At 39.9% G+C, this 497,577-nt stretch overlaps 5 protein-coding genes across 23 annotated transcripts; 4 read left to right on the forward strand and 1 right to left on the reverse strand.

The window, feature by feature from the left end:
* The first annotated feature begins 58,037 nt into the window (after nt 1–58,037).
* SPATA13 (spermatogenesis associated 13) lies at nt 58,038–207,351 on the forward strand. 8 transcript variants are annotated; one of them, XM_061457636.1, is made up of 13 exons: nt 58,044–58,268; nt 162,697–164,496; nt 177,306–177,668; nt 179,393–179,537; nt 188,881–189,017; nt 189,433–189,612; nt 190,470–190,655; nt 193,278–193,457; nt 194,086–194,318; nt 196,765–196,894; nt 197,436–197,808; nt 202,011–202,085; nt 203,315–207,351. In XM_061457636.1, exons 1-13 carry the CDS (start codon nt 58,191–58,193, stop codon nt 203,494–203,496), a joined length of 4,062 nt encoding a protein of 1,353 aa, XP_061313620.1. In that variant the 5' UTR covers nt 58,044–58,190; the 3' UTR covers nt 203,497–207,351. The 8 variants fall into 8 exon arrangements, with proteins under 8 accessions (XP_061313625.1, XP_061313620.1, XP_061313623.1 ...); XM_061457639.1 differs by lacking the exon at nt 58,044–58,268 and adding an exon at nt 130,971–131,224; XM_061457638.1 differs by lacking the exon at nt 58,044–58,268 and adding an exon at nt 148,861–148,999.
* A 2,755-nt stretch (nt 207,352–210,106) lies between these two features.
* On the forward strand, nt 210,107–216,359 carry LOC133271531 (complement C1q and tumor necrosis factor-related protein 9A-like). 4 transcript variants are annotated; one of them, XM_061457678.1, is made up of 5 exons: nt 210,117–210,317; nt 210,842–210,993; nt 213,347–213,538; nt 214,827–214,889; nt 215,483–216,359. In XM_061457678.1, the coding sequence occupies exons 3-5, from the start codon at nt 213,373–213,375 to the stop codon at nt 216,286–216,288; spliced, it is 1,035 nt and encodes a 344-aa protein (XP_061313662.1). In that variant the 5' UTR covers nt 210,117–210,317; nt 210,842–210,993; nt 213,347–213,372; the 3' UTR covers nt 216,289–216,359. The 4 variants fall into 4 exon arrangements, with proteins under 4 accessions (XP_061313665.1, XP_061313662.1, XP_061313663.1 ...); XM_061457681.1 differs by lacking the exon at nt 210,842–210,993 and having other exon boundaries at nt 210,107–210,317; XM_061457679.1 differs by lacking the exon at nt 210,117–210,317 and having other exon boundaries at nt 210,361–210,993.
* Nucleotides 216,360–218,310: 1,951 nt separating this feature from the next.
* MIPEP (mitochondrial intermediate peptidase) lies at nt 218,311–294,964 on the forward strand. Of its 2 annotated transcripts, XM_061457664.1 has the most exons (19): nt 218,311–218,491; nt 221,281–221,454; nt 223,702–223,790; nt 226,448–226,534; nt 227,433–227,496; nt 229,280–229,462; nt 232,085–232,241; nt 232,649–232,697; nt 233,344–233,404; nt 234,040–234,092; nt 248,723–248,876; nt 249,857–249,934; nt 252,153–252,357; nt 258,188–258,297; nt 266,404–266,478; nt 271,868–271,987; nt 285,616–285,737; nt 286,501–286,574; nt 294,715–294,964. In XM_061457664.1, exons 1-19 carry the CDS (start codon nt 218,327–218,329, stop codon nt 294,807–294,809), a joined length of 2,115 nt encoding a protein of 704 aa, XP_061313648.1. In that variant the 5' UTR covers nt 218,311–218,326; the 3' UTR covers nt 294,810–294,964. The 2 variants fall into 2 exon arrangements, with proteins under 2 accessions (XP_061313648.1, XP_061313649.1); XM_061457665.1 differs by lacking the exon at nt 218,311–218,491 and having other exon boundaries at nt 221,315–221,454; nt 223,706–223,790; nt 233,344–233,403; nt 234,021–234,092.
* A 21,355-nt stretch (nt 294,965–316,319) lies between these two features.
* Nucleotides 316,320–379,347, reverse strand: TNFRSF19 (TNF receptor superfamily member 19). 5 transcript variants are annotated; one of them, XM_061457668.1, is made up of 11 exons: nt 379,059–379,347; nt 378,808–378,895; nt 366,503–366,591; nt 365,054–365,164; nt 354,139–354,317; nt 351,474–351,559; nt 326,514–326,678; nt 325,151–325,276; nt 324,275–324,377; nt 321,307–321,710; nt 316,320–316,808 (listed from the first exon to the last, which is right to left on the reverse strand). In XM_061457668.1, the coding sequence occupies exons 3-10, from the start codon at nt 366,566–366,568 to the stop codon at nt 321,314–321,316; spliced, it is 1,233 nt and encodes a 410-aa protein (XP_061313652.1). In that variant the 5' UTR covers nt 366,569–366,591; nt 378,808–378,895; nt 379,059–379,347; the 3' UTR covers nt 316,320–316,808; nt 321,307–321,313. The 5 variants fall into 5 exon arrangements, with proteins under 5 accessions (XP_061313652.1, XP_061313655.1, XP_061313654.1 ...); XM_061457671.1 differs by lacking the exons at nt 378,808–378,895; nt 379,059–379,347 and adding an exon at nt 374,272–374,296; XM_061457670.1 differs by lacking the exons at nt 378,808–378,895; nt 379,059–379,347 and adding an exon at nt 374,262–374,292.
* Nucleotides 379,348–433,615: 54,268 nt separating this feature from the next.
* SACS (sacsin molecular chaperone) lies at nt 433,616–496,114 on the forward strand. Of its 4 annotated transcripts, XM_061457656.1 has the most exons (11): nt 433,616–433,851; nt 435,348–435,428; nt 453,775–454,326; nt 464,848–464,998; nt 467,844–467,931; nt 470,352–470,437; nt 474,033–474,144; nt 475,392–475,538; nt 476,749–478,231; nt 480,545–480,636; nt 482,985–496,114. In XM_061457656.1, exons 3-11 carry the CDS (start codon nt 454,304–454,306, stop codon nt 494,543–494,545), a joined length of 13,743 nt encoding a protein of 4,580 aa, XP_061313640.1. In that variant the 5' UTR covers nt 433,616–433,851; nt 435,348–435,428; nt 453,775–454,303; the 3' UTR covers nt 494,546–496,114. The 4 variants fall into 4 exon arrangements, with proteins under 4 accessions (XP_061313640.1, XP_061313639.1, XP_061313641.1 ...); XM_061457655.1 differs by lacking the exon at nt 435,348–435,428; XM_061457657.1 differs by lacking the exons at nt 433,616–433,851; nt 435,348–435,428; nt 453,775–454,326 and adding an exon at nt 464,426–464,583.
* The last annotated feature ends 1,463 nt before the right edge of the window (nt 496,115–497,577 follow it).

Raw genomic sequence — 497,577 nt, forward strand, 5'->3', positions numbered from 1 at the left:
TTATCCTAGTAGACTTGCTGGATAACTGGAGTAATGCAGATACACATGAATACTGCTGAGAGGAGTAACAATTTTTCATTCAGACTATTAATGTCCTTTGGGGATTTTTTTTCTGTTTTATCAAAATGCCTAAAAACATGTAGGAGAAAATATACTCATGTAAATGACTGGATAATTTTTCCATCTTAGCTAAGAGTTGGGCAATCACTATCTGAGACAACCTGCAAATTCTTCAGCAAAATTAGGGAAAGCCAAAATTCACATTTTCCATAGATTTTACTTTTAAGGCTATCAGAAGCAGTCCCAATCCTCTTATGCCTTGTTTTCATATAGAAGCAAAAGCACAAGCAAGAGCACAAGCCAATTTTATTGTTTTCCTTGGTAGGTCACTGCTAACAGAGTGTATTTTTAAATCCCTGACACTGCTACAAATCCTGACCTGATTTGGAGCTTTTTCAAAGCACACAAATAAAACCAGGTTGACAAAGCTCAGCTCAGAGGCTGGTTTGCTTTCATTTGTCTCAACTAGGACTGCCACAGGGTCGGGAGGAACACCACCAAACTGATCAGGTAGCAGCACTGCTTTCAAGACTACTTTATTACACTGGAGAAGGGGCATCAAATCCTATAAACTTCCTGGGATTGCTGGTGTGTTGGCCAGGGCAGTAGCAATTGCTGTACATGAACACTGACCTACAGAAGTACTTTTTCTCCTTCTCTTTCCCTCTTAGCATTTTCTAAAGTGTTCTCTTGCCAAGACCCATGTGTGCCTTTAGTGCCTGCAGCACTGACTTTCCCTAGTATATGTTTCCTCTTCTGTAAAGTCCTGCCTGTTATTTCAAGGGGAAATGAATCTCTTTATAAAGCCCTGGGAAAGGTCTTCCCTTTTGCTATAGGAGGCTACAAATTTGCCATATTTGTCCCACATTACGGTAGGACTGCAGACCAACTTGTCATTCTGGCAGGATCAATAACTCTGGGAAAGGAGGTCAGACTGAGCAAATAAATTGACACTGAGTATAGCAATAAACATCTGGGCTATAAACTCCCCTCTCATACATATTCCATTTTTTTTTGCAGCGTTTGTCATGTAAACATGAGGTAATCTGCATTCAGAAAGGAAGTTGGGAATGATGGGGGAGGGGGAAGAATAAGGATCAAGTCACAGGTCATGTCAGTGATTAATTTAACAGCATGTACTTGTGGGGATGTGTTTCAGAATTTCATTGCATCAAAAACCCCATCTTAAGTAGTTTTGGGACACTGGTGAATTCTTATTGCTCTTCCCAGCCTTTGTCTCTAAACCTGGAGTTATTTAAGGAAATGAATCTTGAATCTCACTAAAATACCAGTATCCTATGTATGACCTGCTCTCTCTACTGCTCCTCCTGTAATTCACCCTGGGTCCTTCCTCAGAAGTGAGTGCTTTCAGTGTTGTTACTGCTCCCCCTCTGCCCATCGCCCCTTTCACAAAGACTCTCCACTTGAACTGGGAAAAAGGGATTTCCTCCCTAAAAGACCAGAATTTTATCCTTATCACTTAGCTTATACTACTGTATAATATATAGTAATCATCTGTCTTCTTTATTTATAAAATCAAAGCGTTTATGTCCCCATCTGTCAGAGATTACATGCAAATATTCATTCCTCCCGGGATGTGATGGAGATTCACATTCCCTTTCAAGTAAGCACTGCTACCTCTTCTGTCCTAACATCTCATCCAGGGCTGCAGTCTTGAAGAGCATTTCAGAAGATACTCACTGTACTGATTCATTCTCACAGAGAGAGGTAAATACATGTATAAGCATAAACTTGAACAGTGGTTTCTACAAGTCCTCATGTACTCATCTGAATAATATTTAAGTGCTGTAGTATGAAGCTGATCTTAAGGAATCACAATAATTTCAATCTCTGGGGCTGTTTTCCAGCAAGCGGGTTGTATCCCTGCAGCCCTATGCTGTTTTCACCCTACATTTTGGATTCTCTCAGCTCAAAACCTTGCTCCGTGTGTTTTCTATGGTGATTGTCATTGGTCCATTAATTCTAGCGGCTCCAGGGTAAATTCTGTGTCTTCCTGCAGCTACAGGGCATTTGATTTGTCCTGCTCTACATAACCCATCTGTCCCCCGGTCTGAGAGCTGAGCCCTAGGTGCCAGGGAGCTGCTCTGAAAGGCACGGACAATAACCATGCATAATTTTTGGATTTTTTTCTTAGCATCTGATTAAATTAATGTGAGTTTGTCCATGAGTCATGTAATGGGTGTCTGTTTAATGTATGGTTTCTCAGCCATGGCGCCTGTTTCTGAGAGGTGATGGTATCAGTAAATGGAGTTGCAGGTGCTTGATTAATCTCAGGATCTCATCTGAAGTAGTGCAGTAGTTCCTTGGTATGGCCAAAACCCACATGCAGTGCCTCTTTGCCTCAAAGCATGGGGTAGGGTTGGGCCCATGGGTGCCAGCCCAGCTGGTTTCTTCATCCTGGGGGCTACAGCAGCAGCTAAACCAGAGGGAGCCATCACCTTAGACAGGGAGACCTTGAAGCCAGGCAGTCACGCGTGCAGGGATGCTGTGGGCAGGGGCCTCAGCAAACCAGGACTGACAGAAGCTAACTGGACCCAGCCCTCCACAACCTGGTCATGGGAGCAGTGGCAGTCTCCAGTAGATCTGCTTTGGTTGACTGGTCTGACTCCCCACTCAGATTCACACGTCAGACCTCATCTGTAGTACTGGAAAAAAATTATTTTTGTGGTGTGCCCTTCTTTTTATGTACAGTTTATTATGTTTTTCTCCCAAATAATATTGATTTATTTAGAATCTACAAAGATCTGTGGCATCTGATCCAGATGGGCTAGAGGAGCTGACATCCCCTGTCACCACCACAGCAACATCTGGCTCTGGCCTACTTGCAGCAGGCACAGATCTGTAATCAGATACTTACAGTTATGTGTCTGTGGATGTGTTTGCACAGTAGAAACTCTCCCCATGTTCCTCAGATCCTGGTGCTGCTGGCTTTATTCTTTATAAAATAAATATATATTTTTTTTTTTACATTTTTCATTTTTGGATGTTTTCATTCATGTAAGCAGGGCTGTAGGAAGATAGAAGGCTGCAAACAACTAGCAAAACACAAGTAGCATGCGCAGCATGTTGGATCTTAGAGAAAGATGCACAAAGATGCCCAGTACAATTCTAGTGTTGGACAAGCTTAAAACTTTCCCTGCTAATATGCAGCGCATCATAAAAAGAAATCCAGACAAAGAGAAACAGGATGTGTTCACTTATAAGTTGTCTAAAGCTATTTTTTCCCCTTATTATCATTTTAAGGCAGTTGCTGCTGCTGCTTTAGAGCTCTTCCAGCAAGGACAAAACATGTCTTTTTCCCCAAAAAATTGTTTGTCTCCAATGCACTGTGTTGAGCCAGCAGGCATAACCCAGAGTTTTGCAGTCTCGTGTTTGGAGGGCAAGGGAAGGACTCTGTGTCTGAGCTCTGCACCAAATGCGTGCAAACAGCTCTCCTCCTTGCCCTCAGACTTTCTCTCTCCTCAATTGAGCATGATGCTGCCTCACTAAAAGAGCTTTGAAGTCTTTGCTCGGGAGTCGCTCTGTTGTGGTTCGGTGTTATTGAAATGACAGTTCTGTGTTGAAAATTTCCTTGCAACCCACTCTCTTGTCAGAGCAGGCATTACTGGTTGGCTCCCAGTTTTGCACATCATTGAGGTCTGTGCTAACCTTGTCTCTTCACTGACTGTTTCAACACTGCAGGGAAACGGATGTAAGAGGAGACCAAAAGAACTAGGACAGGAGACAAATACCATGAAATAATAGCTTGTAAATGAAGAAGGCCTCTGAGGAATCACATAGGCATGGATATAGATTTGCATGAAGTAAGTAACAACAGCAAAACACACCTTACAATTAAGGAAAATGAAAACTAGGTAAAATTTCAAGCTGGGGGATTCTTCTCCTGATGCCCATTCCTCCTGGGAGCAATCAGCCCTTGAAGCCATCTGCCGTGGAGAATCCCCAGCTCACAGTTTCCTAGCTACGAGACCCTACGGCAAGGGATTTGGTTTGTAATCCAGCCTGTAGCCTGTAGCCTGTAGCTTATAAGACTTTTTTTGTCCATAAATATTTGAGTTTTTCATGGTGACAGAGACAAACTGCCCTGGCCCCTTCAGAACCTTTCTCCTGGTGCTTCAGCTATGCAAGTGAGACCATATGGGGTCCATGTCATTAGGATGTTGCTACATCAAAATAAGATGTTAGTCTTCTAATGGACTGCTTACATCATGTGCCTCATAAGTAGCACAGCTGGTGGTGCACAGCAGCAGGGCCAACTTCTCCCTCTCCAAGGACCAGCTTGCAGCACACCAGCATATCAGATAACTGGGCTGATTTGGGGTAATTGACCTGTCTGGTTTGGAAGAGGGTGTACACCTTACAGAGGAGAATTAGAGGAGGAAAGAGACAATTTTGTGGGTCACAAAATGACTGCAAGAGAGAACTGGTCTATTTCCAGAGGTGAAGGGGAAAAGTGATTTTGACAGGACAGGTTGGAGTCAAAAGGAGAAGCGTTTGAGTCCAGTGCTCTCTTCATTGGATTGTGTAGGTTTAGGATACATCTGCATGGACCCACAACAGACAGTTCATATCACAGAATGTACTCCCAGATGTATTTCCAGAGTAAGCCAACTGGTTCCATCCAAGGTGAAACCCACAGCCAAGGCTTGGCGTTCTTCTTGCTTGGCATTCTTCTTGCTTGACTCATCCACTTCACTCAGCAGAAGACCTGCCTCTGGACAACATCACCCATGGTGGCAAACCTAGCCCAGGATTGTACTGTGCATCAGGATCCTCTTTTCTTCCTCTGCATCCCTTCTCGGAGAGCAAGACACCCCCAGTCCTTCCCTTCCCACTTCTCCCGTGGCTCTAGGACACACATCACTTCTAGTCTCCTCCATCCTTTCCTCAAAGGAGTGCCAGGGAGACCTGCAGGGCACAGTGTTGGCAGGGAGAGGTGACTGTGACCTGGCTGCATCCCTCCTCATCCCTACTATGATACAGAGAAGCTGGGCACATTTTGGAACTAGAAGGTGAAGGAGTGGATCCTGAGAGAGAGCAGGGCCAGACACCAGACAAAGAAGGGGAGAGAAGGGAACAACAGGCTGCTGTAAGTAAAGTGGCAGTAGCTGTCCTCTAACAATACTGCTGGGTTTAGACACTTTATGTGTTTTGGATTGTGGCATTTACCACAGAGTTGTTGATAAAAGCGCCATCACTAAGGATAAAAGCATTGCTGGAGCTTGAGATCACTGTGTTTGGAAGTGTGTTACCCTGGGGTTGTTTTTTTTTGTGTTTTTAGGATGGTTGTGCTAATGTCTTTGGGTCAGTCTGCCCAAATTCAGGTTCCACTGCTGTACCACATGCTTGCTGGGCTTCAGCCAATACCACACGACATGACCAGTGCCTGTCTTTGTACTTTGATTTTAGGAACTCTCATTACCAGAGGGAAAACAGATGCTTCCCATCCAGACTAATCAGGGAAGAAGTTTCACCCAGGGGATGCATCTGTTTAAAAATAGTTTAAATGTAATCGAATTGGTCAAGTTTGAGGACCAGCAGAGCTCTGCCACGAGGGACAAAACAAAGGGGCTGAATACAAATATGAAAATCTGTGCTCACATGTATTCTGGGGACTGTGCCGTGCACTTAGCTATGAACTAAAATACCCGGAGGATAAAACAGCAGCTGGGATTAAAACAAAGCTGGCATCAATCCAAAATCCCAGTAAATCACGTGGGATTACTACTTCTCTAGAGATTTTACTGGTGTGGAAACAAAGTAGGAACTGATTTCTGCTAAACAAAGGATTTAAGAGAAATCTCAAGCAAAATTAAGCCCCTGTTCTGCAAAATCTCTACCCATTTATTAACCTAAATTAACAATGTATGAAACTCTAAACCCACTGCTTCCAAGCAGGTTTGGGCTCTGACAAGGGCTGCACCAGTCCATAAGGGATTATTTCCTCCATGCAGTTTACAATGTGACATACAAAGGGTGGGAACTAATCAAATGTGCCTAGATTTCTTATAAACAAAATTTCCTTTTCTGTTTATACAGACATTGAACGGGAACACAAAGAAAAGCAAGCATTTGGTATGTTAGAGGAGAAAGCCAGCAGAGGTGAGAGGGAAGAAACACATCCTAAAACATAGGATATAAAAGAGAGTCTTAAAAATACACTGGAGCAGAAGTGTTGGAACAGTCCTTAAAATAACCTGGCTGATGGGTATGACAAAAAAATATAGAAATAGTGTTTGTTGCAATCAGATGTCCAGATGAAGCATCCCCCTTTAACCACATTCCCTGGAAGGCTTCTGTCTGGACCACTTGCTAGAAACCAGCCACAGTTCATAGCTGGTTCCCAGTGTTAACGGATGTTTACCAGCACCCTCTGAGAAAAGAATTTATGCAAACCAAACTCCCAGTAAACACATCATGATCCCCATCAGCATCAAATGAGTGGAAAGAGTGTGTTTTGTCAAGGAGAACAAGGACTGAAGAGCAATTAGGAGTGGACTAGTACTGTCATCTCTCCATCTGGAGCCAGATGGATGTCTGAGGTGCTGCCTTGTCTCATTGCTTAGGGTGGAATAACTTTATTGAGAACTGAAAGTAATTATTTGAAAAATGAGAACTAAGCCATCCTCAGTTATCTTCATCCACTTTTGCAAAGGCTAACAATATATTTCAGAGGTTATTAGAAAATCAGCTGCTTTATAGGGTTTTTGTCAGAGCTATGGCTTGGGCTTTGCTTGGTAAGAAGCACAGATTAATCCCATGCTACTGTTTCTTCCAAGGCTCCAGCATAAACAATTCAAAGGAAACTGTTAGTGCAGCCTGCATTGAACATTGCGTTAACTGAGCTTGCTGCAAGGCAGGCGTATACAAAGTGGCTGCAAGTCAAACATCACTTGAGTAGGGGAATGTGAGTATTCTGGGCCGAGAATAATCTGGCCACAGACCAGGTTTTTGTTGAATTCATTGCATGACATCTTAGAGCCAAAGTACCAGGAGTCCAAATGTCTGAGTAGGACATGTAGGACTTAAGAAATGGCTACCATGAAACCCTCCCTCTACATAACTGCAGTATCTAACTGTGAAGGATACTTCAGTGTAATGCCATTCATATGAAGTGCACACTAACTATACCTATCTTAAGATTTCATATCATCCTTATCATGGCATTTGAGCCCTACACAGGCAATGCTCTTAGGAAACTCTAGAAAATATGTGTAGTTAATCCATGGATTTTTCCTCTCCCTGTGGTAGGAGGGCTTTAGCTTTCCTGCTTTTTTTCTTCTTCTCTTTTAAATCCTTCTCTGTTTGGTGAGCTGGTTTTACTGTGTCGTTATGCTACCAACAGAGAAAAAGCTTTTGTGGGTGGTTGATGATCAGCAACTAGAATTCACAGTTTCTTCTAGAAATGTGTTCAATAGTCCTACACTTTGATCAAGAAGGTAACTTTTAGATCACAATGATTAATAAAAATAATTAAAAGAGGACATTAGACTGCCTCTTTCTTTGTAGCCTCATGCTGCAATTGGAGTGCATCTAATCAACAAGATTCAGAATGAAATACAGGTCCTGCCTTTCCTATCTTACAGTCTCTGAAGCATATAAATGTACTTTGTACAGATGCGATTTCCTTTGCTAAATATTCTGTGCAAGTCAAAGGCACGTATCTATAACCCTACTCTGTTTTATCACTGATGTAACGACATTTACTGGAAAGCACATTAGGAAAAGATAGTCTGGGCTGGCTTCATTCTCTCAAAAACCTGCAATTTAACCTGGGTGTCAGAAGATGGCAGCAGTAAAGCACAATTTTTGCCTTTTTTTGTCCATAGCTTTTGTTTCAAACCGTGTTTTTGTTCCAAAAAGAGGTAGATTTTTAAAAACGTGTAATTTTTAACAGTAGCATCAAGTATGACAGCGTCCTTCCAGTAAATGTGAATGCTTGACTGCCTTTCATCCTAATGTAAAGCAGTATCAAGAGCAGAATACACCTTATTACATGCAAGCACACCTTTACAAAAATCATGTTTCTGTGTTTTCTTTGGAAAACTAATGTTCGATCTTATCCATACAAAAATTTCCATAAATTTCCATGAGGTAAACTGAATTTCAAGGATCATTTCTTTTAAATAATAATTTAAAAGATCTATTTGTATTGCAAGCTTTTCTCCCAATGAAGACTACAATTTAAAACTCAGGAAAAGCTGAAAGTCTGCAGTGGGAATATTCATCCATTGATGAATGTTCAACAGTTTCACTCCACCTCAAAGGTCTTTGCCTGTGAGCCTTGTCAGCTTCACCCACAGCTTAGCAGGGTGGCAGCTATCACAGGACACAGTAATGCCAAGCAACAAAGAGTGTTTGGTTGAGGCTGTTATCACAGAAAGAAAAGCCAAGAAATGAGGCACTGTCACTGAGTCTGTGTTCCCTTTTGCAGTAATAACTTAATTTGGTTACCAGACCATATTCTCAAGGTTTATTATCTGACATGACTGTCAATACGCCTGCTGAGCTTTGGCATGACAAGGCCTGCCCTTCTTCAAGTTCTGATCTACCGGTTGCCTTACTTTGCTGGTATCCTTATGAATGTCATTACATTTCACTCTCACTTCAGAGAGATTTGAAGCAATTCATCTACTTTTTTCTGTCACTTTAAGGGAACAGTCCTGGGAACACTCCAGTGTGATGCAAACCAGATGCTGGGTTTGACAGTGTGTGATATTGTCTGTGGTATAAAATCAGTGCAGTATGTAGTAGAATTATAGAATCATAGAATAGTTAGGGTTGGAAAGGACCTAAAGATCATCTAGTTCCAACCCCCCTGCCATGGGCAGGAACTCCTAACACTAAAACATGCTACCCGAGGCTCTGTTCAACCTGGCCTTGAACACCGCCAGGGATGAAGCATTCACAACTTCCCTGGGCAACCCATTCCAGTGCCTCACCACCCTCACAGTAAAGAACTTCCTCCTTATATCTAACCTAAACCTCCCCTGTTTAAGTTTTAACCCGTTACCTCTTGTCCTATCACTGCAGTCCTTAATGAAGAATCCCTCCCCACCATCATTATAGCCCCCCTTCAGATACTGGAAGGCTGCTATGATATCTATGTATTACAGTGGTTTTATCCCCTCTGCCATGTACCTCAATCTCTTTACTTCAATAGGGAGGATTTGCCCCAGAGCATCCTTCTGTAACTGTACTGAAGAGCCAGGTGCCTTTTTCTAGGCAGAGCTCCTGAGTGCTCTGGTTGTGCAGTATGTCATTTCAGTGTGCCCCTCCCTTGAGAATGATGAACCCAGGACAATTTCTTCTCCCTGGGCCAAAGCTATTGCTTTTGTAGGGCAGACAGGATTCAAATGTCCCCACTTAACTGCTTCTGAGGACAGTTGTAAGTCACAACTATGCAGTTATTCATCCTGTACAACAGAAACATGTAACCTTATTCATCACTGAGTTACTCCAGCGTTATAACAATATGGCTTAATTAATTTATCAAAGACCTTTCTATTGCTTGGTTTAATGAAGATGCAATAGATCGTGATCATGTAAGCTATAAAAATTACCAGCGTGGTTTGAATAGTCTATTGGTCACACAAAAGAGAGAAAAGGCTCTTCGAATGGTGGTATCATCCTAAGTCCTGAGAACCAACTAGATTTCCAGCTGATTTTTAGAGGTACTCTGAACTAGTATTTAAGAAAACAATGGTTTTTAATCAAAAAGACAAGTTATGTCAGAGATGTGGAGACTTTCATCCTTTATGTTTTACAGGGTGTATTTTAAACCCCTAAGTGTTGTAATCCTGTAACAAAAATTTGCATATAACATAAACATCGAAAGGTAATGAATGGATATATCCCCACAGACTTGTGGAGAGGGGAATTTATAGAATCAGAGTGCACTATTGTTCAGTCACATATCTTTCTTAGATATATTGGCTCTGCACATGACTACAGGTAGGACTGACTGATCTTCCCTGTCTTGCTGTATTTAAAAACAAGCTTCAAATCACATTTTCTCAATAAAGAGAGCTTTTATGTAATACATGTTTGTTATCAGTAATAACAATTGAACTAATGCCTTCTTTATTCCACTTAGCCAGTTGGGCCAGACAATAAAGTAATCTGTCTCCCTTTTAGTTTAATTTTGGGAATCATGGGAATCATTGGCGCTATTTGGCAAAGTCCCTGCAAGAAGGAATATGTAACATTGAAAAAAATGAAACAAAATCCCTGTACACTGATGCTATCTTGATAATGCCTAAAAATGCATCTATATGGCAACTTTCATTTCCTGATCAAATCAAAATATGTGAACATTACCTATAAAAATGTCTGTAAAAACTGTGATAGAGATTTTGCCTGGGAAAACTACTCAGAGAAAACTACTCAGTCACTCATAACACTAAGGAAATATATTAATGGACTTTTCCTATTCATCCAGTCAGAAAGTGATTTTCTTCAATATAGGTAGTTGTACTTCCATTGAGGTTCAAAATAAAAAATGATGTAGCTTCTCCATCAGAGGTATGACAGATGTTCCCATATAGTAAATGGATCCCAGTGCCCTCCAGAGAGAACACTTTACTCAGTATAAGCTGGGGCGTATTGCAACAGCTTAAACCACTCTTATTTATATTGATGTCCCTGGGGAATGATCAAAAGTTCATGTTTGTGGACAAATTGGCTTCTCAATGTGTGTGTGCTCAGTCTGTAAGGCCTTGATCCCTCCAGCTCCCTTTGAGTGCTGAGCAAGTGGTGCACTTCAGTCAGTGTGCTCCCAGTCTAGCCATGTGGGACAGGATATATGCAGGAAGCTATTTTGATTTTCCTAATTCCTTCTCTTTCCACAGAACATGCTACTGTGTGTCCAGCAGTGATGTTACACATGGAAACTCCTGCAGACCTCTGTGCGAGTGCAGGTTCAGTGAGTCAGGGGCTGTCTTTGAGGCAGAGTGGGATCTCACTTAGAGCCACATTATTAACCACTGAAATAGAAAAACCCTCAGAGAGACGCTTAGGAAGTCTGGAAATAAATGTTGAGCTTTGGGTATAGGTATTCTTTGCAGGCTGAGCTACTGACTATGGAACAGAAAGGGATCTGAGAATCCTGTCAATTATCAGACAATTACTGCAGACTGTCAGCAGTGGCACTGGTTCTTTATTTCCACAAAAACTGAGAAAAATGTCTTTTACACTGAGAGATACTGCTGAGGAAACCTTATTTATTGGCATTGCCCACATGGGAAGAACACCCACAGTGAAAGCTGGAGAGCAGCTGATGACATATAATCAAGGCCCTAAGAAAGTATCTGTGGCAAGCACTTGATTACAGAGTACAGTGCAGTGATTACAAGCCAAGGTACCCCCAGATCATAAATCCAATTAGGTGTATTTTAAACGCTAAGAATAGTTTAAAAAATTAATCTGAGCCAAATTTACATTCAGTATTCAGAAACAAACACCATTTCTCCACATATGACTAAAACTTCAAAGTGATAAGAATTTGCATATGTAATCCTTACATCGTTGCTCAGGAGGACATTAGCTACACACTTGCATTGCTGTTAAAGATTAAGCTTTCCCATAACACAGGGGAGAATATTATAATTGGTAGCAATGTAGACTCTACCTGCAAGGCCTGGAATACTGCATTTTCCATGTTTGCTCTTATTGGTTGGTTGGAGTTGTGAAAATAGGATGTGACATCTGCCTGGGCTTGTGTGTGCAAAATAGCAGCTGTGTGAGATGTGATAGGCAATAATTGGCTGCCTGCAGAGCAAGGAAACACCCACATAAATGACGTGTCTCTCTTCTAAAACATTAGGCAAGGAACTCTTTTGACAAGGGACAGGCAACTTCTCATAAAACAACTGTCAAAACTGCTTACCTCATTGTGTCTCATTAAACTGGGAAATGCAGCTCTTCTAATCATTAGTTCAGACAGCGCATCATCCCACCATCCATCAAGACGGTATTATTGTAATGTGTTATTTGTGTCAAGTGTTCACCATAGCAGGGTTCTTGGAGACTCCTGTAATGCAGCCTTTTTTCCTTTCACAGAAAGGCAAATAAACTATTTAAAATTTGTTATTCTTATGAAAGAAATTGAAAACAACACAAAAAGCATCATTATATTGCCAAATATATCCATAGCACTACTGCTCCTTTAACACTGTAGGCTCTTCAAACCCTTCTGTCACAACAAGAGTATGACAGAGTCAAAGAAAGGAAGCAGGAGACATCAAAGGAATGACATCTCTATTAGGAATGAATATATCATCTCAGTGTCTTCAAAGTAGAAGAGAGACAACTTGGGGAGAGAAGAGGTATCATATTGGGTCTACAAAGTCTGAATGACAAGAAGAGATTAAGCATGGAGTGTTATTCACCATTTCTCATGATTCAGAAATCCCAGCTATAAAAGAAATTTGAGATGTTCAACACTGTTCAATTCCAAACAGTTAAAAGGACATACTTCTCATATAGTACATGGTCAAATGGTGGAACTCATGCCATAGAGTACTTCGGATGCTGAATGGTGACTTCATTCCATGAGTTTGTAGAAGATAAGGCCGCTGACAACAGAAGTAACTACTATTGCAACTTCCTGATGAGGAGCTTCTTCCTCATTTCAGCAATCTGAGGATTGCTGAAATTTGGAAGGTGCCATGTATGTCCTATTCTTATGCTCTTCTTTAAACACTGACTTCTATGAGCTGGCTGAATCTTTAATGTAAGCCAATAGACTTATACCACTGTGTGTTCAATAGTGTGAATAATTTTTTACTTTTGCTATTATTAGCAATCATAATGGAAATGTCAAAACAGTACCTTATGTTAATAAAGTCAAGTCACTGTGTGGCACTGGGAACAGCCTCTTGCATGTCCTTCCTATTAGAAAACTGTTGTGATAACATCTCAGCGGATGACTGTAGGGTTTGATGTATGATTATACACTCTTTTGAAAGTTCTGACTTGCTATAAAAGTACTGATATGGGGGTCTGAGACCATGTGAAATGAAATTAGGCTCTCTGTCTCACTGCCAGAGGGGAGCAATACAAACTTACCCAGAAGCCACTGGCAGTTTCTGAAGGAGAGACTTAGGCTGTCAAAAAGCTGCTTTGTTCCTTTAGATCCACCAGGTCAGCGACAGGCTGGGGTTGCTACCTGAGAATACTTGTGTTAAATGTGCCTGTGCTGCCCACATTTAGCAAACACATTTTTTTTTCCACTCCCTTTTCCACACCCCAAAGTTCATTTGGAAGCAATAAAATAGTTAAAGGAAAGTCCGTTCCCTGCAAGTGAATGGCCTTGCTAAATTTGTACACCCAACATGCAGGTCATGTGCCTTAGCTCTCACAAGCAGTGTAGGTCAGTGTAATGCAAGGATCATGCCAAATACCCCTTATCTGTCCTCCCTGATAGGCATGTTATTTTTTCCCAGCTGAAAATGCTAGACCGAGATTTGGAAAGAACACAAATCAATCAGACACAGGCCTGTAATGATGATATCACAGGATGTCCTGGAGTTTCAAGTTATTAACAGCACAGCAAAATCATTAGCATGTCAAAGTACCACAGCCCAAAATGCATACAGACCGGCATAAAGAATTAGGGCATGAAGGACAATTTATGTGGAGAGTCACTGAGAATGAAAAAAAGAGAATAATGTGCTTGGGGCAATTCTCATTCATCGGAGTCTTGACAGTATGGTTAGAGACTACAGGATAAATGTGTCTAACCACGTTTTGTTTGGCCCCACTAGAAAGCAAAGGTTATGAGGGTATCCCTCATTTTTTCTGCTCAAAAGGCACAGATGTGCATAGGACCCTTTTCTCTGTCTCATCAGCAACTTCTTTTCTACTGTATAGTACACGATGATATAAAAGATAACAAAAAGCACAGCAATTGATCCATTTTCTGACCCTCTAGGTTGATGTATTTGTACCGTCAGGCAGTGTGAATCACTGCAGCCTCCCTGAAGTCGAGTAGTATTGATTTAGTGTTATGTCTCCATACTAAAGACACATGTGGTAATGCTGCAGTCTGCCAAGGTGATGCCATTAGTGCATAGGTGATTTTGATTATATTCTTCTTCTATCGATATTGGCGGTGAAAAGTAACCAGACAACCATCCATCTGAGTCACTGGTCTATCATGGGTTATTTTAGTACAAAGGCGTGCTCGGCTGCTGCATACAGTGTTTTCCAGGCAAGACATACAACTGTGATTTTGCATTTACAAGAACTATTCCATGAAGAAATGTAATGCTTATGAAGTCCCAAACTGGAAAATCGCCACTCTGCCTGTTAGAAAGTTTGTTTGCTTCTAGTGCATGGTCCTTTTTGAGCCCTATACAGTCACACATTGCTGCTGGGCGTAGTTAGGCAGCTGCTTTCTTTTTCCCCCAGTTCAATAGCAACTTTGTCTCTCATTGGAGGTTGAGAATATGGTACATCCTGCTTCAAGCTTGATAAATATCTCTGAATTCAGTTTGCATGGCTTTGGCAGCATTACATTTTTATCTGTGCAAAGAAACATGAAGTGAGAGATTGTTTTACTGACACTAATGTTCAATGGAACTGGAGCAGGCCAGTATGAAAAATGGATGTTAGTTAACTAGCAGGTGTTAGGTATGAGTAATGAAAGAAATGTGGGAGGCAAACTTTGCCTGCTTACTTTATGTAATACTTGTATCTCTGCAAAGAATGGCTTCTTTGTGCAGGCATAAGCCTTGCATTCATTTCCTGCTCTGATCTTATCTAGAGAATTTGAGTGACCCTGGTATGCCATTAAATTTGGGTCCCTATACACTGAACTACTCCTTCAGATTTTACTCATTTGGTAGTACTGGTTATCCCATTTTTCTCCTTCACAGACAGATCAACACCCTGTAATATCCTTGGGCTAATTTTGTGTGTAAGTCATAACACAAAGCAAACTTGATCTGGTAATAACAATCACAGCTTTTGAAACGGGTCATACCGTAATGCGATCACACGTGACTTCAGACATACACTGTTCTAAGCCTGCAGTACCCTCAGAGTCCGGTATTTTAAAAATACAAAGACTGTCTGTCTAAAGCCTACCTATAGTCTATAGTCTAAATACCATCTATCTGTAGTCTACCGCATGATACTTCTAATTTACTTCTGCCGTATAGATTTCTCAATGAAACAGAGCCCTGATTCCCAGCTATTTGGGTAGGTATGCCAAAAAAGAAACAGTCCAGACTTTTCCAGTGTCAGTGTATGCTGTTAGATACAGCATATTTTAAGACCAGAACTGATCATTCAAGGCTATCTTTTGCATTACATAAACCGTAGTACCAGAATTTAACTTATTCAAATGCCAAGTCATTCTTTTTGTTAAAAAGTGCATCTTATTTCTAGTCTGGGTTTTTTTGAGCCAGCTCTCCACTACTGGAAAACGCTGCTGTATGAACTTATAGGACTGTGAGTGAAACATTTTGTCAGTAAATCAAGCAGAAAGAGTTGATTATGAAATAAGATATTTTTTTCAGGTGACTAACCATCTATGTACCAGTTTTTGAGCCCACTCCAGGTTTTGAATGTTAGTTTTGAGGTGGGGATTCAGACCAGAGCTAGGAACTCAGACACTTATTTTATCAGTTTCCCTACTCATTCATGGTATTTTATTGCTTCTGTTTCCAGCCACATTTATATGAGCAACAGCATCACATTGCAACCTACTGTAAGACGGTAAGTCACCAGAATCACAGAAAAGCTGTGGTTGGAAGGCACTGCTGGAGACTGTCCAGTCCAATGCATCTCATTAAAGCAGGGTCAACTCCAGTGGGTTGTTCAGGGCAATGACTGTGGTTTGTGGTTTTGAGAACCTCCAAGGATGAAGACTCCTCAGCTTCTCCTGGCAGCCAGTTCCTACAGTTTCACCCTACAGTAAAAAAAGGATTTTCACATCTTTAAATTAACTTCCTGTATTCTCATTCTCTCATTTCTTATATGAACTACTTTTTCTTAGATGAATGTTATTCTGTCTGACTTAGCTAAAATGCATTTCCAGAATTTAAATAACACTAGAGGCCAAGGTAAACTTCTGTGTTTCTGTCCTCAACAATCCATGTTAAAACTGAATGCATGCATCATACAACACCATTCTCTCAATTTTCATAATATATGTGGGAAAATATGCATAAAAACACACGATAAAATGTTCTGTTTACTCACAATTTTAATATTCATTAATGTCCCTTTCATTTCTTTGCTAAGTGTTATAATGTTATAGTTGATTAGTTTCTTTGCATTCCAACACGTAAGACTAAAAATGCTGTGTCAGGCTTTATCTATCTTTCAGATTGTGCTTTACAGGAAAAATGGACCATTACACCAAAGAAGAAATAAGTAAACACCCACACGGGATATTCTAATAGAGAATCACAAGGATGTTTCCAAAAAAAGTGTCTTTTATAGTATGTAGATTTAAAGTGCTGCTAATAATGTCAGGGAAAGAAAACTTCAAAGTACCTCAGGTTTTCCACTGACAGAATGAAAAACTGCTGGCTTCATTGACAGAAAAGACAAACTTCAAAGTGGATAGTCATCTTCAAAAGCTTAGAACAAGTCAGATGCTTTTAATGTACATGGTCTGAGAATGAAGAGAATAAGTATCTTTCCTTGGCTGTCAACCTCTCTCTTTGTAAGCTCCAAATTTTCTTAGAAGAAACAGGACTAAACCAAAAAGTATTACACGTGCCAAAATAGCACAAATTTAATTTTTTATTTAACTGCTTCCAAAACTTTTTTAATATTTTTAATATTTTTTCTTTTTTTCACTTACTAGGTGCAAGATATCAACCTGCTCACATAGGCTTCAGCACCTTTCACTAATAGTTAAATAATGAGCATATTCATCAGTGCTACTGATCACAGGCTCACATTTTCAAGCAGAAGAGGTGACAGTCAGATGTTGGTAGCTTTCTCTTAAGACTTGCATACTTTTATTTAGATGATGGCTGACATATACTGCTGCAGTCCCACACATTCATATATGCATCTGGGCTGCAGCTCCCTCTTCAGCAGAGTCTTCTCTCCCATTCAAAGAGCTCTTTGGCTGTGATCAGCAGTAAGCAGTAAAAGTCCCCATTGCTCTGGATTTACAGATAAGCAGCAAGAGCCAGAGCAGACATGATACAGGAAATGCTCCCTCTGTGATTATTCTAAAATCACATTTCTACTGATAAAGAATAACATCCCAAGAAAGATGCTTTCTTTTAAGGCATGAGTTTCCACTAGACCCCAGAAGCTCTCTGTATTAGCAAATTGAACAGCAGCTGGAAACTGGTTTGAGTATTCCCCTGTATCATTCATATCATTTAGTTGTCAGTTGCTGGCCCTTTTTCCTTATTTTGCTATCAAACATCTACTCTGTGGGGTGATATTAAAGCTGACCATAGCATGGCTGTCATTCCTTCAGGGAAGGTGATAGATCTGCGAGTGGAGTATGCTTCTGCCTAGTTCATGTGCTAAGGGTTTGTGATGGCTATGATTATGAGATGAAAGAGGATGGGATGCTTGATGTAGCCTTGACTTTCTTGTCTCTAACCTGCACTTACTGCTGGAGGAGGAGCAGGAGAAGGAAGAGGGGAGAGAAGCAGCTTTTTCTTGAATTGCAACAAGATACAATTGCTTTCTATAAAGCTGACAGGAGAGGGAAGAGCTATCTGAACTGGGGGATAATGCTGGCAAAAGAGCAAGAGTATCAACTGCAGGAAATTATAAGATGATTTTTAACTGCCAGAGCAGTCTGACCCTAGAGAAACCTTCTTCTAAGATTCAGGCAGGCAAACACTCAAACAAATTCTAAGACTGAACTTGATATAGTTACAAAAACATCTCACAGTGTCATGGTTTCCTGCTGCAGTTGACAGCTGGACACAGTGTCTCAACAGGTCCCTTTCAAGCCTGTGTTCTGCAGATACAGAATGAGTCTATATCATCATTTCATGATCCCTGTGTGTTTTTTTAACTCAGACTTCTGATATCCATGACCCTTACCTTCATGTTCTCACAAGGCTGCAAGAGGAAGTTGCTTTACGCTGTATGTTCCGTACTTTCTTTCAAGGAAAGTTTATAGATGTTCCTTCTTTTTACTTGTTAAGGTCACAGCAAGCAATGTTATTTATAACTTAAACTTGTGAAACTTGTTCAGAGAGCTTTGACAGTAAGTTCTTCTCAGAGCACGGCTCCCAGATAAAAGCTCCCAGATCTTGCTTGTTTGATGAGGTGATAAAGTGAGGGATTTCATGGGAAATGTATGGACCACTTTAGAAATTGGCAGTTTTAACACGATATTGATTTAGGGAGTTGCAAGTTTCACCTTCAGAGAATTCCTGAGTTTCTGGCCCAGAAAGAGTATAAGGGGTCTCTGGTGCACACAGGCAGGGTTTGGAAGAGGCAGACAGTAACTGAAAACTGAGTAAGTGGCTGTCACAGTGACCCATGCTCCTGGCTTTGGGTAGGTGTGGAAATGCCAGTGGGAGGTTAGCAAAGGCTTTTGTGCCCCCCTCAAGAATCAAATAAAAATCTTGCAGTTCTGGTGCTTTAAAGATTCTTGGCTTGCCCTATGACATTGAGAGCATTGTATGGAAAGGCTTTCATTCAGAAACAGATGGGCAGAAAAAGAACTGCAAGAGTTCATACATTGACCTAAGCTTCTAGGACTCACCAAGAGTGAATTTACTTAATGTGGATCAAACAAATCAGAAGCATTCCTTCTCCACCCACATATTTTTCACAGCTCAGGAGCTATGGTGCAGATATATTTACCTATATAGCATTCATTATTCTGTTTGCATTGTATGACAGAGCATCTGATGGAGCAGCATCAAAACACTTTTGGAGCCTGCAGCTCTTCAAGAACTACTCCAGCATGGGTCCTTTCCACAGGCTACAGTCCTTCAGGAATGGACTGCTCTAGCATGGATCCCCTGTGGGGCCATGGGTCCTACCAGGAGCCTGCTTCAGCGCAGGCTGTCAAGGGCCACATGAAAGTGTGACTCCCCAGCCTGAACAGGGTTTGAAAGGCAATATTTGCTGCCCCATGCCCAGGGATCTCAGCAGACTGAGATGCAGAGTTCTGCTGTACACCTCTACCATGCTGGACTCCCTTGTTCTTCCTGAGCAGTAGCAGCATTGTGTGCCTTGAGCCCAAGGTTTCTGAAGGCAGCCCTGCAGAGCCCTTTTATAACATTTGTGGAAGAGGATTAGGTTCTCTGTGGCTTGATTGCCTGCTCTATGTATTTAGGACTGCAAGAGGAATTGGTGAATGGTTAAAGGACTGAGCTCTAAAATGAAAGCTGTTATACAGGCAAAGGCTTAAGTTTAGTTTCCTCAGGGCAGACATTACTGCTTATTTGTGAAATGGCACTCCTGTGATCACTCTTCAGTAACAATAGCATTGTCAATATACTTTAGTGTCCATCAGTCTTATCATTTGTTTCACTTTGTAGCAGCAGATCTCTAATGTAAGCTGTGAACCTGCAAGATGCTTTGCAGATCCCTGTATCCACAAAGAGCAGTTTGCAAACCTAGGGCCACATATACTTAGAAATGAGGGAGCAGGTTTGTCAAAAGTTGGAATAAACGGGTTGTTTTTTATGGGTCTTGGTATGTACTTAAACAGTAAGGGTCAGAGAAAGAGTACTGCTTGCTGGAGAAATTGCATGAAGCAATTCCTGTATGAAAGGGAAACATACAAAATAAATGTGACTTGTTTCGCCATATAAATCTGTCAAAAGAATGTATTCCACCGAAAACTGTAATTCTGTGAGTGGAGCACAGGTAGAATGAAACATCCTTGAAACCACGCACTTGGCACGATGGAAAACAGTTTTACCTTTCTATGGGTTTGCTCAGGATAGGTTTACTTCTCAAAAGACTGTCAGCACCATTTCCAATTCAAAAGTAATCTCCAATTTCCCATCCCGAAGGGATTAATAGGGATGAAGCCTGGCTCCACCTTTCAATGCATTATGTATCAGTGCTGGAAATGAGGAGAAGGCGAGAGATCAGGCTTTCAAGCTGCCTCTCAATAGTCCTTGGCGTGTCCCCTTGACTACGGGCATGTGGCAGCTGCCCGTTGTGGGATACCCTTCCCTTGTGCCCAGATCTGAGCAAAGGCTGGTGCCTGGGCTCTGGGTCCAGAGCCTGGGGACAGTGCCCTCTGCATCCTGTCCTCTCACCACACAGACAATAGCTGGGATCCGGCTATTCACAGGGACAATAACATCTCCAAACAGTTTGCTTCAGCCACAAAACAGTTTCTTTTATTGGGGTTGTTTTCTTGACTGGGGCAGTATTTTTTAACTCTTTGCGGGGTGACTTAGCTGCTCCGGGGACCAGCCTCACAGCCTGCACTGGGAATGCTGGGAAAGGTAAGATGTGTTCTTTTAAGCCAAATCTAAAAAAAAACTGTGGAAAGAAAATAGACAAACCACAGAGAGGGGGGAGAAATGGGTCAGTTTGTGAATGGTGTGGCAGAGGTTATAGGCACAGGTGGAGAGGGAGCCCATCACACAGAGATGGGGCTGCAGGCAGGGGCACGTATCTGCTGACCCTTGCTGACTCTGCCCGTCCTGCCACACAAAGCCTCCCTGCCAGGAGCGTGGCCATGGAGCAGGTGGCCATGGAAACCCTTCCGCATGGCTGCAGACAGAAACCCTATCCCGTCGCTGGGCCTGCCAGCAGGTTGCTGGGGTTACTGGGGGGGGCTGCAGGAGGGAGGCCCTGAGGCCTGCTGCGGCACCAGGCCAGCAAGGGCTGCCCTGTCCCTCTGAACAGCTCGATCCCACTGAGGAAAAGCCCCAAAGCTGCAAGAGTTCATACATTGACCTAAGCTTCTAGGACTCACCAAGAGTGAATTTACTTAATGTGGATCAAACAAATCAGAAGCATTCCTTCTCCACCCACATGTTTTTCACAGTTCAGGAGCTATGGTGCAGACAGATTTACATTTATAGCACTCATTATTCTGTTTGCATTGTATGACAGAGCATCTGATGGAGCAGCATAATTCTCTGAGTTAACAAAGTTTTCCTTGACCTTGGGTTTAAAATGGCCCAACTCCTTTCCAGGGTGCTCATTAGGAAATGCTGAAGGGCTTATGGGTGAGGGGAAGGGCTTTTCCTGGCTGGGTGTTACTTTGGTGCAGGCTGGATGTCCCGCGGTAGATGGTAATAGTTAACAGGCTGGTGTCTAACACCAAGGGACCCAGGGAAACATTGCCCTCTGTGAAACTGGGATATTTCTTCTGATTAAAGAGCCTTTGTTAAACTGCCTTGGAATAACTCGAGCTTGACAAAGTGGAACTAATTTGCCTTCATCTTCCCAATCTTATGCAAAACAGCTTTGAAATCAGAAGGTTTCTGAGGTGATAAGATCCAGTATATAAGGAATAAAGCATAAGTCAGGATTTTAAGGAGTTCCGTGTAACATAAAACTCAAGTGATAACTTGGCCCCCAAACCATCTGCTATAAAAGCAAAGGATGTGGGCCACCTCTCTGTCAGGGGTGAAGGTCACCTCTTGAGAGGTCAGCACAACCCTTAAAATAAGAGACTGTCTTGTGGATACACACACTCGTCAAAACTCTTCAGCGTATCCCACCTTGCTTTGATTTTGAATGATATATTAGGGACTGAATATAAACCCAGATCTCTCCCTGTTCAAACACTATGGTCAATACCAGCCCTGAGTTCTTTCTTCCAGTCTTTTAATCTTTTTTTTTTCCTTGAGGAAAACTTATTCAGAAGATAATTATTCTTATTTCTAGTTCCTTGGTTGAGGTTACTCTGGTTTATCCCTTTCCTTCACAAAACCAGCAGAACCGATGGAGGTTCACTCTGCACAGTTAGTGTGAATTGCAGTGGTTAAAAATCAAACTTGTCATTATTATTTGTTCTTATGCCAGAAAAAGATATGTCAAATCGATACAAAAAGTTCAGCACTTGGTTACGAAAGACCAGCTCCCAGCTTAATCACTCTTTTCCCACTGCTGGGACTGCTAAAACCCCCTTATTTGAGCTTGATTAGAAGTATCCACCTGTTTTTTAAAAAAGTTACTAAAGCCTGCTATTTGATAATAAAAGTTACCAATAAACTGCTTTTCGATATTCCTAATTTGGACCACATCATTATTACATATTTATGCCATGGCTTTTAGAGGCCGCACGGAAAACTGAACTGTGCTAGTGTCTTCTTGTGCTCAAAGGCACAGCATGAGAGACAGTTCATAGCTGGCGCCTGTTCTTAAGAGCCTACAGATCTCAGCAGGTAAAGTCTAGCAGATAAAATGGATATGGAGAATTGAAATGAGATGATCCAGCCTGAGATGATCCAGCCGACCAGTAAAGAAATTCAGGCTTCATTATATACAGGTCTGTACTGTTCCTGTTATATTGTACTTACTCCAATTCCTTAATAATAGCATGGCTTTAGTTCAAATAATTCACTTCAGCACATTCTGTGGCTGGTTACTTGAAAATTATCTGATTTCGAAGAAGGAAACAACTCATTGAGCACTGGCTGGATTGATTTCAACCTTTTCATGCAGGAGCAGAGGGGCACAGCAGGTGACATTACACATGACTGCAATGTCATGATTGTTTTCTCCTAGAGAAACATATTTAATTATGTACCATGTCTTCTTGGTTTTGTTTCCTATTAGGTGAAATATGGGACTTAATTCTACTGCTACAGAAATAAGCAAGCATTTCCCCACTGATTTCAAAAGATTTAAAATTACTAAACTAAAGCCAAACCATGTAATAATGTTGCCTCAGTGTGCAGTTTGCAGAAAGGAAAAAAAGTCAGAGGCACACAGCATTAGATCCAGCTGTAAGCTCTGAAGTCAAGGATTCATCCTGGTTTCTGCCACAACACACTGCAGCACTAGCCTTTTGGAATTTAGTGATAGTGCTGAGATGTCACCATAACATCCCTCATGCTGCAAAGAAAGGTGGAGAAGCTGGTACAGCTCAGGCTGAAGAGGGGCACTGAGCTCAGGTGAGCTTCCTTTCTCACCATGAATGATTAAAGAAGGATCTTCACAGTTATACCTCAGGCATACAGGTTCCCACTCAGGGATGTGAATTGGAGTTAAGATAACCAAGGAAGAACCTGTGTTGGAGTGGGGTTTTTTGCACTTTCTTAAACCACTAGCAGAATGAATGACCAGAAACCAACTTTCCCAGCTGCCACTGGCTGGAGACAGCCTCTGGATTTCAAAGTTACAGGGCCCTCCAGCCGCTTACCTGTTTAGCTTACACTTTTGCAAGTTTCTGAGGTGACTTTGGAAGCAGTATCAATTCCATGCTTGTAATTTACAGCAAGTTTTTTAATAAATGAGCAATTGCTGTTTGTTAAAAACACGTGTAATGTAGATGTTAATAGACCAAGGAATAGTAGGTTTTTTGCAGATCATAGCAAGCAACATGCTGATCTATTAGAATTTACAGCATTCACGAAGCACCCAGTAAAACAACTCTGGTTGGTTACTGATTCCTGGGGAAAAGAACTGTAATGTCAAAGGTGGTCAGCATATTATGTTCCAGAAGAAAACCAGAAGTATCTTTTTTGCTGATTAAAATGGCTTTCTGGGGAGGAGTTAAATCTAGCAATAAGGTTTGGAAATGAAAGTTTTCCTGTGAATTAAAGCATGACAGTTTTCAGGAGTAACAAATCCTTAATTAATGTGGGATGGATGCCAGAGGAAGTTATTTTAAAAATAAACTTGAAAGCAAGTGCACAAATTCCCTGAAACAAAGGTTTTCTGTTGCCATTTTCTAAGGACATGTTGTCTTATTAACGTATGTGGTAGATTATTAGGTCTGGCATTACAGAGGCATCATTCTAATTGTCATTTAACAGAAGCTTTATTTATGCTAAATCACTTCCATGAGTCTCCCATCACCTAAGCCTGGCATTAAAGAGAATTCAAAATCAAACAAGCTACTCAAGAAAGTATTGTCCTTTGACAGAACTGGAGCTCCCAGTGCACTTGCATTTTTCTGTAGGCTTCATGAGATGAAGACAGGAGCTTCTGTGTCTTGATCTGTACCAAATAATATGCACAATAGTTGATGTAAAGGCTCAGGATAAATCTGCACATTTAGCATATAGAGGGATAGATGAATTCACATATGCAAATACTACAGAAGTCAGAGAGATGATGACAGAATATTGCCTTTGTAAAACTCCAGTTTTCTAATGTATGGAAGTATTAGTAGATATGCATATCTACTAAGTATGAGTAGATATGCAAACGGTTCAGGCTTTTCACAGTGGTCATGCTAGAGAAGCACACAGAAATTGGCAATATTTGCATTTACCATTTGCGCATAAATAGCTCATGCAAAGTTAATTAAATATCACAAGTAAATTAGCCACTTTATTTTCCTTATTTAACTACAGGAATTAATCCTACTTTCGGTGAGGAGAAATGTTGCTGTTAGCCAATGAGAAATGCAGTGGTGTAAGTAGGTAGTTATATGTAACAGTTTACATTTTTAAATTCAAAAGTAAAGATACAAAGGTCCGTAAGTTCAGTTTACCTGAGATTCTGATTGAGCAGCTGCTGTGAAGAGGAACATTATTTCTTTTCTATGAATTTCATTAGGTCTCATTTCTGTGTTATATTACAACTGAGAGCGCAGTGCTGGTGCTAATTACATGTGACAGGTACGATAGGCAGGAGCCCATAATGACATCAGCAGTACCAGTCTTTACTCATTAACTCCTAGGCTTTTCTTGTGAATTCGTTCTTCAGAACACATTCATAAGAGGTACTAAAGGAGTTGTTCAGTTTTATAGGTGATGATAGAAGCACAGGGAGATTAGGTGATAAGCCTAAAGTCTTGGAAAATGAAGCTCCAGGTCTCTTGGTTCCACTCTTGCTCTGGAGGTACCTGGATGAGGGGCTGGAAAGAAAAATTTCTTCATCAAAAGGGTTGTCAAGCATTGGAACAGGCTGCCCAAGGAAACGATTGAGTCACCATCCCTGGAGGTATTGAAAAGATATGTGGATGTGGAGCTTAGGGACATGGTTTAGTGGTAAAGACATTAAACAGAACTGCCCCGGTTAGTGAGCCCTGGGGAACACCGCTTGTGAGCAGACACCATCTGTACTTAACTCCATTCACCAACACTCTTTGAGCCTAGCCAGCCAGCCAGTTTTTTATGCAGCCAAGCCATGAGCAGCCAGTTTCTCCAGGAGAATGCTGTTTGGAAACAGTGTCCAAGTTAGTCATAGTGTGAACATGCTGCAGTCTCTTTAGACAGGAAAGGTCTGAGCTACAGTATTTTGGCCATACAGCTCTCAGTTTGATGGTGCTCTGGGTCCACAGCTTTTCTTTGACCCATAGGAAAAGCAGGGGCCAAGGCAAACTACAGCTGGGAATGAACAGCTATGACTTCAGGCCCCTCAGGCTCAGGAGCACCTGGTACCATTTCCCAGTGAATTGCTCTAACCAGGGTGGCTCAACCAAAGGGGTTTAGGAAGCATAGCTCTTGGGACCTCTTAGGTGGTAGAAAGCCTCCCTCTTTGTCTTCAAATCACAGGGGATCTTTGGCATCTGCAATCTTAAGCAAGGAAATGTCAGATTTTTCTTGAAAGCCTGTGTTTAGGAGTACACAGAACTCTGTAATGTAACTGTAGATTTAGAGAACCTCAGGGTTCAGTACCCATTGCTAATATGTGGTTTAAATTGCTTTCCTGTAGCTATGTGTTTAGTATGGCACACAAGTCCTATAGTCAAACACTGTGGGTCCCCAGACCACAGTGCGGCAACTGAAAACTAAAGCCAAGTCATATTACAGCTCCTGTTTTATTCTTCTCCACTTAAGACAGCTGCCTATTGACAAAACAAGTTAAACTGTGGTGTCTATCAGGGTAATGATAATTTTATTATCTTCTAGGTACTTAGCTGTTTTTAATTTAATTGTTTATCATGCTTTATATTAAATCTATTAGGTACAAATTGAACATATGCCACTTTAAAATACAGCAATGAAATTTAATATATTAGAAATAATGTAATATTTAATATAACATTTAGTGTATATGTTTTTTTCAAGAAAAATGTGGTATACTTTTAATGTGATATGCACATCTTTTGATCTTCAATACTCTTTTTAAAAATAAACATTAACATTTTCATTGATTTCTGTCTGCACACATGTCAGAAGAGATATTCAGCCAGTGAGATCAGGATCTGACCTATGACAATTTGGTCAGTTACTGTTAGCTTCAGAATTTAGGTTTTTTTCAATTTGGTAGTGTTCATGTAAGGTGACCCCTCACACTGGTAGCTTGGAGTACAGAATCATGTCATTTTAAATAATTCATAACAGGTTTTGTTATGAATTATAATTTCTGTAAGCCAGGTGTAAATAGAGTTCACATGACTGAGTGGCAGAGCTCTCTCATGAGATGTCTGCAGTCTTTTTACTTCAGAATATATTAACTCTGGTTTGATTATAATGAATGAATATATATCACTATCAGACTGCTGTCCTCCACTAACAGGCACAGTTATTTGGCTTTCTGTGCATGCGTATCATCTAATACTGGTAATGATTTTTAGTCCTTAATTCTAGGGAATCTAAATTCCCTATTACTACACGCTCCTTTTACAAACATTGACACATTAACATATGTTAGCGTGTCAATGTTAGTGCAATGTGATATGTTTATTGTGAAGTAATCCAAAAGGGGCTGAATAAAATTCTAATATACTAATAGAAACCACATGGAATCTTTTTTTAGCTTTATATAACCAATATTCATGCCAGACGTGTCTAAAATTCATTGACTGGTAGTGTTACTAAATTATTTAGTTTTCTATTCTGGAAATAAGGGTAGCTGTATTTCATGTGCCTAGTCCTTGGGTAGAGCTAGGGTATTTTGCTCTTGCTCACTTCCAGCAATCTTGAAGTCCACTAATACTTAGGATCAGCTGTGAGGTTGCCCTCAACTAACCTGAACCATATGCACTGCCTTTCCTTGTCCTGGCTACTTCTTGCAACTCTTCCTTAATATAAACATTTTCTACATTAAGGCAAAGTTACACGTTCTGTATTATGGCATCTGCAGATGTCTTCTTTTCTTTGGGAATGTAACAGTATCCTTCCACACCATTCTTCTTAGCTGCAGAGACACCTGTGAGACAACAACTCCCATGGGGTATGAAGGCAAATGGAGAAGAAATTCTGTCTTGCCACCTTCCTCCCATAGGCAGAAAAGTTACAAATAAGCTTTTCATTTCTTTTCTGAATCCTCTAAAGTGGACAAAGAGGAATTCTCATACCACAGAAGGCAACAACAGAAGAAATCTAGCACATCCTCTGGCCTATATCCCAGCTTTTCACCTTCACCACTTCTTTCAGCTCCTTTTGGAAAGGGTGTGTGGGTGTGGGTGTGGGGGTGTGTGTGTGTGTGGGGGGGGTTTGTTACTTCCTTTCCCTTCCTCTGCCTTTGTGGAGCAGCTACCTGTCCTCCTCTGCAACTTTTTGGATACTTGGACAGGTAAGCTTGTTGTAGCTTTCCTGCTCTTTGCAGAGAAATGACACTCTGAAGAAAGAGGGCAGGATTTACAGGGGAACACAAAAGCTAAGAGGATGCCAGTACCAGCTCTACTGGCAACCACGCTGTGCATGGAGAAGGAAGGAAGAAGGGCTGTGTGGAGATTTCCCTTGGGGGACTGGGTGCAACTACTAACAAATGCAGTAGTATTCCTATAATTTACACATGATTCCTCTTATCATTCTGCTCTTATGTCCATTTTGGGGTGACATCAGAGCCTTAGAGTTTTGTTTGCGCAAGCACTCACAGCAGGTCAATTTTAATCATCTAAATAAGCAGTGTTTCACAAGCCCTAATTCTAATTTGCACTTGAAAGAATAATTAAATTACAATGCAGTTAACGGACAGAAACAAGCGGCTTATGTAATTAATTGCCTTCTAAAATATTATTCAAATTTTCAATGTTCAAGATCAATAAGGAGAAAGTTAAAATTTTATGTGCAAAGCAAGTTGGAGTAGTTACTATATTTGAGGAAATTAATGTTATTTGGATATATGTCATGATGTGAGAGCGCTACTTAATTTTCATTTCTGATTTTTTGTTAAATATCTGGTGTACCATTACATGGCATATAAAAAAATGCTTTATTGTTTCTTTTCTTTAGCTGCAAAGGGCCACGAGTAGTATACCAATGTTTGTGGTACAGACTAGTGATCTCAGTCATTTACTGAAGAACTTAATTTTACAGCCTTGGAGTATATCTGACCTTCATTGTAAAAGCAGTGGCAAGAATGTATACCTTATTTCCCCAAAAGATACAGAGTAATTTTTGTGACTTTATTGAAATATATATCCCTAAACAACTAAGTACAGAGCTGCCTTGATTCCAGGTAGAAATATGATTACTGTAAATTGCATACTTACCAGCACTCAATTACTGATGAAGTTGCAATCAGGAATCTGACAGATGAGGGATTAATTCCCCAGAAGCAGGGTTTCTTCCTTCTTGTTATGAACATATGTATATGGAGGAAACAGATCTGAATATGCCAGATGAATAAATTAAGACATCTAGGATGAAACAGAACAGCTGGAAATGTAACCGGTGAGAATTGAAGGCTAATTAACTTCAATGGGCAATTTTACACCAGGTGTTCTATTAGCCATATAGAAAGAGAAACTAGAGAAATTGCATGATGTGCATTTTCATTCAGAAATTTGATATGAGCTTCTGTTCTACCTACATGGTAACTGGAAAATGACTGTGCTGTCTGTTATGGGTATAAATATTCATGTGACTGATCTGCAAAAATCCTTTCATTTCTTTTTAAGCAGAGTCACTTTTGTACATTCACTGTCTTACCAGAGATGTGAGTCTTTCTTACTTTGATAGTTAATAAAAACGAAGATTCTAGTTTTAAGAATATTTTTGAATGCTAAAGCTGCTTCTCTGATATTTTTTTGTCAATTTTGCCTAGTCTGGTGTAGCCTGCTACAGCACTTTCCAATGAACAGTTTCAGGTTATGTCCATAATCCTATTAGTTCTTTACTATTGCTTAGAAATTCATGTATAATGAATAATGAAGCCTTCCTTCTGAAAAAAGCCATTGAAAGAGTACGAAAGGGACACTAGGTGCTTCACTTAAACCTTGTCACCTTTTCTATACACATCCACGACTATTATGCAAATTGCTTTTTCTACATACTTTATTCCTTCCTGTGTTTAGGATCCTTTTCCCAAACAACCCTTCAGTTTTTCTGTCATCATGTAAGAAACTGGCTTCTGAGTCCTTTTCACATGGCTTTTGAAGAGAACCAAGGCTATGCAAGTTTTGGAAAAAATATGTCCTCTTATAGCCTTCACAAATCAGGAGATTGACATAAGGAATGAATGTAATTTTTCCTGACTGTATCTGCCCAGAAGGTATCTGCTGTACTTTTAGTGGAAAAAAATAGGGTTACTTCACTTCCTAAGTATTTTTTTTTGTCTTTTTAGATGCTTCTGAAGGTGTCTTTGTCCTGTTGGTAGGGATGGCTAGCTATGATTAACCATGCAAGAGTGGGAGTTGTGGGAGTCGAGCAAAATGACAAAAACAGAAGATGTGATGGTTTACCTTCTGTTGATACCTGATTTTCTCCATTTATTATCGCAGACGAGTCACAGAGCGGGTGGTCAATCACTGGAACAGGCTTCCTGGAGATGTGGTCATGGCACCAAGCCTGTCAATGTTTATGGAGTGTCTGGATGACAATTAGTTGTATGATTTAATTTTAGGTGGTCCTGTAAGTAGCAGGGAGTTGGACTTGATGATCCTTATGTGTCCTTTTCAACTCGAGATATTCTGTGCTTCAGTGATTCTTTGGGTCTACGTGACCAGCTTAGATTTAGGCAGTTAGAAGTTAGACATCTCATAATAGGTCAGGTGAATCTCACCATATGGTCCATAGGCAAACAGGGATATTTTTCCATATTGAGAAGAACAGTCAGCAAAGGCATGAGGTTGGGTATTGAATTCCTGTCTTACTTTGATGATTATTTTGGCCTCAATGAAATATTGAAGCTTTATTTCTTACTGTGGTAAAGTCTTCAGCTTTTACAAAGTACGTCTATTACTAAACATTGTCTTGTCTGTGGAAAAATACAAACTGTATTTGTTGAGGGGCTTATCATTTGCAGGATGATTGTCTTTCATTTACACAAATAGATTCCCTGTATCTCATGTCAGAGAATTTTTTTCTTTTCCGTATTCTTTTTTTTTAAAAGTGCTTTGAAGAACAGACATTTAATGATCTTCTTCATTTAAAACATCACTCTTATTCCCCTATAGCAGCTGTTTGTACTTCGGGATCAGGGATAGGAAAGGGAATATTTAAATATTGCCATGGCAATTCATGATACTTAATATGATCAAAGGCACCTTCATCTACAAGACAAATAAAAGGATCAATATAATCCTCATTTCTTGCCACAACAAAGGATTTTAAAAGTAGTGGAGTTGTCTGTTTCTAAAGCAAATAAATCCCAAGCCTCGTATTTGTCAGAGGTATGGTATTCTGTTGCTTATTAATAAGATATATAATGTTGCTTATTAATGACTTCTGGAGGACAAGTTCTTGCCAGGGTTATTTTAAATCTCGAAGCTCTGATTAAATTTTGATTTTAAAATGCTGCAAATTGACTATAGGTATTAAAAGGTCATTTCTGCAACACTGTCAATGTAGGAAACACACTCTAATGGCCACAAGAGATGTTCTTACAAGATGTGGAAAAATAGCATGTTAACTATTAAGAAATATGGCTGTGGTAGGAAAAGATGTGCCAAAACCAGCAGTAAAAATCATTACCTCTAACTGTATTCCTGAGAAACCTAGCTATTTATTTGATAAAAGGTGCATGGGTCGAGACCTGTCATTGCTCCAACAGGAAAAGTCTGTGATTCATGTTATATAACTCCTGAAAAAAAAAGCACAGAAAGCTTGATACCCCAAATAGATCAAAACCTGAAAACTTCATATTTTGTGAGAATGCTTTAGTTGTGAAAACTGGGTAGGAACCATCTGATTATGGTAAAACAAGTTCAAAAATAATTAGGTGTTCTGCAGTTTAGGCATTAAAATAACTTACCAAGTTTTTTTTTAAAAAAAGTTTAAAAAACTTTCTTTTATCTTCACCTCTTGCTCATAAGGAAGCAGTGTGATCTGAGGGGCAAAAGGAAAACGTGAAGTGACACTTAGTGTGGGTAAAAAAGTGGCAAGAAATATTCCTTTGGTGATGTTCTGTGTCTCACAGTAAAAAAAAGCAAGAATAGGTGCTCCTGCTGGAGCTCGTATCCTAAGTCTGTAAATTTTGCCATAGATATGATGGATATGGACTTGTATATGTAAGCTAAGTGCTGCTTTCTTTGACTCCTGATCCTGAGGTGAAAATGTTGGTCAGTGTCTCTCTCAGGTGGTTGACACATACGCTGGTGCAGGGGTTTCTGTGAAAAGCTAGGGGATGTCTTGCTTTGGCTTCAGAATTTCATGAACAAAGAACTTATCTACATATTTTGATTTTTAAGACTTTGTGGCAGTCATCAGTGGGGATAGTGGCAAATTAATGACTTTTGGAAATAAAAGCACAGAAAAGCTAGAACTATGAGACATATGGGTCGTATTTAAAATAAGGTACTGTAGAAAACATTTTCTAAACAGCACAAAGCTTTTGCCCTTCCCATAGTCTAGGCTGAGCTAAGCACCTTTCTGACTATCTGGAGCAGTACATCAGAGCACTGTTGGGGCCAGCAGCATTGATGACACCCTGGCTGGCAGGAAGGGCATTGTTTCAGCCCTGAGCATGGGAAGGGGCTGGGCCAAGCCCAGGCTGAGACATTGACTTGTTGTTGGGCCTGGCTTGGTGAGGCCCATGGCTGGGCAGGGCAAGGCTGTGGGAAGCCGAGGACCAGCCCTGTTGGGATGTCAGTGGGGCAGGGACTCATTGCCGCGTGACTGAAATGGGGTCCTGGGTTGTGCATGGGGGTTCCTTGTGCCCACAGGTTCCCTGACACATTAATGTAAAGCTAGAGTAAAGCAGGGAATCAGTCCTAAATAGCAGCAGTTTTGGATGGTGTTTGGTATGCTTTATTTTGATCACGTTTCTTTAACAGTGTGTTGTTGGAAGTGTAGCATCTATTGTTTAGTGTGTAGACAGTAACTAAGCTGAGGAGTGCTGGTAATGGAGCTCTCCATTAATTAAGTCCATTAATTTTAACTCTGGAAAAATACCACTGCTGTCAGTGAAGAGGAGAAGAATGCCTAGTGCCGCATTGTCCTGGTGTGGCTGGCGCAGGAATGGAGCCCTGAAAATGGGGAGTCGATGGCATAGTTGCCTCTGTCTGCTAAACCCAGGTAACAGAAAAGCGCTTAGCAGGAGGAAAACAGTGCTCTTTTGCTGCTTCATGCAGTGTTGTTTTCCATGGGTTTGAATGATTGTAAGTCCTGTGAAATGAAACATGTTTCGGTAAGAGCTTCCAAAAATTTAGGTGTTCAGATGTATTTTGCAATATAAAAATACCTGAAAAAGGTGGTGTGGGTTGGAGGGGTGTGTTTTAATCTACAGTAAATATCTGTAAAATAGTGAGTTATGACAGTCTTACTGCTGTTATTCTGACTTCCATTGTTCAGGTAGAATATTTGTTGTACAAGCAGGAAATACATTATATGTTTGTGAATATACCTGTGATTGGTGAAGGATTCAAAAACCACTTCTGATTCAAAAGAAGATAACATCACACTGGGTACTGAGCATTATATTTTGCTGCTCTTCAAGTCATCTGCCATGCAACAGTATATATATGTATATACAGTATACATTCATAAGAATACGTATCATTACTTTTATTCAGAACCAGTGAACCTCTGCTTCGTCCATATGGCTGAGCCTCTAAAAAGAGGACAGCTTGCAGAAAACATGTAAATACCACTGCTTTGTTAAACTGAATGCTGCTCTGCTTGTCTGGTTTATGTTTTGCCATCTCTTGACTATCTTTGTACTTATGTAAACACCGGGAACAGCAGAGCAAGAAGTTGTGTGTTTGAAATACACAGATTTGTATTTGGTATTAATCAGGGTGACGTTTGCTTCTGCCTAGATGGGATGCTTAGTTTAAGAGACAGGTGGAGAGTAAATAGGATCGAAGAGACTTAGGAGTGTTTAATACATATCTACAGCTATTTGCTTGGCAAAGATGATGACGTTCCATTGCATGCTAATTCTTTTTGCAAAGCCAATAAAAGAGCAGGTTTTTTTCTCACAGAAACTGACTTACAAGGCTAGCAGTGTAGACAGTTGTGGGTTTTGTTTTTCTTCTTTTTTTTCTTTTATTTAACTGATATCACATAAAATCTACGTTGTTGTGACCTTATTCTTCCCCACAGTTAAGTGCAGGGGTAGCAAATCTTAAGGACAAGAGGTGAAGGATTACTCAGTGCCAGTACAGATACTTCCATTTGAGAGTATGTTTTGAAAAATAGACTAAAGCAGAGGAAGTTGAGCAGTGGTGAGTAATATTTTTTGTACTGACAAAAGGAGAATTTCCTTGGTGAAGTAAAAATGTCCTGGGAGAAAACATCAGCTTTTGAAATACGTGTTCTTTTTCAACTAAGATTGCTTGAAACATGATTTGTCTTCCATTGTAAAGGATGTAGAGAATAAAGGGATAAGCAAAAACTGGTCATATTTAAATCTCACAAGGAACTTCTGGCTTCTAGGGAACTTATTGTAAAACTCCCTTTGACAATGATGGAAATTTATGTCTTATGACATCAAGGCATAATGTCTCAGAAGTGACAGTAGTCAATGATTTCAATTCATTTATGTCTTAATTTATATTTTGACATTCTACTGAATCAAACTGAGTTTTATTTAACTTCTTTCTACTAAACTGACATGCTCTTTTCCTCTCCCGTTCCCCCATAAAAGCAGATGGCTTAATGCACAGATGCTCACGGACAGCAAAGCTGAATTAGCTTTGTCTGATTAAATATTTTCAGAGAAGAATACTTGACTCATCAGTTACTGCTTAGTATATCAAAGCCAAACAAGTGATATGCTTTCTAAATAATGAATTCAACAATAACTTTGAAGCCCTCTCATACTAACAGTGCATATGGTCTCAAATAAGCCTATGTTCTCTAGCCAGCAATTGTGATGCCAGTAACTTGATTCTATTAGGAAAGAGGAGAGATGATCAGGCTCGGAACAAATGTGGTAATTATGATCTAAAATGCATTGTCTAGCAAATAACCATGTGTTTGCCTGTTAATTCTTCAAGACAAGGATTATCTTTTTGTTCTGTGTACAGCGTCTAGCACAGAGGGAATCTGTACCATGACTAAATCTCAAAACACTACTGCAAGGGAAATAATAACCATGCATATAAGGGAGTATTATTTGTGTTTTGGAAAAAACCTATCAGTTAATTGTTCATCTAAGTGTATTTAAAATTCTCTTCTCTGTTCTTTCTCTTTTTTCTAATAATGTCAAAGTAACTTTGAAAAAACTGCTTGTGAAACTAGCTTATAATTGATCACTTAGAATAAGAGTATTTCTTTTAATATGCCCAAAATTCAAACAGTTATTTAATGTTGGAAGATGTCCAGTTTGATTTATTACAGTGATCCATTCACACTTTCTCAGCAGGTCTGGTACTTGTACTATCCAAACCAATTCCAATATTTAAGTAATCATCTGTTATTACTGGTGTTGTTTGTTGTTCAATTAATGGTACTAATTATTTGATGGTCAGATAGAGTTTAATATTTAGAAAACATAATGACTGCTAAATTAGCTTTTACAGCTTTTTGGTCAGTAGATGCACATTTCACAGCCTGCATGGCTGAAATCACTGTCAGCTAATTGAAGATTTTCTCACTCCCATTTAGCTGTTAAACCCTGGCATATGGGCTTCTGATCGATTTTGCTGTTCAAACAGATCCCCAGAGGAAGCTAGCAGTGAAAATAATATTAAAACAAAAACAAAAATCTGGTTCAAATAACATTAAGACAATTCAATTCTAATGTTAACAATGCTGGAATTGTCTTCCACTCATCAGAAGAAGAGGGTTTGATGGAAGTGAGGAATGATCTTCCCAGACTTCCTGGCAATCTGATGGGAAGGAGCACTTCTCAAAGAAGAGCATAGACACGTAGTGATAACTGATTAACTCTTGGATAACCATGTCTCTGCAGTTGCTAAACTACAGTTGGCAGTACGCTGCTACTCAATAGTTACTGAAATACTCCTTGTGTAGCAACTTGACATGTGGTGCTTATCATAACCTGGTGTTTATTTTGAGAGAGTTTTTTTAGTTCTGGTTTGGTTGGTTGGTTCTTTGGGTGTTGTTTTTTGTTTTTTCTTTTTTTTTGTTGATTTTTTCAATGCAAGAGTTTTTTGAGGTTTTTTGTTTTGTTTGGGTTTTTTCTTAATTTAGAGAGGCTAGGGAGAATAAAATAACATGAGCATTGCTAGAAAGATCTCATATGTTAACTGTGTTGCTTCTGAATGAAGGAAATCCTTGTACATCTAACTTTTTAGCTAGCTAGTATTAACTTAGACTAGGTTTCTGAAAAGAAATACTTTCCATACACTAATAGTTTATCTATTAACTAATGTTACCGAACAGCTCTGTTTGCTTGCTGGTATTATTGGTTTACCTTGCTTCAGCAGGACTGCAATACCTGTGGTTGAGTTCTGCTCTGGCTGCCTTTCATAATAATATTTTTATGTTGGAGAGAGCTCATGTCTCACTGTTTTTCACTGATAACAACAATATTTAGTTTCTCACACCTCTGAAAAGAGTTTAATACGAGGATAGTGTTTTCAGTTTATCAGATTTAGAAAGTATTGCTCTTTAGGTGGAGTACTGCATAAAAACTTCAATGATTTTAGTGCTTGATTATGTTAGCTCTGTAGCTAATAAAAAATATAATAAATTAAAAAAAGGTGGAGGGGAAATATTAACAATAACTGTAGCAGTAGAGGTAACTGAAACCTGAATTGACCAGTCTTATTCTCATATTTTCTCTGTTATTTTTATATTACTAAGTCAGGGATGACAGAACTGTGCTTTGAGTAGATACAGAGGCCAAGGGAAAGAAGGTTGCTTAGCATTAGTGACCCTACTATTGGACTGAATTTCATTCGCTTGTGTTGTGAATCCAGAATAGAACTTAAAATGTTCTCATGTGTTCACTATGTTATACAGAAGATGTATATTTTGGGGAAATGTTCACTTCTAGTTTACTTCTGAGAAATGACTTTAAAACAAATTGCTGTCAAGATACTGAAATACTATTGGTGACATAAGTGCGTCCCATCCATCAACTTCCCATAATAATAAGATTTATTATGCCAGTTTGTGGGGTTTTTTTTAACATTTTGATTTTAAAGAACGTTTAATGAAGTATTTCCTGCTAGTTCAAAGTACAGAGATCCTGAGTGCACCATCTGCCACAATATCTGTATATAAGATGAAAGTCACTAACTACACTGTGCCAGTAGGGTGGAGGACAACATTAGAATTGAATTAGATTTAATAAATTTAGTAAAAGGTACACTTTTAAGGTAAGAAAATATATATGTTTTCAATATCACAAACTAGAAACCGGTATGAATAATAACAAGATTGCTTTTGCCCCATAAAAGGCTGAGTTTTAGTATTGCTTAAAAAGGATATTTTCAGCAAGCTTGATAACACAAGTTCCTGAAGAAGACTGACAGTGTGGGATGTCTCCTGGGCTCTGTAGTCATTTGTGGTAGACCATTTAGGAATGAATATTCATAATATTTTTGTTACCTTCTGGCATATTTTGATGCACTGTCCGTATAAATCCCTAAACTGGGTTAATAATCTGGAAAAGTTTAATTGTCTGAAACTTAGTTAAGGTATCTCTAGTCATGCAAGCAGTATATATTTTCACTAGACTTAATTTACTGCTAGAAATAGGCCTATTAGGATGATTATTACGTTTCTGTAAGCAAAACAGTTATAAGCAACATTTTCATATTGCAAATGACTTATGAAATTGTCCTGCACTGGATAGTTTTAAAGCTTAAGAAGAAGCATATGGTGCATATCCAGCAGCAGACATGTCAGTGACATGGAGATTTTACCAGTTAAAAGTGTAGCCAACTATAAAATCTAGGTACCTCGAAAGACAGTAGGGAATGGAAAAAAACTGATGGGAAATGGCATTGAGGATTTGAGTGATGCCCCAAATTTGAACTAATAACCTTGAATCTACACAAGAAGGAAAAAAACCCTCCAAAATAACAACCCTACAGAAAGGTCCCTGATTTCTGTGATAAACTGCACTGCTATAAGCCTTCAGTTTAGGGAAAGGTGACTGAGGAGTTCTGTCAGTAGTGTTAGCATGGGAAAAGTGGAAGATCTAGAAGAGAGAAATTGAACTAGGAGGTTGGTGTTCCATTCTTCCGTGTCAGCAATACAACCAGGAGCCTGTTGTGCCAAACCAAGGTTGCAAAGTCAAAATCTAATCCCTCATTTCCCAGCTTTAAAAATTTCTCTCTTTGCTATATTCCATCCTTTCAAATAGGAGCTCACACATGCAGAAGAAATGTATGGATTTCTGGGGTGCTACTGATACCCTGATTGAGTCGAGTCATTGTCATAGTTTAAATTTCAATACTACTAACATTTGCATCACAGACTTCCATCTCTAGAGTTTATGGAGTAAATGATACTGGGAGTAAGTTGCTACCTCCTGTTGAATGGTTTTTAAAACTTTTTAATGTGTAAAATAGTTGTCTTACTGATAGGGAAACCTAGGATCAGCTCTTAAGTCCTACAGTTTGGAGTTTTCTAGTATTTACAGATGGTTGAATTTTTCTCTCTCCTGCTTGCTTCTTTTCATTCTGGACACACAGGGCCACTTATTTGGCTGTCTGCTCTTCTCTGCCACCTTCACCCATTTGCTTGTATTCTGTTCCTGTAATTCTGCTTGCTTTTCTTATCTCTTTGTGCTCAAATCCAGCTTTCTCCAGCTCATCAATAAAGTGAGTTGTAAGAACAGAGGAGAGAGCGTCCTTGCTTCTGTACAGTAACAAAAGCTATGCCTGAGGCCAGACAATTCACTAAAATCAAATTTCAGTCTATGTCCCAAAGAAAGCTGCTAGAGATTCTTAACCAGAGTTCTTGAGAACTGTCATTTCCCATAGTCTCAGTTTGAAAAACAAAAACCTATCCGCTTTGATTAAAACTTTCCACCAAAACAAATCAGCCAGAAGCGGGTGTTCTATACAGGAGCTCTCTAGCTCTGTGACTGACATTTGGTAAACGCTGAAGACCTGGAAACAGGGTCCCAGGATATAGTATCACATGATACCAGTTCTATCTGCCAAATTCACTTGTCTATGGTGAACAGCATTGTTGCAGCTACTTCAGTGAGTGCAGTCAAGTGGAGAGAAATTTGGTAAGGTAAAGGATGCTACTCATGTGTGAACTCCTCTGGCCATTGCTACTTGAACTGAGTTTCTCAGAGAAGAGTTCATCAGAGTGCTTAAGTCCAAGCAGTGCTGGAAAGTCTGCAGCCCTGTACAAGCTAGAATCATTTTGTGGGTTACTATTTTATTTTACAAAAAGCCAAGACAAAAAAGGGCATTTCTAGGCACCTCATTTAGACAACATGAAATCTAATCTGTCTCGACCTGAAATCTCAGTGCTATTAATTCGAGCCACAGTGAGCCATATAATTATGTTGGTTATTCCCTCTGGTGCAACATTGTCTGCAATAGATACTGATCACGTGAGTATAGCACTTTCAAGCAATTATGACCCGTATTGAAAATTATTGAAGCTTAACTAATTATCTAGCTAAAATTCAAAAGGAGAAAGCTCCTTCTCCAACTCTACACTCCTTCTCTTCGTAGCGAAATGGTGAATGCTTGGATCAGTGGGAGTTTTGCTACTGATTTCTGCAAACCCAGCGAACAATCATGGGCATTCATTGCCTTCCAGCTTTCATTTGGCTGATAAATTATATTTTGCAATACTTGGATAAAGCAATGAAAACTTAAGATTTAATTTCCTCATGTGCCATGAGAAGGTTTTCTGTGTAAATATTACACATCTCAGCATTTGTGAGGTTGGTGTTGATGCATTTTTTTTAATTTCAAAACAGGAGACAAAAACTTAAGGTTGGCCTTTTTGTTGTGATTCCAGGTAGAGTCAGGTGGCATTTCCACTCAATACCTTGGATATTAGTGTCTAATATATGCATGTTTTTCTTCTCAACACTTGTGTGCATGAAATAAATATGATTTAGAAATTATCAGGTGGACAAAACATTGCATTGGAGATGCAAAAGTAAAGTGAACCGATGTAATTTTCTTTGAATTCTGTTGGTTTATCATGGGCAGTGACTACACAGTAGACTAATTATACATTGAATATTCTTCCTCTTGTTTCAGCTAAAAGTAAGGTTTCATGTGATTTTTTAAATGCTCTGTTTGAAAGACAAACAGAAGATGATTTTTTTTTTTCACCATAAATACTTGAAAATCAAGTTATTACTTTCATTTGCCTGGTCACAACTCCTTTGTGCTCAACTGTCCATAAAGATAGGAAGATTTAAACCTTTTGAACAGACTACTGACCATAGCCAATTTTCAGATTGCATGTTCAGCTGTATTTTTTACAATTTGAATCCGCAGTGAAGTGTTAGGTAAAATATTTGAACTTGTTTAGTGTTGAAGTTTGACTACAAAATAGTTGAGGGAAATAGTTTATCAGTTTATTACTGATATAGAAGCAGAATTCTAAGTAATCTCAATTATAAGTACCTTGAAATTAAAAAAAAATAATAAGAGGATCTCTTCATAAGAGATACTCCAAACCCCTGATCACCCTTGTGGCCCTCCAATGGACCCTCACTATCAACTCCTTGTCTTTCTTGTACTGAGGAGCCCAGAACTGGACACAGTACTCCAGATGTGGCCTCACCAGGGTCGAGGAGAACGGGAAGATCACTGCCCTCAACTGCTGGCTGCACCCCTCCTGATGCACCCCTCCTGGAACTTATCATAGAATCATAGAATGGTTAGGGTTAGAAAAGACCTTAAGATCATCTAGTTCCACCCCCCTGCCATCTAGCAATACTCCCAGGTCTTTCTCAGCTGAACTGCTCTCTAGTAGGTCAGCTCCCAGTCTGTACTGGCACTTGTATGTACTGTGTACAGACTTACTGTTGCCCAAAATCACTCTCCTCCCACATTTTACTGACTGCACCTACACTGGCATCCCATCTTCTGTCTTGGAAGAAGATCATACCCTACAATAGAACTTCTGATCATCTCACTCCCCAGCCTTGGATGTATGGATCTTATATCTCAGGATTTGATTTTAAAACTATCCAGAGTGCTAAATGAAGACATGAGGAATGAAATGAAATCAGAATTAAGCAGCAGAATTATTTCACACAGGTAATAGACAAAAATCTTCTACAGACATGTCCAGAGAAAAGTAAGAAAGTGTATTTCACAAAAATCACAGTTTGATCTCTCACTCTTGATCCTTACATGAGGGATAAAAAATGCCCCCAGAAACTAGCCTTGGAACTGAAATTCACAGTTTCAGTCGATACTAAAAATCGTGGACTCAGTAGAAAATCTCGTTGGTGGTGTTTTCCCCACACCCTATCCTGCATTAGGAATTCACTGTACTGTAGGTAGTAATTACTGATTTATGGTCCCAGAGTGCCTAAAATATTATCACCTCTGTTTCTGCTAATATCCTCTTCTGCTCCTGTTGTACCAACTGTCTTTTTCCTTGAAAAGGACTAATACAATTAAATTAAAATCAGAGCAGTGGCTCATGCTCCTGCTTTAGCTTGGAGAGCTAGAACTCAAAAAGGGCTCACTCTTGAGAGCCTGTAATTTTTTTTTCCAGCTCTGTCAAAGTTGCCTTTATAAACATTGTCTTGTTTATACCCTTAGACTATCAGAAGCTACAACATTGCATCACAAATACAAAGCATCACTGGTGGGTTAAAAAAAATGGTGTGTGCAATCTGAAATTGCTGAGAACCTACTTCTGCTCAGTCTTGTTTCAGTAGCATTATTTTTACTTAAAAACCAAAAAGTAGCTTATATGTGGACCTGATATGGCATCTGGGAGGTGACACAGGGTATAGGAGCATGTTTGACCTGTGGTGAATTAGCCTTAATTGTTCATACTCATGAGTGGCTTAATAAAAACCAATCCTTTCTTTCTCACTTCCTCCTCCTGCCCTCTCTTAGCTTTGTTGGTTCCATTGTTTATTAGCATCTGTTACTGCCAGTGTCTGCCTGTGACTGGTACAGATAAGCTGAGGTGCTGGATCACAGCCAGGGAGCCATAGATAGGAGACGAAGAACAGCTTTTGCTATTGTCCATTTACTAGAAATTAATTATGTGATATAAAATGATAAACACTATTCAGCAGCTGTAGTGGTCAGTAATCTATATGATAGCTTCAATCTAAAGAAGATTCAGCAATTGCAGTGAAATAATAGTCTCTGATTGAGATCATCTATATTTGTAATTCTAAGGTTTGTATGAGGTTTGCCAAGACCTTACAAGTAAAGAAATGTGGTGTTTATGTCAAAATTATTGAAACTGCAAGAATGAAGTGGCAGACCAGCCAAGATGTTACACTGTGTGCGTGGAGTCCCTTTTCCTGAACTGCAGAAACTGCATTTAGATGTATCAGATTATTTTCATGCTTTCCCAATTAAAGCTCCAAGATATATTACATGTTCTTAAGTTATTTTCTAAATTTTTATTTGTGGGGGAAAATTAAGGTTAATTTTAAGGTTTTAAGGTTCAGTTCTGAGTTAAAGTCTAGACATAAAAATTCTGCTGTGGATCATTTCAGTTAGTACATGCATGACAGTAAAGCTGAGAGGTGTGGTTCATAACTTGGCCTTTATTGGTCTGACGGCAACCTCTGAACTAGTGAATGAAAAGGGACAAGCCTCACTGGCTAGAGAGCAAATAGTGCAATTTAGCTTGCATTCCTTCAACTAAGCACTCTAGCCTCCTTTCCAAAACTGGACACCTTCATCCACAGTACTTACTGGGCATTATTTGTCTGCTGTCTCCACCTTGGTGTGGCGTATGTATGTAGCTGCCTTAGGCCAAAATCATGCCACAGAATGTGTAAATGACCAGCACACTCCCAGAGAGATCATAGTGTGACCTTGAACCTGTGCCTTGGCCTTGTTTAGGCAATAGGTGTAGGTGAGCACTCCAGTTTTTCAACATCTCTCTTTTACTGAGGAGTATAAAACCAGACATGGTACTCCAGATGTGGCCTTGCGGGTGATGAGCGCAAAAGGAGCAATCATGTCCCTTAACTTGCTGGTGATGTGCATGCTAATGCAGTGCACTGAATAATTACCATGGAAATAGGTAACACACATTTTCAGTCATTTTAATCAGAGAATTAAAATGTAAGCTTCCTGCATAGAAGAGGTATAAGAAGAAAAAGATGAATGTAAATATTTAGCTGACTTTCTGTGTGGTGAACATGCAGTCATGTTAGTGCAATTCATGTATTTATAAAATGAACTTATTTATAAATGCCAGCATTTTAATTTATTGTCAGATACAGCAAAGTGGATGTCAGTGTAGTGAACAGCTGCACAGTACTAAATGTTATTCATTCAGACATTGCTTAATTCATGAAACCTCTTTCAGTTGGTTAAACAGCATACTGGAAGATGAAAAGAGAGCAGGTATGACTTTTTTTGTGCAAAAATCCTTTCAAATGGTCTTTTTTAACTTTTTCCTTTCTTTTCTTATTTCATACCGGCACCAAACAAAGCAAGTCAAACTGAATAGATGGATAGTCTAAACTAGTTAAATGAATAACTTGACTAAGCTCACACAAAGAAGACATCATTACTAAAAATGGCCTAGCTAATTTTGTGTCTTTATTTGTTAAGAACCTGACCTAGCACAAATTGTATTTCAGGTCCAGGAAAATGAGGGTGCAATTGCTGGAACTTCAAGTTTATAACATTTGTCTAATCCATGATCAAAATGCCAGAAAATTATCTCACCAATATTGTTTTACCCATTATGTGCAGACTTCAGCATTCCAGTATGGGACCTGTTTAGGTATTGATGTTTACAGGTTGTATTTCAACGATTTTCAAGCCTCCTATTCTTCAGCAAAATGTTCTTAAAATGTGAAATAATCTTCCTTGGTAAGTAATAAATAATCTGATTTCATGGGTCTTCTGAAACAAACCTTGACAAAGAGAAAAATCAGTCACTGGCAGCAGATGGGATGATATGTCTAATTTGCCTCTTCTTTCTCTTGTTTATGTGATTAAGTTTTATGTAGACATCTTGAATCTACATGTTTTCCATATAAAAGGCTGCTATTAAGGCCATGAAGAGATTTTCTGGGATTAGCAAGTGCTGTCTGGGACTTTCTGCATTACTTAATACACTGTCTCTCTATTTCAGTGCATTGACTAGTTTCTTTTGTCTCTTTCCAAAATTTCTCCATGGAAGCCATCAGTGCTCCTGTCTTGGTAAGAACAGTCAGTTTTTTCCCATGTGATACTTATCCTATTGATTTTAACAGAAGCACACTCTTACTGCACTTGCAAATATGCAGAATGTGTCTCAAGAGCAGAGAATTTGCTCAGCCTTGGCATCTTCATTCTTAAGAGCCTTTTCAAAATGTAAATTAGAGACCAAGCCTACAGAATCAGAAATTTTAGAGCACATGCTAATTGCAGAAATCTGAGATGGTTGCTCTGAATGGTAGGTTGTCAGTCAGGCTTGCATTAATGTGAGCTCTGAGGATTTGTATAGCTAGCTTAGAGTTAGCTCTAGAAGAAACATGAATCTTTTCTCTCACAGGGATGGCAAAACAAACTCCCAGCTCTATCCTCTTGCCCCTGCAGCTTTTTCTATTATTGTGATCTTGTTAGCATAATTCAACAACTTTAAAAATTAATTCCATGCAGGTCAGTTACTTAGGAAGTTTCTTACACTGCAAAATTATAACATTGCACAGTGATTTAAATTGTCAGAAAGCTATGGGGCAATGCAAGTGTTTTTACGCTTTTTCTGACTCAGTAATTCCCATACAAATGAATCAACAAAAACCAAGAACACCTCAAAGTCTTGCAGTCACTGTTTGCTTTTCAACCTCTATGGTTAGAAGTAAATATATTTTTGGAGGTGGAAGAGGTTACTGAGCAAGTAGTAACTCTTCAGCTAAACAAAGTTCATCTTTTAGGTAGATTAAATATGTACAGAGGGTCACATTTAAAATGGTGTTATTTAGAGTTCACTAGAAATGAAAATATTATTGAAGAGCAAGTGAGTTGAGAGATATGGTGCTCCAGTGAATGCTTGCAGCAGAAATGACTGGGCAGAGCTCATTGCTGCCATTACATTCCTGTCCTACAACATGGTTAAAGAAACTCAGGCTGTCATATCTTTAAAGTGACAGGACTGTTGGAAAGGCTGTCTGTCCTGCAGGTGGAAGCAGCAGGAGCAGTGATGCTCCAGGCAGGGCTAGCTCTTGCTGAGGCAGTTCTATATTCCCACAGGCTGCTTCACAAAATAAGCTCACAGCCTTCTGAAGCACAAGTTTTCAAGGCTGACTTGTGGTCTCCACTATATTGTCTTGCATCATGACAAGGAGGTTTCAGGAACTATCTATTGATGTAAGGACAAACAGGCTATTCTTATCAGCTGATGGCAGAGCGGGCAGTTGTAGTGCAGCTGGTTTGGCTTTGCACAGAAACCGAGGTGTGAAAATTTCTGGGAAAGGTACAGTAGCAGGCAACAAGCAGGGGGGAATTTCAGGCCAAGTCAGAGCAGACCAGACTGTCAAAATGCTCTCAGCAGCCTTGCCCTGGTCTTTTAGGAATTACATAACCAGGAACAAGATAAATCAGTCTGATTTAAATTGTGCAGGCAAAGGCTCAAGCTGAGAAACAGGTTTGGGGTTCTGCTCTCTGGCTTTGTAGGATTATAATAAACCTTTCTACTAAATTTCCTTCTTTAGCCTTACTCCTGTAAAGAATATAAAAAGCACAGTGGTTGGTAGCACAACAGACATCATGTGTTTGGAATGATGACATAAGCAAGCTCTGGGAAACAACAGTACAAAACATCTACTGACAGAGGGAAGAAGGGGATGTCTCTCACATTCTGCAGATGTACAAAATAGTTTCACTGTCTTGTGCCAGAAGTGAATGTACCAGGAATGTCTTCACAGAGTTAGGTTCTGCAGCAGGAATTCTTTCCTTCACCAGCTCAGTAACTTTCTTTGTGTAAGGGGCAGAGTAAAGTCCTCCAAAACTAATTTCAGTAAACAGTAAGCCATATGAGTTGCATCTTTATTGTGCCTGTCCCTGCCTGAGACTGCTGAGTACTGATTTTCCATCATAGCAGTGGTACATGTAAGATTACGCCCTGAGTGAGAGCTGAGGAAGGTGTGTATTGAATTACGCAATACAAGAGGGATAGTCTGAAGGAGACATCTGCCATGCAGACTAAGTGAAAGAAACATAAACAGCAGCAGAGAGTATCAGAAGATCTTAAATGTTGCGAGTATATTTTTTTTCCTGCCTTATGAGGCTGTCACTGCCAGCTGAGCTGCACAGAGGGGAATTAAAAAGCACATGTGTGTACATATGGTACAGCTGTATTCACGACATCATCTACAAGTCAAAGTCTGTCTTGCATCTAGTAAGAGTAGATGCAAGAGATGGCAAGAAGCACAAGACAGCAAATATCTCCTGATGAGGATGAAATGTAAATTGAACTGGCAAACAGGAGCTCTTCTGGCTCATGAGAACATTGGAAGAGATCTTTGTATCATGAGCATGAAGACTGTGTACAGGAAAAGGAAACGAGAAGTTAAAAGAAATAGCAGAACAAGGAGAGGATGAGATTCAAGGCAAATTAGCCAGGGGTATAAATTACACCTGGAGAGATGCCCTAGCTCATATTAGCAAAAAAAAAAAGCACAGGAAGTAGGATGGAAGAAATCTGTTTTGGGCTGTGCTGGGCTGAGACATGAGTAGGAAATGATAAATAAGACTTAACATGGCTTTCATGTTGCACTCTTTATGTATCTGGACAGCGAACTCTTCCACAATAGCCAGGATCTTATACACAGCAATAAATGTTATCAGACTTGCAGGTTTCCCATTTGTTGCTAATAGAAAGGACACTGTATCCATACCTTGGACCAAAAGCAGCGGCAGCTCTTGTAGATAATTAGCACAGTTCTCCATTTCCAGGCATTGATTACCTGGTGAGGACAGTAAAGTTGAAACTATAATGATTGGTCTTTTCATTCCCAGTCTTTGTAGTTTTGGAAGTACGTGATCTAAGGGTGTTTTTTTTAGTGTAATGTACATTGTTGTATCTTCTGAACTCTTTGCAGTGGGTTAGCCAATGGGACTAGCAGTTACAGCATGTCTCACAGAATCCTCTGTTCAGGGAGAGAACTGTGACAATGGAGGGTTTATTACAGATTTTTGTAATAAAACATTATTGGTTTGTATAGAACAGAGCGAAGCTAAAGAAATTAATTGTCTTTTGGGGGTTTGTGATGCTCTGAATTTCCTGTGGAAGTTTATCCTTCCATTCTTGGACCAAGACCTGAGAGTTGTGTTTGCCAGAAGAATCTTTTTTTTTGTATAAAATTCCTTTGTGTTAGAGGGCTAAAGATCTTCTGATCACTGATCACAGCTGGCGTTCTTGGTACTTCAGAAATTACTGGTGCATCAGCATTTCCAGCAAAATGGTGCCATTCTGGGGATGGACAATAGCCAGCTACCAGAATTATCTACTCATGCATCGCTGTCTGGAAATCTGTAGTAGGTCAGGGACTGATGCAGCCACCCAGGTTCTTTTGTTCAGCCTGTAAGTAAAAAACACAATTCTGTTTTGCTGATCAAATTCTTCCCAGGGATGTCTGGACAACCATGAGACAGATTTCTTCCCTGTGTGTGGAATTACACTTGTGTAAATATTTAAGCAGCTCTTTATTTGCTTGATCACATATGTTTGTTGAATAGTTTTAACTGGCATTTTATTTTATCCATGTACTTAACCATGCACCCAAATTCTAATCACTGTCAGCACATTGAGCTCACATTTAGATGTTTTCTGGTCAGTTATGCTGTTGTATTTACACTTTAATGCATGAGATAAGCCACAATAAAGGTGTTTTGTGTAAACTTCTGATAGTTCTTTGATGGTCTACAGATATCTTGATCATTAGTCCATTACTTATGTGGTTAACAGCAATCTCAAGTCATTCACTTGCATAGCTTTGATAATTCTAAATACAAACTTCCTGTAGTTTGGGCCTACTTCGCATTACTGTAACAGTTGTAAACTCCAGTCTTCCTTTTTGGACCAATCCATAGAGTCCAAAACTTGAGGACAGACATCTGACATGGTTTAAGCCCAGTCGGCAACAAGAACCACACAGCCATTCACTCACCTCTCCCCCTTCCTCCCACACTCCTGGAGGGATGGGGAGGATTATCAAAAGAATATAACTCTCATGGACTGAGATAAGAACAGTCCAGTAACTGAGGTATAACCCAAATCATTACTGCTACCACCAGTAATAATAATGATAAGGGAAATAAGAAGGGAAGAGAGCACAACCGCTCACCACCCGCCAACCGATACCCGGGCCGACCAAGCAGTGATCTAGCCCTGCTGGGTAACTGCCCCCAGTTTATATACTGGGCATGACGTGCTGTGGTATGGAATACCTCTTGGTTAGTTTGGGTCAGGTGTCCTGTCTCTGCTTCCTCCTGGCTTCCCCTCCTCCCTGGCAGAGCATGAGACTCAGAAAGTCCTTGGCCAGAGTAAACATTACTGAGCAGCAACTAAAAACATCGGTGTTATCAGCGCTGTTCCCAGGCTGAAAGTCAGAAACACAGCACTGCCCCAGCTACTAAGGAGAAAAATGACTGCTACTGCTGAACCCAGGACAACATCTAATCAGTGTTTCAGAAGTGGAAATGGGATGTTAGAATAAGCAGGATAAAAATATTTCCCAAAGAAATAATAGAACTTATCTGCTCAAATAAGAGTTAAAATTTCTGGTGATTATAATTCAGCCAATATGAAATAAATGTTCTTTGACATACTAATTCTCCATAGGCTCACAGTTGTCTTTCTAACACATACATTGTCATTTACTTAAACTCAGTTCAGCTGCTAGTGGCATTACTAACCTTCTAAGAACATTCTGACAGATGTCTGGATTCAGACTAGAAATGTTTTGACACACAGGATCCCTCCTGCACTTATTGTGGAGGGAAAGAATAAAGCCTTGCAGGCAAGAAACTGAGCTGAGCCACGGAAGGTGTCTGGGATCCCTCCTGCAGCTTCTATAAGTTTCTTCTGTGGCCACAAGCAAGCTGTTCTGTCAAAAAGCACAAGTCTACACCTCATAATCCCTTTTTCCCCAGAGGGTCTCTCTGCCTTCAGTGATGTGATGGCATAGCTCATGGCTCTTCTTTTGGATTTGCACTTTCAGGAGACTTTCTGCTCAGTCTGTTGAAATTCTTGGCCTTGGGTTAATTCTCATAGCACCTCAGCAGTAAAGCATTGTACAAGAAACAATCCTGACCTTGAAAGAGGTTTCAGAAAGAGTGGGAGGGAAGCACAGAGTTGCAAAGTGCCTTATTTTAGCTCATCAACTAGATCAACATTAAGGAGAGGGAAAAACTAGTCTGTGATGCCTGCTGTTAATGCCTTCCAGTTAATGTGTACCTTGTTCCCTCCCATTTGAATTGTCATATACATGTTTGGTTTCTATCTAGATGACTGGTTTCATATGTTCTCCTTAAACAGAATTTTACTTTTTGCAGCTGCTTACTGGTGTGCTATTCTTAGACAGACAAATAAATACAGTACAGGAGAAAAGAGCTGCGGTGGCTTTATAGTGGGAAATTCAACTTCACAAATATAGCAGGGTAGTGGAGTCAGTGAGTGTATGGAAAAGACTGATTTTGGTTAGTTCAGCACACTTTCTTTTCAAAAGTCCTTTAATATGTTCCTGTCTTACTAGATGTTCTTTAAGGATCAAAGCAGTTAAATAACAGATTAAAAGGTAAGAATCAAAGAGTTAAATATAAATGGTTGATTTTCATGACAGAGAGGTAACTATAGTCTAGTTTTATTACCTGCCAGCTCAGGCAATGATTATGTCACTCACACCAATTACAAGTCTTTCAAAGACAAATCAAAAGGGGTAGGGTATCCCAGTGGGCACAATGAATCCATTGACCTCAGGCTTGGTCCCTGCTTTTAAGGGAGTTTGGGATAGGAGAGAGCAAACAATTTCTCACCTTACCAAAGAAATGGCCTACTGAATGGCTCTTTAGAGCTGGACCTCTGGCTCATTAGATGTGTAGCTAGAGAAATGGCTCTATGAGGAAAAAGAGTTCACCTCTTTCCAGGCTGGAAAAGAATGAGGGCATAACAGAAATCTATGGGGTTATAAAAGTCACGCAGAGGTGGAATAGACCACCATAATTTAATGTCCAATGAAATTACCATGTATTAAACCAGAAAAATAAGCAAGACTGAGTACTTTATTATACAGTTTCATAATTCACTTATAGAACCAGTCATCACACAGATGCTGCAGAGCCACAAATGTAAATGGCTTTAGAGAGTAAGTACACAAGCCAGAGGAAGAAGGTCCATCAAATATAATTAAATACAGAGACTCAAATAATTTTGGCTTTGGAAGTCCCTAAGCAAAAATTGCTAAAAGCTGGGGTGATCTATGAAATAAATTATGGTAAACTTGCCCTGATCTTTATTTTTGCCCAGGTCCCCAGCAGTGGCTATTTTAGGAGGCTAGAGGCTGCCTAGGCAGACCTTTGGTTTGAACTTCTGTGTCTGTTTCTGCACTGTTTTGGTGACTGTGGACTCAGGCCACTGGTCTTCTGGTTGGTTCTGGTTTTATGTGTGCATTCATTGAAGGCTGCTGAGAACAGATTTCTCTTGATCTGTGAATTTACAGTCTCTAATGTAGTGGGATGGGCCACTGATTGGTCCCTAAGGCTTCATTTATTACTTTCATACGCATTGTAATTTATAGGTAAGAGCCAATTAAGAACATGCTCAGTAAACACAGAATCTAGTTTGACATCCTGCAGCTAGATCCCTGCTGTTATTCACATGGGAACCTGGAAAGTTTTTCCCTTTCTCTAATTCTTCCACCTTCAAGGCTGTCACTGTAAATAAGTACTGGCTAGAACAAGGCACTCTGACTGCAAAACCTCTCTCAGAGCATGTTTCTTGCAGCATCCCAGAGATGCAAGGCTCACACATGCCATCCAAGAATGGAGAAGATTCTTCCTGGCACAGAATCATTCCCCAGCTCTGCCAGGGGTGCATTCACTATTTCTTGATAGCTCCCACAGCTCAGGAACAGCTCTGCTGCTTTCTTGTATAATGTGGAGCACTTTTTGTAGTGAATAATAACTAATGCTAAATTGACATCTTGAAAGACTTTGAATCACTTGGTAGCAGACCATCAGCGATCAACCTCGAGATGGTTTTCCCCCCGGTATTCTCAGTAGGCTCCAGACCATATATTAACATCAATTTAGAAAATATTCACTTTTTATTGTGTGAGATTACGTTTCCTTTGATACCTCAATGGTGGTACGAATTCTAAAATTCACAGCGATATCAATGAGGGCTGTTAACTGAAAAGATAAGTAGATTAGAAAAATGGAACTATTGTTTAGATTCTGATTTTGAATTTCTTGCCCTTAGTACTATGTTTTAGGTATATATTTTGGGGCAAAAATAGATTGGTTTCACTTTATACTGTATTAGCTTTCAACAAAATCTGGATTGCAAATCTTTTCAATGAAGTTTTACTTAGAAAGAGATGTGTAGTATCTTCTAAACTTCATTTAAACATTTGTCTTTTTCATTACTTTAGTAAAATCGTGGGGTTTGCCAAGTACAAAGTTTGGTGAAAGGGTGGGCAGATGGTGACTCAGCTGTATTTATAAATAGTGTTTATCTTGCTGATTTAGTTTAAAGCTTTGTTTGGTGCTTCACTTCAGCACAATCTAAGGCAATAGGGGTCCAGCTGAGTATCATGCATGCCCTGCTGGAGGTGCGATGTGAATAATCTTCTCTGGAGATCTCTGACAGCAACCATGAATGTCTCACCAGATAAGTCTTAAAAGGACCATTAGATAGGAAATACATTTGTAGAGCCCTGACAGTGAATTTTGTTAATTAAAAACAATGCATCATTTAGAAACAAGGCTAGGGACTGCTGCTTATAACTCCCAAGGCAATGTTTTGTTTGGATAGCTGGGGAATGATGTAATGTTACTGAGGTTGGCTGGGACTGAATGTATTCCTTGTAAATGCTGTGCAGTTGTTACTCTTTAAGAGGTAAGCCTAAAAGCAGATAGTATCTGTCTTATCACTGGCCAGTCTGAGGCTAAAAAATAAAAAACAAAAGCTCTTGCTCATCTCAAGGTCTGTTGATCAGAGATTCTGTAATGCCTTCTTCCTCCTTGAAGGTGGTATCTTTGAGCCTGACCAAAAGCACATTCTTATTGCTTCAGAAAGGTTTGGATCAAATTCCTCCCGTATTAGTTGATCATTCCTTGAAAATCAGAACCACTGGCTCTGAGATGTGCCTTGCCAGGTACTTCAGTGAGGACTTCTCTTAAATTTGCTGTGCCAATAGCCACTTTCGTCACTTTTCATTCCATCACAATTCTTTGTGTTTCCTTACTTACCATATGGAAGAAAATTCACAGCAATATCATGGTAGAATGAGAGGAAAGGGGGATTTCCTAGAAAATTTGTCTCCTTTATGACAGTAATGTGGAATATAGTTTGTATGGCGTATCTCTTGAATCATAGCTGTAATAGTTCTTTTACTCATGGCATAACTTCTAGCTGTTGCTGATACATATGATTACTGAATGGATTGTACATTAATCCCACATTACTGTGAGCCAACTGTAACTAAGAGTTTTCTTTCAGACCACCAGAAGGAGCTATTGAATTCAAAAAACTTTTCCTTCAAAGCCGAAATTCCTGATTCTGCAGGGCAAGCAGTAGGGTAATGGAGCAGGCACACTGTCTTCCTTGCAAAGCCTCTTTCTGAGCTGCAGAGCTAATTCTCATTAGGGGTCTACATCTTTTTGTGATCCACTGTATGGTAGTAATAAAACCTGAATTTACAGGATTTAATATGTTTTGGGGAGATATTTCTGGAGTCATTCTTTAAACATATACTAACAAATACCAACAAAATCCAAAGAGATGGGAAATTAATTGAGGCAGCTTTAACCACATATTTTCAAAGCAGACGTAGTGTGTGAAAGCTGTCATTTTCCATTGGGTCAGCTGGGAGATGCTGGGCTAACAGACCTGCAAAACACTTCAGAGAGCAAATAGCAATGTCCATAAGGATAAATGAAACCTGAAATTCTACTTACGCGAGCTGACTGGCAATCAAAATGCACCAGTCACCTGTTACATACTTTCTGAGGTGATATGAAGATGTACAATTAGCTTTTGTTCGCCTAATACAGGTGTCTCATCATCAGATTCATTAAATGAGGTATTCAGATTTATAAACAGCTTCCCTCTATGAACTTTGCCCTTTATGTTTGACCAAAAAACTTACACCATCAGAAAGCAGATTATGCTGCTTCTGCCTGCCTTCCATTTACACTTTCTTTCATCTTTGATTTTTGACAGCAGACTGAAAATTAGTGATGGTGGTTTGTGGTGGCACATTCTGTGTGAGTATATGTGGCTTTAAATCAGTGTTTGGGACAAGACCCTAATTAAAACCTTAATTAAGTCTGTCCCCTGCTATTCACAGTTTGCTTTGCTATTATAACACCGACTCTGGAGGAAAGTCACACTGCTTGTCTGTGAGACACTAAGAAGATGCGATGTTACATATATTTCATGGACTAAATCCCACATGTATCTATGGGAGGAACAGGTACTAGCACAGAACAACAGTGTCTCAATTAACCTTGTATGTTAAGATGGGTAGGAACTCCATCTTTCTGGATGGATCTAAAATCTATGCCCAGAATTGTTGCTGTGTTGGGATGTACTTCTGGATTTGCTCATTTCTTTGGGAAGGAAGAGAAGTGTGGGATGTCATGGAAAAGCAGGATGCATGCTGACATATATGGTTTGTAGGCAGAGGGATGGGTACTAATGATTAATAGTGGTTATTTCTGAGTACACCATAAACCAGCATTTGTCACTAAGCTTCCCCTTGTGATGTTCTACACAATTTTCTAAGTCAGTGTATTCAGCATATTAAAAAAATGGATTTTTTTAAACATATGTATTATTCACGTCTTTGGATTAACAGGAGGAGAAAAGGTGCCTGAGGAATAACTTTTCTAAATACTTTTAGGTGGTAATTCAGGCTGACTGATCTCAGCCTGGCTTTTCTTAATGTTGAGTTTCTTAATTGATAATTCATTTATGCTCAAGAAACTCTGATGTATGTAGAATAAATCAAATACTGCCCTGAGGAACTTACAGTGCATATGGTAACAAGACATGAAAAGAAGGCATAAATCATAAATAAGGAAGAGAGACAAGAGGAGAGAGAAGCTGAAGGATAATGTGGAGAGGAAGAAAAGGTATCTAGTATTGGCTGGATATTTAGTTTGGAGGCTTCATATGCTAGGCTCCTTCTTTTTTTTCTTACCATAATTGTGTCCAGTAGCCCTTTCCAGGGTTGATGATCTTATGCTAGATGCTTTGCTGTGCAAAGATGGGAATTGAAGGTGGTCTATGTCTCAGATTTAATCTGTATGATTGAGACCCAAGTTAAGACAATTGGAAAATTATTACAAAGAACTGGTACTGCAGGCAATGAGTTACATGTCAAAGATGATTTATAAATGTAACAGTTGTGGAATAAAATACATTTGTTATTTTATTATGACTCAAATCATATTTATTTATGCAATGAAATTACTCCCAGAAGTAATTTGTGGATAATGTTATAAAAGTATTCTGCTTTTTCTTTGTAGAAGCATATGACAGAGATTTCTTCTTCCAAAAGCAGTTTAACTTGCCCTGTGCTTTTTTTCTTGGGAAGTGAGAATTAGTTACACCAGGCTATGCACCTGTAATGACCTTGAATCATGATTATTGTTGTTTTCTGAAGTTATGAGACTGTTGCTTCGATTAAAAATAGACAGAAACACCAATATTTGTGCTCAGCAGCACAGTGGGCACTAAAGACATATCAACCTAAGAATCATGTGTCTTCATGCTACAGGTTTTCATCCCCAGAGCTCTCTATCAGTGTGGCGCAAACTATTGGAGGACCTGTCTTAACCTGAGCCTGACTTTCTGCAACAGCTACATCTCATTGGAACAGCACTGTTGGCACTTGGAAGACAGTTTACAGGGAAGCCATCTTGGAAATATATCTTTTCTCATGAAGGAAACTTTCTACGTCAGATTCTCAGTAAACCTGCACTTTAAAGAAAAAAACAACATGTAGTCTTTATAAAATCAGAGAAATAAGATATTTCATCTGATTTTGCCTCATTTCATTGACTGGTGCTTGACTATTCCTAAACAAATCTAAATAAGACAAGTAAATGAAAGCAGACTGTAGGAAATCAGTTGTGGAAAGGAAAGAAACATTTTTCAGTGTGCACAAGTCTCTTCAGAAATATGCAAGTATTTTCCTATCAATATATTATTTGCAGGGAGCTGAATCTTATTTTCTCTTTATAAAATAACAAAGCCCCCTTTCAACCTAATCCCACCAAACAGATGATTTCTGTGCATCAGATCCATACACCTGTGTTCACAGTGGGCTTCCTATGAAATTCTCCTTTTTCATTTTATTCAGGTTGAAGGTAATTGAACACAGGCTGGTTGGTTTATTGACCTTTTGGGGAGGGATCCTGATACTGGGATGAGCCAAACGGTCTGTTATGATTTCAAATAATGGTTTTGTGATGTGGCTTTTGTGCCCTTTAAAGACACTGGACTTCAGTTCTGCCAGTTCAGGTACTAACATACAGGAATCAAGCCATATGCTGTCATCAAAAGGTTTGGGGCATTCCTTAGCTTTTGCATGGTGTGTGGCTTCCTCTGGACCACAAGAATTAGATTATTAGACTAAAATATGTTTTACAAAGTCAGATTGTCAATGTACTACTCCCCTCGGTGAGTTGTTGCATGTCTAATGTTGCTGCAACCTTTGTATGAGTAGGTATTCACTGGCAAGAGTAAAGGGTTCCAGTTTAGCCTCTTTCCAACATTACGAATGTGTTACTCGTGGTACAGTTACTGACCAGAAGAATGAAACATACTCAGGGCATTTTGACAGCTTCCTCACTTGGCAACAAACATCTGTCTAGAGTCACAGACCAGACCCACAGAGCAAGTAGGAGAAAGCCAATACATCTTTGAACTAAGTGTTAACACTCAATAGTCAGTTTTCAAGGGAGGTATTAATCTCAAGTCACATCAGTTTTCTGAAATGTCAACACATAGAATCATAGAATAGTTAGGGTTGGAAAGGACCTCAAGATCATCAAGTTCCAACCCCCCTGCCATGGGCACGGACACCTCACACTAAACCATATCACCCAAGGCCTCGCCCAACCTGGTCTTGAACACTGCCAGGGATGGAGCATTCACAACCTCCCTGGGCAACCCATTCCAGTGCCTCACCACCCTAACAGGAAAGAATTTCCTCCTTATATCCAATCTAAACTTCCCCTGTTTAAGTTTTAACCCGTTACCCCTTGTCCTATCATTACAGTCCCTAATCAAGAGTCCCTCCCCAGCATCCCTACAGGCCCCCTTCAGATACTGGAAGGCTGCTATGAGGTCTCCATGCAGCCTTCTCTTCTCCAGGCTGAACAGCCCCAACTTCCTCAGCCTGTCTTCATACGGGAGGTGCTCCAGTCCCCTGATCATCCTCATGGCCCTTCTCTGGACTTGTTCCAACAGTTCCATGTCCTTTTTATGTTGAGGACACCAGAACTGCACACAATACTCCAAGTGAGGTCTCACGAGAGCAGAGTAGAGGGGCAGGATCACCTCCTTCAACCTGCTGGTCACGCTCCTTTTGATGCAGCCCAGGATACGGTTGGCTTTCTGGGCTGTGAGCACACACTGAAGCCGGCTCATGTTCATTTTCTCATCCACCAACACCCCCAAGTCCTTCACAGGGCTGCTCTGAATCTCTTCTCTGCCCAACCTGTAGCTGTGCCTGGGATTGCTCCGACCCCGGTGTAGGACCCTGCACTTGGCATGGTTAAACTTCATGAGGTTGGCATCAGCCCACCTCACAAGCGTGTCAAGGTCCCTCTGGATGGCATTCCTTCCCTCCAGGGTATCAACCAAACCACACAGCTTGGTGTCATGGCAAACTTGCTGAGGGCACACTCAATCCCACTGTCCATGTCAGCGACGAAGATGTTGAACAAGACCGGTCCCAACACCGATCCCTGAGGGACACCACTCGTTACTGGTCTCCAGCCGGACATTGAGACATTGACCACAACTCTTTGTGTGCAGCCATCCAGCCAGTTCTTTATCCACCGAGTGGTCCATCCATCAAATTGATGTCTCTCCAATTTAGAGGCAGGGATGTCGTGTGGGACAGTGTTGAACGCTTTGCACAAGTCCAGGTAGATGACATCAGCTGCTCTACCCCTGTCCATCAGTTCTGTAGCCCCATCATAGGAGGCCATCAAATTGATCAGGCAGGATTTGCCCTTAGTGAAACCATGCTGGCTGTCACCAAGCACCTTGATCTCTCTCTTTAGCTGGTGGTAAGAAAGAGGCAGTTTCAGAGGGCTGTTTATCCCACCTATCTTTTTCCACTGGCAAGGAAGGAAATTGGGTGATTAATGAACTACAGGCCTATTTTTGGAAAGATAAATATAGACGAGGGACAAGTTACCAAAACTAAGTCTGTTCCTCACGTGCTGGTACTACTATGTGATGGTGTCAGTCAGAACTGACTGCAGCTGCTGAGGGAGACCACTTCATGCAGGAAGTGTCTCCCACGTGCATCATCTCCTGCATCATGTAGCACAGACTATGCATCCAGTCAACCACTGTTAATGGTGTCTATTATACTACTTCATTTCCCTTTTTCCTTTCTTCTTTTGAGTTTTCCTTCCCATGAGGGTAAATCTGCCACAGTCAGTAATAGAATTGGAAAAAGTACTCTAAAGCAGACTGAGAATAGTAAAAACGTACCTTTCCTGCCCTGTCCTGTCTTGTCCTGTCTTGTCCATCTGACCCTTTTGCCCTAGTCTTCAGATTAGGCCATTTGTGAATCTTGCTCTCTAGCACTGTGCAGAGCAGATAGTGTGACTGATCTCTCGGCACAGCCAGTGTGTTGCCTTGGTGGGTATTGTGGGATGAAAAAAGCACAATACATGCCCTTTTTGTCGGAGACTTGTTTATCTGCATGACATCCAGGCCGCTCTGGGAGAGCTCTCCTCTTGGTGATAACTGGCAACCAAAAACGAATCAAATTAAGGCAAAGTTTGAGAAATTCTCCTATACAAAGAGCTGTTCTAAAACAAAGCTGCTTTTTTGTGGTGCATTGTCCTGGCTCTGTGTGAGTCCTGTAAAGAGACAAAGGCAAGCAGGAAGGAAATCTCAGCTGCTTAGTAAATGCCCTAATTTGATTTATTTACTGCTCCCTTCCCCCACCCAAACTGTTCTGCTAACCTGTTAGTCCCAACTCAGACAAGTAAAACCAGCTAATCTGATTAGTTCTGACACACAGGAGCAAGGCTGCTGGGAAAAGCTGAACGTTACAGCTGTTTCAGGCTTCAACTTCCATCATAACGTTATGGGTTTACTGAATGTACAGCACAGTGTGACAGGAGCCTGGCAGCATGTACACAACTGAGCAGTGTGACCGTCACTGAAGATTTCTACCCTGGGTCTGAGGCCACTGGAATACAAACCATGTTTCGTGTCACCTTCAATGTAGTGACAGAGAAAGTTACCTTCACCTTGGCAGCCTGCCCCTCCATCACGTGGAAGGTAAGCTCAGATATGCATCATTTAAAAAGGTTGATGGTAAAGGAAAATGAGTATCTAAACTGTTTTCCCAACTTTAGGCTGTGTTTACAAAATGTTAAGGGGGGTAATAACATTTTAATGGAACTGCACTGCATAGTGGCGTATGCATGACTGGTTGGATGGAGTTGGATCTGGTTCTAGAGAACAGCTTATTCATTGCCTTTATAGCTTTTTACATTTAACTTCTAAAATAGCCAAATTCATGGTCACTTTCCTCATTCTGGTCTGGAAACGCCAGTATATGGCATATGTAATGCATAGCATTACAGCTAATCCAGAGGGGTACAGAAACACAAGCTACTCTTTCTGAAAGGAAGAGACACTGCTTCAGCAAATATTTCAAGCTTCCTAGATAATTTAGGGATTGCAAGAATTTGTGAGCTGTATTGAGGTACAATAAATTAGAAAAATTTACATCCCTATGATAAGGGACTAGAAGAAAAAAACCACTTAGATTCATAATTTATCCGGCATGGGGTTGTTATAAAATATGGCAGAAGCTAAAGATGCTTTGCACATCAGCTCCTTCTCCCATTCAGCAATTCAGTTCAGATCTTCATTTCCTTGAGACAAATGTTCCCATCTCATCCTTAAGACACCAGCATTGTCAGGATAATCTGGGACCAGGTTCATTGCCTTGCATTTCTCTTCTAGTGAGTGTGTGCTTTCACTATAGTGCACTTTGAGAAGACAGCCACTATCTTCTGAAGTGTTGCTTTAAAAACTTAATTTTAGAGTCTGTTACTTATAGAGCAGTTACTGTAGAAACCTCACCTCTGTCTGTTATTATGACTCTCAAATGTGAGATAATTATGAATAACTAGATACAGTAGCAGAGCAGGGTAATTGCTCTTGCTTTAGCAGTTCAGGATTCATTATGCTGCATAAATAGTTGCCATGTATCTTTGCTGTATCATTTTCTCAGTCTCAGACTTGTCTTTTCTCTTGACTTGTGAGGTAGACAGTGCTCAGAAGCTGTTATTAGAAATTCTTTAAAAGGCCTAGTACAGTGTGGTCCCAAGCCCTAGATCTGTGCTATATGTAGCATCATACACCAAATAAAAACCTGTCTTCTGGGGAAAAAGTTTTTTGGAGCAAAATTCACATGAAATTAGTTTTACTTGACATCCTCTCTCTGTGAGAGATAGGTATGGTGATATTGCTTCAGTTTCCCTATTTATTAGGAAAACGTACATTTCCAAACATGCATGTTCACTAAATGGTAGTGAAAAGATAATTTCAACACAACATAGAATGACTTTACTTATACTTATTAATGGTGTGTTAAAGATTTTTCTACCTTCGTATCAGAGTTGCAAGGATTTACAACTCTTTGCCTTTCGGCTGCAAGGCACTTAGAAGAGGGGATTGAATGGAAAAGGATACTGGATTTTACCATGCTGCAGTGTTCCTACCTGACCCTGACTCCTGAGCTCTTGCTAGAGCAGACATGGATGTGAATAACCTGGGTGCTTCATTTCAGTGCTCATTTATTACATTGCTGAGGGCTGTTAGATGTAAGTGCATTGTAGTAAATCCCTCTGGAACAAACAGAAGAGTACTGAAAGGTGCATCCTGGAACTGGAAGTGTTTCCAGTTCTCCAGCTCTTCTATTATTTTCATAATTTAAATTATTGATATGTGCAACATGCAAACACTAGCAAAGGCTTAATCTATGGTGCAGTAAAACTTCCTGAAATGTACTAAGTAAAAAATATGTGAAAAAGTGAGCACAATTATATGGAAAAACAAGATGAGATGCTAAGCCAGCAGAAGAGATGGCTCTGCAATAGAACTTACATAAATAATGCTAAGTTAGTTTAAGGAAAGGATATTTTTTTATTGACCAACTCTTACAATTGGAAAAGTCTGACAAGGTTTCAGGCACATGAGCTCTCCACTTCAACAGTAGGAGGAAGCCAATGAAAGATATTGTTTCCCTACAACCTTACCTTGCTTACATCCTTATATCAGCCAGATCAGAGATGGTACTGCAAGTAAATTAAATCTTTAGAAGCTGAAAGAGGTCACGTCACTGCAGGAGGAGGAAGACAGACACATCTACTTTCAGACTGCTAAATCTTTTCTTTCAAGAGTAAGTGGCCCAGACTGCAGGTTACACTGAGATGTTCTGCTTTTCCACATACCACAGCACCACGAGCAGATGAGTCTTGCACAGTTTGGTAGTGCCAGGAGGATGTGGCAGCTCTGTAGATGTCTTGAGGCTGGAAGGAATGGTGGAAGTTCTGTCCTGAATTGTTATCTTTCAGCTCTATGCTATGCAGAGTTCATTTCTGTTAGAAACTAATTTCTCATTAGAAGGACTGGTAAAAAATATTCTAACTAAAGCCTATTCTAATTGTATGTAAACTATAAATTTCTATGGTATTTTAGTGCAAAAAAGACAGGACTCCTGCTCCAGACATTTCACACTCTTGTTTTGTAAAAACTAGTTTCATTAGAAGTGGGGGAGGGTATGGATACAGGACAACTCAGAATTGAACATGGCTTTTCACATAGGCACCAATGCTTGAAAAACAAAGCAGCAAGCATCTTTATTATAAAACATAAGCATCTTTAATATAAAGCCTGGAGGAGAGGACTGGTTCTTTCTCACCTTTCCGTATCAGTCTGCCTCCACTCATTTCCACCCTCCTTAGAGAACAGGCTGCTGGTACTTCTTGATCTGTCAACAGGCATGGAGCTTTACAGGCGGAGCACAGGGCTGAGTACTCTGAGGTACATGTGGGGTTACACAAATCAGACTGCAGCCAGTATCAGCTTGGCCAGAGTCCCTCTTCAAAGGGCTTTTCAGGTTTCACTCACATGAATTACTGTTGCATTTTCAATCAGTTGCTGCCAACTTTTGGGGAGTCTCGTGTTGCGCCTCTTAGTGTCCTATACCTGGCTTTAAAGCAGATAGCAAGATCACGTAGCTATTGATATAGCAACAAACTCCTACCACTCATTTCCTTACCCATGAATAGAAGACATGCTGCTTGGATGAATGCAACTGAAATATGCAGGGTACAAACAGATTCAGTTACAGAATGTACTTGCTCAGCGAGGATTAGCTACACTTGAATCCTATTGATTTTCTCTTACTGTTGGTGATTTGGTTTCATTGAATCCTTGTCTGAACTGTAGAGGGGGAAGCAGCAAAACCCGCTGGTTTGTGGCTTTCTATTCAAGACCAGAAAATTCACTTGATGGGGATCAACCTAACTCGGAGTTTTCTTGTCAACTGATGCTGTGCTTTATCATCCTGACATGGATAGATAAATGAGCTGGGGGTAGCTTTGCAGGCAGTTGGAGCCTGATCCAAACACAGTGTTGCCAGCTTTCCAAAGCTACACAATGGCTCTCTTCCCCTGGCAGTTACAGCCGTTGGGGCTGTAACCTGTCATCTGAAAGGCTGTTAAGAAATAGTGATGTAAACTCCTCCCTAAGGATGTGGGAACAATGTTCAAATCCTCTGAAGGGAGCAGTATCTGTGATAAGGAAACCAGAAAAATCCGGACCTTAGTGTTCACTTTCTTTCTGCAGCAAGTTGAATACAGTGCTCCTGCTTGTGAAGGGCTGATGGGGATGTAGGATGGGAGGCATGGGAAGTGGGCAGCAGCACACAGCTTTTCTGGCTGAGAATAACCTTCCCTGCTGCTGTTTTAGAAACCTCAGTTAGAGTTACATAGAGCTACAGTCACCTGCCCTGCTCAGCAAGGGGAAGCACACATTGGTGAACAGTTTGTTATTGCTTTGTTGTGGTAGTGTCTAAATACATCCCCAGTGTCAAAACCAACAGTGGTAAATACAGTACAAACAGAAACAGGCTAATGTACGGATTTAGTGCACCGTAGCAAAGGGCCAGACCATGAGCTTCTGCTGTGCGGTGCAGTGATGGCAAGATGGACAGTGCAGTGATGGCAAGTGGCATCCTCATGTATTGGCACCTGAGAGACAAGTGTGCGCAGGAGGAGGGCAGCGTGAGTGTGGCACATGCTGCTATGGATTATTCTAGGCCTGAATCCAGGAAGGTCTTGGATTAGTCCAAGGAGCTGCTTTGTTTCCCACATCCTGTTGAATCAGGGAAGGTGATGGAGATAAGGAGGCTCAGCACCACTGGGGAACAATTTCAGCTTGTTCTTTACTTGAACATTGTTTTCAGCTTGTAGAACACTACATTTCTCCTTGAACAGTACCCACTTCATTTGTAACTGTTAAATATAGAGCTGCTAAGCACTTCCAAGTGTAAGATTCCTGGCAAACTGTCCAGAAAGAGCTACTGCCTCCAGTCTTTGTTTGAAATGCTTTCTTTCACCTTGCTTTTAAATAGTTCCCCACTATATACACTAGATATTTGTACATCAGCTTCTATGAACTTGTTTCAAGGCTTACCAGCCTGTGTGATACCTCTTTTTTTTCTCCTTGCTCATAGGTGCAGGCACACCCCATGTTATATATTTGTTAGTCAATTTTGTCACTTTTGATGAACCCAAAAGAGAGGTTGACAAATTCCCTTAACTCTTCACAATATTCACAGTCCAGTAATAGTCCATGACCCCAGATACTTGTCTTAGCAACCCTGAACCCCACTGCACACTGATACAATCAGCTTTGGACTGGGTTGTCTGATCTGGGAGCTATTGCCATAGGACTTTTTGAGGTGATGACATTTTTATTTCTAGCAATAATCTCAGAGTTTTACTATCTTGAGCCATGATGAAGGTTTTCTTCTTGTCATTATACTTCTGAGAATTCTATAGCTCCCACGTCTCCTCAAAGATTTTGCTAGCAGTGATTTGCTCACCTTTAGAGGACTGAAATCTCTTTCTCCACCTTTCTCTGATTATTTTTCTTATAATGTAGCATGCCCACCTTTGCTGGTTTCTTGTCAGACAACAAAAATGTCAGTATTTTCTTATCCTCCTGCCAAACCCTTAAATGAATGTGACTAAAGTGGATCAGCAGATTCTTGCTGAGGGGGTCAGGTAATACAGAAAATCAAGTCTATGGTGCTCATTTGGTCCCCAGCTCTAGTTCACCAGCAGATGGTAGCAAACATCTCCTTCCCTGTCAGCTTCATCTGCGTTCCCTGAATGAAGAAGGGCTCTTAGGAGTCATTTGTTTCCAGCGAGAAGAAATAAGCTGTAAACAGAGTAGTTGCGTAACTCGGAGCAAGGGAGAAGAACCACGGAAACCACGGAAATATTGCTGCAATAAGGACAGAAGATCTAAATAGAGGCCTGAACAAAATCACTGCAGTGACTTGCCCTGAATGGCATGAGAAGCATTCTGGTGTCACTGTTATTGTTCTTGTGGTTACAGAAAGGGACCTTTATTTGCAATGTAGCACATGAACAACATTCAGAACAGCCCAGTAAAATCAAAACTTCTCTGGGTCAGCTCTGCCCCAGTATCTAGACCCTTTGTCAATATACTGAATGCATGGAAAGTTCGTGATGGGGATTTTTGTTAGAGGCTGTTTCTAGTCATTGATTTGTTTTTCTTCTAAACTGTACCACCTCTAGTTCTTTTACATTTGATATGGCCTGTTGATTACCACTTTCTCTCGCTCTCTTCTGGATGCTACTCGTTCAAATAGCTTGTTGTGATAACACTTCTCAGGTTCTTTTTCCTCTGATAGCAGCTAAACTGAGAGAAGGAAGAGAGAAAAGGTCAGGGTTAAGTGAAAGCTGCTAAACTGTTGTGTAAATCCCATAAGGGAACGTCTCTTAATTTATAAGACAGTACTGGTTAGAACTGGGCAAACTATTTGTGGCAAATCACTGGATAAATTTTGCCATTACTGTTTTCAAGTGTACCATTACTACTTTTAACTGTCTTACTGGATATGTGAAGTTCTTCGACTGTTTCATGTAAACATTGTTCAATCCTGTAAACAGATTCTGGGAAGCATTCCTTTGTGTTCATTTCTCCAACAGTAAGTGGTTGGTGACCAATACGTTATGAGTTGATCCTGTTGTCTTACTAGATACCAAAACTGATTTCTATGCTTATTTTCTGGAAATGAACAAAAAGGTTATTTAAATATCATTTAAAACAAGACAATGGCTTTTTATGGATATAAAAATGTATTCATTCTCCAGTGACCATATTCTGAGCCAGAACATCTTCTTGGTTAAAGTTTTAGAATAAAAAGAGAAAGGAAGGAAATCAGTTACTCTATTGTGCTGCTCCTTCGCAGGGCAGCTTGTTGTGGAAAGCAGTGCAGAATACAGACAATACTGGCTATAATTCTGCCATTGCTTACACTGCGTATCTGAGGATTTCAGCTGCAGTTGTCAGGATTCTCCTCTGGCTTTAAATCTCTCTGTTTTCTAGAAATTGTTACAAATACCTAAATATCTTCTGTGCTGTCAGCAAGTCCTTTCAGCTCTGTTGGCATCAGTCAGTGGTGTTGGTACTGATATATGTTGTGGGCAGGCAGTAAAGTCCTCCCAGTGTGACCCCCTATCTCCTACAGCTGCACTCTTGGCAGAGGTGATGATAAAGCAGTTACAGGGACAACCCAAAATTCTGCTTGGGAATTTTGACTGGGACATGTGCTGGGAAAGGCCTGGACATTAGTGGACCTAACAGCCTGATTTGTCAGAGCTAGAACTGGAAGAGGGCACATGTCAGTGTCTTGCACATCAGGGTTTGGCAGTATGGTAAATTTGCCTTCAGAGATCCTCACGTTTCATCAGAAATACCATGGCCATCTGAAGCCAAGCTTTGTTTTAACATAAACTCACTGCAGATTCAAATTTGTTAAAAAAACACTGATGGATCTATTTTGTACTGTCGGGCTTTATAGCTAATCAGATATAATCTGCCTGCATATTTCTACTTTTATGCTAGATCAAGGAACATCCTTCCTCCTGCATCCAGCGTAAAGCCTCCAGAAAACACTCCACAGAGGTTAAACTCTCTCCTGTATAGTATGTTTAATTTGTGTGAATGGCAGTCATGTTCTCAAATCTGACCAGATCCATTTTGATGGTGATGCTTAGATAAGCCATCATGGAACCACAGCCTAAATGCATAAATGAATCCATACAAGAAGCTGATGTCAAACGCAAACTGCTAAGTCGAACCTCTGCTTGATCACATTAATTTTCTCAAGTGAAAAGTGTTAATTCTTCCTCCAGACAGTTTTAAATTTAAGCAGGTAACTTATAGGCAGAAGATCTGTTAAGAAAGTGTTGTGGTTTAAACCCAGTCAGCCATAAATCATGCAGTCACTCTCTCACTCCCCCCCTCCCCCCCTCTTTTTGCCCTCCCCCTGCTCCCAGAGGGATGGGAAGGAGAATAAAAAGAATGCAACTCCCACAGGCTGAGGTAAGAACAGTTTAATAACTAAGGTATAACACAAATCACTACTGCTACCACCAATAATAATAACGATAAGGGAAACAACAAGGGAAGAGAATACAACACCTCACCACCCGCCAACCGATAAGTCGCTCCACCCTGCCTGACCAAGCACCGACCCATACCTCCTCCAACCCCGCAGTCCTAGCCCTTCCAGGTAACTCCCAGTTACATCCTGGGCATGACGTGCTGTGGTATGGAATACCTCTTTGGTCAGTTTGGGTCAGGTGTCCTGTCTCTGCTTCCTCCCGGCTTCCCCTCCTCCCTGTCAGAGCATGAGGCTCACAAAGTCCTTGGTCAGACTAAACATCTGAGCGATAACTAAAAACATCGGTGTTATCAACGCTGTTCCCAGGCCAAAAGTCAAAAATACAGCGCTGCACCAGCTACTAAAAAGGAGGAAAATGGCAAACAGTACAACTGCAGAGACATCCACCTGTATGTGTGCTATTTCAAATATTAAACTCAAAATGTGCACATTTCCTGGTTAACATCAGCTTTACCTTTAGTCACCATTTAGTGGCCTGATTAGTTATTAGGAAAGGAGGTTGGAGGTTGTAGTCTTGCAAGATGAATCTGGGTAAGAAATAGTAAGGAAAGAGCAAATAGATGGAAACTGAAAGCTATCACTGGAGAGAATGCCCAGAAATACAGTAAATTGCAAGTGGAAATTTCAAGGTCCTTGTTGAAGACAAACAAGAGTTGATATTAACAGAGTGGAGAATGAAAAATGTGATGGCATAGCACCAAAATGAAGAGGTATGTGCATGGAGAAAGTTTAGAAGTTGTGCTGTAGAAGTGAAATTTTGGATTCTGACCAAAAAGAATAAGCCTACTTTATGTTAAACACTGATTTTGATGATAATACATTATGGAATGATAGAGCAGCTATGTATTTTGCCCATGGAATTCAGTTTCTGTTCCAGTGCAGATGTTTAGTGCTTGGTAATCATAGTACTGGGGTATCATAATTCACTTAGACACTTCATGCCTAATTTAACAATTTCTGAAACTCTTCTTGCTGTTATTATTATAAAAAGAGCAGTCGCAAACTTAAGGCAGCTGTGTAAAAATCTCCTTCTACAGCAGAAATTATTAATTTCTCTTTATACAATATCAATTGTCTTAGGACAACTAAAAGCATTCTAGGTGCTTTACAAAATATAAAAAGATACAGTCCCTGGCCTAAAGTGCTTTCTGCTTTAGTTCAGACACAACAGAAGATGTGAGAAAGAAGAGTGAGATGGTGCAGGAGTGAGTGAGAGCCAGAGTTCTTCTAAAGAGAGTGCTCTGGTGTGATGTTTACACAACCTGAGCCATAAACTGTGTCCAGCCCCCTTTTCCTTTTAGAAATTACCATGATTTTTTGCAGAAGAAAAGGTTGTGTGACATTGACTGGCACTGAAAGAGTTCTGACTGGTGACAGTTTCATTTTTTAGTCTTGGTAAGAGCTCTTGTCAATCACATCACAACCTGGGGCATCAAAGAAATATGTCTCAATTTATCTTAATATGCCGTACTGTAAATCACAATGATTTACCTGCTGCTTTAAAAGAACATCAGCAACCCAGGCAGAACAGAGGGACCTCTAAGTGCTGGGGGGTGGGCAGTTGAGAAAACATGTATTACAGACATCATTTAATTCACAGTGTGGCCTAAATATGTGGTAGAAATATTTCCTGAGCTGTACCCTATTCAAGTTTCTTATAAGGCCAGAAGCTTCTAATCAGACTTCTAAATCCTGGTGGGTCTTTGCAAAAGTGGTCACAGCAGTGGGGAATGTTTAGCAGTGTCTTTGACTGCTTCATTGAAGCTAATAGCGCTTTTCACAAGAAACAAAACAACATTCCCTGGCAACACCTCCTCCCTGAGAGCCAGGCAGAGAAGTGTAGTTTAAAGATCTTTATTTACAACTGGAGAAAAATAATCCTTTGCTTCAGTGGTCTTCTGGCAGTTATTGAGGCTCCATAGTGCAGTATTTACCTGTTTCCCAAGGAAACTGGCCAGTTTATACACACAATCAATGATCGGATACACTGGTTCCACTGCTGTTACTGATTCCCAGGGTTAAGAAATACAGTATACTTCACGGAATTCCTCAGGCATCACTACATTCACTCTGAGATGGAAATGTATCTTTCCCACTAGTCATGGGGTTCTCTGTGAATCAGAGAGGAGGGATGGAACAGCACTTTGCATTCAGGGACAGATGTGACAGACAGATATCTCGCTCCCTGGAGAGACCATGCCATTTACTTTCATGCTTTTAAGCATCCCTCCCTTTGTCATCTTTTACTAGGCAGCCCTTTCTATCTCTGATTTAGATGTAATAAATCAACATCCTAACACCTAGCACTTTCCAAGGGAGGATTTCAGAGGACTATATTGATGGCAGTGGGTATTTCCTTGATGTTCATGAAGGGAGATTTACACCCTACAGCGATCAGCAAGTAGCTCTGAACTTACATCTAAATGAGAAGGATTTTTTAGCAAGTGTTCTCCAATAAAAACTTGTTTCCTCTTGTTTTCCTTATTTCCCGGTGGGTTGTTTCACCTCTCTGTCATTATCTGTTGGCTCATTTCCATGCTGGACAAAGCTAAGTGGGGATGTTCACCTTCCATGAGTGCTGCCTGGGCCCTTTAGCAGGGAGGAGCTCTACTGCCCCTGTTCACATACCACATCTTTCAGTAAAATGGTGCTAGGAAGAAAAAATGGTGTTTGAAAGAGGGACTGGAGTGCACAAAAATGTTTCCATTCAAAGTTTATAAATCACTAGATAAAACGAATGAAATAGTGAGCTGTGCATAGCTCAGGGTACACAGTATGTGGTATAACAGACTTCTTGTTATGTCTTCTCTGTCTTGCCACCTTTCAGGCAATAATATAACCAAGCTCTGAAAGAACACTGTGATTCAAAGATCAGCTGAGAGGCTTTTGACATTTAAACCTCTTTAAAGTCCTAATACAGTAACAGGAGATTTACATAGACCAGAAGTTACATAAACAATAATGTATGAAAATGTTCTCTTTCACTTATGTGCCAAAATTTAATTTCTGTCTGAAAGCAAAGGTGTTGCTACCACTTCCTTCCCCTGGGGACAGCACAGGGCTCCTGCAGGTACAGAGCCCTGAAGTTATTTTGGGAGATCAGTAACATGTCTGTGTGTCGCCTTCAGACTTTGCTTTGTTAAAGAGTATTAAAGGATAGCGGTTTAAATACTTTCTTTGGTTCAACATTAAACCAGGCATTTCTTCACTTTAAAAAGCAGCCATTTTGACCTTTAACACTGTATTAGAAATCAGTGACAGGCTTGCAGGAGTTGTTTGCCTTCTACAAACTCAGATTAGCTATTCCAGTAACACATCATTTTTGTACACTATTATAACCATGAAGTAGTGACTCCTCAACATAATAAGTCTCTGTATTCTGAAGAAACTAGAGCATTCAGTGGGTCCAGTGCCCATTATCTTGAAGGATTTTGGACCAGGGCTTGTCCCTGAATTACAGAAAACATTAACCATCCTGAAACTCATGCATCATTCCCTTCACTTACTGAGTGTTTAAAGTATCTACTGATTTTTTTACAAGATATGTCTTTGCAATTTTCTCTCAGAATTTTTCAGGAAAATAATACTGACTACAGGCTTAAATAACTGCAGAGTCTTGTTTAGGCAGATCCAGAAGGAGCAAGTTCTAGGTTAGGAAACACATGGTACTTTCACCTCTGGAGGAAGGCTAGGAAGGCCTGTGTGCGTGCTTAGCCCTCCGTTACTAGACAAAGTCATTGCCATCTCCAAACTATGGGCCTGGCATGTTCTACAGGTGTCCCCAGAGCCCTGGGAGGCAAGTTGGACTGTGCAGTCAATCTCACCTACTCATTTTTCCAGTAGAAGCAGTGTAATAGCTCAGGGTCAAGATGGGTGATGGCATACATTTGAGCCTTATCCCAACAAACTCAGTACTCAGCCAGAGAATGGACCTTGGTGCAAAAGGTGGGAAACATTCCCAGATCCCAGGTTAGATACTGTTAAATATCTGACTTATAAAGTAGGAGGAGAATAACATTTCTACCTGTGAGCAATGTACGTTTGTCCAGTAACTGAAAGATTGGTCATCTAATCTGATGGATAGTCTGAGCTGTTATGTTTCTGAGCCTAAAAATGTGACTAATGAACATTAGTCATGACGGTGACTAATGTTCTTGTTTGTGCCAACATTTAGCCAGTCTGAAAAGATGTAGGTTTAGTAAATGATCTCCAGACTTTGAGATTCTGCCCAGTTCTACATCCAAAGCTTTGGTATACTGAAGTAAAGAAACAACAGAGTAAAACCATTAAAGCAATAGGACAAATGCCTGGCTTTATCCAGGGTACAGAAAAGCATTCAACTGCTTTTGAAAGGTGGCCTCCTCCTCTCAGTTGCAGTGTATACATTGCAAGATAACTTGCTTTGAATGGAGGGGACCATTTATAACTCAGTGAATCCATAACTTAGAAGAATTCAGACGTAAAGCTTCGCATATAGCTCAAATAACACGACCTGAATCACTTGGAATATTATAATTGCCTTCTTTCAGCTGTAAAACTTGGAATCCAAGATAGCAGGCTGAACTCCTCTGAGGAATTAATTTTCTCCAATTAGAGATCTCATTGCTTTCCTTGTGTTGTGAGCAGTTCAATTTGTTCCATTCACTGTTCTTTGCAGTTTTGTCAGCAGGACAATTTACTGCAGCCAGTCCATGTGTGGTGAATCCATAATGAATTATGGAAATTTGCTGTGAAAGCCTGACTTTTTCTGCTAGTTTTATTAGGATTTCTCAGTACCTCTGTTCTTGTGAGTTTTAATGTTCTAAGCAGAAATAAGTAAATTCACATATTACTGAAGAATTTAACTTTAAAGTCTACCCAGACACATGAAAACTCCTTACAAAAAAATATTTCCTGCAGCCTACAGTAATGTTATTAGCTCATAGAAACTATTGGAGGATATAACAGGTTCCTCATTAGGTTTCCACCAAGACATGTAGAGTTATTACAAATACAGGAAAAAAAGTTGTCTGTTAGATACACACTGCACAGCATGTGATCACCATTGATGTGGATTTCAGAAACTCAGAAATGTGGCTTAGTATTTTCATGCATCCAGAAAGATGGAAATTGATCTAAACAGTTGTATTAGCAAGATGCATTTGAAAAGTATTGTAATTTGTTGTCCCAGCCAGGGATAGTGTAAAGCTGGAGAAAGAATTTATCCACAAATATTACCTGATATCCGGTATTGGTTGGATGTCCATATGGTTGGTAGCTTTTACAGTATCTTGGCAGCTTTTCTGTTTTCAAAACCATATGCTTTATATAATAAAGAGCAGGTTCCAAGAAATGTAGTGAGCTCATCGCATCCAAACTCCCACAGCTACTCTGCTCTTGTGTGACTCTGGCAAGCAGAGCAACTGTCACTGGGAGTCAGAATGAGTCTAAACCACTAAAACAAAATTCCAGCTTCAAATAATTTTCATCATTTTAATTCCTTTAAAATGGCTAAAACCAAAGTGAAGAAAAGTTTGATTCTGAGCCAGCCAGTTAACTTGGGAAAGGTACCCTCTGGCAGTCATTGACTTATATGGTCCCCAATGGGCACAGGGTTGAATATCTCATCTGGTGGAAGGATACAGTGCTCTGGTCATTTGGGGTCTAATCTAAAGCCTTATATATCCAGGAAGGAGCTTTCCAGGTTTTGATTGCTCTTTTGAGATCTAATTCAATGTCAAGTCAAGTTGGATTTGTTTCCCAAATAAAAATACAGATGTGGGCAGATAACAAAGGGGCTGCTGTATTCTTCTAGGCAAGCAGAAAGGGAGAAGATTTATTTCATAAGCCTTGAGATACATCTAGTCCAAAGAATCAGAATGGGTGTTCAGATGTATCCTCTTATAATGGCCACAGAATTTCTTGACTTACTGACAGCATGGTCATACAGGCAGCACAGATCTAGCCTGTTAAATTACACAGTAACTGCCATGAAATTTTAATCCTTCACACTGAAGCTGTTTTAAGCATGCATGTTTACAAGGCTTCATAAGGGATTAGAAATGTGTCCTGTGGCCACTGCTTTCTTCCAGATAAAGGGATGGTCTTTTTCAGCTTTAGAAAGTCCTGGCTGGACCATTTGTGCATCTTACCCTGAATGTCATGGGATATTTAAAAAGCAGTGAATTCAGACTTTGAAAAGAAGCAGAAGTTACAGAGCTAGTAATGGGACAGGAAGATGTAGAAGCCTACAGCACCATCTGCACTGAAGCCTTTGTTGTTTTTAATGTAGCTATGTCACCACAACCTGTTGGGGTTAATGGACCATTCCCTGATGCCCCAGTAACCTACAGGAGCGGTTTGTAGCATTGAAAGTCTTGGTTTGCCCTGTGGTGAAGTCTGCTTATGTAAGAAGTTTGTGTTAATGGCAGCATCGCAAGTAGGCAGAGGTGGTGTTCTTTTGGTATAGGGGGCTGTGTCATCTCCTACTTTAAAACTTCCTGTGTGTAGAACACATTTTGTGTTTTAAACTTGCAACAATTCCCTGTTGAATATGGAGGAAGAAAGGAAATGGGAACTCATCAGTTCTACTTCCATCATTAGTTAGTTTGCAGTTTAAACAAGATAATACTTGAATATTACCATATTGCAATGAAATGTACCTGTCAAATTGGGCAGGACATGTATGCTTGTGTAGGTAGACAGATACAACACTGTACCCCCTTTTGCTTCAGAGCTGCAGACTGAGTTCTGATGAACCACAATAAGACCAATAGCAGGGGACAATCATGTTTGTGGCAAAATGTTGACCTTGATATAGGATATGGTGCTTTCTGAGATATTTATATATGGAGACCTGTTTTAATATTTAGTTTCTACTATAGTGTGGTTTACATCCACAAAATACAGCTCTTGGATATATTTAGTTGCCAGTGAGCAAGATTTGTTTCACTTGGGACTGGAAGTTCAGGGGCTTGCAAGGCTCATTCATGCCTGTGCTCCCCCTAGAAGAGCTCCACTAGATCACAAAGAGAGCTCTTGTAAAAGCCAGATTGCATCATCATGTTTCACCCTTGCTATCCAAGCCACCACCAAATTCATTTAGTTTAGAGACAAGGAAGATCTTGTCTATGGTGGGGAGTGGGAGATTTTTCTGTGAGCCCATTTTAAACGGGCTTAGTGTTGAAGATTATTCTTTTTTTCTTTTAAGAAACTATTCCATGGTCTTTGTTTTTAGGAAATCTCCTTGTTATTTGATCAAATTTCTCCTTTACTGAGCTTCATCTTAATGTCTGTACCAATAACACCTGCATGTAAAATCTTGTTAAAGCACCTTTTTGGCAGTTTATTTTCAGACAGAGTATTTGAAAAATAGATTTGGAACCTCCATGAAATCAACTTAGCAGATTTAATTATTGAAATCCTAGAACTATTAAAATCAGTAACAACTCCTCATGACTTTAATACAACCAGAATTTTATCTTTGTAAGGAAGATAATATAGTGAGGCTTTTTCCCATCTATGATCTTTAGAACTAGCTCACACTTCAATAATGCAATTCCAGTACAGATTGCATAGAAAAGGGTGGAGAACATTAGCAAAGATCAAGGGACAGCTTACTTGACTTCTAGTAAGAAGACATTTTGCTGCCAGATATGCTCATGCTCTTTGTAAATGTACTTTGAGAGCATACAGAATATTGCTTGCTTTAGAACAATCAAGTATTAGGTTTTATGAACTCCTGAAACACACATTAACAAGATGAAGGGTCTTTATCAGGAGAGGTGCAGTTCTGTGAACTTATGACATGCCAGCTTCCCACCAAAGTAGGGATGGCTCAGCTCCTGGCACAGAAAGACAGTCTAGCATATAAAGGTAAGCCAGCTCTGAATTCATTTGTCCTTAATAGAGCAGGCTATGTGGTATGTTGGCTCTGTATTTGTGAACTGGACCTCTGAACTATCACTGTAGTGTGGGTGGTTTGGACCCATTGGGGTGGAAATTACTGCAACCCAGTGGTGCAGCAGAGTCCTGTAACACTGTGATGGTGTTGCCTCCACTGGTGCAGCAAGGGATATGACTACAGGAACACCAGACTATTAAAAGCAATCGATCTCAACAAGATTTTTCCTATGGCTAGGACTGTAGGATCTAATGGCTTATCACAGCACCTCTGAAATATTTTCCCTCAGGAACAGTTTTGGATGCTTTTTGTGAACAGGTGCTCTGCAGGAATTTTGTTTCCAGTGTTAAGAATAAGCACACATTTTATTTTTTGAGGTGTTTTGATGTTTCCGCATTTGTTGTGTAATAAAGCCAGAAAGTGTGGAAGAAACTGGAAATTAGACATAGTATATAAACTTCTCTCAACGCACTATAAAAATAGCTGTTTCGAATCAAGTTACAAATTATCCTTTAAGAGAGATTATTAATTCAAATGTGCTCTCTGAGCCCTGTTAAACTGTCATCCAGAGTGGGGATAGGCACAAATCAAATGCACATATCAGAATGACCCTGGTCAGCGTGTGGGAGTTGAAAACTCATCTGATGGAGGGGCTGTGAATGACCTTTCGCTCTGTACCAGGCTGCATCAAACTCTCTGATCACATACCCACTCAATTCCCAAGCGTTCTTAATCTAGTGCAGGTGAAGTAGTTGTTTACGTGCAAAATGCTAAACATATGTGCAAACCTAGATTCTCAGGCTCTTGGAACTGTGCTCCGGCAAAGCCTGAAACTGCAAGTAACTGCTGCATCGCTAGAGGTCGGCAGGCGCTAGAAGCGCTCGGCAAGTCGGCAGCATGGGAAGCCCAGAAAATGTTCCTTTGCTCCTCTTGCCAGTGGCTCCCCAGTTAGATTTGTATGCGCTCCACGTCTAGATGTGAAACTTGGGTTTGTTTCAGAACCTTTGAATTTATCTTTTTCCCCCGACATTAAGAGTATAAATAAATTCTTCATGAAGTTCTCTTCATGTTTATCAATTCAAAGAGGAGCTGATGAGTCGCAGGTTTCTGAAGCACCTTGTTCCCGGCACTATACTTCTCAGACATTAATTAGAAAACATCAGAACAATTACAACATTCTCCTACTGCTTTCAGAAGAAAACAAAATATGAAACCAATTAGTTTGTATAATTCTGGTACTGGATAATTGTACTGGCCACAGGTTTTATTTTTTCCTTGATGCCTCATTTTGTAAAGTCAAGTTAAGTTGAAATAATAGGAAGAGGGAAGGAAGAAAGTAGAATGATATCCTGTGAACACCGGTAGTATCATCTTCTCTTTGTTTTCAGAAATAACCTGGTGAAAAGACTCCTTCAAAAGCCGAAAGCCTTTGTTAAATCCTTTCTTTTCTTCTGAAGCTATTTACCAGCACAAAAGGCTTCAGCCTAAGAATCAACACAAAACCATAAAGAAGAACAAGGATCAATGGAACAAATGTTCTGCCAAGCTAGTGCTGTAACCCAGCATAACTCTTAGTTTCTGCATAGCCATGGGCTGAGGTTTTTGTGTTCCTAAAGGTCAGGATTTTGGTACTTTCTGAATTTCTGAAGACCTGTTTCTGATCTTATTTAGCATGTACTAGGAAGTGATTAATCTGTATAACTGGCTTTAGAAGTACCACTACACTTTTAAAGCACTCTGAAAATATTTAGCTTCTCAGTAAATTTACTGAATGACATTTCTACTTCTTCTTGTGAAATTGTTTCCTGAAATTAAAGGACTGTATTTATTTTATGTGACCTCTCTACAGAGTTTGTACTTTTGTTGCCCTTAGACAACCTCTTAATTTCTGAGAAATTTCTGACTACACTGTGAAAATACGAACTTCTACTAATATTGATAGTAGGATCCATGAGCATTTTTCACATGGCAATATTAACAGTCCCTGTAAAAGTGACATTTCAAATTCAAAGCCTGAGTAACTCTACTGTCTGCATTATTAGTTCTTCTTTCACCCTAATCCACAAGGATGGTGAACAGATGCAATATGCTTCTTGTGATCAGCTATTTCCTGTCCTGAAAGGACCTTGTGAAAATGCCTCTCCTTCCCATTTCCAGATGCTCATTCAGAAGTTCAATTGAATTAGGTTTTGAAAACATTGTCCAAACACCATCTCATTCTGTTCTCTGTTGTTATGTTTTTCTTACCTTTATGAGAAGGGCTTGCTGAAGCCTCTCTTATCACAAACCATTGTTGCCTGGGACTACGATGGCACCACATCCAAGTTGCTCTTGAAATCTACCAGACATATTTGCAGCCAAATTGGTCATAAATGATCTGGAAAATTAGAATATATGAGACTCTGGTTTTGCTTCATGCAACTTTATCTTACCGTATCTCTCAGGGTCTTCAATTCTTCTCATCACAATCTAATGCATATCTGTGGGCTGAAGCTTTGGTGTCATCTTTGTAGTAGTAGATCTAAGAAATACATTTGGGTTGTCCAGTTTTTTGTTTTGCAGAGTGACTTAGAGAAAGTGTCAGCAGCAGCACCCAATGGATTGCCCATTGTCCATAGTCGAAGTTTCTTGTCCACACATTTTTCCAGAGAAAGTTTCAGATGTGGGTCACAAGAATCATCTTTTTTGACAGGCCTCCTCTTGATGTTCTTCAGATGTGGAGAAGTACAGCGGTTTCTGCTTCTCAAAATATTTCATGGATCATGTTCTTATTAAAAATATATGTGTCTTGTTTTATGCATGAGCTGCCTCTCCTGAGATGTGAAACTTGTGACCTACTTTAAAAACAACACAAGTGCAAAGTTTTCCAAATTCCGCTGGACTCTTTTTCTCATTATCTGCAGCAATTCCCTGCAGTATGTTGGAGTCTGCTTTGGATGTGACCTGCTGCCCGCAGAAACTCCTGCTGTCATCCATCTTTATGTTGGCAAGCTTCCATTTTATGCCAGCATTCCTGCAAGAATGACATTGAATCATGTCAAGTCATTGTAATTTTTTCTCAGTTAAAGAGATTTATTTTGATAACCTGGGGCTCAGGACTCTGTGGACATCTGGATGACTGGATCCCTGTTCCTCTGGCCATTGGTAACTGGCAGCAAATGATTTCATGAGTCTGATTAAGAGTTGAGCTCATATATCTTACTCACCTTTGTGTTCAAGGTTTCACCTGTGCTACTTTCCACTCCCATTAAAATATTCTGTCCATTTTTCTACCATGTGCAAACTATCCAAGTACTTCCAGAGGCAGTGTGATGCTGGCTCCTACTGCCCTTTTTTATAACAATGCACCTATGAAAAGTGATGTCCCTTCTGTTAAAAAGGGTGGAGTATGGTTGACTACCTGCTTGCCTAGACGCTGAAGTGACTGGGTAGGTATTTCTCTACATTCAAATAAACCATATTTGGGATATAGTAGAGAGTGAATGGGGCAAGAGGAAGCCTGGGAAGAGGTTTAACAGAGTACAGGGAGACTGGAGAGAGAAGGCATGGAGTCCCTGTCACTTCAGTAAGATAGAGAAGGAAGAATGCCCTTGTGTGCATCTGTAGATGTAAAGCTTGACTATGATATGATCTTACAGTGGGGAACATTTTAGAAGTTTATTGTGAAAACGCGGTGTGATGTGATGATTTTATTTTCCTCAGAAATTGGCAGCCACGGCTTGGTTTAATTTACCAGTCTTGCAGCTTCTTGATGTGCAAGAACGAAGAGATTTCGCACCTATGTACCCACCATGAGTTTACTTCAAATCAAATTCATTAGGGTCTCCAAAGCTGATGAACGAGATTTTGCCGTGTCTAACAGGGCCTCCAAACACATTATCACATTAGTTAAAATCTTTTGATTAGACCTGGCCTTTAGTTTAATCATAGGCTCCTTTGGGACAAATGGCTTTAGTTGAAGAATTTTGTTTCATACTGAGAATATAGCCTGTCAGGCTTATGGTAAAAATCCTATGTGTATCATAAATTTTACTATCCCAAATAAAATATAGTAATAAAACATGACAAACTGAGCCTACCCTTGATCATATCCATCCCAATACAAAATCATTATGTTCTTTTAGAGAATCATTTCCAATGAAACACTGCATTGATGAAATACAGAGGAGGTATTAATGTATCTTCTTTGCATGGACAGCACAGGTTTCATCACACTTGTGTCACTTACAGTTTTTGCAGCCAAAAGTATTGTTCAAATGTCCATCTAGAAAATAATTAGTCTATTTGTGGAATAGGATGATGCTAGAATGTTTGGAAATAAAAATTTTTCTTACATATTCTTATAAATTGTATATGTAAGGAAAAATTATGGAAATCTATTTTTTCCAGCAGCCATGACATGAAATATTTTTCATCCCATTACCTGGTTTGGAAAAAATGCTTTCAGTTTAACATATATTTTAAGAAAGGTCTAACTTTCTCTTCAGAAAATGGGTTATTTGCAGTATTGCAATGAATAAATCCAGATTAAATGGATCTCTTGATATATATAATTAAGATATTTGTGAAGTTCACCTTTTAAATTTATGGTTCATAGTTTGCTTCAGGAAACTGTTGAGTACTAGAGGTATTGTGTCTACAGATAAATGTGGGACCACGTTTTTTAAGTTTTCTTCAGAAATTATGAAATCCTTATGCATTCAGCTGTGTAAGGAGTAGACTTTTTGGTTCTCAAGTTAAATGAGAAGCTCAGGAAACTGTTTCTGCTACTTCTTGAAAGTATTATTTAATTTTCAAAACAATAGTTCAGTTGACATCAAATTAAAGAATTCTTACATTTGGTTTGCTTTTGCCTCTTCAAAATTTAAATTTAGATAGAATTCTAAAGAAAAAATACATCGGTAAGAGAAATATAAAGAAGACTTGGTCAGCAGAGGGAAATTTGAAGAATGTTTTGTAAATCGTTGCAAGAAAGCAGATATTTCTAGGAGGCAGATTACATATTGATCTTCAGGTCTGGTCTGTGGTGAGCAGTGGCCATTTATTTGCTTGGGCTGAAAGATGAGAAAACATGCGCAGTTGAGTTGCTTAAGTTCTTGCTTTATTGCTTTTGCAAAGGTTATGCATAGTAGAAGTCTTAGAAGATGAACAGAAATGTTCCTTATGTATAGGTATTCACAATTTATCACAACCCTTATTACCTAATAGTCCTATTGTTTGGCATATTATATTCTAGGACACAGGTGAACTGGTTTGGCCATCTTCTAGAAACCAGAGGCATTTTATTGCTGCTGAGAGCCGCTGGAGACCGTGTGCCTCACAGGGGAAGAGGTTTGCCTGCTGGTAACAAAGGAACTGGAGTTTGCTACCAGTACTGCACACAGCAAACTCTCTGGTTCATCCAATAGAGCCCATATTTACCATGCTACTGCCAGCACTGGTCCATTGCTTCTTTCTGAGTCCCTTGTTTTGGATGAGAGGGAGGAAAAAGCTATTTGCCACTGTCATTTGAACAAAACCCAACTAAACAGGCCCTGCTTCTTCAGGTGAGACCTAGCACAGAGTTTCTGTCTGTGGCACAAAGGTTAGTTATGAAAGACTTTGTCCAAGTAGCTGAATCGACAGGCCAGTGAGCAAGGTGCTATTAAAGAAAAGTCCTGATGTGTTGAACCATTTAGTTTAAGTGACCAGATTTACCCAAAGAGGTGCAGGACAAGTTTGACTGTAGCTGACCACACAGCATTAATACTAGAGCAATATTCAGTATTGAAAATTAAAAATATGATGCCTTTTTCCAGCACAGCACATGGTCAGAGGGGACTGTGGCCTTTCACCCTGACATTCTCAGCAAAAGCTGCACTTTGTGTAAGTGACTCATAAGATGTGCCAGCTTCGGTAGTTAGGAAATGTGTCTGTGCCCCCTGGCATCGTTAGAAACCAGAGCAGTAAACAGGGTACAATTTTTTGGCATTTTGGATGAAGTTGCTTTTAAAATGTTCTTCTGTATTTGAAAGGAGGACATGACTCAGTTAGTGGAGTTACGTTTTAAATGCTGGCTTGAAAGTGTCCCATAATAGCTCTTTTCATTGCAGGCTCTCCTCTCGCAGAGGCTGGGAACAGAGTACACCCTGCCACTCAGACCTGTTGTCCTTTTTTCCCTTGTTAAAGCAATGCTTTGATGCTGGCATAGAGACAGCTGCAAACTTAGGGTGGCTAAAGAGCAGTTTTCTCTGGTCAAATTCTTTGCCAGGGTCTTTGCAAATCAGCTTTCAAAACACTCACAGAAAAAGGTCTCTGGAGTAAGGCGAGTTATTAGTAGCAGCCGCCTGTTCTTAGTAAGAGTTACAGGGCTATTGTCATGTTAAAGCACAGGAGTTTGCCAAGGATGGAGAGGAAAACAGTCTTCTTTTTTTTTTTCTTTTTTCTCTCAGTAATCACATCAAAATGCAACTTAAAGCTATAAAACAGCTACAGGACCAAATCAAAGCTCTTAAAGAGCATGCTTTGGTGGCCAGTTTCTGACCCAGCAGTTTTTAGTTCCTAGCTATGTACCTGTGTTGCTGTGTGCTGCAAACTCCTCTGGTTCTTCATGTGGATGAGTGGGACTTGTCTCCGCTTCGCTCTACCAATATATTCAAATGCTTAGATTTAGAGGAGCTGAGCACTTGAGGCAGGCCCTAAACGACACTCAGTGGTTTTCACATTTATGGTGACATTCTCCTGCTCTGAAAACCTATTCTTTTAAATTTTCTTTGAATTGTCAGATGACTTTATTGAACTTATCTCATTAGGAAATGGTTCTGAAAATTACCTTAGTGACAAGATTAGAGATTGTGGAGGAAAGCAATGGGCAAAACAACCACAAAGGAAGATCAATATCACCATGTATTTGAGGTGAAGCTTGCTAGGATCTGAAACTGAAACACATGCTATTTACTGCAAATCAACAGTTACACTAGAGGTACCACAAAGAACTAAGTGAAGACAGTTTTCCTTATCTAAGGTAAATTCAATGCAATTTACAAAGTTAAATTTGCATATTTCATTTAAATGGTCAATACTGACCAGAAGCAACAAATTATTTCAGAAAATAATATATGTGTAATGTAACTGTAGAGCCTAATGAAATAAACAAAAAAAGCATTAATCATGAATGACAAGCAATATGTCAACATTAGGAACTAATTTTGGATCACATGGGCAAAATTTTCTGACCAAAATTTCTTAAGTAAGATTTGTATTCCCAAAGCATGATAATTTCTAACCAGATACGCAGTGTTATTGATGATGATATGAATAACTAGCAAGCCCTTTGGGGGAATACAGAAATAATACAATTAATAAGAAAGGAATGATTTACAGTCTGTACAACTATGAAATTTAAGGTTTTTTTTTTTTGTTCAACTCTGCTCTTAAGGCAAAGTGAACATTCAGATATCACCAGACCTGAATGTAACTGTTCTCATTGTTTGCCCTTGTTTATCTAGTGACACAAGGGCTGAAATGCAGCCTGATGGAAATCGAAACCTGAATTTAGCCAAGATTCTCTTATGAAAATTGCATTTACGTGATTAAATGAGAACATAGAAATGTTTCTTGGAAACAAATAAGACTGGAGAAAACTCTGCTTCTCTGGAGAAAGATTGCTCAAACAGGGTATGTGTTGAGTAATACCAAGTGTGTTATGGAAGCTCAGAAAAAGTCATTGGTTCCAGCTGAGGTTCATTCTGACCTTAAAGCTTACTTTGGATACTGATCACAAAATGAAACTTAAAGGCCTCATACCATTGTGAAGCCAAACCAAAAAATCTGTTTGTTCAGACCTAGAAGAATTGAAACTACTAGTGCTTGTACAGCTGCTTCACCAGTCTTTTTGAGTTAGTTTTTCCAAGCCTGATCAACTTAGATGAGACCTGATTATCTTTGGGCACTATTTTCTCATCCATCCCACATAATTTCTCTCTATAGATTTGCTTATTTTATTTTCCTCATGTTTTTACTTCATAACATGTGCAGCAATTAGGCAGGGAACAGGACAATGTTCAGGGCAGGGTACCAGCTCAGCTGGGAAGCGGCCTGTTGTCAAGTGACCAGGGACAGCATGCTGGCACTGCTCTCATCTGGACATGGGGCTGCTGAGGAGACAGGTGAAAGTCATTCCAGTCTGGCCCCAGCCAAGTGAAAGATTGATATTTAGTGTGCCACCCACCACAAGACAGCGTGTTGTGCCAATGGCTATTGAAAGGGAAACACAGATCCTCCCAACTCATTTCTTGGTCTGCAAAGGGAGAGGTACGTATGACTATTTTCAAGGGTAGTTAGCTAGGCGTTCACACACTGCTGTTTTGGACATTAAAAAGTTCCACAGTGTTTCATTTAGCCTTCTGTTAATACATTTTATTCTGCTCTCTCACTCCATGTTTACTGGAGGCATGAACTCTGCCTTATGAACTTGTCCTTAAAGCCCAACATAAGGTACTGGGGGCAGAGAACACTGAAGCTGGAGCTTTATGTGTTACTAGAGACTGACTGTAGCATCAGCATGTATCACCTCTCATCTTTCTGCCTTTTATTTTGAAACTGGGAACATGCTAGCTGTCTGTCAGGAAAATGCTGCAGCTTATGACAGGAATTAATAAAACAGTGAATACTGTGCTGGAGGCAATGAGCGTGATGTAGCTAACACATTTGCCAGGAGATCTTCTTCTGTTTCACATCTGGATGAGTTATATATGAGGTAACATTGTTTCTCTGTAGATGGGAAACTTATTTTATGGCCAGAAAACTGAATGAAAATCAAGCGAATGGCAACTTGTGCCTGTTAATGAACTTGCAGCTTTTGGAATAACAGTAAAAATTATTAGCTTTGACCTAGCAAAATGCCAGGTTACATGCCTGCTTTTCCTTTAGTGAAGTTACTAAATGTCTTTCTAAACACTGTTGTTTACTGCTACTGAAAGTATGCCCTGTTTTCACTCCACAAAATGTTGCATTTCATTGAGACAATTATATTCTAACAAATGCCTTCGCTGACACTTTTCATCTAAATAGTGCTCATAGCACATTATAAAGCTAAACTGATATGAAATCTGTAAGGAAGATCGATTCCCACAAGACATGTACATGCTTTTGATGTTAAACCCCACATCAACTAAGGAATTTACAGCATTTCGCGGTAGGAAAACTGATTCCACATTAAGCCATTATAAAAAGTGCCAAAACTCACTGTTGAAAGCGGTCTCCTGGACCTAAGGTGACAATTTGCTAATTAGTGTTCACATGCTTAAAGGAAAATCTTCTTCCTCCCATTTGATTCCACTATGGTGAAGAATGTATGAAACAAATGTCTATCATAGAATAGTAGAATCAACTACATTGGAAAAGACCTTTAAGATCATCAAGTCCAACCTTTACTCCAGAACTGCTGCTAACTAAATCATGTCACTAAGGGCCTCATCTACATGGTTTCTGAACACTTCCAAGAACGATGATTCCATCACTACCCTGGGAAGCCTGTTCACCACCAAAATTAGACTTCCTGAGGAAGCGTTTAGCTGGTCATGCCTTCCCATGGCATCATGCTTCTGTAAGTAAAGGTCAGAAACAGCAAGACGTCTTTGAGATTACTTGCCAAACTGAGATACATTTTCTGGTTGCTTAGCCATGAACTCTGTATTATAAACATAGTTGTCCCAACTCTTGGCAACAGCACTGCTTTAACACTCCAGTATGAGCTGGTGGCAACTGTATCACTAGAAGATCTCTCAATACTTAGTAAGCAGGAAGCTTGGTTTAGGCATACATTCTGACTGCAGAGTAGCCTTACGTGTGTTGTAGTAAGGTATTGCTCCTGCATAGCCTTGGGAATTCATGTCTGGAAGTATCCACCACACTTCGTTGGTCACCCAGCAGATTTAAGAAAGCTTTCCTGGAACAGAGATGAACTGCGGGAGAAGGTAGTGAGAAATAACCCTGGACTCCCAACCATCCAAGCCTTAAATAAAACCCACAAAATCCCTTGATATTGTCTGAATAACAGAATCACAGAATCCCAAGGGTTGGAAGGGACCTCAAAAGATCATCTAGTCCAACCCCCCTGCAAGAGCAGGGTAACCTAGAGTACATCACACAGGAACTTGTCCAGGTGGGCCTTGAATATCTCCAACGTAGGAGACTCCACAACCCCCCTGGGCAACCTGTTCCAGTGATCTGTCACTCTCACAGTAAAGAAATTTTTCCTGATGTTCACATGGAACCTCCTGTACTCCGGTTTACGCCCATTGCCCCTTGTCCTGTCACTGGACATCACTGAAAACAACCTGGCTCCATCATCCTGACACTCACCCTTTACATATTTGTAGACATTGATGAGTTCACCCCTCAGTCTCCTCCTCTCCAAGCTAAAGAGTCCCAGCTCCCTCAGCCTCTCCTCATAAGGGAGATGCTCCACTCCCTTAATCATCTTAGTTGCCCTGCGCTGGACTCTCTCCAGCAGGTCCCTGTCCTTCTTGAACTGAGGGGCCCAGAACTGGACACAATATTCCAGATGCGGCCTCACCAAGGCAGAGTAGAGGGGGAGGAGAACCTCTCTTGACCTACTAACCACACCCTTTCTAATGCACCCTAGGATACCGTTGGCCTTCTTGGCCACAAGGGCACATTGTTGGCTCATGGTCATCCTCCTATCCACCAGGACCCCCAGGTCCCTTTCCCCTTCACCACTGTCCAGCAGGTCAGCCCCCAACCTGTACTGGTACATGGGGTTGTTCTTCCCCAGATGCACGACTCTACACTTGCCCTTGTTGAATTTCATCAAGTTTCTCCCCACCCAACTCTCCAGCCTGTCCAGGTCTCGCTGAATGGCAACACAGCCCTCTGGTGTGTCAGCCACTCCTCCCAGTTTAGTATCATCAGCAAACTTGCTGAGGGTACACTCAGTTCCCTCATCCAGGTTGTTGATGAAAATATTAAACAGCACTGGCCCCAGCACCGACACCTGAGGGACTCCACTAGTCGCAGACCTCCAGCTAGATTCTGCCCCATTGACCACAACTCTGCCTTCTTCCTTCCAACCAGTTCTTGATCCACCTCACTACCTGGTCATCAAGCCCACACTTCCTTAGCTTATCTATGAGGATGCTGTCTGAGAATGTCCTGTGAACACTGGCATTATGTGGGCAACCATAAAACCATTGAATGGTTAGGGCTGGAAAGGACCTTAAGATCATCTAGTTCCAATACCCCTGCCATGGGCAGGGATGCCTCACTCTAGACCATGTCACCCAAGGGTCTCTCCAACCTGGCCTTGAACGCTGCCAGGGATGGGGTATTTAAAGCTTCCTTGGGCAACATTGCATTTGCATGTGCTTTTCTTGCTAATGGTCCAGATAAATAGCAAATAACTGGATTTGATCATGATATTTTAATTTTTTTTTTTTTTTTTTTATTTTGGGGGGAATGAGAACATTTTCTTCTGGACCTTCTTAATATCAGCCTCAAGCTATCCAAGATAGCCATGCAAGCCCTGCTTAGTGCAATTATTTGTTCAGTTACTTCTACCATCACAAAGACATTTTGCAAGCAGGATATACACTGCTTAAGAGTATTAATTAATTATTTATTGGCCAGACAGTCATCAGTCAAGTAGGGAAGATTTAGCCTGTATTGCTCCTTGTAACTGGCTGTTCCTTGCTGATGCTGATTTACCATCTGCCAGTGTTCTGCTGTCTTTTAGGCTGGTTCGCTAAATTTCCTCTTAAATGCTTGAGTTGGTAACTATTATGAGTTATTACTCAGCTGTTACATCTTTCTCTGTGCTTTCCTCTTGCCTTTTTCTTTTTTTTTATCTTTAGCTCATGTGCTTTTTAAAGCCTTAGTAACAATTTTGCCAATAAAACTAAACTGAGGTCATACAGATGGGCTGCATCAACCCATACTTGGCATAATAGATGGCTGAACCCTGGGGCCAAAGGTTTCAGCTGCAGCAAGCTGTTGGTTTTGCAGAGCTGCCTGCACAGCAGTAGCTGATGATTAATTTTATAGGCTTTTCTATGATTTCATGTTTTACCTGAGCAAGATGCTTATTGGAACTTATCTATTTTTGGTCTGTATAGATCTACAGCATAGAGTTGTCCTTTGGGTCTGGTATGCTTAGCAGTGGTTATATACTTTCAGAATGAAGATATTCTGTAACTTTTAGCTGTACAGCGAGCCATATAAAAAAGCACTAAATAGAGGAATGCTGTTTAATCTGCTGAAGATAACCCTCCATCTTCATAGTGCTGATCTTGAGTTACAGTTGAAAAGGAGAGTGGTATGCTCATGTCTGTGTGATCGTAACACTAGTAATACTAAAAAGGACAAGGAATTACTTTTGGGATCAAAGGGATCAAAGTACCAGAGAATCAGAGAAAGTTTAATATCTGGACACTGCAGTGGTAACTGATGAAGCTTGTCTTGTCTACATCCTCTTCCAGAAGATACCGGAGAATACCAACAGGTGATGCAAAGCATAATGGTCACGGTAGGTAGCTGATGCTGGTGCTATGTAATTCTGGAAAATTGAAATTGGAGTTGACATATTTGATATATTACTTTTAGTAAAACTCACACTACTGAGTCAGCACTAGGGCTTTAGTTGCTCCCACTGCCTGAATGGAAGACAGGGAGAAGGCAGAAACAAGCTCTTAGAGGCACATAATAAGGACAAGTTGACATGGCAGAAAGTTGTAGCAAGGTAAACTTTGCCTGGATATGCAGAAAAGCAGGGTTCACTATGAGAGATTTGAAAGACTGTAAGAGGTTGCAAAGAGAGACTTTTGAGTTTTCCTCCTTAGAGCTTTTTAGCTTTTGACTGGACAAGACCCTGAGAAAACTGGCTTACTACTTGAATTAGTTCAGCTTTGAGTAAGAAGTTGGAAGAGACACCTCCATAGACCTCTGCCAAATTCTTTCCTAGGATTCTCTGCTGGTAGATTGCATATCTTACCTCAGTGTCCTTTCATTTGGTGTCCCTGACTGAGCTGTTGAGCAGGAATTTAAAAGGTAGTAGATAATTCTTCCCAAAACTGGGAAGGGTGAAAAACAATCCAAAATAAAACTAGTCCCTCAGACTGTCAGACTTCAAAGTGCTGGACTGATTCCAGCTCTTGAATCCTGCAGTCTGATTCAACCAACCCATGTATCAGTGCACATTAGAGTTCTTATAAATTAGTACTGGCAACATAGAACTAGATTATCTAATTAAAGTTTCATTTCAGTCTGATAAATCGGCTTATTTTTTAAAGCTGTCTGTGTTACAGAACCACAGGTGCTAAATGACTGAAAAAATCAGTTTTGTCCTAACTTTGATTTAAACCTTTAAAGCATTTTCTTTGATCAGTGTGACCACCACTCCCACTGTAAATCTGGGCAGATCTCAGATGGTTTTCAGTAAATTATTTGAAAAAACGTTCCCCATGTGCATGCTCACCGGTGTATTCTGCATGTAGATTGAATTTATTTTTTGCACTCTACTAAACAGGCATTCTGTGGTGCAGATTTGACTCACAGGCCCATTTGACTGACAGGACGTGTCTCTGTCTCAGAGTGTTCAGGGCAGGGTGTTAACATGTGTGGAAGGTTACCACATGTGCCTGAGCACCAGGATCCTGTCTGGCTTTTCCTTGCCTTCAGAAAAGACTGATGCTCTTTTCTAATCCTTTTCTAATTGCTGCCTCAACTGTTGTTTAAACTAGCACTCATGAATATCAAGCTTATAGTCTTCACTTCTTTTCACATCAACCTGATTCCTATTTCGAATACTTAGCCTAATTTGGAGGTGTGATTTTCATGTATGTATGTTGTGAGAGAGGTATTAACTGCAATGAACCAGTAATATTACTGCAGACTATGTGTTTTGCACCAGTCATCAACAGTGAATTGTTCTGAAACCAATGATAATTTCACATTGATTCTCTGAAAGTCCACACTTCACAGGTGAGAATAAGATTTTAGCTGTTATGATGGTTTCTATTGAATGTTCTAGGGCCCAAGGAAAATTAAAGCTGACTTAACTGGGCTTTGTATTACACTCAGAGGGAGGGATCTCACCTAAATGTAGAGCTCTGAAATGAATTAGACATATAGTATAACCTGACCTTCTACGTTCTCCTTCTAGTCAATATGAAGAGAAATTCACCTCTAGAAGCAGATTCAGACACCTGGTTTAGATCTATTTTGTGGGAAGAATTCATCACACTAGCTGAATATCTTCTCCTTCTGTATTATGAACTGTACATTTTCTTATCTGAACAAGATCTATATTATCCTTTCATTTGGGCATTTGTTTTTATCAGCATCACTTCAGAGAGATAAGTTCGCACCACTATAAACCAATGACAAATTTTGTCCAAAACCTGATTTATTCACTTGTGGTAGCACATGTCTGAACAGACTGCCTGCTCAGTTCTTTCACTGCACTAAATAGCAGACTTAACCAGACATGATACTGGCGCATTTTACCTACTTATAGAATGTATGTCCTTCTATGAGTTGAAATCCGTATAGGCATATTTATCATGCTTTTTGTTAATATTCTAGAAGCACACAGACTGTACTCCAGTATCTAGCTTCACTTCCTTCCTGAAAATCTCTCTTGCATTTTTGTTTGATGTGGGATGGTGTCAGTCCCCATCATGAAGCATTTCTACTGTTTACATTAGCCTCCTCTCTATAACATGCACAGAAGGCTCTGGATGTGTCCGGTCCACCCTATGTGTATAACATATACCCAGGAGCAGCCTGTCATGGACTCCTGACTACAGTCTCTTCTTCAGATCCAATTCCTGCACCACTGCAATGTGTGGTCTTGTATGAAGATTCTAACATGGCAGCCTTGTGCATTAAAGGCTCATTCATAAGCATTCATAAACCATGTGGTTTGCCCCACAGTCTGAGTGTGGAAAAGAGCAACCAAGACCACAAAAGGACATAAACTAAATAGAGTTGAGAGTCCTAAGGCAGGAATGCTAAACTCAGAAAACCAAGCATGTAATCAGTGGAAAGTAAACCCAGAGGAAGGGATTTGTTATGAACAGATGAACAGTGGAGTCCTGTGAGTTGCTGATATGTTATCTTTGCTGGTCATCCTGACTCATCAGCATGCTGAGTCTGTCTCAATGGCTTCAGATACCTCAACCTGACGTGTGCCCAATCAGTCTCTCCAAAAGCATTTTCAGACAGCGTGAGAAAAGCATGACCTGACTCCTGCAGAGCATGGCTACTCCCAGGAAACTTGAGTGCTCCAAAATCCTGCCCTAGCTGGGAGCACTGCTATTGTCTTAGAGCTGAGGGGTGCCGGGTTGACCTGGAGCAATCTAGTGAGGAGTTAATTAAAAGAAAACAAGTTACAGTTTCATCTCATTTGCTGTAGAAGATAGTTAACTCTTTGTTGTAGCAGACTACCAGTGATTTGCCGTGTTAGGATGAAAGCCCACCCTCTTCAATCACTCCCCAGCACAGCAAAATTACAAATGTCAGGAAAACTCATTTTGCAGCATTAATCAGAATGGATTAAAATGGAACAATTTCTGAGCTGCCCTGCAAGAATAGCTGTGAGACATCAAAGTGAGCCTGTGATCCACAAAACCAGAAGACTGTGTCCTCTGCTTTGAAATATTCTAGTTAGCCAAACGTTTATTGGAATGACATGTTAACTGCATTGTGTTCAAAAGCAGTTTGGTGTTTAATCACTTGTGTACTATCTCCTCCATTGTAATATAATCAGGTAAGTAACGATCTGGTGTGTTCAGGTGTTTTCTTTGGAGGAGCATAAAGATCCACTTAAAATCTTGTACTGATTCTTGATTTTAAGTGTTTGGTAATGATGGGTAATGGGCTACCACAGAGTCCACTCAATCCATTATGAATAAATCCATTTGAAATCTGGAAGGTGTTCTGATGAAGTACAACCAGGCACTTGCTGGGTGATTTTATACTGTTTGCTAGACATTCACTTTTGGCCAGAGACATATTCCTGAACTAAATAAATCTTTCTCTTGCCCCAGTTCAATTATTCTGAGCTATAAACAACATTAAATAACAGTTTAAAACCACAGGAACGTCAGTATGAGAACACATGGAGAAGGATAAACGGGACAGGACAGTTAGGTGGGTATGGCACGTTACTTGGAGTGCATACGCTACTCCAGGCAGTGCCATTAGGAAGGTTGGAGCATCCTCAGGTCTTTCGGCAAATTCACATTCATGTAAAGGCAGGTTTTCAGCATTGAGAGTCAGCTATTTATACCAGTAGAACTAAGACTGTGTAAGGCCTTTATTCATTTACATAAATTACAGAAATTAACATGGTTATTGATTACCAGATTACTGGTTTTAATTTTCTAATACATAATGCACACTTCAAACTTGATTGAAATAGCGGTTCACTTCTTTGTTTTGCCTTGACTTTTTTGACTGTATCATTGCATACAAAGAGAGAATTTGACTCACATATTCTGATTTCCAAGGAAATGTCTAATATGTATTCGGTACTTAAGAGAAGCAGGAGATATGCTTTCAGTCTTTTACTCCAGAGATACATGCCTGTAGTGTCAGAGCAGCAGTTCTGTGATTATGTCTCACAAATTTCAAGATAATAATGTAACGATGTTTGTGAACTCAACAGGATTTCATGGTTTGTTTGGTTTTATTGTCTCCATCCAAGCAGGATCTGCACATAGTATGAAGGAATATATCCTGTGGGAGGCAAGAAAGAGGATCTTAAATAACCCTACACAGGGCAATTAAAAAGTGCTTTTCCTTTGAACCAGGCGTGAACTTCCAGCTGTAAGCTTTGGAGACAAATTCAGGCATCAGGTTTCAGGAATGCCGAACTGCACATCTCTGCTACTGATTATTGCATTAGAAATAGCATCTCCATAGCCCTTGACAGAATCCCTGGAAAACCCTTGTTTACACTAGAATGTTTTATTACATCAGAAGTTAACTTATGGTACGATTTTTCACATTAACTTACCCCGATCTGTACCTTTCCCTGTATGTGGTGTGAGCAAAGTGACTGGCAGACTTTGACCCTGGGATTTTTTATTCAGACTAACCAGACTTCAGAGCTAGATGGTGTACATCCTCATGTGAAGCAATAAGAGTGACTTCTGGACCATTTCCTAACAACTAGGCTGTGCTGCATCTCTAAATCTTCCATAAATATTTCCATAGTGCCAAGCAAGGTGGTGAGTCAGATCTCATCTGGAATCGTCACAGTGCTCTGATGTTCATTCATCTGCGTAAGTTATGCCTTTCAAATCATTGCTGAAAGCAGTCTGTATTATCAACATTAACACCTGTCCTCTATAACTGACTCTTTATAAGCTGTGTCTTTATTGCGCATTTTTGCATCAGAACACAGAATCAGTGACCTAATGCCTGCATGTAGAAATTGCACAAGTGAAACAGTAGGAGAGCTCCCAGCTCCATCTGGACCAGATTATATATCTAATCAAGTCATATTTAGCTGCAAGCTATCACTTGATTATTGAAACTGCTTCTAGTGTGATGCTAGCAGCTTAGTTTATGCAGAAAATATGATTACTTCAGTTTCCAGGGTGTTCAGTCAGATCCTCCCTCTGAACATTTATCAGTTGTTCAAGAAAAAGAATCAGTTTGCTTTTGTGGGACAGGACTCTCCATCTTATCCTCAGGGGGAAAAAATTGCATTTTAGCAGAAACATTTCGTATTTCCACTGCTCTGAGTCAGAATCATCAGAGAAAAGGTTGAGTCAAAATAATTTTCAAAGAGAGAGCTACATCTTAAGAGGGATGACTTGTTATAGTAACCCTCATGCTCAAAAGTGGCTCCCCACAGAGGTGCACGGAAGGGAGGAATAACACCCACTGACTTTGGGCAGTGCCAGCCCCTAAATGCATATATACATTGCTCCTGTGACTGCAACTTGTGTAAATAGCCCTGACCCCAAAGCAACACAAAAGAGTTTGGTTGCTGCTGCTTGGGTTGATGTGCCAGCAAAATGCTCAGCAAGAAGCTGTCACCCTGCTTAGGGTGGGCTTTGTAGCCAGCACTTGACTCAGAGCCAGCACAGTCCTATGGCTGCCAGGATCCAAGGGCATCCATTTGAGGTACATTCCTGCCAGCCTCTGTGTCTCAGTGAAGCAGGGTAGCATTTCGTAGAGTCTGTCTGTAAGCTTCAAGAATGCTGTGGCAAGTGGCATTTAGTACTGAGCAGACAGATGTCCTTTGAAGTTAATGCTTTTCTGATGCTGCTGCATGCTGTAGGGACAGCATTCCTTGTCTATGTTACATTTCTGAAAGAGAATCCATTTATTTACCCCAGACGAACACATAGGATTTTCCATAAAATAAGATTTTTTTCCCACTCAGGATAATTGTAACTATGCCAGGCATACATGAAAAAGTCTGTCGGTAGAAGGGACCATTCACTGAAGCTTGAAGCATAGCCCTAGGTAAGAAAGGATGTCCAAGTGGCTCTGTAAGCTCTCTGAGACAGGAAAAAAATAGATTGGCATGGTTTCTATGGGCAGATACAGCAAAGGCATAGTTGGGTTTATCGGTGGTACTGAAAGGATGAAGCACACCTCAAGAAAGGAGCTTAGTCAGTGCATTACACTGACAAATGATGATCAGTGTAGCTGTGGTGCTTTTTTAATATATAAATCATTTGGCTAGAATTAAAATAAGACTGGAACACAACTCTGGTACTTGAGGAACAATGCATGACTCCTTCAGAAGTCATTTATCAACCTCTTGATTCTGTTACTCACAAAAACAGAGCAGTAAACATTTTGATCTCTTCAGATCTGAAAAGTGATTTCTGTATTTGCCATGTGCTAGCCCAGGCTTTTGCTGCGTGTCACACCAGTTGCAATAAGCAGAGAGACTGAAGAGACTATTTCTTGTTTACCTCCCTGGAAAAATAAATAATGTTTTAAAAAGCTCTGGCACTCCAGTGTACATCTCCTGATTTTAACTCACAAGCAAAACACTCCACAGCTGATTGGATGACAAACTGTGAGGAAATACAGTATGCGATAGGCTGGTACATCTGCCTCCACAAATGTTTTGTCCAGCTTGATAGAAACAATGGCTCCAGTGGCAGGGAATGGATGCAAGAGCTTCTCACAGCACTTGGGATGCAGTCAAGCATAGCTAAAGAGCTCCATGAGGTCACCTGGGGTGTGACATCTCCTCCAGCCTCACTCACCAGCAGAGATTTGGCCCAGACTGACCTGCCACCAGGTAAACTGGCTTCTTTGCACCAGATTTTAATATCTTCCTCTTTGGGCTTTAGCTGAAGCCAATGTGAAGCCTTTCAGCTTTTTTTTTGTGCATGCACAACTACACAGCCACCCCTATCTAGGTGGGAAAGTATCTTGTTTCTCACTTCAATGAGAAGACCTACCTTAAAAGGAGAAGGTATAATTTAATGCATAGAACCCTGCTTTCTCCATAACCTTAATTTTTCTGCTCGCTTTCAAACAGGCACACTCACTTTTCAAATTTCTGTCAGAAAATGAAATGTGACAAGAACAAAATGTGCAAATTTTGAATTGAAATTATTCCCCTGATGGGAAGCATCAATCCCCATAGTCAAAAAATTATGAAGGACAGGAACACTGAGCTTGCTTTAATTTCTCTAATACTACATTTCAGCTAGACTATGGAATGAATCAGATAATAGTTGGAGAGGGTACTGACACTGTACTAATGAGTTATGTTGTTGTGTGGTTATATAGAAAGGAATTACCAACCTCATGAATTTTATGCAGCATGATTGATTGCCTGACAATTTAAAGTGAAGTCCCTGAATAGTCAGCCTCCCAGATGTTTTTTCTCTCCTCTTACATCCCTGTTTAGATGTCGTTTATCTCTTTTTTTTAACGATTTTTTTCCATTTACGTTTTTTCAGCAAGGAATTCTTTTCTCCTCCTAACTCCTTTTAATTCACTCCCAAGTTTAAATGACAAATAAGAACTATTAGATACGAAACCCCTGCAAGATGACTGACAAAAACCAAAGAGCACAATGTTTTCCACACACAGTGAGCACTAGAAGCTAACTGCTTATAATCTATCACCAGTTTATAAGATGCCCATAGGTCGTAATTGTAAAAACTTTTATACCTTTATATGAGTTTATTTGCCTGGGTAATTCCAGTGAAGTAAATGAGACTAACCACAGAACCTCAGGCTACTACACACAGACTAGATCAGAAAATGGGGCTACAGCTCCCATTGTCTGGTAACTCTTAGTGAATTTAATTATATAAAACAATGAAAATGGTTGAATTGTAGGAGAGAGATTTTAAAAAAAAAAAAAAACCAACAAAAAAACCCACCACATTTTAATCTCATAATGACATGTCTCAAGCTGGGCATGGGGAGGCTTAGTCTGGGTATTAGGAAAATTTCTTCACCAAAAGGTGATCAAGCATTGGAACAGGTGGCCCGGGGAAGTGCTGGAATCAGTGTCCCTGGAAATGTTCAAAAAACATTGAGATGAGGCCTTTAATGACATGGCTTAGTGGTGGTTTTGGCAGTCCTGGGGTAATGGTTGGACTTGATGATCTTAAAGGTCTTTTCCAACCTGGTTAATTCTACAATTCTACAATTCTGTATTAGACTTAAGCAGGGAGAGGCAATGGTCTTCTGCACAAGGTCACAGTTGTCTTTATTACCAGCCTGTTAGGATGCTCCCCAGCATAGGTCAGGAGCAGACCAGCCAGCACTTGGTCTGCACCCAGGCAGTGTGGATAAAACCCCTTTGGGAAGCTGGGAAAGCTTAATAACATGGATACGATCAAACCATGCCACTTGTCTGCACAGCAAGATACCAAACTCTGCCACTCTTTATTGTACTAGAGCAAATGTATCCTTAGAAGCTACTACTGTATAAGGCGAAGCTGCACAAGATCCATAAAGTTTTGTGTCATAGAAATCATAGAATCATAGAATAGTGAGGGTTGGAAAGGACCTCAAGATCATCTAATTCCAACCCCCTTGCCATGGGCAGGGACACCTCACACTAAACCACCTCACCCAAGGCTCTGTCCAACCTGGCCTTGAACACCACCAGGGATGGAGCATTCACAATCTCCCTGGACAACCCATTCCAGTGCCTCACCACCCTTACAGTAAAGAACTTCTTCATTATATCAAATCTAAACTTCCCTGTTGAAGTTTTGACCCATTACCCCTTGTCCTGTCACTACAGTCTCTAATGAATAGTCCCTCTCCATGATCCCTATAGGCCCCCTTCAGATACTGGAAGGCTGCTATGAGGTCTCCACGCAGCCTTCTCTTCTCCAGGCTCAACAGCTCCAACTTCCTCAGCCTGTCTTCATACGGGAGGTGCTCCAGTCCCCTGATCATCCTCGTGGCCCTTCTCTGGACTTGTTCCAACAGTTCCATGTCCTTTTTATGTTGAGGACACCAGAACTGCACACAATACTCCAAGTGAGGTCTCACGAGAGTGAGTTGGGTTAAATGTCTGTCACAGTGTTCATAGGTCTGCCAGGCTTGAGGATGCAGAGGAGGGACCATGGCAGGGGGGTTGGAACTAGATGATCTTAAGGTCCTTTCCAACCCTCACTATTCTATGATTCTATGGTTCTGTGTCTTGCTCTTTGTTCCCATCTCTTTCTGCACATGGGCTTCATAACGTCCAGAAGTCCCAGCTAGTTCCCAGAGCATAGCTTCCTCTATTGATTTTCCAGCTCCAGAGCAATCAAGCAGCTTTGCGGAGTGTGAGTTTTCAGACACATTTTGTGATGCAAGGCTGCTGGTCGGAGCTGTAGGGATTTGGTAGCAGTGACAATTCTAACCCACTTCTCAGAAGAATGGACAAACTCATTTCTTTGCTGAAACTGTTTATGAACCAATGTCTGTTTACAGAGTGGACCTTTTGTTGTTCTGTTTCACCTTTCCTGGAAATGTTGTAAAGGGTCATATTCATTAATGTTCTTCAATAAATATGAAAAATGAATTCAAACTTCTCATTACAGGAAGAAGTGTATGGTGTACTTATAGGGCCACAAAATTTGTTAATTCCCTTCCTGTAATGCACTAAATCCTCACCAGATTAGAAAATAAAGCACTTGTGTCAGATACTGCAAAAATACCATAATTTTAGTTTTTTTTTAATCAGTTCATGCAAAATATACCTGTAAGAAAGACACTTGCAGAAGCACGGTCTAGAATTGATATTCTGAATTAATAAAGAGCAAAATTAGGTTGTTGAGAGAAGTAAAAGACCTGGCTCAGTATTTGTAGCATCTCAGTTGCTTAGGATTTGAAAAATATTTCTCTGCACTACTGCTTATTTTTATAGAATCACAGAATTATAGAATAGTTAGGGTTGGAAAGGACCTTAAGATCATCTAGTTCCAACCCCCCTGCTATGGGCAGAGACACCTCACACTAAATCATGTCACCGAAAACTCCATCTGACCTGGCCTTGAACATTGCCAGGGATGGAGCATTCACAACTTCCTTGGGCAACCCATTCCAGTGCCTCGCCACCCTCACAGTAAAGAACCTCCTTCTTTTATCTAACCTGAACTTCCCCTGCTTAAATTTCAACCCATTACCCCTTGTCCTATCACTACAGCCCCTGATAAGAGTCCCTCTCCAGCACCCTTGTAGGCCCCCTTCAGATACTGGAAGGCTGCTATGAGGTCTCCATACAGCTTTGCACACAGTCATCCAGCCAATTCTTTATCCACCGAGTGGTCCACCTGTCAAATTGATGTCTCTCCAGTTTAGAGACAAGGATGTCATGCGGGACAGTGTTGAACGCTTTACACAAGTCCAGGTAGATGACATCAACTGCTCTACCCCAGTCCATCAGTTCTGTAGCCCCATCACAGAAGGCCACCAAATTGGTCAGGCAGGATTTCCCCTTAGTGAAGCCATGCTGGCTGTCACCAAGCACCTTGTTGTTTTTCATGTGCCTTAGCATGCCTTCCAGGAGAATCTGCTCCAAGATTTTGCCAGGCACAGAGGTGAGACTGACTGGTCTGTAATTCCCCGGGTCATCCAATTTCCCCTTCTTGAAAATGGGGGTTATATTTCCCTTTTTCCAGTTGTCAGGAACTTCACCTGACTGCCATGATTTCTCAAATATGATGGCCAGTGGCTTAGCAACTTCATTTGCCAGCTCCTTCAGGACCTGCAGATGGATTTCATCAGGTCCCAGGCACTTGTGCACATCAGGTTCCAAAGACAGTATCAGACCTGATCTTCTCATACAGTGGGCCTAAGGTTTTCATTCTCACAGTCCCTGCGTCTGCCTTCCAAGACTTGGGTGGAGTGGCTGGAGCAAAGAAGTCATTCAGAACCTCAGCCTTCTCCAAATTGTGAGTATCCAGTTCTCCCTTTTTTGTAGCCAAGCAGTCTCAAAATCCAGTCTGATGCTGATACAGGCTTTGAAATGAGAAACAGTCTGAATCTTTCTTAATTACTTCTCTGAAAGCAGAGGGAGCCATCAGCCTTGTTTTAATCCTCTTGTTAGCGGACGGCTTATTGTTCTCTTAAAAGGCCAATACAGGCAGAGGTATTATGAGGAGGTCATATATCTTCTCAAAATTATTAATGTGATGAGCTGGAAAACAAGCTGTGGCAATAAGAAAAATGCTCTGTGCTGTTCTGAATAGAGTTTGAATCCAAACCCATGAAGAGTCAGTGCTGGGGGGTAAGGTAGTTCTTACTGAGGTCATTTGCTTTTATTAAAATACAAGCTAAAAGGCAAAAGGAAACTAAAATGACACAGGGAACTTTTAAAGGAGCTAGTGAAACTTCGTATCTCAGTGTTGTTTCCTTTTGATATAAACAGGAGTACAGAATTCTTCCTAGTAAAATGGTTATGGGACTGTGGCTGCGTGAATATCTGAGAAAGAAATTAAAATAAGGGAGAAATGGATATTACAGTTGGCAAAGGTATTTCTGGGAGCTGGTAATTTAGCATAGTATCATAGGATAAAAAGAACAATGATTTGAAAGAAATTATTTTGCTCTAAGAAGGATGTCTTAACTATAATTTTGTTCTATTTTATATAATTTGCAGTACTTCCTATGAAAAGATAACATTTGCACATCTCTCAGTGGTGTCTGACTTGACTGACATATTTCATATATGGCATTTTTTTCTTTTCATTCTCTGATAATCAGTCAATGGTGACAAAGACATTCACATCGCTATTCTTTCAATAGAATTGTCACAAGAAATACAATAGAGGAAATCTAACTTGGTGCAGGAAACTCCATATTCTTTGGAGCTCAGAGCTTCATTTTTTTACAGAGAAGAAGCTTTTTAATACCTGGGCTATTTGCACACACCCAGATCACAAAGAATGAATTTTATACATACTATAATACATAACACTTATGTCCCCCATAATACAAATGCATCTTGTACTCTGGAGCTCCCATTCCAGTTAATTTACAAAGCATTCCTGCAGAGGTATTTACTGTTGGCCATGTGGGTCTTGCTCACAGCGGCACAACAAGAGGGGCAGGCAGGCAGGGTGGATGGGCAGGATACCCAGAGGAAAGCTGGCACAAGAGAAGATGTCAGTGCCTGGGAAGGACTCAGATACTGTGGTGATAGGTATAATAAAGATTCCTGGATAAAGACAATGCAGGCCATTAAGGATGAAAGCTTTATAGATATTTTGGATTAATTTGGTTGTAGTCAAGTGCTCTTCCTTGAACATCTCTATTAGCTAAAGAAATTGCCACCACCACATACTTGTTGTTGCTTGTGTGAACACTCCCTAACCCACTTCCATTAAAATGAGCTGGATAAAGCAGTTTAAGTAATTCAGATAATTCTGATGGAGACAAGTCAGAGAGTGATCATATAAGGGTATCTGCTGACAGCTATGTGGGGGCTAACCTCCATCAAGATACCAGTGATCAGCTAGGCATGGGGAGCACACAGGTTAAAAGAGGACTTGAGTGCACAGTTTCAGATGCTATGACAATTAATTTTCCTAATGTTTCTGGAGAACAGCGATATCTTCTTAAACATTGCTGCATTGTAACTATAGGAAATTTGGACATCTGCAGCAGGCATAGGTGGTAAAAAAAAGCCAGTTTGAAGCACCTCTTAAAGATTGCTGGGAGTGAATGGAAAAGGGTTTGCACCAGACTCCAAAACTTTCAAAATGATCCAATGTATTTGTTTTCCTGTTGTCTGCCTCCCAGTCCTAAATTCTTCATCGCAGTAACATCTCATGTCTGCTGTTATTTCCTCTGGAAGGTCTGGTTGACTTTCCTCATTGAGTGAATGTACTGGTGTAAGGATATTATCTGTTCAAGAATCCTGTCTTTAAGTATTAGTAACTTTGATAAAGCATCTTTATAACTGGCCCTTTGTAGTTTGAAAGTACCTAGAAAAAGATACAGCGGTTAAAAACCAGGCTTGAAATCTCACTACATGCAAAATTACCCACTGTGTTCCTATGCAAAGAGAGGAAAAATACAGGATCCTGATGGAGCAAAATACTTTGGCATGCATCTAACTCTAAGCATGTGAATAATCCCATTGCATGTCATATGTTTACTCTTGCAAGGATATGCTCGTATGCCTGTTAAGACAGGACAGACTAATAGGCCATGCCATCACACACTAATGATACCAGTACTGCACTGAAGATGTATATCCAGAAGGGTGACTCACACAAGACCCTCTATAAAGCAGCTCCTCAACCTGACTCAAAACTAAACCTAAACAGTCAAGCATCATAATAGAAATACAGAATTTGTTTTCTTTCCTATGAAAGTTTTTGGGTTTTGCTGGAAAACTTTGACCTGTAATGCAGTTGCTGTAGTTTTTGGCATGTTATAATGTCATTCTTCGTGAGCTTGAAAACCAGGACGGGATCTACGTAAAAGTTTCCCACAGGTATACCTGGATTGTAAAGAAATGCTAGGCAATACTGTAGACAAAATAACAGGCTTACTAAACAGTTGAAAAAGTATGCCCTCTATGACTACAGAAGGAACTGGAGATTTGGTAAGTTATTACTCTGTCCATCTTAGACTGTTTCCTCATTGAGTATGACAGATACTACAAATGGTCCACTGGCAGTTTAATTACTGATGTGGGATAAGGCAGGTTAGAAAATGCAATATTCACAAAGACAATTGCAAAAGAGTTGCACTGTCCTCTTCATCTTTTCACTATTCCTAGTGTTGTTGAGGATATACTGGTATCTTAGCAGTACATAGAAAAATAAATAAACTTAATGTTTTATTTCCCTGGCTGTGGATAAAATTTCTATTGCTCTTGTAAAAGAGGATAAACTGTCACCTTCACCTGCACAACTGCTTTTGGCAGGAACACTGGAAAGTTTTAGTGGGAAAAGTCTAGCACAGCTGCAAGATAAAGAGGTGAACAATCTATCTGTTCTTTCTGCAGATAACTGAAAACACGTCCCCAAGCTGACAGACTTGTCTTGAATATGATTATAGCTTGCTCAAGTGGAAAAGTAGAATAATGGCCATTAACATACATTGGCTATATACTGTAGGGAAACAGACTCAGCAGTCTGGGTTCTTGCCTCTTCAAAATAATATTCCACAAACGTGAGAAAGTGACTTTCACCAGGAAGTGAAATCACTTATCTTTTTTTTTTAAAAAAAATAGAGTTTAAATGGAAAAGCAAAGATTTTGAAAATGTTAAAAAATATGAGAAAACAAGATTTTGAGGAGCAAAGTACATGGAAGAAAATTAGTTTTAATGCAGTTAGTGAATTTAAATAGTTTTAATGACTCATAAAAACTGAGGTTTGTTTTCAGTTTAGAACAGAGATGAAAGGCTATTCCAGAACTTACAGATGAGGATATTTCTCTCACCTGCTATTAAACTTGTAAGCAGCCTTTTCATAGTTCCACCTGGGACACTAAAATATGATTATGCTACACATAAGAGTTTCTTTTGGCATGTTATAGGAGAAGTGCAAAGAAAACATAAATGTCTCAGTTCCACTCATAAAGAGCTATAATATCCAAGCTCTAGTATGGTTTTGAGCTGTGTTTTTCTCTCTGTTTTACAATGCCGGTTTCAGTCAGTATGATGTTCAATCATTAATCATGTGCACTTTAATCATCTTAATTTATTCAAATTTACATATATGGATAGTAAACAACAATAGAAAAAACACCAGGAGTGAGTGCAAATAATGTTTTTAAATGTATTTTGGAAGAATATTTAGAGATCAAGCTATGGAACTAATATGCAGTCTTGTTTTGGCAAGGCCATGCAAACGTTTTGAGCCCTGCCTGTTGCTGATAGACACCTTGGTGGGGTATTTTGATGTCAAGGCCCAGAACTTCTGCTTTATTTCTCTGTGCTTTTATGCCATTAAAGTTCTTGCCCTTGGCAGTCCTTAAGTGAACATAATCCAAGACACACCACACTTTCTGACAGCCCCCTTTAACAGGCATTCCAATGCATTTTTCATACTTAATCCTTCACGCAGCCTTAATCATCTTCCCTTGAAAGAGAAATGATACTGCTCACCTACAGCATTTCTAACTCTGCACCTCTTTGTCGAAATTCTTACTTTTTTAGATTGGCAGTGAATTTCTAGGAGGTAATTGAGTTCTAGTTATGTAAGTTTTCTGTTATTTTTTAAGATTTTTTTGGGGGGGTGTTTTAGGATTTTTACGTTTTTTAGTAATTTTGTTTTTACTTTTGTGGGAATTTTTCAGGCTATTTATCACTTCTGCTTTGCAGTTATAATGCTGTAGTATTACAAAAAGTATCATAGACTGGTTTGGGTTGGAAGGGACCTTAATGATCATTCATTTCCAATGACCTGCCATGGTTCACTAGACCAAAGCTTCATCCAACCTGGCCCTGAACACCACCAGGGATGGATCAGCCACAGCTTCTCTGGGCAACCTGTGCCAGTGCCTCACCACCCTCATAGTGAGAAATTTTTTCCTAATACCTAATCTCAGTCTCCCCTCTGCCAGTTTAAAGCCATTCCCCCATGTCCTGTCACTACAGAACCTTGTAAAAAGTCCCTCTCCAGATTTCTATTTATAAAATGAGTCAAGGCAATATTTCATAAAGAATCATCATCAGTAACGATGTATTAGTTAAGCTTTAGTTTTATTGGAGCCATACTCAGATGTGTGGCATTTGTCTCCCATGTTGTTCTCGCAGCACTAGCACCAGGAAGGAACTTAAATGTACAGCTACTTTACAAGTGCTGACTCTTTGGCCTTTGTGCTGTTGTTCCAAGAGCACTTCGAACTATCAAAATCTGTCACTATCTGATGAAAGAAGTGGTCTCTTCCTGCCTCCATGGTTGCTCATTTCTGCTTCAGGGCTGTTTAACCACTGAGTTAGCACAGGTCTCTCTGGCTTTACAGTGATGTGGGCTGGTGAAGTGCTCCAGGTAAAATCAACTTGCCCAAAAAGCTGTTTGGGAGCAGCTCCAGTGAACTGAGTGAATAAAGTGAATAATCTTATTTGACTCACCCTATTAGTGCAGTAGATTCGGTCATTTCTAGAGGAGCTCTTGTAGGTCTCATAATTGAATGCTGACATTATGAAATAGCTAATGCAAAATCACAGACATTAACCGCTGTTACAGCTGTGTGCACCAGGGTCATAACTGGATGGAAGGGGACCAGGGAAGCATCTTCTGAGCAAGTGCCCTGGAGATGCTGTTCATTGGTGCAGAGGCGTTCACGATGCTGATACCCACACGATGCTACCAGCGTGCTCAATGAACAACACTTGCCACAGTGGTTCATCAAGGGTGACTTCCCTCGCTTTTATTCAAGTGCTATTAAGCTGCACAAAAGGAAGGAGGAGATAGGCTTTGGTTTTCCTCTGTTCCAGCATAACCACTTGGAATCCTGCAACAATCCTCCAAGGTGTGCCAAGCCCACTGCCTTCTACCCTGCTGGCACACTGATGGCAATGTGCCACCAGGGCCTTCTTCTGCCAGGGCAGGGAATAGGTTTGGCTCACACACACATCCACAGACATATCTGTTATGAAGCCCTAACACATTCCTCCAGGGATTCTGCCAGCACCAGTTCCTTCCTGTATACAGATAGACCTGTGGCTCAGGGAATAGGCAGTAAGTATGGTTAAAATTGCTTCTACTTATTTCCTGAGAACAGAACTTCTTGCACTTCCAGCAGTGCCAGAAGTGCTAGAAGAGGTGCCAGCTGAAACTGCAAATGTCTTCCCTTGGTTGAAAAGGTAAGAGAAATCAATGAGTCTCAGTATTGTCTTTCTGCTCCTTAGGAACATGAGAACTTTTCTGGGCTAGCAAACCACTAAGGCTAAGCCTTATGGTATCCTGGCACATGCATCTGCATAAACTAAATCCCTCAGTCTGAGCTTTGTGTGTGTGTGTGTTTGTCTTATAAACCTGCCTGCCTTCTCACCTCTACTATTTTGAGGAAAGCTTGCCCTTTTGCCTGAGTGCACTGCCTTTGGACTAAGACGTCCACCTGCCTGGTCATGGGCTGGACCTGCATCCCAGACCAGCTCTTGCAGGTCATTTTCCTGTGGACAACCATGGCTTTGTGGTGTAGCCCCTGCCATCACAGCCACCTGGAGAGGCATGAGTAGCCAGATCTGAGCCCACAGACCTCTGAGCCCTCCCTTATCTTCATGGCTGTCTGTGCTGGCACAGCAGGGCTTAGGCAGACCTGACACTGAGTTCAGAGGCAGTGACTAACATCTTGCTTCATCTTTAATATGATTTCTTTCCACCATGTTTGTAACTGAATTTCAGAAATCTTATTTTACTCCCCTGGAATAAATAATAACAATCAGTCTCCACTAACATACTGTGATTCAACATCCTGACATTTATGAGCTCACTGTAGGAGTTTAATTAATTAAGGATGATTCTGCATTCTTCACAAGGAAGATTGGCTTTTCTGTTTATGTTCTCATAAATAGTCTCATATGTTGGAACACTTTGGAAAATACCAAGAAAGTATGCTTCCCTCCCACTTTGAAAGTATTCTCCCTCAACATTTTTGTGAGTTGTTTTCATTATCTTTGCCTCCAGTAAAAATCCTGAGATAGGTACGATTTTCAAGGAGAAGCTTTCTGTAAAAACAGCCTTCAGTGCATGTTAACAGATTCAACAAAAGATTAAAGAGAAGCAAAAGATTCATAGGAAGTATGAAAATAAAAAGGCTAAATCAAACCTGCCAATATTCTCAGACCCAAGTTTTTGTTTCCGTCCCAATAACAGTATATCTTCCAATGTGTTGCATCCTTAAGTTTTAAAAATTATTCCAATGTAAAAAAAATAACCTGTTCAATATAAAACATTGCTGTATTAAAAAGGGGGAGTGACAATGAGAAGTATGTATTGCAGCTGAGAGCAGCTTTGTAGGAGTATGAGCAGGACAACAATCTCTGGTGACAGGAGAGAAAGAACAGGCTAATGCAGCAAGAATTGAGATTCCAAGATTGCAGATTTGGGCCCAGGAGCCCTCTGCTCCTGTTAGCATCATAGCACTGTAGTGGAGCAGAAGCAAGGACTATAGTGGGATTCTTCCCAAAGACCAGATGGCCTTTCCAGATCCAGCCTGACAAACAAAGTCTCTTCTCTTCCTTCTCAGTATAGCAGAGAGAAAATCTCCAGCCAAATGCAGCAAAGCTGCAGGACCTTTTTGGGTGGCTTTCTCATCTACCTGCCTTTGTTTGCAATCTCTGTAACTCTTCATGCAGCACCTGATTAGTCTAGCATTTGAGGAGGAGCGCTGGACAATGAAATCAGAATACTATTGATTTTCAAGAAATTTAGAAAACAGAAAGAACCTTAAAAATTGGAAGTGTGGCTTCCATTTTCTTAGCAGAGTCACAACTTCATCCATATTTGTGGGTGTATAAAAATCAGAGAAGTAAGAAACACCATATTCTATCATAACAAGCCCACCTCCTGCCCCTTGTGTCTCTGTCTATTCTCCCAATAGAGATGATGAACTTGATACTTTTGAAGATGGAAGACTGGCACAGAGAGGTCTTGGAGGAATGCAAGGAACATCTACTGTATGCAAGGAACATCTACTGTGTGCAAGGAGCATGTCTCAGAAGCACAGCAGAGTGTCTCAGCAAGATAAATGAGAACGCCCTGAGCACTGTGTTGGCAGGAGGGCTGCTACCAGTACCTGCATGAGCACATTTTAAGCTGGCTTAGACATGTCCAAGCAGCTTTATAGTTAATGCAACTGCACTGTTACCAACGTTAAGCTGAGGCATGCCGCCTCTTAGTTTTAGAGGCCTGAAATTTCTTTCTCATAGGAACCCTTGATACTGCAGCTTCTGTGTGCATCTGAGACCTGGGGCCAGGAGGAGACCAAGCGAGAAGGAACATGGCTTGGCAGCCAAGTAGCTACAGCACTTACCTCCAGAAGGGGTTTTGGCTTCCTTTCTCTACCCCCAAGATTATTTGTGGTTTTATACCTTGAGCATGCAAAGTACTTCACAGCCCATCCCAAGGGACTGAAGCCTCTGGCACCTGGCAGAGAGACACCCTTGGGCCTGCTTTCCTCCAAGTCCTGAGGTCCTGGCACTGCAGCCCAGCTGCATTAGGAGGATCCTCCTAGCTCCTTCTTGTGTAGCCTCATGGTTATGAGGCTTGTATAGGAGACAGAAGATATGAATGTGGATTCTACTTGGCAATTAGGTGTCCTGGACAATTAAGGTGAAAGTAGTTTCCTGAGCCAGATTATCTGATCTAACAGAATACCACTGAGAGGCAAAAGATCATCTGCTTCCTCTACTGACTTTACGCCAAACCCACTAGTCATTGGGCAGCCTGCAAACAAGTAAACTCACTAATCCACAAGATGAGATGATGAGAGGAGATGAGGTGAGGTGAGATGAGATGAGATGAGATACCCCAAATAACTCCCTGATGGATAAATGTTTTAAATGTTTTGGCAAACAGGTCTGAGAAATGGAAGGGGTGGAAAGGACCACCATGCATCTGGGAAAAACGTGAAGACCTTCTCTTTCAGCAACAGTGGGTCATTGGATTAGCCCCACAGCTAAGTCTCACATTTCTGAGGCCTCCAGCAGCCACAGATGACCCACCACTGGCACCTGGAAAACTTTCAGGCTGAGCAGAAAACTTGTTGTGGAAATGTTAAAGAAGATGCAGAATCTTCATTTTATTTGGCCTTACACATTTAAATTTTGCCTACCTCCCACTTAGACATCAAAATAGGCCTTAGTTTCGCATTTGCCTAGTCTCAGCTTTGAGACATTGACTCTTATGCTTCTACTGCTAAATTAAAGACTCCCATAGTTCCTGTATAACTACTTTTTGATAAACTAAATATTTTGATCCCTTTAAGTCTCTTACTGCAAGGCATTTTCTCCAGTTCTTTTGAGGCTTTTTTTTGTGGCTTTTTCAATTCAACATGATTTTCATCCTAAGTCTGCACAGGACAATTGTAACTTATTTTGTTGTTTATTAAAAATTCAGCAAAACCCCCATGCATCCCTGGAGCAACTTGTTATTCTGTGACTGACAAGGCAGCAGTCTGAATCAACAATGTTTTCCTATTAGATATATGCAAAGTTTTCCTGTCACTATACTCCAGTATATATGAGTAACTCAGAAGCAAAATAGCAGTCTGGAAAAGTCTTTTCCTCACAGAGAGAACCTAACAGAAGAAGGCACAACTACATATGCAGCTCATATGCACAGTGATTTCCCACATGTTGCCTTGAAGCTACTTTTAAATATACTTTTGGAGAAGCATTACTTTTGACTGTGGCAAATTTGTATAGCAGAATGATACCTATGCTTACAGCATTAATAGCTATATGGAAATTAGCATTTTACCTTTTATTGCTTGTTCTTGATAAGACCAAATTGTTTTTCACAAAGTCTTTTTTATTTAAGAATAAAAGCACTGCTATTACAGAAAATGAAAAATGACACCATCATGACGGCATACGGGTTTGTGTTCAAGCTAGTGACTCATGTATTTACATACAAATGTCTGTATTCAGACAAAAACTGGAAGCATAACACAAAGCACAGAGAGCCCCATTTCCAGAAGATGTTGACAATATCTTGGCATTTGAGGAGCAAAACCCATACAGTAAAATTCTTTGTTCTCATCCTTGCACATTAAGGAAATAGACAGGTTGCTCTTACTCTCTTTTTTGCTGCTCCTGGGTATTTTCTTACATTAAAAGCATTATGAAATATGGTCAAGTAATTTCTTACTCTATCTCACTATCTAAACAATGCTGAGCTTTTTATCATGGCCTCTTGGTATTCTGTGTTTCAAAATTGTATGTTTGGGCTTATATAAGTCTCCAGATACATCAAATTGTCATTAGTAGAGCTGGAGGTGGCCACTCAGCTGCACCAGAAATTCCCAATTCCCATGGGGTGGAGACGGGGACAGTAATTAGATGTAATGCAGCTTTGGGAGAGCTTAGCTTCTGCAAAAGTACCCCAGTGCTCCAGGACATCTGAATTGGAAGGTGACTTACTGATCATGGCAGCATATCTGTAATGGAACAAAACTTCACTGGGTCTGCTTATGCTTCCCTGCCTGCCAGCAGTACCTCTGTTTTTGTTCCTCTTAAACTTACTGTCAACTGTGACTTACTCTGTGCACATATATATAACCTGTATAATCTCCACGCCAATAAAAGCAGAGTCAAGTGCCCTCTCTGCAGCCTGCACAAAACAGCCTGCAGCATTTCCTGGATGCCATTACAACATGGTTTTGATTGTGAATGGAGACAGGTATTTTCTGTGTGTTATCTTCAACTCAGCTAAAATCCACACATATGTCCAAATCCACATCAAGTCCCGCTTAGTTGTCTTCACACTAAACCTCAGCTATGTTTTTGCCAGGTGATTGGGGCACATAGTGGAATTTCTTTAACTTGGTCTGTTTTGGTATGGTATGAGGCCTTATTTAGATTTGTATCTCTTACAGTGGCCCACTAAATGAAAGTGCTTTAAACTAGGAGCATTTATGTGCTGAAAAGCCGAAAGAGACACCTTTAGAAGGAAGATTCCTGACTGGCGTAAACTAAGCTAAGCTGATCCCATCACCTGGTTTTGTGTTCATTATAGGTCTTTCCTAGACCCAACCACATCTCATCTGGCCATACCGCTGCCTACACACAGTGTGACCCTTATTTACATTATTTCCATCGAGCCCCACAAATGAGAAATTCTGGCTTTATCTCAGCTACCCATCTGACTGGCAAACCTCTAAAACCAGCTCTGCAAGCCAGCCAGCCATCTGGAACAAGCAAAGTTCATTTCCGAAGTGTACCAACAAAGCACCCTTCAAGCTGGTCTCTCGAGCACTGGCTAACAGCCAACAATAACTTTTCTATGTGAGGTATTGCAAAATATTTGCAGTTCTGTAGTGACATTTCCTTTTATTGTTTTTTCTTTAAAGTCCTTGTCAACTGTCTGCTGGATTGGTGAGGTTTTTGCCCACCTCTGTAGAACATTCGTTGCATGCAATAAAATGCTTATCTTGGTTGCTTATCAGGTACTGCTTGTCTTTTTACAAGATGAGTCCACCATTGGTCTGTATCAACTGATTTACTGTACAGAAACAAATGTGTAGAACTGAGTCATTAAAATATCGAATGATTCTACTGTTCAGCACTATCAGAAGGGGTAAAATTGAAGCCAAGATTAATTTTGTTCAGTATTTCTCTTGGTACATTTGCTTTTATTTCTGCAGACACCTGAAATGTTATCGCCGAATTGTCTGAAGCATTTATCTCTTGCCAATAACGCTATCAATTCAGACCTAGTAAGACATGTTCAAGCCTTTCCAGCATAAGCACTATGTACTTTATGAAGCCTAAATTAGGTCCTTTATGAGATCAGCACTGGTTACATAACCACCGTGCAGTTTCATTAGATACAGATTATTACCAAGAACATTCTTTTGGGATAATTTTGCAGGCTCCTTTCCAAGAACAGCAGAGAAAATCTTTCAATCTGACACGCTGGAGGGAAGGAAGGAAGGAAACAGTTGTTGATTTTTCATATTTAAATGCAGTGCATTTCTGCTTGGGTCATGTTTCATTTGAACCTGTCTATCTTCAGAGGATGTTACAGAGACTACTTGGGGATAAGTTCATCTGAATATCCCATAGATGCATTTCTGGGCAACATTTTAAAAGGCTGGAACTCTCCAATATATCTGATTATTTTATAGTTCTTCCTGTGCTTAAAGTTGTGGGTGACACTTGTACAGTCTGTGTTTGGGCCTGTTCCTTACAGTCCCAAAGGCTGCAGACCTCCAAGGTCACACATAAGCTCTGTTTACAGAACCAATAACTTTTTCTAGTAAATAATGTAGTAAGTTCTAAATTTTTTCACTCCAAATCACTCCCTCAACTTTCATAGGCTGACAATGCGCACCCCTAATCTGCAGTGGCTCGTCTTCCCATTCCTTTCAAGCTTGCGCTTGGTGGGTTTGGATTTTTATTTACTGATTATTTGATTTTCTATGGCTAGATTCCTTGTGACACTTTCCTAAGACAGCTGCTGCTGGGTTTATGATGCACTGGAGCAGCAAAGTATCTCTCCCATCCTACTGCCTACTGTCTTTCTTCCCTTTTCTCACTGTGAAGCAGGGAAGTGCTCATCTGACTGCAGTGCCTGGGGGCTGGATGGACCCACCCACCAAAAGATTGTGTAGATCAGTGTAGAAAAGTTTGTTAGATAATGTAGGTAAAGCAAACCCACAATCCACTGAAAAACTTGGGCTGCTCTGTCCTCCCTCAGCTCAGACCAATTCAGCATGTAGTGTTTTTTTTGTGGAAATCAGATTTTAAAAAGCTATTTCTTTTAGATATACAAGATAAAAAAGGATTGGCCAAGAATTTCTGGAAGTAAATAATATGATAATTCAGTATCAAACTTCCTGACACTTCTTTGAAATGCATTTGTAAATGAGTAATTCCTAAATATTTATGGCCTGTACAGATGAACAGCCTCTATAAAAAGATGTTTACAGAGGATGCAGAGACCAGGGATACTGAGCTGCTTGATGTATAAGCTGTGCATCACTGAGATATTTTACTTTTGCTACTAAGAGAATTCCCAGCTGATGAAGAATGCTATTTTGTTTAGGACTTTTCACTTCCACCAAGGTCTAGCCTCACAGCAATACCAAGTTTTTAATATTGACTTTCCTGCCCTTAAAAGCCATCTTTTGCACAGCAATACAATGATAGGAGTATTGCCACAGGCTGTTTGAAGGATTCCCAGCAGACTTGTTTTTTAATGGGAGAGAACAAGGGCAGCAGTGGTTTACATCACGTCACTGAAGAGCTCAGCTGAACATTCAGAAGCGAAAGGGAGAAGGGAAAGGGAAGACGTCCAAGGGAAAAAGGAGCTGCAACCTGAATTATAACAGCTCACAGATCATCCAAAGACACAAAATAATATTATATTTACAGGATCAGAAGTACTGGATTTCATGGTTGTTCCTTATATAAACCTTCTTTCCATGAGTAACTGACTTTACGGGTATGGTAAGGATCCTGTACATATGCTCTGCTATGTGATACAGTCATTCTTAGTTACCTTAACCTGAAAACAGGCTATCATGTAACAGCTAGTACTCTGTGGTGCAGAGGGAGATTTGCTGTGGACTGAGCCTTATACCATAATTTTATCCTCCTTATGTTCAATGAGAATATAGCTCAGTCTTCCCATGAAAGTGAACTTGCAAGAGACATCATTTAGAAATGGATGGGGAGACAGCCAGGAAACAGTGGAGCTCATAATTGTTTCTAGAAAAGACTTTCTACATTACCTCAGTAATATAAAGGGTCTTTAAAGCAGTTCTATTGCCATAAAAGGCAGTCTGGAAGCGGGACTAAGTTATGGTTCAAAAAACTCTTCCTTTAAATGACAACTAAGACCTGTGTACTTCCAATAGTGTTGAATAAGTGCTTCTAGGATTTCCATGGGATATGACACTGCCATATTGTATATGAAGAGCATGGTTTGAAATGAAAGAACAAGTGAAAGCTTCAGAGATGTGGGGTGCCCCTAATAGAAACATGTTAGAGAGCAAAAAAGTGGAGAGGTCAGCCAGTGCTCAGAGAACAAAGTGAGACTTGTCGTGTGTGGGAGGAAAAGAGAGGGACACTAGCCTTCTCATCAGTGCATGTGGTCTGTAACCCTGATTTTCCCATGTTTGATCCTTTCTCCTGTGTGGATTTAAATCTGTGGCAAGGTTGGTAACAAATGCATCTCTTATTCAGCTATGCGAAACTTTTCTGTCATATAGCATTACAGTAACCCAAATTCAGCATAAACCAGAGTAATCAAAACAATGATCAACTCCAGTCTAAGCCTCTTTGATACCTGAAAAACAGGATGCAGCTCAACCTCCCTCAACCTCATCCTAGCCTGGAGGTCACTTAAGTGGGAAACAAGCTTTTTAGTTTTCACCCAAACCACCGTTGTTTTCCTATGGTACGAAAGGAGGCCCAAAAGCTTGACAATTTCCTGAAGTGAAAAGCTATTACTGACTGAGAAACTATATCTTATCCAGAGGGAGGCTATAATCTCTCAAAATTCTCTGTGAATGTGGGTGGGCATTTCCACCCATCTCTCTGATGCATGTGTTCAAATGCCTGAGATTTAGAAGTACAGATCTCAAAGTTTGCCTCTCAGATGTTTGAGACTCCATTGATATTTGAGACACCCATTTCAAGTATTCACAAGTTGCACTGTGTTAGGACAAGTGCTCTTTCAGAGGTTTCATGGTGAAATAATAATTTGACATTTTATCTATCCAGTATGCCATTGGATGCAGATTTCTAATACTTAAATCAAGCCTTCATGAAGCCTTAGAATTGGTATATTTGCCTTCTGGTCTATATTGCCTCTTTGAATGCTTAGAATAAATTTTGTGAAGGATGAGTAGGTTATATTCTGTCCTATGACATCATCATGTGTTCTTTGCTGGGTACACAATGTGATATGTGCTGTTTGCTGATCTGGGATAAGACTTACTTGGCAGAATGGTTGCTCTTTTAGGCTATCGAATCTCTGATGTGCTTTCAGTTTCTGCAGTGTTAGATTACTTTGGAGGATACTGCTGCTGAGAACTGAGCACTTGGTCTTGAAAAGTAAAGGTATATAACCAAGGAGATACTGAGACCTAATGACTTTTGTGTCAGTCAAAGGCATGTTTTGCATTTTTGCAGCTTTGTAGTAAAATTACTATAGTAGCAACATACTAGTTATGCTAGTTCTCTTTTTTGATTTTTAACACTACAGACTTTCTGAGACAAGAGAAGGTTTAGTATAAAGGGGTTTCAAGCTTTTTTTGTATTGAGGAACCTCAGTGTTTTCCAGTGAGAGTGCAAAGCCTTCTGTAGGGAACATACATGTCTGCTGACAGTAACATGGATGCAACTTGACATTAATTACCCCTATCCTTCAGTAACTACAAACTTTCTTGAAACAGTCCAACTTCCTCCCATTTTCCTCCCACTTTCCTTTCTCTCTTGCTCTACTCTACTTCCTACTATATTGGGTTTGGTTTTTCTTTTTTTTTTTTTTTTTTGAGTTGTATCTAGGAGTCGTTTCCATTGTAAACTGAATTTTCTTTCTGGTTGCAAAGTGAGCTGAACTGACCTGCCCTGCAGCTCCCTAATTGCTTTTCTCCTGGCACAAGAAAGGCATCAGTGGAGCTCATAGCAGGGACAGTCAAGCACCCTGTTGCAGTGATTGCCTTGGAATTGTGTTGGTTTGGTGTAATATGAGGTGCTCTCACAGCTGTCCTTTCCAAATTCTTTAGTAGTAGTCCCTTGATCCTCAGGGATCTGTAAACCACAGAGGAAAATCACTTCTTAACTAATCGGATTATCAGCTAGCTCACTTGCATGTAATACATATCTAAACACTGCTTAATTTGGGATATTAGTTACAGCCTGCACTGAAAGAATATGCATAAGTCTTTAATTATGTGGAAAGATGCTAGATCTTCAAATCTGTGGCTGGAACTCTTGTTCCAAGGGTTTAAGAAGCTGGTAATTGCTTGTGATAACCATTTTACTCTGTGAATTGGTTTTGGCCACATACTGGTAAATTATTGGCTGCTCTGAATTATGTTGCCACCCAGACTGAACCCAAAGCAGACGAGGATTTTGTAAATTTGACATTTTCTCATAATGCTTCAACATTGTCTCAGTTGTTTGTTGTCTTAGAAATCTGACTGACTGTGAGTGAACTCAGGCTTCAGGGTTTTTTTTGACTCTAAATTGTCTGTATTATAACTTTATGTTGTGCAACCTATAACATGAATCCCTTTATGTTCTAGGCTTATTCAACAAGGGACTGCACAGAAAACACCAGTGTGCCTAGTGCACAGAAAAGAAATACTGTATGCCCTGTGACTGGCTTCTTATCAAAACGGCACTGATTATTTACAGCACTGGTGCATTTACTAGTCCCATTTGTAACCACATTATCTGTGAATGGATGCTAATACAATTCTGACAGATGGAAATGCATTATTTTCAGAACAAATAGTGGCAGGTTTTAGGGAATCTCTGAAATTATTCCTTTGCCAGTTTCTGAACAAAATTTTCACATGGACAGCTTGCATGTTTAGTAAAGCTGAAGAGTAGGGATGCAGAGATCTTTTTAAATTCAGTTTTCTGTGCAGTATTGATATCACTTGAAAGATCCTTAGATAAATCCTAAGAAGATATTGAAAGAATATAACTTGGAGGGTGAGAAACAGTGAAAATTTGCCTTGGCATAAAATAATTCAAATGAGACTAAATCTTGCCTCACAGCCTTTCTGAAGGCTTTTTTTTTTTTTTTGGCAGTTTGTTATATTAATTTGAAGAAAAATAAATTAAATACCTTTAAAACTATTTAGAACTTCTTTGAAGCAAAATCCTGATTTAGATCCAATGGGAAGCACACAGATACACAGAGCAGAGAGACAATCGCAAGCCTGGATAAGGTTGTGCCTGGAGTCTGAAAGCTTTATCAGGATGCATATTCTAAAATGAGCCCAGTGAATCTCATGGTGAAGGGAGAGTGCCTACGTAATTGTATTTTTTGCACAGCTTTTCACAAAAGCTTTGCAGGAGGGACTTCTGTAGCAAGGTGGGTTTTTTTTTCACAGGTCATCTGAACTGTACCTGATGCATTGGTGATAGTTTCCTTATGGAGATTATTCAGTTCTAAATTGTTCATGGAATTAGTAGAGTACCTGTAATAAATACAATGAAATTCAGCTCTCAGTTTCTTTCTCATAAAAAAACCCCAACATAGTATTTTGCTTCCAAATTTGTGACTCTTCTAATTTCAGTACTATATTGGAAGAATTCGTTACTAATTCATAAAACTATTACAAAAATTGAATTATTAATTTGATAATAAATAATAAATTTGATTCAATTCTGATGTTACACCATCTGCAAGTGTAGGAAAAACTGCAGTTATCACAGAATATTGGACTAGTTTTTATGGCTGCTTGCGATTGTCCAACCTTCATCAATTTAATAATGATCAATTTAGTCCATCTAGAATATTCTAAATGTTTCACTGCTGTACTTCACTCTACTGCTTCAACATGCAACAAGCTTCTCTCAGCTAAGGAAAATTTGGTAGTACATGTCACATAAATGACAGTAAGACTTCTGGCTAATATTTGACACCTAGGCAATTTGAAAGTCCCAGTGAAAAAAATGTCCAATAAAGTTACACATGTAAATATCTGACATTAAAAACTGCCTAAATACAGAACTATCATAGAGTAAATCTAACTAATTACTACAAATTTATTTCTTGAGATACCTGCCCAGCAACTATACGTGGAAGTTCCTCTCTCAGTCGTGCTCTGTTCCAGCCTTGTCCCATTCGTAGCCTGCTATACTGATAGAGACCTCTGCCTTTTCTGCCCATCAGTAACCTGGCCACACATACTGTTACTCTGCCACATCATCTGTTCACATCCTGCTCTCAGCACATCACCTCTGCTAATCCTGCACCACCACAAATATGCTTCCCCCCCTTTTTTGAATTCAGTAATAAACCAGCAGGTGTTCTGTGTCTATCTTTGCCACAGGTAGGATTTTTGAAGCTGTTAAGTTTCACATTCCATGAAGTTTATGGCAGAATTACTCTTCTAATCAAATTAAATAAACCAGGACAATATGGATCACCCTCAGAAAACTGACTGTGCTTATTATTTGAAGGAAACACACCTAACCAGGAACAAGAGCTAGAAAAAACCCTGTGTAGCCTAATTTTTCATTGTGCCCTTTCCAATTTTTACTTTTATATTTGCCAGTAAAGAAATGCAAGTGGCTGTAACAGTATGCTTAACATCTGTCAGCGATGTACTCATAAAGAAATCTTTCTGATGGAGTCCTAAAAGCAGTGGGCTCCTGCGATTCTCAGGCAGCCTTCCATGAGGCCAGGTTGGCAAGCTCAGCAGAGCAGGCAGAATAAAATAGGTTTCTAGCAATGGTCATAGGAAATTTTCATCCAATTCAAAAACTAGAGAACTGATATTTTCTCTGAGACAAGCAACAAATTTCAGCCTTGCCATGAACACAGCAACTTTCCAAAAATCAGGAGAGTTTAGACTAACAAACCTACAAGTTCTGCATATACCACTGAGCCTTTTATCAGTAATGTGCGGTCATTTTAAAGTAGTTGACTTCACACTGTAAACCACCCTGTATTGGTATAGTTTGTACTCGTTGCCAGAAAGGAAACAGAGGCCCCAGCTGAACCACAGGTTTTAAAAAGAAACAATGTAAATTAGCCTGTGTTACTGTACCACAGTTAAATGGTTTCCAGTATCTGGCGCTGCTTCTGACCACTTAATGTGAATGCATCTGTTCTATACCGTCTGCATAATGCAGATACCCCCATAACCCCCGGAACTTCACTTTGAGAGTCTTTTCGGAGGCTTTCCTCCTGCAGGAATTATCTGAACTGGAGTATTTCTACAGAACCAGGAAGGCTGGAAGTGACCTCTGGGACGTCTGGAGGTCTCCAACCTCCTGCTCAGAGCACCTCATGTGAGGGCAGGCTGCTCAGGGCCTTCTCCTGTCATTTTTTCCATGTCTCCAAAGATGGAGCTTCTGCCACCTCTTTGTGCAACCCAAATCCTCATGACGATAAAAAAATTTTTCTCTCTATTGAGTCAGAATGTCTCATGTTACATCTTGTGTCCATTGCTTCTTTCCTTCTACTGGGCACGTTTGAGAAGAATATGACTTTGTACTCTCTGCAGCCTCCTCTTAGGTAGCTAAAGACAGCACCAAGTACTCTTCTAAGTTGTATCACACAAATTTGAAACAGCACCTTCTTTTTTGGACCTCAAGAAGCTTAAACCTCCAGCCTGGGGTTAGAGTAGTCATCAAGGAGGGGAGGCCCAGGGCAGAATGAAGGTATTCAAACCCACACCTCAACATCCTAGCCCATAGCCTGAGATCAGATGGGAATTACTCTTCAGAACTTCTGCCCAGTCTTGAAGCCATTGTGTAGCAAAGACTGGAGACTTCAGAGAAAGGGAAGGAACAGTGGGGAGCCTGGCTCTGCGACTCTTTTCCATTCTGTTTCTTGCAGCAGGAACAAATTATGAATTTTGCATGGAAAAATCATTGTGTAAAATGTATTAGTGGTACTAAGAGAAAAAGACTTGTAAGCTGTAGGGTCATTAAGAGGTACAGCCAGGCTCCTTCCTTTGCTCTCTCTCTGTGGCCCCATGAATCTTTTCATCAATTCACCTCAGTACAGTGGCCAAGCTAGGGAGAAAGGTAGTGAACCACCATAAGGGTTAGTCGGTTAGTGTTTGCAAAAATGCTTTGAAAAAAGAGGAGGTCTAGTTAATGTCTTACTGCTGTGTACCAGAAATGTGTTATTACTCATGTTTATTGTGAGATCGATGAAACTGTAAACTTGAAGGATTGTTGTTGTTCTAGGCACTGTACAAATTAAGAATGGCAGACAGCCCTGCTCAGCCTCATGGGTTTAGAAAAGAAATAGACATTAAAGATAGGACTCATCTGGCCAAAGGCAGATAGATCTCTGCTAGACATCATAAAAATTAATTCCATCCTAGAAATATCTTTTTCTCACTGGTGACAGGGGACATATTGGTGTTCAGGAGGGTGGGTTTCCCTTCCACATTCATGTTATTCCACTTCTGCTCAAGCATGCACTTTTGGAGTTGCAGTCCTGGTCTCTTGGTATGTTCTTTGTCAGTCAATTTGCATAACACATCTTACCATCATTTTTTCTCTATTGTGCCATTTATTATGTTCTTACAGGACTATAAACCACCTTGGAGGATTTGCTGAATCTAACGTGCTTAGTGTGAGGTTCATGTAGTTGTCTCTGGTTTCCTACTGTGCTGCATCCATACATTTGTAGCTGCACTGCAGCCTCCCGTGTCCCATGATCCTGCAGGCTCATGCCAGATGCAGTTGATATATGGTCCAGCAACCTGCTGCCTCTTGCCACACTTTCGGATCCGGTCCTGAGTAAGGTGCCATGGTTAATGGACAGCAGGTTGGAGACCCAGCCTGCAGGCTCTGTGCTGCTGTCATGCTCCCACCTTCACAGCTGTAGCAGGGACCTAATGTTGATGTGTTCTGGCTCTCTTAGGACTCACTTGAGAAAAAGACAAATAACTTTGGTGAGGCCGAACAACAGTAGGCTACAAGCTTTATAGGATTTATTTGCCGCTCCGTTTTCTTTTGTAATTGTAGTAATTACATTGTCCATGCCTCATTCTTGTCTCAGAGACAATTCAGAAGACCTGAACTGCAGAGCTGTCTGCATTTCAAATACTGCTGGAACAGACTGCCTCCTGAAACACACTTCCAACCACAGTGTTATTTATACATAGTCCATAAGGGGAAGATGTTTGCAGGATTCTAATCTCTTCTCCCCCCCAGCTTGCTCTGAGCAGGGCTAGAGCACAGGGGTGGAAAGCACTTGTTATTGTTTATTACCTGATGTTCAGCATGCAAGTGGGAAATCTGCTGCTCTGTAATCGAGATCAGATGAAAAGCTGCCTGACCTGCAGATGTCTGAAAAAACAGTTTGTTCTCATTCTTCATTGTACCTTGCAGGCAGCTGCAATGACTCGCCCAGAAGTCTACTGCTGCACTGTGTATAATAAGGTAACATCACCGCTCTTGAAATTAGACATTTAGAATATCATCCTCCCTGAGCAGAGGCAGGATCTCTATTACTTTTAATAGCTGGGTTACTGTGTCTAACCAAAGTATCTTTAATTGATTATTTGATTTAAGTCATCTTCTATTCAGGGAATGAAAGCCAGGTCTCCATGTTAGCTTTCCACAATCCCTGCAGGACTTTGATGTCTTTCTTTGTAGCCACTTCCCCTCTGGAAACAGGATGTAATATAAAGTGTTTTAACAAGAAGGTCTATTTGTGTTTTCTCATATACCTTCACATCTCACAGGTTCAGCAGTTCTGAAGCAGTTACTGAGAGCCAAAGTGGTTATGGAGAGTCACAAACAGCTTGGGTACATTATCATTAGGTGTCAATATTATATCAGATCATCGTTTGTCAGTAGATATGAGGAACGCAAGTATTTGGCTACTGTGGAAATGCTTGGCTTGTAGGCTTGTATCCATCCAGGCCCTGGAAGGGCTGTTCCTCCTATGATTCCTTTCTGCCTGGTTTGACATGATGCTGGTCTGTTCAGCTGGGGCTTTCAGTCTCCTCTGGCAGCAGTTAGTTCAATTCTAGGGCCAGAGTGCAGCTTGCTCTGCCTGAGACACTGCAGGTGTTCCCCAAAATTTGCATCTCCAGGGGCTGAGAATCAGACAGGCTGTATTACAGAGCCATGTACCCTTTCCCCGGCATTTCCTACATCGGTGGGAGTAGTAAGAACATAAAATCTAAACCAATCCACAAAGAGCTGGATAATTAAAATAATCCACTGCTGCAGGACTGGCTGGCTCAAGCCACTGCTCTGAACAAAAGCCAGCACTCCAAGTGACAACCCTTTTCATAACTTTGCCTGGCTCCAAGGCAAAGGAAAAGACAAGGGAATGCCTTTCAGCCCTTCCCTTTATTTTTTTTCCAATTGCTGCTGAGTTTTGCGTGGGTTTCTTGGAGCATTTTCTTGAGATGACGTACAACAAACACCATGTCTCTAGGATGTAGGTCTGCAACGACTGACTGCACTTCAGCAGATGAAGTGGAAGTGTCATCGGTCACTGCAAGAAGATGTCCACTCATCAGAGTGAAAGGCAAGTGACTGTATCAGTGCATCACCTCAGTGTCACTGAGCTTAGAGGTGGCCTTTCCAAGCCTGGCTGACACTCCTGGGCAGCAGGGGTGCATTCAAGCTGCCACTACTGATACTATCTTTGCTTTCCAGATAAGGTAAATTGAGAATTTGACTCTCTGGCACACTTAAGTCTGATACTTCTCTCAAGCGCTAAATTCATTCATTATTTATTGTTGTTGCTTATTATTTGTGAAAAGTTGGCTTCATGCTCAGTATTTTAATGAATTTGGACTCCTGTCTCCATTCAGTCTATCAGAAATGTCACAAAATGGAAAGCAATTCTTTCTGTTAGTGAGAATTAAAAGATGCTGTGGAGCAAAGATGACAGGACTGTTGTCACCCACCATTTCCATTTAAAACATGAGCTATTTGGATTTATAATGTGATGCCAAAGAAGTGCTCCATTATTATGCATAATCATGTGGGGGCAGTACCAACTGTGCTACTTGGCAAGAAGGACTCAGTGTGCCAGTCATAGGCGTTTTGGAAATTTCTAATCACCTGACTCAGGGCAGGCAGATGAATTTCGAGGGGCAAGTACCATACAGCCCATTGCTCAAGTTGTCAGTAGGGTTCTGTTTCCCACTTATCTTACCGTCTACTTTCCATTTCTTGATTGTCAAAGATGGCCAGATCAATGAAGAGAGCCTTTCTGTGAATGAATCAGCATCACTTAACTTCCTCAGCAGCCATGTTACATCTTCTGCCTTTCTTGGCTTATGGCATCTGTTTTTGCCATTTTATGAAAACACAAACATTTCCCCAACGAAGTAACTATATGAAGAGAGAAGATTCCATAGTGTATGTTTGCTTCAGCTATATTAATGTATATATTAGAAAATGTATATATTAGAAAATAATATGAAAATTGCCAATGAGACTGTAATTAATTACATACTTATTTTACTAATGTTGAGACTAGTTTCTGCCTCGCTTCAGACTCTGGAGAAAGTAGCAAGGTGACTGTGGATTTTGATTCTGATCTCCCAGCTGCCTTCAAGCTCAAAGCCCTCTTTTGAGTCAGCTATGGTCTTTTGACACATCACCATTTAGATGCAGGGTTTGCATCTTTAATCCCTGTAAGCATAATTAAGCAGGCCTGGATTTACCAGCAATGCCAAGGAGATGTTAATCCCTACCCACTTGCCTCTGCCCTTTCTGACTCCCCTCCCAGAGCCTGTGCTGAGGGCAAGAATGACACCCTGGTGGGAAAGGGTGGGATCTAAATGCTCCTGAGAAATCCCAAATCCTCCCCTCATGGCTAAGGCAGTCTTGAGCAGCTCTTCTATCTCCAGGACTGTAGCACAAACTAGAAACCACAGACTCAAAGACAAGTGAGGTGTTTCTTTTGGCCCTGTGCTTGGAGTGGCTCAGTGCTCTGTGGTTTGGAATTTTGCTGGATTGCAAAGGAAAACTGGGATTCAGCTAATGGAGTCCCTGTCACATCTGGATCTTGTATGTGTTTGGTCCCCATCCTAGTGTCTAGTAGATTCAGGGCTGCATCTGATGCTGCCCATTGACCTCGTTGCTTTTCCTTTGTCTTCAGTAGATTCTCAGGTTCTGCCTCATTACACATTAAAGGACCTATATCCTCCTTTCACTGACCCAGGCTTGACCTCATTTGTGAAAGGGCCCTTTCCCAGAGTTTGGAGAAGGAAACCTGTGCTTGGGAGTTGATGTCTCCCTGTGGCTGAGGGTGGCATTGTCATATGTGTCTGTCTGTGGTAAGCCTTGTTTATCTTTCATATCACTTTCTTTCTCTCTAGCTTAGTTAGCATGATTTTGAGGATACTTTTTATCTAAATGTGACTATACGCATGCACATAAAAGGAAGAGAAAGAGAGCAGAGCTGTCCTGTGAACTGCAACAGCTCCCTTGCTCACTGTGCAAATGATGTCTGCAGCACTGGTGGACAGTGCCCCTCCATCTGCTTGTGGCACTACAGAGGGAACACACTAAGGATATAATGGAACAGGTTAGGGTAGGTAGAAAGAGCACGGTTTCAGGGTTTTGGCTGTTATATCCTAGAGAACTGCTGCTGAAGCCCAGTTCCCAGAGAGGCGGTTGTGCTTGCAAAAGTGTATTCCAATGTCTGTCACTGTTGCCGTCATTTGGATGACTGTATTTGTTAGTGTACATAAACAGAACTGAAGCATATATCTATGCATTGATGAAAAAAGTGGGGAAGAGTCCTAAACTAAATTATTTGCAAAAGGAAATAGCTCCATGACTGTTCTTCCTTTGAGTTGCTGTGTGTCCCCGGTTTTCATCAAGTACACTGACCTGCAGGGTAGGTGGGGAAGAAGCACATTTCAAGAATAGGTTACTCTGTGCCTGAGAAATATTTGCATGGGTCTGAAACGGTGGTGTTGTCAGAAATACTTCATCCCATGGGAAGGCCTGGAGGTTCAGTCCAGCTCAGAGGTTTGGGTTTTGCACACATGGGAAAGAGGTTAGCTGGCGAAAGCTTCGTGCTTTCTTGTCCAAGGTAGAACCAAGTGTCATTTTATCTGAAATCAGCAAATATCAGCAAGAAATTCAGGCTATTTATGTCCAATGCAATAAAATTTTGTTTTGAAATGCGTCATTTGGCCTGGTTCAAAAGAAGCAGAGGTATTTCTATTTAAAAAATGAATATATTAATTGTACTGTAGTTGTTTAAATTAGAAACTATGGCATCTCAGAGGATGATAATTTAGTCCTTAAAAACTGGCCTTTTTAGAGGAATCCTAAGCATATATAATGTTTGCCACATGTAACAGTTCTGTGTACTTTTACCTGAGTCATCATCCTCCTACTTGTATTGCTATTTGCTTACTTAAAACCAAAACACAAGTCTCTGGGGAAAGTAAGCAAACCATTGGTGGTTTGATCTACATCAGGGTCACTTTTCTGAGGGGCCTGAGCAGTTTAAGTTCTCATCCCTGCTGGTAAACATGCCGGGGTGTGCTGAGAAAGCCAAAGTAAATAGCACTAAGTTTAGGGGGTTAAAAAAGTCTTTTAAAACAAGGATGCTTTTTCTCCCTCTGTCAGTAACATGGTTCCCTACAAAAACACTGTTTTCTGTGCAGTTTTCTGTGAATTCATAAAAAACATGCGTTGAGCTGTTTGCTCAGAAAACTGTCCCCTGCAAATCGAGAAAATGATATTCTTAGAAGGCCGAAATCCTGAGTCAATTGAAATTTGTAGGTGCTGGTTTTAGCACCAGCTTGATTATAATCTGACAGCCACTGTACTTGACTCACCAGCAACTAAACGTGCAGCCTGATGTGACAAACTGTAGGAGCTGTCACTTACTTAGCAAAACAGGGTGAAAATGTCACTGAGGCCCCTGTGGCTCAGAATGATCCCAGCAAAAATTAGGAGTGATGTTTGTGAAGGCTGAGCTGAGCCATGGTTATTGTGAGCAGGGATAAGCAGGCAGTGTCAGCCACTCACAGAAGCGCAGCAGGTAAAACCCTGATGGGATACACTCCACACATCACAAATGGGAGGATGTGCTGTCTTTGCTGACCTTACAGAGCTACAGAGGGAGAGTTTCCAGGGGACCAACAGGACAGCAGCACTGTCATCACATTGGTGATGTTACCGAGCTCTGCAGGGGTCATCCCCTTTACTAAACTTTTATGATCTGCTTCACCTTTCTTAACAGACTAACATTTCCACAGCACTCATCAGCAGAGTAATCAAGTACCTTCACGTAGGAGTAAATGTCTTCTAAATAACACAGTCGATTTAATTTGATTTTAGACTTGCTGAGTGCACTCACACAGCAGGGTGTCAGTACAGGTACAAATGGTAAATACAACACCCGCAGCATTTCACCAGTGTCAAAGTAAACAGGTTTCTGTTCTGAACTAGAGACCACTTTGTTCCCCCTGTCCCCAAGTGCCAGGGGATACCACAACGGCCCTGCTCTGGGCTATCTGGCCGCTGATGTTGCCAGGGTCCACTGGCAGACTGTTTGAGAGGCCAGCTCCTCACCCCCAAATGACAGCAGTAAACTCCAAAATAGCCATCAGCAAGCAAGATAGGTTCATAATAATATGCTTCTGGCAATCCAGACAAATAATGTGCTGATTTTCTTGGCATCCTGGCAGTGTTGTGGATGGAGTGGATGGTTGCAGTTCACTGCTGTTGTACTGAAGTTTTCCTGAAGCCCTGAGTTTCAGAGACTGCTCAGGTTAGGTCTAAACCACACTTCTTTGGTCCTCCAACCACCTGGGCTGCAGATCAGTGTATGAAGTACCATGCCAAAAGCTCTGTGTTTCATGCACTGGTGAATAGATAAGAGCAAAGGTCAACAAACTGAGAGCTGAAGCAAGGAAGAGATAACTCCAGCGCCAAGGACTCTCCACTTGGTGTCTTGGTTCTAGCTGCCAGGCATTTAAGCCCACAGGCTGCGAGCAAGAGATGGCATGTAAAATATGAGAAGTGGCCAAGTTTATTTAATATGTTGTTTTTTCCACTGCTCTCAGCACTGTTATCAGAACACTTAATTTAGTTACACAGAGCAACATGGAAAAACACTGGTGAGCATAAAATGAAAAAGCTACTTCTAAGTAGCTTCCAGATTAACTATTAGTCTCTTTGCATTGCCGGAAATCTAATAAGGCACTGATTACATATAGGACTGATGAGTTTTAAAATACACTCAATTTCAGCTTTTATATACATATTACTCAAAAAAGCCTTGGGGCAAGAAAATATGAAGTCATTTTGTTAGGACATGAGTGCAGATACCTCTAGGTCTTTTGAGCTGGCTGCTCAAAGGCTTTCTCTCTGTTCCTACACGGCAGCCAAGAAATGGCCAATCTGGGGAGCTGCTTTTCTCAATCATTCTTTTGGGATGGGACTACTGTAGCTGGAAGATAAGCACATCAGCTCTCCAGTATGGGATAACCCAGGTAATGGGAAATCCCAAACAAGGCAGGTCATGTGGAAACCTTGGGGTCATAGACCTCACCAGAGCTGCAGGCTCTGAGAGGGTCTGCTCTCCTGACCAGTGTTCCCAGGAGCCTGAGGAGCCATTCTTGTCCATGTATAGAGGACAGAACTTATTTAATAGGTACTTAAATGAACAAATCAGGTGTGCTTCTCACTGCTACACACTACCCCTTCCTCCTGTGGTTGCTTGAATAGTCAGTGCAGTATGACTGGAAAGCGCTGGGGATCTGTTGCTAAGACAAAACTACTTAGAACATGAGCATGACACTCTTTGCTCCCACCTTGGCTTGATCTTACATATAAATAGGGTGGTAAAACAGGTCCTCACTGAGAGCACCTCAGACTGTAGCCATCCATACAGACACAGACAGAGCATGATTAGCTACCTTCAGTGTATCTGTAGCTTTTAGAACCTTTTTGCCCTGCTCTGCATTCTAGCTCACAGTTAGTCTGCAGTTTTGCATTCATGTTTGAACACTGGCAAAAGAGTAAAATCCAGCTTCTTCATCTATTCTTCCTCCCACTTTTCTCCACCATGCATCCTTGCTGCCTGCCTTGTTGACAGGTCTGCCACTGCTCCAATCACAGAATAAGCTGATGCAACTCACTAGAACAGCAGAGAATTAAGTTAGGAAAACAAGTGAATTAGGAGAGGGAGGAACGTGCAGCTGGAAATAGAGGTGGGAGGGAAGGAGAATTGGGGAATGAGAATAGCAAAGACCTTCTTTCTGTGGCAGCCATATTTTAACTTGGTTCAGCAGTCATGTGAAATCATAGCTTCCCTCTGAACAGCAGCAGTGGTTATCATGTTAGTTTCTTCAGGACTGTCCAGCATGGGTAAACTTTGCAGATGCTGGCACAATGCTTTCCAAAGGCTACAGGTGGAGCTGGTATCACAGCTTAGGCTATATGCAGATACACCCCATGTTTAAGAACAATGTTCTAGTTCTGACTGATTGATTAACTGATTGACTGACCGATGCTATACCACAAGAAGGCCGTGCTTTGGAAAGCATCCAGCTTGCAAGTCCCACCTCTCTCAGTAATTTTCATCCAGAAGATTCATAGCTAGAGGAGGAAATTAAAAACTGAGGCAAAGCAGGAGTCAAACTGGTCTTTCAACTTGCTGGGCCAGTTGAGCAAGAGACATGAAAAATAATATTAGGAGACCTTTGAAAGGATTTTCCTTTTTAGAAGGCAAACTGTCTCTTTAAATTATTATGTCTTTCTGTAAGCAGGGCATTTAGAGAGTAATTTGAAATCACTCCCACAGGCATTCATCCCTCTTTGAAGCATTACTGGCTACAGCAACCTGCACAGCACAAAAACCAGCAAGGGAGGAGGCACAATGTCAGCCTACAAGTATTTGCTATAAAGTGTAATACAGAGAGAAGAGATATTCCCCAAATCCTTCTGAAACAAAGCCAGGGGTGACTGCACCAACCTGCTATGGTATGCTGGCACTCAGACTGCTATTTGATGCGCCCTGAGTCTCATTCCTCCTCTGTGCAGGTGTACTTCATCCACAGTGAGTGCCACCCTGGAGAAGGAAGATGATGTCAGCGTACCAGGGCAGGGGTGGGAGCTGGGGCAGGCTTGCAGGCAGAGCAGTCAGGAATCACAAGGTCACTTAGTAAATCAGGAGGCAGACCAGAGTCCTCCAACAGTGAGTCCAGGTACAAATATTGCATCATCTGAATGGACTCATTGGTGGCTCAGAGCTGTCAGGGCCCTGAAGGGCAAAGAAGCTGCACAGTAGCTTTAAACAAATTAAGACTTCCATGGTATTTGTTCCTGTCTATGTCAAGAAATAGCTTTTCCTTGAGAAAACTATTTGTGCTGTGCAAACCATCCATCTGTACTCACCATGGCTTGTAAAGTATATGCTGGGACAGATCTGAGGCTCAACTAGTAAACAGCGATAACAGCTATTGTTAACGTGATGCTGTGGCTAACCCATGTTGAGATGTTATTGTGCATAGAGCATTTTCTTCCCCTTCTTTCCCTCAGGATATATCCCAACCCAAGCATAGTCCTGGCTCATGACTGCATGTTGTGAATGCTCTGGCTGTGTGAGCTGGTTCATCTCCCTGGCTGCAGTAAAAATAGAAAAGAAAAAGAAATGAACAATTTTCTGTCAGTTGAGTGAACTAAGTTTACTCATCAAAGCAGCAGAGGGGCAACAGAGCTGGCATTAGGTGCAGGTGAAGACCATTGCCTAGATGGGAAAGAGGAAACTCACTTAAGTGGTATCAAGCCATTAACTAAGGCGTGCACCTTGTGAAACCTTACCCTCTGATGCAGTGATGTAATTGCTCCTTTTGTCACTTCCTGGCACAGTTCTGTGAAAATGATCTGTACAAGCCTCAGTGTTTTTCACTGATTTTTTTTTTTTTCCTGACCATTCTGAGACTGAGAAGAGGAGGGACAAAATGTGCCACCCTGCTGGCAGTTATGAGGAGACAGTAATCCTCAAGGAAGTGTTCATCAGTGGCCTGAACAACATCTCTGGCTGTGGCTTAAGGGTACAGCCAGGCAGTATATTTAAACAGGGCTAAAAGATAACTACTGTCAAAAAGTGCCTGGCAGCTCCCATCACCTTCCCACTTGGGTGCACTCCTGCCCTTTCCCTTGGAGCAGCACTGATGCTTGTCTGTGGTCAGAGTTAATACAGGGTAAAACAATCCAACAGGAAGCAAATGAAGACTCTTCTGCTCAGTAAGATAAATCAGCTAACAAAAGGAGTCAGACAAATGTCAGCTCCAGCAGAAAGAGCTGAGCAGAGGACAACCCTTTAGCTACTGTTAAATGGCACAGCTTCATCACCAAGAGCTGTAGGCAGCAAAAACATTGCATTTGCTGCCTCTTCAGGCATGGTGCATCTATTTGCTGTAGCTGACATATCCACCACTGTGTTATTTAAGACTCATTCAACAAATTTCAGTAAATTGATGCCAAAACACCACACAGAACAGGGGTACATGTACAAAGTTTAGAAAGCTTGATCGAGTGGAACAGCTTGGATTCTTGATCTGCTTTGGGTAAGGGGCATCCCTTCAAGGTGAACAGGACTTTCAGCTTTAGCTTTTGAAAGAGTGGACCATAAAGCTTCTTGTTTTGTTTGCTGTGTGCTTTTATCCTGGGCTCTGCCTTTTAAGTTTGCCTCAGTTTTTTGTGTTTTTTTTATGGACTGCATCCTGCTGGACTGAGTAGGATCCTAAGGAAATGATTCTGTAAAACTCAAGTTAGTCAGAAAGTCAAGGAGGTCAGCCCTGAAATGGAAAGGAGTTCTCAGACCCAGCTCTGACAATCTGCTAATCCCCCCAGGCAGTTTCGAAATTATATTGAGACTCCCATTGAAGAGGTAAATCGGTATTACATTCCATAAGCTAGTTCAAGGATGCCTATAGAAAGTTCATTACTTGCATGAAGGGCTCTGTAGGTTTCTGTGTTCTCCCTGTTTTGTTTCACTCCCTATGGCTAAGGCTGTACCCAGACTTCCTCACCCCATTGTCCTGCCCTCAGCAAATAGGTCTTTGGTGCCCATAGCAATGTAAATAGATGCTGAATACTGGCCTGAATAATTAAGCTTTAAAAATGTAGCTGAAAATCCATTGTCACACAAAATGGCGCATACAGATAAGAAGCAGGTAATTGACAACAGTCTTTTATAGTCTGTACTTAACCATAAATGCTGGCCAGAATTCAGGAAGGATTAAGTGTTTCTACAGGAGCCAGAACATTTGCAAACATAGCACTAAGCAGCTGCTAATGCTTGGTGCTTGCAGCTCTGGGCCAGAGCCCATTTCTTGTGTTCCTTCACTCCTTTGCTTTCTAAAACACCATTACAAAAGGATACAAGACTTTTCTGCTATATCATCAGTATAGTGGTTCATCTTCAGGCCTAGTAAGTGTGCTTGTGCAACTTTTAGTTATCTCTTGAAATCCTGTGGCTGACGTTGCCAAACTGCTACAATTCCAAGTTATCTATGTATAATAAAACAGCCTAATTATAAATTCTAAGTAAATAGTCCAAGCAGGGTATCTTCACAATTTGATCAAAAACAGATTCAGGAAAACAAATCTAAGCAATCTTAGCACAAACTATGCTGTGTATATTTTCCAGCAAAGGTGTTTCTAGAGTCCTGATAAAAATAAGTTATAGATTGTAGGGATAGAACAAAAGAAAACGGCCCCAAGCTGCACCAGGGGAGGTTTAGACTGGATGTTAGGGACAATTTCTTCCCCAAATGATCAGGCATTGGAACAGGCTGCCCAGGGCAGTGGTGGAGTCACCATCCCTGGAAGTGTTCACATACCGTATAGATGGGGCTCTCGGTGACGGTGACATGGTTCAGTGGTGGCCTTGGCAGTGCTGGGGAACGGTTGGACTTGATGATCTTAAAGGTCTTTTCCAACCTGGTTGATTCTGTGAGTCTGTGATATACTACTCTGGCTTTGTGTGGTGTTTGGCTCTTGTTTGTTTGGTTGTGGGTTTTTTTTCCAGTTACTAGCTTATTATTTCATGGAAACTGGGCTCCCTTTACAAAAAGCAAAGTTAGTACTTATATTCTTGTTAACAGCAGAGTGTTCATTTGGTATGAACAGTGTACAGAAATACAACTGAATTACATCTTATCTATTTTATAATTTTTTGAGAGACGATAATACATTATTCAAAGTTGAGGTTTTGAGTTTGTGAGCATTCTGATTTTATATACCATGTGCCAGCTGATATTCCTCAAGTACCTGCATGGCTGCAGTGCAATAGCATTTCAGCGGCTTATAGTCTGTAGGGACTGGGAAGAGCATTGTCCCATTTGACTAAGAAAACACAGACACAAAAAAGCTCAGATGGGAATTTGGTGTTACGTATAATCTACTGTAAGTGGGGTTGCTATTGTGCATTCCCACTGCACTGCCACCCACCTGCCTGCACTGCCTGATTCTTCATCCAGCAATTGAACAACTGGAGCTACGTCAGCTTAACTAGCTGATGAAATAGAAGATTATGACTTTTGGGTGGGTTGGTTTTCTAGTGGATCAGTTGCTGAAACCATTGCCCCAGTGGCCCCAGCACTGACAAGGCACAATCCCCAGAGATTGTGAGAGGGGATGCAAGGAAAGGATGAGAGTGACATTCCCCTTGAGCCTGCAGCTCATGGTTACCAGCTCATCAGGTGTCAAACTGAGCTCAACAGCAAGTCCAAAGAAGACTTGTTCAGAGGTGTAGCTCCTGTGCCCCACCTCAGTGTCACCAGAGCTACAAATGCATTTTTCCTTGGGTTTCACTCAGAGGCAGGGCAGAGGCCCAGCAGTGCACCCTTTGGAGTCACTTTAAAGTATTTTAAAATCTTACCCAAACCTTGTCTTCTCAGAAGGTTTTGTCTTCACTTACCCAGCAAGTGTAAATTGCACAGCAGTGCAGTTCTGTGCTATAGCTTTACAAGCTTCATAATAGCTACCATTTCCTCCAAACATTTACAACATTTAAAAGAATGCTTGTATTTTTGCTATTGGGTCAGGATATTGCCTGATGATAGTCTGAGAAATATGTACTGATTCTGGACCTATATTTCAGAATCCTTGAAAAAGTTTAATGGAACCTTCCCAAGGGTAAGACTTCCAAAATCATGAGTTGTGAATTTAGACCTCTTTTCTTTCTCCCAAGAAGATTTTAAGGTCTTCTCCAACCCTAACCATTCCATGATTCTATGAATTTTCCCACTTAAATGACAATTCAGGAAGTAACTAATGATTCTCAGCTAAAGTCCAGGAAAAATACATAGATAAAGAACTGAACTGTTTTGTTTTGGGGGTGCTTCTGTGGGCAAGGGTGGAGAATCAGGAATATAGTGCGAAGGAGATGATGATGCCTGGGTGTTGGGGGAAGGTTATGGTCACTTGTGGTGAATCCCAAGGTTGGAGAAAAAGAAGTTATAGCTTCCAAAATGCTAGATCTCTCACTCTTTATGCTGCTCTGCTGTTTCCAAGCTTAAGCACATATTTAACCTGGCTCAAAGACAAGTTTTCCATAGTAAATAATGCACGAATAAGCCCTTAAAGACATTTGTAAATAAGGCAGTTTTATAAGGCAACATTGAGTTAAAACACTGAAAAGTTGCTTGGAAAGCTCTTTTCAACTCCAAGTACATAGGTTTGTATTTTGTTACTTTTCCCTCCACCCTCATCCTTTTGCAGCTGGGGTCAAAAAAGCCCTGCAAGGCAGCACGGTTGTGCCCCTGCTGCCGGGCTGCTCCCACAGCCTGAATTACCAGTAAAGGGTTAGAATCTGAATGCAGATCCGTGTAGGGTGGCAGCAGTTTGGATGAGGAGATGCCTTAAAACCCATTAAACCCCACGTGATCCCTGCAGCACAATTCTCTTTTATCTCTCTCCCCTCAACCTCCCGGAGGCTAAAGAGCTCATCTCCATAAGGTTCATCTCCATAGGACTGGGGAAGCAAAGCCTTACACAGGCTTAACTTGTTTTTGACCCTCTGCTATTTATTCTGGCTTAATAAACTTTATTAGGAACTTTGAAGATGTTTCAAGCACCTTTGAAGGAACATGATACATATATGTGAGGAAGTTAGAGAAAAATACAAAATTTTGGAACTTCCTTAAAAATTCTGAATGCTTTACTTCACTTAGAAATGGGCCATGTATCTGAATAATGGATTTTCCCCTTTTATTTGGTAATACACTTCCTTCAAAGAGTTGTGGAAGCCCTTAATATTAACCACTGTAATGAAAAAAAAACCTTAGTCTGGGTGTGAATTCTCTAATGTATAAACATTCACTCTCTTTATTTCTTCCTTAGACAAATAAAACCACATAAATCAGCCTGCTGCAGGCTGGATAAATCTTTCTCATAATGAATTGCTTCATGCAGATGGCTTCTTAGGGGGTCAAAAACTCAAATGTGGTTACTATGTCAACAAAGGACAGGATTTAGGCATTTTTCTCAAGGACTTACGTCTGCAGAAGGCTGAGGGGAAATTTATGGAGCGTGTTGCGCTGACACTCTTCCAGCTGTTCCTCCCCCTGTGCGCAGAGGAGGCACAGGAACAGCTCCAGGGTGCAGCGGCTGTTCCAGAGACCCCCAAGCACTCGGAGGAGCTGTGGAGGGCTGGGGCTCCTCACGGAAGGTGACCTGGGCTGCTCAGAGAGGGCCTGGGACATTGCAAGGGAGAACAAGAGCACCCCTGCTTTTCTGTGTGCTGAGATCTTTACCTGGGGCTGGGGAAGGTTTTGTACATACAGGCGTCTGCTGTGCTTGCTGAGGAGTTGGCAGAGAGGTAAGACAGATCTTTTCTCTAACAAGTTTCCTTTCCTGCTCTTTTCCCCTTCCCACCCTAACTTACAAGCATCCAGGTCCTGCTACATCCAGAAGCCTCCAAGCGTAGCTATGTTACTGCTGCTGCTGTATTCCAAGGGTGGCTGTGCTTCTGCGGCTTAAGAGACATCCTGGCCAGATAGATGGTGGCTCTACAGGCAGGCAGAGTCCCCTTTCTAAACCTGAACCTTGGTTTTAGAGACAGTGGTGTTCAGCTCTGGAGTCCGTGCCTATGGCCCTCAGAAAAGTGAGAACCATAATCCACAGTCAAGCGATGCTATCCCTAGTTTGGGGTTATTTTGGGGTCATGAGTGCTTGTGTGTTTTATTATTGCATGAGACAGGTTTTTTATCTACATGAGGTCATTCCTGTTCATGTCTGATCTGGTAAAATTAGTTAGGATGGGTGAGGAATGGTAGAAATTGCTGAAGGGAATTCAGTGCTGGCTGGGACATGGACATAACAAACTGTGCTGGGGGCTGCCTGTGCCTAGTGTAGCTGGAGCTGCTCTCTCCAGATGCTCTGCTGCCCTTCTGTGCAGCTGCCTGTGTCTCTCCCCTCTTTTTCTAGCACAGATCTCTCTCAATTCCATCCCCCCATCCTTATGTATCACAGCTAATCTCATTTGGGCTAGTTTGCTCATGGGATTTTGGAATTCATCACACAAGCACATTTTTTACAGTGAAAGTGAAGCCAGTGTGTAGCATTTTCTGCTTCCTTTACACCCACAAACTCTGCTTCTTAAAAAGCTGCTGCCTCGTCAAGTCCTGTTAGTACATCAGCAGACCCACTTTAACAGAGATGCACGGGGCCTCACATATCAGACTACAGGAAAACCATCCCAGTGCTCCTGCAGGAAAAGAACAGCTGTGTGGAAAGATCAATAAACACAACCAGTTGCTCCAAGAGTCATAAAACAGAAAGACTCCACAAAATAAAATGTGTGGCAGGGGACCCTAGCTCCAGACACTGCAGGACAAGTCCTGGGAAACACAGTAATTAATGGGAAGCCTCAAACTTGTTTTCTTTGGGTGGTTCCATACACAAAAATATTTGGTTTAGGAGATGAAATCATGGAGGTAGGAAGAAATACATACCTATGCAAAAAGAAGCCTTGTTTAAGCTTAATGCATTGGAGAAATTGCTCATGAATGGTTTAGCTTTGTGAAAATAAAACACAGTGCTACCAAGGACAGAGAGACTTCAGGTGAGCTGCATATTTGCTGGCTCACCCTGTGAGCTTAAAGCGTCTGGTGCTGCTTTGGTTGCTTTTATTAATTCTCAAAAAAACCCTGTGAGAAACTGCATGAAAACTGTCTCATTTCAATAAAATTTTTATCTTCCTACCTGGATTTTCCATGTTACTCTAGCTCTTTGCTCCCTTGCTGGATCTCTGCCTTTCCCCAAGTTTTCCTTCAGCTCTGAAGAGAGAGAACACACAGTTTCCCCTTTCTGTCTTGCTGCTTCCCCTCCGTGACCCATAAGCCCCTTTGTCCTCTTTGCAGCTCTCTCATCCCACCCCTTGTTCTCCCCAACCTCTCTGGTGTGGTAGTCCTTCCCCATTGCTCTCACATCTACCCCAGCCTGGTCTACTCCTGCTCTCCCGCCTGTATCCTGCTGCTGCTTTCATGCCTGCTCATGCTCACCAGCCTGTGTCACCACCCTCCTTGCTCTGCCACCACTCTGAGAACCTGTGAGCACCCTGTCATGACAAGTTTCCTGATGAATGCTGCGGGCTCCACAGTGATGTCACATGAAGGAAAAAGAGCAAGGAGCTGCCCAGGGTTGTATCTTTGCTTCAGGGCAGAGCATACAGGACTTATGCAGAGCTCCGAGTGCATCTCTTCCATACAAGCAGCTGCAGTGGTTCCTCTGCTCAACGTCAGGAGGCTTGCTTTTTTCCCCTTCCCTTTGACATTTCTTGAAGCGTTTTGACAGCTGTGTGCCCATGAACTCAGAACTTAAGTTGTGATCGATGGGGAAATTCAGACTGCTAAATGGTTTTAATGCTAAATCCTAAAATTAGACTGATTTGTGTTGCGTAGGGGTTTGTATACATGTGGAAAACTATTGGTAAAACTATGGCAGTAACTTATACCTCTTCAACTCCAGTAGGGATTTGGAAGAGGACTGGAGGCAATGGGTGAGAGCCTGTGGGCCCCTCTCATGCTTTAAGCTATGTGCCAGGGTCATTAGCCCTTCCTGCCATTTCCTTCCCCAGCTGAGTGTTTGTGTTTAGGTCTCTAATTCATCACATGGAAACCTGCATTTCAGTAAAGACATTCAAGTAGTGCTTCGTGTTACAACTGTATCAGTAATAGAATGATTCTGCCTAACTTTCCTATACAGGCAAAGGCCAGTGGTCTGCTTTGAATCTCACTTCTGCTGCCTTTAGCTCATATGGGATAGAATCCAAAGCCCACTGAACTCCCACTCATCTTGGTGGGCTTCCATTCTGCCTTTTTGCAGCTAATTTCACAGATAGGAGCTCCAGGATCAGGCTCTTTGATTCTGCCTCAAATGAGTCTCAAATTTGCCTAAGGTAAACCTTACTTAGGTATTTATCTAGGCAGTATCTTCACTATTGGATTCATTTTGGGGCTGAGTCAATCTTGGATATGCACCTTCACAATCAGATTCTTCCCCTTCTGCAGTAAGACTGTCCCCCACCACGAGAGGGGTGTTGCAATGACACACTTCAGGACACCATATCAGGTATATGGGCTTGACTGAATCCAAAGCTCTTTTATACCTGTGTGCTGCAAACTGTTTTTCTACAGAGTGGTCAAATGGGAAGCGTTATCTGAGCTCCATGTGCTTTGATCCCCATATGTCTCTTTCCAGCAACACTTTTGCACTGTACTCACAAGTGGTTTCCTAAGAGACTGGTCAATTTGGACCAGCATTTCTGCTCCCTGTTTGTACTAGTTTTACCCTGAGAGAGCCTAGAAGCAGAGGAATCAAATGGAGTTGTTTATTAAGAATTGCTGCCACTGATGTCATTCCTGGGTGAAGACTGGTTTTCTGTTTAACCAAATGTGGTTACAAACAATGCAGGAATGGTCACTTTGAGTTGCAAATTGTTTTAAATTTTCTTGAGGGATTAGAGGGACCATGTCACTATTCAACAGGGATTTGCAGTTCCTGCACAAGGCCTCCTACTCTGAACAGGGGTGTGACAGTTTGTGAATCTGGGGTTAAGCAGAAGTGAATTGAGTACACAAATTAATCTCAAGGTCCTCAAACCCCAAAACCCCTGCTGCATCTGGGAACGGTTTTGAAATTACTCAGGATCAGTTCTGTAAAACCCCATGGATAGACCCCAAACCTGACCCAAGAGCCAAAATTCTCTCTCTAATTGAAAGAAGCAAAGTATTATCAATAAAAGTCCCATTTTTTGAAATGGGACTAACATGATCTTCACTTATCAGAAAGCCACAGATAGAAAGCCCTTGCCTTCATCCCATGGAGAGTCAAGTTACACGCGTCTCTTTTGGTGTGTAGACAAGACCCTTCTGATGTCAGGCATAAAGGAGATAGACACGCCCCAGGATAGGGTGTCTGACAGTAAATTGAGACAACTTTTAGATCACAGATGAGAGTAGTTCATGTGTAGCCATGATTAGAATTTTACAGAGGTTTTCCTGGATCCAGCCTTAAAAAAGATGAAAAGATGAAGGTCCTGATTTTTAGATGGAGAAACAAATGCATTTTAATTCATTGACTGTAATTACTAAGCACCACACTGCCATCTCACAGGAGCAGGAGCATGTCTGTGCAGCACATATAACTAAACGTGGCAGTCTGGGATACTGACCTCCAGACCAGTGTTAGAACCCAGACCCAGATCAGTGATGGAGACATACAGACCTAACTGGAAAGATCACAGAACTGTAGAATCAGGAGATTCTGTGTTTCTCCAGGAGAATGCTGTCATAGACATAAAACCATGGTTGCACTGTGTGGTGTGGACACTTCACCTAATTTTTGATTGGTGATATAGGAATCCAGGGAAACTGTAGGAGAGCCATGTGATTCTGCCCACAGACAGGGATTTTGTCTCATGCACATGATGGACTACACTCCCTAAAACCTGGGACTTGCTTTGTGTCCATACTGCATCCCATGTGCATGATGTCCACATGCATGGCAGCAACATGCCTGAGGATCTTGTTGGCTCATTGCAGCCTTTGGTGGGCTCAGTCACCTGTCATCTAGAAATTCTTGCAAATTATCTAATTCCTACTTTTCCAATCAGACTACATTTCTGGATGGAAGAATGTACTATTTGAACAGGTAAGGCTAATAAGGGAACTTAAAATCAAGTTAGTTTTTGCTTACTAGTATAGATTAAGCAAATTAGTGGCCATAAATCCTGAAGTGCACTTCAGGAGTGAGATGCACTTCTCAGGAAGAGCTGGAAATGAAGATTTCCTTGTAGACTCCGTAAATCCTTTCCAAACCCTCTGTCTTTTGGTGGATTAGTACAATCAGCGAGCAAATCTCAAATGAATTAAGACCAATGAAACATGCTGAAGTGGTGCATGACTAATTTGTACTTCTTGCCTTTCTTCCAATTTGCAGTATCACTCCTGCTAATGTCGTTAAGTGTCATCTGTTCTCTGAGGGGCCACAAATCTTGTTGGAGAATCTCATATTTAATCACATCATTTTGTTTCTCCTCTTATAAGAATGCTAACATGTTGTCCTATGAGGTTTGAAAAGAACAGTGCCTGTTTACTGTATCTGTTAGTAGTCCCAGGTTTTTGTGCATTTTTGTCATCTAGATATGTCTTTTAGATTCCAACACACAAAGAACAGTGTGATTTGCCAGTCCTCGATGTCACTCTCTGCATATTCCATTTCCAGAACCCTAGAAGGACATAAGCAGAATTAATTTCCAAGAGTTATGAAGGAGCTGTGATAAAACTGTCAGTTATTCAGATGAAAAGCTGGTGCCACTTAATGAGTGGCATGAATACTTAGAGGGAATAGAATAAGAAGAAATGATTTATGATTATTAGAACCATTTGTGACTATTTTAAGATTGTTATTGTAAAAAAATGAGGATTTTTTTTTTTTTTTATCTTTTTTTATTTTTATCTTTTCTCTGTTCAGTTAATTCCAATCTTGGAATTTCTACTTTTTTAAAACACCAGTGATGCAATTGTGGATCAGCAGATAGGTGATCTGGAAGTTTTTTGTTTCATGAAATAGTGTCATTGTAGTCTATTTATTTGAATCAAAAATAAGCATCAAAGACATAAGTATTTGTGGCAAGATGAAGTCTCTAGGAGATGACTGCTGTGATACGGAAGACTGCCACATCCACATGTGTCCCAGCTGAGGGGAAGGGAAGGTCAAGGGCTGTGAGATGGGCTTGAATAAGGCCATAGAGGTTTTTAATTAGAGGTTTTAACAAGCTTACCAACTAGATGAGAATTACAGCTGTGGGTGAGCTCCTGTGGCAGTGTAGGGGAGCAGCACTTACCCTCATATGCTCCGCAGAGCATGGAGAGCTTTTGAATGCAGTTGTGTAATGAATCGATTTAGCAGGCACAGGCTCAAGACTTTTTTTGCAACTTGCAAAAGCAACCCTATCTTTAAGGAAATCAGTGTGTACTTTGCACTGTTGGGGCAGCAGACAGGTAATCTCCTCATAGAGAGACATCTAGGCCAATATAGTCAAAGCTTAGCTAAGACAATGTGAACCTCCACCCTGTAAAACTAGTAGCCCAAACTGCACAGTTTGAACTATTGAAATGTTATTTTCTGTCTTCTTGGTCTGATTTAGATTTAAGCAAAATACCTGGCAAAGCCGACCAATTAATAAAGTGAAGCAAAAGGAAAAATCACCGCAATTTGAATCTGCTGATTCAGATATCTTATTCCTAGAAGTGACAGGTTTATGACTCTGTAGAGCTTTAGTAACTGGCACCACTTATTAAGACAATATAGATTTTTTTTTTTCCCCCTGAAGATAATTGAAACAGTTCTCACCTATAATACTGATGAATTGCAAAATACTGATATAAGCTTGGAGTCACTGAGTGAACCTGGCTTATGTCATGCATGTTTAGGTTTTACACCGTAATAGTCTCAAGAATGCTGTGATGGATAATTATACACACGCAAGAGCAAATATGCATATATGATTTTAATGATGATCACCATGTAGATGTACTAGGGAGGTAATGAGAATGTGAAGGGTGTTATGGTGTATTGGTTGTAAGTCTTGCTTGTAAGAGTTTCCCAAAGGCAGAGTTTTAATAAATCCTACATGTTAAGCCTGTAAGTGTAGGAGAGGCGTTACTATAGAACTCTGGCACTAGGAGTGCGCAGTTGAGTGGCTCTGTGCTGAACAAGGCAGAGGCTGAAACAGCAGAATCTTTTCTTCCCTTCCTATTACATTCATAAAGACTGTCACATCACATTTTCCTCTTCCTGGATCCCTGACTGATCCCTGAAATTGCATAACCTTCCTCTTGTCACTGTGCACAAGGAATTGCTCCTGTCTCCCATAATGTACTTCTTTATGGTACAAGATTCTTCTTCACTTGAGGCAAAGCTCCCCATATTTCTCTCAGCCAATCTCGCCTTCAGATTTGACTGTAAAATCTTACCGAGTTCAGAATCAGACTTAAGAGTCAGTTAATTTCTCTGGCAACCCTCTTCCTCTTTTTTAAATAGAAGCATCACATTTTCTATTCTTCAGTCACACAGTATTTGAAACACTCATTAAACATCCTTGCACATGAAATGTCTTTTGGTTAATGCTGAGGTCTGAGAGAGAGACAGTCCTTTGTATTATTTGGCCTTTTTTGAAACTTTGGGTTTACTGGTGTTCTCAAGGTATTAACACTGTATGTAGGTATGTGGTCCTGGAGGAGTTGTTCCACTCATGCTAATTGCATTATTTTAAAGAGAAGAAAAATAGTTTACAGGACTGAACCCCAATTCATATCAATCAAATACAATGGTGGTTCACTAGGAACACAAATCATGGCTTACTTTTCCTCCCAAAAATTTTCATTACATGAAGCCATGTTTACAGATAATAATATGTGTTATTGTGATTGATAGAAAGAGTTACCACAATTTTAATCTAGCTCCAAGCAATACTGAAATGCAGTTTTACCAGCCAGTCTGCTGAACAAAGTCTCCTAAATCTGTATATAATTATATTGCTGGCACGTTGTGCCAAATTAACAAGGAAAACACCTACATCATTAGAAAGAATTATATGTCTGAGAGATTATATCATTTAACATTCCCCTGTCTCTTTCCCTTTGTCTCCTTGGTATGAAACTGGAAGGAGAATGTCATAATTTTTGCTAATGTAAAACACCAAAAAATTCTGAAAATTCAGCTTTGTCTTGTATTTCCATCCAGGACACTTGATCTCTGAACCAGTAAAGTTTCTCAGCATTGATCTCACCACAGATTCCACAGCAATCTTTGAGTTTGAACTGCAATAAATTTTGAGTATGTTTTATGAGAATGTTTTTGATCTAAGTGGTGTGACCACATATGGAGACACAACTGTACTGAAAAGTTTGGTTTGATTAGTCATTGGGTGTAGCAGTCTTACATTTGAAGGCAATGAAAAGTTATTTCCATTGACTGTAATGATAGGACAAGGGGTAACGGGTTAAAACTTAACTTAAACAGGGGAAGTTTAGATTGGATATAAGGAGGAAGTTCTTTACTGTAAGGGTGGTGAGGCACTGGAATGGGTTGCCCAGGGAAGTTGTGAATGCTCCATCCCTGGTGGTGGTCAAGGCCAGGTTGGACAGAGCCTTGGGTGGCATGGTTTAGAGTGAGGTGTCCCTGCCCATGGCAGGGGTTTGGAACTAGATGATCTTAAAGTCCTTTCCAACCCAAACTATTCTATGATTCTATGATTCTAGGTACAGTAAGTGGGAATCCAGAGAATGCTTTGTTTTCTGTGCACACCACGATGTGCCATTATGAAGATGGCAGCAAGAGACAACTTTCTATCAGAGTGGGATGTGTGAAGGCCAAGTTTGGCAAGACAAATGAATAGTTGTAGAAGACAATGAAATCCCAGGAAGGGAAAAGACATGACTATTGAGAGCTAAATGGATGGGCTGCAAATGGAAACTGTCCAAAAAACACAAGTGATATGACAGGGAACAGCTGAGCTTTTAACCTTTCCTGGAAGGTATTGCCACATTTTCAAGTTCTCAAAACTGTTTTATCAATGCCCTGCGACATAGTGTGTTTAATGCTCTCTATAATTTACAGAGAAATAATTATTATTTACGATGAAATAATTATTAGGTCATTAGTTAAAGTAGACCCAGAATGCAAAGAGTTACTAATAAAAAAGTGATTAAAGTTTTTTTTTCTTTCACCTGGAGACACATCCCTGTCAAAGTATCATTAAACGGCGAACCATTTTTTTGCACAGCATTAAGGAAGTCACCAGAGAACTGGAGACTATCCCACTCAGAAGTATGCCCAGAAATTTGTATTTGGGAAGTAGGCAGTGAATTGGACAGTGAAAACGCACAAATCCACTCACGTGCTGGGCAGATATTTGGTATATTGTGTCACTGACCTTGCAAGAGGTTGGCTCTTATGCACAGTCTCTTGAACATCTATATTCTAATGGCTCTGTTTCTAACATCTGTATAGATTTTATAGTAAAATGTGCTGAATTAATTGAGTCTGAGTTTCAGAAGGAGAGGCAAGGGGCACGCAGCACAAAAAAACTCCAGGAAAAGCCTGGTATCTACAGTGCCAGTGGCTCATTTATCCTGGATCCAACCAGGATAAGTGCAAATTCAGTCCCTTTTAATACGTACAACCTCTTCATTCTGAGCAGGAGGAGATGAGAGAAATTAACACTCAGACAGTATCACTTGTGTCTGAGATGTCTGTCTCTGTGTCATATCTTTGCTGCATATCTGAGAGTCATCTGGGAAGTGTGCGACCTGCAGTTGTAATGGAGCCTGTGGGACTTCAGCCACTGCCTTCAAGGCAAGACTCATCCTTGTTCTCATACAGGATTTTTCATAGACAATCAGAATGTCATATTTCACATTTCTGTATTTTTTTCATATTTCTTTCTGTTGTGCAAATGCTTTATCCTTCGTGAAAACATACCAGATTTCATTAATTATGTTAAACAAATCAAGACCACTTTAATTACACTTAACCTAGTGTAGAACCTTTGCTTCTACACAGGGCTGCCCTTACATATGTTGCTGGCAACAACCGCTGCTTTTTGGAGACCAGCTTTCCCACTGCTGTATTCACAGGTAGCATCAAGTAAGAGTTAATTTCGTGTGCAAGAACCAGCTGTCTCATAAATTCAACTCATTTCTTTCATTCACTCAAACCATCTTATTGGAGTAGGGCATTGAGCTTCAGCTAAAATGACCTTGATTTGCCTACTAGGCACCAGATGCATCCTGCTAGATTTAGTAAGTAAGTAATTAATTCTTTATCTTGGTCAGCTTTCTTCATTTGTTTTCCTGATTAAATTATGGAGTAGAGATTTTCATAAATTTATCATCCCTGTGGTTTCTATTTCACTTGTATTTTACGGAACTGGATTAAACTTCCTAGCACTGCTTACATATTCAGAAGTTCTTCTCCTTCATAGGTCCTCCATTTCCTAGGATGAGAAAATAAAGGAGGCTTTTATGCACTTGGGCCAGTAGAAAATAAAAGTCTGTTGCAATATTCAAAGTTCAGATGTTCAACAGCTCACCCAGCTACCTACCTGAGGCAGGACAGGTACACTGCAGCAGCTGCTGAGGTTAAGCCAAATATTTTGTCGTATGTTTCCTTATTTCTAATGAAGGAAACTTCTTTACTAAAGCTCCTGAATTCATTTTTACTACACTTAGCATTTCTATGATGAGGAGTGTACTTCCTTATTCTCTTGTATTTTTGTCTAGCTCTTAATTATGGTAATATCATGTTCTACTTGCATATGGAAGAACTGAAGCTAAGAACTTCAAATGAAGCCAGAATCTGTCCCTGAATTAATACTGTTGCAGAGACTGAATTGCAACCAGAATGCTTTTTCTAAGAAGCAGATAACACTGTCTCTGGGCAAACCACATGAGTATAATGGTTCAGCCAATTAACAGACTAAATAGCCCTAATAATGATAATGATGATGATGATGATAATACTAAAAACAATAATAATTATGACAATGATAGTGATGATGATATATTAGGTTGCACCAACCAGAAAAATAAAATAAATGCAAAAGTTTTAAAGACAAATCTTGTAGAGAAACCTTGTTTAAAATTAAGTTGCTGAATGATACCAGCAGTTTGGGAAGTGGATGACTACTGGGAAGAGTTTGGCTGCTTATGATACTATAAAATTAATGAAAAGTTGGCTATTCTTGATTACTGGGTTCCTGCAAAGCTCTGTCATAGGACTTCAAATTCACTCAGAGCTGAAACAATTTTCTTTTCTTCTTTGTCACTTGTCCTTGCCTATGACAAAAGTCAGCATTTTTAAGTACAGTGATTTGGAACTGTTTGAAGTAAGCTGTTGCCTTGTTCCAGTGTGTTAATCAGGACCTTGTAATTAAAAGTAACCTCCCAACAATGAACTAAGGGCTCCATGGCTCTTTGGTATGCTTGCTGATTTGTGTCTGTGTCATTGAAACATTTTTATGTTTCTGATGGAACAGCTTAGCTATCCAGGAAGAAAATAGCCAAGTTGGCTAAATTCCTCACAGTTATACACTTGTGTAACACACTAGAGAAAAGGTTAACATGGAACATGATACTTCCTGGTGCACTGGCTGCTGAGAGAGGAATTATGGATTTTGAGAAACTGGTGGCATTCATCAACAAGGCTCTGAATTTCTAGCTTGTAAAAAATTTGAATGAGTTAAATATGTTATTTAAAATCTGAATGACAACATAAAACATGAGAAGCATGTGGAAAAGCTAGATCAAGAACAGCATGCATTATTTATTATGTATTACAGTCATTGGGATTGTTAAAAAAACAAGAATCCCCTCCTAGTGGTACAAGAAACAACTATGACCATCATTAAAATACTTGGGCAATAGTCCAGAAACCTGATTTGCATACCTGCCTATCCATCTTCCTGCCAAATTCCCTCCCCTTTCTCATTCTCTCCTGGAAACCCATCCTTCCTGTTTGTTACTTCACCTCTTTCATCACCTATGTCTGCGAGGCTGGAGGCACGCAGCTCTCAGCACCCTCTGGCAAGACTGGGTTTTCAAATCCAGACACAGCATTACCTGGGCAGGAGATTAAAATCAAACCAAAGGGAATACACTTCAGCCAAGGTACAGATTAATAATGGGAATACAGTGAAATACAAGGATGTATGATTTGGAAACAAAAGAATTAGTGAAAATAGAAAGAAACCAGGAAAATTCATGGAAAAGTGCCCTAACAGAACTACAAAATAGTGTATACTGCATGCAGCCTCTAAGAAGACTAAACTTTAGTTTGCCAGAAGAAGGGAAAGTAAAATAGAGGAGAAAATTTTATGTATTTGTCTTGTTCCTTGTTCCTCCTAAAGCCACATGAAGACGAGAATTGCTTAGATGGCTTTTCAGCTCAATCTAAAGGAAGTAGGTCCTACCTAACAACTTTCTCTTGAAAATGAGATTCAGAGATCTGGCTCAAAATCTTGCCCTGGATTTTGCACTGTTCATCTTCAGTGTATCTGGTTATAATTTAAATATTGACATCTCACCTGGTAACTTTTAAAATAGATACATTTCTTGTATTTTATCAGCTGCACTTTAACATCAGTGTTAGAAACTCCCTTACCACTGATAGTACTGAAGAGATAATGTCCTTGATGAAAGTTTTACTGTCTTCCTTATGAAACAGGGTCTTATTGTTGAAGAATACACATAAGCAGGTTTTGCTTTTATGGATGTAATCTGTTGCATGTTTTCTGTGTGACAGCATGAGAAAAAGAGGGAGAGAAAAAAATTTTAGGAGCCTTTTCATCTTGTTACAAAGAAGTCAGACTTTTGGGGCAAAGGACAGTGGTGTTTTTGTGTACTGACAATAGCAGTATCAAATCAGTACTACTCCCAACAGAGAATGCTCCTGTGCTGAGGACTCAGTACATTGGTTTACCTTAGCAGCAGTGAGGTACTCAGCTCTTGGGCTGAGGAACTAATCTTCTCAAAGGCTGTTAAAAATAAACCAGGATCACTGAAAACATCTTTTCAGGTGGTGGCTGTTAATCTGCTTGCCTCTGCATCGCATGTCCAGAGCTAATTGCCTTGTATGACCTGGTGATGAATTGGTCTTATGAATGGTGCTGTGCCTGGATTACTTTGCAGTTGCTAACCTAAATATTTGCAGGGAGGATTGCCCTTCTTACAGGGCCTGCTTTGTATTGTGTGAAGTTGTTAAGGCTGACAAGCCTTAATGTAACTGATACAGCAGCATGCAGATGTGCTTACTTTTTTCTTTTTCTTTTCAGTTTCTTTCTTTGGTTTTTTTTTTCTGTGTTCTGACTATAGTAAAAGTTTTGGCATGAAATGGTGGCATTTCATGCCAAATATTCTATTTTTCTGTATTTTCAAATGAATTTTGAGCTAATTAAAAGTAGTCTGAGCATCCTTGAAAGCCTCATCTTTTATTTACAGAACATAGACAGCATGGGAAACATGCTTTGTTTTATTAGCATGCTTAAACTCAGGTTACCAGTGTAGACATATTACTCTTAGCAGTGTGTTTATTGTCCAAGCCCTCTTAAGCCTTCTTTGTATTAGTCGAGACTGCTGCTAGTGGCTGTAAAAAGCAATAGTAGTTTCCAGAGAGACAATGGTCCTCTGGAAATGTAACAGATTTCCAACTAGTAGTAATCAAGGGCAGAAATTCTGCAGCTACCATGGATTTTACCAGATGCTAAACCATCACAGGATTGAAATCCTGGTTGTCAAAGGGGACTTGAACCATTTCTGTATCTGCCAGAGGGACAGCACAGCAGGGCACAAGCAATTGAGGAAGTTTCCAGAGTGCACAGAGGATAACTTGCTAACACTGGTGACTGAGAAGCCAATGAGGAATGACACTCTGCTGAACCTCCTTATGCTTCCAGAAAAGATCTGGTTCAGGATGTGAAGGCTGGGAGAGGCTTTGGCTGCGGTGACCAATAGTGGCAGAGTACAAGATCCTCAGAGGAAGAATAGCAGGATCACAGCCTTCAGAAGAGCAGACTCTCTTCAAGAGAGCAGACTTTGACCTCTTCAGGAATGTTCTTGGAAGAATCCCATGGGAGAACATCTTGGAGAGAAGAGAGCTGATCAACTTTCAAGAATCACCTCTTTCTCCAAGCTCAAGATTGGTCCAGTTCTACAAGCAGAAAATCAAGCAAAGATGGCAGGAGGCCTGAATGCATGAACAAGTTGCTCCTGATGAGCTCAAACATCAAATGGAAGCACACAAGACTGTATTCAGTTTACATTGCAGGGTTTTGGCACCGGAGCAGGTATCCACACTACCATGTGGAAAGGACTAGTCTGGAGCAAGTGGGTATTTCCTGAAGTAGCTGCAGTCCTTTGAGAGCCCACACAGGAGCAGATTCTACTAAGAGGAACTGCAGCCCATGTAGGAACCATGCAGGAGCATGTTGATCCTGGAGAAATGAAGCCCATGGAGGTGACCCATGCTAGAGCACTTCTCAAAGGACTGCAGCCCATGGTAAAGACCCATGCTGGAGCAGGGGAAAAGCATGATGAGGAAGAAGCAGAAGAGACCAGCTACAATGGACTGAGCAGAACTAACCACAGTCCCCCATTCACCTGCATTATTGGGGTAGGGTCTGGCAGAAAAGTGTGGAATAAAGGAATGAAGCTGAACCTGGGAAAAGGGGATGGATGGCAGAAAGATGTTGTTTTAATTTGTCTTTGTTTCTCACTATCCAAACCTATTTTAATTGGACCAAATTGAATTAATTTTCCCCAAGTGGAGTCTGTTTTGATCATGAAAGGAATTGGTAAATGATGTCCCTGTTTTTATCTTGACCTATGAGCTTTTCTATCTTGTTTTCTCCTTCTGTCCTTTTAAGGAGAGGTGGTGAGAGAGTGGCTGAATGGGCATCCAGCAGCCAGCCAGGGTCAACCCATTACCAAGAGGTAGAAGCAGGGGCAGGTGACCTGGGAGGAATGCAGAGACACTGTCCAAGCAGGCACAAATGGGGTTAGAAAAAGCAAAACCCACAGGGAATTGAAACCAGTGAGGGACCTAAAGGACAACAAAAAAAGCTTCAACAGTTGTATCAGCTGTAAAAGTAAGGAGAAAATGTGGGCCTGCTGCTGAATGTGGCAAGCAACCTGAAGGCAAAGGCTATGGAGAAGGCTGAGGAGTGCTTTCTTCAGTTTGGTCTTTGGTAATACCAACCTTCAGGAATCCCAAGCTCTGAGTGGGAACACATGGAGAAAGGAAGACTTTTCTTCAGTAAGGATCAGCTCAGGGAAGATTTAAATGAATCTGAATGTACAAGTCCATGGAACTTGATAGGATGCACCTATGAGGGCTGAGGGAGCTGGCTGATGTCACTGTAAGACAAGTCATGATGATCTTTCAAAAGCTGTAGTAACATGGGGAGATTTCTGAGGACTGGAAGAGAGTAGTTGCTCCTGTCTTCAAGAAGGGGAACAAGAAGGATCTGGAGAAGTACAGGCTCATCAGCCTCAGCCCAGTCCATAGGAAGGAGGCAGAACACAGCTTCCTGAACTAGATGATCTGCAGAGGTACCTTACAACCCCAACACAACCTTCTATTCTGTGAATAGATAGTCAAATCTAACACAATTTTGCTAGACTCTACCCAATTGGACATTTGTTCAGTTTTTCGCTTAAATCTCAGTAAGCCATATATTTATATTTGTCTCAGTAGTGATTTAAAACCTCTTTGTCACAATTTCAGACAGTAAAAATTATTTTGGGACAAGGAAGTTATTTTCCAATGAGATGTATTTGCCCTATTTCTGCTTTGACTTGTGTAGGTAGTGTCACATAAACCCCTAAATCTCACTGAATTTGGAAAAATACACTTTCATACTTTATAGTAAAAACCTGGATAAAACAGCATAGAACGGAGGTGGTGCTGTGCAGTATTCCACTTCTACAAATGAGGTCATTAGGCCTGGATTGTTCTGATTTCCTGCTTATTTTGAAGCAGGTTATTCTGCAGTTTATTCTGGCCTTCTGTAGGTTTCTCTTGCTGTTTTGGCTGCTTCTGCCCTAATCAACTCTTAAGATTTGCATTGAATGATTTTTTTTTTTATACAAGTTTGATCTGCTGATTGTTCCTAGTTCTGGAGATTGTTCTCCAGAACATTTTTCAGCAAAATCTGAACACTGCTTTTATATTTTGACTACTTCACATCTTGGATGCCAGCATTTCAGCTCATCAGATCAAAATCTGAAATGGTCAGAATGTAAGGAAAAGTCTGAAAAAAATTTGAAAATATTGTAACAGGCTTCATACAGAGGAAAAGTTTAACTTACTCCAGTTTGTAAAGTACTCAGAGATTCTGAGATTGCAGCTACAATTCAGATAGATACAAGTATAATGGCCTATTGTCTTCCAAGCAGGAACCTCATCAAGATATTTCAGTTACTGAGTTGCCAAAACTGGACTGGACTTTGCCATTAGTCTTGCTAGGAAGCTAAGAGTCATATAGCTCTCCAAACTTAGGTCTGTCTTCTACAGCAGCATCTGATATCCTAAGCCTAAGCACAGTTTCATGGGCAGGAATACCAGAAACCATGAGAAAAGGCATTTATCACATTTGTGTCTTTGTTGTTATTTTTCCTTTGTGATCTGAATCCTGATCCTTCTCTTTGCACTTGTGAAGTGTCTGGACATTGTCTCATGCCAAGTAGTATTATTTAATTTTCAGTTTCTCCTAAAATTTAAAAGCACCAAGCAGGATGGGGTACTTCTTCACTTCCTCCCTCCCAGGACCATGATCAAATTCAATATTCACATGGCAGCATCCTAGGCGAGCAATTGTGGTGAGTGACTTGAGACTAAGAAAATGACTTGAATTTAGCCTTTAAGATAATCTTTACTTAAAGATTTATAGAAGCAGAGGAAAGTCCCCTTAGCTTTACTGGACTTTGTATCTGGCTCAGAAGGCTCAAAATGTTAAAAGCCCAGCCTTGCATGGGAAGATTATGGCTGTGAGGATCTTGTTTCTTCCTTTTCACTGAAGGCTTTGAGAGTAAGTCAAACATTGTGGAGTTGTGATTCTCTCTTTATACTCTCATATAGTTAATTTTCTTGGTACTGAGATTTCAGCAGAGCTTTCAGCTAAAATGAATGTAATTAATAATTGGGAATTCAATAATATCTGAATTTCAAATTATTGCATGAGACATATGAAGCCTTGTACTTCCTTATAAATGATTAATTAGGTTTTGAAAATTATCTTGGCTATGCAAATCTATTATTAAGGAAATTGGTTGGCATTTCTACTTTTAAGAAATGAATGTAATATTGCCATTAAAAATTCTCCTTGGGATTATTCTCAGAATAACTCCAAAAAATGTAAGACAGAAATTAATTTCTCTTTGAACTAGTGTTCTCTTGCATTCACAACTGCAGTTATTCTCCACATCTTGCTACTCTGATTCAGAAAAAAAATGCAATTGGAAGTTGCTATTTCTTCTGGGGAGGAAAAGAGAAGTTCAAATCACATTCTAGCAGATCTTCTGTTATATATTACTTTGTCTTCTGTCTAGGGATATATAGGAGGGAGCTGCACAGGTCCTTTTGACTGGAGAGCACAAAGCCAGGGGCATTCTACATTTCTGTATGTGATGCCAAGCTCTCGGTATAAATGTGGGTCTCCAGTTGGAAGAGTTTCTCCCCCTGTACACCATGTAGCAAAATCAAGGGAAGTCAGGTCCCATCTTTCTGGCAGGCATCTGCCTGGTTTTCTGCACTGTGTTCTGCCACTGGGGTAACTCAGCTCCCCAACTGTAGTGCCTTCTGCTCACCCAATTACTTTCCTGTGGCACTTTGCAGCTCTCAGACATAATTATACCTTTGACTTCTTCCTCTTTCATCTGTTACAGTAAATGACCAGGTATGGCCAGGTATGATTTTGACATTTAGTTCTGCTGCTGACACCTGCAAATACTAGAGCTGGCTGGTAGGGTTTTAAGGTTTGTTGTTGTTTTCGTTTTTGTGGATGTGCATTTAGCAAGTGCCATTCTGGATCACCCTTTTTGTCCAGGTGCAGCTTGCTTGGGGTAGATTCCAGCTGATAATAACCAACTCACAGTTTGCACAATATTTATCTTGAAGTCTTTGATCACCACTTTATGTTGTTTTATTTCTTCCTGGACTGCTTAATTTTACTTTCACCAGACAATCCAAACCTTTTCTTTTGTATGGTAAATATATAGGAATGCTGCATATGAGACTATTCAGCACAAAGATTTTAATAAAGCACTCCTGTAAACATGCTTGCTTCTCTGTTACAGTTATTCTAAGTGTATGTTTAACTTGCTGATTTCACACACCACTGTGCAGCCGTTTGTTACATATTAACTTAAGACTCAATCCCGCAAGATACTGACTGCTTCTGGATCATGCCGAGTCCCTTCTCCTCCCATCAGTGTTAAAGGGCTTACAGGGCACTCAGCACCTCGCAGGACTGAGCCCTGAATCTGAGCAACAACAGCCTCTTTCAAAAGCCAAGCAGGTTTTCTGGAACCAGGTTTGTACTGTAACTGGCAATATTTTGTGCAATGAATTTTCATACGTTTAGATTAAATCTTATCCAGAGCAACAGATCTTGTAGTTAATGGCTGCTGGAAGACATAAACATGTAGGTATATAAGATGGTAGTTAATTACATTTTACAATTATGGCTTTATTAGTTGTTTCACTTAAGTGCAATACCATACTAATCTTTTGTGTGATGGCGGCAGTGTGCTTTGCCCCTCTGTTGAAGTGTGTCTGGTTTTTAGAGTTGCAGATAATTTGTTTGGTTCATGTAGCAAAGCCATTTGGGTAGGATTTACCGCTGAGCTTATGCTCTGGACAGTGGGGTGCTTTGTGTACTGCTACTTCAAGGGGATCCCACTGGCAGTGGCATTGGGGAGCAGATTCCCCGGCATTATCCTAGATTTCTGGAACCCCCTTGGGCTTACATTTTTGAAAACCAGGAGAAATATTTAATGGCCAAATGTATCTTAATAAGACCAAGATGTGGTGTAGCCTGTGCATACTACAGGATTAATTACTACTCTTTCTCTGAAACTTGGTTTGGGAGAAGACTGTGGTGGTAGTCTGCATTGTAAATTCAGATGCTTTTGGCACAGAAAAAGTGTTGTAACATACTGTTTCTAAAAAGTTATTCTCACTGGTTTGTATGCAGATGAAGAGCATAATCTTCCATTGTTTGCAAGGAAAAAGTAATGGGGGTTAATTCCATCCACAAGCAAGGAAAATTGCTTCCAAAAAGGCAGCCCCTACCTTCCCTGTTCAGCACCCTGCCATGCTAGGCAGGCAGGGAGGTGTTCTTTGATTTTGATCCTGGTATCACCTACAAACGGTGGTAATTAGGAACTAAAAACTAAACCTGAGTTTTGCTTTCAGACTTACACTTCAGGTTGGGCAAAGACCAAGGCACAGTTCTGCTCTAGAGACTGATGGAGGAATCTCTCTTTAATTCAAATACACCTGTGTGTTAGTAACACACAGTAGTTTTCAAAATAAGCAATGACACTGTTGGCCTTTGCCTTCACTCCCACAACTGAACTATCAGTTGTGCACATAATTATGTGTGGATTATCTCTTGAGACTGGTGTTATTTTAAGTATGCACTAGTAGAGGACCACATACTTGAATTGTCTGCAAGATCACGGCTCTGGCGATATGCTCTAACTGAAATCAGGGTATGAAATTGGTATGTAAATAGACTCAGGATTAAGCAACTTGCTGACTGTCAAGTAGGCTGCTGTGCTTTTCTGGCCAATAAGCAGAAAACCCAAACAAAACTGAGCTTTTAGGAGTCTTTAATAAATTAGAGAGTTTTCTGTGCAGCTCTAAGCACAATTAGCTAAGCTAGCAATACTAAGAACTTAAGAGTTTTTTACCCATTAAAAGAAAGTTGGGAAGTAGGTAGAAGCTTATGGGAACAAAAGTGGGCTGCTGATACCAGTGAAGTATTTTCCGAAACTTTCAGCATAGGATGAAGGCACCACATGATCCCATATAAGAATATTGCAGCAGAAAGTAGTCACAAGTACTCAATATCCTCCCTGGGAAAACAGCTCCTGGTTTAGGGGAAATAAGCCTGGGGCTGGTCATATGCTAATTGCTTTTCATTGCTATGTGTTAACAAAGCTGTTTAATACTTGCTGTAAAGCCTGGATTCCACTCTCCTCTCATTTAATACCAGGTTAAATCTGGACTAATAAGCTCTCAAAAGCTTAGAGGTTCCAGTAAAATGAGATTTGGTTAAAAATTACAGGTTGTTTTCTACTAGTAAATGTTGTAGCTTTAGTGCCCTAAGCAATGAGGGAAGTAACACTGGTGAGAAAAGAGAATATGCACCACTGGGATATTGAATGATTTAATAGAAGGTGCTGTGTCTTACTGCAAACCTTAGGATGGGTTTCTTTCTCCAGAGAGCCTGAACTCCCTTTGTCCCCCTTTTCTTAGACTTCAGCACAATGAAAAATGTAATAGTCAATTTTGCATCATTTCCAAGTGTTCGTATGATGTATCTTGGCCTGTATCAGACATAGTATGTCTAGCAGGACCAGGGAAGTGATCATCCCCCTGTATTTGGCACTGCTGAGGCTGCACCTCAAATCCTATGCTCTCTTCTGGGCCCCTCACTACAAGAGACACACTGAGTTGCTGGAGTGGGTCCAGAGAAGGGCAACAAAGCTGGTGAAGGGTCTGGAGCACAAGTGTGAAGAGGAGCACCTGAAGGACCGGGAGGTGTTTAGTCTGCAGAAGAGAAGGCTCAGGGGGACCTTATCACTCTCTACAGCTAGTTGGAAGGAGGATGGAGTGAAGAGGTGGCTGGTCTCTTCTCCCAAGTAACAAGTGATAGAACAAGAGGTAATGGCTTCAAGCTGTGACAGGTGAGGTTTAGACCAGATATTAGGAAAAATTTCTTCACCGAGAGGGTGATCAGGTATGGAACAGGCTGCCCAGGGCAGTGGTGGAATCACCGTTCCTGGAAGCGTTCAAAACCCGTGTAGATGAGGCGCCTAGTGACATGGTTTAGTGGTGGTCTTGGCAGTCCTGGGGTGAAGGTTGGACTTGATGATCTTAAAGGTCTTTTCCAACTCTGCTGATTATATGACCCTCTGATTTTGCTCAACTGTTGAAAAATCGAGATGTAGAATATTGTGCAAGGCGCAGGACGGCTGTTATTTCAGTGTTTCACAGGCAGCAATATCTGTGACTCTGAGGGCTCAACACTGAACAGGAGCTCTTTGTCAGCAGAATGATAGCAGGATTTCTGATAAATTAAGTATCTTCTCTTGACCTGGCACATTGAAGTATAAAGCTGATCCTGCAGTCATCTGAAATTGGCTTGTTATAAAGGTACACCCATGACTCTGGTTAAAATAATTATTCTAGAATGTATTTGTCTGTGGCTCTTCAGGGCTTTCAGAGTTAAAGCCTTCATGTAAACCTTGTCCCTGCTAGGAAAACTACCAGATGCTGACAGGGGGTGTCACCAGTGGCTCAGCTGAACATATGCCGCATATGGCTTGGCTGCAAGTGCTGGACAGGGAGGTTCCCTGCTGCTGCTGAGACTGCTGAAAACAGGTTTTAAACCAACTGATTTCAGCATAACACTAAACGTCAGCCTCTATGCATTGTACATCCTACCAGTGAGACTGAACCACTATTCAAGTGTAGATTGGCCTGCCAAAATTTTGCTGCATCAAAAAAGTGTTAGCTGGCATATTTGCTATTACACAAATGGTAGTTTTTAAGCACTTAGCAATCCCAATATTCTTGCATTGAGATTACATTTGTATAATTTTGTGGCAAGGCTGGAATAGAAACTGAATCAGAGATTGAATGCAAAGCAGATTTAAATCTCCATTCACCTAATGATTGATTTTGATCTCTGAATTTGACACAACAGCCCTCCCTGAAAAATTCAATTAATTAATTTCTGGAGAAAGTATTTTCTTGCTTTTCCAGAGAATACACTTTAAAGTATTTCCTGCCTGGGATGGTGCCACAGAATTTGGGGTTTCTTTTTGTGCCTTTTGCAAACCTGCTACAGGCACCCACATCTTGCTCACCTCACATCCACACATCCTGGCACCCTACAGCTTTGAAACACAACACGTGGAATAAGCTGAGGGCAAGTGCATGTTCCTTTAGCCCTTTCCAATTCACAGCCCTCCTGGGCAGCTCCTGAGTCAAATTTCAAGTCTGGAGCCATTTCAGGAGTCCCATTGTTTGTGGAAGGAGTTTCCACTCGCCTCCCAGCACTTGGATACTTACTTCCACCTTCTGCTCTGCAACAGCTTGGGTGCAGACGGGGGAGCTGGTTCAACTCACAGCCTGGCAAGAAAAAACAGAAGGCATGTCCAGCATCTCTCACTTTAGGTGGTAGTAAGCTCTTAGATTGGCTGGAGCCACCAGTTCTACTTTAATCCATGTAGACCGGGTAGATCAAAGGAGATGATGTGAAGAGGAGCAAGTTGTCTATGGGGCATCTCTGAGTCAGTATGGGTAACAGGAGACAGCAAAGCAGCCATTCTTCTCCTGGAACAGAAGGAGAAAGTTTGCTGAATTACATCATGAAAAGCGAGATATGGGAAGAGATCTGACTCAGGTATTTTAGTATTGCTTAGACAAAAGACAAGCTATGACAGAACTGGTACAAACTGCCTCACTTTCATACTGGAGCAGGAAACATGGCTCACATCTCCAGCTTAGTATTAATTATGTATTCCAGCATATTGAGGGAATGGCTTGTAAGGTCTTTCTTGTTATATTTTCTTAACCTCAAGTTTAATGTGGTCTTTTTAAAAAGGCCAGTGTCACTGACGGGAACTGAAATGTCCATTTTGCTGTTTACATTGTTTGGGCAAAGACAGTCCACCATTGTAAATTAACTTTCATACTAAAGAAATGTGTAATCTTTCCTGTTCAGAGCTATCCTGTGCTCTTACAAGACATAAATTATTAGACAGATCTGCAAATCTGCAAAGTTTAGAAGATTAATGGACCATCATCAAAATAGGCAACTGAGCCTTGAAATGGGCACTTTAATCTGAACTCCTTTAAAAAAAAATGGAATTCAGGGTTTGTCCTCTGCATGGGTAGGTAATGGATTATTTTCACCATGTGTACACTTTTTATAGCTCTCATCACTGTATTCATCAAAGTGCCAGAGGAGCATTGATGGATTTGTCCTTGCAGGCCCATAGGTTATAAGGTACTACTCCTATCATCACTTATTTTACACATATGGCATTTAAGATGAGAAAAGTATGCTGAACTGCCAAGGTCAGAGAGAAACAAAATCCAGAATATCTCTTCTCTGCCTCAGTCATGAAGACATCTTTGCTGCCTGAGATAGGGATTTCATTTGTTCAGATAATTTACTACTACTTGGGGGTCTGGTAGAATCCAGTTGTTTAACATCTACTCTTTGGAATATGGGTGTCTGAAGCAATGGCCACAAAGGACTCTTGGGGCACTGGTTCCAGCCCCTCTGTTTCAGACAATTTGGTAACTTAGGTATACATAACTAACTCATCTCAGGCCACTAAATTTAGGTTTTCTTCCACACCATTCTAATAGGGAGACAGTTGTACAACTCCGATGTTCTGATCTTAAAGAAATCTGGTTTCCTGCCAAATCTGACTTGTGCAGCTGCAATATCTTACAGAGGCAGTCCATAGGTATTATTTGTATTGATTCCTAGAAACAATTATTATATAACAAATAACATCAGGTTGTAAGAGTTTTCCTTGACTATACTACTGATAAAAGATCTAATTGAGTATGTATTGTTGTTTTTAACAGGACCAGTAAGCTAGCCCCAAAATTATAAACTTGTATGTGTCTGATTCCATGTCCAGACAAATAAGTTTTTGAACGAGCAGCACTGTGTGTTCTCTGTGTCTTTAAAGTCAGGCAACTTCCTTTCCTGACAAAGTAAATAGACAGTTTACTTAAGTTTCATCATCCATGTTTTAAAAAAAAACCTCTTGATTTTAGTATTAATAAAGAAGAAGATAACTAGTTATTACAATACTGCAGAAACAGAGGGATGACTATTAACTGAAGGCTTATTCTTGCTTTAAAGTTTTCATCAGGCTAAATTTAAAGCACAAATTTTATTGAAAAGGCCTAGCAAGTAATTGTTGTAGCACTTCATTGTTCAAATTGGGTTTTTCTAGTTTTTCCATTCCACAGGATTCTTGATAGTGTAAATTAAAACAAAAAAGTAGAAGTTATTGACAAACTAGAGGTAGAATTAGTGAGAAGGCAAAACATGGTGGAGATGGTAATTCAACCTTCTGGCACAAGAAACATGACCATGAATGTTAATGTACTTCAGAGTGTAATAAAGACAGCAAGTTTGTCCTTGTGAAAAGAGACTAGACAAAGAGAAGTATTGATACTAACTGAACTCCCTCCCCCACCCCACCAACCCTGTAGGTCTTACAGCGCATGCATCAGGACTGCCTAGAAGCCTACACCAAGCCTCAGTGCTTTCCCCTCAAATGCTGCCTGTTTCTCCTTTTCTTAAACTTCCTGAGATACTCTTCTGACCCCATGAACATACCAAAAGCTGTGATTGCGCAGGGTTTTTTGACCTGGCCAGCACGGAGTTAACAAAGGTGCACAGCTGCCCTCTAACCAGTTGTGTATTTCTGTTGCATCACACTGGGCCAATTATTCTACTGAGACCTATTATTTTATTGTAATAAGCATCAGAAGTAAGATGATCTTATATAACTTTGCATAATCTCTACCGATGCGGCATCATTCCTAATGAAGTCCACTATCTGCTTCACTTGTAAAGCATTTCCATCTTTTCTAACATCTGACGAACACTGTATGTCTGCAGTGTTGCTGCATCCTTACTCCCTTTAGCACAACTGAATGATTTAAATGAGGGCTGAGTGCTGCCTGTGCTTCCTCCATGACCCCAGGGAGAAGCACCATTGCTTGGAAATCAAATAAACCCACATACAGCCCCTTGCTATGGCTTATACACAAAAATGCATGAAATGCATTGCCTCCTCCCTGTCACTCTAGCCCCTGGTCTGAGCGGTGCAAACATCTGCTGCAGGTGGCCCTCAGCCCTCAAACTCCTCAAGATCCTTTATATATATATCCTTCCACTAATATATTTTGGCCTCTTGGTTGTATAACAGAGCACCTTCATGTCCTCAGGTGATTTTGGAAGGGCAGTTTTGAATAGAGAGGACAGAATGGCAGGGTAATTAAATGGGTGGGGAAAAGTTAATAAAGAGCTCCTAATAGTAGTCACTTTTACATGTTATTATTTTGAGCAAGGAAAATAAATACAGAATAGCTATAGGGCCATCAGATGCTGCAGTGAGTGGTATGACATTGGAAAGGATGGCAGATGGAGCAGAGAAAGAAGAGAAAGCAAATGGTTGCAGAGTGGGACAGTTCCAGCTCTTTGAAATCTCCCCCGTTCCTCCCAACTAGTCCATATCACTTTAATGTACATCCATCTAACAGAAAATCTGGTAACTTTTTCAAGACAAGAAAAAAAAAAAAGGCATAGAAAAAAGATTAAAAAAACATTTTGGACTAATTTCTTCCTCCTGTTTCTGTCTACTTTACATCTCCATGGTCCTTTTCCTTCCTACATCTTATACTTTGTAAGACACAAAATAAAGGTGGAATTCAGCCTTCCTAATTGGTAATTGGAAGTCTTCTTTATGTTTAAACACAATGATCTGTTTATTGGAAACTGTTCTTCTGTAGTACCAGCCATCTCTTCATGTCATGCTGTCCCCTCTTGAGGATGGGGAGAAAGAATAGCATCACAGTCAGACCCCATGGGGTTACAAATGGCATTCTAGCAGCCTGAAAGGCTGAAGCCATCATTAAGTTGCATGCAGCTGTAGTGGTGTAGGTGGGTGAGTAAGAGCAACTCGGAGATGGGATAATGGTAACCTGGTACACAAGGGTCATTTTTCATTAATGGCGTCACTCCATTGGGCTATTGTGTTCTCCCTAAATTAGGTCTCTGTTTAACAGAGCTGAGAAAGCTCAGCAGAACAACCTTGGCAAAGCACATTTAAAAGAAGATTACAGGGAAAGACACATTGTTGTGTGTTGTGTTTTAGACCAAATTGTGACAAACTTTCCTCACTGTGGTCATTAATTGCCTTTATCAGCAGCAAAGTAAATGCAACAAGAAGTGGCCTTTGGGAAGTGGCATACCATCTTCCTGCATAGGGGCAATGATGACTTTCACCGGGCAAATTAAGAAGTTAATACAGTAGTTTAACCCAAGCAGTCCTTCGAGTGTTCTCCTTAGCAACGTGATTCATTTTCTGGAATGGTTTTTTCTGTGCCAAGATGACAAAGGTCTTGAACTTGGAAAATCCCTTTCTATCTATTATTACTAGTTTTGTTGCAGATAAATGGAAATGGAAAAATCCTACATTAGTTTCACACAGTTTATGTATAAAACAGATGAAAATAATTAGCAGCCTATGTTAGTTTGATCTTGAATACACAAACATACTATTTCCCCCTCTTTTCTAAACTGAACAAACTGAGATCTTGATCCTGCTCCCAGTCAAGTCAGTGGGGGAGTTGCTTTTAACGTCCATAGATATATGACTCAGCTTAATTCCCCCTGTGGGACCTGTCAGAGTGTAAAGATTCCTTGGAGGTTAACTGCTTACAGGAGAGTCTCTGCCTGCGATGTAAAAGGAAGGTGCAAATTGCAGAACTGAAGCATTAGCCATGTATTGCAGCCTGGAGAAGACTGCCATTTAGAGCAAAGGGATCCCTTATTTCAGTGATTCTGCATTCTAATAGTTAAATTTGATCACTCATTAATTTATAGTATGTCTTAGAGAGTCACTTCCTTTGCCATCTTGTCCAATAGCTGTTAAAGTAGAAAAAATGTATTTATGTTTTCCCGAAAATTTTCCTTTTGGCTCTTTTGTATTCTCTTTACAGTACTTAAAAAAAAAAAAATTAAAATAATAAATCACTACTTCAAAATAGACTTCTGAAAAGTATTTGTAAAAGAACCATGAATGAAATAGTAGAGCTGCCAGAGTGGAATTTCTAAATTACATAGAAAGAATAATTCTCATTTAGACTTTTCAGATTTAAGTGAGTGACTTTATTACATAAATGTGCCCTTCACTATTCTGAGAAAGCAAAGAGATGTACCACTACCCATTAAAAGTTGGGGGAAGGGTTTTTCTTCATCATTAAAACTCTATATTCCTTCTTTCGTGTCAGATTTTTTGTAATCCTTTCTTACCTCTATTACACTTGGAATAATCCTTCTCATTCCTTGTCACATGTGCATTAAACCTCTCTAAATTACAGACTTAGAGGTTCTAGAACAAGCATTCCATTTCTGTTTCAGTAAGTGTGATGACCATTGTTGTATCATCATTAAAAATCCCATGCATGTACCAATCTGGAATTTATTCTTGGGGGTCTTTTCTTGACATATTACTGTACTTGGTCAACCATAACATGAAATGGTGGCACTGCCTCCCAGTTCTCTGCAGCCTTTGTTACTCATCTGGAGTCAAACTATTAGCCTGTAAATAACAGAGAAACATATGAAAGTGCTATGAATTTGTTCTTATTTACACTTTTTCAATCATTCTCAGTGGCAAATAACCTTTATCCTCTCAAGAAACAAAAAAGCTGAAGAAACTGCCAGTTCAAAAGTGCCTTTTTAAAATCACAAATTTGTATGACATTTTGCTTTTTTAAGATTGTAGAAAAGCCTTTATATAGGCAGGACTAACCTACTGAAAGTTTGTTTTATAACTTTGGAGAAACACTATGACTCATTTTTCTTCAGATATTGTAAGAAATTGGAAAGCGTTCAAGTTTATAGTGAGAAGAGTGATTTGCCTTCTTTGTTATGGCAGTGCTGTTGATAAATTTTGTCTTGCATCATTTTACTAAACCTTGGTGTGACAGCACCTGAATACTATATACACTTCCTAGCCATTAAAAACATAATATTCAGATTAAGAAAATTTTGGGGTAATTATGAGTCTCCAGAACAGAAAGTGAATCCTGTTCTCAGGCACACTCTTCAGTGTGCTGCGCCTGTGCTTTGCTAAATAGTCCGTGGAAGGACAATCTCTGACTCAATGAAGCTGCGAGAGTTAGAAGAGGGTTTTTGCATACTACCAGTGTGCTAACAAGTCTGGAAGATTAAAAATGTAGTATTTACTTTTAGAAACTTTACAAATGTCTGATTGCCTAAATACTGTTGTCTGTGTAATTGCAATCTTCTAGGTATTTCCTTTATTAAGTGACATTTAAAGAATACAACATACAATACATTTTACCTATCTAAGGTGAGGTTTTTAGCAGGGCTTTCCATGGCAGTGAGGTTGGAACTAGATTATTTTAAGGTCCTTTCCGACCCTAACTATTCTATGATTCCATGAAATTAAGTTCTTGCAAGCATGTTTTTAGCTTGTTGGTACCTTCTTTCATAATTTCTATTTCTTCAAGACATTTTTAACATGCTGATGAGCTTCAAATATGTTTAAAAGAGATGTTCAGATCTCAAGGTTACCAGAATTTCTGAAGTTTCAGCAGCACTGTTGGCCTGATAAAGGAGACACCCAAATTAGTCCTTCAGTTCAGCTCAACAGTATTTTTCTGCTTTGTCTTTTTGTCCAGCTGGTGGATAGAGGACACAGGAAGATCTGGGGGTTCCCTTCTCTGGGGGCTTGTGGATTTAAAAGGATGTGCAATGGATGAGTGCAACGGATATATATGGGATATTGATGGAAAGGAACATAGAGGAACATAGAAACACAAATTCATTGAAATTCAAATTTGAATAGTGCTGTCGGAATTTTTAAGTGACCAGCACAAACCCCTAGAGATACCAGGAAGCCTGTGAGACAGGTTTACAAGACCCGTTACATGTGTTTTTAAAGTTAACTTCTGATACATTTCTTATCTCCTATAAATGAAATAATATTTCCCTTGGTCATTTTAGCACCTTCAGTGAGCCCCCCTTCCAAGACTCCCCTTCTCAAAGTCTGAAGCAGATACTTCTTGTCTGCACTGACTTGAGAACTTCCCCCCAAGCTAACACAGGCATGGTCCATAATGGACCCTCTCCACACAGTGTCAGTGTTTCCCATCTTAATCTCTGTTTATTTCTCCTCTGCTTCCCATGCTCAGCACTGTAAAGCAACCACTTTGCCTGCTCATTTAACTCATTCTTTAAGACTTACTCCTTCCATGGGGTGTACCATAAAGCTGAGGCTAGCAGGACCTGGGCTGGTGTCAGGCTGTGCCTGTTGCTGCTGACAGCAGGAGCAGCCTGTGGTCACTCCCATAGTTACTTGCTACCTCATTTGACCTACATCCCTTAAGCCCATTTGTTTGCCTCGTCACCTAACTACACCTGGCCTTTGAGAGCAGGCCTACACTGCTCTCCAGAGAAGTAATTACAGCATGTACAGTCACACTGGTCTCAAAGGAGAGGCAGTGGGGCTGATGACCTTTGTTACTTCTTCAGGGTGTCTGTGCCATGCACTCTGTGTTGCCCCATTTTAATTTTGCCTCTTGTCTCAAAAAATCTGCCTTATAATATATGAACACTGTTCAGATTGTGCATAAAATGTTGTTCTAAATATACTTTTCTGGGGTGAAAAAGGAATGACACATGATCAGAGGCTTTTTATTCAAATACCTTAGGTTTACTAGGAGGAGTAGTTATAGTGCATAAGGAAACTGACTATTTAACCTGCAGTTTATAGCTGGGAAAATAAACTCGCAAAATCATTGAATAGGTTGGAAAAGGCCTTTATCAAGACCAGCCATTACTGCAGGACTGCCAAGTCCACCACTAAGCCATGACACTTAAGGGTCTTAGCCATGCATTTTCTGAACGTTTCAAGGGATGGTGATTCTGCCACTTTCCTGGGCAGCCTGTTCCAATGCCTGACCCGCCCTTTTGGTGATATGCAGCCTAATCCTCAGCTGGTGCATGCTTGAGCACGGGTAAGAACTATCTGATGTGTTGGCCGGTGCTACATGGCAGGACTACAATGCGAAGCCTGTGCCGTGACAAAAACAAGGGTGAGCGGCGCCCGCCTCCCTAGCAATGCATGGTGAGAGGTGAGGTGGCAGCACGGATGACACCGGGAAGGTTCTAAACGCGGTGACCCTTGGGTGGCCGGATGCCGCCAGCTGGGGCACCGCCGCCACACACAGGGCTGCCGCTCCTTCCCGCAGCCCCGACTGCGGCCCGGCGGGAATCCCTTCGGGGCGGGCGGAGCGGAGCGGGCGCTGACCGGGGTACCCGGGGGTTCCCGCCCCTCCTCTCCCCGCCCCGCCGGGCCGGAGCTGCCCGCCCTCCGCTGCCATAGCGATGCGGGCGGCGGCGGGGACGGGCTGCGGCAGCGGCGTGCGCCGGCTCCCCCCAGGTAAGGCGCTGCTCCGGCAGCGGCAGCACCGCGGGGAAGTTGCTGTAGGCTCCGCGCTGCGAGCCGAGTCCTTCATTTCATTGCATTGTATTTGTTCTCCTGCATCTCCCGCTCCCTTTCTCAGGTGCAATTTCTCCCAAAGCCGCTTCCTGGGACCTTCTCTGCCGAGAGCAGTGTCTCGCTCTCATTATCGTTATTTACTCTTTTATATTTTTCCGCGTGGAAATTCGCCAGCGGTCCAAGAGCACAAGGACAGGCCCTTGAAGTTTCAGTGCCCTGCGGACTTTTTGTCCGGCCCCGGTGCCGCGGCCCCGGCTCGGCGCTGTCCTGCCTTGCAGCCCGGCGGGCTCCCGCCGCGACCCCTTGAATGAGGGGGATTAAAAACAGCGCAGAGGGAGACTGCAGGCGTCTGCTGGAACGCAAGAAAATCCTTTTATCCCAGAGGGACGGAGGCTCGCAAAACTTGCTGAAGTGCACTCGGGAGGAGCAGACTTAAAACCAGTGGGTTCCGAACTCCTCGTTTCACGTGGTGGTCGGGGTTTGCTGTGCGGGGTCTGCTGCACCTCGGCCCGCTTGATACAGCCCGGCCGCGGTGAAGCCCCGGCGGGTTAACGCACCTCTTCTGGGGGTTCTGCCTCCGGTCCCCCGCTTTCCGGGCACCACCCACCACCCCCCGCTGCCCCTCGGAGCCCCTGCGGCCACCTGAGTGGAAAGAGACAAAGGGCCAGGGCTGCCTCTCCATTAAGCAGAACTGTGCGTCTTCCTCGTTTTGGGGTGGGGAGATATCCCTCGCCTCCTTCCCCCGGCAGTGGCAGGTTTGTGAGGATCCCACTGGCACTTGCAGAGAGAGCCTTCATTTTTAAGATGGTGCCGGCTTTGGCCTGAGCATCCCTGTGTGTTGGACTGAGTGGTTTCCACGCGTTGGGCAGCATGGGGGTGAAAGCACCTGCCTGCCTGGCAGAGACTTGGCCAGGGCAGGGGCCACATGGCGGGTGGTCCCCACACACCGGAATGTGGTTTGGGCTGCTGGATCTCCCAGGCTCAGCCTCAGGGGGAGATCCCTTATGCAGCATGTCCCAGTCACAGAGACCGGTCAATTCCAAATTTGTTTTCATTGTGCTGTCATGACAGCATAGGCTGGCTTCTGGCTTTATGTACTTCTGAATCTTGTTTTCTTTGGCTGGGAGAAACACTTTCTGTGCACTTGATGTAACTTTTAGGTTTACCTGCTAAGGCACAGACAAGACAGTTGAGCATCACGCAGCCTTCTGACAGCAGCAAGTGTAGGGAAAAATACTTAGGTTTTCCTCTTCTTTGCCTGCTGTTTGAGGATTAGGTGGCACTTGATGGTTATGCTCTTTGGGTGAAAACTCGTGTGTCTTGGGGCTCGGTGCTGAGCACAATAAGGAGGAAGACTGGATTGCTGTCGTTGGGGGTTTCTCTGTCTTAGGTGTGTCTGTGAATTGTATTTAGTGTTGTAAGGTAGGTGTGGTAGTCATACTGACTTTATTAGCTTATTAAGCATTATTGAGGACAAGTGCATATTTAAATTATTCTGGTCTCTTAAATTGCTAATGAATGCAATAATACTTTGAGGGTGTTAGGAATGCCTTCTCTCCACTGCAACACACCTTTGTTCAGTGAGAAAGAACTCCTTTATTTCCTGTGTGCCTTTATTTCCTACAATAGGGATCAAACTTCTTTTAGTTGGGGACTTTGTAAGGAGATTTCTCTAACGGTTGCTTTTGTTTTCCTGGTGCAGGCAGTGCAGCCGGAGGGGCTCAGCTCACCCAGCCGATGGGAAAGCAAGACAAACCAAGGTGCAGCAGATGAAGGAGAGGCAGCAAGGTCATCTGGTGGAGACAGCAGTGTTGTTGCTTTGAGCTACCCGAGCCTCCATCTCCATGCATACAGCATCGAGAGCATGACAACGTTTCCAAATGGCTGTGGAAATGGCACCACCGTTACTTGTATAGTTATGGAGAATAAAGAACCCCACAACCAAACCACATGTGTCAGTCATAATGGGGGGTACAGCACCAGCAACAGTCATGAGGAGGAAATTCATGAGGATAAACTCAGTCCTTCCAAAATCATGCGCTTTTTCACCACCCCTCGGAAACGGGCGAACTCCAGTTCTGACAGGCCTCGCTCTCTGGTTTTGATGGGCAACACAGCCACATGGAATGCTTTGTCTTCCATCAGAAAAATGGGATCTTTCAAGAAGCTGAAATCTTCAGTTCTCCAAGGAATTCAAACACGGGAAGGCTCAGACATGTTAAATGAGAATGGCGTTGGCAAACAGGGTTCAAACGGGGCAGTGGTGCGAGTTCAGACTAACAGGTATTCCTATTCGGGGCCTCTACAGGATTTCCAGAATGAGGTGGATGGTTTAGGTTCTGACTGCTCTGATGTGGAGGAGTGTGATGAGTCTTTCCTGAGGAACACTCACCGCTCACGCAGCATTCGGCGGGCTTATGGTGCTGGCCGCATCAACTTGCTAGATATGGATAAAGTTCAGAGTCATCACAACTGTACAAGGCCAATGTCACCTGTCATCGCAGAGCCAAAGATCTGTGAAATCTTGGTGAAAGACTCTGAAAACAACAGGGTCATTTATCGGAGAAGCAAAAGTTCGGATAACTTGAACTTCCTGAAAAAAAGCTCATTCAAACGGAAGTCCACCTCAAACCTTACTGACCTCAAGGTACCAAATGACAAACAGATGCCAACCAGGACTGTGAGTGATACTTCTGCTGACTTGGACAAAACCAGTGGGAACCCCGAGAGGAGATCCAAGCGGTGGAAGAGCCCTATCAGGGCAAAGGATTTTGACCGAGTTTTGAAACTGGTCAGTAACGTTACAGATGTTGCATGGAAGAAGGATGGCCCTAAGAACATGGCTCCTTCTCCCACCGAGCAGTCCCAGAGAACAAGGTCAAACAGCAGACTGCATGATGACTACTCCCGCAGGGTTTCCAGCAGCACAGATCATGACAGAAAGAGATGCACTTCCCCTCTATCTAGTCCAGACACTTCCTCACCTGCAACACCTTGTCTGCAAAGCCCTGCAGTTGCTCAGGATAGGAAGGTTGAAATTAATGTAGCTGTTTCTGAAGAAAAAAGCCTTGGGACATCATCAGGTATCCCAGACTCTGACAGCTTATCACCCATGCTGAATGATATTAGTCCATTTCCCAATGAAGTGTTCTATTCAGACTCGGATGAACCAAAAGCTACCCAGCAGTTTACATACGAAACTGAAAACACTCATGTTCCAGTCAGGCCAACTACTCCAAAGCCTCAAAGTCCTACTGCAGAGAAGGTCAAGCACAATATGAATTTACAGTGTCCAAACCATCACAGCACATTGTCACTGAGCTCATCAGAGAGCGAGGAGAGAGTTGAGGTACCTGGGCTGAAGCTGAGCAGGAACCCTGTTTGCTTCCAGGACTTGGTGCAAACTGTGTACTATGATGATGGAAATGAAGACAGTGGCATAAGCAGCCACTCTCAGCTGAGCCTCAATTTAACCTCTGGTGCTGAAGAGAAAAAGGAAGAGGTAAGAAAGAATGCAAAATCCTGTAGAAGCTGTACATGTATCTATCAGGTTTTGTCTTTATTAATGCAAAACAATGCAAACAATGCAATATAACCTGACTACTAATACCTATTGCAGGTTGTTATTGCTAAAATATGCTGACAGCAATTATTTCCTTTAATATATTCTCTTTGGATGCTAACGTCAAATTATTCTTTTCTTTGTGCATTAATATCAAAGACAGTTTTGGCAGCAAAGCCATTCCTGTTTGTTTTCAAGGGCAGCCTGTTGCACCCTGCAGATACATCACCTTGTCATGTGGTCTTGTAGGATTTTACCAGCCTGAGCAGGGTCTGGCCGTGTTTCCTTCCAAGCTGAAAGGTCTCTGAAGTGTCTGAATGTTTTGAATTAGCATTGATTCGGTGCAAATAATTGGCTATGGAAGTCTTGAAGAACATGGTAATATTTGTAGAGCAGTGTGGCATGAAACATACAGTAGAGAGATTTAATCATTGAGGTGTCTCCAGTGTTTTCAGTGGGCAGTGATGGCTATGCTGAGGGTGAGCTGTTTGGTTATTTATTTGCCTGTAAGTTTCAAATGGCAATACTTTAGATGCTCAGCAGAGTGTGTTGCTACTAATGTTTTGGTGAAGATAGATATCAGCATTTCACTGCACCTAATGCATCATTTTATAGTCTCAGTAGATGAATAGGAAGAGGTTGCAGCACCTCTGAGGTAAGGTCATGTAATAACCTTGCCTAAAGCACAGTGTGAGCTGGCACTAGAGCAGTTGCAATGGTTTGGCAGTGTGGTGAAGAGCTGTCAGACGTATCCTGCACCCGTTTGAAACGGTGCAGTTACTGAGCGCCAGCGATGTGCAGTAATGTGGGTTTTGGGATGAAGCAGCAGAGAGATGTTTGCTGCTCACTGGGAAAAATGCACTGGGGCAAAAATCCCTCTGGATTTGTATGAGTATGGAAACCATTCACAGAATAAAGCTGGCATCTTTTAGGTCACCTCAGTTTGACTAAAAGTATCTGACACCTTAGGAATGGGGTAGACAAAGGCAATTGTTGCAGCTGTACAAACTTCAGCATTTCATGCTGTAAAGTCTTACAATGTCTGTGAAACTGTCTGACTTTTAAAAGCTTCTCATGGTTTTTGCAGTCTAACTGTAAATGGTTACAGAGCTTGTAAATATTGCCCTACTGGAGAAAAGCGAGTTTGTTTACTGTAGTGCTTGCAGCTATGGTAAGATTGGAAAAATAAACCCAGTGTATATAAATGCTGGGGCTTTGACATTATTCCTCTTCTGGAGTCCCAGAATTGCCCCAGCCATCCATCTTTTTCAACACTCACTTAAGAGTGTGTGCAAGGAGATGCTTTCACACCACTGGAAGATGTGAGTGCACCAATGTGGACGTGTATCAGTTATATTTCTCAGGAACAAAATGGGAGGTAAGAATTAATGCTACTCATCTACCATCTAGTGGTGATCTGCGATCATGACTCAAGGGAAATTCAGCTGATCCCTCCCCTTGGCTTCAACAAACCAGTACAGTTTTTAAATGAATGTGTACACTGGGTGGATAAAAGTTACTGCAGTTTTAGTTTTAACATCACATTGTGTTATTATCTAGCATGCAATTTAAACTTCTCTTTATATTATAAAGTATTTTAGGTTAATTGTGAGTGCCTTCTAGTGCTCATTTATGTTGTCTAAAACACAGAGTGTGCACTGGTGGCAGTCTGAGTGGTGAACAGGCACTGGTGTGGGATGGAGCCCTGCAGGAGATGAAGGAAATGGTGGCCAGGGGATGGACTCTTTGGCTGTTGGGGCAGAAGTGAGGGACTGTAGCCCCATCCCTCTGCTGTGAGCAGTGCATGGAAGTACTCTGCTGTGAGCAGTGCATTCCCTGTGTATGGAAGAACAACTGCAGCCACCCAAATGGTGCAGCTGCATCCAGATGTCTCTTCAGATCCAAAACTCTGAAGTTTTGGAGGTGTTAGCTGTGGATTGGAAGCAGGAGCTGTGCAGGACAAGGTTTACTTCTGTCTTATCATGCAAGAGATGTGAATTCTTTCTTCTGTTTTTCCACTCCTGCTCCTCATCTATATGCAACCCTAAAGCTGTGTCACTCAGAGTGACCACAAAACAGGAATAATGTTTCTCCCTGCTATTTCTTTGGGAGGCTGCTTGTTTCTTCCTCCTTTACAGCATACTTCCTTCAGTGTGGAGGTAGCTTGATATCAAAGATACTTATGCCAGGTTATTTTTTATGTGGAGTTTATGCAGCCCACAGGCACTTTATGAATGCCACATACTCACACAGTGAGGTCACTGGGGTTTGAAATTTTGACTACAATTCATTTTCAACTCTACCTTATACCTCCACATTACAGAACTGTACCCACCCAGCAAGTAGTTCCTTTGACAGTCAAGTGCTTGGTTCATTCTCAACAAGCATTTGAGATGCCATTTGTATCACAGATTTTAGAGACTTTGTCTGAACCTTAAATACACTGTGTTGACAGACAAATCTGCACTGTTTCCATGTCTCATGCATCTTCTTTTCTGTATGGTTTTCCTGTAAAAGCCAGTACATATTCCTGTACAGCCACTAAAATCTCTATGGCTTACAGACATGTCTCCGTACAAAGCTTACAATGTGCTAAGTGGTCAGGCTCAAACGTGTTCTCCTTTCAGGACTGGCTGCTGTAGCTGGAAGCAAATCTGGTTTATTCCCTTACCCACTCATCTAGTAGATTAGTCGGCAAATGAAGCCTGTGGAACTTGGCCCACCTCTACACTTTCCCAAATGTGGAAACTAAACATTTCTATCTTGTGTTCCCCAAAGCTGTAGTGATGACTTTGCAGTATGCACACACAGGTGTCTATCACTTTACCTGAATCAATGTTTTGGGGATTTTTTTCCCTATGTGATTCAGTCTGGAGATCCTGTCACTTCATCACTTTGTTGGCTTCACCAGAAGGCAAGATTTGGACTGGAGCAGGGGTGGTGTTTGGCCTTCTCAGTTGTTGGTCCTGCCAGAGGTGGCTTCCCAGGGAAGAGCTAATGAAGTGTAGCCTGGATCTGTGCCTCAGCACTTCTTAAGCTGCAGAGGCGTGAGTCACCAAAGCTCGTCTGTGACAGCCCATGCTTTTCCAGTCTCTATGCCACTGTCACATTCAATATGTTGCTTTTAAATACATCAGGAAATGATTAAGTACAAGTTTGTATTTGGCCGGTTTCGCATGGTCTTTACTTCCTTGAAGAGCCTCATGTCACTGTAAATAATGAAAGCTTAAACTCTTTGGTTTGGACTGGCATGTGTCAGCCACTAAGGCTGCCTGAACAAAGCACTGCTGAATTTGTTGCAAAAAAGACAAATCAAGCTGTTTGACATTTCACCTAGTCTTTCACAAGCTCTTGGAGCAGCTGCTGTGTAAGTTGCCTTGCTGAGCATCTGGCTTTCCAGTACACCAGACTTGTTGTTACTTAAATACCTTATCTGCATGACTATAAGTGAATGATAAATTACAGTGAAGAGGTAACTCTGGTGTAATTAAGGTTGAGTCACATTTTGTTTGCAGACTGTATTTTAAGCTCTTTCAGACCTGTCTGTTGACTCATTTGTATTTGTGCCATGTGAAAGCCGGTGGTTCCAACTAATCCACATCACGCAGTCTACCAGTTGCTGGCAGAGTTGAGCTGGGTTGTCCCATATAGGTCTCTGGATATTGAGTGCCAATGGCTTAACTGGGGGGGCCAGCTTATGGAGAAGAGGAACAGCGTCCTTACAGTGAAGGAACAGAGGGTGGTGGCTGGATGTGGTCATGCTCCATACCCACAGGGAGCATGCAGTAGCCAGGAGCTGAGAATGAGCATCCTTGGTACCCTACCACAAGCTCCCAAGTGCTGTGGGGCTGGGCATGAGCACACCTGCTGGGAGAAAGCTGGTTTCAGCTCTCCAATGCTTCTCCTTGGATTTATTCTCCTCTGGCTCATCCACATGCAATTTGGAGCGTGGCTTTATCTGTATAACTGAAAATGTGCTAAACAGGGAAGGATAATTAGGTAAAGTAAATAAGAGGAGAGCTTCTTAAACTGGGTTTACTCCTATGTGGCTTATAATTTGGAGCAAGGGCTCAGCACTCTGGTTCTACTGGAACAGAGCAGCAGAGCGCTGCAACAGGCTCTCAACAGCATCTCTGTTTCATTTAACCAGAGTGACACTGGATTTACACTGAACTCTCTGAGCTGCTCTGCACAAGTCAGCATACATTTACAGAAGGTCTCCACAGTTGCTCAAAAACAAACTTCCAGCAGCACTTGCCCACAGCTAAACCAGAAACCACTGCGTAGTGCTGCAAACCCAAGCTGCAGAACTGATCACTGGAATGATGCAGGAGGGGTCCCCCAAAGGACACAAATATCTTCCTGTCTCAGCAAAAAACTTCCAACTCACTGCAGCAGAGCTTTCTGCTGTTCAGTATGTCCTGTAAGCGTTTGTTGCTGTATCTTCTATTAGGAAGAAGAAAAAACAAGGCAGTAGTGGCAGTAATCCGAATTCTACATCAGATTAAGTAGTGGACTGAGTAACTCTGTAGTGCTGAATAAAATTGGCCATTCTTGAAAACCATAGTGTAAAAGAGAAGTTACTGTCATCCATACAAAAGGGTCTGTGGATGCTGGAAGGGGGAGCTCAGATGGGCTCCCACTGCAGTTAGCCTGGGGCAAGTTACTCCCTTTCCTTACTGCATTTGTGCTCCTCTGCCTTTCCAGAGTGACCGCTACTTGGCTCTGCTGTAGCTCTCCTCTGACACCTCAGTAATACCCAGGTGTTGCTTACCCTGTGATTGGGATAATAGTACATGAGAGAGTGGAACAGTACTTCTGGCCATGTAATTTGGTTTTTACATTGAGCACGGTGTTGAGCTGTTAGCACTGAAAATCCATCTTAATGATAGGAGGTTGCAATGTCCAAATTGAGCAGAAACAGCTGCAGTTTCCTCTGAGCCACCTGTGTTTCCCCTTTCTGGCATCCGGAGGCAGCTGTGCTGCTTGTGGTACCAGGATGCTGAGTAGGATGCTATGGGAGGCTGGGAGACCAGCTGGGTGCTGGAGAAGACCAAGCACAGCAGTCTTGACTCTTCCTACTCCAAGAGCAACCACAGCAGCCTCACCCTTACTCCATGTTCTAGGAAGTAATAGTTTGCAGAAGTACAGCTGCCTGAGGCAGTTCCACTCCACGCAAGCTGCAGTTTGTGACTGCTGCTAGGGCATGACAGTGGCTGGGCTTGGCCAGAGACAATAAGGTTTTGCTCTGGAAGGGCGGAGAGAGGGGGAAACCAGAGGACCTCTGCCTGCAGAGTCATTGAAGAGATGCAAAGGCCTATGGCTTTTTATGTTTTGCTTTGTTAGCATAAAGTTCCACTTTCAACCTGTGGTTATCATCTGGCTTTTGAGGTTTGCCAGCGGATATTACGAAGATAGCCTGGAAAAAGTTGCTTGTTTTGCCAAATAAAAGGAAACTGGATTTTTTTTTAGACCTGTTACTTAATCTGGGGTGTTCTGAGTCAATTCAGAAATTCCTCACAGGTTTATTTAGGGATTATTAATGCTTATACATTTCCTAAAAAGAGGTGAGGGCATGCATACTCCTTTACTGTACACTTGCTGTTCTAGTTCAATAGTGAAGTGAACAGCGATAGCACTAGATCACCACCCAGCCATCCCCAAGTATCAGTCACTGGAAAACTAGTGGAAACAATCTCCTGGTTTTAGCAGGCTTGCATTTTTATATGACTGATAATTTGCAAAGCAAATACATTTCCCTGCAAACTCCCATAGGTCAGTCAGAAATATGTTAACTGATTTGGTTTTGGAAATGAGTTAGAGGAGAGGATGAAGGAAATCCTTGAGGCTGAAGAACAGATTTGATAGTCATGAGATCCGCTTGTCATTTCCAGTTCAGCCTTATGCTTCCTCTGTGACTTAACATGACTTAACTGCTTTGTGTCTGCTCCTTATCTGTGCACTGTGGATATTAAGAAGGTGAACTGGCTAATCATGGTAAAAAGCATTATGCTTGTTGATTACGATAAGCAGACTTTCAAGGATCAGGTTGAATGAAGCGAACCTGCATTAAAAATGCCTTAGAAAAAGTATAGCTAAATTTTGTTTAGGTTTGTTATCTATATAGCCTGATCTTTTAATGTGGTTTTATAGGTATAATCTGTTAGAATACCACAATTGCTTTGGTGTCAACAAATCCCAAGAGTAGAATTATATAAATCTGTTTCCAATTTCTAAAACTTTCAAAATGAGTGTGTGTTACCACGGTAGTTTGTGTTGTTAATGGGGATTGATTTTACCCTATTACAAGGCACAATAATGTAATTTTACTTTATGACAACGTGTAGCGTTTCCCACACCATTTCTAGGAGCTCATATTAGTACAGTACAGTGGTATTCCTTTGGGAGTCCCCCTTTGAAGCAGTGTTCTGCAAATGTTTAAATCGTAGGTAGGTCTGCCCAGTTTTGGGTGAGGGGAAGAAAAGTCAGATTATCCTGCTATAACATTTATAACGTGCAAGCAGCTAAAACATATGTTGTATTACTTTGATTTCTTCTGCTTTGCTTGTTTGTATTGGTGTAAATGTGTATGTTCTTAAACAGGTTTTTTTTTCAGTTCTTCACTGATCATTTTCTGTCTTGCAGACCACTGGTTGAATAGCACTGTGTATTCTAGGGACAGATAATCATTGCATTTATTTCAGGTCTTCTCAAAGGCTAATTAAAAAGAAGAGATGCTAGTAGCAGAGGGGGCAGAGGGATGTAAAAAGAGAAAGAAGTTTTTTTTTATTTAAAAAGCAATAGGTAAGTGAATTGGACTGCTTTAATAATTCTGGTTATTATTCTGACTGAATGATTGCTTTCTTCTACAGTAAAAGCAATCACTTACAGGGTAACTATTGCTGTGAAAGTATTGCTGGAAATTGTCAGCCTGTTGGATCAAGAGGGAATCACCAGGCTCTCATAACACTATAGGACCTTTTTAGAAAAATCCAGAAAGCAAGCAATGAATCTATTTTCTCTGGGAGGCTGTATTGTCTTTGGAGTCCCCTAATCTCTGTGTCTGTCATAACAGTTTGCAACCAAAAATATTGATCATGTACCTGAAACATAAACCAAGCTTTTGACCTCAGTTAGTAGTGATGATAAATGAGCTTCAACTAATGCTTCCCCATGGCTATTTAGCAACAAGAAAAAGTGCAAAGGTTGCCTTCTATCGTGTACCTGGGTGGAGACATGTTGTCTGGACTTTTACTCTGTTAAGTGAAGGTGATAAAATAATTTATAACCACTAGGTCATGATCACTTGGTCCTTAACATTTTTGGTTGCCTGTATGAACTAAAAAGTCAATCCTAATATTACTTACTGAGTTCCTAGGATTTGACAGTTACTGTGTCCTACTATTTAGCTCTTTAGTAGTCACCAATTATAATATTGGCATATAGCTGACATTAATAGCATAAGAAGTTTGTACTTATTTATATAGACTCCAAAATGTACACATAAATCTGTACTCGTGATCAAAATACAGAGATACTTATAGCACAAATACTGTGAAGATTTTAAGCCTTGTCATTTGCAAAAGAACATGACTGATTATCCATCACATCGTTTCACTGAGAATTGCAGTAACTGTGTTCTGAAACTTCTCAGCCTGTGCAGGTTTTCTTTGTAATTTATTCTCAGCCAGAATTATCATCTGTTTAATTTCTCACACTTTTTATAAATTGCACCTGGAAATTAATATTAATCTCTCGTAAAGACATTATTAGATTTTTATTATTGCCTGTCTCTGGATTAGAGAAAGGCAGGTGTAGTGAGCAAGACAGAATTTCAGCCAGGCAGCTCAAACTCAGAGGTACCAAAAGAAGAAGCATTGTAATTTATTGTGGAGCTGATGGGGGGGAAGGGGTATAAAAAGGCAGAAGGAAGCAGAATGCCCTTTCTCCAGGAGACCAGCAAGGCTGGGGGTCCTTGTCCAAGAGTCACCTCCCTGTGACTTCCCAGCAGCTTGCCAGGCAGGGAAAGAACTTGCAGGAGATTTAAGTGTCCCCTTACACTGCCGTGCTTGTCTAGTTGTGTATGTTATGAAGCATTAATTGTCTCAGTACATTTAGAATACAAAAATAAAATTAAAAAAAAATCCAAACAGGTAATGGTAGGGGTTGAAATGCAGATTAGTGGGCAGGGAGCCTCAGCAATATACACAGGCATCAGCCCGTTTATGGAGTGTTGATTTCATTTTCATTAGGGCATCCATTGTCATAAACACATTAAAAAATCACACAGGGATTATTTTTCCTTTGCTGTTGTGGTGGCAACAGTACGTCAGTCCTCACAAGCATGACAACAGCAAGTTGACAACCAATAAGCTGTGTTGGGTCATACTTATAGTTTGGGTATTTTTGCTGCAGTGAAGTGCATGGTCAAGTATATGGTGTATCTCAAAGGCTAAGCTAAGCCTCCAAAGGCTAAGCTAAGATTTCAGTGGTTAAACACCTGATGCTTATGTTGCTTGCCTTGGTAATAAGTAACAGGGAATGCCAGCAGCAGTCATGTGCTATTAAATGCAACAGGGTTGTACCAGTGCCAGGTCCTGTTGAGTGAGGTCATGATAAAGTCCTTGAAGCTGCTGTGCCAGGGTTGCGAAATCAGCCTGTACCTGGGCAAAGAAGGGATTTGGTCTGGCTGGGCTCAGACTCCATGGCGTAGTTACGTACCTGGGAGCAGCCTAGGAAAGCTCCTGCCATAGTCTGGCTGGTGCAGTCTGGGGGCCCTGGGGAGCACACCTTAAACAACACACCTGAAAGTGGCACCTAGAGCTGAGCTGAGTTACCCAAAAGTAGTGGTCAAGTGCAATGAGGAGCAGGTATCCAAGACAGCTGTGCATAGCGGTAAAGAACCTTGTGGGGAAGCTGCACCTTGCTGGAGCAGGACATGGGGACCAAGCAGGGCTCCCACAGTGCTGGGGAACATGGTTGTAATGTCACCTACATCTGCCTGCAAAAATCTGTGGCTCAACTCAATTACCTGAATATGAGCTGCTGGAGGTGCCCTGGCTGGCTCCCCCTTGTCTCCAAGGGGCTGCTTCTGGATGGCACTGGCCTTTGTAGGTCTGGTGTCATACTTGCATGATGCATGGCACATGGAGATATTTTAGATCTCTTTGTACATTTGAAATGGCTCTGAGTGCCTATGTTCAGGCAACAAAATTTCACTCCAGATTTTTGCAGACAATGATAGCAGCTTTAACGCCTGGCTAGCATACAGACACCTCCATTGCAGACATCAAAATTTAGGTGTGGGAATCTGGAGCTGAATCCTGCCCTAAGAGTGACATATTATATGGGAACAATAGCAAATAAAAGTGTAGCCTGGATTGAAGTAAATATTTATTTTAAATGGTTGGATTTGTAGATATGCAGCTGTTGAAAATCGAAATACAGCATTTTAACTAATACTCTGTTGTAGGAATTTAGCTGTCCAGATAAAATGGATTCATTTCCATCAGTATAAATAAGTAGAGATGTTTGTGTTTGTAGTTTCAGAGGAAACCTGAGGATGCAGCCTAAAAGACACAATGACTAATCTTGATTGCTAGCATTGGTGATCCTGTGTGTGAATTCCAGAAAATCCAGTGTGGATATAGCTTAGACCTTTACTTCTCAGAAATCTTTATATTCCTTGAGATTTCTGACCAACACTTACAATGTGTAAGTCAGTGCATGACATTTTTAGTTTCATCCTATATGAAGCGCCATGTATATCTCTACTCTTGTCTGTAGATGTTACTGGTTTCAGTAGGTGAAATTTATTTCATAAATTTCATTTATAAAGGATTAATCAAGAGAAGGTCATTTGAAGTCAGTGGTGCACCAGTATAAAGCCAGTGATGGGTGGTACAAAATTGTTTCCTCAGATTTTTTTCACTGATGTCAAGAATCACACTTATGCTCAAGTGACTGCAATACTGGAGCCTGTGAGTTGTGTGCTTGATATTTTACTCATACGAGTAAGTAGTCACTTGACCAGGTCCTGCCAGAGTAGGTCAGTTAGTGGAACGTGAGGTTATCAACCTGGTTTCCTCTGATTTTTCCTAAGAGAGGATTATATTTTCTGGTTTATTAGTATTCTTCAATGCAGTTTGTGGACCTAAGCCTAAAAGTATATGTCCTTCAGTATTGTTTATTGCACAGCAGAGATTAATCCAGCTGTCATATAGATCACTACAGTAGGTGGAGTTCTGCAGAAGGCAAGCAGTCCTCTCTTTGCAAATGTTATTGCTGAAGATAAGGGTGTAAAAAGCAGATTAGGAGATGACATGTGACATGTCCTTTCCTCAGTCTAAAAGTACAGGATCATGAGATGAACTTTGCCTGACTGGTTATGTAGAGAGCGTGCTCACATTTGTAGCTCTTATGGACAAGACATTGCACAACAAAAGTGTAAAATGACTCTCGTGAGCTCCTTTCTCAGTCACTGCATATGTGGAGACCCTTTACCTATGTCCGATTCTGAGGTAAGCACCTTATTTAACCTGTGGTTTTGCTGCTCTGACCTCAGAGAGGCTGTGTTTGAGGGACAGCTTTGCTGAAGCTTCATCAGTACCAGCCAGGGAGTCTCTTTCTCTACTGAATTGCTTATACTACTAAAACTGGTCCTGAGCTAAAATCTGCAGAGAAGTTGAATCATGTCTGAGTGACAGGTGTGACACCATAGAAACTGGAATTTATGCAAGTGCTCTATTTAGAACAGATTTCATGCTGTAAGTGAAATAAGTGAATGTAGAGCAATATATGACATTGCTCATTTTTCATACCTTAATTGCAGTAATCATCTGTTAAAATGCTGACTGTTTAATAACTACCTACTAGCTAAAGTGCTTTCAGACAGTGAAATTTATCTTCAGCTGTCTTTCAAACAAAAAGGGAAATCTGCCCACTGTATCGGGTGAGCTTCTAAAAGGGGTCATCAGAGTCGTACTGGCCTAGTTGAGAATGGTAGGTGGAGAAGAAGGTGACAGAACTTAAGTCCTGTTTCATAGGCATCACTGTTAAAGGCAGATTCTGGGATGCATGTTTTCTTTCAATATGAAAAAACTGAAATGTCTTCATCTGGTTTGAAACAAATGAACTAAGTATAGCCAGAAACAAAACTATGCCTCTCTTTTTTGGAATACTTATTAGCTTTGAACATCATCAAAAATGTACTTGGGTAGTCTGAAGATAGCCTAATAAAGAAGTAGGCTGGCTTTTTTTTTAACCAACCAACTGAACAAAACCCCAACAGAAAACCAAGCTCAGAATTAGTTCATAATTTGTATGGGAACTTGGGGCAGGGTTCACTTGCTCAGCAATGCTTTGGAGTTTGTCATTCATTCCATCAGGCATTCGTGCAAGCTGACACCCAACCCAGAAACACCCATCATCCTTTCTCAATTTCTTTTCTGTTTTTTATAGAGGAGTGAGGGAAAGCCAAGGAAACACTGAGAACTGGAAATTTAAGGAAAATGTGTATAAAAACTTTTATGTGCAGTATGTTGTTCTCAAAAACTGCAGAGGTTTTGCTACAAAGGTTTACAGCCAAATGCATTGAAAACCTTAAAAATGTTCCCTGTAACAAGTATTTCAGCTGAGGCTATTTTATTTCCAAACCTGTTGGACCAGTGCAATTATGACACCTGTGGGCACTAACCTATGTGAGCCAGATGTGCTGTTAAATAGGAATGACAGGATCATTTTCCAAGCTTCCTCTCTAAAAACATAGTTTTTTTTCCTGTATTTGTGTTAATGTATCTCTGGTCCCAGTCTGTATGAGTGTAACCTGCCACAGCATACAGAAAATGAGCTGTTCCTTTCCAAGTGGATGAGCTCGCTCAGTCAATTGGCAGATGGCTGCACAATCTCTATGTCTGACCCAAGTGAGTGTGGGAGTGAGTGGTAGGAGGAAGCATGACTGCCCGTTTGGTATCGGCTTACAGCTACTTGGGATCAGCAATCAGTCGTACTGCAGCCGTACTGTGTTTTCATCACTGAATAGAGGTTAAGCAGAGGAATATCACAGAATGGTTTGGATTGGAAGGGACCTTAAAGCTCATCCAGTTCCACCCCCCCTGCCATGGGCAGGGACACCTTTCACTAGATCAGATTGCTCTAAACCCTGTCCAACCTGGCCTTGAACACTGCTAGAGATGGGGTAGCCACAGCTTTTCTGGGGAAATCTAGTGCCTCATCACCTTCATAGTGAGGAATTTTTTTCTAATATCTGATGTAAATCTACCCTCTTTCAGTTTAAAATTGTTGCCCCATGTCCTGTCACTACAGGTGCTGGTAAAAAGTCCAGAAACAAAGCATGCTGGTTGAATTATTTTTATTGGTGATACGTGTAACATCGTAGTTGTGCGCAGGAACAAGTCCTTTAACACCAGAGCTGTCTTTCCAAGACATGTTTGTGAATTCAGTGTTTATGTTAGGGCCTGTATGTGCTGCTGAGGTAACAGGTGAGTTTTTACTCCTACTAGTCATGTTTGCCCGAGAGGTGCTGCTGGTTAAGTGTTAACCTTACTCAGCAGAAGCATCACAATGTCTTCCCTTTGGAAAGTTACTCTCTTTCCAAATTGTCAGCTGCATTTGTTGTGTTTAAGGTAACTGTTTCTTTTTAGAAATGTTAAGTTGATCTGCCATATGAGAAAATCACAAATGATTAACTGTCAATGATTAGCTTATTTGACTTGTTCACATTTAAAAAGGTTGTTTCTGATGAACACTGGAAGAAGTCCCCATCCCAGGATGAAGAAAAGGCAGACACACAAAAGGTCACACCCAGGAGATGGGGCTCTGGAAAAAGATCTCGGCCCAGGCCTCTCTCAGACTATGGCCAAATGTCGATCAGAAGTTTCTCTATACCAGAAGATGCAGTTGCAGTGGAGTCTCAGATGACAGACTGCACAGATGGAGAAAATCAGCCAGGACTGGCTCCCGTCGGGTCTGCGATCCAAAGCAATACAGTAGGCTACCACAGAGGGAGAAAAAGAAGACCCATCTCCGTAATAGGTGGGGTCAATTTCTATGGAAGCGGTCCGACAGAAGAGATAGAAGGTCTGCTGACACAAGTAAGATAAGAGATGTGCTCTCTGCAAACTGCAGAAGACCCTTTCACTTCCTTGTCTCTATCTTCAGCCTAGAAAATAGAACGGATGCTTCCTCTCTTCCTTCCCTTTTGTCAAGCTGCCATCATGTACTTACTGCTTTCCTGGTCACTAATTACTTTGTCTTGTTGTTAAACAACAAACCAGCATGGAATAAAACCGATACTGACTTTGGGATAATCTTTTCTGTACTGCAAATTAACCTTATTTCTTTCTTGGAATGGTCATTCTGTCTCATAGTGGTATATAAGAGCTCATTTGTATATAATATAGCTGTGTATTTAGTCTCTTTACAGGATGCAGGGCACGAGGAATGGAAGAGTATAAACTGATATGATAATAATACACTGTTTATTGATCATTTCAGATTGTCCAAAATAAGGCCTGCTCAAAACCTGTGGCCTTAGCTGTTGTGTTCAAAATCTTGGTAGTGACATAGCAAGGATACTTAAACTAGTAAGGACATTGCTTAAGAAAATTGGTGATAAATGATAATTAATGAAATAAAGAATCTTAAGAAAACTGGCAATATGAATAAAATGTCTGTTTATGTACTACTAAATTGATCTGATGGAACGAATGGAAGCCTGTAAGAAAATAGCACATGGTTGAGTTAGCACTTGATCAGTTCCTGTATACTAACCTGCCATCTCTTTTGGCTTAGGTGAGAGAGTGATTTCCCTTCCCCCTCCCCCAAATCTTTGAAAACTCATGGGAATATTTGAAAAGTGTAATGCTAATTCCTTCTTTGTTGTGTTTTGTTTTGGTCTGACAGCTTAGGTAAGAGAAAAACATTTTCAAACAATATGAAATCACTGGTTTTATAACATAGTGTAGAGACATAGTTCAGTAAAGAACCATCCCTGATGTTTCTGATTATTTAATAGAAGGCCTATGAACAGTAGCAACTGAAAGATAAGACCTAAAGATGAAGTTCTCTGCCATTCATGTGCTGAGGTCTGCCTGTTTAATGTTGAATGTTTACGCGAGGTCATTCAGCCTGGCTAATGTGAAGTTGTTCAGGGTTGACATAAAATTAAACTCAATTTGCAAATAAAGCAGGGATAGATCCTCTGATCATAATTAAGCAAATGAATCTAAAGAAAATGTCTTCTAGATAATGTTACAAGTAAACTTAATATTACCTCTTTTTAATGAGGCTCTTGAGAACTTGGGAGCAGAGGATCATTTAGGCAATTACTTTTGTCTTGTAAAATTATTTATTTTTACTTAAAAGCAATACATTTATTTTAAGTCAGCAGATGCCCCAGGAAATGAACACAACTTCCAGCCATAGTGTTTCTGGTTGTTCTTTCTTGGGTTTCCCTTGAGATACGTGTTTATGACGCCAGCAGGCATTGCACAGGCTGTTCTCAAAGCAGTTAGATCCCAGAGCGTTTGGTCACAGAGTATATTCATCTTGTAATAAAAATTATAGAGCATGTCTGATCATAACAGAAGCCTAAGGAGTTTTAATACAGCAGAGACCTGTAACGTAATAAAATATTTTCTGTGATGCTGGTAGGTATGGTATGCAGTGTTTAAGCAATGTCATTTCAAAGTAGGGGACTTGGCTGCCCCTGTAATTAGCTGGACTATCTGAAGAAACCTTACTTCATACCTGAGTTTTCCTCAGTTGAAGTTCCTGGTAGCTTTACTAATACTGGCTTTTCCTGTGTTCTCTGTAGCCTGTAGCACGGCCACCTGTTCCAGCGCACCAGGTACCCCCGTACAAAGCTGTTTCAGCAAGGTTCCGGCCGCTCACCTTTTCACAAAGTACCCCAATTGGCCTGGACAGGGTTGGGCGGAGGCGGCAGATGAGAACATCTAATGGTAAGATGCGCAAGTCTTTTTAACTTTCTAGACCTCAACTTCATGCTCCAGCTTGGTCAGGAAGTGCATTATAGTGTGGAACACAAAAGGGTGCAAACCAAATTGGTGACAAAGTAGCACCCAACTAAGTTTTGAAGCTGCTATGTTCATGTAAAACTTGTAAACCCTCTGTACCACTTATATTCTCGTATTTTCCACTCTCTATTCACATACTTGCCTGAACATAATAGAATATGAAGGAAGGAAGGTCTAATACGCTTGAGTTCATACCCACAGTCACACCACACATGTATTTCTAATTTTCTGTTTGCCGTGCATTCAGCTTAACTACCTTGATAGTCAAGCCTTCAGTAATTAAAGAATCTTGTGTCAGAGAACTGTATTCAGGGAGCCCAGCCAGTGTTTTGGTACATGACAGACAGGTTATTGGAAAACATGGCTTTTTTTAGAAGCACTACCCTTTATCAGACTCTCTGAGGTGCACTGTGTATTTTTGCTTTAGTTGTTTACTATTGGAGTACAAGGCTATCTTCAGTTAACAGAAAGTGTTATGTAGTGTTAGTGGAATGTTTCTTGGCAGGTGGGACCAGAAGAACCTGGGTTAATACCATTTGTGTTTTTTCATACTGCTGTAAACATAAGCTGAACAGTTTACTCCTGTTTCACTGGCAAGGGTTGGAAATAAAAGCAGAATTTTCACTTTATATACTTCACTGTTAATAGTGAACAAAACACTACTGGGAATCTTCACTCTGCCTTTCTGTGGAAAGAATAAGTAAAGGTGTCTGGATTGGGGCTTGCCATGACTGAAGTAGGAAACAACAAATAGCACTTTCAATGTTTTGTTATTAAAACTATACATATGTTTGTACATATACAAATGCCAATATATACACAAGTCAGTATTGGCTTTTATAGTTCTAAGCTAAGTTTTAGCTGCAATGAAGTCTGACTTCTGCTCAAAAAATCCCTCAACTACAAATTACTTTATGTAAGAACATGTTAAAACTGCATTTTCCAATCTTTGGTAGGGCATGACAGTTTTCTTCAGAAGGTGCTCTGCAAGGAACGGACTTGAGAACTTTGAACTACAGGAATGAGATATACATTACATACTATATTAGTATTTTCCTTTAATTTATATTGTAGTAAAATATTGGGAACTACTTTGAAAACCATGGCTAGAGTGTGTCCTTGCTGTTCGTATCTCAGTATACTTAATGATTCAGACTAGACATCAAGGTAAATGAACATCTAATGCTGTGACCCTTGCTGAGATTACATACTATCTCAGTCCCTGATTCCAGAAGAGAATAACACTCAAAGAATAACAGGTTTGTCATGAGCTAGTTTTGGAAAAAAGAGACCCTTTAAGTATCACAGAGAAGGATGTATTTTTCTATATTTAGTTCTCCTTTCCATTTCATGTTTGGAAACCACATGAAATACTACTAGTTACTTAGACAACTGTCTGAGAGCATTCCAGGCATTTAGCTTTCGAATAATTGACCTCCTAAACATAAGCATCAGGATAACAAATACAAAAAGCAAGATTCTGGCCGCTTTTGAAGACAATGAAGCCAAAGCAATATTGGTTATTCTAGATGTCACTTTCATGACTCATTGCAATAAATATACAAGTTGAGCAGGAAAAGCTTCTGAAATCAAAGCCTTCAGGACAAGTGGAGAATATCATCAACTTTGCAGTTTGAAAGCAGTTGCAAAGATCTGTTAAGTAGCTCCAGCAAAAAATAATGACGTGACTACTGTCACACATTCTGATTGCTTTCCTTTTTCTCTTAAATTCACAAGGCATTTCCTTGTCTTTGAACATGTGAGAGTTTTTTGTTTGCTCATGTACAGTGAAATTTGATAGCACAAAAGCCTTTTATTATAGAAAGAAATTCTAAACGCAAGCACTGCAAACCAGTGATGTCTTTTTTTAGTTACTTGCTAAAGCCTAATACATTACATGTCTACTTTTATAACAATGGGAGATAGAATTGGAGATGTACATTTTTAGAAAAACAACAGTTACAAGACAGTAAATTGTCATACTGTAGGAGACACAGTAACAACCAGCCAAGATGTAAGGGAACCTTCCCTTGGGACTTACATTGCTACTCTTCCTCTAGAACAATTTTTATAATATCTTAAAAACAAACCCATTTTTTTGTGTATTAGAATCAAAGAATCATAGAATAGTTAGGGTTGGAAAGGACCTTAAGATCATCTAGTTCCAACCCCCCTGCCATGGGCAGGGACACCTCACACTAAACCATCTCACCCAAGGCTTCGTCCAACCTGGCCTTGAACACCGCCAGGGATGGAGCATTCACAGCCTCCCTGGGCAACCCATTCCAGTGCCTCACTACCCTAACAGAAAAGAATTTCCTCCTTATACCCAATCTAAACTTCCCCTGTTGAAGTTTTAACCCGTTACCCCTTGTCCTGTCACTACAGTCTCTAATGAAGAGTCCCTCCCCAGCATCCCTGTAGGCCCCCTTCAGATACTGGAAGGCTGCTCTGAGGTATTGTGGTGTGCAACTTGAATTTGGCTAATTTAATTGAGCTCCTTTAGATGGGCTCAGGTCTCAGTAGATGGGGTGGGATTCAGCTCAAGCTAAGTCACCTAAATTTAGTCTAAATGTAGGTAACTACATAAGAGTTAAACATTAGAACACCCATTAGAGGCACTAGAGGACTAGGGCTTGATTCAGTTACCCACCCCAGGGTCCAGCGCTGTGTGGGGTACCTGAGCATCTGCCTGCAGCTGGCAGAAATGGCAGAGGACCTATGGGAGAACTATTCCTTTCTTCAGTGACAGCTGGAGGCCAGCAGGATATCCAAAATACTTTAAATGGCACTAAACATCTACATTTAAACAACTGATTTGAGGCTCTAGCCATTTCAGTAAATGAAAGAGTAGGAACTGCCTTTGGATACAGTGTATTGCTCTCTGAGCTGGAGCATAACCAGTATATAACCGTTGTGCAAGCTGTATAGAAATAAGAGAAAACATTGTACCAGTAAAAGCAGGTATCTAATGTATTAAAGAGACGAAAATAAGAACCAAATCTGATAAGCAAATTGATTGTATCATCAAGTGTCACAGGATCCATGAACTGGAATGCCATGCCTAAACGAGAAACAATATAGTGACAGAATTACATTATGAACCACTTGAGATCACCAGGACAGTGACAGCAAATGTGACAAACCAAAGAGCCAGAGAAGTTTCAAAGGCAGCAAGCACAGTCATGAAAGATTTAAAGTGCTAAGGTGTGGGTTAAGGGTTGTTCTTGAATCGTTCCTGAGCTGTGTGCAGGATCACACGTAAGAGCTACTCTGTAAGAGTGGGATGTGTCTCTATGGATTCCCCAGCTAATCTAGGTGACCTTGGCTGGAAGAAACAGATAATTTAGGGTGCTGTTCATTGACCAAATACAGACAGACAATGAATCTTGGCCGCTGTGTCCATAATGCACTCTGAGCAAATATCCTTGCAGGAGTGAGAACAGTAAAAAATCTTAAATGGTATGTGTTTCGATTTAAAAAAGGGAACGTGAATAAAAGTGAGAAGTCATTGATGTAACAAAGGAGTTTAAAGGAGCAGAAAAAGGTGTTGAATGTTTGCAGGCAGCATGGAGAGTATTCAAGGACAGCACAGGAGACACTTAGAGCGAATTCATGTCACCTGTCAAAACAGAATTTGGAAACGCCAGAAAAGGGTTCTGTCATGGAAAAGGAATCTATCAGAACTAAAAAAGGCATCCTTCAGATTGTTGAATTGCATCCAAACAGAAAAAAAAAAAACAAACCTGTAGCAATTTTGATGCAAAGCTACAGGAATGTAGAAACAGTTTGCTAAAGATATAAGAAAGAAGATCCCTCCATGCTTTAACAAGTGAGTAAGTACTAAGTAAAGGGGAGGAGGAAAGTGGTTGGTTTCCGTAATAAGAGAGCTCATGAGTGGAGCCAGATGTTCAGTGTCTTCACAGATAATGCGGGAAGGGAGGTACAGAATGAAATTATAATTCTTGCTTGTGTGTAAATTATTCATGGTAGCAGAAACACAAGCTGCTTGAACAGAGTTGCAGGAGGATTTCACAACGCCGAGGCACAATGCACTGTACTGGCAGCATGTGAATTCAGTGTTGATGAAGGCAAGGTAGTGCACACGGAGGAACATGAGCCCGGTATGCTTGCAGAGGAATGGACTTTGAGCTGGATATTGTCATTCACGAAGAGATCTTGCAATCCTAACAGACAAAGTGTCAGTTCAGTGCATAGTAACAGTCAAAACAGTAAATAAAAGGGCAAGAATTTGTAGGAAGGGAATAGAGGAAAAAACAGAAAGCCCAATTGTGCCAGTGGTGTGGCATGTGGGGGCCATCTCCCTGTTGTTCCTTTCCACCTCAAAAGGCATCTTTTACAGGGAATGATATAAAGGCAAAAGGACAAGAAAACCTACTCAGTGCCTCTGTGTGAGGAATGATTAATGCAGCCAGGGCTCTGCAGCTTGGCAAAAAGGGCAGTAGGGGAATAAAAGTCTGATTGGCATTGGAAAAGTGAACAGATAATAGTTACCGTTTCCAATAATGTAATAACCGAAAGGCATTGAATGAAATAATGAGACAGCAAGTTCAAAAAAAAAAGGCAGTTTGCACACTCTAAAAAATTAAACAATGAAAGTAATTGCTACACATGATATTTCACATCCCAACAGTTTACAGAAATTCAAAAAGGGGTTTGAAAAATTTGGTTCATTAAACACAAAGATATCACTTCTGCCCCAGGAGGGATCTGACTCTGATCTGCAGATAGCTGAAACTTAGGGAAGTACATCAGAGAAAGGCCGTTACATGCCTCATCTATTTTTATGTTCCTCCCTTGACATCTCCTGCCCCAGGGTGGAGGGTCCTGTGGTCCCAGAGGGGTATCTAGACCTGGATGTTCTTGAGGTGGGTAAACTAGCTGTTAGTGTTAGTATGTGCTACCCACAGCCTTTTCAGAGTGCCCTGGGCAGTGGCTAAGCAAGCTCAGCATGCACTTGGACAGGGTCACTGTGGGCTGCCACTACAAAGGACAGTCTGCGCCACCTCCTATCCCTGCCTGATCCCTCGAGGAAATGAAGCCGCCACCAGCTCAGCCCAAATGAGTACTTTTGTGGTGGTTCAGTTGGTGGCTGCACAGTTGGTAGATGAAGAGATCCACCCTCCCCAGCAGCATCCCATGGTGGCATTGGGTTCGTCACCAGGCAAAAGCACACAGGCTGTTCTGTTCTGCAGAATTCAAACCGAATGACTGTTCTTCAAAGATCATTTTTAATGCATCTTCAAGAAGGGCTGTGTGGAATTTGAGCTCATTTTCCTTTGGCAGTTCAGCTGGTTTTCCCTTGTGGGTAGGGGTTTGACATGGCTTGTGCTCTGGCTCATTGAAAGTACAAAGCCTTCACTTGCATGTCCCATGATCATAGAATCATAGAGTGGTTTGAGTTGGAAGGGACCTTAAAGATCATTAGCACTTCAATGTTACTTCTATTTGCTGGGTTGTTTGGGTTTTGTTACTGATTTGTGCTCAGAAAACTGTATAAACATAGTATATAGTAGCTTCTTTTTACTGTGCTATCCAACAAGTGTTTTTGCAGCAAGAAAAAATAGGGGTAGTCAGAAAAGGATTCCTACCAGCCTCCTGTAGTGCAGCCCATTCTGGACCTTTGTAGGAAGATGGCATTAGCATTGCAGGGCAATGTTTGGCCTTTTCTTCTCCATAGAGGCAGTGCTAGGGGAACCCATGTGATTTCAGTGGGTGTTGAGAGGTCAGTGTGTGCAGAAATGCCTCCAGGGTTTTGTGAACACATCCCTGGGGAGGCAGTCCCCTGTTACAGGACAGGCTCAGCTGAGCAATGCAATTTGCAGGTAAAGAGTGAGCCATAAAGATTATGGAGCTTTCCAAGACGTAAATGCAGTGCTGTGTACAAGCACAGACTGCAGCAGGCTTTGCAATCTGCTGATGGGAGTAGCTCCTGTCGTTACTTCCAGTGCATGAACGGATCCAGCAGAACACCAGTGTGAGGGTGGTAAATGCTGGCCCATGGTGAATGAATGAGGCTGTGCTCTGGCTGGGTCAGTCTCAGTGAAAGCTGGACTATTTGGGTGCTTTCCTGCTTCATTCCCTGTTTTCTGGAGCAGCTGAATTAAGTTTGTAGTTTCAGGAAGAAAATGTCTCTGTCCTCCTCTCTGTTCCTGGGAGCAGCCTGCTGCAGCCTTAACACTTTAGCTGCTTGTGCCCTAAATAATGGTACAGCGTTTGCCTGTGAAGCAAGAGAAGTTTTAATAACTACGCAAAAAGTACCTTCATTGTTTACTTCTGCTAGAATTTTAACCGGTATAATATAACGCAGAGAGACCGATACTCCTAACAGTGTTGTAACACAAGGAACTCCCAGCTCCCGTCCAAATAGTCCTTCCCTTTGAATTGCAGTCATTTGAATATAGATTCAAATCACATTAAGCTGCTGTAATGAAAAACAAATGCACTCCTTGGCTGGCTGCGTTCGAGACGCAGGGGCTCTCTGGGAGCGGCGGCTGCGGGCACAGCGCCGGGGCCCAGCAACCAGGTTTTTGTTTCTTTTCTGGAACTTCCTCCCTAAGGGCACCCCATGATTTCAGAGCGCTCGCGGCCAGCCCGAGCGCGCCGCTGGCAGTTCCCGGCTGGGCTCGGCAGCGCAGGCACTGCCGGCATCCCAGCGCGCCGCACTGTGCCTGCCCGCCGCGGGTAGCTCCGAGCCTTTTGTCGTCCTCCGCCAGCCCTCCAGGACCCAGCATCCTCTGTTAGAGGTCAGACCCTTGCCTGGGGTTGAGTCTGACTGCAGCATGGTAGCGCGGGGGGCAGTGGCCCGGTTTTGGAGTCTGGAGAGCCTTCAGATGGGTATGTATGAGGATAACATGCTCTCTCGCGTGCTGATTTTACAGTGTTCTTAGAGTGAACTGGTAACCTGTGGCAGGCAGGGGGCCTGATTCTGATCGTGCTTATACCGTGTCACCCACAGGAGCCTGCAGCCTTGCAGTGGTGGCAAAGCCGCTGGGAGATCAGAATCAGTCCCAGGCTGTTAAGTTTTTGCATCTGTTGGTGCGATCAGAAAGCCCACCCCTACCTCTGATATTTCTGTCTGTAAACAACAGAGGACTAGGTGCAGAATGCAAGTGACTGATTTTCACTTGAGTCTAACTATGAAGACAATGTAAGCTTGTTGGTTTGGTACAGAATAATGAACAGTTATCGGTCCCCAGATTGCACTCTTTTCATCTGGAGCCAAGTGAATTAGGTTATTTTGGTGTGCTCTTGTTACTGGAACAAACTATCAGGCAGTACTGATAGTACAACAGAGATGTATAAATGATCACTGGGATGAATTTTTTGGTGTTGCTTTATAGGCTGAAAATTGATGCAATGAATTATTTATTTGCAGGTTGTTTTTTTATAAAGCAGTTTCAGTAAGTTTCACAAGATGTGTTTTAAAAGTTTGTCAGCACTCACATTTATGAGTCTGTAGGGAAAAAAAGAATTTTATTTTTTAAATAGAGATCCTGCATCCTTTCTGGTTAGGCAGATTATACCATTAATATGAGTTTATATTTAAAATGCTAGGGAGTAGAACAGAACAGACAAAAGATATGTTCTGTTACATCAAGGCTATGCTGTATTTTTCCACTTTCGAAGGAAAGAAAAATCTTACAAGTCTTTTAGTGAATCTGTGCAGTAATCAGTTTTGATGTCTCTTATGAATTAATACCCAAATGACCGAAGATGCTAATGGTGGTATAAGTGCCCATAAGGAGGGGGTTAAGGTGTTTCTCCCTGTAAGGTAAATAATGGCTAGGCAGTGGTGTGCCTGTTCGTTATGTAGGTGTGTGGAGTAGAGCCAGGAAACATCTCTGTGACTCACCCATCCGGAGCCCAGAGCTCAGCAGGCAGGTGGTACTCAGTCTTGAAGCAGGGCAGAGAAGAGGCAGGTCAGGGCCCTGCTGCTCAGCCTTGCTGCTAGGTGCAGGTGGCAGGTTTGATAACTCCACTTAAAGGCCTCTTACCAGGCACTGTGTAGCAAGAGAGATGCTCTGCAAGCTATGTGGCAACCTACCTGGGACACACTAACCATTAGAAAAGGAGCTCAGTGCTACCAGCCCATTCTGATATTATTATTATTGTTATTATTATTATTACTAGTACTATTACTTTTTTAATCGGATTTCTGAGCATTGTATGATTTTCAGCCTTTCTAGTTATTCACTGCTTGAGACTGCCTTAGGAATAAATCCTTAGGGATAAATTAACAAGGACCAGAGGGTGCACTCAAGCATTGGACCACTGGTCATGAACACTTCTTGGTTACCAGCTTATCCCCTGCTCTGTTTAATGTTACAGCTGGCTTTGAAAGGCAAACCTACTCTGAAAGGGCCTAGCGCTGAGCAGTGTGGGCATGAATTAGTCAGTATTACCTGGTCCTGAGGTCAGACCCCAGTCCTCTTCATCTGCCAGAACAGAGATGGTCACCAAAAGGATCTACCACCCAGTGATGTACCCCAAATGAGTTTTACAGTTTTATATAGTAACTGCAGATTTACATGTGCATAGTGACAGTCACATGACATTTCTCTTGGTTTATGTGGCTGTGTAATAAGATGAAGCCCATCTTAGTTCTGCCCTCTATTTCCTTACAAAGCTGCCACTTTGGTCAGAAGATGCACCACTGTCAAACCAAGATCTTTGTGATTTGAGGCAATTAGAACAAGTGTTTTCTCAGACAGCCCAGGCTCTTTGTCCCCCTGGGGGATACCCTGCAGATACCTTGGTGCTGCCAGAGCCTCCTCCAGCATGTGAAAGAGGTGGTGGCAGCCAGCTCAGAGCAGCATTGAGGTTTTGGGTTCCTGCAGGGATGTGACAATGTGACAGAACCCAGCCTGGGACTGACAGTAGCCCCCTCTGCCTGCCCATTGGAGCTCTCTGATCTGCCACATGGGAAATGGCATTGAGACCTCCCAGCTGATTCATGTCGTTTGAGATTTCCTCTGGGTAAAAAATTAACAAATAATGGTTGTAGTTCTGATTTTTGCACACAAAAAGGAGAATTTCTAAGTTTTATCAGAGAAAATTCCAAATAAGAGTGAAAAGTATTCAGTGGTGGAAAAGTGTTTTTCCTGACAGCTCTGCTGTCCTTCACTTGTGCTGTTATTGTTATATTATGACAACAAAAGCAACCTCTCAGCGATTCCTCCTGCATTGTTTTTTTGGAGGAATCATAAAAACGATGAAACAAACAGCTGTTGCATCTTTGTTTTAGTTGCTGCAGATGGTGGGACTGAATCTTCAGCCTTAGTGGATGACAATGGCAGTGAGGAAGATTACAGTTATGAGGAGCTCTGCCAAGCCACTCCCAGGTACCTGCAGCCTGGAGGGGAACAGCTAGCAATTAATGAGGTAACATCCTGGGCTTTGCATTGCTGTAATGATGGGGATGGGGGTGTTTTCCACAGATCTGATGTTTCATATTAATAAAAACTGGAATGGCAATTGCCAGTGTCGCGAAGAATCCAGCAGCTACGGTGTCCCGTCTCTGGCAGGGCCCATGGGCCAATGCCGGCAGGGAGCACAGTGACTAGTACTTCACTGGGAGTGTAACTTGTTAGCCTATGTAACTGCTGTGGATTAGGACTCTTAATTGCTCTCTTTAATAAATATATGCCTGGATTTCTGAAAATCCAGAATTTTAGTTTTATCCTGTAACAGGAATAATCATGGGCACTCTGTGGAGGTGTTTTGGTCTTTTAGTAGTTCACAAACAGTTAGTTGTTTATCACTTGTGCTTCACAACCTCATTTTCTTCCCATCTCAGCTAATAAGCGATGGCAGCGTTGTCTATGCAGAAGCTCTCTGGGACCATGTGACTATGGATGATCAAGAGCTGGGCTTCAAAGCTGGAGATGTCATTAGAGTTCTAGAAGCTTCCAACAAAGACTGGTGGTGGGGAAGAAATGAGGATAAGGAAGCCTGGTTTCCAGCAAGCTTTGTCAGGGTAATTGTCTTACACAAGTAATTCTCTGCATCTTTGTATCTGAACATCAGTGGTGTAACTTCTAATGACTTCACAAGGAAAAAAGCCATACAGAGTCACACCCCAAGATTCCTTAGCTCCTTTCACACCTTTTAATCTGGCTTCTTCCTTTGTGTGGTCCTTTTGTAACCAAAGGAATTTCTCAAGCAGAAATGAGGGCAGCAGAAAGCTCAACCGGGAGCAATCAGTCTATACAGAAAGGACACATCATCTTTCACAGGCAAGTGGGGAAAGCTATGCTGCAGGGATTTCTTGGCAAAATAGGGCTTAATTTATTATCACAATGTTGTGTAGGAATCTGGTTCACAGTCTGAACTCCCCAGTTAGAACTCAGCCAGATTAATGACAGTTTAACTCTTGAGTTTCATAAAATTGAACCATGTTTTACAGATTAATGTAAAATACTTTTTGAGAGCCTGTAATGAAGCTTGAGCCACAATGGATAAAGCTCTACATAAAGCACAAGAGATGGTTCCTGCCTTTGCCTTTCCTTGCTCTTCAGCCAATATGGGCAATCAGACAAAGTCGAAAAAGGAGGTGCTGTTATCCATACTGTGTAGGTGGGGAACTAGGGCAGAGGGAGACTAGTTAAGAGTGTTTGAGTTGCCTACTCATGTAATTTTTACTCATATGCTGGCTTGGCTAAAATAACACCAACTATGAATGAGGGTCAGAAATAAGTTCAAGTCTGAAAAATAACAGGCAACACATTTCCATAGCAGGTCCTCTCTTGACTGTAAGAAGTTTGTAACTGTTTTATCACCTTTTGTAAAAGTTTGCTGCTTTACTGTAGCTTGCTTTGTTTGTTTTGGCTGCAGCTGCGAGTTAATCAGGAAGAAGTGCCAGAAAATGGTAGTAGTATTCAGGATGAAGAACAAGATGCAGATAATAGCAAGCATCGCCAGAAAGCAGCTGAAAACAAGGATCAGATGAGAACCAACGTTATACAGGAAATTATGAACACAGAACGAGTCTATATCAAGCATCTCAAGGACATCTGTGAGGTACATGCTTTTAATTAAGGGCATTCTGCCCTAGTGTGAATAAAATATTCCATATAAGTTGAGAACCAGAGTGATTTCATATATGAGAATATTCCCAGTTGCTCTTCTGAGGCTGTCAGTCAGACCTTCTTCTGCCCTCTTACAGATTTCCTCCCTGCTGACTGCCACAAGGCACCGCTTCCTTTAAAAAAACCCAAACATTCCACTTTTGGCATGGAAAAAGTGCTTTGCTTGCCTGACCACTATTTCCAGAATAATGAGAGAAGGAATTCGAGTTTATTCAGAACTTTTTGCCACTTGGTTTAGGTAGAAAACTTTCAGTAACTTTAATAAAATCAATTACAGTTCAACTTTTTGAAAGTAACTTTTTTGTTGGAGGCCCACACTTGGACAAAAAGCTACTTGATACTTTTCACTGAAGTTTGCCTCTTCTTGTGTGGACTGTGATGTGTTTGACCTGTATTTGACTTACATTTGTGGTTAGCATCTGTAAGGGTGCTAAGCAACCTACCAAAATATTCTTTGTACCCTTAGTTTGCAAAGTCGATCTGTATTTGTCATGTAGTCATCCTTTAGTCCATCACTCACTGTTAGATTCTTTCACTGACAACAAAATAGACAAGACAGCAGTGGGTTTTGGTTTTGTTTTGGTGTTAGATCAGGCTTTTTTTCATGCATTTTCAAGAAAGAAAAAAGGGAAAACGAAAAGACAAAAATTGGTTGCTAATGGGCTAATTTTAAAACATTAAATACAGGTTTTATCATTTAGATTTGCTATTTAAATAAGCTAGTGAGCTTGACTGTGTGTCTGAAAGATCAGGGAGAAATTTTTACGTGCAGCTGTGTTGCTGCCATAGTTCTCTGACATTGTTCACAGACAGCATGAGTTGTAGGACATGACTTTTCATATTTTACTGACCTATTAATTCTTATACTGATATTATTAATTATCTTTTTCTGATACATATATTCCATACCTCCTTTTTAAAATCTGGCACGCCTCTGAGTTTAGTCCAAGAGAGAAAACACACATTTTCCAAGTAGAAAAGTGATGCTCCATGTTCAACACCTGGAGTAGAGGTGGTCTGCTTTCCTCAGAGTGAATCTGTAAGGTGATGCAAGTAGGACATAAAGCTGAAAATAAGTAAGACTAAGCCAGAAAAGCTACGACAGATGGTAATCGAAATTTGCAAACTCTGTACTACAGTGAGTCATTATGGCTGGTGCAGTCAGGGTCATTTAGCTGGAGCATACCCAGGAAAGTAAATTACATACAGTGTCTGTAGTTCACATTACAAGAGCTGCACAGGGATTAGTTTTCCTTGTTCGAGTTATCCTCCTAACAGTAGTAAATGTAGTAGCTGGCTTGCAACATAGCCACTGTACAGCTCTCAGAGCAGATGGCTGTGGGGGAGACAGGAATATTCAAAACCGTGCCAGCAGTATTCAGGGGTGTTTCCTGGTAAACCTCACCGGAGCAATTGTAAGACTTTTTACAGCTGTCTGCTCCCAAAGCGATTCTGGGGAAACCTCCCTGAAAGCTGCCAAACATAGGACCCTGTCAGATAACCCCCATTACACCAGTTAACCTTCATACTCATCTGCACCTTGGCGCCATAGCTGATATGAAAGTATGAGCACAGCAGCTAATCCTGGGTATTCCTGGTCTAGAGAAAGGTGTCCCTGCCCATGGCAGGGGGGTTGGAGCTATATGATCTTTAAGGTCCCTTCCAGTGCAAACCAGTCTATGATATTCAGCCCCTGCACTATATTCTCTTTGCCATGCTCAGCTTTGTGGAACACGTACCTAAGGATGGGCTGGCTGTGTGTGGCAGTTGCTGCTGAATATTTAAGCCCTGAGAGGCCTCTGATTTTTGTTTCTTAGTTATGCAAATGCCAATGAGATCTAATGTCCATTACTGATGGCAGAGGACTCAGTTGTGTGTCTACTTAACACTGCATACAAACCAAGTGAACTGGACCCCTGTGATGTTCTTACAAGTAAAGGAAAAAGAACTAGAAAATAAACTGCATTTTTACGTGCAGTCTTGCCAGTACCATACAGAGTTTACCAAGCAGCAGCGCTCTGAATGCCTCATAGTATGTTCTTCATTTTGTTTCTTTCTCTGGCAAAACTTAGACTGTGCCCTACTTACTTAGTGGTTAAGGAACCAGTACTTTAACCCTCGTAGAAGCCATCTTTTAATGAACTATTTTAGGGTTTGTTCTACCTGCATAGAGAAGAATTGTTATGGCACAAGAGAAATTGCTACTAAAAAGCACAGCAGCTGAAGTAGGAGCATGCATGAAGCCTTACACCGGGCTTGCCTTCAGCTTGGCAGGTGGTCATAACAAGGAGATGCAAATGGGCTTTACACACTGCAGGTTTCTGGTTCCCTGATTCATTTATGGCACTGTGGGACAGAAGTTGGACTGCAAGAGTCAATGTGTAAGCATTTCAGATGCAGATGGGAAACTGCATGTCTGTGTGTGTGTTTAGGGCTGGGAAACCACTCACCTGCATGTTGATCACAGGGGTTTTGCCAGCTCAAATGGGCTTGTTCAGGGTAGAACCTGTTTTCACATCTTCAAGCTGAAGAGTGTTTTTAATTTTATTTGCAGGGTTATATTCGTCAGTGTCGCAAACATACAGGAATGTTCACCACAGCTCAGCTAAGCACCATTTTTGGAAATATTGAAGATATTTACAAGTTCCAGAGGAAGTTTCTGAAGGATCTTGAGAAACAGTATAACAAAGAGGAACCTCATCTAAGCAAAATAGGGTCATGTTTTCTTCAACACGTATGTTGCAAAAGTCAATTTTTTTATGAAATTAGCAAAATATAAGAAAATGCTAAGTTACCATGTTAAGAAGGGATCTCAGTAACAAGTGCTTATCAAATACTAAACTATGTGTATTATTTTAGAATGTAAAATAATTTGCAATTAAAGAATTATTTAAATGTTTTAGATTTCTCCTTATCTTTAGCAAGCATGTAACTTTGTGTACAATTCTGTTTCGTTATCAAAACTGTAATGATCACAGATGAGCTGTACTATTTGCAGTGATCTTACATGGGGCATGCAAAAACTTCCTAAAGAAGATAAGGAAAGAAGGTGGTGGGGAAAGAGGCTGTGAGTTCATAATAGGCACTTGAGAAGCCTATAGCTGTCTTCCCCAGAGAAAAGTACTTAAAGTGGGTTTGATTGTCCTCACTCAATGGGGGCCTCTATTACTGTGTTCTGACAAAGAAGATACATAGTTTTGGCAGTTACAAAGTAGATTTCTGCCTAGTTCAAAGGTTGATCAGCCTGGAAACAATATAAGGAATGGGTTAATTAAGCAGATATAATCAATGTTACAAAAATATCCTTCCCCTTTATAGACAAATACTTTAGTTAAAACTTTGATTTTTATTTTTTTTTATAGCAAGAAGGCTTTGCAATTTATTCGGAGTACTGTAACAATCATCCCAGTGCCTGCATTGAACTTTCCAACCTAATGAAACAGGGCAAATACCGTCACTTCTTTGAGGCCTGTCGCTTGCTTCAGCAGATGATTGACATTGCCATTGATGGTTTTCTTCTCACGCCTGTTCAGAAAATCTGCAAATACCCCCTGCAGCTTGCAGAATTGCTCAAATACACCACACAGGAGCACAGGTGAGAGAAGGAATACAAATAAATATTATAAGATTTGTATAATGGTAATAACACCTAATTACTCAAGCTTCCAGGGTGACACAACACAGAAGCTTTTGAGATCAGGGACAAAGCTCATTGACTGCTACACACATGAGCTCCTTACTAAAATGGGCATCTTGAGACCATCACAAATATTAACGAAAACAGTACCTGGAAATGCAGCACAGGGGACTGGCAGGATTCAGGATAGAATGATGAATAACTGAAAGAGGGAGAAGGAAAGGAAGAAGGTGCTTAAATAGAATGCAGAGAGGGGTGTGTAAATCAGAGTGGAAAAAAAAAAGCACCAATGTGTCAAAGACATGAAGGAGAAGGAAATCCACAGAAGAAAGGAGGAGGCTGCGTAAATATTGTGGACACAAGAAAAGGTAAAGAAGGCCTTAGAAAAAAAACCCCAACACAATCTAAGCAATCTTGGAGGTAATATTTTAGGAAATTATTAGTAATAAACATTGCCTTCATTTGCAATAACATCCAGATATTAGAGTTCCAGCTGGGGTAGATAAGAATTGAAGTTGCAGATTATTACCCTCTCTAGTATATCCCTGGCCTGATTAAATATTTGACTAAATTAAGATTTTATCTTTAAATGTCTGCCTTTTTACCTTGTACTCTGCAAGAAAATTATTCCATTGTGACCCTTGTGCTCACAGTCCAAGTGCAGCCTGAGGCAATGCTTCCTTGGCCAAAGTCTGCACTTCTTTAACCTTGAGAAAACTCCCCTTGGAGACCAGGTTGTTTTTTTTTTTTTTTTGTCAGGGCAAAATGTGAAGTATTGTATTGAGAAATGTATTGAAAAATGTGAAGTATTGCATTGAAGGGGATGTGAAATACTGATGTTCAGGTGTGAAATGTCCCCATTCAATTCAGTGGCTACCTGGGAAGTCCTGCAATAACAGTTACTAACATGGGTATTTCTTTCACTGCTACTAATCTAGAAAGATTATTCTCTGAGCTATTAAACCTGCAGACGAAGTGACAGCAAGGTCTTGCTACCTTCCACCTATAGCACCTGTTTTCCTCATCTGTGGCACAGCATCCAGAGATGCCTGCAAGCACAGACAGGCACCTGGTGTACAGAGATGCTCACAAACAGGCAGACCTACACCCACATGGAGCCTTGGTAAAGCTTCAGCCAACTGAGTTTTTTTGGTAGCTTTTTGGTTTGTTTTCATAAAAAGTTGGAAGATCCAGTGTGCACAGCCTGCCATGAAGGCCACAGGTTATGCAGCTAGTGTGGAATAACGTACTTGCCAACAGGGTAAGAAGGAACTGAGATAAGGAAGGGCAAGAGTAGCAGCGTGGATATCATGCAGTCACCCTGTGGGCCACCTCCATGATGTTAGTAGGACCCTGTTATTGTTAATCTCACTTTTTGTATACAGTGGGGCAGAAAAGAGTTTGTATGGGTATAAATAGAGAGAGGAGAGTAATGCGCAGATGTAAGAGAATCTCATCCATCAGCAGGAGCTGACGGAAATAGGAACTGAGACAGAAACAGATAAAAAGGACAGTGAGGCCAGCCTCTTTGCATGATTATTTCTGGCTCATGCTGTTTTCTGCTTCTGGCTTCCTTTTCTGCAAGAGGCATTCTGATAAAGGAGGGAAGGCAGCTGCTGTTCTGGGACTCTAAGGCAAGGTATATGTCTCTTTCCTTCTCTCATCTCAGAGACTTCATTTGAGGAAGGTAAAGGAGTGATGGAGACTATTCACGAGGGAACGAAAACCTGGGGAGATTCATAAGCATGAGGGGAGCAGAGCAATGGAAAGACAGGAGGCTTGCATTTGAGCTGGAACGGGAAGGGGAAGGTGGCTCTTGGCTCTCATGTGCTTGTTCCATGAAAACAGGTCATTTTGTGAGCATTGTCTTCTTTAATTCCTCTCTTTGGTGCTCATGTCCTTGGGTCCCTCACTCACCCCATTTGAGGTTGCTTTCACTATTTTTTTGCTCATATAGAATTCTTTATTTGCATTCATTGATCCAGTGGGAACAAGAAGGAGAAAATATTGTTGTTAAACACAATTAAAGGAATGCCCTTCCCAATAAAATCCCACTAAAACTGTGCTTAAAAAAAAAGTTTCCTTTGGTGAAATGTGGATATCACTGAGATCAGTGGGAGTTCTATCACTGTTTTCAGTAGAGACAGTATTGCAATCATTAACCTACCTCCTCTGCTTCCTTCCACAAGTTTAATAATTTGCTTAGCAATACAGCAGCACTGAATTGTACATACCACCATGTGAAGTTCAGGGTAGCTGAAAATCAGGTTTCTCTTATTTAAGTACTCTGCGTTAGAGGTATACATGGGCAATGTGGGCTAATAACTCAAGCACCATATCGCATTTTGTGATCGCATCATATACATTGCCTAAGTGATCTTTGAAACGTGCTTACATTTTACAGTGATTATAACAACATAAAAGCTGCATATGAGGCTATGAAGAATGTAGCGTGCCTGATCAATGAGCGAAAACGCAGACTAGAAAGCATAGACAAGATTGCATGTTGGCAGGTCTCTATCGTAGGCTGGGAGGTAAGTGTCAGCCTGTCCCTTTCCTGAGCAAAGGTACTGTGTACAGTACTTCATGTCCTCTGCAGGATATGTTTTTCTGCATACTGGGTTGTTTATGGTCACTGCTCAGTTGAAAGTCCAGTTGCTTCAGTTGCACTGGTTCTGTTACTGATTACCTGTTTTTAAATCAGGAAGATCAGCTTGTATTAACATGGACACTTGTCTTTGAGATGACACTGGACTGAGATGACAAAAAAGATTTTTTAGAAGTGCTAGACCTATTGAATCTGCTTCGGATTTTTGGTGGTTCTGTCAGAACTTGAACCTGCTTCACTGACTGCCTTGAGTTTCCTCCTGATTGATGCAGAAATACAGTAGAGCAGAACCACATTCGTTGAGTTTGTCTCTATGAGATTAACTACATTCTGTGACATTTTCAAATCTACTAATAAAAATGCAAGAAAAAATTAATGAACTTCAGACCTGATTGTAAGATAAGACCGGTTAGGCACACAGTAAGATCTTCATGTACTATTTACCTCATGCATATATATCTTCTCAGGGACCAGATGTGTTAGCCAGAAGCTCAGAACTGATCCACTCGGGAGAACTGACCAAAATATCAAAGCAAGGCAAAAGCCAGCAGAGGACTTTCTTCCTTTTTGACCATCAGCTTGTGTTCTGTAAGAAGGACTTACTGAGAAGGGACATCTTGTATTACAAGGATCGTATTGACATGGACGAGATGGAAATTGTGGACACTGAAGATGGCAGAGACAAAGACTTTAACGTTAATGTCAAGAATGCTTTTAAAATAATAAACAGAGCAACAGAAGAAATTCATTTGTTCTGTGCAAAAAAACAGGAGGATAAAAAGAAATGGATGGAGGCCTGCAAGAATGAAAGGAGAAGGGTTCAGGAAGACAAGGAAATGGGTGAGTGTAAGGATCTCCTCTCTAAAAGGTGGTAAAAACAAAGGGGAATGTTCTTGCTTTTACACTTTATGCATTGTGCAGATGTGCACTCTGCCTTCTGGAACTGGTGTCTCTTTCTTAACTAACATGACCTTTAGTGTAAGTGAAGCCTCTTCATGTGTGTTTCACCTGCCACTGTGGGCCAGAGACCCAGGGCAGTTAGTTATGACATCCATATCACAGCATAACCCATGTCATTCTGGTGCATTAGGGAGCAGAATGAGATATGAGATACAAGATGCAATTCACCAAGACCAATCAATAGTAAAAATCCATCCAAAATCCTAGCACTCTTGTATGCATCATTAGCCCAAAACATCTGTTCATAAAGGACACTTTGTTATAAAGCCACACAGCAATAATTGTAGATTTATACTGTCCATGTTACAAAATCGCACCTCCTGTATCCAGGAGACCTGTACAGTTGCATGGTATCATTAGTTACAAACCCAACAGTAGCACCACTGGGCAGTTTATAGAGAAATGAAGCCTATCCTTCAGTGAGCAGGAATAAAGGTAGAAATTCCTAGGATCAGCTCTAGACTGTGCCAGTGGGACACTCTAAAGACAGTGTCTTCCATGTGAATATATATTTAGGACTGGATTTTTTTGGTGGTCTTTTTTTTTGGGGGGGGGGAGGCCAGAGGGGACTGATGATGGAGTGTGTGTCTCATTTTTCATGCTTCCTTTAAGATCAGTGACACTAGCTCCAGCAAAATTTCACTGGCAAAACACACACAAAGAAGAAAACAATGCTAATAAGAAAACTAATTTTCTCTCTAATATTTCTAAAGAAGTAAGAAAAATGTTAGTGCATCTGTGTGTTGACTGCAGGAGAGCTTACCCTTTTTGTAACACTCTTCAGGCTTAGGCTGTAGATGACAGCAGATTAAAACTGGAAATGCAGTGTAGTGGATGATGTAACTCAAAAATTATTAAAATGTAAACAAGATGCCAAATCTCATATTCCATGTTCACTTAAAACAACTGGTCAGAAGAAGAGAAAGACAAGAATAACCCTTGGATTACAAATTTAACCTTTTCATCTTAGTGGCTTTCTCATGTTTGGTACTGTTTTAAATGCAATAAAATAAGGCCTCCTCCGTGTGTTGTAGGCAGCCTGTAAGCTGAAAAAAATACTTTCAACTTTACCAATTCATACTCTAAAATCAGTTTTAACACTTCTCCATGGCACCAACTGTTGCAATTAACCCAAAATGTCTCCAGACTAGACCAAAATGAAGCAGCCACAGCTAAACTTTCATGAAACTTTTCCAGACCCAACTCTTCTGTGCTGAACATCATGATGTGATATTATGACCCTGTTGGGCACAGCACTGATGGCTTTTCACAAGTTGCTCTATGTGGAGTTTGTTCTGTCACCTTTTGCTCATGGGGATGGCTGGTGGCTGCCTTTCCTAATTCACCTAAACAGAACTGTAAACCAAAGTGGATATTGCAAAAGGGTGAAGGTGATCAGCAGGTAATAAAGCAGTGCAGATACATGCAGATGATGAGCATCCCAACAATCCCTCTTACAACAAAGTTACTGAAAGCCTCCATTCCAGAATATGAGAACAGTATTACAGTCATGTGGAAGGACAATATGGAATAAATCACAGCTCCTGCACTTCTGTGAGCAGGACTGAGCGAAAGAAGATAAAATGTGAGCATTTTCCATTCCCATCCTTTCTGAGGAGCATTCCTGAGCTCTTCAAATCTGTATCTACACCTCCTCCTGCAGTGGGTGCTTTATGGAGCACCAGAAGAGTGTGTTGAGTGGGCTAAATGCTGTATGTCAGGATGCTTCTGAGGCTCACACTAGTGCTTGCCTTGGGCAGCAGCAGGTCTGTCTTTTGCAGGCAGTGGGGTGTTACCACTCCTTCTAAGTGATGCTGCTGCAGAAATCCCCAAGCATGAGGAAACTGAAAAGCAGTAGCAGCTGTAGCCCTAAATGTCGTTATTTATTCCAGTGGGACCTCATGAAAACCAACATAGAATCATAGAATAGTTAGTGCTGGAAAGGACCTTAAGATCATCTAGTTCCCACACCCCTGCCATGGATAGGGGCACCACACACTAAGCCATGTCGCCCAAGTCTCTCTCCAACCTGGCCTTGAGCACTGCCAGGGATGGAGCATTCACAACTTCCCTGGGCAACCCATTCCAGTGCCTCACCACCCTTACAGTAAATAACTTCTCCCTTACATCTAACCTGAACTTCCCCTGTTTAACATATGATATTCAAAAGGGTACTCATTCAACAGTGGTGGCAGCGGCAGTGGTTAACAATGAGATTTGTAATAATGGCACTAACCCTTATTTAGGGCTGGGTCACAGATTCCCATGGTGCTGAGTATGAGGATTGCAAGGGAGGGTCCTTTGTGCTTGCTGCTCCTCTGGCACTGTGCAATAGAAGAAAATTCAGTATAAAGAGAAACTGTATTTTTTATAACGGCACATAGGCACGTGCAGTCTTTTTTGCCCATGTAACATCCAGCCTTCTGGAAATTTTTTCAAATGTTGCAACTCATTCTTCTGATGAACCTGTTTTGGGACATGTATCACGCACCAGAGGAAAGACAGCTGAGTTGCAATAGCTGATGTCCATCTGGTCTTGTGAGTCACAGTGGCTTGTTGTCTTCATAACTTAGAAACTGCTTCTTTTCTAAAATTTCTTCTTTTTCTTTCTTCTGCATAATTGAACATTTCCTTTAGCCAAAACCAGTGGAAAGGCGCCAGTATTCTCAACCTCAGGTTTAAATTTATCTTGTTGATTTTGTAAGCTATCTTGTTGGTCTTCATACAAAGCCTCTGATCTAACCACTCAGAGAACAAACACATGCTCTTCCAATTCAGAGCTGCAAATGGCATTTTACTTCTATTTTCAAAGACACTTTGGTGCTAGTCACTGTCTCCCAAACCATACCTAGCTTTTCTTAGCTTTTATGAATATATGGGAAGAGAAGGCCACAGCCAGAAAATTCTTCTCCAAACCACTAATAGTAACCCTAAGAAAGTGGTCTGACCTCTTTTGATGGAATTGCTTTTTTTTTTTTTAATGTTTCCAGGTTCCTATAAAGGGATAGATACCCTCCAGAATAAAATAAACTTCTGTTATCCCAAAATTATACCTCAATGCTGTTTTATTGTTAGTTAATAGGCTAATTTGTAATAACTTATTCATAAGTTGAAGCTTGAAAAAGTAGAGGAATTTTAAAAGTGTAGGGAAGTATGGGAAGATGCAAAATAGAACCAAACCAGATGCTTCTGACTTTGAATCACAACTGCTGTGCTCTTTATGTGCATATGAATGAAATGAAATGAAATGAATGACAGTGTGTGCACCCTGTTGTCTCCTTGTACAAATGTAACATATCCGTGTATCTCAGCTGTCTTGGACACAGGGAAACTGGACTGCCTGTACATGGGCTCAGATGACACCAGTCACTGGTGTCACTTTTCATAGCAGATGTCTGACATCCCTGTACTCAGCACAGATTAGTCATACACCTATCACATGATAGTAAATAGCATAGGGTTGGCCACATACTATAGCATCATGTAAGATATACAAATATGCAAACAAGCACATGAGAAACCAGAGTGAGACATCCAGTTCCAGCCTGATGCAGCCACAACCACATCACAACCTGCTTTGGTGTCTTTAAGATTATGTGATGCTGTCTCCTCTGGGTGGAGGCAAAGATACCCACATTTGTACTACTATAATACCAGTGACTTTGATTTGTTACCCCAAGTTAGCTTGGAATGAGTGAAAAAAGAAACGGATTCTGCATTTGTGATCTACTACTTGGTGCCTTGTAGAAATGTTAAATTACACTTTTATTTTTAAATCTCTTGTTATCTGGACTTGGCTATAGAAAGAACTTTTTAATGTGGTGAGTTCCCTACTGATTGCCATTTGCAGGAACTAGAAAGCAGCTTTTCCCAGTAATTATCAGGCACATGAATGTTCTTATTCTTATCCCAGTGAAAAAATCTATATGATGAAGTAAAACGTACTTCTAAAAATTTCATGTATATTACTATTAAGATTTAGTAAAAATTATTTGAAATATAGTTTACTTATTTGTTTTAATGTAATCAAATATTAGATACAGCATTTTTATACCAGTGCCTTAATTTACACTCTGACATAGGAATGGAAATCTCAGAAAACCAGAAGGTACAAGCCATGCAGAATGCCCGTAAGTCAAGACATGGAAAGATTAAAGGTGGGTGTTCAGAGATGCTTTACATATTTACTCAGTATTCTTTCTTCATGTTAGGAAATGGCTCAGTCTGGCTAAGGTAGGGTTCTTCAATCTTTTAAAAATGTTCATGGTTTATATGGAATTACATTGTTATTAAATAATTTCCATTAAGCTGTATTTTAATATCAAATTCCAATGCCTGTGTAAACTGTTTCTTAAGTATTCCTCAGACAGGCAAGTCAGTATTCTCTTTACTAGAGAAGAACTCAAGATGTAAGGCAAGCAGTTATTGAAGCATGTAAGAAAGCAGATGCAGAAATTGAATAAGAAATGGGGATTACTTATTCTTTCCTTTGCTTTTACTCAAACAGCTTGTTCTTCTTTGGCAATTCTGTGCTTTGTTAGAAATTCCTTCTGCAAGCCACACATTGCTGTATTTGTGATAACACACTAGAAAAGGTTTCCTTCTCTCCTAGGTTAGGATGGACTAGAAATGTGTGACTTTGGAAACAGCTTTTTTATTTCTTTTCTCTCTCACAAAGAAGTATGTTGTGATTTTGTCCTTTTCCATCTTAAAGCAAACTTGAGTAAATCTCTAGTATGTTGAGAAAATAAATTGAGAAATTTGGACCAAATTAAGCCTGAATTTAGGAGTGATGGAGTTGATGTTAAGTGGTCCTCTGCTCCCTGGCAATAATATTATTAAAGCATTTTCTCTTTATCAATCACTAGATACCTATCAAACCTGACTATATTTTCAGGGAGTGGCTGAAAATTGTGATCAGGAGATTCTGTTCAGAATGCACAAAGGTCAAAGTCTGAGAATATTGCCAGGAAAAACATTTTCAGAATGGAATAAATAACAATTTTTTCGTAGCAATATTTTACCCACCCTTATTCTGATAGTTGACTGAAATGCAAGTATCTACTGTGTTAAGTTATTCTTTGAAAAAAACAGAATTTACTTGTATAAACAATACAGCCAGGCTACATGAAACTGCAGCTTATATTTGGTAGTTCTGTAATGTTATTTTTAGTGGTGTTATTCTCTTCTTTAGCCAATCAATGCAGCAGTTAAAAAGTCTAACATCAGAAAATGTTAACCATTACTAGTGCTTCCATTCAGGATCATGGCAAAATTTATACCGCCTTTACTGACCATTGAGTTTGCCCCATGGTCCTGTGCAATTTTCCCAGTATTGAAAGCTCTGCTAACTGTCTCATGCTTTCTGAAACTGTTCCTTTTGCAGGTGTAAGCTATAACGGCTGTCCTGTGCCTCCCCCACACCAAAGCCTGCATCCTATTCATCAGCGCCACATCACTGTGCCTACTAGCATCCCACAGCAGCAGGTTTTTGCCCTGGCAGAACCCAAGCGGAAGCCATCCCTCTTCTGGCATACCTTCAACAAACTCACCCCCTTTAAAAAGTGAGAGACCAAGGACCTGGGAAGGACATCGTCATGGTGGGAGACTTGCTCCAGAGAAGGACCTTGGGGACATAGTGGAGCTTATTTGAGCTCAGTGAATCTCCAGTTACAGAGGCAAAACCTTGACCTCCCTTGAGCCAGAAATGCAACCTTTGGCTAGAAGAAGAATGAAGTTTCTTAAGACAGCTCTGAAGTCAATGTTGCCAAGTGCCAGCATTGCTGATGAAGAGCAGTCTCCTTTCTGACAGAGACAACTTGCTGTCACTCTGAAGCAGCAGTATTTGATCATTGTTTCTTAGTTATGTTGAAGTAGCGATGGAATCATTCAGGTCTTTGTAACATTTCATTTTTCTTAACCTTGTATTGATGGCCAAATTTAGGATAGGGAGGAATTTTTCCTTAGTGGTGTATAAGCAAGGAATCTTAGGAGAGTTTTCTCCTTCCTTTTGGAGCACTGAGGTGAGACCACCTATTAAAATCAGGTGGAGACATCCCATGCCATTAGCCAACCATTGCAGAATTCAGTGCACCCTAATCCTTGCTGTATTTTTCTATTAAATTGCCAGATGGCAGGAGAACATTCCACAAGGCCTTACCATATTCCAGATTGGAACAGGGAAATTTTATTCTGTCATATAGAAACATGAACAGAGTGTGAAATCGGCTATAAAGATATGTGTGCATTTATTGCACAGAAGTGGAAACAAGAGGATCCCAGGGCATCTCAGAATGATTAATTTCAGTCACAGCAATATACTACATGCATGTAAGCTTTTCAGAATGGAGCTTTTATATCACTTTTTGCACACGTCTTTGCCTGGGAGATTCTTCTTTATATTTCCAACATGCTTATTTCTCCGTGTAAAAAGTATTTTTTTGTTTTCTAACAAAGATAATGTGAATGTACAAAGTCAAGAGTTGAGACAGTGTGTGCTGACTGCTGGCTATGTTACATAGTTCTCACACTTATATTCGTATAGCTTGACTTAGAAAGTGAATAAGTAGTAATGTAAATATATTGAAGTGGTCTGGATTCATGCTCTTTATACACAGTCAGTTGACAATGGGTTTCGACCAATTCTCTTCACAAAGAAACATAAATCCTTACTGGAGGAGACAGAGAAACTCTGTGGACCAGAGGCAGATTTTTGTCTCAAAGTCTCTATTGGAAGGGGAGAACCTGACTAAGATTGATTAAGGTCAGCTCTGGCCAGCATCTGCAATACATGATTTGCATTGCTATGATTTGCCTATGATACGAAGTTGATTTGGGAGAATAACGTCTAAAAAGCCACCAGGAAGAAACAGGATCTTGGTATTTTGCAGCACTGATCATTTCTGCTTTGATAGCTGTCATTAAGAATGACAAGACTGCTGGTGATATGGAAGGAAAGTAAGACTTTGTATGTTTCAGAACTGATTTGCTATGAATGTCTTTACAGTGCTTTATCCTATGCTGCTGATTAAGGGCATTATATGATGATAAGGATAGATCCAAGGGTATTCTTTGACAATGGACACAATCAGCTTTGTCATGAATCTGTAATATATGAAGAACAAACAAGGGGCTAGAGGCCAGGCATCTTAACAGCAATGTAAAAACGCCTTATTTTAATCATGTATTTGTTCCTACTACTATTGTTACCTCTATTCCTTTTTTTATTGTCAGTGTTGTGAAGCTCACTGGTCATTAGATTTTGTGATTTAATAACTTTATGGCAACTTCTGCAAAGCCCAGGTTTGTGGTTTTGATTTTAAAATAAGTCTTTTGACAGCTGTACATTTCAAATGCCTTGTGTACATAGGTCAGCAATAATGCAAAGACTGGATTCTCAGACGGATTGTTCACTGCATAATGAACTTCCTTGCTTGTGCTTTCCCATAGTGATGCAAGATGACCTGAAACAGTTAAGAACAAGCTATTTCTGTTCAGATTTTTGTTTTTTTTTTTTTTGTTTTTTTTTAAGATAATTCTAAATGCTCATTTAAACATACAGAGCAGATTTCCAAATGCAGGCATGGATGCGTGCCCTTTCCCTTAAATGAGTAACCCTTTTGTGTTTCTTGCATAGCCATTTTTGTGGCTGTATACCACATTCAGGCCTGCAAACCAAAGCGATGCATGTACTGTGGAAGTGGAGATTATGTTTTTCATAATCACATTTCAAAAGACTTTTTCTAGATGCAAAAATGAAGTGTCTGAAGTTGGATTGCAGGGCTCCCCCAGAAACTTTCCCAGCCAGACAAGAAGATGTTAGGAGATCCACACTTACTTACACATGTGTCCTTGCTAAAACCTACTTCCTTCCATGCTTTGTGTCTGCCAAGCGCTGGAGAAAAAAGGAGGTATTTGGATGTATCTTCTGACATGTCAGTGCCCATTGAGGGTCTTCCCACATACTAGTGCTGGTGCCTTAGCCCTAAAAATGAACAGAAATGTTTGCATATGGTTTTGGATGCAGCAGTTTTTTTCTCATGAATCAAATGTCAGAAATACAAAAAGCAAATGTTTCATGGTGCAGATTACTCAGGAAAGTTTTACATATAGTGCCCTACGTAAAGGCATGGTGGTTTTATAATACTCTATATCTGTTTTTGCAATCTGACCTTGCAGCAGATTAAGATAAAATATAACAAGACAGACCAAAATCAGACCACACCATAATCTTTTAAACAAATTATAGTTAAAGGAAAACACACAATTACATTATCCAACAGTTAAGACAAATATTTACTTGGGGATCAGCCTGACTTTAGAGTCTGTGGGAAAAAGAGCTGCAACTACTAAAATGTAAAAGTTTGTATTCTAGCAGCTCTTGTCTTGATTCTCCTTCTAATGACAAAACTTATATATGATCAGAAAGGTATGACAGCAGCTTCTGCTCTTTTGCTCTTTCTTTGCAGGCTTTAAGTTACCATGAAAAGTTTTAGGGCAACTACTAAGCATATTTGTGCCTCATTTAGATAAAGCACGGCCAGAGCCTTCCTGACGGCCTGCTGAGCAGATAACCTCAGACTTTGTGCATAAGATGCAGTGAAATGTAATTGTCCTCAAATGTGTTCCCACTGAGTTAGGAAAATGCCAAACCATAATTGCACCTAACTCAAAGCATTTGATGTATAAAATAATAAGATTGTTTTACAAGTGGCTCTTGCCATGCTAAATTGCATATTGAGTTTTAGTGGTCAGTGTAATAATGGAGTTCAAAGACAGACTACTCAAATGTTCCACAGTTTAGTTGTCTTTTGAAAATAATTATAACAGAGTTTTGGAGCCAAAGGTCCTCGTCCATAGCTAACACAGTACCTTTCTTTGACTGCCTTTCTGCTTTCTTTTCTATACTTGTGGCATTTGTGTGTAGGAGATGCCTTCTGAACGATCTCTAATTTAAAACTGTTTGTTGTAAATATTAGGGATGACATTCGTATATATTTTTTTTTTTTGACAAGTGTTTTGTAACATTTTATCTTGCATACGTTGCTTTGTGCATCTTACCATCTGTGTGCTGTTACGCATGTTGTAAGTGAATTGTCCTGGCTACAGAGCAGATGAATTGGCTGTTGACAGCTGAAGTACAATGTGTAGGACTCCAGTAGTTTGATGTACATTTGTTCAGAAATAATTGCATTACAAGGTTTATTTACTCTTGGAACATTGTTTGTCAAATGAATCTATTTTCTGGAAATAAGTACAAACTTACATTCCCATTATTTTTCTCTTATTGTACATGTTTGAATTAAATAATGTACAAGGCTGAAATTCCTCAGCTGTGTCTTATAAAACTTTATTGTCCAGTTTTAAAATGTTTGTGGAGTTTTTCTATTGTCTACAAAATATTCCCTGTGATGCAAAAATGTATCAACTGTTGTATTTATTATTTTAAAGCAAAAAACCAGTTACTTAGTTTTCCAGTAACAGCTACAGTACTTTCCAGCACAAGTTCATTTTAACAACTCCTAAACCTGATTCTGGGGTTGCATCATTGCTCAGACAAAAGCCATCCTTGTTATTGCCCAGCCGTGTGCCTCCAAGATCACTCTGCTTTACCTTGTCCGGCCAGACAGCTCCCACAGCACCCCTTGAAAGAAAATGCAAATGCAGCTTCTGTATTAATAAAGCTCCTGCTAATGGAGCATGGTGACAAGTACTGTAGTCCAGGTGGGGAAGGACAAATGCTCATTTTCTTCGGAACAAAAGCAAAACCTTTTGAAAGGGTTCACCCAAGAGATACGTTCTGTAAATGTGTGTGAAGAGGCTTACCTGTCTGCTTGTTAGAGCAATGGGCAACACTGCTGGAGATTCAGCTTACTGCTCTGATTCAGGGAAGTTATTCCTTTCTCACTATTCTGACAGAGCAGGAGACTACATCTGAAAGGCACGTGTGTGTCCTTCCTGCTCAAAGCTGTGTCAAAAACTGTTTCATGGAGACACATGAGCTTTAACACACTTCTCTGAAATCTTCTCATCAAAAATGCTTTGGTGAGATCAAATGCTGGTAAGAATAGCTGGGTTTGCCAGATCTTTCCCCCTCCTTCCACTGTCCAAGCTCTTATCTCTGTTTCTTGGTTTGCCTCAAAGCTGAGAGTTTCCCAGGCCTCCCATGTGTGCTGAGTGCTCCCAGATCAAAGTGAAAGGCACGGTCAAGCACTTAGTGAGGTAGATTGGATGACTGAAAAATATACCTTGAGCAAACACTGGAGCAGGACATTGTGCTCAACAGGCTTTCTAAGGAGCCTGCAATTCTTCTGGCCATGGTGAGCTCAATCGTGCATTTTACTTTATGCTTTGCAGTCAGGCTGAATCCTGAAAATTGCACATCACGTAAGGGAAGCATGCAAACATTTAGTGTGTTTCTGAATGTTTTTCAAAATTCACTTATTCTAATTAGCTAGAGAACATGTAATCGTGAGAATATGTCAAAACTGTATGAACTGTCAATATATGGGGGATTTTTAATCTTAGGTCTGTGTTAGGTTCAGTTCACTGCAGTCAGAACTGACTTCTGGTTTCTAGGTGAGTACTGAGGGCTGAAGCTATTAGGTATTTAGGCTCTGGTTTCAAAAAAAAGACTTGTGCATGTATGTGTTTATACATATATATGTATATATTTACACCCCCTCTATATACTTCATATGGCACCCCCAGATGATGTCTCTGCTGGCATCTAAAGCAGGTTGCAGCAGACAAGTGATCCACACCCATTGCACCCTCCCTCTGTTTATGTTACATCTTGCATTTCTGTTGTGCATCTTGGCAGGGGGTGGAGGGGGTAGGACAGCAGACAATATGGGGTGATGATACCTGGCAAGGTTTTACCCAAGCAATTTTAATGTTTTAAACATTCAGGGTGGGCCATCAGCCCAGTTTGTGACAGACAAACCATTCCAGACAGGTGAAGGTTGAAAGCTGTCCACATCTCTGGGGTCTGGTGTCAGCCAAATGCAGAAGGGCAGATCTGAGAGGGCAGAGGTTAGCAGAGCAAAGACTGCCATTGCCCTTCCAGGGCTCAGTTTCGCTTGGACAAGAAACACAAGATGATGTAGGATTTATCGACTCTTTGATTTTTGGAAAGCTGAAACTGCTTCAGGGAAAAGGAGGAGCACCAGGTGCTCCTGAGGGACTTTGCTGGCAGAACAAGGTACATACCAAATTCCTCGCTTCCACATTGGAAATAAGAAGGCAGACAGCTCAGTACATGCACTGAAGTGAACTGTCAGTAGTCATATTGGCTAAGTACAGTTAACCTTGGCCTTTGTCTATAAGCATATCCAGACATTGAGATGGCGACTCATGAAGCACTGAAAAGGTATCTAGAAGGTGCTCTGCTAATAAGGTTGGGTATAGCTTCTTCTAATATCCATCTATCTCATAGGCATTACCACCATATTCAGCTTGTAACAAAGGCAATTAGCACAGCAGTCAATCTAAAAATCCCTGCATCTTCTGCCGTTCAGATGCAATGTTTTTTTAAGAGCAAATAGTGAACTTTTGCTACTATGAAACTATCTCTAAGACATAATTCTGTGATGATACAAGGCACACAAAAAAGCACCTAATATTAATGTTTGCCTTTAAGGCCATTCTTACAACAGTTTTCTTGGTTCTCTGCTAAGAAAGCATCAAACCAGAGTAATTCCAGAATCCATCAGGGTAGATGTAACTAATGAATTATGTCATTCCACCTCAGGATTGGGACAGACAGATGATGACTGTTGTCACTGTAAAATTCACAGCCTCTTTTGGGCCAGTGTGAGAACCCTGCCACCCCAGGACCGCTGCTGTGCATGCCATGTCCCCAGAGGCCCCCAGTGCTATCCCCCCAGAGCCATCAGCTCTCCCATCATGGCTTTCATTTCTTCTTCTCAATTAGCACAGCAGCGAGGCTAATTTGGCTGCAGAAGTTCATTCAAGTAGAGCAGCTAATTGCTGCACATTGTCCTTCCTCAGAGCACGGTAGAGGCAATGTCCCAGATACAAAACCGGGCACCATAACGCTTGCAATATTTCCTTATTACCGCAGGGTGGTGGTGAAGACCTTAGTGAACACAATTCACTGCTGAGCTGCGCGGTAACGTAACCTCACATTCGACACGTGACCACACACGTCATATCTTCGCAGTGTGGGAACCGCCTCGGACGGTGTTTTCAGTCCCTTGCACCAACAGGGGTGAATTGAGGCCACGTCCTGTAACACATTAACTCCTGTTACTATTGGTTTTATCCTTCACTGTTCACAAGCATCATTTAAGGAGTTGATACGCTCAGTTGCTTTACTTCCACTAGTCCTTAGACAGCAGAAGTTGCAGTAGTTTCAAGAAGACACAGTTAAGTATCAATTTATGGCTTCTTCAAATTTAGTTACAAATAGTAGATAATTTAGTAGCACAAAAGCTTTGACTGATGCTTGAATGGCTAGGTGGAGAGCCTGCTAATTACACATGAAAGGCTTTCTTTGGCATTCAGTTTATTTACTTTAATTCAACTTGGTTGCTTTTTCGTAATCACCTAATATTTGTAATGACATGTTCACAGCATTGTTATTTGTAATTTCTATAGTCTTTTTGTCAGTAATTCTGTTGTAAATTGCTTGATACATGAACTAAATTTATTACATGTTTTTGCAGCACAACAATAGTAAAAGACATGCCTTCCATCCTACAAACCAACCAAGCTAATATTTGTGTAATGTATTTGTATAATGGAACAGGCAAATCAAAGCCTGACTAATCCACTTTAACAATTTTCTTTTGCATAACAGCGGCGAAAGCCAAAGTACAGGGCACTTCAGCTTGATATTGGAATAAATAGGAAGATTCCACTTTAAACCTCTGTTTTAATTATTGAACAGCTCTCAAAATTAAATCACTGACCTTTGAGAATTTAGTGACCAAACAAATGCTTGTCATCAAGGCACATATTTGGAGCTCACCTTCCTTTACATGAAGCTTTTATGCTGTGCTTAAAGATGACCAAGAACACTGCAAGTACAAAGTGAATGAGGTAAGATCAGAGATCCTATATATGTGATGAGGTAGAGATGATGATGTTGATGTCAGCTTGTGGAAAGGAGTGCATGTGTGGGGACCAAACTATCTATTCCTTAGGCAAGACACACTCCCTTCTTAGACAACTGGGAATGGTGTTTTTTGTCAGTGGACAAGGACTCTCAGGCTTCTCCATGGCGTGCATCATATCCTAACAACATCATACAGAGCAATTCTTCCTTTTACACTCCCCTGGGGTCCTCTTACTAAGGCAGTAAATGAGTTCAGAAGTAGCAAATATTTAATTTATTTTCAGCTTTAGTTCTAGCCAGCAGCAGCAGACAAAATGGGATTTTGCTGCTGGATTTTTTCAGCATCGCTCTTTAGACCATTGGCAAAGTCACCATAAATCACATTTCCAACAATGGCTGCAAAATAGGGAACTTTTCTAAAGACAGAATAAAAAGATTAAGAAATGTGTACCAAAATTAAGGTCTTCCTCTGTAAATTAAGTTCAAAGAATATTTAGATCAAATATTACTAACAGGGTGTAATTATTCTTATTGACAACATACTAGTCTCTCCCTACATGGTATTTTGCTGCACTGCTGTGCAGTGTTTCACAAGACTGAAAAATGGTGGTGAAGAGATTAAACTAAAGACATATTTTTTTTTAGTCAATACTAGCTCATATTTCAAAAGGAATACTGATCTTAGTATAAAGTTCTCATTAATGAAAGAACCAATTCAAACGCCAATTATGTAAAATTTACTCATTCAATCACTTTTATGTGTATAAGTACTTAACCTGTATAGCTAAAGCTTCTGTGCATTAGGGCTTTATGAATATTAATTCAAATAAAATGTGGCTATTTGATTTTTTGTTCCTCAGACTAATATCTTCCCATTAATTGCTCTTACACTCACTTAAATCAGTTGTGTCCAGAATTAAGTACTAATTTGCTTTGGTGGGCCTACATTAAAAGACATTATATAGGAAAGACACCAATGAAAAGACAAGATGGACTTTAAGTAGCATGGTTACATGAAGGGGGAGAACCAGATTAAAGACTTGTTTTTGCCAAAAAACTCTCTTATTTGATCCCTCACATCTTTGCCCTCATCTCACCCTGCTCCCGCTCTGACACCCTCTAAGATCATTCAACCTATTAACCCAGTAGATGACTAACTCAAATTAAAAAAAAAAAAAAAGGAAAAAAGAGAGAGAGAAAGAAAAAGATGATTTCTTTGTGCTGAATTAGGAGGTTGAACTGCCCTAGCTACTCCTCCAGCACCTAGGAGATAAGAGGTACAACTCTGCAGTCACAAATAGATACAGGGAGAAGTGTGGATAGAAAAGTGAGCATTAAGACCTCTGCTGTTTTTTCATTATGTTTGACTAGCTCAATTATTATTCCTTTAAGAAGCTGTTAGACAGATACTGGGTTCTAACTGGCTAACACTGATAAAAGTTTGGAGCTTAGAGAGACGGGTTTCCTTACAGACTCCAAACGCATAAGGTGCCAATTGATAGGAAGTCTTTGAAATAGGAAAGAGGAAGCTGGGAGATGTAGACAGGCTTCTGTATGGCTCTGAAAGTCAGCAATGGCCATGAAATAGCTCCTCTCTGGGCACTGTTCTGGCTATAGGAATGTACAAAGAGGTTTATGAACAAGGAGAATGATTATATATTATGTAAGCAAAACTACAGCTCAGGGAAACAGGGCATTGTATGAATCCTTGTGTATGAACATGGGATTGCTGGTCCTACCAATTCACACCCCAAGACTTGATATTTTGACTGTCGATTTGGGCTTAGGACAGCAACAACATTAATATTAGTATACTTACTTGTAGACTTGCCAGGCATTGGGGGTCTTAGAGCTTTGGTTGGAGTAAGACAGGTCATTGGAAGTTCTTTAGCTAACAGCCACTGCAAGTGTATATTCTTTGCTGTAATTGCTGGGGATGGGGGTAGGTGAGGAGAGGTGATCACTTTCGCCCAAGATACCTTTTTATTATGACCTTGAGATTTGGGTTAAATTCAGCCAAATCCATGAAATCTAGTCTTTATCAATGCACTCATGGTTTAACTATAACAGGAATAAGGAGTATTTTAAATTGTGTAAAGCTGAGTTAATATTTCAAATGAATGACACCATGGCTGATATTCCCATTAAATTATTATTTGAAATAATACTCAGAAATCTCCAGGACTGTACTTAATGCTATATAGAGACCTATAAATAATGAAAAACAAAACAACAGGCATGGTGAAAAGCCATTTCCTTTTGTTCCTCCCTCCACCATGCTGCACTTCCTTATAAGGTAGACTTAGGCAGATGTACTTTTCTCTCTTAAATTTTCAGCCAAAATCATATAGCCCATCTAAAGAATGAAAAGCTGGATTATACTGCTGGCTGTTGTAGTCAGCACAGCAGAAACACAAAACCAGGACATCTGCACCCAAGGGTATCCTGGCATCCCTGGCAATCCTGGGCACAATGGCATACCTGGTCGTGATGGACGTGATGGTTCAAAAGGTGACAAGGGAGATAGAGGTACTGTCTTCAAAATAAATTATTTCATGTATCAAATGCAATGTCATTCATTCCTGAAGCTGTCAGTAGTCACTACATTAATGAGATTATTCTGCCTAGACTTCAGAAAACATTTCAGACATTGTCTTTGACTTGTTTGAAGAAGGAAATATAAAGAAAGACCTAATAGTGAAAGCAAGATGGCTAAGACTATGGAGAGACCAGGTCAATTGGATAAAAACAAAAGAAAAGACTTTGCTTTCCACTTTGGGAAAATTTTAAAGCCTGTAAACCTACTCCTACATCTCTTATAGCAATTGTATTTCTGTGAAGAGCTTCAAGCCCAGTAAAAAAACACCCAAGAACTGATACCTTGTTCAGTGTAACAACAAGTATGTAGTGGCAAGAAGATTTCTCTTTTTTATCTGTATTTTACATTTGTAGGACTTGCTTCTGAGTGTGCCTACTTGCTGTAACTCAAGAGGCACTAGAGGAAGTTCAGGAATAGAGACTATTGAGAAGCAGGATAGGATTCATGTGTACTGTAACAGGCTTTAATAAAGATTTGTGTGTGATACTGAAGACAGAGGTAACCTTCTCAGCATCCTAAAGCTAATAATTCCCATAGTATTTTAAGCCTTAGCTTAATGATGGCCCTTGTATTCATGCTGAAATATCAAGACCAGGGTTGCACAAAGTGGTAAACCTGTGGGCATGTGGAGGGAGATATAACACTTCATCTGAAGTGTCACAATCCCAGAATATAAAACACAAGACAAGTGCAAATCTGTTCACAAAATTCTGGGGGAGAACTTTTCCTCAACAGGCTTTATGTTAGGTCAGCTATTGTGTGGCATCATGGAGATGGCATTATGGTTTAATGCCTAAACCAGACACTGTCATCAGGGGCCTGGTTAACTCAGCTGCACAATTCAATCTGGATCAAACTTGTCCTTATCAGATAAACCCTTACACCATGGTATCTTCCATGGATCACAGCAACAATAGGACAAGAGGTTTTCACACTGGTGGTCTAGACCAGGGTGTAGCTCCTCTACATACTTCAATAACCCTAGGATTCCCTCTGTCTCAAAAAAGCACTGTCCTCAAGCAGAGTTTCTGTGCTGTGTGTCAGTCTCTCCATATGATAAAAGTACCAGCACTGGCACCCATTAAAAATCAGGAATAAGACTACTGTTTACATTACTGCTTAGCCAGCCTTGAAGAGGAAGGATTAGAGAAGGATTCATGCAAAGTTTCCCAGTAATGTAATTGTTTAATGGAAATCTGTTTTTCTCTTTTGTACTAGGTGAAGCAGGACCTCCTGGCAGTCCAGGAAAAGACGGTGCAAATGGCGAGAAAGGCGAACGAGGTCAGAGCAGAAGTGTTTTAATTTATTGTTTATCACCTGCTGCCCTTGTGTTTGTGAGCACTACACATTCTAGCTGTAGTGAAAGTACCATAAAGGCTAAAATACCTTTTCCAGGAGTAATAGAGGCTGCACAGAGATGCTGACAATAAAAGAGGAATTTGCCACCACCAATTACCCCTGCTGCCTCTGATGCCCTGCAACTTGTTCACTCAGCCTGTTATCCTACCTTCCTTATCTCTGATCCTTTGTTAGCTGCTGAGGAAGACACTGCATCTGCAGTTACCTTAAGAAAGTGAGGATCCTGTAGCCAAGAATTCAGCTTCAGGGAAATGGACTTTAAAGAGAAACTGTAGAAGTTAAAATTATTACACTAAAAATAGATGCTGTATATATACTTCATCTGTTTAGCCGAACTATGTGTATGCAGCATGTCTCCTTGTCAGGTGGACATATATGAGCAGAGCAATTTGTGCATAAATGCAGGGAGTCAGTCATTGAGCTAGTGGTATCACATCATTTCTGCACAAATTCAGTAACCTGGGTGCTGGACTTGCACATCTATACAGTAATTCTCTTTTTCTTTTTCCATTTAGGAGCAAATGGAACTGTTGAAGAGAAGGGGAACAAAGGAGATAAAGGAGAAAGAGGACGACCTGGGAAACTGGGACCGAAAGGAATTATAGGGTCAGTGGGTTACAAGGGTCAGAAGGGAGAGCTGGGACTGCAAGGACAAAAGGGGTTAAAAGGAGACATTGGGCCCATAGGTCCAAAAGGGACAAAGGGTGACATTGGCCATCCTGGAAGAGTTGGCTTCCCAGGACCAATTGGCCCAACTGGTAATCCAGGTCCTAAAGGTAATACTGGAGATCTTGGGCCACAGGGTAATCCAGGAGTTCAGGGGGAAAGAGGCTTGAAAGGAGACAGAGGAGATAAGGGGAATGTAGGTGCCCCAGCAGTCCTGCCAAGAAGTGCTTTCAGTGTCGGCCTTACAATCACCACCAAATTTCCCCCTCCAAATCGCCCGATCAAGTTTGACAAGGTACTGTATAATAGTCTAAATGACTACAACTCAGCTACTGGCAAATTCACCTGCAAATACCCCGGTGTTTACTATTTCACCTACCACATCACTGTCTACTCAAGGAATGTCCGAGTAGCTCTAGTTAAAAATGGCATCAAGATGCTGCACACCGTGGACAGGTACCAGAGTGGAGAGGACCAGGCTTCAGGAGCTGCCATCCTGGAGCTACAGGGAGGAGATGAAGTGTGGCTGCAGGCTCACCAGGGAGAGACTTTTAACGGGCTGTTTGCAGATGCTGATGATGATACCACCTTCTCTGGGTTCCTCCTGTTCAGCACCTCTGACCTGCTGGAGCCGCTGCCATCGCCTGCCATGTAACTCCATGTTATCTGGGAATACGATGTGTCTGTGTCCTTCAGCCCTCCCTAATAAAGTTATCTGCTGTCCGATTTCGGCTGGATTCCATAGAAAACAGAAATCAGCCAGAGAAGTACATTGAGGGCCGAAAGGGAGACATAGGAGTGTAGGGCAGGTTGGGACCAGCTAGGCATCTCCCTAAAAGTTGATTATTTTTTATGTTTGTTTTCGTTTTCTTCTGTTTTCCTTTTTTACTGAAGTCATCACATTGGGAAGGTGTAGGTTCACACTACTTGTATCTGTAGGAAACCAGGCACACAACTGCTCATTGCACAACTTGCTGTGCTGAAGTTTTCATGACCAGCTGCTAAAACAAAGCTTAAGGCTTCAAAGCCGTACTCAGAAGAGTTTGAAATAAACACTTTCTTGTCCCAATCTTAAGGTACCAGGTGTTTATTTATTAAACTTTCCTAATCTGCTGTTGTTAGCTTTGTTGTTTAAAACTAAACCAACCAAACAAAAAGTCCTAATGTGCATAAACTGTTTCTATGGATACAGTTCCAGGAACAGGAGCAGCTGTTTCCAGGAGCAGCTTCTGTGCAAGAGAGCACAACTTTAAAAGAATCTGCAGTGCTGGGCTTGACACATGACTGGTTTGCTGACTTACTGTAGTTATACAGGGTGCATACACCAGTTCTGAAGGACAACTGTTTTAAAAGAAAGTGGGCCTAAAAAGAAGATAACATTTCAAGTTCTGGAATTCTGAGATGTGGATCCCTGGTATCTTGTATAAACATTAAGCAGCAGTTACTTCCAACCCAGTTGATATCTTTCTAGGTGGCATGTGTAGATGGACTTGACTGGTTTAGATCCAAGCATTTTAAAATGATTTTTAAACTTGGAATTAGTGCAGTTTGAGATCTCCATAGGGGCTGCTTGCTCTGTTTCACAGCTTGATACCCCCACAGGGGCTGCTTGTTCTGTGCAACAAGTGAGTTTTGTTGCAGCTGGATGGATTTCACAGCTTTTAAACCCGGTTCTTTGCTCTCTGTGTAACAAAAGGTCTGAAATCAAGCAAAATGGAGTGACAGAAGGAACTGCTGTGTGGATTCTCTGATGTGGGCAGATATTCAATGCTGGTGCAAAAATACAGCATAACACTGCTGTACTTCAGTTAGCCGCTGCAAAACAAGTTCTCACAAGTGAAAGATAACCTTTAATCAACATGGAGGCAGACATACTGGAGAACTGATCGAGAGATATGTGCCACGAAACCTTAATTTTTGTGAATTTTCTTGGAACCCTTTTTTCCCTTTTCCCCTAAAACTTATATATATATGTACATATAATTAAAAAAAAATCCAAAAGATGCCAGTAAGTCCCACTCCCTCCCTTAAAAGAGAATAAAGCAGAGATGCAAAGTGACACAGGTCAGCATCATGAGCTTCAGCACGAATGCAATGAAGAAGCGTGAGCCCAGGGTTCCTGTCACCCCTGATGCTGCTGGGGAAGCAAGGGAACATGGACACATCCTCACAGCTGTCAAACCGCGAGTGTGGACCATAGACCCAAAACGGTCATGGTGGGATGGGTTCCTTCAGGAAAAGCAGCTGCACGTCTCATGTCGGCTGGGTTACAGGGAGGGAGATACTAGGACACTAAGAAAAAAAGGGGTTTGTGACTTTTTCAGTGAGAGGAGATGTTTTCCCTGTAAACCAAGGCTGTGCATGAAGCATCTTGACCAAGAAATGCTATAAAACGGACTTAACTGGAAAACACGTAGGAGAAGCTTCTCCCGGCGGAGGCTCCTCCTGCCACCAGCCCTATAGCCCGCGCTGCCAGGCCGGCAGGCCCTCCCTTTGCCCGCAACGCCGAGACAAGCCCCTGGCAGAGGGCGCCTCCTCGCCGGAACGGCCGGGGAAAGAACGCGGCGGGCGGGCTGAGAGGGGGCGGGGGCAGCGAGCTCCTCCTCCCCGGGCCCGGGCGCGCGGAGGTCGTGGCTGAGGACGGAGCTGGCCGCGCCTGAGCCTTTCCCGGGCCCGAGCCGTGCCGCTCAGCCATGCTGGCCGGCTGCCGGCGGGGACTGCCCGCGGCGCTGAGCCGGGCGCTGCAGGGCCGGGCCGCGGGGCCGGGCCGCCGGGCCGTCAGCACCAGTTGGTGCCCGGTGGGTGCCGCCTTCGATGCGAAGCAGCAGCTGCGCGGCAGCTCGGCGGGCAGGGAGACGGTGAGCGGCGGGAGGGGTAGGGGCAGGGGCCTGCTGCGGGCAGGAGGCGGCCTGGCTGCCGGCAGCCTTGCGCTTTGCTTTCCTTGTGTGTAATTCTGGCTTCTGAAGTTTAACTCGTGGTGGTGGGGACAGCCGGGCTAAAGCTGTTAGGCCCTTACAGCCTCCTGAGGGTTTGTTTTGGTTCTAATGAGCCGAAGCATTCTCTCTTCTGGACACATCAGCGTTTGAAAATGACGGCCTTGCTTATTGAAACATTTGCTTAGAGTCTCAATAGAGACTATACACACAGTACCCCTTCCACTCCCGGCTCTTGCCTGTCTGTCTTTTTTTAGTCTGTCAGTGTTCTGTCTGCGCACTGTTGCACAATGGCAGTGCTTTAAAATCACTTCGACTGCTGACAGCCTCCTGTGCGGGTTCTTGACATCCAGTTGCTTGCGGCAAAAAAAAAAAAAACCAGTTGTTTGCTGGGTTGGTGAAACCCCTCGGGCTTTTTGGTTTATTTCTCTTGGAATGAGTTGGATATGTTTGTTAGAGTGCCCAGAAGCTAAACCTGTTCTGGACAATGTAGGATGAGTCCTTTCCATGGCAGAGTGTGTGTGGAATACTTACACCTGTAAAAATCCCAGTGTTAGTCTGCTGAATCAACTATTCCTGCTGTGGTGCCCAGGCTGGTGAAGTTGTTGCACTCTGGCACTAAGGGGTTTAGCGTGGACAAATTTCACTGCTGTTTATAATCCGGCACTCGTTTGGGAAACTTTTCTTCAGGCTGTCCTGCCTCTGCAAACCGACTGGTGTAAGTTTTGCTCCAGGGAAATGATTCAGTTAAATATTGTGCATTTACTGGTCTAGGAATTGGTTCTGGATTTGCTTCGTGCACGGAGAGGATGTTCAGTTCTTTGGGAATAGAGATGTGTATTTCAGGCTTGCAAAGAGGCTAGGACAGGGAGGGTGTAAAGGCTGAGGCCACGCAAAGAGAATAATGCTGCAGCCATGCAGCCACACTGTTAAAGACACAGAAATCTGCACCAGGCTTAATTGTTTATTTTTTTTTCTTTGGTAATTTTTAAATTTTCATGTCAAGCTTGGTGTCATATGGAAGAGTTGCTCTGTGGCTAATTTATCTCTAAGGGAAGATACCTCCTCTTCACAGAAGACTACGTGTGCAGGAGGAGCTCACCTGAGCGGGTGCGTGGTGATACAGAGCAGCAGGAAGGCCAGGACCTCACTGGCAAATTGCAGGACCCTGCATCAGCTGACTGAGGAGCTTAGTGAAAGGGTAGTCTTGCGACTCTTATACAGCAAGCCCTATTGACGAGTGATGTATATATTTATGTTTACATTTGAGTGTACTTTTTTATATACATATATATCTATAAACAAACATGTCTTTTTCAGGCATCTCTCAACAGGGATGCTGTTTTAAGTGATTTTTTTTTTTTGACTATTGTAGGTGTATATCATGGAATTTCTCTAGCAGGTGTGTTAGCAATTTTGTTTGGTCTGCAGCAGGACCTCTTTAATTCCCTTCCACAAATGAAGAAAATAACTGTTGTGTGTGTCCACCCTGCACAAGTCAGTGTTTACCTTGCCCTGCTGGACAGAGCCAGGCTTTGTAAGAACTTCAGGAATAAAACTGTTCATGTCATAACATTTTTGAGTTGTAGCTGATCATTCCTTTGAAATCTGTTTCCAGTATTTGGGCTTATTTAATGACCCTGAGACTACTAACTGTCCTGTTGCTTGATATCTAGGGCATCTGGCCAGTACATTAATTGTTTTCACACTCCTGCTTAGTCCTCGCATTCATTGATAAGTCTCTTCTGCTTCAGAGGGATGACTTTACCTTATTTCAGAATGTAGATGGGCTTTTTAGAATTTTTCTGGTGCCCATGCTTTCGAAACAAGATAAAAAATGTATCGAGAAAAGAGGCAGATTTGTGAGGGTTTGATGTTGAACTCTTGAGGTTTGCTGAGAGCAATCCTGAGAAGCCCAGGGAGGTTTTGCTCTGGGAAATGAAGATGTTTTCATGTGATACCAGTGTCTGTGATTCATTTTCTGACTATTCTCTCTACAGAGACACTGATGTGGGAACATTTTGGTGAAGTGTCATGATATGGTAGCTGGTGTTGTTTTGGTAAAATTCCGTGGTGTTACAGTTTAAGCCCAGCTGGCAACCCAGAACCATGCAGCTGCTCATTCACTCCTCCACCTTCCTCCCTTTGCTCCTGGAGGGATGGGGAGGAGAATTGAAAGAATGTAACTCCCACGGGTTGAGATAAGAGCAGTCCAGTAACTAAGGTGTAACACAAATCACTGCTGCTGCCACCAATAATAGTAATGATAAGGGAAATAACAAGGGAAGACAATGCAACCGCTCACCACCCGCCGACCGATACCCAGACTTACCAAGCAGTGATCTCACCCTTCTGGGTAGCTGCCCCCAGTTTATATAGTGGGCATGACGTGCTGTGGCATGGAATACCCCTTTGGCTAGTTTGGGTCAGGTGTCCTGTCTCTGCTTCCTCTTGGCTTCCCCTCCTCTCTGGCAGAGCATGAGACTCAGAAAGTCCTTGCTCAGAGTAAACATTACTGAGCAGCAACGTCGGTGTTATCAGCATTGTTCCCAGGCTGAAAGTCAAAAACACAGCACTGCACCAGCTACTAAGAAGGAGAAAAATGACTGCTACTGCTGAACTCAGGACACATGGTGATAATTACATCATGAAGCAAAGGGGCGGAAATGGAAGAGGGTAATGTTTAGGTGTTTTCATTGTGTTTTGCATTGCAGGGTTTGTTTGGTGTTCCGGAACTGAGCTGCCCAGAAGGATTTCAAGAAGCACAGGACAAAGCATTGCAAGAATCGGAACAGTTAGTGCAGAAGGCATGTTCAGCACCACCTGGGCCAGAGACCATAATGATCTTTGATCAGCTTTCAGATAGCTTGTGCAGAGTAGCAGACCTGGTGAGTTACTTTTATTTATTATTACTTGTAGCAGTTTCTTTTGCCTTAGTAAGCTTACAACATGTTATTCCATTTCGTCATTTTTCTGCACTGCACTAAATAGAAGATCAGCTCTGTGAAATCTTGTGCTAAGACAGAAAATTACATTGATTGAAAGTTAATTACAAAGGCTTTTACTGAATGATAGGTAACTACAGATCCTGTCAGGCTGTCCGGTTAATTTTTATACAGAAGTAAAAATAATGTAAAGGCCACAAGAAAAATAGCAGTGAAATCAGAATTGTATTTCTGATGTAATATCACTATGTAAGCTTTCCAGTGTAATTTACATTAGGTAAAGCAGGGTATTGCTCTCAAAGCTGCAATACACATGTTTTTAGATTATGAAAGTTTATAGGTGAAGGTCCATAAAGAACTTGCAGATTAAAAGCAGCAGATGAAACTGAACAGAACTGCCTTTTATTAACACAAGAAAAAATGTAGATATTTCCTAGATTGCAGTTTCTGTTGTATACGGAATTAAGAGTACTTGGTCTGATATTCTGTATCAGAAAATGTTAAGTTTAACAAAACACTTTGAGCAAACAGTTTCTAGAGAGCAATACAAATTATATCTTTTATTGTAGCATCACTCTTCCCTTATAGGAAGCAGATCCAGTCTTCATACTGAAATCAGTTCTTAATAAATAGGTCATTGAATTTTTTGTTTTTCGCATTTAAATTCTCTGTTTGTTTTCTGTTCTCAAATTTTATTCCTTATTCTTTTCTACATTCAAAACAGGCTTATATTTTTAAAGATACAGAGCTGTCTCTAGAAGCAATTTGGTGATTGGCAGAAATTGAGATGTGCCATTCAGCACCTATTCTGTCAATATTAATAAAGGGTTTTAAACAGGGGTTCTAAGAATTGTTGGCTGATGAGAAACTTAACATGAGCCCAGAAAGCCAACCATATCCTGGGCTGCATCAAAAAGAGTGTGACCAGCAGGTCAAAGGAGGTGATCCTACCCCACTACTCTGCTCTCGTGAAACCTCACTTGGAGTACTGTGTACAGTTCTGGTGTCCTCAACATAAAAAGGACATGGAAATGTTGGAACAAGTCCAGAGGAGGGCCATGAGGATGATCAGGGGACTGGAGCACCTCCTGTATGAAGACAGGCTGAGAAAGTTGGGGCTGTTCAGCCTGGAGAAGAGAAGGCTGCATGGAGAGCTCATAGCAGCCTTCCAGTATCTGAAGGGGGCCTATAGGGATGCTGGGGAGGGACTCTTTCATTAGGGACTGTAGTGATAGGACAAGGGTTAATGGGTTAAAACTTAAGCAGGGGAAGTTTAAGTTAGATCTAAGGAGGAAATTCTTTCCTGTAGGGGTGGTGAGGCACTGGAACAGGTTGCCCAGGGAAGTTGTGAACGCACCATCCCTGGCAGTGTTCAGGGTCAGGCTGGGGAGAGCCTTGGTTGACATGGTTTAGTGTGAGGTGTCCCTGCCGATGGCAGGGAGGTTGGAACTAGATGATCTTGAGGTCCTTTCCAACTCTAACTATTCTATGATTCTAAGTAAAAATCTCAAGCGTGTTAACATTTATAAGGTTGCCTGTTCAATCAAATTGCAGTCATACTGTTAAACAAAGTCAAGCCAGCCCCCTTTTAGCATCTTTCTAGCCTTCTGAACTCCCTTAAGTATTTGGAGACTTACTTAAATTAGTAAGTCAAATAAAACCCCTGTTCGGAATCCAAAAGAACTTGGTGTTTTCTCTTTACATAGTGGGAAAACATATATTTAATGATGTCAAAGCATAACTTGATAGTCCATTTGTAAGAGTAAAAAAGGTTTGAAAAAACCCAAACCCTGGACTCATTTGGTGGTGTGCTTTCTTCTTAGCTGTGATTTTTAGTTCAAAAAAACCTCTTTTGTAATAACATTTAAATAGATTGGAGTATCTCTATGTTGTAAAGACTCCAAGGTACTCAGCAAACTAAAAATCTTCTTAAGAAGTGGATGGATTATATACACTCTTTTGAAGGACATGTTCACTGTCCAGTGTAATAGTTGTCAGCACAGTTTGCCAATAAGGTTTTTTATTTATTTATTTATTTATTTTTTAAAAAAAAGCAAATTCTGCAAATAGATTGCACAGAACTTTAGACATAAATGTTAATGTCAATAGAACTACTTGAGTACAACTTTGTTTAAAATAAAAGATTTTTTTAATTTGTCTTTTTGCCTCACTGTTTTTTCCTTTTCTCAGGCAGATTTTGTGAAAATTGCCCATCCTGACTTCACATTCAGAGAAGCTGCTGAAGAAGCTTGCAGGAATATTGGTACTATGGTAGAGAAGTAGGTGTTCTGCTTTTTTTGTGTGCTGTTTCCATATGCATCTTTAAAAATTTGTGAATGATCATCTACAACAGCAGCAATCTACAAAAAAAAAATACATAGGAAGGATATACATGTGAATAAAGACTCAGTCTTGTTACAGATACTTAAAGGATTTAGCTTTGTTACAGTATCTCATGAAAGTCTTTTCTATTTTAGTTTCAGTTTATGTTCTGAACAGTTTTTAAGTTACCAACTGACTCCATGTCACTGAAACCCATAAGACTCAAAGCCACATTTTTCTAGGACTTGTGACAGTTAACTGGCTGTTATGAAGTGTGTGTACCGCTATTTTGTTTTTAAGATTTAAGCTGTGTCCTGGGTTCAGCAGTAGCAGTCATTTTTCCCCTTCTTGGTAGCTGGTGCAGTGCAGTGTTTTGACTTTCAGCTCGGGAACAGAGCTGATCGCGATGTTTTGGTTTGGCCAAGGACTTTGTGAGCCTCATGCTCTGCCAGGGGGGAGGGGAAGCCAGGAGGAAGCAGAGACAGGACACCTGACCCAAACTGACCAAAGAGGTATTCCATACCAGAGCACGTCATGCCGAGGATGTAACTGGGAGTTAGCCGGAAGGGGTGAGAGACTGCAGGGTTGGAGGAGGTATGGGTCGGTGCTTGGTTGGGCTGAGGGGGGCAAGTTATCGGTCGGCTGGTGCTGAGGTGTTGTATTCTCTTCCCTTGTTATTTCCTTTATCATTATTATTATTGGTGGTAGCAGCAGTGATTTGTGTTATACCTTAGTTACTAGACTGTTCTTATCTCAACCCGTGGGAGTTGCATTCTTTTCGATTCTCCTCTCTGTCCCTCCGGGAGCAGAGGGAGGGCAAGAAAGGGGGGGGAAGTGAGTGAACGAATTACCTGACTGGGTTTAAACCACGACAAGCTGTTATATTTTACAGCCCTTTGTTTTCTGATTTGCTGGTCCCTTGACTTTCAGCCACTGAGTGGGATATGTGAAAGAGGACACTTTCCCATTAAAATAAGAGTTTGAGGATGTGTCTGTTTAGGGCTGTGGTATGTGCCTGGTCTACTCTGGCATGCCTATGCTTTATTTAAAACCCTGTTTGGTAGAACATGTTCATAAAGACTTCTGTTTCTGAAGTTTGCCTCTTCTACAGGTCTTTTTTTTTTTTTTTTTTTAAATATCTTAAATCCTGAAGTTACTTCTGTGATCCTTGACCACAGTGAATTGATTTGCTTCTCTTCTGCTCTTGCTGCAGAGAAAGTGAAAAGGGAAGATCTTTAATCTGCAAATAGTGTCCTTTCAGTATCTTCCCTTCCTGTGGCATTCAAGAGTAGCCTTCTTAAGTTTTATCAAGCAGTACTGTGAAAGTGACCCAGCCTGCTGCTTCGCTCTTGTAACAGTGGAGACAGTGACTAGTGGACTTGCTGTCCCAAGCTTGTAAGTTGTAGAGGCAGTGAAGTCTTTTATACTTTGAGGAGTACAGCAGTGCATCAGTTCATTTAGTAAGCCTTGTGAGTAACATGGGTAGCTAAAAAAGAGAAATATAAGATTAAATTTGGTCTTGCCAGTGTGTTTGGGAAGCTTTTCATTTGAAACTGGGTTTTTCAAAACTTTGAAATATATGATTCAATTGAACACGCCATCTTCTATAACAGCAGGACTTTAATACCTGAATGCCGCTTCAGATTTAGAATATGTAGAAAGAAGAATATATTCACAAAATAACCCAGTAGGCTCATAAACTACTGTAAATGATCAAAACTGTTGTTCAGTGTTCATTTTCATGAACAAAAGGTATCTCTCAGGAGCTACTACAGTGCATATCTGCTTTTAGGTACTTTTTGACATTGCTGGGCTTCTTATTTATCATTTTCTGCGCAGGGCCTTTTCTGAACTACAGGCATGACACAACGTCATCTATTGCCTTTGAATCAGTTATTGATAATTGTTAAGTTCATTTTACCAATGGGGCTGCAGAGGCTTCCTGCATGTCAGCTGATTGAAGAAGTTAGTGCTTAGGACTATACAGGCTGAGGGCTGCTGCCTACTGCAGTTCTGCCAATCTATGCATGTATGTATGTTTCATTCTGTACTGTGATTCCCACCCATTAATCCAGGTCAACATACATGCTTGTAGTTAACATGACCCCAGATCGGATAGAAACAGCATTGTCGGGCCCAGGTACAGTGATGACCATCAGGAAGGATTTTAAGCTGTTAGTTTACTTCAGTGGCAGCCAGCAGCACGTTTATCTGATGGCAAACTTGAGCACAGATTTTTCTTTAATGGAGGTCTTTCAAAATAAGGATGAGAAAAAATTCTCCCACCCTTATGCTCTTGCCGTGACTTTGTGCATAAAAAATAAACTGTCATTCTTAGACTTGTTCATGTTTGCCACAAAATGCCATCCAGAAGTATTTTCCTGTTGGATGCAGAAGACCTGTTTCCATGCCAGTTTTTTGACACATCCTTTGTGTACAGATTTTGTAGATTTTAAGTGTGGTTGTGAGCCAGAAAGCATTTTGAAAATACAGTCCTTGGTTTTTAATGTCATTTCAGTAAACTTTAAGCTCTGCCTTCGAATGACTAATACCAAGAGACTGAAATATTAGTGTTTGTTGTTAATGTGTGATTCTTTTACTCTGTTCTTTCCAGATTAAATACAGATGTTGAGTTGTGTCAGAGTTTGAGACGTCTGCTAGCTGATGAAGTTGTTATGAATTCCCTAGATCCAGAAACCAGGTACTTAGTAATGCTTATAAATTTTGATATTTAGATGGAATATATCATTCCTTAATGTTCTTGTATTGTGTTCCCTTAAATTAATTACTACAACTGGAAAACATACTACAGCTCCGTTACTAACCTAATCATCACTGTTAAATTATCTGGAGAGGAGTTAGGAAGCCTGTAGTTGTGTATTCTTGGAGGATGTCTCTGTGACTGTACACCATAAGATACGTTTAAGATCTGTAAAAACAAAAAATGAGAACTCTTAAGATTTTCTTAGATAACACCATTTTGATTAAAATGAGGTGCTGCACTGTGGTGTATGTATCGGTGTTTTAGCAGTAAAACCAGGAAACAGACTATATAACTTGATTTCAGTTTATAGGCTTACATCTTTTAAACCAGATTATCAGTATATTTATTTAAAGCTTACTTTATGCTTGCTGTAAAATGTTTTATTAGCTGCTTATTCAGTTATAGCTTTGAATTATTTCATCACTGCCATCGTTAGACAAGCTTACTATTTGAGTAAGTTTGTTTCTTCTTTCCCCACTGTGAAGGATGGTAAATTTGAAGAGGTGTTTTTCTAACTTGTTAGAATAAATGGAGTGTCAGATTAAAATGGTAATTTGCAAAAATTGTTTTAACATTTAGATTAATGTAATGGAATTATTTTCAAGTGTATTTTCAATGCAGATGACTAAAATAACAACAATGGAAAAATCCGGCTTCACTGAGTAAACTGGACCTAAAACATAGGGAGTCTGTGTCCGTAATAACAATACTCATATAAGCATTGTTACTCTGTAAAAGACATGAAACCTAAATAACTACTAAGGACAAAATCTGTTAAGAAATTGTGCTTATTGTCAAATGAGGCTGTTTTAACAGGGATTTACTGTATTTTTAGGCGAGTGGCAGAACTTTTTATGTTTGATTTTGAAATCAGTGGCATTCATTTGGATGAAGAAAAGGTAACTTTTGACTACACTATATGAACAGAAATTTGTCTTACTACCAAAGACCAGATAATAAAACTTGTGGGACATGAATCATGTGGTTCTAGGCCAATTTGTCTTCCAAGATTCCCATTGTCCTCTGTGGAATTTTGTCTTAGCAGTGATTAATTTTGTCTATTTTAAATCACTTGTTTTTTAATGGTCTTTTAGATATTACCTGGCTGTTCTTCCTAGTTTGTCCCTCATTGTTCCTTTATTCTGAAGAGTTGTAAGCAAGACCTGGGGTTCTGCTTTCTTTGATTGGTGTCTGCATCAGATGCTTAAAATAGTAGCTTAGCTGTCTGAAGAACCTGTTTACAGAGGAGGGCAACCAGCACCCAGTGCACTATGGTGACAGGTTAATCAAGAAGAGTGTTTTAGAAGGGATCAGGTGTGTGGCCAGGCTCTCCTCTAGTGCTCATGTAACCAGAAGTTGTAAATCTTGTTCAAAATTGAATGTCTGGGCATGGTCTGACTACTTCTCTTGGAGCTTTTATATGCTTTCATGGTAGCCAGAATCAGATTTGCCAAAACAGTCAGCTTTCACCATGCTTTGTGATATGGCTGCTCTGTTGGATGTTTGTTCCTAGCTCATGTCCCTGTATAAAGTTAATACCTTGTTTATTTGAGTCATCCCCTCCAAAAAGATCTCTATGAAGGCTTTTTTACCAGATTTATGTGACAAAGTTACTCTGAAAATCATGGCTGTGATTGATTTTGTTACCTGGAAAATGCTTCTAGAATATATTTTTAAAATTATCTTCATGCAAAGAACAACTCTGAAACCCGGACTCTGCGTTTTGTTTCTGATTTGACTGTTGGTTCTACAGTACTTCGTTCCCTTTCAGTTAAAATTTTATTTGCACCTTATTTTTGCACATTTTCCTCTTCCTCCCCTACTTATTTCACTTTTCTTCCATCCTTGCTGCTCAGTGCTTCTTTTCAGTTCTCATTTCAGACTTCAGAAATCCTTCACTGTCGTTGAGATTTATTTCTGCTATGAAGAATTTCTGCTTTCTGAAATAAAACTCAAAAGATGTGTTTTTAAGAGTAAGGATGGAATGGGAGGACAGATCTGCAGGTTTTGTCAATTTTTTGAGCTTTACAGGTATGTTGTATCTATACCCTCCGCCTTTTCTTTTGAGCTGTTAACCCACAGGCAATAGAAAGCATACTCTACTAACATGAGCAAGTTCACTGAAGCAGATCTTACAGTAAGGTCAAACATAAAATACTGTAATGTATGGTGATAACACCCTAAATCACAAACACCTCAGGGGAAGATTGTAATACCATAAATGCTTTTTGGTCTACAGGAAATAGTGCAATACAAGCAGTAACAAGTGAATTGTAATTCCACATGTATTTCAGGACACTAGTAGGATTTATCCATCTCAGTGATGCTTTTTTTCTCTGCTATGTTTTACATAGCAGACATACTAAGCATAATTTTATAAATGCTTGCCAAGCAGCTAGCAAAGCTTAGGTAAATTATTCTAGAACTCCACTGTACATTTTCTGACAGCAGAAACACAGGCATTTGCTTTCAAATTTCAATCCTGTATGAAATTACAGATCTGTATGAGCATCTGATCCTGTTGACTTTAGCCCTGTGTTAGGATTTTGCTGATGCTCTAGGTCTAATCTTAAATGTTGTATTTCCTGCTTCATTTCTGGAAAAGTTCTTTAAGATTTTAGAACTTTTGAGTTCTGCTTGTACTGAAGATGCTATGTGTTTTGTACTTTATTTTTCTTACAGCGTAAAAAGGCAGTCAACCTCAACGTCAAAATACTGGATTTATGTAATGAATTCCTGACAGGAGCTCACCTTCCCAACAAGATTGACAAACATGTTTTACCAGAGCATATTTGGTGTAATTTTTCAGCTGAAGGCAATTACTTGCAAGTTGCTGGTCTGCATGCTGATTGTCCCGATGATCTGGTGTGTATTCCCTGAGTTTGCTTTGGCATACTGTGTAACAAAATTTTGTTATTTTTACTTGTTACTGAGGCAAATGCATATGATATATGATTACAATATTATGACAAACAAGGAAGAACTGATTTAGAACATAATAACAAATGTCAGCCTTGGCTGTAGCAGCTATGAAATAATAGAGGTGATGATCCATTTCATGATTCTGAATGGATTGATGAAGAAGAGGGGTGAAATACAGACCCTGGAGTTCAGGCAAGCAGACTTCAGCTTGTTCAATAACACAGGGGTACTAAGATACTTAGTATAAGCGCATCATGATCCTTAGAAAGCCAAGCAAATATATTGGGAACCAGGCTTGGCAAGCAGGGAACTCCTGACAAAGCTTCATGTTCAAAAGGTAGCAGGCACGAGGTGGAAGCAGGTACAGATACAGGGATTTAGAAATATTACCTGTACATACAGGGATGTTGTCTGATTCGGAGAGAAATGCCAAAGCTCGAGTGCATTTGGTACTTGAAAGGGACATCAAAGGCAAGAAGAAGAGCAATTAGTACTAAAAGGCTGAACAAGGACAAGGTGAGTGACTTAGTGGCAGCAGGTGCAGATAAGGCTGAGATGCTGATTGCTTTCTTTGCCTCGGTGTTCCCCAGTGACTTCTCCCACCTCCCTGTGCTTAGGTAAGGGGTTCAAAGAGAGGTACAACCAGCAGTTGATCAAGACATAGTTTGAAATTACTTGAGAGCGCTCAACCTGTACAAGTCCTTGTGAGTAGATGGGATGCATCCAGGGGTCCAGAGAGAGCTGGCTATTGTCCTTGAAAGGCTTGCAGTCTTTGATAAGCAGTGAAGATCAGGGAAGAACCACAATGACTCGTGTGAATAATATATTCCATCCATCTTCGGAAAGGTCAGAAAAACCAAATGGGGAACTACAGAAGGCTTTACTTTGATTCCTAGGAAGGTTATGAAGCAGTCCAGGGTAGGAGATTAGAGTCTGCACTGGTGGACAACCAGATAGGTGAAAAAACCTCATTTAATGAGTTACAGAATGCAGTCCTCTGAGCCAGGTCTTTGGAGAAGCTTTTTGGAACTCATACAATTTACTTTGGAAGTGACCTCTGGAGCTTGTCAGTTTGAGTCTGATCCTGTACAGAGAAGGATCAAGTAGATAGGTTTCTCAGTGACATGTTGTCCAGTTGAGTTTTGAACACTTTCCATTCCATGGATGGACATTCCATTACTGCTCTGGGCAGCGTTTTTGCCCATCTTCACTTTTTTTTAAATTTCTTTGTATCAAATGGGAGTTTTTAATCTTCCAGCTTGTGTCCATTATGTCTCCTCCTCTTGCTCTCCAGCTCCAGTAACAGTCTGGCTGCATGTTCACTGCTGTGCTGTGTGCTGTAGTACTGAGTAGATGAGGATTAAGATCGTCTTTGATCTTTTTCTCCTTTAGACTGAACAAACTCAGCACTCTCAGCCTCCATTCTGTTACATGCTGTAGCCCTTAAACATTTTGGTGGTCCTATGCTGGATCCACTCCAGTATGTCACTGTCTTCCTTGTCCTGCATAACCCAAATCTAGTCTGTACAAATGTAGTCTGGACAATACCAAATAGAGGGAAGCAATCACATTCATGAACCAGATGGCTCTAATAGGGCTCATTATGCTGTTGGCCTTTGCTGCAAAGGCACACTGCTGAACTTTGTTCAAGGAAGGGGAATCACCTCCCTTACTTTATTTGCCTTTTTAAAAAAATAAAAGTTTGCTAGAAAAGAACAGGTATGAAATGACTTGTGAATTATTATAGTAATGTTTTCTTATAAACCCAGGACCTTCTTGTTGAATATATTCTCCAAAGAGAGAAGCTTATTTCAAATGGAGAAAGCAGAAGTTGTTGCTGTATTTCTTCAGCCTATTTCATATTTACAAAATAAAGATCATCTGCACTGGGTTGAAAACATGAAAAGTATTCTACCAAACTTTCTGGGCCTTGAAAACATGAAAAGTATTCTACCAAACTTTCTGGGCCTTGAGGTGATTTTTTTTTTTTTTTTTTTTTTTAAATTTATTTTGAGACTTATATATGTTACCAAACAAACCAGAAATAGTAGAAAGGCTTGATTGTCCATGCTCAGATGGGCAGACTAATAGCTTGCTACTTCAAAAGAAATAAGGCTTTTCTCTTCTTTTTTTCCTCTCCCGTGACCCTCTCTAGTTCTTATCAGATCCTTCCAAAAGCCAGCTTAACTGACATGCAGAGAACAATTTGGCTTTCTTTTGGGTTTATTTTAAAAGTTTTGGGGAGTTAAGACAGCCCACAGAGTAGACTGAGAAGCACAGATGTTGGCAGAAGGAGGGAGGCAATGAACAGGACCCTTATTGGCAGTCCTGATCTGTTACATTGTGTCACTGCATTTCCTCATTCCATCTTTAATGGCTATGAGAGCTGTAATTTTCAGGCAGTCAGAATTAATATTGTTAAAAGGCTTTAGGCCTTTTCCCAACAATATCGGTGAAACACAGTTGTAATGCCAGATCAGAGAATTGTAAAAATTTTTGTCATCACTTGTGTCCCTTAAAAATTGCAATGTAGTAATGTGACCTTTTAATTTCTTTCTTTATTAGGTGAGAGAAGCTGCTTACAAGATTTTTCTTCACCCAAATACTGAGCAGTTGAGCCGTTTAGAAGAATTGCTTGCTAGCCGAAACAGTCTGGCACAGTTGGTTGGGTACGACACCTTTGCCCACAGAGCTCTTCAGGGAACAATGGCCAAAAATCCAGGTATAAGGCATGTGTGGAAGGGCATGTTGAGAAATCAAATGCACTGTGTTAAGTCTGAGACCAGAAGTTGTTAGTTTCTTTTGCTAAGTTTACACATGGTACTTCAGTGCTGTTACTTTTTCCTATGTGCAATACCCATGCATTATGTAAAAGGCAGTACACAATGAGTAAGAACCAGTGTTTCTGTCAGAATCAGTGCTTACTCCTTCGATTATAAAATTGCCATTATCCCAGCATGTAACAAAGTAAATGTGGTACTAAATTCTCTTGAAATGATGGCACAGGGGTCAAAGGAGTAGTTTGTTTTCTAAGGGAGCTTGTTTTGCTTGGAATGTTTTGATGTAAACTTAACATCTTTTAAGGGAAGGAATCACTTTCTTATTTTTTTCCCCTTATTTTACTTCTAGAAACAGTAGGAGAGTTTCTAGAGAAGCTTTCTGACCAGTTGTCTAAAAGGTATGTCTTTGTCACTAAGGCATTTTTCTAACCATAATCTTTATTTCAAGAATAGAGGGACTTGTACACTAATAAATCAGTGCTGCTTATTATATGCTCTGGTGACGCAAAAAGCAAGACTTTCTCAGAGTTTTGAGGGGAGCTATTGACTTAGAATAAATTTTGCATCTATGATTAGAGAACACCCAGCACTAAATGCAGTGAATGATATGCCAGGAAATGCAGGCAACGGCAAACAAGACAGCCGAGTTTAAGTGTTGACGAATGTCTGTTCTGGTCTTCTCCCCATATGCACAACTCCATATATTTTAATCTATAAGGAAATTTCCCCCTTCGTCCTTCTTGCCTCCTTTAGTTCCGCACAGCACAAAACAGTTTCCTCACTATGTATAAATAAGGTGTATTTTAAGAAAGAAAATGCTTTGGAGGTGTACAGCACAGTAAGAGAAGTTTGATTTGAAGGTACTTGAATGACAGAAACAGAATGGAAAAGTTGTTCTACTGTAGTGTATATGGGCCTGCCATTTTATAGAGTACTATCAATATGTGATGATGGGCATTTTTGTAAGACAGAGTATTATTATGTACTGTATTCAATTGCCCAAACATCTTTCATTAACACTTTAATCATAAAAATATTTTTCAGAACTCAGGAAGATTTTGAAATTATGAAGAAGATGAAAATGAAGCTCAACCCCCAGAATTCAGTAAATTAATTTTTATGCGTAGTTTTCTGTTTTCTTTTTAAAAATATAGTATAAGCTAACCTTGTTCTACAAGAAACAATAACTATTTCAGTGAAGAACACACAGTGTAGTTAGAAAGAGAAGCTTCTGTCTTCCAGTGCTTTTTGACTGCTTAGCTGCTGTTTGTATTAAAACCAAGCACTAGATGCAAGATAGCTGTTGGTTTATGCAAAATGATAGTGAGATACCAAAACATAAAGTGGTGAAAGTGAGTATTACTTTATTTTGAATTAATTACTAAATTGAAAAATAAAGGCTGTAATTCAGCTTTGATGCATGTCCAGTTTGCGTACTGTATTGTATGTATTCTAATTCTGCACATAACTGGTTTTATCTTTCTATTTGAATTAAGTGTATTTCTTGAAATCTGGTATGAAGTCCCATTATATATTGGAAAAAGTACCATCTTCAAGCAAATGTGAAAAAAAAAATTATGGTGCTATTTCTGATTATGTTTTTAGCACTGAATGTTTCCCATTATGTTTTAAAGTTTTGTGACTTGCTGAAACTGCAGAAATACTCAAAGGAAGCAAAACTATTACTTTGGGTTCACTTGTTGTCCATTATTGTACTTATAAGCTGGAATTCTCTTTCAGAAGCTGATGCCGTGGGATCACCCTTACTACAGTGGCCTCCTTCGTGCTGAGAGGTAAGCTCCTTATGTTTGTAATTCTAATGTAAATGAGTGTCTTTATTTCATTCCTTGCAGTAAGGATAAAGAAAGTCCTCAGTGTAAACAGGATCTCCTTCTTTGAAGATGTACTTTAGCCTGAAAAATAAAGGGTATCTGGTGGGACAGTTGTTTGTAATATTTCAGTTACTGTTGGAATGCCTTTAGAAGGTTTTGGCTCCTTTGTTTTACAGTGGAGTGTGCGCCCTCTTTGAAGATGTAAGAGGATCAAATGGTTTCAAAACAGTTAGCAAATCGTTACACTTGTTTTGCTTTTACCTCTTAGCTGAGATGAAGTAATGTTTAAAAATAAATTTTGATCACTAAACACAGTCCACCTCTTCATATTTTAATCATAACATACTTATTACTGAACATGTAACTGTCATCTGCTTCTACAGACTTGAAATAGCAGCTTCTTGAGTAGATCTTCACTGTGTATGGATAGCATTCATTCTCATCTCTTCTGGAAAGACTGGGAAATAAATCCTCTACACAGACTTAAACAGTGCACAAGACCTTTGCACCTAATGAGGTGCCAGCTCTGAAAGATGTGAGCCCTGTATGTTGCCTTTATTAAATCAGCAGCAGTGACCTTTTAGGTTTGTGTTGGAAAAGATCATTTAAAGTTGTGTTTTCTCACAAGAGGGGGAGAAAAAAAGTCTTCCTTCACTGCAGAGTTGTAGTTTTTTTTGGTTTTTTTTTTTTTTTTTTTTTCAACAAAGAGACTGGGTGTATCTGGTGAAAGTAGTAGTTTACTCTGTCAGAAGGCTATGGCAGTATAGACACAGCATGGAAGGCCACCAGCAGTTGGCCTGGCTGTTCTGCTGCTTTCTTGTACTTTGTTACGGAGGCAGTAGTTCTAATACTGGCCTTGTCTTAAGCTACTTTGTGCTCAGGTGGGAACTGACCTATGTATAAGCAGCAGTGTTTGTGTCCTGGGTGCTCAGAACTTGCTGTGCAGGGGAGAGGGATGTTCAGCTGCTGGGTCTGCTTCTGGTAGCCAGTGCCGGAACACGCAACACTCAATAGTGTGTGTATGGATTGCTTGTTTTGTGGCATGGCCTGGGAGTGGCTGCTTTCGTTTCAAACTGAATAGGTAGCAGATACCCTTCTGTGAAAGTGGGAGCAAAGTAGTGGTTATACTGGAGGAAAGTCAAGGTCCATCTAGCTCCAAATTCCATCCTAACAGTGATCACTAGTAGTCTCTGGAAGAGACTCATTGAAGATAATAATCTTGTATCTTACAGATCTCCTATACCTTGCCTGTATAGTATCTTCAGAATAGCAATAATTAAATTCTGATACATTGTACTTAATTACTGTAAATTGATGAAATTTATTCTCTATGTGTCCTATTTATTTTCTGTAATTCCTGTAATTTCTGCTTTCCCTGTTTTCAGAGTTAGAGCATTAGGTGTAGAAGGGTCTGTGTTTCTTTCTCCTACTGGAGGAGTATCTTCTGACACTGTCTTATTGTCCTTCTTAGACCATCTCATGAAGCTAACCATATTGTAATTGAGTTGCTGATGATCACATATAGATTATTCTGCTCATCTTGGCATTAGGAAGAAAAATATTTCCTTTTCTTGTGCAACTTTGTAAAAGATGCAGTTCAGTTACTTTAAAAAATTGAAAGGCAGCTTTATGAAGGGAGAGCTACAGGTAAAACAGACCAAGGCACTGGCAATGTATCTTTGCTATTTTTTTATTTATTCAGGCACCAGGTTTGGCAGCTGGATCAGTGTGGAAAATGTCCTGAACTTACATAGGACCACCCTGACTGCAGTGCAGGATTGGGGCCTGACCTTTTTCTCCCTCCAGTTTGGACAGGGGTATTTTTTATTGGCAGGTATACAACATCTACAAGACAGGGAAGGCAAAGTAGTTTTCCTCTCCTTCATGTGCAGCAGCGTTCTGCTAAAACCCAAGGGCTTAGGTATTTCACTCTCCTGTGGTTTGTATAGTGGTCTCTCTTGGGGAAGAGTTCTTGATCTGCAGTGACTTTAACAGTGCTTCACAGTATTCTGTCCATATAGTAGTTATTTAACTCACGCTGGTTTTCCTGTTACCTGTGTAGATGTGAATCTACTATCCTTTATCTTGTGTTCGTTTTTACTGCTGTATGATCACATCCTTTCTTGAATGCCCCTTGGATGCTATGGTATGTTCAACACTTTTGTAACTGGAATATGAGAAACATACCTATCACAAAGCTTCTGGTGAGAGTTTTGACTTTTAGCTCTTTGTTGTTACCCTCTTCTTGAGCTAGTTATCTTGGAGCATTATGTCTCTAAATAAAAGTGGGGTTGTCTTGTTTTTTTGTGGGTTGGTTTTGGTTTTGTGGGTTTGTTCTATGTAATTGGTGTTTCATTTTTTTTATGAAAAATAAAATATTTAACTTATTGTATCCTATTTTATTTTGCATTTTTGCATCATGGTATTAAAAATATGTTTTCAAAGAAGATATATTTAGCCATTATGCAGTTCTCTCATTCTCAGTATTCTTTGTTTAGTAGATGAATTATTTTGTTCTTCAAGGGTTTCTCTTTTTTGGAAGAAAAAAGCTTTGCCTTTTACAGAAAGTCCTAATATGCTGTGAGCAGAGCATGGCTTACATTTTTGTTTCTCATGTTTTGAGACTTGGTAGTAGTTTCTGTGGTGGATTCCTATATTGTTAGGAATTTCTTTTTTTTCTTTTTTTTTTCTGCTTAGTAAAATGTTTTTGCTGAAAGGGAAGCAAATGATGCTTTTGGGTTTTTCTTTGGACTACTGTTATTACTGTTGCTCCAGCTGAACTATGGAACCATAGTTTCCTTGATATAGTCAGGTGCATGAGATGCAGATTATCTTCACAAACCTAGGTATAAAGAAAGACTACAGTGGTTTAAGTTTTTGATTCAGTAATTTAGCAATGCTCTAATATGTTGCACATGCACCACTAAAGGGTGCAAGAAATATTAGATGGGATGATGTATGTATCTATTGAAAAAGATTTACTGTTTCCTGCAAACAGAAATGCTGAGAACAAACATTAGATGTGATCCTGATGTGATCTTTTACTTCCTCTTTAGTTCTCCACATTTTGACCAGCTACATCAGTTTGTCCCAGATGATACCGAAACTCATGACATTTTTGATGCGTCTGCTTTATATCTATTTATATCTATGTTGTATATTTTAAATGTATTTATATTTTATAGTCTGAATATGTTTATTCTGTATTAGAAGATGATCAGGGGAGCAAATTCTTCATTAGATTCCTCATAATTTGTTTTAAGAGCTGGATACTTCTGAAGAATGTAGGATATTCACATGCGTTTGGACTATTGAATTTTAATGACATTTACTGTCATACCAGGTTGCCTTTATTTGTTCTCTGCTTCTACAGTCATTACTGATCATTTCTGCTGTTTTGTAAGTTGAACAGCAGGAGGAGCTCCAGACTAAATTCACAGCCTCCGGTTTTCTTTCTGTAAACTTAGCCGCAGTAATTTTGTTTCTGTCAGCTTTCAGCAAGTCGTTTCCGTGGAAATTTGATCCTACTTCAAAAGGCTCTCATTGATGGTAACAGGATAGTTTACTTCCCCCCCCCCCCCCCCCCCAAATTATGTTAAGTAGCCTCTCTGGCTTTAAACCCACACTTAGGACAGTTTAATGCTTTTGTAGCTATAGTTGAAGTGGGAGAGAAAATAGTTGTCTCTATAAAAGTACATCTAAGAGAAACTGAAGACAAAAGTCTGAAATTCATAGTTGTAGTACCTTAAAAGAAGATAGAGTAATTAGGAGAACCTCAAGAATTTTGGCAGGCTAAGGGTAATAAAACAGTGAATGCTAGAACATGCTTCAGCCTCTAACAAGTAAGAAGATGTCTAACCTGTATATTACAAGAATAATACTGTTGAATTTTAGTGCAGGCAAGTACCATAGTATTAATTAAATCCCATTAATTCTCAGTGAGTGCAGCTGCAGTTATAAATAATTCTCAAGGCCCTGATCTTGCAAAGATGTAGTAGCCTTTCTGACTTCTTCCTTAAAAAAACATAACAAACAAAACAGAATGCTAGAAAAGGCCTTTTGAGGTCGACAATTTGCCTCGAAGGTGGGATTGTGTTTAAGCCCCTTCTGACAGGCACAGAACTGTTCTTGAGAACTGTCGGTGGTGAGCTGAGCATATTTGGTGTTGACTCTCTTTTGCCTAACCTTTGGTTCTTACCAGGCTGGGCTGACTTTGCTGGCTATAATTCACTTAGGGATTTTTGCCAGAATGTCATAGATTTTATTCAACTTGCAACTGGGATGTGCTTGCAGGGTATTGTACTCTGTGCTGGTCTTTTTCTTTGAGACTGCGGAAATAATAAGAGTGGCCTTGGGAGTGAACAAATTGGTGCCAAAATAAGCTGTTTTCCAGCTGTGTAGGAAAGAAGCTACCACAGCAACTGCAGGCATTTTGGATCTTGGGGTGATCAGCTGAGCAGGAATTAAGAATAACTCATCCGTGTTCTTGTAGGGACTGTACATAGGCAGCCAGCTTCAGGGGAGAGTGGGTAGCCCTTTTGTTCTTTCAGAGGGGTAGGTTCAATACCAAGATACCTAAACATGACTGGATGTTTCTCAAGTTGCTAAAAGCTGTGATGAATATTGAGGTTTGCAAGTTACTTGTTAACAAACTTGTTTGTGGCTGCTTTTTGTTAAATTATTTTTAGTTTTGTGAAGAGTGTTCTCTGTTGGGAACCACATGGAAAAATAGCCCCACCCTTTGTGGAATATGTGAGAAAACTATCACTCTGTTCAAATTGAAATTTGAAGTGGAAAAATAATGCAGAATTTAGAAAGAACCAGGAAATCTTTCAACCCGAATGCTCATAAAGAAGGAAAACTTTCCATAATACCTGTTTATAAGCAAGGGAAGGCATGTTTCTATTAAATCAACTAACGTTGATTTAACTTAAGGTGCAGAAAGTCCATTTAACTTTGCCAGTCACTAAGCTAATGAACTCAATGTTTTGGAGGAAAATCTGAAAGTTACTGAAAGGCTATTACTTTTTATTTTTATTCTTCAAAACATAGTGAAAGGACAAAGAGGTTGTTGTTGATATGAAAACAATTAAAATCTGAAAGTTGTGTACAGTATTGATATCAAACCAATGTTCCAAATTATCCCCGACCTCCTCCAAAATATTCTATGAAGTACAATTAACAGAAAGAAAAGAGGAATAAGAAATACAGGTGCTAGTTTATGGTTGATGAGAGTAGAAAGGCTTTCTATTATTATTATTATAATATTTAAGAAATCTAGAGTCCTCTATAAATCATGGTTAAGAGTCTCCCTTCAGGTAAAGAATTAAATTTCATAAGTCTGGCATGTAATGAAAATTGGAAGGGGTTTTCCATGTCTTGATCTAAGTTAACCTGAGGGGTTCATCTCACTTTTATCTTCCACTAACAAGACTTTTTTCGAGTTTCTTTTGAATTTTTGACAGAGTCTGTTTTATTAAGCGATACTTACCCTGGTGTGCTGTATTTTTGTGGACTTCAACAAGATAACGTAAGGATATGTGGGGGACTTACAGCCGCTGATTAAAAATTCCTGCCAACCACCTAATTTGCAATTGTTAAGAGTCTGACAGCTCATGTTCTGAAGAACAGTGATGCTTACTTAAGTATCCCTAATGTCCAAGTTTATAAAAAGCATTCTTAATAGATGAAAGTCATGCTGCACAAAACATTCTTAGTTTTCTTCCAAATAATACAGCTTAAGTGAAAGTGATTTTAGAAGTCTGCATTTTCTTTAGACCCAGTGAAGTCATACAAGCTTAGAAATAATTATTTTTAATCACATACTGCATCTTTGTTCTTCCCAGGGACACAACTTTTTTTGTTTGAAGCCTGCTGCTCTTGAAGAATAACCAAACCTCATTGTGTCTGTTAGCTTCTTTTTAAAATTGTTTTTTAAATTGGTTTGGCTACATTACTTCTTTTAAAAATAGTGCTGGACTGCATACTGTAAAAGTAAGGTGTCTGGATTTTTTAACTTAGTTTATCCTTTAATATAAAGCAGGAATTTACATCAAAGAAACTACTGTTTTCTTTGATATTTCTACTTTCTTTAGGATGGTACTAAGATTTCTGCTTGTAAAATTTCTGAGCTCCTAAAAATTTTTCATTCTTTCCTGGGCTTTGTTGTAAATACAGATGCTTTGGTGTTTGAAATCAGATGCTCAGCGTGAATTAAGATTGGAATACATTGTAGGCAAAGTGAAAGCAGAACAAACTTCTTTTGTTTGTTCTTGTGCTTCTCAGTCTTTCACAGTTTTGGACATTTAACTGTAGGAGTTATGCAATTTTAGAGGAACGCAGTAATTTAAGGTTCATTATTACAACAAAAGGGACTTCTATTATTTTTTGAAAGTTTAGCACAGAGAAAAATATTCTTTTCCACTGTAGATAGTTCATGTATGTATTTCTTGCTGCTGTTTCTGATTTGTTCAGTGACATTCATATACTGGTGTCCTTTTTTTTTTTTCTTTACATAAATGTGAAATGATATTTCCTACATCTAAGCTATTTTTTTTTTTAATATCTAGTCATGTAAAAATGCCTTCTTGACTTCAGGAAGTCTTCTTTTCTATTAATAATTGTGTTTTCTGGTGTGTATGTCTGTAACGGATAGAAATTTTGGTATTTCCTTTTCCTGCTCTTCCAGAAGTACATTCAGATCCTTTGAGTATCGTGTCATGGCTTAAGAAAATTTACGTGCTCAAGTTCAAGGATAGTTTTGTAGCACTGCATGTATCAAAAATCAATTCATGTCAGTTTTCTTGACCTCAGATACCATAAAAGAAAAGTTCTATGGTAAGAAATCTTTTTGATTAGAGTATACAGTGCTCTGCAAAGTTCTTGTGATTTATCAGACTACCATTCTTCCATCTCCTTTGCCTGCATTATCAAAGGCATCTTCACATAGGAAAGGCTGTGCTGTTCATCCTCTTGGGAATCAGGTATACAACATGCAGTCCAGTCAGGGAAGCCTAAGTACCACAGAGGAGCCAGAGCTCATAGCTAAGTTTAAGACTTCTGGTTAGGTCTAGTTGGTAACTTACTAAGCCTGAGAGTGGAATATGTTTGTCTGCCTTTCTCTGGTGACAGGCGTTGTAGGTGACTATTTGAAGCGCTCTGAATCACCTTGCTGAGGCCCAGAACTCATATTTGAAGTGAAAGGGTACCCAGACAGGATGTTCTGATTCTTGTGCTGGCATGCTTAGCTGACCTGAATCCTTTTTCTTCCTTAGAAGTGCTGTAATTGTGTTGTCATGTATTTGCCAGCTTTGGAGACAGCAGTACTGTGTTCTGCTAGTCACATTAGTAATGCCATGTGCATTGAATTCTGCTTGTCTGCTCAGCTGGGGCAGCAAACAAGCTGCAAATTACAGCACACAAGAAAAGCTGTCTTCAGGCACCTCTCTGTAGTTGTTATCGCCAAATGGAGCCCCAGTTCGTTTCCAGCTCAGATTAGCTGTCTCCAGAACATTAACCTTTCTTGCTAGTAGCAGTAACCCTTAGCAGAAATTTTACTGGTAGCAGGATTCCTGTTAGTGTAGTTCAGTATGGTTTGTAATAACTTCCTTTCTGATTTCTTTTCCCAAAAATACTTGAATGCGTTTCCTGTTGGAGATAAAAATTGTAACTTGGCTGAATAAATGTAGAGGCAGCTTGCCAAATAATGACCTGGAAGACTGTGCTCATGCTAAAGCAGCTGCTTCTTGCAGTTTTATTTGAAATTTTTACTATTTGTTTTAAATAGAAGGAACAAAGCTAGAGAACCATGCAAGCCAACAGTTGATAACGCCTTGAAAATCATGCATAAAGTGAGTCTCAGAATGGCTGCTACCATTGACATGTACTCTAATAAAAATAATTGCATGCACAGTGGAGTCATCAACAGCTATTAACATGTAGATTGTGAAGATTGCTTTGCTCTGACCAGTGAGCACTTCAGGGACAGTCTAAGATGCAGTACTATGGAAACTGCTCCTTTGTTGTTTTGTTGTGGGTTTTGTTTTGTTTTGTTTCTTAATAGAATCAGTCACTGTCTGTTAATCCATTAAATAAGTTTTTGCCTTTCATTCTATCGATAGAGACATAATATGCAGTGAAATTGCCTGGTTTTATTAGGGTTTTGTTGGGAAGCTTTTCTGTGCATTTTCAAATACACTTGGTTTCACATTTGAAAAAAAAAATAATCAAAGAAACACCGTACACCTGGATAAAAGATGGTGAACTTTGAGTTTTCCCTTTAGCTTCAGGAGGAATTAATTTTGCAGTCTTGGATCAGCCCTCAAAAAGGCTGGCTCTGCATCCTCCACATGCACGCTCTATTTTTGTTACAGGGCAGTTTATAGTGCTAAGGGAGTGTACTGGTAGAAGTCTTATCTTGGAGTTTTATGTGGTCTTTTAGATAATCTGGCCCAGGTCAAAGAGTGTTTTGAAGATACAACCAGAGACCCTTGAACAGAATTAGAAATTTCATTCAGAGGGCTGAGGGAAGAGAAGTTTGGCTTGCTGTCACAATTGCAGGCCCCATTGCTGCCAAGAAGTTGTGCCATGGTGGTTTAGCTTAGCATGAATTTGGACACTAAAATACTGTGCCTGGGAAATGTGTTCTTGCAGCTTCACTAAGGTGATGAAGCTGTGAATAACTGAGTTTGGGTAATCATTTGCTAGCAAACAGATGCTTTTTTTATTTTTTCCTGCCATCTGGAAACAATGAAGTTGCTAATAGCTGCTACCAATAGCTGCTACCGTTTGAGTGCCTGTAATCAAGCAAGAATCTTCAATAAGGGAGCATGTAGTTTGTGTGTAAACTCTTCCAAATACTTTCCGCCCACACCCTCCGGTTTTACAGATCTAGTAGAGACTGTAGGATTTCCTGTACTGCTCACTGAGTATATATCCTTTTTTTTTTTTTTTTTTTGAAAGATTCAGGTCTTTTAAATTAGTTTCTTCCCTTTTCCTCATTGTCCTCTAATCTTATCTAGTGTTACACACCTTTCATTCTGCAGTGAGTAGCATTAATTTTTGAAGGTGGGGGTGCAGAAAAGGGTGAGTTTTATATGCTTGCTTTTGTCACTGAAAGGCAAGATCATCTATTAATAATAATTTCAGGGGTTGAGTTTTTTCTTAGAGGACATCAACTTCAGATAGCTGAGGTTTTGGCTAATTTATATTCCTAAATAAGCTCAAAGAAAGTTTTCCTGGAATCAGTGCAATTTTTAGGTTAGGCTTTCTTCGATGATTGTTGGTCTTGATTTGTGAAAAGAGAGCTCATGTATAAGGTAGGACCAAATCCAAAACTTGTGAGTTACATCTGTGGTTTGGTGCCTGGAATGATTACTGCTTAGTGGGCATAGACTGGTATTAGAGAAGGATTTTTGAAGATGTACTGTCCACTTCCTGGAGCAGTAGGTTTTTTTTCAGTATCTGGTACTTATTTTGAAGTGTGTTATTGGTTATCATAATTGATTTTGAAAACTGCTTTATATTATGGTATTTTAACCACTTTCTCCATAACTTATATGATATTCCAGTGGCTAGCAAACAAACAAACTGGTTGCTGTATAAGGTGTAATAATCACCACTGATTGATGTCAGGTTAGTAAAAAAGTAATTTAAGTATCGGTCTTGTGTCATAAGACATGAGTGCTATTTAAGGATTTTTTCAGTATCTTTGTCTTCAACCTTTGTACGCTGGTGTAATAGGCAAGGCAAAAATAGAGAAATAAGTGAGATCAGAACTAGAAACTTCTGTGTGTGTGTATGTGTTCTGCATAAAAAGTTTGGTTTCAAAACTTTTTTGTGATTTTTCTGCTGGCGAGAGGAGTATTAACACACATTGTTCATTTAATGTGGGAGAGGCTTGATCCTAACAGTGTTCTACCAGAAGTGGCTGACATTAACTTTGTGTAGTTATTAAAATGGTTGTTTAATCAGGGACTCTGTACTTAGAATGTCAAAGATTGTGACATCTTCCACCAGGCTGGGGGACTGGTTCCCCTGGGGAGACTGTCATGGAGCCAATATGGTCTGTTACTGCTATTTTCATGTGTGGGTGGATAAGTATCATGTTTTTCCAAAAGATAAAGCTATTACAAACTGGTAGACTGGTTACCCTCCCCCCCCTCCCCATTTGGACAGTGTGACAGTGTATTACAAAATACCTATCAGAAATCCTTGTCCCCATCCTCTTCATCATGGGGTAGGTTCATGGAGGCAATGCACGTGTTCACAGAGTGCTGAGAATGAGGAAGAAATAGGCACTTACATTCTCTCTGTAATAACATTAACGTCAGCTCTTCTACCCGTCAAGAAATATCACCGCTTTCCCTTGCTTCTATGTATCTATGTTTTTGACAGAAATAAATCATGAAGTAGTTTCAGAGTTCTTCCCCTCCACCCCCCAGCAAACATGTTAGTCCAGTATTTCAACTGAGTGTGGTAATCCTTTGCAGTTAGAATGAAATGTTGTCCTCTGATAAAACTGGAATCTGTCTCATGCTGCATCTGTGTGGTGTTAGTCCTTGGCTCTGTACGACATCCTCACAGATCACAGGATAGTTGAGGCTGGGAGGACCTCTTCATTATGTGTAGTCCAAGCCCTCTGCTCAAGCACAGCCACCTAGACCTGGGTGCCCAGGACCATGTCCAGATGACTTTTGAGGATCTCCAAGGATGGAGACTCTACAACCTCTCTGGGCTGTCTGTGCCTGTACTCGGTCACCATCACAGGGAAAAAGTGTTTCCTGATGTTCAGAGGGAGCTTCTTGTGTTTCATTTTGTGCCCGTTGCCTCTGATCCTGTCTCTGGGAACCACTGACAAGAGCCTGCTCCATGCTCTTTGTTCCCAGGACTGGTCCCCTGGAGTACACTGCTAGTCACTGGCCTCCAAATATACTCTGTGGCACTGGTCACCTCTTTCCAGGCCTGGCCATTCAGCCAGACTTCAGTTCACCTCCCTGTCTGCTCATCCAGCCCATACATCAACAGCTTCTCTCTGAGTATCTTACAAGAGACGGTGTTGAAGGCCTTACTGAAGTACAGGTAAATGATGTGCACTGCTTTGCCCTTGTCTACCAGGCCATCATAGAGGTTTTATCAAGTTGGTTAAGCATGACTTGTTCTTTGTGAATCCATGCTGACTATTCCTGATGACTTTCTTGTCTTTCATGTGCTTGGAAATGGTTTCCAGGAATATCTGAAAAAAGGTCTATCAGAAAACTATTCTGCTCTGCAGAAAATTTTGAGCTGTCTGGTCTCTCTTGATGCCACAGTTCTTTTTAGTTTTCTTGCTTCCTGTGTAAATGTGACTTAATTCCATGAAGTGTTTTCAAGGGTGCTGTTTTTGACTTTCTTACAATTTTCATATTCTGTTTTCCTCACTAGTAGGCGTTGCATGTTTTCGTTTCTGGCACCTGTGAAAATCTGACGGGTTGCTATGGTTGGTGGAGTTAAATTTTCATTTACTGAATTGTGTGTTTATAGTATTGAATCATATAGATTCTTTCTCAAAATATCTCGTACAATCAGCTCTCTTCTCCTAGTTGATAGGGAGCAAATGGCAAAGAAACCCTGGATGATACTGCATGTCTAGGGGGAGGAAGATGTGAAGGTACTAGATGAGCTTTGCACATGGTCAGCATAGCATTGGCAAGGCTGATTGAAATGAGGTTGCAAAAAACCCTGCAAAGAGCTCTGATGCAACTACCATATGAAACCACTTGAGCATCTCTGTATTACTCCACTTGTTCTGAGATAGTGTTGTACATGGGCTTCATGCTGTACCTGGATTAAGAAATCATTCCAAGGTATGGTAAATTTGAGTGGCTCTGCAAAAAACAGTGTGAGACAAGCAGGATCAGGGCAGAGCCAGAACTAATAAATACTGCTCATCTGAACTGGCTCTGAGGAGACCTAGCTCTAGGTTACTACTCAGCTCAATGCTCAATTGAGACTAAAAGTGCTGTATAATTTTGTTTTTTTTTTTCCGTGTGATTATTTTTTTTTTTTTTACTATTTCATCCTTAATGTGTTTTGAAATAAGTGTTGTAATTTTAAAAACAAGGAAAATTGTGTCTCCCAGCTTGGAGGGGTGTATATGGAGAAATCCTGCTTTACATGGCCTTTTTAGTCATCAGCACGCTTATAGTAAGCGTGAGTAAAGCCCTTCCCAAATCTTCGTTCGTGAAGTCAAGCCATCATCATCACTGAGACGCTACTTTTATAGTGGACATTTAAGCTCAGTCCTTAGTTAAAGAAACGATTGTTTGAATTAGAAATGAGAAACTCAGCCTAGTATTTATGGTAGTATGTAGGATGATGGTGTAAAATTTTAGTGATGTGTCAAAAACCAGTCCTAAACTATTACAGAGGTTGCTATGACTAAAAGGTGTTATTTTTCCTTTTAATAAAAAGGTCATTTAGCAGGTCTTGTAGTCTGCATGCAGGGAAAGCTTCAGAGCAGAATCAGGGCTGAAGCACTTAGTGGTGGGTTTAAGATTTTATGGTAGCAATACCAGCAGAAGGTGATCACAGGTTGGTACTGGAAAAGTCTGGAGACATCTGAGATTCATCTGCTATAGCTTTTCAAAAAGTGCCACTTTTGAAGGAGTTGCAGTTCCTAGGAGTTACTTGCTTAAAACTCTTAGGATATTCAACACATACGCTGTCATTCTGTACTTCTGGGAGGGTTCCAGGGGTAAAGCAGTGTCTGTCATATTCCAAATTTCTGTAACTGATTATATGGAAACTAACTCATCTCTTACTCCTTTCTTCTTCCTTCCATCTCTTCTCTTGCCTCCAGTCTTTTTATCTAACTTGATGTAAAGTGATTTATATCATGCCTGTTTTTGTTCCTTTGGTGTGAAGACTTTTTGAGTGAGAAGGAAAATGTGTGTATTGCAGTCTGCAGTGAATTTAAGTGTTGCTACACATCTTGAAGCAATTGTGTCAGTATGATAGAGGCAGTATCTGCTTTATTGCTGTGTTCTAGTAGAATTAAAAATGGAATACATTGTCATTAGCTTATTGCATTTGTAGTGTGAAAATAAGCTAATTCCTGTAACTTAGCATACCTGTATTTTTCACAGATGTTGCTATGGTAGTTGCAAAATGTTGCTAGAATATGTGATAAAGGTAATATAAAATACACTAGAAAAATAGAACAAAATACAGTAGCATGCTCAAGAACAAGTAATGCCACCCTTCTGTGCATCGCAGTGCAGCGGAGCTGGATAGTGAATTGTAGCTGCAGTTGTAAACAGCATATTGGTAAGTGCAGTATACCCAGCGGGCTTTGGTTTTAGGAAGGGTAGGTAAGTGGATAGGGACTAGCTTGCTCTTTCACAGTTGGTCTCTCTGAGCCTTTTGATCATAGGCTTAAAAATAGCATAGTTCTCATCTTTGCTGTTCAGGTATTGTAGTCTAACTGTTGAGTGTTTAAATTTCAGTGACTAGTTTCTGTTTCATAAAGAAGCAAAAGCACAAGAGCATGAAAGAAGATAGAAGGCAGGGACTGTGATTCTTTAGAGTTGGACAGTCTTTACTCGGAGACCTGAGAAAATGGTGTAAAGAACACTTGGACTTTGTATGTGAAATGAAGGGGGCAAGAACATTTTTACCATTTGGGGTGCATGCACAACTACAAGCACATTCCAGTTCTGATTTTGCAGTTGTCTCCAAGGAGTTGTGTGGTCCTAAGGAGCTTGTTGAAGGTCTAAGTCTGCTTGATGCCCTTTTTAGGGTTTGAGTCCTAGGAAGTTTGAGCCCAAGTATAGGCTGCATAAATCACTAAACTACTTTTATTATTGCTTTTTGTTCATTGTCAGTTTGTGTGTGCATGCAGATGCATGATGTCTTCCTCACCATGTATGTCTTCTGTGCTACAGTGTCTTGAACAAACTTAGCTGTTTGATGTCAGGCTCAGGAAATCATGCTTGAAATCCACTCTGCATACTTAAATCTTCACATGGCTCAAAGCTTTAAGGTACTTTCTACGTTTTTCAGAGAGTCCCCAGAGCTTGAGGTGTGATTCACGTGTGGAATGTGATTGTTTCTTGGTGTTTCTGTTGCTCCAGTGACAGACAAGACTGCAGTGTCAGCAGTGATTACTGGTTGGTTTCCTGCCCTAGCTGAGGATTTTGCTTACACCACAGCCAAAGGCAGCTCCATTTTCTCATTAGTCATGTGGCACAACCTTGGCATGGGAATGGCACTTAAGTGCCAGTGGCTTCTTGTGGATCAAAAGCCGCAACCTGGCCACCCATGGTGTCGTCGTGTTCTGTTTGAGCTACGTGTTCCTCACATCTCTGGAAATCATAGTCAACATCTGATGAATTTGGTATCCAAATTTGAATGTAAGAAAAAATGAGTTACTGTGAAGCACACCACCATAACTAATCTTTGACTTAGTTTCATGATTTGAAAAATAAAGCCAAACATGCTCAATAAGGGTCTTAAGGCTTATGTGTGTATTTTGTAACATCCTGTAACTTTGAGGTGAATGCTGTAGTTTATGTAGCTCAACTGACTGATTTGGGATTCTTGTATTTTCTTAGGTACAACATTGATCCTGGCTTGTACTGTCCATTTTTCTCACTTGGGGCATGCATGGAAGGTTTGAACTCATTGTTCAGTCAGCTCCTAGGAATCTCCCTTTACGCTGAACAAACACAGAGAGGAGAGGTTTGGTCTGAAGATGTTCGAAAGTTGGTAAGTATTCTTGTTCCCAGCATCTGAACCAACAAAGGAAGTTTGGGCAAGATGGTGTATTCCTCTAAGCTTTGAATCAGATTTTGGTTTTTAATTACTTGAGTACCTATCAAAAGCGCAGACTACTTATCTAATTTCAGATCAAGTTAGACCGCAAGGGCTTTATACTCTCTTAAGTGCCTTTTGTATGCTGCTGTTTTATGGCCTTTATAATGTGTGTTTGTGTGAAGGGTTACTGAATCAGAAACAGTTTCTCTGTTTGGAGATGATTGCTTAACATTCAAGCTGTCATGAATCAGCTTTGCTAGTTTTTTAATTTGTAGATGACTGTAGACAACCAGAATGCTGTAGGTACCTATTCTAGCAATCATGTGTCTGCCTCATTTCTTTTTTTTCTTCTGTATGTCATTTTCACTTTGAGAACTATTTTTGTGTCATTATTGTCATTATTTTTTTTTTTTGCCCTCTTCTCAAAGGAGGGTGGAAGTGAAAACTTGAGCAATAATTTACTCATCATGTTCCCAGGTTCCTCAGTTGTCTTCCATGTATTCATTTCCAGATCTTCTTCACTGCGCTTCCACCTCCAGCAAGAGCTGCTTTTCTTTATATCCTGTCAGTCAATTTATAAACACTCCTTACTCTTTCAATTTCTATTTTATTTCTATGGTAAATCAGCTTCTGGTGATGTTAGCTTCTCTAAAGTCGTGTAGGGGTTACAGACAATGTTACTTTTAAGACTAATCTGTGACTAATTAGTTCTGAATGAAATGCAGAAATGGCTGTAGTTTGAGGGACAAGTTGCGGATCTTCTATATATATTTCTTTTTTTCCCAACTATAATTACCAACAGATTTCACATTAATTATTCTTAGTTTTATTTGTCATTTATGCATTATATAGCTTTGGATTAGAATACTGTGTTTTCAATTTACACATCATATCGGTGTGTTCACTGTGGAAATGCTGCTTTATTTCTTCAGGCTGTTGTTCATGAAACAGAAGGTTTGCTAGGATACATATATTGTGACTTCTTTCAGCGACCTGATAAACCACATCAGGTAACATTTACTATCTGAGTCCAGAGTGGGTGTTATTTGAGTAATGACTGTAGTATTAGGCCCATTTATAATTTAAGTTTAGTAGAAGGTACCTTGATTTAAAAGAAATCAAATTTAAACAATGAAACCCTCTAACTTAAAATATAGTTTTAGGTAAAATTTTTTGTGAGTAACCTTCCGTTTTAAAGAAACCTCACCTGATAGAGTGAACTCAGAGTCTTTGTTCTACAGAATGCTGTGAAATGTCATAGAAATCTGTTTAGAGAAATCACAGATTCTAAACATGTATTTTCTGGTCAACTACTTGCAAGTAAAAACAGTCTGAATTTTTAGTACTCTGTAAAGGTGAAAGCTCATAATGACAACTAATTTTTATTCAAAACTTAATGTAAAACTGTAAATGGCTCCAAATCTTGTGGCTCACTCACTCATGCTGTCTAGTGCCAGTATACAGACATTTCACTCTGTATAAACATTTGCAAATTAACACTTTTACTGAGGTGATAAGTAGACAAACCTTAAATTTTTATTAGTTTAATATATTACTCTGTTTTACTAATATTTCACAATATACTAGGAGTGCTGTGCAGTATATTTTTGTAAAGAAGCTACTGCTGAAAAATGAGAGAACAATCTAAAAAATATGGTTTAGATACATCAGTAAATTTCTTTGAGCTAGTCATATTTTTTAGGAAAAAAAAAGAGGTTTTGATAATTCTAAACCAAAATTTTTTTTTCTAAAAACAATACAACACAGTTTTTATGGAATAAGGTAGTTTTCAAATGAATATGAAGCACATAAAGATGGAGAAACAGCATGCTGCTATTGAACAACACAGTTCATAGAATCATAGAATAGTTAGGGTTGGAAAGGACCTTAAGATCATCTAGTTCCAACCCCCCTGCCATGGGCAGGGACACCTCACACTAAACCATATCACCCAAGGCTTCATCCAACCTGGTCTTGAACACTGCCAGGGATGGAGCATTCACAACCCCCCTGGGCAACATATTCCACCTGCCTCACCACCCTAACAGGAAAGAATTTCCTCCTTATATCCAATCTAAACTTCCCCTGTTTAAGTTTTAACTCGTTACGCCTTGTCCTGTCACTACAGTCCCTAATGAAGAGTCCCTCCCCAGCATCCCTATAGGCCCCCTTCAGGTACTGGAAGGCTGCTATGAGATCTCCACGCAGCCTTCTCTTCTCCCAGCTGAACAGCCTCAACTTTCTCAGCCTGTCTTCATACGGGAGGTGCTCCAGCCCTTTGATCATTCTTGTGGCCCTCCTCTGGACTTGTTCCAACATTTCCATGTCCTTTTTATGTGGAGGACACCAAAACTGCACACAGTACTCCAGGTGAGGTCTCACAGGAGCAGAGTAGAGGGGCAGGATCACCTCCTTCGACCTGCTGGTCACGCGCCTTTTGACGCAGCCCAGGATACAGTTGGCTTTCTGGGCTACAAGCACGCACTGAAGCCGGCTCATGTTCATTTTCTCATCAACCAACACCCCCAAATCCTTCTCCACAGGGCTGCTCTGAATCTCTTCTCTGCCCAACCTGTAGCTGTGCCTGGGATTGCTCTGACCCCGGTGTAGGACCTTGCACCTGGCATGGTTAAACTTCATGAGGTTGGCATCAGCCCACCTCACAAGCGTGTCAAGGTCCCTCTGGATGGCATTCCTTCCCTCCAGGGTATCAACCGAACCACACAGCTTGGTGTCATCGGCAAACTTGCTGAGGGCGCACTCAATCCCACTGCCCATGTCAGCAAGGAAGATGTTGAACAAGACCGGTCCCAACACTGATCCCTGAGGGACACCGCTAGTTACCGGTCTCCATCCGGACATTGAGCCATTGACCACAACTCTTTGCATGTGGTCATCCAGCCAGTTCTTTATCCACCCAGTGGTCCATCCATCAAATTGATGTCCCTCCAATTTAGAGGCAAGGATGTCATGTGGGACAGTGTCGAATGCTTTGCACAAGTCCAGGTAGATGACATCAGCTGCTCTACCCCTGGCTGTCAGTTCTGTGCCCCATCATAGAAGGCCACCAAATTGGTCAGGCAGGATTTCCCCTTAGTGAATGATCATTGAATATTGCTTGTGTAACTCAATGTTTTTAGGTTTAATTTAATAGTTTAATAATTTCATTACTGCTTTAATATCATTGATGTAATGACATTGGCTGCCGTTTGCTTTCATCTTGAAAAGGATTGTCACTTTACAGTCCGTGGAGGCAGGTTAAAGGAAAATGGAGAGTACCAGTTGCCTGTAGTTGTTCTTATGCTTAGCCTGCCCCATTCAGCAAGAGGCGCACCAACGCTACTAAGTCCTGGCATGATGGAGAATCTCTTCCATGAAATGGGACATGCTATGCATTCTATGCTGGGAAGAACTCGGTACCAACATGTTACTGGTAAGAGAGTTAGAATAGTGTTTTCTTGTTTTTCTTTTGTTTCAGTTAAATGTATAATTTCTAGAAGAAAGGTGTAAACTAAAAAAGGGGGGAAAAAAAATGAAACAAGAAAAGTGAACAACAAATGATTGAGTCATGTTGATACTTACACTTCTTTGATGACCTGAAAGTACAATATCAGATCCCCAGATTTTATCTAAACTCCAATATTCTTCATCTCCTAATATGAATTAGACAATTGTATCTTTCTTTTCTCTACTGCTGATCTTTGTTCTAGTGGTCTATCTGCTATTGCAAGCTTGCTTTATGTGGAGTTGTAATAATGGAATAATTGAAGTATTTAAAATAAATTCAGCTAAACTTTCACCTAGTGTAAAAGCACGATGAATCGTGGGTTGGAAATGACTTAGGAAATTGAATTAAGAAAATCAGCAAATAATTTTTTTGTAAAGAGCATATACTGATGTCGTGGTTTAAACCCAGTCAGGTAATTCATTCACTCACTTCCCCCCCCCTTTCTTGCCCTCCCCCCGCTCTCGGAGGGATGGAGAGGAGAATCGAAAAGAATGCAACTCCCACGGGTTGAGATAAGAACAGTTTAGTAACTAAGGTATAACACAGATCGCTACTGCTACCACCAATGATAATAATGATAAAGGAAATAACAAGGGAAGAGAATACAACACTTCAGCACCAGCCGACCGATAACTCGCCCCCCTCAGCCCGACCAAGCACCGACCGATACCTCCTTGTCCTGGGTTCAGCAGTAGCAGTCATGTTTCTCCTCCTTGGTAGCTGGTGCAGTGCAGTGTTTTGACTTTCGGCTCGGGAACAGAGCTGATAGAGATGTTTTGGTTTGGCCAAGGACTTTGTGAGCCTCATGCTCTGCCAGGGAGGAGGGGAAGCTGGGAGGAAGCAGAGACAGGACACCTGACCCAAACTGACCAAAGAGGTATTCCATACCACAGCACGTCATGCCCAGGATGTAACTGGGAGTTAGCCGGAAGGGCTGGGAGACTGCAGGGTTGGAGGAGGTATCGGTCGGAGCTTGGTCGGGCTTGGGGGGCGAGTTATCGGTCAGCGGGTGGTGAGGTGTTGTATTCTGTTCCCTTGTTATTTCCTTTATCATTATTATCATTGGTGGTAGCAGTAGTGATTTGTGTTATACCTTAGTTACTAAACTGTTCTTATCTCAACCCGTGGGAGTTGCATTCTTTTGATTCTCCTCTCCGTCCCTCCGAGAGCAGGGGGAGGGCAAGAAAGGGGGGGGGGGGAAGTGAGCGAACGAATTACCTGACTGGGTTTAAACCACGACAGTTCTTTTTGGCGCCCAACGTGGGGCACGAAGGGTTGAGATAACGACAGATTTGACTGGATTAATAGTCATTCGTCACAATGCTGATTTATTGGGTATCAGAGTTGTTCTTCTTGATCTCACAGCTTCAGACCGTTGTAACTTACGTAGAGCCGGTATTTGCTGTGATAGTGTTTATCAAGTGTGGGGCCTGGGCTAAGGTTCTTGTCTCACTGTGCTTTATGGCAATGGCTTGTAATACGGGCGGGCTCCAGCAGCAGGGCGGGACGGACGTGGCCGTGGACTTGTACCTGGCCGTCCGGCTGCTCTTCACCGTCCTGGCCCTCGCCCTCGCCTCCGTCTTCGTGAGGCTGCGGGGAACTGAGGGGGAGCGGTCCCGGGAGCCGGCGGCTGCTGAAGCGGCCCGGGAGAGCGGCCCCGGGGACCAAGCGGCGGCGGGAGCGGGGCCGGAGGCCGCGAGGGGACGGCTGCGGGTGGAGGAGGCCGGGGCGGTCGAGGAGCGGAAGGAAGCGGCTGCCGAGCAGCGGGATAAGGCGGCGGAGGAGCCGAGCCCCGCGGAGGAGCCCAGCCCCGCGGAGGAGCCCAGCTCCGCGACGGCCGAGAGCATTCCCCGGAAGCCGCCCGCCGAGCCCCAGGAGGATGCAGGAGACCACGCAGCATTTCCCAGCAAGGCAGAGGAGGAAGAGCTGGACTCAGGAAAAGAGAAGCCGGTGGTGGGAGAGCCGGCAAGCACAGCAGCTACATCAGCCCCAGTGACAAGCACAGCAGCATCGTTTGAGAGTTCTGAAGGTTTTGAATGGCCTTTGGGTATCCCTGGGACCTGCCTGCTGATTGTGATGGGGATCAGCATGTTGGCACACACACAGGCTGTGTTCTACCCACAACCATTTTGTCTGATCTCAAAAGTTAAGCAGAGTCAGGTTTGGGTCTTGTCTGGGGTTAGACAACAATATAGGGGGACCAAGAGATTTTCCCCAAGGCTGGAGAGTCATGAGTGGCAGGGTGTGTGGGACAGTATGGGCAAGTATCTAGTCCACTGGGCCCCTCCAGTGCTTTGGAAGCGTCGGAGATGGAAGGCAGCTGTATGGAGTCCCCAGCAACAAGCTGCAGAAACTGCTTAAGGGGACAGTGAATTATTTTAAGCCTGGTGGGCCCATGGCACTTCAGGCCATCAGAGCAGAGATGCAACACAGAGATGGACTCATGATCGAGGGGTGGACTTAACAATGGACACTATTGCCCAGGTTATTCACGAGTGTGAACACTGCACACAGTCTCTCCTGCTCTGGAAGACTGTTACAAGAGATGGAGCCTGACATGGACCAGATGGACGCAGCAGCCTTATAGGGACTGGTCCATGCACTAAGATAAGAGTGCACCGAGATAAGAGTGATGGTATATTGAAAATGTGGGATCTGAGCATGACGTGAATGGTATGGAATAAGGGGTGGATAATGTCCTGGGTTCAGCAGTAGCAGTCATGTTTCTCCTCCTTGGTAGCTGGTGCAGTGCAGTGTTTTGACTTTCGGCTCGGGAACAGAGCTGATAGAGATGTTTTGGTTTGGCCAAGGACTTTGTGAGCCTCATGCTCTGCCAGGGAGGAGGGGAAGCTGGGAGGAAGCAGAGACAGGACACCTGACCCAAACTGACCAAAGAGGTATTCCATACCACAGCACGTCATGCCCAGGATGTAACTGGGAGTTAGCCGGAAGGGCTGGGAGACTGCAGGGTTGGAGGAGGTATCGGTCGGAGCTTGGTCGGGCTTGGGGGGCGAGTTATCGGTCAGCGGGTGGTGAGGTGTTGTATTCTGTTCCCTTGTTATTTCCTTTATCATTATTATCATTGGTGGTAGCAGTAGTGATTTGTGTTATACCTTAGTTACTAAACTGTTCTTATCTCAACCCGTGGGAGTTGCATTCTTTTGATTCTCCTCTCCGTCCCTCCGAGAGCAGGGGGAGGGCAAGAAAGGGGGGGGGGGGAAGTGAGCGAACGAATTACCTGACTGGGTTTAAACCACGACACTCCTCCAACCCTGCAGTCTCCCAGCCCTTCCGGCTAACTCCCAGTTACATCCTGGGCATGACGTGCTGTGGTATGGAATACCTCTTTGGTCAGTTTGGGTCAGGTGTCCTGTCTCTGCTTCCTCCTGGCTTCCCCTCCCCCCTGGCAGAGCATGAGGCTCACAAAGTCCTTGGCCAAACCAAAACATCGCTATCAGCTCTGTTCCCAAGCTGAAAGTCAAAACACAGCACTGCACCAGCTACCAAGGAGGGGAAAAATGACTGCTACTGCTGAACCCAGGACAACTGACAATATGGAGAATCTGTAAAGCCAGGCTTTTTCTAGCTAATTCTGATTAAAGTAAAGTTGATAAAATCATGTTGTAATCACAGGCATGATTAACTGGAGGCCATTTATCTTATGTAAATGAACAGGAATGAATATGCAATCACAGCTTAGTGGATGCACAAGAAGGGAATGTTGTCTTTTTTCATTTAGTCCTTCTTCTCAAGCAGTGGCAGTGAGTGTACTGGCTGACAGCTTGCAGGCTGCTGTGGCAAATGGGTCAAAGATGTGTTTGGCTAAAGCTGCTTGGCATGCCACTTTTCTTACCTGCAGACAGCTTCCTATATCATCATCTTTAATAGTGTGCTGGAAATCATAGAATCGTAGACTGCTTTGGGTTAGGAGGGACCTTAAAGAGCATCCAGTTCCAACCCCCCTGCCATGGGCAGGAACACCTTCCACTAGACCAGGATGCTGAAAGCCACACCCAGACTGGTCTTGAACGTTTCCAGGTAGGGGGCATTCACGTATCCACAAATCCCATTTGCAGTAGATACTTACTTATTAAAAAAACCCCACAACCAAATAGATTAAATTGTAGCTTCTCTGTCTGAAGGATTTTTTTTTTATGTTTTACCATTTTTATATTATGCTTTTGATAGAAAGGGGAATCTATGGTAGAGTTATGTGTTATCAAAAGATATGTCTCGCCCAGTGTCAAGATATTCTTTCTCAAGGCTTCCCGTTAAAATTAAAATAGACTGAGCTGGTTTTAAGTTTGTCACTACTGGACATTGTTAAAACAAATTAACGCTGTATATGCTTTTTCAGTATAAGCTCTGTATACTTGAGGCTGTTAAGTGCTCTCCTCCACCCCTTTCACTGATACGGCTTTGCTTATATTGACCGCCGGGCGTACTTGTATGTTTGGTAGAGTTCTCTTGCGATGAATCTTATAGGTCTGCATGTCAAAGTCTTGAAGGGGCAGGAAATGGCTGATTTTCAGGCTCAGACTTTCCATGAGTCCCTGGATATGGTTTCAGTGTTGCCTTAGCTCCAGGCAGTCCTGAGTCCCAGGGGATTTCACTCCAGATCTAGCATTGCAAAAGCAGCACTGGAGGTCAGTTGAATTGTTTCTGCAGAAAACTTTTTTTGTTTTCAGGATTTGGAATGTGTGACAGTCAAATGTCTTGCCCCAGGGATGTCTGTTAGGGACCATCTGTTCTCATAAGAACAAAAAATCTGATATTCTAGTTGAAGTGCACTGAGTGTTTCAAGTCTTTTCTACTCTTCCCTGCCTCTCTTCTCTGATTAACATTTCCAAATATTCAAGTACCCAGTCTGCTGCTGGTGGGGCCTTGAAGAGCGGTGTTGGTCTGAAAACAGAGTATAAACAGGTTACAAATTCAGATTAGAAATTAGAGAAAGATCTGTAAAGCTCAAAGGAGGGATTAAAAAAAGGAGTCTTAAAGAATATTGAAACAAAAAACATACTTACATTTAAAACTAGTTTTGAATGTTGACATTGTCTCTAGCAGACAGGGACAGAGGTGATCCATGCTCAGTGTTATTAAAGCAACAGCTTTATACATCCCTAACTTTAATACAGAAATTGACATGCAGCTTTGATGTGGTGATGTGCTGCTTCTTAGTAACTTCCAGGGGTTTTGGGAAAGTGCTTTTTGAAACGACTAACTGTTAAGATACTATTATTGCAGTTAGAACATCTTCAATCTGCAAGAGTGTTCCTTGGATGAATGACTTGGTATTATATAGTAAGGTTAACATAAAGCATAAGTAAGCTCAGCAAACAGATGGAAGCTGAAAATTGTAACTGTGAATGGGATTAAGGCAGAATTTTATTTACACTGTAGTTTGATTTAGGTTTAAGACACTTAAATATATTTGGTGTTTCATGTAGGGCCAGTTTGGCTACAGTCTGGTTTAGTTTAAAAAGGGTGTGATCCAGAGCTTTATAAAGTGCCTCACCCAGCTGTTCAAATATTTTGTTTTACTTTGTGATTTATATTAAAATGTGTAGGATTATAATGAAGTTTTTCTGGCAATATGTACAATTGCTATAGAAATAAAATATTGACTTAATAAATGAAAGAACATTAAAGTTCACCAAAAGTCCAAGCTGAAAGTTGCAAAAACTTTTAGCAAGAGTTAACTATTTGTGTTAATGAAAATAGCAAATGCTAATGTGTACAATTATTCTACCTCTAGGAACCAGATGTGCTACTGATTTTGCTGAAGTTCCCTCAATTCTAATGGAGTACTTTGCAAATGACTATCGAGTGGTTAACCAATTTGCAAGGCATTATAAAACAGGACAGGTAAGGAAAATTAATATGTAAAATATTGAAAATAGGAATTTTCAATATTCGGGGAAAGAACCATATTTTCATGTGTTATTTATTAATAATGTTTAAAGGAGAAATAAACAATGAAACTTAATACTATAACTTCAGTCATTCAGAAAAAAAGTTGTTTTTCTTACTGCAGAAGAGATAAACCTAATACGTAAAAGAATAGAAGATCCTTATATCCAGGGTTCCAATTACATTTTTAAAATTTTTAGCCTTTTTTTCCTACAAAGGTTGTTGTGTAGTTCCCATACTACACAAACTTAGTGTAGCAGGTAAACTTCTGTGTGAATCAAGTTATGCAGAGTGTTTTAATTACAGGTAAGTTTTGACAAAAACAGTGATTCATCATTGAACTGTATGAAGTCTGTCTGTAAATAAAGCTTGGGTACAAAATCATGGAAATAAATTAAAATCCTCTGCAGTGTTTAAAACCTCACGTTTTTAGGACAGTGTAGGGTAGTGAGTGAAGTATTTTCTCATGAAAATGTACTGCTTTATTTAGGATGAGATTAAGATTAGTTAGATTCTGGTAGTCATGAATCTCTGCATTAAAATTCTGATTCCTTTTTTACATAAAGCTATTCTGTGCCGTTCTACTGTAAGGATCTACTTTCTGTGGGAAAAACAATGCACTTTTGAACAAGGTGGCTTTCAGTGGTCGTTTTAACACATGTCAGCAATACATGATTCATATTTGTACAACCATTTAAAAAATACAAACCAGTAAATAATAACCAAAGATGTTTTTCCAAGTGCTTTTGACTGAGTCAAGTTTCAGCGTCCTTAAATATAATGGCTGAAGACTAGACTACCTATCAATGCAAAATCTAGAAAGCCTCTTAAGTCGTGTAGTGTTATACTTCATTGAAGCATTTTATCCAATACTAAGCGCTCAGTATATTTCAGTATTACAGAAGTGGAATTACGTTTGCTTCCATTGAACACTTAAAAAATACCTTGTTTAACTTTTATTTTAATAGATATTGTCTGAGAAATTTACTCTGGAAGTCAGCTTTGTTGGTTTGGCTGGTTTGTTTTTTGTTTTTTTACATGACAATAATTTCTGCAGAAATGGTTGCACAAAGAAAGTCTCCTCCTAGGAGTTGAAAGTACTGGGTTTAGGAGTGTTCCTCATTTATGTTTGAGTCCACATACTGAAATACTGCTTTCTAGTGTTCCCTGTAAAGTTCATGTTAGTGTTTAAACATTGTGGAGTTAATCTGATTGCACAGGAGTTTAGAGAATGAGCTTTATTAAAACATTTGAAGAGATTTGTGAAACATATTTATGGCACTGTATTTTCAAAATGACTTAACCATGTTTAGTTGCAAAAGCTAAGAAGCAGACTCTGTGTTCCATTTGGCATTTCCATAAACTTCTTCTGTTTATTGGTGGTGAAATTTGCCCTTTCAGAGAGTAATTGAGATAGGTTTAATGTGGAAATTCAGTCTTGAAGGGTTCTTGAAGAGTAGATTATGCTGGAAGATGAGAAGAAGAGCCTGAAAAGGGTCTGTGGCTTTTGAGGGCTTTAGACGGTTTCCTTCTAATTGCTTTTTAAAAAATTTAGAATTTATTTTTAAGCCATTATACAGCATGTATAAGTCTGCTTTTGCTTATATTGGTTTGTCTAAGCTAGTTGTAAGTATCTGATATCAGCTTTCTGTGTTTGTTATTTAAATACGAATAGATTGAAGTAATCTTTTTTGTTCTTGAAATTTAGTGTTTGTTAGAGCAATTACTTTTATCTGTTGTATATATGTTGCAAAGTACTTTGAATAGAAAATCCCCCATCTCTTACATTTACAACTTCACAAAAATCCTTTTGGGGTTTATCTTTTCTGTGCTTGTTCCCGGACTAATTTTTTTGGTGTGCAAATAGAAATTTGAATCAACATTATCTTGTCTATTTTTTTAGTTATCTGAAAGAAAAGTGAGTCCACTTTACTCTCTTTTCAAGGGGAAGTAAGGAAGGTGGGTGAAACGGTTAAAATGTGAACTTTGTAAAACCATTTCATCCAAATATTTTTCCATATGAGAACTTCCATAAAGTTTCTTCTTAGGAGTAAAGAGGCTGAGCTCTTCTGGGTGAGAAGGATCTTTCCTGCAACAGCTACACAATCATAGCTCTGCTGGATGTTGACAAAAGGAGGGGTTTTTACTGACTTAGCTTGTTAAGGAGGCAGTGCAGATAATTTGAAGCAGCATCCTTCTTTTGGCATTGCTGCATCTATGTGACAGTTTTTGCAAGTAGATTTTAGATGGTGTCATTTTTTAACACTCCCACTGAGCATAATTACATCAGAAAAACTTGGTAGCATAGTCTCAGTTTGTGATTGCTCTTGCCATAAAATCCAATTATAGAAGGACCCTCAGGATCCTCACTTAGGATCAGTGCTTATGGTTATGGGAAGTGGAGGGGAAAGAGGTATTGTTTTCATTATTAAAACACAGGAACTGTTAGAAACTGGGTTTTAGTAGCATTGCAAACAGAAGATTTGGTGAGCAAGGCTTCAAAGCTGAAAATGCCATATGCATATAGATATGGATCATAAGGATCTGGTGCAAAATACCTTAAAGTTTATAGAAAGCATGTTTCTGCTTTCTGTGCATTTTGGATGGTTGTGCTGTTGAGTACTGAGGAGTGAAAAAGCTTGCAAGCTTTTCTGGCAAAAGGACCAACTGTTGTGAATTTAGTTCAAAAAGCTCGCCAGCACAAAAGTAGTTGTTCCAAGAAAGTAGCAAGCCTGGGTTTCCTTTCATCTTAGAGAGAACTCAAGCCAGAAAATCCTTTTGGGGAGGAGGGGAAGGAATAGAGAGGACTGTGTTAATTAAGAAGTTGAACCACTCAGGTAAACTCATGAAGATGAGCCATACCAAAATGAGGTTGTAGCAGTGCTTAAGCAGACAATCTGGTGTATGTGTACCTTTCTGCTTCACTGTGTTTGTTTGATTTTGTTAAGTGCACAGATATGTGGTAGGTCTGTTGAGCTAAATCATTTGAAGCTTATGTGTCTTTGGAGGCTCTCTTTGACAAAGGCCAGTATTTCAGCTGTTCAAATTTGAACTGACTTAATTTTTCACAGAGATGGAATTACAAAGGCAGTATTGTATTAGCATGATTGCAAGAATAAGCTCTCAGATAGTAAACAGTTGTGATGTGTTGTGGTTACTACACAGCAGTAAGGAGTTAAGTGTACTTTGGGACATGGGGAGTTCTGTTCTTTTAGCCACCATGGCAAATATGCTGAAAAATTTATGCCAAGATCTTAAAGTTACTTAATATAAAAGGATGGAAAAGTGGAACCCAAAGTATAGTATGTAGGGTTTAAGTTTTTAAAATGGTATGGTTATTCAGTTAGCATAGTTTCAGCCAAAGCTCTGCGAAGTCTTTCTTGGAGGAGGATGACAGTTTGATTCTGGTTTTATCGGAGAGCTCATCTTTCAGGATGAGTAAAATAACCATGCTGATGCTTTTTTTTTTTTCCTTTACTTGGCTGCTTATTAAGGGGCTGTATGAGATTCTAAGGCAGCAAGGAGAAATAGTTTCTATTTCCTGAAACAGCACCTCTTCCTCAGTACATGCAAGACCTCAGCGTATCTGTATGCCTGATACTCACAGAAACAAACACTGGGGAGGAGTGGTGATCTTCGGAAAACCCTCTGGAATCTAATTTTAGTTCCATGAAATCTTAAAATTTAAAATCCCAGAGGTGCTTTGGGAAAAATAAGTCATGTCTTTTTTTATCATTCTTTCAACTTAATCTAATTTTGTCAGTGTTTTTCTGGTGACAAATTCTGTTTGGCTTGTGAATGATAACAACACAATGTTCGAGCCAGATCAGTAGCGCTCATAGATTTGAACAAAGGCACATTTATGTCTCTCCTGTCAATAGGGTTTGTCATAAGAATTATTTGTAATTTCCTGTTGATCTTAGCCTGCTCAAAGAGTAGAGCTTGCTCTTTAAAGCAGAGTAAATCTACATTGATATTTATATGGCTGCAAAAAAGCAAAAAATATTTTCTTGGAGACTGTTGGTATTAAAGTCATGGCAGTCAGGTGAAGTTCATGACAACTGGAAAAAAGGGTGATATAACCCCCATTTTGAAGAAGGGGAAAACGGATGACCCAGGAAACTACAGACCAGTCAGTCTCACCTCTGTGCCTGGAAAAATCTTGGAGCAGATTCTCCTGGAAGGCATGCTAAGGCACATGAAAAACAACAAGGTGCTTGGTGACAGCCAGCATGGTTTCACTATGGGGAAGTCCTGCCTGACCAATTTGGTGGCCTTCTATGATGGGGCACAGAACTGATGGACAGGGGTAGAGCAGTTGATGTCATCTACCTGGACTTGTGCAAAGCGTTCGACACTGTCCCACACGACATCCTTGTCTCTAAATTGGAGCGACATCAATTTGATGGATGGACCACTCGGTGGATAAAGAACTGGCTGGATGGCCACATACAAAGAGTTGTGGTCAGTGGCTCAATGTCCAGCTGGAGACCAGTAGTGAGAGGTGTCCCTCGGGGATCGGTGTTGGGACCGGTCTTGTTCAACATCTTTGGTGACATGGACAGTGGGATTGAGTGTGCTCTCAGCAAGTTTGCCGATGACACCAAGCTGTGTGGTTTAGTTGATAAACTGGAGGGAAGGAATGCCATCCAGAGGGACCTCGACATGCTTGTGAGGTGGGCTGATGCCAACCTCATGAAGTTTAACCATGCCAAGTGCAAGGTCCTACACCTGGGTTGGAGCAATCCCAGGCACAGCTACAGGTTGGGCAGAGAAGAGATTCAGAGCAGCCCTGTGGAGAAGGACTTGGGGTGTTGGTTGATGAGAAAATGAACATGAGTTGACTTCAGTGTGTGCTCACAGCCCAGAAAGCCAACCGTATACTGGGCTACATCAGAAGGAGCGTGACCAGCAGGTCGAAGGAGGTGATCCTGCCCCTCTACTCTGCTCTTGTGAGACCTCACCTGGAGTATTGTGTGCAGTTCTGGTGTCCTCAACATAAAGAAGGACATGGAATTGTTGGAACAAGTCCAGAGGAGGGTCACGAGGATGATCGGGGACTGGAGCACCTCCCGTATGAAGACAGGCTGAGAAAGTTGAGGCTGTTCAGCCGGGAGAAGGCAAGGCTGCGTGGAGACCTCATAGCAGCCTTCCAGTATCCGAAGGGGGCCTATAGGGATGCTGGGGAGGGACTCTTCATTAGGGACTGTAGTGACAGGACAAGGGGTAATGGGTTAAAACTTAAACAGGGGAAGTTTAGATTGGATATATGGAGGAAGTTCTTTACTGTGAGGGTGGTGAGGCCCTGGAATGGGTTGCCCAAAGAAGCTGTGAATGCTTCATCCCTGGTGGTGTTCAAGGCCAGGTTGGGCAGAGTCTTGGGAGATATGGTTTAGCTTGTGGTGTCCCTGCCCATGGCAGGGGGGGTTGGAACTCGATGATCTTATGGTCCTTTCCAACCCTAACTATTCTATGATTCTATTACATACATCTTACTTTGTCTCTAGACGGTGGTGCTAAGCCATCTACTGTGCAGAGATATTTTAGTGCATTATTAATGATCATTTTGTACCTCCTCTCAAGAATGTGATTCAGAATAGGATAGATGTTTGTAGAAGAATATAGGGAAGAAACAGGTGAATGCAGAGAGTGCGCTTTCACCATTCTTCTCTGGCTTGAGATCGGATACTTGTAGTGCAGTCAAAAGAAGGCAAGACTGTCTTGGGTGAATCTGTTAGAACTGCTTAGCTATGAACTGAGAATCAGGCCTGCTTCACTTGTTTCTTGAGCAGGGCTGGATGTGACCAGCTCTCTTAGGGAGCATATAAAGACTGTCCGCATCGCCGAATCTTGCTGCTCTGTGTCTCAGGGAACTGCTAACTTGGATTTCCCAATTCATTTGAGGATCTGTGGGACTGTGGTTTACTAAAATGCCACTTAGAAAAGTCTAGTGCCTTTTGTTCTATTTATTTTGTGTACTAGCTGAAAGTCTATGCTCTTAACATCCTCTTATACCATCATTTAATATAGCCGAAAACCAAAAATGAGAATCCATTATGTTGAAAGAGGTGGTTTGACCTTACTGGAAGGAGTGGTCTTGGCTTTAACACTCTTCAATTATAACTGTGTGAAATAATACATATTTGTCAAGCTTTTGTATGTTCAGCTTTTGTAACACTGGCAAATTACAATTTAAGAATTCCCATCCAGTTTTCTCACACTTCACTGTATCCAAAATATGGGTGCCCAGAGAAGAAATCAGTTTTATTTGATTCCATAGTGCACTACCTCACTATGAAATGAAAGCCTCCAAAAACCTGCTAAAACTTGCTGATAGGTTTGGTGCTTAATAACAAAATTTATTCAAAATTCTATTGGTTTTCTTGCATGACAGCTGAAATTGTGTTATTGCCAACCCACGTGTGCTTTATTTCCAGGATGAAAAGTCACCAAAATCCATGCCTTATTTTATGTAAGGGGATGAGACAAGAGATGTTCATAAAGCCAGGATAAAAATTGTCCAACCAAAATACTTTCTACCATTTGTAATTTTTTTCCTACTTTGCTTCTTGTGTTAACAAGTTCTACATAATGAAGCAGTACTGTGAACAATACTAAATCTAGCATGGAGCCTCAAGGTAGTCAGCTACTAACATCTTTATTATGATGGATAACTGCTCATTTACTGTTACACTAGTTATCCAAAATCATCATCTAATTTGAAACAGAACTTCTATATTTAGGAAGGGTAAATACTGTCCTAAGAAGGATATACTGTAGGACAGACTTCATTGGTGTATTTGTCTGTGCTGAAATTGAACAGCTGTGCACATTTATGACAGGCAAAATAGTGGGTGTTGTTCTGTCCCGTTCTTGACCCAGCTAACATTTGTCTTGGAGAAGAGGTTACAAGCTTTGGCAAGCTGCTGCATAAAACAGCTGTGCAACATGAGAGTTTGTCTAACCTGCTTTACCTTCCAGATTCCACAGTGTTAATTGATAACATTTTCCTCACTTATGAGTAACTTTTCTGCAGTTGGGTTTTTGTTCTGTGAACATTAACTTTGGTTGTCTTGAAGTCATATCATTTGCACAGAATCTAACCATACAGCACAGCCATCAGGATATATATATTATTTCTTAAACACTTCAACACACTGTAAAAGTTTAGGTGTGCTTTTAGAGCTCAGTGTAATACCAAACATATGTATTACATTTTGTAACGTAGTAACTTTCTTAATATTTTAGCAAGAACCCAGTTATGTTAACCATATTTAATATGCTTGTTTAATAAAACTGCTACTAAAGAAAAAAGAATATGCTTACTAGGAAAAACATCTATTGAAAAGCTTCAGGAAGCATTGGAAGAACTAAGGAAAAAGTGTCAAACATTTATATACAGATACTCTTAAAAATGTGGCATGAAAAAAATCTTTGGAAGTACTCATAGATGTCTGGACAGAATGTCAAAAACGGTTTACTTTAATGACTTGAAAAATGTCTCTGAATTTCAGTCTGTGGTGGCATGAGTAATTTTATTGCCATAGATATGGAATAAATTTAACTTTGTTAAAAATTTCAAAGGGTAGATACTTACTGTTCAGTATAACAAAACATTTTAATGTGGGTTAGGGTAGAAGCCCTGATGCTATCCCAGTTGAAGTTAGGAAAACCCTACCAGCTCAATGGAAGTAACATGGGCTCCCTGTAAGTCTAAGGGAACTATGCTCAAAGACCAACAGGAGAAGCTATTACCTGCTTTGAAGATTAGTGAGGATGACCTGGAAGGGCTGTAGCTGCCCCTCTGTTAGTTATCTCTAAAGACAGTCATAATATTTTTAACAGGCATATAAGGAAACATAGGATCAATTTACAGAAAAACAGTGAGACGCATAATGATTTCTCGGTTGCTATGTAAATTATTGCCAGTATCTTAATTGTCCATTTCATGCTTTGTGAGCATGAATGGGAGATTTTCTTCCTCAATGCAAAGCACTTCAAATATGTTTTTATCATCAACAGCACAATTCTAAATAGGTTCTTTTTTTTTTTTAATTCAAGCCACTGCCAAAAAATATGGTGTCAAGACTGTGTGAGTCCAAAAAGGTGTGTGCTGCAGCTGATATGCAACTCCAGGTATGTTCTTTGCAGTCTAGTCTCTACTGGCTATCTAGAGTTTGCAGAACATATTTTGATTCTTATAATTTTATCAGTTGTTTAATATAGACACTTTATTAACTATATGCAAATTAATGAGAAGTAATTCATGTTTATACTGATGTCCACGTTCGTTTTGTTGAATGTATTCTGTGCTGCCTGCTTAAAGCTAAATGTCTAAATCTGTAGGAAAATAGCGTTAAAACTGCAGCTTTTGAAAATGATTGAATTGTCAGAATTCCCTAATGTGGCTTAAAATTGAGTTCTTAAATTAATGGAATCATTTAAGGAGAACTTGCTGTGGAGGAAGTATTGCATACCTTTGGATTATTAAAGTGTAGCAGGACTGACAGATTCAGGCTACTTGAGTGTCACCAAAATCCAGGAAATAAACTCTCTAACCAGAATGAAAAAATCAAACCAGCTTATTTATGAGAATGTTGATTGGAGCTCCCATCAACAAACTGCGTTATTTTTCTTCAAAGGAAGTAAAGGAAATTAGGGCTCTATCTAAACTGGTTATTTAGGTTTTTTCAGTCCTTCAGCAGCAGTTCTCAGTTGTGAACAGTAGCATTAGCATCCAGCCAAGTTGTTTTTTTTTTTAGAGTGAGCGTTTGGCTACGTTTAGTATGCTACAAGCTTCTGCTGTGAGATTTCTGTGAGTTTGGTTTCTTCTTTGTTTTGCCTTAAGCCAGAAGCATATAATTTTTCTTTTTACAGTTGGCCTAGTGTTTAGGAGAGATAACTCTGCTAGTACCTTAATAAAGGGTAGTCATTATTTCTGAGATGTGTAAAGAAACAAAGACCAGATCTCTGTAATTCTTCACTTTGAAAAGTGCCCAAATGATTGCAACTCTATCTACAAATGTGAGTTATGCTAGTTAACTGAAGTTGATTTAAAAGCAAAACTTAGTTAAATATTTGCAGTTTACTCTGTGCAGTTATTTATAGTGTTTAGAAACTAATCAGAATACTGGACTGTGGACTTGTGAATGTTTATGTGTCAGTTACACTGATTAAAATCAGATTTAATCCTGCTTTCAGTGTGTACATTTTTTTTTCATTGGTTAAACTTCACAGGTCTTTGAATTATGCTTTCAGTGCAGTGCTGGCTGTCAGTGGCCAGTGTTGGCTCCACAGGCGTGAACACAGAGGGTGCCACCTGAGGCTATACCTCTATGACATGAAAGTAACTGCATTCTCTCTGCAGATCTGATTTTGAAATGTACACCCCTGAGTCTGAAAGGTTCTCATACAGAGATAGCTGAGAATCCAGACAGAACAAGGGCAAGAGCAGAATTAATTCATGTACAAATTGGGTTTTATTCCTGAAAAAAGCCCAACAAACAATTCAGGATTTAAATAAAATTTATACTGATAATGCTTAGTGGTGGACCTCTATTCATGAAGTCCACCAACACAGAATAATTTGTCACTGTATGGGCTAGTAACCATCAAAGTGATGACCAAGTGCTTTCACATGCATCCATTCTTTTCTGGTGTGCCTGTAACAGCTATATATAGATCTAAGTCTGATTTCCTTTCAACTTTTAATATGTGCTTACTATAATCTTGTCAAGGTTTGAGACCAAATTGACAGTGTGGGGACTAAATGGTCTTGGATACCAAGAACACTTAAGTCACAGATATATTAAGAAATTACATGGCCTCCCTGTCCTCTGGTGGGGAAGATAGTGTGTAAGTCAGTAATGAAGGGGTCATTGCATCAGTCCTGTGGGGTGGGCTGTGCAATCCTCCTGCTGCTGTTTGCCCTCAGCTCATCCTGGGGTCTCTGTAGGGTCTGTTCCAGAGCAGCTCCAGACCTCATAGCTTTAGAGCCAGGGAGAGAACACCCACTTCTGGTGGGCTCAGATTCCTGTGGTCACATAATGATTGACTGGTGCTGGCAATGATGCAGAGATTAAGCAGGCTGCTTGCCCTCAAATTACTGTTGTGTAACAAATGTTCAACCAGTCTCAAGCTGCGCCAAATGACCACAGTACCACACTGAAAAATGTTACCGATTTCCTACTTTTGGCACCATGTTTTTGAAGATTACAGATGTAATACCTGCAGTATGCACTCATTTCAAGGGGACAGTCTGGCAGAGCCATTCTGTTATTAATTCAGAAAAAATGTCCCAGAGAAGTTAACTGTATAGCAAATACAAAGTTCATACATTTATTTGTAGAAGTTTGTGCACTGTAATTCATGCAGATTTAAAAGTATAATAATTCATTGAACAAAAGCATATATTTCCATCTGCAGATGCTGAAGTGTGTATGTGCCTCTAACGTATATACCTGAAAAAAACTGTGAACAATGGTGCAAATACTTTTCCTTCAGACTTTGCTAGCGGTATATTCTATCTTGACAGCCAGATGCCATGTAAGCCATATTTGACCTTTAAAAAAAATTAAAATGCCTACAAATTTTCCAGTTGTGGGGAAAACACCTAAAGGTTCTTCTGTGGTCTGTTCAGAAAATAAATATGTTGGCATGTCAAAATATGAAATTATGCCGTTTTTTCATCATAGCTATAATACCTCTGCATTTTCTTTCGGCTCATGTAATCAGTTACTCCACAGGAAAGACAGGAGAATCCATGCATCTTCCATAAGGCTTGCACCATGCAGATTGAGTCCCAGAGTCTTTCAGTCAGTGCGTTCACTGGAAAATCCATAACTGTTTACATATGAATGTTATTAAGCAGACAACAAGCTAGAAAGAACTGTAATCAAGTGAAAGTAATATTAATGTCCGTGCAAAATATTCAGTATGAAGATAACTTTTCGATGGCCTTTTTATGTTTTGGCAAATGTGTTTTACTGAAATTGGAAATAATCTTCTAGCTACTGCTTAATATTAGGCATTAACATGCTCCCTAGCAGCATTACCTTAAAATCCTGTGGTCTTGGGATATGTCTCTCTTTGCCATTTCAAAGGCCTGTGTAAACACACAGAACGGTGCTTTATAGATGGGAAGGCTTATGGTTGTAAAGTTCATCTGAGTTTATTTTCAGGGGTGGATTTTTAGGTTTGGTTTTTTTTTAACTTTTCTGTCCAGGTGGCCTGGCTCAAAGCCTTCTTCCCACGCTTTATATGTGCCAGGGTCAGGGGAAAGCTTGTAGCCGCCTTCAGCAACTCGTTTCCCTGGCATCATGTTGTTCTTTATTGAGTCTATTTCACTGGCCTTCAGCTGACGATTCCCCATTCCCCACTCCCTAGCTGTGAGTTGAGATTTTGCTCCAGCTCCCTGGCCACAAACTACTTGACTCCAAATTTCACTTTTGCAAAGGTCCACAGCTTTGCAGTTTGCTCCATCTTGTGAGGTGCACACTGCAAACATGTCGTAACAAAGTTGAGAGATAGGAAAAAAGAATCAAGGCTGGGCTGAAGCCGGATGCTGAAGTCTATTGTCAGATCACAGAATCATAAAATGGTTTGGGTTGGAAGAGGTCTTAGAGATCATCTAGTTCCAGCTCTTCTGCCATGGGCAGGGACATCTTCCACTAAGCCAGGCTGCTCAAAGCCCCAGCCATGTTTGGTTTGGGTTTTTGGCGAGGAGGAGAGGGAAGTCAGTGTGAAATGATTTCGGCAGGGTCACAAAGGCCTGGGGAACAGGTGAAAGTGAGTTTTTTAGGACTCTAACATCAGGTAGTTTTCAGATGTATTCATGGTAGAATAGATGTGTTGGTCATATTCTCAGTCACCCTTGCTACCATAAATGGTGTAGCTTTTGTTAAACTTTGTTAAAAAACGAACCAGAATTCTAGAGACCAGCTCTGAGGGAGAAAAGTACAAACAAAGGCCTTGCAAAGCCTCTTTCTCTTCTAAGGTAGGAGTAAGAAAGACTGTTGTTCTCACAACCTATTGTAGGTTTCTCTTTAGTTTTTTAATTTTTTGTGTTATCAATATAATTATGGAAAATTAAAAATATCCCTGTATAGACTGGTTTTAAAAAATCCTCACTGCTATTTGCTACTTGATGCAGTGTCTTCGTGGAGTTACCCTCTGAACAGATATTTGCTGCCTGCTCTGGGTTTGTAGATACGTGGTGTTAAGTGCTTGCATCTCTTGCTACTCTCTGGGTCACAAAACTTGCAATATCATTAATGGATGATTGTGCAAGTTTAGGTCTTGTTGACCTCTTTTCTCCTTATTAGCCATGTAGGCAGCAAGCAAGGAAATTGAGAATACCTCTTGCAAGTTTTGGCTTCTTCACCCCTCTTCTTATAATCCTAAATTTTACTTGAAAAAATAATCAATTTTCACATTTATCGTTGGTCAAGAAACACTGTCAAAGGATTTATCAGGTTTCTGCATGTTAGAAGACAGCTTATTCAAGTAGAACAAATGTGGTTCTTTGGAAACATACTTTCACCTAAAATGTGACTGTGTTGTATTTAGCCCAAATAAAACGAGTGCTAAATTCTGTTGCACAGCAGTGGGTGTCCTCTTCAGTCTTTCCTGCACTTCACAGAATAGGAAATCTTCTTATTTAAAATAAAATAAATGCTGAATTAAAATTTTTTTCAGTGATAGCACATACTGAGGTTTGGCTCTGTTTTCTATCCATCCTTAGTTCATATTTGCTATGAAAGTGCCAGATACTCTGCTTTGCTATATTTGCTTGAAAAGTAATTTTATTTGTGCTGCTATCCTGATCTCCACACAGTTCACCAATTTAATCATGCATATATGTTCTGCCATAGTTCACATGCTTCTGCACAGAAACTGCCTCTGGCAAAGTACCCTCCTGGTGCAGTGTGATTGCTAAGTTCGCACTGCAGCAATTTATTGCTCTGAGAGAGCTGAAATAAAGAAAGCACCTGTCTTAGTACTGCACTGTTTGAGTACTCAAAGGAGTATCAGCAGCTCTGTCTGTAGCTTCTTGCATTCACTGCCTGGTCCATAACTTGCCTCTGCAGATATGTTTTCTCATGTCTTCATGCACATGTCTTGGAATAAATTATTTTGCTATGTCCACTCAAATAAATTTAAGTCTTTTTAATAAATTCATTTAAAAAAATTAATCTACTTCAAAAATAGTTTTGAAAAAGGGAATTGCTGGACAGATTTAGGGACAGATCTTAATTTTATTTAAAAGTGCAGATTTGTACTGCCAGTGTTCTCAGTAACCTAAACACAGATTTATGATAGGTCATGATGATTGTGGTTGGTGTACTTCAAAAACATGTTTCTCACGTTATGTGTTATACTAAAAATAGAAGATTTACAAAACCATATATAAATTATTTAGACTCTTCCTTTCCCCTATTCTCTCTCTCCTTTTCTGTTTGTCTTTTTTGCTTGTCAAGTGCCAATGCTTTGTGCCAAAGGCAAACATGTATTTTTATCTCTTCAGGTATTTTATGCTGCCTTGGACCAAATCTACCATGGAAAACATCCTCTAAAAAAGTCAACCACAGAAATTTTAAAGGAAACACAAGAGAAAGTTTACGGATTGCCATACGTACCTAATACAGTGAGTAGAAACAGAATGATTGTATAAGCTACACCTTTTCTTTGATAGCGTATTAATACTCCTACCTCTCCCCGCCCTTTGCCATGCACACTCATATGCTTATTGTTGTATTGTTATGTTTTCTTTCTTTCAGCCACTTTATGTGAAGAGTAAGGTATTGGAAATTTTCAGCTGAAAATCAAAATTTAATTAATGTACCTTTTTTTGTACAGGCCTAGTCTTGTCATGCTGAATTTGAATTACAGTTTTTTTAATTATTAAGGAAGGCTGTGGAATTCGATACATTGGAAAAAGAGTTTATTCTAGCTTTGTAAATGACTGTTTGTAAAAGGCAATAAAACACTGTGCTGCATTTTGCATTTTGTATACTGTCAGTATTGGCATGTGAGAGCAAGTCAGTGTGAAACAGGATTTGGAAGTGAGCTTTTCTCACTGTACTGCTGTGATCTTTGGCACATCACTTGTCCTTGCATGTGGTATCTGAAAGCATTAAAGCCTTGAGTTCTACTGGGCTATGTAATTTTGATATTCGTCATGACTAATTGTGCGTTTGTTCTAGACTTCATGATATCCAAAGGTACAGTTTGCATAGATAGTCATGGGATTTCCTGGGCTGCTTGGAGCTGAATTCCCAGCTTGACCATGGCCCAAATCACTGTTTGACGCTTTGGTCAGAACACCTAGATCCTTTTTGTGCTTTCTGCTTCTCAGGAAATATATGTCTCTCCTTAGCAAAAATGGTCTTTCTTTCCCTGAAAAGGGTATTACGAGGTCCATGCTTGAGCCCTTTGCTCATCAAAACTGTACTGCCTCTGGCAGCAAGATGTCTTCAGAGTGTGATGTCTGACTTAGCATTTTTATAAATATTCTTTTACACCATTCCTCTGCAGGTGTTAGATATCAAGTGAATGAAATGGTTCAACCTGCTTTGAAAGTTAGCCTGTGTTTTTTGTTCAATTTAAAATATTTTTTTATTTACCTGTTACCTTCAAAAGAGTGAAACATCTTATAATGAGCATAGCCTCAATATGAAGTGCCTTAGGTTTTGGCCTGGGGCTTTATCCCAGCAAGGTGTACTGTGAACTTTTGAATTGTCAGAAAGTCTATATTCACATTTACTGAATGTAGAATTTATTGAATGTCTAGTCAAGAACTGTAATACTGTTTAAATTTTAGTGAAACATTACACTAGAAGAATGTTAGTGCTCTGTGTCTAATGTCCATAATTTGGCTTGCTGTCCTGTGCTGCAATTTCTTCTGAACTTAGGATATTGTAATTTAATTTGTAGTCCAGATAAAAAAAAGTAAATGTCTTGAAAGTGAAAGGTGTTTGCTTTATTTTTTAAGAGAAGAAAGTCTATTCCTTCCTTTCATTTAATTTCCGAGCTGGTAAGAGAGATCAGCTTTTATTTTCACCTGCATTAATGTGATTTTCTGTAGTAGCTGTCTGGGCTATTATCTGTCAGGGCTGCAGAAACACCCATTGTTATCCCCTGATAAACCTTAATTCCTTTTTCCTGCTCCTAGCAGGCAAGTAAACTTAGCAAATATCCTCTGAATGTACTTGAGCTTCAATCTTATTGTGCAGACTCATTTTCTGAAGTAGTACCACAGCATACATCTTCAGCAGATAGATTTCTGTCTTTCTGAGGTGCTGCTCCGATAATAGGACAATTTTATGCATCTTTTTGTGATTGTACTTTCAAAATGAGGCATAAAAACTACACCTAATAATTAAATGCTGGTGTACTTATGTGGTGATACCTATTTTAAGGTAAACCAAAGTATCATTCTCAGCAAATATCATGTCTTATGTACCAAGCGTAGGAGGGATAGTGGAAAGAAAATGCTGTTGAAGCATGATTTCAAATAGGTTTTACAGGCATGGGGCAGTTGGTACTTCACACAGTAGTATTTACATTGGCTGTGTTGACACAGACGGTTGCAGAAGCTAGTGCCACATGCAAGGCAGAAAGGAAAAATGGAGCAGACCATAGACAGATGGAAGCACAGAGAAACAGCACTCCATAAGCCTTTGTTTTCCTGAAGAATGCAGATCTCCATTTCTGGCTGGCTATTGTTTATCTGCTGAAAAGTACACAGTTTGCTGCTGGCTCTTGCAGGATGAAATTCCCAGTGGGATTTCTTTGCTCTACTACCAAATCCAGAAGCTAATGACTGCCAGGCAGGGGGAGTGTATCTGCCTGTTTTTGTAGTGTCTGATGGGTTTGTTGCCAGAGATTTGTGTTACTGAGTTTGGAAAATGAATAGAGATCTTGCACAGGCTGGGTTCTTGAGTCCTTGTGATGCCTTTAAGAAGCAATCAGCCTTCCTTTTGACTCTTCTAAGAAAGCAAGATAAACCAAGTATTAATGACCACACATTTTTCTCTCATTTCCTCCTGAGTGTGCTTGGTGTCAAAATCTGTGCACTGTGGGGGATTCAGTACTTTCCTTTTGCTCAAAATCATAGCTTGTTTCTCATCTCTTGCAAAGCCTGTTTGCATTTACTATGTATGATCTACCTCGCAATTGATAATGCTGTCTGCTTTTAGAGTATCTCCCCTGGTCTCTTCCACCTTTGTCTCCAGGATTTCCAGAGAGACTTTAAAAAGTATCAGGTGACCCTTTGATTAACCCAACACATGGTCAGAGTTCCTCCCCATGATCTGTTGCTTAGTCCCCTGCCTGTCCCCCAAGTTCAGACTTGAAAGCTACTTCCCTTTGAGACAGTCATCAAAACTTAATGATATGCCATTGTCAGTTCTGTGCCAAGCACAATAATTCCTATCTCCTGCTGTGGGTTTTGGTTCAATATCGTAACAAAAAATGAGACACAGGGTAAACAGGCTCTGCAGTGATAGTGCATATTGCAGCCTCCTGCAGTTACAGGAAAGAGTTCCCAGTAATGAAGTGGTTTTACAATAAACAACAGCTGCCCAAATCATCATACCTGAATTTTCTTTGTGAAATATGGAAGTACACTGAACTATTGATTCTTATTTTCAATAAAATACTATGGATGTACATATTAATTTCCTGCCCATCGTTGTAAGATTTCTTCATTCTAATCTGGAAATTTGCTGGTTTAACTTGTGAGTCTGAGGAAAAATGATTTTGAAGAGTGAGGCACAGTGAATGTGTGTTCTTTTTTAGACCACTGCTAAGTAGTCCCTTTTGCATTTTTAAAAATGACATGGCCTTCTGGTAAGCTTCTGTTCCAGAAACGGAAGAATTTCTTCTGTGGTACTTGAATAGAGAGCGTAGCATGGGAATTAACCCACAGACATCATTATAATTACGTTTGTTAGGAGGGAACATGTTGGTATGTAGGGAGCCTTTTGATATTTTTTGGAACACTAAATAATTTGCTATATACCGTTTTGCTCTAGCACGTTAAGTACGTATTAGTTCAGAAGGATCACCTGTAGTGGTGGTGTAAAATTTACATCAGATTATAGCTTTAATTATGCTTATATACTCTTGTCTAGAGTGCAGGTTTCTTTGGCAGCATGAGAACTTCTTAATAGCTTATGGATGCTAGTGACTGGAGAGACCAAAACACCTGTGAAACCAAATAGGTTAGCTAGCCAAGTTTGGCAACAGAAAACAGGGCAGGTATTGTTATAGGTACCCTAGAGGGAAGAAGTACATGAAAAATGGTGTATCACCAATGTGGTTGCTAGTCTTTCTTCTTCCTGCAGCTGGGGGGACTCTGCCCAGACAGGGATCCTGACCTTGGAAAGCTCCAGCTAGGTCCTTGTCTTAACTTGCTGGGATTGTGTTTGTCATGTTCCTGACAAAGGAAATCAATGGAGGAGATGCAACCTGACATTTGGAGTGCTTGCTCAGGGAGCCTGCCAGGTGCCTCAGGAAAACGTGGCTTGCCATGGATTCTGAAAACACAAGGATTTCATTAACAGGGCACATATAAAGGTATCTGGGATGTTGGTCAGCTGAAGAGGAGTCGATGTCACTAGACAGAGAAAACTAGGTTCTCCGAAGAGAGAAAATACCGTCTGTATCACATGTTGTCACAATATGCCCAAGCCCACTTCTTACGATGTTGCAGGGCATCTGAGAGCAAAAGAGTAGCTCTGTGCCTCTTTTTCCTTCTTAGGAGCCATTTCTTAGGAGTTTGAAGGTGTTAGGTAAGGCAGAGGCCAGAACTGGAGACAGTGTGGTTTCTAGAGTTCTGTATCACAATCTTGTACTGGTAATGATTGCTGTCAGTGCTGGTGCTGCAGTGGAGAGTATTGTTTTTAACAGGCCTATTCCTCAGCCTGCTGAGGGCTGGCTGGCAGTCTGAGTGAAGTATCTTGTTAGTGGATCTGTCATCTGTGGCATTGTGGCATTTCTTGTTTTAGGGTTTCTTTTTGGGTCTTTGGAGTGACTGCTAATGTATAGTTATAACTCCAGTCACCCCATATAGAAAGAATAAATTGTCAGATGGGGCAAGCAATAAGGCAGCTGCCTTAAAATAAATAAGTGACAACCCTTAACCTTTGAAGGTAAAAGTGGGTTTGGATTCTGAAAGCTTCACTCAAGTGGTGAACATAAATCTTGATATTATTGGTAAGGAAGGCTAGTGGCTGCCTATTAAATTTGAAACTGTAATTTCACTTCATATTTAGTCTATCTGAAATCTTCCCAAATTTGTCTTAGATTTATTAAGTTAAACTAATGTAACCTTAGAACCTAAGCAAAACTGAAAACTAGGTTAAAGGAAATTAAAAAGAACAGGTGAAAGGTAGACCTCCATGATCTCTGGAACCCTTGTAGTAGGTGTGTCTACCTCTTAAAAAGAGAGAGAAAACTGGAGGAAATACAGGTAAGTGGTTTAGGGAAGATGATAGATTTGGAAACATGACCTGTGAGGAAAGTTGAGGAAATGGAGTTTTGCTAGCAAAGAGAAAATCATATGGGCACACGAGTGTGTTCTAGTATTGAAAATATTTATGAAAAACAAATGTAATTGAAATTGAGACTCTGATCATTTGTCTCTTATGAGTGAGCAGATAGTAGAATCAAAAAATGGTTTAATTTACAGCAAATGTGATTATGGTTAGTATCTAATCTTTTGAAGTCTTGTCAGTCTTTTCCTGCATTTATTGAAGAAGGAAGCAGACACCCAGTAGGTCTGGGATCTCCCTTATAAGGAGTTTTAGAGAAACCGCTGTTGTAGATCACAGAGACATAAATTTCATATTAAAGACAGAGATCCTTCATAGAAGATTGCTTTTCCACTTTTTCTCTCTCTTTAGTTACTTGAAGAGGCACTGATGTTGCTCATTCCAGTTTTTGGAGTGTTTTGAGGAGAAGTGAAGTCATATGTCATTACTCAACCTCTTAAAGTTTGTGTAACCCCTTCAGAGTAATTTTTTACCTTGCCATGTTGGAAACCAGAGTTGTTTACACAAAGTGAAAATCCCTGGATTAGTTTTCATGTAAGCCTTCTTAAAAGTATACTATAAAATCAAGTTGAAGAGTTTGGGTCTGAGGAAAAGATTACTAAAAGAGTGCTCAGTGAACTCTGGGGAAATGATAGTTCTATAAATAATTAATAGCTAAAAGCCATTTCAGAAAGATTGGAGCCCTGCTGAGGTTAGTATTGAAGTAGATGCTGGGACTTTCGAAAGCTCTTAAAGTCACCCTTCAAGGTTTGTTTAGGTTTCTGTCTCTGTGGAGTTGAGTTCATTTTATGATAAAGAAAATGCTGAAAGCAAATACTATGAAGATTTGTTTTCTGGTGGTAATATGACACTATTCACTGGGCAGCTATCTGCAGCAGCAGAGTGTTTACAGATATCATAAGATATGAAGCACTTTTAAGGAAATTCTTTTTGCAAGTGTTATCCCCATGAAACTCAAACATACTTTAGTGATAGCATCTACTATGTAGTAGAGCATTTTAAGGAACACTGCAGGAAGTAGTTGCATGCATCTCCTAGTAACATTTTGAAATAGCTATATGTGCTTTATATATATATATATATATGTAAACAGAGATTGCTTTGTTTAGTTTTGTATAATTGTGTTCTCGCAGGTCACATGTCATTCTCCCCCCCCCCCCCCCCTCCCCCCAGAATTGCAATACTGGAGCTGTATTTGATAGTGATAGATGTAACTGAATATATCTTTTCCATAAACACAGGCTACAGGGCCTGAAATGAAATGCACTTCAAGTATAGTGGGAGATAAGTCCTTTCTAGGAACAGCTTGCAGTCAAAAGAGAAAAGAGAGAGAATTTATTATCACACTTCCTTAACAGGAAGGAGAGCTAGACTGAGAAGAGTTAAAAGAAACCCCATACTTTCTTCAAGTTCATATTGCAGTTTGTGACAGATTCAGGATTAGAATCATGATTCCTAAATCCCTGTCTGGAATGGCTCTGGCAAAAGATAGTAAGTGGTCATTACAGTAAAATAGTAGCTATGTCATCTCCCAGTGTAGGTACAGATAATTTACATTACTGAGTTGTATTGACAAATATATTTTGCATTTACAACATTGCTAAGATACTTCTTGGGTTTTGTAAGAGTTTACCTTAAGCAGTATTCATGATGTCTGTTTCAAAGAATAGGTCAATATGAAAAATTAGGTTTAATTGGTAAAGTAGAATAAAAGCCTCGGGCTTCAGTGTGAGTTTGTACCTGAAGGAAACTGTGGTGGTCTGACTCTAGTTTATCTCAGGCTTACGAATCTTTAAAACTTAGGCAGTAAAAGAAATTATTATTTGATAATAGAGTGGTGTATGTGCGTGTTGCATGTGTATGTGTGTAGAGTTACATGTTAAAATGTGAAGGACTTGTTTGGAAATTGTCTGATTACGTATTTCTTATATTTTACTTTAAAGACTAGCTATTATGTTTACAAGTAATGCTGTCTATCAACCTGTCCACATAAGATCAGTCAAAGGACACAATGTAGAATCAATTTTCATATCTCTGTGTTGTTTAACCCACATTTTAAGGATTGTGGAAAATGCAGATCATACATACAGCTTTTTGATGTTGTTCTTTGTTACCTCCCATGTCCCCTTTCCTCCAGTCCCTCTGTGGGGAGGAGAAAAGAGGGAGAGGAGTAAATAATTTTAAATGGTTTTGCTATAAGCAGCTCAAATGCATTAATAGTTTACATATAAAAATGAAATATTTTTCTTTAAGTAATTCAAAGACCATATGGTACATATCAAGAATCACCTAAGTGGTTAATTGCATGTTAAATTCCTTTCCTCTTCCCCAGTGTAAACAACTGCAAAAATATTTATGTTCCCTGCCTTGCTAGATTTATTTATCATTTTATAATAAAAACACAGAAGTGTTATGAATTGAAATCTTAATCTCTTGCTTGACTCACTTTCTAAAATGTCAGCGGTGTCTTTGGGCTGGTTTACTTTGTGCACTCTCCTACTTCTAACACAGAAACACACGACGCTGAAAAACTAGAGTATTAATGTTAAGCAAGTTAGGGGTGCAGCATACGATGCGGATTCTTGAAACTGGTTTTCTGTTATTCTAAACAAGATTAGAAACTGCAACAAAGGAAGTGGCTTTAAACCTCTTTATTGGATTTTTTTCTATTGTTGTGAAACTCCAGAATGATGATGATGTAATTCCATAAAACTTGGAGGGGCTCAGGCCAGATGCACAGAAATTATGTCGACTGAGCAAGCTGCTGCATACCTATGGAAAGAGTCGTTCCTGCCAGGCTATGAGTGCTCTAGCTTTTCCCCAAAGGTATCTACTGGCACAAACAGTTTGCAGGCTCTGCACCCCAAACCTCATTAAACTGTTTCTTTGAGTGAGAATGAATTGAGGCCATCTTCAAAGAGCGCTGTAAACTTATGTAACAAACTAATACAATAAGGAGAAAAATTCTGTTTTGTTTCATAACAAAAGACTGAATTCTTTAAGCTGCACAGTGTATGTGAAAATCCTTTTCTCATTTCATAAAGTTAGAATAGTTAAGCAGAAAAGTGTGAGAACAAATTCTGGTATGACAATTTGGCCTCCCCAAAATAAGCACACTCAACAGCAGAGCTTGAGCTTTGAAGCCTGGCAGCCACAGCCCAGGCTCTTGCTAGCAGTGCTGGGCTGCTCGCTCATTTCTGTGTAGGAGCAAGAGTTAAAAAGAGGAGTTTTAGCAAGAATCTTCTCAGCTTGTCTAACTGCAGACATAGTTATCTTGGGAAAGGGAACATAGAAGAGGTTCAGAGAAGGGTGTTTAATTCAAGTAGTGAATGAGTAAGACTGAAATTCTCTGTACATGATGACTGGATGTTGTTGCAGTTCTGTGCTGCGAAATTCATATCCTCCTTGAATTTTGAGAAAAGTGATCTATGAGAGAATATGGGTGTGAAGAGCATGAAAATGCAAAGTGGTGTCAAAGGAAAAAACTAAGACCAGATCTCCTGGTCATTACATAATACATTTTTTTTTCTTATACTGAAAGCACTTTTTCCCTCTGATATTTTAAAATCATGCCTCGGCAGCTAACATACCCAAATGGGAATCTTGGTAAACTAAACGTGGAGCATCCCTCCAATCTGCATCATGCTACTCACCATTCTTTTCTGGTTCACAGGGAGTTACCAGAGCCTGGTGCTTCTTCATGACTCTCAGGAGTTTTCCACCCTTGCTGATAGCTAAATTCAAGGGCATTAAGAGCAGTAATGTCACATTAGTGTCAGACCCAGAGATTTTCCACCCATTAGTCCCTGAAAGAGATAAGTTGGCTGCTCCTCCGTTGGATTTCCTGCCAGAATAAGAGTTTAATTAAGAAGGGGGAGGGCACCGAATATCATCTCCATCAAAAGTTCCTCATGGAAACTATTCAGCAACTTGCACATTGATGTAATTACTGTAGCACACATTTTGTACTCTTCTTAATTTAGTGCTGGGTCTTTTCAGGTTCTCACTTGTGTTTTTTGTCTGAAGATGCAAAAGCAAAATGGACTTAAATATACTTGGAAATAACTGTAGTCACAGCAGAAACTGTTGGAACAGCATTTTGAAAAGTTCAAGCATTTGTCAAGAATTTCTGTAGTGTTGGTTTTTTGGTTGTTTTGTTTTTTTTCTGTCCAAAAGATTTAATAGGGTTTTGTAGTACTGCTTCCATGTCATTAGTGGAGCTCCATGGAACAGTGATTACCCATGCTCAGAAACAAAAGCAAGGTTAGTATATATTAAGCTACCTGTAGTTTTTTTTTTCTTTCAGTTTTGTCTTTTTATATCAGATTATTTTTGTGATAATCTTCACAGTTCTGAATTTAGAATTCAGATAAATGAATCCTAGATTAATTTATATAGTCTTCGAAACAGAGTACTTTAACTGATCCTACCATCTTGTTCAAATGAATGAGGTGGCTTAACTGTTAAATAGAAGATAGCAGCTGTAGTAAATTATTCACATTCCTCCTAGAGCAGCAGTGCTATCCTTTCCAAAGGTAACAGGATAAATACTTCTTTCCTTTGACTACAAAGGAAGCCTACATGACTAGTTTAGGCAAGACACCTAGTTTAAGGTAGCTAAAGTAAAATGAACTGAATCTTACCCTAAGAATGCATCCTACTAGGACTTTTAAAAAAACTTCCTGATAAGGTGTAAGAATACAAAAGTACCAGTGGGGTATTTTTATTTGTTACATGACAGGATGGAAAGCCATTGCACATGGAATTTTGGAAATATTTCAGACATGGCTATAAGGGAAGATTGGTAATGTTGGGGGAAAAAAGGCCCCTATAATAACTGCAGTGGATCAGTCGCACACCTTTCTTTCAGTCTGTTGTGCTAGATAAAAAGCAGGTATGAACATGACCTGTGGATGGCAAATTATCATAACCCACGGGCTATGCTGTAAAATGCACTGTTTTATAAACTTCTGGAATGGGTTCATGGAACTTTTTGAAGTGTTGAGTCTTCATTAACTTTCTAGCTGCTTAATAAGAATACAACATTTAATAAAGGAGATGGCCCTAGTTCTACGTGTCTAGCCTTTACCCTTTCCAAAAGGGAAATAGATATGTCTTTTTCAATGTGGAGAAATCACTCAGCATTGGAAATAACACAAGAAATCTAGTCACTTTGCATCTATAGCTAATTTTATTAAAATGAAGTTTTATGCTGAAACGGGAACTATTTAGTTTTAAACACATTCACAGTGATGTATTTACTTTTCGTTCTCAGAAATTTTTAGAGGACTATTTGCGTACGTATTCTTGGGGTTTTTGGATGTTTTACTGCCTAGATCCTAATCTCATCTGTCTGAAGTAGGAAGATCTGTTTTAATGCAGGCAGATAGCTCCTTGTGAATGAGGGTAGAGGATGTGCTTAATGTTTAAATATTTATTTGCAGGTAGCTACGTCTAGTTTTGGGAAGTTAATTGCTAGAAGAGCATAGAATCAGAAAATGTACTTAAGTAATGTAATAGGTACTGGGTAATGGTGAAATATTGAAGATTGGGAATTTATAATCCAAAACTTTATGTGAGAACTGAGAGAAAACTAGTGAGTAGGGAATGATGACGTGCTAGAGTTACTGATACTCTAGAGTGGGGAAAATCTATACTGTCTGAAAAAAAACCACCACTTTAAAATTTAATATAAGCTTCAGACTTCACTATGAAATAGGAGTTTGTAATTAGATTTCCTTTACTGCTGCTTGCAATAGGAAAACAATCTTAACTGCATTTAAGGATGCTAGTCATGTTATATAACTTGAGCTATCCAAAAGTATGTTCCTTATGTATTCCCATGAAGGAAAATAGAATCATCTATACCTTATCTGTGTTAGACATCTATCTTAAGATGGATTGCCTTTCCTCTACTTTTATTTCTTCTTTTGGATACTGTTCTGTTGCCAATGAATATTTGAATTCTCAACTTCATCATATTTGAAAGCCTCCCCAAATGCAGGGAGAGAGATGAGCAGTGTCTTTCCTTGCTCTTTCTATATTCCTGTCATTTCTCTTTTGAAATGAAGCAATGTGAAGCTTCTTACTTAATTTTATTAGCAAAATTCAAACAAAATGTCTTACATTTTGAATAGAGGGTACTGAGGGCTGTTTTAGGTGCCAACTCAAAAAAGCTTTTGGTCTTAATAGGTTTTAAGATGTTCTTTTTTCCTGGCTTACTTATGACAGAGAGTTGCAACAAACCTGATGTATGGAATACCTGATCATCCTAGAACTGCAGACAAGCTGGTTTTTAGGTGCAGACCATTAAATACAAGAGCATTGATATGCACAATGTAATCTGAGCTGTTGAAGAAGACATACTGCTCTAGTTACAGTTTATATGATGGATAAAAATATTTCCTTTCTGAAATAATTTTTGTTTTTAGCAGAAAAAGCAACTTGGATTTTTCACTGAAATAACATGTTTGGAAATCATTTAGATTTCCAAGTATGTGAAAGCAATTCATGAATGAAGTATTCCACATTCCTGAGAGTTTGAAGTTGAAACTTTTCATCCTAACTTTGAAAATTTACTATACAATAAACCAAAAACTGTTGTTTTCTTGCTCATTCTTCTAAAAATGTAGGCTCCCTGATGTGTTTCAGAATGCGATTTTAGTTTTGTGATTATGGTTATAATTAAGGGACTACTTAGAAAAACTGCACCTATAAAGTATAAACACGGCAACCACAATACTTTTCAGAGCAAACTAGAGAAATTGTATCCATGCTGAATGTTTGTACATACTTGCATTACATGAGATGTGGTACAGTTGGTGTTTACTTTAAAGAAAAAAAGTAAGTTAGTAATTCTTAAGAATTTGTATCATGCATCAAGACCCACAGGAAAATTGAAGACTGGAGGCGCTTCTTCATCTCTAACTTTTCAGCTCCTGCTTTCAACTAGTTATGTAGGCTACCAGTCGAGGCTAGATTGCTCACCCATGGCAAATTCCATCTGTTTTGGACACGTGTCTTTAGGGTGGAGATAACCAGCTTGTTAAAAGCGGCTTTTGAATGGCTGAATTACAGCTAACTTTGAGAGGTTTGTTTGTAGGTGTTACTTGGAAAAGGGAGCTAACAACTTTGTTTCTCATCAGTTGTTCACAATGATCTAAATTATAGGCCACTGTTTACTATGATTTTTAAGGTAAAAAGACTGACTAAAAGACAAGTTCTTTCTTTTTCCATTCTCTCTGTTGGTTTTTGGTTGATTTGGTTGTTTTTTTTTTTTTTAATAAACACATATATATTTGACTTGTCTAATGGAAAATAAGCTGATGATCAGCACTTTCTTGCATTAAGAAGCAGTTTATTTCAGCTGTTGAAAATCAGGAGATTGTTACTTACAGTGTGATAAAGAATGACAAAGATAAATAATTCTGGAAGAATGCCCCTTCACTTTTATATTTGGCTGTCTTAGAAGTTTAGCCATTGACTTTAGGATAATAACAAGCATCTGACAGTCCATAGATTTAAATTTAAACACCTGTTATGGTACTTTATTGTTTATCTTATAGTTCCTCTTGGAAATTGTTTTCTGTAGTGCTTGCAAAACCTTGACAACAGTCATATCACAAAAATGTTAGAAGCTTTTACTTTGGATAGGAGGACAGATAAGAGGTGGGACTTGTCTCCTCTTTGGTTTCCACACAGAGCTGAAAGACATGAGTTTCTCATTCCTTCATGTAACCACTCATCCATCTTCAGTTCAAAAAAATGTGCCCAAATCTGTTGGGAAACAAGTTCTTTTAAAGCTTGGACCTGCTTGCCTTTCCGCACTGTACCAGAGAGACAGAGCCCTTAGAAATCTCATCGAAATAGGCTCTCTTTTGAGCAAGGGTTGGACCAGATTCGGAGATCTCTCCCATTTTAAATGACTGTTATAGTCAGGGAGGGGTGAAGGTATTTTTATTTCTGTGAAAGCAAGGCTGATACTTTCTTTGCTAAGAAAATATTAAGTCAACATTCAACACCAACCAGCACTTATAAAGGAGTCCACTGTCACTGAAATGAGTCATAAAGCCAAGTAACATTACATAAATGAGTAACTGTAATTATGGATGATAACCTGCTATATATACGCATTTAAAACTGTGCAAACAAATCTGTGAACAATGACATTGCATGTTAATGTAATTTGTCTGCCCTGAAGTTTTTTGGCATATGGGAAACTGTATTTTTTTATAGTATTAAATGCAAGTCCCTATTGTCATTTTGTTTGTAGCAAAAGCTTATAAATTGATTTTTTTTTTTCAAATTTGATATTTCAGTTACCCACATGGAAAATTATAAAATGTGCTGTTACTTGTAATAAGGTAATTGTGGTTTTCTCTCAAGACTAGTAGAACAACAAAGCTATTATCAAATTTGAATGCATTTTTTACCGCTTGGTTTTCTTTCCTTCTGACCCTATTTCTGTATAATTTCAATTGTGATAATCGGTATGTTGGATACACAGTATTTAGTTTGAAAAGTGCTCTTTAGAATAAAGGATGTATTCATTCTGGGATTTATAGTGGTGGCTGACTTTTTTTCTTTTTTCTTTTTCTTTTTTCTTTTTTTAACTGTTTGTCATAAATAGATCTCTTCCATCATACTTCAGAAAATGCTGAACAATTTAAAGGATTTTAAAGATTAATTCTGTTTTGTGTTTGTTTTCTCCTTACAGGCCTGGCAGCTGCGATTCAGTCATCTTGTGGGCTATGGTGCAAAATACTACTCCTACCTCATGTCTAGAGCTGTTGCCTCCATGGTGTGGAAACAGTGTTTTGCTCAGGACCCATTTGATCGGTAAAAATAGAGAAATTATTAAGTAGAATGAAGCGTTATGCTACTTACTTCTGGAAGGCATGAAACAACGGGGGCCTTATAGGTTGATTGGGCTTTTAAAATGACAATTTTTAGCTTTTGCCTTGATTTTAAGAGGATTACAAAACAGGAAATGACCACAAGTATAAAGTGTACTCTGGGACATGTTTACTGCTGCAAAAAAAATTGCATCATTGTTTTAAAATATGCCATTTGGGAGGCACTGAAATCCATATTTACTGTAATTAGAGAGCTTGATTTTCATAGATGCCTATTTGCTTGCAGTTTTTTATTAAAATCAAAGCAACTGCAGGTATTAAACAAGCTTTGTATCACCAATTTCAGAGCTAAGTATAGCTATCCTACTCATTCTGCTTTATGAAATTAAAAGGTAAATTTTGAGATCATAAATTATGATTGCTCTTATACCTTAGCTGAATGTTCAGAGCATTATAACAGAGCGACTTTTCCCCTTGGAGCAATGAAGGCTGAAATGTTCACAAATTCACTTCTGTAAACACCAACACATATTCATGTGTATAAAATTTGTCTAATTCAGTTACTCATAATTTTACATGCAATTTGAATTTCAGGAGTCAACATGGAATCAAGGCAGTCATTGTTTCAGGGTGGGAAATTTCATCTGACTTCTGTCTCTGTGTTCTGTAGAGAACCTAGAAGCAAATGTGACTGAAAGCTGAGCAGGTTGTGTTTGCAGACGGCTCTAACATCTGTGTTTCTCCAGGGCAATGGGTGAGCGTTACCGTAGAGAGATGCTGGCACATGGCGGTGGAAAAGAGCCCATACTTATGGTTCAAGGTACAAAAATAACCCACACCCTTTCATTCCCTTGCTCAAGGAAGAAATAATTTCCCACTTTGGTCCTTTTTGTTTAATTATAATCTTCATTGGATTTATGAAAGAAAACTTGTTCATTTATTTAGTGAAGTGGACTAGTATCATGGTCAGTAGAACTCCTTGTGATACACAGGAAAAACCCATACATAGATAGTTGGGGTGAAGTACTGGAAGGGATTGTTTAATAAAACTGTCTAAAGAATTCAGAATAAGAGTATCACGTACTTAAAGATAGATGACATTTTTTGGACACAGAAATTGAATAACTTTTACATACGTGAAATTTATAATAGATGTGGTTGTTTTGTATGCAAGAATTTGAACTTGCTTTGAGCATGTCGTTTTATTATCAAAATAGCTTTGCCTTTATCAGTACTTTGAGTATACATTATCATGAAATGGAAGTCTGAAATTCATAATGAACATACTTCGTTATTCCTCTTAATACAATGTGTGCCTTTTGAACCTGGAAGATAACTTTCAAAAATCGTTCATCGTGCTAGCAAAAGTCCTGTATTATTGCACTTTAGGTATAAAACAAGTCAAGAGAATAAAACAAGTTTCTCAAACTGCTGACTTTATCTCAATTCTGTCAGTGAGACCAGGATAAAGATTTTCCTTTGTAATGTTGCAATATTCAAACCAAACATACTTGCCTTATTGTTGGTGTTCCTGATATGAGCACATGGTAAGTCCTAAATGCTCTTAAGAGGCATCTTTCAATTCACTCTGACATTCTTACTAGTAAGAATGAATATTAATTTGTTGGCCTCTGTTCAGTTTGGTAAACTGGAAGTTGTGGAGGTTTTTTATTCCGATAAGGGAGACAGTGATAGTGTGTCTGTATTTCATCATGAGATTGGCACAGTTTTCATGACCAGAACATTTCAGTTCTTTGACCCATCTGTTTATATTTGAGGCTGTAACCTCTGCTTTCCTTAGACTCATCATCTATTAAGCAATTATATATTTTCTAGATTAGTCTATTTATATTTCTGATCTAAAGAGTTGCTTTTCTTTCAGCAAGACTTTGCAAACTTGCCTTTCTTTACTGTTCTTGAAGAGGCTGTGTTTGTAACCTCAAAAAACTGTAGCCCAAAATTGTGGACTAAGTAGTTGCAAGACAGGAACGTAGAATCATAGAATAGCCAGGGTTGGAAAGGACCTTAAGTCCATCTAGTTCCAACCCCCTTGCCATCAGCAAGGACACCTCACACTAAACCATGCCACCCAAGGCTCTGTCCGACCTGGCCTTGAACACTGCCAGGGATGGAGCATTCACAACTTCCCTGGGCAGCCCATTCCGGTGCCTCACCACCCTCACAGTAAAGAACTTCCTCCTTATATCCAATCTAAACTTCCCCTGCTTAAGTATTAACTCATTAACCCCTTGTCCTATCACTACACTCCCTAATGAAGAGTCCCTCCCCAGAATCCCTGGAGGCCCCCTTCAGATACTGGAAGGCTGCTATGAGGTCTCCACACAGCTTTCCCTTCTCTAGTCTGAATGTCCCCAACTTTCTCAGCCTGTCTTCATATGGGAGGTACTCCAGTCCCCTGATCATCCTCTTAGGTCTCCTCTGGACTTGTTCCAACAGTTCCATGTCCTTTTTATGTGGAGGACACCAGAACTGCACACAATACTCCAGGTGAGGTCTCACGAGAGCAGAGTAGAGGGGCAGGATCACCTCCTTCGACCTGCTGGTCACGCTCCTTTTGATGCAGCCCAGGATACAGTTGCATATTTCTGGGCTGCGAGCGCACACTGAAGCCGGCTCTTGTTCATTTTCTCATCAACCAACACCCCCAAGTCCTTCTCTGCAGGGCTGCTCTGAATGTATGTAAACATACATCTTTACAAAGACATCCAATTATTTTATTGCAACTTGTATGGGAGATAAAATATGTTTTAAAATACCAGTTATGCTTATAATCTCTTCTATTTCTGGGATGTATTTTTAATTTTACTGAGCTTAGAATCTTCCTGAAATGTCATAGAGGCTATGGTGAAGTTGCTAGCAGTGTGCTCCCTTGAGTCAAATATTTCAATGAGGTTTGCAAAATTCATCTGTGAAGTACAAGTGGCTTTACCACAGTGGAACATGGTACGATCAGTTTGCAGGATCTTACGGGAAACAGTGTCAAAGACCTTACTGAAGTGCAGGTAGAAAATAATCTACATCTCTCTCCACTTGTACCAGGCCAGTTGCTTCATCAAATAGGGTTATCAAGTTGATTGAACATGACCTGCCCTTGGTGAATACATGGTGACTATTCCTCATTACTATTTTTTGTTGTTCATGAGCCTGGAAATGGTTTCCAGGATTTGCTGCTCTACCACCTTGCTTGGGATTGAGGTGAGACTGACCAATCTCTAGTTCCCTGGGTTTGCCTTCTTGCTTTTCTTGAAGATAGGAGTGACATTTGCTCTTTTTCCCAGTCTTTTGGCACTTCGTCCAGTTGCTATGATTGATTAAATCGTAGCATAGTAGTCTTGCAGTGCCATCTGCCAGCTCCTTCAGTACTCATGGTTGCATCATACCAGAGTCTGTGGGTTTATGTATGTCCAGTTTAAGTATTCCATGATCTGATCATTTTCCATCAAGTGTACATCTTCCTTGCTTCAGGATATCTCCATGGCCAACTTTGTATTCTGGATATTACTTTTATACTCTGTATTTCCTTAAAATTATTTTAAAGATGAGTTTTTAAAGGATACTCAAAATAATAAAAATAACCAGAATTCATCAGCAGGTTCCTTGCCTGTGCATATTGTGGTGTTCGTTTGTAGACTGTGCCAAACTTAAGCATGGTTGAATGACTCCTTGAAAAATGAAATTGAGGTGACTCAGGTATTTTGACAATTAGTAATCTGATTGCTTGCTTGGGATTATTTGAGGTTAAATCATATAACACACATGATGGGAAAAGCTCATAAGTTTATGATTAATTGCTCTGAATTTATTATGAAAGTTGAGAATTAAAGGAAAAAAGTAAGAACAATTACTTGTTCTTTAATTTGTTTAGGTTCAGTCAGCTTCTGACTCTCTTTACTGTTTGTTTTCCTTTTCATTATGGATGTTCCAGAATACTTGATTTCCATCTTTTGTTGGTTTTCATCAGTTGCAAAACTGCAGTCCCGTAGCAGATGACCAAACTGATTCCTGATTAAAGACAGATTCCACCAGACTTAAAAGCTTGTTGATTTTTACTCTTCTCAGGGAGACAATCCAGATTCTGTGCTCATTAGTTCCATGTTTCAAAAAACGTAAGTTCCCTAGGCTGGAACTTCAGGCATTTTATTTATTTATCTTTTAATATAAAGAAATGTGCTTGTACAAGTCTGATTTTTGGATGCACATATGTAGCCTCACCCTTGAAATGCTTCCCTATCTCATTGTGAAGTTAGCAATAATCATTGACTGTTTGATAATAGATAATTTCACAATTGAATTTTATTTATACAGTTTCTTTGTTATGATTTTTTCCTCAGAAGCTTTCTGTTGTCTTTTGTGTTTGGATATGACCCTGGCTTTTCATCGTTCTCCCACATGATTCCATAGATGCACTGATTAGGGAAGATAAAGGATCTGACCTGCCATCCAGTGGAGTTACTGACAAGATTCCTGTTTGGACTAGTCTTTAATTCAGAAGCACAATATACTTTTTGGGGTTTGGATTTGATTTTCTCTTGGCATTTGTTTCCACTTAAAAAGAACCAGAACAACAACACAGAGGCTTTATGAAACCTTTTTTTTACATTTTCTGAAGTGACCACTTTTATCTTAATCCTTTGGTAATCTGCAAAATAGAGAAAGAGTCACAAATATAGATAGCAGGAGCAATTAGATCATGAGTGAACAATGCTCTGTCCAAGAGGCATTTATTTATTTATTTTCTTAGAGGAGAAACACAGTTTGAGAAGAACTTGGTTCTTCTGTCATTTTGGGTTGGCCACATGGCTCTTGTGGACCCTCTGCTTCTCAGGACTATATGGCATTAGGGATTTCAAATTCCTGTGAAGATACGTAACCCAGGTGTCCCTTCCAGGTCCGGTTGTGTACTGGTTGCAGGTCTGAACAAGATTCAGGTGTGCACCATCGCTCCCTGTCTCCCTTGGCACTCCCAAACTGGAAAGAAACCCAGGTGCATAGGTAGAAAAATGTATTGCAGTGTGAAAAGTACTGGGTTGGATGATGTGGGAACTTATCCTGGAGTGCGCTTCTCTTGCAGTCTTGATGCAGTCACATTGCCCTTTGGTTGTCTGAAGAAGTCCCTGTGCAAAATACAAGTGAAGTCATGTTCTTGACTTGTTAACCCTGTCATACTACGGATGTACTCAGCTGTGTGCATATGTGGTAATCAATGTGTAAATAAAAACACATTTGCTCCAATGCAGTTTTAAACTTTGTTTCTCAATGCCTCAGATTGTACTTTGTGGAATAATTGGGATTTGAAGAGGCTGTAAAAATCTTTCAGGTCTCTTTGAAAGTATAAGAAATATGCATAAATCTTAAAAGGTGATGTGACTGGCAACATACGTTAACTCAAACTGCATGGACCCAAAATAATTAGTGTTCCAAAGGAGTAGAGGCCAAATTTTGCCACAGGCTTTATTCTTTTCCCAATTTTCAGTGATTGTAGGTTATAGCTAACCATCTTTCCAAAGGGTGTGGTTAACCACAGTGCTGTAATGTGAAAGAAAACTTCAAAGCAGAGAAGATAAGCTATGCAGTTGCCTTAGGCTTGGGAGAGACTGAGCTGAAATAGGAGTTGGGCTGAACATATGAAACACAGTCATAGATTTTGAAACTGCAGCCATCAGACCTTGTGGACACCGTACTAAATTATTTAAACTGAAGTGCTGAGTACTTAACAATATATCAAAGCTGATGTTGCTTTGATATAGTTTAATGGAGTTTAAAGGGGGACATGACTATTCTTAACACATATGTGTAGAGTAAGAGGTTAAAACACAAATACCATCAGTGTCTGTTTCTTTTGGAGTTGTCTACTCTAAAATCTGTAGTTAGTTATTTCATAAGGGCATGATCATTTTACTGCAGTAGGAGTTCAGCAATGACCTCAGTTACTATTCATCCTTCCCTTGCAAAAGCAAATTGTGTTAATGTCTGCTTTTGATGTCAGTGGTGGGAAAACAGCGATGCAGTAGACCACTAATGCAAGAAATCTGAAATCTGTTTGTACTATCAAAAGTTGGAACTACTGGGTAGGAGGTCATTTGACATCACTATTGCCAGAACAATTCTGAATTTTTCTACATATTCAAACCATGTGGAGTCCAAATGAATGCAATTTGTAACAAGCTTTGAGTGAGATTTGGTAAGACTGTATTCAGCTGCACTAAAATAAATCCAAGTGTACTGTAGTTAATTATGGCTCTTTCGTTCATTTTGTAATATCCAGGGTTGGAATGTTTTTGTTATGCTTTGCCATTTTTATGTAAGAGAGAAATTAAATCTACTTGAAGGTAATCCCATCATCAGTCTCTGTTCTTCCCCCTAATCATTGTATTGTTAGCTTTTCTTCTTTTGCAATGTATTAATAAACGTAGTTTTAAGAATTGTCAGCAGAGGAATAAATTTTAGTGTGTCATAAGAATTGGCTAGACATCATCCAGGATGGCTGCTTCCTATAGCATCAGATTTGGAAGGGGATTTGTTTTTTTTTTAATTTATATTTTGGGGCTTGGGCGGTGGTGGTTATGTCTGTTACGGCCTATCTTTATATACTGTCTATGCAGCATTAAAGTCATCCCTCTATATTGATGTCTGATAGAAATAGGCACATTGGATAGAGAAAAATAGTTCTTTTATAGAGCTACACCTTAAAAATTGGAGCCTTGAAATTTTTACACCTGAGCTAGTCATCCAGGTTTCTTTTCTGGGATAAAGGGAAAAGTAGGTTCTTCATAGGCACAACTCATCATAAAGTAGACCTCTGAAAAAGGTCAGATGAGTGGCACCCATGAAGCTTTTCCTATCAGTCCCTAGAAATAGAGCCAGTTAGTTCAGATGTAAATGTCTGAGATGAAATGAAACAAAAAAAAAAAAAAAAGCAGAACCAATTGCAGTGTTGGGACTGGACTGCTTTGACTAAGTTTAAGATGAAGCTCCAGAAGTCATGCATGACAGTGCGTGGTCTGGTGGGCTGCCATCTGTGTCACCTTCTTAAGGCATTCTCTAAAGTTCAGGGCAAACATGCAGGAAAATAGTACAAATTTAAACTAGAATTTTTCCAAGGCTGTTAGGAAGCAAATACACATGTCACCTAGCCAGCCCACTCAGGAACCTGAGAGAAGGAGTCTGCAAGAGGCCGTGGCTCTCTGAGGGGGTTATATTAATAGCTGGTATCTGGACACATCTGTTTCTCAGCCCAGCCTATAGCAAGGCATTTTTCATTATGGACTAGAAGTAGTTCCACAGCAGTTTTACTGTGATGATGACAAGTTTACCAAGTATTCGGAAGTATTAATTCTGTTCTCTTTCATTTTAAAAATAGTGTGATGCAAACTTAATATCAAGTTAACCTGTATATAAGTACAAGATTTGTTCTACTTTTAGTGTTCAGTGTTTGTGTATTGACATCTGCAACATGTGTTTAAATCAGATTGAAATGGGATTCTGTGAAGTCTTAGCAAGAACATTATTTTTGGTTACTCACACAAAATTACCTTGAGGTGTTCTGTTTCCTGGTGGGTTTTGAATCATTGTGTTCTAGTGAAAGATTCTGGCTTTTAGCAGCATGCAGTTATAATTTTGACTAAAAGCAAATATTGTGGAGGATGTGAAAGAGTATAAAATTATGTTCAGTAGATACACTGATCAGAAAGGGCAGAAGGAGGTTATATTTACATTGGCATTTGTCAGAAAGAACAGATCACTTCAAAGAAGTACGAAGATTAAATTTTACATTATTTGGCAGCTCTACTGTTTGGATTTATTTTTTTTTTCAGGTCCAAGTAATGCAGTAGATTTCCATATATAATATAGAAAATGTTCATAACACTGAAAAGACCGTTACATTAATGTTAAGTACAAAGAAACATCTGAAAACAATTAAATCATAGGACCATAGGCTGATTTGGATTGGAAGGGACCTTAAAGCTCCCCTAGTTCCAACCCCCTACCATGTGCAGGGGCACCTTCCACTAGACCAGGTTGCTCCAAGCCCCATCCAGCCTGGCCTTGAACACTGCCAGGCATGGGGCAGCCACAGCTTCTCTGAGCAACCTGTGCCAGTGTCTCACCCCCTCACAGTGAAGAATTTCTTCCTTATATGTAATCTAAACCTATCACCCTTTAGTTTAAAGCCATTACCCCTTGTTCTGTCAATTTACAGGGTACAGTCTCATGCTTTCTAAAAACTGGGATTCTGGAGGAAGGTGTGAGATTTTTACCTGCTCTGTTTGTTACAGAATTACCAGACAAAGTACTTGAGCATGATTCTTCATTCCGCTAATTTCCCTGTCTCTTATTGTGTAGCTATGCTAGAGCTACAGCTGCACTAATTAAAATCCTTAATAGAAGTCCTGATACTGTAAAAAAAAAAAAAAAAAGGCAAAATTAAATGCGCGTGCACTGAAAATGCTTTTGTCTGTTTCATACCTTGTGAAAAAATCAGAGATTTTTGTACTTTAAATACTAAATTAAATGCTATTGAAGTGTGTAACACTTTGAGAAAATATGTTGTTTTTTCTGGCCCTGTCAGACCTGAGGCTTAGCAGATAAGTATTTAGATATCCACTCAATCACTGATTTATTCCAGTCGCTTGGAAATGACTGAATCTATGGCTACATTGCTTTAAAATGGAAATAATTCCCTGCTTAAGTAAGACTGTAATGACAAAAATCAGTTAACAGTCTTGAAACCTGTCAATTCTGTGATAACGTAATAGGTAGCTTGAAGAAAAGAAATAATCTTCATACACTATAATTGCAGTTATTTCTTGACAAAGAAATGTGATTGCTGTTTCTGTCTTATTGTGACATTAGAAGTTAGATAGCAGTAAGTATTATTATTGACAAAGCTTTCAAGGCCATAATATTCTTGCTAAGAGTATGTTGTCTTCATTTTGTAGGTATGCTTCAGAAATCACCTTCAGTTGAAGACTTGGTGGATGCCCTTGTTTCAGACCTTGACCAGGACTTCGAAACATTTATCATGGACTCATAAAAATATTCAACAGAACTGAATTACTTTATGGAAGATTGCATATGTCTTCATAATTGTGGGGAAAATATTGTTGTGACTGGGTTTGCTTCATGGTGAACACTTGTAAAAGTTTGAATATTCATGTTGGTGGAACATTAATAAATAATTTCATTGGATCACCTGTTTTCATTTATAAAGGTGGTGTCTTTCTGTTGCATAGGAGCTCAAGCATGGAATATGAGAGAACAAATTCTCTAGCATGTACTGTTAGAAAATTTGATCTTGTTGGAACAGGTGTTTAAAGACAAATTTAGCTTATCCTCAGCGCGAGTGGAGTGGTATGAATGGTCTTTTGGTACACACATTGCATTCAGTATTAGAACATACCTGTTGAGTGTCAGGGCCCAGAACTGTTAGCATGTTTTAGTGTTCAGGGGTCAGCAGTTGTTTTCTGGGGAGCATTTTCTTATTTAACTGGGTCCTGTAGTCCTTTATCTGTTACCTGGGTGTGTTTGTTTTCTGGTATAGTGGTGGTTTAGTTTTGGTCACAATACTTTAAGGGCTTTACTGTTTGAAGTCTATCATGTTTTGGTGAATATGGATTTGCAGGCATTTTAACGATTCCATTGCAGAGGGCAGTTACTCTTGAAATACGTTGGCAAAGTTACTGTGTAGGAGCAGCCTGAATATGGTCTCTGCATATTTTTTTCATATGGAGTTTCCTTTTAATGATGATGAGTGGATGACTGTTGGGGAACTGCTTAACATACAAGAGGGCAGGTTTTCTGGGGGACAAGATGAGTCAAAGACTTTTTTCAAGATAGGCTGGAGCAGTTACACGTTCTATAGTGGGTAATGAACAAAGGAATATTATCAGTGGGGTTTCTTCTCTTGAAATAAATTGTGAAATGGTATTTGAGTGCCTAGTAAAAAAAAAAAAAAGGTGAATTTTTCTCTAGAAATGGCCTTGTCTTTGAGAAGTCCTTTGCGGGTTGTTACAAAAGGTATCAAAATTATACAAAAGTGTCCTTCTCAGCAGAAACACAGTGAAAGAAGCAAGAGAGGAAGAGAACTGAGGCTGAGAGATGAGAAAATAGTTGGGAGAGAAGCAAGTGAAGAATAAAGATCAGCCAGAAAAAGTAGATGTTTGGGAAGGGGTGAATTAGAGTGACAGCTGATTTGGATCGTTTGCCTCTGGTTTTTAGCAGGCTTTGTGCTGTTGGTTATCATTTGAAATTTTACCCTGTTTTTTGTCTGGTTTTGCCAGGTGGAAATTTGTCTTGTATGAATAGCACTGCTATTACCCGTAGAGCTGGGTTTAGACACTTTTAGATATGAAATGTTTTGGTTAAACAATAGCAGGCATATTTTTAGACGTGTACCAGCGCAAGGCTTTTGTGTTGCACATCTGAGTGACTGCATTCTGTATATACAGATACAGAATTGGTTGCTGCCTACTACCCGGAAAGATAAATGGTTTTGCTTAACAAACTGGGTGGGTATTTTGCTGTAAGTTAAGTGATTAAAAAAACCCACAAAAACTAAACAGATGTAAATTTGGGTGTGAGTAAAAGCACACTGTGAAGATGGGAAGTTCTCAAAAGGATACAATAGCTCATGAATGTAAATTTAACAACCCCTTGTAGAGTATTAAATGGAAGTATGTTATAAAGGGAATTTAGGGGTGTTGCTAAGGGAGCCTTGTGTTGCTTGTTGCCTTGGTTTTTGTACTGGAGCAAAATACCAATAAACTTCATCTGGAGTTGGCACATGTTGAAAGATCCACTGTGACAAAAGATAACATAACAAAAGGAAATCCTAGTGCTGACACGGCCCTGGGAGCACTTTGGTAAAGAAAATAAAGCATCATGATTGGCGGAATAAGCAGAGCAGTTCAGATTAAGAGATTGCCCCATGATTTTAATTTGAAAGAAATTCAAGTGGTGATGTTTTAGAGGGTAGATACTGTATCAAAATATATGTAATAGTCACGCTGGTTTATGCCCATGGCTGCTATTGCTTTTTATTTCACTGTCTCATTTGATCTTTCTGTAAACAACAGCCTTTTAAAGGTTTTATCAGAGTAGCATTAAACAACATCTTTCTAATACTGAGATCAGGTACAGACAAAGAAAGGAAGAAAATCTTGTATTTTGCTAAAGCGCAGTGGACTGTAGCTATTTTGCAGATTTGTAGGTCTTGGGACATTGGACAAAGGTGGGAGGGAGCTGGTAGAAAAGTAAATACAACTCAGAGTGACAGCTTCAGATTCTTTCTGAAGAATCTCTGTTGACTCCAGTAATTTTTGTTTTCTGAAATCACTTTTGAGGACTGAACAGTAGACATGATTAAGCCTCTTGAGAACACATTATATCACCACTATGATGCTTACTACAGAAAGGGAAATATTATTCTAAATTTTTTTCTCTTCTTTTTTGGTAGTTTCTAAAAATGCTTCCAGCTGTTCAAATGTCTGATGCTTTTTCCTTTCTTTTCTTCTTTTTGAGAGACTTTTATTTTCCAGCAAATATGTGTTCTTTCAGTAATGTGAGATCTCCCTTGTGACCAGCAGTGTAACTCTTCATAAATGTAAAAACCACTGTAATCCCTTTCCAGCATTCCGTATTTTCCCACTGGGGCTGCTGAACCAACTAGCAAGAAGTTGGTTTTATAGCACTCTAACTCAGCATCATGCTTTTAATCTGAAGTTGTACTATGATTTGAATTTTAGCTGCTACAGAAAATAAGTAGTGAACATCTTCAGAAGAAATTACACCCTTATGCAATCCTGAAATAATAACACATAATTACGACCCATCAGAGAAACACACATGGATTACGTTTGATAGTCTGAGGTGTCAGTTCTGCTTTTTTTTTCATGTTTGATGTGATTATTTTTCTGATTCACTTAAGGCAGACTGAAATACTGCTTAGTAACTGCTTTCTGGTGACATAAATGCAGCTGGTGCTGATGGAGTTCTCTAAACTCCTTACCAACAAAGAGAATAGGAGTAGAGGGCAGTAGTTTAGTGCAGAAGGGAGGTGGGGCAAGGAAGAATTGAATATAGATTAGAAACCAGGCATGAGAAAGGGTTGATACCGAATCAAAATGACCTCTGAGTTGAAAACTAGTGGGGAGTAAAAAAGAGTTTTCTTTCCAAAACCATAAGTTTAAAATGGAAATTGCAGCCCTGTCAGTAACGGAAAAGGCAGAGGTGTTCAGGAAGATTTCTGCTTTGTCTTCTGTGGAAAACCAGATGGAAGAATTCATATCATGTGTTGATAAAATACTTTCCTTTCTACAGATGTTAAATAGCAGTGGGTCACACTTCAGATTGTTGTGCAACAGTTAAAATGAATATATATCACAGTAATGGAGCTTAGTTTCATAGTTAACACTAAGATGGAGTTACAGAGATAACACAGCAATGTTGATGGTTCAAAATATGCATTTCAGTTTATCAGAAAATTAAGATATCTTAATTGTAATACAGAAGCAGAAATTTGAAAGGTTAATCGCTGGTCTGAAAACAAGTGTTCAGCAAGAGCTGGTAGCTGAAAGTTGAAATGAAACCAATCTGCCTCTAGTTTTTATGACAGCAGGGACAGCTGAGCACTGGAACATGGGTGAAGGATGGTGCTGGGATTGACTAATCAGCATGAGAAATGTGTATTAAAACTGAACTATTTTCCCAAAACCCTGCCACATTAGTTCAGATTAATTCAGAGAAGCCCTGTAGCCTCAGTTGCACTAGGGGACAGCCGTCTTGTGAGCTGTGATATGAATGGAGTGTCTTTGGAAGGAGATTTTGCCATGTGGGTAGCAAGTCCATGCTCACTGGGTAACTGTTCTGCTGATGGCTTCATGATGAGTGGAGAGCTGAAGAAGCAAAGTGAGCCAAAGAGCTTCCTCTGCTTGTTGTTTAGTGGGAGGCACTGTGCATCTGCAATCTCAGATTCCTTCTGGGCAAAGTATTGGAGATTTGCTGTTCCCAGAGCCAGGGATTTATTTACTTGCTGTTGGGAATGAGCTCAGGTGAGTGCTTTACCCTGGCAGGTTTGCAGTATACTAAACGGGGAGCACTACATTAAGGTTTGAAGACCTAAAGAACTTGAGAATTGGAAACGTGTGATTGCAGAAAACAAGCACACGGATTTCCCTGGGAGGCTGAATGTGGGAGAACAGCTATTGTGTTTGGGGTAGAGAGGGAAGGAGATAGAAGATAAGGAAGTATAAATCAGCACCAGTGGGACTGTCTGTCGGCCCTTCTGATCTTCCCCAGGCTGAGATTTGTTTACCTTTTAAGTCCTCTGTGGCTGCTCTTCAACAAATGGCTCTTTAAACAGAGCACCACGGCACGCCGGAGCCACGCGGTTGTAGGAAATCAGTGTGGCTGCTTGTTCAGAGGAAGTGTCCCAGAAATCTGTTGAAGACAAGGTACTTAAACCAGAAGCAAAGTGCCGATAAAGATCTGACAGGATGACTGTCTGTGCTCTACTGGTGTATGGTTTTAAAAACACAAAGGGAAGGCAGTGGGATGCCTCTTGCCAAGCAGTTGCCTGTGAGCCTGTAGCCTCTAGGGCAACTTGTAGATGGCTAAAGCTTGCTGTTACAACTGCCTCTGTGCTTGAGGAGAAGAAACAAGTACCTTTTAAATGGGATATATCCTACCTCTTTTAGGATGGGATGAACCAGCTCTTGCACATGCCTTTCATTGCTCCACTAACTGGTGAGAGAGCATGGATGGCTGAGATGGAAGTAGGGGAATCCTGTTTAAATTTGGAAAACCACAAAGTACCAAATTTACCCTCTTTTTTGACATCACCTTTTTTCAATCATCAAATGCAACTGTTGCTTGCTTTTACTGTCTACATTATAGAATCACCAAATGACTTGGGTTGAAAGGGACCTTAAAGCTCATCCAGTTCTAACCCTGCTACCATGGGCAGGGAACCCTTGCGCTAGGCCAGGTTGTTCAAAACCAATATAGTGACTGAGTTTATACATTAAGGACAGTATCATGTAGTGCAACATTAAAATAGTTACAGAAGATGCTTTTATATTCAGGACATCTTGGGGTTTATGAAGTGCTTTAGGCAGCTGACCTCCAACTCCTTACATCCCCCTCACTTTACTCCTTAGACACCTCCAAAAGTCTCCCTTTTCTCTCTGCTCTTTCAGCTGCAGTAGGGCATGGCCCAAGTGGGTAGGAGAAGGCAAGGGGAAGTTTGGGCTGTGGCTGTGACCTGGTGGTTGTGATCATGTCAGAGGAAAAGCAAAATGACAGCATGGTAGGTTCTGCCCACCCTATATCAGCAGCCCAAGGCTGCTGCTGGCATGTAGCAGCCCTTATAGCCTGAAGGGTACCTCATGCTTGAACAGCATTTCTCACTGCCCTTCCCCACGCAGCGAGAGGTGGGTGTTGGAAAAGCTGAGCCTTGGGGCAATGTCCCAGATGTGACCTGCTGAGAAGGTGACACATTGCCAAGCCAGGGCAAGTTGGGATGGACAAGCCCCCTTAGGTTGCATGGTATGGGACAGTAGCTCTCAATACACTACAGGCAACTGCACTTCATGAGTAATAGTAATTTATCAAATAGGTGTTTCCATACTGACTTGTCCATGAAACAGGCTCAGAAGCCTGTGTTTGGCTGATATTTACAGCAGCCCCTAATGTAAGGGTTGGGCAAGCTCATGGAGCACCTCTAGCAGATTCCCAACAGGTTAGCAGGGCAGTTGCTAAAAATAAAGTCTGTTTATTAATATATATGAAAGAAAAAATGTTTATGAAGTCAGAAGTTGCTGGAGTCACATAGTGAACACTCCTACCAATCCCACGTTTCTTCATCATGAAGGTAGAATTTTCTTAACTTGCTTTACAGCCATATTTACAGAGCCAAATCCTCATCCAGGGTAAACTTCCATATCTCAAATGAAGTTATTAAAGACCTAATTTATTTGTACAAGTTGAGCATTTTCCCCCAGGCTCATATGACAGGAATCCCAGCTCCTGGTTGCTGAGCACCAGCATCTGCTCTGGGCAGCCATGAGCTGTATGAAGGCAATTTGTTGATTGGAAGAAATGAGTATCTCCAGCTTTGAACAGCTGATAGTGCTGGAGTTCAGGAGTGACAGCATTTCTACACAAGGTTTTTTAGAAACGAAAAAGGGCAGCAAAATTGTCTTGAATGTCTTGGCTTACAATGCTTCTCTTGATGTGCTCAGTTGTCTACACTTCAGTTCCAAGAAGAATACAGTTGTAACCAAATAATTTTATAAGAGAGCCCTGAGGGAATACAAGTGATATAGCAACCTTTATAACATCCTAAAAAGCCTATAAAACTAGTTATATGTGTTATCAAAATGATTCATGCTAGCCATAGTAAACCCAATCATTACAAGTGAGACCTGAAATTGCAGTTCATTGTCTCTTAACATTTGCACAAATAACACGCATTGTCGTGATGAGGACTTCCCTAAGAGCTGGATATGTAACTGCATGCTTCGAGAGAGAGTGCCATTGGGATCTGTAACCCAACGCAGCTGTCAGAGACCAGGTAAGTTCTGACCAAACCTGATTCTTCACCATCCTGGCAAATTCTCTTTTTATTTCCCTGTAAGTTTAATTTGTTGCTGTGTGCTGAGCCTGTCCAACAAATGCGCCCTTCATGCATTGGAACTGCTGTGTGTCTGTAGGTATTGCTCTTGCTGAAACTATTTAACACTGAGGGCCTTTTGCAAAACAGTGCTGAGTTGCTGGCGGTGTTTTCCATGGGGATTTAGATAACTTGTTCTACTTAATCAAATTAGTTATCTTCGATTCAATCTGGTGTCTAAGCCAAATTCCCAAGACAAGGTGGTTTAGTAGTTTGTTCAGTTTGTAATCTCTGAAAAGAAAACCTGGTTTTTTTTTTTCCTTTGGTTTCTGACAGTCTCAATTGTGTGTGAAAAACTGATGGAGGCTGTCTGAGTGCAGGGAAATAGCTCATTCAACATTCAGTTTCTACTCTGTGAGCTGTTCCGTTTTTCCATGCCTCTCCCTAGGCCTGTCAGAAGTGTCTGTTTAGCTGGTCTGAAGCCTGTGTCTTGCTGGCTTTGGGCAGATTTTTTTTCATCTTCCCTGCTTCATGTTTCTCACCCCATCTCCATCTTTATCTCTTTCATTTGGCCAAAAAAGATATTTCACAAACTAAAATTGTCAGTAAGAGCTAAACTCTCTTTATAACTTGTTTTCTGTGTGTTGGGACCCTTTGTGCCAACTGGAGACACTTCAGATCCCAGTCACCGCACCCTAGGCAAGAGGCGTAACCTGGTCAGAAATGCAGGATATCTTCAGATAAACCAGACCCGTGACCTTTTTTCTCTTACTTTTTCATTATTCCACTCTTCACCTTGGTTTTTAGGCTGGAGAAGTGAGACTGTGTGCCTTGTATTGATGCAGGGACCAGGGAACGTGAAAGTCTGAGCGCACATTATCCTTGACCAGACCCCTCTTTGGTGTTCCAGCTGTGGGCAGAAAATCCATCAGTGCTCTCAGTCAACCAAGGCACACAAACATGTATGCTTCTTTAGCTCTGGTCCTCTGAAAATGTGTGTAAGGGCCAAGGCTGGTGTGGGGCTTCTGTGATTTGAGAGGCTCTCACTTTTAAAAGTGAGAGCTCCCTGGATAGCTTATTTATCAAGACCTGAAACAACAGTTGCAGTATATACATGGAAGAAGAGATGTATGAAATTGGAGGTCTTGCTTTGGCTGATGTCCTAGAATTTCGTCTCCCTCTAAATGTTGGGGCAAATGATGGGGTAGGTGAAAAGTTTTGGTTTTCTGCATACCAGAGAAAAGCCCTCATTGTGCTAAATAATCTGAGCCAGCTTTGGGCCCTCCCTTTTATGCTGCTGCTGCTGCTCCTCATCACCCTTCACTGACCTGAAACCTGCATTGTATTAATCTTCTGGGTTAATTTGAATGCATTTTCTTTCAGAACCCATTCAGAAAAGGCATACCCTGGTTGTAGGAAATCCCCCTGATAAATTAACCCCATTTATACCGACTTACCCTGCAGAGGAATCCCATCTGGGTTCATGGTGCTGCTGCTCTCCAACCTTGCCAACCTATTGGTGAGGCTAACACTGGGAGAGACAAACCCTGTCCCTGCGGGCAACTCATTCTTCTGCTTCTTACTTGCTTTTTTCTACCTGTACCACAAATACGGCATCCTCCTGTGAGTTGCTATTTGTACGAATACTAACGGAAAGGTTAGCAAGCCTCTGGCAGGGCCAATGTGCATCTGTCTGTAACCTCTGTCTTCATTAGTACTGCTCTAATATTGTAAATTCTGGTAAAAAAAATAACCAAACAATGCAAGGAATATCGAAGGCATTTTAACTGCTAACCTGATTTTCAGAAATGCTGGGACCATTAAGTTCAGGAGCGCAGAAAACCAGGAGACTGGTGTCCTAAGTGTTGTAATGGGAATTCAGAGAGCCCTACTTTTCCACTTGAAAATGTTTGGATCTAATGGTGAGGATATAGTATTGATGTTTGATTGTGAGGATATTGTGGATGCTATTACATGACAATCCTTTGATTTGTACTGAGGTTCGTACTTGATGGAGTCAGACTGTGCTTTTTGCTTTGCAGTCTTGCCTCACCTTGGCTTGCTTCATGTCTCCTCTCTTGCCTCTCCTCTTCTCCTTTTCCTCTTTTTGTCTTCTCAAAGTGTGCGCATGTGCATTAAAATTTCACTTCAGTGGCTGTAAGACTGCATTGCCCAGAGAGGTGGTGGATGCGCCACCCCTGGAGACATTCAAGGCCAGACTGGATGCAGTTCTGGGCAACCTGATACTGGGAGCCTGAAGAGCTGGTAATGTCCAAGTCATTTCTGGGGTTGGGATTTTAAAGTACTATGCAAGGCAATGAGCTCGAGTATGTCTTCAGAAGTCAGGTATATAACCATTTGCTCCTTGGGACAGAACCATTGTAGATACAGCTGCCAACACACCCTCATTATTTTAGCTGCTCTTGTACCACCTCCCTGTGACTTGTTGACAGTCCCAAGAGATTTGGGAACTCAAAACTCATCTTGATGTTTGCTTGCTCTGACTGTTGTGTGCATGTGAATCTCCTAAATATAGAAGAGAATGCAAAGGATAAGGAGTTGCAGACACACTTTGCAGAGGCACCCTGGGTGAGCAGCTCAGCTGGCTGCAGTACTCTGCAAGCATGCTGTGGTTTATATCAGACCATTCCAGACTGGGTGGGAGTAGGACATGTCCTATCTATTAGACAATGCACACAGCAGATGAGCACGAATGTGTCTAGGTGTAGTATTTCTACAGTGGCAGCAAACTCAGGCAATGAAATGAGGTGACTGATTCAAGTTTCTCCTTCCTGAGTCCCCAAGAAGGCAGCATTTTGCTGCAGACCTACCTTGCTTCCCCAAGGGCTGGCTGCCTGCACGCTGCCAGCAGGCTGCTGGCACCTGCCAGTGGGATTGAGGAGATATGGTTTCAGCTGCGGAGGCAGCCAACAAATTGCTGTCCATAGATGAATCTCTAAGCAAATGAAATGTGAATAAACCAGCTTGCAGTGGAAAGAGGTACTGGATCCAGCAGTGACCACTGTTTGGAAAAGAGTAGGTGTTAAAATGCCCTGAGGTCATCTGGGGCAATTAGTACTCCCGTAACATCCCTACATCCCTCGGCAGCCCACAAGGCTGCCAAACTGGTATTTTCTTACTGTTGAGGAGCACTGGGGTGTTTGGCAGCAGCTGTGGACTCTACATCTTGCTCCCTTTTCAGGGTCATAGACAGTGGGGTGGCTGAAATGCCATCCCTCCTGCAGGGAAGGTGTTCATAAGAAGCTGGGCATTGGCAACATGGAGGGGTCAAAACCATCAGTAATCCGTGGTTTTTCTAGGAGAGGGCTCTACCTGGTGGGGTTGGTTTGGCTCCTGCACAGACAGGGCTGGACCTGCTCGTACTGCTTAGCCACAGCCATAGCGTTAATGCCCAAAGTACATCTTCCATGGCTTTTCCTGTTGGCCTGAGTCTGGTCTGCCGCTTCGCTGTCTCCCAAAACCCACACACAAGTTCCAAGGGAGAGATGTCCAGTGTGGGGCCCCCTGACCTTCTGTGTCCTGAGCTGGAGCATCAGGTGGTCCTTCAAATCAGCTCTTTCATGATCCCATCTTGGGGTCTGCGCAGATGCTTTTGGTGGTTGTGTTGCTTGTCAATCCAACATAGGATTGATTGCTTGTCAATCCAGCATAAGATTTCCCACAGAAACCCAGGGGAAGAAATGGTGAAAGTCAGGTTTGGAAAGCCAGCCTCTGGGGGGGGGGTGGAGGGGGAGCAGCTGGAATAGTGCTGTGCCGAAAGCCCTGGGCGTGGCAGGGTGAGGGAAGAGGAGAATTAAAACACAGGAATGTTTTAGGATAAAATGGGCTAAATCAGGGTGAGGGGTTGGCTTTGCAGATGCCGGGTTCAAAAGGTTTCAATCGGTGTGTCAGGGATGGAGGCTGTGGCTTGGAGTAAGGACAGAAAAAGGAGAAGGGTGCACGAAATGCTTGTGTCATGCTATGACCTTGAAATGAGAGCTGGAATACTGGGGTGAGTTCTGGAAACAAAATTAAGGAATGAGGGCAGGAGATCTGCAGGAGTTCCCAGGATTAGTAAGGACTTTCAAGAAGTGCCCTTGCATAAGGAAATTGGTCACAGCCCAGTGCCACTGCTTCCCATTGCTGGCAACTCTCCATCTTTTTACATTTTAATGTTGCATGTGAAATCTGTGCACGACAGTATCCAACAAGGTGTACACATTTAAATATAGCTTCTTTTCTTCTGGAGAAAACACAGTTTAGTTTGCTCAAGGGCCGAAGAACAACTGTCCAAGGTAAGGTCCACCTAGGAAACCCTCCATGCCAGCTTTTTCTATGAATGTGCCACATCACAGCTTCGCTATCTTCAAGGTAAATCTGCAAAATGCGTCTGTGAAGCCCCATGCAAAGTCCATGCGTATCTTTCATTGATATGGCCATGGCTGGCTGTTGGAAACCTGGGCTAATTCACCAAGAAGAGTGTATCTTTGGGAGGGTTTCCTACTGTCTGTATATGCTCTCGAGCTGGTCAAAGGTGTAGGGAATGCATCTAAATGTTTCTAGTAGGAGAGATAATGAATGAAATTGATTTATAAATTTATTATAATGTAAAAAAATGTATCTGCTCAGTGCAAAAAAGCTTAGTGAAAATGGTGCAAGTTTCTGAAGTAAGAATCATTCTCACACTAACTACAACATGTCAAATGATAAATGTCGTTGACTCGCTCACCTGGAAGTTTACAGTATCTGAATTGTACTTACAGGTCTGAACTATTCCCTACAGACTGTTGCAGCAGGATCAGCCAGCAAAGGAGTAGGTAACTAAAGGTCCGTTATAGCAAACTGGTCCTCATGGAGACACAGAGGTCCTGATGAACATGCTTGCTACAGCAGGCACTCGGGGCACTCACTCAGCTGCCTTTCCAAATTCAGGGACTGTGAAGTGTGTCCTTACAAGTCAGTTTGAACTGACGTGTGTATGGCACAGCTGTGTTGATTCAAAAGGCAAGTGTCTTAAGCTAAAAGGAGAGAATTAAACCTTGCTGAGGCTGGCCAAGAAAATATAGAGATCTTTTATTCTGACTGGAAATGGGCATCACCTGCATACCTGAGTCAGAGTTACTTAAAAACTGCTTTCAGAAGTGTTTTTTACAGAAAGAGCCCTCTGTTACTGTCCCCATGCATTCCTAGCTGGCACGATACGCATTCTACTCAATTCTAGGGTCTCTTTACTTTCTTTAGCTGATCTTTGGGCAGTTTTGTATGTTCTGCGTTGTGTCTTGTCCTCTCTTCCCCTTTGGCCTTGCTGACACATCTGTTTCACCTTCTCATGGCTTCCCCTCCTCAGTGCTGTGTCAAGTTGGCTGTGAGCTCCCAGGCCGGACTGTCCGAGCTTCTCCTGCTCTGCTGGGAATACCCTCCCCTCATTCTGATTTGCTTTTGCTTAATTAAAATGGAAGAGTAGTGGAACACGCTGGTGTCAAGGGACCAAGCCCCTTCCCCAGTACCTGCTTTTCTGCACCACTATGGCCCTTGGTGGGTCTGTGCTAATCAGCCTCCCCAGTGAGGAGCAGTATCTCCTGCCACAAGCTGCCTCTGGTGCCTGAAGCTGCCAGGCTGAGCCGTGGTAAACTCCCAGTGGGCAAATCCAGCCTGTGGGCAAATGCCATGGAGCTGTCTGGGGAAAAGGGGGTCAGTTTCGTGACAGCAGAAAGCAGCCTGTTCTGCTGCCCGTTCTGCTGCCCGTTCTGCTGCCCATTCTGCTGCCCATTCTGCTGCCCCACGTCTGCCTGTAGCCCCCATCAACTGTGGCGTCAATCAGCGATGGGCTGCATTTTCTCTGGAGGATGAAATTAATGATACTGTCTTCCATCTCCAGCAGTGGCTGTCCCCAGTGTGCCTTACTTTACACTGTGTGTACCCCATGAGAACTGCCACATACCCAGCAAAGCCACCAGTGCTGACAAACACAGGGAACTGGAGTTGTCTCGAATTGGATGTGCTGTGCTGAAGGATGCTTCTCACAGAGCACTGGCTTTGCTGCTGAAGCCAAGTGTGCAACTGAGCAGAAGAGGAGGCAGCCTTTGGCCCAGGATTTCCTGCACAGCGCTGCCCGCAGCTGTGCCTGCGTGGGGTGCAGATAAGGCTGCGTTTTAAGGCTGTGTTTTGCGCTCTGGCCTGCATGCAGGAGCAGATATAGAGGACTGAGGCACACAGATATCTCCTCTCCTGCTGCCTGCAGGGCCTGTTTCGTGTTTCAACCCAAATTGGACTTTTTGTTTCACCTCTTTCATCTTGTTGGTTTTAGGAGTTAAAGTGTTTTAAAACAACATAAGTGTTAAAATAATTTATGTTGAATCAAATAACTTCTACGTGATTTGGGCTAATTTATAATCAACAGCTCTAAGCAGGAAACTAAGTCCAATTGTGTCGTCTTTTCTGCAGTAACTCCTTTGCTCTGTTGATGCTGTTTTCTACCAACCTACTAGTGCACAGCAGGGAATGCCCTCCTGTGCCTCAGCTTACGGGCTGGCCCAACCTGCTTTGACTCACCCATTCAGGAAATTAGGTTGAGCACAGGTCAGGAGTGTGCAAAGTAGATCTGATATGATTAATTATTTATTTTGCTATACTATTTTGTGGTAAGAGGACCTTGGGGAAGAGAGGATGACTGCTCCAGACAAAAGAAGAAGGTAGGGGTTTGTTTCCAGTCAGTTTAATCCACCATAATTCACAGCTGTCCTGCCTTTTCAATATATCTATTTTTTGCAGCATTTTAGAGTTAAGTCCTGTTATCGTCAGTTTTTACACCTTGTCATGGGTAGCTCTGTCTCACTTGCAGCTGTGACCAGTCCCTTGTCTCTAGTTTTCACGGAGGGTTCTTGAAGAATAATGTTGATCAGGGCATGTGCTTAAGAATCATTTTAAGCACTCAGCCTTTATCTCCCATCTTAGAAGCAGCTGTCCACAGATAGGAATCCAACCAAATAAATTCCTGGGTAGGCAGGCCTTGAATGTGAGCTCGCTGCCCTTCTGAAAGTAAGCTTTGCCCAGAGTCGCACAAGCCAGCATTCACATACTGTGATTGGGTACCTTTGTTTGCCTCTTTTGTTTCCTTTGCACGTATACAAGAACAGAGCAAAGCCTTACAGATGCTGATGTAAGCTGTGATGCATCTTCCAGGCTCGTGAAATTAAATCCACAGGTCTTTCGTATGGCAATGGGAAAGCAGACCAGGTAGTGGAGGGAGGAGAATGGGAAACACGTTCTGGGAGGAAAGAAGGGAAAGAAATCCCTGAAAACTGCAGCAGTGATAAATAAGGCAGACAGAATGGTAGAGAAGAGCCACAAAACAGGAGAGGAGGTAGGAGATAGAGACATTCCTTTCCTGATTAAAAAGAACCTTCATTGCCAACTGTGTATTACTATTTCTGGCACTGGGCAGGGGAGGGAGAGGGCAAACACTTCTGCATCAAGAACGTGGGGAAAATGCTGCATGGATACTTCCCAAAATCAAACTTTTATGAAGACTAAGCAGATAAAATGCCTGGTATGCTGGAGGGGCAGGGCAACTGTAAGATCAGAGGAGTTTTCCAGCCTACTCATCTTCCTGTGCAGCCCAAGGTTATTTAGCTGAGCTTTTAATACACAAATGGGAATTCTGCGGAATGACTCTCCAGTGTAATTCTTTATGCAGCTTTTTTTTTTTCCTGTCTCTCTTTTTTTAATTTGTTGTTGTTTGAACTACCCATAAGCTATGATTTAATAACAGGTTTATAAAGTGTGGGTTGCTGGTGTGGGTTGGGGTTGCTCTGGTCAGAGGAGTTTTGATTTGTTTTGGGCTGGGGGACAGAGTGGTAGAGAGAGACACTGGCTGCAGCATGAATCAGCATCTGATTCCTGGGCTGTTTTCTGGGTGGCTTTAGGGTAACTGCATTTCTTTTCCATGAGAAAATGGAATTAGAGTCTTACTATGGGTAGCTTCTGAGCAGTTCGACTTAAGTGAAATTTCAATAGTCTTTTTCTTTTGTGTGTCAAAAAAATGAGGTAATTGAGAAAAGAACAGAGACTGTCAGGTACTTAACATCCCCCCCCGAGCTCTTGCACAATGAAGTGTTAACAAAACCAAACTGAAAGGTAACTTCTGCTCCCTAAAATGAGGTGTGAGTTGCAGGAGTATCCTCAGACCTGCAGCTGCTGTAGACCTTTACCTTGCAAAGTGTGCAAGCAAACCTTAGAAATCAGATCCAAGAAGGCCTGGAGCTCAAAACCTTTAGTTATTTTTGGTCCCCCTCCCACAACTGGCAGATGATATTAATTTCTTTTTACTTATAGGTTTCAGCTACTGCAGTTACTGCACTGATACATCTGCAGATGGTGCAGTGTTGCATCTTTGGGGATTTTTAGGCTTCCAAACAAATTTACAGCTACTCTCTGCACTTGCAGAGAGGAATCAGCTGTAACAGACTGGGTGTACCTAGGCTGCATCCTGCTCTGCTCTGGCTTATGAAGGTGTTGCTTCTTTCCTCACTAGCCCCAGTCCACTTACTGCAGGAAGGCAATAAAAAGACTTCTCTAGTTAAAGAAAGCATCTGGCTGCAAATGCAACAAGACCTCCTCAGTGAAATTCTGTGCATTAGGAAACGTCATCTGGCAGACAGATATTTTGAGGAATCCCTATTACAGCACTTGCCAACACCTCAAGTAAACTCCAGTGCTATCTATTTGTTGTTGGAAGCCATGGGAGATGAAATTTATGGCATTCTTGGGCTCTTCCCTACAGATCCCATAGCCTGTTCAAACTAATGAGAGAGAGGGCTGAACCCACAGGGCTTGCTTCTTTTAACCCAGCAATAAAACAGGTATTTTATAATCTAAAGGATTTAGAGTTTCTTCTGCCTGAATCCATCTGTCCTGCTAGTTAAAAAGCAGTATGAGAATAACATTGAGGTATTTGTCCATACAAATGCACTAGTCATCCTTGTGAGGTTTCACAGCGTTTTGCCATGGCATGAAAATTTTTTCAAGCAAGGAATTTTTTCCATTTGTAGTCTCAAAATAGCAAAAAGGGTGGTGAATTTTGACAAAATGTACTGCCAATGTTATTGGTGGAATATTGTGGGTCTGTTTGGGGATCTGAAAGGTCTTTTCCAACCTAATTGATTCTGTGATTCTGTATGTCCTCAATCTTGCACAAGTGTTGAACTTTTATTGTTGAACATCCTTAGAAATAAGGTTTAGTAAAGCTGAAGCTTTCATAAAGGAACACAAATTGTTGTTCTAACAACATAAAATTGTATCAAGTTGGTTGAAATCCTTCTTTTTTCTCTTGGAAGAGAGTGAACCAAATTACCAAACTGGTACTTGCTGCTCAATGTCCTCAGGTTAAACTCAGCTAAGGTATGTTGCAGGAGTCAACACAAATACACAATGGTATTGCACATTTGCAATGAATGTGCAAAGTTGGTGCAGTAAATGTAGTATTCTGCTGATTCCAGAGCTTCCTCATTTTGCTTTGGCCAGGTGCAGAGGTTATGCGAGTTTAAGTAAACATGAAGTTAGAGAAGTAAGGTGGCTGTAGATCAGATGTTTACTTTGGCTTTTCAAATATGATTACTTTGCAATATAATGGCCAGTTATGCTCTTTCTTGATGCTACTTTTCCTTTTCTCATGGTCTAGTGTGAGGTGTCCCTGCCCATGGCAGGGGGGTTGGAACTAGATGATCTTTAGGTCCTTTCCAATGCAAACCATTCTATGATTCAATTATTCTTATTTTCATAACAAGTAACATCTGTTGTTTCTGTTCTGTTCAACAGTGTTCTTTCTCTTAAATGTCCATTATAAGGAAATGCACACATATGTATGCACAGAGCATCCCCATTACAAGACATCATTCTGCGATCCCCACCAGCTGAAAAGCATTAGAGCTCCTCTGGTGGGGCCAGCCGCAGCCTTCACATGCTACTGACCCCAGCAGAGACACTGCATTCACTCAGTGACTATTCCAGTATGTTGCTATTGAAGAGCAAGAGCTTGTAGCTTTAAAAACCCTGGAAGAGAGCCATAGACTCCTGGCTGTAGGTCCTAAATATTTAATTTTGTTGCTTATAGTAATTTTTCTTTTCTAAGGCTCCCATATTGACCTATGAAATATTTAGGGCCCTTGGATTTTTGTGCTCAAAGTTATTAAAAAAAGAAAATAAAAAAAGAGCCTTTACTATTTTTTTAAGAAGTAAGTAAGTTCTCAATTCATTTTTTAAACTCTGCCACATACAGAATAAATACTTGTATAGGGTAAAGGTCTCATGTGAATTGGTCTGTAGTGTTTTGTAATTCCTTCATGTTTAAGGATTTAAAGATGAAATTACTGACTGCTCTGGACAGTGCCCTGTCTCAGATCACATGCAATATTATCAGTTCTCTTAAATTTGGTTATTATGCTGTTCTACTGTAGAATATATCTTCACATGAACATCTATATTTTGATTTTACATATATATATGTACTGACTGATATAGATTCTGGGCAAATCAAGGTGTTTTCTTGAATTCCAATGGTTTGTTTTCTCCCCAAGCTTTAAATCAGTCTTCTTCCTTAAACTGTTGATTACAGACTACATATTGGTATAGTATCTCCCATATTTAGGAGAATTTTTACATGCTAAATAGCATTTGAATTGCCGAGCCACAAACTGGAACTGGGCAGAAGAAAGTGAAAACTCCACAAAGACTCAGGCTAAGAAAAAGCACTTTCTAAATGCTGCCTTCTTTTTTTGTGTGCTTTTCCATCAATTCTTTAAAAACATAATTTATAATTTGAAAAAGCCAAATCTCCCTTTGTCAGGTCAATGAAAAAAGAAAACTTAAATCCAACTGCACTAAGGAAGGATTTAGAAAATCAAATGATGGGGAAAACCCCTCGTTCTTACTCAACTAACCCTGCTGTTGAAGCTGTGATGTTTGCTAGAAGCCTTAGTGTGCTCTTAGTGTGATATTAGAAAACATTTCTTTTAATGCCATCATTCACTGCTGCTATGGAAGCCAGCAGGCTCACTAGCAAATCCACCCACTATTATTTTTGCCCTATTGAAAGCTCTACCTTATTAGCCATAATCAAAATGGCTCCTGTGCAATGTGAAGAGCAAGTGGGTTTTACCATCACTCATGCCAAAACTAAGTATGGATTAAATTGCACCCTGCCAGCAAAAAGTGTGCATTGTGTAGCTTTGTGCTGCAGCACCCTACCTCGGCTTTCTCCATGCTTGATAAAACACTGTGCTCCCTTCAATACCTTCTTTTCTAACAGGGCAAAACAAAGCAGCAGTGTCTGCACTGGAATGTGCTGCAGGTAGTGATCTAAGCCTCCATCACTAAAGTCAGTGAGAAGATTAATTTAATGCATGAAGGTTGTTGGTTGGAGGGACTTCACAGGAATGCAAACTGAAGGCCCTCAAAGAGCCCACAACAAAGAGAAAAGCCGTACAATCTCAGCCTCCTGGTAGGATGAGGATCACTACATTAACAGCTTGTCTACCTTGTAGAAAAGGCAGGAAGCACTGCTGTACAGATGAGCAGCACAAGCAGGGAAAACATTCTGGGGTCTTGTTTTTTTCTGTAGACTTCTTCTAGAAAGACAGTTGGCTAGAAAATTGCAGCCTTGCTAATGACATTTATATAGTATCTGATATGATCAAGTGTCTATTCAAGTTTCATGGTCACATACTCAATGTTTTTTTAGTTGTATTTTGTTTCCAGATAAAGCAGAATAAATACCTGGTTTTCAATTCCTGTTTTCTTTTCTTAAATTTTTTAATTTTTGTTTTTGGCAGGGGTGCACTATTGTGATCCCAGCAGTGCTGAGAGTCACCAAGCTGTCTGTATTGGTACGAAATGGACTATCAAATATGCCATGTGCTGGTTTGCAGACTTCCAAGTGTTTAAGTGCTCCAGAAGGATGATCAGGTGGGATACGGATGTGGACTGCTGCCATTTTTGACAGCTTCAGCAGAAGAGAAGTCTACTCAGGAGTGCAGCGCATGGGCACAGTTGTATAAAGAGACCTTGCTATCCTTGGAAGGTGGTCTGTGGGTAAGCTCTGAATTATGTACTTAAAAGACAGAAATAACAGCAATACCAGATGAGAACTAACATGAAATTTGGTAGACTAAACTAACGACAGGGACAGAGCTGCTTTCAATTTCTCTCAAATTTTCCCATAAAATCCCATAGTGCTACAAATTCTCCACCACAAACAACCTGGCTTTATGTTACCTACCATCCTCATCTGGATTCAGTTTCCAGTCACTGCTTCTTAGGTCTTTTCCGTAAGAAGTCATGTAATTATACACAATTATCAAATTACTCTTTTGTCTCAGTCCTCTACTCTTGTCAGTCAAACCCTGCATCCCTTCCTTAATCACTAAATTGTACAACATCCTATTTGAGTAACACTTTCCTGAATCTTTTCAACATATAGAACTTCTGGACAATGTTTGGAAAATGTCCTGGAATCATGGGTAATCAGGCTTCTCTGTCAGTATTCTCTAATTCCATCTTTCTTTAACTGAGGTTTGAAACCGCTCCTGGCTGCGGCAGTGCAACTGCAGTTGCTCTGTTGGTAATAATCAGAGGCCATGATTAAGGCATATTTTCTGTTTCAGAAATACAGCTACTCTGATTATTTACACATCTGTCTTGTCTGAAACAGTCTACTGCATGGAGTACTTTGATTTCTTTTAAGACATTATACAGACAGCAGTGGGTGGTGCTTTCCAGCTGTTTTTTTTTTCCTTTCTTGAGAAGCAAAGTTCTGAAAAGATTTAGAGGCTCTCTGATTTTAGAGATTGATGCTAACTTACTGCTTCTTCAAGGCCCTTCAGCTTGAAGAATGATACAGCTGTTAAACAGCAAGCATCTCAAGACAAAGATGGACCAAGTGATACCATGATTTTAATGCAATTAATCCATTATGGAATTCTAAAAATAATGAAAGAATTTATCACTAAGTTTGTATAGAATAGTATTATTAACTTTAGATCAACAAACCAAGACTGGTTCACGTAACATTTTATTCACAAGTAGAAAAAGTATTACAAAATGATTTATACACGATTTTAATTTACATTCCTTAAAGGAGCATTTAAAACAGCACTGTAAGTTCCTAGACATGGTATGTGGGCAGTCGAAATGCAATGGTACTGTATGTTTTCTATTGGCATGTACAACATCGCTTGCCACAAGCAATATAAAAAAGACCTATTTGGTTAAATTAAAGAAAAAAGTATATACACAATATACACGTATATTTAAAAAGCACTCTCTTCATTGTTCCCTCTCAATTTGCTCTCAAGCTCTCTGTCACTCATTTGGAGAAATGAGTGTTTTTCTCTGTAGTTGCCAGACAAAAAACCTTTTACAAAGTGTAAATTCCAATGGAAAACATACTTACTGTGGCAGATGTCGGAAAAACTTTTGAACTTTACATTTAAAGGACTGTTGTTATTAGTGAAAGTTAAATCTCCTCGTGTTCTAAAAATATCTCCCTGTATACTGAAATGCACATTGGATTTTTTCTATTTACAAAGTATATACAAAGAAGCACACATCTCTTCATGCACATGTAGTGAAAAATATAGTCATATATTAAATGTATGAAAGTATCCAAAGAAATAATTCAAACCTGCTCTTATTTGAATATATATGTTCCAGTATTTAGTTGACTAATTGTACTTCCTTTATAACTGCATATTATTCTGCCAGTGACCAAATGGTGCTATTTACTACTTAAAAAAAGAAATCACTTACATAATTTCTTCACTCCCTTCGGTCTGAATTTGTTAACTGTACACATGATTTCTGCACACATGAATATTCTCACTGGTGAAGAGCTGAAGCATTTTACTGCCTTGGCTGCCTACACTGGCTTCAGCTATTCTTGTGCAGGTTCAACCTTCTATTGCATGCTTCAAAGCAAAAGTGTTTTTCCATTATGGAATATGAATACTGTCTCAACATTTCCATTGCCACACAAACCATGTGTGGAAAGATGAGTAATATTTATTGCAAATTTGCATTTGTTTTGCTGATTGCTTTGCTTTTGTCAAGGCACATTGGGTACTTAAAAGAATAATTGCTAGAGTTCATCACTGACAAGTTGGAGCCTGTTGAATGTAATGAATCAGTAGAGGTTATTGGGATTACTCACAGAACTGAGAACTATTTTAGGGATAAAATGGCTTCAGGAAAAATGGTATTATGGGATAGGGTGCAACAAATTGCATTTAAAGAAATCTTAATAGCAATGAAGGCAGAGAGCTGACACTGCTAGGCATGCACACAATTTTGAGGATTCAATTCAGAGGTTTTTTTTGTAAATGTTATGAAGCAGTTTTCGTATTTTGTGCGGCAAAAACGAATCTACACAATACTACAGGCAGAAGGTAGAGTAATGTGGATGAATAGGTCTGCTAAATGAAAGAATTAGGTCAACATGAAGCTTGACCCTTAAAAATAATGCATTACTAAAAAATATTAGTAATAGTCTCCTTGTATGAATACTTTCATGGCACCTCCTATAGACTAGCATCTTGATGTGACAGTTGATTACATTTATTTCAACATCTCAAAATTACATGCTATAACAACAAGTGCTGTATTTCAATACTGAGACTACCAATTAAACATAACAACCCTATCTCTATGGCTGACTTTCATTAAACTAAATCTAATTTAAAGCTAATCTCCTGCTATATTTAACAAAACAATGCCTCCTTCACAAATGTAATAATTGGATGCAGGGGACTTCAAACATACATATCGTAACATGCAAATTCTTTAACTCCCCAAACTAGCTTATTGACTATAATGTAATATATAAGAAAAGCTTCAGTTTACCAATAGATGATCCTTGCATAAATAGAAATGTTTGTTTTCATAAGTCAAGTCCTTCAGCAGCAGGAAACTGATTTAAAATTAGAACAAGCCAAAAAAATCCTAATGCATGCATAAATCTGCAAGCAGAACAGCTGGCAGCGTCCTGTCCCACGCCTTCTGACATCTGTAGTCATATTTAAGATGCCCACCTAGACACGCTGAAACATTTATATTTCTTGCTGTATTTACACATACTTTTAAGCTCACTCCATTAGACTTTTTGATAATCTGAGGGAATAGGTTCTTTTTTAAAAACGATGCAAAAGGTCATAGATCAATTTTCAGGGTTCTCCTAGGATGCTCCTTGAAGTTTCACTTTACAGCTGTTGCAGCTCAGATGCAACTGCTCAGAAGGTGTGAAATAATGCCATTTTTTTCCCATCTGGTTTTAAAACCATGCAACATTGAAGGCTGGACTAAGTTTGATGAGAATCAGCAGAGAAGCATAAGGGACATGTTCATCTTCACTGCTGAGAGGCATAGCTTGGTTTCCTAAAACAAAGTGATAGAACAGTGATTACATAAGCCCATAAAAAACCTTTATGTACTTCTGCAGTTAACTAAGCACTAAAAAATTCAGCTTGCTCACGGCTTGCTGTAAAAATTCACCTAAACCTAAAGCTGAAACCTGTAGCAAATTGTTACTTACTTTGCAATACAATAAAACAAGAAAATATGGACCTACGCAAGACTGCAATGCATCCACATGTACTAAGATAAAGGGCAAACTGTGCCGTCCTATCCCGTCCCGTCCCCCCCCTGTCCCCCCCCCCAATTAAAAGGGGCAAACTGAGGTGAAAGAATTTTCTTGAAGTTGTGCAGGTGGATAGAGTTCAGCCTGAAAATACATCTCAGGCAAGTCTAGTCCCCGTCCTCAAACACTACTTATATTTCTCCATTACAGATGCATACATAATGATGAACTGCAGAGTCCAAATATGGAGAAATTGTGCAAAATAAATTAGCGAAATCTATTAAAGACAAAATCATGAAGAAAAAACCTAACCCTCCCAAACCATCTTGCTTATTCAGAATGATACACAAATCTCAGTAGAACCACCACGCAGCCTTCTCTTCTCCAGGATGAACAGCCCCAACTTTCTCAGCCTGTCTTCATAAAGCAGGTGCTCAAGCCCCCTGATCATTCTTATGGTCTGCCTCTGGACTTGTTCCAACCGTTCCATGTCCTTCTTTATGTTGAGGACACCAAAACTGCACACAATACTCTAAGTGAGGTCTCAGAAGAGCAGAGTAAAGGGGCAGGATCACCTCCTTTGACCTGCTGGTCACACTCCTTTTGATGCAGCCCAGGATACGGTTGGCTTTCTGGGCTGCGAGCGCACACTGCTTTGTGCTTTGCCCAAGTCCAGGTAGATGACACCAATTGCTTTGCCCCTATCTATCAGTTCTGTAGCCCCATCACTGGAGGCTAGCCTCTATTATGTATCAACCTCTGAAGCCGGTACATGGTTTAGTGGGAAAAAACCCACAAGCTTTTGAATTTTTAATCTTGTTAATATAGAAATATATTCCCTTAAAACATCAGGAGAGCATTTAAGTTCCACTGAGAACTGCTGAAAAACTGGGAACTCACAGCATTAAGATTTTCAGTCATAGCCATGTCACGGTCCCTTCCTACACGTACCTAGAGAATACAGCTACCACCTAATGGTATTTGGCATATTCCAAAATGAAACTATGACAATTGCTATGTGACACATGGTCAGTTAGTACCAGACATTGTTAGAGGCAAAACTGTCTATTGTAAATAATCTATTGATAAAGAAGTGTATGACTAGAGAGCAGACTTTGGCCTCTTCAGGAACCTGCTTAGTAAGGTTCCATGGGATATAGCCCTAGAGGGCAGGGGGGCCCAAGACCCTTGGTTGATATTCAAGGACCATCTACTACAAGCTCAGGAATGTTGTGTCCCAACTAGAAGGAAGTGCAGCAGGAGGGCCAGGAGACTAGGGACAACGTGGGCCCCCTCCGGAAGCTGTCGGGAGAACTGGCTACCCTGGATTTGGAGAAGGCTGAGGTTCTGAATGACTTCTTTGCCTCGGTCTCAAAGGCTCTGACCAAACCACCCAAGTCTTGGAAGGCAGACACAGGGACTGTGAGAATGAAGACCTTGGGCCCACTGTAGGAGAGGATCTGGTTTGAGACTATCTTAAAAATCTGAACGTGCACAAGTCTGTGGGTCCTGATGAAATCCACCCGCGGGTCCTGAAGGAGCTGGCAAATGAAGTTGCTAAGCCACTGGCCATCATATTTGAGAAATCATGGCAGTCAGGTGAAGTTCCTGACAACTGGAAAAAGGGAAATATAACCCCCATTTTCAAGAAGGAAAAAATGGATGACCCGGGGAATTACAGACCAGTCAGTCTCACCTCTGTGCCTGGTAAAATATTGAAGCAGATTCTCCTGGAAGGCATGCTAAGGCACATGAAAAACAACAAGGTGCTTGGTGACAGCCAGCATGGCTTCACTAAGGGGAAATCCTGCCTGACCAATTTGGTGGCCTTCTATGATGGGGCTACAGAACTGATGGACAGGGGTAGAGCAGTTGATGTCATCTACCTGGACTTGTGTAAAGCATTTGACACTGTCCCACACGACATCCTTCTCTCTAAATTGGAGAGACATCAATTTGATGGATGGACCACTCGGTGGATAAAGAACAGGCTGGATGACCACACACAAACAGTTGTGGTCAATGGCTCAATGTCCAGCTGGAGACCAGTAACGAGTGGTGTCCCTCAGGGATCGGTGTTGGGACCGGTCTTGTTCAACATCTTTGTTGGTGACATGGACAGTGGGATTGAGTGCACCCTCAGCAAGTTTGCCATGACACCAAGCTGTGTGGTTCAGTTGATACGCTGGAGGGAAGGAATGCCATCCAGAGGGACCTTGACACACTTGTGAGGTGGGCTGATGCCAACCTCATGAAGTTTACCCATGCCAAGTGCACGGTCCTGCACCTGGGTCAGAGCAATCCCAGGCACAGCTACAGGTTGGGCAGAGAAGAGATTCAGAGCAGCCCTGTGGAGAAGGACTTGGGGGTGTTGGTCAATGAGAAAGTGAACATGAGCCGGCTTCAGTGTGCGCTCACAGCCCAGAAAGCCAACCATATCCTGGGCTGCATCAAAAGGAGCGTGACCAGCAGGTTGAAGGAGGTGATCCTGCCCCTCTACTCTGCTCTCATGAGACCTCACTTGGAGTATTGTGTGCAGTTCTGGTGTCCTCAACATAAAAAGGACATGGAACTGTTGGAACAAGTCCAGAGGAGGGCCACAAGGATGATCAGGGGACTGGAGCACCTCCTGTATGAAGACAGGCTGAGAAAGTTGGGGCTGTTCAGCCTGGAGAAGAGAAGGCTGCGTGGAGAGCTCATAGCAGCCTTCCAGTATCTGAAGGGGACCTATAGGGATGCTGGGGAGGGACTCTTCATTAGGGACTGCAGTGACAGGACAAGGGGTAACGGGTTCAAACTTAAACAGGGGAAGTTTAGATTGGATATAAGGAAGTTCTTTACTGTGAGGGTGGTGAGGCAGTGGAATGGGTTGCCCAGGAAGGTTGTGAATGCTCCATCCCTGGTGGTGTTCAAGGTCAGGGTGGGGAGCACCTTGGTTGACATGGTTTAGTGTGAAGTGTCCCTGCCCATGGCAGGGGGGTTGGAACTGGGTGATCTTAAGGTCCTTTCCAACCCTAACCATTCTATGATTCTATGACTTAGATAAGGCTGATATTTTCAGCGATAGAAGTAAATTTTCCCAGTGATATAGAAGTTCCACTGAAGTCAATGGCAAAAAACCTCTTGACTTAGCAGTCTGTTTACCTCCTTTTCCTCCTTTTGAAAATATCACCTGAAGAATTAAGGCTTGATTTACAAAGAATTAACTAACAACTATTGCACTTACTTACATGTTTTCAGAACATGCTTTTTTTTAAATACTAATTACTTTCTACTTCTGTAAGAGCAATATGAAAGTGGCATGTAAACCAAATGGAAGAGGATCAAAGGAAGGCAGTTTCATTTCTGCAGAAGACCTAAAATGTTCATAATTACAGTTAGTGTAATTTTCTTAATTAAGTTTGGTGGATTATTAATAATATTAGTGGCAACTGCTTCTGTTCCTGCCTCTGTGTGTATGCACAGGAGACTATTTCAGCTTTCCAGCTGCAGCCTGCATAAACCTTAAGTAACAACACCAGTACATGCCATGATTTGGGATCTTTTTTCAGATTACGTTTTTGTTCCAAGTTACTTCCAATAGTAGAAAATGCCATTTGAAAAATACAGAGCACAGCTAATATTCAAAAAGATATAATGATGAAGCAGTAGCTGTCACTGTTTTATATGCTAGAAAGGATTGTTTATAACTTCTTTTCATTCTGACCTTGGACCTGCATTTTCTCTGAGCTTTTATAGATTAAATTATATTTTATGGACAAGCTTCTAGAATGTTTTTTCTGATGACATGGGAATATGAATGGCATTAAAATGCATTAAAGATTCTCTCTTCTGTTTATGTTACTGCTGTAGTAACTTCACACAGAAGATAAATATTTTTTGATGAACACCTGCATGTCTTTTATGCTTTGTTTACAATGAACAAAGACAAGTCTTCAGTTCTTCCCTCATAAACAAGGACTAGCCTCACATAATAGTTCAGTCATAAGGCTATTAAGCTGATTTTTCTCCCTGAATTTCAATGAAAAAAGCCCTCAATCTGATAAAAGCTGACTGGTGTTAACTCGCCCCTGCATTCTGGTTTATACTATTCATATAGTTTGAGTAATTACACCTTAAATCAATGATTCAAAATGTGAAAGTGTTGAATGTCTTGTAGAGTTTTAATTCATTTCAGCAATAGCTAGGTGTAACCTGTAGAGAAACATAACCCTACAATGTTTTACCATTCTATTTTTATCTAGCAGTCCATGTCTTAAGTACTCATTCTCACTCCTTTGTAGTTACGGATTTTACCTCTTTATCAGTCTGTAGAGTCATTTTCTGTTCCATTATGCTTTGTCTTTGGCTGGGTTTCAGCAGCCTCTGCGTTCCGAAGTGATGAAACTTCTATGCATGTTCTATGTTTAGAGATTTCAAAGGACTTTGCAACATTTCCATCAAGAGACTTAGCTGAAGTAAGTACTTCACTCAGTTCATGGTCATTATCCAGCTCAACAGTGGCTGCATTTTCAGTCTCAGTACTGCACAATTTTGCAGATCCTCCAGCCAGTTCTGAATATGATTCACAGAAAGAAATGCTGTCACAACAAGCTGAGTTTTGCATAAGAGGCCAAGCATCTGGAATGTCTCCACAAGCAGAGTGTGAAAGAGATCCAAGGAAGGTAGGAATCATTTCTCCAGTAACAGAATCAGAAGCCCTGCAAAAGGATATAAGATACATGGTTTCAAAAACATTCAAGGAAATATTATCAGTATTGTAATTATTGCCATTAGTAAATACAGGTATTTCACGTAAGTTTACCAGGGTCATATTATGTTAATGCTCTAGAGGAATCCTGTACAAACAAGTTCTTTTGAAAAAATACAGTTTGTTCCTTGTCTGTAAATGAAGAAAGCTCTAGAGAACACTACTTGAGGTAAAGAGGATGCCTAGAGACCTTCATACTGTGAATTCAGGCTTCTAGAACATACGAACTGCAGTTCAGGCTGTCAGAACAGAAATAAGATGAAAAATATTATAGTAGTGTTGAGATACAAAGACTGTTGTAAAAAGGTATTTATTTGTTCTCAGTGCATGGTGGGGTGTTAAGACAAGGTATAACAGGCTTAAGCTGCAGCAAAAAAGATGTTTGGGAAGACTGTGGAATCCCCAACACCAGGGTTTTTCTCAAAAAAAAACCCAAACCCTTCAGGCTAAACAGATATCTAATGGAGTAAAAGAAGTAAAGGGGGTTCGGACTGGAAGAAGGCAATAGATAACAAGACTGCTTGAAACTCCTTCTGTCTGTGATTTCACACTGAACATGCCTTTACTTTAGACTTTTCAGTTTGTTCTGTCCAGCCTTCAAAATGTGAAAAGTTTTTTTCCTACTCTCTTTCATGTGGGAAGGACATAATATTAAAGAAGGGCAAGGATTTTTAATTCTCATGAGAGTTAATTTTAGTTTACTTGGAAGAAAGTGGAAGTAGAAACTCAGTATTATCTATCTCAACTATATTTAAAGTCCAGGATGCTACTGACATATAGAGTGCTCTATACACGCCTATGCATCAAAAGGAGCGTGACCAGCAGGTCGAAGGAGGTGATCCTGCCCCTCTACTCTGCTCTTCTGAGACCTCACCTGGAGTATTGTGTGCAGTTCTGGTGTCCTCAACATCAAAAGGACATGGAACTGTTGGAACAAGTCCAGAGGAGGCCACAAGGATGATCAGGGGACTGGAGCACCTCCTGTATGAAGACAGGCTGAGGAAGTTGGGGCTGTTCAGCTTGGAGAAGAGAAGGCTGCATGGAGACCTCATAGCAGCCTTCCAGTATCTGAAGGGGGCCTATAGGGATGATGGGGAAGGACTCTTCATTAGGGACTGTAGTGATGGGACAAGGGGTAACGGGTTAAAACTTAAACAGGGGAAGTTTAGATTGGATATAAGGAGGAAATTCTTTCCTGTTAGGATGGTGAGGCACTGGAATAGTTTGCCCAGGAAGGTTGTGAATGCTCCATCGCTGGCAGTGTTCAAGATCAGGCTGGACGAGGCCCTGGGTGATATGGTTTAGTGTGAGGTGTCCCTGCCCATGGCAGGGGGGTTGGAACTAGATGATCTTCAGGTCATTTCCAACCCTAACTATTCTATGATTCTTTGATTCTATGATCTGTTGAAAGCCCATTAATGTTTTTTACTGTAGTATACTAAAATAAGTATTAACAAAACCAAAGCAATATCGTATGTTTTACTTCCAAAACCTGCCTACAGATTTATAAAACTGTAAAGGCTACATGAAGCCTGATATACAGTAATAATTTGTGTGGCATAACTTCTCTCATATTAACAATGCCTGTAATTGATTTTAAGTTGCCTTACTCATTTCCAAAACAGAATGCTTTAATAGCTTTGATATACACCAAGCGCTTTCATAGATGAGGCCAAAAGTCACAACATCACACCACAATTGAAGGAAATACATTATTCTGGCAAAGGAAATTGGAGCAGACTCTATTTCTACTGGGAGGAGCCATGGGATCTTTGATATCCACATACCATGAATATAACATTTATTTTTAAAGCCTTAACCAAAAGATCCCTCACAAAGTACACAACTCTCAATTTGTCAGCCTCAGTGGTATAAAAGGATGACTCAAGCTTGCTGGTGTTTAAACAAGTTTTTATAGAAAATTTAAGTATTTTGTATCTTGTACTTAGGTCACCGAGTCACCTTGCATAAACAATACCTATGAAGAAGCTGCCTCTACGTTTTTAGTTACATTTGGCCTTAAGAACAAAACAGCTGGAGACCAATTTAAACCTTATATGGAAATCTATTCCAGCTAAAAGAAATAAATACATCCTGTGTTAAATTCTGTACTTAGGAAACTCTGGATGACACCGTAAATTTTATATATTTAGCTCATGGCACTGCTGTAGAAATAACTACTCTACTACTCTATTTATATTCAGCTGATCAGGAGAAAATAATGGTTACAGTCCGGTAGAAATTCAGAAATACTAGATATTTCAAATCCCACAGTCAGTAGGAGTTCCTATAAAAAGAAAGTCTTCATGACACTTCTAAACTGCACCTTAATCCCCCCCAGGTTCACAAGTTTACGCAGCATCTTGCCAACCCATAGCAGAAGAGAGGGTCACCAAAGCCTCTAAGGTACCACACAGTAATTCCACTGCAAACAGCGACTGTATCTGTATAAATATTAATCTGACTGCATAAAAAATATTTAAAGTTTTATAGACATTTATAAAACTAAGTTACCTTTCATTAAGTGTAGTCTGTGAGTGGAAAGCACAATTGTGACTGCTGTGCTCCATGCTACAGGTTTCATCACAGCACAGTGATGGAATCAAGTGAACTGGTCCTAAGGAATGAAAATTATTTAACAATGATGTTGAAAGTGTTACAGCTCTGTATGTTCAGTCTCTGTCCTCCCTCAAACTTGGTTGTTAGTTTACCAGTTACACTAGAATTTATGGGTTGAAGAATGAGATATTGCAAAAAAATGAGTTCTTTAATTTATTACTTTAAAATAAAATTGTAAAAGTCAAGCCCTTCCTCCAGCTGTAATATAGATGTCAGTCATGAGTATCTACTTTTTAAATTGATTTGTATTTCAATTGGATACACATGAGAAGAACTACCACATCTCTTGAGTTAACGTATTAAAATTGTGTTAAATTATGTAGTTGTTGATGTAATAAATGCATCTTTTCTGATACAAGTTCATAAAATCTCAATGATTTTGAATTGTTCAGGTTGTTAATGTCCTTCAGCATTCATATCATGTTCTTAGATACTGCCTGGTAAATCCTTGAGACTAACTTAAGCCTCAATGCCAGATGCAGTGCTATTTTTATCTGAAAGAAATGAGATAGGCATGTAAAGCTTGGGGTGTTTTTTGGTTTTGTTTTTGATTTTGTTTTTTTTAAACTGAAGGGTCATTGGAATGAAAACAGGAAAAAGAAACATAACCAAATAGCTACTTAGGAATTCTACCTGCTTATTGAGAAATTAGCTTAGGACAAAGGATAGTTTGACTCTATTAGCTCTGTAGTTGAAGTTCAGTGTCACAACTCTAGTGTTAGATATATGTTCATCGTGGTATAAAGTCACCTTTTAGTAGACATAACATACCGCATGTCTGTGATGCGCTTCTCTGGCACTGACAACACGTTCTGTGGTCATATTCGTTGAGCCGTGGTCTGTCAAAACATGACAATTCAGAGCCATTGTAGTGAATGTCTTGTGATCTCAGAGACCCTTTGGACAAAATGAATAAAAACATATATTAGTAAATGATACCCTTTTCCCTGTTCAGAGCCTCCTATCTTCATAGAATGCCTAAATGTCACACTGAACAGTATTTCTATGCATCCTTCAACTGAAAGATCCACAACAATCATGCAGTTTCATGTAACGCAAACCACAGATTTTACAACAAACCCTAGAGCAGCTGGTTCAACTACAGCCACTTCTAGCAAGACATCTGCTCTTATTTTGATGATTTAAGAGTACACCTGTTACATTTTCTCAGTGTTTAACAATTCTCAGTGATTCCCATCTGAAATTTTCCATGTTGAGCTTTCAGCCACTGGGATTTTGTTTATGTTATCTTAAAGAGCTATATATTAACAGCAGAATTCCTTTATCTGTATAATTGTAGGCCAAGACAAACGAATTACTGAACTTCACTAACCGAAGTTTGAATTCACTATGTCTGAATTTCTCAAAATTTGCATTGTAAAACTTCTTCTAAGATAGGAACAAGTCTTGCAATGCCTGTCTCAATCTCTTTTTTATTGTGCTGTACACAGTGATATAAATCTTGTTTGATATCCACAGTTCATTAGGTGCTATAAACATTTTAAGAGAAGATTTTAAAAATGATAAACGGGAACTAGAGTGCTTTTGACTTTTTCTTATTTTAAATTAATGGGCAGAAAAATGTTCATTATAAACAAACTGATTTACATTGATGAGCTGTTATGGATTTTTTTTTTTTAATTTACAAATCTAACTGGCTTAGGCATCTAAGTCATCTTAATTATGCCCATAAAAGCAAAACTGTTAATGACAAATATGCTATCTAGACCAGCCACATTCAGTATCTTGATGAACTAATCTGTTTCACAATAGGTTGTGATGCACAGATCCTCCAAGCTGCTATTTCCACACTGGCATTGCAACTCTACAATGATATACCAGCTTGCATCCCAAACGGTCCAAATATACCTGTACAGCATCTAACAAAGTGTGGCAAGGAATTAAAGCAATTGGACTATTTCTGGACATCTGCACAGCATTTTCTCAACAGAAGCTGGAACATCCACACTCAATTGGCAAACTTGTATGGAGTCTTGGGCTTCGGCCAGCTTGTTCATCTCATTGTTAACCTTGCTTTAATGCTGTAGACTTTTATTTACTTACAGAGAGATCTGCCCAACTAATACCAGTATATATAAATATTACAAAGAAACAGTAGTAACTGGAAACTCACAGCTTGGTTTCTTCTCCATAAACTGCCTCTTACAATAGATAACACAGAGAATAAGGAGAGCTAAGAGCACAGTTGCAAGGGCACTGCATATAACAGCTGCTAGTGCAGTGTCTCGAGGACTGGAAGCAGTTGAAGGGATCTTCACAAGATTTACTTTGGTAGTACCTGAAACATAATTAAATAATATTTAAGGTGAACTGTAAACATTTCAGGAATATAGTTATGTACATGAAAGTCTGGGAAATAGAAGAGGTTTGTATCACCAAAAAAAAAAAAAAAGGGCATTCCATGTGTTAATGTTGCACATAAAAGCAGATATGAATATCAGCAACCAAAAACATATTTTAAAAATTATATTGCAAAATGAATTATGATGAGGGCAGACACACACAAACGTATTCTGACTGTCCATGAGAATGGAATCAGATCTTCTCCATGAAAACCAAGACCTCTCAATTTTTAACTTCAGATGATTTTAATATGGAGAACATTTCTTAGTGCATATCTAAGAAAGATGTCCACTAGAGGGAGTCAAAAATACATGAACTTCCCTTAAAAACGGAAGCTTCCTGAGACCAGAGACCCCCACAGAAGTCCAAATGCTATGAAAGGTATTATTTTGCTAGGTTGTGTATGCCATGACACCATGGTCATTTCTAAGATCAAATTTAGTATTTCAATTATGCTAACTTTTTTTATTCAGTGATAGTTTGTTAATACAAATAATACCTCTAGTAAAAATTTGAAGAGATTGACTTTATATCCTTAATAAAAAAGACTTCAGTGATTTTTCTAGCTTTGACAAACATGTAGAAAATGAAAAATCTTTCTAAAGGATCAGAGCTTAAACTACAGCTATTGAAACTATCTTAAATTACAGATGGTCTTTCAAAACAAATTCTTTTCCAACAGCTTATGAATTTTGATAGCTCATCAATTTCCATCTACTTTGAAGTCCATGTCAATGTTTTATGGGAAAAAGGACCAAAAAAATTGGAGTATTTCTGTGACAGCAAATTTTTTAAAACCCACAAACCATATTTTATTAACTTAGAAGATAAATTGCCTATTTATGCCAGAAAATCTTTGGTTAAAATATAAAGACTATAATTTCCTAAAAAATGCTCCACATAGTCAGAAATTTAAATTAGGAGATGAATGTCTGACAGAGTATATTCAAATTACTAATGAAATTGTACACACATATAATTGGTATCTACTGCAATACAGTAACAGCAGGAGAGAACTTTCTGGATTAGTGCAATCAATGGAATTGTATTACTCAGGAATAATTTTCTGAAACAATTCTGGTATTTCCTCTACACACACCAAACGTGGGCACCAAAGAGTTTACAATGTCACTTTGCTCTGTTATAATGGCCAGATTGCCAAAAAGCTAGATATTTTGAAAATAATTCCATCCCATTCTGAGCCTTCAGACCACTTAGCACCAAAGAAAATATTAACTTCTAGGAAACAGAAAATCCAAATTCTTTAACAAGACACTCAACATGTTAAAGAAAAACAGTTTCTGTGGATTATAGTGTCATGTAGCTGCTGGTAAGTGGGGAAGATGTAATAACGGAGAGGTCACATCATGGCTGTTATTCAGAAGAAAGAATATTTTGCTGTAAATTTCCCAATTTCAATGTGAAAAGAAACAAGAGTTACTGCATTTACATCTGCTCAAATACTTCTGTTTATCTTTGACTGGTATTATTAATTTCCAGTGTCACATCAAAATTGTGAAAAACAAATTATAGCAGATCTTTTTTACGCCCTTTCAACTTGCCAAATTGGATGAAGTGGAGCTACTGTAAAGTCCAAAGAACTGCCACAAAAATGGTTGAGGGACTGGAGCCTCTCTCCTATGATTTAAGTCTGAGAGAGCTGGGATTGCTCAGCTTAGGGTAGAGAAGGCTCAGGAGGGCTTTCAATATATATAAATCCTTGAAGGGAGGATGTATAGTGGACAGAGGCAGGCTCTTTTCAGTGGACCAGAGGCAATGGGGCACAAACTTAAAACACAGAAGGTTCCCTCTTAACATCAGGAAACACTTAACCGTGAACTTAACTAAGCACCAGCACTGATTGACCAGTGTGGTTGTGAGTCTTCCTCCTTGGAGATGCTTAGAAGCCATCTGGACATGGACCTGAGCAACCAGCTATATGTGAACATGCTTGAGCAGAGGGGGTGAACCAGATGGTCTCCATAGCTCCCTTCTTACCCCAACTGTTCAGCAATTCTGAGTTATTAAAATAGATCAGATCTCAAAACTGAAGTCAATAAAAAGGCTGATGTCTACATGAAGTAGATATATATTTTGAAACTGTGTCCTTGTACTGAAATGTTACCATTTTCATTATCATTGCAGATAGTCCATTATTTGTCTTCCAGATAACAGACTAAAATTCCAGTTTAGGATCTCGGGTACTTTTCCTCTTAAATAATTATTACCTGTCTTTCTCTTTATGTTCTTCTATAATTCCTGTTACTGACAGAGCTAAGTTTTATGAACTCTTTTCCAGATCTTCATTGTTATTTAAAAGAAAAAGCAACCAGTGTCATAATCTCTTTGTCATAACTTGAATGCTTTTGGCAGGAGCATCACAATCTTCCAGAGAGAAAACTTTTCACTTAGTTCTAGGATTCTTGCAGCCGTAGTTTTAAGTTCATAGTTTTAACAGACTGCAAAAATTTCTGCATGGTATGCGAAGTTCCAGGACATAATTCTGTGAGAAGCAGTAAAACTATATGAAAAAGCTGTCTATACAGCAATGTATGGTGGCTTTGGCGTGAAAATCAAGGACTGTGCTTTGATATCAGGTTATCAATTTTAGTCAACTGCCTGATCTAGCCTTTAGAAGGTTAAAACCAGCCTGGACAAGTATTTACAAACAAGACAATAAAAAAAAGTGATCTGAATATCTTCAAATATTTTTATTGAATATAAAGATATATTCATCTTCATATCAATAGACCTACTTGTATCAAACTTTCAAAAGTTTAAATTTATTTTAGCCTTTTAGATATTTAATATTTCTTTTATTTCGTTGACTTTTTTTTTTTCTTGAGAAAGCAATTATCTATTCCTGAGAATGCCTACCACTCACCTTCAAAGAACTTTTTGGAATAGCTACTTGAGCAGTCCATTGTAGTATAGCTCTAATTATAATGATAGTGATCTTCCCTGCAGAGACCAACATTTCAGAAGTGGATTGCTATTGTAGAAGTGGCCCGTTGGGCATTGCTGAACTGCTTTCAGTGTCACTCAGATATGTATGCATGTTCATAAACAATGTCTTTCTTTTCAGGCTCACAGACTTAATGGTCCCATTTCAGAAAACCAAGGAGGTACATTTTAAACTCACATCTATTAAATGATTACATGATTAAATTTAAATATGTAATTAAGCACTTTGTGAGTTGGACGTGATACATTCAGGAAGGAGGGAGGTGGTGCACGTTGGTTTATGATTTTGGAAAGCATGTGCATATTATGCATCACAAAAAATATATGTTATTTAAGAAATAGATTTCCTTTTCTAAGTTCCAACACATCCTGGAAATGTGCTAGTTAGCACTAAAGAAGAATTACCCAAAATACCAAGCTATCATCTCCTGCATAATTCTGAGCAGCACACCTGAATATACATTCTTAATTAACCAATAGGACATTGTAATGTCAGTATACGCAAAGGTGTGGTTCTTAGAAGCAAGTAAAGTTTCTGTTAATCCAAGATGGTTACATAGCAGTTACTCAGCTAATACAGAACATACAAATCCCATCTGTATCACTGTAACTTCTGCCAATAAACAGAATAGTTGAATTTTCAGCCCATTATACTAAACAACGAGAGACAGGACAAAATGGAGTAAGACTTCCGTTATCGCTTATTTCATGTTTATTTTCTCAGATTATTTTTTTTTTAGAACCATGATTAGTTACAGTTACTACTGGAATCAGCATGCCTAAAAGAAAGCTTTCTGCAGTGATAAACCATGTGAAAATAGAACATGTAAAATTTTAAAATGTCTTCCATGGATTTAGTAAATATAAAAGAATAATATAGTAATTACAAAAGTTGAAGAGAATAAAATTTTGGAATATTATGTTTGGGTTTTCTTTCTTACCATGTCAAATCAAAGCTAACATAAAGAGGGTTTATTCAATAAAATAAAACTAACCAAAACTGCACTTGCATAACAATAACATGGTAATATTGGACAGAGTGCCACCTTTTGCAATCAGGATTGAAAAATAAAGTTACAGAAGTAAATTAAAATGCTGTTAGTTCCTGGAATGTGGGTATTTCTGGTGAAGAGAGGGGGAAGGAGCATTTGCTTATTGTAAAACGTCCTTGCCCATTACCTTTACATTGACTGACCCAAGCCAGTGGTATCAACCTTAATTTGACAAGAATTAAAGGCTTAGACATACCCTCAAGTTACCATAATTTAACAAGTTACTGCCTGTCAGCTGAACTGCAGTGGCTATCTCTATGTGTGCTCTTGAAAATACAAGTCATTGTGACTTATCTTGAAACTCCTTCGTATTGAAAGAAGTTTAAAAGATGTTTATGTTCACTTAAAAGTAAAAAGGCAGCACCTCTACCTAGTCCCCAGTAAGCAAAATAATGTATTATTTTTAAACATGATGTGTGCATATAATTCATAAATTCAGCAGACTGCCTCCCTTCTCCTGATCTTTCAAGTAGGAGGTAAGAAACCTTATTAAACGTTACTGTTGGAGACTGTGGTAAACACTGGAGAAAGAGTCTCCCAACATCTGTAACAGGACAGCCATTTGCACACATGGCCTACACCCAAAAGTTCATCATGTCAAGCTACATTTTTAAAATGTGCTCCAAGTGCTGACTTTAAAGTCTCTAAGTTAGTGCCCTACAACTTTTTTGTTTCATTTTACTGGATTTGTTATTCTTTTAATAAATAAAACCCTAGGGAAGAAAATGACTATTCAAGTATTTATCCATTGTTTGGAAATGCTGAGAAATGTGCTTATAAATTAAAATCTCTGGAATTTGATTTATTCATTTCCAAGACCATTTCTCTTGCACTGCATATTTTCATAAACTCCAACTGCTGAATGCCTTTTATGTTTAAAATGTTAGAACAATTACACTGTGTATGAGTTTAAAATATATATAAACTCCACAGTACTGGATACACACCACTATGGAAGTTGTAGTCAGCCTCTGCAACACATTTTTTCTTTTAGTAATTAAAAAATGTAATTCATGGTACTACCATGGTCATCTAAATTGAACTGATTTACGGGCACAAAAGTTACACTGTTTTATACATGAAACTTTCACCTTTGAGAAGTGCCTAGACATTTAAAAATACTATTGTATGAGAATAAAACCTCAGATCACTGGTACCCACAAATAACCTGCAAAAAAATCCCATCAGAGTAAGCAAAAAATCAGAGGAAGTGGGATAAAATCTGTGTCACTGCTGAACTACATATACCCCCCTTGCTCCTAACATAACATAACAGGTTATTAATATGAAAAGACAGTATGTCTCTCCTCCATAAAACTGAAATACTCAGCATGATCTGGTGGCACAAACTACATACTGCTGTTAATATGACTTCAGTAGTGCCAGCAATTACCCTTCTGATTTTTGCTTCTAGCAGCTTTCTTTAAACCCCTGACAGCAGCGGTGTCTAATTTCTGTTTTGCACAAAATGCAATTTGTTTCTCAGGTGTTTTCATGTATTAAATCAGTATCACGATTTGTGTCAGAACATGTAGATTGCTAGATAGAGCAGAAAACCTACTTCCTCCTTCACTTCTAACTCATACTTTTAACCCAACTATTTTACAAACATGTTTTGTGAAAGAGAACATCATAGTATTTTAGGATAGTCTCTTGTTCAAATTCAACTACAGAAAAGTATCTATCCCACCCAGGCTATGAAAATTGTTTTGTAGTTTCAACAGAAGATGAAAATAGAAAGTATCTGTTCTGTATTGTGTGTGTTCAGTTCCACTTTATCTTTGCAGAATAAAAACAACACTGTGCAATATTTGAGTCAATTAAGACTGTTTATGAGTTATTGCTTGCATACGCACTCTCACTCCCAGTTCCAAAACACTTATACAAGGCATTACCCACATAAGCAGAAGAGTGTTGCGTAAATGCACACCATTTTCAAGTGGGTAACTACTGCCATTAACTGTTTTCTAAAAGAAGAGGGAAAAACCATATACCCCTTAGAATCTAATTTGCATATTCACTAGTTAAATGACAATGGCATGTATGTAAATATAAGAATAAGCATGCCTGAAAGTTGTCTCTTTAGCCAACAGAGTAACCCATATTCATGTATCAAAAGCATAACTGTAGAATTGTGAAATCTATGCATAGTGGGTACAAATCTGTTCTAAAAGGTTCAAACAAGATCCAGTAGTTGCTATCTGATGAGCTTGCAGATTGGTGCATGGATTGGTTTTACGTATGGATTGAAACACGATGATAGAGTCGAAAGCTCCATCCTGTAACCATGGCTGAGTGGCAGAGTATCTATGACACTTTATGCCCTCACCTGAGCAGGGGACACAGATGCAGGTTCGCATTGCTGGCACAAAAATGAACCTGTCACATACACACAAAATCACTTCTAACACTTAATTTTCTATCCCGATTATTTCTTTCTGTCCTGGTTCAGCTGTGGTAAAACCCAGGGAGTAGAGCAAAAGCTTGCAGAGCGACTGCAAGCCTGTATCCTGTATTTGTTAATACAAACTTTGATACATATCACTTACAGTCTGTGCTGCACGTTTTCAAGAGTGACGGTTTTCTCTTGCTTTAAAAATGTTTTGTGAACTGTACTCAGCTACCTCATTTCTGTCTGCAAACTGGATACTTGTTTTCTCATCAGAATCACAGGGTATCTTGTCCTAATTTTCAGTCACAAAGTTTTAATAACTTTAGACAATAGAGGTTGTATGTTCAAATGAAAGTATATGAGTGACGCATTACAAGACCTACTACATTTGAATAACAAATTATGTGCAGGGACATTTGCTTATCTTGCTTAAAAAGGAAGTTTCTGAATTGGCCCAAGTAACCTGTCTAGTCCAGAAAACTACATGTTACAGCAGCCATAAAGATTCTGATGAAATTTTAGCACCCCTCCCTTGTTGCTTTCTGGTCTACAATTAAAATACAAAATAACTGGGTAAGGAAATTAAATCCTGATGGTTAGAGACATCTCCGCTCTTCAAAATCTCTCTCATGTACTTACATTTTTTGTTACTAAATATGAAAAAAAAAAAAAAAAAAAAAAAAAAAAAGGCTAAGGAGGTTCTTCCAGCTATTAGAAATCCCATGCAGAAAAAGCCTACTTCTAAGATGAGACTAATAAAAAATCAGTACTGAAAAAGATCTGGGAATACATGTGTGTGTTCACATGCATTCTAACACCAACAGAATTTATTAAACTAAATTTTAAAGATATTTTTTCTGAATTCAGGAAATAAATATAGGAAAAATAAAATAAAGAACTCCCACAACTTTTAGATAAGTTTTTGAATCTAATAATCAATGCACTTGTAAAATTGATGGCACTATATTTTAGTATCCATTTTCAGGAGTGACAAAGGATTTTTTGTCATTTCACACAGGTCTTAAGTATGTAAAGTTAAGCCCTAAAAATCTGTAATAGTAAATCCAAGGTCTCTATCTGGGAAACTAGGGGCCCATATTATAGAATCATAGAATCATAGAATCGTTAGGGTTGGAAAGGACCTTAAGATCATCTAGTTCCAACCCCCCTGCCGTGGGCAGGGACACCTTATGCTAAACCATATCACCCAAGGGCTCGTCCAACCTGGTCTTGAACGCTGCCAGGGATGGAGCATTAACAACCTTCCTGGGCAACCCATTCCAGTGCCTCACCACCCTTACAGTAAAGAACTTCCTTCTTATATCTAATCTAAACTTCCCCTGTTTAACTTTGAACCCGTTACCCCTTGTCCTGTCACTGCAGTCCCTAATGAAGAGTCCCTCCCCAGCATCCCTATAGGTCCCCTTCAGATACTGGAAGGCTGCTATGAGCTCTCCACGCAGCCTTCTCTTCCCCAGGCTGAACAGCCCCAACTTCCTCAGCCTGTCTTCATACAGGAGGTGCTCCAGTCCCCTGATCATCCTCGTGGCTCTTCTCTGGACTTGTTCCAACAGTTCCATGTCCTTTTGGTGTTGAGGACACCAGAACTGCACACAGTACTCCAGGTGAGGTCTCACAAGAGCAGAGTAGAGGGGCAGGATCACCTCCTTCGACCTGCTGGTCATGCTCCTTTTGATGCAGCCCAGGATATGGTTGGCTTTCTGGGCTGCAAGCGCACGCTGCCGGCCCATGTTCATTTTCTCATCAACCAACACCCCCAAGTCCTTCTCCACAGGGCTGCTCTGAATCTCTTCTCTGCCCAACCTGTAGCTGTGCCTGGGATTGCTCCGACCCAGGTGTAGGACCTTGCACTTGGCATGGGTAAACTTCATGAGGTTGGCATCAGCCCACCTCACAAGCGTGTCAAGGTCCCTCTGGATGGCATTCCTTCCCTCCAGGGTATCAACCGAACCACACAGCTTGGTGTCATCGGCAAACTTGCTGAGGGCGCACTCAATCCCACTGTCCATGTCAGCGACAACGATGTTGAACAAGACCGGTCCCAACACCGATCCCTGAGGGACACCACTGGTTACTGGTCTCCAGCCGGACATTGAGCCATTGACCACAACTCTTTGCGTGCAGCCATCCAGCCAGTTCTTTATCCACCGAGTGGTCCATCCATCAAATTGATGTCGCTCCCATTTAGAGACAAGGATGTCATGTGGGACAGTGTCGAATGCTTTACACAAGTCCAGGTAGATGACATCAACTGCTCTACCCCTGGCCATCAGTTCTGTAGCCCCATCATAGAAGGCCACCAAATTGGTCAGGCAGGATTTCCCCTTAGTGAAGCCATGCTGGCTGTCACCAAGCACCTTGTTGTTTTTCATGTGCCTTAGCACGCCCTCCAGGAGAATCTGCTCCAATATTTTGCTAGGCACAGAGGTGAGACTGACTGGTCTGTAGTTCCCTGGGTCATCCATTTTCCCCTTCTTGAAAATGGGGGTTATATTTCTCTTTTTCCAGTCATTGGGAACTTCACCTGACTGCCATGATTTTTCAAATATGATGGCCAGTGGCTTCGGAACTTCGTTTGCCAGCTAGAACACATAATTCCTATACAGTGTGAAGGGAAAGCTAAACAAAGACTAGAATATGAAATATCTGTCACACTGTACCTCTCAATGTTCACCCTGCCGAGATGTAGAAACCTGGAAAATGATACTAAACTTGTTCTTCCCATAAATTTCACAGAGTGGCAGAGAGGAGCTTCCATCTTCTCCTAAAAATCTCCTGATAGCAAAAATCTATGATCTTGTTTTAAAATTGAGAGGGGAGAAATCATGAGCATGGTTTGTAACACCTTCCAGATGCAACTTTTGAAAAAGGAAGTAACAATGGGGTTTCTGCCTTTTGCTTAAGAGGCCTTGTCAAAAAGCATGAGACAGAGGTTCAACTGCCCCCTCTGCCATCTCCATGGAGACTGTTTTAGCCACTAGGCTATCAGGTGAACTTGGTAAATCTTCTTTCTTTTCTCCAGTTAAATTTGCCCATTAGCAAAGCTTCAGCAAAAGTGTTAAAGACCCCTCTTTGCATAGCCAACAGTTGCATGAAATGCAGAATGCAATAAAATTAAATAAACCATACTCAGGCTTGCCTACCTGCTTACAATTACATTAAAATATCACTAATTTAGATTAAATTCTCCTGGCAAGGCAACTACTTCTGAATGTGGAGTGGTGGTTGGGGTTTGGGTGTGGCTTAGGTATTTTTTTTTGGGGGGGGGGGTATTTTTTTGTTAGCCTTTCTACATATTAGGGGGAAAATATGTCTATACTGTAGAAAACAACAGTGTGTTTATGTAATTAAAACTATTTCATAGTATCTACACGCAACTGGGCTGAATTACCATTCTGAATTGAGGTGGAAGTTAAGAGTTGCATAACCAACCCTGCTAGTATTTTCTAAATTTTTAGTGTTCAACTTTGCAATCTCAGCATCTTTTAAAAATGCTTTTTTTGGGGAAAGTAATCTGAAATAAATGGGATTAAATATAAATTTTCATAATTTTCTAACATATAGTCTTAACACCTTTAGAAGCTGGACATTTACCACTCATTAATACTGCAAACATCAAAGTAAATGTCATGATTTACTGCAAAGAAAATTACCTACTGTGCAATAGTGAGCATGCACATGCAAACTGTAGTACAGATGAAAAAGCTGTAGCTTTGAGGTCAGAAATAATGATAGTTTATAAAACCCAGGTTTTAATTCCCCACTTAAAGCTCTGGGGATAAAGTCAAGTCATACACAACAAAAGGCTGCTGCAAATAAGATCTTTGCTTTGTTATATTACTTAATCTGAAACATAAAGTCTCCCCTCTGTAAGAGAAGTCACCAGGAATTAGTCATAGAATACTGAAGACACTTTGAAAGGTTATCATTGAGAAGTCAAACTCTATTGGTGAGATTCATCTGACGAAAGCAAACTGCTTCTAAGGGAGTCACCTGAACTTTCTCTACCACAGTTGAGAGGAGAAAGGATCTTTTAGGGTGCAATTAATCCGATTTGTTGTAAACAACTCCCTCGATCATTCCACTCCACTAAATACAGAGTGACCCCTAAAGTCATCAGCTCATAGATGTAGCCACTATAGAGAGCAATGATCAAGGAGGAATCATAGTCTGGGTTTATCAAATAAGGACACAGGGGTTTAGACGCTTCTGAAAATTTGGACTTCAATTTCTCTGTTTCAGTTCATTAACTGTGTAGCAGACCCAATAAATTTTATATCACTTCTGTTGTAAAGATAAAAGTCACAAAAACCTGCAAAATTTGTAACAACTGCTTTAGAGTGGCAGAACCACTGAAAAGCTCAGTGGTAAGTAGTAACTCACATTCTGCATGGAATATAAAAGAGCATGTAGCAAATAATGCCAGACATAGAATTTTAGGTTTTGCCTATCTCAACCTGTAAATTAAAAAAGGCCCAGTGGGAAATAACATATGCAACAACGTAAATAAAACCTGCATCAGAGTGACTACATGTGAAAGAATCTAATTATGGCTTCAGACCTCAATTCTGGCACATTTGAACTATGGCAAGTTTTCTTAGAATGGGGGTTTCTATCTATAACAAATATTTCATCAAATAATCAGAAAAGGTTTTTTAAATTTATTTGGTTTTATTTATTTAATGGGAGTATAAAAAAAAATAAAATCTACACTCTGATTTTCCTCCTTAAAGTTAATTAAAAAAAAAAAAAAGACAGAGGAAGATCAGGCTTTAGGAAGACAGACAATCATTCAGTGTTGAATTTGCAGTTTTCATCTAACCTGATACTGGTATCTAGATGAAACTAACTTCAGAAGTCTGAAGGTCTCATGACGAAGTCAGAGCTACTCACCTTAGGCTCTCTTTCTAAAACAGAACTAGAAATAGAAAGCCTCAGAGAAGTGATTAAACCAACAAATCTTGAAAGACTGCTTAGCGTTAGTCATTTGGAGCTTACCTTATCTGGCTTGCCTAAATTCTTGAGGTTCCTAATTCTCTCCACTCATTATCAGTGGGTGTTTGGGCTGACAACTTCAGTGTTAAGCATTAACTTTTATATGCCTAAATTAGGGTGCATTAATTCCATCATAGATTTCCACATGCAGATACGATAACTGTGAATTACGTTCAGTAGTACGCACATACAATTATACCACTGTACTTAAATGAAACTTCATTAAAACTGGTGGATACAACCCTTTATTTAAGAAAGTTGCTACAAAAAGATAATCTTTTTAAGAAGCAGTCACAGTCTCAAAGGCACATCACTGCCCAAAATAACACGAGATCCCTCTTTGATCTTTCCTGAAGAGGAGGTCAGCAGCGCACTGCTTTAGCACTTGTGAACCAGTCAGAGAGAGAATGCTGAAGCCTAACACCTAAACAGTTAAAGCTGAACAAAGTAGAGGACAACAACTGTAAGGATACAAGTGATCAGTAGGAACATTTTGTCATCCTTCTATTAGGCTGTTTCGAGCTCATGAGGTGTTTGTTTATAATGAATCTTTACTGCTAAGGCCCTTAGTGCGCAACTCCTGCTTCTAAACCTATTGCATCTTATCACATTTCTGATACATTTCAGTCCTCCAGGTAATTCCAGTTCTCTGGAGAGATATTTCAGTTTTCTTTCGCTTGACAATGATTTTCTTAATATAGAGTTGGCAATATGGAAATTTTCAGCCCTACATGGATTCCCCGTGTTCTACTATATTTCTTTAAAACAAGAAATGTAACAGAAACATAACTGAAGTATTTTGCATTTGTTTAGCAGTATTTTATACTCGTATGGCAGTCACAACTCGTACTCTCTATACCCAAAAGCCGTAGCAGTCAGCATGTATTTAAACCAAAGTCACCAAAACTCAGTGCTGTTGAGGTGGTGCTAATGCAACCATTCCCAGAATTAGCTGGGTGATTATGAGAGATAAATTTAAGTAGTATTTTCAGTCTATATATTCATATATTTAAAATAATGTAATGCTTTTGTAATTAGAAAATGTCTAAATATGAGAAAAAAATACTCAAAAGCTGTATGTACTACTTATTTTTTTTCAGATTACCCCTAAACAGAGTAAAAATTAACTGAAGAAAAAAGATGTTTTGCATCTTTACTGCAATGCATGCAATATTGGAATAATTTTGATCGACCTAATGGCCAAGTTAAATAAGAACCTTACAAACCCACTCCATACAACAAACAGATAATTGCTTATAGCCACTGCAAAATTGGGCTAAAGGACTAGCCACATTAATAAGTACACATAAGAAAAAAAACATAGGAAATAGTACTTATTCAGTACAGGTCAATGATTAGCCCCTTCTCTGTAACTCAGGAATTTTGAGTTCACTTTAATTTAGTGTAATTGAGCTAACCAGCTCTTACATTAAAAAGTAATGATTAAGTTAAATTTCTTGCAGACATTCTGCACCTAAAACAAACATGCAGTACGCCTCTGGCAAAGAAGGATACTAATTATAAGATTGACTCATAAGATGAAAGGCTGTACAAGTTACTACTAGAAACAAAAGTATGGTAAATTGGTTTGAAAAACCGTATTGAAATTCCCATATGCCACAGTTAAGATGAGAATTTCATTTTCTAACTGTACTTAACAGCATGAAGAAATAAAACTAAAATGTGCTTCCAAACTGCTTGTTCATATTTAGATGAATAAACCAAAAGTGAATACTGCAATTGCAAACTTCATCATTTTATACGCTAAGGAATTCTTTAACCTAATAAAGAAGTGAGATCTCTACAGTGAATTTTTAATACAAAAAAACAAGCAAAAGTAAGTATTTTGGTCACACTCAGGTTTCTTTTGTTATATAAAACATGCTCTTAAAGCGGATATTTAAGGATTTATTACATTGTCAGGCAATGAACCCCTAATTTCACTCTTAATGCAACAATTCATTCCCCTATTTAAAAGGAATCATAAAAGAAACACATCACTAAGGCTCCAGACATCTGTGGGGAAGGATATGCAAGTTCAAAAGTAGTTCTGTATTTCAAACTGAAGCTTTCACTGGGATTAGCAAATAGGGTTGCCAGCAGTGGGTTACAACAAAGATATGAAATCTGCCCTATACGTTACTGTGTACTGATTCAATATAACCTGCCTTCTAAATGTCAGATGGGCACCACTTATGTAAACTCCTATTAACAGCTGCATGAACTTGTGATGTGAATTCACAAAATAACTGACTTTTTCTTTTTTTTTTAACCGCAAATTAAATTTCCATTTTAATCTCAAGCTGTATATTTTCCAACACATGGTAGCAAGCAACAAATCATGTATTTTCAAAAAGATATACATTGGAATACTGTTTTCTCTCCAAAATACATTAGTACATACTTTTGTGGACAAAGACAGATTACAAATAATTAATGTGATTCTCATGCTGAAACTAGAAAACCAATGCCTTTCAGTGCAATTCAGCTTGGTCAAATATCACCTCACCTCAAACCATCTACTTAAAGCTTTACTGGATTATGAACGTACATATTTTATATATTAAAATTTCAGATATTATAATCCAAGTCTTGAAAAAAACACCACCATTCTTAATTTATTCTATGATTTCCATTTGTGTGATGGAAGCCATTTAAATTACATCTGCTCACTCTGAAAAGTAATTTAATATTTCTATTGCTAACAGCTGTCTAAGTAGGGACTTGGTAGCTAATACTAATTTTCTAGATGTTGTATTAGATGATTTTTATTTGAAGTTGCAAACTTCTAGTTTTCCTTCCCCCCCCCCCCCCCCAAGAAAAAATAAACAAGGACATTCAAGAGGTCCAGATATTACCATTTGTTTTATATAATTTTCTTTTCTGTAGATTTTCTGCTGTTGACAAGTGTGCAGATGCTTATGCTACAACCTTTTCAGGAAGTACACTAATATAGTTCCTTGTTCACTACTAGATCACTTGTTTTTGCAATATCAGAAAACTCCTTGTCTGAGGTCTCTGTTACCCTGTCAGCATGGATTGAAATTAGTCATCAGGATCAAAAGGATCTTTTTAAAAGCGATAATAAGTGACATCAGCATTGCATATACTGTGCTCACTTAGGAAACCAAACTGAAGAGAAAACAGTTCTAATCTTATCATGTATCTTAAGAGGTTTGCAATAACACCTGCATTTACAATTCTGAAATTATTTTTAGCAGCCACAGACGACAACTGTCATATCTATGGGCCACTGGCAACATTTAGCAAGCTTCAAATATGCAATACTTAGTTAAAAACAATTGAAGTCTCAGAAACCTGACCTTCAGTGGCCATGAAGGAAAAAGGAGCTTCCCCCAAAGAATGATAAACTGTCATGAAGGAAAATTCTTCCACAAATCCAGAGACTAGCATGATGCAGGCATTAAAGAAACAAGCCACATGCTCAATTATAACCACCGAACCCTCTGATATGTATTCTGTCAACAAACCCAATTCAGCTCAATGCAGATAAATCTATAACTTAAGTGATAGGGATGTGGAATGACAGGAAATATTTGACTTTCAGCAAGAAAATGCTTCCTATTGATAGCCTCTTACAACCTCAGGAGTGTCTGTGAGGGTCAATCAACAGAAAGGTGGGACACAGGCCCACCAGTTCTGGAAGAAGAAACCTTATGGCAACATCCCATCTGTGTTACGTCGCAAGCTTGCACAAAGTAACAGCAGGAAAGAACTAGAAAGGGTTATTCTGATTTGGTATTTTTGCTGTGTTGGCACCTTCATTCCTCAGCTAGCAACAGAAGTAGTAATCTTCATGAGTCAGAATACATCAGAGAGACCATAAACTATGAATCCTTAAAAAGTACAAATGCCTTAATTGGTATGTTAAGTTAAAATGAGTATTCTACCTCCTTATTTATCACTTAGTAGCACCACCAGCATTTTGCATAAAATGTAAGTAAAGGAAAGAGTATTATTTTCAGGCCCACATAAAAACCCTAACCTTTACTTTTGCCAGGACAAAGTGAGGTTACAATATGGATGGTTTTTGCTATCAGTGTATCAATTTTTGCTTCCCTCTTCCATTAAGCATCACCTCAGTCATACAGATTTCACATGCAAAATACTCTTCACTATGGAACTTTCTATTTATATTTTGATCCAGAAGAAAGTTTCACAATCCATCTCACACAGCCTTAATTATGACAACATGTGTGAAATCAACCTAAGAAACCACATTTTGCCAAAAGAAAAATCGCATACTGTAATTACCATATGTAATAAAGGGAAAGATTTAACAATTTAACAAGTTCCTTGGAAAATGGCACACAGAAAGAGGGGATTCAAAACACATTCTTCTGAAGAGCTTCCAGAAAGAAATACTACCAACAAATATGTATCAAATCCGAATTTTGTTTGGCTTTGCACTGTTACTACAAAGTCTGTGTTAATGAACCGTTAATGAACCATTGGATCTTGCATATGCCACAGAAATATTTATTAGTATCTCAGGGACATTTTGTGTTTTTACAGCTACTCAGAAAATCTTTTCATTTAAGAAGTACAAACACAATTACAATCAAGGAAACTAAAAAAAGACAATACTTCTTCTGAATGAAAAGGTAAAATATCCACACCAGTTAATACAGAAAAGTTTTTCTTAATGATTCTTTTGTGCAAGTTCATTCCCTGATGTAGAGGATTACTCATTGTAGTGCATGGAGCAGCGCATCAAACTTTTTCAGTTCAAGAAATCTTATTTAAAATGTATTCCTTATGCTACATTTGAATTTACAACTACCAAGTTTCATCCTGTTACTTATAAGCCAGTTTCTGGAAAACTGTGGTTACTTTCCTTCCTGTTGATCATACTTTTTATTGGAGGAGGATGAGGAGATGGTAGAAAGAAAAAAACCCACCCCAAACCTGATAAAATAAAACACAGTCTATTCATGTTTTTCTTCCAGTTATGGTATGCACTAATTTTTGCTAAATTTTGCAGAGCCTTTACAGAGTCATATTAATCTTTTTAAATTTCAACTGGATGCTATCAGCAGATCTCCTCTAGGATTTGCTGGTCAGCCTCAGCGCATCTAATAATACAAAGGTTGTGAGAAGCGAAACAGAGGTCTGCCCATTATTTGAGATTAAGGAGCAAAATAATTGAAATAGAAAGTCTGACCCAGTCACCTGTAGTTCACACAAACACAAAGCAGGAAGTAAGGAGGAAAGTTTGGTTGATTAGTCATGTAATAATTTAAATGGAAATTTGCTAATTGCTTAAGCTTTACTTCAAAAGTACAACTCAAATTCATAGAATGGTTTAGGTTGGAAGGAACCTTAAACTCTTAATTATTTGAAAAAAAAAATTCTACTCAGTTAGAGAATAGTCTATTATATTATCTTCAGCATATTGAAACAACATAGACAGCAGATATGCTTTTTCTCTCTTTTTCAAAAGCTCCAAGTATTAAAATCGGAATTTATTTTTTAAAAATCACCATGGTTGCAGTCAGAATGAGAGAATTATGAACAATGTAATTATCTTAAGATACCTAGAACAATTAAGCCATATTCAAACTTCTTAACCTGATAAGGCATGAAACTAGGATTACAACTAGATATAGACCCTGCAGTGCTAAGCTTTGCACCATGTAGGCTGCATGTATACCTACCTGTGATGGGAACATACTTGTGATGTAAGAATCAAAGAGTAAAGACAAGAAGCCAACACACTGTTAGCTGTTAGTCAACTTGACAAGGAAAAAGAAGATTATCAAGAAAAGTTTGTACACTTCAGTGTACAAAGAACTTCATAGGTGACTCCTTAAATTCCAGTTCCATTACCTCTTGTATTGACTGTGATAATGAGGACTTGTAAACCCCAATTAGGAATCTATTGAGGGCATCCTGCCCAGTCCATGCATATGCATTTACTTCCAGGGCAGTCCGGGGAAAGCAGATGAACCACAATCATTTTGGCCTAATCTAAAACTGCAATGCATCCAAGCCACCTGGCCCCACAATCAGCGGAATACCCCCGAAACCACAGTCTGTGAATGGTTGTAGGTCCCTTGGGCTTTTAAGTGTTTACAGTTAGGTAGTTGTCAAGCAGGGCAATTGGTGATGCAGTACTTGAGCCAGGATTCTGGGCCTATTTGGATATTTAAGGCCTAAGTACTTCTAAATACTTGACAAGGCTAACACTACCTATACTAAGCATACTTTTAAAGCCTTCATTACTACCCATGTTCTTTTAGCTTGTAGCTTGAACTGAATTACTAGAAACTCACTTCGTGAAATAAAATTTCAGTGTGTAAAGAAACTTGTTAGATTTGAGGTAGCAGGCACAAAATAAGTGACCCTATTCACTGTCACTATAAAAGCTTCAACGAAGATCAGGAAATATCAATCATTAGAATTGCTGAAGTTGTTCAGGTTGCTATCTTTTTACTATGGACTCAAATGAGAAATCTTTCATAATACAGCAGACATGCTATACTGAGTACTTCTGTTCTACAGTAGTTAATAGTAAATGAATCAATTCATTAGAACTACTCTCACACCTACAGTTTTGCAGCACTAAGCTATATTGCACATGATTAGAAATCTTTCTGATAAAACAGCTTCTTCTGCAAAAAACAAAACTGCATGGAAAAAAATATTTAAGGATAGTGCAAGAAAGTTGACAAAAATCTGTCAGTTTAGAATGACTGGAAGCCCCAAGTGCTTTGGCTTCCAAATCTTGGTTCCTTTGTCTTACCATATCCTTAGTAACATATCTTTCTGCCTACACAGAAATTATGATGGGTTTGTAATTAGTACCTCCTTGCAATACCATTTCAACAATTTTAAGCTAAATTTTCTAATTTTCTTCTCTTGAAAATCTCTCTGTGTCATGCCCCCCCCCCCCCCCCCCCATGTTTTAGTGCACTCTGTGCCTTTTATTTTAATAGGACAAAGAGGAGTAGTAATATATATTTATCAATAATAAGCTACATAATGAAGTACTTCTACAGGTACAGGCACAGAAATGAGGTACAAACAACAGGAGCTAGTGAAAGTAAGCTGGGAATGCATATGTAAAAAAAACCTCTCTGAGCTAGGCAAGGAGAAATTTATGGAACATAATTGAACTATGTAATGAATTTAAATTTCTTCTCCATTAAGTGATGTTTCAGAACTATCATAACTAATTTTAGTGGCAACATCTCTGTTATTAAAAGAAATAAAATCCGCCACCTTTGCAACTTTTTGTTTTAGGAGGGGAGCCCAGCATGTGATGCAAATCCAGAATAGGAAGAAACAGAACTGTTTGACTCTAAATTACACATTCCCACTTTCTGACCCACTTTCCCCAGTATGTAGCAGTGGGTCAGAAGCATCAAAATTACCAAGAACAAGGGATTGAAAACATTTAGGTTTTCTAGGTTAACTCTTTGATCTACAATGAGTGAAAGAAGTAACATTGTAATAAACTTTACAAGGCATGAATAGCAATTCTCAGCTCTCTGAAACACCTAGTCAATTTTGTTTCAGACTTCCTGAAGATAAGTTACTCCACCATCAGGTCACATATGGAAAACATCAGACTGACTTACTACATTTCAGTTATAAGATAATGGAAAACTAATGTCTCTATAATAAAGCAGTACTGATATTTATAAGCTATTGATGCTATTAGCTGTACTTATATTAGTTGGCACTCCTCATGACTGTGAAATGAAAGGTTTGTACAGTATTCCCGATGCTTTCTATCAGTGTCCAGCATGGCCAAGAGGATTATGAGAGATGTTATGATGCAACCCCAAATCAGGCAAAATACTGAAATAAGATGGACATACATGTTGGAAGAGAACCAAATAATTAAAAATGTTTTCACATGCTATATACATTCAGTGGCCAGTTGCTACATATGCAGCCTACTTTCAGACACTGGTTTGCATTAGTAATACAAAGTTTACTGTATGAAGCAACCAAATAAAAATTAGAGAAACACTCAATAGCTGGAAAAAAACATTAACTGGAGTCAGACAGCTTTCAAATCACAAAATTCTGTAAACAGAAGGAAGAAAGTGGTACGAGTAAATAAAAATTCCACTATATAAACAGAGGAACTAATGTGGAATTGAATGCCATCCAAAAATTACTCTCAAGTTAAAAGGCTGTATTTATGTTTAATGAAATAATGTATAAAACTCCAGCAAAGCTGAGACAGTTGGAGGTTTTTTCTTTTACTACTAGCAAAAGTATTTTACAGAATACATATGTAGCCAACAAGCCCCCAGTCTCCCTTTACTTTCAATCATGTATTTTGTCAATACACCCTACAGTATTTTTCTGCAGACTGTAATTTCCAGCTTTTTATCTTTGTTCTGAAGTACAGTCCTTGCATACCCCAAATACCCATTGCACTCACATGAAAATTTACAAAATCACACATCCTAATCTTGTAAATGTAAATAGGTACATTTATACCAGATCTCACTGTTCCTCTACTACCTACTTTAAACACCAGGAAGAATGAAATAACACCAGATTTCATCCCTTAAATAGCACCTTTCATTAGGGAAGTGACATACTTCGTAGATTTAAAGACTGAGACTCAGCTGCAGTTTAGAGCAATTACATTTGATTCTCAGAAAAACAATTCTGTAAACATACAGAAGCAAACTAATAATAATAAGTAACCTACAGAAGAAAACTGTCTGGGGAGCTTTGCAACAATCTCATTAGAGGCAGTCAAAGTGCTGTAGAAAGAAATTCCTTAAAGCAGGTAAGATATGGATGCCTCTCATGAAAATGCAATGTTTCCACTATGATCTGTTATATGTATTTTCTCTCAACAAGCTGCAGTCTTTACTCTTACTTCTCATCTCTGTAAAAATTCTTTATTTTCTAGTTTCAGATATTTGAAACCACTACCACTGAAATCAGAATCTCAAAACATGGTTCATGGCAAAAAAGTAGCAATTTTAGACTCATGTGCAAGTTTATTTCAAAGGCATATGATGTTACAATGAAACCATAGATATTTCCACTGCCGTGACTTACTCCGCAAACATTTCTGCTTCAGTGAAGCAAAGAATCTGTTTATTTCCTGGAACATGTAGAGGCTTGTTTCCCAAGCTCCACGCAGAATGGTATCCTGCCCCTATCCTGTCTCCACTCAGCTTCCCATGCTTCTTTCTTTATGTCATGAAGACAAGCTGGAGAAGGAAGAATGAGTTGGGCTGGACGTACTGTGAAAATACTATTATATTAGAGTGCAGATAGTGAAAAAAAAAGTGACAAAAAAGTAAAAGAAAAAAAAAAGAAAAAAGTTTAAAAAAAAAGAAAGAAAGGAAAAGAAAAGGCAAAGTTGTTCTTTTGGTGGTGATTTGGCTGTAAAATTCTCCTGGCACATGGGCATTCATTTCCTCTCTCCCTTAACTCCTACAATTTAACTGTTTGTACAGCCAAATTCTAGACTGAATTTGCACATAAGAGGGGAACACCAAGGACTGTAGATTGGTCCAGACTTGACCAGGAACACCAGATTGATAGGAACAATTTTTTTAATGCAGCTTGAAAAAGTTCAATGTCACAGGTTCTTCTGCTTAGTAAAACCTGTTCAGAGGCTAAAGGATTCTGGTGGTTCTGATACTGTTCTTGTATTTTGACTTGAAAAATACAACAGGAAAAACTTGAGGGAATAGATGACATAGCCAAGCAATAATTCTATTGCTTTAATTTTAAACTGCCATCTTCTTATGATCAAGAGAAGATAAAGAGTATGGTTTCTAATGTCTGTTTTTTGCTAAGACAGACTAGCTGAAAGCATAATCCTTGCTCAAAGAAAGCAATGATATCTTTGGAAGATCTGCTTCTTACCCTAGCCTTTCCCACCTCTATTCTTCACTTGTGCCACCACAAGTCTTTTGGGGTTAACAAACTCATTAGATTTAAAAATAACCTTAGAAGGAGAGTCTTTTTAATTCTTTCTACATCATGTATAGATTCATAATCTATTTTACTGAGGAATTTCATTAACAATTTAAACATAACCATTAGGGCAGCACAACACTGGCCTGAGCAGACAAGTGGGTGAACTTTACAAGCCTAAATTTGTGCTGAGAAAACAGAATCACTGAACTGTATCTATGTCACTGTTCCTTTGCTGAACAGATACCAGTTTGGGACAGTCTATTCAGAAATCACATCTTTGATTGATGCAGTTTTCACTCGAGTTCCCAATTCAAAGGACTCCTTTTCTATAATTCAATTTAGGGGAAAAAAAAGAAAAAAAAACCTTCAGGTGAGAAAAACTATCTTCAGTTTACAAGGTGAACATAAATAGTAACTTTAAAACCATGTTTTCGTTTCTGATCTAATATTTAGATGCTGATGCTATATATAGGATTGGTATTTACAGTTTATTTACTTGAACTAAGCAAATTAAAATATAACTATACCATTGTGTATTTAATTTTCTGACATCCTAAAAACACACATAAGTCATTGTGTCCCCTTTAAAGTTTACACAAAGCTGATAGCAATTCTCCTTGCCTCTAATGCTCTTCTTACTTGTTCATTATAGAATCCTTTCAACTTTGCCTCTAGCAATTCACAAACTCATTTTTTCACGAGTAAATATTTAAACCAGATCTGTTTTAAAATGTCTACAGAAAAGAAGAAGATAAAAGCAAGTATTTAGATTTATAGCTAACTGGGTAATAATCAACTGCTACTAGTGCTGAAAGAACTTGATCCATGTCTCAGCTTTTACATGAACCTTTAGTGCAGGTAGGGGGCTGTGAGCCTTTGTGCTCTTAAGCAAACAAAAGATTGCCACACACCTCACAGGACAATTAATTCATTGAAACAGGACATTTAAACTTTTCCTTTTCATCTGTAATGTAAGAGCTGCACTAATATTTGACTTTCTGTTTCACAGTGAAAAGAAAGAAGGATAAGAAAGGCAGAGAATTAGAACAGTCATCTGATCATTGAGAACTTGCCCCATGCACCTAATGATCTGTCTCCATTTATCTTCAAGTCTTAAACATCTTAACTATCAAAATAAACTGATCACTGAAATAAACAGCGAACATTTTCAGCATGAGGCGCAAAAAGGTTACTTTCACACGTCATTTATAATTCCTTATAGAATCATGTTTTGACTTCTCTTAAAACTGCCTATTTCCACCGTTTTGATTTTAAACCTCAAACAGAACCAATATACAAATTCCAAACAAAAGACTTCTAAAAACTACAGTGACATATAGTAATTGTACCTCATGGGAGCATTTCTGTTATTTAAGATTGTAACGGTTGGTGACACACAAAATGGTCTTCTCCAGGGGGTTGTTTGTTGCCCACTTAAAATTAGTGGTAGCTTCCTTAGGATTCAAGCTTAGACTCAATTACAAATGCCAAATTACTATGAACTAAGTAATTCTGAGATTTTTCAAAAGATTTATAAATAATCTTTTCACCATCTTTAAAAAGAACAAAGAAACAAAACAAAACAAACAAAAAACAAAAACAAAAACCAACAACCCCAAAACCCCCAAATTGGTGATTTTTGAAAAGATAGAAACAAAGAAAGCAAAGAAAGAGGAATTCATGTTTGAATAGCATGTTTTCTTAGAAGGAAACAAACAAAAGGAAAAACTGCGTAAAATGGATTTATGAGATCAGAATAACACTCTTACACTTCACATTTCACTATCTTTATTGTAAATAAAAAGAGAGTAAAAACAAAGAAAGGGATAATACTTAATTTGATCAATTGGAGAGACTAAAAAAAAAAAATTGTATGCATTATATTGTTTGTCTGGGTTCAAACTCTGTCTAGAAATACCTTCTGCAACTGACTGATTTTGAAGTGATTTGCCCAAGTATGTCGAAATCAGCAGTTCATTCTTGGCATCAAACGCCACAGTATCTGCTATGCAGAATATAATATCTTTAAAATGTTTAGAGAAAGTATGTTTTCTCAGTACAAAAATAGTTGAAAAAGTTTCAATTGACTTTCTGTGTTTATGCTATACATGGGCAGATGTTACTGCTGCAAGCATTTTAAGTTATTCTTTTTATAGTAATCTATGTTGCAATCTTTAATGAAAATTAAATTATTCAGATGCAGAGATATATAATGAAATTCTCTCCAACCGTAAGAGAAACAGACAGGAAGCCACATTTATAAAAACTTTTGACTATTAAAGACACCGTCTGAAATTCTGGGTTTATAAGTTTATTCACCAAAAAGCACTAAAACTAAAATGGAAGAAAAAAAAGGAAGTTTGAAAAATTACTATCTAAGCAATATATGAAATGCTGAAGAATTCTTAATACAATATATAGACTGATTTAGAAGTATGATTCTAAATCACAATAGCGTATACTTGGTTATATTTTACTCCAGCACAGTTCAGAAAAGAAAGCTTGTGTATAAGAAACTGTATCTTTAATAAAGTAGCATGAAGTATTTCAGGAACTTGACAATTCATTCGTTCTATAAAAGAATTGTTTCTGTTTGGAACAGGGGAAAAAAACCCTCCCAAAACATAAATTCACAGTTACAGAAACAAACAAGTAAACCCAAGGTTTTCCACAAGAGTATATTGTATCAATTTTTTTTTTTTTATATTCTGAACTAGAGAGCAATATATGAAACAAGAATAATTCACTCCTTTTATTGATTAAAATCTTGATGGGATGTAGATGGTCAACAGTCTTGGAAGAAGTAATAAAAGGCTTCTGCTGCAGAATGAAGAGATTCTAATCCCCTCATTGGCCAAAACCAGAGACACTGATTACTCGTTTCCTTCTAAATGTATATAGCACTATAAAGATATTTATCTACATTGCTCTCTCTCGCTGTAACCTTGGTAATAAAGTTATTTCTAAAGGTATCAACAGATCACCCTTTTTGGGTTTCAGGAAAGAATTCATACTCACTGAGGCCTACCTGATAATAGGCACAGGGTCTAGGAAGACTGCCTCTCTTTTGGCATTAAAACAAACCAGAAACTAAAATTAATACGACAACATCAGAAGTGGAGTCGAGACTCCCTAAACACATGGTATGACAGGAATGTCTATCCTCAAGTGAGTGGATAGACATTGATGGAACTTTGCCATGACAGTGTTGGACCTGCTGAAATGTGTTAACAAACCTATTTACTTACAAAATAATAAGTCTCTAAAAGAATTCTTCATAGCTATGGCTGTCGTTTTTTGCCAAGCTTTTGAGTTAAACTAGAAAACATTCTAAAGCATAAAAGTCCCATTCCAACAGCAGGAAAACAGCACTTACAGTGAGGCTCATAGGGAGGAGGAGGATCACCACAAGGAACACACTCCATATCTTGAAAGCCTCCGAGCTTAGTCTTCCTATAAAATCTAGAAGATAAGTGGATGAAAAAAAAAGTTAATCTAACCCAGTTATTTTTCCTCACAAAATTAATCAGGTGTTTTAAAAAGATCCTCTGTTAGTGCAAACTTTTGTCCATCTGTGTCCCAGAGCAAATGATCAGGAAATAGAAGAAAATAAAAGTAAACAAAACTACAGTAGATATTAATAATATGGCAGTAGATCTAAAGACAATTGAGGAAAAAATTGTAAATCTATTAGTTCAAATGCATAGTCACTATAATCTTATATTCACATAAGAAATAAACAGTTCTGGAGACTTCAGACTGAAATCAGTAAAATTTGTGATGTAAATCAGTACAAATTGTGTAAATCAGTAAAATTTGTGATGTAAATCAGTACAAATTGTGTAAATTTTCTGCATACATCACAACAGATAAGTATAATGCAGGCTTATTTACACATTTTAAAAAAGAAAAGTGAAATGATTAATTTATATAATGCTCCTAAAAGAAACAAGATTTTGCAAGGTAATAATCACCACTAACAGTATATAATGGATCAGATACCTGTGCTTTCCAGCTAGAATCCCCAAGATACTTTTTTCCTTCTCTGAGTTAGAGAAAAACTCATAAATTGCTTCACTTACGTATGTGCACCGAAAAGCATCACCTCCCCAATAAAGTTTAACATGCTGTGTGACAAAATCTTCAGAAAATAAGATTATTCTGTTTGTTTTGTAGAACAGTAAGTATGTTTTTTCAGAACTATGTTTCAATAAACCAGTAATCCCTCTCTGACCCTTGCTGCTCATCTAGGAAGATCTTCACCACCAACCAAAATCACAATGTGCATGGACTATGAATGCAAATTAACAAAGTGACCACATGAGTCCCAATCTACATTATCCAATTCTCCACTTTGTTTCTATATTCTCACTTAAATGCAGACTTCAAAAATCTTAGATAGAAGCATTTCAAGGTATTAAAAAATTGCTACTGTGAACAGAAGTATTGGTCAGATGGTTCAGGTAAGTAATAGCAATGGGAGGCTACAAGCAGTAACAGGCAAACCATAAAATGAAACTGTAAAGCAAGCAATCTAGCCAGCTACTCATTTCTAAAGAAATTAATACAAAAACATAACAAAAAAAAAAAAGTGGATGTCATACCCAAGGAGACATTTTATTGTAAAGACCCTGCAAGAACTTTATTTTTGAGTTTATGTTTGAAGAGCTTACTGACTACAGTGATGCTTAGGCAGCATCTAAACTGATGGACAGGTGTGTCCTACAGTTCTGTTCCCCAAAACACCCAGACCAGATATCATGACTCCTAGCCATGACTCCCAGCCATGACTCCCTCCCTCCTCATGTTTCCAACTTTGCTGCCAGTAAAAGCAGGTTGTGGAAATAGCTCTCATTTTAACACATAGTCTATACACATATCTAGAATACGTTCTAGACCAGAATAGTGAAAAGCATTCTCATATCCCCCCCCCCCCCCAAATGCATGTTTTATTCTGGCTTTTTTTTCATTCCTTTCTTGTCTTTCCAAAATTTACCCTGTATTGTTTACACCACAAGAAAAATCTCCCTACTGACAGCCAAATAAGCCCTACAACACATACCTATTAATATGAAATAACAGCATAAATCTATCCACCATGTGGTTTCAGGTAGTATCAAAAGTGGTTGTGAATAACATCTAACACCTGGGGTTGCACCATGATTTAAACTAACATAATACCAAGGCTTTACTAAGTGTTTCTAAATGAAAAGACCTTACTTCTGGCTTGAGAGGAATAACCGTAGGAGCGTCAACAGTGCTCAGGCATTTGACAGCTGGTATTAAAAAAAAAAAAAAAGTATCTAAAAATAAACACAATCAAATTGCTGAGATTTATATAGGAAACAAATGTAAGAACTTCAAAGCATCTCTGAAACACATACCCTGAAATACAAAGGCTGTTACAATTCCAAATCAGTTCTCATTACTTACTCCTATGAATTAGACCAATCCATAGTTCAAAACTATCAGAAATGCATTTTAACAAATTCATGGCAGCTATTCTTTCAGATGCATTTATGATTCTGAGGCAGGATCATGCTCTATGAATTTACCAACATGCTGAAGGAAATCCAGCAGCATAAACCACAGCCACTACTTTTGACCTAAAAAAATATATATTAACATGAGAATGATTAGGCATTTTTCTAAGGAGGGGTAAAAAAGGCAAGCAAATAATGTGATCAGTCTTCAAGAAGATAACTGTGCATGTTTCCAAGCGTTTCTTTATAACAATGAAGTATGTCACCAGCAACACTCAATGTTTTCAAGTATTTTGCTCATGCACTGTATAGACAGTACTCTTATAGATCAAGTAGGTAATTATCAAACCATTTTTATAGATAAGGTAATTAAAACTGCAATTCTGAAATTATGTGCTCAGATCTTACAGTAAATTGTTGGCAAGGCCAAGATTAGAACCGAGGACCTTCATAAATACATGAAGGGTACAAACATTCATCTTGAAAACATGAACAAACAAATGTTAATGCAAACTAGTTTTGATTTTATTCAGGTCTCATCTTCAGAAACGGACTTACCCTGGTAAACAGTCTCCACATAGTGCATTGCTGGTGGCAGAACAGTTGGACTTCTGAAACCGGTTAACTAATGCACAATCCAGACAAGGCTTGCACTTCTGAAAGCCCCAGTCTTCCTTGAATCTGTTTGGCCTGCATGTCATGCACTGTGCATCCTCCCCATATCCAAAGCCACATTCCTGTAGGGATTAACAAGCAGTAGCAAGCTATTCAGTCACTGAAAGCACGAACAACAAGAGAATGCTGGAATAAAATGAAGACCTAGTGTAATTATTACTGAGAGTAGGTCTTTCTAGAGACAAAAGCCATCCTTTCAGCAAGTTCAAATGTGTCTTCCACTGCTAATAATCTCCCTTACTTCTATAAGTAATACTTAGTCATCCACTTTATTCATGAAACCACTGTGTATTTGAATGATAAAGGGCTTCAAGGACTCCCACAGTTTCATTATAACTAGCTTATGGTAGAATTATTGAGCTGTCTGTTTTTTAATTAGGTCAGTCATGTGAAAGTGCAGAAACTGGAACAAGTGAAGTATAAAGGCACTTACTCGGTTACAAAAACAGCAAAGAAGCACTTTGATATTAAGGTTCATAGCTAAGGTGAACAAAGTTAATTGCTGAAGAGAGTGCACTGATCTTCAAAGGCTTAGCATTTCTGTTACCAAATAAAACAGAGCTGGTTAATGACCATCAGTGAGGCATGAAACGTTGCTCAGCCACTAAGAATTTCAGAAACTCAGTCCACTCCAGTTCTAACAGTTCTCAAACTGTTGGAAGCAAGTTTAATAGTTCTGCGGATCACAGGGAGGCGTAATATTTTACTAGACAAGGAATATAATTACAGTTGGTTATTTATCCCAAATTTAGCTGTTTAAAGAAGTTATTTCCATTCATTTGCAAAAGGACACCTAATACAATTGACAGGCTGCAAAGAGAAAAACTTCACCCAACAATATGTAATAATGTGGGGACTGAATTCCAGAAACTGATAATCAAGAATTTTCAATCTATTTGATTTTTATGTCACTATTTCTTAAGAGTTATCAAGTTACTAAGAGCTGCTATTCCCTTTTCTCATCTCAATTTCCCCTCCCCCCCTCCCTTTTTTTTTCTTTTTTTTTTTTTGGAGTACTTTGGAGTTAGGTTTGATGCATTAGGGGCACACTGCAAAACAGCAAGAGGAGCACAACAAATCGCTGGAAAGGATTTTTTTAGAAGGAAGTAGGTGGGAAAGACCTCCTTCTCCAGTATATGGTCTCAGTGGAAGAACAGGGCATCTTCCCAGTGGGAAAACTACAGGAAATCTTTAATTGGGCAACTTAAGAGAAGGTTTCCACCAGTTTCCTCCCCATGTCCCTGGTTGATGTATATAAGCAACTTTTTCCCAAGTCATCCACCAAAGTCATTCACCATCCACTGAAAAACTCTTGCAGCAAAAAGCTTTGAACTATTAGAAATAAACTCAGTGTTCTCCAAGGTTTTCCACCGAGAAAGCATTTATGGACGAACTCTGCAATGGCCAATACGTATTTTATAGTGCTTCTAATTTGCAATGGTAGAGTAACAATAAGCACCTTCAGATACATTTTACTGGACATTCTAAGAATTCTTTCCTTTTTGTTAAGAATATCTTTACTGTCCTCTGAAGAGCAACAAGCACTCAAGTACTCAGAAAATGAACAATTCTAAGAAAGCAGCTACAACCATACACTAAAAAAAAGTTTTCTTCCATGTGTTAGACCTAGCAATTAAAAAAAGAGGGAGACAGACAAATCATTGGAGTTAGGAATACCCAAAAAAAGCATACATATGAAACTGTACAGTTTCATACACTGTACGGTGCAGTCCTCCTGCTAGATATGGACCCTAATAAAGCTGGTAGGTAAAAGGTATAAAAGTATTTCCTTTTATTTTTTTCTAATTTGCCTCCGACATAGAACATTTTCTGGCATTTTATTTCAAACCTACCAGTTTGAATCATATCAGATTTCTGCAACCTCCCCAGACAATGGGGGTTCTAGCAGTTCTATTTTATGTCACATAAAAATATCTCACTGTGTTTAGTTTTACACTCAATTTCATTTATGAAATTGTAAAACTGTATACAAAGCTACATGATTACCACTGGGGATTGGAATCAGACTAACTTCTACTAGGAGATTTTGCTCTTCCTAAGACTATTTAGACTTTTGATTGAATCTCATTATTCCTTAACACATTCTTTCTAAATATCTACTCTTTACTCTTTCTATTTAAATAATCTGAATAGTAGTGTTATAGGATATAATATGTAACTCAGACAAACCATGTATATTCGGATCTCTTGACAAATCATTTGGAATCAGTCCCTCCCAAGTCCTAGTAAACTTTCAAATATAAAGCTTAAATTAACTTAATTATAAGTTTTCCTTTCCAGACTACCTTTGAAGTTTCTGATCAAAACCAAGCAAACACCAGGGGAAAAAAGTTAGAATTAAATGCCTCCAACTCACTGGCCCAAACTACCAAAGCTTGAGTAAGTTGTTTCTAGCTGAATCAGATCTTCTTTGCTATAGTTGGATGGACGGACAAATATTAGTGGTCCTCTGTAAAGTGGAATGGCTTGCGTTAAAGCTATAAAAATGGTGCATGCAACGTAGTCTTCTGCCCAAAGAATTTACAGTCTCCAGTCTTTTCAAATATGGCTTCTAAATCCTTGCCAGGAATTCTGTAGATATAATCCACAACTACAACTTCATGTATGTGCTTTTTATGTTCACATTATATTTCAGGTAGTTAACTGCCTGGCAGGTGCAAATAAATATTTAAGTTTGTAAACCAGGCAGAACTTCAAACAGATGTGTACTTATAATTAACCACATTCCCAAACTGAAGGATATGATTTAGACGATGGATTCAAACCCTTTGAAATCTTGGTCATTATAATTTAGCAGTCCAACAAAGATACAAAAAATTGACTGTTCGTCTTTTATCAGTACATGTGCAAAACTGATGTGCACCAGTTTTCTTAGTGCTCTGTTTATGAAGCTGTCAAGTTATATGGCTGATGAGATCTGAATAGTTCCCAACTCCCCTCACCACTTCTATCCTCCCACTCATATTCTTAAAAGATGGCTTGTCTCCTGTGGCAGTTCACCTCAGGACTGCAGAGAAGAGAAATGAAACTTGTAACCTTAATTAGATAGATTTCAAAACCCCATTTTTTTATTTTTGTGCCAGGAGAAAAGAAAAAAGAAAAAAAGAATATCTGTTATATTTATTCCTTCTATTGTGAAGTATTCTGTGAAGAACACTTAGCCCACTCTTGCCTTTCCACTTCCCCTTTTCAATGCTACCATCAATGATACCAGCTAACATCAGTGCAATATCTCTCTCAAATAATAAAATAGTACAAGCCATGAAAACCCCAGCACTTATTTAGAAAACTGCATTAAAACGATTTAAAAAATCCTCAGAATTTAAATGCACTTCTATTTTCTTTACATTTATACTGCTTTTACTATCACAGTATTGTGATATCTCATTACCTTTAATGTATGTATTCCCAGAACAACCTTTTTTAGAAGCGGGCTTCACTAAGGTATCAAGTGAGATGACTCGTCAAGGCCAGCTAGGAATGTGGAGTGACCTAGTTAACTAAACTCATAACTTAGTTTCAAGGTAAAAATACTAAAAGCATTCAATAATACAGACACCTCTTGAAGTACTACCTTGGCAGTGTTAACATTTTCTTTTAGTATATACTACCCAAAACCTGATTCAGACAGAACAACCAAAAGTTTAGCAGACTACAAAGGGCAATGGAGTTAAGTGGTATGGTTTTTCCCTAAAAGTTGAATGCAACACAGAAAGTAAATGAACAGTAAATTAGATTTTAAACATTCTTTCAATTAAAATAACCTCAAATTTCATTTAAAAAAATGCTTTCAGGCATCATTAAGATCATAATCTGCAAGTACATTTTAGAATTTGTTTCTAGTTCCACTGATTAACCACAACCTACGTAAGTCCCTAGACAGTACAACACAGAGAAGTTCCATTTAGGCCATGATGATTACAAGAATATTTGGGTATTCTCAACAAAGTCTTCCAGCTATTAAGACGCTTTTAACTGATGTCAGGTCATATAACAGGTTGCAGCACTGCACTGGTGCTGGGAAACAAAGCTTTTAGTAATACCTTTGAGTCTATGGCCATATTAAACAGCACACAGTTTTAACTTCCAGAAGTATCTTAGGGTGTGGATCAGCCTCATCTAATAATAATCAGTTGTATCTATCAGCAGAACTCTCTGAGCAGGACAGGCTTCAACAGCGTGCTGTAAACATGTCAGATTTAGCTTCTGTGGCTAAGTGCAAAGTTAGTATTAGAAGTTTCATTCTCAGTAAATTTAACAAGCTTACACACAGCTGCTCTGGCTTCCAGGAGACTCACCCAGGAACACATTAGCCTCTCCTGAACTGAAGATATGGTAGGTTTCCTCTCAAGCAGCTCTTTTGCTTTGGAAAGTTACAGAGTGACTGTCAAACATGTTACCAGCTGCTCTCATAGCTTCACTAGGACATGTCAGACATGGCACACCACCTTTGGTGCTCTGTATGAGGACTGTTACATTCAGGAGTAGCTTTAAACAGTACCTTCCTGTTTAATTCACCATTCCTTTTCCAAGCCAACATGCAGGTCTCCATTTGCAAGCCAGCATGCAGGTCTCCGTTTCCTTCATCATATACCTAGTGCAACCAATAATACATAGCCTGCCTTAGCAGTCACCAAGCTTCTCTTTCCCAAAGGCTCTCTGTACAGCAGCAGTCTGTTGATGGCAGTATTTATCATCTTGTATTTGCAATGCTTTTTTAAGGCATTTCTCTCCCTTTTCATCTCTGCTTTTTCATTTTCCCCTCATCATACATTTTCCTCAAGTGCACTGATAGAACTGATAATGAGGCTGAGCTGAAAGTCTGTCTATGAGATGAATCCAGGTTAAAAATGACCAGTTCGGTGATCTGTTCCACAGTGCAGCCTAAAACCTACTGTGTCTGCAGGTAGGGCACTTTGGAAAAAACTTACTGGTGCCAAAACTATTATTTCTGTGTTACTGAACTACAGCCTCAGACGCGGTCTGTTGACAAAACAATCTACAATTACAGTTAAAGTTCTGAGTTGCAATACAAGCTTGATGAGGCTGAGCTTTTTCATATATATATATATAAATAAAATACATAGAAGCTAAAGACAACTATGAATGCGTTTATTTTATTTTTTTTTAAAAAGCAAGTGTTACTTGTGATTTCTATGAATTTGAATCATACATAAGGTATGATTTACACAGAAACACCTTACTGGTAAGATAAGACAAAAAAGGCTCTTACTATCAAGCCACACCAATGACTATTCAGGCACTGGTGACTTGTAGTAATTTAAAGAATGGAAGATATTAAACTGCTTAAATTCATGATGCTTTGCTTTCTAATAAATGATTCAGAAATGAAATAATGCTGAGCCACATGAAGCAAGCACTTCCTTCTGAAATGACACAATCTCTCACCCCAGAGAAAGCACTGCTTTTAAAAACAAAACACACACAAACAAAACACCAAAAAAAAAAAAGCCAACCCTGAAAAAAATCTTCATACACTCAAAATCAAACTATTTCAGTGGTTCAGCTGCTTTGAAAACATTGCCAAAGACACATGTTTGCGTGAAGAAAAGGCTATAGGGTTCATTAAATAAAAACAACAAATAAAAAACCCCAAATCAAAACAAAAAATAAATAGAAGCAAACAAACAGGGGAAGCAGCTTTCACTCCCTTACTCATCAATGCTAAACTGTTGATACAATAACAAAGCTGGCCCTCATATGATGGCAATATGTTGAGTATTTTATAAAAAATATAATCAACAAGTAATTGATGGATTTCAGTTTTAAGCTACTGTAATATTGAAAGTGCTGCTATTACTACAATTGATAGGGAATGCTATAAAGGGTGTCTGAATTTGCTTATCTATGCAGACAGGAAAATCAATCCAATAGATTGAGCACTAATTTGCAACTCAAATGAAATTCTCATTATGGAATCATAGAATAGCCCAGGTCAGAAGAAACCTTAAAAAGACATCTGGTCTAACCTTTCATGGGACAGGGAGCTGAGATGAGATGGTCTAAGCACCCTGTTCAATTGCATTCTGAAAACTTCCAGTGATGGAGACTCTACTATGTTCCTGGGGAAGTTGTTCCATGGAATGATTGTTCTCATTGCAAATAATTTCTTTTTCACATAGAGATCAAGTCTCTTTCCTGGTAGAACTCCCACCTATTGCATCTTGTCTTGTTGTGTGGCACCTTGTGAAGAGAAAGACTCCATTCTCTTGTTCCACTCTGTGGCCTCCATCTACTCTGTTTCACCAAAAACTTCCAGCATTACCATAGGGAAGTTGATTTCTGTGCTAGTGTCTCATATATAAATTGAGAAAAGGCAACAGCATTTCCCTAACTTAGAAAGGTCCTATGAAATATTCACACAGTACACCAACAAAGGTCATATAAAGAACCCAAGTTAATAGTTGTAAAAATAAATATATATACACAGATACCCACTCTGTACAGGTGGTATTTTGTTCTGCACATTTATCCGTCCTGTTCAGGCAAGTCCGTGTTACATCTGAGTATATCTGGCAGCATGGGAACTGACTGGACTGTCACACAGGACCTGATTTGATTAGACTTTAACCATGCATTAAGTCACCTGTGCAGCCTGTGTTAAATTCTTAAGTCTGATCTTCAGATGTCACTGTGCCTTCCCTTAAGTGTAGGGACAACTAATGACTATTTACTTAACTGGATTTTATAAATCCACAATAAAGATCCCACTGAAGTTTAAATAAAACCCACGGATACCACAATTAGGTAAGAATGTATTAGTTTTGATTTCTGTAACATCACATGCTCAGTTTAAATAAAGGCAAAAGGAAGAAAATACACGTAAAGTTGGTTCTGATCAATTCAGTGGCAAGGTATTTAATCATAGTACCCCTGTGTACCACAGTATTTACCTTAATTTTTGTCTTGAGAACTCCAGTTTTCCTTTCATAGTCTAGCCTACTAACTCTGCTTGGTTTTTGAGAGGAACACAGTTCCTATTTTTCTAAGTCACTAATAACAAGAAAGAAATCTACAGATTTAGATTGTAACTAAGATGAAGTCATTTTTCATAAAAAAGATCAAAGAAAGAGTCCTTGACATTGGACCTGTCAGCTTCAGCTTATTCACCAGTATAAGTTCTACCTGAACTGAGATTTGAGGGAAGGAAATAGGGATGTATGTTTACATCAGTCGTTCACACAGTCCACTGCTGTGACCAACATGACCCAATAGTTTGCCTTTTGTAGCCAACAATATAGGTTGAGGTTTTTTGTAACTAACATAAGAGAAACCTGTCAGTCAATTGCTTTGAGGGGGTACCTGAACCAAAACCCCCACTGCTAACATTGTATTTTACTACATACTTAGACATACAGTCATAGAATCATAGAATATTTAGGGTTGGAAAGGACCTTAAGATCATCTAGTTCCACCCCCCCTGCCATGGGCAGGGACACCTCACACTAAACCATGTTTCCCAAGGCTCTGTCCAGCCTGGCCTTGAACACTGCCAGGGATGGAGCATTCACAACTTCCTTGGGCAACCCATTCCAGTGCCTCACCACCCTCACAGTAAAGAACTTCCTCCTTATATCCAATCTAAACTTCCTCTGTTTAAGTTACCCCTTGTCTTATCACCACAGTCCCTAATAAAGAGTCCCTCCCCAGCATCCCTATAGGCCCCCTTCAGATACTGGAAGGCTGCTATGAGCTCTCCACGCAGCCTTCTCTTCTCCAGCCTGAACAGCCCCAACTTTCTCAGCCTGTCTTCATACGGGAGGTGCTCCAGTCCCTTGATCATCCTCTTAGGTCTCCTCTGGACTTGTTCCAACAGTTCCATGTCCTTTTGATGTTGAGGACACCAGAACTGCACACAATACTCCAGGTGAGGTCTCACAAGAGCAGAGTAGAGGGGCAGGATCACCTCCTTCGACCTACTGGTCGCACTCCTTTAATGCAGCCCAGGATGCGATTGGCTTTCTGGGCTGCAATGCTCCCACATCCAACAATGTATCAAGTTTTACCCATGAGCACTAAATGTTTGATCAGAAAACAGACACATTGTTATTAAGAAACTGTTACTAAACTACACCATAATTACATTGCTTTCTCACATGTAAAAAACCCCAAGCAAACAGAACTCCTCCTGTACTGCAAATTACTTCAAGTATATCATTAAATCCCTTTTCCCTTTACGTTCTGACCTTTGACTTCCATACTTTGTTGCTTCAAGCTGTAGTTCAGCAAGATTACTTTCAACTGCATTTTAGTAACAGCCACAGCATTACATCCTTTGCTATGATTCACAGAAAATTTTACCTATATTTATAAGGGAAATTATACTTCAACTCACACTTAGGTTTGAGCAAAAACTTCAGTTATTTCAGTTCTAGTGTAGTAGCAAAAAACTGTATTTGAGAGCCTATTTGTGCCACAGAGAAGCAATTGCTTACACATTGATGTGTACTAAACATTCATGTTTTTCAGAAAAACTAGTCCTAAGAATCCAGACAATTAGACTGTAAACAAAAATAGTTAAAGTAAAATCATAACTTGAATAGTGTACTGTTGCAAACTATAACCTTCTTATTTTAGTTTAGAATTTCTTTATTAAATTGAAATTGTGATTACTGAGGGCATTAGTTTTCATGCTCTTGTTTTCTATTTGCCACCTAGATAAGTATGCTGTATCAACAAGTATAGTACTGCTTTAGGACCACTTATAAAATGCCTTTATAAATTAAAGTCCCTGGAAGCTTTCAGTCCACAAATTTAAGGCCAGTCTGGAAAAAAAACCCAAAACTTCCAAACAAAATCTCATCCATACCATTAGTCATCTTCAAATCTCTACTTCAACATTACTGTTTGTATGGCTAAACCTTAACTAATACTGCCCAAGATAGAAAGCAACCCTCACTAAAGCATGAAACTGAATGTTTCAGTTAACACACCAAACACTAGCTACAGGGAGTGGAGAGACAGGGAAAATGTGTCACTCCATTTCAGTAAATCTTTTCAAACCACACACAAACCACAATACTTAACTTGTGCTTTTTTTCAGAGCTGAATATAGTAAGAAATACAAAGCCACAAACTGAAAGCTTCTTTCCCCCTGTTGTTTAAATACACATACACACCAGACTTAGCAATGTTTCATGTTAAAAAATTTTCAAAAATAACATTGCAAATCCCTCCTTGGATCTATACAACATTTGTCTACAAAAGCAACCCTGAAAATTAAATTTCACTCCCAAATAACACCCTAAATTCTACCTTTATCATTCTTTTTATGCTATCAGCAGAAGTATCAAACAGAGTTTGCCACTCTATATGAAAAGGGCAGGGCAGCTACTTGCCTCTTGCTTCATGGCCCCATCTATCAGGTATCAATCACACTGCACAGTTATATCTGGGCCACAGTTCTACACTCTAGCAATGGGCAAGATGTAGGTATCAGAGCTGGACACTGAAGAGACTTAAGTTTACGCATGAGGCTTCACAAATCAGCTCACCATTCATAAGAACAGCCTGCACTCTTTTTGCCTGACCATTTTCACACCTCTAGCATAACACTCCTGCTCCCCCAAAACACCCAGTCTCCCCATGATGCGTAACTCATTCTGCAATCTCTCTCACCTCCTCTGCTTGCGTTAGCAAATCCCACCACATGCCTCCCTCCTGTTTCAGCACCTGCTCACACACAACACTTTCTCTGTGCTGAAAGCAAGGTCTTTCATTCAGACTTGCACTTTTGCTGGAAATTTTGGCAAATTGACTTTCTAGTTCTACTGAGTCACAGTCCATAATCTCAGTCAACTTTCATCTCCATTTATTAATTTCTGCATTTCTAAAAGACTTTGCCAATTCCAAAACTTTTAGGGGATTTTCTTTTGGAAGAGATGCAGTTCTAAAAGAATAAAAAAAAAACCACAACCCATCACATTTACATAGGACTCACAATAGCAAATATGCCTTCTCCATGATTCTAACAAAGACTTCTTATGTGCTTTCCACATATTACCATGTATTTTTCTGGCCTCAACTTTCTCAATTACTTCAAATGGCACAAAGATAGGGATTGCATTTACAGCATTTTTAACAAGTTGCAAAACAAAGAAATGAGCCTCACTTGAATCTAGCTACTGAAAGTGCTCCAGCCACTGAGCTGCTGAAAACAGATCATCTATCTCCCAGCCTTTCTAAGGAAGTATCTCAGTTCTCAAGTGAATCCTACGCTGTATTTTTGCACTTATGCCCTTATTTTTCTTATAAACCATCCTGTTAAGATAGTTTGTTGTATAGAAAAGTATTTAAACATTGTCTATAGCAGCAATTAAATCTAAAATACAGAATTGATTCTGAAAGTCAGCATGAAGCTCTCACCCCCATCTCAGTGGTCTGTACCAATCAGTAGTTTGAAATACATTTTTCAGGCACTCCTCTACACAGTGAGATTATTCAGTCTTAATTCCCTGTAGTTCCCACCCCTCCTTTGTAACACTAACTCACCTTTAAAGAAAAGAAAAAAAATAACATTTTGATAGCCCATACCCAGATCCTTTAATGGTACAGCCTACTCTATTAATGGCATCATCATTTTCTGAAATGAGCCTTTTATATAGAGAGAACTAGAAAACATGGTTCTTGAAAAACTGTAAAATGTTCAAACACCAAAATGTTAAAAAGTATTTCCATATAACTACAGATATCTATTATTTTAACCACATATGTAAATGAAATAATTATAAAATTCAAGAACACATGATCTGCTTACCTTTGAGAGTTCCATTCCAGGTCCACACTGTTTGCAGAGGATACAGTTTCCAGTGTGGTCCCTAAATTCTTGCTCTCTACAATCTCCAGTCTCACAGATTACTCTACTTAGCTTAAAAAGGAAAAGAAAAAGATAGTAAACTCACCAGATCATAACTACTCTGTTATCAACATGTAATTTTTATGAACTTTATAGCAGAAAAACAGATCATTTTACTATCGTAAAAATAAGACAGTGGCCTGAATTTTAAAGGGTCTCAGTACTCAGTGATTTGTAATGATTTTACAATTTTTAGAAGACCTAACTGATATTTGACACCTGTGGAATGCTAAAACACTAAATTGTTTGAACATGAGTTTAAATTCCTCACCTTAATTAGCATTACAAAAAATGCACATGACCATTTACTAAAGCTACAACTTTCATGACAGTAAGCTACATCACATTACACTGCTGTGTTTCATTAATTTGTGATTTTTTAATTTTTCAATGAAGTCATTACAATTGAATAAATTGCTAAAATCTAGTCCTTTAAACGTAAATATTTATAGATTTTAAAAGGTCACTCAAACCTTTTGGAAACTAAAAAAAACACCCAACCAAAACCAGAAAAACCACAAAAACCCTGTATGAATACTATTTATTCTAAATTTTACTATCTCTGTGCATTTGATGGGCTGTTCAAAGACATTTAAGTACATTACCTGACCAAACCAGAAACTGAGGTTATGAGAAATAACATAAGCAGTAATATCAGCCATGCAAACTCTCATTATAATCACTGGAATCCTACATTAGCAAACATTAGCAAACCTTGTGAGCTCCCTCAGTAGAATTATAAATTAAATGTCTAATACAGGCTTCCATCAGTGAAAGTGCTCTCCACAATTGCTACTAAATTCTTATTCTGTGTATTTTCTGGGAGACCAAAGCCTTTCTGATAGCTATGAAACATTAACTAACCTTAGCTCCAGAGCTTGTATCTGCAAGCCAGAGTTGAAGTATGCTTAATCGGTAATGCAGTTGTGTGCTATGCTATGTTCTGCTATTCCAGCTTTGGAATATTTCAAAGTGCTAAGCTATGTGTGTAGCATACTGTATTAAGATATGGCCACTGAATATTGGTTAGAATTCCTGCCATCTCTCTGAAGTGAAGCAGTATCACCTTCATATTGACTCATATTTTCTGTCCTAGTCCAGTTCTTCTTCCATTAAGAGGCTGACAAGGTAAATTCTTTTAATCGCATGGGAGGAGCAGCAAGAAATGATATAAATCAGTTGAGAAAGCTCACTTTTAAATAGATAAAATGTGTGCATCATCACCTGCATATATCAGTTTAAGAATTCTAGTATTAGCAGTAATGTGTAAAATAAAACACCATTCCTGCATCCTATATAATTTTTTCAACATTCATCCTAGGGAAAAATAAATATCAATTTTTAACTTACCAAATATGCTAGTAAAATTATGAGCATCTTCAGTTTATCTTCTCCTTGTAATCCTTTAGCATCCATTTCTTACAATTAAACTTTTCTCCCTAGAAAAAAAAAAGTTATATTTCACAATGTTAAAATTGAAAAAGTCATATGATCCACAGTACTTTATGTCATTCAGTATGTCAAAATATGTAACTGTTAATGTTATTAAAATATTTCAGATGGATTACTGGAAGCTAAACAACAAATATATGCTTTAAAGATCATCTTCTTTTTTAGAAGACAAGGCAATATTCACAAAGTTTCTATACCCTTAATTCTCAAAAGAAGAGACTACTATCAGTCTAGAGAATGTCAGTATTTGTAAAACCAACATCTAACATCCTTAACATATTTATCTTGCTTGTTAGACACCCAACTAAGCACATGATCAGCAGACAAAGATCAATTTCCTCAAATATGCCACATATCAACCAAGACATAGCTGATTATGAGGAAGTTCCTTCTGTGTTGCAATGTGGAACAGAATGTGTTTGCCTAGTGGCAAAGATAACCTCTTCTACTTCATTCTGCAAGGAACTGGAGGCATATACAGGATCTGTTTCTACCAGTTACCTAAGGGATATTGACTTCTAAAGATGTGTTAACATGATTGTTTATGATCTGGTAGGCAAAGACTATTTTAGAAGACATTTCAAAGAGTTTAACCAAATCACATCCTACCTCAGACTATTTTTAATCATAATCTCAGAAGAAGACAACAGAACAGTCCATAAAACCTTGCTTAGTTTTTTGTTTTTTTTTTTTAAGAAGTGGTAACAAAAAATGATTCTTTTTTTTAAAAAAGAAGGAAATATTTAAAGATGGTAAGGAAAGGAAGTTCTATTTTGGGATTACATTTCTTGGATTATTAAATCAATGAAATGCAATCCCACAATCATTAAAAATACTGTCTTTGGCCAACAAAATATTTTTTCTCTGTTTAATTTCCTTTTGTTTATTTATTTGAGTCTTTGTATTAATTTCCAGTTTCTTACTTTTTGGTTTTGTCAGTTACCTAGAAATGCAAGTGTAACTACTAGTTCAGAAATCCAAACTATTAAAAAACAATAACAAGAATAAATAAATTCATCTTACATGACAGGGTATTTGAATTTGATCCTAATTTGCATACCTTGTATGGCAGTAATATAATGTCATTGTTTTTAGCTAGATATGAAAAATAATACTGAAAATATTTCTGGCATACTTCAGAGTTAAAGGATTGATATTTAAATACAGTTTTAAAAGACAAAATACGTAATTGTTATCATTTAAGAGTATCATTTAGATGTTATCATTTAAAGAAGAGACTAACAAGTCCAAGGATGGAACCCAGAATAGAAATAGAATAGAAAAATATTAAGAACAAACACAAAGTGCGTTACAATATGAAACTGTAACAAGCATAATATACTTCAAAATATATACAACCAGAATGAGCATGAACTATAATTAACACACAGTTTCACATTTTACTGCATGAATATCCTACTTAACAAAGTTCAGTAAGAAGAAAGTATACTTCAGTGGCACTATTGATATTTTAAAGTAAATTGTATTTGGAAGTGTAGAAAGGGCTGCTAGGAAGAACAAAACAGGCAAAGAGGTGTGTCAGGCAGCACTCTGCAGGAAAATCAAGATTACATTTTCTATGGTTATTTCTCACTTAGTGATGGTAATGGTCTATGGGCCAATGACAATTATCAGATTATATGCATGTCAACATGGGTGAAAAAGAAGACATACCATCAAGTAATACAAATACATACAGATAGAGTATTCAACATAGGTTGTTTTTTTTTAGTAGGAGGCTGGGGAAGAGGGAGTATGGGAGGAGGGAAAATGGGAAATCTCAGAAAGAATACTGGATGACCCAAATACAATGATGAAAAAATATTGTAGAACAAATTGGAGAGAAGAGTCAACAAATTAAAAAGTTATTAGGTACACAAGGTTGGCATGAGAAGATGACAGTGCTAAAGCTGCCAAAAAAAAAAAATAATTAAGTATATAAGAACAAAAATGTGTAAAAACGGAACTATTTCTAGTAAGGGCAAAAAAAAAAAAGTGGACAGAGACTGTAAAAATACTGTTAAGGGAACTCAGAAGTCCCAAGAAATGTTTCTCATCTATGTTTGGAAAGAAACAAGATGCGTAAAACCGCATATCAGATAATATATCTTCCGTCAGAATAGTAACTGAAGATCTGCTAAGTAAAAACAAATTACACACAAGACAAATCAGGAGACTTTGCACCTCAGTAACCTTGAAAAAAATATCAAGAAAGACTTAAGCTTGCTGCTGTTTAATTTTTATACAGTTTGGAAAGCTAGAGAAATTCAAGAATGGTAATGTTATGAGAAGATTAAAATAGAACTAAGAGTAGTAATACAATAAACAACTCTACACAATATTACAGAGAAACAGTCCTGCAAAACGAGTTTGACTCACTTGATTCAGAGAAGACAACACAATAAAGTTAAAAGTCTAAAAGCTAAATTTATATAGAATTATTAAATATCAATTCAAATGAAATGAAAGAGAGTTGAGAGACACCCCCCCCCCCCCCCGACTTCTTGATTTCATATAATGGTATTCAGTGTAAAAATTTAAATACTTATATGCTTTCTTAATAGCTACAGGAGGCAAAATCCTACATAACTGTGCCAGTGAAATAAAGTTGTAAATATAAATGCATTGCTTAGAACTGCACATCAAGTGATTATTCCAAGTCATCTGAGCTTAGTCATCATATTCCTTAATAATATTATTGTTAAAGAAATAAAACATAGCACATTTCTAATGTAATTATGACCATCTATATAGTACTACCAAATGTTAGAAATAGGATTATTTATAATGTTAAAAGTATGGCTTATTTTAAAATTTAAGATTTAATTTCGTTTCCAAAACCAGATATGACAGATATCAAAAAAAGTAATGCTATCTTGTAATAATAATATATTTTTATGCCACGTTCCATGTAAAATTATCAATGCAAACAATATTGGCAAGCTGTATTAAGCCTAATGATCTAAAATATGGAGCTGTGGCATAATCTAAACAGTCTGTATTTTACTGAGCAGATCACCTAAAATGCTAAAAAAAATGAAGAAAATCAAGAACAGCCTGAATAACTGCCCAGCGGATTCAGTACTCTTTATTAAAAATCAATATTGAAACAAAGCTGGTTTTTTTGTGTGTTTGTAATATTCTGGAGTTACAACTGTAAATAAGTAAAGACGTAAATAAATAAATAAATAAATAAAGCCAGATCTTAACAAGAAGGTAGTACAAAATCACAAGCATGTTCCTGGCCATGCTGACAGCTCGTATTTCAGTTTTGGAGTGGCCATATCCGTTATACAATGATCTTCTTATAGCATGTACCTCAAAGACTTTCAGAACATAGAAAGCATATGGAGACACATGCTGTGCTAAAAACACATTTTGTTGACTTAGGTGTGCAAATTTTATTGCACCTGTGAAATATTTTCGATTTAAAAGAAAATCTACAGTCTTTATGAAACTCTTGCCAAATTCAACACCTTCAAACATCAGGAGTTCCAAAACCCAGAGTAAATTTCCAAAATCAAGTCTTTTAGAACTGGTGTTAAATGATCACAGACTTTTCCAAATCATCTACACATTCTACTGAGCTTCAAGTTTGTTGACTGATCATTACATGTATGATGCAATCTCATAGCTTTAGGTCTATAATATGAGGCATCTTCTAGATAATTTTTCTTTTATAATCAACAGATCTTCGAAAATATGCTTGCAGGTCTACAGGCCTTAAACTTCAGTGCACTTCAGTAGGTTTAGTAGCATCAAAACATGTGCAAATCATTTCAGTAGATGTGTATGAATACCTGTGATATTGGACCATGCTATCATTGTGCATATTGTCCCTGTTCCTGCCAAAAAAAAACCTGAAGAACATAAAGTGGCTATAACATGTAAGGAAGAAATTATGTGGTGTACAATAAAAAATTACTGTTAAAAGCACAAAAAATTTAAGTGTTTATTTTCATGACAACATTTTGATATAGTAATGCAAATGGTTAAGGCACATTCAGCATTCAGAACTCATTGTATTGAAAGCAAGTCCCGAAGGACACATAACTATATCAGTTGCTTGTTTTCTGTTTCTATCTCCAGTTTAGTTAAAAGCCCGGCTTAAAAAGCAGACACTGCAGCACTTAATATCAGGTTGCCATTGGGCAAATTTATTCCCTCTTGATATCAAGTAGCATTACATTGATGTTTGTTGAACATGAGCATATGCATTTAAGTAGTAACTAGAAGAGTTTTTTGCCTCTAAAATACATGTAACCAAATAGAAATTCTATGCATTTGAAGATTATTTGTTCTTGCCCAGCTACTGGTATTTATAACACTGAATTTGGTTATCCTCAATTATATTAAATGAAAGAAAAGTTTGGACACGGTTTTTTGAGGTCAGTAAATCATTCCAAATGCATCTTTTCTTGGGGTTAACAGTGATATGCTTTCCTGAAATACCCAAGCACAAGCAATCATCACTGGCAATGTACTGAGCTCCAGATACAGAACTTCCATTAGGAAATGTGGCTGCATACTTTTAAGGTTGTGTGGGACCTACTATGCGTATGTATATAGAGGGCAATCATCAAACAGTAAATTACAAAGGCATAGTAAATATATTGTGGAAGGAGGAATTTCCTATCTTCCAGAGTCCTAGAATCCACTGTCCTCCAAAATTCACTTCTACATTTACTTGTCACCTGAGCAATAGTCATCGTTCTATTTCAAAGTCAATCTGCCAGAAAAATATTTCTTCCTTCTCTCCAAAGAAACCAAAGTTTCACCATGAAAAATATATCACCTCAAGACTGAAAAGGACATGATTAAATTATGGCCTACCAGCAGGTTCCTCATACATGCAAGCATCAAAACTTTGAAGTCAACATCACCCACCTTCTAAGGGAAACTTCAGAAAGGCTGAAAGGTCCCAACTTCAAATTCACTTAACTTTCCAAGATCTTACAAGTTTCCCATATTTGATTTGACATTCATACTTGATGACCACTTTTCATGCTGTCTGTAATAGTGGCAAACAGTACTCTGAGAAGTTCTGCATGAGGCAGAGATGAAAACATAATCACCATATCTTGCCAACAGGGGTCTCTGGTATCCAATGAATGGGATCTCTGCTCCCTTCTAACCACCCTGTTTCCCACCTGCAGCTGTCAACTGCATGCAATAAAATGACAAGGAGTGGCAGATGGCTTTAGAAGACACAGTGCCCCACGGGCAAAAAACAAGAGAAGGGAAAGTACTTGTGCTGCTGCAATGATAAAGACAAAGGGAACAAGTTACGGATAAGAACTTCCACTATAGGGCTACGCATTGTTGTTCTGTTTCATACTTCTAGAACATCTTCTCTTTACACACTGACCACAACCCTTGTACTCTTCCCCTTTGTGAAATAAATGAAGCCTTGTCTGACCACATTTGTTCCGACTGCTCTGAGAAGGCCCATGGAGGAAAAGAAAAGAAAATTACAGACAGCTAAGTAGCATTCATCACATTTAATACTGTGTTGAATAAATTTGTATTTTTCAGAGGCTGCCATACATGAAGTTGTACAAAATTAGGCAGCTATGAAGTTATTTATTTCTAGTTTTGTAAAGACAGTGAGAACAGATGCAAGCTGGAACATCACTGGTGATAGAAAACATGCAGATCTGTTTTAGGGGCTGAGGGAGGAGAGAAAGGGGATTTACACATAGCCAGGAAATGTTTGTGCTCTTTCTGAGCACCATATGCTTTGAGTTATGTTAGCTGAAATACCTGACTTTACAGTTATTATAGCAATAATAATTTAGTGCCCCAAAGAAGCATCTCTACAATGTCTTCACTCTCATATACAGCATTTACATCACAGCATCTCAAAAGGGAAATAATCAGCAAAAACTGAGAATGAGAAAGCATAATTCACCCCTGGTTTTGCTACTTTCAAACAGTTCCAAATCCGTGCTGGCAAAACTGTGTAGAACAGTTTATCATCCATGTACTTGAACACATCCAGACCACCATTAATTAGAAAATAGTGAAACATATTGTTAACAAAGGTGCACCTAAACTTTAACAAAGCTTTTCAGAGGATCAGAACCTGTGATTCACACTGGGACTCTTAATCCCATTGAAGTTGATGAGACTACTCATACAAATAACGCACAATTCCATGCTTCAACAACAAAACTGTGGTAAAAAACATTGCTCTTCTGTTTAATCTCACTCATCTCAAATTCTAGGAGACACCAGTTTGCTAGATGAAACCTCAGCATAAAGGTGCATTTGTAAGTATTCGTACTTAGATATGTGAATAAGTAATGCAACTAAATGAGAATGCAAATATTATATTCATATTTCATTCAAGTAAAGTACACTAATAGTTCTTTTTCAGACTATTTTTTGTGAATCAGAAATCCTAAATCATTGGACTGGTTAATACAGTAACTATTGCAATGCTACAATGCCAATGGGTTACATTTACCCAGCCATCCTTTAGCGGTTTTGAATAGCATGCAATGTCTTCAAAAGCACAGACATGGATAACTTTGGTTCTTAGCAACTCTTTTTATTATGATTGCAACTGCAAGCTGTGGAAATTGAGAAACGATTTAAGCATCTTACTTCTAAACTAATAAATAAATTTACTTCTAAAAAAAAAACCCCAAACAGCAACAACAATAACAAAAACAATAAATACTTTTGCTTGTACAATAAAGGGCTTCCAGGTAACATACCTAACTTGTCTTACATGTGATGCTGAAGATGTGCTTGAATGAGATTATTCAGCAGTTAAGAAGCTACATGCACATTGAACCAATTTGCCACTTGCTCGTATTAAATGCAACTAGACCACTTTGTTAATTTTATAAAAAGCATTCGTTTAAAGTACTTGTAAGTATAAAGGTGGTAAATAGGTTTCAGGTTCAAGATTTTTTATGAATATCAGATAAAGCTTTCATTCCAAGGTCAGATTAATGCAGACACACACGAGCAAAGGAAGTGAAACAATCAGACTTTCCAATAGAATTGTAATTGGGGCGCTTCAAAATCTTACCAGCCAAGACAAAAAGTTACTATCGCCTGTTCCTTCAACTCCAGTTTCAAAACTCTTTGAAGCAAACCGCAGCTTAATTTATGCAGCAGATACGAGAAAATCTTGTGAACAAGAAAGCTTTCAAGAGCTTTTTGTTCTCCGCACTCCGGAGCGTGGAGGAGTTACTCTAGGGCTGTCGAGATCTGCAAACGCCAACATCACCAGCTGCCATCCTTTCTCTGCGAGGTACCCTTCAATGTCCACCGTGGGATGCCTCGGGGCGGAGGGGCAGGTTACAGAGCGGCAGTGCTGGACCCAGCGGAGAGCTCCCGCAGCCTCTCCGCTGCCTGCGCCTTCCGCGGAGCGTCATTCCATCACGCCCCCGCCGTCCCCTACGCGCAACGGCGGGGGGCGGGGGGAGCGCAGAGGGAACCGAGGCAGGGCGCACGGCGGAGCTACGGGCTCCCCGCACTGTCGGGTGGGTGCCGTCACCCCGGGGAGCCGCGCAGAGCCCCGGGGAGTGGCGGTACCGCTTCCTACCTCCCTCCCGCCCGCTCCGAGGCAGGGGGGATAGGACCCCCCCACGCACCCTCCTGCCCCGCCGCCGGCCGCCCGGTGCCCGCCTCCCTCCCTCACCTCCACTCACGCCGACTCACCCCGTCGCCAGGGCAACGCGGCGCCGCTCCCCTCCCTCCGTCGCCGGAGGGGCCGGGCTCAGGTGACCGCAGGCAGCCAATCAGCAGCCCCCCGAACCCACGTGCTGGGTGGCGGGAAGGCGCGCGCCAGCGGGAGGGTGGGGCGGTGCGGCCGAGGCTGCGGCGGCCGTTACAGGCTCAGGGGACAAGAGGGCTTGTGGCGAGCGGCCGCTCCCGCCGGGGCTGAGGGGACTGGTATCCCACTGGCCTCCCACTGGTGGTGCCAGGCCAGGGCGAGCCCCACTTGAAGTGCTCAGGTCCCTTTTATCCTTCCAGGAGAAGAGATGAGACTGTCGGGATGTTGCTATACGGACTGGGGAAAATCCTTTGCTCCCACTGAGTGGAGAGAGTGAGGCCTTGTAATTTGGAAAGGTCCTTTCTGCCTGTCCCACCTAAAAATCACAATGGAGGTTCTCTGGCAACGCACTGCAAAATCCTCTCCTTTTCAAAGTACTTGAGTAGCTTTTTTTCCTACGAGCTCAAAATCTGAAATATTTTTCTATTCTGTAGGAAACAAGTCACCTAGCTAGAATCATAGTGTCAATACCAAATAGGAGTTCAGAAACCCAGCCCTTCACAGAGAATAAACTGTTCACAGTCAGTAAAAAAGGCATACTTTGCTGCTACTTACTATGATGTTAATTGGGAGCTTTCCTGAAGTTGGTGATGCTCCAACATTGGTGATACCAACCTCAGAGACCTTGGTGAAAGAGCTGCTATTGCAGGGATTAGTTTTATTTCTAATGAAAAGGCTAATCATACCAGTACAGTCTACACAGTTGTATGGATACACCAGAAATGGGGTTAGGTTCTGAAAAGAATGAGCCAATGGATATACTTGGCAGTAAAGCTTTTTCATATAAACAGAATTTTTGGGAACTTCTCACAGAGATAAAACTTTGGAGTTTGCCAACCACATGGACTTTTATAAAAACAAATAATTCTTATTGAAATACAGCAAGATGTCTGTGAAGAGATAAATGGTTGATGCAAAATTAGTTATTTTCAGTAAAAAAAAAAAACAACTAAACAGCCAACCATAACTCAGAATTTACGGTGGTTTCCAAGTAATTATCTTATAAAGGGCCTTCAAAGAAGAGTTTTGCTTCAGGACCCTTGCCAGAAGGAGCTCTGCAAAAGGCTGGAATTTCAGTGCTGCAGCACAACGGTGGCGCATCTGTTGTGTATGGCAGCTGCTGCACAGCACTGAGCATGCTACATTTTTTCACTATTTACAGTCAACTGCTTTGCATATTATCTGTTTTCTGTAGACACGAGTGAAATGTGTTGTGTTTTTCTTAGTAAAGTCGTGTGTGTTTCAGATACTAACTTTAAAGTACTATAGTTACACAAGTGTATTAATACATCCCAGACTTCTTAAAGTGTTGACTAAATACGGATGATTACCATATAAAGAAACATTAAGACTTTCTTATCAGGCAGGGGATTTCTATGCTAATGAATTAAGAGCAATGTGTAGTCTCTAGCACTGAAACCAAACCATTTAAATCCCTGTTGTAGCATGCAGAATATTTCCTCTAAACATAAAATGGATGAGTGAATTTAATTCATCATTTAACAACATTGAAAATTGCAGGGTTTCTTTTGTTTCGAATCATGATGCTGCTTCTAAGGAAATGGAAGAAATGAACTGTTAGGGCAACTAGCATAGATGCAAGTATAGAGATTCTCACTACAGTAAAGAGAGCAGAAAATAAGTATTTGGGAAGTAGCTTCAGCTGACCTCTTTGATAAGACCAAGTTGCGTGACATATCTGATATGAAAGCAGGAATTGTACAGCAATAGGAAGTTGTTATCTCCATATCTCAAATGCTAACACAGTTCCCCAGTCAACTGAGAGATCTGCTCTTGTTATGACAGCTGTTGGAAACCGATGTCAGTATAACTGTGCAATGTCTTTTGATAGTCTTAACTATTACAAACCTTAAAATATGTTTATGATGTTATCTAAGACACACTGTTTGGAAATGTCTATTTATAATCAGAAATTGCTCAAGCTCTTTTAATAAATAAATTATATACTTGTGAGTTTCCTAGTCAGATTTGCTTGAAAAAGCATTGTGAACTTTTTTTTTCTGAAGACTTAAGCCTGAGGATTAATTAATGTTTATACAGCACTTTGTAAAAGCAAAGTCACAAGTGCCAAGAATTGTTACTATTTAATCTTTAAATGTCAGATCAATGACAAACAAAACTGTCAGAGAACTGCTGTTTAAAATAACAAAAATGCTGAAAATATTCTCATCCCCATACTTAAATGTGTCCAACTGTGCTTTCATTTCAGTCTCACTTAAATACAGACAAGCAAAGATATTTTTCAGTTTAAATGGGTTAACACCCATCTGTGTTTAAATATGTGGTAAGATTACCTAAAATGCTAGGGACATTTTACCAATTGAAAAAAAAAAAACACCTTTATTTCTGAAATGTATTTCTAGGGCCTAATATTGCAAGTGCTTATATATGCAAGTCCAATGTAATCCATCTGATTAACCAGTGTTACTTCTCTGTGCTAATTTATCCATTTGTGTGATGGGTCAGATCCTTGTAGTTATAGTTTAATTGTATTAGGCACACACAGCTATTTTAAACTTACTAGAAAAAAGAATCTTTGAATTAATTTCTACTTTACAGCAAATAAAGGTGTGGATAGGAACAATTTTCCTCAGAAAATTAGAACACTAGCAATAAGCAAGAGAAGATTGGAAAGGTAGAGAAGTATTGAATTAAACTTTTTTTTTTCAGGGTTATATAAACATGTTTTAATACATAATTGTCATTTAAGGAAAAATACTAAATTTTGCTTTGGCTATTCCTTAAGCAATATTCTCTCTTGACAGCTATATACACATTATTCATGCAGGGCTAATTACTTTCCTTACAATGTAATTGACTTGTTAAGTCAGAATATGAATTAATTGGTGGTATAGAAAACTAAATGATACCAAGTCAGGCTTAGTTAGTCTGTGTCTGGCATACTACCTCTTGATCTTCAGTAAATTTAAAATTTATATATACAAATATATTTTTAATTAGAAGAAACAAAGTTTGCAGACTGACTAATGCAAGTTGACTACATTTATGTGGAAGTGTTGATAACTTATGCAGATGCAGGCAGGCTGTTAACGTTTGGGTTTGCATGTTGCTGTGATGCATACTGAAATATGAACATCTTGAGGGTCTTACTGGCTGATAAAACTCTTCAAGAATAATTTTGAAACAGTGCTTAACAGCTATCAGTTATGCTGACCTTTAGTTGCAATTTGTTCATAAACAGATGGACTTAAGATTTATATACACTTAAATTTAGATTTAAGAATATACAGCTAAAGTCAGTATTTTGGAAGATCTCACTATCTACCATTAAGACTAGATTTTCAAAGAGGTCAGTCTCTGGAATGTTGAACTTCTTTGCAGGTCTGTCCCCAGTTATGGGTTCTAAGTTCTTCTGAAAATCTCAATTACATTTAAATATCTACAGAAGAGGCTTGAGTTTTATTTTAACAGACTGGCTCCAGCTGCTGGCACAGAATACTCATGGATTTGGCCAAATTTACCCCAGAATCTGGCCCTTTAAAACTGCAGATGTATAGTGAATAATCTTAAATCTTCTGATGACTGTTCCCTTGTAATGACTTTGTGGAGTAGGTATCTTAAATTTTCTCAAGCACAGTACATGCTCATAAATATGAATTTGAGGAACAGAATATAAAATACTGGGAATGGAAATTGCTTCACTGAGATAGGAACAAATTCCATGAAGTTAAGCAAAATTAGGTGTTTGCTGTAGATAAGCTTAAGATTTTTTGAATTTCTTTGTTAAAATGCCTTAAAGGAAACTTCTATCATCAGGTTAAAAAGTTACTTTTGTTATCAAGATCTCTTTTCATATGGTATAGTTGAACTATCATACCTTCAATCTTGAAATAAAACCATTTCCCTTTTTAATATAAGGATGTTGTGTTTATACGTTTAGTTCTAATAACTTGTGGAAGAGGAGACTTTTTTCATCTAAAGTATAGCACTATTAGGATTAAAAGTGTTGCTTGAAGAACTTAGTTTCATAAACACTGAGAGTAAATGAAGTATACACAGTGTATTGGAAATAGAAAATAAATACTCCCTTAAGACATGTAATACTTGTATTCAAATGTAACTTTACAAAACTATAGACAGTAGAAACAAGCAGTACACACTAAAATCCTGTAATTCTTACACCTTATAACACACCAAAGTATTTAAAAATAGTTGATTCTGATTCAGTTTTCGATGGTCTGTATATTCCAGATAGTCTGTTCTCATATAATCCTGCCTAAGAGTTGCAAATAAAATGCTGCATAAATTATATATAATCTTTCGAACTTTGTACACACAATGATGTGCCCTATTGTTGTTGATGTGAACTTTACCATTTCTTAAAACTTTGCAACACAAAACTGCAAAAAAAGAATACAAAATCCGATACCTGTAATGTGATGAAGTTTTCCAGTGCCCGGGCTTTCTGCAGCTTAATTTCGCTGTGCCAAAGCTTCTGAGTTAAATGCTTTTACCTCCTTAAAAAAAAAAAAAAAAAAAAAAAAAAAAGAAAAAAAAGTATGTCAGCACAAGCCCAGACGAAACTCCAAATCCGGGAAAATAAAATTAACCATGCAGATCAAAGGCAGACGAGCACTGAGACCAAATGCCTGTAATCTGATCAGTGATCAGTTGCCGTACATCAAAGGCAGAGCTTTGGAGAGGAAAAAGAGCTCCTTTTCCAGCAGGTAGTAGTGCTTCTCAAACTTTGCCTCTCAGTGCTCGCGTTCTTTTGTTAGAAATCGATCTTCCCCCGTTCCCCTCTTGTGCTGGGAGAATGCACACGGTTCTGAAATGCTCCGAGTTGAGTGGCTGGATCTGTAGCTTTTCAGTTCCCAAGCTGTGTTGTGGATTGTGTGCTGGAAGCTTTCCCCAGTGCCAGCGGGTTCCGCTTTATCCCTTTCATCTCGCTGAGCTGCAGATCCCATGACATCATTCAGTGCTGTGGGACTGGTTGGAGAGCTGTAACACAGCCTGGGGGGGAATGCAGCTACAGAGCAACAGGAGTTGGCACGATTTCTAATCAGGTTAGGCCATTGTAACAAACCCGAGGCGCACTTCAAAGTTTTCATTACATTAAAGTTTCCTCCTGAGGAGGGAGAATAGTGTAACTGTAAGGTTTTCTTTAAAAAGATGCTTTAGAATTTTGTCTGCATTGAGAAGTTACAATTTTCCATAAAGTTCTGGAAGTCAGACATGCAGGTCTGCAGGTTTGCTAGGCAGCGGCAATATATGACAGAAAACTACTTTTGCTTGTCCCTTTCTTGAGGTTTGGAGAGAGGGAAATGGTGTATTTTGTGCAGTGGAATTGTTTTTTGTGCTGGTGAAAACAAGCACAATAGAGCTTGCTCTTCCTCCCTGTTGCTTACTGTGTGGTCTTTTGTAAATCATTTTGTTTGAGCCTGATTCGTCTGTGGCTCATGATTCCTTTACGTAAATGAGCTGTAAAGCTGCCATAAGTAACTCACAGAAGCTTTTTAGTGTATTGGCATTTTTCAGCTGGGGCAAATTCGAAGCAGTCACCAGTGTGCTGTAGGAAGAGGCTTTGGAGAGAATAACAGCAAATTGCCAGATATTCCCTGTGCTGCTGCAGTTCACAAACCCCAGAATTGCTGGAGGGTCCTGTTCTGCCCTAGGAAGCAGGGGAATTCTCTGGGCTGCTCTGACTTGCACTGTTTTGGTGCAGAGGAAATGCAAAAGAAATGTACAACTGCATTTAATTTTCTGTGATCTGAGGCAAACTTAGCTTTTGGTGCAGAGATTAATTTAGCCCCTTGTACTTCAGCTGTTAATAAACAGAAATATCAAGGAGGATGGCTTTTACAACCATCAGCCATATTGGGTATGTCACTGAAGTTCTTACAAAGCAGATGCAGACTCCTTTTTTACAAGGAGTCACATGGAAAAGACAGTGGTGATGGGCACAAGTTACTCCTGTGGAGATTCCAATTGGACACAAGAGGAAATTTTTTCACAATAAGAACAATCAGCCACTGGAATAATCTCCCCAGAGAAGTGGTGGATTCCCCAACATTGGACACTTGTAAGATTTGGCTGGACAGGGTGTTGGGGCATCTAGTCTAGGTCATGCTTTGCCAAGAAAGGTTGGACCAGGTGATCCCTGAGAACCCTTCCAACCTGGTATTCTAGGGTTCTATGATTCTTGTAAATATATACACCATACTTTGGGCATACCACATGTGCAGGTGAAAGTGATACAAGCCTGTCAACTGGTAAACTCCTACAAATATTTGCACACTGAATAAGAATTCATTTAAAAGGCAGAAGTAAAAAGAGGAAATACGCTTGTCACGGTTGCCTTGAGCATTAAAACCAGAAGCAGTCAATCAGCAGATCATGGGTACTGGGTAGTCGAGTGGCAGAGCAATCAAGTGTCTTGGTGAGATTCCTGACTCTCTGCCCTGTTTGCAGGCTGCAACCTCCTCCCTCTGCCCGCCGCCCCCACCAGGCAGCCCCCGCTGCTGCCTGCTGCCTCCGCCGGGCCGAGCGGTGTGCTCTGCTACGGGGCTGCTGGCTCACACTCGGTAGGTTAGGGAGCCGTCTGCCGGCGAGACGAGGTACTGCGGGCAGGCTCAGGCCGGCAGCGAGCGCTGTGCTTAGTGAAGAAAGCTTCCAGAAAGCTTTGGCATCTTGTAAGGGTGCCATGTAATGAAACTTCGTTGCTGCTTGGACACGGTTTAAATACTGGTTTGGATCCTCTATAGAGGCGAGTCTTTGGGGCATGATCTAGTAGTTGAGATGGAGGAGAGATGTTACAGGTATAAAGCAGCATCATGCAGGTAATGAACGCGTTTTTCAGGAATTCACTGCTGGAAAAACAAACCATAAATTTCTCTCTCTAATTTCCACTTCAATATATTATAAATAAAAGGAAATTATCTAGGCTGCTTACTTCTATTTTAACATTTGTTTGTGCTCTTCTGACATATAACTTCCCCCTGCTCACTGGAAGGTTTTTTGATAACAGTTCGTTTGCTGCTTTCATGGTAGAACTGGAAATGCTTAGGTTGAAATAAAATTCATGGGTGAGCTGTACAGAACTGAAATAACCCTTTTCTGTCCATTTCAAAGGTACTTTTATTTAAGAACAATACTGTTTACAGAAAGTGCCTTTTAGTTCTCTGGATTTTAAGCAGAAGGAAGTCCTGACAGTCTTTTAAGAGGTCTTTGATCTCTCTTTTGTACATCAGAAAAAGAGAAGCGAATTGTTAACATTTTGGCTTTCTGAAGCTTAAGCATTACATTGTGCATTTGTGACACTATTTTTTGCTGTGAAACCTGGCAGCCTGAACAATACACTATTTCCTACCCTATGGCTTCCTCAAGATTTGATCAGATGTGTGTAACAGTAACAGTTGTCTATATAATTCAATGGTTTTCCAAAGGTTGATAAGAATATTTTATCCTTACCTAAAATGAGGATAACACGTATATATTGTAATTTGTATAGGGTACAGCACATAGTACCAGAGCCAGAGCACTGGAACAGGTTGCCCAGGGGGGTTGTGGAGTCTCCTACATTGGAGATATTCAAGGCCCGCCTGGACAAGTTCCTGTGTGATGTACTCTAGGTTACCCTGCTCTTGCAGGGGGGTTGGACTAGATGATCTTTTGAGGTCCCTTCCAACCCTTGGGATTCTGTGATTCTGTGTATGTAACATGTAACTTGACTTTTATACCTCCTGATCATCATCTCACTCTTCCTGTTGCAGTCACTAATCCGGCAAAGCATTCAAGCACAAGTGGTCAGATCAAAATCCATTAGACTACTCACTAGAATTTTGATTCTAATCACTGAAATTACTGGGGTAGGATCTGATCTGAAATTGCAAAAATTGGGTATCCAGTTTGTAGTCATTGTTCAGGCATCTAAAAAGCTCTTCTAGAAGTAGTGCTTGGGATTCTTGTGTGAAACCAGGCAGACAGATGGCTCTGAAGTCCTGCAGAAGGAGATGCTGTCTTCCTAATTCTTCCTTAAACTTTCATATACTTTAGACAGAATCTTCCTTGAGAAACATCTAGTGGGTTTACCATTCTCTTTTTACCAGGTGAGGACTCCAAACTCATAAGAAGTCACTTAATTTTTCTCCTACAGGTTAGGCAAGAATCAGACAAGGCTCTTAATTTAGGCATGTTAGAGACCATTTTAGGAATTTTTAGGGAAACAGAACAAAGCCCAGGGCTGCTCTTCATGCCCAAAGTGCTTCATTGGATGAAAGCCATAAAAGTCAGCTGACAGAAATTACAACTTTCTGAAGATGTTTCTTAAATGTAACTAAATCTGAAGAAAAATTCAAATCTATTAAACAATTGACAGTGGTTAATACAACCCACTACCCATGTTTAACAAGTCTCTTCTAGTATTCATGCTGTGCCTAACTTGTAGTCATACACATCAAATTATTTACCATTTTGCTTTATATACATGCTATCTGCACTGCTTCACTGTACCTCTTCTGTCACCTTTCCTGTGCTTTGGTCCAGAGGAGCTCCAACAGACATTCAGAGAAGAGGCCAAGAATCATCACAGGAAATGCAGTGCCACCATTATAGCCCCCCGACTGGGCATGCAACCATTGTTTGTGCTAACCATAGCCATTCTAAGTGTGGCATTGATACTGGATATCCTATTACAAATGTCACACCAGCAGCATCAGTGCAGTTTCAAGTTTTCATCATGTGCATCTGCTGGGGCAGCTTTTCCCTGATGATCAGTAATGAGCTGCTGATTTATAGAGGGGGAAGACCATTTTCAGAGCCTTTGAAGCCTTAGTGGAAGGTCAGCACTGGCTCTGAAGCAGCAGTAGTCAATCCAGACCCCAGTTGCAGTCAGAAGTGCTGGTCACCACCCTCTTAAAGTGTTAGTGGGATATTGTTCCATGGGGCTTGTCAGTCCTGTGGTCAGGGAAGATGCTTTAGAATACACAAATCCATCCTTCTGCACGATCTGCATTGTCATCCTGTTGAAAGCTAACACCTTGTTTCAGCTTCATCGTATGCATGTTGTTAGTCCAGGTTGCTGACACCTACTCCCCCACTCTGCTAGAGTGCTTATGATAGTCATAAGGTTCATAAGAACATCAACTACAGCACCTTTAGGCAGAAAAATCAAGACCCTTTGGCATTTCCTGAAAGACTGGCTCACTGTTATCGCAGAGTATGTCATCAGACTTGCCATAATCTGCCACAATCTGCAGAGTCATTGCAAAACAGCTTGTTCTAGTTAACACTATGTCTGAATGTAGCCCCAACAGTTTTTGACTTCCAGGGAAAAAGTCCTGTCTGCCATTTATATGTTTTACAATGACAGGTCTTTGACCTCATGACTTAGGAGGAGAAAACAGCTTTGGTTTGCCTGTCTTTGGTCCTGAAATGTTATTGCTGTTGCCTATGTTTTCTCCCCATGGCTCTTCATAGGACTCAGCTTTGACTGGCTCCCTTATGAGTACCCTAGGATCTAAACAAAATGGAGATTTTCAGTTCTTGTCTCACCAGGTGAATCACTCTAAGGGAAACCTCAAGGGCATTCCCGCATCTAGATAAAGTGGAAGGTTGGGAATTTGGCTTTCGGGTTGTCCTCAAGGATAATGTAGATGCACCCTGTAGGAAGTATTAGTTATTCATCTGTGACTGGGAGTCATAAGTTGTGGTTTTATTCCCGTTCTATCACATGGGTATGACTGGAGGCAAGTTACTTTTTCTCACTGGATTAGATCATGGGTTATGTAACTAATAGCTAAAATGAAATCAAAGGAGCAATGGCAGTTTATGCCATATGGACATCCAGCCATCTCCCCTGCCTTCCTTCCCCCCAGTATGTTTTCCTATCTCCTTAAAAATAATGTGAAGATAATTTGTTATAATGTACCCAAGATAATAGAAACCAATTCTGTATGAATTCCAAACCAAAATAATAAGAGTCTGAAACTTCAAAAGTTTATTTAGAATGCTCTTGAAGAATAATAATAATAAGCATCCCTAGGGCAATAGTGTGCTTCTCACTTCACTGTTACTGGAGTTTCACAGCCCTTGACTGTCCTCACACACATCTGCAAAGTTAATCAACAGTGTAAGAGTTGTGCCTTTGTAGTTGTTCTTTATAGTCTCGTTAAATGAAAATGTAAAGTTTTTTCCCTCTTCTACATTGAGTTTTTCACTTGTACTGAAATGACCCACTATGATTTTTTGCCTGCTGGGGTCGGAGAAGCTCTACATCAGCATGCAAACTTTAATGACTCAGCATTCTTTCCAGAGGTGCTGGTGGAGTTGTGTCAGTGAGATGACTTCCCTCAAGGCTGTTGGAGCTTGATCAGCAATATTGTTCATGTAGCTCGAAAGGGAGATTTGAAAGACCCATGATCTTGTAATTTGTATTTCAGAAGCCAATGGATATTTCTGAGACACTGTATCTTCAACCTACTTTAGGAAAAAAATATGTACATGGTAGCACACCCTTCTGTTCAGAACACTTTATTATCCAGCTGAAGTCTCAGTTAGGTTATGCCACATCTTGCTAGACGGTTCAAAAAACAGTATAAACCCCCTCAACAATCCAAATCTGAATATAACTGCTCTATAGAAGAAATAAAGAAAACAGACTAAACGGGAAGGGAATGGCGAAAAAAATCTGATATGTGAAATTAACAGATCACGAGTAGAGATCATAGTTGGCTACCTGCCTAGTTGTTATCAAAACACATGTTTAGAAGTATTCCCTTAAGGCAACTCCAGCAAAACAATTTCTAAAAGATTATGAAGTTAGTTTCAACTAAAAGAAATGGTCTTATTTTATACAAAAATATGTTTATAAATACTTCTGTCTGATCATAGACTGCAATCCCCTGACCACACTTCTGTCTTCAAACATGTACCCAGTTTTGCCCTTTATTTTCACTTTGTAGTTCAGACACTCAATCTATCTCATAGATCTTATACCACTTCTCCCTTCCCCTTCTTTTCTGTTTCTGTCAATCTTAACCAGAAATGGCCCTCTTTTCCAATATTTTTTTTTCCCCTGCATGAGATCAAGAACAAGCTAAGAACAAGTTTACTTTCTTTTTTCTTTCAAATGTAAAATCTCATACTGCCTATATCAAATCCTATATTCCAAAGTAGACATACTGCAAACAGAAATCCAAGCTTCTATGCTGAGCAATTTCAGCTCCTTTTGGAATGACTGCAAACTATGGGTACTTATTTCTGCAGCAGTGAGAGCTCTTGTGATATTTTTGGAGATTCAGGTGATGATATAGTAACTGAATGTAGAGCAGCATTACTGTAGGTTTTGGATGAACTTCACCTCATAGAAAAAAAGCAAGTCTATTCAAAGAAAATAAGCCCAAGAAGATAGATCATCAGCTCTCTAAACAGGCAGCTTTTGATAAATAGCGCTATCGTTAAGAAGACATCTGAACACAATCAGTGTCTCAGAAGAAATAGTAACTAGATCTAATCCCCAAGCAATTGTCTGCAGACCCAGTTGTAATACATCATTTTTTCACATATTCTGAAAGAGTTGACAGATTTGACTATTTTTCGTTCTTTTTTTTTATTTTTTTTTCCTGGTTATAGATGATAAACTATACTTTCCCCATATGATGTGAGTTTTATCCTACTGTCCATAAGAAATCTTCCATATTAGCTACAATCATAAAAATGCCAAAAGAATAAGGAAAAATATAAACAAAAGAGCATAAGTTATAAAAAGGTTCAGGCTCAGCTGATGCTTGCTGCCAGCTTTTTAAAAGCAGATGTTCTTCATCTGGTTTTAGTCTGGAGTTCTGTATTTAGTTTGACACACATTTCCTAGCTCATGATTTGTAAAGCTTTCATATATTTTCCCTAGATACATTATTGCACTTTTTCTCACCTTAAAACTCTTAAAGCTCTTCTAAAAAACCAAAGAGTTATGAAAAAAATAGTTTAAAACAATGTAAAACCAAGACACTATAAAGGCTAAGTGAAGATGACTCAGGAAAAACAATCACGGGTTCTAATAATATCTTTAAAGTAACAATATAAGTAATGAGAGGACAGCTTTAAGATTTGGTTGGAAAGGGTTATGAAGTTATAACAGATTATTTTAATCAGGAAAATATTGTGACAACAGTTTATTTTAGGAAAAGTAACAAAAAAATCATAGTAAAGACTGGTAACTATTAACTAATACACATTAATTCCTTATTGAAATTCTCATGAAGAATCTTAGAAGACAGTTTTTTCTGTGGAACATGACCTTGCATGACAAAGTGTTTTATTTCTTGACTTATTTTTGTGTGATGTGCTTGTTCTCTCTCAAAATGTTGAGCTATAGGAATGTGTCTGCATTATTTATATGATATATTCCAGCTTCTGACCTATCGGATGTACTTTGGTGTTCAATACATACTTTTATCAAGGAATGAACTGAACTTTATAAAACAGCCAAAACCATCAGAAACATGATAATGCCCCTATTGTTCTAAAACTTAGCATCATGCTGTATGAAGCAATTCCTGCTTTTGTTTATTCTGGACCTGATGGACCTGGTGACTTGTTTCATTCAATACCCCCAAGTTCTTGTAATAAAATAAACAGGGAATATTTGTTCTATACCAATATTTTGGATTTTAAGTTTTAAGTTTTCAATAAACTTTGCTTTTGCACCCTAGAAAACGCTGTTATGAAACTACTGTCTTATTTGGCACTTAGTATTAATACCTAGCAACTGAAAGGCTCCATGATCTATGAAACACTGGATCCCTGGTATGTTCCACAAGATCACAGCAAATGCCTGGACCAAGCCTTATGCCCCATTGGACTCCTGCCCAATTGCGTGTTCATGCAGCAATGTTGATCTGAAAGAACATCATCTGGAAGCAGCAGTCACAGGTAGGTGTAAAAAAATGGAGGTATCAAAGGGATCAGATTCAGGATCAGAGTCCTATGTGGGAAGTGCCAGTAGGTGGAAGATAGCAGCCTGGCAGCCTGCTGCAAAGGAAAAATCAGGTATTTGGGACGCTGGAGATTTTGTAAGCAAGAAGTGTGTGGAGATGCAGCCTACAAGAGGCCACAGAATGGGGATGGATCTACAGGGTAATGATGGGTTATTTACTGAGATCACCATAATACCTCAGTAGCAAGTGTTTTCAAGAAATTTTAGGTGCCACTGCTATGACTGTGTAACAGTTTGCAGCAACCACAATACAGATCTTGTGTTCAGCTCTTCCTGAACCTGCAGCATCCGGCCCCACACTGCCACTGCCTCTCTCCTCCAACCCAGAAATGAATGTTCCCTGCACAGCCTCCCTTCTCCTGCAGAAAATGGAACAGAGGCTAGAAGCTGCGTTCTCACATGCTTTTCTCTGGCCTTTGAAACACCTACGTCTTTCTGGAGCATACTGAGGCATTCAGTAGGGAACTTGTATGTTCTAGAAGGGGAAAGGATGATGAAATGTGGCGTTATGAGACAGGAAAGCCAAAGGAGGTGAACGTAGGGAAGATCCATAAATCCATGGGTCCAGATGGGATGCACCCGTGGGTGCTGAGGGAACTGGCAGAAGTCATTGCTAGACCACTCTCCATCATCTTTACCAAGTCTTGGGAAACGGGAGAGGTGCCTGAGGACTGGAGGAAAGCAAATGTCACTCCAGTCTTCAAAAAGGGCAAGAAGGAGAACCTGGGTAACTATAGACCGGTCAGCCTCACCTCCATCCCTGGGAAAGTGATGGAACGCCTTATCCTTGGTGCCATCTTAAGGCATATCAAGGATAAGAGGGTTATGAGGGGCAGTCAACATGGCTTCACCAGGGGGAAATCATGTTTGACCAATCTCTTAGCCTTTTATGAGGAAATAACATGGTGGATGGATGATGGCAGAGCGGTGGATGTGGTCTACCTTGACTTCAGCAAAGCATTTGACACAGTCTCCCACAGCATCCTCACAGCTAAATTGAGGAAGTGCGGACTGGATGACCAGGTAGTGAGGTGGACTGTGAACTGGCTGAAGGAGAGAAGCCAGAGAGTTGTAGTCTATGGGGCTGAGTCTAGTTGGAGGCCTGTAACTAGTGGAGTGCCTCAAGGGTCAGTACTGGGACCGGTATTATTTAATATATTCATCAACGATTTAGATGAGGGAATTGAGTGTACTATCAGCAAGTTTGCTGATGACACTAAGCTGGGAGGAGTGGCTGACACGCCAGAAGGCTGTGCTGCCATCCAGCGAGACCTGGACAGGCTGGAGAGTTGGGCAGGGAGTAACTTGATGAAATATAACAAGGGAAAGTGTAGAGTCCTGCATGTGGGCAGGAACAACCCCAGGTTCCAGTATAGGTTGGGAAACGACCTGTTAGAGAGCAGTGTAGGGGAGAGGGACCTGGGGGTCCTAGTGGACGACAGGATGACCATGAGCCAACACTCTGCCCTTGTGGCTAAGAAGGCCAATGGCATCCTGGGGTGTATTAGAAGGGCGGTGGTTAGTAGGTCGAGAGAGGTCCTCCTTCCCCTCTACTCTGCCCTGGTGAGACCCCATCTGGAATATTGTGTCCAGTTCTGGGCCCCTCAGTTCAAGAAGGACAGGGACCTGCTTGAGAGAGTCCAGCGCAGGGCAACAAAGATGATTAAGGGAGTGGAGCATCTCCCTTATGAGGAAAGACTGAGGGAGCTGGGTCTCTATAGTTTGGAGAAGAGGAGACTGAGGGGTGACCTTATAAGTGTCTATAAATATATAAAGGGGGAGTGTCACGAGGATGGAGCCAGGCTCTACTCAGTGGCAAACAATGATAGGACAAGGGGTAATGGGTACAAACTGGAACACAAGAGGTTCCACTTAAACTTGAGAAGAAACTTCTTCTCAGTGAGGGTGACGGAACACTGGAACAGGCTGCCCAGGGAGGTTGTGGAGTCTCCTTCCCTGGAGACATTCAAAACCCGCCTGGACACATTCCTGTGTAACATTATCTAGGTGTTCCTGCTCCGGCAGGGGGATTGGACTAGATGATCTTTCGAGGTCCCTTCCAATCTCTAGCATACTGTGATACTGTGTGATACTGTGATCTTAATACTCTGAGAAGCAGTCTTCTTTGTAGCATCCACTGTCAGAAGTTATTTTCAATCAATCAGTCCCAGAATACCAGGTCAGAAGGGACTGCAAGGATCATCTGATTCAACCTTTGTTGGCAAAAGCATGTCCTAGACTGAATGTCCCAGCACCCTGCCCAGCCAAACCTTAAAAGCGTCCAAAGTTGGGGAATCCACCACTTCCCTGGGGAGATTGTTCCAGGGGCTGATTGTTCTCATTGTGAAAAATTTCCTCTTGTGTCCAATCAGAATATCCCCAGGAGTAATTTGTACCCAGTACCCCTCATCTTTTCCATGTAAAAAGGGAGTCTCCATCTTTGTAGCCACCCTTTAAATACTGGGACACGGTGATAAGGTCTTCCCTGAGCCTTCTTTCCTCAAGGCTAACAAACTCTTCTCTCAGCCTTTCCTCACACAGCAGGCTTCGCAGTCATCTTTGGGCCCTTCTCTGGACCTTCTTCCTGTCCACATCTTTGTGGGTCATCTTTAGGTGGGTCTTTTGGGTCATCTTTGGGCCATCTTTGTGGCCCTCCTCTGGACCTTCTCCAGCCTGTCCACATCTTTTTTTGTATAGTGGGGACCAAAACTGAACAGGGTATTCCGAAAGAAGAGGTCCTGGTTCCTCCAGGAGACAAAAGTGGCTGCTCTGGAATGGCACTGACCATAAGGGCAAGGGATTTAGTAAGACTGAAAGACTTACGACTTCATGATACTTACTTGATACTGGTATCACTGAACGATTCAAAAAGTATCACTCATCGCTACTGCAGGAAAGACGTATATAGAATGATCTCTGTCAATGGTTTGCTCTTATTTCCTACTGATAGAATTATAGAATCACAGAATAGTTAGGGTTGGAAAAGACCTTAAAATCATCTAGTTCCAACCCCCCTGCCATGGGCAGGGACACCTCACACTAAACCATGTCTCCCAAGGCTCTCCCCAACCTGACCTTGAACACTGCCAGGGATGGAGCATTCACAGCTTCCCTGGGCAACCCATTCCAGTGCCTCACCACCCTAACAGGAAAGAATGTCCTTCTTATATCCAATCTAAACTTCCCCTGTTTAAGTTTTAACCCGTTACCCCTTGTCCTATCACTACAGTCCCTAATGAAGAGTCCCTCCCCAGCATCCCTATAGGCCCCCTTCAGATACTGGAAGGCTGCTATGAGGTCTCTGCGCAGCCTTCTCTTCTCCAGGCTGAACAGCCCCAACTTTCTCAGCCTGTCTTCATACAGAAGGTTCTTCAGTCCCCTGATCATCCTCGTGGCCCTCCTCTGGACTTGTTCCAACAGTTCCATGTCCTTTTTATGTTGAGGACACCAGAACTGCACACAGTACTCCAGGTGAGGTCTCACGAGAGCAGAGTAGAGGGGCAGGATCACCTCCTTCGACCTGCTGGTCACGCTCCTTTTGATGCAGCCCAGGATACGGTTGGCTTTCTGGGCTGTGAGCCATGATCTTTGCCATATTTAAGTGAAGAAAGCCTACTATTTCATCAGCTTCTGTATGTCTGTCCCCAGTATAGTGTTTGTTAAAATAAGGAAAACTAAATCAAACCAGCTCTCAGTACCTGCTCTGTACAGCTACGCTGTACTCATGTTCTAGTAAACTGCAGCTACAACGACTTCTGCAGCCCTCGTTAGGCACTAGGCTTCCTACAGCTGTATCTTTTGGTCAGAGGTGCCAAACAGAATTGTGCCACTATTAAAATTTCTTCACAGACTATTATGGAAAAGCCTGTTTGACCTTCCCTTTCACATGTGGGAAAGTGTTTGTAACATGCAACATCTTAAATAAGGCTCATAAGGCTATGCCCAGTCTTACTTCACTCTTTGACCTGAGTTACAGACATTGCCCAAGAGCAGCATTTTCTTGCAGTGTCTTCAGCAGGAGGCAGACAGGCCAGGAACAATGGGAAGAGCTCTGGTTTCCTCTCTGGAAGATGCAGTGAGTGGCTGATGGGAGAACATGCAGATTCTGGTGAACTTGGCATTATATTGACAGCAGGTGCTGATTTTAATATCTATATAATCTCCTGTGCTAACCAGTAATCGGAAGCATGTTTGCTGATACCAAGTTGCCAGATTACGTGCAAGCTGCTGTCAGTTCTGTCTTGATGAGCAGGGTTGTCAAGTACTACCTGGAGATATTCTGGATGGAGAAAGAAAATCTGTGTTGCTGGGCATTTGTGGGGCAATTATTCCTGTGATTTATCCAGTCTGCATGAGCACTGCTGGTGAACGAGTACCTGACTGGCAGAAAGTAACAACTAGAACAGCCAATTTACACATGTGCTTTTAGTTTCCATTCCTAGCTCTACTTGTTAAATATAAGTAAACAAATAAAAAGAGAGAATGGTTATTCTCTTATTTTATGCGTCTTCATCAGCCACAGAAAAGAATGAACAAAAGGATTCAATAACAGCACACCTGATACCTCTGAGACTCGTATATCTGAGGGACAAGGGGGGAATCTTACTACCTCCAGATAAATGTACAGGACAACTGTTCATTGTTAATTCAGAGAGCCCAACCTATTTTCTAGTGCAGTGCCTCACAAAGCTGTATGCTGTACCTGGCAGAAGATCTAATTACTCAAAGACTAGTTGCTTGATGGTGTTGGAATTTTGGCTGACTGAAAACAAAAAGGTTTTGTTCTGTAAACCCACCTGAATGACGTTGTGTACAGTGCTGCTCATGCTATTCATGCTGTTGGGGAAGGGCTTTAGCCAGCAGTGGGTTTAAGACATTTCTTGATGACAGGTGTGGCTTCAAGAACCCTCAGGACTCCACTACCTGTAGGAGTGGAAGGTGCTTTCTGTGAAAAAGTAGAGGGGGAAATGGGACGGATGTATCAAATACTCATAATTTGAAGCATTGTTACATGATTTCAAATAAGCTCTTATTTCCTAGACATGTTGATCAGAGTGTGCAGACACAGGCCAAAAGCCTGTGAGCCATAGAGACTTTAATTTCATGAAAGCTATGTTTTCCTGATGATAGCCCTCAAATTAGTTTAAGAACGAATGCCAGTGGAAGATGTTAAAAAGCTGGAGAAGACCTTTAGCACAGAGGAAGTGAGTGGGCAGAACGAGAGGTGAACATAAATGAACACATGTTGAAACCTGCACAAAGATGATAATAACCTGCTGTTAAGGGCTATACTGCTGTATTTATATAAATACACAGAGGTTTACAGGTTAGTGCTACATTTTCATGCAAGATTAGCAGCAGGCAACCTTGAAAAATATCTATAAGGCCTTACTCAGTCTTACAGTTATTCAAAGTGAGGATTATGACTAGTAAGTGCTATACTAGAGACCCTATGTTTTGCAACATAAAATGAAAGATTCTGATGCTTTAATAATTTCTCAGGGTTCTTAGAGCTGTAAATAGCAGTGTATATTTTTGGTAGTGCGATTTACTTCAGGATTTTCACAATATTAAAAGTTTATCTTTTAAGCAACTATGGAAAAGTGACTATTTTCAGCAGTCCAGGGCAGTACTGATGTGCCACGTAGTTTAGCTCTGCACATCCTTCCGCCCTGATGGTTCAGACCCAGTCAAAGCTCACTGCTGCCAGGCCAAGACCACACCAAGGTTTGTGGCTCCTTTGCTGGGGAATGCTCCTTTGCCTGCATGTCCATGCTCAGCAGGAATGTCTTCATCCTTCCACCCCAAGCCACAACTTGTGCAGGGTCTCTGAGGTCCTGCCTGGTCCTGCCTGGATTGGCCAGTGTTGTCCCTGAGTTGCTGGGTCAGGGAGCATTGGGTGTCTTCTGTTTGGACTGTTTAGTGGGGCAATGGTCCCCACCGAGTCAAAGAGCAGATGCTGCCTTTCATCCTGTGAAAAGGCAATATGCAGTATAGTATGTGCTGCTTGGTTCTTCATGCCTAACAGATAGGGAGCAGCATGTTAGGTCACTCTAAATTGAACTGACTCAGTTTAAATAATTGTAGTATTTACTGAGCCTTTAATTCTTTGAAAATCATGTGAACACTGTACATGTCTTGGTATTTTGATACGCACAGCTTCAATGTGCCTCTTCCTCAGCATACATGCTTTGAAAATAGAAATACATGTTGGAATAAGAATGTATAGAAGGCGGCAAGTATAAGCTTAACATTTTGGGAACTGGTAATCTCTCTGGTTTAAAAGGCTTTGATAGCTACCTTGTAATTAAGGACCTGCAAACAGCAATTTACATCCCTGTTTCACAAGAAATATAGTTCTGTTCAAAGCTGTCCATTCATAGCATGATATTATGACCCCGACTACTCTTTACAGTTAGGCTCTTTCTCTTGCTGAAACAAATATTTTGAAAGACAAGGTATTGTGGATATGATTCATATTTGTCTGTCATTATGTCTATTTCATCTTTGTCTTTTTTGACTAGTATTTTGTACTTCCAATAAGGGATTAAACTTAATCACTGCCTTCCACAGAAGCTCAGATTTAAACTCTAAATGTCATTTACTTCCCTTTAATTATAAAGATACATCAGGTTAGTTTATAATTAAAGATAATAATGTTGTTTGATACCTTGTGGGAGAAGTTTAAATATTCCATGACCATGGAGCTGTAGAAAGGAGGGTGGCAAAGGTGGCAGAAGTTTCATTTTTTATTTCTCTCCTGGAGTGGAGAACAAAGATAATAAACCCTCAGCAAATCTGGTCTGTAAACCAAACACAGGAAGATGGTAGCTACTGTAGATCCACTACATGCAAGAGAAGAGAGGGAACACAGAAAAGCACAGCAATGAGTTCACACAGGTTTATCATCCCACCTTCAGGAGGCCACCACTCCACCTAGCTGCTTGTGTCTTTCTAAAGGAGACAGCAGAAAAGTGACATCAGGGGGTTTGAGCTAGATCTACCTCTTGACGTAAGATGGATATGAAAAATAGGTTATGAAGATGATGGATTTGGCACAGAAGTGGATGAGACTGTTGTAAGTCTCCTTCAAAGAATTCTTCTTTCAAAGAGGTGGAGCAGACAATTGCAGCTCCTAATTTTGTTAAGCCGCCAGAGCAATATGCACAAGTGCTTTGTCAGCACTCTTGAGTAGAAAGGGGCACTGCTGAATGACATCATTGCATCCTCATGTGTGAAGTCAGTATCTACTCCAGACAAAAGTGTCTATGTGAGGAAGGCAGTTAATAAATTGGAGTTTTGTCAAGCTTGAATCTCTCTTGAAGAGATTGTTTTATGTCTGATATTCAAATATAATGAAATTTCCCTGTATCTTTGCTAATTATATCTTTACAGAAAGTAAGGAATAAAGAGAATGAGGGCCACTATAGTACTACTCATTCACAGCTAATTATCACTATACTGATAAACCAGTGTAACTCCCCTCCCGTATAAGTGAAAGATGTGAAAAATGTACCACAGACATTCCTGTTGTTTCAAACCATGGATTCTCAGCAATGTGGCTAGCTTGTATGTACCTCAGGAAGTTTTAAATTCCAACCCATAAAATACTGTGCATAGCAATAACTTCCCTTCCCTACCTAGTTAGAGGAGGATAAATATGAATTGGCAGTTTGCTTCTATTTCATCTCTTTTCTACTTCATATGTGTATGTATGAGCAATAATCTCATTCGGAAGTTAATCCATCTTGTAGTAGTTTTTTTTTTACACTTGAAGCGTGATGACATGTGGGAGACAACACGAGAATGAGAGAAAAGAAGGTCTTTTACTCAGCTGTAAAGAATGAATATCAGTCTCTTCTAGATGTGTGGGTTAAACATGCCATTTGCTGAACCTGTGGGATATACTGGAGACTGGATAACTTTTTCTGATTTTGAAAGACTTGATTATTCATTTTGTAAAAATATTGCTTCATGAGACATTGCAAATCTGTACAAAATCTTAAAGCATTGTTTTATCTGCAGATGTTAGCTATTTTAGAAGGTAGTAAAGTTTACAGCTGAGATCACACTGAAAATCATATTTGTAATATTCTCTGCCTTGCTTTTTAAATATTTTTGACAGAGATGTGGCTGGTCCTTTGTGAATGCTTTCAGATAGGGGAAGTGGGGCCATCAGTCATAATTACCTACATTCTTTAAGTTCCTTAAATACAGGAAACAAGAAAAATACAATTGCATGCTGTCTGGAGAGAGAATGGAGAGGGCAAGGGAGCTCAAATAACACCTCATTTGGAAAGGTCAGAGCTTCTCCCTTGATGTGTGTTTGCTCCCACCAAATCAGCAAGGGAAATACTTTTGGGGGTACCTGTGAGGCTATGCAATAGCTCTGCCATCCTCAGTGCAGGAAAACTGCACCATAAGTAATAACAGCCCATGGACAAACCCTTTACAAAGTAAAAACATCTCTAATAATATGACAAGTTATGTTTATGCATATGCTGCCACTGGGAGGTGTGATCGCAGTATGTGTGGGCATCCTGAGATAAGTCGCCTAGCTAACAGCGAGTGCACATAGCCGTATCAGTAAGTCTTTATCAGAACTGGCTTTTATGTCAGGCTATTTGAAGATTCATGAGTACTTGGTTTTCTAGATTATGCTAAAGTCAGTGCTGCCACTTCACTGGTGTTGCTTCTCAAACTGAAGAAATTAAAGCTATCAAGGCTCTTCTTATATAGGCTATAATTGCACTTTATTGCAGTGGAAGCACACAGCACTGCAAAAAGTAGTAAACTGAAGTTTTAAAAAGGGAGTAAGTGAATAGTCTTCATTTGTGTGTAGCATAGCTACAAAAATACTTTCTAATGTCTGTGTTGGCCTTAGACAATGCTATTATTCAGTGTTATCTGGCATAGGACTTCAACACAAGCCCTCCTCTTCTCTTTCTGGCAGCTGCAAAGAACGTTATGCATCTCTCAGTAAATTGCTGTAATGGACAGAAATGCCCTGAGAAATTCAGAAGACACAGCCTACAAATATTTCCAGCTGAACTACTTCAGCTGATAAGAGTGCTGCAGGTATTGCGCAGAGCCAGCTCCTCTTTATGGCATGTTGAGGGTAGGACCAGCTTTCATTGCCACAACGTTTCCTGTGTAAAGTGCCAGGATTTCTATTTAATGCTTGTGTTGTGTCCTCCAAGTAATCACAAATCCTCTGTAATTCTTGATCACATTTAATGTGTCAGGTTGCTGCTGCTGCAGTTTTACTTAACAGCGACAGCTATAGTAACTGTGTTGGGATAAGCCTATTTTAAGCCAGTGGCTTGGACATTTTGGCTTATATTAACTGTTGAAATAGAGTAACTTTCCTTGTGCGTGCTGCTAGATTATAGCATTATGACGTACTTTGACTTACATTATTTTGTTTTGTTGAAATTTGCATGTACAACAGACATAAAGAGCTGCCACAGCTTAGCTGAGACACAGCAACTTCTCTCACTTCACAACCCCCACTGTTAATGAAATCCAAGATAAGAATAAGAGAAAACCAAATTGTTTGGGTCATCTGTCTGAAAGAATAGGAAGTGTCTTACAAATGCTCCTTAGTATAAAGAGCACTGGGGGTGTATGGGAGGGTGTATGTTTTGATGACTAGTACGACAGAAAGACTGAAGCAACTCTAAATCAAAACAGAATAAAGAATACTGTGGTAGAACACTGCAGACAAAGATGTGATAAAAAGCTTTTAGGCTAAGGGCTGACTGGTGCAGTATTTGCAACTATACTTCCATTTGCTTGAAAGGTGTTGTGTCAGGAAACTGAAACCTTGCCCATTATTTGTATCAATGAAATACCCAGATCTACTTAATAATTTTTTTACCTGAAAGAAGGGGGCAACTGTCAAAACCAGCTCGCAGTCACAGCAATATATAAACATTGCATGTTGATGAGGATATTAAGTGTTTTGATATCTGGGAATTATTTTCAGTGTAATAGAGAGAAATAGAGCAGAGTCTCCTCATATGACGATTTATTCTATCTAATGTAGAATCTCTAGGTACTTTCATTAAATGCAGAGATCATGTCTGGGGATTTCTTTTGTAAAAATATACTTGCTCAAACGAGGTAAAATATGTTGGAAATTCTGACTGAGTTTTGATTCCTCAGTATTATTTTGTCTTTCATTCTTTTCCCGACAAATTGTAATTAAAGTTATTACTTGGATTAAATGCTTTTCTTCATGAATGAGAGGTAGTGAAGGACATTGAAAACAAAACAAATGAAAATGCTTATGTTTATAACTCAGGTGACAAAATGTTAACACCAAAAGAGTGAATGTTGGAAAATAAAGTAGATATCTTAAGTGGTTTCAATTTAATGACTTTAGACATTTAAAAGTATTTAAGTTCCAAAAGGTAGAAAACAGAGGGAATTTTTAATTTTTTTTGTTGTTTTGTTTTTTTGTTGCCACATATGCTTGTTGAAGGAAATGGAACTATTCCCTTTACTGGAAAGAAACTTTTTATTTAACTGTTTTAAATTGTAGATTTCCCAATGTAAATTTTAACTTCGAAGTGTCATGTGCTCTATGTACTGAAGCACATTTTCACTTGTTTCCCGGTAAGTAACTGCTCCTCTCTGTAGGAGGGCAAGATAGAAGATGCTGTGAGCAGAATTAGAGGGTTCTTCAATTAGTATGAACAATCAGGTCTGTTCCCATATATTAAGTCTTGTATTTCCTGATGGATTTCAAAGCTTATTTTGTTCTGCCCACCCACAGTGTAACTTGAGCTCTTACTAGTTAGAACTTCTGAATATTACAACTGGTTTTTGTGATTTATGTTCTCTAAGCACTGATGCCTGTTAGCTGTCATTTGTCTGGCAGGAATCTGTAGCCACCTGTCATGGTGTAATCACAGTTTTCTACAGTGTCTTATGTTATGCAGCCTTACCCAACCTGAAGATGTGTCATGGTTTCCATGTTTTATCTTTATATTTTAATTTGTCATTCCAAATCTCATGCCAAAATAATTTCCTGAAACTTGTGTCTATCTTGATGCAGACAATTGTAGTTCCCTCTTTTACATGTAGCCTCCCTCTTTTGCATACATATACGATTTGTAGAAGGTGGAATTGCATATAATCTGATGTAATTCCTCCATGCATACACCCACCTTTTAAGAATATTTTATATGTACACACAGATGCCCTAAGCTCAGAAGACTGAAGCAGGTTTTTCCAGGCTATCAAAAATGTAATAGGTTTCTCCTTCCCATGGTAATACTTATGTGAAATATTCTTGGTTAGGAAATGTGTGTGAAAATCCCCTAAAAATTCTGTGAAGGTGATTAATAATTTGCCCTTTTGTTAACTCTCAGACTCCCTCTCAAGCTGGGCATATGTCCCGTATCCTCTCTTGTTCATTGGGAATCACTTCAGTCCCTACCATTTGTGCTTATTCCAGGGTCCAATCAAGTGCTGACCCTAAAGTACGTGCAGAAATGTGCCAGCTAGCTCAGGTACTAGAAACAGTCTGAATGTGCAGCCTGGTTCATGGAACAGGACAACATAGACTGGACTGGTCACTGTGTTGTCATCCTACGTTGCTATTGGGGTCCAAAGAAGTTATCTGCAAGTGAGATGGATTATCTTTATTTTATACAGCAGTCTGCAGTGCTGGGGTACCACCATCTGCTGAGACTGCATCTTTCATGGGGATGCTTTTTGGTCTGTGGAGGATGCCCAATGAGCTCCCTTAGTCCTGACTCTTGCTGTGTCAGCCCTGCCTTCTGTCACCTGCAACATGTTCTCCTGAGGGTGCCTGAGAGAGGAGTTAATGGCAGAGATGTCCTCAAATGTCTTTTTTCCAGAGGAGGCAGTGAATGCTTTGGGTGTGGAGTGATAAGGGCCAGATGTGAGGAGTCCCCTGAAGGCACTGAGGTGGGCCAACAGTTTAAGTACTGTAGATCATATTCATTTAATGAGATCTTGGCTGCTTTGATATTCATAATGGTTTCATTTCTCCTGCTCTTTCCCATCCTACCAAGGAGTAGCGATTAAAAACTATTGTTTTTGGTTGATTGCTTTTTAATTTTACAGCTTCAAGTGGTGAAACTGGATAAGATATATGAAAGGCATTATACTGCTTGTACTTTATGGCTACTTAGCTCTCAGGAGTTGCACTTAACCCAAAAGGATCAGGACCAAAAATGACATCTGCACTTTGAAGCCATCTTTGTTTAAACACTTCCATATATCTCATAGCCTGGGGTGAGAAAGCTTGTAGCCTTTCAGCTGTGACTTGCAAGCAATTCAGATGGAGTTCTCATGCTAAGACTACAGCACGCAGCTGTCAGCAGTGCTGTCCTGGCATGGGACAGATGAATAATGTGGCCTCTGGCTGCAGGAGGAGGTGAAAAGCAGGAGATGGGGAGATTCAACATCAGCAGCAAACATAACCAAGCTCTGTGCTTCCCCACATTACAGCAGGATTGAGAAATTCCCATTGCTCTGTTATCACCTTCATCCCCTGAACCATCCCTGGACCTTCCCCTTCTCTACAGATCTCAGGGTATGTAGCGTGTGTCATATGGCCTTTGATCCTGTGAGGATTTTAAATGCTTACAAGAAAGGATAGCCACCATGATGGCAAGTCCTTAATACACTTTTATGTAAAGGAATATAAGGCTATCTTGTTGTGTCTTCTCTAAATGCATGATCAACACTTCTTACTTTTGATGATATTTTGAGAACACCACATGTCACTTGTTTCTATGTACTAAGTCATCCCTATGTAAATTATTTTTATTTTGCCCAGTGGTTGATTGAAATATTAAGTCTGTTCAATGGAAAGTATTCTGGAGACATTCTGTGCCTGCACAGCTTCCTTGAAACTAGCATTTGTGACTCTGGGATGGTAAAATGTCCAATTGCTAGCGTATGCACTAGCAAATGCACAAGTGTTCATACAGACATGTGCACATTTGCTGTCATGGTTTAAACCCAGCCAGACAGCTCGTTCACTCACTCCCCCCCTTCTTGCCCTCCTCCTACTCCCGGAGGGACGGAGAGGAGAATCGAAAAGAATGCAACTCCCCCGGGTTGAGATAAGAACAGTTTAGTAACTAAGGTATAACACAAATCACTACTGCTACCACCAATAATAACAATGATAAAGGAAATAACAAGGGAAGAGAATACAACACCTCACTGCCAGCCGACTGATAACTCGTCCCACCTCACCCTACCAAGCAACAACCCATTCCTCATCCAACCCCGCAGTCCCTATTCCTCCCGGGTAACTCTCAGTTACATCCTGGGCATGACGTGCTGTGGTATGGAATACCTCTTTGGTCAGTTTGGGTCAGGTGTCCTGTCTCTGCTTCCTCCCAGCTTTCCCTCCTCCCTGTCAGAGCATGAGGCTCAGAAAGTCCTTGGTCAGACTAAAACATCGGTGTTATCAGCTCTGTTCCCAGGCTGAAAGTCAAAACACAACACTGCACCAGCTGCTAAGAAGGAGAAAAAATGACTGCTACTGCTGAACCCAGGACACTTGCAAATAAAAATACCATGTGGCAGAATATTACTTTCATTTATTTTGCTGCATGCTTGTCACATTATTCTGTTCATATGTTTATGCAAATTTCAGAAAGAAAAAAGTTGTGCCTGATTTCCTTTTTTAAAATTAATCTTCCAAAGAGGCTTAGAAGAACATCAAGGATGAGAGCAGAAATTAATGTTATGATAGGTGAGCACACTGGGAGTGGGAGTTAACAGAATACAACTAAACTATTTCCAAAGTAATAGAAGTGCTGAAAAGTAAAATAATTGCTACAGAACAAGAGCACACATCCCTATTGATATGAAAATAGCAAAGAGAGCCAGTTTATTCTTACTGGCATGCAAGCAGCAAATAGAACTTTTCAATTAAATACAAGAGTAATTATGATAATAATGCTTTGAATTGGTGAAGCTTTTTAGATGAGGATCCTCAGATAATTTTGTGCAGAAATAGGTCAGAATTATTATCATAGAACAACAAAGAGGGACAAAACACCCTCATTTCAAAAATATCTATTCGAAATCTGTTGGCAAATACAAAAATCAAGACCAGATGTGTAGATGTAGAGGAATTGCTATATCCTTGCTGGGGTGGTAATTTATGGAGAGGATTTGTTGTGGAATTCACCCCTTGCTGCAGAATTGTCTCTGTTCTGAGGGTGTGTCTACACTTGTGAAGCTACTGGAATTTATTGAAATAATTATTCCAGAATAATTTGGTAAATTCCCAGAGAAGCTCCTGGCCCCAGTTTTAAAATGTTTCTGGCCCAGATGTTTGAGAAAATATGTGATTTTATTTGTATGGTTGTATGGATATAGAGTTGTCTTCCTGAGGTCACAGAGAAAGCCAGAAATAATAATGTTGAGAGATGGGATCTGCCCTGGACCAGGCTTGTTTAAACTTAAAAGGCAAGTCCACACCGTAGTAAAGGTGAAATGTAGACTGAAAGATGAAGTAAAACCATTTAACTACCAGAAAGCACAGGAGCGTTACTGAGTGTATATACTTCGTCTTCACATTAAAAGAGTGACCTGAGTTTGAAGGCTTCATGAAGTTGTAGATTTCTGGCTTTTTACACACAGGTACTATAAAATTTGAAGGCCTTCCTGAAAAAAATAATACCCAGATTTCTGCAGAGCACATAAATACTCCAGCAGAAGCAACACAGTATGAGTTGCATGTCTTGAGGCCTCAGTAGGAAGATTATCTTACTGGATAAAACTACATATGCTTTCAAACCCGAACTGCTATAGCTCTGTATAAGAACCTTATAGCCTACATTCACATGTGGGTAAACCTTAATAAAGGTGACATATTCAAACAGGGTCAGTTAGGTATAAGAGAAACATCAGTCAGTTCTACATTCCTGGGTGCCTCAGGATGTAGAATTTATATTTTATTGGCATCACACAGTCTTCAGAAATATCACTAATTTCTCTTCCACTGCAGTGAGCTGTTTGATTTTAGACATGTGCACATATGGGAGAAGTTATAAAGAAAAGCTTAGTGTGTTGAGGTAGGCAATAGTGATTTACTAGTAGAATCAGTTCTGATCCGTGGGATGGGGAATCTGCGCTCTGTAAGAAGAGTATCCATCTCCACTTTCTCAGACCATGGTGTCTTTTATAAACTCTCTCATGTTCAGTTGCTTTATTTTTTTTTAATCTTAATTTTTATAACATGCTTGATTAGATTTTTTAGTGCTGACTCTAGATTCATTCTTTTCTTCTTGACCTATATCTTTTTTCATGTAGATATATAAAATATATATGTATATAAAATAAAATCCATCCCTCAAATACTACATGAACCATTTTTTCATCTAGGGGTTTTTTTTTTAATCAGTGCTAGAATCTCTTTATTTTGTTTGATTTTTTTCATATATTGCACACATATTGTCCTCAAATGTGTTCAACACTATCATGAACACCTTTTTGTGGAAAGTTGAAGTAAAATTAACATCAAAACATATGAAAATTCAAAAAGTGTTGGTTTGTTTTTTTTTTTACTATTATTTCCAAAGGACATCCCCTTGTGCATACCTGCAGGAATGCCATTTGTTTTCCTATTGCCAACTGTCTACTTTCAAATAGCTCCTTTTGAACTCTGGGCTAATCAGTTCTTGTTGGCAGGATTCATCTCACCTGACTTAAGATATCCAAGGTTGGAGGCTAAACCAGCTGTACTTTCTTCATAGCTGTGGAGACAAATAGGGGTTTTCAGGGAGGGTTTCATCCTGCCTTCAACAAGATGCCCAAGACGTGGGGTGACTCAGCCTCCAATGGTTTCCATCTTTGTCTACTGCCTGCATGTGGGGTGTAGGGATGACGAGTGTAGACACCTAAGGCACCAGATAGCTTTGATTAGGTGAAATGAGTATGCCCTGACTGTGTAAACTAATGAACTGTGTGCCTGCAACACCCCCAAGAGCGCAGGTCTTAATGTAGAACAGTGGGATCCTGCCTACTGAAATTCTTTTTCAATTTTTTTTTCCATTTGTTTTAAGCAAATGTACATTGTACAGTTCGCATGCATTTTTTAGAATTTATTTTAATGACAACAATACCTACCTCAGACACCTTTCACCCCTTTGAAAGTACTGGTACTTGAAAATAAGTCCTAGAAAACCCCAAACCAATCTACTTTACATCAGAAATAGGGAGAAGGGAGTCACGTGTCTCAAGGGCGTCACCAGAAAAATACTCGCTCTGGAGTATATTTTCTAAATACTGCTACTCTGCTTACCAAGAGGCCAGCTGTAAGCATTCTGTACATATTTATCAATCTAGCCCCTTTTAATAACGTCTTGTGACAAATTTAAATGCTTCTGTTCAATTTGCTCTGTCCTAAATAGTTCAATGAGGTCATAGGCCGTTATTTATTTACTTATTTTCAGAGAAGCAGTTCTGATTTGATTGTCTCAATTGATTAAGTTTTTTTAAATTCTTATGAAAGAAATACTATTCTTTTTTATATATGGCAGCTGCTAAGTAACTTTTTTCCTCTATTTGCCAAACTCAGCTGTTTAGGGTTTGGTTTTTTTTGGCTTGGTTTGGTTTTCAAAACTAACAACTTCTGATCATCAGACAGAACAGCTACTTTGTACAACAGTGAATTATTTTGTTCACTCATTTTAAATTCTTTAAAAACCTGTGAATGAAACAATCCAGCCGTAGGTTTAAGGAACTGACTCAAAGACACTGAAGTCATGGTTTGTCCCTTGCTGATTTTAGTAGACTTTTTTTAAGGATCTAAGTGATTATTTTGTCTTAACTTTCTCATGTCCGAAGTGCTTAAAATTCATGGAAGTAGTGGAAAGTTACTGTTGGGGATATTTATGTTCTTGTTTCTAAATTTAAAATTGCTTTTATGTGCAGATATAAAAGAATATAATCCAAAATATTCTGAACCAGTGATACTTTTAGTTCAAGTAACCCTATTTGATATATTTCAAATGTCAAAGTTTTTAGAAGTTCCAAGGAGTTGTAGACAAATGTAATTTTTTTTTTTTACACCCATGGTTATCTTAACAGATGATGTGATTCGTGTTTCCCTGTCTTGGTCCCCTGTACAGGAAGTTTTCAATAGGAGAATATATGCTGAAAGTTTAGACTGAAATATTGACTGTGGCTCCAGATGGTTGTGGAACTCAGAGAAAAAAAAGAAGTGCCAAGGTCTCATGCCTACATGTCAAAAAGGCAAAGAGCTAGGAATGACCAGAGTCCTCAAAAACTTGCCTCGGGGTGAGAAAGTCAACAAACATGCAAGTACCTATATCAAAACCAGAAACTTGCTATGAAAAGGCTTTTTGAACTCTAAAACAAACTAAGCTTTAATAACATCCAGTTGGTGCAAGATGAAGCAGATAAATTTAAAGTAAAAATAAAGCGCACATTTTTAATAGAGATGTTAATTAAACTCTGGAACAGTTTATCACGGATTGTGGTAGATTTACCATCACTGGAATCACTTAAATCAAGTTCATATGTGTTTCTAGAGGTCTCCTCCAGTTGAAAGAGGAGTTAATTCAAGGCAGTCCTGTGGCCATTATTATTCAGAGAGTTAGGTTAGATGATCTCAGTAGTTTCTGGCCCGGTTAGGTATTAATCTAACAAAAACCACTTTGTCTATGTAGAATGAGAAGAATTAGCTATAATCAGTAACAAATAATACATCACAAACTATTTCAAACAAAATGTAACCTCAGAGAGGGAGCAGGGACTGGACAGGTGGCTGGGGATCTTGTAAGACAAATAGTTAAAGATGTAAAAGGAAATATGGATCTAAAATAGACAATGAAATAGCATGAAAATACAAAGCAGTAAAAACATTTATCTTCTGGGGACAAATCCCAACAAACCACATCATTTTTTTTTACATGTTTATAAAGAATGATTACAGGGAAAAGGATAAATGTACATACAAGACACGCGAACATAGCATGGTCAGAGATGATTCATGGTATGTGGCAATGGGGAAAAAAATCAGCATATTAAATGCCAAAATCACACTCTGTCTGTCTGAGTAAAGTGAAAATTATTTGTACTAGTGTTGAAATGGAGTACTAAATATTTGAGTGGCAATGATCTTTCGCTCAGCAGAAGTCACTGATGACTATAAACTACTGCAAATGGTATTTACAAAGGAATAACAGATAACAGTAACATGTTTTAAAAAGCTGATAAAATTCCTGAACAGTTCCTTAGCTGATCAGGATATATAAGACATTTTAGTGCACAGGTACATGGTTAGATTGAAAGGTTATACAGTCCTTGAATTTTCTGGTGTGCCATTGTTTCATTTTTAATGATACGCTTTCCTAGGAATATATTCCAATACATTTTCTTGCATCCATCTGTATTTATTAGGTGTAAATTGTAATGCCCCTATTCTAATACGGCAGATTGCTTCCCAGTGATTGCCATTAATGTAACAGCTATCAGTCACAAGGATATACAGAGCTGGCATAGCCATAAAATAAGGAGGCCTAACCTGTAACCAAAGGGACTGCAAAAATATCCCAAAAGAGTACCTCAAAGTAGCACAAAGAATCAAGTTTTCTATACAATAAGTTAATTGTGCTGTTCTGTAAAAGAGCTGCTTAGGGTTGACAGTCATGGAGGCCTGGCACTAGCCCATCTCGCTGGCACCAGGCTTGTGCGCGGGAACCCCAGTTTGTAGCATGGCTGTGGCTGTGAGTTGTCCATCTGATCCCCACTTCCTCGGGGGAGACGAGGATTCACTTGTGGAAATAACTTTCAGCCTGTGTCCTGGGACATACCCGAAGTGTCCCAAAGGATGAGGATATCCTGTATTTGGAGGTTGCAAATGGATCCAAAGGATTCGATCTGAGCTTCTGTGAAAGGAGGTCACAGCAATGCAGCCATGGAGCTTGGAAATTCTCTAAGATAATTGTTGGGTCTTTAATTTATAGGACAGTTTTAAACGTAGCACCACATAACAAGTCTTCAAAGATGGATTTTAATCCAGGCTCTGGATCAAAGGCAGTTCTGCTTTGCAACGGAGAGCAAATGCCTGCATGACAGACAGACCAGTAGGTTGCACCCTGCTGTGGCAGGAAACAGCCCAAGGGGACGGCCAGCCTGGCTGTTAGCTGAGCATGGGTAGCTTGTGTTTTGTCATGAGACTCCTATGCAGCAGTAGGGACTTGATCTCTGAGAGCCGTCTGTGGCCCCTGCAGCTGTGTCAGCTCCCGGGGGGGTGGCAGCTGGGGAGTGTTAGGGCTGGTTGTCACTGCCACTTTCCTCTTCACACCAAACCTGCGCTCTGCCTTGAGGCGCATGCAGCTTCTTTGTTCTAAAGAAATCAGATGGGAGCGTAACTGTTGTAAGCTCAAAACTTTACTTGAGCCTTTGCATGCTAGCATGTAGCAGCACGTGGTGCCCAAGGAGTTCCCTGGGGACCTCCATAGCATTAAGTGTGTGCCCCTTGGCACAGGGTCCCAAGGACATGGGACAGCCTGAGTTCTGCCTGGCCCTGTGGTTTTGCTCCAACTCTGTAGAGTTGTTCACATGTGATACTGAGGGTTAATTTGGCCACCAAGAAGCCTGGGATAAAGGGAAGGGAAAAAATGGCTGATACCCATTTTCTAAACCTGTGTCTCCTCTGTCCCTAATGTGACCATGGTACAGCCTAGATTTATACTTAGACATGCTCTTGTCATCTCAAGATTGTTCTTTAGCAAATGTTATGGACACAACCCATGAAACCCTGTTTTTTTGTTGTTGTGGTTGGTTGGTTGGGTTTTTTTTAATCGTGCCCAGTTTTTCCTCCATGTAGTATCTCAATAATTTACCTTCTCCCAGATATTGCATATTTAGACACAGGAGTGCCAGTAACTCAGTGGTCATAACTTCTCTCAGTTATTCTTCTGGGATAGCAGCATAATTAGCAGCAAACCATACGCAAAATGAAGGCACAGAGTTTTCACATGGTGTGCAGCTGAGGAAAGAAGAACAATCAAAAAGCATAACCTGGGAAGCAAGTAGGGTGAGTGCACAAAAAATATTGATTCCTTTCAAAAATGCAGATTGAAGTTGACATCCAAAGGGTTAACTATCATACATCTGATTAACTATTGCACTATTGCAGCTGCTTGTGCAAAAGCTTGTCAGAGAAAAAAAAAAGTAATATATATTCATTTAAAAACCTGTTTTCTTTTGCCTTTGTGCTAGTTTTCAGGGCATAATGAAAAAATCCTTTAAAGTCTAAGGTTTTAAAATTAAGTAATTTTTGAAATTATAAACACAAAAGGTCAGGCATTTCAAAACGTGAAACCAGATGACAGTTTTATTTGCATCTCACCCAAATTTGATGGGTTTTCATCAGACAGGGCTGGGAAAAAAGACCTTTCCTGCATTCTGGCAATGAACAAGGGAAAAAGAGACTGTGTGGGAGTGGGTGCAGGGAAAAGGAGAACTGAAAGAAAGAAAACTAAAATGCTGAAAGAGGGAAACATCATTTCACTGTGAACTTCAATTCTGCAACTGTTGACGCTGATGCCAAGTTTCTTCTCATTGACGGCTTCAGGAGTGAGTCTTTTATAGATGCATTGCAAAATGCTTAAGGAGGATTATTTTTTCCTACCTGGACCACAGAGGTGAGGTTAGCATTCATTATATTTTTTATTACACAATATAATTTTTCTCATTACACTTCACAGATTCTCTATTAATTCTGTCTTTCCATTTGTTACAGGTTTTTACACATGGTGACAGGACTTGCATCTGCAGTAGTTCACTAAGACATGCCAAATCTACCTTCTTAAGTCACTGACATATAAATCTGCTCACCGAATAGCATAATTTGGATCAGTTTCCCAAAAGAAACTGACGACCTAAGAAGAGATGAATAAGTTATGTGCAAAAATATTAAAAAAAATGTGAAGGAGTCTGGGAAATACAAATTCCAAGTCTTTTTCCCACTGGGTTCAGATGTGAGACTCCTTTAATGCACAGGGGAGCTATCTCAGTTGTCCATCTGGAGCTGGTTTCTTCTGCTCCCTGCAGAAAGCTCTCTGAATACCAAGAGGGAAGAAGGGAGCATGAGGAAATGTCTGCAAAACTTGGAGAATGGACTTTGTCAAGAAGAGGTGAAAACTGAGTGCTCTATGCAACACATTCTGCTGTAGATGACCTACTTTATGCAAAAAGGAAGTCTTGTGAGAGTTACGAAAATCATAATTGGATTTTCCTTCAGAAACTAAGCAACACACATTCCTTAGGAGAAATCTGTGTCAAGACCCTAGTAGTTTATTCTTCCCTGGCACTGAGTTGGTCATACAGTATTCTCCCTATTATTATAATAATAACTATGAAATTATCAAGAAATCTGCAGCATATTTCTTGATAGTGTCAATTGTCAACTTGATTTTGGTAAAAATAAAATAAATGGCATGAATTTTTTAACCACCTAGCAAATGAACTTGTTTCCAGATATCAAAGAAGGGTATTTTACCCCATTATTCAACGTGTCCTTAAAATGATGAAGTTATTCATCTTTATTAAAACATATAACTACCATTATGGGAGAATATTCAGCTCCCTTTCACCACCTTGTTAACAAGTTATAAATGAGTTTGAGTGATAGCAGTACATGACAGGTTGGAAAGTGTCATATAACACTGAGAAATAGCCATGTATCTGGGGAGGAGATTGAATTCAGCTCTCAGGAACTTTTGCTGCACTTTATATTCCAGTTCAAAATAGGCAAAGCACTAAAATTAGTCTTTGTAGTCTTCATAGTGTCTGTGCTCTGTACTGTTTATTTTCTGTTCCTAAAGCCTGTTACATGCCTTATAGTCAGAACTACAATGTCTCATGTTAGAGTGGCACCTGAGTCCTCAAATGCATAAACTGCAGCTTTATTTTTGTGTCCTTTCATCCCATTCTTGGTGGCACCTGGTGGTTCAACCATAAGATGAGTAATATAGAAAAAAAGAAAAATGTGGATAAAAAAACCAAACAGACGTGTCAGCATATTTTCTCAGTTTGGCTCCCATTGCTTCTTATGAGGAATGCATTGTCTCCTCATTTTCAATGAGTTTCAGGCATGGTTTTAAGGTCTGCAACATGGAAATCACATGAAGATATATAAGCTACCTTTTTGTAGACATTACATTCAGGTTATAATTTATGTTTTTCCCTGCCTAAAAGCAGAAGAGACATTTTTTCCCCACTTCACCTCTGCTGACCCATGAGATCAAAATTACACCCACTTATGCCAGCATGGGCCAAGCGAGCCCTGAGGGGATTCACCTGAGTGCTCCTACTGCCTTCCCACCTCCTGGATTTCTGGATGAGTAGAGCAGCAGTATTTGGTGAAAGCTTCTTAACCTCTCTCCACTGAAAAAACAGCAGGGAAAGGGAAAGGGCTGAGCCTCTTGCTTTCCAGCTTCCCCGCATATGCCATCTTCACAGCCAGCCCATTGTAGAGGATCTCACGATATGGTTGTCCTCCAGCAAGGATGAGCCTAATTTAGCAGGCCTAATTTAGGCAGAGAATCAGAGAGCTGTTAACTAGTTTCCCACAGTCTCCTGCTCTGCTTCACTGATGGTAGGTGAAGCAGCGAGTCTGGCTCCGTAGGCCCATTAATCCTTTTGCTCAAAAGATGCGATAATGTAATTCAACATTCACATGAAATTCAAACAACTACTTTTTAATAAAAGGACATCCATATACATTTTTGGTACTTATCATGGGAACACCTCATTCACCAGATGTGTAGTCTGAGGGTGAGGCTCTTCCTCTGAGACAAATGTGTTCAGATGCCCTTGGATTGGCAGAAACTTGGAAGATAGGTCTCACACCTCCTATGGAGTTCATCAGTAATTTTACTACATGATACAAAACTGTATAAAATGGACATAATAGCATCATTTACATAAATCATAAACACATACATATGTAACAGCTTTATTTTGCAAAAGCCGTGTATCATCACCATTGGGGTTTTTTGCTAAAGCCATTACTTTCTAGATCTGGGTATGCTGCTCAGCAGAGGTGTAAGCTTTACTCTGAAATTGTGAGGTAGGGTCATGGGGGTGAGGGACATACTTAAATAATACCAGACAGAAAAAAAGAATTGAAAAGCTCTTGTACTTCTTGGTGCCCTGCTCTTGTGCAGAATGCTGCATCTGTTGGCTTTTTCTTGAGGTTTCACAGTGGTTTTGAGATGGAATATGGAAGAGAGGTTTAAGTCTGTGCTGGCTGGGTCTGAGTTGCACCTGGCTGTGAGCAGATCCTTCATCAGGGTGCTGCACCCTCAGGCCTCAGGGAAGACCCTGTGACCTCCGCTTCTCTCTGCATTTCCTTCTGGTTCATGTATTTGGCTACACAGTCACTATGATGCCATGAAAAGATACCATTTGTAGATGGTTCATACTACACCAGGTGGTGTGGACACTTCAACGTGTAAATCTGGATTATGAATCTGATTTGTCCCCCAGCATCTAAACCTTCATGTGGCATCACTCCACAGTAGTGCTCCAAGCATTTTGCTTTTCTGTGAACTTTCACATTGATGGGTATTAAAATGACATAGTCATGACGGAAGCACTGAAGGTCCTAATAAAGTGTATTATGAGCAGTCCTGCATAGCTGAGTTAGTGCCCTTACCAATATAATTTTTCATTTAAGTCTGTTTATTAATATTGCTGCTTCTTACGTTGGATAAATGTTCTTCTCACAGCTGTGGGCTCCTTTTACCTCAAGCACAAGGTCTGTATATTAATCACTGTTATAAACCTAGAAACAGAAGCCTAATACTGTCATTAGAGAGATTGCATTTGATTTTACATTTTATTTTTCAAAGGAGCTGCATTTACAATTTCTAAAGCCTGAGGGCTGAATCACAGTATAGAGTATCTAGTTTCATATACCAGATAAGTTCTTAGAAAAGATAAAAATAATTATGCTATTGTAAAGTTTTAAAGTTCAAAAGGTTTGAGATCTGTAAAAAATGTTTAGATATAATCTTAAGGCAAAGAATTAGCAACTTATGACTTCATTCGGAAATGTGCTACACAATCGCAAGTTATTTTATTCCATCAATCTCAGCTTGGGACCCACTACTGTAGTGTATTAACAGGGAATCTGACAAACCTCCTTTGTGCTGAATTGAAGGAATCTCAGATGAAGTTGCATTGCGGCAAGCACCCTTTTTATGTTCATTTAGTCAGCTTATTTAATGAAAAGACTGGAATATTGTACCATAAAAGCCCTTAATAACTGGTTTTTGTTTTATTTTGGGGTTTTTGTCTTGTAATCTGCTCCCGTGAGTGGTTCACTGAAGTCCAAGGAGCGACGTGTCAGGGAGCACATAGATTGCAAGTATTCCCACAGCAATATTAGAGGTATGGCACAGAGAGGTCAGGAGTGAGCAGCCTGCGGCTTAGCATTTGCAGACTTACACCTTCATGTCTGCTGCTTCAGCCTGCCAGGCAAGCTGTGTAGCTGTGGGGAACCCTGGCTCACAGAAACTTGCACCCCAAAGGTAGCTGTCTGAGGCCATAATGCCATGCAGCAAGCAAAGCAGTGGAGCTGCTTTGACCAAAAGATCCTGTGGCCCCTTTTCCTGCAGTCTTTTTTGTCTAGTAGAAGGTGATATACACAACCATCTGTGCCAGAACTGAATTTCCTCCATGGAGCCTAGAGAAAGAAATAGTGGTTTTCAGGTTTGTATACATACTAATCATGAGAGAATCTGTTTGAATGAAAAAGAAAAAGGCTAAGGCTTTATCCTTTATCTTAGAGCTAGCAACATTAAATTCACTGGGAAAATAGTTCTGAGAGACTGAGAAGGAATACAGCTACAGATATATATGGAGAAGGGAAACATACAGACCTTTATGCTGTGTCTATGTGGGCAAGTGTGGGCAGGTGCACCTCTGAACTTGCAAGATGAGGGCCTGTTCAGAGCTAACATCCATGCAAGCATGCTAGTGTAGTATAAGCTACTTAATAGTGTTTCCCAGCAAAATTTATTACCTTAAACTCAGGGCTTTTTTAATACAGATGTTTAGGTTCATGGTTTGCTAGCTTTGGGAGATGGGTACAGCAGATTTGCAGCCGTTGGTACCAAAGTATGTAGACATGCCCACAAGCCTCTGTACACTGTAGGAAGAGTGGTGGACTTTCTTTTGCCTTTTCAATGGCTTTTTTTCTTTTTTTTTTTAAATTTAATTTCACCTCTTTTGTTATTGCATCTGTATTCCTAAATTAGCATGCAACTCAGAGGATACTCCCAGCCAGGGAGCACAATGTCAAGAGGCACAGAGAGCCTTGAGCACCCAGCCAGCCAGGCAGGCAGCATGCATGGTTTGAGAGAGCTCAGAGGAGAGGTGCCTATGGGCTGAGCACAGCACGTTCTGCAAAGCCCTGCACCCTTTTATCTTTCCTTTCCCAGAACCAGCTGGAATAAAGTCATAAGGAATAGCTTATCCTGGGAATAAAGGAAAAACTGCAAAAAAGTAAAATGAAACAGTAAACTTCGGTTGGGTTTTTTGTTGGTTTTTTTTGTTTGTTTGTTTTTATTTTTATTTTATAACATTCTTAAAACTCTTTTGTTATAGCAGCCTCCCTCCCAATACTTTCTGTCTCCACTGTTCTTTCCTGCAGCAGTTGCCTGGTTTCTAGTCCTGCTTGTATTCTCTGATTTAGGGCAGAAGAAGAGCTGTACTGTTCTTTTTCTGAGGTTCCCAGTATTAGATGGTAAACTTGTTGGGGCATACTCATACATTGCTCATTTCATGTGAGTATGGTTTGCTTCTGTGTTTGCAAAGTAGCACTTAAGAGAATTTAATATTAATAACAGTAAACTATTCTACATTTTCTTATCAGATAATATGAGATCAAGTTGCTGTCAAGACATGTTGGGCAGATATCTACAAAAACAATGATATCTGAAGACCCACAACAAAAAGGAAAAATTGGAAGGTCTTCAGTCAGCTCCTAGCAGCTGCAAATTTTGCATTGGATGAAATAATGAACCCATCTAAGGGTCTCTCTGAAAACAGTCTCGCCGAGTTATACTTGTCAGAAGTTGTATTTGGCTTCGCACTTTGATTTATTCCCAGAAAAGGAATTGGAACAAGCATCTAGAACCGGGTAAGTCAGCAAGACAACTAAGATTAGGGCATATAAATAAATAAAAGAGAGTGGCCTTACATGCAGCTGATTTGCAAATATAAGTCACTTGAGATGCTGATGAAGTTTCTTTGGTTTTACTTACCTAAACCTATCACTCATTATTTATATTCAAATTTTACACTATATAATATAATATGATGTGCAAGATAAACCTCCAATCTAAAATCAACCAAAGCCCTTAAGGCCACAGTATAAGTGCTTCTATTTGTATAGAATTTGATTAACTATTATATTCCTCTTGTATCATAGTTTAGATTTCTGTCATGAAAATGAGTGGCTGTACTGGCAATTAGCAATATAGAAACTAGCAAGGAAGAAAAGGATTAGTGTAGCTGCAAACACAATGAAACAGAGGCAGATTATTAGTACAGAATGTTTCTACTTTCCATTTGAATTCCTGTTCCTTTTTGTTTATTTGAGGATATTTTTGTGCATTAACAAAATTAAAGTTTTCTGCACAAATGCAACTATTTAAGGAAATACATATTTAATTGCATAAAGATGGATTTGCCTTAATTATTATTTTCACTTTTAGTTTTTGAGACAATTGTGTCATCTTGTTTAACAATGATTTTTATTTGGAAGTTGTAACACTGTTAAAAAAATCATTAGGCGGTGATGCAGCAATCATGATATTCTACTTCTCCACTGTTGTTTTAATAATGTAATTTATTATATTTTTTTGCAAAACTGATGTTAATATGAAAGTATTTTAACATGAAAGTGTATATTTACTTTTTTTGCCAAACTTACTGGTTGGAGGCATATTCATCAGGCATAAAATAGGGACATCAGCATAATATAGATGCTGTATATTAGCTGGAGGAAGTACCTACGGGCTGTTCATGTAGTGAAAGATGAAAAATTATCATATGCCTTTGTGTGTGTACACATGTGTGTGCACACATATATGTTTGCAGTAAGCTGGTACCCACTCCTTGCATTTTGTATGTGCCTCATTGCTTCAGTTGTGATAAAGCCTTTCTGAATGCAGAGCCAAATGGGCTTTATTTGGGTAGCAGATAAAGTGTTTCCCAAAGTTAAAAACTCTAATGCTGTATTTCCTGTATTTTCCAAATCTTTATCTTTTTTTTATCTATTTTCCAGATTTATCATCATAAAAGGAACTCATGCCCTGTATGCCCCTTACATATGGTAAGTGATCAAGAAGGTCCTATCTGGCCCTGGCAGGCATGCAGTTCAGTTCTTGTTTACTTGCTGAGAAAACAAATGACATAATATGTGCTACAAGGGCCACCAAGTCAGAGAATCCACAGGTAGAAAAGACTTGATACTTTAGATGCCTACAGAGTCTTTCTATTTACATCATTAAACCCCACCATCTTTTGTCCTTTTTCTTCCTGGTCCAGTAAGTATTAAGCTTTGAAAACAGTATTCACATGTTAATTGGGAGGCTACTACTAGTTCAAACAGTCAGAGATCCAGCGTTCAAAAGGGTACTGAGATGTGTTGTCTAAATGAATAAACATCAGTTCACATTGTGGAATGAGTAGCAGGCCAAGTTAATCAATAATTTAATTACCAGTGATCCATTTTGCTTACTTCTAGTTGAAAGAGAATTTCTGCATTCTTGCATAAGTTATCATTTATTCAACTTCTCACAGATGGATTCAGATGATGCTTTTCCTGCCTTGAGGACGAGATGAACTGAATCCAGTGTTATAAATGAAAAACAGGTGTCCTGATACACATTCTTTTCCTCATAGTTTGCATTACGTTTACTTACCTAAAATAATTCCCAGCTCAAAATTTGCTGCCAAAACTTACTTACTTCCACTTAAGGTGAGCGTGGATGTTGATGCCATCACTGTTGCAACAGAAAATGACTGTTAGCAATGTTTTTTTTTAAGTTGCAAGCCCTTGTGAGAAGGCCAATGTTCACATGATGTAGTTATTATTATTATTCATTTTTATTGGGAAGGCAGCTGTCTGGAGCTCTCAAAATAGAACAAGTTTAAAGTAAGCAGAAATTCTCATTTGTCTCTAAAAATAGGTCATCTTCCAGTATGGAATTTGAAACTACCAGGTGTTATGCTTTTAAATTCCCAAAGTTATCCCTGTTGGATTTCTCTTCATACAATTTTAATATGAACCCTTTGAAACCGCATGCTGGCTAAAATGTTTCTTCAGCCTGAAAGTCTGCATTTCACTTGCAGTTGCTTTAGTTAGAAAAAGAAAAGCTGGATAGGAACAGGTGCTGTGACATGAGTTTTTTTATAAGCATTCTGGATTTATGTGGTGTGTGGCATCATAGTCCTCCCCACAGTCAGGTGTGTAGCAGAGAAGCAGGAATTACATATCCTTGAGAGATTAAACTTCTATTTTATCTGCTCTTTTGATTTCTGTTAGTATGATATGCTCTGATATAGATGCCCTAACACTTTGCAACAAATTATTGTGCATGTATTAATTATAATACTAGCTAGAGATCTAAACATATATCAGATATTTACGTCTTAACTCTCAACAAAGAAGTCAGTTCTTACTCCAAACTGAGAGCAAACAACATGGACAGCACAAATGGTAGTATTAATACTTCCACTAAGTAGATGAGAAACCTATGTGCAGGAAAATGTAAATTATTGTCCCAGAAGCACTAAGCCTATGTCTAGACACCGTAACCTGGGAAATATCAGAGTTTCTGACTCAGGATGTGCACAAAGGCCATGTCTGGATCACGTTTTGGATTGAAACCCATGTGAATGCCAGCCATCCCTCCCCAGATCCCTGGTTTCCATAAGAAGAACACCTGGGAATGTGAGCCATGCTAGAGCTACAATGAATCCCAAGAGGTAGCAGTCAAGGAGCTGGATGCAGATGCTGCAGTGCCTTGGCTGTTAGATGTGCTTCAGGCAGAGCTACAAAAAGTATAAATAAAAAGAAAAAATTCCAACCAAAACTGCTAACTCCAGTGCACAGGTGCAAATCTGTCCTCTATGGGCCCAAAGATTTAGCAGGATTAAAATGTTCAAACAGTTCTCAATGCATAGAATCATGTGAACAGTTTTTAAATAGGGTAATGGAGAAACGGTTGGAATAGTTCCACTATTGTCCATAGCTGTTTGCTGGATCCTGGGAACAGCACTTCTGCGCAGCCCCCCTTTTCAGTACACAGGGGCACAGAGAAGATTCATTAGACATTTTGGAATGTGTGATGTTTATTTTAACAAATAAAAAGTCTGGTACATCATGGATGTGTTGCTAACAAACTGCTAGATGCTTTAAACCTCCCTGAGTGTATTAAAAAAGAAAACTAAGGGGCACTTCAAACTGAGAATCCTGCCAGTGAGCAGTATCTTTGTTTAGTGCTACAGTAGCAGTGACCATCTAAGGACATAAGGAAGACAAAGTTTATGATCAGATGTAATATATTCTATATTATCCAAATATGGTCTTTGTTACCTCTTCCTCCAAATACTGTATCTACATATTTATTTCTGATCTGCACTTTTAGCATAATGTTCTGTAGCTTTTCTTAAGAATTTTTATGATAAACCCAGTGCCCAATTTAGGATATTTCATGAAAAGCATCATAAGCATTTGAAGCCAAAGCATTACTGGTTTGGTTTTGCACCTCAGACTTCAATATAGCTGCAGGATTTATGCCTACTCAACTAATCACATCTTTAGAGAGCACATTAATTCAAAAATGCACCTCAAAATGTGCAAATTCACAGATGTTAATGATTACGCACATGTTTTCCCTTATTGCTTCAAAGCCAGCAAAGGCCAAATTCTGCTTTAATTTGTAATGCATTGATGAGATTTGGATTAATGAAATGAAAAACCATATTCAGGGACTTGTTTCTGTTTGCAGACAGTGGGGTATTTCTGGACACGTCTCTTTGGGAGATGGAAGTTCTACACTCTAGGAAATAAGACAGCAGGAGGGTCACTCACTAATGTAAAGTCAAAGATGTGCAGGTGAAAAGAGGACCCCAGGGCAACACCTGGATGTTGGAACCACTGTCTACATGTTATGGAAGAGAAGGGGAAAAAGAGTAACTAAAGTGGTGGGTGAAAAACACATTGATACCCAAACAATGCAGTGATGCTTATGTGCTGCACACATTCTGTTACCAAGACTTCACTGTGCCCTATGTATCTATTCACTTAATTTCATGTCTGTCCAAGTATGAATTCTTGCTCTAATGTACATTTTAAACAGTATAGTTTCCCCTATATACTGGTACTAACCATCATAGAATCATAGAACAGTTAGGGTTGGAAAGGACCTCAAGATCATCTAGTTCCAACACCCCTGCCATGGGCAGGGACACCTCCCACTAAACCATGTCTCCCAAGGCTCTCCCCAACCTGACCTTGAACACTGCCAGGGATGGAGCATTCACAACTTCCTTGGGCAACCCATTCTAGTGCCTCACCACCCTAACAGGAAAGAACTTCTTCCTTATATCCAATCTAAACTTCCCCTGTTTAAGTTTTAACCCGTTACCCCTTGTCCTGTCACTACAGTCCCTAATCAAGAGTCCCTCCCCAGCATCCCTATAGGCCCCTTCAGCTACTGGAAGGCTGCTCTGAGCTCTGCACGCAGCCTTCTCTTCTTCAGGCTGAACAGCCCCAACTTTCTCAGCCCGTCTTCATACGTGAGGTGCTCCAGTCCCCTGATCATCCTCGTGGCCCTTCTCTGGACTTGTTCCAACAGTTCCATGTCCTTTTTATGTTGAGGACACCAGAACTGCACACAGTACTCCAGGTGAGGTCTCACGAGAGCAGAGTAGAGGGGCAGGATCACCTCCTTCGACCTGCTGGTCACGCTCCTTTTGATGCAGCCCAGGATACGGTTGGCTTTCTGGGCTGCAAGCGCACACTGAGGCCGGCTCATGTTCACTTTCTCATCGACCAACACCCCCAAGTCCTTCTCCGCAGGGCTGCTCTGAATCTCTTCTCTGCCCAGCCTGTAGCTGTGCCTGGGATTGCTCTGACCCACTTGCAGGACCCTGCACTTGGCATGGTTAAACTTCATGAAGTTGGCATCAGCCCACCTCACAAGTGTGTCAAGGTCCCTCTGGATGGCATTCCTTCCCTCCAGGGTATCAACCGAACCACACAGCTTGGTGTCATTGGCAAACTTGCTGAGGGTGCACTCAATCCCACTGTCCATGTCAGCGACAAAGATGTTAAACAAGACCGGTCCCAACACCGATCCCTGAGGGACACCACTCGTTACTGGTCTCCAGCTGGACATTGAGCCATTGACCACAACTCTTCATGTGCAGCCATCCAGCCAGTTCTTTATCCACTGAGTGGTCCATCCATCAAATTGATGTCTCTCCAATTTAGAGACAAGGATGTCGTGTGGGACAGTGTCGAATGCTTTGCACAAGTCCAGGTAGATGACATCAACTGCTCTACCCCTGGCCATCATTTTCGTAGCCCCATCATAGAAGGCCACTAAATTGGTCAGGCAGGATTTCCCCTTAGTGAAGCCATGCTGGCTGTCACCAAGCACCTTGTTGTTTTTCATGTGCCTTAGCATGCCTTCCAGGAGAATCTGCTCCAAGATTTTGCCAGGCACAGAGGTGAGACTGACTGGTCCGTAGTACCCTGGGTCATCCATTTTCCCCTTCTTGAAAATGGGGGTTATATTTCCCTTTTCCCAGTCATTGGGAACTTCACCTGACTGCCATGACTTCTCAAATATGATGGCCAGTGGCTTAGCAACTTCATTCGCCAGCTCCTTCAGGACCCGCGGATGGATCTCATCAGGTTCCATGGACTTGTGCACGTTCAGCTTCTTAAGATGGTCTCAAACCAGACCCTCTCCTACAGTGGCCCAAAGTCTTCATTCTCACAGTCCCTGTGTCTGCCTTCCAAGACTTGGGTGATGCAGTCAGAGCCTTTGCCAGTGAAGACCGAGGCAAAGAAGTCATTCAGAACCTCAGCCTTCTCCAAATCCTGTGTAGCCAGTTCTCCCGAGAGCTTCCAGAGGGGGCCTATGTTCTCCCTAGTCTGTTTTTTACTTGCTATGTACTTGTAGAATCCCTTCCTGTTATCTTTAACATCCCTAGCCAAGTTTAATTCTAACCGGGCCTTAGCTTTCCTAACCTGGTCCCTAGCTTCCTGGACAACATCCCTGTATTCTTCCCAGGCCGCCTGTCCTTGCTTCCACCTTTTATAAGCCTCTTTTTTTTCCTTCAAACTTTCCTCAGCCGCTCCTTATCCATCCAAGGAGGTCTCCTGGCCCTCCTGCTGCACTTCCTTCTAGTTGGGACGCAACACTCCTGAGCTTGCAGCAGGTGATCCTTGAATAGCAACCAACAGTCTTGGGCCCCCCTGCCCTCTAGGGCTATATCCCATGGAACCTTACTAAGCAGGTTCCTGAAGAGGCCAAAGTCTGCTCTGTTGAAGTCCAGGGCAGTGAGCTTGCTGCATGCTCTTCTCACTGTCCTGAGGATCTCAAATTCGACCATCTCATGATCGCTGCATCCAAGGCTGCCCTGGAGTGTCACATTTCCAACGAGCCCTTCCCTGTTGGTGAGCATGAGGTCAAGCATGGCACCTCTCCTTGTCGGCTCCTCTATTACTTGCAGAAGGAAGTTGTCTTCCACACAATCGAGGAACCTCCTGGATTGCTTGTGCTGGGCCGTACCGTCCTTCCAGCAGATGTCAGGGTGGTTGAAGTCCCCCATGAGAACAAGGGCCTGTGAGCGTGAGGCTTTTCCTATCTGTCTATAGAGTGCTTCATCCATCATAAGGTAAGACACTGAAATACAAAAAAAAAAAAAAGAAAAAGCCCCTCTATACAAATATGTGTGGTCATAAGTAGTTTGATAACAAGAAATGTGTGCCCTATGAAGTTTTCATACGCTTTTCTTTTTTCATAGCTGATGTAAACATAAGGGCTTGTTCAACTTCTTTCTGCAGGACTAGTAAGAAAAGGCTAGGCTTCCAACCCCCGATCTGTGATTGGATTATATACACTATTGGATTATATACACTATTGCACTTTCCATTCACATTAGAAAGACCCACTAGATAGATACTAACAATTTTCAGACTTTAAGTGTTTAAATACAAAGCAGCCAGACCCAGGGCATCTGCCCTTATCTCTGCAATAGCCCCTTTTAAGGGTCAGTTTCTATTTTCTATAAGTGGAATTTAATGCCTGTAGTAATACACATGCACACAAATGTTTTTCCTGTCTCTTTGACATCAAAACAAAAACCCAGTGCTATGGCTAAAGGCACTACCATAAGACATAAAGCTGCCACTTCATACAGCTTGTAACTTACTGCATGACTGAGTTCCAACATGAGCCCATGCAAACTGTTGTATTAGTGCCTTTTGGGAAGGGCACTCCTCACTCACTCCTTCGTGGTGACAGTTACACAATGAACATGAGTCCTGGCTCACTACACAGTAGTTTTGCAGTGATGGCCACTGTCCAAATGCCTGATATACCTAGCATCAGAAAGTAACTCAAATTCTTTTAGTTCATGTCTTTGGTCTGGAAATTTATTCCCCTCTTCAGTAGTTGTTAATGACAGGATAACATTTTTCCTTTCTAATCAGCCACTTACAAGGTTACCTCATTTCCCCCCAGGTCATCTAGTGTTAAAGCATATGCATTTATGACTAGCTGCATGCAAATACATGCACCCTGCTTTGTGTATTGCAGTACATCACGGAGGTATGTTACTGAAGCATCAATATTCACATTCAGGCTAATTTAGCAGTTTCACTTGCTAACAATACTATATACTTACAGAACATTTTCTGTCTGGGAATGAAGCAAGATTTTTAGGAAGCTTAAGAAAACAAACATTTAAGTCTACTGAACTGTGTTCTTTCGCTGTTCTAATCAGAAGTCACAGAATTTTGGAGGCTGTAAATAAACTGTATTTTGTCATGACAAGGCACTGTGTAAGTTTTATGAAGCTAAGCTGTTCCCCTGATGCAGCAGTGATCTTGAATCACCAGGCTGAAATTGTTTTGCCACTGTGAGACTCAGCTTGACGGGGAGAGAGGGCAACAGGCACCTGGATTCATCACTGCACTTGGTGCAGACAGCGTTTAAGAGGCTTGGGCTAAAGAGAAAGACTCTTTATGGCTTTCACATCTGCCTAAGTGGAGTTCACAGCAGGACTGGGCCCAAAAAGACCTGCTTCTCATATTATGCAGTATCACTGCAGGCAAAGGAAGTGGAGGAACCAGATTTTCAGACACTACAAAGGGCACTATTGTGTGAACACTCTGGGAGCACTGAAGGGAGAGGTCCAATCCTCCATGGCATTTTTACAAGTGCTTAATTTCAAACATGCGAATAACCATACTGATGTCAGTGAATCGCTTATGAACTTAAAATTAAATGCATGCTTTGTTAGATTAAGGCTAGGGCACAGTCCTACCAAATTTAGCCCCTGGTTCTTTCTAACTGTAAAACTAGGCCAACCTGTCCCTCGCCATTCCCTTCTGCAGTGGTGATTAATTTGCAACAAGTTGGCCTCCTATATGACTTTTAAATTGTTTTAAAAAAAGATGTGTGACAACCACTTAGATGCAGCATTGACAAAACTAACACGAGGGTTGCTAATACGCTATTGCCTGCGCTGGCCTTTCATGTGGATGAATATTGCACAGATATGTGTCGCTTTCACTACCATGAATCATGATTCATGCTAACAATTTGGCAGGAGCACACCCATGCCTGAAGTCATCTCTATGACTACCAAAACGCAGCTCAGAATATGCTTTAGTGATATGGCAAACACTGTGTGAAAAGAGTCACATCTGTTCACTCTGGGTCCCCACCGGCATCAATACATTTGACTTCCATTACGATTTTAAAAGTATCTTTGGAGGGAAGTGGTAGTAACTGGGTTTATTTGAGGTCTCATCAGAGATGGGATATTTTTTCTGAGTTACCCCGAGCATTTGGTCAATGCCATTTTTTCTAGTTCTAGCTCTGTTATGTTCAACTTGCAGTCTATTAAAAGAACAATTTCAGTCTTTGAAACACAGGGATATATAACCACAAAGATGAGGCAACGAGACAGGAATTTGCAATACTGTTATTGTAAGTATTTTCTCATGGAAAAAAACTCCAAACACAACTGCACACTTTGGTGGACAGGCTACGAGCAGACTCCGCTTTCTGCATTCATTCTGAGAATGCATTCAGCGAGGTGAGATAATAAATCATGTCTCACAGTTAATTTCTAGGTCAATTTTAGGCACCCGAGTCTGACTGAGCGGCTCGCTCAACAGCCCAGAGGAGCCGCGGCTTGCGGGACTGGGGGGACCTCTCGTGGTGGAGACCGGGGAGCAACCCCTGGTCCTGCGCTCCCTGGCGCCCACAGCAAAGCTCTGCCTGCGGGAGAAGCCGCGTGGGAATGAGCAGGGGCATCAAGCGCGAATTAGCAAGAAGAAATCGAAAGTGCTGCCAGCGCCGGGCACCTAGCTACATTTAAAACTTACTGCATGAAAGCTCATACTTTTCTGAGTTACTGGTGCCTATCTTCATTGTCCATCTATTCGGTCCTTTCGGTGACACGCAGACCCAACAGAAGGGTTTTTCCATCCCAGTGTGAGGGACATGCTCTTTCATCCTCCCTCAGGCAGCCATGCTGCAATTCTTTCTCTCTGCCTGTAATACTAGTTTTGTGGAATTAGAAAAAAAAAAAAAAGAAAACAAAAAGGTGTTTTTATGCATATATAATTTACTGTATTTTGTTTTCTTCACTGCATTCTGTTTTTTTTCTCCCCTCAGAAGAAAGTTACCTTTGAGTTTGAAAAACAGGGCTGGAAGACCTCTGAAGACAGAAAGCACACCTCTCTGGGCAACCTGGGCTTCTGCTTGGGTGTCCTCATGGAGGGAAAACTTCTATCCAGTTGTTGTGTTTTAACCCTGGCTGTCAAATGAGCACCACACAGGCACTTGCTCACTTACCCCAGTGGGATGGGGGAAAGAATCTGAAAGGTAAAAGTGAGAAAGAAATGTAGGCTAAGATAAAACCAGTTTAATAATGAAAAATATATTCTTTTTTAAACTGTGAGGGAAAAAAAAACACCAAAATGAAGTGAAGCAAGTGAAAACAACCACTCAGCACCAACCAACTGATGCCCAGCCAGTCTCTGAACAGTGGCCTCCTGGACAATCTCCATCCCCAGTTTAACTGCTGAGCATGATGACATATGCTATGGGACATTGCTTTGGTCAGTTGGGGTCAGCTGTCATGGCTGTGTCCTCTCCCAGCTTCTTGTGCACCCCCAGCCCACTTGCTGATGTGGTGTGAGGAGCAGAAAAGGCCTTGGCTCTGTGAAAGCACTGCTCAGCAGTAACTAAAACATCCCTGTGTTACCAGCACTGTTCTCAGCACAAACCCAAAGCATAGCCACATACAAGCTACTATGAAGAAATGTAACTCTATCCCAGCCCAAACCAGTGCATCAGTTTTAGTCTCTCCTCTTTGAACATATACCTGCTGTTTCTCATCTTCCTGTCCTGCACTGATGTGAACAGCCTGGATCCTTCTCCTCAGGGACTGTTGGCAGTGGGAGCTGCTGTTAGGTCCATGAAGCTCTATCTGGCCAGGCTGAACAAGCCCATTCCCCTAGCCCCTCCTCACAGGGCTAGTGCTCCAGGCACCACTAGTTTGGTGGCCTCTGCTGAACTCAATCCCTTTAGTCAATGTTTCTCCTGTACTTGAGGCCCCAGATTTTTTTGAAGTAATCTAGATGTGGTCTAATGAGTGCTGAGTAGAAAGGGATAATCATTTCTGTGGTCTCTGGCTCTGCCCCTGTTCATGCAGCCCCAAATGCTGTTGGCCTTTGCTGCTGCCAGGGTCAATGATGGCTCATGCTGCCCACCAACCTCCAGGGCTTTCTCCATAAGACTGACCCAAGAAGGAAAGAATTAGCCTGTACTAGCGCCAACCCTTCCTTTCCAGGCACAGGACTTTGCATTTGTCCTTGAATTTCATGAGGTTGGACCATTCCTCCAGCCTGCCTAGATCCCTTTGAATGGCCTGCTCTCAAGTGTATTCACTAATCCCCTCAAACCGATGTCGTCTGCAAAGTTGGATTAGAAATAGATCCATGCATGTAGGCAATGCTATGGGGTTTTTTGCAGAGGAGCATGAGCTCACTCTTTCCCTGCTCCAAGTGTTTTTGTGGCATTCAGCCTAAGCTAATACACTTTGCCTCTCAGCAGAGTTTAATAGCTTGGGATCAGGATTGTGCAAATCACAGCTAAATGGCTTTTGGTTCAGAGCACAGGAAAGTTGAGCTGTGTCTGCTCAAACATCCAGTGTGAGTGTAGTATGTAAGTCCACCAAAACGTGTTGTCCATTAGCTCTGATGGAGATCTTGAAGGAGGAACTGGCAAGCCTGAAACAGTGGCACAATGACGTAGATCCGAACCCAGGGATGGTGAGAATGCTGAAAATGAGAATAGTAATAAATCTGAAGTTAATTACAAGAATGCTGAAAAATCATTATCACCAAAACTGAGGACATGTTATCCTCTTTGTGCTACAGAACAGCATCACTCTTCATGATTTCCAGCACTGTTCCTGGCATCTTGAATAATACATGTCCCGGCCATTCAGCAACAACTCCCCTATCTTTTGGCAGGCTTTTGGGTTGTGTGAGTGCTTATGGGCATTGACAGAGCTGTGCACGAAAGAGTTTCCAAGCATGCTGGCATTGCAGCTGATGGCAGCCTTGATTCAGGAGGGGCTACACCAAAGACAGCCATGTCAGACTCCTGATACAAGCCTATGATAACCTAAACAGATGTTTGGAAGTGCAATGCTGGCAGTTAGATGTTACGCAGAAAGAAGCTGAGGCTTAGGTGAATTAATACTCTCTGAGGAGATTCCCGTTAGCTTCCAAAGGACTCCTGTTAGATGCAGAAAATTAGGGTGGCTGACAAAATGCACAGGCATGAAGGGAAGCCATATATTTACAGGGATGACAAAAAGCATATAAAGGAAGATGAACAAGATTTTGTCCAGGAGTGAGTTGTCTGATAGTGAGACTAGTGTACTGGTGCATGACAGAGGTGAAATGGGAGATAAAACGCAAAGCTGTTTATCAAGAATTTTATGAAAACTGATTAAGGAAAATTGTTTGAGAAGGAAATACTTCTTAAATTATGCTCAAGGATAAATTTCTGTCAACCCCCTCCCACCCCCCCCCGAAAATGAAATGTTGAATGGCCACATAAAAAAGGATAAAAATGCATGCAAAAACGAGTAAAGCATTTCTGAATGAGAAATTAATATTGTCCAGCAGCTTAAACTACCTTCTGCTTCCTGGATATCCAAGGGTATTACTAATGATTGGTCATCTTTCTTCTTTACCTCCCTTTGATAAACAAATTAAGTAGCTTTAATCCCTTCTGTCAAGGTGAATGCTGGGTTCTAACTGTATTGCCAGGGCTTCCCTGAATTTGTTCTCTGCATTTTCTTAGCATGCCACTTAAGCAGGATTAAATCAGAATCACGTACAATCTTGCAAATAGCTCTCACTAACTAATAACTTCCCATTTTCTGTCTCCTGTAGGTCACACTTTCCTTCTTCATGGCTGTACCATATCAGCAGATAATGGCTATCAATCAGCAACCTTTACGGTAATGATTATGATTATCAAATTATTTTACAAATTTTTGAAACATACCTATAAATAAAACACATATAATTACCTTAGATTTATATAGAATATATACATAATATATATTAGATGAATGTTTCACATGTAATTTTATTATTATTTATTATTATAATAATTAATAATCCTTTATCTGACTGCAGGATGGAGGCAAGGTGCAGGCTTGTTGACACCGCAGTCTGACTCATGCTACCAGTCTGTCTTTAAAACCCAGTTTAACACCTGTCATTTCTCACAGCTGGCTCTTCTCTTCTGTCATGGTCCACAGTGAGCAGGTATAAGCAAGAAAGATGAGAGGTCCCTGAAATGTTTTCCATAACTTTACTTATATCTGTTGAGGTGTCTGTAAATTGTTACACATATGGGTCTTTTCATCTTTCTCTCAGCAGCTCTCTCACTCCTCCTCTTTCTCCCCCCTGCTCCTGGAAGGGTGGTGAGGAGAATTGAAAGAATGTAACTCCCACAGGTTGAGATAAGAACAGCTTAGTAACTAAGGTATAACACAAATCACTACTGCTGCCACCAACAATAATAATGATAAGGGAAATAACAAGGGAAGACAATGCAACCGCTCACCACTCACTGATCGATACCCAGCCAGACCTGAGCAGTGATCTAGCCTTTCTGGGTAACTGCCCCCAGTTCTACATCCTGGGCATGACGTGCTGTGGCATGGAATACCCCTTTGGCTAGTTTGGGTCAGGTGTCCTGTCTCTGCTTCCTCCTGGCTTCCCCTCCTCCCTGGCAGACCATGAGGCTCACAAAGTCCTTGGTCAGAGTAAACATTACTGAGCAGCAACTAAAAACATCGGTGTTATCTGTTCTGTTCCCAGGCCGAAAGTCAAAACCACAGCACTGCACCAGCTACTAAGAAGGAGAAAAATGACTGCTACTGCTGAACCCAGGACAGTATCTACCCCTTATTCCACACCATTCACGTCATGCTCAGATCTCACATTTTCAATATACCATCACTCTTATCATATATATATATATATATATATATACACATATATATACATCCACAGAGAGAGAGAGAGAGATATCATTCCTTAATGCATGGACCAATCCCTATAAAGCTGCTCAGTCCATCCAGTCCATGACATCAGGCTCCATCTCTTGTAAGTCTTTCAGAGCAGGAGAGGCTCTGTGCAGTGTTCACACTTATGAATAACTAGGGCAATAGTGTCCATTGCTAAGTCCACCCCTCGATCATGAGTCCATCTCTATGTTGCATCTCTGCCCTGATGGCCTGAAGTGCCATGGGCCCACCAGGCTCAAAATAATTCACCCTCCCCTTCAGCAGTTTCTGCAGCTTGTCACTGGGGACTCCATACAGCTGACTTCCATCTCAGATGCTTCCAAAGCACTGGAGGGGCCCAGTGGACTAGATACTTGCCCATACTGTCCCACATGCCCTGCCACTCATGACTGTCCAGGCTTGGGGAAAACCTCTTGGTCCCTCTGCATCGTCGTCTAACCCCAGACAAGACCCGAACACAACTTTGCTTAACTTTCGAGATCACACAAAATGGTCTTGGGTAAACATGCTCTGTATGTGTGCCAACGTGCTGATCCCCATCACAATCAGCAGGCAGGTCTCAAGGGTACCCAAACGCCATTCAAAACCTTCAGAACTCTCAAACGATGCTGCTGTACTTGTCACTGGGGCTGGTGGAGCTGCTGTGCTTGGAGTTGGAGTAGCTGCACTGTCTGTTGCAGTCAGAGCTTGTCTAGCTGCTGTACTCATCACTACAGTGTGTGGGAATGTCTCCCTCATAGGCTGATCACCTGAGAAGGGGAAAAAAGATGTGTAATTGCTATACACTTCTATTATATACCTCCCAAAGTGCAGAGGTAGTGACCACACTGGGAATGCAAGCCAGATCAGTTTCATGATTAATAATTCTACTGTATTACAAGTCATTACCATAAAGTACAATGAAACAAGAACCTTAGCCCAAGGCCCTCAGCTGATAAACACTAACACAGGAAATACCGGCTGTAAAGTAAGGTGCGACATGCTGAAACTGTGAGATCAAGAGCAAAAACATTGAGAGCTAACAAATCAGCATTGTGATGAGTGACTATTAACCCAAATCAATGAATGCTTATCACAAAGACGATTAGACATGCTCTGGTCAGATCCGTCATTATCTCAACCCTTCATGCACCACGTTGGGCGCCAAAAAAGAACTGTCGTGGTTTAAGCCCAGCTGTAACTCAGAACCATGCAGCCGCTCTGTCACCCCCCCCCTCTTTCTCCACCCCCCCCCGCTCCCAGAGGGATGGGGAGGAGAATCAAAAGAATGTAACTCCCACAGGTTGAGATAAGGACAGTTTAGTAACTAAGGTATAACACGAATCACTGCTGCTACCACCAGTAATAATAATGATAAGGGAAATAACAAGGGAAGATAATACAACCGCTCGCCACTCACTGATTGATACCCAGCCAATCCAAGCAGTGATCTAGCCTTTCTGGGTAACTGCCCCCAGTTCTACATCCTGGGCATGACGTGCTGTGGCATGGAATACATCTTGGTTAGTTTGGGTCAGGTGTCCTGTCTCTGCTTCCTCCTGGCTTCCCCTCCTCCCTGGCAGACCATGAGGCTCAGAAAGTCCTTGGTCAGACTAAACATTACTGAGCAGTAACTAAAAACATCGGTGTTATCAGTGCTGTTCCCAGGCCGAAAGTCAAAACCACAGCACTGCCCCAGCTACTAAGAAGGAGAAAAATGACTGCTACTGCTGAACCCAGGAGAACCTTAAATGGTCAATTTCATATATGACTACGTATATAGTACATACTATAAATATATGTGTATATATGAACCATATACTGTTCCTAAGAAGCAGCGTAGATGAAACTCTGAGTTGCACACTCATGGTCTAAACACTACAGCCATACTGTCACTGCTACGACATGACTTCAGCCTCCTGGAAGTATCTGCTTCTACAAAGCTGGTTCTTCATGGTGCTGTCTTGTTGGGAGCCTGAGCTGAGGTCTTTATGAGTGTATCTTCCATGGCCTTTTTGCCCCTAATATAGAGTTTTGCTCCTCCATCAGTGTTGGCAGTATTAATCATAGGAAAAGCCCATCTCCAGAATCTGAGCACCAAAGCCAGCTCTCCACATCAGCTGTTCCCCAGCTGCCTAAAGGAATCAGGGAGGGCTGTTGTGTGCTGCAGTAGTTAATATGACCCTGAGCAAACTGGGTCAGTCAGACTGCACAGCTCTGGCCAGGCTGTGTGCCATGGACTGACAGAGCTGGCATTTATATTTTAGTTAGGGGGCAAATAGGTTTCATCATTGTATTTTTTTATCCTGCTTGGAATTCTTAATTGATAATCCAGTCTTTTCAAGACTCCTCCTACCCAGATGACATGTTAAGTTTTCCATTATCAGTGTGGTACAAATGCGTCAAAACATGTTTTTCTTACGCATCCATGAATATCAGAAATATGCATATATATACTTCAATGATGAAAATTATAGTTCATGAAAAAGCAGCATGTCAAACTAATCTGAGTCTAAATTAAATTCTGAAAGGGCTAAAATATTCCACACAATTGGTGGTGCTGACACTAATAGCCTGGCCTGGCAATATACTAATCATTCTGGCTCTAGAAGACCAGGCTGGTATTTTAATCACCCAAACACTAATAGCCTGGCCTTGTTGGCATTCTAATTGTTATGGCACTAATAGCCTGGGAAAGATGGTATTTTAATAATCCTTAATCACAGTCTTAGAAATGTTAGCTTTTAACATTTCTGTCTTTTTTGTCAAGGTTAACAAGAGGTCTACCATAGATATGATCAATCACAAAATAGAGAAATCACTATTTTAACTTAAAGAATCAAACTTGGGAATCTTGGCACTCACAGTACTGGACACTTCAGTTAGATCATCTCTTTCCAATCTTTCTTCTTTGTTTTTTTCCCTGCAGCACCTTCAAATCACATTTGAGTCACTCTGGGCAGCTGCAATGGGCTGTGCTGAAGTGTTTGCTGTTCTAAGTATTACAATGATCTCACTACAAGATCCAGCTAATGAAGTTCCAGGTATTTAACATAACACAATAAACCCCCTCTCACTATTGCTGATATTTTAGGAAATTAATTCAGATTGTCAACAATTCATCTTATCTTAGTATGTCACTAATTAGCTATCTGTTGAACATTCATTGACTTTAAAGAGCTTAATCTCTGCTGTATCACAGTGCAGGTCACTAACAGATGTATTTGCAGGAAGATTTTATGGCCAAGCTTCCTTTTTACCCCCTTTAATTTGAGGTTGGGAATGACAGGGGCTGGGGAGATGGACTAAAAAGGAAATTGCCAGTTTTCCTCCAACAGCTGAGGGGTGTGATCTTGCACTGCCTGGAAAATTTTAATCAAATTGACAAGGACTTAGGGCACTCTCTACAAAAAAAAAAACAAACTGTGGTTAAAATTCTGAATTTTGTTTCATATTTCTCCTAATGGTTGGATCACCTCTTTTGAGATTTTCCACAAAGCTGAAGTAGTCAGAGCTTCCTTATAACTTCTGAACTGGGTCTGTTACCTAAATGCAAAACACTATTATTTGAGGAATATTTCAGCTCCCCTCCTTTTGGTGATGGCTGTAGGCTGAATGTGGATGATAAAGCCATTTGCTCAGTATTGCAGTGCCACAGTGTGTTGCAGGGGTGAGTGATAATGTGTGTTTTTGGCTGGTTTCAGCGCAGCGCTGCCTGGTGGGAGCCCAACTCTCTCCATGTGCAGTGGTCTGGCCACTGTGCTGCAGGGTGATGAGCACCGGAGGGGCAGCAATGGATGTGATTTTATGCTTTTCCCTCTGTGGGCATCATGCAGAGGCTGCCAACATTGGGAGCACTGTGTGAGAGGAGATGTCCCATTTGGGGAAGAGAGAGGTGAAACAAAAGAAGCGGAGAAGTAAGAAGAATGGTTCTGGCTGAGGGAGGGGGTGGGTGAGCCTTATAAGGCATCAGCCTTGTGAGTGACCCATTTGAGTAGCTGGCTTCATTTGACCCATGTCAGCACCAATAGAAGTGATACCAAACTCAGCAGAAGCAATGAGCCTTCTAATTTTACTTGATTTTCACAGCTGGGATGGTGAATGCATCAATCAAATATTTATTTGTGTCTTTGTTTTAAAAAATCCCTGGAGGGGAAATTGCCCTTCACCTGCTTCCATGTGGGAAGCCCAGCTGCTCTTTCAGGCTCAGTTTCCAGAGACAGGGCTGCCCTCAGCTAACATTCTTCTGTAAGAAGATTGCTAATAATGCTAGCAGTTATCTTCCCAATCTATTTTTTCACTTTAGGAAAAGAATTTCAAGAGAGGACTCTTCATGCCTGCTGCTTTAAAAGGAATTGAGCTCTTTGTGAGAAAATACTTATAAAGCGTTTTCTTTTCAATGTCCTGTCCTTCATTGCCTCCTATCCTTGGGATGCTTCCTATGTCATCCATGGCTTCATTCCCTACCCCTGATACAGATATTTTTCTGCTTTCAGGGTCTGATATTGGTAAGCAGGGCTGATGCCACCCTAGCGACCTCTGTGGCCAGCACAGCCCCTGGCAGTTGCAGCCAACATGTGTGCCCTGCTTGGGAAATAAGGTGTCATTCTCAGCTGCCACAGTGTTGGAGCCAATGCTTTCAGCAGCTAAGTTTAGGAGCAACATGACAGCTGCATGAGATCACTATGCTGCAGAAGCTTATCCAGTGGAGCAATATTTTGGAGACTGGCACCGCATTTTTTCCTGGCTTAACAGTCTGCTCTGCCTGGTTACAATCTCCTTTTGTTTACTTGGACTCAGAGCGGATTTCTCACTGTGACTGTGGTGAACTTCAGTAAAGCTGAGATGTGATGATCAGAAAAATGTGTTTTCCCTGATCTCTGTGCCACAAAATGCAATATTGTAGTGCCAGTTTTGTTGCTTACTTGTGCTCAGTACCTCTCAACCTTCCATGACCAGGACTTTAAACATAAGGATGTTGGCCTCCTCCAGTAAACTGCTTGTGATAACACAAATAATTTCACTTACTATCAGATGTACTTTAACATGAAGCAGGCCTATTTTCCTTGGAAGTTTAATGTATCCTTTTATACAATGCTGCACATGCCTCTTAGTGTTTGCAATGTTACTTTAACCTTCAACATGACAGAAGTCAGCCTCAGCTCCTTGGCAGGAAAACAGGTTTTTGGTTGTTTTTATTTTTCTTAACCCAAAGCAGCAGAGTCATAGTAAGGTCCTAAGGAGGTCCTAAAATTCTCTAAGGAGGACTCCTCTGTCTGTTCAAGGCTGCAATAACACTGTGTTTTCCTCCTGTCAGTAGTTGTTTTTTCCTGCCTCTGCAGGGGTTACCCTGTAGACAAGCTATTTCTAGTGCATCTTCTGTGCAGCCAAGGACTGCAGAGGGACAAGAGAGCTTCTGAGTCCCTAGAAATCCCTAATCTCACACTTTCAGCCACTCCTGAAGCTCTTGTGATGTGCTGCATTTTAAATGAAGACTGGCAGGGGTCAGAAGGACATGTTTCTGGCAGTGGGCTGCTGGACCCTGGGGAGCGACAGCACTATGCACTAACACATGGAGCTCAAAGCAGCAGGACTGGCAAGACTGGAAGAGCTCTCAAAGGAAAGGTTTCTTGTTTTTCTTGGAGGGCAGCCTGACAGGATAACATGGGTGACTAAGGTGAGGGAACAAAAAATCTTAGAAATGCTTTAAATGGTCCAGTCTTTGTTTCTGTTAAAGCTTGTATCTGAGTTCCCCAATTCTTCTGAGTTCTGCTTTAGGCAGAACTTGATCACATGAACAGGAATATGAATGTGAAGTAAATATGGAGCTAAATTTCAAAATGTGTAAGTGCTAACAGGTACTTGTGCCAACTTGGAAAAGAGAAGCCAAACTCGGGATGCTCCTGGTAGCACACGGACTTCTGGGTCTTCATCAGCACTGACAAAATTAATCTAAGGCAGTCTTAAAGAGCACGGGTAAAGCATGCTGGTGGTAAAGAGTGAGCCAGAAACAGAACAGTAAGGGTATTTACTGAAACTGTTAAACAGACAGAAGTTTTCAGAGATTTGTTCAAGTTGTGAACATTTTAAACATAAGCATTCTTTGACACAGCAGGATAGTTCAAGCATGAAATAAAAAGGTAGAAAATCTATTATCTTATATTGTAAGAAATATAATTTCTATTGTAAGAAATGTAGAAAGTGAAGAAATAATGCAGCAAAATGTCAGGTTGCACTGGGCTCCTGAAACCTGACGTTAGTCAGGACCATATCTCTTTAAAAAAAAAAACCACAACAAACCACACACAAAGAAAGAAAAAACCCATGCTGGGAAGGGGGAGCTAAAGCCTCTGCTGCATTGGGCTGTTGGGAGATATCGGCTGCAGCAGCAGTCCCGCATCCCTCCGCAGCCTGCTAATTTTGCAAAAGAGGGGGGGAAGGATCGTTTTGTGGTCCAGATGCTGTCAAACACAAGCAACCAATGGAAGAAATGGCACAATGAGCAAGCAAGCATGTGGAAGCAGTTTGTGAAGAAATAGTTAAACACCGAGCTTTGTCCCAGCAGATGCTGTAAGTACGAGCTCAATGGCAGATCCTGTGGTCACTGCAGTTGTTTGTGGGAGATATTTTATGGCTATCCTGGTGCTTTTAGCACTCACTGGTGAAGAAAACATTGACTGTGACACTTTTAATAATGTATTTAGACAAATAACTGTACTGCCTGTGTCTCTACTGGATTTTGGGGTGACTCCTGAGCTGCAGTGCGCTGGCAGGGAGGTTGAAACATGGGACTTTGCACATGAGCTTGTTCTCCTTTCCTGACAGCTTCTCTGGGCTTTGCTCTATAGATGTGCTAGTGTATTGCAGCAGTACCACCCTCCTTGTGCAAAGGCCTCTCTCTGAATTTCAGCACTGCCTTCAAGCACTGGGATACACAATACATTTTTTCACGCAGCAATGGCTGACCTAATTTAAAAAAAAATCCCAGAATTATTTCTTACACAAACTTGCTTCATGCCAAGTGCTTTCTTCTCATTTTTTTCTTATGTATGCTGTTGTAGAAAGCTTATGAAATTCCAATAGCTTTGTGTGTTACCATTGGGAGACTGGTTCTTAACATAGCTCTCCCAAAGAGAGTGCCAAGTATGATTTTTTACTCAAAGGAATGAAGATTTTCCAATCTTTGGTTGTTTCTAGCTGCAGTAGATGTATGTGTTTTTAAACGTAAACATTTTCTCTTATGGAAATCTGATGTCTTGTCTTTGGCAAATGACTTGCTGCTTTTTATTCTGCATATGCCCTAGTGATCTAGTGCAGCTTAAATAACAAGTTAAAAAGCTGAGCTAGAGCAAGTTTATTGCATTGTGTTTCTCAGCAAATGTTTTTTGGTAATCGGGCAATTTTTCTTTTTTATTGTAGCTAAAACTATTCATGTCAGCAGAGTAAAACACTAAGGAGTGAGAATTTTCCTTCTTATGAGATATTAATTTTGCTTTCACCTGTCTAAATACTGCATAAGGCATGGTGATTCTAAATCAAAGAATATATCACGTGTTTAACTGCCTTTGCGGCTATTTCTTGGTGCCTACCCAGCTGCTGCAGAAACCACTGGCAGCTCTCACTCCAGTGGCAGGGGACGTAACAGCAGGGCAGCTGTGACGAGCAGCCTGTGCTGGCTGTTAAGGAGGATGAGTAGTTGACGCAAGGAGTCTTTGTGCATCTCTTCTGGGACCTGGCAGAACTGCAGCTCCTAATGCTTATGGCTGCAGATAACTACACACTTCAGCCCGCATCACGCTGATTACCTCAGTGGGAAAGTAAGGCAGAGCTATCCTTACACCAAGGAACCCATCATTGCTTTTGGAGTTGCCCACACCTTGTATTCTTGGAGGTATTACAGCAACTTCTTATTGCTTACTACCAGAAACTGATTTATAAGCCAAATTTAGCCTTTAATGAGCTTGTAAGAAAATACTATTACCTAGGGAGTGCTCCAGCAGTGAATGTGAATGCTGAGGCTGTGGTATTGTCAGTGTTCATTCTTACCCCTCCCTCTCCTGTGTCAGGATTGTCACACTCCCAAGCAGCATCTCTGGTTGGAATCAGGATTTCCAAAGACTTGAGTGAGTAATCACTTGCATTGTCATGTGAGTACTACAAGAATACAAAAACTTAATGTCACATAGAGAATTTCTGTTCCCATACTGAAAATGTGCAGGACCATCACATAATTTAATTAGATCAAAATGTTTTATAGGCTGCTTACTGTCCTGTGAAGACAGTGGGAAAAATTCATCTCCTGTGTACTTCCATTGTGTTCAGCAGAATTACACTGCGATGAATTTGGTGTTTTTTGGGTCCAACTTGAAAACCTTCTATTTCTTGTCGCTCTTTCTTAATTGTTTTCCTGTTTCTCAGAAATTATTTTTTACATACTGCAGGGCAACAGGCCCAGATTCATAAAACAATACTATAGAGGATCTAAGATGCCCAAGCTAGGACCATGCTTGCCTGAGGGTCCCTGTAAAGTCAATGGAAACACAGGGCCACTTGCAGGAAAACTGATATACCACATACCTAAAATTAGTCAGTGGTAATTGCACTTCACAGTGGTTGGGGCTGCTTGGATGCTGCTCTCAACAAGAATAGTTTCTGAAATACTGGATGAATTTTTATGTCAAAATATAGAAAAATGCAGGTTTTTATATTTATAGAATCATAGAATGGTTTGGGTTGGAAAGGACCTTTAGATCATCTAGTTCCAACCCCCCTGCCATGGGCAGGGACACTTCACACTAAAAATAATCCAAAAAATAACAATCCAAAAGAGCATTTTCTTGAAGAGTTTAAACAGTGTCTAGCAGCCCAGTTTGTACGAACCCTTGGAATAACACATGGAATTGAAAAAAATCAAGCTGGATTTTGAAGTATTTGATCTTTTGGAAGATTTAATCTTTTTAGAAATAAGTGCTAGTTCATTCAGCAATATTTTTTTTTCTTATACACACACGTATTCAGCAATTATTTCTGCCTCAGCTAAGAAATAAAACAAGTCACACATTATTTGGTACAGTAGGTTTTCTCTGTAGATCATTATCAGGTTTTTCTTTTTAAGTGTTGTCGTGGTTTAAACCCAGTCAGGTAACTCGTTCACTCACTCCCCCCCTTCTTTCCCTCCCCCTACTCCCGGAGGGACGGACAGGAGAATCGAAAAGAATGCAACTCCCACGGGTTGAGATAAGAACAGTTTAGTAACTAAGGTATAACACAGATCGCTACTGCTACCACCAATGATAATAATGATAAAGGAAATAACAAGGAAAGAGAATACAACACTTCAGCACCAGCCGACCGATAACTCGCCCCCCTCAGCCCGACCAAGCACCGACCGATACCTCCTCCAACCCTGCAGTCTCCCAGCCCTTCCGGCTAACTCCCAGTTACATCCTGGGCATGACATGCTGTGGTATGGAATACCTCTTTGGTCAGTTTGGGTCAGGTGTCCTGTCTCTGCTTCCTCCTGGCTTCCCCTCCCCCCTGGCAGAGCATGAGGCTCACAAAGTCCTTGGCCAAACCAAACCATCATTGTTATCAGCTCTGTTCCCAGGCTGAAAGTCAAAACACAGCACTGCATCAGCTACCAAGAAGGGGAAAAATGACTGCTACTGCTGAACCCAGGACAAGTGTGTATTTAATGGATATGTTTACATTTTAGCAGTCTTTAACTAAACCTTTAAATGGGGTGGTCTAGTTTATCAGCATTTTTCATCTTTTTGATCAGCTCAGTAGAAGACAGTCATTGTTTGGCATTTTTAGCAAGTATATTATTAGTTGTGATGGAGGTACACCAGAGGAAGGAAGGTTTCAAGCTGCCTGTGGAGACCTACGTGTCTTTGTGCAAAAGAAATGTGCAGCAGTGAAGGTCAGGCTAGAAAGAAAACGCTTAGCTGTCTTCCCTAAAACTACCTGTGGAAATTTTCTCCACAGTGGTCTGGTGGTGTAGTGTGGGGCGTCCCTGCCCATGGCAGGGGGTTGGAACTAGGTGATTTTAATGTCCTTTCCAACCCAAACCAGTCTAAGATTCTATGATTCTATGAAACCAAAATAAGGCAGCATTTCTGATGGGTGGTGTTTACACTCAGGACACAATGGGGCAGGTGTTTTGAGTTCCTCTTGTGACCCCTCAGGAGGGCACGAATGTGTGCCAGGTTCCTTTCAGTAGTAAGTAAGGTTTAGCTTCTTTTTTCTTACAGGAGAACGGCTGCATATCCCAGTCACCACCTATTTGAGATAAGACAGCTGGTGGAAAATAGTAAAGATCAGAGCTTTAATAATCTGGTCTCCCATGAAAAGGAACTAAAAATGTCACTATTTAAATTACCAGTTTTTCCTAGTTCTGGCTGGAATAAGAGTTAATTTTCTTCCTAGCTGCTAGTGCTGTGTTTTGGCTTTAGTTTAAGGATAATGCTGATTACACACCAATGTTTTAGCTGTTGCTAAGTAGGTGCTTACTCTAAATCAAGGATTTTTTCATTTTCTGTGATCTGCCAGTGAGGAGGAGCACAAGAAGCTGGGAGGGAGCACAGCCTCCTGACCTGAACTTATAAAGAAATATTCCATACTATAGGATGTATATAAACTGGGGGGAGTTGACCAGGAGGCACCAATAACTGCTTGGAGACCGGCTGATCATCAGTCATCAGGTGGTGAACAACTGTAGTGTGCACTACTTGTCTTTCTAGAGTTTTATTTCTTCTTTTTTTTCCCCTCCCTTTTCATTACTGTTATTGTATTAGTATAATATTTGATTTAATTTTAATTAACTGTTCTTATCTCAACCCATGGGTTTTACCTTTTTCTTCTGATTATTCTTCTTATCCCGTGTGTGGGAGAGAGTGAGTGGTTGCATTGTACTCAGCTGCTGGCTGGGGTTAGACCATAGCAGTTTTAGTTAAGGCTTCAGTGAAGAAAAAGGAACAGTTTGAACTTTGTTTTAGGTTAGGCTAATTTTACCTGGCTGTCTCTTTGTTAGTTATATCTGGTACACTCTGGAATTCTGCAGCAATAACAGCAAAATTATCATCAGGTTTTAACTAATGTAAGCTGAGATCATGAAGAACATGATAGTAGCTTCAGAGTGGTCTGATGTACTTTACAAGCAGGCACCAGGTGTTGCTGATTCCTGTTCCATAAAAGCATTTGCACTATGAAAAAATTGCTAATGTTAGGAGATGTATGGAGACCTGTTGGGAGAGAAGCAGAATTGCAGTACTGTGCTCTCAATCTTTGCTTGTGTGCCTGCACTTTCCCCATAAAATGCCTCCTATAAACCTTCCCCTTTCTTCTCAAATTTCTCCCTCCATATCCTCCACCTTCCCACACCAGCTGTATTCCTACATGAATTACCACTTCTGATGGACTCTCATGAGATTTCTTGTAATAGCACTGTCCATGGCCAGCCTCAATCATCCAGCAGCATCTCATATTTCTCCTACTCCCCAAGAGCGGATGTGGGGGCCCGGGCCATATCTGTGATGCTAAATAAGAGAGCTAGGGAAGAAAAATCTACTGAGGTCCTTAGCTCTATCCTTTGTACTCAGAAGTGTATCCAAGCTCATGCCTACATAGGACCAGCACAAGCCTATGCTGAGTCAGGGTCTCGAGAGAGTCCATGGACGAGAGATAGAGCAAGCTGTGCACTGGAGGCTGATTTTTGGACTTTAGAGTGACAGGCATTAACAAGTAATTTTCACCTCATTACCTTCATGTTTATATTGGACTGGCATTGGAGATTCTTCCCTGGCACTTGGCATAGGCTCCTGTTACCTCAGCAGCCCTGTATCATGCAGTGTCTCAGCCTGACGGTGTTCATCACATTAAATTAGATTTAAGAGCTGACAAAGTTCTTTCTGGTTTTCTTTGCTTACTTCTGTCAATTCTAAACACATCTTTTAAACTGTATTGGCATACAGTTGTGGTGTAGAAAGCTCATCACTTTGGGATATATACAATTATAAACAATGAATTACTTAGTTGCATATTTTAGAGAGCACTCCCCTACTGCAGAAAAATGGATCACTAGACCTGAAAGAGCTTTTCCATCTCTTCTGTGATGCCAAAACCTGATTTATTTCAGTTTCTCATTAGCTGTGACAAGGATGATGTCAGACAAGCTGTGCATGCCCTGTCTTATAAATAATAAATGAGAAGGACCATGTCTTCTCTTTCTCTAATGGATCAGTGTTATAGCTGGATAGAAAATGCACCAGCCTGCTTTATGGAACATAATGGAGTAACAAAATTGCTCATACTCAGTTGAATTAATTGATCCCATGGAGTCCTGTTTGCCCCTTTATCTTAACCTCTGGCATCTCTCTCATCAAGATATAAAATACTACTTCTATTAAAAGGAATAACAACAAGCTGCTAAATTTTATAAAAAAAACCCCTATAAATAACAGAAAAAATGCATATTTTGGTCATCCTAAACTCTAGAATATAAAATCTTCCAAATACCCTTTCTGTGCAGCTTCATTTCTTAATTATTAATGTAGCAACTCCTATCTGAAATATGCTTCTCATTTCTTTCTTTCTATTGCAGTACTTGTAGAGAGAGGGTCGTTGTTATAATCTTCTCATTAATCATAATTTTTGCTAATAAGGTGCTGTTCAGTAAAGTAGTTCAAAACACTCTGCAAACACTCATGAATGTGGCTTTATGATACCCCTGTTGCTTAATATAGCTGTTTGTGAATAACGTAGTTCTGTTTCATATGCTGAAATGTCCATATTCAGTCCCTTGGTCACTTTCTTTCAGTGTTAGGCTACCATTTTAGGTATTTTAATCAGGAAATAAGAGCATTGAAATACCTGTTTAGAAAGTAATATCCCAACTTGGGTACATTGTGACACAATAAAAGAAAAAGAAGAGACGTTAAACATGGGCACACCAAATCCTGTCAGAGTTCTTCTAAGAATATTTTCCAACAGTTGCTGTTGTGAATGGCACCTGCTAAATAAACAGGCTACATGTCAGTGCTTTCACGCTGGTTTGCAGCATCAACAAATGAGTTAAGTATTCTCAACTTTAAAAAGATTTTCTCCCAACTGTCTTGGCATGCTCTATCAAACCAAATAACTGTGTTAATCTCCTTCCTTCTGCAATATTTGGTATTCCTAGATGAAAATTTTCAGCATAGTGTGTCCCAATTTAGAGATGAAGCCTCTTACTTATGAAGAAGAAATTCATACAGATAAATTTCCTGCTTAAAAGCATACTAGCCATAGGGAGAAAATGCCATACCATTTGTCATCAGTTTTGGCTGACAAATGACAAAGAGATGGAAATACTTTTGGTCATGTCTGTCAAACTCTGTCCATACTTTACTTGTACAAGTATGTAGTGATCATAAGTGTCCTTTCCTGCTGCTTTTATAAAAAACTAGGCTTGAAGGAAAAGAGAGAAAAAGAAAATGTATTGATTTTTTTTATTAGCATCAGTAACCTAAAATAAAATATGGCCTTGCAACGAACGCTTCAGAAGTATCTGTGGGTCTGAACAACACCCTTTTCCAGGTAGATGAGCAGCACTCATCAGAGTTTGTTTCACTTTTGAGTCTGTTTCTGAAACAGCTCCCTATAGTTGGCAGGAAAATTTGGCTGACTGCTATGTGGAATTGCTCTGGAGAAAGAAGATAGCCTACAAGATACTCCCCACTTCTTGTTTATGGAGCTGCCTCTTTCCTTGACATGAGTTATGGAGGCAAGTCTGTGATAGCGACTTTACACTATAAAAGTACCATTTTTACACAACCTAACCATAATTATTTCAGGCATTTTGACCTAAACCAAACCCTACTGCTTCCTCAAAACTCCCACAAATCTGCCAAGGCTACAGGGATGTCACATGAAACACAGGGATCCGGGAGGAGGGTACACACTTGGTGTGTGGCCCAGGTCTAGCCTCATTCCGACCTTGAGCACATGTGAGTTGGTATGTATCTGAAATACTGGATTCTGCACCTAGGAAGGAGTGATGCCAGGCACAAGTATAAACTGGGAGAAGAGTTGCTGGGAAGCAGCCCTGCAGGAAAGACTGTTCTGTGAAGAGCAGCTAAGGACTTTGGGCTTGTTTAGTTTGGAGAAAATGAGGCTGAGGGGCAACCTCATTGTTCTCTACAGCTTCCTGAGGAGGGGAGGCGGAGAGGGAGGTGCGGAGTTCTTCTCCCTGGTATCCAGTAAAAGGATGTCTAAGAAGGGTTCAAAGCTGCACCAGGGGAGGTTCAGACTGGACATTAGGAAGCATTTCTTTACTGAGAGGTTGGTCAAACACTGGAACAGGCTTCCTAGAGAGGTGGTCAATGACCCAAGCCTGTCAGTGCTTCAAGAGGCATTTGGACAATGCCCTTAATAACATGCTTTATTTTTTGGTCAGCCCCGAATTGGTCAGACAGCTGGACCAGATGATCATTTTTTGCCCCTTCCAACTGAAATAGTCTATTCTATTTAGACTGGGGACCAGTTGGTGCTAATGGTAAGGAAGGAAGTTGTAGGTGCATTTTTCTCCTCTCTGCCTTCCAAAAATATCTTAAAGAACTCTAGTTTAGTAATGAAATACTAAAATTGCACAATCTTTCAGCTACTTCAGTGTTATGGCAGCACCATGTTCTGCTAACAGGTACTATAGGCTCTGTTTCTTGGTCTGTGATCATGGGGTTGATACTGGGGTGTTGCAACGGTCTCTGTTAGGGGACTAAGAACTGCTGTAAGGAGAGGCAGGTCTCCACACTTAGAGCAAGCCGATTTTACTCAAGTACTGTACTATATATTAAATACTGCTCAAACATGCCAGGCAAGCCCTAGGTATAAGATACTATAAATCTGACATTGGCTGGTTGACCCTGATGGGCACAGTCTTTGATGGTTTAGTCTCTGAGGATGAAACGGCTGGACTTGAGAGCTCTTCAAAGATCAAAGCTGGAACTGGAGGCCTTCTTCTGTCTTCCCCAAGTGCCACTGGAGTCTATATACACTTTTCCGTAGGTCAGGACTAGTCTGATCCAGTCTTCTCTACTCACAGGTCTGCTCTCTTTGCTCAGGTGGCTGTTACGTATTTGCAGGCTGGTTCCTGATTCTTCCTAATAGTTGCAGATTGAGTACCTTTACTCTAGATTTGATACTATTATGTCACTATACCAAACAAACAGCTATTACAAAATATTTTGCTCCCTGCCCTAAATCAAAGTCCTGTGGTATGTCTGGGTGCAAGGCAAAAGGCATGTATTTTACTTTTCTATCTTAAAGTGGGCAGTCTTGTGGTATGCCTGGGTGCAAGCAAACATCAACACTGAAATTCCCTGTAGGGTTGGAAAAGATGTGTGGAAGAGAGCAGTGCTCTATTGTCATAGGCTGTAAAGCCTTTATTGGAAGATGCTGATCAGTCTCCAAAGCTGACACTTTTGTCTGCTTGCATCTCCTGAGAACCTCACTGCTTTTGTAATTCATTTTTCCCCACTCTAGGCTCAATTTATTCTGGGATAATTTAAAGCTACATACTTTTGTGCCCTCAGGATCTAATAAGTTAAATAGGACTTCCTCTTTTCCTGTGTTCATTCATTTAATAGATTTATAAATAATAATCTGCCATTTTGGGGGCTTTTTCTTTTGTTCTCCTAGGCTAAGGAGGCCAGTTTCTTTTAGTCTCTGCTTAGAGGAGAGAGAACAGGCTGTTGATTTCCTTAGCAATCCGTACGGTTTCATGTCATGTCTTTGGGGAACTCTCATTAGGTTCTTATTATCATCTGCCATAGAGCTGGTTCTTATCTACCATCACTGTAATAATTTCCATCTTTTCCTGCTTAACTGACAGTTTTCATTGTGGTCAGTGTTTCTAAACTTCAGGAGATGAGGTTTATGCCATTTCTTTTCTCTGGAATATAATTTTAAAATAGAGAATATTAGGTTGACTGCATATTTTGTTGTTTTTTAACTTACTTTGCATTTGCTTTGATGTCTTAAATTAGTCTGTCCTTTCCAAAGCTTTGCACACTATTGATCTGTAAAAGGATCTGTAGTTGCCCCAATCACTTTCTTTCCTCATCATATAGTACTAACCTCTGTTTAATTTATTAAAAATATTTCCTATTAAACCTGCAATTTTGTGTCCCAGAGTTCTTGAACAGCAATAATCTGGTTTCTTTCAACTAGAGTGAGTTAACTCCTACCTCAGTTATGGAATCTCAATTTCTGCACATTTTTTTCTACTAGCCATGTAATCTTGGTACCTGTATTGAAAGACAAAAATAAATGGGAATGCTGCTTGCTTCTGCTTCTTTACCTCTGTTACAGGTTGTGCATGAGGTTTTCTAAGTATAAAAGCCATATCTCAACTTCTGTCCAGAAATCGTTTGGAACCTGTTGCAGGGTAGGATCTGCATCATTTGGTGAAGTGGTACACTACACATAGTCTGCAGTCCAAAGCTGATGTGAATGTCCCTGACATGATAAATCAGAGCTCATTTTTGTCAGATGCAGTTATATCAGCAATACACACTTGCCTCAGCTGGAGATACCTCAAACCAGGGCTGTCTGCACACCTCATACCTCCTGAAGGACAGAATGACTTGGCAGGGTCATGATGTTATCAAAATTATCTTATCATGAGCTTTCCAGTAATTTAACATAAAAAAAAGGATTTTTGCAATAGTGATTTTGGACAGGATAAATACTGGGAGAAGGCTTGGCTTCTCGAATGCTCCTTTGAATGCTGCTAATACCTTCTCGTCCATAAAAGTGTTGGGAATATTATGTAACTAGACTTGAAATTCAATCGTTAGGTTTTTGTCATTCAAATGCAGATTTCTGAATTATAGGTCTGAGAATTTCAATCTATCTCAAACCTTAAAGGAGGATACACTGCAAAACATATTCATAATGCAAATAAATCACATTTATATATATCTGATACAGGTTAGTGTTTTGTGGCTATCAATCCTGCCTGAATCCAAATACCTGTAAGCAAAGGGGATAACCTCCATATAGCAATTAATTATTTTAATGACAGAAAAAAATAATTCAGCACTTGAAACAGCTTTGCTTCTCAGGACTTTCAAATCACTGTGATAAGCAGTCCTTTCCAATCTTCACTGCAATCATAAGAGTAATAATGAAAAAAACCCTGAACTGTCCTTAGAAGACAGAAAGTCCAGCTGCTCCTAACAGCGGGGTAACATCCATCCTGACTGGCCATCTGTGCTGCAAGGTGATCAAAGAGGAAGATACTGGGCCAGAGAAGGTAGTGAGATCAGCTATAACATTGGAAGCTGAGGTTACTCAGTGTTCAGGGAATGTTAATGCCTAAACCAAACATCAATTCATTTTACTGATTAAAGACACTCTTTTTAAAGATCTGAACTCATCTGCTTTTAATTTAAATGTTGATGTAAGATTGGTAGGAAAATTTGAATATGGCTAAGCCCTTCACTTGAAGGTTTTCTGGTTTCAGCTGGGATAGAGTTAATTTTCTTCCCAGTATCTGGTACAGCGCTGTATTTTGGATTAGTATGAGAGTAATGTTGATAACACACTGATGTTTTAGATGTTGCTAAGTAGCACTTATTCAGCTTCTCATTCCCTGCCAGTGAGAAGGCTGGAGGGGCACAAGAAGTTGGGAGGGGACACAGCCGGGACACCTGAACCAAACTGGCCAGAGAAATACTCCATATCTTAGAACACCATGCTCAGTATATAAACCAGAAGGAAAGCTGGCTGGAGGGGGCTGATCACTGCTCGGGGACAGGCTGGGCATAAGTCAGTGGGAGGTGAGCAACTGTATTGTGCATCACTTGTGGTTTATTTTTCTTGAGTTTTGCTTCTTTTCTCTTTTTTTTTTTTGTGATCTTTCTTATCATTAGACTTACTACCATTTGTATTATAATATTTTACTTTATTTCAGTTCTGTTCTTATCTCAACCCGTGGGTTTTCCCTTTTTCCGGCTCTCTCAAATCCACTGAGGAGTGGGGAGGGAGAGAGGAGTGAGCAAGTGGCTGTGTGGTACTCAGTTCCCAGTTGGGGTTAAACCATGACAGAAGGTGAAATAAAAATTATTTTAAACACATGTGAAAGGAAAACTTTCCATATATATGTATTACTTAGGATAACCATTTGGAGTTTGTTTTACTTATAGGTAAGAAATTTTCCTTAAGTATACTTTTTTCTGCTTTAGACATTTGAACATAGACAAATACTTTATTATTTGTGATCATCTGAAACAACACAAATTGCATTCTGATACAGTATACTTGAGACTAAACTGTCTGTTAGTAGTTTACAAGGTAGGAGGCAAAACAGATGAAGAATTCAAATACCAAGATTAGGTATTCAGAATTTAGGGCATAACTGACATTATGGTGAATAAGCATGCTTCCTCAGTTCATCTTTAAAGTAGGTTCATTTACTGTTTCATCCCAAGTGCATTTCTGCAAAGTGCATTTCAGGTCCACTCTTTGAGTTCAGTTATCTGTTAAAATGATCTTCTGTGTACAGCACTGTAAAGGGCCTTCCGGTAACCATGAAGGATGTTTGGTTTTCCTTGTATTTCAGCTTCTAGTAATGCTGCAAAGCAAAAATCAAGGTGTGAAATCAAGCTGTGAGTTTTCCAGGTTACTGTTGAAGAAGAGTGCTCAAGAAAGATATTTTTGGAGCTAAAATCTTCATTTCAGAAATCAAAAAAAATCTCATAAAAACAAAGAAAAGGAACTCTGAAAAGTACTCATCAACCCCTTGAGAATTTTATTTTCAGAACACTTGCCTAACTACTTTTCCTTCCAGCCCTGTATCACTTGCAGAGTCTGACCTCAACAAAAAATACTGACGGCACAGTTATTCTGAAATGTTAGTATTTTCTGTACAAGGGCTCATTTCCAATCCTGACCTTCATGTGGTTTCTCATGAGGCTGACATACCACTGTTAGATAATTCAGAGACTCTTGTATTGGCAAATCTGTACAGAACAGTGTGCTGCTATGGGGGATACTCCAGACTAGCTCAGATACTAGAAATTATATAGCTGTGTTAGTGTTCAGTTCAGAGTTAGTGTACCCTTCCTTAGAGAAAGTAGAGCTTATCAATTCAGCTGGGTATCTAAATGACATTGTATTGTGCAGTCAAGTCATAAACCATATTCCTGCTATTTTTTTTTTCCTCTGGTTAATGGCTCCATTGTTTGTATGTGACTGCAGACCTCTTTATGCTTCTGTATTATGGTTCATAGACAGCCTTAGTTTCCTGTTTCATTAGAAAACCCATTAAATGATTCAGAATTAACTCTTAAGTACAAATGGTTCTTCTGCTTGTCCTTTTGTGTGGCATCCACTGCTTTCAGTTTCACAGGAGAGGTCCTAAAATCTCTGAGTTTCTGGAGAACAGCAGTGAGGTTTTAACTACATGAATCTTCCCTCAATTTTGTTGGGGGGAGGTTTAAGCCTTTTTCTCCAGCTGCTATGCAGTGGTGAGAAATCACTTTGAGACATTTTCATGTGGTATCTATTAGGTTACTGCATCAGAATTTGATGAAAGGATTCTTCATGCAGTCCTAGATGTTTAAGATCAAATGATCCCAGTGTAAGATCATTTGAAAACCACAGAATCAAACTGTTGATTAGTCATATTATTACAAACAATTTTTAGAGCTTTCCTACTGTTGTGTGTAGTCATACTTCCTGAGTCACCTTTTCCATAAGTTGAGTATTGCAAATTTTGTGTTCAGCACGTTTGCTTGTTGGGAATTGTATTTCCTTTGCTCCCTTGAGAAAGAAACATGAGGTTAGCACAGGACCTACTTTTTTTGTGTGTGTGTGTTTCAATTAACTTAGTCTTATTCTTGACAGTCAGTATTGTGGGTTTTGTGGCCCCGAGACAAATTTCCTCTACTCCATGGCTTATGGTAGTAGTCATCTTAGCTGATGTATTTGTGCAGTGTTGAGCTGAAGACTGCCTTTGCCTTGAGAACCACAGGGCTGTTAGCTCGGCTTACTGCTCCACTTGGTCTTGGTGCAAGCAGTCACTCCATTTGCTCAGGTAACTCTGAACTGTCCTGCAGTAAGTGCTACAGATGTATCCATACAGCATCCACTGCTTAAGTTTATGGCTTAACTTCACTGTCTGCTGCTGGAAGCTGTCATCTCTCTTCTAACAATAAAGAACTTTTCATAAGGAATGAATTTCAGTGACTATCAGATCACCACGTTGTGGTGAGGAGAGGGGGTTCACTCAGCTTGAGGGAACCATGCAACCTTGCTGCAGATAACAGACCTTAACATTGCTTTGAACTTGCCCTGGACTCTGGTGTGTGTTTTGATGAGCAATGTGTCTGCTCTCCACAACACTCTTGTTGGCGCAGCTTTTTTTCTCTTCTAAGTCTTGTGGTTTCAGTAGGTGTTAAAATTGCCTAAATGAAAGCCAGTTGCAATTAATTCCTTGAACAAACTCATAAATCAGGCTTTTCTCAAATACCTGTTTGGACACCTGGTTCATGTAGTTGAGGTTAAATACACTCCCAGATTTATGATTGGCTTGGCAGAGTCTTCTGCTTGTTTTGGCCCCCTTCACTCCTCATGTGGCATATAGTCATCAACTCAGACTTAGCTGGGAATCTTCTTTGTGTGTGAAACTTCCTGCTATTGTAGGAACCTATGGCAATTATGGAGTTGCGGGTCAGTGATTACGATACTTGATGGGATCTAAGAGTGATAATTACTTTTTCTATTGCTAGCGTGGCCTTGGAAGGGAGTAGGCACAAACAACATTTGGTCTAAAAAAGCCTGTGACTCAAAATTTGCCTCGTTTTTCATCTGTTGAATATTTTTGCCCTTGTACATATATTTGACATGTTTTACCAATGCCTCAAAATCATCACACTCTAGAAAAAGAATCACTTCTGTACAGCTACTATCAGTCTGTCCTCTACATACAAATCAAGAGCGCAGTTTTTTTATTCATTATAATCTTAATAGCATTAATAATATAGTGTTCACAGTATTAATACTAACAATAGTATAAATAGTATTAAAGTGTTAGAATTTTTAAATCTTCTTAATTTACCTGTAATCTTAAAATATTATCTAACAGAGCATGAAAGCTCATGAAATGCATAACAGTATAAATGCAGAGCCATACACTTTGCTGATAGCACTGATTTATATCTGCTGATGGCCTGGACTACTCATTTTAATTAAATTTGCTGTACCAAAGCTGCCTAGACCATGAACATGTTAAGGACACATTTGCTTCCAGCATTTCTTGCTTGCTGGCACATTATTATATTACAGTGTGTCAGGTCCATCTCAAATTTCTGCAGAACAGCTTTCTTTGAGAAACGACTTTGTACACTTGTGTGGTACCTGCAGTTGTGTGATGGCTTAAATTTAATTTAACCTTTGATAGAAATGTGTTTTGAACCCAGCTAGTATACTTGTGCATTGACAGGAACAATTTGTGCTTAAGAGGTGATTGTCTTCTCAAAATCTGGATACCTGAATGGTCTTTTTTTCAAGATTTAGCTGCTCACTCTGGACTGTGCACTAGTTCTTGTGAGGGTGATTTAGGATCATTCAGACCCACTGCTGCTATTTCGTCGTGTGGGATTATAATTTTGAGAATTAAACTTGTCATGTGCTTCTGCCTAATAAATCCAGGAGAAAACAGAATTTAATGAAATGGTTGAGAAGTTTTGTATTTGTAATGGTGTACAGGAGATTACAAATTAGTCCTAAGATGACCCATATTACTTGAGGTCAGCGAGTACACCTCAGGCATATTGGGTTTCCAGCTTGTTCTGCCTCTCTTGGCACTCATTTGTCAGCCTTCAGTTTTGCCAGATACCCTTGCTTTTTCCCTTTTAAAGGGATGTTTCTCTCATGCTAACAGGTTTAGAAGAATGCAAGTTTTCTATTTGTGCCACAAAGCACATCTCCCTGTATTTGCTGGTAAAACCTTTACTGGCAAAACCAAAATGATGTTGGTTGTTGATACAAGTTGTAGATTATCATTTAATTTACAGTCTATAAAGAAAGCATTGTAGAGGGCAAGAGAAATGTCCTAACCCAAAAAAGTGGTTTTCTCCCATTCCATTTACATATCGACTATCTGTAGCTGTGATACTGAAAGGAGCTATGATTAGCTCGAGACGATTGTGCCATGATGTATCACACACACAGTATGCTAGAGATTGGAAGGGACCTCAAAAGATCATCTAGTCCAATCCCCCTGCCGGAGCAGGAACACCTAGATAATGTTACACAGGAATGTGTCCAGGCGGGTTTTGAATGTCTCCAGGGAAGGAGACTCCACAACCTCCCTGGGCAGCCTGTTCCAGTGTTCCGTCACCCTCACTGAGAAGAAGTTTCTTCTCAAGTTTAAGTGGAACCTCTTGTGTTCCAGTTTGTACCCATTACCCCTTGCCCTATCATTGTTTGCCACTGAGTAGAGCCTGGCTCCATCCTCGTGACACTCCCCCTTTATATATTTATAGACGCTTATAAGGTCCCCCCTCAGTCTCCTCTTCTCCAAACTATAGAGACCCAGCTCCCTCAGTCTTTCCTCATAAGGGAGATGCTCCACTCCCTTAATCATCTTTGTTGCCCTGCGCTGGACTCTCTCCAGCAGGTCCCTGTCCTTCTTGAACTGAGGGGCCCAGAACTGGACACAATATTCCAGATGGGGTCTCACCAGGGCAGAGTAGAGGGGAAGGAGGACCTCTCTCGACCTACTAACCACCCCCCTTCTAATACACCCCAGGATGCCATTGGCCTTCTTAGCCACAAGGGCAGAGTGTTGGCTCATGGTCATCCTGTCGTCCACTAGGAGCCCCAGGTCCCTCTCCCCTACACTGCTCTCTAACAGGTCGTTTCCCAACCTATACTGGAACCTGGGGTTGTTCCTGCCCACATGCAGGACTCTACACTTTCCCTTGTTATATTTCATCAAGTTACTCCCTGCCCAACTCTCCAGCCTGTCCAGGTCTCGCTGGATGGCAGCACAGCCTTCTGGCATGTCAGCCACTCCTCCCAGCTTAGTGTCATCAGCAAACTTGCTGATAGTACACTCAATTCCCTCATCTAAATCGTTGATGAATATATTAAATAATACCGGTCCCAGTACTGACCCTTGAGGCACTCCACTAGTTACAGGCCTCCAACTAGACTCAGCCCCATAGACTACAACTCTCTGGCTTCTCTCCTTCAGCCAGTTCGCAGTCCACCTCACTACCTGATCATCCAGACCACACTTCCTCAATTTAGCCGTGAGGATGCTGTGGGAGACTGTGTCCTCTAACCTTTAACACAAATGCTAGATACAAGCAAGGTAACCATGAAGGCAGCAGATGGATAGGGTACCTTTGCCTGTGCACATCCCACTAGTGACCCATGCTGTGGCTCTGGTCAGCACAGCTCTTGTGCTGTGCTGCTCACAACTGCTCTCCTTCTTGAGGCTATGTACCTCCTGTTGTTGCAGTCTTTCGTATTCCAACAGAAGTCAGTATAATCAATAATGGGTTTGTGATCAAATTGTTCTTTAAACTCTGTAAAACATAATTTGAGGATTAGCTACTGCTGTGCTTTGTTCATAAATTTTCTCCTCTAAATTTTGGATTGTGTTCAGTAATTCTGATAGTTCTTGCATGCTTGCCAGGCTGCTGGATGGAGTGTTAACAGTTTTTATTTAGTCGTTATTATTGAGAAAAGAATGTCAGGGTATGTGTACTTTAGGCTGTATTTAGTAGAATGTGAAGTGTAGACTGATCCCAATACTAAAAGGATGGATGATGACTGAACAGATAGTCAGATGACCAATAATGGTTTTCACACCAGAAATTTCTGAAACTTTAATATATATATCCAGGCAAGTTAGGTCTTTGCATAGCTATGCCTGTGGCACCATACCTCCAACTAATCACAGGCATTCACAAAACTTTCCCTAGATTGACTACTAAACTTCCTCCACTAAAATTCAGTTCAAGACAGACATAAAATCCTCCAGCAAAGGTGTTTCCTTTTGAAAACTAATAAATCCCACAGAAGAAAGTTGGCATAGGCAATGGTCGTAACTGCTTTTTTTTTTTTTTCAAGAACAGATCTTTTATTATGTCTACACTAATAAATTATATGACAGAATGTTCTCAGAGGCTGCAGCTCAGCATCATATAAAGCTGTAAGGTAGCCTGTATGACCACTTCAGGCACTGAAGAAGTGTAAGGTCAGGAAGTTAGTATGCCAGGGTCAGGCTGAATCTGGTATCCAGCAGCCAAGTTGGCTCACTTTCTTACCACAGAAGACAACACACAGATGACCATGTCAAAATCTTTCTAGGATTGTAATGTGATCTGGTAGCAAACTGACAACACCATTCAGTCACATCCATGCTGGCAAGACCAAGCTCCTTTGAGGACTATCAGAATGATTTGCTAGTGTAGACAGGTCACTTCATGCTGTCATATAACTTGTTCTTCTGATAAGCAAACTAGTTACTGAATTAATAACTTTTAGGCTGCTTTCAAGTACTTTGAACCTATCCATTTTCTGGACAAGGTGTGACTGTAAAAAATCCTAGAAGATATTTTTATTTTCATGGGGTGTGTCGGTACCAAGAGCAAATGACATATCAAAGGGCTTTTCAGTGCCATGAGAGAAATGCAGCAATTACTGACTTACTAAGATAATGGATTTGGCTAGAGTCTTGTCAGCATGCAAGTCATGCACAGTCCCATGTGCAAAATCATGCACAAAATCACAATGAATTAAAAAGCTTCCCCACAGCAGCATAATAAAGGACAATCTTTGAAAGCCTAAATCTAAAAATAGAATTCAGTCTGAGAAAGTGTGTCACTCACTAATTATGGAGAGGCTGCCTCTTAAAGTCATAATTAGCTTTCTATTACAAATCTATTTTTTTTTCTGTTTTCTTCCCCAAGACAATTGAAGCTGCTCAAGTAACTTCAAATATTTTTCATGTGCAATTTTACTAATGGTGTTTTAGGGTAAATGGTATAAGCTTGCCTGATCTTCCAACAATGGCTGCTTCACAGAGTGCCAGGACCCGCTTGAGCCTGGCTTTCCACTGCAGCCAAAATGCCTTTCCTTGGAGCTCCCCTCCCAACTGCAACCCACTACGCAGCAAGGCTGCAACAGTTTTACTCTCTATGAAATCATTCCTACCTGGGTAAATGAGGCTGAATTTTCATGGCTGTTTGATTAAATCTGCATTACTTAAGTATAACTTAAGTGTGGAACTTTTCTTTCAAGTACATGCTAGGTATACATCTAAGCACCTGTAGAAAAAAAAATTTATATTGAAGATATTTAGTAACACATTATGCTACGTTAAATTCTCCATGATGCTTTTCACGGCAAACGTACATTCAGAATTCATCTTCAGTCTGCATACTTTGATATTTCATTTACTACCTGAATAGAATCATAGAATAGTTAGGGTTGGAAAGTACCTTATTTCTAAGTATTAAAAAAATTTTAGGTACTCAAGCCACAAATTCTACCCTCCTTTTTTCGTACCATGTGTATTTCAGTATCACAACACATAGTCTAGTAGCTCATCTTTTGTGATTTAGCCACAGTTGTTTCCCTTTCTGGGTCAGGAAAGAAAGTCTCTGCATTACTGTCTTAAGAGGGACATACACAACTGCATATTATGAAAAGACTTGCCAACACTGTCAGAGGCTCAGAGACAGATTTACATTTGCACAGATGCACAACAATAATGGAATACCACTTTTGTCCTTCCGGCTCTCAAACATATCCCTTTTGGGTAATAACATGTATACTGAATGAAACATCTTCTGCTGCTTGACAGCACATGCCTTGTCTCACTTATGCACTATTCTGGTGTATCAGCTAGAAGGAAATAGTTTCTGAAAGTATGTGCAGCATAGGGTAGATGTTGACCTATATAGATGGGAATGGGGGTTAGCTGGGAAGACTTTGAATCCTCCTTATGGAAAGTCATTGCAAGCTGGCTAATCTCTTCTCCTAGCTGCAAGCCATTTGAACAGAAGGGCAAAATCCTTCTCTGTAAATGTTCTGTCCATCTTGTCATTTTGTTTGATGGCATAATTTTATGTCAAGCCTGTAATATACATCCTAGAAGCTTTTTTTTTTTTTTTTTTAATAAGCAGATACTGGGACAAAACAAAAAAATAGAAAACTTGCCCATTTATTCAGTACACTTACAGCTCCGTGTGTTCATTATTGTACTGATTGTTTGACATTGTACTGGAGGAGAAGCAGGAAACCTCACTGCTCTTTTTCAGTTCTCCATGTGCTTACAAGTACTGTAATGCACAAGGCAGTTATAATTAGCATCATGACTCACATAATACTAGTAACTGCAGCTATGCTCTCAGAGGAAATGACTTTTCCATATCCTTCAGTTCAATTCTGCTTTGTATTAATGGCTCACCCCTTTTCTGTCTCTTATTCCAGAACTCCTGAGCTGATGTTAAGACGTGTTTTCTAGCAGGTGTGAGGGAGAAGACAGGTCAGACTTTGGCCCTCACAAATACTATTTCAACTGTGCCTGTTCCCAGAAAGAAGGAAGACAAAGTAGAAACAGCAGCTTCCAGAATTCCACTCCTCCAGAAGATAAATGTAAACCAATTGCACAAGAACATAGCCTGAATTCAGTTAAAGAAGCCAGACAATAACTCCTTGCTTTCTGGGACCTGTCCTCTTAAGTCTGTTCCTAATCACAAGAGAATGAACTTCTGTGAAGAATTTAGCAAGTGGCTTTAAAAGAGAACTGGAGAAGCAGCAGACAGTGAAGCACACAGACATCTTCGGTAGTTCAGGAATGGAGTGAACACTGAGTTAGTTTCACATGCTTGGGCTTTCTAGTGCCCACTGAAGAGATGATGAGCCACCAAACAAAGAAGATTAAAAATTAATTTGCTAATTTATAAGTCCAATATCTGCTTCATGTTCCTATCAGGAAGATATCAAAGAAAAAGAGACAATGGAGACCGAGGATAAGAACAGGTAAAAAAATAAAACATACAAACAACCAAGCAAAACTCCTGAAGGAACTTTTTGTTAGGCTGACATGTTCCTGCTCAAACAGCCATGGTCAGTGTTTAAGACTGAGTTTGAAATTTGCCTAGTATTTGTACAAAATTGCTACTTTTGTAGCTACTTTCTGTCTTGCAGTCGGCAGAATGCCCACTGATGTGCAATTGTAATGTACAGCCTCTGCTTTTTACTGTGTACTAAGGAGGTGAGCTTTGCGTTGTGGCAGAAAGTTATTAGCAACAGCTGCCTATTGTTTCAGGGTCTGGTCCACTGGCTTCCTGGGTAATTTTGCAAAAATTCATGAAAGTAAATTTGGGGGTGCCCTGGGTTCAGCAGTAGCAGTCATTTTCTCCTTCTTAGTAGCTGGGGCAGTGCTGTAGTTTTGACTTTCAGCCTGGGACCAGTGCTGATAACACCGATGTTGTTCAGTTGCTTCTCAGTAATGTTTACTCTGACCAAGGACTTTGTGAGCCTCATGCTCTGCCAGGGAGGAGGGGAGGCCAGAAGGAAGCAGAGACAGGACACCTGACCCAAACTAACCAAAGAGGTATTCCATACCACAGCAAGTCATGACCACTATATAAACGGGGGGCAGTTACCTGGAAGGGTGAGATCACTGCTAGGGTCAGGCTGGGTATCGGTCAATGAGTGGTGAGCAGTTGCGTTCTCTTCCCTTGTTATCTCCTTTATCATTATTATTGTTGGTGGCAGCAGCAGTGATTTGTGTTATACCTTAGTTACTGGACTGTTCTTATCTCAACCTGTGGGAGTTACATTCTTTCGATTCTCCTCCCCACCCCTCTGGGAGCAGGGGGAAGGAAAGGGAGGGAGTGAGAGAGAGGCTGCGTGGCCCCGAGTTACTGGCTGGGCTTAAACCATGACAGGGGATTTTAATCTTTTTCTTCTAGATTACTTAACTGCCCCCCTCCCCGTCCCCCCTGTGTAAATATTGTAAATGTAAATGAAAAACCTCAGAAATCTCTGAGGTTTAGGCATTGCATGTTGTGCAGCAAGCTCTTCCATAATTCAGTAAGGCATGAAGTTCCCTCATAAAGACTAAGATTGATGGTCACCTTCATTGGCACCGAGGCCTGAAACGGGACCAGAGATGAAACTAAAGAACTGCCAGGGATAAGAGCTGGAAAGTATGGATTGTCCTAGACTGAGCTGCAGGGGCAATATTCAAGCTGGGGACTGTGCATTGGACAGAGGTGGGGCTTCAGAGTTACAGCCAGGGAGAGGGGAGCAGACTTGCCTTGACATACTTGACTTTTAAATATGAAGAGCTCAATCTTTCTGCTAAAAGCAGATTTCTTGTGATAAGCATTATTCATGCTGTTAAAATTGTAGAATCCTATATTTCAATATTGACATTCTTGGATACTAATAAATGATGGGCTTTGTTCCACCAAGATCACAAATGACAAATATCTTGTCATATCAGTTATGTTGTGATTTTTGCTCATTTGGTTCCATGCAGTTTATGGGTTTTATGCAAGTCTCTGTTAAATTGAGTTTACATTAGACTATGTAGTGGTATTTCAGAATCTCCATTGTATTTTTTATTCATTCCAGTATCAGTCAATTATAAAAAATTACAGATCTCAAAGATTTTGCTGCAATATTTTACCCAGCCTTCAACTTTAACACTGATATTGTACTTCCCTCTTTAAAGGTAGTCAAGTGTCAATTTTCAAATTGGTGTGCGAAATTAGGGCTTTATATGTCTAACCTGAAGTTTAGCTTTAGCAGACCCTGTGCCCTTGTGATATTGCACGAAATTAATTTGCTTCTGAAATTTTGGTGCATGGCCTTCCTCTGGCATGTCTTTTGACCCCTGCAATTAGATGCTTTTGGGAGCAGAGCCAAGCTTTTATGCTTTTTCTTTATTTACAGTGTCTATAATAAAAAGACTGTGCCTCCCGTTGGAGCTTCATGGAGTTTGTGCAGTATATATAAAGACATTAGCTAAAGTACAGACTTCCAGTTCATGTTCTAACATTGAAACTTTAGAACTTTTCACTATATGTATTTGCTACTACTATCAATTAATGGTAATAGGGGTGCAATTGCCTTAACTTCCCATCCTTGTTCCACTTTCTATACATCACATGGATGGAATAAAAAAAATATATATACATAAAAAAAAAGTTTTTCTAGCTACTTAAAAAGACTTCATTGATTACATTGTAGGTGGGTTGTGCTGCAATGTTAGTCTGTGTTAATCACATGCTGCCATTAATCTGGTTATTATGAATCCACAAAAGTCTTTGGGTACTGAAGTGCTTTAAACTGGTCCATGATTGGAGGCCGTGAGTACACTGTTGCACTTGCAGTGCTGATGCTCAATGGGATACAATCACACTGAAGCTTTAATTACCACAACCCATCAGCTGCTAATCCAGTCTTCACTGACTGAAACCCTTTATGCTGAAACTTTTTTTTAAGTGATACCACTTTTGTTCAAGATAGGCACAAGCAGGCTAATGGAAGAGAAGTTAACAAAGGCTTAGTTAACTCTGCACTTAGGTCATACTAATATTTCAATAGAGATTTTACATAATTACAATAATACACATATTGTATCTAAAGGACATGGACTGTTGGGACAAGTCCAGAGGAGGGCCACAAGGATTATCAGGGGACTGGAGCACCTCCCATATGAAGACAGGCTGAGAAAGTTGGGGCTGTTCAGCCTGGAGAAGAGAAGGCTGCATGGAGAACTCATAGCAGTCTTCCAGCATCTGAAGGGGGCCTATAGGGATGCTGGGGAGGGACTCTTTATTAGGGACTGCAGTGACAGGACAAGGGATAACAGAGTAAAACTTAAGCAGGTGAAGTTTAGATTGCATATAAGGAAGAAGCTCTTTACTGTAAGGATGGTGAGGCACTGAAATGGGTTGCCCAAGGAAGCTGTGAATGCTTCATCCCTGGCAGTGTTCAAGGCCAGGGTGGACAGAGCCTTGGGTGACATGGTTTAGTGTGATGTGTCCCTGCCCATGGCAGGGGGGTTGGAACTAGATGATCTTGAGGTCCTTTCCAACCCTAACTATTCTATGATTCTAACCAACTCTTTCCATAGGTATGTATAAATAGAAACACATACTGATTCATAGAACGGTTTGGGTTGAAAAGGACCGTAAGATCATCTAGTTCCAAACCCCCTGACATGGGCAGGGGCGCCTCACACTAGACCATGTTGCCCAAGGCTCTGTCCAACCTGGCCTTGAACACTGCCAGAAATGGAGCATTCACAACTCTTTCGGGCAACCTGTTCCAGTGCCTCACCACCCTCACAGTAAAGAAGTTCTTTCTTACATCTAATAATAAATAAGCATAATATATAATATATAGGCATCATAAATAAGCATACAACCTGTTGTACATCTAAAAATTTGCTCTGTAGCCTCTATAGGTGTCCTATTCCCCATCTCAGTTTCCTTAACCATTGTAGAAAACTCCCTTGACTTCTGCATTCCCTGCTTCTTGTGTCCAAATATAGATAGGTATACCAAGGGGCATACTGTATGTATGTATGAGGTACAGAGATGTAAACAACAATTACGACAGTTTCAAAAGCACTGTGCCCCCCACTAGTGAAAGTTTTACCATCCATTTCACTGGAAGTTGTTTGGATGTATTTAGTCTTATCCTTGCTGGGCTAACATACTGTCCTGGTTTTGGCTGGGATAGAGTTAGTTTTCTTTCCTCTATATTGAAGGTATCACAGTTGCTTTGTGTCTCAAATCTGTCAAAATGACCCAAATTAGCTCAAACAACTCAAATAGTAATAATTTTTTAAATTGGATAATACCATCTGAACCAGGATACAAGGCAATTACATAAGTTCCACCAGTAAATTGGAAAGAAGAGTGAAAAGCAGTGAGGGTGTAGGAGGCTGAAAGTACTTGATGTTTTACTCCATGCTACTTTATATAGTATAGGACATAGTAACACAGCCTGCAATTCCCAATGAATCATTATGCAACTCACGTAGTGTTTGGAGCAATATCGCAGCTATTAGATTTGTGTGACTGGACTTGTCATGTAACGCAGGAATCCCTTTCACATTTCTGTTTTCCCAGAAGAGGATGCCCTGTGTCATTTCTTCCCCTTTTCCTCCCTTCCTCTCACTAGGCCTTACATATGCCTCATGCTTCTTACTCTGTGCCACTCATCTTTCTGTTGTCTGAAGGATAAAGTTTTGCTTGTACTTCTGTATGAGGCCCTGTTATGAAGGAGACAAACTGATACAGAGCCAGTACAGAGCTAGCATTACGTGTTATCCACTATCTGACGTACAGGTACTTGAAAAGGTGCTTTGAGTTGTGCTTTTCATAGTTTAAGAAAATTACATGTCTTGTATTTCCTTCTGTGCGACATTGTAATTTTTTCCATATACATAGGGCTTGGTACACTGATGCCTTGAAAATATTATGAAACTTTGAAGCATGATTAGGTGCAGTATGCAGAAGCAATAGGGATGGAGAAACGCTTCTTAAAATATTTAATGCATGTGTAATATGGGGCAGCTGATTTTTTACTTATTAAGTAGATTTTTCTCCCTTATGTAGGAAGATAATATCTGGAACGAAAATAAGAAAAATATTACAGGTAGTACAGAAAAAAAATACCTTTGGTAAGCTGATTACCATGTGTCCTAAATGGAGGCAAAGATTCATTGTGACATTTAGGAACTTATATTTGGCTTTGAAATCAATTTCAGATTTAGGCTCTGCTTTTTGTTGTTTCAAGGTTAAAGTGGGTGTTCTAAATCTGTCAGTTTTATTGGCACCAATTGTCAAAAGCAAACACCACCAGTTAACATATTGCTTATTTTAAAATGTATGCCAACAGCAGATCTTGCAACACTGCAGTCCCTCCTAATGCAATTCTCTAAAGAGCAATTGAAAAGTTTATTTTTATCACTACTTTGGTTTAATCTTTTGCATAATTTGAAATGCCAAGCATTTTGTACTGGATTTTGTTATTCATACAAACTGGAATAGAAACCCCTGTGATGCTTAGCAATTCAAATCTGTAGAGTAATGGTTACTGTACTATAGTTGAGTAAGGTTAGGTCCTCTCTTTGAGGCCTTAATTTAAAGTAGTCTTTTCCTAATGGTAGATCTAAGAGGAAATTTTCCTTCAGAATTTAAGAAGATTTTAAAATTTTATCATTTATTTGCGCTTTCTTGCTCTGCTCTTTACACATAAAGAATAAAACTGAAACAAATTTTATAGGTATTTTAAGTACTTTGCATTAGCATTTGCTTAGTGCCATCAAGGAACTGGCTTGAACATTAAAGCATATAACAGAGAGATCAAAATCATTAGACGGAAACAAATGGCTTTTCCTGGCGTCTGTGACCTTCAATCTTTTGTTTGTTTTTACTAGTATTTAAAAAGGATCTTGTTCTTTCGATATTTGACATTTAGAAACACATCAGCTTACAAAGGAATAAGGTAATACTTTCCTCCAGTTCTTTAATATTTCATTAAGCTGCGATCATACAGATATTTTGCTTAGAAGCTATCTATAATGGTTCTACGTGAGGAGCACAGAGTATGAGAACCAGTTTAAACTCACTGCATCAATCTATAATAAAACAGTTTCAGCGAATTAATTAAATTGTGTGATAGATTTTATGGCAAAACCAGATATTTTGTTTAAATCAAATGCTTCACAGGCCAGAGGGAGGTTTGGGCTTTTTGTTGTTTTTTAAATTTGTACAAGATAGGACTAAAGCCATTTCAGCTAAATACTTTTCTGTTAATGGAGCTATTCAAATAAATTAGAAACTTTCCAGTAAGGGGTGACTTCCAATGACTAGCACATGTGTCATCAGCCAATGGTAGGTTTATTCTCAAACTTCTTGAAAAGGCATTAGTAGGCAAAGATAAAGCAAGCTCCTGGCAGTGACTACAAGACCAATGCAATCTGTAATCTCTGGGTAATGTGATACATATACAATGTAATGTTTAAAACATCTGTTAGAAACACAAGGAATTGATTTAAGAATGAAGGTGCTTAGTGTGTTATAGAAAGTTTTGATTTTGCTTGGTGTGCACTATGTCTAATCTATAGTTATTGAGTCACTGCTACTTGCCTGCCAGCACTGCAGAATGTTTTTTGCTGCACTGGAAGCTTCTGTACTACAGCGGTTTCCTCTTGCACTAGTGACCTAATCATGTTTGTTTCTTATCACAACATATACTCCTTTTGCAGACTCCATTCCACCTTTCTAAGCACACTGATAAGGAAGAAAGGGGGTTGCATTCATCTTTTTCTGCTACTGAACACTTATTTTAAATCACTGGGAAATATAAGGTGATTCTGCAACTCAGAATTTTCTGGTTTCAAGGGAATGTCACTATGAAAATGGCTTTTATTTCATTTTATAAAAATACGGTAATGTTGTAGAGACTCTCATTTTTTTTTTTTTTTTTTAATTGCATATCCCTTCTTGTACGACCTCATTCTCAAACGAACAGAAGCCTTGTTCATAGCCACAGGAGAATATTCCATATGTATTCTTAAATCTAAACGCTCCTTTGCTTGGAAAAGTGGTTACAAAAATCTTATCATAGGAATTTCTATATATAGTATTTAAAAAGCCTCAAATAAGTCCAAATGATTTTAGATTTAAAAGAGTGATTTTTTTTTTTTTTTTTTTTTTCCTAAACTGCCATGACTACAAAATTGCCACCTGGTCAAATACTTTTTTCTTTTTACATTCACATAAAGTCATTAATAGGAGTTCTGCATAGCAAACATGTATGTGACACCTTTAACTTCACTAGGATTATGTAGCTTCCATAGTTCTGTTTTCCAAAGGGATAAGCAAGATTAAAGTTAAACAAAGGTTGAGGGCTCTTTTGATGCGAAAATCTGCAGACTGGAACATGTACTCCTTTTTGGTCAGTGTAATTTCTATATAGTCACTTTTCTGGCATTTTTTTTAATTACAGATCAGGCTTTAAAAGGTCACTGTCATAAACTGTCAAAACCAGTTTGATAATGGGTAACAGGGTATGTATGAATCACTTTGTAATTAAAAAGGATATTTATACTACATTCCTTGCCATATGAATGGCCAGGATGTTGCTGATAAAAATCAGCAATTAATACTGTAGGACCCTTCTCTTCTTCAGACTAAACAACTCCAGCTCCCTCAGCCACTCCTCACAGGACTTGTGCTCTAGGCCCTTCACCAGCTTTGTTGCCCTACTTTGCACACACTCCCAGTGGGAGTCTTGCTTATTATTATCAATAGCAACAGCTAGCCAATCAATAGAATGGGATGGGCCCCAGGAAAGGGTCCAAAACTCTAAGGGTAAGTAAGTGGTATAACACAGTTTGTGTTTAAAAAGTTTAACGGTCTTTGGCCCTAAACCAAAGTGTCCTTGTCTGTTTTGACAGTGGAGAGTTGTCCCTGGTTTACGAACCATGCCTGATCATGGTCCTGAAGCCTGGTGGTAATTACAGGTTAAAACTGTGCCAAGAAGCCTGACAACAATTAAACAGTGCAGATGACCAAAAGACAGAACTGGAATATGTCCTAGTCATGCTTACTCCTTTAATACAAGGGTAGTAAGAGGATGAATATCTTGCTTCTATCTGAATGGACAGAAAGAAAATTCAAAGGCAGATATTATCAAAAGGAAAAAAAACAGAGAAGAAAACACATGATAAAAACAAATGAAAGGTGTCCCACAGTAAACAGAAATGGGACATTCATTCCTGTCAGTACGAAAGAAGTCTCGCTTGTATCGAGGAACAGGTTTACAAAAAGAACAGGTATAGCCATTTTCCAGGAGCTCATGAGTCCAGCTCCTTTATCCAGAACCTTGCACGGTTCCAGCTCTGCATCACTGGTTCTTCCCAGCTCTTCCCCTCCTACTACAGGGGGCACATACTAGATCGAATCTGTGGCACAAGGACTTTTCCCCCCCCGATATTAATGTTAAACCATCACAGGACATAATTTGGGAGTATAGTCTTGTCGTGTGATGTGACGTGGGTTGGGGAACTTCAGTCAATCACTGACAGCAGGATTGTCTGTGCCCCTGAATATGTCCCACCACTTGAGATGTGTGGCATAGAGAGCTAGCTGTTAGTTGAGACAGCTCTGTTTGTCTCCAGGGTCCCATTCAAACAGATGCTTCACAGAACACTAAATCACTCGCATGATCCCAGCTGCAGAAGAATTAGATTTTGCCAGTGGTTTGGTAGTTCAACTGGTCTGGAGACTATTTTAGTAGCTGACATGGATGGGACTGCATCAGGTTTCAAATCCTTCCATTTTGCCCAGCCATCCACATTTGTGCCACTCATGTCACACCCTTATGCAGGTAGTATATTCCTTTGGTATCAAGACATAAAAAGGTAGATCAGACATCAGCATTCTCATTCCTTTGGACATAATACAAATAATTCTGTGATGACAAACTGTGAAGAAGATGTGGGGGAAGATATAAAACTACAGAAAATGAACAAACTAAAGCAGAAAGTTAAAATAGTTTTATTGTTTCTGGTGAAAGCAGGATCAGACCCACAAAATTTTAACCTTTTCGTATAATTCTGTAGTAATAGACAAATACTGAATATGAATGAAATAAGATGTTGTGGCACTGGCAAAACTTTACCTAGATATTGTATTGTATCCCGATCCACCTGACCCTTGTGGTTTTTAAGCTTTCTTCTCATCTTTTCTTAACTTGATACACTTCCTGCAAAGAGGTTCATTGTGTCTTCTCTCCCTTCCATAAAATCTCTGCTGTTGTTGCCAAGTAGCAGTTTTAACTCTCTGTCACTGCCAAAAGTCATAGATGTTTCAGTTTAGTCAAGGACTGGAATTAAGGACCTGCTGGAAAGAAATGGAACTGTCGGCTGGAGGTCTGTAGTCCATCTTCCTGCTCAAAGCAGAAGCATCGTCAATACTGGATCAGGTCAGCCATGGCTAAGCCTTGAAAATATCCCAATATGAAGAGCACCTCTAGGCGACCCATGCTAGTAACTGTGCTACTCTGTAGTGACATGTTTTTTACTTTTGTCCAGTGTGAACCTCCCAAGCTGCAGTTTGCTGCCATTGCCTCTTGGCACTACTAAGAGTAGAATTCCATCACCTTTGCAGCTGCCCCTCAGGTAGCTGTGGGATGCTACTATATTGCACCTTAGTCTCCTCATCAGACTAAACAAGCTCAACTCCCCCTCTCTTCTCCTTGTAGGTCATGTGCTTTGGGCCGCTGACAATGTTAGCAGTCCTCTGCTGGGATCTGGAACTGGGGAAGCCCAGAACATCCTATTCTGGTCACAGCACCCTAGGTTCAGCTTCATCAACACTGAACAGACTCACTTCCCTCGATCCTCCTCGTATTCAGCCTGGTACCCCCCAAAATCCTTCGAAGCAGGGCTGCTATTCAGCCCATCACTGATGGGCAACCCACGGTGCCCAATGCAGAACTTTGCACACGGTGAACCTCAGAGGTTTCTGTCGGCCCCTCCACAAGTTTCTCAAGGTCCACTTAGCTCACTGGGATGAGCTCACAGCTCTGAGTTCAGGAGCGAGAGCACCTTCTGTAAGTCTTTAACTGGCATGAGGACTTACCATAGGAGATCAAGACCAGTAAATATTCACGATCAATCGAGTGACTGACAGAAGAGCAAAGAAATGACATTTCCTTCCGTAGTTTGCATCCTTGAGAAACGGAATGTTTATCGGAGGTAACAGTGCTCCATGTGGTGGTGCCTGAACGCTGGGAATTACACCGAACACCAGTACACTTCCCTGACGGCCTGCCGTGCTGCAGGACTGCTCTGCGTGCCGTAACCCAGCTTTAGTCACGGCTCTGGCAGCCTTATGCCATACACGCATCACCGGTCAAGCCAAGCTCAATCCTTCCCCGAGGCGACGCGGCTCGCTCACCCGAGGCCCCGCCAGGCAGCAGGAACAACAGCCCCACGAAGCGAGCACAGGACAGTCCTCCGCGAAGCCGGAACCGGGGCTGCTTTACCACGGGCGCCACTGCGGCGGGGGCTGCTTTTGGGGCTGCTTTTAAGGAGGCTTCACCCGCTCCCTCCTCCCTCTTCCTCCGCGGCGCAGAGCGCCGGGCGAGTCTCTCCCTCAGTCTGCCGTGCGCAGCCACACCCCTTCCCCGTGTGGGGAGCGGCGGTGGCCGCCGCAGCAGTGCAGCTAACGGTCCTTTGTGTGCCGCGGCAGGCATGTGAGTGGCGGCGGGGCAGGACGACACGGCACGGCACGGCAGGGCAGGGGAGAGGAGAGGAGGAGAGGCGAGGCCGGGGGCGTGCGGCGCTGCGCTGCTGCTCGCAGGCCCAGCAACTCCTTCCCCCCTCAGAGTTAGGCAGGCACCCGCCCTCCCATCCCTGTACCCCGGGCCTCCGAGGAGGAGAGAAAGCAGGCGGAGGGTGGTCGCCGGGGCAGATCGTTGCGGGTCTCTGCTTAGCTGGTGTTTGTCTCTTTGTTGCAGGCTGGCCCGGGTGACCGTCCTCCATGACTGCCTGGGCTGCAGGACCTTCGAGCTGCCGCCTTCCGCTGCAGTGGGGGACGTGAAGGCGCGGATCGACGCGGAAGCCGGCTTTCCCCGCGCCGAGCAGCGGCTGTGGCACCGCGGGAGAGAGGTGAGGGGCGCGGCGGGGGGTGCTGGCAGTCCCCAGCCAGCTGCGAGGGCAGCGCGGAGTGTGTCTCGGTGTGTCCTTAGGGGTGGGTCTCATAGGAAGCAAGGAGGTGTTTCGGACGGGCAGATAACCCTTGTACTTCTCTTTATGGTGCCAGCTTTTATCATTCGAGTTTTTGTGTCCTTTTCCGACATAATCCATGTTATTTACCCTTATTTCTTCAGGGAGGCACAGAAGATTCAGTGCAGATGTTCTTGCTTTGGCTTCCTTTCCATGTTTAATTGATTTTCTACCTGCTGGCCCACCTCAACAGCATAGTTGACATCCCAGTGAGAGGAGCTCTTACGAGTTAAAAATTGAGGTCTGAGTACAGAGGAGAGAGTCGAATGAATGACTTTGTTCTGTTGAAGGCATCAGCCTGGAGTCACCGTTTCAGTACTGCTTGGCATGCTGCTAGCTGTACTCTTGGGAAACAGAGCCTTCAAGATACTGGTGGGATGACTAGAGGCAAGAAGGGAAGAGAAGAGATTGGAAATTGGGGTTAAATGGGGCAGGGGGACTTGCAAATGCATAAAGAAGAGACGCTTCCAGGGAGACCTTATTTCAGTCTTTCAGTATACAAAGTGGGCTTATAAGAAGGATGGAGAAACTTTATATGAAGGCCTGTAGTGACAGGACAAGGTGCAATGATTTTAAACTGAAAGAGGATAGATTTAGACTGGACATAAGGAATAAATATTTTATGATAGGGGTGATGAGACACTGGATCATGTTGTCCAGAGAAGCTGTGATGCCCTACCATTGGAAATGTTTAAAGTCAGGTTGGGTGGAGCGTGGAGCAGCCTGATCTACTGAAAGGTGTCCCTGCCCATGGCAGAGAGGTTGGATTTCTATCTTTAAAGGTCCCTTGGAACCCAAATACCATTCTGTGATGCTAGGGATTGTTGCATTGCTGAAGATGCTTGTAAGAACCTGTATGGGCAACACAAGTAGTCATTGAGGACTCAGGTTTGAAACAAACTACCCATGTAGTTTATTTTTTATTTTCTTGCCTGGTTTTGTGTGTCCTTCATTTCGTTCTCTCCAGGCCCTCCTGCTCTGGGAGGAAGGAGATCTGTATAATCACTTTCTAAAACTCATCTGGAAGCACATATCTAAGCAGCACTCTGTCTGGCACAGAAAACTATCTTTTGGCAGGGAACAGGCAGTAAGAAGAGTGTAACAGCTATTCTGGGTTTATTTATTTATTAATATTAAACTAGAATGCACATGGGAATATTCTGTAGCAGTTTTGGAAAACTTCTGTGAACTTTTGAACTCCTGTTCATTGGGATCAAATTACTTTTTAATTTACTGAGGTAGTAGAATATTAATCGGTATTTTTTTTTCCCCAGTAAGAGTGTTATCTGCAATTTACATGCTAAGTAAAATCCAATATCTCTTTCTCTCACAGTTTCTTACAGTGTTGAGCTATTAATTTGAATGTATTCAATCTCCCTCGTTTCTGCTGGTGTTCTGGTACAAAAATCCTATCTGAAAAAATTTGGTTATTATCTCTCTTTAAAATTTGGTGGCAGGTTACAGCATTCTGTGCATTCTTTTTTATTTTAGTGAGTCCTGAGTAGGTTGGTTGTGCAGTGTGAGCTGTTTTACATCTTGAGGCAAGATCAGCTCAAGTTCTTTAGGAACTTATAATGCACTGCTGTTGCAAGTACTTAAAACTGGTGTAAGTAAAAAGGAGCATACTTTTTTTTTCTTATTATTTTTTAAGGTTATGTTTATATACTGTGGGCTAGGACTGTCTTTTGCTCATTAAATGTAGTTAGATTGTAAGCATCTATGTGTAAGTACAAGCATTTTTCTAGTAATTTGTTTTTACCCATCCAAGTGAGGAAGTAGTTCTGACCTGTGTTATAAACTATGACTAATGTATATTATGTGGAAATTTATTATGTTTAACATAGTTTACTATGAATTGGTTAAATTTCTAATTAGCACACTGCAGCCTCTAATTCTGCATTCATTATTGTGGTATGCAGGATAACATCATGTCGTACATGACTATTTTAGCACCACATCGTATATGACTGGGATACACATAAAATATGAAACTAGAATTGCAAAACAAAATAAAGAAAAATCATGTGCTATGATTACTAAGTAGTTTTTTGAGTTGCTGCTGAGGAATTTCTTGCTTAGTTTGCCCCAGTTTCTCAGTCATGTTCCTGGTGAATACAGAGAGGTAGAGGGGAGATGAAGCATATAATGAGGAGATGAGGCTGTCGAATTCTTCAGGGGGTTTATGTGACGTACTTTTGTCTTTACACATTCTGTATGACTGGCTGCTTTGAGCCGATACTGCTTAGTTTAAAACTCATGTGAAACTGAATATCAGTTATTTACTTTTTGGAGTACATAGTCTATCTACTTCCTGTAAATGTTTATTTTCTTTATGCACATGCACATTAGAACAGTAACTGCTTTAGCTGTATGCTTCCAAAAGTTCCCAGAACATGAAACTTTTCAAATGTAAAAATGGGAGGCCATGGCTTGCTCTTAGTATACTTCTGTAGGTATTTTTTCCACTTTTTTGCTTCTGGCCATTTTTTCTGATCCTATTACTGACAAACTAATATTTCACCTGTGGAGTAGCATTAGGCAAAGGAGGCCATCCTAGACCTCAGGGGCTTAAAGTGCTGCTCTAAATGAATACTGGATATTTTATAGTTTTTGTATACTTACAGACAAATCTGAACTTCTTAGAATAAATATGTAGGAAATGGAGCTGCTGTAAGTTATTCATGCTGCAGAATGTTCTGATCAAGATCCATCTTATTTTTTATTTCAGTTATCTGATGGTATCAAGATTGTTGATCTTCAGAGATCTCAAAATCAAGTTTTTCTGAAGCTTCAGTCAGAAGGGTTGAAAGGAGGAGGTATGACAAATACTTGTCTCTCTTCATAAACTGGAAGGTCAAAGCATTATCTCATGCAGTCTGGAGTTATTTGAAATTACTCTTTGCTTTGAATGGGAATCTGTTGTTTTCCTTTTAAGTTCTAGGTATCCCTTCACTTGTTCTTTTCATTCTGACCCAGGAAATTAAACTTCTCTTTCCGAGTGCCTAGGTGATTAATTTTTTTATTTGTAATTTCATGTGTAGAAATTAGAATATTGCTGTACTTTGGAATCAGTAAAACTTGTCTTGCTGTAGTGTTAGTATCTGCCTTGTCTCATACAAAGTAAGATGAATATTTGTAAGCAATTCAACTACTTTAAAGGATATCTTTTCAGCCAGCACTGTGTAGAAGACTAACACTGGTGGAAAGCTTTTGAATTCTTCTGGTTTGCATGTTTTTCTTTTGATTCTGTATGTTTAGTTACATTTTTATTACAAAAAATAGCAGGTATATTTGTTTGTATGGTATCTTGAATTATATTGTAATACCTGAATATCTTGAGAAATGTTCCAATTAAAATCTGTAATGATTATGTTACTTGGTTGCTATCATTGGTGTTTTTTTAACAGTAACTTTATTGTAAGAGAGGGAAATAAATGCTAATGGGATGGTAGGATGAAGAAGGAAACCTTTCTTTTCATGCAGATATTTTATTTGGTGTGTGTAAGCCATGAGTATACTGGATTATGGTTTTCTAATGATAGAGGGAAGTGAAGCGTTTGTGTATTAGCCAGAAGTTTATGGTCACATTCCCTAGAACCTTCTGGTCAAAGCTGGGTCAGCTCTGAGGTCAGACCAGGTTGCTCAGGGGTTGATTTGGTTGAGTTTGGAAAGCCTCCAAGGATGGAGACTGCACAAGCTCTCTGGGTTCCCATTCCAATGCTTGACTACCTTTGGGGGAAAAAGTTTCTCCTTCAGATTTGTGGAACCAGTTTTGTGTTAAATATGATCAGCGCTAATACTGAAGAAAAATCAGTTCAGCCTTTGATAAGATGGAGTAAGTCATGATCTCCAGACAGAGTAATTTTTGTGACCTAAGTAGAGCAGCTTTGCTCTTAGATGTAAAGAGAGAATGATGTCTATTTTCAGTCCTGTCACTTAAAAGTTAACTTTTTGTGGTTCCCATAGTGAAATGTGTTGTTTAAACACTTCCCGCCTGCCTGCCCAAGTTAGGCTTGGAGATCGGTTTCTTGATTTAAGAAAATTTCTCCTAAGAAAAGAAACACCCAGACTTTCCTACTATTGATCAGTTTACCTTACTTGAGAAGTTTGCATATTGCATGTTGACTTCCATATGCTTCTGTATACTATAAAAATAATAAAGCTGTAAAATGCTCTCTACACTTAGAGCTGTGAGTTGGAATTTCTTAGTTTTTATTTTAATTGGTGCTGTTATCTTAAACATAGAGTGATACAAAAATTTCATAAACTGTTTTAATGTTTTTACTTGATGTTTTCCCAGCAAATATAGTTATCTATCTCCTTTTTCCCCACATTGCTGGGGATTCTGTGGTGGTTTTGTTTTTAAAATGTTTTATTCTATAATATATATAATGTATGTATGTGTGTGTTTGAATCTGTAGTTTATAGACACATGTATGTAGAAGGGGGGGAGAGAGAGAATAATTAATTTATTCGTAACTTTTAAAGGGACATTTTAAAAGGAAGTGATAGACGGGCCATCAGTAGAGTCTGTTTTCCTTGTGGGGATTGTATTGTGAATATTTATTTGAAGCACATGTTTTAGATGTTTGGATTTAGGGAGCTGCCCTTTAGTCTCAGACTGGACTTTGAAGAGTACAGAACATTTCTTTTTGTGATTGACTCGTCCTTTTAGAGCAGAACTTCATGGTGCTTGGTAGTACCTTTCTGTGACTTTTCCCTTCAGTGTGAAGCCCAGGTTAACGCCAAAGCTAGCACCAGGCGCACAGTATGCCAGATCATGAAGTCTACACTAGAGCTGAGATGTACTGTGCCTCTGTGAAGCTGTCAGTAGAGATCGTCACTGGCTATAAAAAAGTTAGAGCCACTGCTGTCCTAGAATACTGTCCTTGTGCTTAAAGAGTACTAGTCCTTTAGCAGTTGCTACATTTAAAACATCCAGTAATGAGAGTTGGGGTATAATTGATGCAAAGATTTAGCTCCCAAATTGATTTAATTTAGATATGAAACAATATGTTGACCTTAACATCAAGACTGCTATTTTAACTTTTTAAATAAAAAAATATATAATGTTTTTCTACAGTTGATTTTGGAAATACAAGATTTAACAGTATCAGGTCTTGAATTAATTTAAAACAATTTTCTAAATTGTTAGTAAATGTTTAGTGAGTATTTTTTAATCTGAAATTCAGTGCATAGTAGCATAATACACGGATTGATTTTTGTTTGGTTTTAGGTCGTTTTGGACAAACAACACCACCACTTGTTGATTTTCTTAAGGATATCTTAAGAAGATACCCAGAAGGAGGACAGATTCTTAAGGTATACAAAAAATAGTATTTTTAGCAGTCATTTAATATGTGTGACATAATGCCTTTAATGTAACACTTTCCAGCAAATCTTGCAGTTGCTATACCTCATTAGATACTCATTCCAGTATGGGAAAGACATGTTTCTATTTCTGTGGACAAGGCAGAGTGAGTTGTGGGTTTAACGTTTCTGAGTTTGCACGTCACAGATGCCATTGTAAGTTATAAAAAACAAAACCAAAACACAGGTGTTATAGTTTAATCAGAGACTTCATGATGTACTTCATGTAAGCTTATCTAAAATGTTTATTTTGCTTGTTTGCTGTAAGCTATATAGTGTACATAATAGTATATAAAAAAATTGGAAAGTGTTTAGTACTAAAATTGGGATAAGCTGGAGACTTTAATACTAGATTTTGTTGTGGGATTTCTTGGTGCCTAAATTAATTTTCCTCAGTGGACTATGGCAGTGTCGCAAAGTTTCATTCTTAGATTAAGAAGTCTTTTATGGTGGGAATCGTTGAACGTCTTTTGGGAGACTTGCCCCAGAGTGACAAGAATAATGAACACATCAGTTTTATGTGGGCTGAAAAACATTTTTAGTCCAGACATTGGTTCTCATGAGAAAAGATGTCACAGGATTTTCTGAACTGTGGTTAGTGTTCTTTATGGTTTTTTATCATTGGCTCAGACAACTTCAAAGCATGCAACAGTAGGGCATGTTATGTTGTGATGTTCCACATTTGAACATAGAATGTTATGTACAAGCCTAACAATGGAAATGACAACATTTATTTAAGCACTAAAAAAATTTTCAGTAAAGTGGAGTTTACCTCACCTTACTTCAGACATGTCTGGAGCATGTTCTCCTGTGAGGAAGGGCTGAGAGAATTGGGGTTATTCACTGTGGGGACAAGAAAACTCTGGTAAGACCTTATTAGGGCTTTTAAATATAACAAAGAGGGCTTACAAAGAAGGTGGAGAGAGACTTTATACCAAGACATACAGTGACAGGACAAGGGGCAAGGGTTTGAAACTGAGGAGGATAGGTTTAGGTCGGACATAAGAGATGTTTTGGGATGAGTGTGGTGAGACACTGGAACAGGTTGGCTGGAGAAGTTGTGGATGCCCTGTCATGGGAAGCATTCAGGGTCAGGTTGAATGGAGCTTTGAGCAGCCTTGTCTAGTGAAAGATGTCTCTGCCAATGGCAGAAAGGCTGGGACTAGATGATATTTATGGTCTCTTCAAACTAAAACCATTCTATGATCCTATAATCTGAAAAAATACAGATCATTCTAAATTCATCAAGTCCCATGAGGGGAAAGACAGGTACCTTTAGAAGATGCCTTGTCTGATTTATTGTAGCTTCTTATGCTGCTATCTGGAAGTGCCAATTTGATATTTTATTTTATTTTTTTTAATTGCACCTGCAGTGATTAGCTCATAGTTGGATGTTACATTTCTTATCCAGAATGCTTCATCACATGGATGTTAGGAGATGTATGTGTGAATACTAGGTTCTAATGGGATTTGGTGCAGGTACATGCATATATTTATCCATATATATAAACCACACAAATGTAAATGGTGACAGTTGCTGGCAGTTCCTGCTGTCTCTTGGAAGGTTTTCTTTGCAACTGTGGAACAAGTTATTATTCTTAGTGTGAATGCTTGAGATAAGCATATCTTCAGTGGTTTTGGCAAACTGCATGCTGGATATATTATGAGCAGTGTTTGTTCATTGGATGGAATACTTAACATTTTTACTGTTTCCCAGTACTAGTTGAATCTGTAAGATGCATTTGCATCGTGAAGGGTTCAGACCTTAACAAATTAAACCCAAATTTTCATTCCAACATGAAGAAATAAGTTAATGTCCTTAGGAACTGGGTGGGTAAATCTGAAAGTAGAAATGTTCCTTTTTTCATGGTTTACAATTTAGAGTTAACAGACTGTTAGGGTGGAATTACTACCAGGAATTTTGCTGATCTCTTAAAATTCATTTCACTGTTTGGATTCTTCAAATACAATGCTTTTGCAGCTGAATGTAGGAGAAGCTGTGTGTGCCACAGCATGAATGCAAGTCTCTGACTACATGGTAGCTTTCATACTTATTTAATATTCCTAGAGGCTTTCACTGTCTTTCAGTATAAACTTGAATGATTACTGTGATTATTCTTTTGGAAGAATTGTGTGTTTTTTGTAGTTAAGTACCTTATGGAGAGAAATTCTTTAAAAATTTATTTATGTTGCACTGTGGGTATATTTCTTGCTGCCTCATGCTTCAAAATTTTAGTGACATTATAAACAATGTATTTTGGTTACTTGTGAGAAAGGCCTTATAGAGTGAATATACTGTCACAAAGTGAAAAATTGAGGGGTTACAGTTTTTAAACCAGATGTTAAATAACAGTGAGCTTATTTTACTGTCAACAGTACATTAGAATGCAGCCTAATCTATAATACCTGCTGCTAGTTGATGTGTTAGTTCTAAGTAAAGGTTAATCTTGCTAGCAAGTCTTCTACTGCTATGAGTAATTGACTGAAAGTTATGTTGTATGAATACATTGGATGTGATGTGATTTACTTCCATAGCTTTTTAACTCAGCTGGGATACTTCCGTATGCCAAACTTACACACACACACAAACATGCACTCAGATGTGTATGTGTGTTTATTTGTATATATGAATGTGTATCTTTGGAGCCCTGCTACACTTTGATGATTCAGTGTAAATAGATCACTGTGTGAAGCTCTAATCCTGTAGTTATTTATAATCACTCTTATTAGTCTCCAGTGTATAATGCTACTGAGGTAAATGGGACTGGGTGGGCATGTTTTGTTAATGGTAGTGTTTACAGAACTAGTTTGTTGACATTTTAGTTAAGAGTTTTTCATAGCTCTCACCACTGGTAACACTCTTTAACAAATAATCAGTATAAGCCTCTGTCTAGAACTGTGTGCTTCATTCAGCAGGTGAGCTCTCTTGGTTCATTACCTACAGTTTCTGGTCAGAACTGTTTTGCAGCCCTCTGCTGTAGAGGTGTTAGAAGTGAGCACTGTGGGTCTTGAATGGTTGGTTCATACTGTGAAGTGTTAAATGGAATTCATTTGATGTAAAGAGTGATGCGTATTGCCCTTCTATGATTTGCTGCCTCACTGTGGTCTTCAACTGTTGTGTGGGCTCAGCAGCAAACTTTGATTTTTACTTTTTTTAAATTTTTTTTCTTCATTGTTTTGAGACTTGTACAATTCTGATTTGGGATAATATAGTAGTAACAGTTTAGTAGGCTGTTTCCTAACTTTATAACTGCTTGTGTGTGGAATTTGACCTCCAAATTTGAATCATGCTTATAGTATTTGGCTGAATATTACTTTTATTATAAATATTTATTTTTCTTTTATAATGAATATTGCTTTTATAATGCCTATTTTTATTCAGGTAAACTGGATAAAATTATTTTGGTTGAAAAGTATGAACACAATTACACTCAAGACAATTGCTTACTATTTTGTACTATTTACATCGGAAAGCCATTGCTACAATATGTGCAACATTACTGCATCATACTTTTTGGTTTTGTTTTGTTTTTTTTTTATGCCTCAGGAACTGATACAGAATGCAGAAGATGCTGGTGCGACAGAGGTTAGGTTTTTATATGATGAAACCCAGTATGGAACAGAAACTCTATGGTCAAAGGATATGGTCCAGTATCAGGGTAAATATAATTTTTATTAATTTTGGCCATTATCCTTCAATACACATGTGGTTCTGTGTTTTTCTCCTTGCTATATAGCGATGGCCACCTTACGAGGTGCATATTTTGTGTATGTTATAGTGTTAATAATTATTTTCCAAAGCCAGTGTTTGCTATTGAAGGCCTTACGACGTCATCTTGCAGGTCATCAGTAGCAGCTTTTCAACTGCTTCTAGTTAATGCTGTTTGAGAAAGCCTTCATGTTCAGATTTATTTCAGGTAACTTTTCCGAGGATGACTGTGTATCCTGGGGCTTATTTTCCTAGCTTCACTTGCTATCTCAATATACACGAAAGGATTTTTAGTAGTCAGTAAACAAGATTTAATAAGACCTAGGATAAAAGAATGCTTTGGGTATTAGACAGTAATTTTGGTTTTTCTACATACCTCTACCTTTTCAGAGCGATCTCCAGTTCTTAATGTAAACATAACCCTACATTTCAGCTTTCTCTGGGCAGTTCTGTTTTCTTCTCCATCTCTTACTCTCTCACCCTTGCACCAACTTTTGCTCCATGCTGCCTGTACTGCAAAGGTAGTTTGTTATAACTTTAAGGTTTTTATATCATCTAATACGGCTTTATGTGATTGAGATCATTTACGTATTTATCAGACAAATTAGTTTGTGTAGTCATCCCAAAAGACGTTCAGTTATTATCTGAAGTAGTGATCCACTACTTCTTGTTTCTAGCTTGTTAATCAACCTCATTGTGCCTTCCAATTTGAATTTGTCTGTCTTTCTAGACACAGGTTAATGTTATATCTTGCCATGTATCCCTTCCAGTAGAGGTATTAGTAGGCTGTCATTAGTACATCTTTCAAACTGTCTTTTTGATAGAGTGAACAGATTGAGTTTAAGCCTTGTGCCACAGGACACTTCTTCCAGAAGTTTTGTTGGTTTCTGCTTTCTGTTCAGTTTTTCAGAATCCTTCTTTTAAAATGTGGACACCAGAACTAGATACCACATCAGAATATATCTCTTAAGTACTTTATACAGAGGTAAATCCATCTCCTTGCTTCTGCTTTTGCTGCTCCCTTTCATCACCAAGCATAATTTGGTGTCAGTTCGAGTCATAGTTTCCTGATTAAATTTGCACATACAGACTTTAAAGAAATACTTTAGCAGTTCTGTAAACTTATTTCCTAGATTTTTTTTCTCAGTTAAGTAGTTTTCTTCTGTCATCTTTTTAACACTTGCCTATTTATTACAGGGCCAGCATTTTATGCATACAATGATGCAGTTTTCACCCCTGAGGACTGGCATGGTATACAGGAAATAGCAAGAAGCAGGAAAAAAGATGATCCCCTTAAAGTTGGAAGATTTGGAATTGGCTTTAATTCAGTTTATCATATAACAGGTACTCTCAATAGATGTTTTAAAATGAAATTGTTGAAGTTTTATTAAATTGTTTAATTATTTTAGGTATCTTAGATACTTGTTTAATGGCTTATCTGTAGTGCATTTTAAAATTGGATCTCTGCTATGCTAGTTTTCCTTAAGAAGCATTCATATTTTTCTAAAACCATGTAGGCTATCCTTTGGCTTTTGATTTTTTTTTTTTTTTTGGAGGAGATATGTTTCTTGTAGTAACATCATTATGTAGTTAGTCCCTTGTATTGAAATGAACATTCCTCTACACTTTAAGTTATGCACTGCTGTTCATATTATAGAGAGGAGTAATATAAGGTAGATACTTAAGTAGAAGTGTGGAAGTTTAGACAAGACTGATGCTTCTGTGCAAGTTCTTTGCAGAATAAGCAGTGGTTTTATTTCATGCTAGAAAGCGTACTCCATAATAGAGGTATATGCATATTTATACTTTATGGCAAAATGTTTTACTGCTGTATAGCATAAGCATATAGCATAAACAGTGCTTACAGTCTACATAGTTAGTACAGGGTAAAAGTAAAATTTTTGCTGAAATAACGTATTTAACTTGTGAAGTGAGTTTGTAAGGCACGTGATTTTTTTTCACAATATTTTAGGAGTGCATGAATAAAAGCTTGGTTAATATGGTTTGATAGTTTTGGGAATTTATGCTTTTAATCATACAGTACCACTGTTTACAAGCCTTTGAGAGCTGCAATAAATACACCTTTACTAAATTACTTTCCAGTATTTTCAAGAAAGAAAAAAGTTAAAATAATACATTTGCAGAAAAATTATACTTTCTGTTGCTTACTGTTTGCTAGAATGCAAATAGTTGAATGACTATGTACTTAACTGCAGACTAGGAGTGTGCTTGTTTCTTCACTTTCAATAAGCACTGAATTAAATGTTACCAGAATTATAGAATCGTGTAGGTTGGAAAACACTTTTGCCATCAAGTCCAGTCATAAACCTAACCCTTCCAAGTCCACACTAAACCATGTGCCTAAGTGCCACATTTAAGGGTCTTTCAAATACCTTCAGGGAAGGTGACTCAACCACATCCCTGGACATTATACTTGGTTGGTTACAGTTTATAACATTTGTCTTTATTGCTCTTTAAAAATTTGTTCCTTAAGACTGTGTTTGAAAAATAAGTTAGATTAGGATTATTAATAGTTGTGTTTTTATGTATACAGATGTCCCCAGTATTTTCAGTGGTGACCAGATTGGAATGCTTGATCCCCATCAAACCCTTTTTGGACCTCATGAATCAGGCCAGTGTTGGAATCTAAAAGAAGATAGCAAGGAAATCAATGAACTTACAGACCAGTTTGCGCCATTCATTGGTGTATTTGGCAGCACTAAGGAGACTTTTAAGAATGGAAACTTTCCTGGTACCTTTTTCCGTTTTCCACTTCGTCTGCAGCCTTCCCAACTGAGCAGCAATGTTTATGACAAACAGAAGGTTTTGGAGCTGTTTGAATCTTTCAGAGCAGATGCAGACACAGTATTGCTGTTCTTGAAGAGTGTTCAGGATGTTTCATTGCACATTAGGGAAGCTGATGGAACTGAGAGGCTGATTTTTAGAGTAACTGCTAGTGAAAACAAGGCCTTAAAACATGAAAGACCCAATTCTATCAAAATCTTACGAACTGCAATAAATCAGTATTGTAAGGGAATCCCAAGCAATAGTATAACATGTGTGACGTACCATGTAAATATAGTTGTAGAAGATGAGAGTGTTAAGGATGCACAGAAAACCTCTTGGTTAGTATGTAATTGTGTAGGTGGTCGAGGAATGTGTACTGAACTGGATTGTTTAGCTGATGACTTGAAATTTGTTCCTACTATAGGAATAGCCATGTCTTTGTCAACTAACGGCAAGGAAAAAGGAGCTGTAGCAGACTTTTCAGGAAGAGCATTTTGTTTTCTGCCTTTACCTCCAGGTGAAGAAAGCAAAACTGGACTCCCAGTTCATGTTAGTGGCTTCTTTGGTCTCACAGACAATAGGAGGAGTATCAAATGGCGAGAGCTGGATCAATGGAGAGATCCAGCAGCTTTGTGGAATGATCTTCTTGTGGTAAATATAGTGCCAAAGGCGTATACCACCCTTATTTTGGAAGCTATCAAACGAATGGAGACTGAGGAGAATTCAGATTTTCCATTGTCAGCTGAAAGAATTTATAGGTTATGGCCTGATGAGAACAAAATCAGGGTACCCTGGAAACCAGTTCTAGAACCTCTCTTTAAAGAGCTGCTCCAGCACACAGTTATTTACTCAGTGAGTAATCAGTGGATAAAAGTGGAACAGGTGCACTTTTCTGAAATGGATGAGAGTTGGGGTTACACACAATCTGTTCTCAACTACCTCCAGAATTCAGGGAAGCAGATTGCCAAGGTACCAGCAAATATTGCTAGTGCAGTGCATCTTATTATTTCTGCTGCTAAAGCTGTGAAAAAAGTGACTCCTGCTGTAGTACGGCAAATACTAAGGAAATCTGGACACAGTGGACCTGCTGAAGAAAAGCTTCATCTTTTAGAATTTGTGCTTTCTGATGGAGTCTACAGTGAATTGATTGGATTGGAGCTTTTGCCATTACAGAATGGAAACTTTATTCCTTTTTCCTCGTCTGTGTCAGAACAGGATGTAGTTTACATAACTTCAGAAGACTATCCCAGGTATAGTTAATATTCTAAATACCATTTTTTTAATGTTAAACAGAGCTTCAGACTGTTCCTTGCTTGTCAGCAAACAAGATGATAAGCAGCATCCTGTAATATAATGGAGTAATGCATAGATAGAACTGTTTTCTGTAGATATGTCTCATTTGAAAAATTTGACAGCTATTTGCCATTATAACTTTAGAAAGAATTGTGTGTTCGACACTTAAGGGGAGTACCTCAGTATACATTTCAAGTTAGCTTTCTTCTGAGAATTATAAATAGGAGTAGATTAGAAACATGTATACTATAAAGTACATAAAATATGCATAATAAGAGCTTTTATTGAACTTAACCATATTTATTTATTTATTTGCACACCACTTTTACTTTCAGTGAAGGGTTTAGTACTAGACATTGGTTTTGGGAGTAAGCAGATACTGCCATGGTAAGAAATGGGTCTGTCTTTTGCCATCTGCTCTCCCTTTGTTCTTTCCAGTTCTTCTCCAATTAATCCCCCCCCCCCTTATTTCCCAGTTGCATCAGTATTTTAATTTGGTTCACATTTCATCAGCCATAAAAGCTTGCACTGCCACTGGGGAGGGGATAGCAAAAAGCAGACTAGCTGGAATAAGTGACCTTAGGGTCACTAGGGAGAAAGCATGGCTGATGCTTTTTATGTCTGTACTGGAATATATATTTATAAAAGATTTGCTAAATCTGAACCCTTCTCCAAGTAACCTCTTAAGAGGTACTGCTTGAAGTCACTCAGACACACCAGGTGTACCTGTAGCTGTTCCTCCTTGTAAAGTGTTAGCCATACATATGTTTGCATACACCCCTCCTTCTCTCTCCGAGTTCCACTAATTTTCAGATCCTCAGCTTGAAAGAATGTGACACTTGGCATGTGCTTGGCTACTTTTACTGCCTTATGAACTTTTCATAAAGGAAATAGAGGCGGGTTGGAGTGTGCCAGTATAGATGATATTAAGTTAAAAAGGGCTCTAAGTGAGGTCCTTATGTATAGACAGCACATCTTCAAGAAGGTTTTAATATATGTATAGACAACACATCTTCAAGAAAAGCAGTTGGATGCAGGTAGTGGTCTTCCCATGTTGTTTCAGAGGAGTTTGCTTTTTTCAGAGTCTGCTGCCTTTCTTTTTCTGTTATGTTCTAAACCCATAAACTCTCTTGTTCTATACAATTCAGGTTATTGATTAACACTACTCAAAGCCTGTGATTCTAGTGTCTCCTTAAAAAGAATAAAAATTCTCTAGCATCTCTTGTGTGATTATTTCTCTTTTGCTATTCATTTACTCTGCTTTTCTTTCCAGAAGTTAAGCCAGTATACATACAGAAAACATTCCCTGCTTCGGACTAGTCATAAGATAGTTTTCTTGAAACTTAAAGATACTACTGTGTCTTACTCAGTTGATATTCTGTCAGTAATGGACTTAGTTTAGTTTAGCCTTGTAAAACTGATACAAAAGCATGTTATACCAGGTATAAATATACTTTCTAGCTGTGATTTGAAATTCTAATGCTTTATTTGCTTATATTCTTGCCTACAGTAAATATTTTCAATTCTAATGTTATAAATATGATAAATGACTTATGTTAGATGTTTTAACATACTTTCAACTTAAGATTTTGGCTCTAATTTGGAACCTGCTAAAAAGGTGAAATAAGTTCTTATTAATTTCTTTCTGTTAACACCTGTGGAATAGCAAGATTCTGTGTTAGTTTATGTATATTTAACATACTGCTGTCAGAATTAAGCTGCATAGTTATTTTTGATTTCAGGAAGCCCTAAAAACCTGTTCAGTTTTAAGTCCTAATGTAAAGGAAGGGCAGGACGAGACATGACTTTTGGCTACAATAACCTTAACCTTTATCTGCAAATCTCCTGAAATCCACAGATCTGTGTGAAGTCAGAGAACTATATGTTGTAATTTTTGTATGCTTTGAAAGAGAATCTTTAAAAGACACAGAATAGTAGGTGCAATTTTACTTTCTTTTTTATTTGTTAGAATACAAATAGATGAAAATAATTTTCTAACCCCTTTTTTTCTATCCAAAGAAAACTTGTTTAGACCTGCTTTGAAAATAAGAGTAGTTGGAAAAATCAGTTTCTTTCTGCTCCCTGCTTCTAGTTGTCTGTTTTTTTTTGTTTGTAAAAAAATGCCCACTGAAAACCCTATTCTACATATGTAAGCAATTGTTTACTGATGGTTACCATGCTGGTAGTGTTAGTGAAGCAAAATGATGCCTTGCTAAGGTGTGGTGGGGTTTATTTTATTTATCTGTTTATTTTTTTAAATGGTGTGCTAGATCACTATTTCCTGGCCTGGAAGGAAGGTTACTCTCTGATGACCTGAATCCTGAGATTCTAGCTGCTTTGAAAGAAGCTGCCAAAAGCCGAGGTAATAAATATGTCTTTCGTAATCTTATATAAGAAACAGATTTCTAATGGTTGAACAGACTAGTTCTAAACTCAAGTTTAAAGGAATGTCTCTTTTGAAATTGAATTCACATAAATAAGTTGATCATCAAAAATAACTAAGATATGATAGGCTATTTATATTGGAAATGACATGAAAATTGTGGCAAAGGCAAGGGGAGAAGGATGAAAATTTATAATAAAAGACTAGATATTCACTTATTAAAGCATATATTCAAGGTTCAGTAATTTTGTTCAAATAGTATTCCTCCACTGAAGACACTCTGAATTCTATTCTGCATTTTTAGAATTTGCATATGCAATAACTGTGTTAAGGTTTTGGTATTGCAGACATCTCTTATATCACAATCAGAAGTGATCACATCAGTGCGCTTTTTAAAAATCGAGTAAAACCCACTTAAGCAGCTATCCTCCAGCATACCTGTAGATCATATAATTTCATCAAGTGTTTCCTGAGTCTTAATTCATAGCTTATGGTTTTGTCAGTGTGGACCTACTGAAATACTTCAAATCTTGATCAAAAGACCTGGTGAAGAAGTTTGCTGCATCTGTAAATTAGAAGCTTCTATGTTTAACTGCTTTCACTTTAACTGCTTTCACAATTAATTTCTTTTTGCCTCTCTTCTACTCAGTTTGTCTGTATTTACCTTTCCACCCTTCCTCATTATGCATTTGATTGGTAAATTTGAAGTCTTATTTTTATTGTGTTGTACAGAGAAAACCAGATCTTACTTTTTCCCTCCTGAAATGTGTACTATATTTTTTTCTAGTCAGTAACTGTTTCTATATTTAGTGTGTTTATGTGTATGTAACTCATGGGATGTTTTCTAAGAATTGATTTGATTATATTCTAGCCCAACAGCTTCTCTGGGGATTTTCAGGTATGCTTATTAACTGAAAATGTGCTGGTTTGGATTGAAGCTTGATATTTGTGTGAATTTGGTGATGATCTGTTCTTGTTATGCCAGCTTTCTTGTAAGCAAAATGTGACAAATAGAGCTGCCAAAAGATAGCTACCAAAGATAATTATGATAAGAGTTCTAAATACAGTTTGGAGGGGAATGCATATTGATGAAGAAAACCTTGTAGTTATATTACATGGAAATGATCAATATTTTCATTAGGTTATTTACAGATTTTTTTATTTAATAAATACCATGTCGTGAGTTTTCCGGTATTTTAGGATCACATGTATGGGTTTTAAAACAGTATTTCTAAAGTTCTGTGTTCAAGCCTTGTGAAAGAAATACTTGCAGCAGTGGACCAGCAAGAGAGGGATGGACTTAAAACCTAAGCTTAAATCCCACTACTTGAGCACAGAACTTTAGAATTAGTAGTAGGACATCCTTCCTTTCACTTCATGCCTACAGACTATGCATTCTGTTAGTTCTGTGGAACAGAAAACACAGGTAAACATTGCAGCGCTCCTACTACTGATTTCCAGCAGAGCAGGGGTACTAGATAGTATCTTTATTTGGATGGTTGCTATTAAGGAAATGGCAGTACTATCTAGATGAAAGAAATATCTGAAATTCAGATAGATGTCTTGCTTCCATTTCTGTCATTGTTTTTGATGTTGTTGGGAGGTGATGATATTTTTATATTCTGTGCTGTTTTCTTACCTCCAGACATTTTGCAGTTTTTAAGTATAAGCTGTCTATTGATAATTAAGACATGAGTGTTAAAATATATTTCTTTTAGTGATGGCTTTGGTAATAAGAATAAAACCATGTATATCTAAACTTACATTCAGCACAACTGAATCTTGTTGCTTGTCACTTTTAGTGTAAGATCATCTGCACTTGAGTTGCTCTTTGCTGTAGCTAATAAATAACTTTTCAAATCTTTTTGAACCTTTTCAATTATAGACAAATAATGGGTTAGATTTTTATTTACTGTTAGGCAAACAAGTAGTGTAGAGAGTCAATCAAACGAAAAAAAGTTTGAAGCTTCCACTTTGATCGTAAATCTGTAGTTGCTATGAATGCCCAAGAACTCTTGTGTCAAACTAACAAATGCAATAACATGTTGACAATTTTCGATTTGTTTTTTGATTTTTACACTAATATGGAATGCATTTGCTTTTAATTAACTCCTAAAAGCAAGGGGAGCTGGTATCTGCAGTTGTACCTAACAAACAATTTTTTCCACAAAAAGAAAAGACAGGGCACAAGTTAGAGTTGTTTTTTTTTTTTTTCCCCTTCTTCTTCTCCACCTCCTCCTCCTCCTCTCCTCACAAGAGCCAAAAGCACTTTTATATGTAACTCTGCTCTGTGATTTTCATGTCTTTTCTCTTTTCTGCAATTTCAGGAAGGCCGTGCACTCAGCTGCAGCTTCTGAACCCAGAAAGATTTGCCCGGCTCATTAAAGAAGTTATGAATAGCACATGGCCTGGCAGGGACATAGTGGTACAATGGCATCCAGGTTTGGAAGACAAAAATCACCCATCAGTTTCCTGGTTTAAAATGGTATGGAAGAACCTATATATACATTTTTCTGATGACTTGAGCGTGTTTGATGACATGCCGCTTATCCCCAAGACACTGCTGGAGGAAAACCAAACATCAGTAGAACTGGTTAGATTTAGGAATCCATCACCTATCATTCTGGAAGATGAATCTGAGACTCAGCTCCCTGAATATTTAGCTGATGTTATTCAGAGAGTTGGTGGAGTTGTACTGAAGAAGCTGGATATTTCTATCCAACATCCACTTATAAAAAAATATGTGCATCCACCATTACCAAGTGCTGTTTTACAAATAATGGAAAAAATGTCCTTACAGAAACTATTCAATCAAGTTGCGTCGTTCCCGTCAACACATAAAGATGCTCTTAGGACATTCTTAGCTAGTTTAACTGATGTAAGTGAGAAAGAGAGAAGAATTATTCAGGAATTGCAAATATTTAAAAAAGTTGAAAAATCATCTGATGAAAGTGTTTCTGGTTTTACTGGGCTAAAAGGTAGTAAGGTATTACACCACACTGCCAAAATTCCTCCTGGTCTAAGATTTTCTACTGCAATAATTGACAGCAGTGATGAAGCTACTATTCGTTTAGCTAACCTGCTGAAAATAGAACAACTAAAAAGCACAGATTGCTTGAAGTTTATTATACAAGACATAAGAAGTGATTTTTATTCATATGATGAAACCACACAGATAATGCAGTGGGTTCTTGAAAATCTGACTTTTCTGAAAAACGAGAATACTGATGTGATAGACTGGCTGACATCACTAAAGTTTATTAAGATTTCTCAGGAAAAGATAATGTCAGCAAACGAACTCTTTGATCCTGAGGTAGAACTTCTGCAAAATTTGTTTTATGCTGAGGAAGAAATTTGCTTCCCCCCTGTTATTTTTACATCTTCAGATATGCTTCATTCTCTGAGACAGATAGGCTTAAAAAATGAGGCTGGTCTTGAGGAGAGTGATATTATGAGAGTGGCAAATAAAATTGAAAGTTTGCATGCTGACTCTAACACCAACCATGATTTACTGTTAAGAAAATCTAGAACTCTCTTGATGATTTTGAACAAAAACCATGCATTGCTTCACTCATGTGAAACACAAGCTGTGCTGAAAAAAATAAAGTGGATTCCTGCATCGAAGGAAAGGCCTCCAAATTACCCAGGGTCCTTAGTTTGGAAAGGAGATCATTGTAATCTGTGTTCACCACCAGAAATGTGTGATATATCTTATGCAATTTTAGTTGGTTCCTCAGTTCCTCTTGTGGAAAATGTGCTGCCGGATGTAGGAAAAGCACTTGGCATGCCCAGCAAGCCCATTATAAAAGCAGTCTTAAAACATTTCAAGGTGGTGGTCGATTGGCACAGTTCTAAAACTTTCAGTGATGAAGACTATTACCAGTTTCAGCATATCTTGCTTGAGATTTATGGATTTATGCATGACCATCTGGAAGAAGGCAAAGAAGCTTTTAAAGCCCTGAAGTTTCCCTGGGTTTGGACAGGTAAAACATTTTGTTCCCTCGCACAAGCAGTAATAAAGTCAGTACCTGATCTCAATCTCCAACCTTATCTACATTATGTGCCAAAAACTATGGCGAAGTTTCACCAGTTGTTTAAATGTTGTGGTTCCATCGAGCAGTTAACACCAGACCATGTTTCTATGGTCATTCAGAAAATATATCTAAAAAGTGAGCAGTCTCTCTCTGAACAAGAGAGTAAACAAAATCTTCATATTATGTTGAGCATCATAAGATGGCTGTACAGCAATCAGATTCCTGCAAGCCTGCATACACCCATGCCATTATACACTGGCAAACTTCCTTATAAACTTGCAATGAGGCCAATTCATGAGTGCTGTTATTGTGATATCAAAGTTGATGACTTAAATGATTTGCTTGAAGATGCTGTTGAACCAATAATTTTGGTGCATGAAGACATACCGATGAAAACTGCTGAGTGGTTAAATGTCCCATGCCTTAGCACAAGATTGATTAATCCAGAAAATATGGGATTTGAGCAATCTGGGCAAAGAGAGCCTCTGACTGTAAGAATTAAAAACATTTTGGAAGAATACCCTTCCATTTCAGATATCTTTAAAGAGCTTCTTCAAAATGCTGATGATGCTAATGCAACGGAATGTAATTTCTTGATTGACATGAGAAGAAATATGGATATAAGAGAGAATCTTCTGGACCCAGGAATGGCAGCATGTCATGGTCCAGCTTTGTGGTCATTCAATAATTCTGAATTTTCTGACTCTGATTTCCTAAATATAACTCGATTAGGAGAGTCTTTAAAAAGGAGTGAAGTTGATAAAGTGGGAAAATTTGGACTGGGATTCAATTCTGTTTATCATATCACAGATGTTCCTATTATTTTGAGCCGGGAGTTCATGATTATGTTCGATCCAAACGTTAACCATATCAGTAAACATATTCGAGATAAATCTAACCCTGGGATCAAAATCAACTGGAGTAAACAGCAGAAGAGACTGCGAAAATTTCCCAATCAGTTTAAGCCATTTATAGGAGTTTTTGGTTGCCAGCTACCACTGACTGTAGAATCTCCTTACAGCTACAAAGGAACGCTTTTCAGGCTGTCTTTCAGAACTCAGCAGGAAGCTAAAGTGAGTGAAGTCAGCAGTGCATGTTACAATACAGCAGACATTTACTCTCTTGTGGATGAATTCAGCATTTGTAGTCATAGACTGATCATATTTGCTCAGAGTGTAAATTCAATGGTTTTGAAATACTTGAAAATTGAGGCAGATGATCCTGGGATGGCACAAGATGTTGTTACTATCAAAAAAAATCTGTTTTCTTCCAAAGCCTTGACTGCACCAAATGTAAGTGTTTTAAAGGAAGCAGCTAAACTCATGAAGGTCTGTAGCAGCAGTAATAAAAAGCTTCCCGCTGAAACACCAAAGTCCTCGTGTATCTTACAGATAGTAGTAGAAGAATTTCACCATGTATTTAGGCGAATTGCTGATTTACAGTCTCCACTCTTCAGAGGTACGGAGGATGATCCAGCTTCTTTCTTTGAAACAGCTAAATCAGGACAGGTGAAAAGATCAGCTGATGAATTGCCACAGAAAACAGTAGATTCAACAACATGGCTTATATGTTCTTGCATGGACACTGGAGATGCTTTAAAATTTTCATTGCATGAAAGTGGACGAAGACTAGGTCTTGTTCCCTGTGGTGGAGTAGGAGTGTTGCTGTCTGAAACCCAGGATCAAAAGTGGATTGTGAAACCTAATTGCAACACCATAGGTGAAGTATTCTGCTATTTACCTCTACGAATAAAAACAGGCTTACCTCTACATATAAATGGCTGCTTTGCAGTTACTTCAAATCGGAAAGAGATCTGGAAAACAGACACGAAAGGAAGATGGAATACAGTATTCATGAGGCATGTTATTGTAAAAGCCTACATAGAAGCAGTTTGTGTTCTGCGTGACATGGCAATCAATGGTGAGCTAGTTGATTACAGTTACTGTGCAGTGTGGCCAGATCCTGATTCAGTTCATGATGATTTTTCTGTTATTTGTCAAGGGTTTTATGAAGACATAGCTCACATGAAAAGCAAAGAAGGGATCAAAGTGTTTTCTGATGGTTCCTCTTGGGTTTCCATGAAGAATGTAAGATTTTTAGATGACTCTATACTGAAACGACCAGATGTTGGACCCTCAGCCTTTAAGATCTTTCTGAAATACCTTAAAAAGACAGGTTCCAAAAATCTGTGTGCTGTGGATCTGCCATCCTGGGTAAAGACAGGATTTGAAGAAGCAGGATGTAAATACATATTATTGGAGAACACCTTCTCTGAGAAACAGTTCTTTTCTGAGGTATTTTTCCCTAATGTTCAGGAGATTGACGCAGACCTGCGTGATCCTTTGATGTGTTATGTTCTCAATGAAAAAGTTGAGGAGTTCTCAGGAATTCTTCGTGTTACTCCATGTATTCCCTCTTCATTGGATGGGCACCCATTAGTTACACCATCAAGACTGATCCATCCTGAAGGAAGAGTTGCAAAGTTATATGATGCTGAAGATGGAAGATTTCCTTATGGTACCACTCAGGATTATCTTAACCCAGTTATTTTGGTTAAACTTGTTCAGCTGGGAATGGCTAAAGATGATATTTTATGGGAAGACCTGATAGAACGTGCAGAGTCAGTAGCTGAAATTAACAAGAGTGATCATGCTGCAGCTTGTCTTAGAAGCAGTATTATACTGAGTCTTATTGATGAAAAACTAAAATCTAGAGACCCTAGAGCTAAAGAATTTGCTGCAAAATGTCAAACCATCCCTTTCCTACCTTTCCTTAGCAAGCCAGCAGGCTTCTCACTGCACTGGAAAGGCAGTGATTTTCAGCCTGAAGTGATGTTTACAGCAAATGATCTTTTTACTGCTGATCATCAAGATATAGTTTGCCTAATAGAACCAATTCTTAATGAAAATTCCCACTCCTTTAAAGGTTGTGGTGCTTTGTCATTAGCTGTCAAAGAATTTTTGGGTTTGCTGAAGAAGCCAGCTGTTAATTTGGTCTTAAATCAGTTAGAAGAAGTTGCAAAGTCATTTGATGGAATCACATTATATCAAGAAAATATCACTAATGCTTGTTACAAGTACTTACATGAGGGAATGTTACAGAATGAATCAACAAAAGCTATGATAATTGAACAGCTGACAAACTGTAGTTTTATTTTGGTTGAGAATGTGTATGTTGATCCAACAAAAGTGTCTTTTCACTTGAATTTTGAAGCAGCACCCTATCTCTATCAGTTGCCTAATAAGTACAAAAATAGTTTCCGTGAGCTCTTTGAAAGTGTAGGTGTAAGACAGGCTTTTACAGTTGAAGATTTTGCTGTAGTTCTGGAATTAATAAATCGGGAAAGAGGGACCAAAAAACTAACAGAAGACAGCTTTCAGCTTTGTAGGAGAATAATCAGTGAAGGAATATGGGGCCTCATTAGAGAAAAGAAGCAGGAATTTTGTGAGAAAAAGTATGGTGAGATTTTGTTACCCGATACTCATCTTGCACTTCTGCCTGCAAAATCTTTGTGTTACAATGATTGTCCATGGATTAAAGTTAAAGACACAACCATTAAATATTGTCATGGTGATATTCCGAGAGAAGTTGCAGTAAAGCTTGGAGCAATACCAAAACGCCATAAAGCTCTAGAAAGATATGCATCCAATATCTGTTTTACTACCCTTGGAACAGAATTCGGCCAGAAAGAAAAACTGACAAGTAGAATTAAAAGCATTCTCAATGCCTACCCTTCAGAAAAAGAAATGCTGAAAGAGCTCCTTCAGAATGCAGATGATGCAAAAGCTACAGAGATCTGTTTTGTGTTTGATCCTAGGCAGCATCCAGTTGATAGAATATTTGATGAGAAATGGGCACCGCTTCAGGGACCAGCACTATGTGTTTACAACAATCAGCCTTTTACAGAAGATGATATTCGAGGAATTCAGAACCTTGGAAAAGGTACAAAAGTAGGAAATCCCTGTAAAACTGGACAATATGGTATAGGTTTCAATTCTGTTTATCATATTACTGACTGCCCTTCTTTCATATCGGGCAATGACATACTTTGTATTTTTGATCCTCATGCTAGATATGCGCCAGGTTCAACATCAACAAGTCCAGGCCGCATGTTTAGAGATTTAGATGCAGATTTCAGAACACAGTTCTCGGATGTACTGGACCTCTACTTAGGAGATCACTTTAAATTGGATAATTGCACAATGTTTAGGTTTCCTCTTCGAAATGGAGACATGGCAAAAGTATCAGAAATTTCCTCAGTTCCGTGCTCAGATAGAATGGTCCAAAATCTTTTAGATAAGCTGCGTACAGATGGAGCAGAACTCTTAATGTTTTTGAACCATATGGAAAAAATTTCTATTTGTGAGATAGAAAAAACAACAGGAGCACTGAATGTGTTGTATTCTGTACAAGGCAAAATCACTGATGGGGACAGACTGAAACGAAAGCAATTCCATGCATCTGTAATTGACAGTGTAACTAAAAAAAGGCAGCTAAGTGAAATACCTGTGCAACAGATTACTTACACAATGGATACGGAAGACTCTGAAGGAAATCTTACAACTTGGTTAATTTGTAACAGGTCAGGCTTTTCAGCCATGGAAAAGGTATCCAAAAGTGTGGTTTCAGCCCACAAGAATGAGGACATTACTCTTTTTCCACGAGGCGGGGTAGCAGCTTGCATTACTCATAATTACAAAAAACCCCACAGAGCGTTCTGTTTCTTGCCGTTATCATTAGAAACTGGATTACCTTTTCATGTGAATGGACACTTTGCTCTGGATTCTGCAAGAAGAAATCTATGGCGTGATGATAACGGTGTTGGAGTAAGAAGTGACTGGAATAATAGCCTAATGACAGCGCTCATAGCACCGGCCTATGTTGAACTGCTGATTCAGCTGAAAAAACGCTATTTTCCAGGCACTGATCCTACAGTATCAGTGCTGCAAAACACACCTATTCATGCTGTGAAAGACACTTTAAAAAAGTTTTTATCCTTTTTTCCAGTTAATAGGCTTGATATTCAGCCAGATTGGTATTGTTTAGTGAAAGCAGTTTATAGTTGCATTTATGAAGATCTGAAGCGTCTTCTACCTGTTATGCGAACTCCAAATATTGAGGGTTCTGATTTGCATTCTGCTGTTATCATCACGTGGGTTAACATGTCTACTGAGAACAAAGGCAGGCCATTCTTTGACAATTTACTACAAGATGAATTGCAACATCTCAAAAATACAGAATACAACATCACAACACGGAAGACGGTGGCTGAAAATGTTTACAGGCTGAAACACTTACTTCTAGAAATTGGATTTAATTTGGTATATAACTGCGATGAAACTGCAAATCTTTACCACTGTTTGGTAGATGCAGATATTCCTGTCACCTGTGTGACACCTGCTGATGTCCGATTATTTTTGATGACATTTTCTTTTCCAGACTCTAATTGCCACATTGGAAAGTTACCCTGTCGTCTTCAGCAGACAAACTTGAAACTCTTCCATAGTCTCAAACTTCTGGTTGACTACTGTTTTAAAGATGCAGAAGAAAATGAAATCCAAATTGAGGGCTTGCCACTCCTTATTACTCTTGACAATGTTTTGCAAATTTTTGACTCAAAGCGGCCAAAGTTCTTAACTACATACCATGAACTGATTCCATCTCGCAAGGATCTGTTTATGAACACATTGTATTTGAAATACAACAATATTTTACTTAGCAGTGAAGTAGCGAAAATCTTTGATATCAGAAGTTTTGCTGAGTTGTTATCATCTGTGCTGCCTAGAGAATATAAAACTAGAAATTGCATGAAATGGAAAGAAAACTTTGCAAGTGAATCTTGGCTTAAAAATGCCTGGCATTTTATTAGTGAGTCTATAAATATTAAGGAAGAGCAAGAAGATACACAAGCAAAATTTGATGGTGTTGTTGAAACTTTGAAGGATTGGACTTTACTTCCAGGTGTGAGGTTTACTGTCTCAGCTAATCATCTTGTTGTGCCAGAGTGTGATGTTTTGCTGCCCCTCAGCATTATGCATATAGCTGTTTTTCCAAATGCTCAGAGTGATAAAGTCTTTCACACTTTGATGAAAACAGGCTGTATTCAGCTGGCATTGAACAAAATTTGCTCCAAAGACAGTGCTTTAGTGCCTTTGTTGTCAGCGTGTACAGCAAATATAGATAATCCTTCAAGCATTCTGAAAGCCATACAATATATGGTGCAGTCATCAACTTTTAGGACTGAAAAGTTAGCAGAAAGTGACTTTGAGGCTCTCTTAATGTACTTCAATTGCAATCTATGTCATTTGACATCTCAGGATGATATTAAAATTTTAAAGTCTCTTCCATGTTATAAATCAATTAGTGGCCGATACATCAGCATTTCAAAATATGGGATGTGCTACGTCCTCATGAAAAGCATCCCATCAGTAGAAGTAGACAGATGGACACACTCGACTTCATCAGCTTTTCTTGAGGAGAAGGTTCATTTGAAAGATTTGTATAATGTCCTTGGCTGTGTCTCTGTGGATGATCTGGAAGTGTACTTGAAACATCTTTTGCCAAAACTTGAAAATCTGTCTTATGATGCAAAATTAGAACACTTGATCTACTTAAAGAATAGGCTAACTAGCATTGAAGAAACTTCAGAAATAAAGGAACAGCTGTTTGAAAAGCTTGAAAGCATTTTGATCATTCATGATTCAAGCAATAGACTAAAACCTGCAAAGTATTTTTATGACAGGACTGTAAAAGTCTTTGAAGTTATGCTTCCTGAAAAATTCTTTATACCTCAAGATTTTTTTAAGAAACTAGAGCAGCTTACAAAACCGAAAAATCAGGCTGCATTTCTTCCATCATGGGTAACTTTTCTACGTCATATTGGATTGAAATTCATCATTTCACAGCAACAGTTACTACAATTTTCTAAGGAGATCAGCATGCGAGCAAATACAGAAAACTGGTCTAAAGAAACACTACAGAATACTGTTGATGTCCTCCTTCATCACATATTTCAAGAAAGAACTGACCTTTTGTCAGGAAATTTTCTAAAAGAACTGTCATTAATTCCTTTTCTGTGCCCTGAACGAGCTCCAGCAGAATTTGTTAGACTTCATCCTCAGTATCAAGAAGTTAATGGGACGCTTCCTCTAATACGATTCAATGGGGCACAGGTAAATCCTAAATTCAAACAGACTGATGTGTTGCAGTTGCTGTGGACTTCGTGTCCCATTCTTCCTGAGAAAGCAACCCCTTTGAGCATCAAAGAGCAAGAGGGAAGTAGTCTTGGTGCTCAAGAACAACTTGAGCAAGTTTTAACTATGCTAAATGTCAACTTGGACCCTCCCCTGGACAAAGTGATCAATAACTGCAGGAACATATGTAATATAACAACTTTGGATGAGGACATGGTAAAAACTAGGGCCAAGGTCCTAAGAAGTATTTATGAATTTCTTAGTTCAGAGAAAAGGGAATTCCGCTTTCAGCTTCGAGGAGTTTCTTTTGTAATGGTGGAAGAAGGTTGGAAGCTCCTTAAGCCTGAAGAGGTCGTAATTAACCTTGAGTATGAGTCTGATTTTAAACCATATCTTTACAAACTTCCTTTAGAACTTGGTACTTTCCATCAGTTATTTAAACATTTGGGTACTGAGGATATTATTTCAACAAAGCAGTATGTTGAAGTTCTAGGTCGCATATTCAAGAGCTCTGAAGGAAAGCAATTGGATCCTAATGAAATGCGCACAGTTAAAAGAGTAGTTTCTGGCCTGTTCAAAAGTCTTCAGAATGATTCTGTCAAGGTTAGGAATGACCTTGAGAATATGAGGGATTTTGCCCTTTATCTTCCCAGTCAAGATGGCAGGTTGGTGAAGTCTAGTATCTTAGTTTTTGATGATGCACCCCACTACAAAAGCAGAATCCAGGGTAACATTGGTGTGCAAATGCTTGTTGATCTTAGCCAGTGTTACTTAGGCAAAGACCATGGTTTTCACACTAAACTGATAATGTTATTCCCTCAGAAACTGAGGCCTCGCTTACTTAGCAGTATTCTTGAAGAACAGTTGGATGAAGAGTCTCCCAGAATTTGTCAGTTTGGAGCATTATGTTCTTTGCAGGGAAGGTTACAGTTACTGTTGTCTTCAGAACAATTCATCACAGGACTCATTAGGATTATGAAGCATGAAAATGACAATGCTTTTTTAGCTAATGAAGAAAAAGCAGTAAGACTTTGCAAAGCTTTGCGAGAAGGTTTGAAAGTTTCCTGCTTTGAGAAGTTGCAAACAACATTAAGAGTTAAAGGTTTTGCTCCTATTCCCCACAGCAAAAGTGAAACATTTGCGTTCCTGAAGAGATATGGAAATGCAGTAATACTGCTTTACATACAGCATTCTGACAGCAAAGACATAAATTTCCTGTTATCATTAGCAATGACCTTAAAATCTGCAACTGACAACCTGATTTCTGATACCTCATATTTAATTGCCATGCTGGGCTGTAATGATATTTACCGGATCAGTGAGAAGCTTGACAGTTTAGGAGTGAAGTATGACTCTTCAGAGCCATCAAAACTTGAACTACCAACACCTGGTACTCCTATACCAGCTGAAATTCACTATACTCTTCTTATGGATCCAATGAATGTATTTTATCCTGGTGAATATGTCGGTTACCTTGTTGATGCTGAAGGTGGTGACATATATGGATCATATCAACCAACTTACACCTATGCAATTATTGTACAAGAAGTGGAAAGAGAAGATGATGAAAGTCACAGTTTTCTGGGGAAGATTTACCAGATTGATATTGGATATAGTGAATATAAAATAGTGAGCTCTCTTGACTTGTATAAGTTTTCAAGACCGGAGGAAAGTTCTCAGAGCAGGGATAGCACACCTACTACCCCAACCAGTCCTACAGAATTTCCAGCACATGGACCAAGGCCAATTCCACCTCTCTTCACTGGCAGAGAGAGCCACAAATCAATGTCTGCAAAACATCACTCTCCAAAAAAGATAAAGTCAAACCTGTTGCCAGAAATATTAAAAGAAGTGACATCTGTGATTGAACAGGCATGGAAACTTCCAGAATCTGAAAGAAAAAAGATAATTAGGAGGCTGTATCTTAAATGGCATCCAGATAAAAATGCAGAGAATCTTGATATAGCTAATGAAGTTTTCAAACATCTACAGAATGAGATTAACAGGCTAGAAAAACAGGCCTTTATGGATCAAAACATGGACAGAGCCTCAAGACGACCTTTTTCATCCTCTGCTTCTCGATTTCAGTCAGATAAATTTTCATTTCAGAGATTTTATACTTCATGGAATCAAGAAGCAACAAGCCACAAATCTGAAAGGCAACAGTATAAGGAGAAGTGTCCATCTTCCACGGGGCCATCTTACTCACAACGCTTTTTTGTCCCACCTACATTCAGATCTGTTGGCAATCTTGTGGAGGCACGTCGATGGCTTAGGCAGGCCCGAGCTAACTTTTCAGCTGCAAGAAATGACCTTCATAAAAACGCCAATGAATGGGTATGCTTTAAATGCTACCTTTCTACTAAATTAGCCTTAATTGCAGCTGACTATGCTGTGAAAGGCAAATCAGACAAAGACGTAAAACCAGCAGCCCTTGCACAAAAAATAGAGGAATATAGTCAGCAACTTGAAGGGCTTACAAATGATGTTCAGACATTGGAAGCTTATGGAGTAGATAGCTTAAAAACTAGGTATCCTGACTTACTACCTTTTCCACAGATTCCCAATGACAGGTTTACTTCAGAAGTTGCTATGAGAGTGATGGAATGTACTGCCTGTATCATAATCAAACTTGAAAACTTTATACAGCAAAAACTGTAACCAATTTGAAGAGGTTAGGGAACTGTTTTGTCAAAGAGCTTAGGTAGTTCATGTGATGGGATACAAACAGCATTGTGCAGATACTGAACATCCAGTGGGTTATGCATTGCCAAGCAGTTCAGAAGCATAGCACACAAAGGTGGATGGTACGTAAAATTGAGATTTATTTAAACAGGATTTTTCTTTAACTGAGCCTGCTGTATAAGCAAACTGTAAAACAAGAGTATTTTTTAAAATTTGCAAGGAAACTGAGCTGCAAAAATTAGCTGTATATACAATATTGTGATTAATAGGCATATTATTGAACTGCACTTTATATAACCAAAGCTTAGCTTTCTGTTAGATGAAGCCTGTTATTATAACTCATTAGATTGATTTCATTTAATATGTTTCCAGAATGATAATGTCAGTTTTCAACGTAGTAATCTTAAGACTGGACATAAAATGAAATGGGAGAAGGGATGGAAGATAAAATAACTTTGGAGGTATTTCTCCAAAGCATTTCTGTATTCTTTTGTGTTCTGTGGACATTTGTGTCACTTGTATTAATACTCTTATCAGCTGGATCTGATTATGAAATTGCTGCAACATCACATTGTGAACATTTCAGTACCTGTGAACTGGTACAGTTGTTTTAATGCTGAATAATGATACTTGATTTAACATGCAGCATCATGTCATGCATTGATTGCATTTACTTTATTATAAATCATTATTTAATTTACTTTTTTTTTCTAGAGCCTGTCATCTTTTGGTTAATGAATAATGCATGTGGATGATAGAAAATTGGTGAACATTATTGTATGGTGGTTTATGTTTTTTTTTTTTTGAACACCAGAACTCAGTTTTCAGATGTCTAAATGCTTGATTTTCTTCTTTTTTCCTGTGTGTGTGTCTTTGTGTGTGTACATATATAGGTATATTTTTCCACAAACAAACATTGGTAATAATACAATTCAGTAACCCATTTTTGGTATACACTGAGCACTGGTTTTTGTTACATGTTTAAAGGTGCTGCAATGTAATGCTGTTTTTATGTTGTTGTTCACTACAGCCCTAGAGAAGTCTGATTTTTAGTTCACATTCTTTCTTTTATAGTTAGTAATAATTCTGGTAATGTCATGCAATATGTTCAATGTCAGTTATTTGTAAAAAAAATATAAAAAAATAAAAAAATGTGGAGGGATAAAGCTAGTGGGAGGATTTTTCTTTGCTGGATCAGCCACATTTAATATAAATGTTAATTATTTTACAGTGACATGCTATTACAAGCGTTTACTTGACAGCACAGTGAAACTGTAATTTAACTTCCAGAATACAAAGGAAAATAAACACCAGTAAGATTGCAGGGCAGATACAGCTGCAATAGTGTTGTATTCAGAAACAAAAATCAAGATGAAAGCTTCTTCAGTTGTGAGCAAATTATAAAGGGCTTGTTCTCTTCTGAAAAATCATGCAAACTGAAGTGGAAAGAAATGTGACGTTTGGAAACAATACTGCTTCTGGTTGTGGAGCTCTGTTATTTCTGCTATTAAGTGCCATAATTTCAATAAAGAAAAATGCAAACATGTATTTCAGTCTGGTGTGGTTTGGTTTTATGAAGTAGACTAAATTTACCTATTATTTGTAGCTTTCTTTTTGGTAGGTAAATACACAGCCTTTTTTCAATTCCTTCTAAATAATTGTACTAATATTAAAGTACTGTTGAAAAGGGAAAATGCTTCTTTTTTCCTGCCACCACAAGTGTTTACAATTTTCTCAAAGAAGTTGTACATTTTGCTGATTTTTTTTTTTTTTTTTTTCTTTTTCCAATAAAGAGCATGTAAGTAAAAAATCCTGGTGTGCCGTGAAATAAATCAGCTAATTCCCTATGTTTTTTAAATTGTGGCTTTTACTTCCTTTGTGCATTTAAGTCAGATGGATAGTATTCAGGGTAAGCAAGACACTAACAAAAGGAAACAGTTCACATGTTTTTCAGTTTAAATAGAGCTAAAACATAAGATCGTATGGCAAATGATTAACAGAGGAGCAACATGAATGCTTAGCCATTTTTAGGTGGTATCTTGAGGAATTTTAGGCACATAACTGTGTTTTGTAAGCAACTTATGTTACCTTACCAGTATTATTATAAGCCATTAAACTGGCTGTGCATAACTACCAAACTATTTTGTTATATTTGTGTTTTGTTTATGTTGTATATATTGTGAGTGCTGACACTGTGAGAAAGAAAATAGCTGAGGTTCTTAGGAAGCTAATGCTCTGAAGCAATTTTAAATATTGATCCAGGGTGAGCAAGAAAACCTGAATGATGCAGAAAAAGTAATTTCTTTTATTATTCCTGGGCTGATACCATCAAGCCATGAAATGGATGCAGAGAGAGACAGTTAAGAGTGATGTCTCAACTGGAAGTCTCTTATTTTCATTTGCTAGTAACTCACTGTAACAGCTAGCCTAAATAAAAAGGCCCTATGAGACCAGGAAACCATGTTGTGATAGAAACTGATTTTGTAAGTGCCATTTAATCCCTGTTTTAATATAAGTAAATAAATGCTTAATTAATCCTTCCTTTTGTCTCAGCTGGGAACCTTGGGAAATAACATACTTATTCCCAAGTTGGGCATTGAAGCTCAGAACATTATGTGATGATTCATTAGTAAGGGTCTGTAGAAGTAAATGTTAGCATGTAGGTTCCATAGAAATCCTTTTTACAAATAATTCTGCACATTGCACAAGTTCATATGAGAGAAAATGTATTTTCAGCCAGGTATATGTCAATCAGTTGTACAGGCAACTTTTTTTTTTTTTTTAAGGGAATAGACTTCTATGTAGCCAGCTACCAAAAGAAAAATAAATGGTTTGTTGTATAAAGAAATGCAGTTTTTGCAATGTCTTTACTCAGATCATCACCAAAATAAAGTTCATGATTTGAAAACTAGAATTTAAGAGCTATTAATAAGGATTGCGTTCACTTAGTACTTGGGTTGCTTTAAATGAGGCCTTAATCTATTGTAATTGCTCCAATTAAAGGAGGG

The sequence above is a fragment of the Pezoporus flaviventris genome, unplaced genomic scaffold (genome assembly GCF_033815535.1).
Source record: "Pezoporus flaviventris isolate CSIRO_AGI_PZ_B2104156 unplaced genomic scaffold, CSIRO_AGI_Pfla_v1 ptg000025l, whole genome shotgun sequence".
Lineage (NCBI taxonomy): Eukaryota > Metazoa > Chordata > Aves > Psittaciformes > Psittacidae > Pezoporus > Pezoporus flaviventris.

Excerpts from the sequence above, each read along its gene's own strand:
- LOC133271531 (XM_061457681.1), top strand. The coding sequence starts at position 213,373 with ATGAAAAGCTGGATTATACTGCTGGCTGTTGTAGTCAGCACAGCAGAA. Across the intron at positions 213,539-214,826 it reads AGGTGACAAGGGAGATAGAG|GTGAAGCAGGACCTCCTGGC; the intron begins GTACTGTCTTCA and ends CTTTTGTACTAG. Across the intron at positions 214,890-215,482 it reads TGGCGAGAAAGGCGAACGAG|GAGCAAATGGAACTGTTGAA; the intron begins GTCAGAGCAGAA and ends TTTTCCATTTAG.
- TNFRSF19 (XM_061457668.1), bottom strand. The coding sequence starts at position 366,568 with ATGGATGCTAAAGGATTACAAGGAGAAGATAAACTGAAGATGCTCATA. Across the intron at positions 326,679-351,473 it reads TCCTCCCTATGAGCCTCACT|GTACTACCAAAGTAAATCTT; the intron begins GTAAGTGCTGTT and ends ATTATGTTTCAG. Across the intron at positions 321,711-324,274 it reads CAGACTACACTTAATGAAAG|GGCTTCTGATTCTGTTACTG; the intron begins GTAACTTAGTTT and ends ATCCTTTTGCAG.
- MIPEP (XM_061457664.1), top strand. The coding sequence starts at position 218,327 with ATGCTGGCCGGCTGCCGGCGGGGACTGCCCGCGGCGCTGAGCCGGGCG. Across the intron at positions 249,935-252,152 it reads GACCTGATAAACCACATCAG|GATTGTCACTTTACAGTCCG; the intron begins GTAACATTTACT and ends CATCTTGAAAAG. Across the intron at positions 266,479-271,867 it reads CAGCTGATATGCAACTCCAG|GTATTTTATGCTGCCTTGGA; the intron begins GTATGTTCTTTG and ends TTATCTCTTCAG.
- SACS (XM_061457656.1), top strand. The coding sequence starts at position 454,304 with ATGGAGACCGAGGATAAGAACAG. Across the intron at positions 474,145-475,391 it reads GGATATGGTCCAGTATCAGG|GGCCAGCATTTTATGCATAC; the intron begins GTAAATATAATT and ends TATTTATTACAG. Across the intron at positions 475,539-476,748 it reads TTCAGTTTATCATATAACAG|ATGTCCCCAGTATTTTCAGT; the intron begins GTACTCTCAATA and ends TTATGTATACAG.
- SPATA13 (XM_061457636.1), top strand. The coding sequence starts at position 58,191 with ATGTTTCGTGTCACCTTCAATGTAGTGACAGAGAAAGTTACCTTCACC. Across the intron at positions 58,269-162,696 it reads GCCCCTCCATCACGTGGAAG|GCAGTGCAGCCGGAGGGGCT; the intron begins GTAAGCTCAGAT and ends TTCCTGGTGCAG. Across the intron at positions 189,018-189,432 it reads AACAGCTAGCAATTAATGAG|CTAATAAGCGATGGCAGCGT; the intron begins GTAACATCCTGG and ends TTCCCATCTCAG.